This window comes from Loxodonta africana, chromosome 13 (assembly GCF_030014295.1).
Source record: "Loxodonta africana isolate mLoxAfr1 chromosome 13, mLoxAfr1.hap2, whole genome shotgun sequence".
Classification (NCBI taxonomy): Eukaryota; Metazoa; Chordata; class Mammalia; order Proboscidea; family Elephantidae; genus Loxodonta; species Loxodonta africana.
In genome coordinates this window covers 82074236-82650951 of record NC_087354.1, presented here as the reverse complement: position 1 = coordinate 82650951, position 576716 = coordinate 82074236, and the positions used below count along the sequence as shown (strand labels likewise).

Genomic DNA, 576716 nt, shown 5'->3' with positions numbered 1-576716 from the left:
TCATCCCTAAAGAATCATTTCTCAGACTTTTTTTTACTTTTCTAGGTCACTTTCTAGGAGCCATGGTGGCACAGTGGTTAAAATGATTCACTGCTAATCCAAGGTCAGTGGTTCAAAACTATCAGCGGCTCTGTAGGGGATAGAGTCATGGCAGTCGGCTTCCTTAGAGATGTACAGCCTTGCAAGCCCTACGGGGTTGCCAGGAGTTGGAATCGATTCAATGGCAGTGAGTTTTCAATCACTTTCTAGTGAATTCATCCAGTCTCAGGAATGTTCACAACTCTCCAATTTATCTCCAGCCCAGGCCATCACCCGGCGTTTCTGACTCTCTATTCAGCAGATTATTGGACATTTCCTGTTTGATGCCTAATGGACAAGTCTAACTTAAAATGTCCAAAGCCAAACTCCTAGTGTCCCCTCATCTCCACCCTGGTCTTACTGCAATCTTACACATCTCAATAAATAAGAGCATCATTTTATCTGTTGCTCAGGCCTAAAACATAGAAATCATCCCTGGCTCTTTTAATCCTTACACATCTTACAACCACTACATCTACAAATTCTGTTAGCTCTGTCTTCAAAACATACCCAGAATCTAACCAATTCTGACCACCTCTTCAACCGCTGTGCTTATCCCAAACAGCTGGAATACTATAATACCTTACTAATAGGTCTTTCTGCTTCCATTCTTGAATGCCATATACTTTCATTTTCAATACAGTGACCAGAGTAGACTCTTCAAACCTTAAGTCAGATCCTCTGCTCAAAGCTTCCAGTAAGTTTCCATCTTAAATCAGGGTAAACTCCCAAACCCCTACAATGGCCTACCAGGTTACGTGCTTCCTGACCTTATCTCCTATCAGCTTCCCATCTTCACTCTGCCCCTGGTCTCCTTGCTGTAGTCTGAACACATAAAGCCCACCTCAGAATGTTTTTATTTGGTATTCCTTTCCCTGAGGTCCTGTTCCCCTAGAAATCTCCAAGCTGCTTATCTTCCCTTCCTTTAGCTGCCTTTTCAGAAAGGCATTCCTTGAGCATCTGCATAAAACAGGAACCCTCTCCACTCTCCACCTTCTTCTCCTGCTCTGATTTTCTCCATAGCACTTATCCCCAACTAACATATTAAAAATTTGTTTATTTACTTATTCTGTCTCCTACTGCTATTAAACTTCTTGAGGGCAGGGACTTTTGTTCACAGCTACCTGGCCAAGTTCACCGCCAAAAATTGGGCCTGACACAAAGTAGATGCTCAGTAAATTGCAACTGAGTGAACTAAGTGAGTTCCTTCCCAACATGAAATGATAAGTCATCACTACATTAGTTACCATTCAGACTTCTCGCCTTCCATGCTAGAGACCCAGGTTGACTCCTGGCAATGCGCCTCAAGCACAGCCACCACCCTTCTGTCAGTGGAGGCTTATGCTGCTAGGATGCTGAGCAGATTGCTACAGAGCTTCTAGACTAAGGCGGACTAAGAAGAAAGACCAAGACAAAAGGCCTGGCAATCTACTGCTGAAAATCAGCCAATGAAAACCCTACAGATCACAATAGTCCGATCCTGTTGCACATGGACTCACCATGTGACAGTAGCTAACAACTATAAAAAAAAATGTTAATAGTTCAAGGTCAGGAAGTCAGAGATCATTTTGTTTCCTTTAAGTAGGAATTTTCCTTAAGGGTTGTGAAATCCCAAAACATTAAATTATAAAAGCATTCAAAACACTAATGATACTTTAGAACTCTCTATAGAAAAAAAAAAAAAAAAATTTTTTTTTTTTTTTATAGGACTACTGGGTTTTGAGGGATAGGACTACTAACAAGCCCTGGTGGTGCAGTGGTTGAAGTGCTTGGCTGCTAACTGAATGGTCAGTGATTTGAATCTACCAGCCACTCCAGGAGAGAAAGATGCAGCAGTCTGCCTCTGTAAGAGATTTACAGCGTTGGAAACCTGTGGGGCTATTCTATTCTGCCCTATAGGATCACTGTGAGTCAGAATTGACTTGATGGCAATGGGTTTGGTTTTCCTTGTTTATGGGACTACTCCCTTCCTTTCCATTGATGATCCTAGTTTTAACAAGCAAGAAATTGCAAGATATTGGCAGAAATAGCTTAAAGAAGGAGTCATTCTTTGTAATGGATATTTCCATTACAGTTTCAAATGTCAATTGACATTTTTCATAGAATTCTTAGCCATCCAATCTGTATCAGTACTGTCAAAGCTCTAGCTTTCCAACCCATATGTTGCTAAATATTATTTTAGTCCGAAAAATCTTGAATTCTTTGAATCAAAAAAGCACATCCAAGTTAAAAAGAATGATTTATATTTTTAAGGAGCCTTGGAGGCGCAAGAGTTGAGCACTCAGCTACTAACCAAAAGGTTGGTGGTTCAAACCTACCCAGCGGCTCTGTGGGAGAAAGACCTGGCGATCTGCTTCCATAAAGGTTACAAACACGAAAGCCTTAGGGGGCAGTTCTACTGTCACACGGAGTCACTATGAGTAGGAGTTGACTTGACAGTACACAACAACAGCAACATCTACATTTTTGGCAATTATAAATGGTGTGACTATGAGTTTTTTTATCACTGATATTCTTTTTTTTTTTTTAATTGTGCTTTTGGTGAAAGTTTACAGAGCAGATGAGTTTCTCATTAAATATTTAATATACAAACTGTTTTGTGAAATTGGTTGCCAATCGTGCAACATGCCAACACTCTCCCTTCTTGACCTCTAGTTCTGTATTTCCATTCATCCAGCTTTCCTGTCCTCTCCTGCCTTCTTGACCTTGCCCCTGGGCTAGCATGCCCATTTAGTCTAGTAAACATGGTGGAACTACGTGTGTCATTGTTTGTTTTATAAGTCTGTCTAACCTTTGCTGAAGGATGAACCTCAGGAGTGACTTCAGTACTCATACTCTTGGCGTTTCTCCAGTCTCTGTCAGATTAGTAAGCCTGTTGCTTTTTTTTTGTTTGTTTGTTTTGTGTGTGTGTGTGCGTGTGTGTGTGAGTTTGAATTTTGTACTACATTTTTCTCCACATTCTTTTACATGTCTTTCGGCAAACGTGCACATATTTCTGTTGGCTATACACCTAGGAACAGAATGGCTGAATCATAAGATATATGGATTTTAAGTAGTAGTAGATATCACCAAATGGTTTTAAAAATGCTTATGCCAACTTAAATTTTCACTAGCAGTGCATGAGAATTCTAGTTGTTCATATTTTCAATAACACTTCGTGTTTTCCTTCATTTTCATTTTAGCCATTCTGGTGGATGTGTATCACATTTTGCTTTTCATTTGCATTAATAAAGGTGACCGCCTTTTTATATACTTATTGGCCATTTGGCTATCTTCTTTTGGTCATTTTCAACTAGGCTGTCTTCTTCTTAAGGAGTTCTAAACGTTCTTTATATATTCTGGATATGACACTTTGTTTTAACATATAACAATATTATTAACAACAAAATTATCTGGAAACACCCCAACTATCTATCAACTATAGAAGAGAAAAACAACGGGTAGCACACTCATATAACGGAGTACCATGCAGCAATGACAGTGAACAAACTACTGCTACATTTAACAGCGTGGATGAGTTTCACAGATACAATGAACAAAAGAAGTCAGTCATAAAGTATATATATACACTGGATTGATCCATTTATATGCTGTTCAAAAATAGACAAATTTCATCTACCTTATGCTAATTTGGGGAGAAGGCAATGAGTAATTGGAAAGGAACATCAAGTGGCTTCTAAAGTTTCAGTAATGTTCTATTTCTAAATCTGGATGCTGGTTACATGGGAACTTTCAGAAAGTTGTATCCTTAGGATTTGAGCACTTTTCTGTATGCATCCTATAGTTTAAAATGTTTAAAAACAAATACACGCAAAAAACAAATATACAAGAACTCTTGTGTTAAATTATACGTATGTGTGTATACACACACATGCACACACACAAACACGGATACATGCGCTGAGAGAGAAAGAGATGTCAACTGCACAAAGCAACTTAAATCATTAATCAGTTAAAGTTAAAAGTCTCCAATATCCGACATGAGAGAGTAAACGCATCTACCTAAATTTGTTACGGTGGTTTAAAATATAGCTCGCTTTTCTCTCTCTGAAAAAATGAGGGGATTGCTTTTTATCCCTTGAAAGCAGAGCCAAAGGGAACCATGCGTTTTATACTTCACTTCCTTTTCAGATACACCTTTGTAGATTTTATCGTGTAAGTACCTGTAGTACGAAGAGGTAATAAATCATATATGGTTTTTTTACAATAGTACCTCAGAGTGAATTATTATTTACAAAACTCTATTAGTAACTAACTCCCAACTTGAATACTATTAATCAAGTTATTGTCTAGTCTTTATGTGGTAGGACATGTCCACAAACAGAAAGACTATAAGACTGGTGCTGACAGGGTGACATTTCACCATTTAGAAAGAGCTTCGATGAGTTTTAAATTTAAACAAAGGCCTACCAGAAACCCAATATGTTGCTTGAAAAAATAACAATATAATAAAGGTAAGTGATAATTAATATAAAGAAAAATGTGCTCTATAGTGAGGATAATAACTATCATAAATATAAACACAGAGGCAAGAATGCCAAAAAACATGATTAAGTAACTAGTGTCACTGAATGTTGAAATATTAACATTCATGTTAACATGTTAAAAATGTTGAATTGGAAAATGTTGTTATCCATATTTTTTCAACAATTTGAAAAAAAAAAAGACTTGGGCTTGGGAATCCGCAGATCTAGGTTTTCCTCTCAGCTTTGTCACTAGCCAACTTCAGAAAGCCACTTTACCGCTTGTGACCCAAGATTTCTAATCTTCCATATGAAAAGGATTGACTATGCCATGTGCTATACGACAACAGTTAGCCTACAATAACCAAAAAAAAAAAAAAAAAAAACCAAACCCACTGCCGTCGAGTTGGTTCTGACGCATTGTGCCCCTACAGGACAGAGGAGAACTGCCCCATAGTTTCCAAGGGGCACCAGGTGGATTCTAACTGCCACCCTTTTGGTTAGCAGCTGTAGCTCTTAACCACTATGCCACCAGGGTTTCCTAGCCTACAATACCTACCTGAAATGGAAAACTAACTACTACTGACTAAATTTATAATCTTAGGAAAGCTACATAAAAAGTCTCCATGTCACATGTTCCTCATACATAAAGGGTGATACTGCTTCCTCCTGTACAGATTCATTGTGATGATCCAGTGAGGCCCCATATGTCAAGCAACTGTCACCCACCTCATACAGAAAAGGTGTGCCACAAATGTACCATCTACCTCAGCCCTAAGGCTCTAAGTTTACGAAGAAAGCTATGGATAATAAGTTGACTCAGAAACTTTTCCAATAATTAGGTCTTCAGTCTGTAAAAATTATCCTAAATAATGATAGCAGAAGGAGAACAAGAATGATGATGTAAAATATGTGAAACTCCTCTGAACTCTTAAGAAGAAATTCTCATATCAAATATATGCAATCTACTTTGTAGAACTTTTAGACTTTAGAAAATACTTTCATATTCAATTTCAAATTATACTATCAGAAAAGGCTTATGAAATGGTAGAAACTGTTATTTCCATTTTACAGATAAGACCACTGAGATTTGGAGTGGGAAATGATTGCTTATTCAAGGTCACAGATTTGGTATTGATGGATACTACAATAGAACCAAAGTCTTCTGACTCAAGACAAGCCTGTTTCCACATACTCAAGTCCAGAATATACTTTTCCTCCAAGTACTCTGAGAAATTAATCTTACCATTGACATCTCACTTTACAAGTTAGAACACCAAGGGCCAAAGAAGTGTCACTGAAGATACGCAATGGTAACTGTAATGGTTAAGATTGTGCGTCAATTTGGCTATGCCATGATTCTCAGTGTTTTGACAGCCATATAATGTTGTGATCACTTCCATGTAGAGATCCGATATGCGATCACCCCCATGATGGAATCAGCTGTGAGTAGCCAACCAGTTGAAAAGGAATGTCCCTCCAAAATATCTGTCCAGTTGGCTGGGACATGATTCCCAGTACTGTGTGATTGTCTACCATTTTGTCATCTGATGGGATTTTCCTATGTGTTATAAATCCAATCACTGTGACGTTGATGTGATGGGATTAACATCAGTTATGTTAATGAGGTAGGACTCAATCTACAACATTGGGTAGTGTCTTGAGCCAATTTCTTTTCAGATATAAAAGAGAGAAGAGAGCAGAAAGACATGGGGACCTTATACCACCAAGAAAGCAATGCCAGGAGCAGAGTGTGTCCTTTGGACTGGAAGTTTCTGTGCTGAGAAGCTCCTAGATCAGGGGAAGATGGATGACAAAGACCTTCACCCAGAACCAACAGCGCAAGAAAGCCTTCCCCTGGAGCTGGTACCCTGAATTCAGACTTCTAGCTTCCTAGACTGTGAGAAAATAAATTTTTCTTTGTTAAAGCCATCCACTTCTGTTATAGCAGCACTAGATAACTAAGACAGTAACAGAGTGAATTAGAACCAAATTCTTCTCCTGAATTTCAACCTAATACTTCCCTCTCTGTATTAATTAAACTAATTTCACTTTAAATTTGTCAACAGTAATTTTCTCAATTTCCAAAATTTATTAAATTTATTTTCATTTAATTGCACACAGAGTAAGGATTTCATAAAATGAAACCTGTTGCCATTGAGTTGATTTAGATTCATCGCGACCCTATGGGACAGAGTAGAACTGCCCCATAGGGTTTCCAAGGAGCATCTGGTGGATTCGAACTGCTGACCTTTTGGTTAGCAGCCAACCTTTTAACCACTGAGCCACCAGAGCTCCAGAGACTTCATAGAATAGATTAATTTTGACCTTGGACTAGAAGGAAAAAGAGGGATGTCACTGGTAAAGGAGAGAAGAATTGAGGAAATTCTAGGAAAAGGTTATGGCGTATATAACAGAACAGAACTCATAAAGAAATCTAGCCGCCCAAGAACACTAAGGACTTCAGCAAGGCAAGAGAAGATGCTGGAGGCAGGAAGCAGAACTGAAAAGAGAAAAGGTTGGTCACAAGCAGAGAAGTAAATGATCAGATCTGTACTGGGGACCTTAAATCTGTTGAAAGTCAGGAGCAGCAGTTCTCAAAGTGTAGCCCATAGAAACTTTCAGGGAGTCCATAGAATCAAAATTATTTTATTAATAATAGTAAAATATTATTTAATTTTTTGACTGTGTTGACATTTGCACTGATAGTACAAACACAATGGGGGACAAAACTGCTGGTGCCTTGGCACAAACCAGACAACAGCATTAAATGTATTCACAGTCATTGTAGTCTTCACCACCACACACTAGCAGAAAGAGGGAGAAAGGGAGGGAAAGACAGGAGGAGGGAGGACAGGAGGTTCTCAAAGAAGCAGAAATAGAATAATTTTATTAAATTTTAAAACTTGAATCTATGTCTTTTTAATATTCTGTGTGACAAACTGGGAAGTATGCCTAAAGCACTTTCTAGGAAAAGCTCTCGGGCGACTGTTTGACCTCCTAACTGAACTAGACACTTTTCACGGAACATCATTTTTATTTAAAAGAATGACTGACGGTAATTCAGACTTCAATATTTGATAGATTTTTTTCAAAAGTGAATGAAGCTTGTAACTTTGTAGAAAAACTATTCAGAGTATTTGCTGCCAATATAAAATTTGAGCTTTCTATCAGATATTACTATTTTAGAAAATGTGTATTCGCCACCACTAAAGTGACAGCTTCCCAATACTCAGACTTTTCTGATGAGATTGGTAGTAATATTAATGGCTGAGGTTTTATATATACATATATACATATATATATATATATTATAATAAGATGTGTCAACCTTTAGAAAATCTGCAAAATCCAGTCAAGCAATATTTTCCAATTTACCAATGCGTGATGTTATAAAATCATGTTTGGGCAAAAGATCCATGCAAAGTGCAAGATAGGCCAATGAATTCTAATACAACAGAGAACAAAATGTTCACTGATCTGACGTCAGATTTCACACTGCAACTAATCGCTAAGGAACTACCATTTGTTGAGTTTTGGCATGACAGTAAGGAAGAAAATTCACAACTATCTGAAAGGCTGTTAAAATGCTCTTCCTTTTTCCAGTTATATGTCTATATGAGGTTATACTTTCTTCATATACTTCAACCAAAACAATAAATCACAACAGACTGAAAGCAGAAGCAGATATGAGAATCCAGCTGTTTTATTAAGCCAGATATCAAAGATATTTGTAACAATGTAAAACATGACATACTTTTTTTTTTTTTGCTTACGACAATAGAGTTAATTTTCATAAGATAAAAAAATTATTCATATTAACCTGCAATGGGCATATTCTAGTTATTTTAGTAATTTAATGAATATTTTTAATTTTTGTTTCAATTTCTAATAAGGTGTGTGTGTGTGTGTATATACATATGCTCCACATAAACTAAAGCTCTTTGGGTTCCTAAAAATGTTTAAGATTGTAAAGGGTTCCTGAGACCAACGGTTTAAGAACCACTGCAGAGGAGTATGAACTAAAGCTGCTGTTATCGCTATCAAGTCAATTCCACCTCATGGTGACCCATGTGTGCCGAGCAGAACTGCTCCATAGGGTTTTCAAGGCTGTGATCTTTCAGAAGGAGATCGCTAGGCCTGCCCTCGGGGCACCTCTGGGTGGGTTTGAACCACCAACCTTCCAGCAAGCAGTCTAGCACTTATGCATTTCTGTCACCAGGGACACCTAAAGTATAGAGGACTAAATGGAGTTCAGGAGTCTAAATAAGTAATTGTAATATTAGATTTAAGTGAAATGGTTAAAACCTGACAGAGATCACAAAAAGTGGAGATCAGAAGAAACAGCCAGATGATGAGATGATCAAGGTGAAACGGCATGAACGAAATATTTTTCTGAATTTTCACGCTTACAAAGTAGAATGCCGAGCTGGGAAGGCAGATGGTAAAGCTTGTTTAATATGCTAGATATGGTAATTTTGAGGATTCAATGAGCCATCTGGGCTATAACATCTACAGGGAAGTTGAAAATAGTTACCAGAAGCTTAAAATAACAGTTACATGTAGAGATAAAGGTGTGAGAATATCTACAGACATAAGTAAAAATTACTCAGGGAAAACTGATCAGTAAGAAGCTAAAAACCACAAGGATGAATATCCAGTAAAACCCAAGATATAATACCTGGTAAAACCCAACATTTAAGGCAAGAGAAAAAAAAGGAATAGCCAGTGAATGTAGTTAAGTAGCTGTAGTCAGGGAGAAAAAAAGAAGAGGAATGAATAAAGTTCTGGAAGCCAATGGCAGGCACATGTGGAGAGGTGGGGAGGTTTGTCTTAGGATGTAGAAGGTGGTCAGGAGTCCTTAGTAAGTAATTTAAGAACTCAAAAGAAGTCACTAGATCTGTGTGAAATGAATAACTGTCATTTTCAAAATACGTTTTAGTAGAAGAGTGACAGAAAAAGTCAATTTTAACAGAATGAATAAATTATCTATATTGTTTCATTTGTTACTACAATAAATGTATCAGTTGTGTGACTGAAAGAAATTCGTGTAAATAGAAAGAAATAGTGAATATGAGCTGAGGCAGTGTAGGCCACTGTAGGTTATTAGTTCAAGAAATATGGAAATTATTAGAGAGGAAAAAAATAGAATTAATGGAATAGGAATATTAAAATCATATGTATTTTTTTTCAGATGGGAGACCCTTCAGTATGTGTGTGACCCCTGGGAAAAAGGCGCCAAAGAAAAGGAAACTAAAACATGAGAGAGCAGAGGTAAGCTGATAGAGACATGTCTTAGAGGAGGTTGGAGGGGATGAGATCAAGGACCTAAACAAAGGGGAAGCTCCTTTTTCCTTAAGAAAGGGTGATGTTATAGGTAACTTTAGAGAAGACAGAGAGACATTGGGGAAGTTCCTCCCCAATTACCTTTATTTTTTTCTTTAAAGTAGAAGTTAAAATTTTATACTAAAACTGAAAAGGGTAGGATGAAGGCCTGAAGCAGTTATTAGGGAAAGAGAAAAACAGATCTGCTAAGGGACAGGTAAAGGAGCCCTGGTGGTACAGTGGTTAAACACTTGGCTGCTAATCAAATGTTGGTGTTTGGAGCCCACCAGCTACTCCATGGGAGAAAAGACCTAGCAGTCAGCTTCTGTAAAGATTACAGCCTAGGAAACCCTATGGGGCAGTTCTACTCTGTCCTATAGGGTTGCTATAGGTTAGAATCAACTCAATGACATGCAACGACAGTAACTGTTATGTAAAGCGATTGAGGAGCTGTACTGAAGGCCCAAACAAAACTAGATCAAGACACTAAATAAATCAATAAGGATTCAGGATAACTGAAAACCTCGACATTAGTTGAATTAAACCGAAAAATTTATAGATTTTCTGGAAAAAATGAAAACAGAATTTATAAAAAAAAAAAAAAAAAAACCTGTTGCCACCAAACAGATTCTGACTCATAGCTATCCTACAGGACAGAGTTGAACTGCCCCGTAGGGTTTCTAAGGAGCAGCTGATGGATTTGAACCGCTGACTTTTTGGTTAGCAGCCAGTGCTTAACCACTGCACCATCAAGGTTTCATAGACGTTCTGGATAAATGGAAACAGAATTTACAGATGATATTAAAAAGTGTTGCAATAAGGCATTTGTATTATCTTGTCAGACATGTCCATAGTTTCAGTGAGAGTTAAATATCAATGCAGAGAACATTATATACCCACTAATCAGTTTTAATCAGTAGGACTGCCTTTCTAATAGGTTATTCTCAGGAATCTGAGCAGTAAACTTTCCTGAATAATCATGAATTCCTACTACTGTCTTCTTACGTGAGAACCAATAAAGGTCAGATGTTTCCAGTTACCCAGCATATTCTATCAGTGACTTAATCAGTGTTTTACTGTTATTCCAATCAGAGCTCTAGAAATATTTTTTTCATATTTACATCATTTCTCAGAGGAACTATTTATATGTACATAAATTTGAATAGTTGGATTCATGAATTCTAAGTGTAAATTTCAATTAACTGCCCCTGGTAAAGGGACTCATTTATAAAAAAATGTCTGCTAGCCTCTCTGCTCTCTGGAGCAGAGCAGTGCTGTGCCTATTTCAGACAGCAGTGCAAGCAGTGGCAAATCTACTCAACTGTATTACAGAAATTACTCACCTCTAAAAGAAAAGGCACATTCCTGTGTGTCAAATTCCTTAGCTTCTTAATTTTCTATTTTCAAATTCTTTAATTTTTAAGAATTTGTTAGGCTGAGAATGCAGAAAAAAATCACCTCATACATACATTATTCTTCTACTTTGGTATACAATTAAATACCTATATTTTGATAAGTCAACTTTGAAATTAGATTCTCTAATAATTAATTTGATTAAGAAATAGAATTTGGGAAGTAGAGTCAATATGGCACCCAAGACAACACACCATGCTGTCCCTCTGCAGCAAAGATCCAAAAACTAACTAAAACAGATACAAACATCAATCCCGGAACCCTAAGCATCAAATAAAGGAATAAAGAACTAGATCAAACACTAAATGGAAGAAGAAACTGAAGGAAAACAGAGAAGGAAACAGAGAGATACGGAGTTTAGGCCCCCTACCAACTAACACAGCACAGCGTCACCACCTTGAAACACAGCCAGCAATGACGCCAGACAGGGAGTTCAGGAAAGCAATTTCACAGAGCTCCCAACAGGAGACAGAGCACCCAGTAACCAGAGAAACATACTCTCTCACCCCTCACCCTTCTGGTCAGTAGAAGCAAGAACCGCCCCCCGCCCCAATCCCAGCAGTACCCACTGCTGGGGTCCAAAATACAAGTCCCCTTCCCAGACCCACTCCACCCCTGCAGTCACACAGCAATTTGTTTCTTTTCTTTCTCCCTCCCATCTAGCCCCATATTGCACCTTGTCCCTCATCCTACTGGCCCCACTGTTGTGGATAGAGCGTCACCAGCATAAGGGCCTACTATTGGCCTGGGTCCACCCTGCCCCCATCCACCAGCCTCCACCGCAACATCATTTAATATTTTTTCTTTTTCTTTCATCTTTTCTTTCTACCTCTCACCTACCCCTATATGCCACCAACCCCCTTCCCACTGGCCCCCAAGAGCACCCAGCCCTCACCCACTGGCTACCCTATGTTTTCCTCTTTCTATCTCTTTTTTTCTCTTTCTCCCTTCCGCCTACCCCGTACACCATCTCCCCTCCCCTTCCCACCAGCCCCACCACAGCATCAAGACTAAAGCATTCCTTGTACTCAGGCCTGCTGTTGCACTGGGCATGCATCAACCCCCTCCACCTCCATTTGACCAGCTGCTAAATGGTGGGAAACAAGCCCGTAGCCGTCCTTCTTCAAAACCTTGACTCATCTGCCAATGGGCTATGAACACTTCCACACCACTGGACCAACGTTGGGAGGCAGAGAGTCCCTACCCCCATCCACCCTCAGCAACCTCACAAAACCAGTGTACAGGGAAGTGGGCTCATCCTGGTCCTGCCTGCTGCTGCCCTGCCACCTGGGCAAGGTAGTGAGAGCTATCATGCCCACAAATGAGCAAGCCGCAAGTCATGCCTGACCTGCCTTCACTCACTAATCACAACAAACCAACAAACAGGATGAAACCAATGAACATACAATCAATAAATAAAGAAAATAATATCTTAATGTCTCAGAGACAGCAGACAATATCGAAACATAAAAAAGAAGGACAAGATGGCTCCAGCAAGTGACCAAAATAAAGAATAAGATAACCTTCCTGTAGAAGAAAAGTCACTGGAACTACCTGATATGGAATTCAAAAGACTAATATTTAGGGCTCTCAAAGAGATCAGGAAAGAGATCAAGAAAAACACAGGCAGAACCAAGGAAAAAATAGCAAAAGCCAGGAAAACACTGGTAAAGCAATTGAAGAATTCAAGAAAATAATACAAGAACAAAACATAAAAATAAACAAACAATTAGAATTCACACAAAAACAGAAACTAAAAATCCAAAAGATAAACAACAAAATTTCAGAAATGGACAACTCAATAGAGGATTTTAGGAGGAAACTTGAAACAATGGAAGAGAGAATAAGCAAGATTGGAGATAAATCCATTCATGCCACTTTGAAGAAAGATCAGAGAAAAGAATGAAGGAAACCTAAGAATAATGTGGCACAAAATCTAGAGCAAAAGTTTGCACATGATATGAGTTCCAGAACAGGGAGAGGAAATAGAAAACACAGAGAAAATTGTTGAAGACTTACTGGTAGGAAATTTCCCAAATATCATGAAAGATGCAAAGCTGACCATAAAAAGCTCAATGAACTTCATACAGGATAGACCCCAAATAAAAGAAACCAAGACATATCATAATCACACTTGCCAAAACCAAAGACAAAGAAGGAATCCAGAGAATAGCTCCAGTCACTTACAAAGAGAAAACAATAAGACTAAGCTCCTATTACTAGCCAGAAACTATGAAGGCAAGAAGACAGTGGAATGACATACATAAAACTCTGAAAGAAAAAAACTGCTAAACAAGAATAATATATCCTGTAAAACTCTCTCTCAAATATGATGGCAAAAATTAGGGTATTTCCACTTTGGAGAGTGGCTTCTGGGGTCTTAAATGCTAGCAAGCAGCCATCCAAGACACATCGATTGGTCTCAACCCACATGGATCAAAGGAGAATGAAGAACACCAAGGATACAAGGTAATTACAAGCCCAAGAGACAGAAAGGGCTACATAAACCACAGACACCATCAGCCACATAAACCACAGACACCATCAGCCTGAGACCAGAAGAACTAGATGATATCCAGCTATAACCGATGACTGACCTGACAGGGAACACAACAGAGAACCCCTGAGGGAGCAGGAGAGCAGTGGGATGCAGACCCCAAATTCTTGTAAAAAGACCAGACTTAATGGTCTGACTGAGACTGGAAGGACCCCGGTAGTCATGGCCCCTGGACCTTCCGTTAGCCCAGGACAGGAACCATTCCCAAAGCTAACTCTTCAGACAGGGATTGGACTGGACTATGGGATAGAAAAAGATGCTGGTGAAGAATAAGCTTCTTGGATCAAGTAGACACTTGAGACTATGTTGGCATCTCCTATTTGGAGGGGAGATGAGAGGGAAAGGAGGTTAGAAGCTGGCGGAATGGACACAAAAAGAGAGAGAGTGGAGGGAAGGAGTGGGCTGCCTCATTAGGGGGAGAGCAATTAGAAGTATATAGCAAGGTGTATATAAATTTTTGCATGAGAGACTGGCTTGATTTGTAAACTTTCACTTAAAGCACAATAAAAATTTTTTAAAAATTATGGTATTTTCATGCAAATGTAAAGGATTTAGTAAAAGCCAAACCAACTTCACAAGAAATACTGAAAGGAGTCCAACAACTTTTTAGACTTGTTGTTGTTAGAGAGCCAACAACATCAGACAACAGCTAGAGTCCAGGACACAGGATAGCTTCAGCCAGATACCAACAGGTAAGGAACTCTCAATAATTTTAAATAAAGCTAAAAGACATGAAACAGGCAAACAGAGATGTCAATCTGTAAATGACAACAGCATCAAAACAATAAAAGGGAGAATAAACAGTGTAGGTATAGAACTTTCAAATGGAAAGGAAGTCAAGGCAATATCAAATAATCAAATACTGGTTCAAACTTAGGAAGATAAGGGTAAATTTCAAGTTAACCATAAAGAAAATTAACAAACCTAATCATCATTATTACCTAATTCAAGCTCTGGTAGCACAGTAATTAAAAGATATGGCTGCTAAACAAAGGGTTGGAAGTTCCCATCCACCAACCACTCCTTGGAAACCCTATGAGGCAGTTATACTCTGTTCTATAGGGTCACTATGAGTCAGAATCAACTAGACAGTAACGGACTTGTGTTTTTTGGGTTTTAATCATCAAAACAAAAAAGAAGGAAAACATAAAGAATCCGTAAACACAAAATGTTTAACAATAGATAACCCACAACAAAAGGAACTCAGCACAGAAAAGTAACAATAACAACAAAAATGTCAACACCACAAAAAAGCACTACAACATGACAGCAATAAAGTCACACCTATTGCTTATCACACTGAATGTAAATGGCTTAAATGTACTGGTTAAGACACAGGGAACAGCAGAATGGATTTAAAAAAAAAATCAATGCTGCCTACAAGAGACACACCTTAGACAGAAAGAGATAAATATATTAAATATCAAAGGATAGAAAAAATAGATCAAGCAAACAATAACCAAAAAAGAGAGCAGCAATACTAACCTCAGATAAAATATACTTTAAGGCAAAGTCAACTATAAAAGACCAGGAAGGACATTATACTAAAGGGGCAATTCATCAAGAAGACATAACCTTAAAAAATATCTACACACCCAACAACAGGGTTTCAATGTACATAAAACAAACTCAATAGCACTAAAAAGAGAAACAGACAGTTCCACAACAATAGCAGGACATTTCAACACACCACTTTTTGTAAAAGATAGACATCTAGAAAGAAACCCGACAAAAATACAGGTCTAAAGGACAAAATCAACCAACTTGACCTAATAGACAGATACAGAACACCCCACCCAACAGCAGCAAAGCATACATTCTTTTCCAACACACAATAATCATTAGCCAGAATAGGCTACATTTTAGGCTACAAAGCAACTCTCGATAAAATCCAAAACACAGAAATAATACAAAGCTTTCTCTCTGATCACAACACCATAACAGTAGAAATCAATAACATGAAGGGCAAGGGAAAAAAATCAAATACTTGGAAACAGAATAATACCTTGCTTAAAAACAACTGGGTAACTGAAGAAATCAAGAAATCAAACAGAGAGTAAAAAAATCCCTAGAATCAAATGAGAATGAAAACACATCATACCAGAACAATGGGTCACAGCAAAGGCAGTGCCCAGAAATCAATTTATACCAATAAACACACACAGTAAATAGATGAACAGACCAAAATCAAAACGTTGCCTTAAAACTCAAACAAATAGAAAGAGAACAGCAAAAGAAGCCCACAGGCATCAGAAGAAAGGAAATAATATGGTTAGAGCAGAAATAAATGAAATAGAGAACAGAAAAACAGTAGAAAGAACCAATAAGACCAGTTGGTTCTCTGAAAGATGAACAAAATCAACAAACCATTGGTCAAAGGGACAAAGAAAAAATAGACAGGAAGCAAATAACCCAAGTAAGAAATGAGATGGAGGACATTAAAAAGACCCGTCTGAAATAAAAAGGATCATAACAGAACACTATGAAAAACTGTATCCCAACAAATTTAAGAACCTAAAGGAAATGGACAAATTTCTAGAGACACGTGACCTACCTAAACTAACACAAACTAAGAAAGAAAATCTGAACAGACCCATAACAAGAGATTGAAGAGATTAAAAAAATAAATAAATAAAAACTCCCCACAGAAAAAGGCCAGGCCCAGACAGGTTCACTGGAGAATTCCACCAAACATTCAGAAAACAGCTCACATCACTACAACTCAAACTATTTCAGAGCATAGAAAAGGAAGAAATAGTCCCCAATTCATTCTATGAATGAAGTCAACATAACCCTGATACCAAAGCCAACGACACCACACAAAAAAGAAAATTACAGACAAATATCTCTCATGAATATAGATCCAAAAATTCCCAACAAAATTCTAGCCTGTAGAATTCAGCATCATATCAAAAAATAAAACATCATGACCAGGTAGAATTCATACCAGGTATGCAATTTCAACATTAGAAAATCAATCAATGCAATCCACCTCATACATAGAGAACAAAAGTAAAAAAATAACACGATCATCTCAATGGATACAGAAAAGGCATTTAATAAAGTTCAACTTCCATTCCTAATAAAAACTCTCAATAAAATAGGTATAGAAGTGAAATTCCTCAACTTAAATAATGAGCATCTACACAAAGCCAACAGCCAACATCATTCTCAATGGAGAGAGGCTGAAAGCATTCTCCCTGAGAATGGGAACAAGACCACTTCTATTTAACATTGTGCTGGAAGTCCTTGCTAGAGCAATAAGGCAAGAAAAAGAAATAAAGGGCATCTAAATTGAAAAGTAAGAAGTTAAACTATCCGTATTAGCAAATGATATGATCCTATACTTAGAGAACCTGAAAGATTCCACAAGTAAACTACTGGACCTAATGGAATGATTCAGCAGAGCAGCAGGATACAAATCAACATACAAAAATCAGTTGGATTCCTATACGCCAACAAATAAAACTTCAAAAAAGAAATTAGGAAAATAATATCATGTATAATAACCACTAAAAAGATAAAATAAGAAAAAAAAGATAAAATACTTAGGAATAAATCTAATCAGGAATATAAAAGACCTATAAAAAAAAATTACAAAACACTTGTAAGAAACCAAAAGGGACATACATAAATGGAAAAATATACCATGTTCATAGATAGGTAGACTCAACATTGTAAAAATGTCAATCTTGCTCAAGGTGATCTACCGATACGATGCAGTACTGATCCAAATACTAACAGCATTCTTTAACTAATGGAAAAACTAATCACCAACTTTATATGGAAAGGAAAGAGGCCCCGGATAAGCAAATCATTAGTGAAGAAAAAGAACAAAGCTGGAGGCCTAGCACTACCTGATCTCAGAACCTACTATACAGCTACAGTAGTCAAAACATCCTGGTACTGGTACAACAGACAAATAGATAGAACAGAATCGAGAACACAGACGTAAATCCATCCACCTATGATCAGCTGATCTTTGACAAAGGACCAAAGTCCATTAAATGGCGAAAAGACAGTCTTTTTAACAAATGTTGCTGGTGATACTGGATGTTCACCTGTAACAAAATGAAACATGACCCATACCTCACATGATGCACAAAAACTAACTCAAAATGGATCAAAGACCTAAATATAAAACCTAAAACAATAAAGATCATGGAAGAAAAAATAGGGACTAGGCTAGGGGCCTTAGTATTTTAAGTAAAATACTAAACATAACTAAAAATGTACAAACAGCAGAAGATAAACTAGATAACTGGGAACTCCTAAAAATTAAAAATGTACGCTTTCCAAAAGACTTCTCCAAACAAGTAAAAAGGGAATCTACAGACTTGGAAAAATATTTTTGGCTACGACATATCCGTTAAAAGTCTAATCTGTAGAATACTTCAACACCTCAACAACAAAAATATAAATAACCCAATTAAAAAATGGGCAAAGGATATGAACAGACACTTCACCAAAGAAGACATTCAGGCAGCTAACAGACACATGAGGAAATGCTTGTGGATCATTAGCCATTAGAGAAATGCAGATCAAAATTATGAGATACCATCTCGCCCCAATATTATTGGTACCAATTAATTTAAAAAAAAAAACAGAAAATAACAAATATTGGAGAGGTTGTGGGGAGACTGGAACTCTTATGCACTGCTGGTGAAACTGTAAAATAGTACAATCACATGGAAAAGGATATGGCACCACCTTAAAAAGTTAGAAATAAAAGTCCCACTTCTAGGAATATATACCAGAGAAATAAGAGCCATCACAGGAATAAACAAATGTACACCCATGTTCACTGCAGAATTATGCACAATAGCAAAAAGATGGAAACCACCTAAGTGCCCATCAAGAGATGAATGGACAAACCAATTATGGTACATACACACAATGGAATGCTATGCAATGATAAAGAACAATGATCAATCCGCAAAACATCTCACAACATGCATGAATCTGGAAGGTATTATGCTGAGTGAAATAAGTCAATCACAAAAGGACAAATATTGTTTGAGAACACTGCTAAATAAACCCAAGAAAAGATTTGCACACAGAAAAAAACCAATCTTTGATGGTTAAGAGTGAGGAGAGGGTAGAAAGGAAATCACCAACTAGATATTAGACAAGTGTTAATTTTGGTGAAGGGAAAGACAACACACAACATAGGGGAAGTCAGCACAACTTGACCAAGGCAAAGCCCTAAAAGCTTCACAGGCACATATAAACTCCCTGAGAGACTGAGCTATTGGGCTGAGGGCTGGCGGCCATGGCCTCAGGGGACATCTAGCTCAGTTGGCATGCCATAGTCCATAAAAAAAATGTTCTACATCCTACTTTGGTGGGTAGCATCTGGGGACTTAAAAGCTTGCAAGGGGCCATCTAAGATACATCTATTGGTCCCATCACACTCGGAGCAAAGGAGAATGAAGAAAACCAAGACACAAGGAAAATATCAGGCCAAAATACTAACGGACCACATGAACCACAGCCTCCACCAGCCTGAGCCCAGAAGAACTAGATGGTGCCTGGCTACCACCACCAAACCCTCTGTCAGGGATCACTATAGAGGGTGCTGGGTCAGAGTGGGAGAAAAATATAGAAAAAAATTCAAATTCACAAAAAAAGACCAGACTTACTGGTCTGACAGAGACTGGAGGGATCCCTGACACTATGGTCCCCAGGCACCCTGCTAACTCAGAACTGAAGCCACTCTTGAGGTCCACCTTTTAGCCAAACATTAGACAGGCCTATAAAACAAACAATAACACGTGAGTCAAGCATATGCAACCAAAGGGGCAACATCTGCCCAAAAGCAAAGACAAAAAGGTAGGAAGGGACAGGAAACCTGGATAAATGGATACAAGAAACCAGGGTGGAAAGGGAAAGCGGAAGAGTGCTGACACATTGCCGGGATTGCAACCAATGTCACAAAACAATTTGTGTATAAATTTTTGAATGAGAAACTAATTTGCACAGTAAACTTTCACCTAAAGCACAATAAAATAAAAAAATAAATAGAATTTTCTATATGCTTTTTCATTAAGCCTGAGTCATTCAAAAAAATTTAAAAAAATCCTGGCAAACACGAAAAATAGTTAATCCTAACTATAAAGGTACTAAAACAATAATATACAAATATTTATTTTACCATAAAAGATATACTTGCCATAAATGAAATAATTCTATTATGAAAACATTCTGCATCCCACCTTGAACTGTGGCATCTGGGGTCTTAAATGCTAACAAGCGGCCATCTAAGATAGATCAATTGGTCTCAACCCACCTGGATCAAAGGAGAATGAAGAACACCAAGGTCACACGATAACTATGAGCCCAAGAGACAGAAAGGGCCACAGGAACCAGAGACTTACATCATCCTGAGACCAGAAGAACTAGATGGTGCCCAGCCACAACCGATGACGGCCCTGACAGGAAGCACAACAGAGAACCCCTGACGGAGCAGGAGAACAGTGGGATGCAGACCCCAAATTTTCATAAAAAGACCAGACTTAATGGTCTGACTGAGACTAGAGGAATCCCAGTGGTCATGGTCCGCAAATCTTCTGTTGGCCCAGGACAGGAACCATTCCCAAAGACTACTCATCAGACATGGAAGGGACTGTACAATGGGTTGGAGAGAGATGCTGATGAAGAGTGAGCTACTTGTGTCAGGTGGACACTTGAGACTGTGTTGGCATCTCCTGTCTGGAGGGGAGATGGGAGGGTAGAGAGGGTCAGAAACTGGCAAAATGGTCACGAAAGGAGAGACTGGAAGGGCTGACTCATTAGGGGAAAGTAAGGTGTATACAAGCTTATATGTGAGAGACTGACTTGATTTGTAAACGTTCACTTAAAGCTCAATAAAAATTATTAAAAAAAAAAAGATACTTGCCATAAATGAATGAATGAATGAATAAAATTAGACCATTGAGATCTAACTTTTCGCTATACAAACGACAAAATTGAGATCTATACAGATTAAGTGACTTACTGAAGGTCATACATTTAATCGAAGGCCATCAACAGCACTGACGGAGATACAGTGGTGTATCTTTGGTTCTTTCTCCCCATGATAATGACTTGGCCATTCATGATTCAGTAGACGTGCAAAGTAAACCTTAAACAATATTTTAGGAGGAGGTATTGCCTCTCTACGGTCTTAATGATCCACTGACCCATCAAAAAACTTACATTTTTTAATACATAATCAGTCACCTATTTAATTCTATTTGATTTAGCAAGTATAAATGCAGCTCATACTTTTTTAAAGAGTTTTGAAATAGGCAGAATATAAAAATATGCATATTTGTCTCACCCAAAGTATTTACAATTTTGAGAGTTAGCACTTCACACTGGGTTCCACTAGAAAACAAAAGACATTATGTAAATGGTACTTAAACCAGTGGCAACATATGCAGTATGGATGCAAAAGGATACTGGGAGATCCAGAGGAGGGAGTTTAACTAATCAAAAAAAAAAAACATAGGCTAGTGGAATATTGGCGTGAAAAGAATTTTTAAATTCACTAATCTAATTTCCCACCAATGATTGAATTCTCTCTAAAAGTCTCTACTCAATCTATGTTCAATCTCTTTGGCGATAACCTCTCAAGGAAATGCATTTTCTCTTTGAACAATTCTATCATATCCTTTACAATTGAGCTTGTCTTCCTCTACATTTCTCTCTTTGGTCTTGGTTCTATGCCTTGTGGTTTAGAGCAGACTCTAGGCAGAGGAAGGTTAGTTCACCTTATATCACAACCCCGCAGGTGATTTCTCTTCTAGTCGTCAAAGAATAACAACCACAGTGCTATTATTCAAACAACAAGTGACTGACTTCTACGTTCTTTCAAATCATTTTCATGATTCTCTGAACAAACTCTCATGTAATTCTGTCATAAACTATGGCAATGAGAATTTAACAAAATCTTCCAAGTGTGGTATACCTGCCAAGAGACTAACGCTTTTTTTCCTTTCTGAACATTGTATTGCTATCAGTGTCCAAGACCTCAAAGTTTTAAAAAGTGGCAGCATGCTATTTACACATCATAATCTTATTCTCAACTGACATTTCTAATTATTAAAAAAGGTTCAGAAGCCAAGATAATGTCTGAGATAAGATCTGAAGGACTGGTCAGGTCTGAATAGATTAAGCAGAAAGCTGTCCATTCTACACATAAACATGCCTAAACATGAGCAATGGCAAGAGAAGGCTAAGCACAGGAGGCAAATCAGCCTTTCTAAAAGAAGAGGGTGGTTTCCAATAAAGCTTGGAAAGCAAAACGAAACCCAATGAGAGGAGACCTTGAAAACTAGGGTAAAGAGTTTGCACTGGATCCATCAGGCACTGGGGAGACATTGTGGGTTCTTCAACATAAAAACATGAAATCAAAATGGAAACTGTATATTAAAATTGATTATAATGAGAAAAGAAAAACAACAGGATAAATAGTTAAGAAACTACTGTAACCGACATGTTGAGAGTGATGGTAAGAGGAAATGTTGCTGTTGTTGTTAGGTGCCGTAGAGTCAGTTCCAACTGATAGCGACACCATGCACAACAGAACGAAACACTGCCCGGTCCTGCTCCATCCTCACCATTTTTGTTACGCTTGAGCCAATTGTTGCATCCACTGTGTCAGTCTACCTCGTTGAGGGTCTTCCTCTTTTCTGCTGACCTTGTACTTTGCCAAGCGTGTCTGTCAGTTTGTCGTACTGTGGGGGCTTGTGTGTTGCTGAGATGCTGGAAGCTATGCCACCGGTATTCAGATACCAGCAGGGTCACCCATGGAGGACAGGTTTCAGCTGAGCTTCCAGACTAAGACAGACGAGGAAGAAGGACGTGGCAGTCTACTTCTGAAAAGCATTAGCCAGTGAAAACCTTATGAATAGCAGCGGAACACTGTCTGATACAGTGCTGGAAGATGAGCCCCCCAGGTTAGAAGGCACTCAAAAGGGGACTGTGGAAGAGCTGCCTCCTCAAAGTAGAGTTGACCTTAATGACGTGGATGGAGTAACGCTTTTGGGACCTTCATTTGCTGATGTGGCAAGGCTCAAAATGAGAAGAAACAGCTGCAAACATCCATTAATAATTGGAACCTGGAATGTACAAAGTATCAATCTAGGAAAATTAGAAATCATCAAAAATGAAATGGAACACATAAATATAGATATCCTAGGCCCTAGTGAACTGAAATGGACTGGTGTTGGCCATTTTGAATCAATCATATAGTCTACTATGCTGGGATGACAACTTGAAGAGGAATGGTGCTGGCATTCATCGTTAAAAAGAACATTTCAAGGGCCAAGATGGCTGACTAGGTAGACGTTACCTCGGATCCCTCTTGCAACAAAGACTCAGAAAAACAAGTGATTAGATCACATACATGACAACCTACGAACCCTGACCATCAAACACAGATCTAAAGAGTTGACCTGAGTGGCAGGTGAGTGAAAAGCTGTGCTCTGAACCAGCGACCGCTTCTGGAACCCGCGACCCGCTCCACAGCCTTGAGCCCTCGCGGTTCCCTGGTGCCGAGTGGCAGGGCCGATAGCGGCTTGCTGAAGCGGGGCAGGCATGGGACACAGCCCTAACCCCAGCCCCCTGGGGTAACCTCTGTAGAGACTCAGCCAGCGTAAGCAGGCTGCACACTGATGCTGCTAACCAGAGAACGAGCAACCACGGGGAAGCAGCAACTGTTTTCGGAGCCTGGAGCCAGCGTCCCAGGCAGAAAACCTTGGCGCCAGGCTTTGGACTGGGCGCAGGGGAGTTGAGCATGGCATCGTAAGATGGCGCAAACACGGGACGCAGCCCTAGCCCCCAGAAGTGACCTTGGGGGAAGCCCAGCCAGCGCACGCAGGCAGCACAGCGACGCAGCTGACAGGAGGAGAAGTCACCGGGAGGCGACGACTGGTTTTGGAGCCGGGAATGCAGCGTCCCAGCCAGGGAACCTTGGCGCTGGGCTTTGGACTGGGAGTGGAGGAACCGACCACGGCTTCTGAGACAGCACACGCACAGGACATGGGCCTGACCCTCGGGGGCAACCTCCACCCAGCCAACAGCACACAGGCTACATGCCCCTCGGGAATCTCAGATAAAACAGTCATCTCCAAGCAAGATAAGTAACTTTGTCTATATTCCGGGGTGCTACTCTCTCCTATCTATCTGATCCCTTCCCTCCCCTTCCCAGGTGGCTTCATTAACATAGGAATTTCCTGAGCCAGAGAGTGAAGTGGTCTGCGGTTTTTTGGTGTTTGTTTGTTTGTTTTCTCTTTTCCTAACCCATTCTCCTGGCCTGAGAGAAGCAGGTACAAAAAATCCAGGGACCAAAAATCCTTCCCTGACTTTTTGAAATTGGACTAAAGATACAGAACCAGCTCCAGCCAAGCATATGAGATCCACAGTCTTGGGCTTTCATCCCTACAGGGAACAAGGTGGCTATTATAATGCAAAGGAAATTAGGATAGTGATCTGACTGTAATTGTTTTAGGGGATTACTGGAAAGACAAGTTTCCCAGATCTGGCATCTCTACCTATTAAACAGAGCCGTCACTGGCCCACAACAGGGAACTGAGGGCTGAAGCTCCACCCAAACCTCCTAACCTCCTGCCATAGGGGTCTGAGGATAGTGACATCTACCAAACTGTAGAGGTACATGCACTGGGTGCCTAAGGTACAGTTGCAGAGCCCACCCAACACCTCACTGGCACTTGGGGGAAGGCTGTCAGCATCCTGCCCCCCCCCCGGAGTGTGACCCCCTACTGCTACTAGAATCTGGTGAACACAACTATCACCAATACTCCTCTAAGCAAATAGGTGACAGTCTACCCCACACACTTGGTGACCCAAAATCAGATTCTACTCAAGAATAGTGAATAGACTCTAAGGCTTATATTTCTGGTAATGGCCCAAACCAGCTGGTAAGAGGACATAAGTGATTCAAAGGCTACAACAATCAAGACAGCACAATCTAGTAGCCCATCTACGTATATTCAAAGAAAACAAGATAAGACTCAGAGAGCAAACATAAAACAAATCATTACAATATCTTATAGGTGGCTCGGAGAGAGCAGTCGATATCAAACCATATAAAGAAGCAGACCATGATTGCTTCTACAACTCCCCAAATTAAAGAATCAAAATCTTTCCCAAATGAAGATTCAATCCTGGAATTGCCAGATGCAGAATATAAAAAACTAATTTACAGGATGCTTCAAGACATCAGGGATGACCTCAAAAATGAAATAAGGCAATCTACAGAAAAAGCAAAGGAACACACTGATAAAGCAGTTGAAGAACTCAAAAAGATTATTCAAGAACATACTGGAAAAATTAATAAGCTGCAAGAATCCATAGAGAGACAGCATTCAACAATCCAAAAGAAGAACAGTAAAATTACAGAATTAGACAACGCAATAGGAAGTCAGAGGAGCAGAATCGAGCAATTGGAATGCAGAGTGGGAGAGGTGGAGGATAAGGCAATTGACACCAATATAGTTGAAGAAAAATCAGACAAAAGAATTTAAAAAAATGAAGAAAGCCTATGAATCATGTGGGACTCTATCAAGAAGAATAACTTGCGTGTGATTGGAGTTCCAGGACAGGGAGGGATAACAGAAAATACAGAGAGAATAGTTGAAGATCTGTTGGCAGAAAACTTCCCTGACATCATGAAAGATCAAAGGATATCTATCCAAGATGCTCATTGAACCCCACAGAAGATTGATCCAAAAAGAAAATCACCAAGGCATATTATCATCAAACTTGCCAAAACCAAAGATAAAGAGAAAATTTTAAAAGCAGCCAGGCATAAAAGAAAGGTCTCCTACAAAGAAGAATCAATAAGAATAAGTTCAGCCTACTCAGCAGAAACCATGCAGTCAAGAAGGCAATGGGATGACATAGAGCACTGAAGGAGAAAAACTGCCAGCCAAGAATCATTTATCCAGCAAAACTCTCTCTCAAATATGAAGGTGAAATTAAAACATTTACAGATAAACACAAGCTTAGAGAATCTGCAAAAACCAAACCAAAGTGACAAGAAATACTAAAGGAAATACTTTGGTCAGAAAATCAATAACATCAGATAACAACACAACACAAGGTCACAGAACATCCCAATATCAACTCAAATAAGGAAATCACAAAAAAATTAAGATTAATTTTAAAAAGAAAAAAATGCTGAAAACATGGAATCATTGAAGTCATTATGTTAAAGATCACAAAAATCAAAAAGAGGGACTAAATACAGGAGGCATAGAACTGCCGTATGGAGAGGAAAACAAGGCGATATAGGATGATACAAGTTAAATTTACACTCAGAAAAATAGGGGTAAATATTAAGGTAGCCACGAAGAGGTCTAACAATTCCATAACTCAAAATAAAAACCAAGAAAAACATAACGACTCAGCGAACATAAATACGACTACTATGAAAATGAGGAACACACAATTTACAGAGAAAAACATCTCGGCACAAAAAAGTAGGTGGAAAAATGAAATTGTCAATGACATACACAAAAAGGCATCAAAATGACAGCACTAAACACATTCTTATCTATAATTACACTGAATGTAAATGGACTAAATGCACCAATAAAGAGACAGAGAGTCTCAGACTGGATAAAGAAACACGATCCATCTATATGCTGCCTACAAGAGAAACACCTTAGACTTAGAGACACAAACAAACTAAAACTACAAGGATGGAAAAAAATATATCAAGCAAACAACAATCAAAAAAGAGCAGGAACAGCAATATTACTTTCTGACAAAATAGACTTTAAAGTTAAATCCAGCACAAGGGATAAAGAAGGACACTACATACTGATTAAAGGGACAATTGACAAGGAAGATAGAACCATATTAAATATTTATTCACCCAATGACAGGGCGGCAAGATAATTAAAACAAACTTTAACAGAACTGAAAAGTGAGATAGACACCTCCAGAATTATACTAGGAGACTTCAACACACCAGTTTCGGAGAAGAATAGGACTTCCAGAAGAAGCTCAATAGAGACACGGAAGACCTAATTGCTAGAATCAGCCAACTTGACCTCATAGACCTACACAGAACACTCCACCCAACAGCTGCAAAGTATACTATTTTTTTCTAGTGCACATGGAACAATTCTCTAAAATAGATCACATATTAGGTCATAAAACAAACCTTTGCAGAATCCAAAACATCAAAATATTACAAAGCATCTTCTCAAACCACAAGGCCATAAAAGTGGAAATCAATAACAGAAAAATTAGGGAAAAGAAATCAAATACTTGGAAACTGAAAAATACCCTCCTGAAAAAAGACTGGGTTATAGAAGACATTAAGGAGGGAATAAAGAAATTCATAGAATGCAACAAGAATGAAAATACTTCCTATCAAAACCTCTGGGACACAGCAAAAGCAGTGCTCAGAGGTCAATTTATATCGATAAATGCACACGTACATAAAGAAGAAAGAGCCAAAACCAAAGAACTATCCCTACAACTTGAACAAATAGAAAGCGAGCAACAAAAGAATCCATCAGGCACCAGAAGAAAACAAATAATAAAAATTAGAGCTGAACTAAATGAATTAGAGAACAGAAAAACAATTGAAAGAATTAACAAAGCCAAAAGCTCGTTCTCTGAAAAAATTAACAAAACTGATAAACCATTGGCCAGACTGACTAAAGATATACAGGAAAGGAAACAGATAACCCAAATAAGAAACGAGATGGGCCATATCACAAAAGAACCAACTGAAATTAAAAGAATCATATCAGATTATTACGAAAAATTGTACTCTAACAAATTTGCAAACCTAGAAGAAATGGATGAATTCCTAGAAAAACACTACCTACCTAAACTACCACAATCAGAAGTAGGACAACTAAATAGACCCATAACAAAAAAAGAGATTGAAAAGGTAATCAAAAAACTCCCAACAAAAAAAAATCCTGGCCTGGACAACTTCGCTGCAGAGTTCTACCAAACTTTCAGAGAAGAGTTAACACCACTACTACTAAAGGTATTTCAAAGCATAGAATATGATGCAATACTACCTAACTCATTCTATAAAACCACCATATCCCTGATATCAAAACCAGGTAAAAATGCCACAAATAAAGAAAATTACAGACCCATATCGACTCAACGGCAATGGGTTTTATCCCTCATGAACATAGATGCAAAAATCCTCAACAAAATTCTAGCCAATAGAATTCAACAACATATCAAAAAAATTATCCACCATGACCAAGTGGGATTTATACCAGGTATGCAAGGCTGATTTAATATTAGAAAAACCATTAATGTAATCCACCATATAAATAAAACAAAAGACAAAAACCACATGATCTTATCAATTGATGCAGAAAAGGCATTTGACAAAGTCCAACACCCATTCATGATAAAAACTCTCAGCAAAATAGGAATTGAAGGAAAATTCCTCAACATATTAAAGGGCATCTATACAAAGCCAACAGCCAACATCATTCTAAATGGAGAGACCTGAAAGCATTTCCCTTGAGAATGGGAACCAGAAAAGGATGCCCTTTATCACTGCTCTTATTCAACATTGTGCTGAGAGGTCCTAGTCAGAACAATTAGGCTAGACAAAGAAATAAAGGGCATCCGGATTGGCAAGGAAGAAGTAAAATTATCTCTGTTTGCAGATGACATGATCTTATACACAGAAAACCCTAAGGAATTCTCCAGAAAACTACTGAAACTAATAGAAGAGTTCGGCAGAGTGTCAGGTTACAAGATAAACATACAAAAATCACTTGGATTCCTCTACATCAACAAAAAGAACATTGAAGAGGAAATCACCAAATCAATACCATTCACAGTAGCCCCCAAGAAGATAAAATACTTAAGAATAAATCTTACTAAAGATGTAGAAGACCTATACAAAGAAAACTACAAAGTACTACTGCAAGAAACTAAAAAGGACCTACTTAAGTGGAAAAACATACCTTGCTCATGGATACGAAGACTTAACATAGTAAAAATGTCCATTCTACCAAAAGCCACCTGTACATACAATGCACTTCCGATCCAAATTCCAACGACATTTTTTAAAGCGATGGAGAAACAAATCACCAACTTCATATGGAAGGGAAAGAAGCCCCGGATAAGTAAAACATTACTGAAAAAGAAGAAAGTGGGCGGCCTCACTCTACCTGATTTTAGAACATATTGTACAGCCACAGTAGTCAAAACAGCCTGGTACTGGTAAAACAACAGGCACATAGACCAATGGAACAGAATTGAGAACCCAGATATAAATCCATCCACATATGAGCAGCTGATATTTGACAAAGGCCCAGGGTCAGTTAATTGGGGAAAAGATAGTCTTTTTAACAAATGGTGCTAGCATAACTGGATATCCATTTGCAAAAAAATGAAACAGGACCCATACCTCACACCATGTACAAAAACTAACTCCAAGTGGATCAAAGACCTAAACGTAAAGCCTAAAACGATAAAGATCATGGAAGGAAAAATAGGGACAACCTTAGGAGCCCTAATACGAGGCATAAACAGAATACAAAACATTACTAAAAATGACGAAGAGAAACCAGATAAAAATCAAACACCTATGCTCAACTAAAGACTTCACCAAAAGAGTAAAAAGACCACCTACAGACTGGGAAAAAATTTTCAGCTATGACATCTCCAACCAGCGCCTGATCTCTAAAATCTATATGATTCTGTTAAAACTCAACCACAAAAACAGAAACAACCCAATCAAAAAGTGGGCAAAGGATATGAACACGCACTTCACTAAAGAAGATATTCAGGCAGCTAACAGATACATGAGAAAATGCTCTCGATCATTAGGCATTAGAGAAATGCAAATTAAAACTACGATGAGATTCCATCTCACTCCAACAAGGCTGGCATTAATCCAAAAAAACACAAAATAATAAATGTTGTAGGGGCTGCAGAGAGATTGGCACTCTTATACACTGCTGGTGGGAATGTAAACAACCACTTTGGAAATCTATCTGGCGTTTTCTTAAAAAGTTAGAAATAGAACTACCATACAAACCAGAAATCCCACTCCTCGGAATATACCCTAGAGAAATAATAGCCTTTACACGAACAGATATATACACACCCATGTTTATTGCAGCACTGTTTACAATAGCAAAAAGCTGGAAGCAACCATGGTGTCCATCAACAGATGAATGGTTAAATGAATTATGGTATATTCACACAATGCAATGCTACGCATCGATAAAGAACAGTGAGGAATCTGTGAAACATTTCGTAACAAGCAGGAACCTGGAAGGCATTATGCTGAGTGAAATTAGTCAGATGCAAAAGGACAAATACTGTATAAGACCACTATTATAAGTTCTTGAGAAATAGTATAAACTGAGAAAAACACATTCTTTTGTGGTTACAAGAGGGGAGAAGGAGGGAGGGTGGGAGAGGGTTACTACTTTAGGTGAAGGGAAGGACAATACTCAATACAGGGAAGGTCAGCTCAACTGGACTGGACCAAAAGCAAAGAAGTTTCCGGGATAAACTGAATGCTTCGAAGGTCAGCGGAGCAAGGGCGGGGGTTTGGGGACTATGGCTTAAGGGGACTTCCAAGTCAATCGGCATAATAAATTCTAGTATGAAAACATTCTGCATCCCACCTTGAACTGTGGCATCTGGGGTCTTAAATGCTAACAAGCGGCCATCTAAGATGCATCAATTGGTCTCAACCCACCTGGATCAAAGGAGAATGAAGAACACCAAGGTCACACGATAACTATGAGCCCAAGAGACAAAAAGGGCCACATGAACTACAGACTTACATCATCCTGAGACCAGAAGAACTAGATGGTGCCCGGCCACAACCGATGACTGCCCTGACACAGAGCACAACAGAGAACCCCTGAGGGAGCAGGAGAACAGTGGGATGCAGACCCCAAATTCTCATAAAAAGACCGGACTTAATGGTCTGACTTAGGCTAGAAAAATCCCGACGGTCATGCTCCCCAAATGTTCTGTTGGCTCAGGACAGGAACCATTCCCAAAGACTACTCATCAGACATGGAAGGGACTGGTCAATGGTTGGAGAGAGATGCTGATGAAGAGTGAGCTACTTGTATCAGGTGGACACTTGAGACTGTGTTGGCATCTCCTGTCTGGAGGTGAGATGGGAGGGTAGAGAGGGTTAGAAACTAGCAAAACGGTCACGAAAGGAGAGACTGGAAGGCGGGAGCAGGCTGACTCATTAGCGGGAGAGTAAATGGGAGTATGTAGTAAGGTGTATATAAGCTTATATGTGACAGACTGACTTGATTTCTAAACTTTCACTTAAAGCACAATAAAAATTATTTTTAAAAAAAAAGAACATTTCAAGATCTATCCTGAAGTACAATGCTGTCAGTGATAGGATAATAGCCACACGCCCACAAGGAAAACCAGTTAATATGACTATTATTCAAAGATACGCACCAACCACTAGGGCCAAAGATGAAGGAATAGAAGATTTTTATCAGCTGCTGCAGTCTGAAATTGATCGAACATGCAATCAAGATACATTGATAATTACTGGCAATTGGAATGCGAAAGTTGGAAACAGAGACAGAAATATGGAAAATACAGCCTTGGTGATAGAAACAATGCTGGAGATTGAATGATAGAATTTTGTAAGGCCAACGACTTCTTCATTGCAAATACCTTCTTTCACCAACATAAATAGCAACTATACACATGGACTTCGCCAGATGGAGCACACAGAAATCAAATTGACTACGTCTGTAGAGAGAGACGATGGAAACACTCAATATCATCAGTCAGAACAAGGCCAGGGGCCGACTGTGGAACAGACCATCCATTGATCATATGCAAGTTCAAGCTGAAACTGAAGAAAATTAGAGCAAGTTCATGAGAGCCAAAATATGACCTCGAGTATATTCCACCTGAATTTAGAAAACATCTGAAGAACAGATTTGATGCATTGAACACTGGTGACTGAAGACCAGATGAGTTGTGCAATGACACCAAGGACAGCATACATGAAGAAAGCACGAGGTCATTGAAAAAACAGGAAAGAAAGAAAAGACCAAGATGGATATCGGAGGAGACTCTGAAACTTGCTCTTGAACGTCAAGCAGCTAAAGCAAAAGGAAGAATTGATGAAGTAAAAGAGGAAATGTAAACGAAGAAAAACTTGAACATGACAGATGCAGGAGATCATTTCAAGAGAAAGGAAGGCAGGTTCCACTTAAGTTTCATGCCTGAGTAACTGGAATAACGAGGTTGCCAATTTCAAAACCTGCGGAATTATTTAGAAAGGGAAGATCATGAATTCAATAGACTGCAAAATAAAAGCATGCCATTGAAGTGGAACTTTAAATGATTAATTCAAAAATATATGACTAAACATCCATTAAAGATTAGCTCTGGATATGATACTAACCATATAGGCCATCTTCAACTGTATCCGTTTTATAGATTATCCATATCTCTTTCAATAAACCTTTCGTCTTCTGGCCTATGTATTTGTCTTGACTATTTCTATTAGAAAGTAAGAAACTGACACTAAGGTAAAACCAATCTGCCCTAATAATTAATAGTAGGTAGTTTTTTTTAGAAGACTCAGAATAAGAAGAGGGTTAAAACAATACTTAAACAGTGTGTGACTGTGAATATTAAATTATTATGATAATTAAATTATCTAAGGTTATTAAGTTGTATCCCGACCTTTCTTACCATATAGAAATGATGTGCAGAAATGCTATCATTTAATAGTACAACATCTCTCTGTTGGAATCAAAAAGATTTTCTCATAACATGCATCAAACACCTTTATATACACACATACAATTTTTTGTGTGTGAACAAAATAATAAAAAGAAGTCACATTGAGAAGATTTTGTTTGAGAAAATCATTCTCTCTGCATTGTTCTGCTATTGGATAATCATAAGGCTGTAATCAAATGCAATGCAGCAGAATCACAAAATCTTAAAACTTTCACAACTTAAAGTGACTTTAAATATCACCATCTGGTCTAACCACCTATCCCACGCTCAAATCTTCCCTAAAATGTGTCTGCCAGGTAATTACCCCACATGCCTGAGTGCCTCCAGTTACAGTGAACTCCACTTCCTCCTTCCCAGTCAATTATATCTAGGCAGTATGCTGTTAGAAAGTTTTTCCTAATCTAGAGCCAAAAATATCTCTCCCCATTGCTACTACTCATTAGTCCTGGTTTTATCTCTTGATGCCAAATAGCAAAGTATACTTTCTCATCCACATCACAGTTATTCAAAAATTTGAAGACCAGCTTTCAAATATCTCAGTTCCTTCAGCTCTTCCTAATAGGACATGATCTCAATTACCTCAACTATCCTTATTCCTCCCCCTGAAAATATTCTGACCAGCATAATCCAGGTATCTGCACAGCTTGTCTTAATACAGTTAATCCAGAATTAGCAAAACAAAAACACTTAATTTCTTTCTAAATAGCCATTATATCTATGTTCATTCATGTCATGCTTACAATATTGCCTAATATTTATTACTATATTTATTATCTAATATTTCCAAATGCGCTTCTGCCAAGCAATTTACATTTGGTCCAGAAATCACTTGCATGAGTGATTTCGGGACCAAAGTGCAATTTAAGATTTATCTTTGTTAGATTCAGCCAATCCCTTTAGCCTTTCAAGATGATATGGGATACTAATTCTATCTCATATGCTCACTAAATGTCACAATACCTCACTATACTCAGTTTGGATGCCTGTTTCTTCTGTAGATCTTAGCTTAGTCATTGACTGAATGCTGAACATGATGAGGTCAAATTCTCACCAGGAAACATCATCCAGGTTAAAAACATTCTAATAACTACCTACTTTCTAACTTACTTAGTTTTCCTTTCACTGAAATCATATTTATAAATATTCTCCATAGAGATCATGTAAGTTATTCTCAAATACCTTGATAAAATCCAGATATAATGACTTATAATAGCCAAAATAGTTAGGTTTTTATTCATTATTTAAACAAAATTTCATCATATGTATATTTTGTGCCAGGCACTATGCTGGACCTTGGTTATCGAGTCAAATAAGGCACTCTTCTCAAGAAACTTACAATCTAACATCTATGGTACATACACACAATGGAATACTATGCAATGATAAAGAGCAAAGATGAATCTGTGAAACATCTCACAACATGGATGAATCTGGAGGGCATCATGCTGAGTAAAATAAGTCACTCACAAAAGGACAAATACTGTATGAAAAAAAACATGAAAATGTTTCCACACAGAAAGAAACAATCTTTGATTGTTACAAAGGAAGGGAGGGGTGGGGAGGGAAAGACACTAACTAGATAGTATGTAAGTGGTAACCTTGGTAAAGGGTAAGACAGTACACAATACTGGGGGAGTTCACACAACTTGGCCAGGGCAAAGTCATAGAAGCTTCACAAACATATCCAAATGCCCTGAGAGTCCAAGTTACTGGGTTGAGGGCTGGGGACCATGGTCCTGGGGGACATCTAGCTCAACTGGCATAACATAAGTCTATAAAGAAAATGTTCTACATCCAACTGTGGTGAGTAAAGACTGGGGTCTTCAAAGCCTGTGAGCAGCCATCTAAGACACATCTACTGGTCCCAGCCCGGCTGAAACAAAGGAGAATGAAGAAGAACAAAGACACAAGGGAAACATTAGTCCAAAGGACTAGTGGGCCACAACTACCACAACCTCCAGCAGACTGAGCCCAGAACAACTAGATGGTGCTCAGTTACCACAACTGACTGCTCTGGCAGGGATCACAATAGAGGGTCCTGGGCAGAGTGGGAGAAAAATGTGGAACTAAACTCAAATTTACACACATACACAAAAATACCAGGCTTGCTGGTCTGACAGAGACTGGAGAAACTCCAAGAATAAAGTCCCTGGATACCCTTTTAACTCACTACTGTAGTCACTCCTGAGGTTCACCCTTTAGCCTAAGATTAGACAGGTCTACAGAGCTAAGAATAACACACATGAGGAACATGCTTCATAGTTCAATCATGTATATGAGATTAATGCGCACACCAGCCCAAAAGCAAAGACAAGAAGGCAGGAAGGGACAGGAAAATTGTATGAATGGAAATAGGGAACCTAGGGTGGAGAAGTGGAGAGTGTTGATCCATCACGGGGTTGGCAACCAATGTCACAAAACAAGGTGTGTATTAACTGTTTAATGAGAAACTAACTTGTTCTTTAAACTTTCTTCTAAATCATTAAAAAAAAAAAAGAAAGAAACTTATAATCTGGTAGGGAAAGGAAACCATTACAGTTGATGATTACCTTATAGTGTTGTAATCACTGTAGACAATTAGGGAGATATGGAGACACAGAGTATGATTATCTAAATCAGACTGTCAAGATTAGGAAAAGTTTCCCAGAGGAAATAATACACAGTGAAACCTCTGAAAGCCGGAACTTGATGACATTGCCTTGTTTTTCCGAGTCTCAGTTTTCCGCCTTTGACAAGGTGCAGTCCTACCACTTTTCTATCGCTTGTTTTAGTGAAGAATGTTTGAATTTTCCTTCTCTGACAAGTTTCCACCTTACACAGGTTCCAGCTTTTGCATGTTTTACTCTAACAGAGTTTAAGTTGTGTTTGAGGTCATTATGACACAGCTAGGTTGAAATGCTGAATGTATGGGTACGGAGATCTTCAGAGAAAAAAGGGTTAAAGTCAGCAATGAATAAATGGTAAATATAGTCATGGATTTGGACAAGACCACTTCAAAGGAAGAAGGGAAAGGATGAGTATTTCAGGTGAAAAGATAAATACCTGAGGAGGTGTAAAAGAGTAAATGTGTATGAGACTTCATCTACGTGTGGATTGGGTGGTGGTGGGACTGGGATGGGGAAGATACTGCCAGAGGTGTCAGGGACCAGTTCAGCAACAGTCCTGTGTGCTGAACCAAGAAATTAGAGCTTTATTCAGAAAGCTACAGAGTCCCTTAAAGGGTTAGAGCATTGAAATGACTTGACTAGATTTAAGATTTACGAAATACACTCTGGGGTCAGTAATGAAATATGAATTGGAAGGAGGGATTCAAGAAGCAGGGAGGCCAATTAGGAGTCCACAGCAGATGAATGGAGGTGGGTAACCAAAGCAGTGTCCTGGAGATGAAAATGAAGGATATATTCCAGAGATGGTAAAGGCTCTGAATTGACACATCTTGGGGATTACTGATCAATAGCTAAGGTAGAAAGAGAAGTCTACAGGACCACCCCTCGCCCCCAGGTTTTTAGCTTGGATGGCAAAGGAAATGGTGGTGTCATTTGCTGAGAAAGGAAACACTCTATTAGGACGGGAGGCGTTCTAAATGTAGGCTTTATCATTTTGATGGAGTTTAAGGTCATTGCGGGACAGCCAGATTAAAATGGTGAATGTATGAATGCAGAGCTCTTCTGAGAGGACTGGAATGGACATATAATTTAGGAATCAAGAATGAATAAATGCCCTGGTGGCTGCTAACAGAAGGGTTGGCAGTTCAAACTCACCCAGTGTCTCTGAGGGAGAATGACCTTTAATAAAGATTAAAGTCAAGAAAACCCTACATGGCATTTCTGCTCTTTCACTTGGAGTCCTTATGAGTCAGAAATGACTGGATGGCACCCAACAACAGCAGTGAATGAATGGTTGTTACAGCCATGGATTGGACAGACCACTCAGGCAGAATACATGGAGTCACGATAAAGATCAATAAATTGATGTTAAAGTGAAATTCGAGCTTCACACAAAAAAGAGATAACTGTGCCCACGGGAAAAAAAAAAAAAAACGTTTAAAATATTTTTTCTAAAGTTTATTTCTTATTTATTAATACATATTAAATTTCTAAAATTTCTGGAAGTAGATTTAGTATGTAGTTTGTCAACCTGCTATTGTTGCTTCATATATACACCAAAAATACAACCAATAATTTTTTAGAATATCAAAACAATGTGAATTAAAAAAAAAAAAAAGTAAAAGCCAGGAAATGTTTATGATATACCTCAAGCTGAACATCAAAACTATACCCTCCTTGAGTATTAAGTTTTGTTGTTGTTGTTTTTTCTTCTCTTACATTTAAAATAATTTTTCCTTTTTCTATGAGTCTTTTGGGGAAAAACATTGTTATAACAGTAAAACTTAATGATTTCACTCACGTTGCTCTATGGCCACAGCACATTAACTTCATACGACTGTATACAGCCACTGCCTTCTCAACTCTGCTCTAAAAAAAAAGTTTTAAATGTATCAAAATAGCACTGGGCAAGAAGTTCACCGTATTGAAGAGCAGTATGGCGGTCTGTATTGAACTTCTGGGCTCTATAACCTCAGTTATTAATGAAGATGTTTTACACTTAATTGCCTTACATACGATAAAAAAAACTGAGTCATTTTCTAAGATACAAACAATTTACATGTGCCTTCACCGTACAATGTTGTTCAGAGATCCTTACTCTGTACATCCCATGGAATTTGATATAATGGAGCCAGTTATAGACAGAGAAACCCTAGTCATAAAAAAAAATACGATAAAAAAACTGAATCATTTTCTAAGATACAAACAATTTACATGTGCCTTCACCGTACAATGTTGTTCAGAGATCCTTACTCTGTACATCCCATGGAATTTGATATAATGGAGCCAGTTATAGACAGAGAAACCCTAGTCATATGATATCCATAATTCAGTGATAATCAGATCAGAATACTTTTTAATGAAACATTTATTTTATTAATGCTTATTAGTATTTATTATACAGTAAGAATAATATTTTAATAATAATATTATTATCACTTATTAAAAATACAATTAGATATACAAATCTAATTTTCCAAGTACACCTACCTTTCGTTTAATGGGTTAGATTTTTGGCAGCATCACCATCGAAAATATTAATATTTTAAAAATAGAGTTATACAATCTTTAGTCTCTTAACAATTAAAAGTAAATAAAATAAAGTTGAAAACACCGATAGAAATTATCAAAAATAAAATTGTAATGAACTACTCAAGATATCTAAAATACTGGATATGGGCTTAACAGGTATATATTGGGCCTTACAATTGAAGATTTCCTTATTTACCAAAAGAGAACCTTATTGTTTCACTCTTCACCCACTAAATTTCACTAAAAATTCTGTCTTAAGTAGCTACAGACGCCATAAGTACCTCACAGAGTCACTATATTCTGTCTCATGGATTCACTGTTATGTCAGAGACAGTCAGTCTGCATGTAAGGCAATTATCATGTTGTTCTAAAAAGGGACAGAAGCATTCTCTCAAAGACTTTTGTAAGATATACGGTAGTGATAAGACTTGCTCTTCCCCTCTTTAGAACTCTTTAATTCATGAAATTTGATGAGGGGGAATAAAAAAAAGAACATGAGCCCTCTGGGCATCCTTATATAGAGAAACCTGTCTGACTGAAGATGGCTCGACTCCCCACACAGAATCACCATGACTACAAGACATGTACACCAGCTTGTGTCAATATGTCAGCATTCATAAAAGGTTAATAGGAAGACTAGCTGAAGCATGAAAACATGTCCTCTCACTTGGGAAGAGTAAGGCTTAATAATGTCATGTTCCCTGAAAAAACTAAGCTAGTTGCAGCACAAAATCTGCACCACTGAGGAGAGGTGACAGCTGCAGACTGTGGTCATTCTGAACCTGCCCCAGTAGACGCTGGATGCCTAGCTGGGAAGACGGCCAAGCAGGAGCACATGAACACCACTCAGGGCATGCATGTCATGCATCCAGAAATTTGGCCTTGACATCAGACTATGCAGCACTGGAATAAGCAGGACTGTTACACGCAAATCAGGAGATATTCCTTAACATGGAACTCCAATGCCAGACTTTATGTGGATCATGAGGCGGTCTCACATTAGCATACAAATACCCACCCCAAAATTCCAATTCCAAAATGTCTTTCTTTACGATATATACTTCCCAGAACATCTTTACAATAACCTACATTTAAATAATGATGATGCTGGAATATCTTACTCATCACCAATATGAAATTTAACAAGTCTTAGTAATAAAGTCTCTTGTAACAACAATTTAATTTTTATGCCAGATTCACTGCACATGTTGCATTATTACCTAAAAGCACCTTATAGTTGGTGAAAGTTATTTATCTATATACTGGTCAATTGCTTTAATAACTATCATTCAGTAGTAGTATCAATCCTTCCTATAAAAAAAATCAAGCAAAACATCTAAACCACAAAACTTTGTCTCTCATTTGTTTTTGTTTTTTTTGGTGTTATATGTGAGAGGTGGGATTTCAGATTTAGATTTTGTTTTTACAAGTAACTTCAAGATTTAATGACATGGTTTTTTGGATAAATATACCAATTTCCCAGTACAAGTCCTTTAACAACAACAACAAAAAATTAAAATAGAAAATTGATCTACCATGTGAATTCTCTTCTGACATGCATTGACATAAAATAAATAGATCTAAGATCAGAGTTTAGATATCTTACTTTTTAAGGATATTACTTTTTAGGACTCAATTTTTACACATCAACTTTTTGAACTGGAATTTGCTCAAAACATGGACTCTCAGTATCCAACTAAAGTGGCACATTAAGGATAGAAAGAAATAGTAAGTTTTTTTCTAACACTATAAAAGAAGTGTAAAAATTATACAAGCCCATGGCATGAACAACCCTTTATAAAACACTGAGTTAACTATCACATTTTAAACTGCTCTTTACCCTGTCATTTTCCGCTTATACCACAAATGAGTGCATGCTGTCATAAGAAAAGCTTTGCTGATATGTATTTCAACAAAGCACCTTACTTTTATTAAAAATGCAATAATGTACTTCTCCATATAAAAATATAAGACATGAAGAACATACGATGGGCAGAGATACTGCTTCTTTTTCCCTTTCCCTTTTTTTGAAGACTTCTCTTTAGAATAGGCTTCTTCAACCCACAAGGAAAGCAAAATAAAAAAGGCCATCGCCAAGATGAACTTCATCTTGAAAAATTAAGTTTCAGCAGATGGATCTACAAGAAAGAACAAGAAAATTATTTATATCTATGAAAGAACTGATATCTATATGATTATCCTTTTAAGGAGCAGGATCATTACAACCCAAAGGGCAAGTACATTTATATCCTTACTGCTTAATCCTGCATGGTTACATTTCAACAATATATCCAAGTATTTTGTTTTTGTTTTGTGATGGTTTAGTAGTGAAAATTAGTTGAAATAATGGCTCAAAAAACAAGACCTCAGTGAGGTAGGAGTGGTTACTATGCAAAATTTCTGAGTTATATAAAACTAAATTTATATGTAATTGCACAGTCTATCAACATACCTAGCCCACTGCCATCGAGTCGATTCTGACTCATAGCAATCCCACAGGACAGAGTGGAACTGCCCCACAGGGTTTCCAAAGATCGGCTGGGGGATATGAACTGCAGACCTTTTGGTTAGCAGCCGAGCTCTTAACCACGGCATCACCAGGCCACCTAGAAGGGTGTTCAACAGTATTAAAATGGTTATCTCTGGCTAGCATATTTGAGGTATTTTTGCTTGTTTTCTTTTTAATTGTGTTTTTAGTTATACAAGCAAAATTTGCACTCTATCTTTTGCCCTAAAAAGGTGCACATTAATTTACCTTTTAGCTTCCCCACTTATGTGATACAAACATTTATCTTCAAAAAGATTACTCCAGAAATTCTAGGTAACGTTATGTGAAATGAATAGCAAGTGTGGTCCTACTCTTGGAAATAATCTTCTTAGCCCCATTTTAATAACATTTTCCATGCTCAAATGAGAATTATATTCTTGCCAAAATCTCCTGCGTCAAAAAAAAAAAAAAAATCTGTAACCGTCTACTATCCATAGAATATTTACACCACTTCTGCATCCTTTATTTCCAGCTTATAAATGTTTCTCCTTCATTGTTTTCTGCAGAGTAAGAGATCTGTCATGTTTCTCAACACTTACTTCCCATCTCAACCTTCGGAATTTGTTTCTCCTATGTCACGTCGTTTTTCACCTCCGTTTTTCCCAGGAATTCTTTTTTCTCACTTTTATCCTTTACACCCCCAAAGCAAGCCAGGTCTTCTTCCTTGGCCCTACACTGAAGGCTATGGGGCCAAGGGGTGTGCTTCTCAGACCCGTGGCAACACAGTGGGCTCTCCTCTGCCAACTTACAGCACTGGAGGCTCCCTCCCCCATCCTGTAGTGCCACCTGCTTCCAGACACCTTTGCCCACAGCAGCAGGTACTTCTCCCACCTTCGTATCCTTCCCCGAGAAAACAGGGGGGCCGTCCTAATGGTGTGAAGGGGCGAGAAATTCAAAGCTCTGCTCTCGTCTTCACGCCCACCCTTTCAAAGGGGGCAGCTGCAGTGACTGAGGGGTCTTCCCAATCAGAGCAACACAAGAAGCCCTCCCCGCCAACCTGGCGTCCGCAGAGTGCCCCGGCCCTCGCCATCCCTCCATCCATCCCTCCATCCGAGCGTCTCCGCGGACGCCAGGGCGCCGGGGGCCGCACCGCCCCGCACCGTCCCCGCGCCGCCGGGCAGCGCTCGCTTCCTCCCTGCACGCCGCAGTACCCCCGGCGCCCCCGCCAGCCCGCTCTGGACCCCGGCTTTCCGCACAGGCTTTGGTTCGCGTCCCCAGATCCCCCGCCCGGTCCTCTGCCGCGTCGCCCTCCTAAATGGAGCTCCTGCGCTTACCCGGAGGCGCCTGTGCCCGCAGCCGCCAGGCCAGGACGCGGGACCCCGGGCCGAGGCGTCGGTGGCTGCGGGGGGTGCGGCGGGCGCAGAGCCGGAGCAGCTGCGTCCCCGCCGCCCGCGCCACCGCCGAGCCGGGCTGACGCGCCTGCTCGGGCCGCGGAGCCTGCGCCGTGGCGCGTCGCTGCCGGGCGTCCGCAGCCGCTCTCGGGGCTGCAGCGAGGACCTCGGGCCGCGCCGCCGGGAGCCGGGACGGCGGGACGCGAGAGGCTGGAGGTATCTCAAGGGAGCAAGGGAGGACGTCACACCTTCCCCTCGGTGCACTGGAGGTGTTTCAGAGCAGAAATGTACGCTCTTCCCCCTTAAGGGCACTAAACGGGAGAGGGCTAGGTTAAAAGCAGGATTGGTACAGAAAAAAAAAAAGCTTTGAATGAGCAGGGATTTAGGATCAGCTTTTGACCACTAGCAAAACATGAGCAATAAGGGCGACAAATGACCTTCTTGGACCAAAGCAGGCAAAATGCGGTTTCTGAAATTTCACCATTTGCCTGGAATCTTGGCATCTGAGTTCATTTGAGTCTTGCTCGTGTTTCTAAAAGCCTGACCTTTCTAAGCAACCTTAAACTGGTCAAAATTATTAAGACCGTATAGCCATGCAAAACAAACAAACCCATTGTGCTCAAGTAGATTCCGAATCATAGCAACCCTATAGAACAGAGTAGAACTGCCCCATAGAGTTTCCAGGGAGGGCCTGGTGGATCTGAACTGCTGACCTTTTGGTCACTTAACCACTACACCACCAGGCTTTCCAGATAGTCATGCAGGTAATATGATTTTACCATTTCTAACATAATTAACATTTGTACAAAAATTTAAGGTATTCGGAGCTATTTCACTTGCATTGTCTTTTTTGGCCCTCCCAAAACTCCTCTGGGAAAGCTCTATGTCATCATTCCATTTTTGCAGATGAAGAAACTGAAGCTTAGACATATTAAGAAATTTACTTAATGTTACAAATCTAGATAGGAATTTAGCAGAGAGGCAAAGCCAGGATTTTCACACTTGTGAGCTAGATTTGGTCTCTGACTTCTGATAGCAACGCGTGGCCCTCTTTTAAAAATTAGCCCTTCTTTTGTACATACAACTCTTGAACAGTATAAGCAGACAAGGCTTTCCCATTAAGGTACCCCTTGAATACCTGACTAACTTTTGATTAAGAAAGCACATTGTCTCAGGTTTACAATCACTTAGTGTTATAATGTGGACCTACAGATGTATCCATTAAAAGGTTTTTCAGCCCACAGACTCTGGACGTGGGAGGCATGCTCTCTCTATATGACCATGTTTTATAAACTAGTCTGCTGCCTAAGATTAAAACTGATCATTAATTCTTTTAAAAAGCTGTCCTATTTGGAGCCCCCAATGGGACCAGGCTATGACTTTGAATTTTAAAGATATACAAAGGAGACAATACTGATGATATAAATTATATATGTTTTATAAGACATACATTTGAAGAATATTTATGAAAGAAAGGATAAAATAACTAGTTTAATGCAACCAAGGGATTTTAGAAGTTAAAAAAAAAACCTTTCTTTAAGTAATCAAGGAATTTTTAAGAGTTTGGGGTAATTAGATGTTTAGATTCGTGCAATAAAATAGACTTGTCTTTACACATTCGCAAGAATTTTTATACTGGAAATACCTGGAATTTACTTGTTTGCTTTCCTTCCTATTGTCTCTAGTTGTGCCACCTATGGATAGTATATTGGACAATAACAGTATTTATAAGAAAAGCATGCACAGCTGTTTGGATGGGTTTGGGCTTTAGTTTTGTTTTTGCCCAAAGGTTGGAAAATACAGCTGATGACCTTAAATGACCTTTTCCAGGCCTGTGAAGCTGTGAGGTTCAGTATTTTGAGTATTTTCTATGAAGGTGATCCACCCGTGGTTGTTGTTAGGTGCCCTCAAGCCGGTTACAAGTCATAGTGACCCTATGTACAACAGAACAAAACACTGCCCTGTCCTGAGCCATTCTCACAATTGTTGCTATGCTTGAGCCCATTGTTGCAGCCACTGTGTCAATCCATCTCGTGGAGGGTCTTCCTCTTTTTCGCTGACTCTCTGCTTTACCAAGCATGATGTCCTTCTCCAGGGACTAGTCCCTCCTGATAATATGTCCAAAGTATGTGAGATGAAGTCTCACTGTCGTTGCTTCTAAGGAGCATTCTGGCTGTACTTCTTCCAGGACAGATTTGTTTGTTCTTCTGGCAGTCCATGGTGTGTTCAGTATTCTTCGCCAACACCACAATTCAAAGACGTCAATTCTTCTTCTGTCTTCCTTATTCACTGTCCGGAAAACTGGACAGTGATCTGCTTACCTATATTCATATAGCTGTTTGATATTGTGAAAGGGAAAGCTTCTAAATAACCACCTGAAAGAACTTATTTTCCCCAGTTCTGTCCAGTGCTGGTCCATGTTTCTCTGATTTTGTTCTATCTACATTCACTCACTCAGCAATTTGATCCAGTCTCATGGCTTTAAATACCATGTTGATGACTCCCAAATTTATGTCTTCAGACTAGACCTCTCTCCAGAATTCTAGTCTCTTATGTCCAACTGTTTTCCCAACAACTCAACTTTCATATTTAATAAACATTTCAAACTCAAAATGTCCAAAAATGAACTTTCATTCTTCTCCTCTAAAGCTGTTCCATACTCAGCCTTCTTCTCAGTTATTGGCAACACCATCCTTCCAGTAACCAGGCCAAAACTCCTGAAGCTGCTCTTTATGCCTCTCTTTTCCTCATACCCCACAACCAATCTGTGAGGAAACCCTGTTTCCTCTGAAACTATATCCAGAATCCAACTACTTCTGACTTTCTTCACTGCTGCCAACCTGGGCTGAGCCACCATCATCTCTAGCTTAGATTATTATAGTAGCCTCCTAGCTCATCTCCCCACCTTTTCCATTGCCCTCACCCTACCCCAAGTATTCTCAACACAGCAGCCAGAGTAAACCTTTTAAAACCTATATCTGATCAGTCACCTCTCAATTAAAAGCCCACTAATGACCCCCCATTTCACTCAGATTATAAACCAAAGTACTTACAATGGTCTACAAGGCCCCAATTGTTAAGACACCCCCTTGAAATAACTCTGACTTCTTCTTCCACTCTGTTCCTCGCTCCCTCTGCTCCAGCCGCACTGATCTTGCTGTTTCTCCAACATGCCAGTGCCAGGCATGATCCCGCCTTCAGTTATTGGTCTCAGCGGTTCCCGTTGCCTAAAATACTCTTTCTCCAGATGGCCAACTCCCTCACGTCTTCAAGTTTCTTCTTAGATGTTACCTTCTCAAGGATTTATCAAACCGTACTTAAAAGTTCGCTATCCGAAGATTCTGATTTCCTTTTACCTGCTCTTCTCTTTTTTTTTTAATAGTATGTATTACCTTCAAATATATTATACAGTTTACTTATTGATATGTTTTTTGCCTCTCTTTCCTTGCTAAAATATAAGTTCGATGTGAGCAAAGACTTTTGTCCATTCATGTTGCCCAAGTAACTAGAATAATATTGAATGAATGAGTAAATCTTGGCCAAGTTACTTAGCTTTTTTTTTTTTTAATTTCAGATTTACTTATCATAAAAGTGAAATGGTAATGCATAATTTGTAGAATAATTCTGAGAATTAAATGAGTTAATTTATATTAAACCTTCAGTACATAGAGGGGAAGCGACGAATAACTATCCTCTCTGTTATGGATTGAATTGTGCCCTGCAAAAACGTGTGATAAATATGCCTGTGGTTATAATCTCATTTGGGGATGGGTCATCTTTGTTGTGTTAATGAAGCAGGATTAGTGTAGGGTTTTGCTTTTTATTGTTGTTAAAAATCCAGATTCATTTTTTTTTAATTGTGTTTTAGGTGAAAGTGTACAGGACAAGTTAGTTTCTCATTGGACAGTTAATAAACAAATTGTTTTGTTACATTGGCTGGCAACCCTGTGATATTAATCTTTGGATCAGGATTGCATTGTATTTGTAGATTGCTTTGGGTAGAATTGACATTTTCACAATGTTGGGTCTGCCTATCCATGAGCATGGTATGTTTTTGCATTTATGTAGGTCTCTTTTGGTTTCTTGCAGTAGTGTTTTATAGTTTTCTTTGTATGGGTCTTTTACATCCCTGGTTAGATTTATTCCTAAGAATTTTTTTTTTTTTGGGGGGGGGTGATGATCAATGGTATTCTTTCCTGAATTCCTTTTCATACTTCTGTTTATTGATACATAAGAATCCAAATGATTTTTGTATGTTTGTATGGTATCCTGCTATTCTGCTGAATCATTCTATTAGTTCCAGTAGTTTTCTTGTGGAGTTTTTAGGGTTCTCTATGTATAGTATCATATCATTTGTAAGTAAGAATAGTTTTACTTCCTTGCCAATCTGTATGCCCTTTATTTCATGCCTTATTGCTCTAGCTAGGACTTCCTACACAATGTAAAATAGGAGTGGTGATAAAGGGCATCATTGTCTTGTTCTCAGGGGGAATTTTTTAGTCAATCCCTTACAAAATATAAGAAGAGTAGATTACGATCAGCAAGCAAGCAGAAATGGGGGAAGAAAGATACCAAGCCACGTGAAGATCGCCTGAGAGAAAGACAAGGACCTTCCTCCAGAGCAGACAGACAGAGAAAGCCTTCCCCTAGAGTCATCATCCTGAATTCAGACTTCTAGCCTCCTAAACAGTGAGAATTTTCTTTTTGTTAAAGCCACCCTTTTGTGGTATTTCTGTTATAGCAGCACTAGATAACTAAGATAGAATTTGGTCCTGAGAAGTTGGGGTGCTGCTGTAACAAATACCTACAATGTGAAAGTGATTTTGGAATTGGGTAATGGATGGCGTCTGGAAGAGTTTTAAGGTTTTTAATAGTATAAAGCCTAGATTGCCTTGAAGGGACTTGTAGGCTTATGGACATCAAAGAAAATTCTGGTGAGGGCTCAGAAGGAAGTGAGAAGAGCTGTAGAGAAAGTCTTTAAATCATCTTAGAGAGTGTATACGGCACGAGCAACAGAATGTTGCTAAAAATGTGGACATCAAATGTGCTGCTGATGAGGCCTTAAAAGAACATGATGAACATATTATCGGCCAATGGTAGAAGGGTGATGCTTTTATGCAGCGCCAAAGAACTTGTCTGAATTATGTCCAAATGTTTGGTGGAAGGTAGAACTTGTAAGTGATGAAGTTGAATATCTGGCTGAGGATATTTCTTAGCAAGATCTTAAAAGGGCCATGTAGTTTCTCCTTGCTGCTTATAGTAAAATTTGAGAAGAAAGAGATGGACTTAAAAATGAACTGTGCAAAATGAAAACAAAACTTAAAAATTTGGAAAAGTCACTTGTACAGATGCCCAGTGCACAGTGGTTAAGTGCTTAGCAGCTAACTGAAAGGTCATTGGTTCGAAGCCACCAGCTTCTCCTTGGAAGAAAGATGTGGCAGTCTGCTTCCATAAGATTTACGGCCTTGGAAGCCCTATGGGGCAGTTCTACTCTGCCCTATGGGGTCATATGAGTCAGAATTGACTCCATGGCAGTGAGTTTTTGGTTTGCTTGTACAAACTAAGGACACCTGTCCTAGAATTTTCATTAAGGACATGGCTACACAACCTTTTGTTAAGTGTTTTCTCCCTGAGTGCTTGGTTACTTGGGTGTAAGCATAAGGAATTAATACAATTACATGAGTCTGTGGTTGGCATTTTGCCAGGAAAGATGTCCCTCTTTTTTTTTTTTTTTAATTCTGTTCCACTGATCAAACTGTCAGGTTTTTCACCAATATTGCACTGTCTTAATTGGTGTGCTTTTTAAAGATATTTAATTTTTTGGTTGAAGGTTAATATTAAAAAAAAAAAAAAAACCACTGCCATTGAGTTGATTCCAACTTATACTGACCTTATAGGACAGAGTAGAACTGCCCCATAGGGTTTCCAAGGAGCAGCTGGTGGATTCAAACTGCCAACCTTTTGGTTAACAGCCGAGCTCTTAACCAGTGCACCACCAGAGCTCCTAAGGTTATTCAATAATAATCACCATTGAGAATGAAAAATCAACATATAGATGCAACAAGAACAATTAATCCCACAAGCCCAGGTCAAATGTGTATTAACCTTGTGTATACACACAAAGGAGATCACACTTCTAAGTGTACAGCTGGATGAGTCTTTGCAAAGTGAGCACGCTATGACACCAGCACCATTCCAAGAGCCAGGTAGATTCGCAGCCCTCCTTTCACCTGCTTCCAGGCACATTTCACTCCCAAGGAAGTCACTTTTCTGGTATCTAAAATCACAGATTAGTTTTTAATTTTACATAAAGTAAAATTCAACTTTACTGATCATGTTCCTATAAATAAGACCATATAGCCTATACTATGTACTCTATCTAAATGGAATCATGGAAGGTGTACATTGTGACTGGGTTCTTTTTCTCAATATTGTGTTTGTGGGATTTATCATTATTGTGGCATCTATTTGTTGATTATTCATTCTAAGTGGTGATTAGTATTCAATTGCTCAAATATACCTCAGTATATTTATTCATTCTAGAATGTTGATGGAAATCTATGTAGTTTTCAGGAATACTACAAATGGAGCTGATACGGTTATAGTAGTAGATACATTTGTAGTAAACACGTAGTAGTTGATGTATGTGTTATTTCTTATGGGTATACTTAGGAGGAGAATCCTTACAATGGATTATGGGGTACATCTGACCTCATTATATAGTTGATCTGATAGAACCTAGTTTATGATCAGCAGTTCTGGCCATGTAGTCACTTGCTGTGATCAGGTGCTCTATTTCTACCAGGGCTCAGCAACACACCAGAGGATGCTTTTCAAAACACATGATGTATCCTCTGTAGGTGACATGGCCTTGATACAGGACCCTAAGGCCTATGTTATGATTCTCTTGTTGGTGCTTCCCGTAAACTCCTCACAGCATCTTTTACAATTGATACTTTAAATATCACAGGGTCTGTGGACTGTAATGCCATATATTCTGCCTGGAGACCATAGCATCTGCCACAGTGCTCTTTTCTGCTGTAGGCCCTACTCAAAAGTAACAGACTTTTTTGTCATCTGGTACCAGCTGGTATAAAAATCGGAGCAGTATTCCCAGATGTGGCATGTGGCCTCTCCATAATACAGATAGGTCAACCAAGCATTGTCTTTCCTTCTACATGGCATCCTTTGCATCAAGTTGATTCTGACTTATAGTGACCCCATAGGACAGAGTAGAACTGCCCCATAGTGTTTGCAAGGAGCAGCCAGTGGATGCAAACTGCTGACCTTTTTGTTAGTAGCCATGGCTCTTAACCACTGCACCGTCAGGGCTCCCTTCTTCATAGTAGGGGATACAAAATGCAATAATCTATCCTTTACTTTGAGGGTAAAGGACCACTGGACCCCTCAAAATTTTACTGATGTGGTGGACCCCAGAATCTTTGTAGATTTTATTTTCCATCCTTTGGAACACATGTGTTTTATCAAGGCCTCCAACCCAGTAGCAATTTCTTACTCATGCAATCCAGTTTTAGCATAATGGTATTAATGTAGCAGAATAGTGTGATGTTCTGTGGGTACAAATATCAAGAGGGTACAGACCTCTGTGGAGTATATCATGACACAGTCCAAGAGAGTCAACATAGATCTGGGGTAAAATTATAAATGTACTATATTCTTGCCTATTCCAAGTAAATGTGAACTCTTTCTGATCTTCTTTTCTGACAAGAAAGAATGGAAAAGAAAACATTCACTAAGTCAGTGGGTATATACCATGCACCTGTTATTCTGCTCTAGTGAAGACAATCACATCTGCACAGCAGCTGTTATTGGGACTACTACTTGGTTGACTGCAGTAGCCCACTGCCATCCTCCAGCCAGGCAGCAGATGATCCAGCTCGAAAACCCCACTCCTGGTACTAACTGTTGAAGTTTGGCTTCACTGTGAAACAGACTCTGAGGCAGAGATGAATTTGCCAGACGTTTATTAAGAAGTGCTCATGGGACTCAATAACTGGAAAAGAGAGAGAAAGAAAGTGGGATTAGACAGAGAGAGGGGTTAAGCTGTAATGTGGTCCCAACGAAAACCTCTGTCCATTCCATAGAGAGCACTGGAGCTGGAATGGACTCAGAGTTGTTCTGAGTTGGAGAGAGGAGGTTGGGCCTTTACACCCTTGTGTTGATGAGTCTTTGGATTTAGGCTAGCCCCAGAAGTAGGCATGACCTTGAGTGAGCCAGTCTCCTTCAGCCAAGGTGATCCCATAGAGGGCTGACAGTTGAGAACCATCTTCCAGCAGCATTCCCAGCAGCTAGGAAGTCCTTCATTTATTAAGGGAGATAGAAGCTGCACGTCAGAGCATCTACTACAATCATAAATCGGATGACAGAATATGAGGGCCATTTCTGGTCTTTCTGTTCTGTTCCAGTGTTCAATTTGCCTATCCTTGCACCAATATCACATTGTTTTACTTTCTGAAGTTTGATAACAGATCATGATATTTGGTAGTCTCTATGAATGTTCTTCTTCAATATTGCCTTACCTATTCTTAGTTCTTTCCATAAACATTTTAGAAGGTTAAAAAGACCAAAAACAAAAAAACCCTGTTGAGACTTATGCTGTGATTGTGTTGAATCTGTACGTATATGACGTCTTTACTATACTGTGCCTTTCAATAAGCATTGATTATCTCTTATTTAAATCTTCTTTGAACTTTCTAAGAAGTGTTTTTAATTTCTAATGAAGAGGCTTTGAACATCTTTTCATAGATTTATTCCTAGATATGTGATTTTTTTAATGCTATTATAATAGTATAATTTTTTCTGTTTCATTTTTGTTGTTTTTGTTTTGTTGCTGGAATGCAAATAATCTTAGTATATTGAACATATATCCAGGTCCCTCGCTAAATTCGCTTATTAATTCTAATTCTTCGTAAGTCCTTTATATTTTCTAGGTACACAATTATGAAGTTGGTGAGTAACGATGGCTTTAATTCTTCTTTTTCAATTATTATGTGTTTTTTGTTTTTTTTTTTTTTACTTGCCTTATTTTACTGACTAGACTTTCAGTACAATGATGGATGAAATGTTCATAGTGGATATCCTTGTCTCTTTCCCAGTTTCAAGGAGAAATGTTTCAGTATTTCATTAGTAAGATGTTTGCTCTAGTTTTTTTTTTTTTTTAAATAGATATTCTTATAGATTATTCTATAATTCACATGTATTTTTGTTTTCTAAATCCAGGTCTTTGTACATTTCATTATTTTACTTTGTCTTCTCAAGCCACCCTTTGAAATCTTCTGTTCAGCTCTTTTACTTCGTCATTTCTTCCACTCCCTTAATTACTGTATGTTCAAGAGCAAGTTTCAGAGTCTCTTCTGACATCCATCTTGGTCTTTTCTTTCTTTCCTGCCTTTTTAATGACCTCTTGCTTTCTTCTTGTATGATGTCCTTGATCATTCCACAACTCTTGCAAAATTCTGTCATGTGTTCTCCAGTGTTTTTTCTATCACCAAGGCCATATCTTCCAATTTCTTTGTTTCCCACTTTCATATTCCAATCACATAATTATCGTTGTATCCTGATTGCATGTTTGAACAATACCACCACCTATCTGTCAGTTTGTTGTATTGTGGTAGCTTGAGTGTTGCTGTAATGCTGAAAGCTATGCCATCTGTATTTTGAATACCAGCAGGGTCACCCATGGTGGACAGGTTTCAGCGGAGTTTCCAGACTAAGACTAGGAAGAAGGACCTGGTGACCTCCTTCTAAAACAAATTATGTATATATAAAACCAGTGAAAACCTTATTGTTATGGATCAAATTGTGTCCCCCCAAAATGTGTGTCAACTTGGCTAGATCATGATTTCTGGTATTGTGTGGTTGTTCTCCAGTTTGTGATCTAATGGGATTTTCCTATGTGTTGTAAATCCTAATCTCTATGATGTTAATGAGACAGTATTGGGGCAGTTATGTTAATGAAGTAGGACATAATTTATAGGATTAGGTTGTATCTAGGTATAAAAGAGATAATTGAGCAGAGAGAAGCAGGACCCCATTACAACCAAGCAAGAAGAGCCAGGAGCAGAGTGTGTCCTTTTGACCCTGGTTACCTGTGCTGAAAAGCTCCTAGACCAGGGAAAGATTGATGAGAAGAACCTTCCCACATAGCCAACAAAGAGTGGGCCTTCCCCTGGAGCTGACACCCTGAATTCATATTACTAGCCTCCTAAACTATGAAAGAATACATTTCTGATTGTTAAAGTGATCCACTCTTGGTATTTCTGTTATAGTGCCACTACATAACTTAGACACAGGAATACCAGTGAAACACTGTCTGGTATGGTGCTGGAAGATGAGCCCTTCAGGTTGGAAGGCAGTGAAAATACGACTGGGGAAGAGCTACCTCCTCAAAGTAGAGCTGACCTTGTTGATGTGGCATGACCCAAATGAGAAGAAATAGCTGCAAACATCCATTAATAATCAATCTGAACATGAAATCTAGGAAAACTGGAAGTCATCAATAATGAAATGGAATGCATAAAGATTGATATTGTAGGCATTACTGAGCTTGAAATGGACTGGTATAAGCCATTTAGAATCAAAAAATCATATGGTCTACTGTGACAGAAATGACGAAGAGGAATGGTGTCTCATTCATTGTCACAAAGAACATTTCAAGATCTATCCTGAAGTACAGTGCTGTCAGTGATAGGATAATATCCATATGCCTACAAGGACTACCAGTTAATATGAGTATGATTCAAATTTATGCACCAACTGCAAATGCTAAAGATGAAGAAACTGAAGATTTTTACCAACTTCTGCAGTCTCAAATTGATCAAACCTGCAATCAAGCTGCTTTGATAATTACTGGTGATGTATACATATATGCCTAAGTTTGAACTGATAATGTCTTATTAAGAGTTTTTATCTATGTTATTAGAGAGATTGATCTGCTGTTCTTTCTTGCCAGGGTTTGGAATCAAGATTTGGATGCTGACCTTATGAAAAGAACTAGGAAGTGCTCCCTCTTTTTTTATTTCCTAGAAAAGTTTATGTCTGATTGGTGTTATTTTTACTCATATGTCCTCTTTAAATGTTTGGGAAAATAAACTGGTGAAATTATCTGGGCCTAGAGATTTTCACTGTGAGAAAGCTTTTAATAATGCATTCAGTTTTTACCTTTTAGACTGTTAAAGAATGACATTCAATCCTTCAATATTTATCAAGAGTACATTATGTAACAGGTGCCGTAATAGAGCTCAATGATAAATGGTGATCCTGTAAGCCTAAAATGAGCCTATGTTGAAAATACAAAGGTGAGATGAATGGGCTCATGGAATGTACAGTCTAAAGGTGGAGACAGACTTTTGACAATAATAACAGCAATAAATGTGAAATTTCAACTTTGATTGATTTTAAGTATTGGTTCATGGTGCCATGAGAATTGATTATGGGAAGATCTGATCTCATATAAAGGAGCCCTGGTGGCGCAAACAGATGAGCGCTTGGCTGCTAGCTGCTAACAGAAAGGCTGGCGGTTTGAATCCACCCACTGGCTTTGTGGGAAAAAGACCGGGCAATCTGCTTCCCTAAATTGCCTGTGGATAAGAACACACTGTGGGGGAATTCGAGTCTGTCATGTGGGGTCACTATGAGTTGAAATTGACTGTAGTTACACAGCACACAAGAAAATCAGGGATTTTAGGGAAAACTTTCATGAGGAAATATTTGTAAATAATTAAATGTTTTCAACTTATCTTGACTTATATTTTACATTATTCGTTTCTTCTTTAAAAATATTCTTTTATTATAGCTACTCCTCTACATGAGCTACTCCTTCTACTTGAGCTGTAAGGGTAGTCATAGCTCTATTACACCCTCAAATATCCACATTTACAGCAAAGCCAGATTTTCCTTTTTGCCTTAATCCTTACCCTACTAAAGTAGGAAAGCACTTATATTCCTCATTGTTCTTTTCGTGCCATTGCTTTTCCTTGCCACTTGTGCCTGTTGGCAACTGGTCCTCCACAATCAGATAGGTGACCATGTCCATGAATCTCCAAAGGATTCTGCTCCAAAAATTAATACGGAATGAGGATCTCCACTGCATGGATTCTTGTGATCCAGCTACTAGTGCTCAGATCTCTCAGTCATACTCAGCCATTGCCCAGACTACGGGAGTACTGTGTCATAATTTGTCCAGTAAGTGTCTTTGCAGCCCTGCACTAGTATCTACACACCCAGAAGTTTAGCTCCAAACCCACTGCCGTCGAGTGGATTCTGACTCATAGCGACCCTATAGGACAGAGTAGAACTGCCCCATAGAGTTTCCGAGGAGCACCTGGTGGATTTGAACTGCCAACCTTTTGGTTAGCAGCCGTAGCTCTTAACCACTACACCACCAGGGTTTCACCAGCCTTCCCTTCCTAACTGTCAAAACTCAAAGGGCACGTATGCCTCTTCTTTCCTGTTCACCCCTCACCCTCATAAGGATTGTTAAACAAAATGCCCTCGGCCTAACACCATTCGAAACACAAAAGATAGTTATATAACCCCTTTCCTAAACCAAGGCAGCAACCCTATTTGCTTGGAAAGAGGGAGTGGTCTATTTTTGGATCTCAAGGGAGATTTAGCCTCTTAAGGATTACCAAGGTAACTTCCTAGCGCTTTTCTCACCAGATCAAAGGGAAAAACAAACAAACGCAAGTTTAATATTGAGGGTGCAATATGCTGTAAGTTCCTGTGTGGTAAAAATGGTTTGTGTTGAACGATTAAGGGATAGGCTGATGATTCGAACCCATCCAGCATCGCTATGGAAGAAAGGCCTGGAAATCTGTTTCCATAAAGATTATAGCCAAGAGTGGAGCAGTTCTGCTCTAACACATGGGGTCACCCTGGGTCAGAATAACTCAAGGGCAGTGAGTTTAGTTGTTATATAAATGCTATATATACAGTAAAAATGCTCTTTGATTAAACATCTTTTTGTTCTAGTTAACACTGCTGTGGAGAAAAATGTCTTAATTAGTTAAAATCTTATGAAAACACCTCATGTATCTATGGTGTTGGCGAAGAATATTGAATATATCGTGGACTGCCAGAAGAACGAACAAATCTGTCTTGGAAGAAGTACAACCAGAATGCTCCTTAGAAGCAAGGATGTCAAGACTGCAGCTTACATACTTTGGACATGTTGTCAGGAGGGATCAGTCTCTGGAGAAGGACGTCATACTTGGCAGAGTATAGAGTGAGCGGAAAAGAGAAAGACCCTCAATGAGGTGGATTGACACAGTGGCTGCAACAATGATTGTAAGGATGGCTCAGGACTGGACAGTGTTTTGTTCTGTTGTGCATAGGGTCACTATGAGTTGGAACCAACTCGACGGCACCTAACAACAGTAACAGTCTACTGGCAACCATCAGGATGTTCCATGGGCATTTCTTCTCTACAGTACGATTCTTTACGCCTTTCCTTCGGTCACTGTTTTCGATCCCGTTATTCATTTCTCCCTCATTCTTCTTTGATCTTTTCCAGTTTGTCCACATCTTTTTTAAAAAGGGTACTGACCAAAAGTAGCCACAATATGCTTAAAAAGAGCTCATGAATACATAATGTGGCAAAAAGATTACTTCCAAATGCCCCATAAATTCCAGAATCACAGTGGCTCAGGGTCAGCATCAAGACTCCAGATTTTTTTTATATTTTTGTCTAGTACTTCCAATTTTTTAAAAAGTTTCTCTGCTGTATTTTATCCTATTTTAGAAACCAAAGCTTTTGCTAGTCTCACTTTGATTCTTACTTTGACGTATCGGAATAATTGCAAACTTTACAAATGCTAAGTTATTCTACATTTTAAGCTCTTTATATATGCTGGATTGACTATACAGTAGTTTCAATTTATTGAGTTTTAAAATAACTGCTTGATTTTTGCCCTCAACATCATAATATTTATGAAGAAAAACACAAGACAGTAATTCACAGTGTTCTCCTGATTCCAGGCAGATGTAAGTGCATTATATCCAGCTTTAGCAATGATACAACAATTTTGTGCAAAGTAAAGACTCATTCTATTATAATAAAACACTTTTCACCAAAATGATACTACCTTTTTTTTAAGATAGTCTTTTTTTTTTTTTTTAAGTATGTACCAGGGCAGCTTAGCTATCTCGAAGAAAATGAGTAAATCTAATAATGTCATATTGCTTATGGTTTCCAGCAACATTACTTTATGTAAATCCATGTGTGTAAATTCTACAGCATATTACACTGTTAAGAAAACAGCAAAACTTAATGGCATGTTCATCTACAATCAACTGAATTGAGTATTGTTCAATCCACAAATCTTTAAATGACATTAGAATTCATCAAATAAAGCCCCACAAAGAAAGAGGTTCAAGCAGTTTAAGAAATTTGTCCAAAATCAAATAGTTAGGGACCAAACAGGAATTAAAAACCAGCTATTCCGATGCAGAATCCAAGGTTCTTCCTTCTACGTAACACCAGCTTCTAAATTTGCCACTTCAAGAACTTTTAATGAAAAAAATAAATAAATAACCTGTTACCATTGATTCGATTCTGACTCATAGCGATCCTATAGGACAGTGTGAACTACCTCCATGAGGTTTCCAAAGAGTGACTGGTGGTTCGAACTGCTAGCCTTTTGGTTGGCAGCCATAGCATTTAATGAAATGCAGACTTAAATATGAATATTAAAAAAAAAAAGCAGTTGACATCAAGTCAACCCAAACTCATGGTGACCCCGTAAGTGTCCGAGTAGAACTGTGCTCTGCAGTGTTTCCAGTGGCTGATTTTTTGGAAGTAGATTTCCAGGCCTTTCTTCCAAGGCATCTTTGAGTGAACTGGAAGGTCCAACCTTTCAGGTAGCAGCCAAACTCAATAACCCTTTGTACCACCCAGGGAAGTTTTAAATTTGTAACCTTAATTACCAAAGAATTACACTTTTATAGCAGAAAAATATTTTATTAGTATTTATTTGCTTTAAATATTATTTGTCATGAGACCTAAATGAACTTTTATAGGTGCATTCAAAGAATTTAATAACTAAACATACAATCAATTACTGTTTGATAGTTGTCCCGGGGGGGGTTATCCGTGGTCACTCAGCTCCAAGTCTGTCCTTCTACTGCTTGCTCTGTAAAGCTGGAAATCTGTGAATTAAGTTTCACAGTTTTTTTTACTAGTGGTTTCTTATAGGAGGAACTAGAGGGAGATTTAGGAGATAGGAGGAGGGATGGAGGGACTTCTTTACTGCTCTTTGCCCACCCTGCTGTCACCATCACCCCAGCTCTGGCAGCTGGTTTCAGTGTTCAGCCTTTTCTGCTGCTTGGTTCCTGCTGAGAGATACCAGCCTCAATCAAGAAGTGCCCTCTACTCAAAAGGTCTGCTTTCAGGTTCTGGTAACCTTGATTTTTTTCCACTTTATTCCCCAGCCCTAGGGATGGTCAATCTACTTCTACCTGATTGTGGATCAAGTAGATCCAACACCCATGGAAGCAGCAGTCAAGAAATCAAAAGATGCATTGCATTGGGTAAATCTGCTACAAAGGACCACTTTCCAGTGTTGAAAAGGAAAGATGTCACCTTGAAGAGTAAGGTGCACCTGACCCAAGTCATGGTATTTTCAATCCCATTACATGCATGTGAAAGCTGGACGATGAATAAGGAAGACTGAAGAAGAATTGACCCCTTTGAATTGTGTTGTTGGTGAAGAATATTGAATATACCATGGACTGCCAAAGAACAAACAAATCTGTCTTGGAAGAAGTACAACCAGAATGTTCCTTAGAATCAAGGATGTCGAGACTGGGTCTTACATACTTTGGACATGTTGTCAGGAGGGATCAGTCCCTAGAGAAGGACATCATGCTTGGTAAAGTAGAGGACCAACAGAAAAGAAGACCCTCAATGAGATGGATTGACACAGTGGCTGCAACAATGGGCTCAAGCATAACAACGATTGTAAGGATGGCGCAGGACCGGGCAATGTTTTGTTTTGTGGTACATAGGGACTCTATGAGTCGGAACCAACTCAATGGCACCTAACAACAACAACAACAGGGATGGTCAAGAAATCAAAAGACGCATTGCATTGGACAAATCTGCTGCAAAAGACATCTTTAAAGTGTTAAAAAAGCAAAGATGTCACCTTGAAGACTAAGGTGTGCCTGACCCCAGCCATGGTGTTTTCATTCATCTTGTATGCACGCAAAAGCTGGACAATGAATAAGGAAGACTGAAGAAGAATTGACACCTTTGAATTGTGGTGTTGCAGAAGAATTATTGAATATTCCATGGGCTGCCAAAAGAACGAATAAATCTATCTTGCAAGTACGGCCAGTATACTCCTTAGAAGTGAGGAATGCGAGGCTACATCTCACATAGTTTGGACATGTTGTCAGGAGGGATCAGTCCCTGGAGAAGGACATCATGCTTGGTAGAGAATCAGAGAAAAAGGGGAAGACCCTCAAGGAAATAGACTGACATAGTGGCTGCAACAATGGGCTCAAACATAGCAACGATTGTGAGGATGGCACAGGACTGGGCGGTGTTTCATTCTGTCGTACATAGGGTTCCTATGAGTTGGAACTGACTCAATGGCACCTAACAACAACAGAGGCGGTAACTACTTCCTTCCCTTACTTCGTGTGGTTTGCTTTAGCATTTCCCTTTGCCACCGAAACTCCAACTGGGTAACAAATTTCTTATATTCCCAATTTATAAGCTTTGGAAACCTGACATATTCAAACTATTACCTACATCAAGAAGATTTGACACTTCATTTTGTTTTTATTATTCAGAATTCTGTACTATTAAATTCAGAATTCTGCAATTAAGGAGAGACAGATGGGGGAGAGAGAAAGAGACTTGGAAGGATTTTTTTCCTTGGAAGAAAGCTTCTACAAATAAACAGTCATACCAGCCATGAAAAATAGCATATTTTATGCCAGAATTAAATTCTAAATTCAGTGCAAAACAGAAATGGGATCCAGTCAAATTATTCTTGTAGGTCCCCTAAACGTTCATTAATAAAGCACGTATGGTTTTCTGTAAAATACCGTGTCTAAGATATTTATACAAAATGTTTATAAAATGCAGAGTATTTTTTTATTGTGCTTTGAGTGAAAGTTTACAGCTCAAGTTAGTTTGTCATGCAAAAATTTGTACACACATTTTTATGTGACCCTAGTTGCTATCCCTATAATGTGACAGCACACTCCCCCTTTCCACCCCGATTTCCCATATCCATTCAACCAGCTCCTGTCCCTTTCTGCCTTCTCATCTTGCCTCCTGGCAGAAGCTGCCCATTTAGTCTTATGTATCTACTACTTGAACTAAGAAGCACACTCTTCACGAGTATCATTTTATGTCTTATACTCCAGTACAATCTTTGTCTGAAGCGTTGGCTTCAGGAATGGTTTCGTTCTGGGTTAACAGAGAGTCTGGGGGCCATGTCTCCCAGGGTTCCTCCAGCTTCGGGAAGACCATGAAATCTGATTTTTTATTAGAATTTGAGTTCTGCATACTACTTTTCTCCTGCTCTGTCAGGAACTTTCTGCTGTGTTCCTTGTCAGGGCAGTCATTGGTGTGGTAGCCAGGCACCGTCTAGTTCTTCTGGTCTCAGGCTGATGGATTCTCTGGTTTATGTGGCCCTTTCTGCCTTTCGCACTAATATTTTCCTTGTGTCTCTGGTGTTCTTCATTCTCCTTTGCTCCAGGTGGGTTGGGACCCACTGATGCATCTTAGATGGCCACTCCCTAGCTTTTAAGACCCCAAATGCCACTCACCAAAGTAGGATGCAGAACATTTTCTCAGTTGTTATGCCAGTTGACCCAGATGTCCCCTGAAACCATGGTCCCCAGACCCCCACCCCTGCTACTCTGCCCCTCAAAGTGTTTGATGGTAGTCAGGAAACTTCTTAGTTTTGGTTAAGCCCAGCTGTGCTGATTTCCTCTGTATTATGTGTTGTCCTTCCCTTCCCCTAAGATAATTCTTCTCTACTGTTTAGTTAGTGAATAACCCTCTCCCTCCCCATCCTCGTAACTATAAAAGAATGTTTTCTTCTGTCTTTAAACCTTTTCTTGAGTTCTTGTAATAGTGATGTCATACAATATTTGTCCTTTTGCAACTGACTAATTTCACTCAGCATAACGCCTTTCAGATTCATCCATGTTGTGAGATGTTTCGCAGATTCATCAGTGTTATTTATTGTTGCATAGTATCGTAGTATTCTATTATGTGAATATACCATAATTTGTTTATCCATTCATCTGTTGATGGGCACCTAAGTTGTTTCCATCTTTTTGTTATTGTGAACAGTGCATCAGTGCACATGGGTGTGCATATATCTATTTGTGTGACGGCTCTTATTTCTCTAGAATATATTCCAAGGAGTGGGATTGCTGGATTTTATGGGACTCTATTTCTAGCTTTTGAAGGAAGTACCAAATCAATTTCCAAAGTGGTTGTACCATTTTACATTCCCACCAGCAGTGCATAAGTCTCTCCACAACGTCTCCAATATCTATCGTTTTGTGTTTTTTGCATTAATGTTAGCCTTGTTGGAGTGAGATGATATCTCAATGTAGTTTTGATTTGCATTTCTCTTTTTTTTTTTTTTTTTAATGGCTAAAGATCTTCATTATTTCCTCGTGTATCTGTTAGCTGCCTGAATGTCTTCTTTGATGAAGTGCCTGTTCATATTCTTTACCTATTTATTAATTGAGTCATTTGTCTTTTTGTTGTTGAGTTTTTGCAGTGTCTTGTAGATTTTAAAGATTAGACCCTGAGGATATGTCATAGCCAAAAACTTTTTCCCAGTCTGTAGGTTCTTTTTACCTTTTGGGGAATTCTTTGGATGAGCATAAGTGTTTGATTTTTAGGAGCTCCCACTTATCTAGTTTCTCTTCTAGTGTTTGTGAATTGTTAGTAATGTTTTGTATTCTGTTTATGCCATGTATTAGAGCACCTAGTGTTGTCCCTATTTTTTCTTCCATGATCTTTATTGTTTTTTATTTTATATTTAGGTCTTTGATCCATTTTTAGTTAGTTTTTGTGCATGGTGTGAGTTATGGGTCCTGTTTCATTTTTTGCAGTTATGCCAGCACCACTTGTTAAGAGATTGTCTTTTCCCCTCTCAACAGACTTTGGGCCTTTGTCAAATATCAGCTGCTCATAGGTGGATGAATTTACATCTGGATTCTCTATTCTGTTCCTTTAGTCTATGTATCTGTTGTTGTACCAGTACCAGGCTGTTTTGAGTACCATGGCAGTATAATAGGCTCTAAAATCAAATAGCGTGAGGCCTCCCACTTTGTTCTTCTTTTTCAGAAATGCTTTATTTATCTGGGGCCTCTTCCCTTTCTATATGAGGTTGGTGATTTGTTTCTCCATCTCATTAAAAAATACCATTGAAATTTGGATCGGAATTGCACTGTATCTGTAGATCACTTTGTGTAGAACTGACATTTTCACAATGCTGAGTCTTCGTATCCATGAGCAAGGTACGTTTTTCCAGTTATGTAAGTCTCTTTTGGTTTCTTGCCTTAGTGTCTGGTAGTTTTCTTTGTATAGGTCTTTTACATCTCTGATCAGATTTCTTCCCAAGTATTTTATCTTCTTTGGGGCTATTGTAAATGATATCAATTTGGTGATTTCCTCTTCAATGTTCTCTTTGTTGGTATAGAGGAATCCAACTGATTTTTGTACATTTATCTTGAATCCTGATAGTTTGCTGAAATCTTGTGTTAGTTCCAGTAGTTTTCTTATGGATTCTTTGGGGTTTATTGTGTATAAGATGATGTCATCTGCCAATAGAGATACTTTTACTTCTTCTTTACCAGTTTGCATGTCCTTTATTTCTTTTTCTAGCCCGGTTGCTAGATATTGAATAGTAGTTGTGATAAAGGGCATCGTTGTCTGGTTCCTGTTCTCACAGGGAATGCTTTCAGACTCTGTCCTTTTAGGACAATGTTGGCTTTATATAAATGCCCTTTATTATGTTGAGGAATTTCCCTTCTATTCCTATTTTGCTGAGAGTTTTACCATGAATGGATGTTGGATTTTGTCAAATGCCTTTCTGATCAATTGATAAGATCATGTGGTTCTTGTCTTTTGTTTTATTTATGTGATGGATTACATTGATGGTTTTTCTAATGTTGAATCATCCCTGCCTACCTGATATGAATCCCACTTGGTCATGGTGAATTATTTTCTTGTTATGCTGTTGAATTCTATTGGCTAGAATTTTGCTGAGAATTTTTGCATCTAAGTTCATGAGGGACATAGGTCTGTAATTTTCTTTTTTTATGTTGTCTTTACCTGGTTTTGGTATCAGGGTTATGCTGGCTTTGTAGAATGAGTTTGGGAGTATTCCATCTTTTCCTATGCTCTGAAATACCTTTAGTAGTAGTGATGTTAACTCTTCTCTGAAAGATTGGTAGAATTCTCCAGTGAAGCCCTCAGGGCCAGGACTTTTTTTGTTTTGAGTTTTTTAATTACCTTTTCAATCTCTTCTTTTGTTTTAGTTTCATTTAGTTGTTCTACCTCTGTTTGTGTTAGTTTAGGTAGGTAGTGTGTTTTTTAGGAATTTGTCCATTTCCTCTACTTTTTCAAATTTGTTAGATTACAATTTTTTATAGTATTCTGTTATGATTCTTTTAATTTCAGTTGTGTCTGTTGTAATATAGCCCATCTTATTTCTTATTTGGGTGATTTGCTTCCTCTCCTGTTTTTCTTTTGTCATTTTGGCCAATGGTTTGTCGATTTTGTTTTTCGATTCTTTATTTCATTTAATTCTGCTCTAATTTTAATTATTTGCTTTCTTCTGGTGTCCAAGGGCTTCTTTAGTCGCCCTCTTTCTATTTGTTCCAGTTGTAGGGCTAATGCTTTGTTTTTGGCCCTTTCTTCTTTTTGGATGTGTGCATTTATTGCTATAAATTGACTTCTTAGCACTACTGTCATTGTCTCTCAAAGGACCTAGTAGGGTGTGCTTTCATTCTCATTTAATTCTGTGGATTTTTTATTTCATCCTTAATTTCTTAGTTTCTGAGCAAGGTGTTGTTCAGTTTCCATGTGTTTCATTTTTTTTCTGTGCTTTTTCTGTTATTGATTTCTACTTTTATGGCTTTATGGTCAGAAAAGATCCTTTGTAATATTTCAACACTTTGGATTCTGTTAAGACTTGCTTTATGGCCTACTGTGTGGTCTATTCTGGGGAATGTTCCATGTGCATTGGAAAAGAAAGTACACTTGGCTGCTGTGGAGTGGAGTGTTCTGTATATGTCTATGAGGTCAACTTGGTTGATTGTGGCATTCGGATCTCCCATGTCTTTATCGGGCTTCTTTCTGGATGTTCTGTCCTTCATCAAAAGCGGTAAGTCGAAGTCTCCCAGTATTATTGTAGAGCTGTCTGTTTCTCTTTTCAATGCTATTAGAGTTTACTTTGTGTATTTTTGAGCCCTGTCCTGTCTTTGGGTACAGAAATATTTATTATGGTTATGTCCTCCTAGTGTATTGACCGTTTAATCATTATATAGTGTCCTTTCTTATCCTTTATGGTGGATTTTACTTTAAAGTCTATTTTATCGGAGATTAATATTGCCACTCCTGCTCTTTTTTGATTGCTGTTTGCTCAATATATATTTTTTTCCATCTTTTGAGTTTTACTTTGTTTGTGTCTTTAAGTCTAAGGTGTGTCTCTTGTAGGCATCGTATAGACAGACTGTGTTTTTTTATCCCTCCTGCCACCCTCTATCTCTTTATTGGTGCATTTAGCCCGTTTGCATTCAGTGTAATTTTTGATAGATATGAGTTTAGTGATATCATTTTGATGTATTTTTGTGTGTGTTGTTGGCAGTTTCGTTGTTGCACTTAATTTTCTGTGCTGAGTTGTTTTTTCTGTATGTATTTTCGTTTCATCCTTTTCATTGTTGTTGATTTTCAATTTTCTGAGTCTTAATGTTTTTCTTGCTTTTTATTTTGATGTGTAGGATTGTTAGTTTCCTTTGTGGCTACCTTAATATTTACCTGTATTTTTCTAAGTTTAAACCAATCTTTTATTTCTTTATATCACCTTGACTTCCTCTACATATGAAAGATTTATGACTACATTATTTAGTCCTTCTTTTTTGTTTTAATGTCATCTTTTACATATTGATGTCTCTGTTTTCCTATTTTCAGTGTTTTAGCTTTGATTTACTTTTGTGACTTCCATATCTGGGATGATATCTAGTTTCTCTGTCCTGCGTCCTCGTCTTGGATGTTATCTGATATTGTTGATTTTCTAACCAGAGGACTCCCTTTAGTATTTCTTGTAATTTTGGTTTGGGTTTTACAAATTCTCTAAACTTCTGTTTATCTGGAAATGCCCTAATTTAATCATCATATTCGAGAGAGTTGTGCTGGATATACAATTCTTAGCTGGCAGTTTTTTTTCCTTCAAGGCTTTATATATGTCATCCAATTGCCTTCTTGCCTGCATGGTTTTGGCTGAGTAGTCAGAGATTAGTCTTATTGACTCTCCTTTGTAGACAGCTTTTTCAATTTTTCCTAATCAAAACCAAACCCAGTGCTGTTGAGTCAATTCTGACTCATAGCAACCCTACAGGACAGGGTAGAACTGCCCCGCAGAGTTACAAAGGAGCACCTGGCAAATTGGAACTGCCGACCCTTTGGTTAGCAGCCATAGCACTTAACCACTATGCCACCAGGGTTTCCTCAATTATCCCTAGCCACTCTTAAAATTCTCTCTGGATCTTTAGTTTTGGCAAGCATGATTAAAATCACATGACTTTCTTTTGGGATCTACCCTGTTAGGGTTTGATGAGCTTCTTGGGTATATATCTTCTTGTCTTTCATGATATCAAGGAAGTTTTCTGCCATCAAATCTTCAGCAATTCTGCCTGTAATATCTGTTATCGACGCCTGTCCTCGTGCTCCAATCACTCATAGGTTATTCCTCTTGATAGAGTCCCACAGAATTCTTAGGGTGTCTTCATTTTGAAAATTCTTTTATCTGATGTTTCCTCAAATAATTGGAGTCAAATGCTTTTTCTTCAGTCTTACTAATTCTGACTTCCATTGTCTCAATTCTGCTTCTATGACTTTCTGTTGAAATTTATTGTTAGCCTTTTGGATTTGAATTTGCTATATCTCTCTGTGGATTCCTGCAGCCTATTAAATTTGTCATTATGCTCTTGTATAACCTTCTTACATTCCTCTGTTGTTTTGTCATGTGTTCCTTGGCTTGTTCTGCATCTTGTTTGATCTCCTTCCTCATCTCTTGAAGAGCTCTGTATATTAATCTTTTGAATTCTACCTCTGGTAAATTCAAGAATTTCCCTTCCTCCGTAAGGTTTCTTGATTCTTTGTTCTGAGCACTTGCTGAAGCCATCATGGCCTGTCTCTATGTGATTTGATATTGACTGTTGTCAAGCCATCAATAAGTTATTATATGTATTTATTTTATGTTTCCTTAGCGTGTTCTAACTTCTTGTTTTGTTTTGGTATGCCCAAATTGGCTGGTCGTGTGGGCTAGTTTGATTATTGGCACCTTTGGATTTATCAGGTTCCATCACCAGGTGGTTAGAGCTGTTACTAGGTATGTGAATCCAGGAGTCTGTTTACTTTTCTTGTATGGATTCAGCTAAGGTGTTCAGGTAGTTGGTCACCAAATGTGTGGTGTAGGCTGTCATCTACAGTCCTGGATGGGTGAGTGGAGTAGGTACAGGTATCTGGCTGCAGTAGGGGGTCATTCACTGAGCATGACAGGTGGCTATCGGCTGCCCCTAAGTGTCTGGGAGGAAAGCGTGTCCCTGTTCCCTAAAGCGCATAGGTGGGTGGGTTTTGCAGCCAGACTCTGGGTACCCAGTGCTGTTGGCTGTAAGGCCTAGAATGCACCATTTATTATTGGACACCTGTAGCAGGTGGCTAGGTGATGTGGGGGTAGCCACCAGTCCTCAGGTCCCTGATGTGGGTAGATGAGGACCCTGCTTAATAGCCAGAGTGGTGTCAAATGTCACGAATCTGCCACTCCACTGTATAGCTGATGCAGTTGAAAATAGGCTTCAGGTATGTACCCTGTCGTACTGTGCTAATGAGGGCCTACACTTTTTTGATGGGCCCACACAGGTCCAGCAGAGTGAAAGGCATTCAAAGTCTGTGCACTCTTATGCCTGTGCCTAGACAAAGGGGCTGTACCTGCCCTGAGTTCCCAGGTTAGTGGAGCTGGCAGATTATTTTTTCCTGTTTGTTAATTTGTTCCCTGTCCAAAACCGGGAGAATGGCTCGGGACATGCAACAGGTCCTACTTCTGGCCCAGGAAACCCAGTGCAAAGTGGGAAGGGGGTAGGTAAATGAGAGAGAGGTTCTTTGCAAAGGAGTTGTTTTTCGATCCGTGCAGTAGGTTAGACGCACGTACTTATCTTTTGCCGATTGAGTATCACTTTTCACTTTTCTGGAGGCTTGAGTGAACTTTCCACCGCTGGGTCTCTCCTGGTATGGAAAATGCATCCCGAGCACCACTGCTTACCTCACTGCCCATGCCAGCTAATTCAACCTCAGGATGTCGGTTCCTGCCATGTCAGGTCTGACAACTCCTCGCTGCTTCTGAATTGTCTCTCCCTCCCCTTGCCACTCACTCTGACTCCTCAACTTTGCCTTTAATGTTCTGGCCTCCTGGATTGTCATGTATAATTGATTCACTTGTTTTTTGTGTCTTTGTTGTAAGGGAGACCACAGGAAGCATCTGATTACTGTGCCATCTTGCCCCAGCCTCCTGTACAGTATATGTTTAATAATACCCATGTAAAATAGAATTTAAATAACCTATTTAAATCCAGCTCAAATGCTTTCCCTATTTTGTGGAGTTTTGAACATTTATAGTTGAAATTTCATAGTATAAGTCTACTGTATCATTAAATTGTGCATCTAAGTCAAATACTGGTAGATCTGTGAGAATATACAGATGTTAAAATGTTATTATGTTCCCTGGGATAAAGTTGTGGAATTCAAGAAGGATAATGTTAGCTTGCCAACTTTTAGTTTTCTTTAAAAAAAAAAAAAGCTTATGTAAGCACGTAATTGTGCTAATTAGAAATGATTTAATATACTTTCTACAGCGTGTCTATTTTGTAAGGATTTCTAGGAAGATTTAATAACTAGAGCAAATTTAAGATAAAGAAATGTTTATAATTTACTATTAATTTACAAGCAATATACAGTATTGACTCACATTGACTCCAGGAACCCTGGTTACATGGTATTTAGGCACTCGGCTGCTATTGCAAAAGTTGAGGGTTTGAACCTGCCAGTCTTCCACAGGACAGATTACAGCCTTGGAAACCGTATGGGGCAGTTCTACTCTGTCCTGTAGGGTCACTATGAGTCAACAGAATTGACTCAACAGCAATGATGTTTTGTTTTGTTTTTTTAATATGGTATTGCTTTGGAAATTCTAATGAAAATTCTCCTATTTTCATAGCTGTTATCATTTTTTTATAGAAGGTATTTCTCATCACATCGATGCATTATGTTACAAAGATACAGAAAAATATGTTTTTTAAGTGCAAGGTTTTACAGACAGAAATCCTTCTGCATAGCCTTAAGTATGATGATTAATCTTTTTTTCTTTATTTGATTTTTATCCAGGTGAAGTGCCATGTGATTCCTGCAGATGTCACTTTAGTAGTATTTTGTTTTATAGACAATTTTATAATCTCTTAGAATTTACATAGCTATCAGTTCTGCCTTCCATATGCTTATTTATGTTTTTCTTTATGTGTTTTCTGTCTCTAAGATTTAGAGTCCCTGGCTGGTGCAAATGATTCAGTGGTTGACTAGTAGTTGAAAAGCTGACAGTTCAGACACACCCAGATACGCCTCAGAAGACAGACTTGGCAATCTGCTTCCAAAATGACACAGCCTTGAAAGCCCTGTAAAGCACAGTTCTACTTTGCACATGTGGGGTTGCCATGAGTCAGAATCTGCTTGAAGGCAACTAACAACAACAAGATTTTAGAAATCTATTTTCCTAAACCAACTATTACGGTATGTATTTATAATTTTCAGTTACCAAAACATATTCCTCTCCTTGATTCGTTTTTCTTAGTAAAGTCTTTACTAAGACAATGTCACTAGTGGGACCGCAGTGACTATTATATCACCCTGGGCCATGAGCTGTGTGACAAATTGAAGTGAATAATTGAGAAGGTATCAGCTGATAATTCAGATAAAAAATATTTTCTCACAAATATTCAAAATGGAAATTAAAATGGAGAAACTATATTTGAATTACTTTTAATGGTATATGAAAAGTCCTTGTTGCTTTGCATATTTCACTTTGTCCAACTTTTGAATTGAAACTCCATCACCGTAATGAACTTGTTACTGTTGTTGTGTGCTGTTGAGTCAATTCCAACTTGTAGTGACCCTATAGGATAGAGGAGAACTGCCCCACAGGGTCTCCTAGGCTGTACGTTACAGTAGCAGACCGCCAGGTCTTTCCTCCCTAGGGGTGGCTGGTGGTCTCCAGCCCCCAGACTTTTGTTAAGCAGCCTAGTGCTTTAACCATTGTGTCAGCAGGGCTCCTTTTAATTAGCTTTGTCCTTAAAATTCACTCAAATTCAGACTTGGATTAAAAAAAAAAAATTGCTGCGGAGTCAGTTACAACCCATGGAGACCGCATGTGTGTCAGAGTAGAAGAACTGTGGCCCATAGGTTTTTTGGAAGCAGTCGCCAGGTCTGTCTTCCTAGGCACCTTTGGTTTGAACTGCCAGCCTTTCCAGTGGTAGTCAAGCACTTAACCATTTACACCAACTAAAACTTTCCTGTTACAACTAATAGGAAGGTTTTAGTTGGCGTTGAGTTGATTCTGTCAAATTGATTCCAACTCATAGCGACCTTGTAGGACAGAGTAGTACTGCCCCATAGGGTTTCCAAGGAGTGCCTAGTGGATTCGAACTGCCAAGCTTTTGGTTAGCACCTGTAGCACTTAACTACTGCACCACCGGTGTTTCTGTTGCCACTAAGTCTCCCAATATGACATCGTTGAGAAGAATAGGACATAAATAAAATTTCACTCGGCCCCCTCACCTTCCTCTCCAAGTAGGGTTCCCCACCCAGGGCATTCCAGTGTTCCAGGCAGTTGAGACATAGCACCCTGACCAAGCCTGTCCTTCAAAGGCAGTACTCTAGGCTCTAGCATTTTTCTGCCCACTTTGTTCCCAGTCACATTTATAAAAACTCAAGCAATTTGTCACAATTAGAGGTAAGTAATCTGATAAATGAATTTTCACAGTAGAATGTATATTAAAACTCCCCCATGACTTTGCAATTTAAAAACTTATGTTTGGAGATGATACAATTTGGAATAAAGCAATAAATTCCTAGTGGTGAAATTTTAGTTAGTGCATCTGGCCATTTGGAAGCCAACTGGGTGGTTTGGATTTCTACTATATAGACTTTTTTTTTTTTAAATATCCTGCCTTTCAGCTTGGAAAAGTAATATCAAATATATCAAAAATCACTCCTTAGAGTGAAGGGGAAGATCTCTGCGAGAGTCTATGAACTTAGAAGTTTGGAATTTTTTATTTCACTTTTGAACTTTTTTTTTTTTTGATATGTCAGATATGCAAATTGTAATCCTTGAACTGAGGAACCTGAGCCAGAAGAAAGATAAAATTAATCTCACTTTATAGTAAGATGTGGACCATAGCTTTCATCATAAACATGTAATTATTTTTTGTTTGACCACTACAAAGTATATTATTTCCTTTAACCTGTTAAAGGTAGGATTTTGGCATAATTTTGTAAAACATGAGCCAGACTACTGTATTTTGTTTGGATCCCTGGTTTATCTCAAGACTGGGAATGCAGGAATAGCCCATTTGTGAAACCTTCTAATTATCTTCAGAGCCTGAACTAAGCCCTGTACGTCTTTTCAAGAATTGTTTATCATGGAATAGTGACTTTTGGTAAAGACATAAACATTCAAGAACAAATATTTTGAACATAATTTTATTCAAATGATCTACCTAAGAAAGCTCACAGTAATAATTCTGATATTTAAGATGTTAATAATTTTCCTTGTGATGTAATCAATTTAATATCAATGTAATAAGGGATAAGATATCATGCAATACATGTGAAGTAAGGTTTTCTCAGTTTCAAAGTTTTCCACAGAGAGTGGCTCTGCAACTATGAGAACGGGATTGGTTTTTTAAGATTGTATAATAATATTAAATATTGCCTGGTTAACATAGTGACAGGTACAGATTCCTTCTTTTCTTTGCTGTTGAAATTGAGTTACCACATTACATTTTGCGGTCACAAGTATGCGTTTCAGGTCGCACTGTCCCAGAGAGCTGCCTGTGTTATGTGTTGAGCACCTCAGGTTAAGCATAATATTTTTATGATCCAAAAAACTGGTCCCAAAGTAGGGACCAAAAGCCAATATCATCCTCAAAAGAGAGAGTCTGAAAGCATTCCCCTTGAGAAAAGGAACCAGATAAGGATGCCCTTTATCACCACTCTTACTCAACATTGTGCTGGAAATCCTAGCCAGAGTAATAAGGCAAGAAAAAGAAATAAAGGGCATCCAAATTGGTAAGGAAGAAGTAAAGGTTTCCATTTTTACAAATGAAATGATCTTATACACAGAAAACCCTAAGGAACCCACAAGAAAACTACTGGAACTAATACAAGATTTCAGCAAAGTATAAGGATACAAGGATACAAGATAAACATACAAAAATCAGTTGGCTACCTCTACACCAACAAAGAGAATTTCCAAGAGGAAATCACCAAATTAATACCATTTACAGTAGCCCCCAAGAAGATAAAATACTTAGAAATAAATCTATCCAGAGACATAAAAGACCTACACAAAGAAAACTACAAGGCACTACTACAAGAAACCAAAAGAGACTTACATAAGTTGAAAAACATACCTTGCTTATAGATAGGAAGGCTCAACATTGTGAAAATGTCTATTCTACCATAAGCGATCCACAGATACAATGCAATCAAATTCCAGATTCCAATGACGTTTTTTAATGAGGTGAAGAAAAAAATCACCAACTTCATATGGAAAGGAAAGAGGCCTCGGATAAGTAAAGGATTACTGAAGAAGAAAAAGTGGGAGGCCTCACACTACCTGATTTTAGAACCTATTATACCACCACGGTAGTCAAAACAGCCTGCTACTAGTATAACAAAAGATCTTAGACCAATGGAACAGAATTGAGAATCCAGACTTAAGTTCATGCACTTATGAGCAGCTGATATTTGAGAAAGGCCTGCAGTCCATTAAATGGGGAAAAGACAGTCTCTTTAATAAATGATGTAGGCATAACTGGATATCCATCTGCAAAAAAATGAAACAAGACTCATACCTCACATTATGTACAAAAACTAACTCAAAATGGATCAAAGACCTCAATGTAAAATCTGAAATGATAAAGATCATGAAAGAAAAATAATAGGGACAACCCTAAGAGCCCTAATACATGGCATGAACAGAATATAAAACATTACTAACAATGCACAAACACCAGAAGAGAAACTAGACGACTGGAAGCTCCTAAATTCAAACACCTATGCTCATCCAAAGACTTTACCAAACAAGTAAAAAGACAACCTACAGACTGGGAAAAAAAAGTTTGGCTATGCCATATCTGATCAGGATCTAATCTCTGAAATCTATAAGATACTGCAAAGCCTCAACAACAAAAAGACAAATAACCCAATAAAAAATTAGCAAAGAATATGAATAGGCACTTCACCAAGGAAGACATTCAGGCAGCTAACAGATACATGAGAAAATGGTCATGATCATTAACTATTAGAGAAATGCAAATCAAAACTACAATGAGATACCATCTCACCCCAACAAGGCTAACATTAATCCAAAAAAAAGACAAAATGATAGATGTTGGAGATGTTGTAGAGAGACTAGAACACATATACATTAATTGTGGGAATGAAAAATGGTGCAACCACTTTGGAAATTGATTTGGCACTTCCTTAAAAAGCTAGAAATAGAAGTCCCATAAGATCCAACAATCCCACTCCTTGGAATATATCCTGGAGAAATAAGAATCGTCACACAAACAGACATATGCACACCCATGTTCACTGAAGCACTGTTCACATAGCAAAAAGATGGAAGCAACCTAGATGCCCACGAACAGACGAACGGATAAACAAATTATGGTACATACACAGTGGAATACTATGCAACTATAAAGAACAATGCTGAATCCGCAAAACATCTCACAGCATAGATGAATCTGGAAGGCATGCTGAGTGAAATTAGTCACAAAAGGACAGATAATATATGAGACCACTATTATAAGAACTGAAGAAAAGATTTAAACACAGACAAAAACATTCTTTGACAGTTATGAGGGTGGGGAGGGAGAGAGAGGGGAATTCACTAACTAGTAGACAAGAATCATCTTAGGAGAAAGGAAGGACAATACACAATACAAGGAAAGTCAGCACACCTGGACTAAACCAAAAGCTAAGAAGTTTCCTGAACACAACCAAACACTTTGAGGGACAGAGTAGTAGGGGTGGGGGTCTGGGGACCATGGTTTTAGGGAACGTCTAGGTCAATTTGCATAACAAAATTTATTAAGAAAATGTTTTGCATCCCACCTTGGTAAGTGTGTCTGGAGTCTTAAAAAGAACACTAAAGACACAAGGAAAATATTAGCCCAAGAGACAAAAGGGCCACATAAGCCAGACTCTTTCAGCCTGAGACCAGAAGAACTAGATGATGCCTGGTTACCACCCATGACTGCCCTGACAGGGAACACAACAGAGAGCCCATGAGGGAGCAGGAGAAAAGTGTGGTGCAGAACTCAAATTCACGTAAAAAGAGCAGACTTAATGGTCTGACAGAGACTAGAGGAACACCCAAAGACACGGCCTCCAGACTCTTTACCCAGAACTAAAATCATTCCAGACAAAGGTTAGACTGGACTGTAAAACAGAAAATAATACTCTTGAAGGGTGTGCTTCTTAGTTTAAGCAGACACAGGAGACTAAATGGGCAGCTCCTGTCTGGAGGCGGAATGAGAAGGCAGAAAGGGATAGGAGCTGGCTGAATGGACATGGGAAACCCAGGGTGGAAAGGGGGAGTGTGCTGTCACATTATAGGGACTGTAACTACAGTCACATAACAATATGTGTATACATTTGTGTATGAGAAATTAACTTGAGCTGTAAACTTTCACCTAAAGCACAATAAATTTAAAAAAGTGGCTGTCAGGGGTGGCACTTTGCCTGTGATTTCCTTTTGCTGCAGTCCTTCTTTTTGGAGTTCCCAACAGATAAGCATGGTTTTGGGGTTAAAAAGATGTTTGTGTTCAAACAATTATAGCAAATGACTAACTTGTTTAATTGCACAGGAAAACGGGCAATTATAAACATAATATTTGTTTTCATTAAAATAAATTTGTAAGGGCTTAATTGTTCTGGCACGAGATAAAAAAGAAAAGCTCAGAGTACTCATCTGTAGACCTTGACATCGCAAAAATTAGGCACATTTTAGCATGGTGTATCTATAATAATAAAAAAAAAAGTATTTTTCTTTTTTATCTGTAATAAAGTTAAAATCTAAAGGCAGACTCAAAATGACCTCTTATGGCACTGGTGTAATCTCTGGATTGGTGCTTCTCAAAATTTAATATGCAGGGATCTTGTGAAAATGAAGATTATGATAGGGTAGGTCTGGCACAGGTCCAGGAATCGACCTTCCTAATAGACCCTCAGACATAGCTGACACTACCGATTCACGGGCTACCCCTGGGCAAGTGCGGCTCTAGGACGGCGCTGTCTGCTAGAAGGATGAGGAGCACATTCGCCATCTGTGCATTCCAGTAAAATAAGACCAAGACATGGGTGGTTATGGAGCCTTAAAACGTTGCTAGTGCAACTAAGTTTTATCTTTTTTTAATTTCAATTAATTTAAATATAAATCACCACAGATGTCTAGCTATTACTTCAGTGAATAGTGCGGCTACCCCACAGAGTTAATGCAATATACCTAGACCTCTGATTAGGGTCTGAGAACTGAAGTAAGCTAGTTCAATAATACTAATCATTAATGGAATTATATATTTGGAAACGCTATAATTGGCTTTATAAAATAAAACACGTCTTCTACACTTGAGAAGCAAATTGATGTTTTGAGATGAACTCACAGAAGGAAGTACATGTTTAGCCCAGAAAAGTACTGCCAGTACAAGACATGGTTCTCAATGGAGCCCAAACTTGACTTTATCTGACAAAATCTTATTCCTTAGTATTTACATTTTCTCACTAATTTATAGTGTTTTTATTTAGAGAGCAATAACAACAACAAAAAGATTGATAAACACTGGCCCAAGGTAAGTATCCTAGTGAACTTAACCTGAATTTGAATCAGGTCATTTATGTGACAGCTCTCCAAATCATGAACAAAATAATACGATTCTATTCTGGAACTGTCAGAAAGCTTCAAAAACATGGCCATGTTATGGGGCTACTTTTTCTAAACGGGATTTGATTTCTTTAAGAAAACTTGTAGGAAGTTTTTACTTTAGCCTTTGAGAAAAAAAAAAAAAAGGAGAACAAGGTGGATATGTATTAGTTTGGCTTTATTAAATCTATCAGGGGATACATTAGAGATAAAATTGAAAGTCAGCAGTAATTTTTTGACACTTAAGGGTACTTGAGAACCATTAAGACAGGTATTAAACTGACCAGATGCTTACCTCCTTTCTTGAGACTTGGATTTTGTACAATTACTTAGGAAGCTCACGTGCTGTACCTGTGTGAGCTAAAACACACTTAATGGTACGATTACTGGGCAGCAGAAACCTACATGTGACATATCAATGAAGTAGAATCTGAGCTCAGTGCAATGTTGTGGCAAGGAGCAAAACTTCTCATGTATTGTGAATGGGGGAATGTTGACGTCTCTCTTCTCCCATTGTTACTGGACATCCTATTGAATGATACCCTTTCCCTAACTGTGACCCTAAGAAATGATAGTTTTCTGAAATTGGAGATGGGGAGAGGAGGTATATAATTTATTCTACACACACCACTGTAGTCACGTTCTAAAGAACAGCTAATAGACGTGGTTGTGGTATGCTAGTAAATGCTTAACACCCAGGTCTCTGTGTGGACTTTGGGGGGCCTCATTTATAGTATTTCTCAATTTCTACAACACACCCCCACTATGTCTGATATGACATCATTGAACGTGGAGTTGGGAAGCGATATGCAATATCACATAGTTCTGTAGTTTTCTACCATACAGTTTATAGACATAAATAACCTCAAAAGCATAGATAAAGGTGAAGTGTAGTGAAATAATTGAAAGTGATGAGTTTTGAGTATTTGTGGTCTTTGTTTTTAATAGAATTAATTATAAATGTATATAATTTAATTTTACTCTTTTAACAACTGCACACAGAGTATTTAGCAATATTTAACAGTTGGCTCTCCTTTTTTTTTCTCTTGAGAAGGCAACAGTGGGCTCCAGCAGACCACTGCCTAAGGACCACAATGAGAGGCCAGCAGCTGAGGATAGACTTACATCCCACAATGAGGATTTTTGTTTGTGTTTTTTGCCTGTAGACGTAATGGTGGAGATCCAGAATGAAACGTCCAGAAAGAATCATCTTGATTCACCAAGACAATCCTTATATCATCAAGGCAGAACAGAGGACTACTGCAACAAGGAGATTGCTAAGGGGTAAAAAGGCAAGAGAATGGTTTAGAAGATTGGAAGGGGATTGACAGAGGGGCAGTCATGACTCTTGAGGAACTCTGGAGAGATAGAAAGATAAAGAGGATTTTGATAAGTTTAGAAAGCTTCTCTAGCTCTCCGGTATTTTATGGTAAAACTCTGTATTACTCTGCAATGTTTTTGTGACTGGATTGGGTTTTCTTTTTGCAGGTGCCACCTCCCACTGAGGCTTTCATGGAAAAGCCAGGGCAGGCTGACAAGCTACATAAGCTCATGTCAGTTTTCCCTCCCTAATTCTCCATCACTCAGTTGTCAAACTCTAGAATTGACTCTCCATTAGGATATGTGAAATTTTAGTTTAAATAATTATCATTCAAAATGGTAAGAACTTTATTACATTGAATTATGAAAGAAAATACTTTAAAATATTTCTATTCTTAAGAAACCTGTGTTCTTAATTTTTTTTTTTTTTTTAAATCTTCAAATAGCCCCAACTCCTCACCTCGCTCCTTTTACTCCCCAGGTAGCAATGGATTCAGAGTCAGCTGGGAAAATAATGGCTAAATTGCTGACAGCGTCGCACTGGAAGCCTACATTTTAAAGCATACTTCAGCGGTTTTATTTTGTGTTTTGATCTAGACATCTCTTGATAACTTTTCAGTTCTAATAATCTATTCCCAATTTCCTGCCTACCTGCAAGAGATTCCTGCAGCATATTTTGCAGTCATTGCCATTCGCTTGTTGAGCTCACAAAATCCCTGCTTAACATATGACATTGGTGAAAGCTATGAAGAAAACAACCATTGTTCAGACTGGAAACATCTGTGGCCAAGAATTGCAATAATTTCTCTGGTGCCATTTCTGTCATCAGTATTTTTATCCCTGGCAATCGTACATCAGCACTGGGGGATTTTATTGAACGAAGGAAAATTGAATTGATGAGCCAACAAAAATGATCAACATCAAAGACTAGATGTAGTTAGAAAAAACTGGCAAAAGAATTAATGTGTTTGGTGATGTTAATGCATTGCATGACTCTTCTAACGGATGTCACCCGTCAGCCTTTTGAATAAACAAAGCATAGGTTACAAATTGCTACTTCAATCCCCTCTTCCGAGGATAGATTTGGACATGATCCCAGTGAATATATCACTAAGGCAGAATGAAGGATTTTTCCCTAATCTCTAAACTGTTTGAATCCAAAGCCATTCAATTGAATCTTTAGAGTCTTCTAATACCTATTTACCTAATTCATTTATACTAGTTAAATAGGTATCATTCTGTATACCCAAAATGCACAATGGCTGGACTAGCACCAGTCAAAAGGAAAATATCGGGGAAAAAAAAAAAAAGTCTAGTTATAAATCTAAATTAGTTACCTGCTTGGGCTGTAAAAATGATACTCATTATGCTTTTGACTGAGGTAAGGAGCTAAAGACACAGATATTTCTTAAGATTATAGTAATTAGATAAATCAGATTTAACACTGTTGTTGTTGTTGTTAGGTGCCCTTGAGTCCTTTCTTGCTCTTAGCAACACTGTGTGTAACAGAACAAAACACTGTCCAATCCTGACCATCTTACATCCTTACTATGTTTAAGCTCATTGTTGCAGCCACTGTGTCAGTCCATCACATTGAGGGTCTTCCTCCTTTTTGCTGACACCGTCCCTCTACCTCATCAAGCATGATGTCCTTCTCCAGGAACTCATCCCTCCTGATAACATGTTCAAAGTAAGTGAGACGAAGTTTCACCATCCTGGCTTCTGGACCACTCTGGCTGTACTTCTTCAAAGACACATTTTTTTCCATTCTTTTGGCAGTCCATACCATAGTATATTCAATATTCTTCTCCAACACCATAATTCAAAGGCATCAATTCTTTGGTCATCCTTATTCATTATCTAGCTTTTGCATGCATATGAGGCAATTCATAATACTATGGCTTGGGTCAGGCACACCTTAGTCCTCAAAGTGACGTCTTTGCTTTTCAACATTTTAAAGAGATCTTTTGCAGCAGATTTGCCCAATGAAAATACGCCATTTGGTTTCTTGACAACTGCTTCCTTGGATGTTGATTGTGGATCGAAGTAAAATGGAACCCTTGACAACTTCATTATTTTCTCCATTTATCACGATGTTGATTACCGGTCCAGTTGTGGGGATTTTTGTTTTATTTTGAGGTGTAATCCACACTGAAGGCTGTAGTCTTTGATCTGCATCAGTAAGTGCTTCAAGTCCTCTTCACTTTCAGCAAGCAAGGTTGTGTCATCTGCATATCACAGATTATTAATGAATCTTCTTCCAATCCTGATGTTCCATTCTTCTTCATGTAGTCCAGGTTCTTGGGTTATTTGCTCAACATACAAATTGAATAAGTATAGTGAAAGGATACAACCCTGATGCACACCTTTCCTGATCTTAAACCACAGAACACCCTTGTTCTGTTCAAAGGACTGGGTTTCACGTGAACAATTAAGTGTTCAGGAATTCCCACTCTTGGCAATGTTATCCATAATTTGTTATGATACACACAGTCAAATCCTTTGCATAGTCAATAAAACACAGGTAAACATCTTTCTGGTATTTTCTGCTTTCAGCGAAGATCCTTCTGATATCAGCAATGATATCCCTCATTACATGTCCTTTTCTGAATATGGCTTGAATTTCTGAAAGTTCCCCATCAATGTACTGATGCAACCATTTTTTAATTATCTTCAGCAAAATTTTACTTACATGTGATATTAATGATATTGTTCAATAATTTCCACATTCTGTTGGATCACTTTTCTTTAGAATGGGCACAAATATAGATCTCTTCCAGTTCATTGACCAGGTAGCTCTCTTTCAAATTTCTTGGCATAGACAAGTGAGGACCTTTAGGGCTGCATCTGTTTTTTGGAACATCTCAATTGGTATTCCATCGATTCCTGGAGCCTTTTTTTCACCAATTCCTCAGTGCAGCTTGGACTTCTTCCTTTGGTATCATCAGTTCTTGATCATATGCTACCTCCTGAAATGGTTGAACATTGACCAATTATTTTTGGTACAATGATTGTGTATTCCTTCCATCTGCTTTTGATGCTTCCTGTGTCATTCAATATTTTGTGCATAGAATCCTACACTATTGCAACTTGAGGCTCAATTTTTTTCTTCAATTCTTTCAACTTGAGAAATTGCCAACTGTGTAATTCTCTTTGGTTTTCTAACTCCAGGTTTTTGCACAGTTCATTATAATACTTTACTTTGTCTTCTCAAGCCACCCTTTGAAATCTTTTCAACCCTTTTACCTCATCATTTCTTCTATTCTCATAAGTTACATTCAAGAGCAAGTTTCAGAATCTCTTCTGACATTCATTTTGATGTTTTATTTTTCATATCTTTTTACTGATCTTTTGCTTTCTTCGTGTATGATGTCCTTCCACAACTCATCTGGTCTTCAGTTATTAGTGTTCAATGCATCATATCTATTGAGATGGTCTCCAAATTCAGGTCAGATATACTCAAAGTCATATTTTGGTTGTGGAGTTGTTTCAATTTTTTTCAGCTTCCACTTGGACTTAACACTAGGGAACTAAAATCACCGGATAACTATGTGTAAAGATTCTGGGAAAATAGGACCTCAAAAGTTAGACTTGGAAAATTCCAGTTGACTTATATGCATGATCTGTTAAAAACAAGTCCAATAAAGAACAGTCTTCAGTCTTTATTCCAGGCTGTAGTTGAAGTAAGATACCCCAAAATGTGATTCAGGGTGGCTATTCATGTCCTGCTGAAATTTTATGGCTAGCTTAGTTGTCATAGTCAAATTAAATAGAACATTGAGACACTTTGGGGTTATGGGCTAAATTGATCTAATAAGTACTTGCGCTGATTGTGTGTCTCACTGTGGAAACTTGACATAATGGTGTTGCAGAAAAAAAGAAGCCTACAGAATCTAAATAGCATGGAATTAAATGCTGTACAGAACTAGAATTTTAGGAGCCTTGGGTTCTAATCCTAATCTTAGGGCTCCTCCTATTCAGAAATACTCTAAACAATTTGCATTCGCACACTTTTCTCTGTTAGATGAAGAGAATATTGCCAACATAAGCTTAGTATATGAAACTATGCATTAAAAAAATACAATGGTCACAACCTGATTTTTGAATGTGCTAAATAAGAATGCAAACCCACTTGAAGGGATTATTACTTGAGAGGAAATTTACCTCCTATTACAGGGTCACTATAAGTTGAATCCACTTGATGGCAATGGGTTTGGTTTTTTTGGTATGACAGTGTTTCTCACTATTTCATTAGTGTGTCAGAATTATACAGAAAGAATATCAAAAATGCCAATTCCTAATTCCCCTGCCAGGAGAATTTGACTTAGTAGGTCTGGGGTGAGCACTCTGGGTGGCTCTGTTGTAGGTGGTCCACAGACCACCCTGCAAAACACTGTACTTTGTCCTGCCCTGTTGTACGAGGCATGTAGCTCATTTTCAACACAACTGTTGCTCCCCTAATGTGAGGAGTTAATCTGTAATGAGTGTATGTGTTAAATGGAATCAAATTGAATATTTAATTTAATCTGGCCTAACATTTGATAAGAATGTGAATCATTATGAGAAAAAATTTTGCACATTGACTTCAGTATTTAAATAATTCTTTATATCCCCTTTATCAAGCACCATGCCTAGTACATGGAAAAATTTTTTGAGGTAAGGATGGTGAAATATTTTTTATTTATAATATTTATCTTCTCAAAGAACTTTCTCTTATGTGTTATAAGAAATTTTAGAAAAATATATAAAGAATATGTTTAATAAATCTACATCTGATAATCAAATGTTTTCCCCTTTTTATCAGACGTGTGTGTGAGAGAGAAAGGGGGAGAAAGAGAAACAGACAGAGACAGTATTCTTGGTTGCAAACACAATACAGAGAGAATCATATCTGAAGGCAATGGAGCTAAGAACAGTTCCCACGTTATACCATAGGATCATATCCAAAAATATAGGAAGAAAAAAAAAAAAAGACCATTCAGCAAATGCTGGGTGCTGCAAAGTAAGTCAAATGTCTATTACACAACAAATGTCTGCAGATTCAAATACTAGGAGAGTTAGTCTAACACTAAAGGTCTCTCATGAGTTCGTCAAGTGGTTTTTCAGAAGGGGCACTGATATTATAGTACAGTATTATGAGATTTGGTGCCTCAAGAAGGTGCCATGAATATGGAAGAGATGTTAACAAGCTAGTTTAGGGGGAGAAAGACCTTATAATTATTAAATTTCCTGTCTTTTGTAAGTGTTTAACCTTTTGGCTAGATAGGTTTGTTGCATTCCATTTTTTATTCAACTTTACCTAAATGTATGTAAAAATCTAGATTTCTTTTTCTGAAAAGAAGGGATGGGAACTGATAATATAACAGTGGCCCCTTCCAGATCTTACTTTAAAGAACCACTTATAAAATATTGATTTTATAGGGCTTTCAAGATGATGTAACTACAAAACGTATAGTTTAGCTTTTTGATATTTTGTATATTATGTAATTTTCTGAATAAGTAGTTTGTGTTAAATTTAGACTCCTCTCCTAAACTTTAGATTTTAGAATTTAAGAGATACTAGGACAGTCTTTCCTAGGTAACTGCATTTACCACATGACGAAATTTGTATCAAACAGCTGTAAGAGTGTCATCTGCAGTAAGTGCTTAAAAGTTACGAATAAGTTAGACACCAGAAGACCCTGCCTGCAGGCCTGACTGAAAATACTAGCAGATTATTCCTGCACACTTCCCTCTGCCCACTGCAGTTCTTCCATGTACAGATGCCCATTGGTCACAGGGCACATCAGCTGCCTCTGCAACCTTAAGTATCCCCTGCCTTGTGCCTCCTTCTCAGTTCTATTCATGGTAATAAAAATTAGTTTTATCATTTTCATTATACATTTATTGATACATATGATTAAGTCCTTTTAAAAACAATATCTGAGAACAGTTACCCATTTTACTATGGAATCTTTTGTGTGTGTGCGTGTGTGTGCTTTAGGTGAAAGTTCAGAGCTCAAGTTAATTTCTCATACAAACATTTATGTACTTATTGTTATGTGACAGTAGTTGTAATCCCTATAATGTAACAGCACACTCCCGCTTTCCATCCTGGGTTTCCAGAGTCCATCCTACCAGCTCTTGTCCCTTCCTGCTTCTCATCCTGCCTTGAGACAGAAGACATACATTTGGTCTCATGTATCTGCTTAGCTAAGAAGCACATTCTTCACAAGTATTTTCTGTTTTGTAGTCCAGTCTAATCTTTGAAGAGTGGGCTTCAGAAATGGTTTTAGTTCTGGATGAGCACCATGGCTTAGAGGGTTCCTTCAGTCTCAGTCAGACCATTAAGTCTGGTATTCTTACTGAGTGAATTTGAGTTCTGCACCCTACTTTTTTCCTGCTTCATCAGGGACTCTCTGTTGTGTTCCTTGTCAGGGCAGTCATTGGTGGTAGCTGGGCACCATCTAGTTCTTCTGGTATCAGGCTGATGGAGTCTGTGGTTTATATGGCCCCTTTGTCTCTTGGGCTAATATTTTCCTTGTGTCTTTGGTGTTCTTCATTCTTTGCCCCAGGTGGGTTGAGACCAATTGATACATTTTAGATGCCCGCTTGCCAAGGTGGGATGCATTTTTTTAATGAGCTTTGTTATGCCGACTGACCTAAATTTCCCCCAGAAACCATGGTCCCCAGACACCCACCCCTACTACTCTGTCCCTCAAGCGTTTGGTTGTGTTCAGGAAACTTCTTAACTTTTGGTTTAGTCCAGTTGTGCGGACTTCTCCCATATGGTGTACTGTTGTCCTTCCCTTCATCTAAGATGATCCCTGTCTACTCTCCAGTCAGGGAATACCTGTCTCCTTCCCTCCCCACCCTTCTAACCACCAAAGAACGTCTTCTTCTGTGTTTAAACCTTTTCTCGAGTTCTTATAATAGGGGTCACATACGATATTTGTCCTTTTGCAGCTGACTAATTTCACTAAGCATAATGTCTTCCACATTCATCCATGTTGTGAGATCTTTTTAGGATTCATCATTGTTCTTTATTGTTGCATAGTATTCAATACGATAATTTGTTTATCCATTCATCTGTTGATGAGCACCTAGGTTGTGTCCATCTTTTTGCTATTGTGAACAGTGCTGCAGTGAACATGGATATGCATATATCTATTCCTGTGACAGCTCTTATGTCTCTAGGATATATTCCAAGGAGTAGGATTGCTGGATCCTATGGTACTTCTATTTCTGGCTTTTTAAAAAAAGGAAGTGCCAAATTGGTTTTCAAAGTGGTCGTACCATTTTACATTCCCATGAGCAGTGTATAAGTGTTCCAGCCTCTCCACAACCTCTCCAACATTTATAATTTTGTGGTTTTGGGATTGGTGCTAGCCTTGTTGGGATGAGATGTATCTCATTGTAGTTTTGATTTGCATTTCTTTAATGGCTAATCATTGTGAGCATTTCCTCATGTATCTGTTAGCCACATGAATGTCTTCTTTGGTGAGTGTCTGTTCATACCCTTTGTCCATTTTTTAATTGGGTTATTTGTCTTTTTGTTATTGAGGTTTTGTAGTATCTTGTAGATTTTAGAGATTAGACCCTGATTGGATGTGTCATAGCCAGAAATTTTTTCCCAGTCTTTAGGTTGCCTTTTCAGTCTTTGGTGAAGTCTTTGGATGAGCATAAGTGTTTGATTTTTAGGAGCTCCAGTTATCTAGTTTCTCTTCTGGCGTTCGTGCATTGTTATGTTTTGTATTCTATTTGTGCCGTATATTAGGGCTCTTAGCATTGTCCCTATTTTTTCTTCCATGATCTTTACCAATTTGGATTTTATATTTGGGTCTTTGATACATTTTGAATTAGTTTTTGTGCATGGTGTGAGGTATGAGTCTTGTTTCATTTTTTTGCAGATGGATATCCAGTTATGCCAGTACCATTTGTTAAAGAGACTATCTTTCCCCCACTCAAGGGACTTTGGGCCTTTGTCAAATATCAGCTGCTCATAAGGTGGATGAATTTACATCTGGATTCTCAATTCTGTTCCATTGGTCTGTGTATCTGTTGTTGTACCAGTACCAGGCTGTTTTGACTACTGTGGCGGTATAATGGGTTCTAAACTCAGGTAGTGTGAGGCCTCCCACTTTGTTCTTCTTCTTCAGCATTGCTTTACTTATCAGAGGCCTCTTTCCTTTCTATATGAAGTTGGTGATTTGTTTCTTCGTCTCATTAAAAAATGTCATTGGAATTTGGATCAGATTGCATTGTATCTGTAGATTGCTTTGGGTAGAATCGATGTTTTCACAATGTTCAGTCTTCCTATCCATGACCAAGGTATGTTTTTCCACTTACGTAGGTCTCTTTTGGTTTCTTGTAGTTTTATTTTTATAGGTCTTTTACATCTCCAGTTGGATTCCTTCCTAAGTATTTTATCTTCTTGGGGGCTATTGTAAGTGGCATTGATTTGATGATTTCCTCTTTGAAATTTTCTTTGTTGGTGTAGAGAATCTAGTTGATTTGTGTGTGTTTATCTTGTATCCTGATACTTTGCTGAACTCTTCTATTAGTTCCAGTAGATTTCTTTTGAATTCTTTGGGGTTTTCTGAGTGTAAGATCATATCATCTGCAAATAGGGATACTTTTACTTCTTCCTTACCAATTTGGATGCTCTTTATTTCTTTTTCCAGCCTAATTGCTCTGGCTAGGATCTCCAGACCAATATTTAATAAGAGTGGTGATAAAGGGCATTCTTGTCTGGTTCATGTTCTTATGGGGAATCCTTTCAGACTCCGTCCATTTAGGACAATGTTGGCTGTTGGCCTTGTATAAATGCCCTTTATTATGTTGAGGAATTTCCCTTCTATTCGCTGAGAGTTTTTGTCATGAACACGTGTTGGACTTTATCAAATGCCTTTTCTGCATCAGTTGATAAGATCATGTGGTTCTTTTGTTTTTTTTTATCCGATGGATTACATTGATTGTTTTTCTGATGTCGAACCATTAGAAAAACTTAGTATGAATCCCACTTGGTCATGGTGAATTTTTTTTTTTTTTTTGATATGTTGTTGAATTCTATTGGCCAGAATTTTGTTGATAATTTTTCTAGGTTCATGAGAGACATTTATCTGCATTTTTTTTTTTTTTTTTTTTTTGGTGTCTTTACCTGGCTTTATTATCAGGGTTATGCTGGCTTGGTAGTATTCCATCCTTTTCTATGCTCTGAAATACCTTTAGTAGTACAAGTGTTCACTCTTCTCTAAAAGTTTCGTAGAATTCTCTAGTGAAGCTGTCAGAGCCAGGGCTTTTTGTTGTTGTTGGGAGATTTTTAATTACCTTTTCAATCTCTTCTTTTGTTATAAGTTTATGTAGTTTTCTACCTCAGTTTGTGTTAGTTTAAGTAGGTAGTGTGTTCCTAGAAATTTGTCCATTTCCTCTAGGCTTTCAAATTTGTTAGAGTACAATTTTTCATAGTATTCTGTTATGATTCATTTAATTTCAGTTGGGTCTGTTATGATATCCCCCATCTCATTTCTTATTCGGGTTATTTGCATCCTCACCTGTTTTTTCTTTTTTCAGCTTGGCCAGTGGTTTATGGATTTTGTTGATCTATTCAAAGAACCAGCTTTTGGCTTTGTTAACTCTTTCAGTCATTTTTCTATTCTCTATTTCTTTTATTTCAGCTCTAAGTTTTATTATTTCCTTTGTTTTGATGCCCTAGGGCTTCTTTTGCGTCTCTCTATTTGTTCAAGGTGTAGGGTCAATGCTTTGATTTTGACCCTTTCTACTTTTTGGATGTGTGCATTTATTGCCATAAGTTGACATCTTAGCACTGCTTTTGTTGCGTCCTAAAGGTTCTGGTAGAATGTGTTTTCATTCACATTTGACTCTGTGAATTTCTTAATTCTGTCCTTGATTTCTTCTATAACCCAGTAGTTTTTGAGCAAGGTGTTATTCAGTTTCCATGTGTTTGATTTTTTGTTTTCCTTGTTTTTTCTGTTATTGATCTCTACTTTTTTGGCTTTATGGTCAGAAAAGATGCTTTGTAATCTGTATGTCTGATATGTGGTCTATTCTGGAGAATGTTCCATGTGCATTGGAAAAGAGAATATACTTGGCTGCTGTTGGGTGGAGTATTCTGTGTATGTCTATGAGATCAGGTTTGTTGATTGTGGAATTTAGATCTTCTGTGTCTTTATTGAACTTCTTTCTGGATGTTCTGTCCTTCATCAAAAGTGGCGTGTTGAAGTCTCCCACTAATATTGTGAAGCTATTTCTCTTTTCAGTGCTGTTAGTTTGTCTTATGTATTTGGAGCCCTGTTGTTGGATGCATAAATATTTATTATGGTTATGTCCTCCTGGTATACCTGGTACAGTGACCCTTTAATCATTGTATAGTGTCCTTACTTATCCCTTGTGTTGGATTTTGCATAAAAGTCTATTTTGTCAGAGATTAATATTGCCACTCCTGCTCTTTTTTGATTGTTGTTTGCTTGATATATATATATTTTTCCATTTATTGAGTTTTACTTTGTTCATGTCTTTGAGTCTAATGTGTATCTCTTGTAGGCAGCATATAGACGGGTCATGTTTTTTTAATCCATTCTGCCACTATCTATCTCTTTATTGGTGCATTTAGTCCATTTACATTTAGCATAATTATCGATAGGTATGAGTTTAGTGCTGTCATTTTGATGCCTTTTGTGAGTGTGTGTATGGTGTTGACAGTTTCTTTGTTTGACTTTATTTTCTGCTCTGAGTCGTTTTTCTTCATATATTTTCTTTTCATCCTCTTCTTTGTTGTTGATTTTGAATTTGCTTAGTCTTTATGTTTTTCTTCTTTTTTATTTTGATATGTAGGATTTTTAGTTTCCTTTGTGGTTACATTATAATTTACCTCTATTTTTCTGCATTTCAACCAATCATTTATTTCTTGATGTCACCATAACTTCCTCTCCATATGAAACTTCTATGACTACACTGTTTAGTCCTTTTTTTAATGTTATCATCTTTTACCTTTGACATCTCTGTTTCACTATTTTCAGTGTTTTAGCTTTGACTTATTTTTATGACTCCCGTATCTGGGTTGATATTTGGTTGTTCTGTCCTTTGCTCTAGTCTTGGGTTGTTATCTGATTATTATAGATTCTCTAACCAGAGGGCTCCCTTTAGTATTTCTTGTGATTTTGGTTTGTTTTTTTTTTTTACAAATTTCCTTAACTTCTGTTTATCTGGAAGTGCCCTAATTTCACCTTCATAATTTGAGAGACAGTTTTACTGGATATATAATTCTTGGCTGGCAATTTTTGTTTTCCTTCAGGGCTTTATGTATGTCATTTCACTGCCTTCTCGCCTGCACTGTTTCTACTGAGTAGTCCAAGTGTAGTCTTACTGACTTTCCTTTGTAGGTGACTTTTTGTTTACCCCTAGCCGCTCTTAAAATACTCTCTTTATTTTGGGTTTTGTCAAGTTTGATTATAATATGTCTTGATGACTTTCTTTTGGGATCTACTGTGTATGGGGCTCGATGAGCCTCTTGGATAGACACCTTCTTGTCTTTCATGATATCAGGGAAGTTTTCTTCCAACAAATCTTCAACTATTCTCTCTGTATTTTCTGTTATCCACCCCTGTTCTGGTACTCCAATCATTCATTGGTTATTCCTCTTGATACAGGCCCACATAATTCTTAGGGTTTCTTCATTTTTTTTTATTTTTCCTCAAATAAATTGATGTCAGTTGCTTTGTCTTCGATCTCATAACTGTGACTTCCACTGCATCAATTCTGTTCCTATGACTTTCTATTGCTTTGTCTAATTCTGAAATTTTATTGTTAACCTTTTGGATTCTATTTGCTGTTTCTCTATGGTTTCTTGCAGCCTGTTGAATTTTTCCTTTTGCTCTTGTATAACAATCCTAAATTCCTCTATTGCTTTGTTTTTGTGTTCCTTGGCTTGTTCTGCATTTTGCCTGATCTCCTTCCTGATCTCTTGAAGAACTCTGTATTAATCTTTTGAATTCTACTTCCAGTAATTCCAAGGTCTTCTCCTCCTCTGGGAAGTTTTCTGGTTCTTCATTCTGGTCACTTGCTGAAGCCGTCATAGTCTGCATCTTTATGTGATTTGATATTTTTTTTTTTTTGGTTTTTTGTTTTGGTTGTCACCAAGCCATCAATAAGTTATTATGTTTCTTTATTTTATGTTTGCTTACTGTGTCCGAGCTTCTTGTTTTGATATGCCCAAATAGGCTGGTTGTATGAGGTATTTTGATTATTGGCGTCTTTGAAGCTCTTATATCCTGTCACTTGGTGGCTAGAGCTGTTACTAAGTATGTGAGCCCAAGAGTCTGTTTACTTTTCTTGTGTGAATTCAGCTCAGGTGTCCAGGTCATCAGTCATGGAGTATGTGGTGCAGGCTTTCACATGCAGTCCTAAAAGGGCAGGGCTACACAGGGGTAATTGGAGCAGGCACAGGTATCTGACTGCAGTAGAGGGTTATGTGCTGAGCAAAGTAGGGGGCTGACCGCTGCCCCTGAGTGTCTGGGTGGAAGGCATGTCCCTGTTCCCTAGAGCACATAAGTGGGTGAGTTTTACAGCCAGTTTTTGGGTTTTGCTGTTGTCTGTAAGGAGTTGGAGGCACCACTTATTCTCAGACCCCAGTTGTGGGTGGCTAGGCAGAGTGAGTGGAGCCATCAGACCTCAGACCCCTGATGTGGGTAGGTGAGAACCCTGTTTAATGGGCAGAGCAGTGTCAAATATCGTGAATCTGCCACTCCCCCTTAGCTATTGCAGATGCACATAGGCTTCAGGTATATACCTTGTACAATGCTAATGAGGGCCTGTGCTGTTGAAGTGGGGCCACACAGTCATGGGCAGAGGTGAAAGGCATTCGAATTCTGTGGACCCCTTATTCCTGTGCCTAGGCAAAGGATCAGTGCCTGCCCTGAAGTCTCAGCTTAGGGGCACTGGCAGATTCTTCTTTCCTGTTTATTTGTTCCCTCTCCAAAGCTAGGAAACCGGCTCAGGCATGAGCAACGGGTCCCATTTCTGGCCCAGGGGACGTGACATTTGCTAAAGCTGGACCGGGACCAGAGCAGAGCGAGGAGGGGTGGCTGAAGCAGGGAGATTGATTTTCTAGAAGGGGAAGGATATGTTGATCCCCGTGCGGTAGGTTACATGCTTGCACTTAACTTTTGTAGATCCAGCAGTGCTTCCCCTTAGCTCTGGAGGTGTGTGTAGACACTCCGCCACTCACTCACCCAACGTGGAAAACGCATCCCAAACATTTGTGCTCGCCTCAGCCTGCGTGTACCAGCCAATCCAGCCTGCAGTGTGCCAGCCAGATCAGGTCTTGCAAACCATCACTTCTTCTGAACCATTTCTCCCTCCCCCTGCTGCTCAGTCAGACTCCTCAACTTTGTCTTTGATATACAGAACTCCTAGATTGTCATATATAATTGATTCACTTGTTTTTTGGGGTCTTTGTTGTAAGAGGGACCACAGGAAGCATCTGACTCTTCTGCCACCTTGGCCCTGTCGGCTGGAATCTTTTTTTTAACACATTTAAAATATGACCTATCTTTATAGAAGCAGATCAGTATTTTATAAAGCTAGATGTAATTTTATTATTTGAAAGCTTCCAGATAGAAATACGTTAATTCATAAAAGGTTTAAAATACTACCAGAAAAGTCTTACTTTATACTAGAAACCTATAGCTTGTGTTCTCTTTCTCTCTCTAGCAAGATAGGAACTTAAAATTAAGGTTATACTTGACTTTTAGTCTATTTTCACTGTGTAAAAAGGAAATATTTTCATTTTTAAAAGGAAATGTTGAGCTCTGTTTAATACTTATGTATTTACATATTTTATAATAAGCAAAAAATTAATTTTCTTCTAAAATGGAAAGATTTTTATCTATAATTTAGATTTAAATAGAATTATGCAGGTAAAAATGCAAGAGGAAAGAAAACCTATAATAATAAATGGCAATGAGTCAAAGAATAGAGAAATACTTTATTATTCACATAAGGCCAGGGGAAAAAACTGGTAAAACTCGTACATGTGAGCCCAAGGAATTTTATAATAAAATTCATAAATTACAATGCAAAGATGTCGAAATATGTGTTGAAAAGACACATTGTAAGCTTCCAGTCTAATAAATTTTATTTTTTCCACTATTTTAAATTTAAAATATTTTTATTTCTATATTGTGTTGTATATGTTCATTTCTAACAGATTTTTCTCTCCTACTGTTCAAAGGTTACTGTGGATATTGATATCTTCAGGCTATTGCATGAGGCCACACTTAGAATAAATCTTCAAACTAAAGTATGTAATTAATACAAAGGAAAGGAATTTCTAAAATAACTCAAGACTGTAGAAGACCTAAGTTCATCCTGCTCATCCTATATCTGCCGCTGTAATGGGAGGTGGGAACATGCCAGTTCAGTTCTTCAGTCATGTTGTAAATTACATGACTCAAGCTTCACTGGGTTTGCATGAATATCTAGACATAATATTGGCAGTTCTGTTTCATATCCACTGAGTTTTAAATTGATGCAAACTCACAAGAATAAGCCAATATACCAATATACGTACATACCAAGTGAAATCGGAAATTTCCTTAAATTCTCAATAACACTAATCCTAAAACTTTTCCATGAGAATTCTTAAGAGACCTCCTTTTACTTTCCAGTTGTGCTGGAAAAACCTTATCAGTATACCATCTTTACTTTGGGGCATTTTTTTTTTCTCAGTGTTGAGATGTTTGGTTCTTCTATATGTTGTCAGAACACGAATCAAGTCAATATATAGTTCAAGCAAAAGAGTGTATTTATTGTTCTTCCTGTTTATTTATTGATCATAATTGGACTTTTATTTTATTAATTAAAAAAAAATTTTTTTTAGGTGAAAGTTTACAGTGCAAATTAGTTTCTCATTCAAAAATTTCATAGACAAATTGTGACATTGGTTGTGGTTCCCACAATGTGTGAGCACTCTCCCCCTTTCCCTTTGTGCCCCAGGTTCTCTGTGTCCATTTGTCCAATTTTCATGTCCCTTCCTCCCTTCTCATCTTTGCTTTTGGGTAGGTGTTGCCCATTTGGTCTCGTATACTTGATTGAACTAAGAAGCACGTTCCTTACCTGTGTTACTGTTTGTTTTATAGGCCTGTCTAATAGGCTGGAAGGTGGACTTCAGGAGTGGCTTCAGTTCTGAGTTAGCAGGATGTCTAGGGGCCATAGTCTCTGGGATTCCTCCCGTCTCCGTCAGACTAGCAAGCCTGGTCATTTTTTGTGAATTTGAATTTTGTTCTATATTTTTCTCTTGCTCTGTCTAGGACCATCTATTGTGATCCCTGTCAGAGTGGTTGGTGGTGGTAGCCAGGCACCATCTAGTTCTTCTGGGCTCAGGCTGGTAGAGGCTGTGGTTCATATGGTCCACAAGTACTTTGGACCAACATTTTCCTTGTGTTTGGTTTTCTTCATTCTTCTTTGCTCCAAATGTGATGGGACCAATAGATGTGTCTTAGATGGCCATTCACAGTCTTTTAAGACCCCAGACACTACTCACCAGAGTAGAATCTAGAACATTTTCTTTATGAACTATGCTATGATAATTGAGCTAGATGTCCCCAGAGACCATGGTCTCCAGCCCTCAGCCCCAATAACTCAGTCCCTCAGGTGTTCGAATGTGTCTTGGGAGCTTCTATGACTTTACCTTGATCAAGTTGTGCTGACTTCCCCTATATTTTGTGTTTTCTTTCCCTTCACCAAAGTTAACACTTGTCTACTATCTAGTTACTGATTTTCCCTTTCCTACTCCCCCATCACTCGTAACTTTCAAATATTGTTTTTTGCTGTGTGTAAACTTTTTCTTGGGTTTTTATAATAGTGGCCTCATACAATATTTGTCCTTTTGTGATTGACTTATTTCACTCAACATAATGCCCTCCAGATTCATCCATGTTGTGAGATATTTCACAGATTTTTCATTGTTCTTTGTCCTTGCTTAATATCCCATTTTGTGTATGCACAATAATTTGTTTATACATTCATCTCTTGATGGTCACCTTAGATTGTTTCCATATTTTTGCTATTGCAATAATGCTGCAATGAACATGGGTGTGCATTTGTCAGTTGGTGTGACTGCTTGTATTTCTCTAGGATATATTCCGAGGAGTGGGACAGCTGGATTGTATGGTATTTCTATTTCTAGCTTTTTAAGGAGGCCCTATACCATTTTCCATAGTGGTTGTACAATTTTACATTCCCACCAGCAGTACATAAGTGTTCTAATCGTTTCACAACCTCTCACATTTGTTTTCTGATTTTTTTTTTTTAATTAGTGCCAGTAATGTCAGGTGAGATGGTATCTCATTGTAGTTTCCACTTGCATATCTCCAATGGCTAATGATGGAGAGCATTTCCTCATGTGTCTGTTAGCCACGTGAATGTCTTCTTTGGTGAAGCATCTGTTCATATCTTTTGCCCATTTTTTAACTGGGTTATTTCTCTTTTTGTTGTTGAAGTGTTGAAGTAGTCTATAGGTTTTAGAGATTAAATATTTTTCAGATATGTTGTAGCCAAATTTTTTTTTCCCAATCTGTAGTTTGTCTTTTTACTCTTTTGGTAAAGTCTTTTGATGAGTTTAAGTATTTAATTTTTAGGAGCCTCTAGTTATCTAGTGTATCTTCTGGTGTTTGTGTATTATTAGTTACGGTTTGAATTCTCTTTATGCTGAGTATTAGGCCCCCTCATGTTGTTCCTATTTTTTCATCCATGATCTTTATCATTTTAGATTTTATATGTAGGTCTTTGATCCATTTGAATTAGTTTTTGTGTATGGTGTGAGGTATGGGACCTGTTTCATTTTTATTTCCAGATGGACATCCAGTTTTGCCACCACCATTTGTTAAAAAAGACTGTCTTTTCTCCACATAATGCACTTTGGTCTTTTGTCAAAGATTAGCTGACTACAGGTCAATGGATTGCTCTTCCTATTTACATGAATAAATACAACTAAAAGAAAATCTCTGGAGCCTCCAAATATTTTATTCATTACATCTCAATTGAAAGTCTTCTACTCACATAAAAAAAATACAAATATATTTACATTTTACACGTTAGTATGGAAAGCTTTTAGGTTTGGCGTTTTATACAGGATATATATGCCTCTTTCCATTTATTAAAAACTGACATTGAGCATCTAAAATCTAGGCACTGTGGAAGACCCTGGGAAAAATTCAAAGAATTAGTGAAGTTTTTTTAAATATAAAATGTATATACATCATTCATGAATTTATTCATCAGTTACTACCAATCATGTATAATGTGCTAAACCTCATAAATAGGCACTAGTACAAATATCCAATTATGATATGGCGTGTTATCTGCTTGCAAGAAGTTTAGTGAAGGAATCCTGAGACTATAGCTCTTAGACACCTTTCTAACTTGGAACTGAAGTCATTCCCAGAAATCAACTTTCAGCCAAATAGTAGACAGGCCTGTAAATAAATAATAACACACATGAGGAAAGTGCTCCTTAGAACAATCATCTATATGAGGCCAAAAAGACAACATATGCCCAAAAGCAAAGATGAAAGAAGAAAGGGGCAGGAAAATCAGATGAATGGAAATGGGGGAGTCAGGGTGGTAATGGGGAAAGTGTTCACACATCATGGGGAATGCAACCAATGTCATGGAACAATTTGTGTATAAGCTATTGAATGAGAAACTAATTTACTGAGCACAATCTAAAAAATAATAAGAAATATAATGGCAAATAGGAATACAGAAAAATGCCTATTCATAGTAATAAGGAAGTGAAAGCTGCAAATAAAGAATAAATTTGGTGGTTGCGTGTAAGTGGATATGTGTGTTCTGGGTAAGGTGATGGTTAAAGATGGTTGGAAATTGTTTTTCACTCTTTCTTTTGAGACATGAAGTTTTATTTCCCTCTAATTGATCTGGGCTACCCTCTAGTGACTTATTTGAAAAAGAGTATATATTGGAAGTAACTAGGACTTCTCACAGTGCAGCATCATTACCATATTGAAATGCTGTGAACCAGAATCCAATTTTCATCCTTTGAAACTCAGAAATACCTGCCACCCACTAGCCATGGACTCCCAGGAGCAGATCTGAGACTGATAGGAAGTCAGAAGGCCACTGTATAAATATATAATAAGAACTTTTATGGCTTGCCTAGCTTCCAAAAAGTCCATTTTCCTTATTTAGGAAAGCTATAAAAGAAACGGAACTGTAACAAAGACACTTACTAATTAATATAATTAGTTAAGTGGCCTGAGCACCAGAGTTCTCAGACCAGAGCAATAGTCCCCTAAAGGAAAAAAAAGGAAGTTAACATTATTCCTGAAGGATGCTTGGTGAGTGAGGAATTGGAACCAGGAGAAGTTAGTTTTGTGAATCCAATTTTTAGCAACATTAGAGTTGAATGAGCCCATCTCTACCATGAGAGTTATCTTTGCCACTGAGATGAGCCATGAATAGCTTCCATGAAAATAGAAACTACATTCCACAATCTAGAATAAAAAAAAAAAAATTTTTTTTTTTTTTAGAATAAAGGCTCCCAAAATTTCTCAATTCATGGCGCCCTTAGTGTCTCTCTCTATATATTTTTTCATATTTCCCTCAGGACAAAAGAAATATATAACAGCTCCTTTTATTAAGTAGTTAGGACCAAAAACCCTAAGTATTCATGTCCTAATAACTTAGTAGCTATTTGAAAAAAAAATAATATCTGTATTTTATTCTTAAATAACCGCAATGAGTTACTAATGGTGCATGTGCCCATTTTAGATGCTGCATAAGTTCTCACATCTTGAAATTAGATTGGACAGTGCATCCCTCATTTCCTATTCCACATTGATTTTCCCATGACACTTGCTTTTCATCACAGAAACCACTGAAAACCCAGATTTGCAAGGATATGACATCATCAAAAGGAATACAGCATAGTTTAATATTCAACCTGTGAACTACATAGCAGTCTGTGTAAATCCATTGCCATCGAGTAGATTCCGACTCAAAGCGACCATATGAGGCAGAGTAGAACTGCGACACAGAGTTCCAAAGGAGTGCCTGGTGGATCTGAGCTGCCAGCCTTTTGGTTATCAGCCACAGCACTTGACCACTGAGCCACCAGGGTTTCAGTAGCCTGTGTAGTGTCCAACATATGGAAATTATTGCTGTGAGTCCCTCAAAAAATTTATAACATACTACGTCCCTTCATTGTGAAGTCGGAGTACCTTAGATCATGTTTGAACAGGCACAGGCAATATTTGTTTCTGCGAATGTGCTACTTGGAATAACCAGCCTTCCTTTGACTTGGCCCGTTGTTTCTTCTGTTATATCAATATACCCTACTGGTAGCTGTGGCCTGGGGTTCAGTACTTTGGCTTCCACCGCTGGTTGCACATCTGCTTAGACTGACTGTACTGTTGAACTCTCAGATGGCAACTTCATTTAGCTTGTTCCAAATTCCTGGGGGAACTTCAGTGCAGCTCCTGTGAACAAGTAGCTGAAATTACTCAAACAAGACAAAACTCTTCAAGAAATTGGTACAAAGCCTGCAACTGTCATTAAAATCATGTTGGGCAAATTATTAGTCTGAAAAGGTTTTGGACCTGCTCCTCTGCTGTTTTCAATATCAGCCCAACTCCAGATGAAATGTGCATGCCAGGCTGTGAGACATCCCAGATCTTCTCCTTCACAAGTTGGCCTTGTTCCATAAACTCAGTGAAATATGCCTGAATGATCCCCCAGACCAGGTTCAGGCTCCCATGGGTATCAAACGTTCTGCTACTCCGGAACACACAATGTACCTTTCCTCCTCCATCAATTCAATAAATGTTTCATTGTTTCTATCACAATGGAGGAAAATAGCATATTTAAATAAACAATAGTTAAATGATATATCTTGGCTACCTTTGAATAAATATCTCATCTACTCAATCTTTACTTCCTCAGAGAATCCGTCTCCTGGGCAGAGATCCCAAGAATGTCAAAGAAACAATTTTTAAAAGTGAACTCTCAGAATTGTTTCTAATCAATTGATGTAGGTTTGAGAAGAGCTTAAATTTGCTTTTTGGGCTTTTTTTCATTTTAAATGTTAGTGTGTGCCATTATAGCTTAGAAACAAAAGGTAAGTACAAAAAATTGGAAAAAAATACCAGCTAAGTATCCTATTTACTTGTAACTGACTTCACTGATCATAGTTTAAAAACTTAAAGCTTACTGTTATTATCAAACATCTCTGTTGTCAGATTTTCTACACTTAGCCACCCAATCATTGGAGGGGAGAATGAATATTCCTGAATAATAGTGCAATCTACTCTTCAATTTGTATCAAAAAAAAAGGTGAAAATTTTTATTTAGTAAGATTTTATGCAAGTTTTTAGTCGATATATTTCAATATTTTGTTTTACCAGTATATTTTACTTATTCTTTAAGACTATTAAAAACAGTACTTTCCTATATATTAGGCAGCTAGGCTCTATTCTGGCTCTAGCACTAGAAATCTATGATATTAGAAGTGACTATATGTTATGGATTGAATCGTGTTTCCCCAAAATATGTGTTGGAATCCTAACCCATATTCTTGTGGATATAATCCCAGTTGGGAGTAGGGTTTTCTTTCTTATGTTGACAAGCCCATTTCAGTGTAGACTGTACCTTAAAGCAGTCACTTTTGAGGTATAAAGGTAGATTAGGAACAGAAGTAGGAAAGCACAGGTGGAGGTAGATAAATGCCACACCACATCACACCACATGAAGATCACCAAGGAACAGAAGCTGAAAAGAGACAAAGACCTTGCCCCAGAGAGAAAGCCTTCCCCTAGAGTTAGTGCCCTAAATTTAGACTTCTAGCTTTCAAAACTGTGAGAAAATAAGTTTTTGTTCATTAAGGCCACCCACTTGTGGTATTTTTATTATAGCAGCACTAAGAAACTGACACTCTATTAATCAGATTTTACTAGGCTTGCCTACCTAATAAACATCCTCAAAATCTCAGTAGCTTTTAGCAACAAATATGTACTTCACCCTCACATTGTATGTTAGTGGCTCTGCTTCAGGGCTGTGGGTGAGGTTCAGTACCACTCTTTGCATCTCTTCTTATTCAGGGCCCTATCTCGGATGTGACACTCATGTGATGAAGGGCAGGAGTACAAGAGGGCTGGTGATAATTCAAGGCCTCAAGACGCCTCATCTCAGAACTGTTGCAATGTCATTTCCACCTTATTCCATTGGCAAACGAAGTCACAGGACCAAATGTAACATCAGCAGGAGTGGGAAATATACTCCTTCTGAGAAGGGGAACAAGGAGCCCCTGTGTCTCAGTAGTTGAGTGCTCGGCTGCTAACCAAGGCTGCTAATTCAGAGGTTCGAATCCACCAGCTACTTCATGGGAGAAAAATGTGGAAGTGTGCATCCATAAAGATCTATAGTCTTGGAAACCGTGTGGGGCAATTCTACTCTGTCCTATAGGGTCACTATGAGCTGGAATCGACTCAATGGCAATGAGTTTGGCTTTTTGGTTTGAGGAGGAAAGCAGGGAAGGGAGATGATTATTTGCTGAACAATAACACAGTCTACCTCATTTTTCTGTCTTGATCACATTCACTTTTTTGCTTTTACACACAAAATATACTCACCCCCTCTGCAAGAAAGGAACACACTTAGAAATTTCATCTAATGATGGCATCAGGCTCTAAGTCCAGGATCCTGTAACAGCCTCTACATCAGATCTAAATGTGACTGCTCTTGATTTTGAGATCTACAAAATAAAAAACAAGTTATCTACCTCCACTCACACCCAACATACAATGGTGTAACAGGTTAACCACAGTAAACACTCCCATGTGAAAGGGAAAGAATGGGAGACACAAAGCACCTATTGGTCCAAAGCAATTCTGAAATCCTTCTAGGAAGCATTGCAAAGACCTCCTATTCCTGGGAGCGGGGAATGGTTTTTTGTTAGGTCCTAATTTGCCTGCCTGGTAGTAGCTCCCCAATACGTTTGCTTCATAGCTCTTGGCTCATCTTTGGGGGAGTCCTTTTTCCTCATTTTTTTGTCGTATCTGAAGAGCCCACTGGGGTTTATGGCACTTGGAGTGGGTGAGCTGTTTCCTCAGCCTGCTTCCTGAATCAGCCTGCTTCCATAGACTCAAAGGTCCAAGAATCAATTTGTGTCTCATATCTGTGGCATCACTAGGGTTGGTGTCACCCAGTGTGGTAACTCATGGTTTCACCTCCCCAACCCAGGGTAGGCAGGGATGGCCAATGAAATCTCCCCCACAGTGGGCAGAGTGCCCACCCTGCCACTGCACAGGGTACCACATGGCCCTGCCCCTCCCAACCTCTACCCCTGCAGCTCCCCACAGCTCCTCCCCTCTCGGCCAATGTGAAGACCTTTCTTTCCACTCAATGGCAGGTGCCACAGCCACCTGTAACCTAACCGACAGGGGAAGGGGGGGACATCAGCATATTATACTCTGTCTTGCCAGCAGCACCAACTCACCCAACGCCACTGGTGCTGCCACCACATCTGCTGCCACCACCACCACCACAAACCCTGGGGTCATTTTGGTGTCACCCTTCTGACAGTATCAGGGGATGCAGTTGGTACCCCCACCAACCCCCTAATGATGCCACTGTCTCATATAGTCATATTCCATTTTAATCCAGGTGGACTGGATTAAAAACTTTTTGAACTATGCCAAATGCAATATTCTTTTGGGGCCATGGCTCTCTCACCAGACTTAATTCCAGTGCTATGTGCTATGTGCTCCCTGGAATCAAGTCTTGGGTTGCTTTCCCTGAGCCATTTTGTCTGACCGAAATGATTTATCGTAGGTCATGTGAATCCAAGCAGAGGCGTTAAAGAAAAGTGTGATTGCCAAATCCTTAATTTTCTTTTGCCTTGAGACTGTGTTGTAAGTATGAATCACTGTTTGTAGCTCAAAGCATTTGTCAATTTTATCCAAACTACTAGAGATGAGAGCTTAATTTTCTAGATCTCCAAGTTTGCTTATATTTTCTATATCCCCTTTCAATTCTCTTTGTAAACAGTCCAGTTTTTGTCAGAGCTTGTTCTTTCTTATATTAGCTTAATAGATGTAGCAAATGACAACCAACTTCAAACACCAAATGCAATAAATAAATTCTCTGCCTCCCAAATATTTGCATTCAAAAATTGAGCTAAATAACTGGAGATCCACCTGCAAAAAATGAAATAAGACCCATACCTCACACCATGCACAAAAACAAACTCAAAATGGATCAAAGATCTAAATATAAAACCTAAAATGATAAAGATCATGGAAGAAAAAATAGGGACAATGCTAGGAGCCCTAATACATGGCATAAACAGTATACAAAACACTACTAACAATGCATAAACACCAGAAGAGAAACTAGATAACTGGGAGCTCCTAAAAATCAAACACGTATGCTCATCAAAAGACTTCACCAAATGAGTAAAAATAGAACCTACAGACTGGGAAAAAATTTTTGGTTACAACTAATCCAATCAGTGTCCAATCTTTAAAATCTGCAAGATGCAAAACCTCAACAACAAAAAGACAAATAACCCAACAAAAAAAAATGAGCAAAGGATATGAACAGACACTTCACCAAAGAAGACCTTCCAGCTGCTAACAGACACATGAGGAAATGCTCACAGTCATTAGCCATTAGAGAAATGCAAATCAAAACCACAATGAGATACCATCTCACTCCAACTAGGCTAGCATTAATTCAAAAAACACGATAAATGTTGGAGAGGTTGTAGAGAGACTGGAACACTTACACACAGCCACTTTGGAAATCGATTTGACACTTCCTTTAAAAGCTAGAAATAGAACTACCATACCATCCAGCAATCCCGGGCCTTGGAATATATGCTAGAAAATAAAAGCCCTCACAGGAATAGATATATGCACACTCATATTCATTGCAGCACTGTTTACAATAGCAAAGAGATGGAAACAACCTAGGTGCACATCAATGGATGAGTGGATAAACAAATTATGTTATATTCACACAATGGAATACTGTACAACGATAAATAACAATGATGAATCTGTGAAACTCCTCATAACGTGGATGAATCTGGAAGGCATTATGCTGAGTGAAATTAGTCAGTTGCAAAAGGACAAATATTGTATGAGACCACTATTATAAGAATTCAAGAAAAGGTTTAAACACAGGAGAAAATATTCTTTGACAGTTAAAAGAGTGGGGAGGGAGCGAGAGGGGAATGCAGACAAGAATTATTTTAGGTGAAGGGAAGGATAATACACAATACAGGAGAAGTCAGCACAGCTGGACTAAACTAAAAGCTAAGAAGTTTCCTGAATACAGCCATACACTTTGAGGGACAGAGTATCAGGAGCAGGGGTCTCAGGACCATGGTTTCAGGGGACATCTAGGTCAATTGGCATAACAAAGTTTATTAAGAAAACGTTCTGCATCCCACTTTCATGAGTGGTGTCTGGGGTGTTAAAAGCCAGCAAGCCGCCATCTAAGATGCATCAGTTGGTCCCAACCAACCTGGAGCAAAGGAGAATGAAGAACACTAAAGACACGAGGAAAATATGAGCCTAAGAGAAAGAAAGGACCACATAAACCAGAGACTCCATCAGCCTGAGACCAGAAGAACTAGATGGTGTCCAGCTACCACCAATGACTACCCTGACAGGGAGCACAACAAAGAGTCCCAGACAAAGCAGGAGTAAAGTGGGGTGCAGAACTCAAATTCTAGTAAAAAGACCAGACTTAATGGTCTGACTGAGACTGGAGGGACCCCAGAGGACATGACCCCCAGACTCTCTGTTAGTCTGTTAGCCTAACACTAAAACCATTCCCAGAGCCAGCTCTTCAGACAAAGATTAGACTGGACTAGCATAAAATGATAATGGTGAGGAATGTGGTTCTTAGCTCAAGTAGACATATGGGAATAAGTGGGCAGCTCCTGTTCAGAGGCGAGATGAGAAGGCAGAGGGGGACAGGAGCTGGTTGAATGGACATGGAAAATGCAGGGTGGAGAGGAGGAGTGTGCTGTCACATTATAGGAAGAGCAACTAGGGTCACATAACCGTGTGTGTATAAGTTTTTGTATGAGAAACTGATGTGAGCTGTAAACTTTCACTTAAAGCACACACAAAAAAATTGAGCTAAATATTTCCCTTTTGCATGGGTTTCCATTTTTGTAGACACCAAAACAGTTTCCATACCACATACCGACCAGCCCCAAAGCCAATTTCAGAATATTCCTTTTTTTTGTTGTTATAAAAAAAGGAAAAAAAAAAAAACTGTTTCCATCGAGTCAGTTCTGACTCATAGCAATCCTATAGGACAGAGTAGAACTGCCCCATAGAGTTTCCAAGGAGTGCCTGGTGGATTCGATCTGCTGACCTTTTGGTTAGCAGCTGTAGCACTTAACCACTACACCACCAGGGTTTCCTTTGTTGTTACAGTTGATGTGAAACACTTCACTTTTAAGTATCAGTATCTCTGTTAGTCAGTTTTAAATAGATTATGCTCCTTAACAAAAAAATTAAAAACTCAAAATTACATCAACAAATATCTACGTTTTGTTCAAATGGCTTGTTGGCTGTAGATAATGTGTTGTTGCCCTGCTCTAGGCTGTGAATTGGATTCAGGTTTGCTCCACAAGTTGTTGGAAACCTATTATCTTTTACACTTCAGAATTGTCCAAATGTCACTTCCATCCACAGTCCATCGACCAAATAAAGTAATAAGACCAAACCCAATGTAGATGGGATGAGAAGGCACACAGTGGCAGGAGAGGGAAAGATTGAATATTTGTTGAAGAATAATACAACTTACTACAGTTATTAAAGTTTGTTGTTCTTAGTATGATGTGAATCAATGAAGGATAGAGAGAGTCTATGTATAAACATCCATACTTATGTAACTAATGTTTGGATCCTAGAACATCTTCTATATTTTGAGCATTTACAGAATAGTTCTAATAAAGCACTAGTTATTAATTTCAACTAAAACTAAGACATATCTAGTCCTTGCTCTCTTATAAGTGCCTTTCTTAAAATACTGTGCTAACTTTCCTTCTGTACCTACCCTGAAGTAAATGAGCATGCAATAATGATATTTAGGTCTGGTACTGTGTGAGTTATGAGTTACTCATAATTAAAATATCAGTGAGAAGCAACAGAAATCTCTTCATCTGTCATCAGAAAACCTAAGTGAATTTATTACTTCTTTGGACAGATTTCAATCTCATTAAATTACCATAGTGCTGCCCTGAAGTATATTTAGCAAAGAATTTGACTTTTAGTACTTGCCTTAGTATCATTAGTCTGCCTGGCAGCTAGGTTTACCCTGGCTTTCCCTTTGAATCAAGATAAGTTTTTCTACAACGTGAACCAGGCATGAAGTAAAACTTCTTTCACTCACCACTCCCTACCCTCTTTTTCCAGCATCAGTAGTGAGGAAGGTGGAATTCTTTTGAATTATTTGATTCTGTCCTTTCGGTAATGTTTACATACAAAGTGGGGCTTGGAGCAGCAATCCTGAAGCCTACTGCTGAAAGGGAAGTGTGAGCAAAGGCAGTGTTTGCCTCGCTGACTAGGAGTTTAGTGTATCCCTTCTCAGCACCTTTACAAATCTCACTCAGCAGCTGATAGTCATTGCAGAATGTTAACAGGTCTCTGGCGCACTGCAGTGAGCCACTCCATCAGTGCCATTCACTTCGTACATGAGTCCTGTTACTCAGCAATTCTCTGACTATTATATTACCCATCTGTCAGAGCTCATAACTGCAGGGATAAGGGTAAAGATTTGATGCTCATAAGGAACTTTATACCAGCTGTTGATGTCAGTTTTCCACCTGTTCAGTTTGTAACAAGCTCAAATTTATAAGGAGGGGTGGGACTCCTTCCAAGGCAAGGAGTGGAGCCATTAGTTTCAGGATTGGAAACAGATTGTCTCCTCCATTCTTCAGGGTCACAATGTCATTTCACCCACTCATCACAGCAGGCTGACCTGCTCTGGGAAGTGAGCCAGAAAATACCAGAGTGAGGAGAGGACCCAGTAAATGCACAGAACTCATCCAGGAGGCATGTTCTTCACCCATGCGCCCCTCTCTGTACGTAAATAAAGCTGGGTCTGGAGACCTAAGAGGCAACTACATCGATCCTGAATTTTCAGATGTAAACACTGATTATTGTTTTATTCCACTTTTCATATGTAATAAGAAAGACTTTTGTCTGAATGCAAACGACACAATAAAGTACTAAAAAAAAATTCATGAAGATAATGGGAACTGTGGAGAGAACTAATTAGATAACAGCATACGGCATCACAAATTAAACTTAGTTGAACTGATTCCACAAGTTATATACGAAAACATACATTATTTTTTATTTCATAACAATCCTAGATACATTCAGAAAAAAGGTTAAAAAGAAGTTACTAAACATAGAGCATTTGTTTTTATTTAAAAGCTGTGTATTTTAAATATGTACTTTGTTCTTTGAACAGCCATATATTTTTAATAAGTAAGCATTCTCTTTTAAGATAATTTTAAAATTGCACACATCGTTAAATATTTATTCTTATACTTCCCTCTGTCATTGCCTCTCTTAAGGGTGCCGATTATCTCTTACCTAGAATATCTTTCTTTCTCTGTCTCTCTCTTCCCCTCCCTCCCTCCCTCTCTCTTGCTTTCTTTTTTTCTTTTGTATACTGACATTGAGTACTTACTATATGCTAGGCCTTGTCCTCAATTTTACAGCAGGGCAAGAGATACAGATAAATAGAACAAGAGCTTTCACCTCTAGGAGCACATACAATCTAGTAAGACACAGAGATACAGATCATTTAAGTCAGAGTTTGTTTAATTCTGTAACGAAGCAAAACTAAGGTTAATTTCTAGCTTGAATCCCAGTCCAATGTAGAATGGGTGTGTGTAGTGGGGATGGGAGTTTTGGGGGCCTGGGGAGGTGCTCCATGCAGTGACTCAGGAATTCAGGCTCTATATATCTAGTGGTTCCATCTACTTCAATGTATGGTCTTGAAAATTGTCCTTAAAGGGAAAAAGGAGGAGATAATGTGGGTGACTGCATAGGAGGATTTATAGCCAAGCCTCATGGTTGTATACAGCATAATGGCCCTAACCTAACTGGAAAGGAAGGAGGAAATGGAATGTATTTGTGCAGGAATAAATAAAATGGGTTGGTGAAGAGCGTATAGTGTTTTCTCTGCCACACAGACGTATAATATTTACAGTATAAAGTGAAAAGTGATAGAGTTATGTGTAGGCAGTCTTACTTTATTCAGGGGGAGAGTTTCCAAAGACATTAAAATCATACAATTTAACTAATTTTCAAATAAATAAATAAGTATAGATTAAGAAAGGTATTTTTCTCAGATATTCTAAGTCTCCAACTATTTTAGCCATTTTTCATTGGAAATTTCCTTTTCATTTTCTCAGCCTTATCCCTTTCTCAATGAATTAGCAAGGTATATCATGCAGTGTTTGGCTGCCTTGTTGGCATTTCCTCACCTCTAACTACAATTCTAAAGTTACTGAATTTTCAGCAACAGCAATAACGCCACTACTATTTAACTACCTCCACATGACACTGTGAGAAGATATAAAAATACCCTAAATTATATGCTACAGTGCAACCCAGTGTCTCAAAATCACTCATAGATTTTCTGAGGCCCATGAACTAATTCACACAATATGACTAATTATGGATGGTAGGCATTTCTGTTTGCCAGCCAAATTGATGCAACCACGTGATAATAATGTTAATGCAGACTATCATTTCCTCTTCCTGATAACTTTATCATTATGTGATCTTGATAAGTAAAGGAATATCTCATTTTATTGTGCTTTGCTACTGTACTTCACAGATACTGCATTTTTTACAAATTGAAGGTTTATGGCAACCCTGTGTCGAGCAAGCCTATCAGTGCAATTTTTCCAACAACACATGCTCACTTCATGTCTCTGTGTCACATTTTGGTAATTCTCACAATATTTCAAGCATTGTCATTATTATTATATCTGTTATGGTGCTCTGTGACCAGTGATCTTTGATGTTACTGTTGTAATTTTTTGGAATGCCATGAACTGTGCCCATACATGATGGCAAACTTAATTGATAAGTGTTGTGTGTTCTGACTGCTCCATCTACTGGCTCTCCCCCCATCTCACTCTCCTTGGGCCTCCCTATTGTCTGAGACATAACAATATTGAAACTAAGCCAATTAATAACCCTACAAAGGCCTCTAAGTGTTCAAATGAAAGAAAAGTCCTACATCTCTTACTGTAAATTAAAAACTAGAAATGATTAAGCTTAGTGAGTAAGGCATGTCAAAAGCCAAGACAGGCCAAAAGCAAGTCCCCTTGCACCAGTTAGCCAAGTTGTGAATGCAAAGGAAAAGTTCGTGAAGGAAATTAAAAGTGGTACTTCAGCAAACACATGAATGATAAGAAAGCAAAACAGCTTATTGCTGATATAGAGGAAGTTTTAGCGACCTGGATAGAAGATCAAACCAGCCACAACATGCCCCTAAGCCAAAGCCTAATCCATAGTACTCTCTTCAATTCTGTGAAGGCTTAGAGAGGTGAGGAAGCTGCAGAAGAAAAGTTTGAAGCTAGCAGAGGTTGGTTCATGAGGTTTGAGGAAAGAAGCCATCTCCATAACGTGAAAGTGCAAGGTGAAGCAAGTGTTGATATAGAATTTACAGCAGCAAGTTATACAGAAGATCTGGTTAAGATAATTGATGAAGGTGGCTACACTAAACAATAGATTTTCAGTGTAGACTTACACTGGAAGAAGGTGCCATCTAGAACTTTCATAGCTGGAGAGGAAAAGTCAATGCCTGACTTTAAAGCTTCAAAGGACAGACTGACTCTCTTGTTTGGGGCTAATGCAACTGATGATTTTATGTTGAAGCCAATGTTCATTTATCATTCCAGAAATCCTAGGGCCCTTAAGAATTATGCTAAAGCTACTTTACCTATGTTCTCTAAATGGAAAAACAAAGGCTGGATGACAGCACATTTGTTTACAACATGGCTTACTGAATATTTTAAGCCCACTGTTGAGACCTACTACTCAGAAAAAAAGATTCCTTTCAAAATAGTTCTGCTCATTGACAATGCACCTGGTCACCCAAGATCCCAGATGGAAATGCACAAGGAGATTAATGTTGTTTTCATGCCTACTAACACAACATTCATTCTGCAGCCCATGGATCAAGGAGTTATTTTGACTTTAAAGTCTTATTATTTAAGAAATACATTTTGTAAGGCTATAGCTGCCATAGATAGTGGTTCCCCTGATGGATCTGGGCAAAGTACATTGAAAAACTTCTGGAAAGGATTTACCATCTAGATGCCATTAAGAACATTTGTGATTCATGGAAGGAAATCAAAATATGAACATTAATGGAGTTTGGAATAAGTTGATTCCAAACCTCATGGATGACTGTGAAGGGTTCAAGACTTTACTGAAGGAAGTAACTGAAGATGTGGTGGAAATAGCAAGAGAACTAGAATTAGAAAGTGGAGCCTGAAGATGTGACCGAATGCTGCAACCTTATGGTAAAATTTTAATGGATGAGGAGTTGCTTCTTATGGATGAGCAAAGAAAGTGATTTCTTGAGATGGAATCTACTCCTGGTGAAGATGCTGTGAACATTATTCAAATAACAACAATTTAAAATATGACATAAACTTAGTTGATAAAGCAGTGGAAGGGTTTGAAAGGATTGACTCCAATTTTGAAAGAAGTTCTACTGTGGGTAAAATGCTATCAAAGAGCATGGCATGCTATGGAGAAATCTTTTATGAAAGGAAGAGTCAATCGATGTGGCAAACTTCATTGTTGTCTTATTTTGAGAAACTGCCATAGCCACTACGACCTTCAGCAACCACCACTCTGATCAGTCAGCAGCCATCAACATTGAGGCAAGACCCTCCATCAATAAAAAGATTACAACTTGCTGAAGGCTCAGCTGATGGTTAGCATTTTTTAGCAATAAAGTATTTTTTTAGTTAAGCTATGTACCTTATTTTTTTAGACATAATGCTATTGCACACTGTCTTTGGCTGGGTTCTCTAGAGAAACAAAACCTGTAAAGCATATAAATATGTATAGACAGAGATTTATACTAAGGAAATGGCTCAGGAGGTTGTAGAGGCTGGAACATCCCAAGCCTTTGAGTCAGGCTGGAGGCTTCTCCTGATTCACTGCAGGGGGTGGCGAACCCAAGATCGGCAAGTCAGACAGCAGGGCTTTGGCTCACAGGCAGGGAAGACCAATGAATCCTAAGATCGGCAGGCAAGACCAAAGGTGAGCTGCTAGCTCAAGTCCCAAGAACTAGATGTCAGATGAACACGAGCCAGCTGTAGGACCCAGTGCAAGCAAAAGCCCATGAGCCTTGCCAGAACGTCCACCTGTATTGGACACAGGCCACTCCCCTAAGGAATCCCCTTCAACTGATTGGCTACTCACAGCACATCCCATCATGGACGTGATCACATTATACCAAATCTCACCATGGAGGTGATCACGTCATTACACAGCTGCCAAACTACATCAGAGCTGCCAAACCACATCAGAGCTGCCAAACCATGAGAATCATGGCCCAGTGAAGTGGACACACAGCCTTAATGATTACACACACTTAATATACTACGGTAGAGTGTAAACATAACTTTTATATTCACTGAGAAACCAATAAATTCATGTGACTTGCTTTATTATGATATTTGCTTTATTGCAGTGGTCTGGAACTGAGCCAGCAATATCTCCGAGGTATACCTGTATTATAAATGTTGATCAGATTCTCACTATTTCAAAGTGTGACATTATTAAATTATACAATTTAAAAATCACATAAGTTGCAAAACTCACTCCTCCATCTATATTTTTCACCAATATACACCTTTGACTCCAAATATACCTAGTTGCTGGTCATTCCCTGACCACGAAATTATTTTTTCACATCTCCTTGATGTTGAACATGCTATATCAGCCACAGTTTTGTGCAGGAATCATATCTCAAGCGTAAAGAGATTTAGCACAGGACTTTAAATCCTTTAAAAATGATTAGGAGGACAGAAGAGTAGGAATCATGGGACTGCTACTGGACTGATGAGTTCAAAGACACACTTGAGACACTGATAACTAGACCTAGGTGTGTTGATCGTGACCCCTGTAATTTCTCCAGCTGTCTTTCTTGTTGTTGTTGGGTGTCCTTGAGTTGATTCCAACTTATAGCAACCCCATGTGACAGAGTAGAACTGCACCGGAGGATTTTCTAGGCTAGAATCTTCATGGAAATTGATCATCAGGTCTTTGTTACACACAACCGCTCGGTGGGTTTGGACCACCAACCTTTCGGTTGACAGTCAAGTCCTTAAGCTTTACACCACCCGGGCTTCATGTTGTTGTTGTTAGGTGCCATCTGGATGGTTCCAACTTATAGTGACCTTATGTACAACAGAACAAAACACTGTCTGGTCCTGAACCATCCTCACAATCTTTGCTATGTTTGAGCCCATTGTTGCAGTCACTGTGTCAATCCATCTCATGGAGAGTCTTCCTCTTTTTCACTGACCATCTACTTTACTAAGCATGATGTCCTTCACGGAGTGGTTCTTCCTGATAACATGTCCAAAGTATGTGAGATGAAGTCTCCCCATCCTCCCTTGTAAGGAGCATTCTGGCTGTTATTTCTTCCAAGTCAGATTTGTTTGTTCTTCTGGCATTCCATGGTATATTCAATATTCTTCACCAACACCATAATTCAAAGGAATCAATTCTTGTTTGGTTTTCCTTATATATTGTCCAGTTTTCATATGCATATGAGGTGATTGAAAATATCATGACTTGGGTCAGGCACAACTTAATCCTTAAAGTGATATCTTTGCTTTTTAACACTTTAAAGAGGTCTTTTGCAACAGATTTGCCCAGTGCAATATGTCATTTGATTTCCTGACTGCTACTTCTATAGGCGTTAATTGTGGATCCAAGTAAAATGAAATCCTTGACAACTTCAGTCCTTTCTCCGATTATCATGATGTTACTTATTGGTCCAGTTGTGAGGATTTTTGTTTTCTTTATGTTGAGGTGTAATCCATGCTGAAGTGCTTCATGTCCTCTTCACTTTCAGGAAGCAAGGTTGTATCATCTGCATATCACAGGTTCTTAATGAGTCTTCCACCAATCCGGGTACCACATTCTTCTTCATATAGTCCAGGTTCTCAGATTATTTGCTCAGCATACAGGCTGAAAAGTATGGTGAAAGAATACAACCCTGACACACACCTTTCTTGATTTTAAATCATGGAGTATCCCCTTGCTCTGTTCAAATGGCTGCCTCTTGGTCTGTGCACAGGTTCCACATAAGCACAATTCAGCGTTCTGGAATTCCCATTCTTCGCAATGTTATTCTTAATTTGTTGTGACCTACACAGTTGATGCCTTTGCATAGTGAGTGAAATGTATGTAATCATCTTTCTGGTATTATCTGCTTTCAGCCAAGATCCATGTGACATCAGTAATGATATTCCTTGTCCTGTGTCCTCTTCTCAGTCTGGCTTGAATTTCTGACAGTTCCCTCTCAATGTACTGCTGCAACTGCTTTTGAATCATCTTCAGCAAAATTTTACTTACATGTGATATTAATGATATTGTTCGATAATTTCCTCATTCTGTTGGATCACCTTTCTTTTGAATGGGCAAAAATATGGATCTCTTCTAGTTGGTTAGCCAGGTAGTGGTCTTCCAAATTCTTTAGCATAGATGAATGAGCAGTTCCAGTGCTGTATCTGTTTGTTAGAACACCTCAATTAGCATTCCATGAATTCCTGGAGCCTTGTTTTTTCCCAGTGCCTTAGTGCAGCTTGGACTTCTTCCTTCAACACCATTGATTCTTGATCATATTCTACTTCCTGAAATGGTTGAATATTGATCAATTCTTTTTGATAGAGTGACTCTCTGTATTCCTTTCATCTTCTTTTGATGCTTCCTGCCTCATTCAATATTTTGCCCATAGAATCCTTCAGTATTGCAACTGAAGGCTTGAATGTTTTCTTCAGTTCTTTCAGCTTGAAAAATGCCAAGCATGTTCTTCCCTTTGGGCTTTTTAACTCCAGGTCTTTACACATTTCATTATAATATATTACTTTGTCTTCTCAAGCCGCCCTTTGAAATCTTCTCTTCAGCTTTTACATCATCATTTTTTCCTTTTGCTTTAGCTACTCTACATTCAAGAGCAAGCTTCAGAGTCTCTTCTGTCATACGTTTTGGGCTTTTCTTTCTTTACTGTCTTTTTAATGACCTTTTGCTTTCTTCACGTATGATTGATATCCTTAAATATCTTCCCACAACATGTCTGGTCTTTGGTCATTAGTGTGCAGTGCATTAAATCTATTCTTGAGATAGTCTCCAAATTCAGGTGGGATATACGTAAGGTTGTATTTTGGCTCTTGTGGACTTGTTTTAATTTTCTGCAGCTTTAACTTGAACTTGCATATGAGCAATTGATGATCTGTTCTACAGTTGGCCCCTGGCCTTGTTTTAACTGATGATATTGAGCTTTTCCATCACTTCTTTCCACAGATGTAGTTGATTTGATTCCTGTGTTTTCCAACGGTGAGGTCACATGTGTGGTTGCCATTTATGTTGTTCAAAAAAGCTATTTGCAACGAAGAAGTCGCTTATCTTGCAAAATTCTGCCATGTACTCTTGGGTGTCGCTTCCATCACCAACGCCATATTTTCCAACTATCAGTTCTTCTTTATTTCCAACTTTCAAATTCCATTCATCAGTAATTATTAATGCATCTTGACTGCATGTTTAATCAATTTCAAACTACAGAAGTTGGTAAAAATCTTCAATTTCCTCATCTTTGGCATTAGTGGTTGGTGTGTTAACTTGAATAATGTTTGTATTAACTGGTTTTACTTGTAGGCATATGGGTATTACTCTATCACTGATAGCGTTGGACTTCAGCACAGCTCTTGAAATGTTCTTTTTGACGATGAACATGATGCCATTCCTCTTTAATTTTCATTCCCAGCATACTAGACCATATGAAAATCTGATTAAAATGACCAATACCAGTGTATTTCAGCTCACTAATGTCTAGGATACTGATGTTTATGTCTTCCATCTCATTTTTGACGACTTCCAATTTTCCTAGAGTCATACTTCATACATTCTGCTTTCCGATTACTGATGCATGTTTACAGCTGTTTATTCTTATTTTGAGTGACGCCACATCAACAAATGAAGGTCCTAAGTGCTTTACTCTGTTCACATCATTAAAGTTGACTCTACTTTGAGAAGGCAGCTCTTCCCCAGTCATCTTTTGAGTGCCTTCCAACCTAAGGGGCTCATCTTCCGGCACTGATAATGTTCTGCTGCTATTCATAAGGTTTTCGCTGGCCATTTTTTTCAGAAGTAGACTGCCAGATCAGGACCACCACACTTCTCAACTCTTGGTAGTGCCAATCTCACAGACGGCACTGAATATAAAGAATATATAGAAATCTTTGGCTGTGAGTGAATAGTGCCTCCTGAAAATGTACACCATAACAGCCTTGCTCTTAGTCTGTGTCTTTTATTCCTTTTCTGTGTTGGTCTAGAAGCTCCACTGAAACCTGTCCACTAAGGGTGACCCCGCTGTATTCGAAATACCGGTGGAAAAGCTCTGAGTATCACAGCAACATGCAAGCCACCACAGAATGACAAACTGACAAATGCATGGTGGGCTTCACAGGCCTAAAGAAAATGACTAAACACAAACTTTAAGTCTAGCTGCTGCAACTATCTTTTGAACTCAAAATCTTGCTAGCATTATTTGCCAGTTAAAATAGCAGCATGAAAGTAACTTCTACTTTATAGCCACATTCTAAATTTCACATGAATGCATCTAATCAGCATAATCTAATTTGCATCCGGAACCTTGACTACCAGGAAGTCTGGGAAAGGCAGTTTTTAGTTCTGTGCCCCTATAACTCAGCAATGTGTGTGGAAAGAAGTAGGAATGATTGCTGCATCATATCCGGAATCCAGACCATTTCTAATGTCTAGAATGGAATTCTTCTCTGCTCTGCTTTTTTTTTTTTTTTTCTGCCTACTACAACACAGGATTCTCCCACTTTTTGAAAGTTCTCTTTATGCCACTTTGTTTTTACAAAAGATCAGTTTTGTACCTGTTTTCACTAACCAAAAGAAATCCAAAGAGGATCTCTGGTTTTACAAAAAAAGGTGAAATAGCATTCAGCATTTGTTTTTCAGAGAGCCTTAAAAAGGCAGTAAACAAACAAACAAAAAAACCCATTGCCATCGAGTCGATTCCAAGTCAAAGCGACTGTATAGGACAGAGTACAGCCGCCCCATAGAGCTTCCAAGGAGCTCCTGGTGGATTCGAACTGCTGTCCTTTTGGTTAGCAGCTGTAGTTCTTAACCACTACACCACCAGGGTTTCCTAAAGAGGCAGTGCACACCCCAAACGGTGATATTGGCATCACCAAGCTCCTTCCCTGGGGACTGAACTCAGCATCTCATCATCAAGCCACCATAGCTTTGAACTGTGAACATTCCTACTTGTGTTTTATGTGTCCTTTAATATGATTTGGTAGGTTATTTTTGGGGTCTGGGAACACTCAAAAATTTTCCCCATATAAATTAAGGGTAATTATTTCTTGGCTTTATGCCATTTTGGCTTCATAGTACTGCTCTACTTTCGGATAGCAGGGGAAACCTGTACCCACTCCACCATCCAGCTCACATATTTCTTTCTGTTGATGATTTCTCTGACTTTCCCAGGTAGTCAGTCAGGACCACCACATTTCTTAGCTCCTGGTAGTGCCATTTTCACAGAAGTCACTGAATATAAAGCATATATAGAATTCTTCGGTTATGAGTGAATGGTGCCTCCTGAAAATGTATTCCAAAACAGCCTTGCTCTTAGTCTGCTCTTCTTCCCATTCACACACTTAATTGTGCTATTTTACCCTTTGCTGATACCATTTGACTGTGCACTTTCAGAAAGCAACACCTATATATTAATCTTATGTGGATAATCCCCTTTTCTTTTTCCCATGCCCAGGGAAGAGCCAGGTAAATAAAAGGCACCTTAAGAAATCTGTGCTGAAGGAGAGAATAAGTGTCTGAATTAAGGAACAAGTGATACATATATGCATAAAAACAACCTTAAATCACAGATTTTTCTGGAAACTTTTTATGTATGTGGACAATATATCTTGTGAAATTTTTTAATACATAAAACAGACATTTTTAATCACTTAAATGAGTTTAAGGGAGAGGCTGGTGGGTTCAAGTCATCGACCTGTCAGCAGCCAAGTGCTTTAACCACTGCACCACCAGGGTTCCTGTGAATAATGCGTAACTACATAGTGATACATATTTGATAGTTACCAATTACAGATTATGTACATGATTTTTTTACACTTTTTATTGTGCTTTAATGAAAGTTTACAAGTCAGTCTCTCACACAAAAACTTATATACACCTTGCAACATATTCCCAATTACACTCCCCCTAATGAGACAGCCCACTCCTCACTCCACTCTCTCTTTTCATGTCTATTTCGTCAGCTTCTAACCCCCTCTACCCTCTCAACTCCCTTCCAGGCAGGAGATGCCAACATATTCTCAAGTATCCACCTGATCCAAGAAGCTCACTCCTCACCAGCATCCCTCTCCAACCCATTGTCCAGTCCAATCCATGTCTGAAGAGTTGCCTTTGGGAATGGTTCATGTCCTGGGCCAAAGGAAAGTCTGGGGGCCATAACCACTGGGGTCCTTCTACTCTTAGACCATTAAGTCTGGTCTTTTTATGAGAATTTGGGATCTGCATCCCACTGCTCTCCTGCTCCCTCAGGGTTTCTCTGTTGTGTTCCCTGTCAGGGCAGTCATCGGTTGAGGCTGGGAACCGTCTAGTTCTTCTGGTCTCGGGCTGATGGAATCTCTGGTTTATGTGGCCCTTTCTGTCTCTTGGGCTCGTAATTACCTGGTGTCCTTGGTGTTCTTCATTCTCCTTTGATCCAGGTGGGTTGAGACCAACTGATGCACCTAAGATGGCTGCTTGCTAGTGTTTAAGACACCAGACACGACTTTCCAAAGTGGGATGCAGAATGTTTTCTTAAAAGATTTTATTATGCCAATTGACTTAGATGTCCCCTGAAAGCATGGGCCCCAAACCCCTGCCCCTGCTACGCTGGCCTTCAAAGTACTCAGTTTATTCAGGAAAATGCTTTCCGTTTGGTCCAGTTGTGCTGACCTCGCCTGTATTGTGTGTTATCTCTGTCACCTAAAGAAGTTCTTATCTACTATCTGATTAGTGAATACCCCTCTCCCACCCTCCCTCCTTCACCCCTCTTGTAACTATCGAAGATTATTTTCTTCTCTGTTTTAAACTGTTTCTCGAGTTCTTTTAATAGTGATCTAATACAATATTTGTCCTTTTGAAAATGACTGATTTCACTCAACATAATGCCTTCCAGATTCCTCCATGTTATGAAATGTTTCACAGATTCCTCACTGTTCTTTACCGATGAGTATTATTCCATTGTGTGAATATACTATAATTTATTTATCCATTCATCCATTGATGGGCACCTTGGTTGCTTCCATCTTTTTGCTATTGTAAACAGTGCTGCAGTGAACACGGGTGTGCATATATCTGTTTGTGTAAAGGCTCTTATTTCCCTAGGATATATTCCAAGGAGTGGGATTGCTGTATCATATGGTACTTCTATTTCTAGCTTTCTAAGGAAGCGCCAAATTGATTTCCAAAGTGGTTGTACCATTTGACATTCCCACCAGCAGTGTAGAAGTGTTCCAGTCTCTCCACAGCCTCTCCAACATTTATTGTTTTCTGTTTTTTGGACTAATGCCAACCTTGCCGGAGTGAGATGAAATCTCATTGTAGTTTTGATTTCCATTTCTCTAATGGCTAATGATACATGATCCTCATGTATCTGTTAGCTACCTGAATGTCTTCATTAGTAAAGTGCCTGTTCATATCCTTTGCCCATTTTTTAATTGGATTATTTGTCTTTTTGCAGTTGAGTTTTTGCAGTATGATGTAGATTTTAGAGATCAGGCATTTATTGGAAATATCATAGCTAAAAACTTTTTCCCAGTCTGTGGGTAATTTTTTTACTCTTTGGTGATGTCTTTGGATAACATAGGTGTTTGACTTTTAGGAGATCCCAGTTACCTACTTTTTCTTCTGCATTGTTAATAATGTTTTGTATACTGTTTGTGCCAAGTATTAGGGCTCCTAATGTTGTCCCCATTTTTTCTTCCACGATCATTCTTGTTTTAGATTTTATATTTATTTCTTTGATCCATTTTGAGCTCGTTTTTGTGCATGGGGTGAGATATGGGTCTTGTTCCATTTTTTTGCAGATGGATATCCAGTTATGCCACCACCGTTTGTTAAAAAGACTGTCTTTTCCCCCATTTAACTGTTTTGGGGCCTTTGTCAAATATCAGCTGCTCATATGTGGATGGATTTATGTCTGGATTCTCAATTCTTTTCCATTGGTCTGTGTATCTGTTGTTATACAAGTACCAGACTGTTTTGACTACTGTGGCAGTATAATAGGTTCTAAATCAGGTAGAATAAGGCATCCCACTTTGTTCTTCTTTTTCCATAATGCTTTACTTATCTGGGGCCTCTTTCCCTTCCATATGAAGTTGGTGATTTGTTTCTCCATCTCATTAAAGAATGTCCTTGGAATATGAACCAAATTCCATTAAATCTATAGATCACTTTTGGTAGAATAGACATTTTTATAATGTTAAGTCTTCCTATCCATGAGCAAGGTATGTTTTTCCACTTATGTAGGTCTCTTTTGGTTTCTTCCAGAAGTGTTTTGTAGTTTTCTTTGTACAAGTCTTTTACATCTCTGGTGAGATTTATCCCTAAGTATTTTATCTTATTGGGGGCTACTGTAAATGGAATTGATTTTGTGATCTCCTCTTCAATGTTCTTTTTGTTGTTGTAGAGGAATCCAACTGATTTTTGAATGTTTATCTTGTATCCTGATAATCTGGTGAACTCTTCTATTAGTTTCAGTAGTTTTCTTGAGGTTTCCTTAGGGTTTTCTGTGTATAAGATCATATCAACAGCATACAGAGATACTTTCACTTCTTCTTTGCCAGTCTGGATGCCCTTTATTTCTTTATCTAGCCTTATTGCTGTTGCTAGGACCTCCAGGACAATGTTGGATAAGAGGAGTGATAAAGGGCATCCTTGTCTGGTTCTGGATCTCAAGGGGAATGCTGTCAGGCTCTCTCCCTTTAGAATGATGTTGGCTATTGACTTTGTATAAATGCCCTTTATTACGTTCAGGAATTTTCCTTCTATTCCTTTTTTGCTGAGAGTTTTTATTGTGGATGTGTTTTGAACTTTGTCAAATGCCTTTTCTGCCATCAGTTGATAAAATCTTGTGATTCTTGACTTTTGTTTTGTTTATATGATGGATTACATTGCTTGTTTTTCTAATGTTGAACCATCCTTACATACCTGGTATGAATCCCACTTGTTCATGGTGAATTATTTTTTTGATATGTTGTTGAATTCTATGGGCTAGAATTTTGTTGAGGATTTTTGCATCTGTGTTCATGAGGAATATAGGTCTGTGATTTTCTTTTTTTGTGGTGTCTTTACCTGGTTTTGATATCATGGATATGCTAGCTTAATAGAATGAGTTTGGGAGTATTCTGTCCTTTTCTATGCTCTGAAATACTTTTAGTAGTAGCGATGTTAACTCTTCTCTGAAAGTTTGGTAGAACTCTCCAGTGAAGCCGTCTGGACCAGGGTTTTTTTTGTTGTTGGGAGTTTCTTGATTACCTTTTCAATCTCTTCTTTTGTTATGGGTCTATTTAGTAGTTCTACCTCTGTGGGTTTTTTTAAGTGAGTACCTACGTTTGTGTTAGTTTAGGTAGGTAGTGTGTTTCTAGGAATTCATCCATTTTTTCTAGGTTTTCAAATTTGTTAGAGTACAATTTTTCATAGTAATCTGATATGATTCCTCGAGTTTCAGTTGAGTCTGTTGTAATATCGCCCATCTCATTTCTTATTTGGGTTATTTGCTTCCTCTCCTGTTTTTCTTTTGTCAGCTTGGCCATTGGTTTATCATTTAATTTTTTCAAAGAACCAGCTTTTGGTCTTATTCTTTCAGTCGTTTTTCTGTTTTCTATTTCACTTTGTTCCACTCTAATTTTTATTTGTTTTCTTCTGGAGCCTGAGAGTTTCTTTTGTTGCTCTCTTTCTATTTGTTCAAGTTGTAGGGATAATTCTTTGATTTTGGCTCTTTCTTTTTTTTGTATGTGTGCATTTATTGATATAAATTGGCCTCTGAGCACCGCTTTCGCTACGTCCCAAAGGTTCTGATAGGAAGTGTTTTCATTCTCATTTGATTCTCTGAATTTCTTTATTCCATCCTTAATGTCTTCTACAATCCAGTCTTTTTTGAGCAAGGTATTGTTCAGTTTCCAAGTGTTTGATTTCTTTTCCCTGCTTTTTCTATTATTGATTTCCACTTTTATGGCCTTATGATCAGAGAAAATGCTTTGTACTATTACAGAGTTTTGGATTCTGCTAAAAAAAAAAAAAAGGCTTGCTTTATGACCTAATATGTGGTCTATTCTAGAGACTTTTCCATGTGCACTAGAAAGGAAATTATATGTGGTAGCTCTTTGGAATGTTCTGTATATGTCTATGAGGTCAGGCTGGTTGATTGTGGCATTTAGATCTTCCATGTATTTAATGCCCTCCCTGAATGAGCTTCTTTCTGATGTCCTGTCCTTCACCGAAAGGGGTGTGGTGAAGTCTCCTACTATTATTGTGGAGCTGTCAATCTCACTTTTCAATGCTAATAGAGTTTGTTTTACGTATCTTGCAGCCCTGTCATTGGGTGCATAAATATTTAATATGGTTATATCTTCTTGGTATATTGTCCCTTTAATCATTACATAGTGTCCTTCCTTATCCTTTCTGATGGTTTTCACTTTAAAGTCTATTTTGTCAGAAATTAATATTGCCACTCCTGCTCTTTTTTGATTGTTGTTTGCTTGATATATTTTTTTCCATCCTTTGGTTTTAGTTTGTTTGTGTCTCTAAGTCTAAGGTGTGTCTCTTGTAGGCAGCATATAGATGGATCATGTTTTTTAATCCATTCTGCCACTCTCTGTCTCTTTATTGGTGCATTTAGTCCACTTATGTTCAGCATAATTGTGGATAGGTATGAATTTAGTGCTGTCATGTTGATTTTTTGTGTGTGTGTTGTTGGGTTTGGGTGTTGTTGGCAGTTTCTTTTTCTCACTTAATTTTATGTGTTAAGTAGATTATCTTTATATATTGTGTTTTCCTCATATTCGTTGCTGTTGATTTTGTTTCTGCTGAGTATTTTTTTCTTGTATTTTATTTTGATGTGTAGGATAGTTTGTGTCCTTTGTGGTTACCTTATTATTTACCCCTACTTTTCTAAATTTTAAACCTAGCTTTTATTTCTTTGTATCACCTTATCTTCCTCTCGATATAGATGATCTATGACTACACTTCTTAATCCCTCTTTCCTGTTTTAAGGTTGTCTTCTTTTATGGAATAACATTGTTGTAACCCTGTTTTGAGCTTTTTCTTTAATCTTGATTTACTTTTTTGATTTCCCTGTGTGCTTTGACTTCTGGTTGCTCTGCCCAGTGTTCTAGTCTTGGATTGACACCTGATATTATTAATTTTCTAACCAAAGAACTCCCTTTAGTATTTCTTGCAGTTTTGGTTTGGTTTTTACGAAGTCCCTAAACTTCTGTTTATCTGGAAATGTCCTAGTTTCACCTTCAAATTTGAGAGGCAGTTTTGCTGGATATATAAATTCTCGGCTGGCAATTTTTTTCCTTCAGTTTTTTATATAAGTCATCGTATTACCTTTTTGCCTGCATGGGTTCTGCCAAGTAGTCCGAGCTTATTCTTATTGGCTCTCCTTTGTAGGTGACTTTTCATTTATCTCTACCTGCTCTTAAAATTCTCTCTTTATCTTTGGTTTTGGCAAGTTTGATTATAATATGTCCTGTTGACTTTCTTTTAACATCTACCTAATGTGGATTTTGAGGAGTATCTTGGATAGATACCTTCGCATCTTTCATGATATCAGGGAAGTTTTCTCCCAACAAATCCTCAACAGTTATCTCTGTATTTTCTGTTATCCCTCCCTGCTCTGGTACTCTAATCACTCGTAGGTTATTTCTCTTGATAGAGTCCCACATGATTCTGAAGGTTTCTTCATTTTTTAAAATTCTTTTATATGATTTTTCTTCAATCATATTAGTGCCAAGTGCTTTATCTTAAAGTTCACAGAGTCTGCCTTCCACTTGCTCAAATCTGCTTCTCTGCCTTTCTATTGAGTTGCCTACTTCTGTAATTTTATTGTTAATCTTCTGAATTTCTGATTGCTGTCTGTCTATGGATTTTTCCAGCTTATTAAATTTTTCATTACGTTCCTGAATAATCTTTCTAATTTCTTCAATTGCTTTATCTTTGTGTTCCTTGGCTTGTTGTGCGTATTGCTTCATTTCCTTCCTGATGTCTTGAGGGTTCTGTATATTAATCTTTTGTATTCTGCCTCTGGTAATTCCAGGAATACACTTTCATCTAGAAGATCCCTGGATTCTTTGTTTTGAGAGCTTTTGGAGGTGATCATGGTCTGTTTATGTGACTTGATATTGACTGTTGTCTCCAAGCCACCTATAAATTATCATATAAGTATATTTTATGTTTGCTTACTGTGTCGTAGCTTCTTGCTTTGTTTTGTTTTGATATACCCAAATGGGTTGCTTGAGTGAGCTAGCTTATTTTCACCTTTGGAACTCTGACTTCCCTGTCTCCAGATGGCTAGTGCTGTTATCAGGTATATCAGTCTAGGAGTCCATTCACTTTTCTTGTATGAATTCAGCTCATGTGTCCAGGTAGCTGATCATCAAGTGTGTCATACAGGCTCTGTCCTACAGTCTTAGAGGGGCAGGGGTGGGTGGTGTAGCTACTGGTATCTGGTTGCAGCAGGGGGTCACATTCTGAACAAGGCAGGGGGCTGAGAATCATCCCCCACATGTCTCTGAGGAAAGCGTGTCCCTGTTCCCTAGAGCATACAGGTAGGTAGGTTCTGAAGACAGACCATGGGCACCCAATATTTTTGGTTCTATGGACTGGGAGAGATACCAGTTATTCTTGGACCCCTGTCATGGGGGGCTGGGTGACCTGAGTGGAGGTACCAGTCCTTAGGCCCCTGTCGTCGGTACGTGAGGACCCTGTTTAATATGCAAAGCAACATCACATATCAAACACCCACCTCTCTGCTGCACAACTGAAACAGTTGGAATCTGCCAACAAGGGCCTATTCTTCTGAAATAGGTCCACACAGGTCCTTGCAGAGGGGAAAGGTACTCAAAGTCCACAGAGTGTTTATGCCTGGACAGGAGCCGCTTCTGTCCTGAGCTCCCCCAGTTAGTGGAGCTGGTAAATTATCTTTTCCCATTATTGTAAATTTATTGCTTTAGCAAGGTTGGGAAAATGGCTCTAGGCATTCAGCAGGGCCTATCTCAGGTCCAGGGAATTCAGCCACTGAAGCTAGCTTTGGAGTGGGGGGAGGGGGGTACATTAAAATATACAGAAGTACTTAGCTTTTGCCAGGCGTGCCCTTCTTTTCTGGTTCCAGAGGTGTGAGTAGGCTGTGTGGCTGGCTGCTTCTCCCTGAGGAAACCGTGTCAGAATGCTAGTACTGGTCTGCCTCCGACAGTCCAGGAATGGTGCCTGAGGGCTCCCTGCCATTCAGGTCTGGTATCTCCTCTCTGCTTCTGAACCATCTCTTCCTCCCCCTGCCCCTCAGTTCCTTTTTTGAGGTTGCCTTTGATGTTCAGAGCTTCAAGTGTGTCATAAGTATACTCATTTCACTTGTTTTTTTGGGTCTTTGTTGTAAAGAGGACTCACCAGAAGCATCTGCCTATTCTGCCATCTTGGCTCCTCCTCCTGTATATGATTTTTAGTGTGTGTGTGATCTTCCATAAACTACTGTGGTCTTTTTTCCTGCTAAGGGTTTAGAATTAAGCTAGAAACAAAGGGCAGTACACCTTCGAATGGTTGGTGTAAGATATGTACTCTTTAGAGTTTTGTTGTTGTGAGGAGCATAAACTCACTCAGCTCATACACAGACTAAAGCATTTTATTGTAGGACTACACAAGGTACTGAAGCTGAAAACCAGCTAGGAATTCAAGCAGCAAAAGCAACGAGACTTCGTGCCTCCCTCTGCCTCTCAAACCATGTGGCTTCATTAAATCTCCACTGCTCTCTGTGCATTTACACTTTTCATCTCTTGCCAACTTCTCAGCTTTATAGAATAGCTCCTGCTTCTACCTGTTTATTCACATTTTTCATACCCAGAACTTTCACCTGCCAGAGATCTTTATGGCCCTGACTAGATTCTAATGGCACCTCTCTTTTCGTCCTTTCAAGCTGCAGTACATGATGTCTATGATTGGCCCAGATTATTTTTTCACAGTGGGCTGTATGATGTGAAATGTTCATATCAGGCCTGTGGTTTCAGCCACTATAAGTCAGGTTTTCTTTGAGTTGCTGCTGAAAGCAATGTAAGCGATCCAGGAGTATTGCCATATCCCAGGACAATGAGAAGATTACTTCTTATAGCTCCCTAATGACCATGAGTTATTCTCTACATTTTACATTTTACCACAATTATTTGCTCCTGTTTATTTTAATTGAATGTAAGTGTTTCACTGCTATATAGGAGATAGTACCTAGGTCCTTAAATGTCTGTAGTAGCTGTCAAGACCACAAAGAGTTTGATATGTTAACCTGCTTCCAAATTTAGTTAGCCCGCCACAGTTTCATGCAAGTGACAGAAGACAAAAAACTCCTGAGTGAGAGACAAAGGAGGATTTACTACTCATGGCAATAGCGATAACCAGTGTGCTATCATTTTTTTGTACCAGTTCCACAAGGCCAAATTCCCTCAGGAAAACATGTCTAGGGCCAAGTGACATCTGCACAGAGAGCAGATTGTGTTACAGGATAGGAACCCTACACCCTAATCTTTTATAAAGGCAGTAAACAAACCTGCTCAGCTTTCGACCAGGAGGGAGATGCTGTCTTTATTGTAATAGTGGACAGAAAACAAACCTACCCTCTGTACCACCTCTAGCTTTCAAGGCTGTTTTTTATGCAGACTTCTCAAAAAGATAGCCAGCCTCCTCCCCACCCCCCCCCCAAAAAAAAGCTGCCAGTGCCTCTGTTTGTAATATACACCCACTCCTCACTTTTCAACATGGTTAGCTTCCAAAGACCAGGACATTATGTGAAAATTGGCACTATGTGAAAATGGAGGATTACCACATCAGATCACAAAATGGAGGTTGACTACATTACTACATAACTGCCAAACCACTGAGAATCATGGCCCAGCCAACTTGATGTATTACCTTAACCATCACAGTCAGTGTTACTCTCACCTCGCACCCTGGCATTTGATACTGCCAGACTGTGTTGTAATGTGCAAAATAGTTGGATAGAAGATTTTTTTACTGCCGTCGTAAATGTGAAATGTTGGTTAACAAGATAGTAGGTAAGTGAGGAGTAGGTGTACTCAGAGGTGTGAAAAACCCATTAAAATTCCTCTCCCATCAGTAGCTTACTCCTTTGTACCTTGCTATAGATTGAATTATGCCCCCCCAAAATGTCTGTCAACCTGGCTAGGCCATGATTCACAGTATTGTGTGGCTGGCTACCATTTTGTGATCCAATGTGACTATGTGTTGCAAATCCTAATCTCTATGATGTTAATGAAGCAGGATTAGAGGCAGTTATATTAATGAGGCATGACTCAATCTACAGGATTGGGTTACATCTTGAGTCAATCTCTTTTGAGATATAAAAGAGAGAAACAGAGACGAGATGGGCATCATAACCAAGAAAGAAATGCCAGGAGTGGAGCACGTGTTTGGACCTGTGATCTGTGTGCTGAAAAGCTCCTAGACCAAGGGAAGATTGATGACAAGGACCTTCCCCCAGAACTGACACAGAGAGAAACCCTTCCCCAGGAGCTGGCACCCTGAATTCAGATTTCTAGCCTCCTAAACTGTGAGAGAATAAAATTCTGGTTGTTAAAGCTATCCACTTGTGGTATTCCTGTTATAGCAGCACTGGATAACTAAGCCATACCTAACATAAGATGGGCCAGGTCTCTTCATAATTCATGCAACCAAATGACAAATCTAATTAACTTTTTTTTCCACTGGTATCAGTAGACATTGTTTATTTTTTCCTTTTAAATTGATGATAAATTCTAATTATAGGCTGACTAACTTGATACCAAGTATTTTTTTGTTGATCAATGGAAGGCAAAAATTTACATTGAACTCTACCTCTACCTCTATCTGAACAATTTTACAATATTCATTTGATCAATAACTGTCTTAGGCTGGATTCTTTAGAGAAGCAAGACCAGTAAAGCACATAAATATATATAGACAGAAATTTATATCAAGGAAAGAGCTCACGTGAATGTAGAGGATGGAATGTCCCAAGTCTGTAGATCAGAATACAGGCTTTTCTTGACTCACATAACCCCAGGGGCTGGCGAACCCAAGGTTGGCGGGTTAGAGTGCAGGGCTATTGCTCACAGGCTGTGAAGATCGACGAATCCCAAGATTGACAGGCAAGACCACAGGCTTCTCCTGATTCGCATAGCTGCAGGGGCTGGTGAACCCAATATCGGCAGATAAGCTGATAGCTCAAGTTCTAAGAACCAGAGGTCAGATGAAATAGGAGGCAGCTGCAGGATCCACAGTGAGCAAAAAAAACAGAACGTCTGCTTATATTTGGATGCAGGCCACTCTCTCAAGGACACTCCCCTTCAACTGGCAACTCACAGCAGACTCCATCATGGGAGTGATCCCATAGAAACACTGAGAATCATGGCCCAGACAAGCTGACACATAATCTTAACCATCATAGTCCACCCCTTGTCAACTTGGCACATGTACACATATCCTTAAACCATACATAATCTCAGAATAAATACAATTATAAAGTCATACTTCCACCTAATATGATACAACTAACATGCATAGAACCGAAAACACACTAGCCCTATTTACATATTATATTTTATAAGTGAAGAAAACAAAAACATCTGATGCACATATACAAAGCAGAAATACTCATAACAATTACAGTCCTCATTTCTGCAACTGATCAAGTGGCCATAACTGGTATTTAGAACTACCTTCTTCCACCACCCATTCTGTATTCCCTTTGCCCTCAGAAAGCACCTCTGCTGGTTGTGGTTCTTTGCCAGGTGGGCTGACCCAAAACTTCACTCCTGAAGGGTCTGGGTTATTAGTAGTCATTTCATTGGGTTGCTGTAGTTTTCCATTGACTTTAATCACAGGGCAAGATAGTACTAAGAGACGCCCTAAGGGATCTCCTGCATTCCAGACATACTCTTCTTTACCTCCATTATGTAATATAAATCCGATTTCCTCTTGGTATTCAGGATCAATCACAGGAGCCAGTATGGTAACGCCCTTCTTTGCCTGTTGATCCAGAGGCATAAGGAGCCCAAAGTGGCTGAGTGGCATTCTTAACTTCCAGTTCAATGGCATCAGTGATGTGTCTCCAGGTGGGAGCATTCCTTCCTTTGGAACTAAGACTTCTAGACCTATAGAGCATAAGGTCACCAGAACAGGAAGCAAAAATCTTGTGAGTGGGTCACTAGGAGTAATAGTGGTGCCACTCCCATTTCCACCCCTTGATTCCTGGACTTATGAATTCTGGCTATAGGAGAAACAGCACCATATATTGGGTGCTGGTTTAGAGCATATACAGCCTCCTGGAGAACATTGCCCCAAGCCTGCAAGGTATTGCCACCTAGCTGACACCATAATTGTGTCTTTAGAAGGCCATTCCATTGTTTTATCAAGCCAGCTGCTTCAGGATGATGGGGAACATGGTAAGACCAGTGAATTTCATAAGCATGGGTCCACCGGCGCACTTCATTTGCTATGAAGTGAGTCCGTTGATCTGAGGCAATGCTGTGTGAGATATCATGACAGTGGATAAGGCATTCTGTAAGTACACGGATGGTAATTTTGGCAGAAGCATTGTGTGCAAGGAAAGCAAATTAATATCCAGAGTGTCTATTCCAGTAAGGACAAAACACTGCCCTTTCCATGACAGAAGGGGTCCAATGTAATCCATTTGCAACCAAGTCCCTGGCTGATCACCTCGAGGGTTGGTGCCATATTGGGAACTCAGTGTTGGTCTCTGCTGCTGGTAAATTGGGCACTTATCAGTGGCTGTACCCATGTCAGCCCTGGTGAGTGGAAGTCCATGTTGCTGGACCCATGCCTAACCTCTATCCCTGCCACCACGGCCACTTTGTTCATGAGCCCATTGAGCAATGACAAGAGTAGCTGGGGAAAGAGGATGACTGGTTTCCACAGTATGAGTCATCCTACTCACTTGATAAAACCATCCTCTGCTGAGGTCTCCCTTTGGTGAGCATTCACATGAGACATGAATATCTTCACTTCTTTGGCCCATTCAGAGAGGCGTATCCACATACCTCTTCCCTGTAAATCCTTGTCTCCAATTTTCCAATCATATTTCTTCCATTCCCTGACCATCCAGCCAAACCATTGGCCACAGCCCATCATGAGTCAGTATACACTCACACATCTGGCCACTTCTTCCAACAAAGTGGACAACAAAATGCACTGCTTGAAGTTCTGCCCATTGAGGGATTTATCTTCAACACTGTCCTTAAGGGAGGCCCCAGAAAGGGGTAGTGGTGCTGCCACTGTTCACTTTCAAGTGGTGACTGCATATTATGCAGAACCATCTGTAAACCAGGCACAAGTTTTCTCTTCTTCAGTCAACTGATGATAAGGAACCTCCCATGAGGCCATAGGTCCAGACTGGGAGATGGAAGGTAATGTGACATCAGTGGAGACCATGGGCATTTGGGCCACCTCCTCATGCAGCTTACTTGTGCCTTCAGGCCCTGCTTGGGCCCGATCTCATATATAACACTTCCCTTTAATGATGGAGTGCTGCTGTGTATGTCCAACTTTATGACTCTGTGGCCAGACAACACCCAGTTCATGATGGGCAGCTCAGGAAGCATGGTGACTTGGTGTCCCATGGTTAAGTGTTCAGTTTCTACTAAGGCCCAATAACAAGCCAAAAGGTGTTTCTCAAAAGAAAAGTTTTTATCTGCAGAGGATGGATGAGCTTTGCTCCAAATTCCTAAGGATCTTCACTGTAATTCATAAATAGGGGCCTGCCAAAAACTCCAAAGAGCATCTCTATCTTCCACTGACACTTCAAACACCATTGAATCAGTGGGATCATATGGCCCAAGTGGCAGAGCAGCTTGCTCAGCAGCCTGAACCTGTTGCAAAGCCTTCTCTTGTTCTGGGCCCCACTCAAAACTAGCAGCTTTTTGAGTCACTTGATAAATAGGCTGGCGTAAAAAAAAAAAAAAAAAAAAATTTTTTTTTTTTTTTTCCAAATTAGGAATATATTGCCTCCAAAGTCGAAAGAGACCCACTAGGCATTGTGCCTCTTTTTTAGTTGTGGGAAAAGCCAGATGCAATAATTTATCCTTCACATTAGAAGGGATATCTCAACACCACTGGACCCCTAGAAATTTCATTGAGGTGGAAGGTGCCTGAATTTTTGTGGGATTAATTTCTCACCCTCTAGCTGCAAATATTTTACCATTAAGTCCAGAGTCATTGACACTTCTTTACTAGGTCCAATCAGCATAATGTCATCAATGTAATGGACCAGTGTGACGTTTTGTGGAAGGGAAAGGCTATCAAGGTCTCTGCAGACTAAATTATGACATAGGACTGGAGAGTTGATACACCTCTGAAGGAGGACATTGAAGATATATTTCTGGCCTTGCCAGCTGAAAGCAAACTATTGCTGGTGTTTCTTCAAAACCAGAATCGAGAAAAAGTCCTTGGCCAGATTAGTAGCTGCATACCAGGTACAAGGAGATGTATTAATTTGCTCAAGCAATGAGATTATACTTGGAACAGCAGCTGCAATTGAAGTCATCACCTGGTTAAGTTGTCAATAATCTATTGTCATTCTCCAAGATACATCTATTTTTCGCACAGGCCAAATAGACAAGTTGAATGGGCATGTGGTGGAAATCACCACCTCCTGTATCCTTCAAGTCCTTCATGGTGGCAGTAATCTCCACAATCCCTCCAGGAATGTGATAATGCTTTTGGTTTTCTATTTGCCTAGGTAGGGGCAGTTCTTATGGCTTCCACTTGGCTTTTCCTACCATAATAGCCCTTACTCTATTTGTCAGGGATCCAATGTGAGGGTTCTGTCAGTTGCTGAGTATATTTATTCCAATTAAGCATTCTGGAACTGGGGAAATAACTACTACAGGATGGGTTCTGGGACCCAGTGGACCTACTCTGAGGTGGACATGAGCCAAGACTCCATTAACAACCTGACCTCCATATGCCCCTTATCTGACTGGTGGGCCACAGTGATGTTTTGGATTTCCTGGAATTAGTGTCAGTTCAGAGCTAGTACCCGGTAATCCCTGAAAAGTCTGATTATTTCCTTTTCCCCAATTAACAGCCATTCTCATAAAAGGCGTGGTAGCATAGTAGTTAAGAACTGTGGCTGCTAACCAAAAGGTCGGCAGTTCAAATCCACCAGGTGCTTCTTGGAAACCGTATGGGGCAGTTCTACTCTGTCCTATAGGGTCACTATGAGTTGGAATCAACTTGATAGCAATGGGTTTGGTTTTTGGTTTTGGGAAGAAAGATTAAGAGTAAAAACTTTTGGCAGTGTACCGGAGTCTTTTCTCAAGGGGAGCCAGCCTCCCTTTCATTCAAAGGGTTGTGGGTCTTTAAAATCGCTCAAATCTGGGAATTGATTGAGGGACCATGACTCTGTACTCTGGCAATTTGAGTTAGACAGTTGTTCACCTGACCTAGAATCCATCCATTTGTGTAGATCAAGTAAATATTTAATAGATTTCCTATCTCTCACTCCTAGGGACACCATGACTAAGTAGTTCACAGCATAAGTCCACACAAGTCAGACTCTTCTGATTACTGCTTTGACTCCACTGTCCATCGCTATAACCACGCCCACCTTGTTTTTATTGATTGAGTACAGCCACTTGGCCTCTACTACCATGGGGTCCAATCAGCCCCATTGTAGTTAGCTGTCTTAATTCAGTTAGGGCACCCACTGTCAAAACTGATTTATATAAAATAGCAACCACAGCAGTCTTCAAGGTTGCTGGAGCTCCCTTCAGAAATTTGTTCCTCACAATTGTGGTAAAAGGCGTGTCCTCTGGGCACTCAATGTGTGGGTCTGTGTGTCTACCCTGATAAATCTGCTCTCGCGTGCCAATTTCCCTAAGCATTTGGATACCTTCTACGGTATACCAAGGCAAGTCTGGTACTTCAACTTGATTTAGTGTAGGCCACCTCATAATCCATGCTTCGGCAACCCAACCAAATAAACTACTAGCTCCTTTCCTAACTTCTTGATCTGAAATATTGAATGAGGAATCTGTGCTTAGTGGACCCATATCAATAAACTCAGACTGATCCATCTTTATGTTCCTTGCACCATTATCCCACGGCCTTAATAGCCATTTCCACACATGTTCCCCAGGTTTCTGTCTGTGCATGTTAGAAAAGTCAAGGAGTTCTTTTGAAGTGTAGTGTATCCCCTCCTGGGTCACGCTTTGTACTTCACCTTTTGGGGCTTGCTGGAACTTATGTCTAGTTATAGGTCTAGAGGCCAGAATCAGTAGCTTGGAATTGTTTTGAGAACATTCAGCATTGTTTTGTAAAACATCTGCCTCAGGCGATGGCCCAGGCAATGACTCAACCAAGGGCCTTTTAGAGGTAGCTGGGCTAGAGCTAATCTCATTAGCTAGGAGTGGAGGAGCTAATAGTTTTTCTGGGCAGACAAATGTGAAGTAATCTCTTCAGATGGGAGTGGTTCTGCTGGCAGGAGTGAGTGAGTGAGTGAGTGAGTGAGTGAGTGAGTGAGTGAGTGAGTGAGTGAGTGAGTGAGTGAGTCAATGAAATTTAGAGGCTGTGTCCCTAGCTTCCTGATTATCTGCCCATATGTCCTCATACTAAGATTCAGGATTCCATTTCTTCCCAATCAATGCCCTTACTTTAACTCCAGACACCTCTAAAGGTTGGCAATTGAGCTGGTGTTGTAATTCACCCACTCTTACAATAAGACTCTGCGTTTGGTTTTCAGCAATTTCAGCTCTGTTACTACAAGAAATAAGAATTTCTTTCAAAGCACAAGTGGAAATCTTGAGGTCATTTATGCAGCACTTGAGCTTTGACTCTGAAGCCCTGAGAACTTCTGTTTCTTTGGCTGGTTTGTCTAGTGAAAGTAGGACCAACCAACCAGCTTCCTTATACTTCTCATTCTGACAAAACTGTAGAAAGTTATCACACGTGTTCACCCAGAGCCTCGCCTTTCACCAATACGTGATCTACTGGTGGTGATGTTTTGTGTATTTGTACCACCACCTAATGCCATGGATGAGCAGTGCCCTCTTTACTGTTGGAAGCAGGGTCATCAACATCTTCAAGACTAACCAGACTTGAGAAACAATTTAGAAATCTCATCCTTACATTTTTTTTTTTCTCTAGAACCACTCTCAGCACCAAATATCTTAGTCTAGTTTCTCTAGAGAAGCAAAACCAGTAAAGCATATAAATATATATAGAGAGAGATTTAGATCAAGAAAACGGCTCATGTGAATGTAGAGGATGGAACACCCCAAGTGCATGGATCAGAATACGAGTTTCTTTTGATTCACACAGCCACAGGGGCTGGCAAACCCAAAATCCATGGATTGGAGAGCAGGGCTCTTGTTCATAGGCTGTGAAGATAGACGAATCCCAAGATTGGCAGGCAAGACCACAAGGCTTTTCCTGATCCACATAGCTGCAGGGGCTGGCAAACCCAAGATCGGCAGATAAGCTGATAGGTCAAGTCCCAAGAACCAGAGGTCAGATGAACAGGAAGCAGACGCAGGATCCAGAGTGAGCAAAAACCAGAATGTCTGCTTATGTTCAGATGCAGGCCACACTCCCAAGGAAACTCCCCTTCAAATGATTGGCTACTCACAGCAGATTCCATCATGGCAGTGATCACATAGAAACGCTGAGAATTATGGCCCAGCCAAGTTGATACACAATCTTAACCATCACAATAACTGCTAAGCAATGTGTTACATAAATTTACATTTATATTTGCTTTTATTCTGGCATTTTGTTAGGCTTCTGAAAAAATTATTAAAATAAATAAGACTAATATTTAATACTGATCTAGTTGTCAATAAAAATAAAGTTCCATTCTTAATTTGGAGGAGGGTTTTTCAATACAACAATGTCTTATTTTGTGTAATGTCAATATTTATTTTGATTAATTCATACTAATATTTTGCTGTATGCGTAGCTATTTATCCAAAGTTTGCAATAACATTTTTTTAAAACAGGAATAACATTTTTATGATTGTGAGCTCCCTGAAGCTATATATGTCTAACTAAAAATTATATACATTTTTTGAGATTAAAATCCCTACTTAGAGCAATGAAACTAAGTTTTATAATCTTATAATGCGGAATGAACAAATGGCAATTAATAAATATCTTCATACTGGGTATTTTTAAGCTAAGGGAGAATGTTATGCCATAGCCGTAAACACTGAGAAGTCACGTATTTATAACTTTGATGGAGCAGTACATAAAAGCAATATGCCTTCAATTAAGGAGTAGAAAAGATGTACAAATCAAATATAATTATCCACTCTTAAATGGGAAATAATCTATTCTTGTTTCTACAAGAATCACATGAGGAAAATTCTGTATTAACATACTTCAATTTATGAACAAGCGATTTTCTGTTGAACAGCACTTTTCTCACTTCAGTATGGAAATACTTACCAATATGATAATCCAAGATATTAACATTCAAGCAGATTGATCATTTAGGGAAATGTGAATATTGATACAAACAAATGTGCATCTTTAAAGGATCTTATTTTTATGGATTGAATTGTGTCACCGAAAATATATAGACATCCCAACCGCTAGTACCTGTGAAAGTTACCTTGTTTGGAAATAGGGCCTTTGAAGATGCTAAATTGGGTAGGTTAACATGAGGTCCTATAGAAATAGGGTGGGTCCTAATCCAATCAGAGGGGGTGCAAAGAGAGGCACAGATGGATGATGGCCATTTAACTAAGGAGTTACACAGCTATAAGCCAAAAACACTTGGAACTTCCAGAAACTAAGAGCCAAGAATCTTCCTAAGAGCCTTCAGGGAGAAGATGGGCCTGCCAACACCCTGAATTCAAACTACTAGCCTCCAGAACTGTGAGACAATAAATTTTCATTGTTTAAAACCACCCACTTTGTGAAGCTTCGTTATAGAAACTAATACACATAACATAGGAATGTGTTATTAGCCAATTCCCAGGTAAGGAAGAAAATAATTCATATATTGAGCCATTGTTACGTATACACCAGACATTTTCCTATGTATTTTATTTAATGTAAATATAACTTGTAAACTAAGTACCACCATCACTAGTTTTAAAAACAAGGAAGCAACTTCTCATTGCAGTTCACATGACTACTCAGTAACAGAGCCAAATGCAAACACAGGTCTTGTCTGCCTCCAAAGCCCATGACCTCTGCATACAATGCTGAAATTTGTATTTAGTGCAAAGAGAGGCTAAACAAGTTATTATAATGACCCAGTGTGCTCTGCTTCTTTTCATTTGGGACTCCGAGTGTGATAAAGAAATAGGATCTGGTATACTTATGCTTGAGCTAGGGGCAAATGCAGCCTAGTCGTTATCATGGACACAATGCTCTGAATTTAGGAGGTTTTGTTGTGGGTTCTGGGTGTGTTCCTGCCAGACCTGTTTACATAAGCGGGCTCTAGTCAGGCGAGATTTGAATCCTGGCTGTACCATTTAAGAGCTGTGTGAACTTGGGCAAATTAGTAAAACTCTGTACCCCAATTTCTCATTTGTAAAATGTTGATAATAATAGCACCTATTTCAAACAGTCGTTGTAGGGATTAAATGAGATAATACACGTTAAGCCCTTTTAATGGCTTCCCATTAAATGACTTCACATGCATAAAGTAAGCATGCAATATCTTTTTAAGCCATCATTTTCCTCTATTCTCATGTGTACACAATCTGTAACAAACACAATTATATCAAATTCCAGACGTTTTATTAATAATGTAGATCTCACTGAAGGGGTGTCAGCCCATCATATAAGAAAGATTCCTTAAAATTACTCTTTAGGTTTCTTTCTTCCCATGACCTCAGCAGCTGCTCATCTCCATCTCTCAGTCTGTCTTTGTATCTCTGTATTTATCTCTCTCAATCCTCTCTCTCTTTCTGTAATTTTCTCAGCCCCAAAGGCGACCTGCTCTCTGCAATACTTTGCCTATCAATCCATATACCCTCCAAAAGCCTAAATACCTGGAAAGTAGAGCCAGCTTTTCTTAAAGGACACAAGGGATTATGAATAAAATCATCCATTCTTTTACATTGCCTAGATCCACTTCTCCACAAATGTTCAGAAGAAGCTCCTCTACGGTTCCCAAATTATCTGTTGTAAGGTGTCTTAGTTAGCTACTGCTGCTGTAACACAAATACCACAAGTGAAAAAAAAAAAAGGGCAGCATTAAAAATCAGCAATTTATTTTCTCAGAGTTCTGGAGGCTAAAAAGTCCACATCAGGATCTCAGTTGTGTTGATTCCTTCTTTGTAGGTAGCCTCAGGCATTCTTTGGTTCTGGGTGACCCTCACATGGCATCTGTCTTCCCTCATTTGTGTTTGCTTCCGTGACTAGTCTGCTTCTTATACCTCAGAAGTGAATAGATTTAGGACACACCCAACACTGATATGGCCTCATTAACATAAGAGAAAACCCTATTTCCAAACAGGATTACAGCCACAGGCATAGGAGTTAGGATTTCAACACATATTTGAGGGGGGCACAACTCACTTCACAACATAAGGGGAAATAGAATGGGGTGGTTTGTGCACCATTGACAGCACCCACTGCTGTAACTGGTCTCATGGCCATAATTGGTATTCATTGTCTCCGTCCTCCACTATCCATTCTGAATACCCCTCCCCAAACCTCAGCTATCACCTCTGCAGGGTCGGGTGGCCTACCAAGTAATCTGATCCAGACTGTCATTCTTAAAGGGCCTGAGATTCTAGAAATCATACCCTCCTCAGGCCAAGGCTGCTATACATTGCCACTCTCTGCTATAACTGAGCAAGTAAACATGAAGAGATGCCCAAGTGGACCAACTAAGTCCCACATATATCCCCCCTCCCTAATCGTGTAAAAGTCCCCAAACTCATCATGCTGATTAGTGTCTGCTGCTAGTATTAGTAATATTTCCCTTCTTACCTGCTGGACCCTGGACATAAGGAACTACAGCTTGTAGTTCAACAGAATTCCTTTTGTGTCTTGAGTGTAACTCCTTTTGGGGACCAGGTTCTGTAGCCCTGCAGAGCCCAAAGGTGCAGAAATGGGAAGCACAAAGTCCCCATGGGGCATTGACACCCTGAGGATAGCACCCCTTCCTTGCAGAATATTGGCAACAACCTGACACTTTAGTTGCACCTTCATGGGCCATTCCAAGGTCTATCAGGCCAGTTGCTTCTGGATGCTGTGGCTTTGGACAACCAGTAGATACCACGAAAATGGGCTTACTACCACATCTTCACTGTACAGTGGATCCTCTGGCTGGATGACCCATTGTATGGGATTTCCTGCCTGTGGGTCAGGCACTCTGTTGCTCCCCAGATAGTGAGCCCCTGATAGTGGTGCTAGCTGAAACTCTGAGGGCAAAAAAAGCACATTCATACCCAAAACAGGTACTTACCCCTCTAATAATGAACTGGTGGCCCTTCCAGGGAAGACACGACCCGATGTAATTGACTTGCCACCAAGACGATTTGATTTCCTTGAGAAATGTCATATTGGGGACTCAGCATTGGCACTGTTGCTGGCAAGTTATATATTCAGAGGTAGCAGTAGCTAGATTGGCCTTGCTAAGTGGCATCCATACAATTGAGCCCATCATTGTCTCCAGTTCTACCATCATGGTTTCCATATCTATAGGTTCAGAGTGCTGATTCCTGGATGACTGATGACAAAGGCTGGGCAAATAATTTGTCAACCTAGTTGTTCAGTGCCTTTTCCACAGTGGATGCTTTCTGGTGGGCATTAACACGTAATTTAAAAAAAGTCTTCACACTTCATGATCACTCCCATATACCCATCTACATGCCTTTCTCTTTGATTTTTTAGTTTTTTTTTTTCCAGAGCCCTGACCAGCTGACCAGGACATTGGTCACTGCTCAAATGTTTGTATATATTCTCAAATTATATACATTTTCCCTCATATCTTCAAATATCAGGGTCATCACACTGCCAAGGGCATGCCCCTCCATCAGGACATTTTTCCAGATCACCAGTGGTGAAATCTTCAGCAGTTGGCTGCCACTTTGTGCCAGGGATTATCTGTGACTATCATACCACTTGGCCGGTGTACTCTTTGGCAGTCAGGCTGATGAGTGATCCAGTCCCCAAACCCCATCCTTCCACATGCCTTCTTACTCTATATGCAGTAATAATTATGTCAGATTGGGTGCTCTGGAAAGTAGACATCAAGTTGGAATTAGAAGCACAGGAGATTTACTAGAAAGGGAAGAGGAAGCAGTGGTAGGCAGGAAGAGCATACAGACCATGATAGAAGGAGATTGGGTAATAGGATTGAGGAGGAAGTGCCTGTGACCACAGTGCTTCTCAGAGAAAACCTCAGCCAGGCCAATGGGAAAACCTAAATTGTCTATTAATGGAGTTCCATGTCCAGCAGAAATGTTCCAACTCTAGGAGGCCTGTCATGTTCAGTCACTGGATGAAGTAGCCTAGGGAGCAGTAGGGAGGTGGAGCAGTGAGCCATCATGACTGCCCAGGCATTTGAATAATTTTTATCTAGGAAGTAGGATGATTATAGCAGGGTTAGACTTTTCTTTGTAAAGAAACAACATCCTTTCACATTATTGAGAAAAGGGGAATGTTTAGTCTTTTCTCTGTGCATACAATGAACTTGTCTGGTATGTGGATTAGGAATGTCACGGACTGGCTGCCAGCGGGACCATTTTTCACTTTCTCATAATCTTATTGTCTTTGTGATTTAGTACCAAGCCTTTAATTACTTAAACTACAGGCAATACAGTCTATCCATGACTACTTGCATTTGCGACTATGTCCCACCTCCCTACCTGGCTCCAGCAGACTTTTCCAAGCTAATCGTTCAGTGATGCCTTACTCTACATACATTCTAAATGGGTACCTTGCTATTGCTAGACCATGCCTTTCTTCCGCTCTTCTCTTGGCCTGAAATGAGCTTGCCCACCCCAAACCCATTGCCATCGAGTTGATTCCAACTCATTACCAATGTTGCATCTACTATTCAGGATCCTATTAATTTCTAGATGGTTTTACATGAAACTCTAACACTGTCTTCAGCTGGGTTCTCTAGAATTTATACCAGTAAAGCATATAAATATCTACATAAAGGGATTTTATATAAAGGAAATGGCTCACAGAGTTGTAGAGCCTGGAATATCCCAAGCCCGTGCATCAGGATAGAGGCTTCTCCTGATTCATGTAGCCACAGGGGCTGGCAAACCCAAGATCAGCACATCAGACAGGAGGGCTCTTGCTCACAGGCTGTGAAGATCGACAAATCCCAAGATCAGCAGGCAGGACTCCAGTAAGCCACTAGCTCAAGTCCCAAGAACCAGAGGTCAGACAAACAAGAGCTTGCTGCAGGATCCAGAGTAAGCAAAAGCCCACAAACCTTGTTAGAAAGTCCATACCCCCAAGGAAACTACCTTTCAACTGACTGGCTACTCACAGCAGATTCTATCATAGAGGTGATCACATTACAACAAATCTTATCATGGAAGTGATCACAACATCACACAACTGCCCAAACACTGAGAATCATGGCCCAGCCAAGTTGAAACACAACCCTAACAATCACAAACACCAATAAAAACAACATACTATTCACATTATGCCAGTACAGTGAGGACATTGACACTACAAGGAATGTCACTGACATTCTGATTAAGATTAGTCAAGGCAAAAGAAAACTTTAAATTCCATAAAATCATACAGCTTACATTGTATTTAACTGGATAGAGATTTTCTTAAATATGACCACACCCTAAATATTTACATAACATGGTCAATAAGAAGCTGAAGATCTGAAACAAACATTTCTAAACCATCAATAATAAGAAATAAATTTTGATCTACCACGCTATAGGAAAGAATAAACACTTCTCTGTACTTTCTATAACAAATGATATTACAAAATTGCAATCACATTAAGAGGTGAATTAGAGAATATACCAAAATTATGTAGGAAAAATTTAGTATGGGAATGTATCAGTTAATTCATAAAAATATTGTATTACTTTTCTAGATATTGTGATGTTTATGGCATTTGTCATCTTTTTAAAATTTATATTTTAAGGTGATTTCCCATTCTAAATAAAAAAAATTCGTATTCATTTTCAGTTTCATTATTGTAATTTTGTTTTATTTTTATTAAACAGGATGCATCAGGAGGCGGAACCAAGATGGCAGAATAGACAGAAGCTTCCGGTGAGCCCTCTTTACAACAAAGACATGAAAAAATAAGTGAAACGAGTATATTTATGACAAGCTAAGAGCCCTGACCATCAAAGGCAAGCTTAGAAAATGAACTGAGGGGCAGGGGGAGGAACAGATGGTTCAGAAGCGGAGAGGAGTTACTGGGCCTGAATCACGGGGAGCCCTCAGGCACCATTCCTGGAGCTGCAGCGGCGGGCTGGTATTAGCTTTGGGCTGCAGTTTTCTCGGGGAGAAGCAGCCAGCCACACAGCCTACTCACACCTCCAGAACCAGAGAAGAACGGCGCTCTAAGCAAAAGCTAAGTCCTTGGGTATATTTTACTGTGCCCACCCACCCCCCAAGCTGACTTCAGTGGCTGAATTTCCTGGGCCTGAGATAGGCACTGTTGAGCACCTAGAGCCATCCTCCCAGCCCTGGACAAGAAAAAAAAAAAAATTGCAATTGGGGGAAAAGATAATCTGCCAGCTCCACTAAATGGGGGAGGTCAGGGCAGAAACGGCTCCTGTCCAGGCATAAAAAGTCCGTGGACTTTGAGCACGTTTCCCCTCTGCATGGACCTGTGTGGGCCTATTTCAGGAGAATAGGCCTTTGCTGGCAGACTACAACCATTTCAGCTGTGCGGTGGAGAGGAGGGTGTTTAATGTTTGACGTTGCTTTGCTTATTAAGCAGGGTCCTCACCTACCCACATCAGAGGCCTTATGACTACTAGCACCACTCAGGTCACCCAGGCACCCGTGACAGGGGTCCAAGGGTAACTGGTATCTCCCAGTCCTTACAACCAAAAACTTTGGGTGCCCATGGTCCCTCTGCAGAACCCACCCACCTGCACGCTCTAAGGAACAGGGACATGCTTTCCTCAGAAACACTCGGGGGTTGGTTTTCAGCCCCCTGCCTTGTTCAGAGCGTGACCCCCTGCTGCAATCAGATACCGGTACATACACCAATCACCCCTGCCCCTCTAAGACTGTAGGACAGAGCCTGTACCACACACTTGAGGATCAGCTACCTGGACACCTGAGCTGAATTCCTACAAGAAAAGTGAATGGAATTCTAGAATGACACACCTGATAACAACTCTAGCCATCTGCAGACAGGGAGGTCAGAGTTCCAAAGGTGAAAATAATCAAGCTAGCTCACTCAAGCAACCCATTTGGGTGTATCAAAATAAAACAAAGCAAGAAGCTATGACACAGCAAGCAAGCATAAACTAATACAATAACTATTAGATGGCTCAGACACAACAGTCAATATCAAGCCACATGAAGAAACAGGCCATGATCACCTCAACAAGCTCTCAGAACAAAGAATCCAGGGATCCTCTAGATGAAAGTGCCATCCTGGAATTGCCAGAGGCAGAATTCAAAAGATTAATACAGAACCCTTCAAGATATCAGGAAGGAAATGAAGCAATACACACAACAAGCCAAGGAACACAAAGATAAACAATAGCAAGAGTTAGAAAGATTATTCAGGAAACTAATGAAAAATTTAATAAGCTGGAAAAATCCATAGACAGACAGCAATCAGAAATTCAGAAGATTAACAATAAAACTACAGAAGTAGACAACTCAACAGAAAGTCAGAGGAGCAGAATTGAGCAAGTAGAAGCCAGAATTTCTGAACTTCAAGATAAATCACTTGGCACTAATATGATTGAAGAAAAATCAGGTAAAAGAATTAAAAAAAAAAATGAAGAAACCTTAAGAATCATGTGGGACTCTATCAAGAGAAATAACCTACAAGTGATTGGAGTACCAGAACAGGGAGGGATAACAGAAAATACAGAGAGAGTTGTTGAAGATTTGTTGGCAGAAAACTTCCATGATAGAGTGAAAGATGAGAAGATATCTATCCAAGGTGCTCATCAAACTCTGCATAAGGTAGATGTTAAAAGAAAGTCACCAAGACATATTATAATCAAACTTGCCAAAACCAAAGATAAAGAGGGAATTTTAAGAGCAGCTAGAGATAAATGAAAATGAAAAGTCACCTACAAAGGAGACCAATAAGAATAAGCTTGGACTACTCAGCAGAAACCATGCAGGCAAGAAGGCAATGGGATGGCTTATTTAAAAACTGAAGGAAAAAAAATTGCCAACCAAGAATCATATATCCAACAAAACTGTCTCTTAAATATGAAGATGAAATTAGGACATTTCCAGATAAATGGAGGTTTAGGGAATTCATAAAAGCCTAACAAAAACTGTGAGAAATATTAAAGAGAGTTCTTTGGTTAGAAAATCAATAATATCAGATATCAACCCAAGACCAGAACACTAGGCAGAGCAATCAGAAGTTAACCCAGACAGGGAAATCAAAAAAACAAAGCAAGATTAAAAACAAAAAAAAAGCTCAAAACAGGGTAAAAGTGATGTTATTATGTAAAAGAAGACAACATTAAAACGGTAAAGAGGGAGTGAGAAATGTAATCATAGATCTTCCATATGGAGAGGAAGATAGGGCGATACAAAGAAATAAAAGTTAGGTTTAAATTTAGAAAAATAGGGGTAAATAATGAGGTAACCACAAAGGAGACAAACTATCCTACTCATCAAAATAAAATACAAGAAAAAAATAGAGACTCACCATAAACAAAATTAACAATAACAAATATGAGGAAAGGACAATATATAAACTACTCAGCACATAAAATTAAGTGAGAAGAAGAAAGTGTCAACAACACACAAAAAAAGACATCAAATGATAGCACTAAATTCATACCTATCTATAATTGTGCTGAACGTCAATGGACTAAGCGTACCAATAAAGAGACAGAGAGTGGCAGAATGGATTAAAAATCACAATCGGTCTATATGCTGCCTACAAGAGACAAACCTTAGACTTAGAGACACAAACAAACTAAAACTCAAAGGATGGAAAAAATACTCCAAGCAAACAACAATCAAAAAAGAGCAGGAGCGGCAATATTAATTTCTGACAAAATAGACTTTAAAATTAAACCCATCAGAAAGGATAAGGAAGGACACTATGTAATGATTAAAGGGGCAATATACCAAGAAGATATAACCATATTAAATATTTATGCACCCAATGACAGGGCTGCAAGATACATAAAACAAACTCTATCAGCATTGAAAAGTGAGATAGCTCCACAATAATAGTAGGAGACTTCACCACACCCCTTTTGGTGAAGGACAGGACATCCAGAATGAAGCTCAATAAAGACGTGGAAGATCTAAGTGCCACAATCAACCAATTTGACCTCATAGACATATACAGAACACTCCACTCAACAGCAACTAAGTATACTTTCTTATCTAGTGCACATGGAACATTCTCTAAAATAGACCACATATTAGGTCATAAAGCAAGCCTTAGCAGAATCCAAAACTCTGAAATATTACAAAGCATCTTCTCTGATCATAAGGCCATAAAAGTGGAAATCAATAACAGAAAAAGCAGGGAAAAGAAATCAAACACTAGGAAACTGAACAATACCCTGCTCAAAAAAGACTGGATTATAGAAGACATTAAGGAAGGAATAAAGAAATTCATGGAATCCAATGAAAATGAAAACACTTCCTACCAGAACTTTTGGGACACAGCAAAAGCAGTGCTCAGAGGCCAGTTTATATCAATAAATGCACACATCCAAAAAGAAGAAAGGGCAAAAATCAAAGAATTATCCCTACAACTTGAACAACTAGAAAGAGAGCAGCAAAAGAAACCTTCAGGCACCAGAAGAAAACAAATAATAAAAATTAGAGCAGAATGAAATGAAATAGAAAACAGAAAAATAATGGAAAGAATTAACAAGATCGAAAGCTGGTTCTTTGAAAAAATCCACAAAATTGATAAACCATTGGCCAAACTGACAAAAGAAAAAACAGGAGAGGAAGCAAATAACCTAAATAAGAAATGAGATGGGTGAAATTAAAATAATCATATCAGATTACTATGAAAAATTGCACTCTAACAAATTTGAAAACCTAGAAGAAATGGATGAATTCCTAGAAACACACTAGCTACCTAAACTAACACAATCAGAAGTAGAACAACTAAATAGACCCATAACAAAAGAAGAGACTGAAAAGGTAATCAAAAAACTCCCCCCCTCCCCCAAAAGCCATGGCCCGGATGGCTTCACTGCAGAGTTTTACCAAACTTTCAGAGAAGAGTTAACACCACTACTACTAAAGGTATTTCAGAGCTTACAAAAGGGCAGACTACCCCCAAGCTATGGAGCCAGCATATCCTTGATACTAAAACCAGGTGAAGACACCACAAGAAAGGAAAATTACAGACCTATATCCCTCATGAACTTAGATGCAAAAATTCTAGCCAATAGAATTGAACAACATATCAAAAAAATAATTAACCATTACCAAGTGGGATTCATACCAGGTATACAGGGATGGTTCAACATTAGAAAAACAACTAATGTAATCTATCACATAAGTAAAACAAGAGACAAGAATAAAGTGATTTTATCAATTGATGCACAAAAGGCATTTGACAAAGTTCAACACCCATTCATGATAAAAACGCTCAACAAAATAAGAACAGAGGGATAATTCCTCAACATAATAAAGGGCATTTATACAAAGTGAACAGCCATTATCACCCTAAACGGAGAGAGCCTGAAAGCACTCCCCTTGAGATGGTGAACCAGAAAAGGATGCCCTTTATCACTGCTATTATTCAACATTGTGCTGGAGGTCCTAGCAAGAGAAATAAGGCCAGATAAAGAAATAAAGGGCATCCAGATTGGCAAGGAAGAAGTAAAATTATCTCTGTTTGCAGACAACATGATCTTATACACAGAAAACCCTAATGAATCCTCCAGAAAACTACTGAAACTAATAGAAGAGTTCAGCAGAGTATCGGGATATTAGATAAACATACAAAAATCAGTTGAATTCCTCTACACCAACAAAAAGAACATCGAGGAGGAAATCACCAAATCAATAACATTTACAGTAGCTCCAAGAAGATAAAACACATAGGAATAAATCTCACCAGAGATGTAAAAGACTTATACTAAGAAAACTACAATACCCTTCTGCAAGAAACCAAAAGGACCTACATAAGTGGAAAAACATACTTTGCTCATGGATAGGAACACTTTACATTATAAAAATACCTATTCTACCAAAAGCGATCTATAGATTTAATGCAATTCCAATCCAAATTCCGATGACATTCTTTAATGAGATGGAGAAACAAATCACCAACTTCATTTGGAAGGGAAAGAGGCCCCAGGTAAGTAAAGCATTACTGAAAAAGAAGAACAAAGTAGGATGCCTTATTCTACCTGATTTAGAACCTATTATACTGCCACAGTAGTCAAAACAGCCTGGTGCTGGTATAACAAGAGATACATAGACCAATGGAACATTACTGAGAATCCAGACATAAATCCATCCACATATGAGCAGTTGATATTTGACAAAGGCCCGAAACAGTTAAATGGGGGGAAAGACAGTGTTTTTAACAAATGTAGCTTGCATAACTGGATATCCATCTGCCAAAAAACGAAACAAGACCAATACCTCACTCCATGCACGAGTTCAAAATGGATCAAAGACATAAATATAAAATCTAAAACGAGAAAGATCATGGAAGAAAAAATAGGGACAATGTTAGGAGCCCTAATACATGGCATAAATAGTATACAAAACATTATTAACGATGCAGAAGAAAAAGTAGATAACTGGGAGCTCCTAAAAATCAAACACCTATGCTCATGCAAAGACTTCACCACAAGAGTAAAAAGATTACCTAGAGACTGGGAAGAAGTTTTTACCTATGACATTTCTGATCACTGCCTGATCTCTAAAATCTACATGATGTTGCAAAAACTCAACTGCAAAAAGACAAATAACCCAATTAAAAAATGGGTAAAAGATATGAATAGACACTTCACTAAAGAAGACATTCAGGTAGCTAACAGATACATGAAAACATGCTCAAGATCATGAGCCACTAGAGAAATGGAAATCAAAACTACAATGAGATTTCATCTCACTCCAGCAAGGTTGGCATTAGTCCAAAAAACAGAAAACAATAAATGTTGGAGAGGCTGTGGAGAGACTGGAACACTTCTACACTGCTGGTGGGAATGTCAAATGGTACAACCACTTTGGAAATCAATTTGGCGCTTTCTTAGAAAACTAGAAATAGAACTACCACACGATCCGGCAATCCCACTCCTTGGAACATACCCTAGAGAAATAGAGCCTTTACACAAACAGATATATGCACACCCATGTTTATTCCAGCACTGTTTACAATAGCAAAAAGATGGAAGTAACCAAGGTGCCCATCAAGGGAGGAATGGATAAATAAATTATGGTATATTCACACAATGGAATACTACTCATTGATAAAGAACAGTGATGAATATGTGAAACATTTCATAACATGGAGGAATCTGGAAGGCATTATGCTGAGTGAAATTAGTCAGTTGCAAAAGGATAAATATTGTATAAGACCACTATTATAAGAGCTCAAGAAATAGTTTAAACAGAGAAGAAAATATTCTTGGATGGTTATGAGAGGGGAATTTTGCATGTGTATTAGTTTACTAATGCTGATCTCTATATTCGTTTTTCAAACTGCTGTACCCTGTTACCAAAACCTGGTGGCTTAAAATACCAGAAATTTATTCTCTCAGTTTTGGAGACTGGAAGTCTGAAATCAAGACGTCATCAGTGCCATGTTCTCTTTGAAGGCTCTAGGAAAGGATCCTTTCTTGCCTCTTCCTAGCTTCCGGTGTTGCCAGCGATATTTTTAGTGTTTCTTGGATTGTGGACGCATGCCCCCAATCTCTGCCTGTTTTTACAGAGTGTATGATGTACTCCTGCATGTGTTCCCATGTCCAAATTCCCCTCTTCTTATGAGAATATCAGTCATATTGGGTTTAGAGCCCATCGTAATTCAGCATGACTTCATCTTAACTTGGTTATATCTGAAAGATCTTATTTCCAAATGAAGACGTATTCACAAGTTACAGGTGGACATGAATTTTAGAGGTGTGGGTGCTTCATGAAGTCTGTACAGACCCAGGTTATTTCTTACTTTCTCCTCTGTCTTTTTCAGAGTAATTCTCAAAATCCAAAATTTCTACTCGAGCACTAGCCATCTGTCTTAGTCATCTACTGCTGCTATGACAGAAATACCACAAGTAGATCGCTTCAACGAACAAAAGTTTATTCTCTCACAGTCTAGTAGGCTTAAAGTTCAAATTGAGGGTGTCAGCTCCAGGGGAAGGCCTTCTCTATTGGCTCTGGAGGAAGGTCATTGTCGTTAATCTTCCGTTGGTCTGGGAACATCTCAGTGCAGGAACCTCAGGTCTAAATGATGCGCTGTGCTCCCGGCACTGCTTTCTTCATAGGTAGTATGAGTTTCCACCTCTCCGATAGCTTCCCTTTCCTTTTATCTCTTGTAAGGTAAAAGGTGGTGCAGGCCACGCTCCAGGAAAACTCTCTTTATATTGGGTCAGGGATGTGACTTTAGTAAGGGTGTTACAATCCCACCCTAATCCTCTTTAACATAAAATTACAATCACAAAATGGAGACAACCACACGATACTGGAAATCATGACCTAGCCAAGTTGACAGACATCTGTGGGGAACACAACTCAATCCGTGACACCATCATATTTGTGTTTCACATAGCCGGATGGCGGAAAGTCCAGGAGGACAATTTTGCAACAGCTCATTGGCCAAAATTCAGTCACTTGGCCACAACTAGCTGCAAGGGAGGAGGGCATGTCGTCATATTTTCCTGAACTGCAATGTGTCCCCAAATATCAAGTTTGTCATTACTAAGAAAGTAAGGGAGAATGAATATAGCGATACTATTAGCAATCTTTGCCTCAGAACTTTTACCTTATTTTCTAATAAGTTATTGCAATTATTACCTATCATTTATGAGAATTTGTTTAGGTCCTGGCTCCCATCCTCTGCACTTATGCTTTTTTCTTGATTTCTGTCCCATTGCCTTAACCTAAATTTTTTTATTTCAGAAGAGAATGCCTGATGATTCTTCTGGACATCTGCCTGACTTCTGATCTGGCTTCTTCTCTCAACTGCTTCTCAAATCATAGCCTCAGCTCAGCTCGGTCACTTAAGCCCCCATACCCAAGTCCAACACATTAACTAATTAAGCCTGAATGTAACTCTCTGGCTCTCTTCTTTCCCAGAAGAAGAGAATATCTACTAACAGCCTAAGAGTTTACAATATAAACTAGGACCCTAGGAAAAAGCCTTTTCTAAATTTTACAAAGGGATAGCTTTTCATTTTTCTGCCCAATCGCTCAAGAACTACATTAATTTATTGATTCATTTCCTTATTACCAAAAATTTATTGACTACCTACCGTGTGCTGGGCATTGAATAGCAGAGGATTCCTTTTACTTCAAACTGGCATGTTTTTACAAAACACATTCTCAGGACCCAGCAGAAGAGGAGGGTTAATAATAAATTATTCTTTTTCCCACCAGAACACTGTGCCATATAAAACAAGAGATCACCGTGTATTTTCACAATGCCCTCCCAGTTGAATTCTTTAATATTTCAATACTGTTATTGCACATTTCCTTATTTATCTCCCTAACTCTTTCAATTTCTAGGTTTCAGTTGTTGGCAGGTATACTTGGCACTTTTCGGTGGATATCCTTACACACCTTCCAGCAGGAATAACTTCAAAGAATCAGTCTATTTACTGTTGCTGATTATGCAACACACCATTTTTGACAGGCATAATACTACTTCCTGGAATTATGAGAACATATTATACTGAACTGGCAAATGGTAGCAGAACTATAAAAACAATTTCCCAAAAAAATAGTGTGCAATAAATTTAAAAACAATTTAAATTATTTCTTATATCATGTGCTACCTAAGTATATTTTAATATTCTAGAAAATGCAATGCCAGAGAACATTTTGGGAAAGAATAAAATGAGTTAAGGTAGGCCCTTAGTTTCAGCGAGGTCAAATTCCTGGAAATGAGGTCAAATTCTTTACAAACCACCAAATGTGTGAATTCTGGTATGAGTTTCTAACCAAACGTGGAGATCAGAAGGTAGACAGTGCCAGCATCTGTTGAAAGGGGCTTAATTTTATAACATAAAAAAATTAATTTGGAATGTCTTAATGCTAATCTCTCAACCAAATTTTAGGAAATTAATTTTAGAAAAGTAAATAGAAGGTCAAAAATATACTTTTTCTTTTAAGATCTGGAAAACTTTCCTCTTTCCTTCTTTTTCTATATTGTGAAAGTCCTTCCAACAATAATCTCCACCCTTTTCCTCTACTTTGTCATCACTTGCTCATTTCTTTCACTCTTACAATTTGGCATACAGTATTTCCACAAGTATGAGTTAGGGTATGATAAGCTAAAAAAAACATATTCCAAAATTATGGTGACAACACACTCACTCAAAGAGTATATTTCTTGCCTACACAAAGTTCATTGCAAGCCCACTGGCTCTCCAGGGCAGCTCCTTTCCAAACAGTGAGTCTGGGATCTAGAGTGGTTCTGTGTTGTGACTCCAGAATCTCAATACACAGATGTACGTTTACAGTGGTTGGAAAAGAATGAGCTGCGAGAGCTTACAACAGAATGTCATTGCCTAAGCCCAGAAGTGATACGTGAAGTTATTTCTGTCCACAGATCATTTGCCCTAACTAATCACATAGCTTTGCCTACGTGCAGCAGGGCTGGAAAAATATAGTGTTCCACAATTCAGAAAGACAAGAATTGGATACTGGGGACCTTTAGTAATACTGTTCTATTTTGTTGAAATTGCCTTGTTTATTTTGAAATATGAAATTATTTTTCTAAAACTTTATTAATTTTATTACCATTTTCCTCCTGCATTTATTATTTCTGTTCCAAAATTTGGGTACACCTGCAATTCCTTTCCACCCTTGGCAAGGTTGCAGGTATCTTTTTAGAAAACTAAAACCAAAAAGGTACCTCTGTCTCTATTATCTGTGCCTCAAGGAATTCATCTAGACTCCTTTTCTGGCCCCTACTCCAATCCTTAGGAGCCCTGGTGGCTCGGTGGTTGAGAGCTTGGCTGCTAACCCAAAGGTCAGCTGTTCAAACCTACCAGCTGCCCTATGGGTGAAAGAGATGGCAGTTTGCTTTTGTAAAGATTACAACTTTGAAGACCCTATGGAGCAGTTCTACTCTGTCCTATACGGTCACTATGAGTTGGACTCGACTTGAAGGCAATGGGTTTGGGTTCTTTTGGTTTATCCCGATCCTACAGGCTCTGACGTGGAGTCTCCATCTTCACCAATCAGTAATTGACAACAGAAGCCACCCCTAACTGTCTACATTAGTAGGAACTTAACTATTCCATTGTCTTCATTACCATCACTTTACTGTCCCTGGAGAACCTTGCCCAGGCAAAAGATTTGACTATTCGTTACAGGAACTTCCTGAAAGACCTATAAAATTGTTGATGGACAGGATCAACAGTTTAAGGCCTGAAATTCTTTGAACTCTTCTTAAAATCCTTGCTTTGCTCCTTCTACCAGTCCTGGAATGTTGTCTGTGATCCTTACCCAATTCTGATCAAATCCCTGCATAGAAAAACCCACCTTAGACCAAACTTCTCATTGTGAATAAATTCTGACTTTATTTTCTCCTCCAAAATACTGACAAAGCTCTGCACAGATGGTCCTCTTCCTTTCTCAGGAAGCAATAAACTCCGCTTTGCCTTAACAACAGAACCTGTTGGTTAATATTTATGTTGCCAGGTGAAAAACCCGGGTTTTGCTCAGCGTGACTTGTTACAACCAATAAACAAGAGGCCAAGGTGGGAGATCAGAAAGGTGCCTTTATTTTGTTGTACAAGGAAAGGAGCAATCGGGGCTGCCGCTTCCAAGACTGTTCGCAGGCAGCTTGGGTAAATGGGCTTTTTCCAGTGAGCAGACAAGGAAATGCAAATTCATCCTGAATATTCAGGCTTGACCTTCACACAGGCGCTCAGAGTTGGGGGATGAATACGCATTTTCTTTAGACAAGGATTTGATCCCCCAGGATGGAGGAAGGGATGAATTTTTCTTCATAGGATGCGAAGTCTCCACCCAGAGGCAGATTGAGGCCATCTATGGCCCGTTCTGTGGTTATTTTGTCAAGGACAATTTCAGAAGAAAGGGCAGCTTATTTTGCTCAGTGTAGGATGATAAGTCAGAGCAGGTGTCTTTTAGAAGGTTTGGGCTCTGAGGCTGCCTATCTCATTTAGGGAGCCAGGATATTATTTCTCACCTGGCTTCTGCCTCCTTGCCTCACAATTTCAGACAGAAGCTTTGTGTGGGGTAACTTCTTTTATTCATACTTTTAGTTTTGCCCCTGAACTCCATCTTTTTCTATTGCTATTATTTTTGACGCTGTACTTTGTTGCCTACAGTCAGTCTACTCCGGTTGCCGTCCATATCCCCATTCACAAATCTGACTCCCAGAACCCCAAGTTGAATCTACTTCTCCAGATAGCTGCTTTGCCAGGAATGTAATGCAAAACATTTATTTACATTAATGACCCTACTTTTCTTCACGTTACTTTAGCGAGAAAACTTGGAATCATCTTGCATTTCTTTCTCTCTTAATTGCCCTCTTGCCTCCATGACAAATATGTATATATATAGAGTGATATAAATCTTACTTCCTAGTCAGTCTGCACCTTTTAAAATCCAAGCTTCATAGTTCTGCCAGATTAAATCACGATATTGTGCCTATCATGTGTTATGCATTGAATTATACCCCCTACTTCCTAAAATATTTGTAGAGATCCTAATCCTTTACCTGTGGATGTAATTCCATTTGGGAATAGGGTTTTCTTTGTTATGTTAATGAGGCCATGTCAGTGTAGGGCATGGCCTAAACCTAATCATTTCTGAGTTATAAAAAGAGCACATTAGACACAGAAGCAAAAGGGAGAAAGATAGATATCACATGAAGATTGCCAAGAAACCAAAGAACACTTAGCTACAGAAGCTGAGATGCGGATCTTCCACCAGATCCAACAAAGGGCCAGTGCTTTAAATTCGGGCTTCTGGCCTTCTGAGCTGTGAGGAAATGAATTTCTGTTCTTCAAAGCCACCCATTTGTGGTATTTCTCTTTCAGCAGCACTAGAAAACTAAGTTGTTGCTGTTCTTAGGTGCCGTTGAGTTGGTTCCGATTCACAGCAACATTCTCACAATCATTATGCTTGTGCCCATTGTCGAAGCCACTGTGTCAGTCCATCTTGTCGGTTATCTTCCTCTTTTTCGCTGAAGCTCTACTCTACCAAGCATGATATCCTTCTCCAGGGACTGATCCTTCCTAATACCATGTCCAAAGTATGTAAGACGAGGTCTCAGCATCCCCGTTTCCAAGGAGTACTCACTCTGGCTATACTTCTTCCAAGATAGATGTGTTTGTTCTTCTGGCCCCCTTTGCGGTCGAGTCCATTTTGACTCATAGCAACCCTATAAGACAGAGTAGAACTGGCCGGTAGGATTTCCAAGAAGTGGCTGGTGGATTCAAACTGCCAACTTTTTGGTTAGCAGCCCAGCTCTTAACCACTGCACCACCAGGACTCCTTCTACTGGCAGTCCATGGCATATTCAATATTCTTCACCAGCACCACAATTCAAAAGCATCGGTTCTTCTTCAGCCTTTCTTATTCATTGTCCAGCTCTCACATGCATACGAGGTGATTAAACACAGCAGGACATCTACAGGAAACCGCCAGAAACTCAGGCCAAACTCAGAAGAGGACGTGGAACCAGGAACATCAATGCTGACGTCAGATGGATCCTGGCTGAAAGCAGAGAACACCAGAAGGATGTTTACCGGTGTTTTATTGACTGTGCAAAGGCATTGACTATGGATCATAACAAATTGTGGATAACATTGCAAAGGAGGAAACTAAAACATCATGTAAATAAATAATTTCAAAACTTCCAATGATTTTTTTTTTTTGCCTATGAATTGAATATAAATTCTTCAGCTTGACGTTCAAGACCCTTGAATGACCCAACGATATTTCCGACTATCCTAATCTAGAATATAATCTTTTTGTTTCCTTTTCCATGAGTATTCTCTACCACATTACAATTTATGGAGATGCTGTCTTCCCATTAAATTGTTTTTGATTCTTCTAACCTGAATATCAGCTCATTTTTTAATTCAGTAACTTATTTCTTTTGCCGTTATATGAGTTTCCTTTCACTTTGTCATATATTTATACTGTTCAACTAGAATGTAATTTGTCTGCAAGCAAGATCGATGCTTTCATTTACTCTTATTTGTTATGCATAAACTAGGCTTGTGAATTAAGTTGGTAACTGTTGAATTAAAATTGTTAACTGATTGGGAAATGATAAATCCACAGACCAAGTAAGGTAAAAAACTTGGCGGGGTGGAAGAAGCACAATTAGCAAAATACTGACGTCCTCCTCATGTAAGATACCCCCACAGAAGAGCAAACACGCTTACCTTTTTTTTTTTTTAAGTAAGCTAAGGCTTTGTGAGGACCGCGCAGGACTGGGTAATGTTTCGTTCTATTGTACGTAGGGTTGCTATGAATAGGAACTGACTCTATGGCACAACAAGGCTAACCTTGTGTTTTACTGGAATATCTTATTAAAAACCAAATTAAAAAAACCCAAACCCATTGCCATCGAGTCGATTCCAACTCACAATTACCGTAGAGAACATAGCGGAACTAACCCCATAAGGTTTCCAAGGAGTGCCTGGTGGATTCGAATTGTTGACTTTTTTTGGTTAGCAGCCAAATTCTTAACCTCTATGCTACCAGGGTTTCCTGTAAATATAAACTCTTTTAAAAAGATATATGGCAGTTTTATGACTATACTGTTGTCAGATTTTATGTTTATTGTTATTTTGCTGTATTCAAAGAGAAATAGTATCCAGAGCAAGAGAAATGTAGGAAAAAAACTGCGCTTCAGTGGGAAATCATGCCTTGTCTGGACTTTGATGGACACCATTCCTGTTAGCCAATTCTGATCCTATGGAAACTATTTTACAAGTGAATGAATTGTATATAACTGATAGCAATGCAAAATAATTCTTATCTAATACTTGCAAATTCTGTTCTGTCCACTAGAGGTTCAACTGACAACCCCCATCACAATGGGAAAAGTATTTTGCCTCCATTTGCACATGCATTTCAATATACCTGCTCTGTAAATGTATCTGTTCACTGAATTTACTTTTGAACTAGTTATAGCTTCTGCCTGCTTTCTTCATTGATTAGAGTTTAGTGCAATCTTTAGCACATATTCATTTTTATACTTGAATGAGATTAATGATTTTACCTTTTTTTTTTGATGATTGCCTTTTAGTAGAAGTGTAGTTGCTGTTTCATTCTTCCTGGTGTTATAAATTCTGGCTACCATACTGTAAGTAGGACATTGCAAAAAGTAGAAAACATTGCAAAAAGAGACGGGCTATTAAAATAGGAAGAAAACCTCAAAACCTGACACCTAAAGATTACTTAAAAATTTTTGGAAAAAAATTTAGGTGGAAAGGAGTAATTTAAAAGGGAAACGATTATTATTTCGGAAACCAAAAGCCTACCATTCAGGAAAGGAACTTGTTAGGTTTTATAAGTTTTCAGAGGACAAATCTGAAAAACTAGGTGAAATTTGCACAAAGGTAGATTTTGTTTCGATGTAAAATTAACTTTCCAACAGAACTGTACAGAAATGATGTGGTCAGTTTTGAGGTATACAGATTTCTTTGCCTCTAGGGGGCGCAGTGGTTAAGAGCTGGGCCACTAACCAAAAGATTGGCAGTTCAGATCCACCAGCCTCCTCGGAAACCCTATGGAGCAGTTCTACTCTGTCTTATAGGGTCGCTATGAGTCGGAATCGACTCAAAGACAATGGGTTTGCCTTTTTTTTTGGCAGGGGAGTGGTGGTTATTCAAGGAGAGCATAGTCAAAATCTTATTAGGGTTTTTTTTACTATTAATTCAACTATTGGCTGTAGAATTGGACCAGAGACCCAGAAGAGGACTTCAACAGAGAACTCCTGGTTATATATGCAGAGTCCCTGGAGCACTGGCATCATCCTAATTGTGCTCTCCTAAGTTGCCCACTAATCTGTTGTGCTGGAGGATATGAAAATGAGACTTTTCCTATTGTCTGGGAATTTTGGCTCAGGCCCAAAGCTGAGGACAATGCATGATAAGAACCCTTTAATTGGGTTATTTAAGGGAGTCACTTGTGGAGAATGAGGTGCTTGTCAGATTGCCAGAAACAAAGGCAGACGTCTGTCCACCTAGCTATTGGGTTGCAGAAACTCAGGCTTGCTCCCTGAACACAGTGGTAACGTGGTTGGAATTTGTGATCATGGACTTGGGAGAGCGAGTGGCTAGTCAGTCTGGGGCTGGAGTTGCTTGAAAGGCAGAGCCGACTGAAGACTGCAATGGGAGTGGCCAGTCCTTAAAAAATTTGATTGGGAAAAGAAGTGTAATGTTTCCCAAAGCCAGAAGCAATAGCCTGGAAGGGAGCCAGCTGTGAGTCATGGGGAAAGAACCCCAGACTGTTCCCTTCTGTGTACCTTTGGGGCAAGATTAGAGTGGCAATTGTAAGGAAAGTGTTAGCCAGAAAGTGCCTTGGATGAATTAAGAAACAGTCCTGCTTGTGGTGGAGTGATCTGGAAAAAGGCTAGCAAGAATGGTTGCACAACTTGAAGAATATAATCACTGTTGCTGAATTGCATGTGGAGAAATTGTTGAGATGGTGTATGTTTCGTTATGTATATTTTTACCACAATTTTTAAAAAGGAAGAAAGAAACAATACTGCTCTTGGGGCACTGGGGAGAGGGAATGGGAAAAAGGAGTTCCCGTAGCCAATCGGAATACTGGAAAGACACATTCTCTGGGCATTTGCCATGACAGAAGGCCCATATTCCATATTGCAAGAGCACCAGTCCCTTAAGAGCTTGTCCTTTCCCTCTCACTCATTTCCCCTTTCCTCACCCTATGGGAGCTTGCAGCAGTGTGGAGAGAGAAGGGGTAGTGGAGGAGCAAGCTCGGGAAATAGTAAGACAACTTGCTACCCCCCAGGCTAAGCTGCAAAAATCATGGACTGGGTCTGGGCTAGGGTGAGAAGAAGCTTTGAGAATTGAAGTTATGACTTTAGATTGAAGCAACGTTTTAATAATTAGAAATAGGATTGTAATAATACTCCAAAAGTACTAGAAGGTCTTTGTCCAATATAATGTGTAGAGTCAGGAAAGGAGAGCCCAAAAGGCAGGCTTATAGAGCTGAGGTGGAGAATAGAAAAGCTGTTTCCTGTCTCCTCTCCACCAAGAACAGCTCATTTTATGAAGCTGCTTCAGTTGTCACAACAAACTTTTCTGTCCAAATATAATCTACCCTTTCCTGGCTACTCTTCACAGTTACATATGGGTCTGGTGATAAAATTCTCCATTTTATAATTTGAATTTTGTATTGTTCACTTAACACAGAGCTCACAGATTTAAATTGTTGAAGAAATTCTTCCTTTCATGGATCCTGCTAGGATACTGGAGTTTTCATTGTTTCCTGTCTTTGACTTCAGAAATGGAAAATATAATACATTTTGGGCATTAGTTACTTGAGAACATTAGTTTAACTCATATGAAGATGTGTGGTGGAAGGGTCTTTTCCCTCCTCCTCAACCACACCCTACACCAATGACACTTCACTATTTACTCCCAGAGCAGGACAAACAAGGTGGTGAGAGGAGAATGTTAATATCATAAAAATGATATTTTAAAAAATAAATTAAAGGTGAGGAAGGGACAGACACTTGTTTAACATAATATTGGAACCAAGAGTTGTAAAAGATGTTTAGTTAGAGGTTAACTTTTGCATTTAAGATCTGATTTTCTTTTAGATAATCCATCTGGAGGCAAGGCGATTTTGAAGGCCATGGCATAACTCCTCCCTGGGGAGTAGGGTGAGGAGGGAAAGCCAAAGACGGGAGTGCTGGGACTGAAGAGACTCAGAGGATGTAGGCAATGGGTGGGAAAATAGATCAAAAGGGAGGATCTGGCAAGGACTTGCTACAAGCTAAAGCTCTAGAACCAAGCCTCCACCTCTGGAAGCTGAGATAGTAAAATGTGGAAAGAAACCAGAGCGACTCAAAACTCTCCCGCTGTCTTTGAACTCTGCATGGGCCAAAATATCTGCCTGGTTCTCTTCTTTCCCCACCTCTAATCCAGTCTCCACATTGCCACTGGAATGTCCTTCTAAAACATCATTCTAATCAAGGCGTACTTCACACTCCTTATTAGCCTTAGGATAAAGCCCAAACTCTTGACTAGTGTTGCAAATCCTGTTTACCCTCTGATCTTAGTATTGATCCCCTCTTTTTTTTTTTTTAACTGCTTAAGTCCTGAAGAGCCAGTAATGCCACATATCTTTGTTTCAATTCTCTCAATTATATGTGCTTCCTCTTGCCTCCAGATGTTAACACATGCTAGCCTTTATGATTAGAGTTCTCTCCTACCCTATATTTACCTGAATGTCTCCCATGTATTCTTGATCTCTGCTTAAAAGTAACTCCCTCTGATAAAGTCATCTCCCATCCCCCTAATATGGGTTACATTTCCTTCCATGTTCTACAGATACCTGCTTTTTTCTCTTATAGTCCTTAGTACTTTGTGTTAAGAGTGCCCTGTCCCAGGCCCGCCACTTCTCTTCCAGCTGACCACGAGCTCTGTAAGGGCAGTGCTGTGCATTGACTGGTGTCTCTCAGAAAGCTAGATTAAAGTCCTAACCACCACCTGTGACTGTATCCTTGTTTCAAATAGGGTTTTTTGAAAATGTTATCAATTAAGTTAACATGAGGTCACACTGGAGTAGGGAGACTCTTAATCCAATTAGAGTAGTATCCTTATTAAAGCAGAGAAGAGTACAGAGAGACACAGAAAAAAGGTGACCACGTGAAGACAGAGAGAGAGAGATTGGAATGATCTACAAGCTAAGAGACACGAGAAATCACTGGCTGTCACCAGAAGGTAGGCCAGAGCCCTGCGAAGTAATCACTGTGGCTGATATGTCCTGATTTTAGATTTCCAAACCCCAAAACTATGAGACAATAAATTTCTGTTTTTATAAACCACCAAGTTTATGGTACTTTGTTACTGCAGCCCTCCAAAACTAATTACAGGCAAGGAGGGTTTTTTTTTTTTTTTTTTTTAACTGGCTGAGCCTTCGTACCCAGCCCACGCCTGGGATTTGCTAAAACCAAAAGAAACAAACTGGTTACCATCTGTTTGATTCTGACTCATAGTGGCCTTACAGGACAAAGTAGAATTTACCATAGGGTTTCCAAGGCTGTAATCTTTATGGAAGCAGACTGCCCCATCTTTCTCCTAGGAAGCACCTAATAGGTTCAAACCACTGACCTTTCAGTTAGCAGCTGAGCACTTAACCACTGGGCCAGCAGGGCTCCATTGGCACTTAGTTGATACTCGATAAACCATCAGTGAATAGTTCAACATTAAGATTTATTAGAGGACCATTTGATTGTTGAAACAAAGTCAGGAATTTAGCTTCTTGCTCTCTGGTAACAAAAACAGCATTAGTTTTGCAATACCTTTTGACGATTCCAGAGTTTGAGCTCAGAATTCATCTGGTCGGATAAAAGGACTTTCATCTATGTTCCTGTAGTTGTTTGTATTTCTCATTTACAGAACTTCTATGTATTATTATAAAAATTTAGTTATGAGTCTATTCTCTCACTAGATTGCCCACACATAAAAAGAATGAAACATATTTTCTTCATTGTGGTATCTCTGAGTTGTGCACATAGTAGGTATTCAATACGTGTTTTTTTTTAATGTTTAATGGAACCTTTTACATGAAATAATCCATTCAGAAAGTGATCCCTCTAGTGGCTAATGTATATCAGTACATTTTTTAAAAATAAAACTCAAGTTATAAAATACTGCTTAGCAAAATAAAGTGAGATTAAATTTTGATCTATAAATCATATTATATAATGTTAGCAATAATACCTTGTCTTTTGTATTTTTATTGATGGGAAGAAAATGATGTGAAAAAGAATTTACTGATATGACTGTAAAATTTGAAGTATTTAGTATTTGCTGATGATGCTGATGCTAGATGCTTTATGAGTAATAATCCTGTTAATATGTATAAAAGAAAGTGCTCTTGGTTGTTTTATGGGTACATTAGTATTAAAAAAAAAAAAAGTTGCCAACGAGTCAGTTCCAACTCATAGTGACCCTGGTGGCACAGTGGTTAGCGCTATGGCTTCTAAACAAAAGGTTGGCAGTTCAAATCTACCAGGTGCTTCTTGGAAACCATATGAGACAGTTCTACTCTGCCCTAGAGGGTCGCTATGAGTCAGAATTGACTCATCACAATGGGTTACACTAGTATAGGTTTTAAAAATATTATCATCAAAACATTAAATAATATTTTTGTTCTTCCTAGCTTGCCATGCACCTGTAACAGGGAATATGATGACTCAACGATATATATTTCCTATTTAGAGTCTATTAGATTTTGGATACATTCATGGAATTTGGACTGTTAACATTTGACTTGATACCATTAGCTTCCAAGAAAACATATTTTTAATGTCCTCCTCTTCATGGGAGCAGAGCCCACCACTTTTTTATATATATAGTTATTTGATCAAAACCTTTCTTGGTGATGTTTGTGTTCGCTACCTTTGGTTGGAGGAGGTAATAAAACATGTTGTTATTGTTGTTAGGTGCCATCAAGTTGGTTCCAACTCATAGTGACCCCATGTACAACAGAAAAAGACCCTGCCTGGTCCTACGCCATCCTCACAATCCTTGCTATGCTTGAGCCCATTGCTGCAGCCACGGTGTCAGTCCATCTCGTTGAGGATCTTCCTCTCTTTCTTTGACCCTCTACTTTACCAAGCATGATGTCCTGCTCCAGGGACTGGTCCTTGCTGATAACATGTCCAAAGGATGTGAGATAAAGTCTCTTCTATCCTTGCTTCTAATGAGCATTCCGGCTGTACTGTTTCCAAAACAGATTTGTTTGTTCTTCTGGCAGTCCATGGTATATTTAACATTCTTCTCCAACACTATAATTCAAAGGCATCAATTCTTCGGTCTTCATTATTCATTATCCAGCTTTCACATGCACATGAGGCAATTGAAAATATAATGGCTTGGGTCAGGGCACCTTAATCCTCAAAGTGACATCTTTCCTTTTTAACAATTTAAAGAGGTCTTTTGCAGCAGATTTGCCCAATGTGCAATGCATCCTTTGATTTCTTGGCTGCTGCTTCCATGGGTGTTGATTGCGGATCTAATAAAATGAAATCCTTGACAACTTCAGTATTTTCTGTGTTTATCATGATGTTTCTTATTGGTCCAGTTGTGAAGATTTTTGTTTTCTTTATGTTGAAGCGTAATCCATGCTGAAGGCTGTAGCCTTTAACCTTCATCAATAAGTGCTTCAAGTCCTTTTCACTTCCAGCAAGCAAGGTTGTGTCATCCTCATAACGCAGGTTGTTAATGAGTTTTCCTCCAATCCTGGTGCCCTGTTCTTCTTCATATAGTCCAGCTTCTCAGATTATCTGCTCAGCATACAGACTGAGTAAGTATGGTGGAAGGATAGAACCTTGATTTTAAACCACGCAGTATCCCCTTGTTGTGTTCGAACTACTGCCTCTTGGTCTATGTACAGGTTCTTCATGAGCACAATTAATTGCTCTGAAACTCCCATTCTTTGCAATGTTATCCATAATAAAGCATGAGTGACTCCGGTTTGCTTACTTGTTACATGTTGTACTTTCAAGAAATGTTTCCTAGTAGTTTCACGATGTAACAATTATCTACTTCTTTATGTTTATACGAACACTATGGCCATAAACTAATATGGCTAATTTTTTTTTTTTTTAACAAACATTGTTTCAAAATTATCTTTTATGCTTAAAAAGTGGTTTGGGCTATCAGTCAATTATACCAATATGCTGACATTGCTTAAAACTATTTTTGGAAATGCTATATTTTTTAAAAGCACAGTATATTTGTATATTAAGCTCAAATATATATGCATTTATTCACTCAGTAACTGTTCAGCCAACATCCGCCATGTGCGGGACTGTAGGCCTGGTATATGAGCTATAAGTGAATGACACAACTCCTGGCTCAAGGATTTGGGGAGTAGGGTGAGTGGTGAAAACATAAACAGATGGTTATAACACGGTGCAGTAAGGGAAATGGTGGCGATGTTACAGGGAGAGTCATCTAACTCAGCACGGAGGTTTACAGAAAGCTTCAGGAGGGAGATTACAACTGTGACTTAATGTGGGAATGGACATTAACCAGGGAGGAGAAAAATCATCAGTAAAAGTACAAAGACTAGAAAGAACATGATATGTGGGAGGAACTCCACGCAGTTCAATATTGCCAGAACCTAGAGAAAAAGCAGCAATACTGAGAGATGGGAGAAAAGAGACAATGACCAGCTTATGAAGATCATGCATATTATTTTATCCTGATGAGACCAGCTGAAGAATTATAAGAAGGGGAATGATGTGGTCAAATTCGGGAGAAAAAAAAGAAGTGTAAATTTGAGGAAGATGAGACCAAAAACAGAGACCAATTAAGGATCAGCTAAAAAAGCTCAGCCAAAGATAATGAATGCTTTAAATAGAACAATATTAGTGGGGCTAGAGAGGAGAGGATGAATTGCAGAAATAATTACAAGATAAAATTGGCCGTGTTTGAGCCATGAAGGAGAAAGGAGGCATTGAGGATAATTTCTAGGACTCTAGATAAACCACTTAGGATAACTTATTATACAAGGGACAGAAACCCCATTTCAAACTGGCTTAAAAAGAAATGAATCTAAAAAAGTTCAGAAGCAGTTCTTGCTTCAAGCAGGGTTTGCTACAGAGATTTAAATCATTTGTTTGTTCTTCTGTCACTGAGAGTTAGTCTCTGTCTATATCATCTTGAGCACTCCTTCCCTCAGTGCCGTTCTTCAGGAGCTCCAGTGTCTTTTCATAATCCCGTAAAAAATGCTTACCGCTATCCCAGTATGGGACCTCTGCAAATCTACTCTAGCACTATGGCCAATATATAGGAATAAGTTGTCGAATATTTTAAATAGCCTCCTTTGACATTGTTCTCATAACATGCATTCATTTTATATCTGACATAGAATATAAAGACTGCTTTGTTACATAAGACGAGTGGGCTGATAAATCAGATTTGGTAAGAGAAACTGGCAGGAACCTGGATGTCCCTGTAGGACATGTGCGCAGCTCATGGGACGTAAAGCCTAGAAAGATTCAGACGCCTGGCACTTTGGGGAAGTTTATGGGTCCACTGGTCTGAGACAGGCTACAACATCCTCTTCATGGCAGTGGACACAAGGCTTAAAGTGCAACAAGTTTATTTGGAAAGTGACTCCAAGGAACGCTGACAACAGAACATGACATTAAACCAAATAAAGGGTATTTCACAAGTGAATTGCCATTGCTGGTAACTGGAGCTTACCCCTGGCAGGGAACTCTAGGAGTCAGAGCAACTTGAATTCAAGCCCACCTGAGGAACAAGGGAACTGGGATGTTTACAAACCAACTCTACTATCATTGTTTGAGGACTGTTCCTGAGGGGTTTAATATCCCAGCCCTTAGGGCCTACTAAGGGATCCTGGCCATCAAAAAAGCCCTCAGGCAAAAGTTAGAGGAGCGAGCAGTTACTAGTCCTGTGGAATCTGGGAGATGAGGGCGGGCGCATCACTCAGCTCCATTTGTCCCCCCCCCGTAAATGTACTCTGTCCTGTCGATGCTTCCTAAAGGAAGTGTCTGATGGAAAGAATTATAATAGGACTCACAGAGCCGGATAGAGTCCCTGCTACATCTGTCAAGCTTGATGCTTCCACTGCCACCGATCATCTACCTCCTCTACACCCCCGCCCACAGCCGCCACTTCTCGTGGCCTCGCTTGTCCTTCCAGAGGAATAACACAGGTTTCTCCCTTGAGGAACTGGAGTTACCACGCCCTTGCCTACGTAAAGTTGCTGTAATTTCCCATTCACGACTACCGCAAGCTATGGAAGCAGCAAAAAGCGCCAAAAGTGCATATTCAGAGTTCCTGACATTATCTTTCCTGCTTCAACACTGAGCTGCAACACTGTCTCCTTATGATATGTGTTGTTGGTAGGTGCCGTTGAGTCAGTTCTGACTCACAGCAACCCTACGTTCAACAGAACGAAATACTGCCTGGTCCTGCGCCACCCTCCCAATTGTTGCTGTGTTGGAGCCCATCGTTGCGGCCACTGTGTCAATCCATCTCATTGAGGGTCTTCCTCTTTTCACTGACCCTCTACTTTACCAAGCATGATGACCTTGGTAAAGTAGAGTGGTCCCTCCGGATAACATGTCCGAAGTATGTGAGACGACGTCTTGCTATCCTCGCTTCTAATGAGCATTCTGGTTGTACTTCTTCCAAGACAGATTCATTCCTTCTTCTGACAGTCCATGATATGTTCAACGTTCTTCACCAGCACCATTAATTCAAAGGTATCAATTCTTCTTCAGTCTTCCTTATTCATCGTCCATATTTCTCATGCATCTGAGGCAACTGAAAATACCATGGTTTGGGTCAGGTGTGTCTTAGTTCTCCAAGTGGCATTTTTGCTTTTTATCAATTTTAAGAGGCCTTTTGGAGCAGATTTGCCCAATGCAATATGTCGTCTGATTTCTTGACTGCTGCTTCCATGGGCGTTGATTGTGGATCCAAGTAAAATGAAATCCATGACAATGTCAATATTTTCTCTGTTTATCATGATGTTGCTTATTGGTTCAGTTGTAAGGATTTTTGTTTTCTTTATGTTGAGGCGTAATCTATACTGAAGGCTGTGGTCTTTAATCTTCATCAATAAGTGCTTCAAGTCCTCTTCACTTTCAGGAGGCAAGGTTGTGTCATCTGCATAACACAGGTTGTTAATGAGTCTTCCTCCAATCCTGATAATAAGTAGTGTCAATAATTATAATTAATATAGGAAACTCCTTTCTTTAACCTTTGGCATACGGGCATAAGGAGCACAAAATGACAAAAAGGAAGTTGTAGCTTAATGGAATTCTTAATATTACCCCTGGTAGAAGATTTTCCCTATTCCATTACCCAATAACCAGTACCTTTAATCTAGCAGAGACTAAAGTAGCAGGAATGGGAAGCTTAAATGCTTTGGTGAGTCACTGAAAGTGATGATGAGAGAGGTCTCTCCTATTTCCACCCTTAGTTTCAAAATCATTTTTTCAAGCTATTGGAGACACAACATCCTATAATGGCTATTGATTTAAAGTGTATATTCATCTTGAAGGACAGAGTCTCAACCCTACAAGGTGTCATCTTTAAGCTGGTAACTTAGTTATATTTCTAATTGGATGCTTTCATATTCTGTCAGAGCAACAGCTTCTAGGTCATTCTATATATGGTAAGATCAGTGGATTCCATTATTATATTCCCACTGTCTCATCTCTTTTACCCGACAAAGGGTTCTTTGTATTGAGATAATATATTATAGAATGCTAGCAAACTAGAGCCTTTGCCTAGTGGTGCTAGGCAAGGCACTGCAGTCAGGGAAGACAAACCAATATACAGATTACATATCAATCCCACCAGAGGGGTTAGGAAGCTTAATCAATTGTATATTGAGAGATGCTTCCAGGGATAGCAACTCCTTGGCACTTTTGGCCCCACATGACGGAATGGACTCCAGCCACCAAAAAGTCCTCATGCAGAGACTCAGATTTTGTTAGTGGGAAGTCTAGCCAACGGGTTCTACAATGTAAAAGCCTGCGGAATATGGGCATCTGTTATATAAGTTATGCACTTATAGTACCTACCTCTTAGAAAGATGCACATCTTTGGTAGGAATATAAAAACAAAAAATAGATGAGTCAAAGAAATAAAATAGTAAAATCAAAAGATTTATATCTAATCTTATCAATAATAACATTAAATGTAAATGGACTAAGATTTAAAAAGGAAAAAGAAGCAGATTAGGAAACCACAGGAAAAGAGCAAGGCTTTCGGCTTCTGCATTACACCAGGGAGACAAAGTTTTCAGTTTGAGTACAGGCAAGTTGACTGCCCACTAAAAAAAACAAAAGCAGAGTGCTTCCAAAAAGTACAACAGAGATGAGAGTCACAACAACATTTTATATAAAATATTTGCTTTTCAACTAAAAAATTAGTAGACATAGACACAAAAACAGAAAAATATAACCCATACTCAGGAAGCAAGAGTATTCAATAAAAAATTACTCTACCCGAACCTAGATTTAGCAGACATTAAAGCAAGCAATTGTAAAAAAAAAAAAAAAAAAACTGCAAACCCTGGTGGCGTAGTGGTTAAGTGCTACAGATGCTAACCAAGAGGTCAGCAGTTCAAGTCCGCCAGGCACTCCTTGGAAACTCTAGTCTGTCCTACAGGGTCGCTATGAGTTGGAATTGACTTGACAGCAGTGAGTTTGGTGTGGTTTGGTATTATAAAAAATAAAGAATTAGAAGATAATAAGTTCAAAGAATAAAAATTGAATATGGTTCCAATAAACTGATAGAAAATCTCAATTAAGAAATGGGATCAATTTTTAAAATGAAAATTTTAGAACTGAAAAGTAAAATATTTGAAAACAAAAGAAAAATTACAATATGGACTCCCCAGGGGATTGGATACGAAAGAAGTAAATGTCTGTAAACTTGAACAGAGATCAAAAGATATTACTCAATCTAAAGAAGAGAGAGAGAAAAAAAGAAAGAAGAACAGAGCCTCAGAGAACTATGAGACAATACCAAGTAATTCAACATACATATAAGAATTCCAGAAAGAGAAGACAGAGGGAAAAACAGCAGAAATACATCTGAATAAACAATATCCTAAAATTTCCCAAATTCTGATTCAGTGGAAAGTATTATTTGTACATTTAAGAATCTCAGTGAACTCCATGCAAGAAACACACATACACACAAAACACTCATAGATATTCAAACTGCTGAAAATCAAAGAGAAAGAGAAAGTCTTGAAAGCAGCCAGAGCAAAATGACACATCACATATAAAAGGACAAGGATATGATTAAGGATATGATAAATAAAGACATGTTTATTAAACAGAAACTAAGAGAATTAATTGCCAAAAGGCTTACACTTCAAGAAATGATAAGGAAATGCTTTGGCCTAAAAAGAAATATTAGATAGCTATTCAATCTACAAAAGGAACGAAGACCACCAAAAATGCTAAATATGTGAATAATACAGCAAACTATATAAATTTTCTTTCTCTCTTAAAATTTTTAAAAGACATATGACTGTTGAAAGCCAATATTATACTATTGTATTAATGAATTTTAATATACATGTAGATATAGTATGTATGACAATAATAGCACAAAGGAAAGGGGTGATTGTAAGTCACATATACAATTGCCAAAGTCCTATATTTTACCTGAATTAATACAATATTAGCTCAAAGTAGATGGAAAGTTGCATTCCTCAGTGCAACCACTGAAAAAACATAATGCAAAGAGATATACCTTACAATCTGTCTTAGTTTGCCAGTGCTGCCATAATAGAAATAGCACAAGTGCGTGGCTTTAAGGAATATAAATTTATTTTCTCATGATTTTCATAGTCCAAATCAGGGCCCCAGTCATGTTGGTTACTTCCGTGGGCCTCTCTCCTTGTTTCTAGTGATTGCCAGCAATCTTTGGCATCCCTTTACTTGCGGATGATCTTCCTACAGCCTCTGTCTAGCCCTTTGTGTGAGTCTCTGTGTCTATTCTGTGTTTTTAAAAGACACAATTTAGAAGCCATATGGTTTAGGGCCCACCCTACTCTGGTATGATGTCATTAACATAACAAAAGAAAATGCATATTTTCAAACAAGTTCATATTTATAGGTACAGGAGTTAGTACTTAAATGCATATTTTGGGGGATACAATTCAATCCATAACAAAATTAAAAAGAGGAAGAAAAGTTAATTATTGCAAAAAAAATGGGAAAGGAGGAGTAGGAAAAGAAAAAAAAAGAGATGAGACACATAGACTACAATTAGATCATGAGGGGTAACAATGAGTGGTTCCACTCCTATTCCCACCCCTTGATTCCTGGACCCGTGAATCCTGACTATGGGAGAAATAGCACCATGTATCGGATGTTGGTTTACAGCATACACAGCCTTGTGGAGAACATTGTCCCTACACTGCAAAGTATTGCCATCTAGCTGGCATAGTGATTGTATCTTTAGGAGGCCATTCCAGTGTTCTATCAAGCCAGCTGCTTCAGGATGACGGGGAATATCGTAAGACCAGTGAATATCATGAGCATGGGCTCACTGCTGCACTTCACTTGCTGTGAAGTGAGCCTCTTGATTTGAGGCGATGCTGTGTGGGATGCCAGGACAGCAGATAAGGCATTCTGTAAGTCCACGAATGGTAATTTTGGCAGAAGCATTGCATGCAAGGAAGGCCAATCCATATCCAGAGTAAGTGTTTTTCCAGTAAGAGAAAACACTGTCCTTTCCATGACAGAAGTGACCCAATGTAATCAACCTGCCACCAGGTTGTTGGCTGATCGCCTAGAGGAATGGTGCCATATCGTGGACCCTGTGTTGGTCTCCGCTGCTGGCAGATTGGGCACTCTGGAGTGGGTGAAGCCAAGTTGGCCTTGGTGAGTGGACGTTCATGTTACTGAGCCCTGCATAACCTCCATCCCTGTCACCATGGCCACTCTGTTCATGAGCCCATTGGGCAATGATGGAAGTGGCTGGGGAAAGAGGATGACTGGTCTCCACAGAATGCATCATCCTATTCACTTGATTGTTAAAATCCTCCTCTGCTGAGGTCACCCATTGGTGAATATTCACATGAGACACAAATATCTTCACTTCTTTGGCCCGTTCAGAGAGGTCTATCCACATACCTCTTCCCTATAACTCCTAGTCACCATTTTCCAATCATGATCCTTCCAAGTCCCTGCAAATCCAGCCAAACCATTGGCCACAGCCCATGAGTCAGTATACAACTGCACATCTGGCCATTTCCCTTTCCTAGCAAAGTGAACAACCAGGTGTACTACTAGACGTTCTGCCCACTGGGAGGATTTCACTTCACCACTGTCCTTTAAAGGGGTCCCAGAAAGGGGCTTTCAAGGAATTCCCACAAGACCATAGGTGCAGATGGGGAGAAAGCAGGTAATGTGACAGGAGTAGAGACCATGGGCATTTGGGCCACTTCCCTGTGCAATTTACTTGTGCCTTCAGGTCCTGCTTGGGCCTGATCTCCTATATACTACTTACATTTAATGATGGAGTGCTGCCGTGCATGTCCAAATTTGTGGCTCTGTGTGTCAGACAACACCCCGTTCATGATGAGCGGCTCAGGCTGCACGGTGACTTGGTGTCCTATGGTTAAGTCTTCAGTCTCTACTAAGTCTCACTAACAAGCCAAAAGCTATTTCTCAAAAGGTGGGTAGTTATCTACAAAGGATGGCAGGGCTTTCCTCCAAAATCCTAAGGGTCTGCACTTTGATTCATAAATAGGGGCCTGCCAAAGACTCTAAACAGCATCTCTCTCTGCCGCTGCCACTTCAAGCACCATTGGATCAGCCAGATCTTATGGCCAAAGTGGCAGAGTGGCTTGCACGGTAGCCTGAACTTGTTGAAGAGCCTTCTCTAGTTCTGGGCCCCATTCAAAACTAGCAGCTTTTGGGTCACTTTATAAATAGGCCAGAGTAGCACGCCCAGATGAGGAATATGTTGTCTCTAAAATCCAAAGAGGCCCACCAGGCTTTGTTCCTCATTTTGAGTTGTGGGAGAAGCCAGGTACAATAGTTTATCCTTTACTTTAAAAGGAACATCTCAACAAGCCCCACACCATTGGACCCTCTAGAAATTTCACTGAGGTGGAAGGTGCCTGAATTTTTGTCTGATTAATTTCCCACCCTCTACACAAAGTATTTTACCAATAATTCCAGAGTCCTTGACACTTGGTCCTTACTAGGTATAATCAGCATAATATCTGCAACATAATGAAACAGTGTGAAGTATTGTGCAAGGGAAAGGCTATCAAGGTCCCTGCGGACTAAATTATGACATAGGGTTGGAGAGTTGATATACCACTGAGGGAGGACATTGAAGGTGTATTTCTGGCCTTGCCAGCTGAAAGCAAACTACTGCTGGTGTTCCTTCAAAACAGAATCGAGAAGAAGTCCTTGGCCAGATCAGCAGCTGCATACCAGGTACCAGGAGGTGGATTAATTTGCTCAAGCAATGAGATTATACTTGGAACAGCAGCTGCAATTGGAGTCACCACCTGGTTGTCGATAATCTACTGTCATTCTCCAAGATCCATCTGTTTTTTGCACAGGCCAAATAGGCGAGTTGAATGGGGATGTGGTGCGAATCACCACCCCCTGCATCCTTCAAGTCCTTAATGGTGGCAGTAACCTCCACGATCCCTCCAGGGGTGCGATATTGCTTTTGGTTTACTATTTTCCTAGGTAGGGGCAGTTCTAATGGCTTCCACTTGGTCTTTCCTACTATAATAGCCCTTACTCCACTTGTCAGGAATCCAATTGAGGGTTCTCCCTGTTGCTGAGTATATCTATTCCAATTATGCTTTCAGGAACTGGGGAAATAACTACAGTATGGGTTTGGGGACCCACTGGACCCACTGTGAGATGAATCTGAGCTAAGATTCCATTAATAACCTGACCTGCATATGCCCCCCACTCAGACTGTTGGGTCACAGTGACGTTTTGTGTCTTCTGGAATTAGTGTCAGTTCAGAGCCAGCATTCAGTAATTCCCCAAAAGTCTGACTATCTCCTTTTCCCCCAACAAACAGTCACTTTAGTAAAAGGCCCCAGGTCATTTTGGTGAAACCTGGGGGAAAGATTAACAGTATAAATTTTTGGCAATGTAGTGGGGTCCTTCCTCAAGGGAACCCAGCCTCCCCCTCATTCAAGAGGTTGTGGTTCTATAAAGTGGCTCAAGTTGGAGGGCCTGTGACTCTCCGCTCTGGTGATTCAAGTTAGACTACCATTCACTTGACCGAGAATTCTTCTGCTTGTACAGATTAAGAAAATATTTAGTAGATTTCCCATCTACTTCACTCTTAGGGACACCATGACTAGTAGCCAATGCCATGAGTCCATACAATAATTACATCTTCGACTCCGTTGCCCATTATGGTGACCACACCCACCTTGTCTTTGTTGATTTAGTGCTGCCACTATGCACAAATTGGTATATTGAAAACTATCTAAAAGTAGTAATTGACTCAGACTGATAATCAGCAATAAAAAAAATACTACACATTGATAAAGAACAATGATGACACCCATGAAACATTTCATAACATGGAGGAATCTGGAAGGCATTATGCTGACTGAAATTAGTCAGCTGCAAAAGGACAAATTTTGTCTGAGACCACTATTATAAGAAATCGAAAAATAGCTTGAACAGAGAAGAAAATATTCTCTGATGGTTACAAGAGCAGGGAGAGAGGGAGGGAGAGGGGTTTTTACTAATTAGATAGTAGATAAGAACTATTTTAGGTGAAGAGAAAGAGAGCACAAAATACATGAAAGGTCAGCACAACTGGACTAAACCAAAAGCAGTTTTCTGAATAAACCGAATGATTTGAAGGCCAGTGTAGCAGGAGTGGTGGTTTGGGGACCATGGTTTCAGGGGACATCTAACTCAATTGGCATAATAAAATCTATTAAGAAAACATTCTGTATCTCACTTTGGAGAGCAGCGTCTGGGGTCTTAAACACTAGTAAGTGGCCATCTAAGGTGCATCAATAGGTCTCAACCCACCTGGAGCAAAGGAGAATGAAGAACACTAAAGACACAAGGTAATTATGAGCCCAAGAGACAGAAAGGGCCACATAAACCAGAGATTACCTCAGCCCAAGACCAGAAGAACTAGACGGTGCCCGGCTACAACCAATGACTGCCCTGACAGAGAACACAACAGAGAACCCCTGAGGGAGCAGGAGAGTAGTGGGATTCAGAGCTCAAATTCTCAGAAAAAGACCAGACTTAATGGTCTAACTGAAACTAGAAGGACCCCAGAGGTCACGGTCCCCAGACCGTCTGTTAGCCCAAGACAGGAACCATTACCAAAGCCAACTCTTCTGACAGAGATTGGATTGTACTATGGGATAGAAAATGATACTGGTGAAGAGTGAGCTTCTTGGATCACGTAGACACAAGAGACTATGTGGACAACTCCTGTGTAGAGAAGAGATGAGAGGGCAAAGAGGTTCAGAAGCTGGCTGAATGGACACAAAAATAGAGCAGAGAGGAGTGTGCTATCTCATTAGAGGGAGAGCAACTAGGAGTATATAACAAGGTATATATAAGGTTGTTTTTTTTTTTTTTTTTATGAGAGACTGACTTGGTTTATAAATTTTCACTAAGGCACAATAAAAATTAAAAAAAAAAAAAGATGTTAATAATGGCCCTTTAAATTAAGTGAATCCTGCAAGTAATTTTATTTCTACGTTCCCTCATTCTTTAAATTATTTTGGTCAGCACACTCAAATTGAACATATTTATTATTTGTTCCAGTTCCTCTTTATACCTGCTTTCATGTTATATATGATGATAAACATTGAATACGTGACAGAGCTATCATTTGAGCCAGATTTGGCTGTTTCTAGGACCTACGTACCTCATAACTATATGAATATTTCTAAAAGAAAATATCATGAAAACGTGGTTGAGTATCCTGAAAAACTCTGGTTATTTGTTTGTGTTGATGAAATTAGCTAGGTCTTGGCACAGTGCTGATGTGTTTGGCTGCTAACCAAAAGGTCAGCAGTTTAAACCCACCAGCCACTCAGCAGGAGAAAGATGTAGCAGTCCACTTTCATAAAGATTACAGCCTTAGAAACCCTAAGGGCAGTTGTACTCTGTCCTATAGGGTTGCTATGAGTAGGAATCCACTCAATAGCAATGAGTTTGATCCTTGACAAGAAAAGTAGGGAGAAAATTACTTTAAACAATTTTTAAAATTTAATTGCCTGGTTTTCATATACAACTCTAAGGAAGGTGGACAGTGATTTTTAAATATATGCATACATGTTGGTTAGTCTTCTTTTAAACTATGCCTAATAGTCACCATAGTAACAGATGCAGAGTCTCCTTTATGTGCCTCCTGGTACCCTCAAGGCGAAGAACAGCACAATGTGAGTCATAGAAAGAAAAGAATATGTTCCATAGCAGAACACCATGAAACACATTTTAATAACTATAGTGTTCTTCAATTTTAGATGGAGAAATACTACTATTACTATATTACTATTCATTTTTATACTATCATATGATGATAAAGCAAGTATTTCCTTTTACATCTAGAAAATATTAATACATAGTAGTAATATTATAATATATAATATTAATAATATAATTTGCACATGTATAGAACAGGCAGAGCCATCAATCAACACTGCTCCATGTAGCTGAAAACAATAGTCTTGCTACTGGGGAATCACCAGCAGAAGCCAAAGCAGGAACTGGCCACTCAGATGTTGTAACTCGTATTTACATCTAAAGATAATGACTAAAGGCCAATGGCTACAACATAAAAATCCTAAGTTGTTAACCATTAACACATGAAGAATAATTTAGATAATAGATTTTTCTAAAAAGAGAAATTTGTCTATAAGATCTTTATCATCCTGCCTTGGGAGTTTTTTTTTCTTCCTTCTTAAATTCCACATTCTTTTCCTCTCTCTTGAGTAAGTTATTGTATATTTGTTTTAAATGTTTTATTTATTTATTTTGTATAACTCGTCTATACTCTGTCTTTAGCCAGAAATGACTTTCAGGCATTGGGCAGATGGTCTTTAAGGAATGATGAATGCTTTGATGGCGTGTCTAGTTAAGGCAAAGCTCTCTGGACTAATGGTGGTTCCCTCCAAAGAAAAATGATTCTTCAAAAAGTAATTCTCTCCCCAGAAAGAAGAATATGAGACTAATATATATATGAGATATATAGAAGAATATGAGACTATGTATATATAGGAGATATATAGAAGAATATGAGACTACATATACATATGAGATATATAGAAGAATATGAGACTACATATATATATGAGATATATAGAATATGAGACTACATATATATGAAATATATATATGAATATGACACTACATATATATGAGATATACATAAGAATATGAGACTACATATATATATGATATATATAAGAATATGAGACTACATATATATGAGATATACATAAGAATATGAGACTACGTATATATATACGAGATATATAGAAGAATATGAGACTACGTATATATAAAAAAATATGAGATATATATAAGAATATGAGACTACATATATATATGAGATATATAGAAGAATATGAGACTACATATATATGAGATATATATAAGAATATGAGACTACATATATATGAGATATACATAAGAATATGAGACTACATATATATATATGAGATATATATAAGAATATGAGACTACATATATATGAGATATACATAAGAATATGAGACTACATATATATATATGAGATATATATAAGAATATGAGACTACATATATATGAGATATACATAAGAATATGAGACTACATATATATATGAGATATATATAAGAATATGAGACTACATATATATGAGATATACATAAGAATATGAGACTACATATATATGAGATACATATAAGAATAAGAGACTACATATATATGAGATATATATAAGAATATGAGACTACATATATATATATATATTTGGCAGAAACCAAAGGAATTGGGTATTGAATCAGAAAATGCTGGAAATGGGCGAAATCTTGATATTAACCAAGTAAACTTTCATTTTTGCAGCTATGGAAACTGGGGATCAGAAAAGTTAATTTTGTTGTTGTTGTTAAATCATATACCTAATTGTGGTAGAACTGAGAATTTCTGACTGTGAGCACTTTCCATTACAGTGTGATGTCCTACAGTGAATTAACACCCTGGACCAACATTTGATGTATTTTTAAACATTTTTAAAACTTTCAAAATTAAACTACTAATGACAATTCACTTCTGGTTTCAGAAATATGTGCTACCTGCCTCCTCTGAAGTTTTGTGCCTGATCAACTTCATGAGGCACGTTTAAATCTCTTGTGGGCTGGAAACACTACACCATTTCAGCTGCATATGTATCATTTCACCAGACAAATTTTGCAAAACATATCAGGTAGGCACCACTGAAGGAAAAGGAAAATATTCTCATAAACATCATTTTTGTATCACCCTAAATAGAATCAACTTTAATGAGGATGAAGATTCATTAAAATAATATTTTATCTGAACTCATTAAGAATGTTTATTTTTACTATGATTGTGAATTAATTTATTTCTTAGAATAAAATTTCAGCATATATGCTGTTTTAAAAATAATGAATTGGTTCCAGATAGGCAAAACACATATTGTGGCTTGTATGGGTCATTCCATAAGAGTTTCTTTATTTTTTTAAGATACCAGTTGGAAACTGAAGACTAACATCATCAAATAAAATTAATTGCTATGAGATGCAAAATGAATTATCATTTCACTAATTTATTTTAGATATGAATATTTATAAAGCAGCTACATTTCATATCTTGTTTTAGCTTGGTGGCCCTTTAAGTTTCCCCTACCCAGGGAGCAGCAGTCAGGAATTATTATTTAAAAACGACATGCATTCACATTTCTATACACACACTTAAACTGTAACATGCAAACTTTAAAAAAAATGAATTGTACTTCGTATCATATCTTCAAAATACAATGATAACACTTTCACAGAACTTATTTTCAAAATAACGACACCCTGGATGTAACAGATTGGCTATTACATAGATAGAGACTTGTAAACCATCTGTTACAACACAATTTTTCTATCAAAAAGAATTAACTGTATAAACCAATCAGGCAATATGAATACAGGCTGTTTGCCAGACCTTGGAAATAATCTTGAATTATTCAAATGACTATCACCATAGTTTTGTGAAATGACAGATAATTCATTGCTCCCATTTTGGAAAGTGCCTCTCTGGTCTTCTTTCAGCTCACCACATAAATAAAATTACATGCATAATTTTCAGTTTGTGATGAGCTTGTCAGCGATTCAGTGGAGCTTGACCACTGTTTTCCATAGTTTAGCACTTCCTTTTACAATAGCCCTACCTTTGACTGACAGCCAAGCAAGAAAAGGAACTCCACATGGCTCTGTTCACCCTAATTATGTCAGAAGTAGCTGCACTTGCTTCTTTTTTTCTTTCATGAAAATTTAACATAGGTGCATCTGCATTTGGCTACCTCATATTTTTGTTAATTTCATTCAACAGATATAAAAGCATGTGTTGAACGTTAAACCCCACACGTAGAATGTTGGATACTAGGGTGTGAAAGAGGAGGATGTTAGCAGATCAAAAATAAGTAAAATCAGAGAGTTTATAATAGTTGGGGGGTGGGTATAAAAAAGACTAGAGAATATAAACACCAGCGTTGATCAGTGAAGTTACAGATTGGTCCAGCAAAGTGTTTAGAAAGGTAACAGACTCATCCTGATATTGCAGTTAGTTATGGCGAAGAAAAGCAGATTGAGAAAGTCTTCTTTATTTAGTCAAAAAAATATTTAATTGTGATTTTAAAACACCATTGACTATAAAATATTCCACTGAATCAATGGTAGGCTTTTGGGGGGAAGGAAAAGAAAAGCTGCTATGTTTCTTTGGACTTTGAAGGTAAGACATCTCAATTTCAGAAATATTAAAATAGTAGAAACAAAAAAGAAACTTATAATTAAGAAAACATAGTAACATAATAGCTTCGGTGGACATTGTGGCAAAGGTATTACACACTAACTCATTTAATTCCCACGGATTTCTGGGGTAGATTCTATTACTACCTTCTTATAGTGATGGTCGGTCTAATGCTGGGGACACTAGGGAGGTGTTTCCTCAGCTGGTAAGTGTCTCACACGTGAGCTTGTATCTCTGACGCTAGTGCTTGCTTCCTGACTGAGTCTACAACGCTTCCAAAGAGTTGTTGAATTTTGCTATTAGACACAGAGTAGTGCAATTGGTTGAGTTCATGCATTCTAAAGTTAAACTGCTTGAATTCAAAACCCAGCTCTGCCCCTTCCTGTATGGTCTTGGACAAATTACTTAGTCTCTCAGTATCTCACGTTCCTTTATAAAAACCAAAACAAAAAACCACCAGATGCTATCAGGTCGATTCGGACTCATCGTGACCCCGTGTGTTGCAGACTACAACCGTACTTCATACGGTTTTCATGGTTGTTACCTTTCAGAAGTAGACCGCTTCAGGCCTTTCTTCCAAGACCCCTCTGGGCGGGTTTGAACTGCGCACCTTCCAGTTTAACAGTCTGCGACACCCAGGGACTTCTTTCCTCCCCTATAAAATCTATAAAACATACCAAGCTCGTATGTTTATTGTGAGAGTCAACGAGTGAATATATATAAAGTTCTTTAAACAGTAACTGGACATAGTGTTAACTATTTTTAATTGTGGTGAAAATACGTATAATAAAACATATGCCATCTCAATGATTTCTACAAGTACAATTTAGCAACATTGATTACGTCCTTCAAGTTGTGTGGCCATTCTTGCAATCCTTTTCCAAACCGTTCCACAACCATTAACATAAACTCAATGCCCCCTAAGCATAAAGTCCCCCTTCCCCCTCTCTCCCATCCCTGGTAACCACTAATAAGCTTTGGTTTCTATGTATTAGTTTATTTGATGTAAGTGAGTTCATCCAGTATTTGTCCTTCTGTGACTGACTTATATCACTCAGAGTGATGTTTTCAAGATTCATCCATGCAGTGGCATGTATCAGGGTTTCACTTCATCCATGCAGTGGCATGTATCAGGGTTTCACTTCATCCATGCAGTGGCATGTATCAGGGTTTCACTTCATCCATGCAGTGGCATGTATGGGGGCTTCGCTTCTCCTTATGGCTGAGTAACATTCCATTGTGTGTATAGACCACATTTTGCTTATACATTCACGTGCTGACGGATACTTTGGTTCTTTCCACCTTTTGGCTATTGTGAAAAGTGATGCAGTGAACGTTGGTATGCAGGTTTCTCTTTGCATTCCAGCTTTCACATGAGTATATACCTAGGATTGGGATTGCTGGGTAATATGGTAGTTCTATGTTCACCTTTTTGAGAAACTGCCAAACTCTTTTGCACAGTGGATGTATCATTTTACATTCCCACCAGCAAAAGATGAGGGTTCCAGTTTCTCCACAACCTAACCAACACACGGTGTTTTCCTTTTTTTTTTTTTTTTTACCATTACCATTCTAACGGGGGTGAGGTAGAATCTCATTGTGGTTTTGATTTGCACAGCAGCCCTGCTGGCACAGTGGTTAAGAGCTCAGCTGCTAACCAAACGGTTGGCCCTTTGAATCCACCAACTGCTCCTTGGAAACTCTATGGGGCAGTTCTACTCTGTCCTGTAGGGTCTCTATGAGTCAGAATTGACTCTATGGCAGTGGTGTTTTTGCAATGGCTAATGGCTAATGAGAGGAGTTCCAGAGGTCCAGTGCTAATAGAAAGGTCGGTGATTTGAACCCACCAGCTTATTTGCGGGAGAAAGACGTGGCAGTCTGCTTCCGTAAAGATTACAGCCTTGGAAACCCTATGGGGCAGCTATACTCTGTCCTATAGGGTCACTACAGATTGGCTGGCAATGAGTTTAACGGCTAAGGACACTGAGCATTCTCATGTCCTTGCTGGCCATTTGGATATCTTCTTTGGTGAAATGTTTGTCTTTTGCCCATTTTTTTATTGGAATTTTTTTATTAAGTTGTAGAAGGTTTATATATATATAGAGAGAGAGAATATTAAAGCATTACCAGATATATGGTTCCTCAAAATTTTCTCCCAATCTGTAGGTTGTCTGCTATGGTTACTTAATAAATGCAATATGTTAAGTGCTGGTAAAAAGAACATGAAAAAAGAAGCAAAATAAAATTTACTACATTCTATATTGGGTTATAAAGCAAAGACAATGAAGTGTGAGTGTATAAATTGTGTTTTGTCAGGAGACTACAGGAAGTTTAGTCAGAGGGTGGAGACCTGGGCATAAGGACTAGACCATGCCGAGGAGTAGAGATTTAATCCTGTAGGCGAAGAGGGGGCTGGGATGTTTAGCATAGAGGATCCTGATCAGACTTACGTTTTCAGTAGATCAAGCTGAGGACAGTGTGGAGGAAGGTTAGACTTCACTAGGCAGCGAGCAGCTAGGAGGCCTTTGTGCAGGGAGTAGATAGTGGCAGAAGACAGGGGTTATATCTGAGGTGGAAACAAAAGCTAATGAAGATTGATTGGACACGCAAAATAAGGGGGGACCCACTGAGGGCAGCAATAATTTATCTTTCCTTTGTAACTTTTTGGAGCCACAGACTGCATTGCTGACAGACTGCTATTCTGGCAAAGTCCTGATAATCTCCAGGTCAGCAGTAACAGAACTCTCTCTCCTATTTATGTCTCACCTTCTCTGAGGAAACAGTGAGTGCTCCCACTAACCTGGCTTTTTTCTACTATTGTCCTTTAGAAACTAATTTAAATACACCTTAAAGGTTTCCTTCATCACAGGTTGTCAGACTCAGAAACACCATAACTGTAATTTTATGGCAAGGTTTTATTGCTGAGAATAAGGGCGCCAGATCCTTTTTCCTTCACGTGGTTTAAGAAGACTCATTTTTCATTTCTATACCACCGAAGACGATGTTCAGTGTGAAGTACGACGGGGTTTTCATTGGTTGAACATCTAGTTCATGTACTCTTGGAGCACGTTCAGATGAAATCAGGTAATATAATGTTTAGTTCCATATTTATGCCTAGAAGTGTGTGGAGTTATAAACACCAAATGCTTAACATAAACATATGTTTAGTAAGTGTGAAATGTATTATTTGAGCCAAGGTATACCTTTCACTGAGTCCCTGGGTAGTGCAAGTGGTTAAAGCATTCCACTGCTAACTGAAGGTTTGGTGGTTCAAGTCCACTCAGAGGTGCCTCAGAAGAAAGGTCTGGCCATCTACGTCCTATAAAGCAGCTGCTGAAAACCCTAGGACGCCCAGTTTTCCTGACGTGCACAGAGGTAACATGAGTCAGAACGGGCTGGATCACAGCCGGTGTGTTCATCACTGTGCTGGATGAGACGGGGAAGGGAAATGCAATCCTTAACAATGCCAGCTCTAGAGCCAATACGGGGAAGGGAAGTGCAATCCTTAACAATGCCAGCTCTAGAGCCAATATGGGGAAGGGAAGTGCAATCCTTAACAATGCCAGCTCTAGAGCCAAGAGCCTGAATTCAAATTCTGGCTTCAATATTTATAAACTGCATGACCTTGGGCAAGTTACAAAGCCTCTCTGTGGCTCAGTTTTCTCATCTTTGAAACGGAGGTTGTATTAATATCTACTTATAAAGTAGCTGTTGTTCATTTATCAGTTGCTTAACAAGCAGTAGAAGATCCCTTTATAGATTACTCCATAGTGAATATTTCCATTAAAAAGGTTAAAATCTAATATAAGCTCTGCAAGACGTAAAATGAAAACAGGTAGGCTACCATAGCTCCTAGGCCAGTAAGGTTCAGTGTTTGGCTACTGACCAAAAAGTTGCAGTTCAAATTCACCAATCGCTCCTTTGAAATCGTATGGGGCAGTTCTACTGCGTCCTACAGGGTCGCTATGAGTAGGAATCGACTCAGCTGCAATGGGTTTTTATGCTAGACTAAAACAGATTTTGAGGGATGTTGAACGTGGGTGTACAGAGTCGTGAAAACCTTCAAACAGAAATCCAGATAGAAACAGGGGGATATTATGAAGCGCTTTGAAATGTTAGAGTACTGTTTTTTTATACATGCATATAGAGGAATTTATCTCAATAAATATGATCATTAAGGGCTAAAATAACTAGCTGATTCTTAGTTTTTTTTTAATGTGAGTTTTATAAGAAATTCATGAAGAAAAAGGAAGTATTTTCTTCCAACTAGTTGTCCCAAAGGACAAGACCTTGGCTACTAACCAAAAGGTCACCATTTCGAATCCACTCGCTGCTCCTTGGAAACACTATGGGGCAGTTCTACTCTGTCCTATAGGGTGGCTATGAGTCAGAATCTACTCTACGGCAGTGGGTATAGGGCTTAAGGTCTTCTGTGGTAAAGCATTTATTTCCTTTTCCAGACAGCCAGGGGTTTCAGATACAAATGGAATTTATTCATCAAATTAGAATTTCAGTTGAAGACTTAGGGACTTTTACTTGCTGAGGGCTTAACTAGTCACTACTTAGTTCACATACCTACAGTCTTTTTTCCTTGACTAACTCTAACCAATCTAAAAACACTTCTGTAAAATTATCAATGAGAGGTAAATTTGCCTGCTATAAAAAAAAAAAAAAATTGCCTGCTATAGATCTTAAAAATATGTAGTCAAAGAATTTTAAATTAGACACGTGGTGGGGTGCATTTAAGAATTGTACAAGTAAGAGACCTAGACTCTGACATCTACAAACCCACTGCTGACAAGTCAATTCCGACTCATAGCGACCCTATAGGACAGAGTAGAACTGCCCCATAGAGTTTCCATGGAGCGCCTAGTGGATTCAAACTGCCAACCTTTGGTTAGCAGCCATAGCACTTCACCACTACGCCACCAGGGTTTCCCCGACATCTTTAGTTAATCATAAACTGATTCTTCAAAGGGAGCAACTGGGAAAACACTGTGTTTCTCCCAGGCTTGACGCTTCAGTTCAGTAGCAATCATGAGTAGGAAAGGAGGAATGATAATTCATTCCCTTTGTCCTCCAAGACAAGGAGATAGATGCTTTGACATAACTGCCCACAGATGGTCTAGGCGAAGGCATTCGCTGGATGACTTGGATGACTAACTTCAGCCAGGATAAACAGGATACTCATGCTAGCCCACACTTTGGGTGGGCTTCAACCCCAAGGCCAGCTTCCCGAGATCTTAGTCACCACCACTGCCTCAAGTAAACCACATTCACTCCGACTCAAACATTTTATTCAGGCCGCCCCAGAAAGATAACTGTCTAGTGTTCTATCAGGTTTCTTGAATATGTAGGAAAGGTTGTTTACATATCCCATAGACTACTTCAAATGAAACAAAGGGGAAGGCATTTAGTCATTTAAAGAAAACTTGAAGAAACATAAGAAAGCTTTAATTATGAATGTTTCTAACCAAAGTCCGGGGCTTAAAGGTATCCAATTAAACACACAGGAGAAGGAAGGGGAAGACCTGGGGTTAGATAAATGAGAAAATATATGTTAAAGTGGATGTGAGCTTGAATAATTCTCCCCTCATTTTTATTTCTCTTGGTTTGTTTTTGTTTAACTGTGAGTCTTTTTGAGCAGCTTGTAAGAAAAAAAAAAAGACATAGATTTTTTTTTTTTTTTTCTCCTAATGCCTTGGAAGACAGCTGAAAGAAGATTCAGAGGATGAGAAAGGAGAAAAGGTGGTCCAGGAAGGTGTGAGAAACAAATGACAATGGTGCTGATAAAAATAAAATTGGGCAAATATAATGATGCCTTAAAAAATGTGGCAAGGCCATTTCAGGAGAGAAAAGAGTAAGCACTTTTTATTACTATAAAGATGATAAAAACAGCATATCATAATAACTATAGAGCAAAGGGGCATAAAAATCTTTTAAACTATCTTGAACTTCAAAAAACAATTGAATATACTTTTTTTTTTTGGTTCAACAAAACAGTAGTAGTTTAGTGAAGCCATATTTGACTTTCTGCTAGCCAAAATAGCTTTTAATGTTCATTACTCCGTAGTGGACTGTGACTACCCACCTCTTGACAAAGGCTAGTAGTCAAGGAAAGGGCTGCATTTGAAACAATGACCACAAAGTGAAAGGGTCCTTCTCCCATGACCTCTGAAATAAGAGGGTCACTATCTGAGAAAGGGAGATCTGTAGCTGTGCCTTGACCTCTTTACTATGATTGGTTACAACGGGGACAACAGCTTTCATATCCTACAAATGATTTCAAGGGAGAGAAAAATGACATCTTATTGACTGGAGGATATGGCCAAACATAGTATTTGGTGGCTGTCCACATTTTTAGGGAATGTTCCTTGCTCCTGGGGTTGTTTCACATTCTACCAGTGTGCCTCTATGGAAGAGTAAGAGATTGACCATCTGTTCTTAGCTAACAATATTATTTCCTGATTATTTACAACTCAGTTATATACTATAGCTATTTCTCTTTACCTTGACACTTCACTTGGGGCCACACTTGGCCTCTTTTGATGTTGTTACTATCATACCAACCAAGCATAAAAATTAAGATGTAGATACCCACACATAGTTTATTTGGATTCCTTGAATTCAATAACATTTCTAGTACTTGCCCTAGCCAGTGATTTCTAAACTCATTTTCACTTCTTTTTGGTTATCAGTAGAACCCATCTTTCCAAGCCATAGCAACAACAGATAAAACGGGAAAAAAAAAAATCCTATCCATCATCTTCCTTGCCAACCACTAAGGTGTCTTCTAGTTGAAGCTAAGGAACCATCGCTCTAGTCGTGTGTTATCACAGAAGCACAAGGAAGTTGAAAGAGTATTGCTATCATTATCTAAGAGCTCAGAGAATCAGAATTTGAAGGTAGTAAGAGGCTGGAGATAGAATTCAGTTCATTTTCTCATTGTAAAAGAAAGAAAACTGAGGGGCAGAGGGGATTTCTAGATCAAGGTTGTACTGTTCGTTCGTGGTAAAGCCAGACTAAGTCCTTAGTCTCCCATCTCCCACTGAAATGATCTTTTGTTGCAGTGGGTTCAAAGGTTACCAGAGCTCCTCTTTCTTTGGGGCTGTTTCTGGTTAGCTACTCCCTGAGTTCTGAGACAAGAACTGAGATTTTGGGAAAAATCTGAGCATGCTCAGCTGCGATTTCAAAAAGGAAATAGCAGCTTTATGTCAACGGGAAAGGCCACAGAGGGCTACCTGAACACAAGTCCTGGTAGCTTATTTCTCCTGGCCACACACCTCCAACCCCTCCCCTCCCAACTCCTCTTACCAAAAAGTTAAAATTAAAAAGTACATCTGCTTCTTTGGAGAGCATGACCTTAGCAGACCCCTCCACCATCTCCCACAGCAAACAAGCCTTTCTCAGATTAGCGGTTGTTACACTGGGAGGTAAAGGGTGTCTAAGAATAAAATATAAGGAAAAATGGGTTTTATTATTTCTAGTTTGGAAAAAGACAGCATATTAATATATTCTAGGTACCTGGAAGTAGGTGGGTAGTTGGAAACAGCGGAGAGACCAAAGGATGACTCCAGGAGAGACTCCCTACTTCATTTATTTTTCCTTTCTTTGCCTAGAATAGCCTTTATTCCTCTGTTGTTTGGGCATTTTGCTTACTATGACATCCTCACCCCGACCTCACATTTATGCATACACACATGTTGCTTGTTGGCCATTCTGAAAACACAGTGGGCATTAGGCAGAACAGAGCTTTGTAAACTGCAGAAACTTAAGCTTTACTATCTACCACTGAAATACGGAAAAGTTTGGGGGAAAGTCTTTAACTTTGTATATATGCCCGTGTGTGTGTGCGCGTGCGCGCTTGTGTGTGTGTGTACTGACATAGAAGAAGAGAGAGTGAGAAAATTTATAATTATTGATTCGCTGAGGCAAAAATATGCCCCCAGAGTTCCTGCCTTCCTGGGTGTTAACTAAAAAAAAAAAAAAGCTTATTTTAAAACTTTATTTCATTAAAAAAAAAGGAGCAGTGACATCCACCCAAAAAACAAAACAAACAAGAAAACCTGCCATCTTCGTCTCTTAACAATCAAGTACATTTTACCATACCCTTTAACAGAAATTCCTAGGTACCACTCTTCACGCCCTCAGCCAAAGTGGGCACTCCTTCTTAGGCTTTAAGAAAGTATGAAAACCACAAAGAATGCTCACAATTATTTTCTCTTGGCTGGCAGAGCAGATGCCTTTTCTTGGGGGAAAATGCCTTAGGCCCAAACAAAGCCATATTCATTTGAAATATATTGTTTAGTAAGTGCTCACACTCTAGATTACACAAAATTTACTTTCAATGCAAGGATGATACTTTTCTAGGAAAGGTTTATAAGCAAAGTGGAGCAGGAGGACAAGGAGAGGACAAAGTGCTAAAAGAACCAACTATGCCAAAAGCAAGCACAGCTTAAGAAACAGCGATCAAGTACAGTGGAAGGAAACCTGCCAGCGTGGATGTGATTTTGTCTAGGGGTCATTCAGGAGCACCTGGCTGGCGTTATCTATAAGGCCATTGTCAAATCAATCCATACAATATAGATGAGGTGAAACAGAGATAGGGTATTATTCTAGAACATCTGTAACTTTTCAAATACAATCTTTGGGCTGAAATTCCAGATAGAATGTCAGTGACTCAATAAAGAACACTGTCAATCAGTCAAGAGTGTTATTTATTATTCCCATGTGCCAGGTAATGGTCTAGTCAATATGAAATTATACAGAATAAAGAGTAGTCATTGCCCTTATAATCTAGTGAGAGCAAATGCGTTTATCCACACACACACACACACACACACACACACACAGATCCTAGGTGGGTGGGCAAGAAACCCAACTGTATGGACATACAACAGCATCATTTAGAAAAATCCTGACTGGAAAACTCAATTTACAAAAATAGAGAGACTGGGGGGTGATTAACTTTGGCTACGAATAGATTAAAACAGATGCATCAGGCATGCCCTTTATACAGCAGGTCTCATTATACTATTACAATTGGGAACACTTCAACTTTTGGAACATATTTATTGTGCAAATATGGATTCATACAAATGTCAAAGAGCTGCTAAAGTGAATCAAATAATAAGGCTTGTGTCGTCTAAACTGTAAATTCCTTGAAGTCAGTGGCTGGGCCTTATCCAGCACTCTGAAGATAGAAGTGGTCAAGGAATATGCAGTGAAAGAATGGGATGGGTGGGTAAAGTTTCAAAGGGGAGCTAAGTCCAGTAAAATTTCGAGAGAGAAGACGAAAAGAAAGGGCTCGGGTATTCCAAGTAGAGGGATTTATTTGGTTGGCCTCAGCTGGTGTCCCAATATAAGGAAGTAGGCTTGGCATTTTCAGCAAGACTGAGGAAGCTTCAGCTCCTGGTTTGGTTCGGTGTATGTTCCTGTCCAAATGCCACTCCTTAGTTTTAGAGACATTGTTCTCTTGATCCCATATCCAAGGAAGCTCCAGCAGCTAGTCTTTAAGAGGCCAAGAAGCACATTTAAGACTCCACCCTATTTCAATAGGCACCTTAAAGCTGTATCCTTCCTTCCAAACTCTGGTGGGGAACCACAGGATTGCACTGTTCACACTGCCTTGTTTAAGAAAGCCTAGGAGGCTGGGTGATATTTCTGATACTAATTTAATGCAGCCCAGCTAACGGCTAAGCTTCATGAGGGCAGGGATTTTTGTCTTTTCACCGGCTACACCCCCAGTTTCTAGAACAGTGCCTAACATACCCAAAACCAAACGCGTTGCCATCGAGTAGATTGCAAAAAACAAAACCAAACCCACTGCCATCGCGTCTTTTCTGACTCATGAACGTTACTGTTGTTATTTTCGCAGTTTGCGTTTACTTTTTTTTAATCCACTCCACTTCCGAGAGTGGAAACTGGAGGGAAATCTTTAAATTCCCTATTTCCCTTACTCCTGCAGTCGCCACTCTGGCCAAGAGGTCTTGGCAAAGCCCTCTGGGAGTGCGTATCCCCTCGGGAATTAATGACGCGTCATGGCCACTGGGGTCCGAGTGGGGGGCGGACGAAGACTTGCAGTAAGTTCTTCCCCACTTCCTTTGTTTTTGCAGCACCCTTCTCTAGCCTGCTCTTTATCTGGGGTTAGGGGGGTCCTAAGGGAGTGAAGTCAGGGGAGGGCACTCTGGCTGCATTTCTTGCCGGGGCAGTCAAAGTCCTGACTGTAGCGAGCCCCACAGCACCCCCTGAGTGAGCCAGCACCTGTTGGGCGGCCAGTTGTCGGCCAGAGGCGACCAGAGCAGACACGGCCCGGGCTGCCCCCCAAGGCGCCGACCCCCGCCCGCCCCAGCGCAGCTCAGCCTCCCCCGCTCGCCGGCCACGCACCCCGCCTGGGCTCGGCTCGCGGTCCCCTCCTCCCGACGGCGCCGGGCTGGGGGAAGGTAGAGAAGGGGAGGGGACAAGCCAGATCCTCCGGGCCGCCCCGGCCTTCTCTCCACCCTGTGCCGAGACGCCGCGCCGAGCCCCGAGCTTTGCGCGGAGCCCGAGGCTTGGGGGAAGGGGAGTGGGAGCGAGCGGGGCCCCGTGGTGACCCCGAGCAGCCGAACTTCCCTTGGCTTGGAGGAGGGGGTGACGCACCCGAACAAGGTGAACTTTGTCGCGGAAAACTGCAGCCAGCTGCCGGATCGGCGCTGCAGCGGTCGGAGCGGGCGCAGGCTGCGCGCCGGGCTGGGGAGCCGAGCCCCGCGGCCTCCTCCGCCCGCGCCCGGGGCGGCCTCGGCCCGGAGCGTCCTCACGCCCGCTGGCTGCGCCGCCCGGGGAACCGCCGCGGCGCCCTCGCCTTCCTTCGTCCCCCTCCCCCTTTGGGGGTGGGGGTGGAGCTGGGGAGAGGGGCTCCCGGAGAGCAGCATCTATTGGCAGCTTTGTTATTGATCAGAAACTGCTCGCCGCCAACTTGGCTTTGCGCGACCCTGGAGTTTTCGCCTCTGTCCTGTCCCCCAAACTGACAGGTGCTCCCAGCAACTTGCTGGTGACTTCTCGCCTCCCCCGGCTCCCCCGCGTCCCCACCCCCTCTTTCCTCCCTCGCCTTCACCCCCCCCCACTTCGGCACAGCTCAGGATTTGTTTAAACCTTGGGAAACTGGTTCAGGTCCAGGTTTTGCTTTGATCCTTCTCAAAAACTGGAGACACAGAAGAGGGCTCTAGGAAAAAGTTTTGGATGGGATTATGTGGAAACTACCCTGCGATTCTCTGCTGCCAGAGCAGGCTCGGCGCGTCCACCCCAGTGCAGCCTTCCCCTGGCGGTGGTGAAGGAGACTCGGGAGTCGCCGCTTCCAAAGTGCCCGCCGCGAGTGAGCTCTCGCCCCAGTCAGCCAAATGCTCCTCTTCGGGCTTCTCCTGCTGACATCTGCCCTGGCCGGCCAGAGACACGGGACTCAGGCTGAGTCCAACCTGAGCAGTAAATTCCAGTTCTCCAGCAACAAGGAACAGAACGGTAAGACCTCTCCCCGCCCCCCCCCCACTTGTTTCTGGCTTGCCTGTGTGTGTTACGTTGGCACTGTGCGTTCTTGTATGATGTACAGCCTGCGAGGGTATAGTCTCTCTATCCATGCAAATGCGCGCTCCGTTCATTGGCATGGACTTTTAGGGGTTGCCTGCAGTTTGCAACGTCGGAAGTTGCCACAAAGCTCCAACCAGGCAACGTGAGTGCCACTGCAGCCTCAGCTAGAGAAGACATTCTGGAAGCTATTGTGAATGTCAGTTCAAACGCACATTGTAGGACCTCTTACTGCCAGAGTTAGAAGTTCAAGAACTGCCTCTAAAAACAAATAAAAAATGAATGAGCCTTGGCATGTTTGACTATACTCAGATTTTGGGGTGGGGGGGTGGGGCTATGACCTGCATTAATTGAAGCACTTTAGGTAGAAAGGCACCAATTAATCCGTAGATAGGAAATACAGAGGTCAAGAGGCTTTGTGGACGTTTTTAGGGGAAGCTCTGAATTTTTTTGAACGTGCCTTTGTACTCTAAAGCCCTTCCCTTTCTGGCGGCGTGTTTTTGTATGTGTTGGTGAATGACTGCTATTTTGTGTGTGCTGGAAACGACTTAATCCTGCATAGGAAATGAGAATTACTTTCAGCTTTCAAGTGTACCTGAAATGTTTAGAAAACTCTCAGAGGCAGGTTCCCCAGGGCCAGGATTGCGCAGAGCTGGAGAAAGGCTTCTTTCATAGAGCCAGGGCAGCTTCAGGGGGTGTAATTTGCTTAGCCTCTGAACCCCGTATGATTTACATCATTCAGTTTCTAAACTCCTTTTCTCTTCATCTACTGTTATGAAGTCATTTTTGAGAAGACTTTGTAAATAGACATTTTATACTGCACGCAAAACCACAATGTTAATGTAGGCTGCCTAAAAGGAGAATATTAAAACACCTTGTTTACAAGTAGTGGCTCTAAGTGCTATTTGAAAAGAAATGTACATGTTTTTACTCCTTTATATGCCATTTATGCGGAAGGTAAGAGTGCTGTCACCTCATTAAGCAGGCGAAGTGAGCACAGGAGGCATGCCTAGAAAATCAGAATGGCGTGTACTGTGTTTTTAAGCCACAGTAACTTTTTCTTTGAGTAATGGGTGTTGCAAAGCTTTAACCTTGAATTTAAACTTTCTGAAGTGTTCATCTTTAAAATGAGGCACAGAAGGGTCTTGAGTACAAAAATAGATAAAATCACGAATTCCTGGGCCTCTTGTGGACAATATTTGTGGCATGTGAAGCAACGCACAGGATCACGTGTTTCAGCCGGTGTCGACGCAGTTACTTCTTCCACTTGCTAATGTGATGGCACATGGCACCTGCAGGCTGCGTGAGCTGGTGATCAAAGGGCAGCCTAGGGATCTCTCTCTAATCACAGGAGTTGGAGAGGGCTGGGGGAAGTGATCAAAGGAGCCACAGCACCAGCTGTACCCTGGCAGGAAGCAGATCAGACCAACCTTTGTTCTTTCTCACGTAAAATAAGTGTCCAGTTCAAAATATTGCTTCTCACTAGACAGACTTTTCCTAAGTGACAACAACGCACAGTATTCCCGGCTTCTGTCTCCTGTTGTTGATTGTTCTGTCCCTTATGATTTCCATAACCGGTCTGTGTTAACAAACCTGTGGCTGGCATCTGTCATCTTCCCCAATTCCCTCCGCTATATGTCCTTGGGTTCCATATGCCACCATCACTTTGTGGTGGGCCCCAGAGTTCTCTTGTACTCATTGGCCTCTACCAATTGTAGGTTCATGCCCTCAGGAGAGGTGAGTTCGTGAAAGCAGTCCACACTCAATTCTGTTGCCATCAGAGGCAGGGCCATTTCCATTTATAAGATGCATGATGCTAAAAATAGCCTGGTTGTTTCCTAATCTGTGGGCAGAGGATTGGGCTATGTATAGCTCTTGGGAGCATTGGCAGCAGGAAGTAACTAGAGGTAGGAAAGCTACTCACCTTCTAGTTTTTAGCCTAAGGAGAAGCGGGACCAGCCAGCACTAGGGGGCAATATAGAGCTATTTTCCTGCACATGCTCAGGCTGATTTTATGCTTCATCAAAAGTCCAAGATTTGATGATAACAGGTAGCTGATAGAGAAGATCTCCTCTTGAGTGAGACTGTATTTGTTGGAACTTTTTTGTTTTTTAGTTTCAAATTTTCTTTCCCTCGTATGGACTTTTGTTGCCTTCATATTGAGTTACAGTTGGTTTTTGATGGCCTTATTGTCCAGGTCTGTAAGTACCGATGCCCCTCAGGATGTCACAGAGAAAATACCATTGGCACTCTTCATTCAAGGCATCATGTCGTGCAAGGTCTTCCAAATGCTAAATCTGAAATATCTGAATCGAGGTAACGTGACAGTGGTTTCAAGTTCTCTTCCCATTGTACTCTTTCTCCTGGAGTATCCAGTCTCTGATGGTGCTCACACAGCCAGACCCCCAGGCCTGCCCAGTTTCAGTGTGAACTCGGAGTCCCAAGAGATGCTCTAAATAGGAGTCTATTGCTCTAACCAGTTCTGGATACATGGATTTAGACGGGAACATGTGGAGATGCTTCAGAATCTTCTGGGGGAGACCAGGGCCATTTACCCAATTACTGTTACCTGGTTTTTGGCTTAACGTTGGATTGCAATTCTTGTCACTTTACTGTAAAAATAACTTTACCTTCTAATGATGTAATTTGCCTTTGTGTCCTTCGTTCTTAACAGTACTTCTAACCCTGAGATCTTACCTGTAAGCTAAGGGTCTCCAGGTTTAACTTTGGAGGTAAAAGATGAGAGCAACAACTTGCTTGAAGGGTTTCTGGACCTAACTTCCTCTGTGACCATGAGGGAAATTACTAAGATCTGTGTGCACTCAGTGAGGTAGGAAAGTCTACCATGATTTAGTTTGGGATGGTGCCTCTGACTTGTAGCAAGAGTGATCATATACATCCAAAAGAAAAAAAAAAAGTTTATAGACCCTTCGAGAATGAGAGAAAAACGCAGAACACAACTCACATTCTTTGAGACTAGACAACTCCCTGAGGCTGTCACCCTGAGATTCTCTTTAAACCTTTGCCCAGAACTATCACCTGAGGTCACATTTTAGCGAAATAACAGATTGGCACACAAAATAAAGGATATTATCGGTGAGCACTGCACTCTATTAAAAAAGCCGTCTATATGAGACCAAAAGGTCAACAATTGCTCTAAAGCTTAGATGAGAAGATAAGGGGGCAGGGAAACTAGAGCACTGGAAACAGAACAACAAGAACGCAATTAGAGAATGTTGACACATTGTGAAAAATGAAACTAATGTCACTGAACTGTTTGTGTAGAACTTGTCAAATGGGAACCTAATTTGCTGTGTAAACTTTTGCTGAAAACACAATAAAACATTATTTTAAAAATGGCATAAAATTTGCTTTGTCTGTTGCATCTAGCCGCAGATGGATGCCACTCACAAAATTGTTGGTAGGGTAGTGCCTCTTTTAATTTACCCACAGACTTGAGATATGCTTCTGACTTTTCTCATGTTCTTCAGCCATTTTAAATGTAGATTTGGAATATGCCTTAATATTATTAGTCAGGGTAGTCCTTATGAGCATAACGTTTATTGCATATGTTCTTTTCCTCAAGGGCTTTTTTGGCATGTGGGGCCATTTACCTTCAGGGCAAATGGTCCCCTAATAATGTCCTTTTGAATGCGTGTATCTTGTGTTTATTGACCCTTCAGCGGTGCAGTAGTTAAGAGCTCAGCTGCTAACCAAAATGTCAGCAGTTTGAATCCACCAGCTGCTCCTTGGAAATCCTGTGGGACAGTTCTGTACTGTCCTGAAGGGTCACTATGGGTCGGAATCGACTCGACAGCAACCGGTTTGGGTTTCTTTTTTTTGGTTTTATGTTGTGTTTATGGCTTTTCTCTTTTTTTTCAGTGCCAGTTTTCTCTTCCTTCTACTGCCCATGTGCCTATGTCTTAAAAAGCCATGCCCACTCCTTCTAAGCTCTATTTTATTGAAAACAGATAATTGCAATCTTTAGAATAGTGTCCAAGAGTAGGTAGGCTCAGATTAAGAGCCAAAGGGACTTTCCTGTCATATTAGGTCTCTAAGTTTTAGTGCATGACCTTTGTGACATTTATTTTTGTTGTTCAGAGGCTTCTTTTTTAAAAATTTTTTTTAAACTTCCTCCTGGTTCTCTGTTCCGTTCCATATAGCTGAGGAAGTTGAATAAGTAAAGGGCATTATGTAATGATGAATATTCTTTTTCACAATAGATGACAAAGAAGTCCCATTTTATTTTATGGTAATACTTTCTTTCCTATCAACTATTAACCAAATCTACATTTGATCAGATATGCTTTGTATTTTCCCTCTAATGGATGTTCAGAAAGTTCAGTAGTCTGTAGTAATCTTCAAAAAAACCAAAAACCAAACCCACTGCTGTCGAGTTGATTCCAACTCATAGCGACCCTCTAGGACAGAGTGGAGCTGCCCCGTAGAGTTTCCAAGGAGCTCCTTGTGGATTTGAACTGCCGACCTTTTGGTTAACACTTACCCACTACGCCACCAGGGTTTCTGGTGCTAGAATACAATGCTACATTTTCGCTAAAGGTGCAGCTTTGTGGAGGTCTGTCTTAGGAACCAAAATCTTAGCCTTGTCAAGTCTTAACTTTTCCTTCCTGAAACTTATTTCGCACATTTTTTTCTTATATTGACTTCCATTTCATGTTTCTTAACCTTTGAGGTGCTAAAATTCTAAGTTTTAGCTACAAAACTTTCACACTTTTTGTACAAACAGAATTCTCATGATAATGATGTGAATAATTGAATTAGGGTATTCAATAATGTCCATACCAAAAACCAAACCCCTGGCCATTGAGTCAATTCCGACTTATAGTGAACCTACTGCCCCATAGGGTTTCCAAGGAGCAGCTGGTGGATTCGAACTGCAGACCTTTTGGTTAGCAGCCGAGCTCTTAATTACTGCACCACCAGGGTTCGTACAGCAAAAAAAAAAAAAAAAAAAAAAAGTTTCCAAGCCTGCTAAATTTTTTTTCTCATGCTTTATATTTGTACCAACTGGAATTGTTGACATCATAATCAAAGCCCCTCCGTTTTCTTAGTCTAATTTTAATGTTTCTGATTTACTATTTTTTTTGAAAGCACAATACGTAGCCAGAATAGTCAGTGTCTTCCTTTTCTTTAAATACCTATAGTTGGGAAATCTGTGTCCCTGGGTCAAACTGGTATTGTTATTTAATTAAAGATGCTTTTGTTCTCTGCTTTGCCTCTGGCTAACTGCCACCCATGGATTTCACTTTCCTGTCAAAAATAAATCACATGGACTGTTACCTGCTTCCTCTGCCAATCCCCCTGCTCTTGAATCATTCAAAAGACACAGTGATGCTTGAGAGAAAAAGATTTTCTACTGAAGTTCAAAATACTCTGTCGAGACTGTTTGACTGCTTCAGAATCCTCAGGTGTGGAAAACCTCTACTTTGAACCATCTCTGAACTCAAGTGTAACATGACTCTACAAAAACTTTTCTCCACAAGCGTCCTCCAGAATTTTTGACTCTTAAATCATTCTTCTTTATCTTCCTGGTATCCTTTGGAATTAGAGAGACATCATGGAGAAAGCAATTATGAGTGACGTGTTCTGTTTAATTACGGGCACACATGCAAAAAAATATAAACTGAGTGCAGGATTTCTATACTTTAAAATTAATCTGCTTTAATTATTTGTCATAATCTCCCTTACCTCAGTCTGTGAATGGACAAGTTGAACTAATTATAGGCCAGGCCCAGGGACACGTCTGTCCCTATTGGTGCTCTCCTTTCCTGTTGAGAAATTCCTTATAGCCAATCTTCCTTTGGTGGTAAGAAGTCCAGTTAATTCTTTTTATTGAGAGCAATTTTCATGTATTCTCATTTCATTTGAAATCTGTTCGCTCCATAAAGTTGGCATATTTCAGCAACCATACTTGTGATATCTCTTTTCCAGTTTTAGCATGATTTGATAGAGAAAAGGAACCTTTAATACTTTTTTTCCAAATACAGCTCGGAAGATGCAAGCCACTTTAAATTTGAATTTCAAACCTAAAAAGTGTATTGTTGTAGTAGGTGCCGTCGAGTCGATTCAGACTCACGGTGACCCTGTGCACAACAGAAAGACACACTGCCCGATCCTGCACCATCCTCACAATCATTATGCTTGAGCCCATTGTCGCCGCCACTGCGTCAATCCATCTCTTGAGCGTCTTTCTCTTTTTCCCTGAGCCTCCGCTTTACCAAGCACGACATCCTTCTCCAGGGACTGATTCCTCCTGATAACATGTCTGAAACATGTGAGACACAGTCTCACCATCCTTGCTTCTAAGGAGCATTCTGGTTGTACTTCTATTCAAGACAGATTTGTTCGTTCTTTTGGCGGTCCATGGTATATTCACTATTCTTCACCGGTAACGTAATTCAAAGATGTCAATTCTTCTTTGGTCTTCCTTACTCATTGTCCGGCTTTCGCATGTTTATGAGGGAGTTGAAAACACCATGGCTTGGGTCAGGCGCACCTTAGTCCTCAAAGTGACATCTTTGCTCTTCAACACTTTAAAGAGGCCTTTTGCAGCAGATTTGCCCAGTGCAGTGGGTCTTTTGATTTCTTAACTGTTGCTTCCATGGGTGTTGATTGTGGATCCAAGTAAAATGAAATCCTTGACAACCTCAATCTTTTCTCCGTTTATCACGATGTTGTAAGAATTTTTGTTTATGTTGAGGTGTAATCCATACCGAAGGCTGTAGTCTTTGATCTTCATCAAGAAGTGCTTCAAGTCTTCTTCACTTTCAGCACGCAAGGTTGTGTCATCTGCATAACACAGGTTGTTAATGAGTCTTCCTCCAGTCCTGATGCCCCGTTGTTCTTCATATAGTCCAGCTTCTCGTATTATTTGCTCAGCATACAGATTGAATAGTTATGGTGAAAGGATACAACCCTGACACACACCTTTCCTGACTTTAAACCATGCGGTATCTCCTTGTTCTGTTCGAACAACTGCTTCTTGATCCACGTACAGATTTCTCCTGAGCACAATTAAGTGTTCTGGAATTCCCGTTCTGCTCAATGTTATCCATAATTTGTTATGCTCCACACAGTCGAATGCCTTAGCATAGTCAATAAAACACAGGTAGAAAAAAGGATATTACTGTCCTTTAAAGTAGGACAGGCTGGTTCAGTGATGATGGTTCTCCTCACCACTTGGTGAAAAGAAGTTGATTTAGGTCATCTTTATAGAGTCTCTATGAGTTGGAATCGACTCGACGGCAATGGGTTTGGTTTGGTTTTGGTTTTTTTTATTCTCCTGTGTCACCTCTCAGCTGCACTACTCTTGGTCACATAATCATGTTTTGATTGTTATGTAATTGTTTTTGTTATATACCTTGCTTATTAAGTAACCTCTGCATTGTTTTTCTCCAGCACTGCCTATAACTGTGATATTTTTCAAAATTTCCTTTACTGTCTCATAGCAACCCTATGGGACAGAGTAGAACAGCCCCCACAGGGTTTCCAGGGAGCGGCTGGTGGATTCAAACTGCCGACCTTTCAGTTAGCAGCCATAGCTCTTAACCACTGCACCACCGGTGGCTAAGGACACATCTAATTGTTTCTGTCACTTTAGGAAACCTCTAATTTTTGCTTTTAAGGTGGTATATGCTGGCACTGCCATAACAACAACAAAAAAAAAAAACCAAACTTTTGCTTTTCAATTTATTTCTACTCCTAGGACCCCATGTGTTATAGGGTAGAACTGCTCCATAAGGTTTTCTTGGCTTTAGTCTTTACAAAAGTAGAATACCAGACCTTTCTTTCACGATGCTGCTGGGTGAGTTCAAGTTACTGACATTTAGGTTGGAAAGATTGGTATTTTTGGGTAACATTGGCCCATTTTGCCTTGCACTTTTTGTGTATACATTTTAAAATTTAGTTTAGATCATTTTATCTTTTAGCTGACTTTGCCTTAGATTTCATATGCCATCTGCAGGGCCTACTCCCCTGGTGATTGAGCAGTCTCCTCCTGGACATTTGCCATGTCTTTGCAGACTGTCTTTGCTGAGCTAGCTTCACTCATTTTACTGTCTTGGTGTTCTACTTAATTTCTTTTTTATTTTCAAACTGTGCCTTTTTGCACTTGACTTTTCTCCTGTTGAACAGTGGTTAGTGGGTACTCTGGGTCGATTAAGACTCACAGCGATCCCAAATGACAGAGTATAATTGCGCCATACGATTTTCTTGCCTGTGGTCTTTCTTGGCTGTAACCTTTATGGGAGCAGATCGGGTTAGAACCACTGACCTTTCACTTGGTAGCCAGTAGCCAAGTGATTAACCATTGTGCCACCAGGGCTTTTTTTGTTGAACAGTGAATGAGACATTTCTCAATCAGTTGATGTGTGTATTGGGCTATTGCAGGGGGCTGGGGCAGAGGCTAAGTGGGAAGTCTTGATTCTTTGAGGGAAACCAACATTTCCAGACAGCGTAAGGCACATTAATGCTAGGTATTTTTTTTTAAGTGGTAAGACAGAGGTTTGCATTGCCGCTGTGAGGAGGATAAGAAGCCAATAAGAGCTACCAGGAATGACATGTGAGGGGCAGTGTTTTTGTTAGGTGCCGTCGAATCAGTTCCAACTCTTAGGGACCCTATGTACAACAGAATGAAACGCTGACTGGTCCTGCACCATCCTCACAGTTGTTGCTGTGTTCGAGCCTATTGTTGCAGCCACTGTGTCAGTCCATCTCGTCCAGGGTCTTCCTGTCTTTTGGTGACCCTCTACTTTACCAAGCATGATGTCCTTATCCAAGGACTGGTCCCTCCTGATAACATGTCCAAAGCACATGAGATAAAGTTTCGCCATCCTTGCTTCTGAGGAGCACTCTGGCTGTACTTCTTCCAAGACAGACGTGTTCATTCTTCTGGTAGTCCATGGTATGTTCAATATTCTTTGCCTACATCATAATTCAAAGGCATCAACTTTTCAGTCTTCCTTATTCATTGTCCAGCTTTCACATACATATGAGGTGATTGCAAATACCATGGCGTGGGTCAGGAGTACCCTAGTCCTCAAGGAGGGGCAGTGTTTGGGTGCATTCATTGTGGTGAGTGGGATGATTCTAAAGAGCTCTGAGTGAGTCCATGTGTTGTGTTGCTTAATAATGGCAACCTCTTGAGTGCCTGCTAGGTGGTACCCTTGTGCTCAGTGTTTGTAGATAGTCTGCAGTTTCTTTATAATCTCCCCACGAGATATTAGGAAAAACACCGAAGCTTCACTTGCTCAGTCACTCAGCCAAGGTCCCACAGCTGGTAAATGTTTGGACCTAGGTCTGACTCCCAGCCAGGACTTGGAGCCACGTGCCTCTTCCTTCGTAAGTTAAATGGCCTAATGTTTTATTAGAACATTGTTTTCATTCAGCAAATATTTATGAGCATCTGCTCTTTGCTAAGCTCTGTGCTAGGTGCTGGGCACACAGAGAAGAATAAGCTCCGTGTCTGAGAGGGATGGCAGGCCCTTCCTTTATCGCACGGTCTATTAGTTTTGTGTTCAAAGTGCTGTGGGTACACAGAGTGCTTTATTTCACTTCAAAAATTCTCTACTGATTTAGTAAGTAGTTGCTTCTGCCTGGAAAAGAAGCGCAAAGAGGAAAGTTCCCACATTTTGAAGTGTGTTGGAGAGGGAAAGAAGAAGAAAACGTTGTAGGCGGAGGGAACAGCCTGAGGGAAGGAATGGATGTGTGGACAGGTATATCACATGTGGTGACAAGAAAGGTCTAGAGTGTCACCTAGAGTAGAAAAAACGGGAAAAAGTGGGAATGTTTTATGGGTGGCTGTATTCAAAGCCCCTGGTGGTGTTTGCAGTGTGTGCTTCCCGCACCGTTTGCGCTTAACACACACAACAAAAGAAAAATTGTCTTCATGTTTAACATATAGTCAGAACCCTTTGAGTAATTTTCTAAGCAGGCATGTGGTAGCAGAGTTCTGAGTTGGTGTGCATAGCTAACTCCTTATTGCTGGAATTTTCTTCCCGTCGTTAGGCATGCTTGGAAGTTCTGAACTAGTAAAAAGGGCAGGCTGCACAGCCTCTGTTCCACTCAGAGACGCTAAGCCGTATCCACACCACTCTTTGTTGGTTTCTTTATGTAAACAAAGAGCAATTTTCACACTTCATTCACAAAATGGATGGCATGCAGAATGAGGCTGGGTGAGGCATCAGGAAACTGATAAAAAGGAGGCAGCTTCCAGCATATTGAACTAGTGTAATGAAGCTGTTATGTTGCAAGAAGCAGAGAAAATAGCGTTAACACTTTCAAGGGAAGGAATTTGAAGTTTTCGAGGAAAATTAAGTCATCTGAGGCTACTCTGCATTGAGTAACTATGGCATTTCTCTAGTGAGGTTTATTCTGTTCCCTAGTATACAGTGCTAGAAATATTTTGTAGTATTTACGGATTTGAAATGACTGAATTCTCTTGGTGGGTGTGCTGTCTTGACGACATCCTGTGCTTTGAAGCTGTGCTGTTTGCATTCTAGGAAAGCCTTGTTCATGAGTAGATACTATTTTGAGCTTTTTGGTGTTTGCACGGTAGAGATATGCTTCTGTGCTTAAATATGCCCAGCTGGCCATTGCACCTGCCTTTCGAGCCACTGCAGAGAGGATAAATCATTAACAACAGAAGTTAGACTTATGTGGCACTTATCTCATGTTGATTCTGGAAGTTATTTTTGCAGGGTATTTACAAGGACATCTGTCTTTTAAAGACTCGTGTTATTTACATATATTTACTTTTTCCCACTGAGGAATAAATCACAGCTTGTTTTCCATATACAGCCACACACACTCATAGGCTGGAGCATTAGAAATGCAAATTAGGAGTCATTAAAACATTGTAATTACTTTTTATATAGCAGCAGGAGATGATTAGAATCAGCATACTAAGAAGTGACATTTACTTAAAATGTGGATAAGATGTGAACCAATAAGAAGAAAGAAACACTCATTTTCCTTACCGGAAATTTCTTAGTAGGTTTGGAATAGAGAGGAATCCAAAGCGTTTACTTCAGGTTTATCGTATTTTAAACCTGAGTCATGATGACAGGTAGGGTGCGTCTTATTTAAGAACACAGGAAAAACACAGTAACTTCTAGAATTTGAAAGAAATTGCTCTAAGGAAATCATCTAAAGGCTCTTTCTTACCGGAGTGTGAATTGCCGTAGGATTGATTACCCGCTCAGAACCAAAAAAAAAAAAACAAACCAAACCCAGTGCCGTCGAGTCGATTCTGACTCATAGCGACCCTATAAAGGACAGATAAAACTTAGCTGGATTTCCTGTAGGAACTCATGGATATGGGAACATTATATAAACAAGAAAAAACAGTCAGTGGTGCTAGCATGAAAAGCGTAAATGCTGTCTTCCATTGCCAGCGGGGGGTATACTGAAGGCCAGTCTCCTCTGCTTAATAGAAAATAAAAGTTTTTTTGGTGACAGAAAATGTGTCTTCAATCTGTACAGATAGCTTTTAGTAGGCATCAGTTGGGCACCCCATTAAACTAACTGCTTTAACATGGTTTCCTTTTAGCGCTAGCCTTTGCACCCTGGGAAATCAGTGAAGGTGTCTGCAGTCCTTAGGAGCGGCCCGCCTACCACAACAAAAGTCTTAGAGGTGCAAATCTTCTGGAAGAGGTGCAAATTTCACTCTTGTACTGGGAAAAATGGAAAAATAGGATTTGTTTAATATACTGGCCGAACGCTTAAACTGCGTAAAACACAGGAAATACTTTGGTGTGTGGGAATGTGTGGTGTTTCCAAACTACAACCATTCTTCCAAAAATTTCTCCGGTAGTGGTGAATTACGTGAGACCATGTCCATCCAAGGAGAGCTTGTTTAACTAGTTTGTGGTTCTAGGGCTCATTCAGACACTCCTAAACAAAATAAAAGAAACGGAGGTAATAACTGCTTTATGGAAAGGTCATAAAAAAAGCTATGGGCCATGTAAACAAATTGGATCATTTACTGGACATTTAAGTGATAGATTTTCAGTCCGAATTCAGGGGTGTGTGTTCTATTTTATAGGCTCATGGCCCTGTACTAACTTGAGCATGGGGTTACAGACTTATTTTTGTTTAGTACATGGAAAACCATTATTGCTATTTCACCCTGTAGTTTGAAGACATACCTACAATTTTGAGCATTTGCATTTATAAATTCGTTCACCTTTGGAAAAGGTTTAGAAACTCACATGTGAAAAGTTGAATTGACCTGGTTTTTGGTAGCATTGGATCTGTTCAAGGAAAATAAGATGATTAAAACTGAAATTTTCCTTCTGGACTCAGATATGGCTAAACTAATTGTGAAATAACTGTTCTGGCTTACAAGAGTAGACTCCTAGCTACAACTATGTAAGGTAGAAACCCAACAACAGTTTTGATTTACAGTTACTGTGACTCTGCAGGTCTTGTAATAAAACTGCTGTTAAAACCAACCTGGTGTGACATTCATTTGTCTTACTTAAGAGGTAGTAATAAGTCCTATCCCAAGTTGTCTTATTTTTAGGAAAGCCACTTTACTGAATTAGGATATTAATTTACCTCCTTTTTTAAAACCAGGCATGAGGACCATGCCAGAATGCTCCAGAGAGGGAGGGGCGTGTGGGTGGGATAGAAGAATGCGTGGGGCTACACGTTGGCAGTGATGGTTAGTGGAAATGGAAGTGAGCAAAGGAAACAAAATAATTTCTGTGCTGATACCAAAACACTTTTTCATTCTGTAACTTCTCTCAGTCCTGGTTGACTCATTTGGCCTTAAAGGAGGCGATTGTGTAAGAAATCCTTTGTAAAAATCAACGAGCCTTTCTGAGTTTTAAAAACTGATGGCATCACACCGTACTGGCAACTTTTAGGTGTCGCTGCTGGAAGTTTGGCAGCAGACATGGGTGTTCCAGCTCCACAGGCCTAAAAATCAACGGACAATGTAGATACTGTAGTCTTGTATGATGTGTGACTTGGCTATTTCCTTCTTTTTTTTAGTGAGTTTTTTAGGGCTTGATGGCCTAAAGTCTAGGAAGAAGCCTGAGATCGGCCAGGTCTGCCCTTAAACTGGGTTCCCTGTGATCTGAAAGCAACGTTTACATCTCTGTGCCTTATGTACCCATTGGCCTCTTTTACAGCAGAGGTTTGCGTGCTCCTACAGTGTCTAAATGAAAACTCTGAGAACTGAGGTGTATACCAAAGAGTGACTCTGCTATCTGCCTGAAACTGAGGCTTAGCGGAGGATGCAAAGTTATGCGAAGTTACACAAAACTGTGGAAGCTCTGCCATCTGTTGCAAGCACAAAAAACAAACAGACAAACCAAACAAGTTGCCATGGAGCTGATTGTGACTCATAGCGACCCTACAGGACAGAGTGGAATGCCCCATAGGGTTTCCAAGGCTGTCATCTTTACAGAAGCAGACTGCCACCTCGTTCTTCCGCAGAGCTGCCGGGGAGTTCAAACGCGAACCTTTATGTTAGCAGCTGAGCGCTTTAAGCACTGCACCACCAGAACTCCTATATTGCAAGTACAACGCAGGCTTTTTAAAACAACTACTTAATGCTCCTGAGAAGTGATGAGGGTGAGACTTTGGCTTGCTTACTTTGGAAACATCATCACTAGAAAAGCAGAACATTTTTGATAAAGGGCCAGGGAAAACAAGGAAAGCCCTCAGTGAACTGGGTTGACACAGTAGCCTCACTTTGCACACAGACATATCAACGGTCACGAAGGTGGTGCAGGTTGGGCAACGTTTGAATTAGGTCCTCTTGAGTTGGAGCTAAATTCATGGCAACTAACAACAACAATAACAAAAGCCACGTAGTTTATCGGGATGGGTTCAAGTTATAGCAATTGTTGACTCAGAAGAAAACACCTTCACTCTATGTATTTGTAGAGTAGGGATGGTATATGCACCTCTCATGGAGAGTCTTTATGTTCCATAATAATTGGCAACATGGACATGGAAATAGTCTATTGAATAACCAGGACTCTTCGGTTATCATCAAAATACAGCTTTATTTTTGTTGCTCCTGAATTGTACTGAGTAGGGGAAGTCTTCTCCTGCCTCAGGATGGATACTCCTTTAAGACCATAGCTTCTAGAGTAATTTCAAATATAAATACTGTTACAATTTTTAAGAAAAAGTATCCAGTCCTTTGGAGTAATTAAAATTCTAAAGCCGACAACCTTGTGTCTTCCTCCACTCCCTGTCCAAGCCTGCTTCTGACTGGGAGCCTCCACTGGGAAAAGGTGTAGAGTAGAGGGGCAGTATACTTGATGTGTCTGAGGGGTTCGGCGTTCCTGGAACAGATTCTAGCCATTTCCTTTGAAACCCTGCAGATGAGGGGTGCCTGCCTCACTGCCACGTTGGTGTCCTGGTACCTCTCTAATTGACACCTCAGTCTCACTCTAACATCCTATTGTACACATGGAGTCCTTGTGTAGTGTGAATGGTTAACTGGACCCTAAAGGCTCAAGGTTCGAATCCACCCAGAGGTACCTCAGAACAAAAATCAATCAGCCGTTGAAAATGGTACAGAGCACCGTTCTGCTCTGACACAGAGGGGGCCACCATGAGTCAGAGTCAACTTGATGGCGACGGGCCATCAAGACTCCCTCTTCCTCATAGTTGGGCTTGCTCTTAGAGAGCTAGGTCTGAGAATTAGAGTTAATAGTTTTTATTTTGCATAAATAACGTTTAATTCTCTCATAAAAATTCAAAATGTGTAATAGATTAAAAAACATCATTGTCAGTCTAATGAATCGATATTACTGTTTGTTTTTAAGGAACACAATGATAACGTTTGTCAGCTCTGCAGTGTCACCGTCATTGCCCCAAGTCAGATTACCTTTAGTCTAAACTGTGGCAAAAGTATCCTTCTTTCTTTGTCATGCTTTCTCAGTGCGCTCCTGGCCCCCACCTCTCATCAATCACTTGTAGAATGTTGGTGCCAGATAATCTCCTTAAACTATCATTCTGATCGTGTTTACTTCTGTTAAGCTGGGGTGGGTGTTTCCCAAACATTAATGTGCAAAGAAATCACCCAGGAGACCTTTATAAACTGCAAATTCTGCATTAGAAAATTTGGGTGGAGCCTTAGATTTTGCATTTTAACAAGCTCTCGGGTGATACTAATTGCTGGACTGACGACCACGCTTTGAGTAACAGAATTTACTCTGGTGTCCTCAAGGTCTGCTGTGATCTTACCTCAATCTTTCTAGTAAAAAGATTGCACAGAGTTGATCCCCTGCTCATCAACAAAACAAAACACAACACGACACAAAAACAAACCAAATCAAACCTTTTTAACCTTTTGGAAGTAGATCTCCAGGCCTTTCTTCTGAGGTACTTCTGGGTGGGTTCTAATTGCTAACCTTTGGTTAGTAGCTGAGCATCTGTCGTTTCCTGACCATTACTCTTGTAACTCTGTTACCTGAGAAGTCAGTTCAGTTCAGTAAACATGAAGTCTTATGTTCTAATTACCATGTCACATCCTGAAAACAGGTAAAGGAAATGCCCTACCCACTAGAGATCTCTTTAGAATGCTAAAGGATGGCCCATTTCCCAGTCAGCAAAGGCTTTCGGTGGGGCTTTCATTTCAGTTGTGTCTTGAAGGATAAAGAGAACCGCAGAAGGGAGGGTGCTCTGTGCAGAAAGCATAGACTTCTGAGGACACAAAGTCTGTTTGGAAAACAGCTCTGTTTGTCCGGTAGGAATCAGGTTGATACAATTAATTCATTAATTATGAAGGGGTCTGCATTTCTTACTTTGGAGTGTATTTTGATGTTATTTTAAATATCATAGGGAACCAAAGAAGGATTTTAGCTCCTGGGCAATATGTAGCGTTTTCTGTAATGCTGTTGTTGTTAGGTGCTGTCAAGTCAGTTTGGACTCAGTGACAACAGAATGAAGCACTGTCTGGTTCTGCCCCATCCTCATGATTGTTGCCATGTTTAAGCCCATTGTTGCAGCCACTGTGTCAATCTATCTCGTCCAGGGTCTTCCTCTTTTATTTCCACCCTCTACCTTACCAAGCACGATGTCCTTCTCTAGGTACTGGTCCCTCCTGATAACATGTCCAAAGTACCTGAGACAAGGCTTGCCATCCTCAATTCCAGGGAGCATTCTGCTTGTACTTATTCCAAGCCAGACTTGTTGGTTCTTTTGGCAATTCATGGTATATTCAATATTTTCAGCACCATAATTAAAATGAATCAGTCCCTCTTCAGCCTTCTTTAGTCATTGTCCAGCTTTCCCATGTGTATGAGGTGATTGAAAACATCATGGCTTGGGTCAGGCACACCTTAGTCCTTAAAGTGGCATCTTTACTTTTCAACATTTTAAAGAAGTCTTTCGCAGCAGATTTGCCCAATGCAGTAAATACATCATTTGATTTCTCGACTGCTGCTTCTGTGGGTGTTGATTGTGGATCCAAATAAAATGAAATCCTTAACAATTTCAGTCTTTTCTCTGTTTATCATGATGATGCTTATTAGTCCAGTTGTAAGGATTTTTGTTTTCTTTATGTTGAGGCGTATTCCATGCTGAAGGCTGTAGTCTTTGATCTTCTTCAGGAAGTGCTTCAAGTCCTCTTCACTTGCAGCAAGCAAGGTTGTGTCATCTGCATATTGCAGGTCATTAGTGAGTCTTTGTTCAATCCTGATGCCACGTTCCTCTTCGAATAATACAGTTTCTCAGATTATTTGCTTAGCATACAGCCTGACTGAGTATGGTGAAAGGATACAGCCTCGATGCACACCTTTCCTGATTTTAAACCATGCAGTATCCCCTTGTTCTGCTGGAACCACTGCCTCTTGGTCTGTGTACAGGTTCCTAGTGAGCACAATTAAGTGTGTTGGAATTCCCATTCTTTGCAATGTTATGATCCACACAGTCCAGTGCCTTTGCATAGAGAATAAAACACAAGTGCATATCTTTCTGGTATTCTCTTCTTTCAGCCAAGATCCATCTGATATCTGGAATGATATCCTTCCTTCCATGTCTTCTGAATCCAGGTTGAATTTCTGGCAACTCGCTGTTGATGTACACCTGCAACTGTTTTTGAATTATCTTCAGCAAAATTTTCTTTGTGTGTGACATTATGATATTATTTTATAATTTCCGCATTCAGTCGGATCACTTTTCTTTGGAGTAGGCACAAATATGGATCTCTTCTAGTCAGTTGGCCAGGTAGCTGTCTTGCAAATTGCTTGACATAGATGAGTGAGCACCTCCAGTGCTGCATCTGTTTGTTGAAACCTCTCAATTGGTACTCTGTCAATTCCCTTGAGCCTTGCTTTTCACCAAGGCCTTCAGTGTAGCTTGGACTTCTTCCTTCAGTATCATGGGTTCTTTGTCATATCCTACCTCCTAAAATGGTTGATCTTTGACCAATTTGTTTTTGGTACAGTGACCCTGTATTCCTTCCATCTTCTTGTGATGCTTCCTGTATCGTTCAATATTTTGCCCATAGAATTCTTCAAAATTGCAACTAGAGGCTTGACTATTTCTTCTCGAGATGTCCTTTGAAATCTTCAGTTCAGCTCTTTTACTTCATCATTTCTTCCATTTACTTTAGATACTTTGCGTTCAAGAGCACGTTTCAGAGTCTCTTCTGACATCCATTTTGCTCTTTTCTTTTTTTCCTGTCTTTTTAGTGACCTTATGCTTTCTTCATGTATGATGTCTTTGATGTCATTCCATAACTTGTCTGGTCTTCGGTCATTAGTGTTAAGTGTGACAATTCTCTTCTTGATATGGTCTCCAAATTTAGGTGGGATGTACTCAAGGTTGTATTTGGGCTCTTGCAGACTTGTTTTAGTTTTCTTCAGCTTCAGCTTGAAGTTGCATATGAGCAAGTGATGTTCTGTTCTGCAGTCAGCCCCTGGCCTTGTTCTGACTGACGATATTCAGCTTTTCCATCATCTCTTTCCACAGATGTAGTTGATTTGATTCCTGTGTTTTCTGTCTGGTGAGTGTAAAGTTGCTATTTATGTTGTTGAAAAAACAATATTTGCAATGAATAAGTAGTTGGTCTTGCAAAATTCTGTCTTGGAATCTCTAATGTCATTTCTGTCACCAAGGCCATATTTTCTAACTGTGGGTCCTTCTTCTTTGTTTCCAACTTATGCATTCCAATCACCAGTAATTATCAATGCATTTTGATTGCATGTTTGATCAATTTCAGACTGAAGAAGATGGTAAAAATCATCAGTTTCCTCATATTTGGTATTAGTGGTTGGTACATAAATTTGAGTAATAGTCATATTAACTGTTTTCCTTGTAGGTGTATGGATATTATCCTATCACTGACAGTGTTGTATTTCAGGATATATCTTGAAATGTTCTTTTTGACTATGAATGTGATGCCATTCCTCTTCAATTTTTTGTTCCTGGCATAGTAGACAGTATGGTTGTTGACTCAGAATGGCCAGTACCAGTCCATTTCAGCTCACTAATGCTTAGGGTATCAGTCTTCATGGATTCCATTTCATTATTGACAACTTTGAATTTTCCTAGATAGTTCCTAATAATAAGGGCCTTTTTTAAAAAAAATTTTTTTCTATTTTCACATTCTTATGCCTATATCAGGTCACTGAGTATTTACTGAATGATCAGAGTGTTTTTTTTGTTTGGTTGGTTTTTTGCTTTCTAAGAAATGTGTACCAGGATGACTGTGAAGGACAGAGAAGCTAGTGGCTGGCATACCAGTTCTAAGGCTTTTGTAATTGTCCAAATGCCAGATGATGAGAAAATGGACCAGTTAGTGCTTGTTGGAAGAGGGAAAAGGTCACTGTCATCTCCTTTACTTTTCATGTTCAAGACCTACATGTATTTAAGGCCCAGTCTGACAGATGCCCCATCTACAAAATGTCCGCTATTTCACTCTGCCTGACTTGTCTGCCTTCTCTAAACTCCCAGAATACTGCAGAATTTACCATTTTGTACCTTGAATTCTTATAGTATGTATGTCATGTCTCCCATGGCTTTCTAGTGTCAGAGAATAAAATGTTGAGTCATCTTTAGCTTAGTGCCCACTGGATGGTAGGTGTTTTAAGTGAAGTGAAACAGCCTACTTAGAGCTAATACAGCCTGCTGTGTTGTGGTGTTGGCGTCTGGTATCATAAATCATCATTGATAGACGCTCACAGAGTCATATGCCTTATTTCACAACTGAGGATGTAACTAATGTCTGGCTTCCTTTTGAGGAACTAAAAGGGGATACACAGAAGGGCCTCTTAATCTTTCTGCTTAGACTGAGTAAAATGAATGTACAAAGAACCTTATTGGCAAAATTATAGTGATGACTGCTTAAAATGTTATTTCCTCAAGAAGAAAACAAATGCATCATTTCCAGGAAAATTATTTTTAGTAGGATTTTATTCTACTGAAGTTTAAAATGATAAATTTTGTTGCTATCAGTTTATTATAGAGAAGAATATGATTATCAAAGTCCATATTCAGTGGCTTTAATTTTTTGTTTTGAATTATTTCCTCCTGTGCTTTCTTATTAGTAGTTTTTTTTTTTCCTTTAGGGCTTAAGATTGACAAGTTGATTTATCTTGTGTGAGGCAACAATCTCAAAAAAGTCATTATTTTAAAAATTCACCCAAAGGATATATTTTTTCCTGGAAAAAAAAAAAAAGTTGATTTTCTCAGCTTTGCTCGTATGAGATTATGGGCAAGCAGTCCTTAGCGCTGGCATGGGGACAAAACAGAAGCAGACCCTGGAGAGAGAGTTCAAAATTCATGGCAGTAAGCACATGTTCGGTATGCCAATATTTATGGTGTCACAACCAAATTAAAGCCATACCCTCTGCTATTTCCGTGAGTACAGTTCCCAGGCTGCAAGAGGCTATGCCCATGTTTCCCAGTAAATTTACAGACAATACTAATTAATGTCCAGGACCCTGAGAGACCAGACTATTTTTACATTTATTTCATTTCTTTCTGTGAGGGAGCGTGGATTGTCTTCACTTATTTCCTTTTTTGAAGTCACACAGAATTAGAAGGAATGTCATTCAGCAGATAGGAAGACTGACTTAGTACTGCGCGTGTAGTGTATTCATGCAGCTGTGTCCTAGTGTCCTTGGTTCTTAGGCTGCAGATGGGAGTGGGGAGGGAGAGTATTGTTCATTGATAGAGAACATGGACCGTGTCTTAGATGGATGGGTAACATACAGTCTTTCATATCTTGTGCCTTACTCATGCTGTTAGAGAACCTGGATTGCACTATTTTGGAAAAAGAGAGACATCTTTTGGTAAGAAGACAGTTTATGTCTTCTGGTAATTTTTAAAATACTACCATCTAGGAAGTTTTTAAGAACAATAAGATTTCAGGAACATTGTTGGGAGTATATCTTATTTCTCTAAAAAGACAATGCAATTTAGTAATTTAAGGTATAATAACTTATAAATTTATTATAATAAATTATAATAAAGTAAAATAAAAATACAAAAAATATTTGGCATTATTGGAATTAGATTTAGTAGAAAATAAATACCACAAAAACCAAACCTGCTGATTCCAACTCTTAGCAACCCTATAGGACAGAGTAGAAGTGCCCCGTAGAGTTTCCAGGGAGTGCCTGGTGGATTTGAACTGCCAGCCTTTTGGTCAGCAGCCATAGCTCTTAGCCACTGTGCCACTAGAATAGCGCATCCTATTTGCTGGTGGATACGATATTTGAGTGTGAGTGCATTCTTAATGATCCTTTTGAAAGTCCTAAGACCCTCCCAAATTCTTTCTTTAGATGAGAGTCTCTAGTCTGGAAAGCAATCTAGACAGGACCCAGATTGCTAGGTCTTTAATAGACTGGCTATTTGATTTTGCTCCTTGAGGGTGGGTTCTATAACCCAGTGTGGAAGGAACGTTTTGCAGAAAAATTGGTGACTCAACTTGAAAATCTTTTGTGCTATGGGGAAGGCTTTCTCATGTATAGAATAAAAGAATTTTTTTTAAATTGCGCTTTAAATGAAAGCTTACAAATCAAGTCAGCCTCTCACACAAAAAGTTATACACACCTTGCTATGTACTCCTAGCTGCTGTCCCCCTAAGGAGACAGCATACTCCTCCTCTCCACCCTGTATTCCCCATGTCCATTCAACCAGCTCCTGTCCCCCTCTGATTTCTCATCTCACTTGCAGACAGGAGTTGTCCACATAGTCTCATGTGTCTACTTGAGCCAAGACGCTCACTCCTCACCAGTATCATTTTCTATCTTATAGTGCAGTCCAATCCCTGTCTGAAGCATTGGCTTTGGGAATGATTTCAGTCTTGGGCTAACAGAAGGTCTGGGGACCATGACCTCCGGGGTCCTTCTAGTCTCAGTTAGACCATTAAGTCTGGTCTTTTTATGAGAATTTGAGATCTGCATCCCAATGTTATCCTGCTCCATCAGGGATTCTCTGTTGTGTTCCCTGTCAGGCAGTGATCACTGGTAGCCAGGCACCATCTAGTTCTTCTGGTCTCAGGCTGATGGAGCCTCTAGTTTATGTGGCCTCTTCTGTCTCTTGGGCTCATCTTTACCATATGTCTTTGGTGTTCTTCATTGGTAGGTTGAGACCAATTGATGCATCTTAAATGGCCGCTTACTATTTAAGACCCCAGGCACCTCTCACCAAAGTGGGATGCAGAACATTTTCTTAATACATTTTGTTATGCCAATTGACCTAGATGTCCTCTGAAACCATGGTCCCCAAACCCCTGTCCCTGCTATCCTGGTCTTTGAAACATTCAGTTGTATTAAGGATACTTCTTTGCTTTTGGTTTAGTCCAGTTATGCTGACCTCTCCTGTATTGTGTATTGTCTTTCCCTTCACCTAATAGTGGTTCTCGTCTACTATCTACTTAGTGAATACCCTTGTCCTTCCCTCACCACCCTTGTAACTATTAAAGAATATTTTCTTCTGTGTTTAAACTTTTTCTTGAGTCCTTATAATAGTGGTCTCACACAATATTTGTTCATTTGCAACTAACTAATTTCATTCAGCATGATAACATGCCTTCCAGATTCCTGCGTGCTATGTTTCATGGGTTCATCCTTGTTCTTAATCATTGCGTAGTATTCTATTATGTGAATATACCATAATTTATTTATTCATTCATTCATTGATGGGCACCTTGGTTGCTTCCATCTTTTTGCTGTTGTAAACAATGCTGCAGTGAGCATGGGTGTGCATATATCTGTTGGTGTAAAGGCTCTTATTTCTCTAGGATATATTCCAAGGAGTGGGATTGCTGGATCGTATGGTAGTTCCATTTGTAGCTTTTTAAGGAAGCACCAAATGGATTTCCAAAGTGGTTGTACCATTTACATTCCCACCAGCAGTGTATAAGTGTTCCAGTCTCTCCACAACCTCTCTAACATTTATTATTTTGTGTTTTTTGGATTAATACCAGCCTCGTTGGGGTGAGATTGTATTTCACTGTAGTTTTAATTTGCATTTCTCTAATCGCTAATGACCTTGAGCATTTCCTCATGTATCTGTTAGCTACCTGAGTGTCTTCTTTGGTGAAGTGCCTGTTCATATCATTGGCCCATTTTTTAATTGGGTTGTCTTTTCGCAGTTGAATTTTTGCAGTCATGTAGATTTTAGATATAGACCGTGATCAGAATTGTCGTAGCCAAAAACTTTTTCCCAGTCTGCAGGTAACCTTTTTAGTCTTTTGGTGAAGTCTTTGGATGAGCATAGGTGTTTGATTTTTAGGAGCTCCCAGTAATCTAGTTTCTCTTCTGGTGTTTGTACATTGTTAGTAATGTTTTTTTATACTGTCTATGCCATGTATTAGGGCTCCTAGCATTGTCCTTTTTTTTTTTTTTCCGTGATCTTTATCGTTTTAGATTTTACGTTTAGGTAGGTCTTTGATCCATTTTGAGTTAGTTTTTGTGCATGGTGTGAGGTATGGGTCTTGTTTCATTTTTTTTGCAGATGGATATCCAGTTATGCCAGCACCATTTGTTAAAGAGACTGTCTTTTCCCCCATTTAATAGACTTTGGGCCTTTGTCAAATATCAGCCACTCATATATGGATGAATTTATTTCTGTATTCTCAATTCTGTTCCATTAGTCTATGTGTCTGTTGTTGTACCAGTAGCAGGCTGTTTTGACTACTGTCGTGGTATAATATGTTCTGAAATCAGGTAGTGTGAGGCCTCCCACTTTGTTTTTCTAGTTATAAAAGAAATTTTCATATCAACTCCCGTTTGAGCAAATGAAGCTTGGCTGTGTAAATCCTTCTTTTAGTAAAGGATAAAATCCAGGGTATTTAAGAAGTTGTTTGTTTTTTTTTTTTGACTTCAGTAATTAAAACTTTGTGCCTAGGTTCTTTGTTGGTACTTCAAACATTTTACTTGATTTCAGTTTCCCTTTGCATTTCCTTTGAAAGACAATATTTAGCCTGTGTCCTCTGTAAGTAATTGTCTTAAATATCGGAGAAAGGGGAAACAAACTTTCCCTTATCATTTTTTTTTTTGAAGACTAAAAATGTATTTTATGCCCACAAATTTTAAAATGATCACATTTTGTTCACTGATCTTTTTATGTGTCATTTTGGTGCTGAAAAAAAAATTTTTTTTTTTTTACGTAAATAGTGCTGAGAAAATCTCCTTGGCAGTGTATTAGAGGGCTGAAGAAGACCCCTGGCTTTGCATTCCATTAGTAGATCAGTTTATTGAGTGTTTAGTTGCTAGGTATCTCATTTGTCAGGAAATGTCTTAGACATTGAGGATAATTGGCCCTATGCTATTTACATTCTTGTGTAGATGCCAAAATTGATTTTCACATTTCATGTGTGAATAAGATCTTTTTACTAGAATAGTTGCCAGGTTAAAGAATAGTTCATATCTTAAAACATTAATAGGTCAAGTTTCAATGCTGTCAGTAATGTCAGTGAAAAAAATACACTTTCAGTAAAATTTTTAGAGATTTCTATTTGACTTTCTACATGGGTGATAAACATTGATATCTACTTCCATGATTTAATGACAGTAATATGTTTTATATTTCCTAAGAAACGTGGCAAATCATTATATCTGTGTGTCTCATAATTAACTTGTAATTTAGGCTAACATCATTATTTGGTGGTTTGGAATTCTTTGCTTCTGTTTCATGACTCCTCTTACATTTTGTGGAAAACACCTTATTTGTTTAAGAACAAAGAGGATGTTGGTAGAATCAGCTATTTAGCAAAAGCTCTACAAAAAAGGTTTTACTTATTCAGAACATCCAGTATTTTTAAATCCAGCAGATTTATTACTTTGCCTAAATATATTGTTATACGTTTTATAATCAGGACTTTTTGTTTGTCTCATTGCAGGGTACATTTTAAAACAGGTTACACCCCAAGTAATATCACATGACCAGCGGCTGTCATTGTGCTAATTTTCGGGAAGGAAGTCTGAAGCAGAAGAGTATTCCTAGGGGGAGGGATTTTTTTTTTTTCTTTTTCCACATATTTTTGTATTTACAGGCATTCTCTTTGCCTCCAATGTTTATGCTTGGAATGGCCCAGAGTTCTTAGAAGTGAAGCCTGTTGGGGGCTGAGTGTGTCTGTAGACTCTGGAGAGGTTTAGCTTGACCACCTGTGCAGTCATCTAGAGGAGGAGCCAAGGGTTTTCCTCTTTTCCAACCAGATGGAGTCTCCATCTCCAGCCCCAGGCTTTGGCTAAATTCAGAAAGACCTTCATCTAGCCAGAGGCATATCACAAAACTGAGGCTGGCTCTAGAGGAGAGACGGGGGCACCTTCTTTTCACTGTCAGATGCCGTTGGGATTAGCCTCATGGCCTTGAAAGTTAAACCGCTCAGGATAAAAAAAAAGTTAACTCCTGTCTCATGAGGAGTCTGATCAGAGAAAACTGCCCTTCAACGGATTGTTCAGTAAGAAACAAAAACACTGACAAATTTTCAGTCCATTAATCATAACTTGTTTGACTAATAATAGTGATGTCAAAATTAAAAAAAAAAAAATTCTGGTGTTGACGTATTCACAAACAACTGTATATAAATACAGAAACATGTATGTTATATATTCCCTTTAAGTTATTTACGTATATTAACTGTGGACTGAATGAAATCTCACAAGGAAACCAATTAATAACTTTAGCAATAGTTTTTTTTGGAAGAAAAAATTGCCACATGAAGCAAGCTCTACGAGGGCTGAGATTTTTTTCGTCGTGCTTATTGGAGGTTTTTTCTTTTTCACTGCCTTATTAGCAGCACCGAGAAAACTGCTCAGCAGGCAGTAGGTGCGCCGTTGTTATATGTTGGGAGAATGAATGACTGATGTTAGAAGCATCTCCTTCTAGAGATGACAACATACAGTCAGCTGTAAGGGAATCGCACCTGTCTGCCTGGAATGTAACCCGCTATATTCACAGTGCCTCCATCAGGGTTTGGCAGGCACTTCGTAAGTTGGAAAAATTGATCAGTGAATTTTTAAAGCTACAAAAATATTAACTTCTGATTTTACTTGTTATAATGACATACTAATTGACTTTTTATTTTTGTAGTTGTGGCAGTCTTATCAGTTTTTTTCTTTTTGGATTTCACAAAATGTTTTCAAATTTATAGTTATTCAGCAATTCAAAGATCACACACATCTTAGAGATTTCTGTTTTTGTGAATATGAATAGGTTTTTTCCAATTCAGCACTGCTTTTCAGATTGCCTACTTAGCCATTGGTTAAAATGTGTGAGTGTTCCTAGTAGCATACCTAGCCCAGAGAAAGGGGCCGAGGTGGTGGTGTTTGCGACTCGGGCTTGCGGACCTCTGAGGAAAGCTGTTTTTATTTTCTAGACTCTCCTTAGCTCTGTTTTTGTAGGTAAAGCTGAAGTTACAAACAAATGCCCTCCAGATCTTCTTAATACTTTCTTTCAGAACTAAGCTCCTACCTTCCCGGATCCTTTCTGAAACATCTGGAGGTGGAAGGCAGTTCTACACCCTGGTTTGTGCCACCCTTGCTTCCACCGTTCTTGTAGGAGGGAGGTGGGGATGGGCAGTGCGATGACTCATCTCATGTTGGCCTTGTGCAGTGTAGAGAATGTCTTTGCTAGGAGGGAATTCCTTTTTGAACTCTCAGTCCTCCCCAGACAATGTTCCCGTTCTGAATAGGTAGTTCTCTCCTGCACAGACATTCTTCTGGGCTTAGCTGCTGTGTAACCTCCTAACCCCTCATTAATAATTTCCTGAGGCCAGTTTGTTATAATGAAACATTGCACCACAGACAGTGTGTGTGTGTGTGTGTGTGTGTGATTACTCTATGACCAACCTGAATGGTGTTCCTGCTCAGAAGGAAAAAAACAAGTGAGCAGTAGATTCTTTCCCGTTAATCTGCATGTTAATCAAGGAGATCGCACCCTTACGCAAATGGTAATGAATGCTTTTTAACTTCTTACCATTATTCAAATTAAGCGGCACATTTTCTGTATTGTACACACTTTTACCAGGATGGCGCAGGACGGGTCAGTGTTTCATTCCGGCCTACATAGGGTCGCTGGGAGTCGATACCCACTCAAAGGCCCCCAACAACAACACTACATATTTAAGTGGTTCGAGTATTTAAAGGAATAATCATGAATCATTCAAAGGCGCCTTAATATCTGGAAACCAGAGAATTAATTTGTCTCTTCACAAAGGTGATTCTCTGTCATTTCTTGAGGAAATCACTAAGGAACCGGACGTGTTTGGAGACAGGCGGTTGTGCTTCCCCTTTCCTGCACTGTAATCCTTTCTCACCTTTCTTGTGTTTCCGGCTACACGTGCCCTCAGGGAGTTTGCCCTGGTCCCGTGGCTGGCCAGGAGAGCCATAGACCTCCTGTGTCATTACTCACGGGATACGGTTAATGATCACAATGCTGTCTCTCATGGGAAAATGCTCACACCATAATGTTAAGTTATAGAGCAGGGTAAAAATATAATTTTAAATGTTATTTTGTATGCATATATAAACATTTCTTTGTATGTAGAAGGACTAGCATCATTATTTTATCTCAAGGGATACAGGGAGGCGGTGGAGTGCTGATATTTTCCTTATATATTTAGTATTTTCTAAATTTTCTGTAGTGAGTTTGTATTTCCACTGTATTAGAAAAAAAGACTGTGCTGATTTTTTGAAACCTAATTTAAATGGTCAGGTTGGGGGAGGCAAACACAAACAGAAGCATTTTCCCCTATTCTAAAGGAAAGCACCTCAAATGCAGGACTTGTTTTTAGAAGCCTAGTCTCCTAAATTGACCCTTCAGGGTAAAGATTTAAAGCTGGCTCTTAGTTTTATCCCAGAGGCTAACCATGGGTACAGTCAAAGCAGTAAGGCTGTTGTGTTGCAGCAGTCGGCGCGGGAGAGCCATGGCAATAATTATCTGTGTTGTTTTTGGCACCTGACAAGAAATGTTGTTTTGCTAGACCTAAGAGTTTTGTCTGGGAAGAAAGAGGTTAGCTGCCAACATTTAACACCGTTTGGTTTTTCTTCTTTTTCCTTTTTTTAACCTTGATGTGTACATCCTACTCTTAAGTCCTGAAGACTAGGAAAATATTGTCGACTTTTTTTTTTGTACACTTGTTGGAAGCATCTGGAATATGCCATTAAGCTGCACAGTAAGAGCTTTGTTTACAGACAAGTGGATGATATATAAACCATGAAAAAAACCCTCAAGCCTCCCTTTGCAGCTGCGTGCAGTGTCTGTGTAGACTAGACTGCGTAGACTTTTTTTTTCCTGTTGCGGTGAAAATACACTCAACAAAACCTTCCTCAATTTAACAACTTTCGCAGTGTAATTTAGTGACGTTGATTACATTCCTCATGTCGGTGCAACTTTTATCACTACCCTTTTTCAAATTGTTAGACTGCCGTTAACATAAACTCAATGCCCCTCGGCAAAACCTCCCCTTTTCCCTCCCTCCCATCCCTGGTGAGAAAAAAAAAAAAAATTTTTTTTTTTTCTTAACTGCTGGTAATCTTTGGTTTCTATGTATTCGCTTATTTCATACAAGTGAAATCATATAGTATTTGTGCTTTTGCAGCTTACCTCACTCAGCAAAATGTCTTCAAGTTCCATTCATTGTTGTATCATGTATCAGAACTTTGCTTCTCTTTATGGCTGAGTGATTTTCCATTTTGTGTAGGTACCACATTTTGTTTATCCGTTCATCTGTTGATGGGCTTTTGGTCGTTTCCACCTTTTGGTTATTCTGAAGAGTGCTTCAGTGGACATTGTTGTACAGATTTCCGTTTGTGAGACTATGTAGACTTACTTGTAAAAGGCACATTTACGAGGATGAGCAAGGTGAAGTACAACACATTGAGAGACTGTAAATTAATTTGACTTTTTAAGTATAACCATCAGATATACCAGCACCTTTTCTCTTTTGAAGTCCAGCAGGACATTTTTCTTCACAGAGATACAAAACCTTGTTAAACACATTTGTTTATAATTTTCCTTGGTAAAGAAATGTGATCATCTTGTGTGAAATACTGCATAGTATATTAAAAACAAAGTTTCATGTGTTTTAGGTGAAAGTTTACAGCAAAGTAGTTTCGCATTCAACAAATTATACACAGAGTGTTCCATGACAATGGTTGCAACCCCACACTGTGTCAGCACTCTCCCCATTTCCACTCCGGATTCCCCGTTTTCTTTTCTCTGGTTTTCCTAACCATTCCTGCCTTCTCATCTTTACTTCTGGACAAATGTTGCTTTTTAGTCTTGTATAATTGTTTGTTCTATGGAGTGTATTCCTTTCGGGTGTTATTGTTTATTTTACAGACCTCTGTATTGCTTGGCTGGAAGGTGGTTTCTGGGAATGGCTACAGTTCCAAGTTACAGGGGTGTTTTAGGGCCATAGTCTTGGGGGCTCCTACAGTCTCTGTTAGGTCAGTAAGTCTGGTCATTTTGTTATGAATTTGATATTTTGTTCATCATTTTTCTCCTGTTCTGTCTGGAACCCTCTATTGTGATCTCAGTGAGAGTGGTTGGTAGTAGTAGCTGGGTACTATCTAGTTCTTCAGGTTTTGGGGTTACGTAGCCTGTGGTGCATGTGGTCCATTAGTCTTTTTGACTAATTGTCCCCTTGAGTCTTCGGTTTTCTTCATTCTCCTCTCCTTTACTGTGGATGGGAAGAGACCACTAGTTGTCTTACATGTCTGCTCACAAGCTTTTAAGACCCTAGATGCTACTCACCAAAGGGGGATGTAGAACGTTGTTTTTACAGCCAGTGTTATGCAGATTGATGTAGACGTCTCCCGAGTCTATGATTCTTAGTCTTCAAGCCCAGTATCCTCATTCCAGAAGGTGTTTGGTTGCATAAGAAATTTTCATGACTGTGCCCCTTGTATGCTCTGTTGTCTGTATTGATGCACATGCAACGTCTACAGATATGTATGTAGCGATATCCACAGCGTAACCTCTATCTGCAGGTGGGTGTGCTCCCTTACATGCTCTTAAAACTTTTCAGCATTCCTATCGACCTATGTATCCCTTTGTAAATTATTGTTAATACTGTTGTTGCAGGATTGCCAATGTTATAGTAATTGCCTTTTTTTCATGTGTTCCTTTCAGTGTCTTCCTTTGCCTTTGTCATGTTGTCCTGACTTCCTTCATATAGTGTCTTGGCTTTGCCCTCAACAATGTTACCATACGCCTTTTATCTACAGTCCTCCCTTGGTATCCTGGGGGATGGGTTCCAGGACTCCCACAGATATGAAAATCCATAAATGCTCAAGTACCTTATATAAAGTGTTTTTTGTTTGTTTGTTTTTTTACGTAGCAAAGGAATGAACGATGTTTCCCTTTGAAGTGGGGTAGTGATGGTTGGGTCAGGCTAGGGCTGACATGGGAAGTGCTGGATCAAAACAGGTGCTTTTAAGGACAGCCACATCCAGTCCCACCTGCTACAGGCTGCCCTCCAAGCCAGGGACCCCTCAGGTAGGAGGTCCTGGCTAACGTTGGACACCATCACATACACGGTGTAGAGGGTGCCAGGTCCTGGGCCTGCCAACTTTGTTCTCTCATTCTGGGCCCTAGACCTCTGCCACAACATGCCCTGCCAGATACTGGGTCAGGCCAAGAAGCAACTGAGCGTAAGTTTGTGACCCCATTTCTAGTGGCCCCACTTGTCCAAATTGTGTCAGGGTGGGCTGCCTCCATCTCCCTGGGAGCTTCTTCCTTTACAACTGAGTAGCGTTCCTCTGGCCGAACCCCGTCTTGCCTTGTGCTGCCCTCTGCCTGGCCCCAGGCCTTGAGCTCTTTCATTTATTACCCCCCCAAAAAAAATATTTTTGTTCGGTGGTTGGTTGAATCTGAGGATGCAGAAACCATGGATACGGAGGATCAATTGTGTTTAGTAATTTACCCTCTCTCCCTCTCCCTTCCCTGGTAACCATCAAATAATGTTTTTTTCTGTGCTTAAACCTATGATCAAGAACCAGTGGTATTGATGGAAGAAGTCTAAGCTGCACTGAAGGCATTGGTGAAAAACAAGGCTCCAGGAATTGGCTGAATACCAGTTAAGATGTATCAGCTAAGATGCAGTGCTGGAAGTGCTCACTTGTCTCCACCAAGAAATTTGGAAGAAGCTACCTGGCCAACCGACTGGAAGAGATCCATATTTGTGCCCATTCCAAAGAAAGTGATCCAACAGAATGTGGAAATTATCGAACAACACCATTAATATCACACACAAAGTAAAATTTTGCTGAAGATGATTCAAAAACCATTGCAGCAGTACATCGACAGGGATCTGCCAGAAATTCAAGCCAGATTCAGAAGAGGACATGGAAGGAGGATGTCATTGCTAATATCAGATGGATCTTAGCTGAAAGCAGAGAATACCAGTAAGATGTTTACCTGTGTTTTATTGACTTTGCAAAGGCGTTTGACTGTGTGGATCGTAACAAGTTGTGGGTGACATTGTGGAGAATGGGAATTCCAAAACACTTAATTGTGCTCATGAGAAACCTGTACATAGTCCAAGAGGCAGTCAGTTGGACAGAGAAAGGGGATACTTTGTGATTTAAAATCAGGAAGTGTGTCACGTTTGTATCCTTTCACTGTACTTATTCAGTCGGCATGCTGAGCAAATCAGAGAACCTGGCATCTGCAATATGCAGATGATACAACCTTGCCGAAGGAGAAGAGGACTTGAAGCACTTCCTGATGAAGATAAAAAAACACAGCCTTCAGTATGTATTACACCTCAACATAAAACAAAAGTCATCACAACTGGACCAATAAACAATATCATGATAAACGGAAAAGATTGAAGTTTTCAAAGATTTCATTTTACTTGGATCCACAATCAATGCTTATGGAAGCAGCAGTCAGGAAATTAAAGCACATATTGCGTTGGGCAAATCTGCTGCAAAAGACCTCTTTAAAGTGATGCAAAAGCCAAGACGTCATTTTGAGGGCTAAGGTACGCCTGACCTAAGCCATGAGATTTTTATTCGCCTCATGTGCATGTGAAAGCTGGAAAATGACTAAAGGAGACCTAAGAACAATTGATGACTTTGAATTATGCTGTTGGCGAAGAATATTGGATATAGCGTAGGCTGCCAGAAGAACGAACAGATCTTTCTTGGGAGAATTACAGTGTTCTTGGAAGTGAGATTAGCTAGACTTCATATCATGCACTTTGGACATGTTATCAGGAGAGACCAGTCCTCCTGGAGAAGGACATCATGCTTGGTAAGGTAGACGATCAGTGAAGAAGAGGGAGCCCCTCAAGATGAATTGACACAGTGGTTGCAACAATGGGCTTAAGCATAATAATGATTGTGAGAATGGCTCAGGCCTGGGCAGTGTTTCGTTCTGTTGTACATATGGTCGCTATTAGTCAGAATTAACTGGATGGCATCCAACAAGGACAACAACCAAACCTTTTCTTGTTTTTTTTTTTTATAATAGTGTCTCGTAGAACATTTGTCCTTTTGTGACTAGCTTATTTCAGTCAGCATAATGTCCTTCAAATTCATGGAGGTTTTGAGAAGTTTCGCAGCTTCATTATTATTTATTGTTGCATAGTATTCCATTGTGGGTATGTACCACAGTTTGTTTATCCATTGTTCTGTTGATGGTCACTTAGGTTGTTTCCATCTTTTTGCTATTGTCAATAATGCTGCAATGAACATGTGTGTGCATATGTCTATTTATGTTACAACTCTTATCTCTCTAAGGTATATACCTAAGAGTGAGATTACTGGATCAAATGGTATTCTATTTCCAGATTTTTAAGGCAGTACCATATCATTTTCCATAGTGGTTGTACCATTTTCATTCCCACCAGCAGTGTATAAGAGTTCCAGTCCCCCAACAACCTCACCAGAATTTGTTTTCTGTTTTTTTGATTAGTGCCATTGATGTTGGGGTGAGATGATATCTCATTACAGTTTTAATTTGCATCTCTCTAATGGCTAATTAGAGAGATGCTAATGGCTAATAGAAACCCTGGTGGCACAGTGGTTAAGTGCTACGGCTGCTAACCAAAAGGTCGGCAGTTCAAATCCGCCAGGCACTCCTTGGAAACCCTATGAGGCAGTTCTACTCTGTCACGTAAGGTCGCTATGAGTCAGAATTGACTTGACGGCAATGGGATTGGAATGGCTAATAGTCCTGAGCATTTCTTCATGTGCTTATTAGCTCCCTGAATATCTTCTTTGGAAAAATGGCTGTTCATGCCCTTTGCTCATTTTTCAATTGGATTGTTTGTCTTTTTGTTGTTGTGGTATTGGAGTGTTCTGTATATTTTAGAGATTAACCTCTTGTCAGGTATGTCTTGGCCACAAATTTTCTCCCAGTCTGCATGTTCTCTTTTTACTCTTTTGGAGAAGCATTTTGATGAACATAAGTGTTTAATTTTTAGAAGGTCCCATTCATCTAGTTTATATTCTGTTGTTTGTGCATTTTTAGCTATGGTTGGTATACTATTTATGCCATGTATTAGGACCCCTAAGGTTGTCCTTATATTTTCTTCCATGATCTTTATAGTTGTAAGTTTTATATTTAGGTCTTTGATCCATTTTGAGTTAGTTTTTGTACAGTGTAAGGTATTGGTCCTGTTTCATTTTTCTACAGAGATCCAGTTTTGCCAGTGTCATTTGTTAAAGAGATTGTCTTATCCCTATTTAATGGACTTTGGCCCCTTGTCAACTATCAGCTGTCCATAGGTACATGGATTTACTTCTCGCTTCTCGATTTTGTTCCGTTGGTCTATGTGTCTGTCATTGTATCAGTACCAGGCTGTTTTTCCTACCATGACTATGTAGTAGATTCCGAGATCAGGACATGTGAGGCCTCCTACTTTGTTCTTCTTATTCAATAATGCTTTACTTATCCGTGGCCTCTTTCCTTTCCATATGAAGTTTGTGATTAGTTTTTCCATCTTGTTAAAAAAAGCTATTGGAATTTGGTTTGGAGTTGGAATTGCATTATGTCTGTAGATATTTATAGATCACTTTGGTTTGTATTGACATTGTACAATATTAAGTCTTTCTATCCATGAGCATGGTATGTTTTTCCATATTCTACAGATCTTTTTTGGTTTCTTGCAGTAGCATGCTGTAGTTTCTTTCTATAAGATTTTTATGTATTTAGATTTATTTGTAAACATTTTATTTTGGGGGGGCTATTGAAAGGTAATGTTTTCCTGATTTCCTTTTCAAAGTTCTCTTTGTTGGTGTAGTGGAATCCAATTGATTTTTGTATGTTGAGCTTGTATCCTGCCACTTTCCTGAATCCTTTTATTAGTTCCAGTAGTTTTCTTGTGGATTCTTTGGGATTTTCTATGTATAGAATCATACCTTACTTCTTCCTTGCAGTTTGCATGTTCCTTTTTTACTCTTCTTGCCTAATTACTCTACCAAGAACTTCCAGTACAATGTTGAATAGGAGTGATTATAAAGAACATCTTTGTTTAGTCTGCATTTTCAAGAGGAATGTCTTCAGACTTTCTCCATTGAGAAGAATGTTGCCTGTTGGTTTTGTGTAAATGCCCTTTTTTATATTGAGGGATTTCCCTTCTATTCCTATTTTACTGAGGGTTTTTAACAGGATTGGGTGTTGGACTTTATCAAACACCTTTTCCGCAGAGATTGAGATGATCATGTGGTTCTTTTATTTATGTGGTGGATTACATTTATTGATTTTCTAATATTGAGCCATTCTTGCATACTGGGCATGAATTCCACTTGATCAAGATGTATCGTTTTTTTGACACTTTGCTCAATTCTGTCGGCTAGAATGTTTTTGAGAATTTTTGGGTCTCTATTCAGGAGAATATTGGTTTGTAATTTTCTTTTCTGGTGAGGTCTTTGCCTGGCTTTGGTATCAGGGTTATGCTGACTTCATAGAATGAGTTTGGGAGCATTTCTTCCTTTTCTGTGCTCTGAAACAGTTTTAGTAGCATTGGTGTGAGCTCTTTATGAATGTTTGGTAGAATTTTCAAGTGAATCTGCCTGGGCCAGGGCTTTTTTCAGCTGGGAGTTTTTTATTACCTCATCAATTTCTTCTTTTGTTATGGATCTGTTCAGACTTTCTACTTCAGTTTGTGTTAGTTTAGGTAGGTAGCGTGTTTCTAGAAATTTGCCCATTTCCTGTGTTTTCAAATTTATTTGAGTACAATTTTTCATAGTATTCTGTTATGATCCTTTTATATTTTAGTTGATTGTGTTGTAAGGTCCCCATCTCATTTCTTATTTGGGTTATTTGCATCATCTCCTGTTTTTCTTTTGTCAATTTGGCAAGTGGTTTGTTGATTTTATCGATCTTTTCAAAGAACCAGCTTCTAGTCTTGTTGATACTTGCTGTTGTTTTTCTTTTTTCTGTTGTATTTCTTTCTGCTCTAATCTTTGTTATGTCCTTTCTTCTGATGGCTGCGGGCTTCTTTTGCTGCTCTTTTTCTATTTGTTCAAGTTGTGGGGTTAGTGCTTTGATTTTTGCATTTTCTTCTTTGTTGTTTATGTTTATAGCTATGAGTTGCCCTCTGAGTACTACTGTTGCTGTATCCCATAGGCTTTGGTATGTTGTGTTTTCATTCTCCTTTGATTCTAGGAATATTCTGATTTCGTCTTTGATTTCTTCACTTACCCAGTGGTTTTTAAGCAAGGTGTTATTCAGTTTTCATGTAGTTAATGTTTTTTCCTTGCTCTTCCTGTTATTGATTTCTACTTTTATAGTGTTGTAGTCAGAGAAAATGCTTTGAATTAATTGAGGCTTGCTTAGGGGCATAAAATATGGTCTATTCTGGAGAATGTTGCATGTGCCTTGGAAAAGAATGTGTACTTTGCTGCTCTTGGTTGGAGGATACCAAACATGTCTATGAGATTGAGTTGGGTTATTGTGGTATTTAAATCTTCTGTATCTTTGTTGAGTTTCTCTCTAGTTCTGTCCTTCACCAAAGTGATGTTTTAAAGTCTCTTACTATTATTGTAGAATTGCCTGTTTCCCTTTTCAATGCTGTTAGTTTGTTTTATGTGTCATAGAATTCTGTCATTGGGTGAATATATAGTTATTACGGTTATGTCCTCATGGCAAACTGTCCCTTTAATCATTATATAATGTCCTCCCTGTTGTTTACGGTGAATATTGCCTTAAAGTCTGTTTTCTCAGAGATTAATATTACCATTCCAATTCTTTTTTGTTTGTTGTTTGCTTGATATATTTTTTCCAACCTTTGAATTTTAGTTTATTTATGTCTTTGTGTCTCAGTTGTGTCTGTTGTAGGCAGCATATTGATGGGTCATGTTTTTAATCCTTTCTGCGACTCTCTGTGCCTTTCTTTACTGGTGCATTTAATGCTTGTACATTTAGTGTGATGATTGATTGTTATGAGTTCACGTCTGACATTTAAAAAAAAAAATGTGTTTTTTTTTTGTGGTGTTGATGTTTTCTTCTGCTTAATTTTTGTGATGAGTTCTTTTTGTTTGTGAATTATCTTTCCATTGTTGATTTTGTGTTTGCAGAGTCTTTATGGTTTTCCTCTTTTTTATTTTGATGAGCCGATTTGTTAATTTTCTTTCAGGTTACCCTAAAATTCACATTTGTCTTCCTAAGTTTAAAACAGTCTTTTATTTCTTGATATCACCTTGACTTCCTCTCCATATGGAAGTTCCATAACTACACCATTTTTTCCTCCTTTTTGTATTGAAGTTGTCATCAGTTACAGATTGATGTTTCCAGTTTCCTGTTTTCAGTCTTTTAGTATTATTTTTTGATGATTCTTTATGTGGTTTGATATCTAGCTGATGCTGTCATGTGTCTGAATCTCAGGTGGTTGTTTTATGTTGTTGGTTCTCTGACTGTAGGACCCCCTTTAATATTTCTTGTAAAGTTGCTCTGATTTTTAAAAAATTCTCTTAATTACTGTTTATCTAGAAGTATCCTAATTTCACCATCATATCTGAGGGACAGTTTTGCTGGATATATAATTCTTTGTTGTCTGCATAGTGTACTTTCAAAGTGGGTTGGTTTCCTTTCCTAACCTATAAATTTTGTATTTCTGATTACAAAATTCTTATATCATGTGTCCTGAAACTAGAGAAGTTATTTTTGCTTCAGTCTGATTACATAGTCTATATTCTGGATGGTGGATAAGGAAATATTTCATCATTTCATATTTTCTTCTTGATTTTTAAAATTATTTTTATCTCTATCTTCTGTCAGTTGTGAACAATATGAGTACTTTCTGTAGGACTCACAATACCCTTTTTGTACCTTCTGTATGCTGTTTGAATAGATAGGATGTAACCTAGTTTTACCTTTTTTTCTCATAGATATTATAAATGTTTCACATTTATAAGAGGAAATATCAAGGTTAGAGCACCCTGTTCTTGGAATGATAAATATTACCAAGCCAAATGTGAGAAGACAGGATATGAATTCTAATTCTTAATTCTTAGCATTTGATTTGGGCCAGGAAATTCAGGAATCGTTTTGAGCCCATGAGTGAGTATCACAATAGAGAGAGAATGTTATATTTTTGGATATTATTCAGATGAGAATTGAAACTAAACTGCGAGTCTGTATCATCATTAAAAGTACCAAGGTGCTTTTTTGCAAGACTATGAGTTGTTAGCCAGCATGCTGACCAAATGAGCTACGGCTCTGTCAGCTGTCTCCTGCAGTTTCATTTGTACAAGGTGATTGCATCTGCTTCCTGAGCTAAACTGCCTCATTATGGGAGAATGGACTTTTTAACTAGGAGGGGATGGACTCTTTCATTAATGAACTTATAAATTTACTGTTTTTCTTTTCCTGTTTTGGGAGGAGAGACAGTAGTTGTTAAAACAAAAACTCATTGCCATTGAGTTGATTGCGACTCATAGCAACTCTATAGGACAGAGTAGAACTACCTATAGGGTGGTGCAGAGGTTAAGTGCTTGGCTACTAACCAAAAATGTCAGTGGTTTGAACCCACCAGCTCTCAGTGGGAGAAAGATGTGGCAGTCTTCTTCCATAAAGATTTACAGCCTTGAAATCCTTATGCAGCAGTTCTGCTATGTCCTATAGGGTCACTGTGAGTCAGACTCAACTTGATGAGAATGAATTCATCTGTATGGAAGGAGTCTACCACATCTTTCTCGCTGAGAGAAGCTGGTATGCTCAAACCGCCGACCTTTCAGTTAACAGTCTAGCGAATAAACACTGCCACCAGGGCTCCTTAGTAGTTGTTATAGCTTCTATGAATTGTAGTTGAGCTTTTTCTTTTCAATATTTGTTTTTTGGTTTAGAGGATTTTTTGTGTGTGTGTGAGGGAGATAAGCATATTGTTTTTATTCTAATGATATATATATGTATCCATCCATACATATATAATGTATATATATTTCTACCTTGACATACTAGATGTTTATAAAGTTCTTTATTCATTTATTCTTTTAACAAATGTTTCTTGAGCATTTATTACATATGCAGCATGATGCTAGACACAGAAAAAAAAATTAACAGAACACACAAAACGTTTGCCTTCATGGCACCTACCTTCTAGTGAGGAAACAAAGACAACAAACAACTTAGACAAATAAATTACTTAGTTAAATAGGTGTTCAGTGCTGTGTATATATGGTAGTAGGGAATGTTATTGCCGTTTCAGATAGGTCATGGAGGTCCTCATGGAGACTTTGAGCACAGACAGGAAGGACATGGGGAGAAGACCATTCCAGTCAGAGCGAATAGCAGAAGCAAAGTTCCTGAGATAGGAGTGGTCTGGCCTGATTGGGAACAGCTAGTGGGCTAGTATTCCTTGATAAGGTTGAACAGATGAAGGATGAGTTTTATAGACATGATTATGGTTGCAGCAGCATTGAGAACAGACTCTAGGGGTTCCAAGAGGGAAATGCCATGATGGTGGCTTGGACTAGAGTGAAAATGGTAAGTGGTCAGATTTTGGGTATGTTCTGAAATTAGACCTGTTAGAATTTGCCAACAGAGTAGAAATTGGGAATGGGGAATAGGTTGTGAAGGCCAACCCTGTAAGCTCTCACCTGTAGGTCTTGACAGGTGGCTTGACCTTTGTCCTACTGCTTTTGTCTTAAAAGTCTTTAGGCTATTTGTTAATTGCCCTAACTTGGTAAGAATGGATAGAGAATTGATTATGACGGTGAAGGAATGTTTGGCAATGGACTTCATTCATCCTTATTTAATAGGATGTTGGTGATGGGTTTCCTTGTTCCTATAAAATAATGATAAATGATCAATGAGTTCTAACAGAAGATCAATAGAAGATAGGGATGCAAATATTGTATTGAACTGGAAGAATATTACCAACTGTTAGCTAAGTAGAAAACTAGATTTTTTTTTTTTTTTTTAACACAGAGGCAAGTTGTACTAGTATGGAATTCTGTTTAGTAATAAAGATAGCTAATACTTATCAAGGAGCCCTGGTGGTGCAGTGGTTAAGGGCTGTGGCTGCTAACCAAAAAGTGGGCAGTTCGAATCTACCAGCTGCTCCTTGGAAACCCTATGGGACAGTTCTGCTGTGTCCCGTAGGGTGGCTATGAGTCGGAATCGACTCGAGGCAACGGGTGAGTAGCTATTGAGTGCTTACTAGGTATCAGGCATGCTTCTATATATACATGCTTCTATATAGTTGTATATACATTAATCCCTTTAATCCTCATAAAAACCTTGTGAAGTGAATTACTATTATTATTCCCTTTTCAAGGAGATTGTAAGCCACTTAGCCAGGGTTACATAGCAAAGTGACAGAGCAGAAGTCCTAACAAATGTAGTCTGGTTACAGGGCCCATGCTGTTAATCATTACATTTTACCGCCTGTAATTTGTTACTATCATTTGTTAGTACTAAAGCTATAATTTGGGTAGGAACTCTAATCTAAGCAAACTTGCTCTGATGACAGTTCATTTTTTAAATGTTGCTGTTGTTGTTAGGTGCTGTTGAGTTGATTCCTACCCATAGCGACCCCATGTACCACAGAACAAAACACTGGTCCTGTGCCATCCTCACAATTGTTATGCTTAAGCAGGTTGTTGCAGCCACTGTGTCAATCCATTTCCTTGAGGGGCTTCCTCTTTTTTGCTGACCGTCCATTTTACCAAGTATGATGTCCTTCTCCAGGGACTGATCCCTCCTGATAACACGTCCAAAGCATGTGAGATGTAGGCTCGCCATCCTTACTTCTAAAGAGTATTCTGGTTGTACTTCTTCTAACACAGATTTGTTCCTTCTTCTGGCAGTTCACGGTGTATTCAACATTTTTTGCCGACACCACAATTCAAAGGCATCAGTTCTTCTTTGGTCTTCCTTATTTATCACCCAGCTTTCGCATGAATATGAGGCCATTGAAAACACCATGGCTTGGGTCAGGCGCACCTTAGTCTACAAGGTGACATCTTTGCTTTTCAACACTTTAAAGAGGTCCTTTGGAGCAGATTTGCCCAGTGCAACGCGTCTTTTGATTTCTTGACTGCCACTTCCCTGAGTGTTGCTTGTGGATCCAAGGAAAATGAAACCCTTGACAACGTCAATCTTTTCCTGGTTTATCATGATGTTGCTTATTGGTCCAGGTGTGAGGTTTTTTTTCTTTTTCCCCTGTATATTGAGGTGTAATCCATACTGAAGGCTGTGGCCTTTGATCGTCATCAGGAGGTGCTTCAAGTCCTCTTCACTTTCAGCAAGCAAGGTTGTGTCATCTGCATAATGCAGGTTGTTAATGAGTCTTCCTCCAATCCTGATGCCCATTCTTTTTCATACAGTCTTATTTATTTATTTATTTTATTAAGTATGGTGAAAGGATACAACCCAGACGCACACCTTCCCTGACTTTAAACCACTCAGTGTTCCCTTGTTCTGTTGGAACAACTGCATCTTGATTTATGTGCAGGTTCTGCATCAGCACAATTCAGTGTTCTGTAATCCCATTTTTTACAATGATAACCATAGTTTGTTATGATCCCCCCAGTCAAATGCCTTTGCATAGTTAATAAAACACAGGTAAACATCTTTCTGATATTCCCTGCCTTCAACCAGAATCCATCTGACATCACCAATGATATCCATGGTTCCACCTCCTCTTCCGAATCTGGCTTGAGTGTCTGGCGCTTCCCTGTTGATATACTGCTGAAGCTGCCCTTGAATGATTATTCAGTCAAATTTTATTTGCATGTGATATTAAGGATATTGTTCAATAATTTCCACATTTGGTTGGATCATGTTTCTTGGAAATAGGCATAAATATGAATCTCTTTCAGTCAGTTGGCCAGATAGCTGTCTTCCAAATGTCTTGGCATAGGTGAGTGAGCACTTCCAGCGCTGCATCCGTTTGTTGAAACATCTCAATTGATGTTCCATCAATTCCTGGAGCCTCGTTTTTCACCAATGCCTTCAGAGCAGCGTGGACTTCTTCCTTCGTACCATCGGTTTCTGATCATATATGCCACTTCCTGAAATGGTTCGATGTCATCCAGTTCTTGTTAGTATAGTGACTGTGTATTCCTTCCATTTTCTTTCGATTCTTCCTGCATCATTTAGTATTTTCCCTGTAAAATCCTTCAGTATTGTTACCCGAGGCTTGAAGTTTTTCTTTGGTTCTTACGGCTTGAGAAATGCTGAGCGTGTTCTTCTCTTTTGATTTTCTAACTCCAGGTCTTTGCACGAGTCATTGTAATACTTTACTTTTTCTTCTTGAGCCACCCTTTGAAATCTTCCGTTCAGTTCTTTTACTTTCTTCCTTTCGCTTTAGCCACTTGATGTTCGAGAGCAAGTTTCAGAGTCTCTTCTGACATCCATTTAGGACTTTTCTTTCTTTCCTGTCTTTTTAATGACCTCTTGCTTTCTTCATGTATGATGTCATTGTTATTCCATATCTTGTCTCATCTTCTGGTCTTTGGTCATTAGTGTTCAACGCGTCAAATCTAATTTTGAGATGGCCTCTAAATTCAGGTGGGATGTACTCAAGGTCATACTTTGGCTCTTGTGGACTTGTTAAAATTTTTTTCAGTTTCAACTTGAACTTGCTTATAAGTATTTGATAGTCTGATCCCCAGTCAGCCCCTGGCCTTGTTCTGACTGATGATAATGAGGTTTTCCATTGTCTCTTTCCACAGATGTAGTTGATTTGATTCCACCGTATTCCATCTGGTGAGGTCCGTGTGTATAGTCACCGTTTATGTTGTTGAAAAAAGATATTTGCAATGAAGAAATTGTTGGACTTGCAAAATTCAATCATGTGATTGCCAGCATCATTTCTATCACCAAGGCCATATTTTCCAACTTTCAATCTTTCTTTCCAACTTTTGCATTCCAATCATCAGTAATTAGCAGTGCCTCCTGATTGCATGTACCATCAATTTCAGACTAGAGAAGTTGGTTAAAATCTTCAATTTCTTCATCTTTGGCCTTAGTGGTTGGTGGGTAAATTTGAATAATAGACATATCAACTAGTCTTCCTTGTAGGTGTATGGATATTATCCTATCACTGACAGTGTTTTACTTCAGCATAGATCTTGAAATGTTCTTTTTGAGGATGAATGGAATACCATTCCTCTTCAAATTGTCATTCCCAACATAGTAGACCCTGTGATTGTCTGATTCAAAATGACCGATACCAGTCCAGTCTGTTTCAGCTCACTAATTCCTAGGATATCAATGTTTATGCGTTTCATTTCTGACGATTTCCAATTTTCCTAGATTCATACTTTGTGCCTCACACGTTCTGATTATTAATGGATGTTTGCAGCTGTTTCTTCTCATTTTGAGTCATGCTACATCAGCAAGTGAAGGTCCCAAAATCTTAACTCCATCTACATCATTAAGGTCGAGTCTGCTTTGAGGAGGCAGCTCTTCCCCGGTCATCTTTTGAGTGCCTTCTAACATGAAGGACTCACTGTCTGCACTGCGTCAGACAATGTCCTGATGCTATTCATAAGGTTTTCGCTGGCTAATTCTTTTCAGAAGTAGACATCTGGGTCCTTCCTTTTAGTCTGTCTTAGTCTGGAAGCTTAGCTGAAATCCGTCTGCCATAGGTGACCCTGTTGGTATTTGAATACCAGTGACATAGCTTCCAGCATCACAGCAAAACACAGGCCCCCACAGTATGACAAACTGACGGATGTGTGGGGGATTCTTAAATGTAGACAAGTCAATTCTTAATACCCCAGACTTTACTCTCAGTAATTCCACATGTTGCTTTTAAGGAAAAGCCTGGACATTTGGAATAAGTAACCCATAGAGGAAGACAAGGCAGCCTTTGAAAATATGGCTTAGTGAAACCTGGAACTGAGTTTAAACCTTGGTTTACCCACTTGTTAGTGACATGATCTTAACTTAACTCTTTTAACCTTCTTTGAGCACTCAGTTCTCTAATTTGAGAAAATTTAAAATTAAGAACTACCTCACAGGGTAACATTAATGAAAACTCCAGTCAAAATACCTGGTCCATTTAGTAAATTTTATCTTCTCTTCCTGTTTACCTGGATAGAGGCAGAAAATCATATGTTGTTGTTGTAGCTGCTGTTGAGCCAGTCTGGACGCATAGCACCCGTGTGCACAACAGGATTGGGCCATTGTGATCCACAGGGTTTTCATTGGCTAATTTTCAGCAGTGGATTGCCAGGCCTTTCTTCCTAGTCCTTCTTAGGAAGCTCTGCTGAAACCGATTCAATATCATAGCAACCTGTAAGCCTCCACTAACAGATGGGTAGTAGCTGTGTTTGAGGTACACCAACTGGGAGTTAGACCAGGTCTTCAGCTTGGAAAGTGAGAATTCTACCATGGAACTACTGGTTCCCATCCCCCCACCAATAGGAATATAACCAAAACCAAACCCATTGCCGTCGAACTGATTCTGACTCATAGCAACCCTATAGTTCAGAGTCGAACTGCCCCATAGGGTTTCCAAGGAGCGGCTGGTGGATTTGAACTGCTGACCTTTTGGTTAGCAGCCAAGCTCTTAATCACTGTGCCACCAGGTCTCCAAAAAGAGAAAAAAAATGAATATAAGGGTTTCTAAAAACAAATACGATAAAAAAAATAAAAATTAAATTAAAAGCTTGGTGGAGAGAAGCCAAAAAAAAAAAAAAAAAAATCCTATGTAGTGTCATTGTAGCCTGAATGAAGAACATTAAAGAAATAATCTTTGTGTGTTTAATTACATCAGTGCATGTTAGATTTGAATGTGCATTCAGCAGTTCGAATCTACCAGCTGCTCTTTGGAAACTCTATGGGGCGTTTCTCCTCAGTCCTGTAGGGTCTCTGTGAGTTGGAATCAACTCAACAGCAGCGGGTTTGTTTTTGGTTACAGGCTTCCAAAGATCTTCTTAGAGTGCAGATCTGCTTCGGTAAGTCTAGGGTGGGGCCTGGGACAGCACTCCGGAGTTGTAGCTCTAACAGGCAGATGTTAAGCTGGTGCCGCTCTTGGCATTTGAATCACTTCTGAGCGGTGCTGTTGATACGTCTGAAACTCTAGGGGTTGAGCTAGGCTTGCATTTTATTTCCCCCATGGAGGGCCTAGGGGAGTTACCCTTAAACAGAAGTGGGTGGAGCATTGGATATTATTGCGTACATAGGTTTCTGGGGAGAAAAGATTGAGTCCCTCTGGACTTCGAGACCACCAAGCACGAATGTCTTAAAAGGAATTTACTCACTGAAATGATCAGACCTGATGACTGACTGCTAATGTTGGTCAAACACCAGCTCTAGCCGAGAGTGAAAATCTGAGCTCTATATGGTGTCTCTGACCATTTTGCTAAGGTGAATCTCCGAAATTCCCAAGAGTTTTCGGTGTAAACTATTCACTGTATCAGTGTTTTGCTCTCCGACTACAATATCATAATTATTCTTCTATACATGGCGAGCAGTGTATACTAAGTAATGAAGTTCCTTTGATTTACTGTTAGCAGCCTTTTGTTGCCTGTCTTGGGTCACCATAATTTGTGCATTCCTTGTTTTTCAGAAGTTGTCATAATTTAGCCTTCTAAGTTACTAAGAATTGGGTAGGGCATTGATGTTGACCACAAATATATTCTCCTTTATTCCTCAGCTTTCACACAGCTGTAATGTTACTAGAAAAAGGTCTGTTTATGGGAAATACATTTTCTCTCTTCCCACTAAATCTTAATGCTTATTTTCAAGCATATCTAGAGCTGCCACCTGTTAAATTATAGTGATCCTATGCTTTGTAGATATTTTTATCATGAAAGGAGATAAGCTAGGAAAATAAAGTACATTAGATTGTGGAAAAATGTTATAGACTTTGTGAATCCTGTTTGTATTCAGCTCTTGGATCCTCCTCTTCTGGCCAGGCTTCAGGAGTGCCTGTGAGCACAAAGGAATGGCATGTATTTATACTTCTGTTAATAAGATCCTGTATGCTTTCCACGGAGAACAAGCAGCAGCCCTTTTATGGTCAACAAGGGGTTTTCCCCGTGGCCTTTAGGCTTACCAGAGCGCTACATGCTAAAAAGTATACTTTTGATAATAGCTATAACAATGGTTTCACAAGCTGGTTTTCTTTCATAAATTCTTTTTAAATATGGTTTTTGTTATATTTTCCTTTATTGACTAATAGGTAGTCTCGGAATTTATGAAGATGAAGATGTAAAAATTCAGATTTTTTTTTAGCCACCTCTGTTCCGGTTCAATTTTCAGGTTTGGTAAGAAGTTCTGCTTCCAAAATAGACTATGTGGCCTTAGTATTTTGACCACAGACCTCGTTCTGCTTAGAATGTTAGTGTTCCTTCAAGCGATATGTGCTATATTATCACTTCAGTAACCTCCGAACTTTTCTTTAATGAAGAGTCTTGCATTGTATTCGTATACGCCAAATAATCTATTAACTGGTTTGAAAGTCGAAAGAAGAATACTAATAATATGTTGTTACTGTTGTTAGGTGCCGTGGAGTCAACTCTCAATCATGGTGACTTTACGTACAATAGAATGGAATGTTGCCTGGTCCTGCAGCATTCTCACAACCACCAGCATGTTTGAGTCCATCTTTGTATCTGTTGTGCCAACCCATCTCACTGAGGGTCTCCCATGCTCTCCTTGGTCCTCTGCTTCGCAAGACATGATACCTTCCTCTAGTGATTAATCTCTCCTGATGACATGTCCAAAGCAAGTGAGTTGGCTGATGTTCTAATAATTGCGTAGATGGATAGTTTTAGGAAGGAGCACCTAGCAAACACATATTCGATATTTCTTTTGGTTTGATGTTATTTTTTAATAGCAAGTAATGTTGACAATGATCGTAGATCGTAATAATGTTATTTTAAAACTGATGTACTCTAGAAAACAAGAGACCTGGTGATAAACCACCTCCTGTTCTGTTTCCCTCAGCACAAGTTTTTCTGTACAGGGTGATTGGATGTCTAGCTATGAAATCAAGATTTTCTATAGAACTACAGAACAGAGTCTCTTGGGAGGTATTAGCGTTCCATGACTGTGGACCCCTCATCCTGTCCAATTTCTCATTTGTCTGGGAGACAATTCATTCTTAATCTTTTTCTACAAGTTGCTCAACTGCTTAGAAAACATTTTAAATAGCACTATTCATAAACTGTATTAAAGAAGAGTTCTTCTCTCCCTCCCCATTGTCTTGCACTCCCCTCATAGATCTGCTGGCCATATCTCAGATCCCAGCTCAGTCATCACACCATCAGTATGATCTTCTGTATCCATTCAGAGTTCAATGTTTTTTGAGCACTAACTATATGCTAGGCCAGAGTTTTTCGTTCTCCTTGATCTCTGTTAATCGAGTTGATTCCAACTCATAGCGACCATATAGCACCCTGTAGAGCAGAGTAGAACTGCCTTATAGGGCTTCCAAGGAGCAGCTGGTGGATGCAAACTGCCAGTGTTTTGGCTCGCAGCTGTACTTCTTAACCCCTGTGCCACCAGGGCTCCTTCTTGTCCTCAGGATCCCTTTATACAAGACCATTGAGTATGCCAAAGAGATACTGTTTGTGTGGATTATATCTATTGATATTTACCATGTTAGAGATTAAATCTGAGAAAGTTTAAAAAATACTTCAGTTCTTTTAAAGATAGGACACAAGGATGGTAAACATAATAGTGATGATAAACCACTGGTACACCAAAAGGTCAGTGGTTCAAACCCACCAGTGGATTAACATTAGCATATTTTATGAAAAAAATTTTTTTTTTCCCCACAACAAAAAAATCAGTGTGAAGGGTGGCATTGTTTTGTATTTTTGGAAACTCTCTTCAGTGTCTGGCTTTCTGGGAGACAGCTGCATTCTAGTGTCCACTTCTGCGTCCCATCTATGGTGATACCACACGCTAGGTAACCTCCGTAAAGCTTGACTGCACACTCATGAGAAAAAAGGAGCGTGAAAGAGGGCAAAACAAATCTTAGTATAATTGTGAAAATAGTGTTGACCTCGCAGACCCCCCAAAGGGTGTTGGGAACAGATCCCCAGAGGTCCCTGGTCACAATTTGGGAAGCCCTGTGTTAGGTCCTGGGCGAGATCAGTGCACGGATACACAAGGGTAACTGCCTTTGTGGGACTTATTATTTAGTGTCATAATACTGAGCAGTTTTCCTTTTTAGCACGTAACTCTGTCACTACGCTGTGGCCCCCGGAAGGTAGACTTCTTGCTTTGACTCTTACTCATTGGCTTATTTGTCTGATTTACATTATTGTACAGATATTGAGCGAATGAATAGAATCGACTGTTCACAGGCAGCTTTGAATGTTTTCTAATCCTAAATTTAGAGCATTCATTTTCTAGGTACAGCCACGATTCCAGAATCTTAGGGAAGCCTGGGTTTAATCTCTCTGGATCAAGTGCTCTGATTTTTTTTTTTTTTTAGGATAGTTGGAAACATACACTAAAACACTTAGGAAGGAAACACTGTCTTCAGATCAGAAGGTACTTGGTTTCACCTAATAAGTAGACAATCTCCTTTATAGTTCCTTAACTGCAAATAAGTAGTTTGATTCTTTAAGTATGTATCTTTAGTAATTCACATTGTTCAGCAAGATAAAGGCCTTTCCTATATGTGGAGTCCATCTGAATTATTCCTCATGAGTGTTGTGAAGAAATGAAAAAATCAGGTCTCTTCACAAGGGACTGTGTTTTCAGTAGCGGACCACGCTTCCAGGAAGTTCTGTTATACGGCAATTGCAGTTGTTCGCCATTTTCCATGACTTCTTTTTCAGTAAGCCCCAACAACTTCATATGTGATAAGCCCAAGTATGTTTATTTCCATCTTTATTCTGCATTCTGTCTACATAAAGCAAGTATCAATATTACAGTTTTGTAACAGCTGGGTGATATTTAAGAAGTTAAGTTTGTAGAGAAATGAGCAGAGTTAGGAATCAAAATTATTATATAAGAAGTGCTTAGATTTAATACTTGTTAGAAGGATGTATGAAGAATTGATGCCTTTGAATTATGATGTTGGCAAAGGATATTGAATATACCATGGACTGCCAAAAGAACAAACTAATCTGTCTTGGAAGAAATACTGTCAAAATGCTCCTTAGAAGCAAGGATGGCAAGACTCCGTCTCACATACTTTGGACTTGTTATCAGGAGGGATCTGTCCCTGGAGAAGGACATCACGGTTGATAAAGTAGAGGGTCAGTGAAAAAGAGGAAGACCCTGGATAAGATGGATTGACACAGCGGCTCCAACGGTGGGCTCAAGCGTAGCAATGACTGAGAGGATTGTGCGGGACCTGGCAGTGTTCCGTTCTGTGTCCATGGGGTCTCTGTGGGTCAGAGCCCACTCGACAGCACCTAACAACAGCAACAGAATGACGTGTTAACCTGATATGATCTGAAGACATATTAATGTCCTAACATGGCTCTGAAAGTTATTTCATTTAATTAAGTCATGATTTAAATGCAAATTAAAGATAATTTAATGATAAAACTTTTTTTTTTCTGTACATTTCATTTGGCTCATAATGAAATTTCTGCTGTGAAAATTACCCATTGTCTTAGATATCTGCTATAACAGAAATACCACAAGAGGGTGATTTAACAAACAGAAGTTGATTTTCTCACTGTTAAGTGGCTAGAAGTCTGAATTCAGAGCACTGGCTTTAGGGGAAGACTTTCACTCTTTGTGGTCTCTGGGGGAAGGACCTCCTGTCTTTTGAGCTTCTGCTACTGGGCAGCCTTCTTGTGGTTTGGCATCTCACTTCTCCCATTTCTGCTTTGCTTTGCTTTTTCTTATCTCAAAAGAGATTGACTCAAGATACACCCTACGTTAATCCTGCCTCATTAACATAACGAAGGGAACCCATTCCCAGGTGGAATTGTAACCATAGGCATAGGGGTTAGGATTTGTAGCACATATTTTTGGAGGACGTAATTCAATCCATCACCCACTGTCATTTAAAATAAGTGTGTTTTCTTTTATATGAGATTTGTATGGACTCATCTCATCATGCTCTCTTTTATGAGCCTAATTTATTTTTTATGTTTATGACAATGAAAATCCAGTAAGTGAGAATCAGGCCTTACTCATTACAGGATTTTCTTTCACGTAGGTTTGAATTTGCTTGTTATTTCTTGTTTCTGACTCATTGACTTAACTTTTCTAGTTAATTCACATTGTTCATGATGTGTAAGTCTGCACACATGTTGGATAATGTAATTTAATATTTGGAAACAGGAAAAATATAACTTTTAAGTTGTGCTATAATAGTCAGCAGAGGCTGACATACCTTTGAACCTAAAGTACAATGATATTTAAAGTAAACATCATCGGTTCTTTAATTAATTAATAATACAGGCCTGGGTTTTAATCTTCCGAAGGCTGAAGAGAAGCCGTTGTATTGTTTTGGTAAATTACTGAATCAGAAACCTCAACAGAGATAAAGTTTCAGAGTCTCGTATTTCATCCTTTTAATTGTTAGTGTTTACATTTTTATTTTAATAAGAACATTATCATACAGTAAGTACATCCTATTTTCTAATATGATTTTTCACTAAATAGTAAATATTCCTATGGATATGAAAGTTTAGTTGACAATCTTACTTTCTCTATTTTACAGTAGTTCTTTGAATTTGTGTTCCATAGTTCCTTCAGCTGGTTTTCCTATTGAAAAGTATATAAATTTTGACTCCCTTTGTGGTCTAAGTAACGGCATGACGGTCATCCTTTTTAGCTAATTCTCATTTTAAAACACTAAAAGCAGTTTCTCATTTTGGTTATTGTTTTCCTTAGTACTGGTAAAGTTGAGCATTTTTCTTCATAAATTTCTGACCATTTGTATGTCTCTTTTTGTGATGTTCATACCCTTGATCCATTTTTCTGTTAACCTGTTTACCTTTTTCCATGTGTAAGAACTACATTTACAGGAAGTATTTTAATACATTGACACATATCTAGTGAATATTTTCACATTTATAATTTGTTTTTCAATTTATATGTGAAATTTTAAAAATGTATAGTCAAATGGATCATTTTTTTAAATTATTTTTATCTTGAATTCTATAAAACAGTAAGTGGCTTTTGAGTGGAATATTGCTAATTTCAGGATTCTTTAATTCAGCAGCCAGCCTGGTGGGTGGATAGTGCCAAGCCCATCCGTGCAGAGCCTTTCCCACCTCTCTTTTCTTTTCGGCAGAAAACTCGTCCTTTCTGTCTTCTTGGAGGGAGCTGTTGGCCACTCTGTCTGTCTGTAAGGCTTTGCTTTTCCCTTAGCCTTACTGCATAGAGGGACATGTGGAATTTAACTCTCCAAATTTTTCTACCGTTACTCTTTACTGTTTACTTGGAGCCCTGGTGGCATCATGGTTAAGTGCTCTGCTGCTCACCAAAAGGTCAGCTGTTCAAAGCCACCAGGTGCTCCATGGAAACCCTATGCGGCAGTTCTACCCTGCCCTATAGGATTGCTGTGAGTCGGAATCCACTCAGTGGCAGTGGGTTTGGTTTTGGTTTTGGCTCTACTGTTTACTTCGCCCTGGTGGCTCAGTGGTTAAGAGCTATGGCTACTAAGCAAAATGTCAGCAGTTTGAATCCACCACCCACTCCTTGGAAACCCTATGGGGCAGTTCTACTGTATCTTTTTGGGTCACTATGAGTTGAAATCAACTTGACGGCCAACGGGTTTGGTCTTTTGGTTTTGGATTACTGCTGCAGAAGGCAAGAACGAGGGCTTTTTTCATTTGAAAGGTTTTATTTTTGGTAATAAACATTGGGGTTGTTAGGTGACATGGAGTCATATAAAACTATTACGACTGAGCCAGATTCCTTTATTAAAGTGGCACAGACGTTCAGCAGGAATACAGACTTCAGTGCATACCCTCCTGAGACTGTAACTCCTCAGACCTACGTCTGGTAAAATTTAGGACCTACGACATCCTTTTGCCTCCCTGGTCACCCCTGACTGATAAAGCATATACCCAAGTACTGAAAAGCCAGCACTGACCAAAGGAACAGTCAAAACTGCCAAATACGGGGTTCTAACAATGATATTGGAGAACATGGCTTACACCTGAGACCATCTTGGAGCTTTGACTCTGATAGCTGAGTCTCTAAACAGGCCTAAGCTATTTTACCCACCAGGTCAGAAAGCAAGGCAGTGGTAGGCCTTTGTGGAAGGGATTTGGAAGGGAATACCCACTGTGGCAGTAAGATGCCAGCAGGAAACAGGTGGAAACACAAAGAAAGTTTAATGAAGAGACTTTAAAAATAGTAATAGTAAACTGATTCCATGTTAAGCAAATAGCATAATTTTATGAAAAATGGTGGTATTTTTCCAGGGAAAATTATTACTTATAAGAGGGACGTTGTTTTACATTTTGCCAATCACTTTAATGTCTGACATAATGGAAAACTGCTGAAAGTTCATATCTGCTTCTGTATTTAATCTGTTGTGATAGCAAATGTCATGTAGCTTTGAAAAGCTTCCCTATACACTCAGGAAAGGGTGAGTGTGAAAAAGGAAAAATCTGTGTTCATAGTATACTTGGGTATATGATAATATACTTGGGTATATGATAATAGTTTTGATCTCATAGATCTCTTGAAAGGGTTCTGGTGACCTTCTGGTCTCCCTGAACAACACTTTTAACTGGTTGTCTTGGAGTTGATTCTGAGTCATGGTGGGTGACTCACTATGTGTCAGAGTAGACATGTGCTGCAGAGGGTTTTCAGCTGCTGATTTTTCAGAAATAGATCGATGGTCTTTCTTCCAAGTTGCCTCTGGGTGGATTTGAACCTCCAACCTTTTGGTCAGCACCCTAGTGCATTAACACTTTGCACCACTCAGGGAACCACAATTTGAGTGCCCCAAATTTAAGGACGGGGTTGGAGGAAGAATTGATACATCTCCAGAACTTGACTCAGACAGGGAGGAGAGAGAATAAATAGCTTAGCTTTTCTCTCCTCCTGTCCTCCCAGCTTCTCCCAGTCCCTCCTATTGACCAAACCCAACCAGATGCTGGAGGCCAAGGGAGCCTGGGTCTAGCAGTTTGTAAAGGTCAGTCCCCTGGGCCCCAGAACCAGGTAGAGAAGGGTGCGGTATGGGTGAGGAGAATAACCAGCACACTCTCTGCCCTTCTTTGTTTACTGTGCCAGAGGATAACATAAGCAGAAAAGAACTAAGAGCTGAGTGCTGGCATTGGTAGGTCAAAGGGAAGCTGGTTGTTGTTGCTGTTTTTCCTAAAGACACAGTAAGCCACTTACTAGACCAATTAATTGTCTCTTGGGTAAGAGTGAGTCGAAGGGGTTGATGTTGTGGTGAAGAGAGAGACCTCAAGTGTGGTGGCAGTTCTCTTCTAAGGGATCCCATTTCCCAAAATTCTTCTAACTCACTGTTGAAATGCAGACAAGGCTTGAGGTTTAAATACTCCCAAGGGAAAGAATTTGCATCCTGTACAATCTAAGGAAAGATACTCTCTGAAGCTTAGGCTATGGAGTAGATAGAGCATATATAGATTTAAATAAAAGACACTCTGACTCTGATAGGAAGTCATCTAAAACCAAAAAAACCCAAACCCATTGCCATCAAGTCAATTACGACTCATAGCAACCCTGTACAACAGAGTAGAACTGCCTGATAGAGTTTCCAAGGAGCGGCTGGTGGATTCGTACTGCCGACCTTTTGCCTAGCAGCTGTAGCACTTAACCACTATACCACCAGGGTTTCTAGGAAATCATCTAGTACCAAATAACAGGCCCTTTTTTTTTTTTTTTTAGTATTACTGACTCCAGCCAAAGAGAACAATTTATATTCTAATATTAATCTCCTACATTTTGCTATTTATGTTTTTTACATAATAGGAAAAGGAAAGATACTGATTTGGAATTATACGTTGCTGATATATTTCCATTCCAAAAATTGTCCGTTTGTATTTTAATGTTTTACAAAGTGTGTACTTGACGTTTTACTGCCTTGAGAGCAAGGACCCTGTGTTTTTAAATTGTGTATTCACTCCCATGGCTTAGCATAGGTTTAGCATGTAGTAGTTTTGGATATTTTATTGAATACGTGAATACCATTTCCTTGGCATGGCGGGTATACAGCTAATATGTAATGACCTTTCAATCTTAGCTGTCTTCCTTTTACAGGCAAGGCAGCAGGGGCTCAGAGAAGTTATGTACCTTGCCCCAGGTCGTAAAGTCAGGTACTGGATGGCAGAGCCTGGTTCTAAACAGGCCACTAGGACTCCACTGTGTGATGGAAAATATCAGCTGTCATCCCACATTTTTCTTCAGTCTTTGAGCACAAATGCCATATGTGTTTTCCTGGTTTACTTCTTTTACCTAGATAAAAGAAATATGATGCTTGCCTTGATACCTGAAAGCTAAACCTAAGCGCATTCATTTATAAAATCTTTAAAAATTTTGCCCTTAAAAATATAAATCATAGGAAATGTGAGGATGAATTTAACACAATCAGAATCCAGATCATATACAGGCTTTTTAGCATATTGAATATCCCTCAGGGTACGCTAAATTAGCATTCAGTTTATAAGTAAATATCCCTCTATTATCCTTTTATTTATATATTTGCAGAAACTTTAAAGCTATTTTTAAACCAGATCAGATACTGTAAGTGTCATAGTCTGGAATTGTAGGTGCTTTTTCAATGTTTTTTTATAGTAGGCATATATGGAAGAATTTTCAAAGGAAGAAGTTCAAAAATAAAAAAATTCAAACACATTCTATTACCTCAGTGTTTTCTGTTGAACAGATGTAGCTAAAAAAGACAAAACAAAACAAACAAAAAAAATTTCTATAAATGTAATATTTAAAAATCATACAAAGATACCTGTGTTCCACTGTGCGGTAATCATAAACTACGATTCTGCATAAATATCTCCACTTTCCTCCAAGAGGATAGTTAGCATAGCTAAGGTCTGGGTGGTCCACGCTTGGATGGAATTTGAGCATTCTGGGGGAGTAAGGGCCGGAAACTTCATTTCTGATATTAACAGCCTTGACTTCGCCTGTTGTAGTGACTCTTGTCCCAGCTTTCGTAAACAGTTAAGTTTGATATACTTCAGGATTACCTTGGACCATTTTTTCTTCGATGGTTATGAAAGAATATCACTCTTGGTTCCCCTTCCCTGCAGCAGGCCAGCCCTGTGATTGTCAGGTTCCCCGAAGCGTATGCAATAACCAAGACAGGTTAAAGTGATCTTGGGCAACGTAAGCCTTTGTGGATCTTTGCTTATAATTTAAGTGTTCTTCCAGCGGAAACATAATACCCTTTATCCTGTAGCTTAGAGGCACTCTTAACAATCGTTTTATTGTCATTGTGCAGAGTTACCTTTTCAGAAGCTCTGCATTAGTCTGGGGAAGGTAATCCAAAAATGTTTTAATAACAGGAAATATTTGCCATTTCATCCACAATACAAAAGAATTCATGCTTATTGGGGAGCTGGGTCATACATCTGGTTTCAAGTTCTAACGGTCAGAATTCTGAGGCTGTCACATCCCTTGCTTTGACAATTCTTGTCAGTTTTGTCTATTCAGAACAACCTTCCAACATTCCAAACAGACACTGGCTGGCAGAAAAAAGGAGTTGCAATGCAGTTTTGAGATTATTGGGTAGAGAAGTTAGAACCAACAATAAGGTGATGTGGGAGGAGAAGTGAGAATGAATTTTATGTACAATAAAATTATAGACCTAGATTCTTAGTATTACCTTTATTACAAGAAATCTCAGCTTTCCAATGGCTGAGATTTCTGTTTACAATTATATGCCTGTTGTAATGCCTTATTTAGATGTCTTTTAAGATTATAAATAATTCATTCTCTACATTGCTCCCCATAGAAAAATCTAATAGAATTTCCTATCTTAAAATGCTTTCACCGATCAAGCTCAACTTCTTAGGGCTTTCTGTTGGAGACCTTAAACCCCAGCTATTCTGAAATCCTTCAGATCCCCAAATTTTACTTCATGATTTTATATATACTCGTTGCTCTGCCTGAAATTCATTCCAGCCTGTCTGCTTGGAAAAGTCGTACAACAATAAGAGTGAACTCTATAGAATTTTACCAATTAATTCTACTTTTGTCCAAGCTTATTTCTTAAAATGCAGTTCTAAGAAATATCTGCGTGCAATGTATCTAAATCACCTGATTTTCATACAATAGCATATAGGTGAGGGGGAAAGTAAAAACATGCCTTTGGGAGGTTAGAAACATGTGAATGTAATGACAAATTAACCAGGTAGTAACCCAGTTCATTTAGTTCAAGTTCAGAATCAAATAGCAACACTAGCATCTGGCATACCACCATGTGCGAACCGAGGGCTTTTTTTTTTTTTTTTAATGTTTCTACTTGTGTGGGCTTTCTGAGCAGGAATTTGCACTTTTCAGGACACTGGAAGTTCTGGCTGGTCAGCGCAGATAAACTTGAAAGGATCCTTTGAAAGCAAAGAGGTAACAATGTGAAATCAGGTATTTGAAAGTGTTATCAACTGTTCCTAATATCCGTAAGTCACTAAGGGATATTTTCTATTCTGCTCTCCATGATGGTCAAAAACTGGTTCCGTCTATTCTGTTAGTTGACCTGAACGCTGACTGAAAAGTACATTACTCACTGAAGGAGGCAGAGAGGAGAGGAGAAAAGATTTCCTACTTGGGGATAATTCTTTGGATTTTGATGCTTTCCGGAGGCTGGAGGAATAGAGTTCATGTTCAGGTGTCATGGGGCGAAACCAGTTTTTTGGTGGCGGTTGTTTTGCAACAGAGAGTAGTTATTTTATTAACTTTTTTGCTACAAAAATGATTTTATCAACTGTGAAAATTGTTTCTATAAATATGCTCTCTTTTATTCCCCTTTCCTTCCTTTTTGCCCCTTTTTTCTTCAACTGATATCTCACCTGGATAGTTCAGGTCATAACCTGTAACCATACCAGTTGCGGTCGAGTGGATTCCGACTCACAGCAACCCAGTAGGACGGAGGAGAACTGCCCCATAGCGTTTCCAAGGAGCACCTGGTGGATTAGAACTGCTGACCTTTTGGTTAGCAGCCGAACTCTTAACCACTATGCCACCAGGGTTTCCACTAACTGACAGGATGTGGTATATGAATACCCCAGCTCCCGTACCCCTCAGGTGGGAAACTCAGAAGCATGCATTTGTTCACTGAGTCCCAAAGGCTCCCATTGGAGTTAGTGAAGTCGCTCAGAGCGTTAGCTGCCCTGATCACGTGCATTGGCTACCTTATTTCCTTGTCTCCCTTCCCCACTCCCTGACAGGTGTTCCTTCCACCTCAAATGCACTATCTGCACCACCTGCTGTCACTCCCAAAGCAGCCGTCCTGCCCATCAGCTCACACTATTTTACTTCTGAATGTGTATAGCACTTAACTGCTGTCTAATACTTTTCATAAAACTTGATAAAAAATTAAAAACAATTTCTTCCCTCAAGGTATCCAAAATCAGGAAAGCAAGGTGTTTTTCTCATGCCAGTATACTCAGCAGCTAAAACAGTGCCTTATATACCACAGGTGCTCAGTGTGTGATTGATGAAAAAACGCGTGAATACCCTTACGCGGAAAAAAAGCCTTGTTTCAAGACAGCAAATCATAGTTTAAAACTGTTGAACTTTTCATGGATAGAAACTTGACTACCTCTAACGAAAATTTGAACATTTATGTAGGCCAGCTTTTCACAGGGAAAAAGTTTTTATTTATTCATTTGGCTAACATGTATTGAGTGACTCTTCTGTGAATTTTACTGTAGGCTGCTTGGCTGGAGTGATGTTTTAAGCAGGTCCTTGAAAGATTAATATTTCAAATGATGTAAGTAGGCAGGCCTTCAGCATGTTTCACACAGGAGGGCCTTTCTATTTAGGATTAGGCATTGGCAGTTCGCAGCTCCTCAGCTTTTTTATCGTTTTCCCTCCCCAGCCACACAGCTGTCTGTTTTCCTCTTGGTCCCTCTGGCTCCCCAGCATCCACGTTGCTGTTTTTCTGTCTCTGTATACACGCAAGAATTGACCTTTTTTCATCTCTTTGACCGCACGTCCTTGCATGTATTATTAGTAAATGCTGAAAAAATATTTACCGACTGATTGGATATTATGTTCTTGGGGCGCAGGTTTATGTGTTGCGTTGTCGGGTTTCAGGAATTTTGTAGGTTGTTTTCAAAGAAACTAGTTACAATCGTAGGGGGCGTTAGTAGTTCATTGGTGGGATTCTCTCCTTCCATGCTGGAGGTTGGGTTCAGTTTCTGGCCAGGGCACCTCGTGTGCAGTCAACACTCACTGTCGGTGGATTCTTGGGTGTCACTATGACACTGAACGCGTTTCAGCAGAGCTTGCAGACTAAGATAGACAAGCCTGGTAATTGACTTCCTAAAATCGGCCAATCTATGGATCACAAGGGTCTGATTGGCAGCTGATCCTGAGGATGGCGCAGGACCCGGCAGCGTTTGTTCTGTTGCGTGTGGATTGCCGCGTTGAGCCAGTGGCCGACTCCCTGCCGGCTAACAAGAGCAACAAGAAGCTGCAATTACTGGTTATTCTGGTGACATTGAATTGAACTCAGGAAGAATCCTGCTTTCACATTTTATTGAAAAAGTCATTTGGAAGAAAATGGTTTTTTGCTTTCTTTGCAACCACTTCTTTATTTACAAATTAATTGCTTTCTATAGCATTTTCCTTTAGCAGTAGTAATTAAAAATATTTCAAGATAATTAGTAACAACATCCTGTCCTGGTTTTCTTAGTCTATTAATGCGATAAAATTATGAAGAGTCTGGTTATTTTATATCTGTTGTTTTTGGTCTAGTCTTCTTAGCTACTTTTTTTATTTTTTTAGGCTTAAACAATATTAGGTTTGATTCAAAGACTTAAAATAATCTTCGTTTCAGTTAGCTGGGAGACAGCTAGGGGTGGTGGTCCAGGGGCAGAATTCTCTCTTTTCATGTGGAAGACCCAGGTTTGATTCCCAGCCAAGGCACCTCAAGTACAGCCACCACGTGCCTGTCAGGGGAGCCTTGCAGGTTGCTGCGATGCTGAGCAGGTTTCAGCAGACCTTCCAAACTGAGACAGACTAGGAAGAAAGGCCTGGCGATCAACTTACAAAAAACGTAACCTTTGAAAATCCTGTGGGTCATGGTGGTCTGATCTGTTATACACGGGGCCTGTGAGCTGGGGAGCGACTCCCTGGCAGCTAGCAACAACAGCAATCCTTTTTAGTAGTATACTATTATTGTGGGAGTGTCTTAGTCATCTAGTGCTGTTATAATTGAAATACCGTAAGTGGATGGCTTTAACAAAGAGAAGTTTATTTCCTCACAGTAAAGTAGGCTAAAAGCCCAAACTCAGGGCGTCAGCTCCAGGGGAAGGCTTTCTCTCTCCGTGGGCCTTCTCATCACTCTTCCCCTGACTAGGAGCTTCTCTGCACAGGGACCCTGGGTCCAAAGGACGTGCTGTGCTCCTGGCACTGCTTTCTTGGTGGTGTGAGGTCCCCTGTCTCTGTGCTCGCTTCTGTCTTCTACATCTCAAGAGATTGCCTCAAGACACAGCCCAATCCTGGAGGTTGGGTCCCACCTCACTGACACAACTGCTGCTCATCCTGCCTCTTTAACATCACAGAGACAGGATTTACAACATAGAGGAAAATCACGTAATACAGGGAATCAGGACCCAGCCAAACTGATACATTTTTGGGGGAGGATATAATTCAATCCATGACAGGGAGAATATGAGATTTAGACGTAATGAAATAGTAATACTAATAATTATATCTGTTGATTAATCTATGTTAATTTTCCCCATGAATTTAAATTTTTATATAAAGAAGAAATTAATTATTCTATAATTCTTTAGGTCACATGAAATGTTTCCAAAAATAAGCAAAATTTGGTGTGTTTTTCAAAGTAGGTTTTACAAAGTCAAAACAACAATCAATAGTCTCTAGAATTTCATGTCTAATCCATGTTACTACAATCTGTAAGCCACTCTTGAGGGGGTTTATATGTGAAAAGCTAGGAAATTCAAAGTCAACTTTGATACTTCATTATACACAATCGCCATTCCTTTGGGCTAACTTTAACTTAAGCCTTTATGAAGAAAAATAAAATAGATAGGCCTTACTATGGAAGACACTGTTAATTACCTTTTTTTATACATTTATTGTGTACATTATTTGTTCCTTTTGTTGGACATTATTGGCACTTTTTAAAATTACAAGCGTAAATACCGTCTGATTAAGATAATAATAAAAATATAATTTTATTAGTGGTACTAGGAAACCCTGGTGGTGTAGTGGTTAAGTGCTACAGCTGCTAACCAAAGGGTCAGCAATTTGAATCCTCCAGGTGCTCCTTGGAAACCCTACGGGGCAGTTCTACTCTGTCCTATGGGGTCGCTACGAGTCAGAATCGACTCGACGGCACTGGGTTTGGTTTTTTGGTTTTTATAATAAGTTATGGTAGGCTAGGCTAGGCTGTAATAACATTTGTATCTCCTTGACTCAAAGATGCACATTTTTTGTAATTTACCATCCTTGAAGTTGTAATAGACCTTTACAGTTGGAATACGTTTAGTGTGTTGCTTCTTTTCATTCAAAAGCTGTTAATAAATCAGTGATGCGTCGTAGAGTTGATGGCATCTAAGACATATTAATTACATATAAAGAATAACTCTATTGAAATGAGTTTTTACATCATATATACATATACAAATACATATATATATTTATATATGAGTGGGCTGGAAAAGACCTTGAAGCATCAAATGGTTCATTACCAAAACAACAACTGAACCGTTGCCGTGGCGCTGATTCCGACTCGTACTGACCCCGTGTGTCTCAGAGCACAGCTGCACCTGTAGGTTTCTCACAGCCGTGATCTTCGAGATGTAGATCACCGGGGCTTCCTTATGAGGCACCTCTGGGTGGCTTCTAATCTTTAGTCTCTCAGCAGCTAAGTGTTTAACCATTTGAGCCCCTCAGGAACCCACATTCAAGCGTGGGAGATATAAAATAAACAAAAAAGACTTCCTCCAAAAACAAAGACAAGGAGAAAAAGAAACCTTTAGACAATAGTAGAGTAGCTGTTATGAATAAAATAAAGGAGGCAGAGAAAGAATAGAGGGCAGAGAGGAGTAGGGGTGAGGATGCTTTTAGACATGATGGGCAGAGGAGGACTTTGTACCTTTGGCTGATGACATGAATGATGAAAAAAAGCCACACCAAGAGCAAAGGCTTCCAGGCAGAGAGAATAGGAAGTCTGAAGGCCCTGGGTGGGGCCCGACTGGCATGTTAAAGGAACAGCGAGGTCTGTGTGGCTGCAAGGGACAGACGAGTAGATAAACTTGGAGAGGTTGCCAGGGGCATGATGAGGAGTTTGTATTATGTGCTAAGAGTGGTAAGAAGCCTCTGAGGGGTTTTCCAGGGAAATGAAATAATCTAATTTATGTTTAGCAAGTTCACCTATCTTCTGTGTGGAGAATAGTCAGTAGGTAGGCAAGAGTAAAAAGGGAAAGTACAGACCTGTAGGAAGTGACTGAGTGATTTAATTTAGGTAAGAAAGAGTGATGATTGATATGAGGGAATTAGTAAAAAACCAAACCCTTTGTTGTTGAGTCAATTCCGACTGGTAGCGACCCTATAGGACAGAGCAGAACTGTCCCATAGGGTCTCTGAGGTTGTAGTCTTTATGGAAGCAGGCTGGCACATCTATCTCCCGCGGAGCAGCTGGTGGGTTCAAACCGCCTGCCTCTCAGTTAGCACTTTTCTTTTACAGGATGATATTGATAGATCTTTTCTCACACTCATCCATTCAGCTTTGTTCTTCCTCTCTCTTGACCCAACTTCCCCGTGCTCCTTTCCTTCCCAGGTCTTTCCACCGATCCACATGGAACACCTCTTCAGTCTGTAAGTCATCCCACAGTGATTCAAGCTTTTTATGCCTTCATCTTCGTCTGTGGATAGTCCCTCCACCCTCTCGTCTTCCTGAACTGGCTCGTCCTCCCACACCTCAGTGTGTAAATATGGAATCCTGGTCAGCAGTGCCTGAAGACACTTCTTGTTGTTAGTCACTGTCAAGTTGTTCTGACTCATGGCAACGTTATTTATAACAGAGTGAAATGTTGCAAGGTCCTGTGTATATTTGAGTCCGTTGTTGTGGCTCTTGTGTCAATCTGTCTCATCAAGGGATTCCCTCATTTGTAGGCCCTTGACATTACCAACCGGATGTCCTCTCCTAGCGATTGGTCTTTCCTGAGGATGTGTCCAGAGTCAGCCAGCCAAAATCTTATTGTGAATCACTAGTCTTTTGAGGTTCCTGCCGTTTCACCAAACTAGCCTCTACCCTACCTGTTGGTGGCATCTACTGCCCCTCCTGTGTTTCTCCTTTATTCATTGAAGACTTGAGCCCCTGGTTCGCTTTCCTCCCCTCCCTTTGAAGTCTTGCCACCAGCTCTTGAGGCAAAACACTTGACTTTTCCCTTTCTTAGTCAAGTTTCTCAACATCTCTGAGTCCATAGTTTTCTTCATATTTAAAATTGGAATATTAATTGGATCAACTGCACAGATTTGTGCCTATGTGCTGGAGATAATATATGTAAACTGCTTAAGACAATATCTGAAATATTATAAGCATTTAATAAATGTTTAGTTCCTATTGTCATTATCCTAGAAGAATTTATTGGCCACGTAGGTGATTCATCCACTCTTCTGGACTCTTATTTCCTTATACTCTCTCTCCAGTGACCTCTGCTTTTATTCTGCATAAGCCACCTGCACCATGGATGTATCAAGTTTTTCTTCACCAGTAAGTGTTCTATCTCTGAAATACTAAGTTCAAACATTTCATGTTTACCTGGAACCTAATACCCTCACAGCTTTGTCATGTAGTTATGTTCCTTGCATCTTTATTTCGGACTTATAAGATAATCAGGCTTCTGGCATCTGTTTCTTTCTAGTCTCTCTTTGCTCTTCATATCTCCCTCTTCTAGTTTGGACACAATGGACTATCCCTTCAACTACTGCCTTTCCAAGTATTGCCAGAGCAATGACCTTTTTGTTCTCCTGTTGCTCTAATCTTAACCCTAAATTAATCTATTTGTCTTCTTTCTCTCTCTGTTTATTCTTTAGCTACAGAGGTTACTGAAGAAAAAAATCAGTGACCACATAGATTGAAGTTGCTATAAATTTCTCATTTCCAAAATCAACTGGGCCCTCATCTCCGTCTGGTAATCCTTTATTTCACTTGTTAGCATTTTCTCCCGTTCTCAACTAAACCTGTAAACCTGTTGCCGTCGAGTCAATTCCGACTCATAGCGACCCTATAGGTCAGCGTAGAACCGCCCCACAGAGTTTCCAAAGAGCCCCTGATGGATTCAAACTGCCAGCCTTGTGGTTAACAGCCGTAGCTCCTAACTAGTGCGCCACCAGGATTTCCATTAAGCCTGTTTTAAACCTTGTCTACTTTCTTCAGACTTTTCTCTCATAGTAATGACATTGTCTCCCACTTTACAGAGAAAATAGAAGTCACCAGACAGGTATTTCCTCAGATTTTTCCCTATAACACTACACTACCAACTTCTGCCTGCATCCTTCATCCCCCGCCCTGGTAAAATGAAAGGGGTGTCCTCCTCTCTTTTAAAGGTAATTCTCCCTCCGCTCATGATCTGAATTTGGGTTTGTTTCTGGTTCCCTGGGGAATTCTCTCAAGTATCTTCAACCTCTTCTTTACTAGAACCTTCCCATCAGCATTTAGCATGTTCAACACTTCTACTTTTTTTAAAAAAAAAAGTCAAACCGAGGGAGAAAAAAAACAAACTTTCCTTACATCAGCCTTCCCGCTAAGCGTCTACTTCCTTTAATAGCCATGCTTCTTGAACACACTTACCTCAGAGCCTCCTGTGGACTCATTTCTGTGTTGCAAACTGGTGTCTACCCATACGACTTCGTCAGAACATTCTTTCCAAGGGTAGCACCCGATGTCTCCTTGTCGTTGAATCCTATGGATACTGTTTTGTTTTCATTATTGACCACTTTCTAACCTTTAGTCTCTTTGTAGCCCACAGTGGCAGGGGGATAGAGGGTGGGATACCACAAAATGCAAAGCAGTGCAAACACAGATTTTATCTCAGGTTTGTGAGTCTTAAACCACCACCCTCCTGCCAGTGTGTCATACTGTGGTGGTTTCTGTGATGCTGGAAGAATGCTATTAGCATTTCAAATACCAGCAGGATCACTCATGGTGGGCAGCTTTCAGCAGAGCTTCCAGACTAAGACAGACCAGGAAGAAAGGTCTGGTGACCTACTTCTGAAAATTAGCCAATAAGAACTCCATGGATCACGACAGAACCTTGTTCAATACAGTGCTGGAAGACGAGCCCCCTTGTTGGAAGGCACACAGAGTACACAGTGGCCACCACAGTGGACTCGAGTATACCAATGGTCATAAGATGGCACAGGACCAGGAAACTTTGTTCTGTTGTGCACTGGGTCACCATGAGTTGGAGTTGACCTGACAGCAGCTAAAAACGACAGCTGTAGTCTGTGACTGTGTTGACCATTTGCTAATTCTTGATTCCTTTCTTTTTTCTGACATGACATTGTCTTGCTCGCTCCTCTCTCTCTCTGGAAGCATTCTTTTATATGTCTTTATTTGCCTCCAGCCTAATGCCTTTCCTAAATACTAGTGTTCTTTGGGATTCTGTCACAGAGTTTCTTTTCTCTTTCACTTCTCTTCAGTCACCTTTGCATAATCCCATGTTCTTCAGTGGCTTCCAGTGCCATTACTACACTGTAGATGTCCAGACCATGTGTCTTAGTTATCTAGTGCTGCTATAACAGAAATACCGCAAGTGGATGGTTTTAACAAAGAGAAATTTATTCTCTCATAGTTTAGGAGGCCCAAAACCCAAATTCATGGTGGCAGCTCCAGGGGAAGCCTTTCTTTCTCTGTTGGCCCAGGGGGAAGGTCTTTGTCATCAATCTTCTCCTGGTCTAGGAACTTCTCAGCACAGGGAGTCCGAAGGATACACTCTGCTTCTGGATCTTCTCCTGGTCTAGGAACTTCTCAGCACCCCGAGTCCAAAGGATGCACTCTGCTTCTGGATCTTTTTGCTTGGTGGTAGTGAGGTCCTTCTCTGCTCTTCTATATCTCAAAAGAGATTGACTCAAGGTACAAGCTAATCCTGTAGGTTGTGTCTGGCCTCATTAATATAACTGCCTCCAATCCTGTCTCATTAACATCACAGAGGTTAGGATTTACAACACATAGGACAATCACATTGGATCACGAAATGAAGGCCAACCACACAATACTAGGAATCATGGCCTAGTCAAATTGACACACATTTTGTGGGGACACAGTTGAATCTATAACACCATGTTGCTAGCCCAGACCTTTTTTTTTAATTTTTTACCCTGAGCCTCTAGAACACAAATTGGATGTCCCAGAGGCACCTCAAATGCAGCAAGTTCAAAACTCATGTCGTCTTTACTTTCTTCAAATCTATAACTACTCCTATTTAATGGTTTCTGTGTCAGTGAATAGTACCACCCACCGTCCACTCCTTTCTCCAAGTTGGAACTGTTTGCATCATCATTTAACAGCTCTTTGACCTACACACTTGCCCCTGCCCCCAAAATATAATCAATCAAGATTTTATCTTATTTTTATATCTAAAATCCCCCCAACTTTTCCCACCTCTCTGCAGTTACTACTCATTAGGGTTACTGCCAAAGCCTACTTACAGCTGTCCTAGTCATTGTCTGTCTTAACTCCGTTATTTGGTTGTAAACTTCATCTGGTTAATTTTATCTGTCCTCTGATTAAATGCTGTCTCCTTAATATGGCTTATAAGTAAAGTGAACATAAAAATTTTTTATTTAAAGGACACTTATGAGAGTGACGTAGGTGCCATTACTGATCACGTGGGCACAAACAGGCATTAATCACTGTGTGGCAATCTTACATATAAGTGTCCCAGTAGTCTTTGTGTTCTCTGCTTATCTATCAAATAACATTTTTCTTATTTCCCTGAGTGCGACCCATCCAAGTTTATTCTTAAGCTTTATCGTACTACTATACTTGGTTCATGAAATATATGATGCTCTCTTTTGTCTCCAAAGTATTTTACACATGCTTTTTCCATGGCCTGGAACACGCCTACCCGCCCCCCCCCCCCCCGTCTTCCCTTTAACTTGTCTAACTTCTACTCAGCCTTCATTTCTTAGCTTAGAAATTATTTCCTCTGGGTACCCTTACCTGAGGCAACAAGTCTGGATCAGGCGCTTCGCCTTTGCACTCCCATGCTACCTTATATTTATTGTATTGTAACACTTATCACACCATATTTTAATTGTATGTTATTTTTTTAAATATATCTAGTATATTGAAATTTCTAGAAGGGTGGAGTTGGGTACATTTTGATGAGTGTTGTATTTGCCAATCCTCTGGTACCTAGCATACGTTAGACATTGAATGACTGAATTAATGTTCCAGATTAGGGGGAATAAAACAAAAGATTCTGTCCTTCAATACTCAGTCAGGTGGAAACTATTTAACTGAATACATACTTTGTTCAGGAACTGAACTGGGAACCACACACGCACACGCGCATGCTCACACCCCCCCAAAAGAATAAGTCCCTCTGAGATAGCTACAGCACTACAGATGCCCTTACTGCAGTTCCTTTCCAATCATTTTTAATGGCCCTTACTCCACTTGTTGTTAGGTGCCATTGAGTCACTTCCTATGTACAATAGAATGAAGCACTGCCTGGTCCTGTGGCATCCTCACTATCATTGCTATGTTTGAGCCCATTGTTGCAGCCACTGTGTCAGTCCATCTCCTTGAGGGCCTTCCCCTTTTTCGCTGACCCTCTACTTTACCAAGCATGATGTCCTTCTCTAGGGACTGGTCCCTCCTGATAACATGTCCAAAGTATGTGAGATGGAGTCTCCCCATCCTTGCTTCTAAGAAGCATTCTGGCTGTACTTCTTCCAAGACGAACTTGTTCGTTCTTCTGGCAGTCCGTGGAATATTCAGTATTCTTTGCCAACACTAGAGTTCAAAGTCATCAGTTCTTCTTTGTTCTTCCTTATTTATCGTCCAGCTTTTGCATGCATATGACGTGACTGAAAATACCATTGCTTGAGTCAGGCGCACCTTAGCCCTCAAAATGAGATCTTTGCTTTTTAACACTTGCAAGAGTCCATTTCTTGTTTTGTTTTGTTTTCCTCTAGTATAAAGGTTGATGAAGGTGGTACTGGACCATATTCACCACTTTTGTCTCCGTACCTAACGTTTAGCATAATTAAACAGTTTATTGTATCAGTTGGTGTCTTAGTCATCTAGTGGTGCTGTAACAGAAATACCAAAAGCAGATGACTTTAACAAAGAGAAGTTTATTCTCTTACAGTCCAGTAGGCTACAAGTCTAAATTCAGGGTGTCAGCTCTAGGGGAAGGCTTTTTCTTCCTCTTGGCTCTGGAGGAAGGTCCTTGTGATGCATCAGTCTTCCTTTGGCCTGGGAGCATCTCAGCGCAGGAACCTCAGGTCCAAAGGATGTGCTCTGGTCCTGGGGCTGCCTTCCTGGTGGTACGAGGTCCCCATGTCTCTCTGCTTAAGGCACTACCTAATCTTGTAGGCCTCATCAGTATAATTGCAGCTAATCCATTTTATTACATCATGGTGATAGGATCTACAACACATAGGGAAGTCACTCGGAAGATAAAATGGCAGAGAATCGTACAGTCATACAAGGAAATCATGACCTAGCCAAGTTGACAGATATTTTTGGGGGACACAATTCAGTCCATGACGGTTGGTGATTGTAATCATCAGTGCGCTAGAAGTATAAAGAAATACTTGTATGTATGTGTTTGTGTGTGTGTGTTGTTAGTGAGAAGTATGGAGAGAGTTGATAGAGAGGGAAGAATTTTGAGGTGACAGTTAATGTGTCAGGGAAAAATAGAAATATCAACCAAGAAAATTCAGATCAAAAGGAATAGTTATTTGTGTTTCTTTTAATAGTAAAATGCACAAATGTGCTTATGTTTGAAAGCAGTGAATTAAGAGTTTTTCCTAAGGTAAACATTCTTATGGTCAGCTTCCTATAGTGAATAATAGAGAGGAAAGAAATAAGAACAGTTAGCAAACAGCGCTATGGTGTTGGCCAGGCACTTACCCTCTTTGGAAATTGCTTTTTTATACAGCAGAGGGGATTGAGCTGGATGAACTCTAAGACTGTTGTAGTTGTAATATACTACGACCTTTGATCACAGTGGTAAAAGTACTCAGCTGATATCTTCTTCATAAATTTAAAAACTCAGGCATCTTTATGTCATTTTACTTGATCACCGAGGGGAAAGAGAAAGCTTCTAGTTCAGCATTTGTCTCTGTCGCTCTCTTTGTAAGTTCACATCCACCAAATTCTCCAGACTCTGGGATCACATTCCTTTAATGTGCAGATACACCCATATCCCAGTTTTTAGGGGAATTCCACACCATTCTCGGTATTTTTGAGGCTGGCATGTGGGTTAGTGCTCCGAATACATGGTTATAACTTAATTGCATTCTTTATCACCACTTCTTTTCTCCTTGCCATCCTGCATTCTTTAGTTTTACTCCACGTATGGGGCAGTTCCTTTCTTCTTTACTAGCACAAATCTATTATACATTACACACTTTAATTGCAATCATGGGGTTATGTAGGAAGGAGGACTCAGCATGTCATGAGAAGAAAGCAACTTAAAATTGATTAAAAAATTGATTAGACATCTTAAGAATTAAAATTAAAATTGATTAGACATCTTAAAAAAATTGATTAGACATCTTAAAATTGCCTGACTGTCCTTGTCATCGAGGCTGTTTAATTGGTGACTCAGTGTCCAGTCATGTTCTTAGTGTTTGGGGGGTTCATTCTCTGTTGTCATCCATATCCCACCTTTGGCTGTCTAAAAATTGGCTGTCTAGCCGAAGTTAAAAATTGTAATTTTATTATGTGGAGTAATTTAACTTTCAGTCTCCTACTAGATTCCAGCCTACCTTTGTCTTATTAAAAAGAGTTCATTATAGTTTCCCAAACAAAAGAACTGTCTGCTAGACCATACACTTTTATAATCAGAGATAAGTAGAAAAGATTTTCAATTATAGTTTTCACTTAAGTTAGGCCAGAACATTCTTAGGCAGAAAGGTTCCCCATCCACAGGACAAACACCAGGGGTGTGTGTATGTGTATGTGTGTGGTGTGTGTGGTGTGTGGTGTGTATGTGTGAGATTTCCCTTCCTGTTAAACTTTTTCTGGAGCAGAATTTATATCTTCTAAAAGTACAAGCACTTTCTTGGATCATTTGAATTGTCTTTTAGCTGGGAAAGCTGGCTGTAACGCATTTCTTAGATGTAATAAAAAATGGAGTACAGAAAAGTTGACTGTGAGCTTGCGTGCTGACAGGAGCAGCTTTATTTCTAGAGATTTAAGAGCTAAAGTATTTTGAAATTCCAGTTATGTCCAAATTAATACTGTCTTGTCAATATTAAAATGACTTCTGAAAGTCATAGCTGACTGTAACCTGGTTCAGGTCTAGCCTGTTTCTCTGTCTACGAATCACAGAGGGACTAAGGACACATCAACGGGAGCCCCCTTCCCAGTCCTCAATTCCTCTTCTTATCCTCTTTGCTTACCTACTAAAGGACAAAGCCCCGTTAGACGGCAGTATGAGGTGACTTAAGTTCCCTGGGCAGGACCCTGGGAAAAGGAAGATGATAAAGAGGAATCTAAGAGAATGCCTGTGAGGAAGCTTCACCAGACTGTCTTTTGAGCTTCAGTCTCTGGAACACTCTTCCCTCTTTAGTTTCAGAGAAATTTTAATAAGTTCTTTAGACTGTTCCCTTTTCTGTACCAACATATTCTCTTCTCAGATTGTTGCTGTTGTTGTTAGGTGCCGTCGATTTGGTTCCAACTCTTAGTGACCCAACAGGACAGGGTAGAACTGCCCTATAGGGTTTCAAGAAGCAGCTGGTGGATTTGAACTGCTGACCTTTTAGTTAGCAGCCTAGTTCTTAATCCCTGCACCAGCAGGGCTCCTTTCTCAGATTAGGATAATGAAATCGGGGTCATTTAGGATAGATGAGGATCACTTGTATCTGAAAGCACTTGTATTCTTCCTGTATTGAATTGTTAGCTTTTGTTTTCAATTTGTAATGAGATTAGTGAGAAAATATGACTTGTATAGCCAGTCTGCTCTAATGGATAATGCTTTGCTTTACTTTTTCCACATACCTCAATATAAACTCTTTTAAACTGTATACTTTACAGTCTTCAGTTACAGGCTTGTATTGTCTATATCAGATTGAGTGTGTATTTGGAAACAAGTGAATGTTTTTATAGCTCTGAAAGAAAGGCACTTAATTAACAGATAGTGTTGGAAACATGCTCAGACTTGGCAAGACACGTTGAAGCTCACATTACTTTTTGTCCTTAACTTTATTACCATGCGGCTTACTTAATAGGGTACCAGCGATCATTTTAAACTGCACATTCAAAGCAAGATCCATTTGGTAATATCTTTTTTGGTAACCTCATAAATTTTGCCTTTCGAAGACGTTCAGTGTAACAAATTAGCGTAGAAATATTCAGTAACCATATAAGCGCCAAGGTCTGTAGGTGCCACCCCCCTAACTCCCATTTCCTAGTTAATCTCTCCTAAATGGAGTGTGTAAGGTCTTTGACTCCCTGTCTGTTGTATATCTTTAGCATTAAAAAATAATAGGAGTTCTTAGAGGAAATGCTTGAAGAATGGGTATTTCTATAGAGAGACCCATGTTTAAGAATAACCAAATAAAAAAACTTCCTCCAAGACAAGAAATGTATTCAATTATGACTTAAAGATGATGCGGTAGAACTATCTTTTCAAACAATGTCAACTTTGTATATAGGGTGATACTATCTAAAAGTAATGCACTTAGACATATTTCTAAAATTAACATAGCCTTTTTCTCACTAATGGAAGTTAATTAGATCTGAAACAAGTGTAAACTCTTCTGAATGTTGGAGCAGACCAGTGGTTTGGAATATCGGCCTACTTGAGCAGCTAATGAAAACACAAGAGTATTATTTACAGTTGGCACAGAATTATTTTTTAACATTCTGACTGAGCACAGAAGCTCTACATACAAACAAATTATCTGTTTGAATTTAGCTCATATAAATTATCTGGGTTAAAGTTGGATTAAATTAGCTGGTTAAAGATTTTGCAAAATAAATATTTTTGAGCTATTATTCTTGCATTCCCATTTAGGAGATTCTAATTTTTTTTAATTTATTTTTTTAATACGTAAGTGAGAGATCAGACCCAAGGCTTAAATACAATTTTGTTCCTTACATATAAATAATGTTAACATGTCGTCATTGATAGGTGCCATCGAGTCGGTTCCAACTCATAGCAACCCCGTGTACAACAGGACGAAACACTGCCCGGTCCTGTGCCATCCTCAGCCATTGTTATCCTTGAGCCCATTGTTGCAGCCGCTGTGTCTTTCCATCTTGTTAACATAGTTAATACAAACTGTGATAACACTAAGACAATTTAAATGTGCTTTTGAAATTATATTTTACCGAAACCACTACTATAATGCTTATGTTTTACCCTGGATGTAGAGAGAATGTGACAATTTTGTGTCTTCTGTACTGGCCCTATCCTGTAGTAAAGGTGGGACTGTTTGTAGTCTGGGTATCTGGGAGGCACAGAGGAGGGACAGGAGAACAGAGCCTCCCCAGTGTTGAGCCTACTGGGTAAGTCTTGTCCTTGATGAAGTTCCTGTGTTCAAATGAAATGAAAAAAAAAAAAGGAGAAGATGTTGATGTTTATAGACATTGGCTAATAGGTTACGTATCCTTTTTTGGGAAGGACAGTATTCTGAAAGCGTGTTGATCTAGCATTTTTATATTAAAATGTTATTCATTGTATGAAATGATGATAAGAGTGAATGGTAGGTTTTTTAAGATTTTGATTAACTACAAAGATGGTAAACCAAAAAACCCAAACCAGTTGCCACGGAGTCAGTTCTGACTCGTGGTGACTCCACGGGTTTCAGACTGTAACTGTGCTCCTTAGGGTTTTCAGTGGCTGTGATCTTATGGAAGTAGATCACCAGGCTTTTCTTCCACAGCACCCCTGGGTGGATTTGAACCACCAACCTTTTGGTTAGTAGTCGAGTACAAATCATTTGCACCACCCAGGGAGACACAATGATCTTAATCCCACGTTAATAATAAATTAATTTATTAAAAAATATTGAGTTACATAACTGGATATACTCAAAACCAAAGAAGTGTAAGCTTTGAATGAGTGAATTATATGGTATGTGAATTATATCTTTAAAAAAGCTGTTAAAATAATTATTGACTCTTGAATTCCAGACATTTTTGCTAGAATGACCTCTGCTTAGCTGAAGGATGGAGGTAGGCACTGGAACTGGGAAATGTTATGAAAAATAAGTGGTAGTTGATGGCCAGAGTGTTTATGAAACCTTTCAGGATCTCGCTGACTCCTTGAAGAAAACGGGAGCATAAAGAAGACAAGTTTTTAAGATGCAGACTTTTTTTTTTTTTACCTAAATAATATATCTGAGTTTCTTTGTTAGTGGGCCGTGTGAGGTGACTTACCAACTGGAATTGTGTGTCCAAAATGTGAAATTGGAAGTGTGTGTGGGTTGTCTCAAAAAAATATAATCATAAAAATGAAGGAAAAATACCTCTTAAAAGACTTTTTTACCCTTCCAGCTCTTTTAGAAACATTCTTTTTATGATTTATAATAAAAAAATATACGTATATTTTGTATTCTACTCTAGGACATCAAAATCTGACTACATGTGATGTAGAGAAAAAAATGAAATATTCAAATAATATTGACAATATACATATGAACTTTTTATGTTGGCCTCTCTTTTTTCCCTTATGAATGTGGTAGATTCATTTTATTAAAAATTATAAATGAAACCTAGTCAATTCATGGTAGTTTGATAGAGCATCCTATTTTGCTTATGCACATATTGTTTAATTATAATTTATATCACTACACATACCTATTGTTGTTACTGTTAGGTGCTGTCAAGCCTGTTCCCACTCACCAAAAAATTCATTACTGTCGAGTCGATTCCAACTCATAGAGACCATATAGGACAGAGTAGAACTGCCCTATAGAGTTTCCAGAGTGTCTGGTGGATTCAAACTGCCAGCCTTTGGTTAGCAGCTGTAGCTCTTAACCACTACGCCACCAGAGTTTCCCTCCTACTCATAGTGACCCTATATACGATAGGATGAAACACTGCCCTGTCCTGCACCATCCTCCCTATCGCTGCTATTTTTTCCAAGACACATTTGTTCCTTGTTATGGCAGTTCATGGTGTATTCTATATTCTTTGCCAGCACCATAATTCAGAGACATCAGTTCTTCTTTGGTCTTCCTTATTCATTGTCCAGCTTTTGCATGCATATAAGGCGATTGAAAATACCATGGCTTGTTTTTTTGGGGGGGGGTTAAGCACACCTTAGTCCTCAAAGTGACACCTTTGCTTTTTAACACTTTCAAGACGCCTTTTGCAGCAGATTTGCCCAATGGAGTGTGTTGTTTGATTTCATGACTGCTGTTTCCGTGAGCATTGATTGTAGATCGAAGTAAAGTGAAATACTTGATAACTTCGATCTTTTCTATGTTTATCATGATGTTGCTTATTGGTTCCACATGCACACAATTAAGTGTTCTGGAATTCCCAATCTTTGCAATTTTATCCATAATTTGTTCTGACCCACACAGTCCAGTGCCTTTGCATAGTGAGTAAAATACAGGTAAACATCTTTCTGGTATTCTGTGCTTTTAGCCAATATCCGTCTGACATCAGCAACGATATCCCTTATTCTGTGCCCTGAATCTGGCTTGAATTTCTGGCAGCTCCCCATCAATGTGCTGCTGCAGCTGTTTTTGAATGATCTTCAGCAAAATTTTACTTGTGTGTGATATTAATGATATTGTTTGATAATTTCAGCATTCTTTTGGATCACCTTTCTTTGAAATGGGCACAAATATGGATCTCTTCCAAACATTTGGCCAGGTAGCCGTCTTCCAAATTTCTTGGCATAGACGAGTGAGCACCTCTCCAGTGCTGCATCTCTTTGTTGAAACGTCTCATTTGGAATTCCTTCAATTCCTGGAGCCTTGTTTTTTGACTATGCCTTCAGCACAGCTTGGATTTCTTTCTTCGGTACCATTGATTCTTAATCATATGCTATCTCCTGAAATGGTTGAACGTTGACCATTTTTTTCCTTGGTACAGTGACTCTGTGTATTCCTTCCATCTTCCCTTGATACTTCCTGAGTCGTTCAATATTTTGCCCATAGAATCCTTTACTGTTGCATCCTGAGGCTTGAATTTTTTCTTCAGTTCTTTCAGCTGAAGACATGCTGAGGGTGTCTTTCCCTTTTTTGTTTTCTTACTCCAGGTCTCTGCACATTTCATGATAATACTTTACTTTGTCTTCTGGAGTACATCTTCCATTCAGCTCTTTTACTTCATCATTTCTCCCATTCACTTTAGCTACTGTGTGTTCAAGAGCAAGTTTCCGACTGTCTTCTGACATCAATTTTGGTCTTTTCTTTCTTTTCAATGACCTTTTGCCTTCTTCATATAAGATGTCCTCAAAGTCATCCCACAACTCCTCTGGTCTTCGGTCATTAGTATTCAGTTCATAAAATCTATTCATGTTATGGTCTCTAAATTTAGGTAGGAATATACTCAAAGTTGTACTTTGGCTCTTGTGGACTTGTTTTAATTTTTTTCAGCTTCAGCTTGCTTATGAGCAGTTGATCGTCTGTTCAGCAGTTGGCCTTTGGCCTTGTTCTGACTGATGATATTGGGTTTCCCCATTATCTCTTTCCACAGATGTAGTTGCTATGGTTCCTGTGTATTCCATCCATTGAGTTCCACACGTATAGTCACTGTTTATGTTGTTGAAAATAGTCATTTGCAATGAATAAGGCATTGGTCTTGCAAAATTCTATCATGCCATCTCCAGTGTTATTTCTATTGTACATATGCTTGTGTAAATGAGGTCAAAAGGTACCTTATGTTTTATTTCTTTCTTATTTACCTTTGTGTCAGGAACATTTTGCAGGTCAATATAATATTTCATTGAATGATGTGTAATTATAATTATTCAGATAATTGTAAATTACACTGCACTAAATATTTTTGTACATACCTCAGACTCATTTGTTGAATTTTTTCCCCCTCAGTTTTTTTTAATGGCTGGAATGTTTGCAGGGAACCCTGGTGGCACAGTGGTTAAATGCTTGGCTGCTTACTGCAAGGTCAGAAGTTCAAACCCACCAACTGCTTCATGGGAGAAACACGTGGCAGTCTGATTCTGTAAAGATTACCACCTTGGGAACCCTGTGGGGCATTTCTGCTGTGTTCTACAGTATCACTAGGAGCTGAATTCGCCTCCATGGCAACAGTTTGGTAATATTTGCAGTGCTAAGATGTAGTTGTGTTTGTGCCAACTTTAAAGACGTTTGGGTAGATGAACTTGTGAAACTGCTGTTTGTATTAAAAAGATCACTTTATTTTAGGAATTTCTCTTTTTATAGCACCTTTTGAGATATATTTCACATTCCATGTAATTTACCCATTTAAAGTGGGTAATTCAATGGTTTTTGGTATACGCACAGGTATGTGAAACTGTTACTGTTAGTAATTTTGAAACATTTCCATCACCTCAAAAAGAAACCATGCTGTTTAGTTATTAGTAATTTTGAAACATTTCCATCACCTCAAAAAGAAACCATACCGTTTAGTTATTACCCCTCTATCCTCTTATTATTGCCCCCCCCACCCCTGCCCGCCGGCACTAACCAACTACTAATCTATTTTCTGTCTCTGGATTTGTCTGCTCTGGACATTTCATACAAGCAGGATCATATATATATGTGGCCTTTTGTGATTGTCTTTTACCCTTAAAATAATGCCTTCAAAGTTCATTTTGTAGCATATATATTAGTGCTTTATTCCCTTTTGTGGAGGAGTGATATTCTGTTTTATGTATATAGCACAGTTTGTTTATCCATTCATCAGTTGATGGACATTGGTATTGCTTCCAACTTTTGATTGTTATCAATAATACTGCTTTACTGGCTGGAATGTTGTCTGAGTATATAAACCAAAAATAAATCTATTGCTGTATAGTCAATTCCTACTCATAGCGACCCTACAGGACAGAGTACAACTGCCCCATGGGGTTTTCATGGCTGAAATCTTTACGGGATCAGACTGCCACATCTTTCTCCCACAAAACAACTGGTAAGTCTGAACCCTGACCTTTCAGTTAGCAGCCAAGTGCTTAATCACTGTGCCACCAGGGCTCCTTGTGTAAGGGTACACTAAAACCGAAAACCCATTGCCGTGAAGTCGATCCAGACTCATAGCAACCCTATAGGACAGAGTAGGAATGCCCCACAGGGTTTCCAAGGAGTGGCTGGTGGATATGAACTTCACACCATTTGGCCAAGCTCTAAACCACTGCCCCACTAGATCTTCATCTAATGATACATTGTTGTTGTTAGGTGCCATCTGGTTGGTTCTGACACATAGCGACCCTACACACAACAGAACGAAACACTGCTCAGTTCTGTGCCATCCTCACAGTTGTTGCTATGCTTGAGCTCATTGTTACAGCCACTGTGTTAGTCCATCTCTTTGTGAGTCTTCCTCTTTTTCCTTTTTCGCTGACCCGCTATTTCACTACTTTACTAAGCATGACGTCCTTCTCCAGGAACCGATCCCTCCTGACAACATGTCCAAAGTATGTGAGACGTCGTCTCACCATCCTTCCTTTTAAGGAGCATTCTGGTTGTACTTTTTCCAGGACAGATTTGTTCGTTTTTTAGTAGTCCATGGTATATTCAATGTTCTTCGCCAATACCAAAATTCAAAGGTGTCAATTCTTCTTTGGTCTTCCTCATTCATTGTCCAGCCTTCTCATGCATATGAGGTGACTGAAAACACCATGGCTTGGGTCAGGTGCACCTTAGTCCTCAAGGTGACGTCTTTGCTTTTCAACACTTTAAAGAGGTCTTTTGCAGCAGATTTGCCCAATGCAATGTATCTTTTGATTTCTTGACTGCTGCTTCTAATAATCAGTGCATCTTGATTGCATGTTTGATCAATTTCAGACTGCAGAAGTTGGTAAAAATCTTCCATTTCTTCATCTCTGGCCTTAGTGGTTGGTGCGTAAATTTGAATTAAAGTTGTATTAACTGATGTTCATTGTAGGCATATCAGTATTATCCTATCAGTGATAGTGTTGTACTTCAGCATAGATCTTGAAATGTCCTTTTGGACAATGAATACAATGCCCTTTCTCTTCAAACTGTCATTCCTGGCATAGTAGGCCATGTGATTGACTGATTCAGAATGACCAATACCAGTCCATTTCAGCTCACTAATGCCTAGGATATCAATGTTTATGCATTTCATTTCATTTTTGATGATTTCCAATTTTCCTAGATTCATACTTCCTACCTTCCAGGTTCTGATTTTAATGGATATTTGCAGCTGTTTCTTCTCATTTTGAGTCATGCCACATCAGCAAATGAAGGTTCTGAAAGCTTGACTCCGTCCATGTCATTAAAATCGACTGTACTTTGAGGAGGTAGCTCTTCCCCAGGCATATTTTGAGTGCCTTCCAAGCTGAGGGGCTTGTCTTTCAGCACTATATCAGACAATGTTGCCCTCCTATTCATAAGCTTTCCACGGGCTAATTCTTTTCAGAAGTAGGCCATCAGGCCCTTCCTCCTAGTCTGTCTGAGTTTGGAAGCTCAGCTGAAACCTGTCCACCATTGGTGATCTTGATGGTATTTGAATACTGGTGGCATAGCTTCCAGCATCACAGCAACACACAGGTACCCACAGTACCACAAACTGACAGATGCGTGGGGTTCTAAGGATATAGGGAGTGTAATTTCTTGCACAAGTCCTTTTCAGAGATAACTGACGTGGATGGGGCTAATTAAATGTATGGTAAGTTTCACCCCATTGCTGTCGAGATGATTCCAACTCATAGCAACCCTATAGGACAGAGTAGAACTACCCCATAGAGTTTCCAAGGAGTGCCTGGTGGATTTGAACTGCCGACCTTTTGGTTAGCAACCGTAACTCTTAACTACTATGCTACCAGGTTTTCCAAGTTTAGGAAACCAGAAATCAACACACTACCACTGAATAAGAAATGAATAGAATGGGATCACAGCCCTACTATGTTTGTCAAATTGGTTATTTTTTCTAAGACACTTGTGGTGACAACTTCCCAGTGCCAATCCATTTTTGCTCTTTGTATTACTTAATACAAATAATAAAAAATAATAAAAAAAGTTTTTTTTTTTTTTTTATTATTACTTAGAATTAGGAAAATCCCCTGTCTATTGTGCTTCTAATTTAAAGTTTTCCTGTTGTGCTGTTTGGTATCTGGCATCATTTATATAAATATTTTAATTCTAAATTTGCATTTTAAATTTCAAGATTATGTTTATGTGAATAAAGAAAGTGAAGAGAATTAAATTGCTGGATAACTTGTGTTTGATCAAGTACTACATTGGCACAAACCGTTCCAGGTAGTTAAAGTAATGTTGTGATGACCCTGCACCATGGGTCTCCTATATCGTGTTCTTGCCTTACAGCTTGAGACGTAAGGGAGCAAACCCTCCTGACACAGAGTTGTAGTGGGACATGCAAAGCAAGAAGAAATAAACCTTTTTTTAATTCATCCCTTTTACAGGACAAAACCCCTGAACTTTTATTTTCCTTTTCTCTGATTGCCGGTTCCTAAAGTAAGCTTTAAACATACTCCAGTATTCTTTTGTTTGCTTTTTTGGTATGTCTTCATGTTGTAAAATCTCACTCACGTACTAGCGAATGTGTAATTCTGATTACAGTTACGTGCTATATTAAAACCTGATGAAGGAAAATGGAAATGTATAAAAATCTAAAGTAAGTTTATTTTTCATATTATAAAAAATGGTTAAAGACAGGTGTTATTAACAAGTGATTCATTTAAGTATTATTTTTAATCTGTGGCTCATTGTTATTTTTAAGTCACTGTGGTGGTAAATCTCACAGTGTAGGATGCTGGGCTTTGAATGTGCATGTGTTCTGAGCAAAACAACATTCATAAATAGCATGATTGCTCTTTATCAATTCAAAATGCTTCTCCTTCCTTCAGAAAAAAACTTACTGTCTATTACAGAACACGTTTTGACTACACCCACATCAGTTTATTAATTCAGGGTGCAGTGGAGGAGACAGAATTGGTACGCTAGCATAAGCCAGTCTTCCTATTATCAGTCAGGGTCTCTTTGAAATTTAATATAAAGTCAAAGCATGACAGAAGTTATCCTAGAAATTAAAGGAAACATTACTTTTTAAAGTGCCATTTTGCATTAGACTTTTTAGTAATATACCTGCTACCTAAAATAATATCATCAAACTTCATTGACATATAAATTCAGGAATATCCTCATAACTCTGGAAAATAGATTTTGGAGAACATCCTTTTTGACATAAAAAAACAGATAAGTAATTAGATAGTAGTTGCTGTACAATTTTTAAGGAAAACCAGACAGGTTTGATTTTGCTTCTTTGTCAAGGCATTTGCTTTCGTCTTCATTCTTTTACCTACAACCATTATCTGCCTCAAACAAATATTCTTTCTAACATGGTGTGTCGTAGCCTGTCTGCCAAGATTGTTGGCGGAGACTTCCCGAAGCAAAATAAGCAGATAGGAAACTTAGCATGTAACCCAGGCAGGTCCTAGTTGTTATCCTTGGCTGAAGAGAATAGACTTCTGGAAAAATAGGCCAATAAATTTTAGCCAATATATGATAAATGCCAAAGCTAAAGAATGCTGTTAATTTTTAGAGAAGGTCACATGACGTTTGGGGGTTCATGCACGTAATGGAACAGCCACGATGATGGATTTGGGAAGGAACCACTGCTGTTCATTTTTAATTAAGAGAATACGTATTTAATTAAGAGAATGCAGTGAAGTGTATAAGTGTATGAATCTTAAATTTATAGTTCGGTGAACTTTTATGTATACACCCTTGTATCCACTGGCCACATCGAGATCTGGAATACTTTCAATACATGGAGTCACCACCATGAGTTGGAATTGACTTGATGGCGACGTTTTTTTTTTCCTTTTTTCTTTTTCAAGACAATTCCTTGGGACTCCTTCTCAATCATTAATCATCCCTATTGGTAACCTGCTTTGACTTCTATCATTGATTACTTTTTGATTTCTCTTGAACTTTGTATAAATGGAAACACACAATGCTAATCTGCTATTTAAATGTCAGTAAAGTACCCTTTAATGCTTCAACTCTGAAATTACTGAATTAGACTGAATTGCTGACATCTTCAAAAAGCTGCTGTAAGTAACCTGGACATAGAACGTGTCCACCCAAAAGTGGTCATGGAAGAGTTACACTCAGGTCTCTATTTGTAGTACGCATGTTCTCTAAAGTCTGCAAGGCATTGAATTAGCAAATACCAAACCAGCCTTGTGTTTCCAGTGACTCAGATTTTTCACAGCTCTTCACACGCACATGTCCATGCATTTCCGCAAAGATCCAGGAAAAGCTATGAGTACTTGTTTTGGGGTTACAAATAAACTTTAGCAAGTAGGCAAATGTATGCATGTATGTAGATTATAAATAAAGCAAACAGTTCGGCAAACACGGAATCCATGAATAATCAGGAACGATTGTGCATAATTATGACTGCTGATAAATTTTTCTTTATGTTAGTCATTATTTCAAAAAACTTGGGAAGGATTTTATCCATGTAATTGTTAGCATATCACCATATATTTCTCTTTTTTCTGTTTTGTTTGCGTATAACATTTGATAAGAACTTTACAGATTTCCAGTGTTCTTATAGTAATGACTTTGAATCCATTTTACTATTTGATTTTTTACTTGATAGATAGCAACATGATTAATTAAAGTAAGTAACAGCCATTGATGCTAGAATTTTGAATCAAGTTCTATATAGTTATCTAAGCTGTTAATACTGTTTTCATGGAACAATTTAGGAAGGGATTTGTTTAAATTATATAAGGTTAACTGACCACATCCTTTAACAATTTTTTTAATGCAAAGTTTTTTTCTTTCAGAATACGTAGTACTTTATATCATGCATTTTGATACAGATTAAATAGTGGGCAGCCCTGAAAGCTTTAGGTGTTCACTTTATTTTTTATTGGAAAATTACAGCTCTCCTATTGGTTAAAATACTCATACTGACCCTGTGTACAACAGAATGAAAAATGAAACACTGCGGGGTCCTGCACCATCCTCATAGTCATTGTTATGCTTAAGCCCATTTTTACAGCCACTCTGTCAATCCACCTCATTGAGGGTCTTCCTCTTTTCTGCTGTCCCTCTACTTTACCATGCACGATGTCTTTCTCAAGGGAATGGTCCCTCCTGATAACGTGTCCACTCTGAATTGTAATTGAGTTTAAAAAATATATATGAAACTCAAAGTTTAAACTAATATTCTTGAGTGTATACTGACAAATAAATAAATGGGAAGACTAGAGAAATCTCCCATGCAAAATAATTCCACATAATTTATGTGGATACTCTGCCCTCCTTAAGTGTGAGCTGTGCATAGTGACTTCCTTCCACAGTATGGAAAGGGGGAAAAAAGAGTAATATTTCAGTGACGAAACCTGACAAAAGCTACCTCACCCAGGCGATCAAGGTTAACAGCAATAGTGTTAAGTCATGTGGCTAGTATGTGAACTCTTGGTATGATGCTAAAAGAATGCCACTTTTTCCCCCTAGTCTTGCTCCCCCAAACGCATAGCCCCAGGCTAATTGTGAGAAAAAATCAGAAGAATCCCAGTCTAATTGTGAGAAAAAATCAGAAGAATCCCAGCTGAGGGGCATTCTACAATATACTTGGCCAGTACTCCTCAAAACTTTAAGATCATCAAAAACAAGGAACATTTGAGAAACTAACAGCCAAGAGGAAACTAAGATGATGACAACTAAATATAATTGTGGTGTCCCAGATAGGATCCTGGAACAAAAAAATAAATAAATAAAGACATTAGGGAGAAACTAGGAGATCTGAATAAAGTATGCTGTTGTTAGTTGCCACCAAGTTGATTCTAACTCATGGTTACCCTTATAGTGACAGAGTAGAACTGCTCCATAGGGTTCTCAAGGCCGCCACCTTTCAGATCGCTAGACCTGTCTTCCGAGGCATCTCTGGGTGGGTTCGAGCTGCCAGCTTCTCGGCTAGTAGTCACTTAACCGTTTATACTTTAGTTATTGAGAATGTGCCAGTACGGGCTCATTAATTGTAACAAATGTACCACATGAATGTAAGATGCTGATGGTAAGGGAAAAGGTGAGGGGTATATGCACCATCTGCACGGTTTTTCTCTAAATCTAAACCTATTCTAAATTTTAATGTTTATTTTAAGATCACATACAATTACATGTAATTGAGGAAAAAAAATCCCAGTTGCCAAATTTAATTGAACTACGAGTGGAGCTTGTTGTACGTTCTCCTTCCCCGCCTCTCGACCTCTGCAGAACAACGCCAACGAATAGCCAGAAACCTAAGTCTGAGGAGGGGAATTACAAGAGAATTATGAATCAGAAGTCTACTTACCCTCTAATTATATCCCAAAACTTCAAAAATAAACCTTTGTCCCTGCTCAGAATTTTTCACAACTACATCATAAATCTTTTTTAAACTGTTCCCCTAAGCTACCTTCCAAGAATTCTTAATTACAACACACTGAAAAATGAGGAAGTCAACTCCCATTACTCATCTGTCTACTGTTAAAATTATAGTTCTGCATTCCATTGTTTCACGTTTTATAAGTGATTATAAAAAATACAGGAAATTAAAGGATGACAGTGTCTATTCCTACTTTATATATAAAAGAGTAGGCCAAATCACCCCAAACCATGAGCCACAAACATCCTAGAATTTTAAGCAATGGGTCGGAAATGGAATTTTAATTATTTTTTAGTATTGGATATAATTCTAACTGCAAGAAAAAGACCTTAAATTTATCTTTTTAAAAATTTTGGACAGTAAGAAATCTGAACAAGCAAATTTTTTGAGTGATTTGGATTCTTTGGGTGTAGTGAGCTTATGAAATGCTGTTTTGTTTAGTTTTTTTGACTCTTGATAATTCTAGCAGTGCAGACATGTAAAGTACATATTATGTGTATGTTCCCCATTGCCGGCCAGTCAAATGCCTCATAATGACCCGATGGGACAGAGTAGAACTGCCCCATAGGGTTTCCAAGGCTGTAAATCTTTATGGAAGCAGACTGCCACATCTCTCCTGCAGAGCAGCTGGTGGGTTCGAACCATCGACCTTTCTGTTAGAAGCCAATGCTATAATTACTGCACCACCAAGGCCCCTTACTTTGCCCAGAGACACCATTAATGGCTGATAAAGAATTTCAGTCATGATCCCTGAACTCACACGGTAAATTAGGAGCACTGCAGGGAGGGAAATCCAGGTGGACAAAGATCTTAGTCGTCTGTCCAAGAAAATACTAAACGAGCCTCTCCACCCCCTCCCCCATCCTATATGACAATCTAATCCAATTTATCTATAAATTGCATTTTGTAATCTCATTGTAACAATATGGCAGTTAAGTCCACTTTCATTTATAAAATCTATTACTGTATTTTTTGTAGTTATTGTAAATTTACAGATAACCTAAGAAGACATGATTAAGTAAGTGTTCTTAAAGGCAGGCATAACTTTGAACATTAAATCACACCAATGAGACTAAAATCGGCTTTGTGAAATAACTTTCATGATATTTACTTACCTATAGGGTCGCTATGAGTCGGAATCGACTCGATGGCAGTGGGTAACGGGCTTTAGAGCCTTGCATTACTTCCTCTTCCTGCAGTGCCGATGTTAATTGTTCATTTTCTCTGCCTATACTTTGCCATATTTTTTAATTTAATCTTGAAATTATGACCATAGATTCTGTAGAACTAGTTGTGTTACAAAAGTGAGCTGTCTAATCTGTGTGCTGGTGTGTATTTGGTCAGACACTATTAGGATGATTTGATTTATTTCTGTTTCTGATAATTTTATTGGAGTGGTCTTGAATGTGCTATTTATAAGTTTTTAATTTTGGTTTTTCTACTCTTCATAAGGGAAAACCTGGTGTACTTGCTAGTCCTGCTTACTTGCTGGTGTAGATTATTTATCTTTATAAACAGTCTAGGTCTAGAAGAGGTGCTTCAATTTTGCCCTTTGGGAATATTATAAACCTTTGTAGTCATCACTTTCTCCTCACCTTTGCTTAGCTGGCCTTCTAGTTGTTTTCACTGAACACATGTTCCGCCATTAAGACTTAAATTTTGTATGTGATACCACTCATTAAGGCTTCCTTTTATCGTAGAAAGTTGTTTAATTTGTTTCATAAATTATCGTATTTTATATTCATAGTCTCTGCCTTGGTATATTTATCTCACTACAAAATTAGTTGTTTTTTTTTTAACTTTAAGTAACTGCCTTTTTCACAGTGGACTATATATGTGTGTGAGTGTGTGTGCATGTGTGCACGCACGCGTGTGTGTATAGCTTTTGTTATTACCCTTATAGAGTCCCTCAGTAGTGCATGTAGTTAATTCGCTCACTGCTAACTAAAAAGTTGGAGGTTTGAGTCCATTCAGAGGCACTTTGGAAGAAAGGCCTAGTGTTCTACTTTTGAAAAATCGGCCATTGAAAATCCTATGAAGCACAGTTCTACTCTGACACATACGGAGTCCCATGAGTTGAAATCTACTCCCTGGTAACTTTTTTTTTTTTTTTTAATTATTGTTATATTTCTTCACTATTAGTCCCGAAAGAGTAGGAAATATTTGAAACAAATTTATATTACTCTAACGAAACATAGTAGGGGCCCTTATAAATGGGTCTTCAGGAGCTAAATACTTTTTTCATTCAAAAAGTAATTACTGGGTGTCTGTTTTTTACTCTGTGTAGTTGAAGACTGAGACTTGAAGGAAAAAAAAATAAATAAATAAACACCAGTGCTGGGAAAAACATTTCAGGTAAAGAGATCAAATGAACCAAGGCAAGATGTCATGGGCCACATGAAAATTCAGATATCACAAGTAGTTGGTTCGGCTGGGGTTGTTGTTGTTGTTAGGTACCCTTAAGTTGGTTCTGACTCATAGCGACTCTATGTACAAAGGAACAAAACACTGCCCGGTCCTGCACCATCCTCACAATCGTTGCTATGTTTGAGCCCACTGTTGCAGCCACTGTGTCAGTCCATCTCCTTGAGGGTCTTCCTTTTGTTCACTGACCATCTTTGAAGCATGATGTCCTTCTCCAGGGACTGGTCCCACCTGATAACATGTCAAAAGTACATGAGAGGAAGTCTTGCCATCTTGCTTCTAAGGAACATTCCAGCTGTACTTCTTCCAAGAGAGATCGGTTTATCCTTCTGGCAGTCCGTGACATATTCAATATTCTTCGCCAACACTATAATTCAGTTGCATCAGTTCTTCTTTGATCTTCCTTATTCATTGCCCAGCTTTTGCAGGCACATATGGTGATTGAAAATACCGTGGCTTGGTCCAGGCACACCTTAGTCCTCAAAGTGACGACTTTGCTTTTGAACACTTTAAAGATATCTTTTGCAGCAGATTTGCCCAGTGCAATACTCCTTTGACTTTCTTGACTGCTGCTTCCATGGGCATTGATTGTGTATCCAAGTAAAATGAAATTCTTGACAACTTCAATATTTTCTTTGTTTATCATGATGTCGCTTACTGGTCCAGTTGTGAGGATTTTATTTGCTCAATGTTGAGGTGAAATCCATGCTGAAGGTTGTAGACTTCATCAGTTAAACATCAGTAAGTGCTTCATGTCCTCTTCACTTTCAGGAAGCAAGACTGTGTCATCTTCACATCACAGGTTGTAAATGAGGCACCAATTCTGATGCCTTGTTCTTATAATCGGCTTCTCGGATCCTTTGCTCTGCATACAGCTTGAATAAGCATAGTGAAAGCATGCAACCCTGACACACACCTTTCCTGGTTTTTTGACTATGTGTTATCCCCCTGTTCTGTTTGAATGACTGCCTCTTGTTGTATGTGAATGGTTAGGCACCTGTAAGTTCACCAGTAGGAAATTGTATAAAGAAACTATGGTAAATTCATAGTGTCCTATAAAACCCAACCAAACCCATTGTCGTCGGGTAGATTCTGACTCATAACAACCCTATAGGACAGAGTAGAACTCTGCCCCATAGGGCTTCCATGTCTGAAATCTTTACAGAAGCAGATTGCCACATCCTTCTGCAGAGTGACTGGTAGGTTTGAACAGGTGACCTTTCGGTTAGCAGGCAAGTGCTTAACCACTGTGTAACCAGGATCTGTCAGCATCCTACAGATAAGTTAAAATAAATAGTCTAGCACCCTTTACACATGGGTAGAACTCAGAAATGTTATATTGAGTAGAAAAAAAAGTAAATTATAGACGATCCTTATAATTTAACAGAATTTATGTAAAATTTGGGAATGAGAAAGTGAGCATAAGGGTCTTCAATTGTGTCTTCAATGATTAATCTCTTAAAAATTCTGGTGCAAATTTGGCAAATATTAAAATTTGTTAACACTGAGTAGATAATGACCAAATGTTTATTATAACCTTTTCTTAACTTTTCTGCTTGTTTGAAATACTTTATAACAGAAAACAAATACATTTTATATCCAGGTATGGTCGTAGACTGGTTGAAGAAATAAGAAGTTGAAGAAATGGTCAGGAGTCAGATTTTAATGTGTGTTGTGTGGCATGCTGTGTTGTTCTTAATTTCTCCTGAGCATATCCACTCTTACAGTGTTTCTTATTCCTCTTAATGTTGATGACCCTGAAATCACTGCATTCAACCCAACCTGGCCTGCTCCCCTGAACTTCAGATTTCTGTGACCCGTTGTCTTTAACCTGGTATCTCTGCAGATGAAGTGTGCCCTAACTAGATAGCGTTTCTTTTAATTTTGAAAACCTGACCATTACTCTTGTCATTCCCTCACCACCATTACACAGTTGTATTTTATCTTTCATCGATTTACATCATGTGCCCTTCTTTCATCTTTACTGCTGTTAACCTGGGTCAGGGCCCTCAGTCTCTCTCTCTATCCTGCTACAGTGTCCTTACTGGCATCCCTCTCCTGGGCTCATCCTCTTCATATTAGTCCTTTACATAGTCCCTGGAGGGATTCATTAAAAGCAAATATGACCATAATGTGTGCTTGTTGAGAACCTTTGTTGACTCCCCACTAGCTCTAGGAGTATTTTGTAGAGTCAAAGGATGTCCCAATATGAAAGCCCCTGTTGTCCTTGTTAAAAATGTGGATACTGTGGCTTAAATTCTGACCTGATAAATCAAAATCACCCCAGATGATTTATGTGCATAACACAACTCAGAACCATCAATCTACTGGAGAAAGTACTGTCTCTTTAATCGGGTATGGAAAGCCCACTCTTCCCTCCTCAATTTCATCTTGGTGCATTTTTTGCCTTCTAAGTTCATTCCTAACCCTGGTGGCGTAGTGATTAAGTGCTACGGCTGTTAACCAAGAGGTCGGCAGTTCAAATCCACCAGGTTGTTTTTTGTTTTAAGTTCACTCCAGAGATACGTAATGACCTACACATCTCAAAGCATCATTTTGTTAATGTATTTCTACTTTCAGGAATTTTCCTGTGTTCTTCTTTATCTGGTTCATTCTTGCTTATCCTTCAAGAGTATACACAGTGCTACCTCTTTTGAAAATCTTACTTGCTACCCAATCCCACCCCCTGTGTGCCAACTCCTCATGCTTGTCTATTTCATTCTACTTATCCTGGTTCCTCCAGGCCCCTCTTCCTTTAGCTGATGGTGGCACTGAAGCTAGGGGATTCTTGTTTGCATAACATGTAGCACAGTGTCTGGCATGAGATAGGCCTTTAAAATTTTTGGTAAATGAATGACTTTGCTCTGCACATGACAGGGCTCCAACCAAGAATTTTGAGCCTGTGTTTTAGGTAGCTAATTCAAGACTGATTCTGAAGAGTGATCAAGACTGGAGATGGTTCCTCCTGTTAAGAATGTGTAGATTTTGAAGTTTAGGAGTTGAAGATTGAGGATTAGCTTTAGGTGAAAGTAGACATGATTAGTATTTTAGGGCAGTAGGCAAGTGGATGGAGAGAAGGAGCCTTTAAGTTTCTCCCGTACTTGGTGTTATGGATTGAATAGCGTCCCCTAAAAATATGCATTGTGAACCCAACCCCTACAACTGTGGTTATAATCTCGTTTGGGAATGGGTTTTCTTTATTAGGTTAACGAGGCAGTATTAGTATAGGGCATGTCTTAAATCAGTTTCTTTCTTTCTTTTTTTTTTTTTTATTAAGCTTCAAGTGAACATTTACCATTCCAATCAGTCTGTCACATGTAGGTTTACATACATCTTACTCCCTTCTCCCACTTGCTCTCCCCCTATTGAGTCAGCCCTTACAGTCTCTCGTTTCGTGCCAATTTTACCATCTTCCCTCTCTCTCTATCTTCCCATCCCCCCTCCAGTCAAGAGTTGCCAATCAGTTTCTTTTGAGATATGAAAAGAGCAGATTGAGCAAGCAACTAAGCAAGCAAGCAGAGATAGGGGAAGACAGATGCCATGCCACATGAGATCTCCAAGAAACCAAGAAACGGAAGCTGAAAAGAAGACAATGACCTTCCCTAGAGTCCACAGAGCTAAAGCCTTCCTCTAGAGCTGGCACCCTGAGTTCAGACTTCTAGTGTCCTAAACTGTGAGAAAATAAGTTTCTGTTTGTTAACGCCACCCACTTGTGGTATTTCTGTTATAGCAGCACTAGATAACTAAGATACTTGGTTCGAGTTTTCTGTTTATTACTTTGATGCAGATGACTAATATTTATTTAGAAATAAAGGTCTTGACCTTACATCTGGAAATGAACTATTTGGAAGAGATCAGTCAAATTGGGGTAATTGAGGTTATGGGATTAGATTACTATGTAGAGTAAGGACTAGAAAGCATAGGGTATAAATGATAGAACCCAGTAACCTCTATTCAAAGGGACTGTGAGAAAAAGGGCTTCAGAGAAGGAGTAATCAAATGAGTATGAGTACCTCAAGAGTATGGAGGTATTATGGAGAAAGGAAGTGGTCAACTCTGTCAAATGCTGCAGAAAGGTCAAGTAAAATAAGGACTGAAAATTATCTTTTAGTTGTCAATAAACACAATAAGAAAATATACTTTAGAGGGACAGGGAGGGTAGAAGCCACTGGGGTTAGTAAGTGAATGGTTAGTGAAGACGTATCAACAATGAGAATCAGTTCCTTATGCAAGAAGCTTTAAACAAAACAGTAGGAGAAGAAGGAAATATTATATTTTATTGTTTTTTTTGGTTAGTTTATTTGTTTTTTTTAATTAAGATAGGTAAAACTTTAGCATGTATAAATGCCAAAGAGAAGAGATTGCTGGAAAAAGAAAAGTTGTTTAAGAAATAAGGACTAGATATTATTGATATCAAGAGGAATGAGAGGGTAACTTATTCTGAGCATAAGTGGGGGGATTTTTAACTTGAATAGGGTCAAATGCCCCTTCCTTGGAAATGAAAAGGAAAGAGAAAACACAGGCTGAAGTTGGAGAGAGGCTTGTGAAGATGTGAAAAAGACAGAGAGCAGGGAGTATAGGGTCTGGAAGTTCCATCCATACCAAACCCATTTATCTTATCATCACTTATTGATAACTTCCAATGATGTGTTTAGCTTATTTTTTAAGATATCATAGTGCTTCATCTCATCCATGCAGAGTAATAGCTTTATGGTATGAAGCCCAGGATTTTGTTTTACTATAAAACTATAAAAAAAAACGTTAATTACTTGAGGTCTCAGTCACACAAAGGGCTAAAGCAAATCTCTTCAAAATGTAACATTTTTATGTGTTTTGTTCATTAGACAGTCTCTTCTCTTTGGTGACTGAATTTATCCATAGGAATTCCTAAAAAGGTAAATAACTTTATCAGCAATGTATAATGCTGTCTCTTACTGTGAATGTCGATTGTGAACTTTCTGGAAAATTGGTATAGATCATCAGTTTTGGTTGACAGCTTTTTCTCATATTTTTCAACTCATTTAATGAAAAAAAATTACATACCTTTGTACACTGGCTAGTCTCTTATAGGTAAGGTGGAGAGTATCCCATCATTTCAATAGGAGCAAAGAATCACAGAACTTTAGGACCAGAATGTGTGTTGTAGGTGAGAGGGCGGAATGAGAAGTTTTAGAAGGCTAGCCTGAAGTGCTCTGAGTTTAAAGAGTAATTTTTAATATAATCTAGCCAATTCAATTTTCTTTGTTGAAGTAGATGTTAAAGAAAACATAGCATTCCCAAGTAATTTAAGCAGTGAGATGTATTCACTTTATTTTTGCATCAGATGCCTTTCTGTTTACCTGAATAAAATCTAGAAAATTAATCTACTGCTTCTAAATCCCCAAATGAATTCTGTCTCCTATTTCCTATTTTACATAGAAGGTTATACATTTGAAGAGTTCTTTATTACTGCAAAGGAATTCTGACTGGGTTTCTTTACTGTGTTAAATTACTCTGCTTATGAAGTTAGGCCATTTCTGCCAAAAGTGATGCTATCATTTTAGCAGATGGTTGAGAGACACATTGTTAGTCTTTTCTTGGCTAGATTTCACATCTTGAAAGAATATTTTCTTAAAAAAAAAAAAAAACCTATTTTCAGTTGTAGTAATTTGTGATTCTTGCAGCTTGCACAGTTTTGTCGTGAAGTGTCCTTTACTGGGTGATAATATTTTCATGGGTTTCACGTGCCTGGATAGCTAAATAACTCTCTCTCGCTTGCTTTGGTTGCTGTGGTAACTTGCTCTTCAGATAGCATAATGGTATCACACAGTTTGCTCTGTGTTTTCACCTCTTCCTGCATGTTTAATGTGTACGTATGACTTTTCCAAGTATACAACTGAAGTGTTGATTCATCTTTATTCATCGTTGTATCAACCTGTTACTTACAATTTTACAGCTATAAATTTTGATAAAAGTCTGTTTTGATTATGTGGAAAGTAGTAGCCGTGATAATAGGGCAGGAGGAATCCTTGTCAGCTACTGCATTTTGCTTTGCAGTCTGGTACGGAGAGCTGTGTGACCAGGTGTACGCAAAGCTCCTCAAGCTGTAGATTTCTCAGTTGTGAAATGAAGATGTCTCTTCACTCCCAGGGTTGTCGTGGGGGTGAAAGGAGAATGTATTTATGGAAATATCTAGCCTTCTTCCAGTCATATTGGTTAAGAGTTGTTGATTATAAAAAACTTCAAGACAACAATGATTTTTTTTATCTAACCTTTAGACACTATGTGATTATATAGTATTTTTGTATCATTCTGATAAAGATTAATTATGCCCACTATAATTTCTGAATTTTGTATTTGTTTAAAAGATACATTATGTTTGCTGTATTAATTGTGTTGGTTAATGCTTAATTATCCAGAATTCCTTAATCCTCCTGTCAAGTTTTTATTATAACGCATTTTCTTCGTAGTCTGTAATTAAGATGCTGTAATCATTTCTAATCTTATTTTAATTTCTGTGAGGATCTGGCCACATGGTTTGATCAATGACAGTAGATTAATTATTGTGGTAGCGTTAGTGTGTAGTATATTAAGTCATGTTTGGTTTCCTGGTAAATCGACTTTCTCAGCTCCTTTGTTACTTTACTGACTTTTTTTTATTTCAGTACCTCGTTCTTCCTTGTTCACTTACTCTCTTTTTGCTCTTCTGTGGGACTTGTTTCACTCCCATGGTTTTTTTTTTTTTTTAAAAGCACTTGTGTATTTTACATAAACCAAAAACTCTTTGCTGTCAAGTCGATTCCAACTCATAATGATCCTATAGGACAGAGTAGAACTACCTCACAGGGTTTCCAAGGAGCAGCTGGTCAGACCTTTTGGTTAGCTGTAGCTCTTAACCGCTGCACCACCAGGACTCCTATGTATTTTACGTATATATTTTTTATATATACATATAGAGTTCAGCAACTCCAAATGACACCCATACTTTTTCTATTGATTTGCTATCTAAATCTATAAACAAAAAAAAAAAACCCAAAGCAAACTAGTTGCCATTGAGTCGGTTCTGACTCATGGGGATCCCATGTGGGTCAGATTGGAACTGTGCTCTAAAAACATTTAAAGTTTTTTATATGTTATACTGTAGCCTTGGTGGAGCAGTTGTTAAGAGTTACGGCTGCTAACCAAAAGGTCACCAGTTCGAATCCATCAGCCACTCCTTGGAAACCCTATGGGGCAGTTCTACTCTATCTTATAGGGTCACTATGCGTCGGAATCTTCTTGACAGCAGCAAGTTTGGTTTTTTGCTTTTTTTAATATGTTATACTATTTATGTGTTTATGTTATGATTTTATTTAGAAATAGAAGATCACAAGCTATTGAGAACTAAGTTCATCATACCTGATGGTACCTGTCATCTTACCTTATTAATAGTAGAGACTCCATTTGTTATTTAAAATATCTCATTTTGGACAATAAATTATATGGTGACCCTCTGGAGTACCCTCTATATGGTTTACACAGTAGCAGGTTTTGTGAGAGGTACAGAAAAAGTATGTTACCTGAACTCACAAAACTTCTGCTATACTTGGGGAGGCGAGACTCAGCAATGTAGTTGTCAACTTCATGGTGGAGAATTCAGAATGGGGCATAGTCACGTACTAGACTGTGTGTGGACTTAGTAATATGCACACCCAAGGGCTGTGAAAATCCCTGAGAGTAGTCATAACTAAAGAAGATTTGTTGAAGAATATGGGAGTGGATCAAGATCTAGAAAAAATGGATAGAATCTATTTGAAGTCAAATGAAAAGTGAGAGGAAAATCTGTCTTCTGTTTTATTAACCAGAATTCTTTTAATTTCCTGTTTGGTGGCATCCCGATTACTCTGCAGCCTCGTGCTCTTAATTTTCTCTTCTGTGTAACAGATTTCCCGAGGTACAACCTTCCCCTCAACTAGAGTATTAATGAGTTTTAAGTACATGATTTTGCTATATATTTTGCTCAGATTAGTTGATCAGTTGCTGAGATTTTAAAAAGGTACATTTAAACCCCTATTGTGTGCATTACAGTAGTGTTGTGTGCTGCCTTTCTGGGGTGGTCGCCCACAGTGAGCAGTATGTAACCTAGTGTCGGGACGGCCTGTGACACGTTCATGGAAACACTTAAGTGCTAGGCTTTGGCATGGTTTCGAGGGAGGACTGAATAACTAAGATGCCCAGTTAGGCAGTTAGAATGATAATCTAGGATAAGAGATCCTATAATACACATTTGGACTATAATTATGCTACTTAACCCACAAAAGAATTTAAAACAGTCTACAATAAAAAGTCAACAGTATTCAAATATTCAGCCAAACTGTAGACAGGTCCATAAAATAACCAGTAGCACCTGAGAGGAATGTGCTGCTTAGAACAATCAATTATACAAGATCAAAAGGGCAACATTTGCCCCTGAGCACAGATGAGAAAGTGGGAAGGGGTAGAAAATCAGGACTAAAGGAAACAGGGACCCTAGGATGGCAATGGGGAGAGTGCTGACACATTGTGGGGAATGAAACCAATGCCATGGGCAGGGGGTTATTCAAGTAAAATGTAGGTTACTGAAATTGTGAAAGTGGGGGGAATTAATATACTAGAATTGATGTTAATATACTGTTTTAGTCGTCTCGTGCTGCTGTAACAGAAATACCACAAGTGGATAGCTTTAACAAAGAGAAATTTATTTCCTCATGGTACAGTAGACTAAAAGTCCAAATTCAAGGCGTCAGCTCCAGGGCAAGGCTTTCTCTCTTTCTTGGCTCTGGAGTAAGGTCCTTGTCCTCAATCTTCCCCTGGTCAAGGAGCTTCTGAGAAGCACGGGCCCAGTTCCAAAGGACGTGCTCTGCTCCTGGTGCTGCTTTCTTGGTGGTATGAGGGCCCCACCTCTCTGCAGGGAAACTCTCTTTACTTTGGATCAGGGAAGTGACCTGAGTAAGGGTTGTGTTACAATCCCACCCTAATCCTCTCAACGTAAAATTACAGTCACAAAATGGAGGCCAACCACACACTACTGAGAATCATGGTCTAACCAAGTTGATACACACATTTTTGGGGGGACATAATTCAATCCATGTCATATACTTACAACAATGAGGTAATCCATTTAGCCATGAATGTCCTTTTCGCCATGGTATAATTGACGTTGATGTGAATAGAAGATTAATTAGTTAAACAGTTGTTTTTGAGCACCTGCTATGTATCTGGCAACTTGAAAGCCACTAGGAATGAGAGATGAATGATGCATAGCTGTGAGCTTCAGGAACTCACCATCTAAGCGGCGGCCTCCAAGCCTAACTGTATGAGAGAAAAAAAAAATTACCAAAGGAAAAAATTACATAATCTATGGCATGCTTTATATAGATGACTTTAAAATATAAGTATGTATCTTCTAATTTATAGTTTCTAAGATGCTTTGTGAGTAATTCTGCTTACCTAGAGGCTGCCTCAAATTGTCAAAATATTTTGAGCTTCTAAATGGCATCTGCTTTGACTCCCCCTTGCTTTCCTTGCTGTACCTCATTGCTGGTTAACCAAGTGTAGAAACTGACTGACCAGCCAGAGCAGTAATTGGCCTCATTTTTGCATCATCATGACTTTTTATTTGTTGTAGCCACAGGGCCCTGCTCACTGAAGTTCCCAAGTTTGGATTCTAAAGCGTGTGTAGTCACTGCTGCCTTATGCAATGAACAAAATAGCCCTACCCACATTAAGAAATCCTGGCTTTCCTGGTGCCTTTACTGCTTTTTCACTAAAATTCTTTTGGTTGCTCAGAACGGCAAGAAAATGTTTCTGTTCTTTAAAAGAGCTTTGGCAAGCACTATTTATTCTTCTTCCAAACGGGGAAGTTTCCTGAGTGATACAGATGATTTGTGCTAGGGTTAGCCACTCAAATGCACCCAGTAGCACCACAGAAGAAAGGCCTGGCAATCTACTTCTGTAAAGATTACAGCCAGGAAAACCCTATGGAGCAGTTCCACTCTGTTACACACAGGGTTGCCATGTGTTGGAGCAGACTCGATAGCAACAGGTGTTTCTAAATGGAGAGTATTGCAATGCAAAAGGTAGCAGAGTTGAGAAGGGTGTTATGAGGTCCTGTTTAAGGCTGATCTGATGTTATCTAATAAATCCATGCTGTAGGAGGGATTGGCCAAGTGTGTGTCAAATATCTATGTAGTGTCACTTCAGAGGACTTTCAGGAGGGTTGAGCTCTCTAAACACACCAGGAAATGGAGAGCTATGAGGACCCAGAGCCCTGCCCGAGAGGACTGACACCATGAGTAAATAGCCCGAGTGCTAGTTGTTGAGTGCTGGAGACCAGAGCAAGCAGCACCATGGCCTGACCAGCGTATGCAGTTCAACTTTTGTCATCATCTGAGAAATTAGAAATTCAGATGAAACTCTTTGGCTGAATAGTGAATTTATGAAATTGCTGTTAAAAAAGGCATTTTTATATTTTCATGCATGTTATAATTCATAATTTATTGTATGTTTATAGTTTTCTCTCCCACCATAATAGTCCTTTCAGATTTTCATATCCTTTTTTGGATTTCCAGATTGCCATTCATTAAAGATTGGGACAGCCTTCTGTTAAGGTTATATTATAATGATTACGTTGCGATGGTTATATTGTTAAGATTATATTGGATTTATTTTGAGAGTGGTGGTAAGAGAAATGGTGGTGTCATCCAAGAAAATAAAAAAGAAATAAAACATTACAACAACAAAAATAAATAATCCCTGTGGAAGAGCTCTTTCTGGGGAGAGAACCATTAATTCTGCTTTAGATGTGTTGAGTTTTAGTTGCTAGCAGGACTTCAAAGTTGAGTTGAGAATCATACATCACTCATGTTAGTTATGCCTCAATCAGAGTACTAAAAAAAGGGAAAAAAAGCTGCCATCAAGTTGATTCTGACTCATACCGACCCTATAGGACAGAGTAAAACTACCCCCCATAGGGCTTCCAAGGAGCAGCTGCTGAATTCTTACTGCAGACCTTTTGGTTAGCAGCCAAGCACTTAACCACTGTGCCAAGAGCGACTGTCATTATTGCAACAATAGCTGCAGCTATTGATATCTCTAGGTTTCCATCACTTACAAGTACTTTATATATATATATATATATATATATATATGTATTTTTTTTTTTTTCATTTGTCATCACTCCAGTCTTATGACATAGCTATAATGTCTCCTGATTTTACAGATAAAGAAATTTGAGGTCAGGGGCTTAAGTGCTCCAGGTTGTACAGCTCGTAGCACTAGCATTTGGTCCTAGTCTTGACTATGCCCAAAGCCTGTGCACGACTTCTAAACTCCACACTCTGTTGCTATTAGTCACCCTTTGAGCTGGCTCTGACTCATGCCGACCTTGTGTGTGACAGAATGAAAGATTGCTATGTCCAAGACCTGTACCGTCTTCATGGTTGTTGCCATGTCCAAGACCTGTACCGTCTTCATGGTTGTTGCTATGTTCAAGACCTGTACCGTCTTCATGGTTGTTGCTATGTCCAAGACCTGTACCGTCTTCATGGTTGTTGCTATGTCCAAGACCTGTACATCTTCATGGTTGTTGGTATGTCTGCGTCCATCGTTGTGGCTGTTGTGTCAGTCTATCTCAGGGAGGATTTCCTTCGTTTTTGCTGACCCTATGCTTTACCAAACATGATGTCCTTTTCTAGTAATTGGTCTTTCCTGATGACAAACCAAAGTAAATGAGCCAAAGTCTTTACATCCTCACTTCTAATGAGCATTCTGGTTGTATTTCTTCTAAGACTGGTTCTTTTTTCTGGCAGTGTATGGTATATGCAATATTTTTTACCACCAACACAATTCAAATCAATTCTTCTTCTGTCTTCCTTTTTCATTGTCCAGCTTTCACATGTATATGAGACAATAAGATGGTTTGGGTCAGGTGCATCTTAGTCATCGAAGTGATATCTTTGCTTTTTGACACTTTAAAGAGGCCTTTTGCAGCAGATTTGCCCAGTGCAACATGTCATTTGATTTCTTGACTGCTGCTTCCATGGACATTGATTGTTGATCCAAGTAGAATGAAATCAAGTTCAATGTTTTTCTTTATTTATCACGACATTTTTTATCAGTCTAGTTGAAACTCGTTTCCATCGAGTCGATTCTGACTCATAGTAGGACTCAGTAAATGTTGGTTTGGTAAACAATCAGTGAGTCCTTCATGTCTAGGGTAAAATAGAATACTCTCTTCATCTCTGTAATGACATTTATACTAAGAGTTCTAGTTTTTGTTCAAGTGTTTCAAATACAAAAATGTTTAATGTGCATTGATGCTGATGGAAAATTCAGTTTTAGTGGCAAAGGATCAAACTTTCATTCAAAGCTTCCCTTTGGTATAAATGAGTGGTGAATTATTCAGCCGGAAAGCCAGCTACCTTGAGTCACCATTGTGATGTTAAGGGAAGGGAAAGGTTTTTATAGTTCAGCTGAATCTGGCCTTAACTTATTTAACTGAACACTATAAAGTTTGCTGAGAGGTTAATCTGAGGTCATTTCAGTTTGGTTACTGGCTAGGTGGAAACAACTATGCTTCAAGGTACTTCACAAGACTCTGAGGAAATGTCCATGGCTTTGCCAATGTTCACTGAAAAGGATTTTAATGTAAATTTGAATATAGACTGAGGCATAATCTAATCCTATTCTCAAAAGCTTTTACCCAAAAGTAAAAATATAAAAAAAAGTATAAACACATATCGTTTCTCCAAAATAATTGTGCTATTTGGATCTATCTGCCTCCAAATGAGTATGTTTTGGGATATCTATGGAAACCCTGGTGGCATAGTGGTTAAGTGCTACAGCTGGTAACCAGAGGGTAGGCAGTTCGAATCCACCAGTCGCTCCTTGGAAACCCTATGAGGTAGTTCTACTCTGTCCTATAGGGTCGCTATGAGTCAGAATCGACTTGATGGCACTGAGTACTGCGTACAGAAAAATTTAAACATTAATGTAATACATTTAGAGAATGTTAGTTTTGTAGAAGGTGTCTTTTAAATTTATGTTTGCTATTAAGTTGTTTTAATAGCATTTACCTGAATTAAGGGATTTTTCTTTGAATTAACCTTTTACTCCAAAAACCAAACCCATGACTGTTGAGTCGATTCCAACTCATAGCAACCCCATAGGACACAGTAGAACTGCCCCATAGGGTATCCAAGGAGTGCCTGGTAAATTTGAACTGCCGACCTTTTGGTTAGCAGCCGTAGCTCTTAACCACAACACCACCAGGGTTTCCAACCTTTTACTAAGCAGGTATTTATTAAATATCATCTATCCTGCACTCAAAAAAAAAAAAAAAAAAACTCATTGCCATCTAGTCAATTCTGACTCATAGTGACCCTATACTAGTAACTGGGAAAAGAGAGCTCAGAGATCTTGCTCCAGCCTCAAGAAGATCCCATTTTAGTGACAAAGATTGAGGAGTAAACCAACAAGAGAGGGTGCACATGCTTGGAAGCGTGGAAGGGAAGAAGCTTTAGCTCTCGGGAGTTAAGAATCCATGTGGTGGTAGGGCGGGGGCTGCTCAAGGAAGACTGTTCAGAAAAGCGGAGGTTTGCCCCGATCTGGAAGGGTGAGAGGAGTTGGTCGGGTGGGGAAGGGCATTCCAAACAGGGGCAGCAGTGTGTGCCAGATGCTGAAGCAGCATAGCCTGAGAGTAGGGGACACAGAGGGAATGATGGGCTCAGCAGATGGATCAGCACTTTCAGACTAGGAGAACTATAAATGCTGAGGGAACACGCTGTTCCCTGCAGTTGTCAACCCCCTGCCTTCCTGGTCTCTCCATTCTCTGGATGCACACTCAGACTCTTCCTCTTTCTTGGCTGTCATGTCCCTGGCTGCCTGTTCCACTCCATGGGTCACTTCTTTTAACTTGTATGTTTCAGTCACCTCATTTGACCTACCTAGGTTCCAGACCAGTGCCCACCCTCCCTATAACCCCAGGAGTCAACAACATGAAGATGACGCAGTGCGTATTAACCCAGGCCTCCTACGTAGTTAAAAAAAAAAATTAATAATCAGTGAATCAATTTAAATAATCAAATAAACCCACAAAACTACTTCCAGGTACCACACACCTTTACACCTGGTAAACCAACACTTGGACCATTCAATATTTAGAAAATAACTATATATGGCCAGCTTTAAAAACCAAAAAAAAAAAAAAAAAAAACCAAAACCAAGCCTATTGCCATGAAGTTGATTCTGACTCATAGTAACCCTACAGGACAGAGTAGAACTGCCCCATAGGGTTTCCAAGAAGCACTGATGGATTTGAACTGCCAACCTTGTGGTTATCAGCAGTACCTCTTAAATACTATGACACCAGGGTTTCGCATACAGCTTTAGGTAAGGTTAATTTTTTATAAAACATGCAAGACTAACGTTTTGATATACATGGACTAGATTCCATTCATAGGGAAAACCAGTTGGCTGCTGTTGGAAATTAGGCAAATTCCAAGATTAAAGAAAAACTAAACAATAATGTTTGTAATCTTAGATTTCCCTTTTAGTTTTAGAGTTTGGTGTATTAAGCTGATCCTTTTATGCTCTGTGGGGTTGTGTACAATGGAGTTGTGTTGCCTAAGAGCTTAATGCCAAAGAGCAAAAGGCTCAAGTTTTACACCTGTACTCCATGTTACAATATCACTGTCATAAGTACCTGGAAAACTCATGGTGAATGTTGAGAGACATTGTGGCAGTTAAGGGCATAGGCCTTGAAATGGACTAAGTTGGAATCCCAATTTGAACACCTGGTGAGTTACTTAACTTTACCAAATGTATGAGTGTCCTAGAGCTTCCATAAAAAGATCCCACAAAGTGGGTAGTTTTACACAACAGAAGTTTATTTCCTCACAGTTGTGAAAACTGGAAGTTCAGGTCATCGTGTTAGCAGGGGCGTGTTTTCGCCAAAGGTTCTAGAGAAAGATCCTCTTGTCTGTCCCATCTTCTGTCACCCTGAGCTTGCACCTAGAGCATAACTCCGTAAGTTATGTGGCCGTCTTCTCTGGGGCTGTCTCTCTGGGCCTCTTTTCTTTTTATGAGGACACCACTCAGATTGGATTAAGACACAGCTTACTCCAGCCCGACCTCATGCTAATTTAACAGATAACATCTTCAGAGAGCCTCTTTCCAAACAAGGTCCTGTTTATAAGTACCAGGGGTTAGGACTTCAGCATATCTTTTTGGGGAACACACCACTATCCATAACACTAAGCCCATGATTTCTTATATGGAACGTGGCGGTAATACCTGCTGTTTTTCAACTCAGGGACACCACGAGGATCAGATGACATCTTATAGAGGAATGCCTCTTGAACAGTATAAAATGCAGTGCAAATTCAGTTGAAAGGTATATTTAGGGAAACTACTAGATCTGAGAGCAAAATTTTGTAGTTACAACTGGATATTTGATTAGGAGGAAAGATCTGAGAGGGGAGAGAGAGAAAAAAAAAACCCTCAACAGAATTAAGAAATCATGGCTGGTGGAGGATAGACTTCTGTCTGGGCAAGAAAACTAGATTTTTCAAGATAACGTTGAGTGAAAAATGAGAGGTTGGTAATCATCGATAATAGTGAGTGCTTGAATCCTTCATTGCACAGGAGCAGACCCACAAAGTTCTGGCAGTTCACAAAGGAATCGTTGCACACCATGGGGTTGAATGTTAGAGTACTCCAAAGAGTTGGGAAGGTGTTTAACAGATTTACTTGGAAAAAATTCTTTTTTTCCTCAACCATACAGTTCTTGGATGAAAAAAATCATCTCTTTAATTATGTGAGAGCTGTGTGTATCTATTTTTTTCCTTCTGAACAGAAAACTTATTGTGAATGCTTAATGCAGATGGCTACTGAAGGCTTACACACCAATTGGTAAAGGAACCAAAATGGACTGATAATAAATATTCAGTGTTGGGGGAGGTGAGTGTGGGGGAACTAAAAAGGAAAAATGACCAAAACGATGAGAAAGAATAATGTCAAATGCACACACATACACACACATGCATGCAAAAAAAAAAAAAAAAAAAGACGTAGCAAGATTGAGAAGAAATCAAAGCAGCAAGTAAAAGATTTCAACAAGAAAAGTTAGGCAGAATATGTGAAAAAGGGACAGGGACCACAACAGAGAACCCCTGTGGGAGCAGCAGAGCAGTAGGATGCAGAGCTCAAAGTCTCGTAAAAAGACCAGACTTAATGGTCTGATTGAGACTAGAAGGACCTCAGAGGTCATGGTTCCTGGACCCTCTGTTAGCCCAAGACTGGAACCGTTCCCAATGCTAGTTCTTCAGACAGGGCTTGGACTGGACTATAACACAGAAAATGATCCTGGCGAGGAGTGAGCTTCTTGGATCAAGTAGACACATGAGACTATGTGGGCAGCTCCTGTCTGGAGGGGAGATGAAAGGGCAGAGGGGGTCAGGAGCTGGCTGAATGGACATGGGGAGAGAGAGTGGAGGGAAGGAGCGGGCTGTCTCATTAGGGGGAGAGCAACTAGGAGTACATAGCGAGGTATATATAAATTTTTGTATGAGAGACGGACTTGATTTCTAAACTTTCACTTAAAGCACAATTAAAAAAAAAAAGAAATGCTGAAAAAAAAAAAAAAAAGACTATGTGAGAGGAACTCCTGAAGAAAGATTTCTGGGTGAAGCAACAAGAAGAAAAAGAAAGCATCACGTGATTGGGGGAAGATGCTCTTCAGAGAATATTTTGATCTAAAATCTAGTGTTATGTCTGAATGTACAGTCAGAAAATATTTTTATCACTCAAGGGCTCTGTCAAACCGAACTAAATTAGATAGATGGTATAATGATGTGTGCAAAGCTGAAGCTAAAGCCGAAGCTAAAACAGTGGTCACCCAGAGACAGATTGACTAATAAATGACTTACTATGACATTAAAATTTTTCTTCCCTTTATCTTATTGTCTAAGAGGATGAGTGTGATGTTTCTGATAAACACACAGTGGGGCAATGGGATGGAACTCCTTTTCTTACTTAACTCTCCAGTGGCAAAACAAGTAACAGGTAACGCTGTTGACCAACTCTGGGACCTCCCCATGGGTCCTGCCGTGGTTTGACATTAATTTAAATGTTAGAACCTTTTGGTTCTGTTTGACATATAGTGCACATACCATTATAACCATGTTTGTATTTCTGTTGAGGTAAAAACTTGTATTTTATTTATAAGGGTGTTATGGGTGGAATTGTGTGCCCCCCAAAAGACATGTCGAAGTCCTAACCTCATGTGAATGCGACCTTATTTGAGAATAAGATCTTTGTAGATGTAGTTGTGTAATCAAGTTAAGAGGAGGTCCTTATCCAGTGCGGAGGGAGGACGGCCATGTGAAGATGCAGGCAGAGACTGGAGTGCTGCTGCCACAAGCCAAGGAGTGCCAGGCACTAGCAGAAGCTAGAAAACTCAAGGAAGCATTCTACCCTTAGAGCCTTCAGTGAGAGCATGGCCCTGTTGACACTCTGGACAAGGGCTCCTAGCTTCCAGAACTCTGAGAAAATGAATTTCTGGTGTTCTAAGTCTTTTAGGCAACTGTGTTTTTCATGTCGTTTAATCTGGGGCCAAATTTTTCTGTTCTTTTCTGTATATCAACATGGTCTCTTAAATTTTCTTTAACAATTATTGATTTATCTTCTCATCTCTTCCAATCTCTTCTAATCCTCTCTTTTCTTTCTTTTTCTTTTTTTGACTGATGTTATTATTTCTGTTGTATTATCAGTTGGCCAGTTACTATGAAGTAAAATGAAATGTGTGACCTCAGGTAGAATACTAATGCTCAGATTTTAATGATAACATGCATAACCTGTTCTTAACCCTGAGAGGGAAGGAGATTACAGATGGACATGGTATAGTAACAGACATTGAAATGAACAGCACTGTGTGTTTTCTGCCTGTGTGTTAGTAAGTGGTTGAGTTATTCTCCTTCTTATTAGACCTTTTAAATAAATACTCAGTAGAAATGCATTTATAAAGCAGATTTTCACACCTGCACTAAACTAGGATGTTATGAAACATGCATAGAGATTTTTCTTCTTACATTCTAATGAATATATGATCACAGACATTTATATGGAGTATAGAAATAAGTTCCTAAAATGTATGTGTATTTACATAGAGAAATGCTAATTTGATGTCATTGTTTAGGATACTTCTAATTGCATGTAATATAAGTCAAATCGAAGTGCGTTAGATACTAAGTTTGTTGCCTCAGTAAATCTAGAGTTAGGGCAGCTCAGGGTTCGTGAATTCAGGGGCTCAGTGATATCATTACCAGACTCTGCACCTTTTTTTCTCCATCATCCTCAGCACATCAGTTTTAGTCTTAGGTTTATCCCAAATATCCCTTCCTTGCACAGTTGTGTCCAGAAATAGAAAAAGGAAGGTTCTCCACACAAATATCTTTTTAAAGTAGCCATCTTTCCCAGATGACACCCTGCAGACTCCCCTGTCACTGGCCAGACTGGGGTCTCATGACTGTGCCTAAACCAGCTGCTAGCCCAGGGGAGAGGAGAGCACTATTGTATTAGGCCAGCTATGCTTCACCCCTGGAGCTGGGGAGGTGTCCAGCTTCCCCGCAGGACATAGCACTCAGAGGAGGGAAAATAACAGCAAGATTCAGCTAATAGGGTAGAATGAGTGAAGGATAACAAAACAATGTCTGCCAGATACGAACTCATAATATTTTATGTATCTGCTAAACAAACAAAACTACTTTATTTTTAAAGCATGGGGTTTAAATTTTTAACAAGTCTCAACTAGAAGTACAAATCTTGTAGGATCAATCTTTTAGGGTGAAACAGCTGTTCACCTTCTGATCCTCTGTGAATAAGCCACATATTACAAGATAGCCTGTAGTGCATTGCCATTTTACGGACAAATATTCCCAGATCAGCAGTTAAGGTTATATGAAAGAGGCTTTCTGTAAGTTTCTCCTGATTTATCTTATATAACGTTCTTCCCTTCTTATCCTCCACTATCCCTTCATTTTCACCACCACCTCCCCCCCGCCCACTGGCCACCAAGTCTCATTTCCTGTTAAACCTGCTGTCGTTTTGCTTCTGCAGTGTAAGGTTTTGATACTTTAACAAGCATTTTATGTGATAATTCTTAATCCAGGTGTTGGGAACTGTTGTGCAAGATTAAATATGAGCCTGAGTGTGCCAGGACACCTTAAGAAGAACTGCCAATATTATTTTTCTTTATTGGGAAGTAAGAATAAGGAGTATAGAGTCCTAAATCTTATTTCACAAAATTGAAGTGGCAGAAATTTGAAAATAATGAGAGGGTACTTTAAATTATAAGTTGCCATTTGTATTGTTGTGCAACATACATATTTAAATTGTTAAAAATTGAAAGTCATAAAGCCACACATGCTGAGTTTTTATAAAGGGCATGCAACATTCTAAGCCTCATTAAATGCATTTGAAATGATTATTAAAGCATAGAAAATGTTGAAACCGACATTTTCATCGATCAATCTGTATATGAAACATAATAATCATTTGCTTTAGGAAATATCTGTAAAGCAGGATTTCATTAGATGCTGCCATAATGGAGAAGGTAAGTAAAATAAGCTGCACTTTGACATAAAATATTTGCTACAGAGAATTTAGATCTTGCGTTTGGTGACCTTTCTCATGCCTGCATTTGAGGTTTGCATCAGGTAAACAGCTCTTTAGCCTCTAAACGGCTACCTGAAAGTGCTTGTCAAACTTTGCACATATTTCTAAAGTTAAGTCAATGGGTTCTTTCCCCGTTTTTCTGAGAGAATTGGAACTGTTAAACATTTCTGAGGTAGATATTACATAGCTTACACAACTGTATTGATAGAACAAAGCCATTTGCCATAATTTTTTTCTGCATACACAAACTTTCCTTCTGCAGATGATAAACATCTTATGTTAAACTTTATATCCATAATGATATATATTTTTTACTAATCAACTATAGAGAGAAATATTTAAAATTGTAAGTTCCTAAATTTGTCTTTGATTTCATAATCTATTTCTGTTATATGGAAAAGGAAAAATTAGGATGCAGGATTATTCAAAATCATAAATGTTAAATATACATATTTCAGCCGATTTGGTCTAATTAATACATAGTTAAGTAAATGTGACATTGTTGTGGAATCTAAATATATTTGAAGGGAAAAAAATGCACGAGGACTAAGGAGCGTACACTGAAATTAGTTTATTTGCAATTGCGATTGGTGGCAAGAGCTTCCATCTGGTTCTTTTTTGGATGACAAGACTCGATTTTAGCTACAGCCGAGGACTTAAAAATTGGAAGAATGAAACTAAAAATTAAAGCCTCAAAATCCAAACCACCAGCCATACAAGTAACTATTATTTTTATTATATGATGTCTTTAATAAAATAAAAGTTAGAGATAGATGTTAAAGTGCAAACGCAGGGAATTTACCAGTAATTTTTTCGATTTTGGTTATTTTCTGGAATCAGAAATGAAGTTTGTAATAGGCTGGTTGCCATGTATCATTGTGTTTATCATTGTTAAAATCTGTTAATGAAGAGGGCGGGAAACTGGGTCAGTCATGGCAGAGTCACACTGAACAAGTTTCTCAATCCGTATATGGTATGGGTGTATTTGGATATTAACAAATTGAAGTTTACAATGTGTTTTAAATTAAATATTAAAATTCCTCTTTTAGCTTTGTAAATAATAAATTGGTGTACAAATATTTGGAGGGCCACGTGATAGAAGATACTTGAATGGGCAAATTAAAAAAAATAGAAATTTTTCATTAAACTTTTACTTCTTTGTCATTTATATAGGAAGTCTGAAGAGGCAAGGGCTAAGTGATTATTTTTACTTCTTTGGATCCAGGTACTCCTTTTACTGGTTCTAATTAACCATTGGAGTCCCTGGGTGGTGCAAATGGGTAACACCCTCAGCTGCTAACAGAAAGGTTGGAGGTTCAAGCCCACCTATGGGCACCTCAAAAGAAATGCCTGCCTCTCTGCTTCCAAAAAATCAGTCACAAAAGTCCTGTGGAGCACAGTTCTCCTCTGACACACATAGGGTCGCCATGAGTTGGTGTTGACTCGATGGCTACTGGTTACTTAGCCTTTTTAGTAACTGTTTAAGGTATTGCCTGTTGAAAAGAAAAATGTCCAGAAATTTGAATCAGTGAATCAGATTTTCTCTAACTGGTAAAATGGTAACTGCTGGCCAGGCTAGATCCTGGGTAATATGTTAGCAGTAGGACACTCTTTATTACCAGCCCCACTGCATTTCCGTGATAACCTTGGAAACTGTAGAAAACCTTTCTCACAAGCCTGCACTGGAGCCTGGCCATGGAGTCTCTTTCTTGTCTCTTTTACCTTGCCATCGGCCTTGGACTTAGCCTTACCAATTGTTATCGTTCCTGCTGAGAAGGAAGGAAGTTAAGTAAGAAGATAGGAAGTGCCCTTCTGAAATGAAGAGAGAAGGCACAAGCCACCTGTGCCCTGTTTGCCTTCACCTGGGTTTCCTCCTGATCTTGTTTAGCGTTCCTTCTTGCAAAGGGTCTCTAAGGGAAGGGGATCCTTAGGGATCCACAGTAGGATGTATACTTTTAGTACTTCTACTAAACTTCAGGGTGGATTAATGCTAAGTGATTTACAGAGATGGAAATCCCTAACTCCTCCCTCTATATGGTATATTAGCAGTATTGGCCAACAGAGACCCATATCCGGTGGGCATACTTGTATTCAGCAAAAGTGAAAGCCAGCTGAGAAGTAGCACAGAATCCTTGAAGCCCCATACCCAGATATGATGTCATAGTTGATTAAATTTTCAGTGAAGGACAGAAATAGCAGTTTGAATATACAGCTCCACAACTCTTCTTCAGGATATTGTGAGAGACAAAGAGGTCTCGGATCATTAAAGATTTCCTTGTCTTTTTCAGAAAGAAAGTTAAGAAAACACTCTGAGATGGCTATAATTTAGAGACATGGTCACTGGCAATATTCTAGTTAATTTTACACACTATGAGCTGTTCTTGACAAAGACGCATTCAGAAAAGTGCTTAGAAACGCTAGACGGGTGGTGATGTGAAGCCAGAGATAGAGAATGTCTTTTCTGAATTATATCTTGGAACTCGGAAGGTACAGGTTTCTAATCAGTGATATTGACTCATGGTGTGTATGTGGATACAGGAAGTTACTGGATACATATTTTAAGATTACAGAACTTGAGAGAAGGGACTTTTGCATGTCATCACATATACAGCAACGCCATGAGCAGCATTTTTGAAATAAGTAATGATGTCAGTGTGCTCTGGATAACGTGGAAATGAAGGAACCTGCTTTATAAGATTAACTCTGAGTAAAATCTCCTTTCTCAGAGTCTCTGTGATGAATAACACAACTCTCCAGAAATCACGAGAACATATGATAAACTGTAAAAGTAAGGATTAGAAAGAAAGAAGGCCAACGTTTAGATTCATTTGAATCAGCATGATTAGAATGGGAGGGAAAATTGAGAGTGCCGAAAAGATAATTCACTTTTTCATTCCATGAACTTTTTTATTCAATTCTTAATATGCCATGAACACCCTTTAAGGTGTTGGAAATTCAATGGTATCTTTTGCTGTTTGGGAAACTCACAGATTACTTGAATACTCAAATATTAAAGACCTGTAACAAAGATAGTCAGAAATGAACAGTTGAGCACTTTAAGTATATAAGTTCATATGTATATAGTTAGATGTTAATACATTCACTTCTAGCATAACAAAAGGAATTTTCAGTGTCCAAAGAGGTAAAAATGCTGTCTTAAACTATTTAGTGTAGTTTAAAAAAAAAAAAAAACAAGGGTGTGGGAGCAGAAATTTCCTCAGGACAACCAGCCCAAGAATGCTGAAAAGCTTTGTTTTGGAGGTCACCTAGGTAGAATACATTTTATCCTCATATGTATATGGTATTTTAATTTTGTTCTGAATTAAGTCTCATGTCAAAAATATTCTATCCAATTTTTATGTTGAGAGTTTCAAAATAAGCCAGCACAAGTTAGAAGAGTAAGATTCTTAACCATGAAAAGGCTTATTTTTAAAATTCTGTCAATGAGGCCCTTTGACCACCCCTCTTGAGAGTATGTAAGCCATATATTTTAGAATCCAGTGTAAATTTTTCCTTTTTTGAACAGTGACTCCTGTTTTCATCTCTGTTATTTCAAAGCCTTGTATCGTTTTACATGCACTTAAACTTGTGCCTTAGATGGTCTTAGAGAAATCTATTCCAAAATTTAGTGTTGCTTACTTTTAGTGAAAAGATTGGCATTGAATAAAATTTAAACTTTTTAAGAAGGGAGTGTAATTCTTGTCACGTGTGACTTTCCATAATTATTTAAGTGTTATGCATGGCATAGATTTCTCAGCCCTGTATGCTTTATATATATATATATATATATGATGGTAATTTTAACTCTCAATATATTTTGACATCTTTCTTAGGCTGTCGTATATATAGGGCGTTAAATGAACATTTAAGGATAATTGCCTTAAATTCGTTCTGTTTTTTTCCTCTGTAGGAAGTGGATCATGTGGTCAGTTACATTTTCGTATTATTTTGAGTTCCTGGTAATAGGGACAAAATCCTCTTCAGATTTTTTTGAATCTTGATGGGACTTGTTTTCCTCAAAATATTTTGGTCAGAAAAATCTTTTATTAGAGTTCTATACAAAATAAATAATAGGTAACGAATGCCAAGCTTTCAAATTAAAGAATAGATTTTCTTAGCAGTGTCTTGTTTCAGTTGTGAAATAACTAAGCAGCAGCATATATGAGAATTAGGAGTCTTGAATACTTGTTAAATGCTACGGCTGCTAACCAAAGGGTCGACAGTTCGAATCCGCCAGGTGCTCCTCGGAAACTCTGTGGGGCACTTCTGCTCTGTCCTATAGGGTTGCTATGAATCGGAATGGACTCGACGGCACTGGGTTTTGGGTACTGGGACTACTTTATGTATAAAAATCCAGCCTGGAAAGTCTGTCTGTTAATGTATGGTTGTAAAAATAATTGTTAATTTTACTTTGCAGATTACTTGAGACTTTGAAAAAACTGTGTGCTTCAGGAAAGGACAAATACCAGGTTATTGTTTAAAATCAGAGCAGTAAAAACCTGTATGTTCCATTTGGTAGCTAGAAGATGCCTGTGAACCAGGTTTTAGAACACTGAAATTAGAAATAGATGCCCCACTGTTTGTATAAAGCCTTAAATAAAGGCTCTGGTGGGCAGATTTATTCTTTATTATTACTATTTATTTATTTATTTATTTATTTATTTATTGTGCTTCAGGTGTAAGTTTACAGCTCAAGTTAGTTTTGCATTCAGAAATTTGTGCACGTATTGTTTTATGACATTGGTTTCAGCCCCATCTTTATTATCAGTGTACTATACCTGCTGGTGAAACCCAGTTTTTTGTTGTTGTTTATTTGTTTTTGTTTTTTGTGCCTTTGAAGACTTCATTTTTGCTATCTTTATTACTGCTAGGCTTTTTATGAAAGACAGGAATTCAAATAAGTAAACAACTTAAGCAAAGAAAAAAGGAATTGAAACCTGAAGCGCTTTGCTCTCTCAAATTAGATCTGCTTTTCATGACTTTGCTGTATCACGCCTTTGAACATCTTCAAAGATGCTATTTCCAGGCAGAGTCATGCTCACTTGTACTGGGGATTAGGACTTCAAATTGTCTTTGCAAAGACACAACTCAATCCATAGCAGAGGAAAATAAGGGGAAATCCTGCTAACCAGCCCCTTGTTGTTGTTGTTGTTGTTAGGTGCCATCGAGTCGGTTACGACTCGCAGCGACCCTATGCACAACAGAACAAAACACTGCCTGATCCTGAGCCATCCTTACAATCGTTGTTATGCTTGAGCTCATTGTTGCAGCCACTGTGTCAGTCCACCTCATTGAGGGTCTTCCTCTTTTCCGCTGACCCTGTACTCTGCCAAGCATGATGTTCTTCTCCGGGAACTGATCCCTCCTGACAACATGTCCAAAGTAGGTAAGACACAGCCTCACCATCCTTGCTTCTAAGGAGCATTCTGGTTATGCCTCTTCTAAGACAGATTTGTTTGTTCTTTTGGCAGTCTATGGTACATTCAATATTCTTCGTCAACACCACAATTCAAAGGCGTCAATTCTTCTTCGGTCTTCCTTATTCATTGTCCAGCTTTCACATGCATATGATGCGATTGAAAACACCCTGGCTTGGTTCAGTTGCAGCTTATTTTTCAAGGTGACCTCTTTGCTCTTCAACACTTTAAGGAAGTCCTTTGCAGCAAATTTACCCAATGCAACGCGTCTTTTGATTTCTTGACTGCTGCTTCCATGGCTGTGGATTGTGGATCCAAGTAAAATGAAATCCTTGACAACTTCAATCTTTTCTCCGTTTATTATGATGGTGCTCATTGGTCCAGTTTTGAGAATTTTTGTTTTCTTTATGTAGAGGTGCAATCCATACTGAAGGTGGTAGTCTTTGATCTTCATTAGTAAGTGCTTCAAGTCCTCTTCACTTTCAGTAAGCAAGGTTGTGTCATCTGCGTGTTGTTAATGAGTCTTCCTCCAATTTTGACACCCTGTTCTTCTTCATATAGCCCAGCTTCTCCTATGATTTGCTGAGCATACAGATTGAATAGGTATGGTGAAAGAATACAACCCTGCCGCACGCCTTTCCTGACTTTAAACCAATCAGTATCCCCTTGTTCTGTCCGAACAACTGCCTCTTGATCTATGTAAAGTTTCCTCATGAGCACAATTAAGTGTTCTGGAATTCCCATTCTTCGCAAACCACCAACCTTTCAGTTAGCAGCCAAGTGCTTTAACCACTGTGCCACCAGGGTTCCTGTGATCCATGTATAGTGAGCTACTACTGTCGATGGAAATTTCTCCTATTCCTCAATTATTGGGTTTTTAAAAGTAGTTGTAAAAACTGGTCTTGGAGGGGAGCTTGTAATGAATAGCAAATGCTTCGTATATTTATGAATTCCATTACACATTTAGCACTGTGTGTACATATTCTCTCCTTCAGTTTAAATTTTACAAAAGACTAAGAGTAGAAATGAATTGTTAATTTGTAGCAGTCCTAAAATGCACTGGGACTGAAATGCTTGCTGTGTGCAGAAGCTTTTCTTATTAAAGATCAGATCATTTGAACTCTATATGCAGTAGTCATCGAGTTGATTCTGACTCATAGAGACCCTATAGGACAGAGTAAAACTGCCCCACAGGGTTTCCAAGGAGTGGCTGGTGGATCCAACTACCAACCTTTTGGTTAGCAGCCGTATCTCTTAACCACTGCACCACCAGGGCCCCTATTTAGTAGTATTAACCTAGAATGTTGACAAAAGTATATATAATAAGACATGTTGTGTGGCCTCAAGTGAATTTTTGGTCTAGTTAAGGAAATGAAACTTTCCATCAATTAATAAAACATTGCCATCAATTAAAGAACAGTGAAGGTTTATGAGCTTAAACTGCGGAACTTGACAGCCTGACAGATGTGCCTCAGGCATTCAGACACCTTGAGAGTATTGTGTGCAGGGGGCCCTGGGGCTTTGTGCAAGAAGCCAGTCTCTGGCCGGCCCTTAGAAGCCTTGAGTCAACAGGGTATTCCAATAGGAGGAGTGCATCAGAGAGTTGTCACCAATGATGTTTTCTAATGTTTGTGCCTGAAAACAAACCCTAAATCAGGTTTTCTGATGTGAAGGTCTAGTCTTGTTTGCATCTCTTCTGGGCTGTCATACACACATCGCTCTGGCTACCAAGATGTCCACACGTGTGCATATCATGTGAAATTGTTGTTTAGTGGTGTGCGTGTGTGTGTAATCTTCAACCATAGTAAATGACGGCAGCTGTGACTATTGTGTTAAAGTGGTCCAGTTTTAACCAGCGTGAACAAAACTACTATTTTTAATCCATGGTAGTAATTTATAATTTTAGTAATCTTATATGTGATTTTTTTTACCAAGAATTTTTTTTAATCTTATGTTTTTTTTGGTTGGTTGGTCTTTAATTTTTTTTAATTAACCACTGAATTTTTGAGATCCTAAAAACTGTTATAAAAACTGTAGATTTATTAGACAGACTTTGAGAACTAGCCTTTAGGGTTACATTATAGGGAATAATATGAAATTATACACAGTGTGGAAAAATAGTTGCAAGTTCTAAAACAGCTGAGAGTAGTAACAGACTTGAGGACCCTTATGTATTGCCCCTTATAAAGTAAATTTCCATTTTAACTTTTTGATTGTATCCACACCATTGTATATCATCACTCAAATTTTTAAGTAAAAAAAGAACAATGACCTATTAACTTTAAAAAATATTTTTTTATATTTTTGGTGAAAGTTTACTCAGGAAATTAAGTTCTCATTTAACAATTTCTATAGATGTTGTTCAGTGCCATTTGTTACATTCTTCACAATACAGCAACACTCATTATTTCCATTTTGGTTGTTCTGTTTCCATTAATCTAGCTTCCCCATCCCCCCAGCTGTCTTGTCTTTGGTTTGGGTAAATGTTAACCGTTTGGTTTCATCTAGACGATTATTTTGAGGAGCATAGTACTCACAGATGATTTTATTTATTTTATGGGCCAATCTGTCATTTGGCTGAAAGGTGACCTCTAGAAGTGGTTTGAGTTCCCAGTTTAAAGAATATCTCAGGGCGATAGTCTTGGGAGTTCATTGCATCTCTACCAGTCAGTAAGTCTGGCCTTTCTTTAAGAATCTGAGTTTTGTTCTACATTTTTCTTCCATTCTATCTGAAACTATCTATTGGTTGCCTGGTTGGAATGGTCAGTGGTGGTAGCCAGGCACCATCTAGTTCTTCTGATCTCAAAGTAGGTGATTTCATTGTTCCTGTCGACTATTGGTTCCATATACTAGTTTCTTCTTTCAGTCTTTTATTTTTTTCTTTCTCTTTAGCTCTGGATAAGTAGAGACTAATAGTTTTATCGTTGATGGCAGCTCACAAGCTTTTAAGACCCCAGAATCTTTATGGGCTGTTGTTGTTAGCTGCCATCAAGTTGGTTCTGACTCATAGCGACCTTGTCTACAACAGAACGAAACACTGCCTGATCCTGCACCACCCTCACAATTATTGGTATGTTTGAGCCCATTGTTGCAGCCGCTGTGTCTATCCATCTCGTTGAGGGTCTTCCTTTTTTCTACTGACCCTCTAGTTTACCAAGCATGGTGTCCTTCTCCAGGGACTGGTCCCTGTTGATAACATGTCCAAAGTATGTGAGATGGACTTTCACTATTGTCGCTTCTAAGAAACATTCTGGCTGTACTTCTTTCAAGACAGACTTGTTCGTTCTTCTGGCAGTCCATTCAATTTTCTTCATCAACACCATAATTCAAAGACATCAATTCTTCTTGGGTCTTTCTTACTCATTGTCCAGCTTTCACATGCATATGAGACAATTGAATATATCATGGCTTGTGTCTGGCACACCTTAGTCCTCAAAGTGACATCATTGCTTTGAAACACTTTAAAGAGGTCTTTTGCAGCAGGTTTGCCCAATGCAATATGACCTTTGATTTCTTGACTGTTGCTTCTGTGGGTATTGATTAAACACAATTTCAATTAAATTCTTGCGGAATTTCATGAAACTTGATCAGCTCGTCTAAAAATTGGTTTAGAAAGTATCTTAAACTACCTGTTGCCCCACCTACAAGACAGCCTTGTGGACAAACCTCTCTACCTTATGACATCTAAACCTGCAGACGATGCTTTGGCAGAGTGCCTTCCAGCGTCTCTCCCTTCCGGAGTAGATCCACAAAGCCTCAGCCACCATCCTTGGGCCGGTGGGCGAGTCAGACAACATTTTGTGATTTACATCTGGGTTGGTGGTGGACCTGGATGTTGATGCAACCCTGGAACATGTGCAGGATCCTCAGAGTACTGTGAAGGTCCAAGTCTTATATCCAGATGGCTAGACACAGGTGATCCACCCCAAGCCAGCTGGCTTCCAGAATCCTGGCCGAGGATGGCACTGTGTCATCACTCAAGTGTACCTCTTCCACCCTACCTGAACAGAATGATGACAGGTAGAAGTGAGGCTACTGTTGACCTATGCCTCCAATGCACACATTCCAAAATCCCCCTGGATTGAGGGTGTTGAGGTATCGCCGCAGATGGAAACCAGCATCGAGGGCACCGTTCCCTTCAGCAAGCTTGTCAAAGTTTACGTAATGCCCAAGCTCACAAGGGGCTGAATCACAAGCGGTCTTGACAACACATGGCCGAGAAGGCCCTTCTTCATTATAGACTCAAAGAGCATATGCTTATGGAAGATAGTTATTTAAGTCCAAGAAGTGCTTGAGCTCATCATGGACAAGACAGAGAATAGAGAATAGAGACTTGGAGAAACATCAACTCAGGCACAGAAGGGTGCAATTCTATAGAATCTACGGTAGGTACCTAAGGTAGGGAAGAAAGTAGACAGTGATGCCAGATACACAGTGAAATTAAGCCATTGAAAGATCAGTCAGTAGCTGTTGTATTTTCCTGTTGGTGGCTCACTGATAGGAAAGTTACAAATTCAGTGTCTGAAAATGTGTGTATTGCTTACCTTTTTAGTCGTCCTTATAAAATGGCATGCTTCTCCTGAGAGAGTTGTTCCTACATGTCTTTATTTTTCCCTTTGGGTGTTTTTGTTCCTAACAGTATCATTAGGCTGACCCGCCACCAGATGTGCTTGCTCACCCAGCCCTAGCTATTTTAATGCTGGTGACAGATACTCCTTAAATAGCATTGTTGGCACAGGGATTGTTTCTCAGAAAAATTTATTTTCTCAGCACCAAAATTTTATTTGACTTCCAAGTGATCTAGGAAAGATTTATTTCCAATTCAACAATTACAGTAGATAAAAAAAAAAAAATTCATTACAAGTTCCAAAAAGCTTCTCTTTCTTTTTAGTGACAGTTATGACCATCCCTAAAGGTTTTAAATACATGACATTCATAATATAATGCCCTTTTTGTCACAAAAATTTATTCATTTGGTTTCCTTATGTGACATTACTTTTGTAACTGAGTCAAATGATTTTCACTTGAGTCTGACTTTCACCTTTTTTTCTTGTACACGTTTGTGGATTCTTAGCCCTCCCATCAGGTCCATATTATTTGAAGTTTATGGTTTTAAATTTACTGACTGTTTACTATATAAAAATATTAAAATTAGATATCACATGCCTGTGAGCACAAGAGGAACAAACCACTTAAAATATAAGCCTTGTGTGGTTATGTTGAGTATTTTTCAGTTCTCGACAACTCGTCTTGATGACTTGCAGCTTTTCCTAAGGCGCCAAGCAGGGTGTGAGAGAAGTGACAGATGAGTGCACTTGACCATGACGTTAACATCCTAGCCCTCTGTGCTCACCTCCCACCAACAGGAGCCCCACCGACCACCACCCTTTCCTGAAGCAGAAAGAAATCTTAAAGATGGTGAACATAGAGATTTATTATATGCTTTCAAAAACCACTAACATCAAGAGTATGAAGGGTCACCTACTGTTAGTGCTTATTGGTCTGTAGTTCAAGTAGCTGTCACTGGTGAGCCAGCTGTAAGTGTGAGCCAGGACTGAGCCGCAGCAGCCTGGCTCAGACGGCGTGCTCATAACCCGGTAGGCAGTCAATGAATGTATGTTGACTGCATTACCCAGGCATGGTTCTAAAATCTGATTCTATTTAGAATATATTCATGACAAGATTTATTGAAAATGTCAGCTTAATATAAACCCATTAAATTGGATTTTTATAGTGTCCTCCACTGTTAGGCTTTTTATGGTGAGGGGGGTAAATGACAAAATAATAAGTTCATTCCAGTGATTGCCTGTCTTCTCCATCCCACTCACACCCTCCAGTAACAAACGGAGAAATAATGATGCTTCCCAAGCGTGGTATGAGCCTGAATCCAAGAAAGACTAAAATACACTCACTGTACTATTTTACCGTAAAGTTAATATACCAAACTCACCAAAGGACTAAGGGATGGGACCTATTTACTCTACAGTTGTCGAGAAAAAGTGTTTTTGTTAATATTATTCAATGAAATATTCAATAACGTAGATAGAGCTTAAAAATATAGTGCTGATATCTTTTGCAAACATTCTTTATGAAAAAAAAAAAAGTCTGGTGAAAGCTTTTACTTATGTTGTTATAACAGTTGTTTAAGAACTGAAAAATAATGTGCCTAATGCTTGTGTTACTGCTTTTCAACCTGGTTGAATGAGCTTTTTTTGCTTTAAGAAAGTGAATTGAGGAAATTTCTTAGATACGTTTGGAAAATGAAGCACTATCAACTCAGTCAACAAAGAATTAGGATTGTATAAAATAGCCAGTGAACCCTGTGAAAGCCAGAACTCGACAGGACGACCTTGTTTTCTGGGTCTCACAAGTCTTCCGTCTGCAGCAGGGCGCAGCTTACCACTTTCCTGTCGCTCTCTATTAGTGGGAAATATTTGCGTTTTCCTTCTCTGATAGGCTTCCACCTTACACAGGTTCCAGCTTTCACAGGTTTTACTGCATTTTATGCTACCTGACTCACCTACATGGTTTGGGAGAACCAATGTCCATTTTAAAATACATGAACTCTTGTTTCTACTCACCCTGAAGGTGCTCCTTACAGTTGCCATAGAAGGAAGCAGCTTAGCCATCTGTTTCTGCAGTTTGGAGCATCTTCCCTGGTGGGTCTCACATTCATTATTGCTTTTTTTGTTTTCTCTTTTTGTGATGTCTTAATCCAGGTAGAAGTTTTTTCTTGGTAGAGTTGTGGTGGTAATCCTCCTCAAAGGGTTACTTGAAGGTAACTCACGTTAAGTGCTTAACCCAGTTTCTGGTCTTCAGTAGGTCCTCAAAAAGTGGCAACTGCTATTACCATTCTCACTTAAAAATTATTACAGTTAATACAACCTTCCTGATGAAATACAGAAGTGTAATTGACTTATCTACTATATCCTTTTATATATACATTTCTTGATAACACAAATCTTTAAAATTTCTTAAAAAAAAATGATATACACCTTTTTCTGTGTGAATGTAAAGAATTTTAAGATTGTTCTAAATGAGACACTGGAGTTGTATTTTTCCACATGGTGTACTCAATACTTCTGTGCAGCTCCATTGACTGTATGTGAAATGTTGTCATTATTTCTTTATAAAAACATCCTATATAAAGTATATTTACCAACTGATTCCAAAACTCAAGTTAGTCTTTTGAAGTGTGTTTCTTTTTATAATTCCTCTTTCCTCTAATTGGTTACTCTTTTATGTTGATGTTATTTTCTCAAAATGGCACTGTTTACCCTTCTGATCCTGGAGTGAAGAACTCATCATTTTTTTAATTTAAAATGGAGAAGTTATTTTTGAAGAAAGTGTTTTTAACCTTGAATTCACAGATAAAAGTGTTCATAGATGGCTTCTAGGGATTGGATAAATACTTTAAAATTGTATGCTATTGTGTGAAAACTTGGGAGTATGCATTTAGATATGTGATTTTCTGGTTGGGGCATCCATCAGAACGTTTCATCGGATTCTCAAAACTTTCGCAAGGCATTGGTTTAAAAGGATCAAGAAAATCGTATTTGTTTTTAAGTACTTGGTTCAGAAGTTTAACAAACTAGAGAATTCTGAAGTGTAGTTTTATAATTGGAGCCATTATAAAGGAACAGAGGATTATAGACGTTATTTAGCAATTCATGTCAAGGTTTGTTTTTGTCTGAAAACTTTCTGCATTATTATATCCTTCTGTCTAGGTCACCTTACTGGCATGCTCTTTAGCATAATGGTGCTTCTGTACTGTGCCGTCATACCATAGTACTTATCATCAGTCCTAAGCATTACATTTATACTTCACATCGAGCACAGAAAATTAAAGCATAAGGCTAACTAAAGTTTTGATCTTGGAATTGTGGTAAGGAAAGGATTGTGAAAAGGAAATTCTCAAATATGTCATTCTTTGGGATATATGTGGACATCCCAAGTGTGACCAAGAGAATAGGGATTTTATTTTTTACAACTAATACTTAAGTTGTAAAATAATTCCCTTCCATAATTATGGTGTTCTTTAGATAAGCATTTTTAAAAAAAAAATTTTTTTTCTTTTTTTTAATAAGTTGTAAAATAATTCCCTTCCATAATTATGGTGTTCTTTAGCTAAAATCTTCCAGTTGTTGCAAGCTTTATCTTAGGGATCTCAAAGATCCAGATGAAGTCATTCCAGGCATGATTTCAGTGTATCACCATTCCATGCAAACCGATCTGATGACTTGCTTATAGGTTGTTGGTGCCTTTTTGTGAGGCATCTTGGCCAAGCCTCTTAAGTGAGTGACCGCCAGAAAACAATTATAGGCCAGAAATCAACCCATATGTCATCCTTTCTGTCTACCAAAATTTCTTCGCAAACACGTTTACACATAAAACTTGGGCTTTTATTTTAGGCAATTCAGCCAGTCAACAAATATTTCTTAAATGTCTGTTATGTGTGAGGTGCTTTGCTATGCTTTGGGAGATACAACAGCAGAGAAACAAACAACAAAAACAAGGCAAACACCCAGGCAAAATTACTGACCTTTTAGTGTTTATTAATAAAATTATACACAGTTACTTTAAAAAATAAATAAATATATGAATCATTCGTTTTGAAGCATAAGCAGTTTTGACATTTTATTTAGTACCCATTTAGTGCTGTTTCATTTTTTCCATGTTATTTTTTAAGCTATATGTCGGAATCGGATTGTTGGCAACGGGTTTGGTTTTATTTTTAATCATTAAACACATTTTAAATCCTCTCCTGTAAATTAATGCTTAATTTATCACTTTTTCATGGAGCTCCAAATTCTGGAAGAATGTTTATAATTAGAAGTAGAAATAAAGTCAGTCCTACTACACCAAGTAGTGGAAGGGAGCCAGAATCCAGCAAATCAGTAATAATTGATAATGATGTCTCCTGGTCCATCTGCAGTACTAGAAATACCTCACAAACAGCCCATTAACATGCAGTTAAATATAAGACATTATTAGGGTTGCTCTTGATTTTGTTGTTACTGTTTTAGTCTACCTTGAAATAAAGTACCAAGTTTAGAAATAGAAAGAACGGTTATGCTCAGTGGACTAGGTAGTGGGAGGCTAGTGGGAAAACATACACTTAAGAATTGATCTCACAGATGTCCAGATTGAATGATTTCCTGGAGCATGAGGTGGAGTGGAAGAGAATAAGCTTTAGACTCAAAAAATCTGGATCGAAGATAACGCTGTTCTTTGTCATTAGAATAGCCACATGTTCAAGTGTTTGGGAACATAAAAACAAGCCTGGTTTTATGGCTGTTGTTCTGACCAAATGATACCACCCGTTTTGATTCTTAAAAATGTATTGCTTTGGCAAATACATTGTATGGTCACCCTATTTATTGTGACAGCTAAATCTATTTTCACAGTAATAAAATTTTTATTACAGCATATACATTTAGTTTTTAAGGTTCTTGAGATAGTCAGAAAAAAACTTACTTAAAAGAAAGTATTTTGCAATCTGAAAATCCTAAGAACCATACCGAAAAATAAACAAACCCATTGCCATCATGTCAATTCCAACTCATAGCGACCCTATCAGAACTATAAGGAGGTCTGTAAACATCAGTAGGTTCTTTTGGGCAGAGTGATTAAGGTGACTACATAAAAGAGATTAGTTCTATTTTAATCATGCCATTCTTGAACAAATTGGTATAACACTTGTTTGATTACTTGTGTAAGGCCTATTTTCTCAAGTTATCTTGGGTTCAAAAGTCATAGAGTATTAAAACCTAGACTTTGTTATAAGGATGAGGGATATATTCCATTTAATTAAAAAATTCAATGGATTTACTGAGTGAGAAAAATGAAACCAATTATTTAATAATTTCATCAGAGTTCAATTCAATTTTGAACATTCTTATGGCTTGCTAATTTATCATCATCAGGAGATACTTGAGTGTCCTTCTGTTAGCTTTGGGAAATAATTTATTATTTTCATAGACTTTTATCAGAAATCACAATTTTTAATGCTTATCCATATGAATTTGATCTTAGGTGTTCAATTCCTCAAACGAAAAAAAACAATTCCATGTGCCTCTACTCCTGACTTCTGTTTTATTTCACACGATCCATTTAATCTCTGTAAAATGGCTACCAGTAAACCAGTTGCTGTTGACTCCAACTCATGGAGGCCCCATGTATGTCAGCGTAGAAGTGTGCTCCACAGAGTCTTCAGTGGCTGAGCTTTTGTAAGCAGGTCAGCCGACCTTTCTTCCAATGCTCCTCTTGGTGGGTTCCAGCCTCCAGTCTTTCAATTAGCAGCTGAACGTGTTAACCATTTGCACTACCCAGGGATTCTGTAAAATGGCTACACCTTAGCTTTTTGAATTTCTTCTGGGGAGGCTGATGGAAGACTTCAGTCTTTTTTAATCTTATAATGAAATTGTATTAATCTGAAGTAACACAAAACAAAGCCAGTTCTTACCAATAGCAGATGAGTTTTCAACAACATCAAGGTCCTTTTATTAATCAGAAAGAAGAAACTAATGTTGCCATTTACTGAGAAACTGAGAAACCATTTACTGAATGGCAGAACTACAGAAACTTGACAAGCAAGAATCAGCTCACCATGGAGCTTTTAAAAATATAGTTTTGGGGACAGGATGTTTGGTGATAATAATTACTACTTCACAGTATTATTAAAAAGAATAGATAGATAATGTATATGAAAGTATCTGGCCAGTAACTGGAATTTCGAGTAGGAACTCAATAGATGGAGCCCCTGGGTGGTGCAAATGGTTAACATGCTTGGGTACTAATCAAAAGGATAAAGATTCAAGTTTACCTGCAGGTGTCTGGAAGAAAGGCCTGGCAATCTACTTCCAAAAAATCAGCCATTAAAATCCCTACAGAGGATAGTTCTACGCTGACATACATGGCTTAGCATGAGTCGGAGTTGATAGATGGTAACTGGTTTGGTTTGGGGTTTTTTGGTACTCAGTAGATATTAACTGAATGAATGAGCAAGATCTGGGAAGAATGAAGAGTCAAGGGGATATACCCTACAAAATAATGCTCTTTCTTTTATTTTTTTCTATGCCAGCCAAGACCCTCTCCCTTAAAGATTAGCAAAAATGATCATGAATAAAAGCTCACTGGATTGACTCAGTTAATCATTTTTACAAGCTTTATGTGTCTTTTCAATTATTCAAATTTTTTACTTCCAAAATCTGAACTTGAAGATTCTGAACCACCTAGACTAGGATTTGAGGTCGCCAAAAGACTCAATTTTACTATCTCCATCTACTGGCAGGGAGGAACTATACCCAAGCATCTGGACTGGCATAGAAAAGAGGAGAAAGAACATTTAAAAGGTAAGCAAGCAATACATTTTTATATACTCTAAATTTTTAAGCTTTTCTTATCATATACTCCTATTTTTATTGTACGCTCATATAATCAAAGTTGATATAATGAATCATCTTAAGGCAGAAAGATTTTTAGGTGGTACAATGCTTTTATCCCAGTTTTAACAGGAACAAGTGTAGACTGGAGGTCTTGCTTTCTTAACTGCGTCTTTTTGTCCTCGCCCTTCCACATTTCTCTCTAGTCACTCCATTGCTCCCATGCTGTTTCCCATTCCTACTAACCTACTAAGCATTGTGCTTTCTGAGATGTCTTTATTCTTGTTTCTGTACTCTCTGTCACGTTGAGTATAATTTTTCAGGCAAGTTGTTATGGCGTAGAGAGAGAGCAAGAGTATGTTTTTCAACATGTAGTCAGTTATTCTGGTGTTTCTTAGATTTTTTTTCCCCACACTTTGTTCATAGGTATTTTCTTTTGGCAGAAAATACAGAATAGAAATTTCTTGTTAATTGATGAGTAAAAGTATTTTCTTTTTTTAGCTTTGGTGTTTTGCTTCCCCATCAAAAATTATTTCCCTTTAGTAATTGTGTTTAGCAAGAATGCAATATTGTGATCAAACATTGCAGTTTGATAACGACTATAATATTTTGATGGTTTGTATCATCATGCAGCAATAGATATCTCTGAGTTTAATTCATCTGTTTTAAAATATTAAGTATAATTGTCCTCAAGGTTGATACTGGACGTGTCTTTCTTAAGACTTGTAGCTCAGCCTGAGAATAAGAGCAAGGTAGTCATTTGTCTTGAAAACTGGTATTATTACATTTGCTGTGGTTAGGTATAATTTGCATGCTTTTCCTGTTCTCTTTCTTCTGCACTACCCCTCTTGTCCGTATCTTTGTTCCTTTTCTTTAAGAAGAGGAAATGATGAATTTATAGGGAATATAGATTTTTTATATAGGTGGAGAGTTTTCAACATCAAAATTAGATTTCACAGGCAAGAATTTTCAAGGAGATGCTCTGTTCAGACAGGTCTGTTCACTTGCTGGGAGGTCATGTGTGCAGCCGCTGTCTTTGCTGGCTGCAGGATAAGGAGGGGTTCTCAAACTTTGTGGCATCTGAGAATGTCCAGTCTAACAGACAGTTCAAAGTCTTCACTGAGATCACAAGACAAGGAAGTGGATATTTTTGAATAATGCCAAAGACTTCATAAAGTCAAAATCAGGCCCTATTTTGAATTAAAATATCTTCTTGAATCTCTATTCCGTCCTCTGTTTCAGCTCCTCTTTCTAGTACTCGTGCACTTCGAACTTCTTTTATTTTAAAGCTGTTGTCATAAACCTGTCTTGGAAGAAGTCCAGCCAGAATGCTCCTTAGAAGCAAGGACAGTGAGACTACATCTCACTTACTTTAGACATGTTATCAGGTGGGACCAGTCTCCCTGGACAAGGATGTCATGCTTGGTAACGTAGAAGGTCAGCAAAAAAGAGGCAGACCCTCCGTGAGATGGACAGACACAGTGGCTGCAACAGTGAGCTCAAACATGGCAGCTATTGCGAGAACTGCGCAGGATCAGGCAGAGTTTCCGTATGTTGTACACTGGGTCATTTTGAGTCGAAACCAACTCAAGGGCACCTAACAAACCGTCATAAAATAGCTGTTGCTGAAGAATGCATCTAATAGCTATATTCAAACCAGTTCTAGACTGAAGTATGTTTAAAATTGTCATGTACTTGCTCATTCACTCTTTTATTGTAGACCAGCCAGGCAATAAAATAACATAAGCTAAGGTGATAACAGCATGGCATGCTGGGTGTTCTTGGCATGTCTGTAATTGTTCTCATGATCATTATTAAACAATGCTTTGAGAAATAAAATTTAAGTAACCTATTTTCCCACCAAAATTATGGGAGTTCTATTATGAATTTATAGTTTTCATTTCTTTTAAACACCTCACAACTGTGTTTTTTTTTTTTTTGATGTTTTTCCATCACTTTATAATAGATAGGAGTTGTTAAGGGTTGGGTGTGGAGCGGGGAGGTGGTGTTTTCCAGCAAGACAGATCGGTGAGGAGATTCATGAGCACAGTTTATTTAAACAGCCTGTGAGGGGGGAGCCATGTCCCAGCATCATTTCTCTTCATGTATTCCTGATACCATTTTGTGGAATAACTGCCAAAACCAAAGATTCTTGCTACAAGTGTAAATCTCAAGCATTGCTTATGCAATTGCTTTATCACTTATTGATGAGTGCTTAATAATATTTAAAAATAAGATAGGAGAACACGGTTGTATAGAAAGGACTAAATTTATTATTTTTGCTGTCTTTGAAAATCACTGATATGAAACTCCTATGCTTATTACATGTATATTATAGGCAATCTCCTTTGAATGAAAAACGCTAAATATAACCAGGAAGCAGTATAGTTTCATTTTTCTGTATTAAGGATTGATGAATATACTAATACTGACATAAGTGTTTGTCTATTTTATTGTTCTCATGGGATATTGTTTTTTATTTTTATAATTTTTATTGTGCTTTAAGTGAAACTTTACAAATCAAGTCAGTCTCTCACACAAAAACTTACATACACCTTGCTACATACTCCCAGTTACTCTCACCCTAGTGAGACAGCCCTCTCTCTCCTTCCACTCTCTCTTTTCGTGTCCATTTCGCCAGCTTCTAACCCCCTCTACCCTCTCCTCTCCCCTCCAGGCAGGAGATGCCAACATAGTCTCAAGTGTCCACCTGATCCAAGAAGCTCACTCCTCACCAGCATCCCTCTCCAACCCATTGTCCAGTCCAATCCATGTCTGAAGAGTTGGCTTTGGGAATGTTTCCTGTCCTGGGACAGTAGAAGGTCTGGGGGCTATGACCACTGGGGTCTTTCTAGTCTTAGTCAGACCATGAAGTCTGGTCTTTTTATGAGAATTTGGGGTCTGCATCCCACTGCTCTCCTGGTCCCTCAGGGGTTTTCTGTTGTGTTCCCTGTCAGGGCAGTCGTCAGTTGTAGCCAGGCACTATCTAGTTCTTCTGGTCTCAGGATGATGTAGTCTCCGGTTCACGTGGCCCTTTCTGTCTCTTGGGCTTGTAATTACATTGTGTCCTTGGTGTTCTTCATTCTCCTTTGATCCAGGTGGGCTGACACTCATTAATGCATCTTAGATGGCCGGTTGCTAGCGTTTAAGACCCCAGACAGTCTTCAAAGTGGGATGCAGAATGTTTTCTTAATAGATCTTATTATGCCAATTGACTTAGATGTCCCCTGAAAGCATGGTCCTCAAACCCCTGCCCCTGCTGCACTGGCCTTTGAAGCATTCAGTTTACTTAGGAAACTTTTTTCTTTTGGTTTAGTCACATTGTGCTAACCTCCCCTGTATTGTATTGTCTTTCCCTTCACCTAAAGTAGTTCTTAAAAAAAACATCTAATCAGTGAATATTCCTCTCCCACCTCTGCCTCCCCCCTCTCATAACCACAAAAGTGTGTTTTCTTCTCAGTTAAAACTATTTCTCAATTTCTTATAATAGTGATCTTATATAATATTTGTCCTTTTGCAACTAATTTCACTCAGCATAATGCCTTCTGGGTTCCTCCACGTTATGAAATGTTTCACAGATTCCTCACTGTTCTTTATCGATGCGTAGTATTCCATTGTGTGAATATACCATAATTCATTTATCCATTCATTCCTTGATGGGCACCTTGGTTGCTTCCATCTTTTAGCTATTGTAAACAGTGCTGCAATAAACATGGGTGTGCATGTATCTGTTCATATAAAGGTTCTTATTTCTCTAAGATATATTCTGAGGAGTGGGATTGCTGGAGCCTATGGTAGTTCTATTACTAGCTTTTGAAAGAAGTGCCAAATTGATTTCCAAAGTGGTCGTACCATTTTACATTCCCACCAGCAGTCTATAAGTGTTCTAATCTCTCCACAGCCTCTACAAATTTTGTTATTTTGTGTTTTTTGGATTAATGCCAGCCTTGTTGGAGTGAGATGAAATCTCATCATAGTTTTGATCTGCATTTCTCTAATGGCTGATGACTGTGGACATTTCCTCATGTGTCTGTTAGCAGCCTGAATGTCTTCTTTAAGTGAAGTGTCTATTAATATCTATTGCACATTTTTTAATTGGGCTATTTGTCTTTTTGTAGTTGAGTTTTTGCAGTATCATGTAGATTTTGGAAATCAGGTGGTGATTAGAAATGTCACAGCTAAAAACTTTTTCCCAGTGTGTAGGTAGTCTTTTTACTCTTTTAGTGAAGTTTTTGGATAAGCATAGGTGTTTGATTTTTAGGAGCTCCCAGTTGTCTAGTTTTTCTTCTGCATTGTTAGTAATGTTTTGTATACTGTTTCTGCCATGTATTAGGGCTTCTAACATTGTCTCTATTTTTTTTCCCATAATCTTTATCCTTTTAGATTCTATATTTATGTCTTTGATCCATTTTGAGCTCATTTTTTGTGCATGGAGTGAGGTATGGGTCTTGTTTTATTTTTTTGCAGATGGATATCCAGTTATGCCAGCAGCATTTGTTAAAAAGACTGTCTTTTCCCCCATTTAACTGTTTTGGGGCCTTTGTCAAATATCAACTGCTCATATGTGGATGGATTTATGTCTGGATTCTCAATTCTATTCCATCGGTATATGTATCTGTTGCTGTACCAGTACCAGGCTGTTTTGACTACTTTGGTGGTATAACAGTTTCTAAAATCAGGTAGAGTCAGGCCTCCCACTTTGTTCTTTTTCAGTAATGCCTTATTTATCCAGGGCCTATTTCCCTTCCATATGAAGTTGGTAGGTTGTTTCTCCATCTCATTAAAGAATGTCATTGGGATTTGGATCGGAATTACATTAAATGTATAGATTGCTTTTGGTAGAATAGACATTTTTATAATGTTAAGTCTTCCTGTCCATGAGCAAGGTTATGTTCTTCCACTTATGTAAGTCTCTTTTGGTTTCTTGCAGAAGTGTACTGTAGTTTTCTTTGTATAAGTCTTTTACATCTCTGGTGAGATTTATTTGTAAGTATTTTATCTTCTTGGGGGCTACTGTAAATGGTGTTGATTTGGTGATTTCCTCTTCTATGTTCTTTTTGTTGGTGTAGAGGAATCCAACTGATTTTTGTATGTTTATCTTGTATCCCAATAATCTGCTGAACTCTTCTATTAATTCAGTAGTTTTCTGGAGGATTCCTTAGGGTTTTCTGTGTATAAGATCATGTCGTCTGCAAATAGTGATGCTTTTACTTCTTTGCCAATCTGGATGCCCTTTATATCTTTGTCTAGCCTAATTGCTCTGGCTAGCACCTCCAACAGTGTTGAATAAGAGTGGTGATAAAGGGCATCCTTGTCTGGTTCCCGATCTTAGTGGGAATGCTTTCAGTCTCTGTCCATTTAGGGTGATGTTGGCTGTTGGGTATAAATGCCCTTTATTATGTTGAGGAATTTTCCCTCTATTCCTATTTTGCTGAGAGTTTTTATCATGAATGGGTGTTGAACTTTGTCAAATGCCTTTTCTCTATCAATTCATAAAATCATGTGATTCTTGTCTTTTGTTTTATTTATATGGTGGATTACATTAATGGTTTTTCTAATATTGAACCAACCTTGCATACCTGGTATGAATCCCACTTGGTCATGGTGAATTATTTTTTTGATATGTTGTTGAATTCTATTGGCTAGAATTTTGTTGAGGATTTTTGCATCTACATTCATGAGGGGTATAGGTCTATCATTTTCATTTCTTGTGGTGTCTTTACCTGGTTTTGGTATCAGGGATATGGTGGCTTCGTAGAATGAGTTTGGTAGTGTTCCATCCTTTTCTATGCTCTGAAATACCTTTAGTAGTAGGGGTGTTAACTCTTCTCTGAAAGTTTGGTAGAACTCTGCAGTGAAGCTGTCCGGACCAGGGCTTTTTTTTGTTGGAAGTTTTTTGATTATCTTTTCAATCTCTTCTTTTGTTATGGGTCTATTTAGTTGTTCTACTTCTGTTTGTGTTAGTTTAGGTAGGCAGTGTGTTTCTAGGAATTCATCCATTTCTTCTAGGTTTTCAAATTTGTTAGGGTGCAATTTTTCATAGTAATCTGATATGATTCTTTTAATTTCAGTTGGGTCTGTTGTAATATCGTCCATCTCATTTCTTATTCGGGTTATTTGCTTCCTCTCCTGTTTTTCTTTCGTCAGTTTGGCCAGTGATTTATCAATTTTGTTGATTTTTTTCAAAAAATCAGCTTTTGGTCTTGTTAATTCTTTCAATTGTTTTTCTGTTTTCTATTTCATTTAGTTCAGCTCTAATTTTTATTATTTGTTTTCTTCTGGTGCCGGTGGGTTTCTTTTGTTGCTCTCTTTCTATTTGTTCAAGTTGTAGGGGTAATTCTTCAATTTTGGCCCTTTCTTCATTTTGTATGTATACATTTATTGATATAAATTGGCCTCTGAGCACTGCTTTTGTTGTGTCCCAAAGGTTCTGATAGGAAGTGTTTTCATTCTCATTGGATTCTATGAATTTCTTTATTCCTTCCTTAATGTCTTCTATAATCCAGTCTTTTTTGAGCAGGGTATTGTTCAGTTTCCAAGTGTTTTGATTTCTTTTCCCATTATTGATTTCCACTTCTATGGCCTTATGGTCAGAGAAGATACTTTGTACTATTTCAGTGTTTTGGATTCTGCTAAGGCTTGCTTTATGACCTAACATGTGGTCTATTCTAGAGAATGTTCCATGTGCACTAGAGAAGAAAATATACTTGGTTGCTGTTGGGTGGAGTGTTCTGTATATGTCTATGAGGTTAAGTTGGTTGATTGTGTCATTTAGATCTTCCGTGTCTTTATTGAGCTTCTTTGTAGATGTCCTGTCCTTCACCGAAAGTGGTGTGTTGAAATCTCCTACTATTATTGTGGAGCTGTCTATATCACTTTTCCATGGTGATAATTTGTTTTATGTATATTGCAGCCTGTCATTGGGTGCATAAATATTTAATACGGTTATATCTTCTTGGCATATTATCCCTTTAATCATTATATAGTGTCCTTATCCTTTCTCATGGATTTTATTTAAAGTCTATTTTGTCAGAAATGAATATTGCCACTCCTGCTCTTTTTTGATTGTTGTTTGCTTGGAATATTTTTTCCATCCTTTGAGTTTTAGTTTGTTTGTGTCTCTAAGTCTAAGATATGTCTCTTGTAGGCATTATATAGACGGATCTTGTTTTTTAATCCATTCTGCCGCTTTCTATCGGTACATTTAATCCAGTTACATTTGGGGTATTTATAGATAGGTATGAATTTTATTTTATTTTTTTATGAATTTAGTGCTATCATTTTGACATCTTTTTTTGTGTGTTGTTGACAGTTTCTTTTTCCCACGTAATTTTATGTGCTGAGTAGATTATCTTTATATATTGTTCTTTCCTCATATTTGCTGTTGTTGATTTTGTTTCTGCTCAGTCTCTATTTTTTTCTTGTATTTTATTTTAATGAGTAGGATAGTTTTTCTCCTTTGTGGTACCTCATTATTTACCCCTATTTTTCTAAATTTAAACCTAACTTTTATTTCTTTGTATCGCCGTATCTTCCTCTTCATATGGAAGGTGTATGGTTACATTTCTTAGTCCCCCTTTATTATTCCAATGTTGTCTTCTTTTCAATAGTAACATTGCTGTTACCCTGTTTTAAGGTTTTTTTTTTTTTTTATATATATTCTTGCTTTTTTTTTTTTTTTCCCTGTCTGGGTTGACTTCTGGTTGCTCTGCCCGGTGTTCTAGTCTTGGGTTGATACCTGATACTATTGATTTTCTAACCAAAGAACTCCCTTTAGTATTTCTGGTAGTTTTGGTTTGGTTCTTAAGAATACCCTAAACTTGCGCTTTTCTGGAAATGTCTTAATTTTACCTTCATATTTAAGAGACAGTTTTGCTGGATATATGATTCTTGGCAGGCAATTTTTTTCTTTCAAATTTTAAAATATTTCATCCCATTGACTTCTTGCCTGCACGGTTTCTGCCAAATAGTCCGAGCTTATTCTTATTGGCTCTCCTTTTTAGGTGACTTTTCATTTATCCCTCGTTGCACTTAAAATTCTCTCTTTATCTTTGGTTTTGGCAAGTTTGATTATAATACGTCTTGGTGACTTTCTTTTAATATCTACCTCATGTGGAGTTTGATGAGCATCTTAGATAGATATCTTCTCGTCTTTCATGATATGGGGGAAGTTTTCTGCCAGCAAATCCTCAACAATTCTCTCTGTATTTTCTGTTATCCCTCCCTGTTCTGGTACTCCAATCACTCGTAGGTTATTTCTCTTGATAAAGTCCGACATGATTCTTAAGATTTCTTCATTTTTTAAAATTCTTTTATCTGATTTTTCTTCAGATATATTAGTGCCACGTGCTTTATCTTCAGGTTCAGAAATTCTGCCTTCCACTTGCTCAATTCTGCTCCTCTGACTTTCTGCTGAGTTGTCTACTTCTATAATTTTATTGTTAATCTTCTGAATTTCTGACTGCTGTTTATGAGGATTTTTCAAGCTTATTAAATTTTTCATTATGTTCCTGAATAATCTTTTTAATTTCTTCAGTTGCTTCATCTGTGTGTTCCTTGGCTTGTTCCATATATTGCCTCATTTCCTTCTTGATGTCTTGAAGGTTTCTGTATATTAATCTTTAGTATTTTGCCTCTAGTAATTCTAGGAAGGCACTTTCATCTAGAAGATCTCTTGGTTCTTTGTTTTGAGAGCTTGTTTAGGTGGTCATAGCCCATTTCTTTATATGACTTGATATTGACTGTTGTCTCCAAGCCATCTAATAGTTATTGTATTAGTTTACGCTTGCTTACTGTTTCATAGCTTCTTGCTTTAGGGTGCTTGAGTGAGCTAGCTTGATTACTTTTGCCTTTGGAGCTCTGACCTCCTGTCCCCTGATGGCTAGAGCTGTTATCAGGTATATCAGTCTAGGAGTCCATTCAGTTTTCTTGTATAATTTCAGCTCAGGTTTCCAGGTAGCTGATATCAAGTGTGTGGTACAGGCTGTTTCCTAGAGACTTATAGGGGCAGGGTGATTGGCGTATATACTGGTATCTGATTGCAGCAGTGTGTCTTGCTCTGAACAAGGCAGTGGGCTGAGAACCGACCCCCGGGTGTTTCTGAGGAAAGTTCGTCCCTGTTTCCTAGAGCATGCAGGTGGGTGGGTTCTGCAGATGGACCATGGGCACCCAAAGCTTTTGGTTGTAAGGACTGGGAGGTACCAGTTATCTTTGGACCTCTGTCATGGGTGGCTGGGTGACCTGAGTGGAGCTACCAGTCCTTAGGTCCCTGATATGGGTAGGTGAGGACCTTGTTTAATAGGCAAGGCAACGTCAAACATCAAACACCCACCACTCCACCGTACTGCTGAAATGGTTGGAGTCTGCCACAAGGGCTTATTCTCCTGAAATAGTCCCACACAGGTCCATGCAGAAGTGAAAGGTGCTCAACGTCTGTGGACGGTTTATGCCTGGACAGGAGCCACTTCTGTCCTGAGCTCCCCCGGTTAGTGGAGCTAGCAAATTATCTTTACCCCCAATTGTAAATTTTTTCCTTCCCCAAGGCCGGGAGGATGGCTCTAGGTGCTCAACAGTGCCTGTCTTGGGCCCAGGGAATTCAGCTGCTGAATCCAGCTTGGGAGTGGGGGGGGGGGTGCAGTAAAATATATGGAAGTGCTTAGCTTTTTCCGAGAGCGCCATTCTTCTCTTTTTCCAGAGGTGTGAGTAGGCTGTGTGGCTGGCTGCTTCTCCCTGAGGAAACCGTGGCCAAATGCTGGTACCATTCCACTGCCACTGCCGCTCCAGGAGAATGGTTCCTGAAGGCTCCCCATGATTCAGATCTGGTAACTCCTCTCCGCTTCTGAACCGTCTCTCCCTCCCCCGTCCTTCAGTTCATTTTCGAAGCTTGCCTTTGAAGGTCAGGGCTTCCAGCTTGTCACAAATGTACTCGTTTCACTTGTTTTTTCTGGTCTCTGTTGTAAAGAGGGCTCACTGGACGCGTCTGTCTATTCTGCCATCTTGGCTCCACCCCGGATTCTTTTTTTGCCTACGCCAGAGATTAATGTAAAAGAGTATTTTAAACATTTTAAATACTCATTAAAGCTTAACCTAATTGTCTTATTTGTATTTTTTTTAATTGCAAGTTTGTGTTGATGATGTTTTCATTTTTATTTTCAATGATAAATTTTAAGCATCTTTACACAAAATTCAGTACTTTATTTAGACATCATGCTGCTTTTCCTATGGGAAATTCCTGGTAACCTTCAATCTGAGTGTTGTTAGTTACCTAACTAGTACAGAGCAAAAACTGAGGGAAATTTAGTCTCTCCAAAACAGACAAAGTTGTTCTTTGAAAACATTTTCTCTTTAAGTAACTTGTCTGTTAGTTTTTTAAAAAGGGTATAATATGAATTTTTCCTTATTCACAGCTGGTTTTTCCCATAGCAGTATTATTTAATATAAATATATTTTGCTGCTTCAGATATTTCAGCGCTCCTGCATTTTATGTAAACTTTCCACATTGAATAATAGCTTTAATTCAATAAGGAAATTGATAAACTGTTTCAAAAAAATCCATAGTGAATCTTTCAATGGTCCTTTTAATGGGAACGAATCCTAATGTAGTTCCCTTTTACATTCTGGTTTTGACCTCTTTGTGGTGTCTGATGTAATGTGCAAATTAACATTGCCTAAATATATTCACTATTGTGGTGTGTGTAATTGTGTGTGTATGCAATTAATAACTGATTGGTGTGCAGTGAAGGCTTTAAGGAGACTCTGTATTTGGTTATCATAGCAACGATTAGGGTGGCCCAGGACCGGGCAGTGTTGCATTCAGTTTTATATGGGGTCACTATGAGTCTGAACGTACTCGACCACACCTGACACCATACTTCCTGTGTATCCTGTGGCACAGTAGGTAAGGTTGTTGCCAGTTTGTCTTGTGTAATTGAGCTTCCATTTTTAAAAGTCACATCCCATTGCTTGAAACCAAAATTGGCTCTTTTTACCATTACCTTAAGGTTGAATTACCGTATTTTCAGATCTTTGCCTTTTCTATATTGCATGTCTCACTCCGTACCAGAAGAATTTTACAGATCTTGCTTGTTATATGCTTTATGATACATAGATCTTACTTGCTGTATGCTTTATGATACAAAGTAGAATATTTGAATAGCAAAGAGGGGTACTAATAAAAATTACACCAGGGTAACACATCTTATGAGTGGCTACACTAAGCAAACTCAAACATATGTTCACTAGATCTACAGTGATTTTGGTTGCAAATATAAAAAACCCTAACTCTTATTGGCTGAAATAGTGAAAGTGATTTATTTATTCATGTAACTGAGGAGCCCAGAGATAGGGTGAGTTTATTGTGTAGTTTGATCTGGGCTTTAGCTCCAGTTTTTGGATTACCATGTATCTGCCCACTTCCCTGCATTGACTTTTTATCAGACTGCCTTCCATCAGGATAGCAAAATGCCCACTGCTATCCCAAAACAGTGAGATCTTCTCACCCCTTGCTGTTGAACAAAAGCCCTGGGATTTACTCTGATTGGCCCACATTAGGGCAATCCACAGGGCAGAGGAGATAGACTGATACTGATTTTCCAAGCGTACTTCTGAATGAAGTCAGCCCACCTTTACTGAATTGCTGTTTCACAGTGGTGCCAGGGGATGCTGGGATAGGCTCACTCTACTAACTTTCCCTCATTGCATATGGAAGCCTTGCTAGGCACTTTCTGAATACAAGCCCCCATTACTTACCATTGTGCACAGAGAAAAAGTTAAAGGCCGGATTCTTGTACTTCTTATTAGGTTCAGAAGAATTTCAGACCATTTTTTAAAGGTAGTATCTGGTCAAGGAAATGGTGAAAATTTCTGCAGTGTTATTCCTCCTGGCTTTAATCAACCTGTAGAAGGCAATCGGAAATTTGAAATTACTGCCTAAAAATCACTGATTCTTGCTTAATCAATTTCATTTCTATGAAATTACAAGTTTTATACATATACTCAATCTTCCATGATATCTTACATGCAAATCTCCTCTTCCCTGACATCAAGAAACCCTGATACCTGTTAGTCACCTCATTTCTGTTTGAATTAGATGGTGTGTGATGGACAGTGTTTCTCCTTCACTTGCATACTGGTTTGTAATTATCAAAGTGGCTGCTTCATACAAATATCATTTTATTTGAACTTTAAAACAGCCTGTGCTTATCTACAGTTTATAAAAAATAAACTCAGATATCAAGTGACTTGCCTAAAATAACAGAGTTTGTCAGCAATAGATTCATATTTCAGAGTTTATAGATAAAATAATGACTATAATTGTGGCGTTTGCAGAGTGTGGTGAAATTATAGGACTTTTTTTTTGGTGAAGAAAAGTAAGCATATGAAGAAAATGGAAAATCTCAGTAATGAGTACAAATGAGACCTGTCTCCTTCAGTGGAGCCCCGAAAGCGCAATAGTCAAAGCAGGAGACAGATGTGGCGGTCTGCTTCTGTAAAGCCCTGGAAACCGTGTGGGGCAACTCTACTCTGTCCCGTAGGGTCACTATGAGTCAGAATCTACTTGATGGCAGTGAATTATCACCTTCAGCTAAAATACATATATGTAGGTTATAATAGATGACCTTTGAGTAAGGGCAATTATGAATTAAGGGAGGACTTTAATTTACGAGGGTGTAGTTCCTGGGTGGCACAAAACTTTAAGGGCCCAACTGCTAACAGAAAAGACGGGGGATTGAATCTACCCAGAGGCCCCTTGGAAGACAAGCCTGGTGATCTAATTCTGGAAGGTCACAGCCTTGAAAACCCTGTGGAGCAGCTCTGCTCTCCACAGATGGGAGTCTCCATGAGTTGGAACCGACTCTGTAGCAACTGGTTTGTTTTTGTCTGTGTTTACGCTTAATTGGGCAGGGGGTATAACAATTGTAAAATCTTTCTATTCTTATCATATAGACTTTCTGCAAACGTAAGAATGAAAGATAAAGTTTGAATATATGTACAGTTGCTTTCTGCTGTGTTCTGGGCTATCAAGTTTCTTTAAGCAATCAATATTTTTTAGGTGCCGCTGTGTACCAGTTACAGAGCTAGACAGTTGTTATGGAATTCAATAAAAATACTTTTGTCTTCTAGAAATTCATACTGTCGTAGAAAAGAAAAGGATCAGACGGTATATTACATTTAAAGTCTTCATGCCTTAAGGAATGCGCAGCAGGGACTCGAGGATCCTGTTCTAACATCCAAGATGGGCTGTGATGGCTGAATGCTAGTCTAGAAATTAAACCAGTTTACAGTCTTAGAAGTTGCTGCATTAAGAGGACAGGGCTTTGTTTTGTTTCTGAAGTCCCCAAAACCTAGAACAGTTCCTGAAACATAATAGGTTCTCAGTATGTGATTGGTGAACATTCATTGTCTTAAGGAATAAAATGATTATCCTCTGTCTTCTAGAATAAGTTCAAGGGCTTCATTTGAGCATATCTTGAATAGTTATAATTGCTTTTGTGGTTTACTTAGTCTAGCAGTCCCTTCTTTTATTTTTCCTTAGGAAATATTTATTCCTGTCATTCAGAAAAAGTCTGAGGTAGACAATGCTAGTTTTGTTCTTTGTTTTATTTTGCTCATTGTTTTAAAGATATGGAAAATGATAGATTGAGTCAATGGTAAAACAAAAACTAGAACCCAGGTTTTCTGTCCAATATACTACTGTACTTTTTTATTAGTAATCAGAATTTAAAATATTAAGTATATAAATACGATACATCTTTTTAGTGTGTGATGGAGAGATACTTGCTTGAGCTGTGGAATTCAGTATCTCTTTACAGAATCGTGTAAGATTGGATGAGATTAAGTTGGATTTTCTGAGAATCAAATGTACTACTATCTCATGGAGCTGATGAAATGAGAGAGAATATTTTATTGTTAAAAGTGAAATATGTTAATAGTGAGAATGAAAGCAGAAATAGCTACATAAACAAGCTAGCAAGATCAGTAAAAAGAGGGTTTAGCACAGAAAAAAAAAAACAGTGAACAAGAGACAATTAAGACTAGTGAAAACCTATATTAAGTAAGGAGAGGAAATGGATACAACTGATACAGAAACATATTTTTACACATATTGAAAATAACATATATTTGGAAGTAAACATATCACAAAAATCCCACAGGCCCTCTTTGAAGTCTGCCAGCCTAGGGGTGCCATTTTTGTAGAAGCAGTTGTACTTACAGGAGCAGGGAACCAGCGTTCTTCACAACTCCCAGATTAGTCCGAGATGGGAGACCTACTGCTTTTGCCCTGGCTCTGATTGACAGGCCTTTCTCCTAAATTCAGCGTAAAGCATCAGCATAAAGAAGGACTTGGATGATTTATCTTTCTTTTTGAGTTATATGTTCTACAGACACATCCTTTTTAGTATTATGTTTGTTAATAATACAACATATTCAAAACTCATAATTTGTATTGCTTTTTGTGGTTCTCTTCCTCCTGCTGTCTTTCATTCATATTAAATAAACTTTAAAGGAACAAGACTATGTAATGCATGGCAAATATCGTGACGTTATTTTGATGTTACTACTACACGTATTGAATAGATAAGCCTATACAATGATTCTATAAATCTGAATTTTATCCGTACACACATACTCAATATTAATATTTGTGTTATCTAGCTCCCTTATTGTCTTTTTCTTTTCTATTTTTGGTTCATTTTATAATAGTTCTGCCTTAATAGGGATTGGGCAGGGTAATACAATTTTATGTATATATATTTCAGTTTATCATGCTGAAACTTATCATCTAAGATGAACAAGATTTATTTTTGTTCACCATACGTCACAGGAACATGGTGTCAATATTTTAGTGACTTGATCACCAACATTTCTTTTATTTAGTTAGTATTGTTTTTGCATATAGTCTCCGTTGGATGAAAGCAAGCATACAATAAAATAGTCACGAAATATATATTTATCTCATCCCTGAATATACTAGTAAAGTTATATGTGTGGAAAAATAACTTTTAAAACAACAAAACTGTAAGTGTAGAGTCTTAATTTGGTAGAGCTTAATGTTTGTTGCTTTGTTTTTTGTTTTTTTGGTTTTTCTTTTTGATTATAGATCGAGTTGTCTGAGATTTACATAAAACTTTGACAGTCATCTGCAAATCATGTGTTTGTGGCAAACCTCACTACATTTTGTGTTGAGTTTTTTGGGAGCAGTAATTTAACTTAAAAGAAAATTTACAATTCTTTTGCCACAAATAAGGCCTGGATTTTCAGCCTTTAATTTATGTTTTAATTATAGTCTAATGGAATAGTGAATTATAAAGAAAAAAATGTAAACGCAACTTAAGTATATACAGTTTAACCACGAGCTTTTTCTGACTAACGGCATAAAAATAGAATTCAGAACTTTCAATAGCTATGTAGTTACCTAGACTGTATATGAAAGAATAAACACTGCTATGTTTGTGAAGTGTGCCTTGGATATAAGGCACTTGTTTTGAGAAAAAAGGGGCAAATGTTAAATTTTAACAGATCTGATTGAAAAAATTAATTCATTAAAAAAAGTTAATTGCCAAATGAGAAGGAATTTTGACATAATGTATTACTATAAACACCTCTGAAATATGTAGATTATTGGGAGAAAAATTAGAGTAAGTAAATACCTCATTTTTAAAAGGAATCTTTGCGAACAGCTTATGTGAACCCCCATCGTGTTCTTAGAAAACTTGTCAGTATCAGGGAGAAATGAGCTTAATAAATCCATATGTGTTTTTAGGAGCTCTGTTATTGTTAGTTGCCATCCAGTCGGTTTCGAAACACGGCCACCTTACAAATACGAAAACGGTATGTTGCCCATCCCGTGCCGTCTTTATGGTCATTGGTACGTTCGAGCCCATTGTAGCTGTTGAGTCAGCCCATCCCATTGAGCATTTCCCTAGTTTTGGCTGACCCTCAACTTAACCAATCATGATCTTCTTTCCTCTTTTTGTGTTGAAGAGTTGTTGATGATTTCATGCATGTTATCATAGGTAGCCACAGTATCAAACGTTCGCATCCAGAAGGAGGGAATGCATTTCTGTATAGGTTACATACTGCTGAGGAATAGCTTAAGCACTGAGAAGGATGGCATTATATTATTTGCTTAATATAGAAATCTTATGGCTTGTAAAACGTAATGTACTGATATGACGATATCCCTCATATCATCACTGTAATGTGAAGAGGAAATAATATCTGTAAGTTACCCAAGTTAAGTGCGACTCATAGCGACCTGGTAGGACAGAGTAGAACTGCCACATAGGTTTCCAAGGAATGGCTGGTGGATTCGAATTTACAACCTTTTGGTTAGTAGCCAAGCTTTTAACCACTTTGCCACCAGGGCTGCAATTGTAAGGTAGACAATATAAAATAATACTTACCAGACTGACTGCTGAAATAGCCAAGTTTTTAAGTTTTAGAGGATTTTAAAGCTGCTTTTAGAATGACAAATAAACTTTTCAAAATTATTAGTTTAAGTATAAAACAGGTTGTTCTTTAACATTAATAATATTCAAACTAATATATGATCCTTCACTTTTAGACCTCTTATAATTCAAGATACTTTTTAGAGCAATATTCTTAAATTATGTTTTAACAATGTGGCATAGAGTTAGTGTATTTTGACTAACAAAATAAATGAAAAGTTATTGGGATTATTGTAATTGCTGCTGAAAATGGAGGAAAAGGAGATACCTTCAATCTAAGCAGCTTTGCTTGCAATGGAGGGTATGTTAGTTCTCTAGTAATGTGTAATATTTTACCACAGTCTTAGCAGCTTAAAACAGTATCCACTCATTAACTCACAACTCTGTAGCTTAGAGGTCCAGACACTGCCTGGCAGGGTTCTGTGCTCCAGGTCTTACAAGGCTGAAATCAAGGCGTCGGCCAGGCTGCATTCTTTTCTGTAGGCTGTGGAGATGAATCTGCTTCCAAGCTCATTTAGACTCTGAGATTTTAGATCTGAGGCATCCGTTTCCTTGCTGTCAACCCCTGTCTGCTCTCAGCTCCTGAGGCTTCCTGCATTCTTGGATACATGGCCCCCTCCATCTTCAGACAGCAGCAAAAAATATCTCTAGTGTTAAATCATTCTTCAGGAAAGGCTTTTAAGGGCTCACCAGAATCGGTTAGGCCCATCCAGAAAATCTGCCTGTTGATTAACTCAAAGTCAGCTGCTTGATAACCTAGTCATGGGAATGATATCCCATCATTTTTGCAGGGTCTGCCCACTCAAGGGAGGGGATTATAGAAGAGAAGGGTAATTGGGGGTCGTTCTAGAGTTCTGCCTACCACACAAAGAGAGGTGAGGTCATCAGTGTGAACTTACTCAGAGTAGATGGAGAGTTTAAGGTACTGAGTGAGAAACAGAGGGACGAGGGAGTTGGCTGGTTAAAAGAGAATCGGATTATGGGAGGAGAAAGAATGGGAGAAGAAGAAAAGGCAGAAAACTATAATGGAGAAAAGAAGAGAGAAGAAAAATGTGGAGTTTAGTATAAAATATTGTATGACTTAATAGGCCTTATTAAACTCTATAGTCCCTGGGTGGTGCAGATAGTTAAGTGCTCAGCTACTAATCAAAAGATTGGCAGTTCAAACCCAGCCATTGGTACCTCTGAAGAAAGGCCTGGTGATCTATTTCAGAAAGATCGCAGCCGTGGAAACCCTAAGGATCCCGTGGAGTCGCCATGAGTTGGAGTCAACTCAGCAGCAGCTGGTTTTTGGTAAACAATGTATTGCAAAGTTGAATGCTATTTACCCAAAAAGAGTGAATAGCATGAGATTTTTCTTATTTCTGGAAATAACTATCCATACATTAACTGTCGAATATTGCAGGGGGTGGGGCAAGTGAGTGAATAGTGGTGCATAAAAAGAAATGATGTTCTTATCTGTCTGTAATCTTCCTGCAAATACAAAGTTCAGTATCGTGCAGTATATCTCTAAATAATGAAAACTAATGAAGCATTGCTGTCGTTTAAGCCTGTTGTTCTGATATAAATAAATAAAAGTTGCACAATAGGTGTCAGGCATGGTGCCATGCTCATTACTTAATGCATTCAAGTCCCTTTATTTTATTTTTTTAATTTATAAAATCATATTAGAAACAGAATAAAAGGGTAATTTAAGATTTTTTTTTTCTTACTGCAATTTAGCGTACTTACATGGATTTTCATGGCTTGAAAGACCATAACTTAATTATTCCTTAGATTTTTTTTGATACATAAATGGTACTACTCATTTTATAAATATCAATTACTGGTATTGTCTTGTTACTAACTTTCAAGGGGGTGTGTAGAAGCACACTTTCTTTTTAGCAAGGCAAATTAGCTCTTCCTCTCCTCTCTCTTTCCCCCGAAACCCTAATTGAAAGAAAAAAGTATTTTAGTATTTCCCAAATGTAAAAAGACTTCATGCCCAATAAACTTGAAAACTGTTTTATGCTACATTCTCCTCTTAGAGAGTCAAAATTCATATTACCATATTAAAGGCACTGAGAAGTCCTGCATCATTTCTTATATTTTAATAATATCTTCCCATAGTACTAATGGTCCTCTTATGAAAGGACATTAAGACCTTTATTTTGATCTCATTTTTCTTTTCAAGGCCACTCAAGGTTTGAGGTCATCTAGTAATTCTAGTTCATGAGAAATTGGGGCTTGTATTACAGATCCTTTTTCAAAAGTTATGGTCCCAAATTGTAAGCTGTTATTAGGACCATTTTCTCAGCTCAGCGTCTAAAGCATTTCCAATAAGGAGCATGTAAAAGAGCTGTGAGCGGCGTGCGGTATGGCGCACTAACATCTCAAGATCACTGAGAAAAAGCTGAGGGCTTCCTCCTCCTCCATTTCTCCACTTCCGCCTCTTTCATCCTCACATTTTTTCCCCGGCTATCTAAAGACTTTCAATATTTTGCCATATGTGGAACTAATGGTTATCTGTAATCAATTGACCACAGTATTTTTAAAGGAGCTATATCAAGTTTCTTTTTATTCTCAGATGACTCATATTTGATCACTCTTGTAGATTAAGACTGTACCCATCCTTATGGTGATTTCAGAAATACAAAGGAGTTGATAGTTGACATTTCAGAAATTAGAATTAAAAAGATAAATTTCCTATGTTCTTTCAAAGTACAGATATACACAGGTGTACATTCACGAATGTCAAAGCAGCCTTTTTTATGGGTAGATTCTGAAAAGAGTGGTTTTTGGTTTATGTCGAATAAAGCATGCCCAGCACTTGCCTGGGGAGAAACTTGAATGCCAAAAAAAAAATAAAAAGGATTTTGAGAACTTTAATTTTGAAATGTCTGTTCTAAATGTATGTCTCTGTGTATATTTTTGCTTTAGGAGTACAAGATCCCCAGCATGAGAGAATTATTACTGTGTCTACTAATGGAAGTATTCACAGTCCGAGGTTCCCTCATACTTACCCAAGAAATACAGTCTTGATATGGAGATTAGTGGCAGTAGAAGAGAATGTATGGATACAGCTAACATTTGATGAAAGGTTTGGGCTTGAAGACCCAGAAGATGACATATGCAAGTAAGTTATCATACTTGAAATTCCAACAGAGTGTAACAGCTGTTACAGTCTTTCTTGTTACTTCATTTTGACCATGTAATTTTAAATGGCATCTTTTGTTATATTCAAGGAGCCCTGGTCGCCCAGTGGTTAAGCTCTCAGCTGCTAACCAAAAGGTTGGTGGTTCAAACCCACCAGCCACTCTGCAGGAGAAAGATGCGGCAGCCTGCTTCCACAAAGATTCACAGCCTTGGACACCCTCAGGGGACAGTTCTGCTCTGTCCTATAGGATTGCTATGAGTTGGACCCAACTCAACAGCAATGGGTTTTTGTTCTATTAGCTTTCTCTTATGATCTGAAAAATTTACAGCCCTATTTAAGCTATGTTTCAATTAAAATCAGAGGACACAAACATGTAGATATACAGCCATTATTTTCCACCTACTTCTGAAAATAATTTGGGGTAATTTATGGTAAATGTACATATAAAGTAAAATAAAACAAAAAAATCAGTTGCTGCCAAGTTGATTCTGACTCATGGCAACCCCCTGTGTGTCAGAGTAGATCTGTGCTCTGTGGGATTTTCAGTCGCTGATTTTTCCAAAGTAAATCTCCAGGCTGAGGCACCTCTGGGTGGACTTGAACCACCAACCTTTAAATTAGTAACCGAGCACTTAAAGGCCATTTTGAATAAGGAATAGAGAATAAAAGCCAAGTAAAGAAATAGAGTCGTGCCAGAATTGTGCTAAAATTTTTATATTTGGGCTTCCTGACAGCAAAACCAATAAAATAAACGGTAAGCTGCTTAAAAATAAACTGTTTCCCTTGATGCATATTACCTAAATACATGCATAAGGATACACACGCACAGGATTAAGAAGTTCGAATATTTTATCACAAAGCAGCTCAAAAAGCCAGAATGAGAAATGTAGGGTAACATGCCTTGCAGGTAGGAAGTCGTCATAATTCTCCTAGAAGCGTCCATGAACCAAAGGCAGCTGGAGTATTTCACCCCGACCAAAGACCACTTACTACATGTCATACAAACCTTATTCCTTAAATCCCATATGAATACACTTGTCAAGGTTGGGTGGTCTTTTTGAAAAATTTTCAGTTCAATGGCATTAGTATATTGTGAAAATATTTTACTTGAGCTTCTTTGCAAGATTCTTTATTTTTTCTTTCATATGCAGTGTTAAAAGAAAATTTTCATTTTAATAAATACTTCAATACAGATGAAACAGACTTTGTACTTGCTGCCATCACAGTTTGTATCTTTTAACAGTTATATTTTTGTCACATTACTTCTTTCTGTGACTATGCACTTCATTTATTTGGCTATTCCTTTTCTGCTTATGTCTGTAATTTTAAACTTTGAGAACTAGAAGTATCCTAGCTGTCTTTAGAGACTGCATTTATTAACCCTTCGTTATAGAGATAAGCAAACTGGGACAAGAGAAGTGAAATAGTTGCTCTAGATCTCATTCATATTTTATGCCTAAACAAATACTAAAATCCATTTTTCCTGATACATATACAAGTAGTTTTTCACTGTGTTATACTGCACCTTATGTCTCCTTTTCATAAATAAGACTCTTTTCAAAAACTGAAAGGTCTGAGGTTCTTCCCTACTTGCATGTTAGGCAGTTAGCCTAGCACAGTTACATGGATGGTGACAGAAGACATGAGACTCCTGGGTCAGAGACACAGGACAGTATTATGCAGTGATAGGATTAGCTAGAAGGTTAGCCTTATCTTGTGTCTGCTCCCCAATGTAGTGAGCTGTGTTGCAGCAGAGGAAGCATTATATAGGTGTGCTTTTATGTATATGTGTGTGTGTAATATACATGTGTAAACAATAAAAAATTAAACTATCACCCAGCATGCTGGTCACTCAACTTATAAAAGTCTCACTTCCAATGTTTTTGAAGCCTCCCATGTTCTGTTCTGACTTCACCCAGCTTCTTGCCCCTGCAAATATAACCAGTGTCCTAGATTTTGCTACTCATTCCACTTTTCACTATAATTTTACTACATGCACATATTTCCCTGCATAATAAATTGCTTATTTTTGCCTGTTTTGAAATGTATATCAGTGGAATCATACTGTGTATTTTCTATTGTAACTTGATATGTATTTCAAAACAAGCAAAACTAACAAAATATTAACTTTTCCGTTGGTTGATGTTGATACAAATAGCTTATTAGGTCATCTTTTTTCATTGATACATAGTACTGTATTGTATAAGTATCAACCTTTTTTGTCTGTTCGATTACCGAATGATTCGTTGTGCTCAGTTTTCCTGTGCAAAAGTGTAAGAAAAATTTTGACTATAAAAGAATGACGTTGTTATCTGAAGATATTCATATTTCTAACTTTACTAAACCAGAAAAACCCAAACCCATTGCTATTGAGTTCATTCCGACTCATAGCAACCCTATAGGACAGAGTAGAACTGTCCCATAAGGTTTCCAAGGAGCGGCTGATGGATTTGAGCTGCCAGCCTTTTGATTAGCAGTGAGCTCTTAACCACTATGGCACCAGGGCTCCACCAGAGCTACTAGGTAGAGTTAAATTGTTTTTAAAAGTGGTTGACCTATTTATACTTCTACCAAAACTGGGTAAGAATTTCTGTTGCACACATTCTCACCAACCCTGGAATTTGTCATTCCTTTAATTTTTGGTAGTATAAGTGGAAAACTGTACTTGATTATTATTTTTGTTTTGTTTCTCCTGATTACCAATGAAGTTGAACAATTTTTAGATTATTGACAACTCATATTTCCTTTTTTTGTGAAATGCCTGCTCATGTCTCTTGCCCAGCTTTTCTTATACTATTTGTCTATTTAAAAATTAAGTCCTCGATCCATGTGGAATTTATTTTTGTCTGTGCTGTGAAATTGTTCATTAGAGCACCAATAGTGTCCCAACATCATTCTTTACCCCAGTGATGTATAAAGCCAGCTGACTTGTGGGTCAGGTTTCTGTGTGTGATCTGGTCTGTTTTGGGCTCTTTATTCTGTTCAGTTGGTCAGTTGTATCTATCTGTGCGCCAAAATGGCACTGTCTTTATTACTGGAAGCTGGGTATAGGGGAATTCTGGAAGTCTCATCTCATTTTCTTCTGCTTTGGGAGTGTCCTGGCTGTTAAGCTTTTTGGAATAGTTTTTAGAACTAGGTTTTCAAGTTCCTTGAAAATGCTCTTGTGAATTTTATTGCAATAGCATGTAATCTATGGACCATCTACAGGTGAATGGACATCATTATGATATTGAGTCTTTCTGTCCTTGGGCAATTTATGTTTCTCTATTTATTTTGGGTCTGCTTTAACATCTATACAGTTTTAAAATTTTCTTTATAAAGATCCTGCACATCTACTATTTAGATTTATTTCTGTGTTCTTTATAGACTTTATTACTTAGGTGTCTTTTTGAAAATTACATTTTCCATTAAAAATTGCTGATGTGTAGAAATGCAATTTATTTTAAAATATTGATCTTATATCTAGCAAACCTGTTAAACTCTTTTATTAATTTGAATAACATTAATTAGAATAACTTTAGCTTTCCAGAATGTTGCAGATAGTACAAAGAATTTCTCTGTACTCTTCACCCAGGTTCTTCCAGTGTTAACATTTTACAGAACCATGGCACATTTGTCATTTCTAAGAAATTAACCCTGATGCAGTAGTATTAACTAAACTACAGAACTTATTTGGATGTCAGCAGCTTTTCCACTGATGTCCTTTTTCTGTTCCTGTATGTCATCCAGGATAAAAATACTGCCTGTAGTTTCTCTTTCCTTGTAGCTCATGACCTTGACAGTTTTCAAGACTGCTGGTCATGTATTTTTTAGAATGTTCTTCAATTTAGGTTTTCTGATGTTTTTTCATGATTAGACTGGGGTTATAGATTTTGGGGATCAACTCCAAATACGTGGTGTATCCTTCTCATATGATACCAGGTGATGCATACTATCAACAATACTTACCACTAAATAGTGTTAGTTATGGTGGTGTCTGCTGGGTTTCTCCCCTATAAGGTTTCTCCCCTGTGTATTTCCCTTTCGTACTCTGTTCCTTGGCAGCATGTGACTAGTCTAGCCCACACTCCGGGAAATGGTGATTAAGCTCTTCTTCCTGGAGAGAAGATCTCCGTATGTTATTAGGAACTCTTCTGTAAGAGAGATTTGTGCCATCTCCATAGTTTGCTTATTCAGTCATTTATGTCAGTATAGGCTCATGGGTATTTATTTTATTCTTTGGGTTATAATTCAGTACAATCATTGTATATTTTGTTGTTGAAATTGTTCCATCTTTGGCCACTGGTTGCTATTAACATGTCAATATTGAGGGTAATGATTATTGAAGTTTTTTTCTTTCCATTTTCTTTAAGATTTGAAGTAATTTCCTTTCTTTTTTGCTTTGCTAAAAGGTATTTTCCCCTCAGAAATGGGTCTTGAATCTTATCAGATACTTTAAGTGCAACTATCGAGATGACGCTATGTTGAACTAATCTTGAATTCCTGGAATAAACCCACTTAGACATGTTATATTGTCATATTTATATATCATTGTGTTCAGTTTGCTACTATTTTGCTTAGATTTTTACATCTATGTTCCTGACTGTGAAAGGCATGCAATGCTCCTTTCCTGAACTATGTCTGGCTTTGTTAACAAGATTATGTCAGACTCGTCAAATGAGTTGGAGAATGTAACCTTTTCTTTTTTTCCTAAAAGTGTGTGTGTGTGTGTGTGTGTGATGTTGTTGTTGTGTGCTGTCGAGTCGATTCCGACTCACAGCGACTCTGTAGGACAGGGTAGGACTGCCCTATAGGGTTTCCTAGGCTATAATCTTTATGGAAACAGATCAACAGGTCTTTTCTCCCTCGGAGCCATTGGTGGGTTCAAACCGCTGATTTTTGGATGAGCAGCCGAGTGCATAACCACTATACCACCAGGCCTCCGTGTGTGTGTGTGCGATAAAATGTGGTAATATTTACACTTTTTTTTTTTGAGGGGTGAGCTAAGCAGAAAGGGTTGGGATGAAGTGGGAGGAGGAAAGAAGGGAAGAGGGGTCGTGGAGGAGATGTTGAACTACTAGATGTCTTTCTTCCTGTAACCGTTCATGTGTTTTCACCAAATTGTGTTCGTCCTGTGGAGCCTGATGGCACAGTGGATAAAGCGCTTAGCTGCTAACCTGAAAGGTCTGCAGTTTAAACCCACCAGCCGCTCCGTGGGAGAAAGATGTGGCAGTTTGCTTTCGTAAAGATTTACAGCCTTGGAAACCCCGTAGGGCAGTTCTACTCTGTCCTATGGAGTCGCTATGAGTCGGAATCGACTCAATGGCAATGGGTTTGGTTTGGGTTTTTTGGTGTCGGTCACCTTATTTTGTGATTTTTCTAACTCTGTTTTGAAGTTACGTAACTGTTCCATCTCTGTAAATCAAAGTGCAGAGCAGAACAGTGTAATGCTGGACCTGATACCATATGTCTCATCCACTAGCCACCTGGGATTTTATCTACTCCCATTTTCTCTTACAATAAAATATTACCAATTTAGAAATACTCTCGTAAATTTCTACTGCATATTTACCTTTTTAATAGGTTGTAGCCCTTTTCTCTTTTCAGAGAAACAAATTTTGGCTCTGTTATAACTTAAAGAATAATGTTTTTAAAAAGGTAAAATCGTGACATTCACAGAGGCATGAAATGTACATGTGTTAAAGATTCTGTTTAACTCGCTATTAGTGAGGGATGAGTCAGATGTTATAGCCGGTTCAAAGAACAGCCACGTTTATAGATCAGACATATTGGAATATAAGTGTGATTGGATGAAAACTGGCTTCTTCCATGCTAGGGGAGGGAAGTCAATTGAACCTCCATTGAGCACAATTTATCCACATGTCAGTAGAAAAGAATTATTGTGCATTGCTGTTATAATCAATACCTTCTAGGCTTGTAAGATAGTTACTGAAAGGCGCGGAGCCCTCATAGAGTTGGAATGAGATAACTCTGAATGGTGTACTGTAAACTATGCTTAGCTTTCCTTGAAGCAATTTTTTACTCTGTATCCGTAACCTCGGTATTTTTTTTAATATAGTTCTCACATTCATTTACTTCATTACATTCTTTCCCTTCATTCTGTTTTATTGTGAATTACTTTCTAACTTCTAAAGTTGAATGCTATTTTTTAGTTTTTCCTTTTTAAATGTAGTTGTATAAAGTGAATAATTTCTTTACAAATCCTATTTTAGATGTATTCCATCAGTTTTAATAATGTGGTAGTTTTATTATCCAGTTTAATATTTTAAAAATGTCCATGGCTTTCTCCTTTAAGCACCAGATTAAAAAGAAGTGTATTTTTGAATTTTCATATGTATGAAGTGTTTAAAAAATATATTTTCTTTCTAGATTTCTACATTAATTGTGCTTTGGATAAAGAATGTGGCCTGTTTGTCAAAGATGGTTTGAAATTTGTTAAGACTTGCATTATTTGCGGCAGACTTTTAAATGGCCCAAACATATTTGAGAAGAAGATAACGTTCTTCAGGTGTGGGTGCAGCAGTCTGTGCGTGTCCATTAGATCGATTTTGGCAATTGTATTGCTCACAGTGCCTGTATCTTTCCTGCTTGTTTTTTTCTTTTTTATATATCTGTTTCTGAGAGAGATGTATTAAATCTTCCTAACAGAGGATAAAAAAAAAAAAAATCAGTTTTGCCTGTAGGCTTGTCAATTTTTGCTTTATATGTTTTTAAATTCTGTGACTTGGTACACACAAGTTTAGAGACCTTCATCCTTTTAGTGAATTAATCCTTTTATTAATATTATGCGACCTTGTTTATCTTGATCAGTGTTTTTTGCCTCATAATAAATTATAGCTTCTGTTAACATAACTGTATCAGGTAATTTTGGTTGATATTTGCTTGGAATTGTTTCCATTCTTTACCTCCCTCTTCCCTGTGCCCTTGTTGGGTGTGTGCTTGCATATTAGCATTGTGCCTGTTCTTTCTGATTGTCTCTTGTAAAAGGAGTATTGCCAATTGCTATCAAGTCGATTGATTCCAACTCACGGCAACCCCATGTGTGTCAGGATAGAACTGTGTTCCGTGGGGTTTTCAGTGGCTGATCAGAAGTAGACCACCAGGCCTTTTTTATCAGGCACCTGTGGGCAGACTCGAAACTCCAGCTTCTTGGTTGGCTGCCAACCACATTAACCCAGGGACTCCATATTTAAGTTAAGAATATATATAGCTAGTTGATATGTTTAACCTATACCTGAAATATAGAATTACTGTTCAACACTTGAACTGCTGCTGAATGCGGGCTAACCAAGTATTAGGATATGCTGGTAAGGCAGAACTAAGTTTGTTGCTTATCCTGGTGGTGGAGGATACCACTTGGCAGCTTTGAGTAGTGTCACCGAAGTGGAAGAGCAAAATCAGATTTTGTGGAGAATTTGAAAGTTTGGTTTAAGAAGGGCCTTTCAATGTGGGGAATTGGTTAATGTAGGGATCAGGATATAAGAGTTTAGAATTGGTTGAAAGGGAAAGACACGGATTTTGAGAAGAGAGGTTCAACAGTGTTAGGTAGTGAACTATCTGGTAGTGCTTTCAATTACCCAACCCATTGAAGGCATTAATGGTTTTTAGAAAAAAAGGTCCTGTAATGACCAATAATGTTAGTTGCCTAGACGAGTCTCCTGGACTCTAATGAACACAGTGAAAGAGTAAAAATCAGGTTAATCTAGGTAGCAACTGTGTGGGGTAGATGGTTTCAGACATTCGTGCCCAAGCTGGTTCTGATTCTCACTACAGTTAACCCCACTCCTGATTTGTATGCTGTGGTGACTGAGGACTTGATTTTTTATTAACATCACAAGGAAGACTTTTTTTTTATTTAGTTTGTATAATCACCATTTCTTTAGCTTTACTCACGTGTCTGCTTTTGGTGCTAACCATTTGTTCTTGCCTAAGAATTATTTTCTCCTGAAGCATACAGTCTTTAGAAGTTATCTTCAATTAAACTTTTTGGCAGTAAATACTGAGTTCTTGTTTATTTACGATATTTCTTTTATTTCAGTTTCATTCTGAAAAGTTAGTCTGACTGGATATAGAAGTTTAAGTTGTGTGTTTATTTTTTTTTCTCAACACCTGGAAGATATACCATTCTACTGTCTTCTAGCTGCTGACAAGTCAGTTTGGTCAGCTCCTGTTATATCCCTGCAGCCTCCCCCTGAGGAGTGGGTTTTACAGAGGAAGAGTGTGGTTGGGATGGATAGAGGGGAAAGGAAGGGATAGTAGCAAACCCTGGGCTTCTCCTGTGCCACCCCTGGTCTGTTAAACTCCCCTCCCCTACACCGGGGCTCAGCAGGTATCCCCAGGCTCCAGGGCATATTTACCCTCACCGAAATCTTGATTTCTTCTTTTCTGTCCTCCCAAGGAATTGTCTTATTTTCCTGATGATTCAGAACTACATTAAAAACAATGTTTTTTCTTTCAAATATTTATCCAGTCATTTTAGTTGCAGTATACTAAGAAGAGTTTTTCTCGTTAGTTTTGTTTACCCTGTGGCTTAAATCCATTGCTCCCCAAACTTTCTCTAGACCATTGTTAAGCAGAATAAAATTTGTCCTGACAGGGTCTGGCACTCTTAAGTTCCACTTTAACTTTTTTTTAATGGGAATATTGATTGTTTTCCATGGCAACTTCAGTGCTATGGTATTGAGATACAAATGCCCCTCCATAGTGCATTTTAAGAATTTTAACCGCCCCCTTTTAAGTATTTTTTCAAGTTTGAAGCGTAGAAGAGTCTAGGAATCTGAATCCGTACTTTAGCTGTGTCTTTAACAGAGGACAGACTCAGTGAGATGTTTGACTTATTTCTACATAGCTCTAGTGTTCATCTTCAATCGTCTTTTATAAATGAAGAGATAGAGCAAGCCGTGTTTATGCTGTTGAATATTGATATTATTACAAAGAACAAAACAAATTAGATTTTATTGTTTTCATAGCTATCTTAGGCTAGTTTCTCTAGAGAAATAAATCCAGTGCAGCCTATAAATATATATATAGAGAGAGATTTATATCAAGGAAACGGCTTATGCTGTTGTAGGGGCTGGACAATCCCAAGCCTCCAGGTCAGGCTGAGGCTTCTCCTGACTCACATAGCCATAGCAGCTGTTGAACCCAAGATCTGAAGGCCAGACTGCAGGCCTCTGGCTCACAGGCCGTGGAGGCCGACGAATTCCGAGATTGGCAGGCAAAATGGCAGGTAAGCTGCTAGTTCAAGGCCCAAGAGTTGGAGGCCAGATGAACAGGAGTCAGCTGCAGAATCCAGACCAAGCAAAAGCCCACAAACCTTGCCAGAAAGCCCACCTATGTTGGATGCAGGCCACACCCACAAGGAAATTCCCTCTCAGCTAATTGGCTGCTCACAACAGATTTCATCAGGGAGGCGATCACACTGTATCAGATCTGATTATGGAGGTGGTTACATCACTGTATAGCTGCCAAACTATATCATAACACCCAAACTACGAGACTCATGGCCCAGCCAATTGATGCACAACCTTAACCGTCACAGTAGCCTAACCAGGATATTATGGGAGAAAGATGTGGCAGTCTGCTTCCTTAAAGCTTTACAGCCCAGGAAACCCTATGGGGCAGTTCTGCTCTGTCCTACAGGGTGGCTATGAGTTGGAATCAACTTGACAGCAGTGAATTTGTTCCTTTTTTTTTTGAACCAGGATATGCAGCAATATGGTGGAGGGTAAGAGGGTAATGTGTGTATATATGGTATATATATGTGCATATGTACGTATAAGTGTGTGTGTGTGTGTGTGTGTGTGTGTGTGTATAAAAAAATTGCTACAACTACTTTGGTATAAAATATGCTAAAATATGTTTTGTTTTTTAATGTTTTGTATTTGTGTGTTAAAGGTCTATGGTGGAAGAATTGAGAAATAGGGACAGTATGTAATGGTATTTTGTGTATGTAAAAAGGTGAATAGATATGGAAACAAGTCAAGTAGGAGTGAATTAGTGGGGTTCTAGCCCTGTGCTTTACAAAGTCCTGTCTTATTACTGATTGTATCTCCTCCCAGGCTTATGATGTCAGCAACATATGGTGTCCTTAGGAGGACAGGTTTTTAATGGATAATCTCTTTTTTGTTTTTTTATTCTTTTTTTGTTTGTACTTCTTCTGGCATGAATAATCTGCTTATTATACAGAGAGTTTTATGAAAACAAAGAAGGTAAGAAACAGCGTTTGAGAATGAATGGATTAATCAGTCTGTACAGTTTAAAATAGTGGCTGTTTTTCACAAAAACATCTGAGTTTATTTGGAGAAAACACAGTCCAATGCAGAAAAAAGTAATCCCATCGAGTTTCTTCCAACTCATAGTGACCCTATATGGCAGAGTAAAACTACCCCATAGGGTTTCCTAGGCTGTAATCTTTATGGGAGCAGATCGCCAGGCCTTTTCTCCCAATAAGCCACTTGGTGGGTTCAAACCACAGACCTTACAGTTAACAGCCAAGTGCCTAACCATTGCACTACCAGGGCTTTATAGGAATGCTAAATATACTAAATGAAATAAACATTTTTATATTCAAAATTTAAGATGATCAAAACTTGATCATTTCTCTTAAAAAAAAAAAAAAGCTTTGAGGATTTTCCTCTCTGCCTCCTGTTTATAATAGAATTAATGTGGTCTTATTATTTGCTCATTTATTTATTCTACATTCAACAAAAGTTTATTGAGCACTGCGGTAGGTATTAGGGCTTCAGCAGTCAGTAGAAGAAGGCTCATCCCCTCAAGTAGCTCGTAGTCTGGGAAAAGAGGCAGAAAAGAAATAGGCAATTACAATACAATGCCATCAATACCAGAATGTGGTAAATACAGGGTACAGTATTGCTGTTACGGATTACGTTTAGATTGCTTTGTTCATTTTCTCAATCACACCCTAGCTGTGTATTTTTACCAGTAACAGTCTATAAATAATTGTTAATGATTTATTCTGGAGAGATGGGGGGCGGGGAATGGATTAACCCTTCCACGCAGACCTCAAAAACTTATTTTTCATGTTTCTCTATTGCTGATATAGCATTCGAGGATACTATAGATTTCTTACATCAATATTACAGTGCCTGTGAAAGCTCTGTTTGATAAAATTTTAAAGAAATAAATGTTTTATGAAAACAATAGGAATATTCCTAATTGCATGGTCACACAACTGAAAAAAGGGCAATATTTTCATTTTGTTGGTAATGACTTTGGAGACCCATCAGTGTATCATAAGAATTTATTTTCCAAGCAGGATGTTTTCATGGACCTCTTAAAAGGATTGCAGAAAGAAAAGGCACCACTAACCGCTATGTGGTATAAGTGACATTAAATTTTAACCCTGAGAGATTCACAGATATCACCTGAAACCCCTCACATACATACTTCCCAGCCTATCTTTCCATCCTGAATCTTCAAAACTGGGCCTGAGAATAAGTAGCTAGGTAACTGAGAACAATAAGGAAGACTGAAGAAGAATTTGACATCTTTGAATTGCAGTGTTGGCAAAGAATATTGAATATACCATGGACTGCCGGAAGAGCGAACAAATCTGTCTTACAAGAACTACAGCCCGAATGCTCCTTAGAAACAAGGATGGTGAGACTATGTCTCACGTACTTTGGACGTGTTATCAGGAGGGACCTGTCCCTGGAGAAGGACATCATGCTTGGTAAAGTAGAGGGTCACTGAAAAAGAAGACGACCCTCAATGAGATGGATTGACACAGTGGCTGCAACAATAGGCTCAAGTGTAACAACCATTATGAGGTTGGCACAGGACCAGGCAGTGTTGTGTTCTGTTGTACACAGGGTTGCTTCAGGACCGACTCGATGGCACCGAACAACAACTGTAACTCAGTTTCTGTCCTTTTTGTGATGGTAAGAAAACAGATGAAATAAACAAAAAGAATCAGTACCTTTTTGAGGTTACCCTGTGGGGAACTTTCTGTAACACCAGATAAGGAGGTTTTGCCTGGTGTCGTGGTTAGTTTCTGTGTATGCCTAACTCAAACACTGGCAAAGGGAAGGGGAACCAGGTTGGCTTAGAGCATTCATTATTCACCCAAGACTGCCTTTGCGGCCCATTTGTGCTGAAACGCATACCGGTTGATTACCTTAAAAAATGGCTTCTGTTTCAAGGAAGGAGGAGAGGGTACACTGTAATTGTGTAGACAATCAATAGTGTCTGTTATAGTACTGTGTTATAAATAAGAAGTGAAATGAGTACTAAAGCATAGAAATATTAGTAATAATAAAGAGAGGTATTAGGAATGTAATGTGTGTTGGGCCTTGAAGAATATATAAGACTGCAATAGCTGACTAGAATCCAACAGATACTCAGTAAAAGGTAGTTAAAATACTACTAGGTGAATAATAGAGGAACAGACACTTCACACAGAGTGAGACTGGAGGTAGAGAAGGTAGGGCAGACTTTGAAAATGGTGAGTTTCTCCAGAGCATGAGTTTTCTTGGAGATATGATAAGTGGTTATGCTGCAATGGTGAAGAACTTTGATAGATTTGGACTTCATCGCTTGTGGTGTCAAAAGCCATTTTGTTGCAGAACAGTGTTATGTATTGATGTATATTTTAGGAAGAGAGTCCTGACTAGTGGCATGCAGAATAGATTGAAAGAATGAAAGCAATTGGAATAGTTGCAGGATTTTTAAAAAAATAATTAAAGGGAGATGAGATTTAATAAAGGAGTAAATTAAGGAGGGAAGGGAGGGATTCAGGAGACATTATTGAGGTAGAATTGCAGAACCTGCACTGGCTGTAGGAGTCCTGGTGGAGCAGTGGTTAAGAGCTTGGTTGCTAACCAGAAGGTCGGCAGTTCAAATCCACCAGCTGCTCCTTGGAAACCCTGTGGGGCAGTTCTACGCTGTCTTATAGGGTCGCCATGAGTTGGAATCAATTTGATGGCAGTAGGCTTGGTTTTGGTTTGGGACTGTTTGTGGCGGAGGGGGAGTGAATGAAGGGAAAGGGCCCAAAACATAAAGAAGTGTGTCGCTTAGAGTCTGATCCATCGTGGGGTCAGTGATGACAATAACAAGATAACGAACATAGAAGGAAAGTTGACGTTATTTGAGGATACTGTTGGGGTCGTCGTGTGGAGATGTACTGCAGGCAGCAGGAGTAACTGGAAGTTAGATCCTCACGTTCACATAGAAATGATAAGGGAAAGCATGGAGTGGTAGCAAAGACTGTAGCAATCCTGAATTTAGATGCTCTCCTTGTTAGATTCTGCTGTTCTGCAGAGTAAGTCTACTAACAAATGAAAAGAAAATTATAATGTGAGCCACCATATATCATTGGCAAGAAGGGGAGATTAGCAAATGGCAACCATAAATTTCATGGAAACTAGTACACAAGGTATCTGTATCTATCTGTCTATCTATCATCTGTCTATATCTATCTATCTGTCTGTCTGTCTATCTATCATCTATCATCCATCTATCTATCATCTATCTACATCTATCATCCATCTATCATCTATCTATCTATCTATCATCTGTCTGTCCGTCTATCATCTATCTCTATCATCTATCATTTATCTATCTATCTATCTATCTATCATCTATCTATCCCTATCTTTCTATCATCTATCTGTCTATCTATCTATCTATCTATCTACAGTCTCCTTGTGCATGCATATCCACTTGAAGAGCTATCTTATTTTACTGTAATTCCTCCATATACACCAGCTGTGGTCACAGAGCCATTGTGGATTAATATTTTGATAGCAGAATGCCATTTTCATACTAATCTTTTCCCAGACCCCCAAATTCAACAATTGTGCACACGTGTATTATTTCTCCTACGTTGCACCTTTCTTCTATGAGAAGTAGCCTCTCAGTCTCATATATTGATCTTGTCCTGTGTTGCATCTAGAAGAGTTAGTTGCTTTGTTTTTGGTTTCAAGTGCCCAAAAATAGTTAGCTGCAGACACAAAGCAGCTGAAAAGGAAATGTTTGGATGATATTACTTATATAATCATGTGAACGAGCATTGCAAATTTTGACTGTGTTGCCTGTCCATCACTCTGACAAAATTTTTTTGTTGCATCTCAAACACAGAAATTCACAGGTAGGTATACATCAGACTTAGACTTTGCCTAAGTCATTCCTGCTGGATCCCGTAACAGAAAGCATATGGCTACCTTACTGTTACTCCTTTCATTGTTAATGCTCTGTGTGTTCATTCTTGTGTGTGAGTGAAGAAAATCTGTAGATAGTCCTAAAGCTTTTCTTCTTCAAAGTTACTTACTGCTTTGCTCCTCAAGTTTTGGGAGAAACAAAATGACCAATTTCAACTAGATGCCTGTGTTAGCATGATTGGTGAGACCTGGGGTGTGTGCCCACTTGGAGAGACACAGGATAGACTGTGAGTGGTGGAGAAACGGTGCTTGAGAGCAGACCACCGCTGATGTTGTTGTTGGGTTCCGTCAAAAGGACTCCGACTCATGGAGACCCCATGTGACAGAGGAGAACTCCATAGGTTTTTCTTGTCTGTACTCTTCACAGAAGCGGATCACTAACTCTTTCTCCCTCAGAGCCACTGAGTAGGTTTGAACCAGCAACCTTTGGTTAATAACCAAGTGTTTATCTGTTGCATCACCAGGGTTCCTTATTGCTAACATTAGAAACATTTATGGTAAAGACAATCAAGGAACATCTTAAGTGTCTATTCTATTATCATAGACAAGAGAAGGCCTTTCCTCTTTTCTCTTAGGGTTGGCCCAGGAAATTTTAAGTAGGTCCTGAAAAGAGGAAAGGATTAAAAAAAAAAAAAAAAAGTAGAATTGCTCCATAGAGCTTCCAAGGAGCGGCTGGTGGATTTGAACTGCCAACAATTTGGTTAGCAGCCGTTTGTGCCACCAGAGCTCCAGAGGAGGGGATACGGACCAATAATGCATCGTGTCTAAAATAATATTGTAATGCTGCTATAAGTGTGCCATCACAAAATAAATTCCTGTAATAGGTAGAGGCATAAGTTGAAAAGATGGTGCAATTCATACAAGAAAGTATTCCTTTAAAACTCTTTTGGTTTCAAGTGACCACAAATAGTTAGGCAGTGACTCAGAGCAGCTGAAAAGGAAATGTTTGGATGTTACTGAAAATTTTAGGCCTAGGGTTTATTCACATTCTGAAATGATGCCATCAAGTCCCTGGCTTTTATACTCTACATCTCTAGGCTTGCTTTTCTCTGGGTTGACTTAATTCTCCGTCAGCCTATCTTCATGTGATGGCAGAGAAAACCCCAGGAAGGCCAAGATTTTAGCAATTACAACCTTTGATGAGGCAGGAACTTTTTCTGCAAAAGTCCTGGAAAGAGTTTTGACTGGCCTGCTTCTGACCAATCACTAGTGGGGACTAGGAGCCTGTGTTACCATGATTGGTGAGACCTGGGGTACGTGCGCTCTTGAGAGGCACACAATGGACTGTGATTGGTGGAGGAATGACCCTTGAGAGCAAAACTGTCTGTCTTTCCATCAGAAGTGCTGATGGTGGGAAAATAACCATCTCGATAAGTATTAAGGACAGAAAGGAGGGAATGAGTTGAAGTGCAGCTCTCAAATTTACATTTACTTTTTTTCGTTTCTGTACTTCGGCCACAGAATAATGTTCTCCTCAGAATGCGGATTTTACCAGTGCCCTCTCTAGCCTCTCTTTTGAGTGCAGTTAGCTCAGTGGCATAATTTATAATTTTGTGATCCTTTGACCTCCACAGCAATTACTTTTGTAATTTACAAAATATATATATCATTCCCAACAGAGCTTAAAATAAAGGGTGGGGACCTGACCAAGTCTGAGATCAAGGGACTGTGCCCTTGGTTAATGAGATGTTTTGATTTTCTGTTTTGAAATGCTCAAAGTTAACATTCCAAGTAGAGGGAGAATGCACGCTGTAACTCCCAAGACTCTCTTCTGGCTCACCCAGCATTGTCTCTCACTGACCGTTTACCTGTTTGCCTGGATCCTATCCTCTCCTCCTCAACTCCCATCCCTCCCCACCTCTTGGCCTTTCTTTTCCCACCTTCTCTGTGGTAATTGCCCAGAGATCACTTTCCCGCCCTAATTCAGAAAACTTTTAGTTTGTGCCCTTACTGCCACTGTTAATGGTGGGATCTCTTGTTTGGGTTATCCAGTTGGCACGGTAGATTAAGTGTGGACAATTTCTAGGACCAAAGAAATACTTACATTAGTATCTATCTATTGATCTATCAGTCTCTCTATCATTGAGCTGTTTATCTAATCTATACCAATTTACAAAAAAAAAAAAGCAATACCAATAAAACATTAATCATTAATAATAAAGGACTTCAAAATATACTGTAATGATGCTGCTTTGGTCTTTCCTGTCTCAGTCCCTTCTTTATTGTTTTGTCAATTTTATCTTCAATATTAAAATATTAGTACCATTTTGCTACATGAACTTGCAAATAACACACTTTCTTAAATTCACTTTCTGTTCAGGTCTCAGCTATCTCCCAGGTCAGTCTACTTCTGAAGAAGCTGTCTTTTTTAAGCTACCCTCTGACTTGCGTAACAGAAGCAGATGATGACTTTGTATTTATTTCTAATTGATATGTTTCTTATTGTTTTTATTTGATTTCCTCATTAAGATTTTTGCCAAAGTAAGTCAAAAAGCTAAAATTTTTGTTTTGCTGTGTAATTAACAAAGGTTAAATGAACATATTTAAGAAAACCTTTTAAGTTCAACTTAAGGAGATTTCATTGTACCTGATTCCGTGAAGGTGCAGAATGGAAACTAAGGAACACCTGCCAGCTTCTTTGGCAATGTTGGTCATATTTTAGAGGAAAATGGAAAACAGTTACCTTCCAGTCGATTCAACTTGTGACAACCACATATGTTTCCGAGTAGAATTGTATGTAGGGTTTTCATATTTACTCCTCCATTTTCAGCAGAAGTAATGATGTGGGTATTATCTCCTAATCCGTGTTGACTGTGGGGAAGGCAGGTCCAGCTCTGTGCCCCAGTGGGTGATTCTATGAAGGCTTAGCAACTATTATCATTCACGTAAAGTTAGGGAAAGAACAAAGAAAAAAAGGTTTTCGCCTGATATGTAGATTTCTCATAGAAATCCAGGAGACAGTTCTTGTATTAGAGTTAAAAAAAAGAAAAAACGTTACAAAAAGGACCTCTTTTCAATTTAACATGTCTTTAAAAAAAAAAAAAAAAATTGCCTTCAAGTCCGTTCTGACTCATAGTGACCCTAAAGGATAGGGTAGAGCTGCCCCAAAGGGTTTCCAAGGCTGTAATCTTTACGGAAACATACTGCCACATCTTCCTCCCATGGCGTGACTGGTGGATTTGAACCTCCAACCTTTCTGTTAGCAGCCAAGTGCTTAACCACTGCACCACCAAGGCTTGTCGCTAGGGAAAAGCCTTGATTTGACACAATGTTCTAAGCAGGGTTTACAGTGGATGTGACTTGGCCTATGGATTCATTGAAATTGAGTGTTGGTCACGGTGGATGCTTGTATAAGCCATCCCCTGGCTTAAGAACAGTTGACAGGACTTCCACATATATTCACTGACGTTTGCTCACAGGTGGGCAGTGAGGAAGAGCACTAGGATAGTGGGTGATCCAGTAAGATGCTTGCCTTTGTTTAGGTAGAGAAATACACTCTTGTCATAGTAAGATACACTCTTTTATTCCAATCAATAGCATGTTTAGGTTACTGGTACACAGAGGTATACGTTCCTGTTCCTAGTTACTAAAATCCCAGAGAGACACTGAGGAGAGGAAATTGTTCTCTGTCAATAAATGTGAAGTCCTCAGTGCCTTTTTCAGTACAACCAGTACGAGGACTACTAGTTCAGAAAATGAGGATATTCAGATGGTGCTGTGTTCCAGGTGCCATGATGATCACTTAGATTTTTTTGTGTGATGAACTGGAATCTTATTTACATGAGTGAGTTTAATTTACTAGGAAGAATACTGTCTTGGAATGCCTGCCATGTTTCAGACTCATTTCTGCCGCTTCTACCTACAGGGCCTTGAGGAAATTAGTTATCCTTTTCTACCGTTATATTCTTAAGCTAAGGCACCCTGCTGGCACAGTGGTTAAGCACTGGGCTGCTAACTGAAAGGTTGGCAGTTCAGACCCGTCAGACACTCCATGAGAGGAAGACGTGGCAATCTGCTCCTGTAAAGATGATAGCCTTGGAAACCCTATGAAGCAGCTCTGCTCTTCCTATAGGGTTGCTATGAGTCAGAATCAGCTGGATGGCAACAGATTTGGTTTTGGTTTATTTTTAAGACATAATAAAATAAGGGGGTTGGGTTCCAGGTGAATACTCAAGTCACAGCCAACTCTGAAAGTTCTGTGTTTCCCTGAAATTCCTGCATATGTTGAAGAACACTAATATTTGTCTTTTCTTCATACAAAGAGAGAATGTTTTATAATTTTTTTTTAAATATTAAAGTTTAAGGATTTTATGTTTCTATGGGAAAAAGTCACTAAGGATTTCTTACACTATTGCATTTTAAGTAATTCTTTGGACTAAATACATTTTTGGTAAGACGTTAGTTTCAAATGCTAAGAGATTAAATTTCTGATAAACTCAGTTCAGTAAAAGCAATTTTCTGGAAATGCTATTTCTATAACATAACAACCCTAGCCTGTTTTCTCATCATTCCATGTCTCTTCTAAGTGAATAATGTCAAAGAATCTCTCTCCTTACCTAACCCCATCCCTTCCTGCCTATCTTTGAGCTTTCAGAATCTTCTTCCTTAAGTTTAATATCTAAACACTCTCACTGCTTAGGAATCCGTCAAAGCCCTCAGTTGTTCCTTGTTGTCGTTTTCAAATTCTTAATCATGTGACTCAAGTTCCCCTTCATTTTCTTCACCAGTCCCTGGGTGGAAACCCTGGTGGTGTAGTGGTTAAGTGCTATGGTTGCTGACCAAAGGGTCAGCAGATCAAATCTACCAGGCCTTCCTTGGAAGCTCTGTGGGGCTGTTCTACTTTGTCCTATAGGGTTGCTATGAGTCAGAAGCGACTTGACGGTGACGGGGTTTTTTGTTTTTTTTTTTTTTTGAGTCCCTGGGCAAGCAGCTTGGTGGCACAGTGGTTAAAACACTCAGCTGTAACCGGAAGGTTGGTGACTCAAACCCACCAGCAGCTTTGCTGGAGAAAGATGTGGTAGTCTGCTTCCATAAAGATTATACCTTGAAAACCCTATGAGGAAGTTCTACTCTGTCCTATAGAGTTGCTACGATTTGGAATCAACTCGTTGGCAGCTGGTTTTTTTTTTTCAAGTCCCTGGGTGGCACGAATGGTTAAGTACTTGACTATTAATAGAAGGACTGGCTGTCTGAGCCCACACGGAAGTGCCTCAGAAGGAAGGCCGGGTGGTCAGCTTTTGAAAAGACGCAGCACTGAAAACCCCATGGAGTGAGATTCTATTCTGCACACATGGGGCTGCCGCGAGTTGGAGCCAACTCAGAGGCGACTAACAACAACACCTGTTAGATGAGCAGGTTTGAAACACTTCAGGGACTTGTTAAAATTCAGGTTCATATTCCGTAGGTCTGGGTAGGGTCTGAGAATGTACATTTCCCCAGTCTCCCAGGAGATGTTGAAGCTGGCTGCTCCGTGGACAAAATTTGAGATATAAGGTATCAGAATGATCCCAATTTAGACAACAAAAGTCTCACTACTTAAGAACACATTAATGCATTTGCAGCTGTTTTAGGAATCATCACCAAACATCATGATTTTTTTTTCAGAATTGACTGTGAAGTGTAAATTTTGTTTAACTATTAGCCAGGCCATAAAGAATTCTTAAATCCAGTAGAACAAAGGTATTTTCTGATTTACTATGCTGTTGATAATGATGAAGTAGTATTTATCCATTCATTATACACCAAAAGTTTCAAAGCTACATCGACCAAAGTTGTTTTTTTTTTTTTTTTTTCCTTCCCAGAAAGTTATTCCTTATAGCTGTTTTAAGTACTTGGGAAAATATTTGAATGAATTTTTATATCCCCAGTAAGCTCTGTGCAGCCCGCTGAAGGCGCAGATTGCTTCCCCACATGGCGGCTGACTTAACCCCTACTCCTTCTCCCCAGAAATCCCAGGCACCGACTTCAAAAACACCGTCTGCTTCGTGACCTTTCTATTTGTAGCTCTCAATCTCAGTCCATCAGCTTGAATAAACAAGCTAGTTCATTATATCAAAATATTTGTATAAATGGAACCAGGCATAATTTATTGCTTCTAAAATTATTTCATGGGATTGCGGTAGGCACTGTTTTTGCTGAGGCAGTGGGGTCAGTCTCAGTGGAAATGGAGCCTGCATTTTATCCTCTGGTACTTTGAGAAAAAGCCTCTCTAATCGTGGCTTACCTACTATTTGTCTATATTAAGAACTTCCAAGTAAGTGACTCTAGGAGTTTAATGTTACGCCCCAGATTGTGACACTTTTAAGCTTAATAAAATTCAGATACTTGCTTATATATCTCCACAATTGTAATATAAGGAATTTGCAGGGAGATAAAAAAAGAAAGTCCAAAAATCTATTCAAAGCTTTTACGTTACATGCAAAGAAAGGAAAGAGAGAGAAAAGGAAAGGAGAGAGGAAGAAAGGAAGGAAGGGAACGAGAGCAGGGCTTAGGAGTGAGAAGGAACACATCCAGATGCTACAGGATATTTGCAAACTGCATCTCTCTGCTAAATGCTTCCCAGTTTCTGAAGCCCTGCATGGAGAACCCAAGCAAATAGAGTCACATATTAAATACTGCCGTTTATTGCGCAGCACTGTTTGCCAAGCCCTGTACTGGGTATGTTACTCACATTAACTGCTATCTTTTAGCAACCCTTTGTGGTGGATATTAGTATCCTGATTTTGCCAAAAAGAAAACAAAATGAAACCCCCCCTCAAAAAAAAAAAACAACAAATCTGTTGTGGTTGAGTTGATTCTGGCTCATAGAATGAAAGAGGATATATAAATTGTCCAAGTTTACAGAGCTAGTAAGTGATAGAAATGGCCTTCACACGTTTGTCTAGACTGCAGTATTACATACAAGAAGAAAATTATCACTGTCTGTTTTTTCTATTGGTAGTTATGTAAGAACATTATTTTCCCTGCTCATCACAAAACGAAATAAAAATAATACCTTGTAAAAGAGTATGTTTTATTTAATAATACACACATGACCCATGAATAATTTACTTCCTGTAAGATGATTTTTATTTTAAAAGAAAGTAGTCACAGGTTTACAGCACACACCCCCTCCCAAAACTGTTGGCTAATAACAGGAATTTGTGATCCCCCATCTTTTAAAACTGGTGTAAAGCTGAAATTTAACTCTGCCCTGGTTTGTAGTTCTGCAGGTACATTATGTGAGCATTCTCTGTCCTATAATCAGATTTCGTATGTGCTTATTAACGTCCACTGTGTGAGAAGGCGTGAGGGACACAGCAGAAGCGCAAACATAATCCTTGCCCTCAGGGAGCATGTAACTAGCCAGGCACCTGTGCCTGCGAAACAAAGAAGGAAAGCAGATGATGTGACATTAAATTATTGTGAAGAATATAAATATCACAGTGTATCAGTGACAGAAAAGTTTGGGGAGAACAGGAGTCTCCCAGTAATACCTCCTAGAAGAAGCCAGGACTCGAACTGGATCTTTAGTGATAGAATCTGCCTAGATTGACAGAAAAAAAGGAGGACGTCCCAGGAGAGGGAAGCAGCTTGAACACACATGGAGCTGGAAGTCAACTTGAAGTGTCAGGGACCAAGAGGAGGTCAGGCACGTTGAGCAGAAATGCATAGCTCTATAGGGAGTCACCAGCAGACTGGCTGCCAAGAGACATCAGAAGTTGATATCCACCTTCATGAATTGACCATGCTTAGAATGTGGATCCTAGCTAAAAGCATGGAACACCAGAAAGATGTTTACCTATGTTTTATTGACTGTGCAAAGGCATTGGACTGTGTGGATCATAACAAATTATGGATAACATTGTGGAGAATGGGAATTCCAGAACACTTAAATTGTGCTTATGAAGAATCTGTACATGATCAAGAGGCAGCCGTTCATACAGAACAAGGGGGATACCACATGGTTTAAAGTCAGAATAGGTGCATGTCAGGGTTGTATCGTTTCACCATACCTATTCAATCTGTATGCTGAGCAAATAATCCAAGAAGCTGGACTAGATGAAGAAGAACATGGCATTAGGATTGCAGGAAGACTCATTAACAACCTGCAATATGCAGATAACACAACCTTGCTTGCTCAAAGCAAAGAGGACTTGAAGCACTTACTGATGAAGATCAAAGACCACAGCCTTCAGTATGGATTACACCTCAACACAAAGAAAACAAAAATCCTCACAACTGGACCAATAAGCAACGTCATGGTAAACAGAAAATATTGAAGCTGCCAAAGATTTCATTTTACTTGGATCCACAACCAGCACCCATGGAAGCAGCAGTCAAGAAATCAAAAGACACATTGCATTGGGCAAATCTGCTGCAAAAGACCTCTTTAAAGTGTTGAAAAGCAAAGATGTCACCTTGAGGACTAAGGTACACCTGAGCCAAGCCATGGTGTTTTCAGTTACCTCATATGCATTGGAAGGCTGGACAATGAATAAGGAAGACCAAAGAAGAATTGACACCTTTGAATTGTGGTGTTGGTAAAGAATATTGAGTATACCGTGGACTACCAAAAAAAAAAAAAACCAAACAAGTCTGTCTTAGAAGAAGTGCAGCCAGAATGCTCCTTAGAAGCAAGGATGGTGGGACTATGTTTCACATACTTTGGACATATTATCAGGAGGGATCAGTGCCTGGAGAAGGGCATCGTGCTCGGTAAAAGAGAGGGTCAACAAAAAGAGGAGAACCCTCAGCGAAATGGATTGACACAGTGCCTGCAAGAAAGGGCTCAAGCATAGCAACAATTGTGATGTTGGCACAGGACCGGGCAGTGTTTCGTCCTGTTGTGCATAGGGTTGCTATGATTCAGAACCGACTCAGCGGCACCTAACAACAGCTACAGGATGTGGCCTTTGGCTGGAATGACTCGAAAGTCTGATTTGAACAGCACAGTGAGAAGGGATCAGTTTCTCAATGGCAGGATCACATGAACTGAACTCTCAAAGTACCAACAAATAAGCCAGATTTAATTTGAATGAAAAATATGCTGTCAGAGGACTGGGAGCCATAGAATCTTCCTAACATGTCTGCTCTGACTTGCTGTATACAGAAGAATATTTTTATTTTCAGGGCAGGGAAGAGGAGATGAGGCCAGATTATGAAGAACCTTGGAAGCCACTTGGAGACCTTCTGATTTGAGAGAAGAAAAAAAAAAAAAAATGGATGGTTTTAATAGTAGTGGTGGTTACGTGTGTGTGCACCAGTGTGTTTTAAGGAACTGACATGATAAAATCAGGCCTTCCTTTAAGGAAGCTCAGCCTGAAAGTGGTGTAGAGAAGGGGTGTGTGGAGGAAATGGGGTGTAGCAGAAGTTGTGCAGGCCCCATGGAAGGCTATTGGAATAATCAGGATTGAGTTAATGAAGGCCTGAAATAATGGGATGTCAGTATGAAGAGAGAAAATAGACAACAGTACTTTGGAGCAGTAATTTATAGGATGGGCTGAGAGTTCATTAATTCTCCGAAGCAAGTGGGTGGGCACAATTAGAGGCAAGAAGCTTGTCTTCAGTCCTGCTTGTTGTTAACTTGCTGGAAAAAGGTAAAATGTCTAGTCAGAGAGAATGATAATAAAAATAAGGTGTGAATGCACTTGAGAATATGTCATTAATCACGGCTTTTCAGTCCCTTATCCACTACAGTAACCACTACGGGAGGTGGGATGTGTAACTCTGTGTCCTCAGCTAGCTGAGCTTCCAGCAGAATCTGATCATTTCCCCGGTTAGAGGCAGGTTGGAAAAAGAAGCAATCAAAATGGGTTTGGTGGGACCATGCTGCAAGGACTTTGTAACTTCTTCCTGTGGGACTCGCAAAAGGCTTGTCTGAGGAGGCAATATTTAGCTGAAACCTGAAGGATAAGTGGAAGGTCGCCAACTGAGGGGATAGAGGTGATATTGTTGGTAGTAAAGGATTAGATTTAATTAACCAACTTTTTAAAAACACTGAGAGCATAGATGCTTTCTTTTTAAAAGGCAATTTGAAAATATATCCAATGAAATGTTCTGCCCTATGTGCTTAGAGTCCATTAGTCAGAACTTGGTGATATAATATTATTGAATATACTCCTGGAGCTGCCGTACCAAGTATGTGATCATATTAACCATCTGGTGAAATGTGCTGTCTCGCCCAGGTTGAGGTTCACAAATGACTAAAGCTCTAAGTAGCTCACAATTACTCAGTAGCCCGAGGTTCGCAAATAGCATGGAAAGTTGTCTGTGTTGCATCAGATCCTTGGAACTGAGGTTTGGGGTAGGGGTGAGGATAGGATGCACATTGCATTCTCTCTAATTTTCTTTTGCAATTTGAAGCGCTTGAGTTTTTATATCAACCAAATGTCATGGTTTGATGTTTCATGCATAAGTGTCACATCGTAGATGGAATCTGGGGACATGAAGATTAAAAAGTAGACCAGCCCCTACCTTCATGAAACTAAGTTTATTTTAAAATTATACTATGTTTTATTGAAAATTTTACCCTTTTTCCAGTATCAAATGTGTCAACTTTTTTAAAAAATAGTATTATTCTTTACCACATTCATTTCTTACAAATTTTCTTTTCAGTAATGGTCATTGAAGTTGAAATACTTATGTACATTGTTTTCATTTGACCTATTCAATTAAACTCATTTGTTGACTTCCTAACTTTAAAACATTTTTTCATGCCCTATTTGGTCCTGGTAATTCCACCCTAAGGAGCCCTGGTGGCCAGTGGTAAAGTGCTCGGCTGCTAACCAAAAGGTCAGCGATTCGAACCCATCAGCTGCTTCAAGGGAGAAAGATGTGGCAACCTGCTTCCATAGAGATCATACCCCTGGACACCCTACGGAGCAGTTCTACTCAGTCTGTAGAGTCACTATTAATCAGAATCGACTCAATGGCAATGAGTTTAATTCCATTCTTGGAAAACAGCACTGTCTTCAATTTCCTAAATAATTTTTACATCTATATTTTAATTAAAATTCGTAACTTTTAAAAAATTGTACTATTCTATACATGCTTTGGAGCACTGGTGGTGTAGTGGTTAAGAGCTCGTCTGCTAACAAAAAGATTGGCAGTTTGAATCCACCAACTGCTCCTTGGAAACCCTAGGGGGCAGTTCTACTCTGTCCTATAGGGTTGCTATGAGTCGGAATTGACTCAAGGGCAACCGGTTTGGTTTGGTTTTGGTTTCATCCGTGCTTTATTTTTTTAATACACACAAATATGTATTTTTCACGTTTTAAACTCTAGTTTAAATGATAATATAAACAGCTTTGTAATTAAAACTGAATTACATATTTTGCTACAAGTGGCTATTTCTTGTGGACCTCAGTTTGAGATAATTGACACAGCTTTACAGAACAGCTTCTGAACTATAGGGCCTAATTTCTGTTAAATTCTGTTGAGTTACCGACGCAGTATTAATGGGAGGGTTCTCACACTACCAAATGATTTTGGACTCTTGTACTTCGTTTTTATTATTTCTTGCTTACCTGCAATAGTAATAAAATTAAGAAGCAAAATGCATTATTGACAGTTGGTATTCACGTAGGGGGGAAAAGAGGCCCAGTGGAGTAAGCAGGCAGGTAAAAATTTCTGAATGTATCAGTACAGGTCATGAGATAATACAAAAAGAAAAAAGCTCTCCTATCTCTTTTGTCAGGAGCAAGAAATTTCAGAGAAAACATTTGGTGCAAAAGAGGAAATGAGTGATAGATTTGAAACTGTTACAAACTACTGAATTTTCTGGTAGCAGAGGATATTAAAGGATATGGTAGGAATGCTGGATATTAAGGTACCTTGAAGAGATAATTTTAAGAGGATGAGGAAAGAAATAAATACAGAGCAAGAAGAAAATGTTAAAAGTGAGAAGAGGAAAATAAAAGTCCGGCCAGCAAACCCTGCCTAGGGATATCACCCAGAAAGGTGGGTTTAGCCAAGTGGGCACGCAGCCTAGATTTATTTCCCTCTGTACTCAGTGAAATATGAAGTAATGGCCTTTTCAGGGCTTATTACAGTGATCAAGTTAGCTCACAATCTGAATTGTTTCCTGTTATATGCAGATTTTTGTTTGGTTTTGTTTCTTGAAAAATGAGTCTTTTTTTTTTTTCTCATTCGGTAATAGGGCTCTATGAAAATATAATCCCATAAGTCCTATATCACTGGAAGTAAAAGTAAATGATGACCCTAAAAAAACACGAGTCAAAAAGTTGTTTTCATACTTTTAACATGTGATAGAAATAGGATGACTTGGTTAATTTCTGTAATTCTGTATTTCCCATGGAAGAGGGTAAATTATTTTTCTTTTGTCAAGATTTGAAGTCTCAGAAAATGTTATTAATGTCTACACTTCCCTAAATTTCCATTAAGTAGTTTATTTCAGTGCTAGAACATTCAGTCTCCCACAGAATCTCATTCTCTAGTGAAGGTTGATTGTTTCAAAATTGAAAAGTAAACCTTATAATTATTATTATTTAAAAAAAAATTTTTTTACCAGCTTTACCCAATCCTGCCTCTGGTCTCTGCATATATTGCATATATGTTTTTTAAGTATTCCAAGAGATTAATTGGGTAAATTGATAATGAACACCCTTAAAGTAGATACATGCTTACTTGGGGGGAATATAAAAATGAAAGTGATGTAAATAGAATTTTACCTATGCTTATGTATATTCTAAATATATATGTATATGTATGTGCATATACATGTATACAGGAGCCCTAGTGGCACAATGGTTAAACGCTCTGCTACTCACAGAAAGGTCACCAGCAGCTCCGTGGAAGGAAAGACCTGCTGACCTGCTCCGGTAAAGATTACAGTCTGGGAAATCCCATGGGATGGTTGTACTCTGTCCTATAGGGTAGCTGAGAGGCAGAACAGACTGGATGGCACACAGCAACAACAGCACACACGTACACACATGCACACGTACTCACCTATACTCTCTATAGTGCTCCCTGATGGAAACGTACAAAGATAAACAAGCAACCATAATACCTGTTAGTGTGAGACATTTTTATAACTTAAATTGATAACAGAGGTGAGTGAAACACCAAAAAGTCTAGAAATATAATAGAATTTTAGTTAGATAATAAACAATTCTTCGATTTATTAAACAACTTCTTTATGCCAGGCCCCATTCTGTGGGCTTTGCATGTGTGATTACTCCCTGGAAGCACTCTGATTGGTATACTATCTGATAAGGAGTACAAAAAATAAATAAATAAATAAGGAGTAAAAAAATTATTTTTTATGTAAGGAGAGGATCTTGTCCTGCAAGAGAGTGCTTGTGGTCTTTGGTGGCCATAGGTATCCCGCATTTATCAGTCAGTGCTCTGGAAGGCTTTTGTCAAAGAGTCAGAGTAAGGCGGTATTATAACCCTCCTGGTGGAGGTGGCAGGATAACCCAGCTGGGCTTGTTGTGATGGGTTCAGAGCCCGTCCTTCCCGGGAGCCTGCGTGTCGAGAGCGCCTCGCGGCAAGACTGCACAGCAGCAGTGTATGTGCTTTGCCTCTCAGCATGTCCTGAAGTGTATGCTTTTCTCCTACCTTTAGTAACAAATCTTTAAGGACTTCGTAATACACTGATACATATAAGTCAGTTTCTGTGGATACCGACTGCAGAAACTTATGATACCGTTGAAAATAATGAGTTTTTCTGGCAGATGTAGTCATGGGTATGTTCTAATAACGTGTTCTGTGTCTAAGCTGCATGTTTTTAGACACAACTACACACGGCAAAGACAATGTCATTTGATTCTTAAGCCAGAACAAAAGATAAGATTAAAAAAAATAACTTTATAGACCATTTGTTTTGCAAAAGGGGAGTCATTTTATATTGAACACCTGTTTCCTTGAAATCTTCGGTTTGTCAGTCATGACTGAAGTGCTCTGCTCCTCTGTTGGCGTTTGTTAAAGGAATAGCCTGTGGAACTTACGGATCTGAAGTGAAAATTTTGAGCGATGAATTATGCTGGATGACCTTATGACTTTTTAAACTCAGAGGATATTTTATCAGAATTTGTTTGTAAGTAATGATTTCATAATGAAATAAATATTGAATAGTATAAATGCTTAAAATAAATACTCAGGCTTTTCAATTCAACTCTTGTATTTAAGAAATGTGCCTGAAATTCTGGAAGATGTTTATCTGTGGGCTTCCTTTGCCTGGAAGGGTCTTGGTGTTCAGTGGGTGAGAGATTACATTCATAGACCTTCCTTCTTATCTTAAATTTTGATGCCCCTTAAGTAAACTTTGATATGTTCAGTCCCATCTTAATACTCCAAGATATACTAAACTCAGTAATGGGGTGTGTTGGAGGGGGGCCGACCTCCTCCTCTACCCGCCTGCCTGTTCTGCGCACGCCGCTTTCATTCTTGCCTTCTGTGTTAGAAGTAGACAGGAGAGAAAACCATCTGTGAGAGAATTTTTCTGAAGTCTAAACAGAATGCTAAATGTATTCCTTAAATTTAGTTCCTCAGCTTCGTTTCAGCACAGCAGTGATTCAGTTGTTGGCACCTGAAACAAAGGTGTTTTGTCTGTTTGTATGAATGATTAAATTACTACTAACTTAATAGTGACTTGCCCAATTTATGTTTAATAAATGGCCACACACCACAATGTATCACTCCAGGCAGGCCTAAATGTTAATAGTTTTTTGTAAAACTAATTACAAGATAGTAACGAAGAGTTTGGGACGTGAGCCTTGGAGTGGAGAGGAGCATGAATACTGCTCTTGTCTTGGAAACATCTCTGATTTCACGCAGAAACATTAGATGCCTAAATCTTGGCATTATTTCAGTCATAGTAAAATGGTGAGAGGTGAGGTTTTCTGTAAAAATGCGTGCCTGTGTGCCTGAGAATGCGTGGTCATACATTTCAGGAAGGAATGTAGGGTCCTAGAAAGAAATACTCAGCAGGTGTATGAGTGTTTTTTATACATTAATTGAATCTCCACAACCCTCATAAACCAAAACCAAACCAAACCCACTGCCGTTGAGTCGATTTCAACTTATAGCAACTCTATAGGACGGAGTAGAACTGCCCCACAGGGCTTCCAAGGAGTGGCTGGTGGGTTAGAACTGCCGACCTCTTGGTTAGCAGCTTGTGCACTTAACCACTGTCCCACCAGGGTTCCGTTAATAGTAACAGTATACACATACGTGCTTACATTGCTGTAGGCAGGTTAGATTCAGGATTGCTGCTCCCCCAGAGAAGAACGGCCGAAGGCTGGTTTTAGGGTCTGTCATCAGCCAGACGTAGTGACCTATACAGCTAATCACTAATCTCCCCAGGGTTGGAGTCTTCCATGAATTGCACATGTGGTGGCAATGACAGCAGTTATGAAAGAACTTCTTTGTTAGGCCCTATACTGAACCTTTCAGATACTTCCTCTTGTTTAATCCTCACAGCCACCTTAAGAGGCAATGAATATTACCTATTTTAAAGAAGAGGATCTGAGTGTTTAAATACGGGGCACCCAAGAGTGGCACTATTGACATATTGAGCTGGATGATTCCTTTTAGGGAGTTGGGGACTGTCCTGTGCATTGTAGGGTGTAGGGGGTTTGCCCCTGGCCTTTACCCACTAGATACCAGTAGCAGCCCCCATTGTGACAACCAAGAATGCCTCCAGACATTGCCATATGTCACGTGGGTGGCAAAATAGCTCCCACTTGAGAACTACAGGTTTAAATAAATTGTATATCAAATTTATATTATAACCAAATAGAAAAAAAAAAGTCTAACTTTTAACTGTACTCTTAAAATATCCTAAGGATGAAAACAAAATTGAACATTATTCAATGGGCTTATTATTAGTTGTAGTACTGATGTAAAAATTCTGAAAAAAAATTTTACTACATTGTAGGATAAATATAATGATGGATAATATATATGGTGAATAATAGATCGAAATGTATTTTAGTAGCTCTGTACAGGGAATGGGCCTAGAAACAACAAAAGCCCAGTAGCAATGGGCACATCTGTGTCCAGAGCTTGTTTTCTAACCACGGCCGATTCCGAGTCTGGGGCACAGAAGGTCTAAGGTGTGCCTGGTATACCTCACTGCCAGAAAGCAAGGACGTGATCAAAGGCTGGTGAGAAAGTGCCGGAAGAGCACTGGAGCCTACCTGACTGTACTCTTGCTAACTAAAATGTGTTTTTCCTTTTTAATTTTAGGCAGTCATATTTGTCAAATTTTTTTTATTGCTTTTAGTTTTTGTGTCTTACCTGAGAACAACACCTCTTCCCAGCAGAATGCGATTATAAATTTATTTTCCTATATCTAAATTTTTGTTTTTGCTTCTCTTAGCATGTAGATCTTTAATTATTCTGAATTTATTTTTCTTTCAAATAGTCAATTGCCCTAATTCTTTTTCAGTGAAATAATATGATAGCTTTATCATTCAGTACTTATCATTTTAAAAATAATTTATCATTTAATAATTATCATTATATTCATGTTCCACTGATTTATTATTATTTATTCACACGCCAATACGTACTGTTTGATTGCTGACACATTATATGAAGTGGGAATAGATTATCCTCCTTGCTCTTTCTCAGAATTTCCTTGGCAATGCTTATTTATTTCTCCCATATAAACTTTAGAAACTAAAGACAGTGTCACATAATGGTTAAGAATACCGCAACTCTGTTACTCTTAGCTATACAACTTTCCCTCTGTACATCTGTAGTTTCCCATCTATTTATAAAAAAAAAAAAAAAAAAAGCAAACCTGCAGCCATCAAGTCGGTTTGAACTCGTAGCAACCCTATAGGACACAGTAGAACTGCCCCATAGGGTTTCCAAGGCTGTAATCTTCACAGAAGCGGATTCCCACGTCTTTCTCCCAAGGAGCAGCTGGTGGGTTTGAACCACTGACCCTTTGGTTAGCAGCCCAGCACTTAACCTATATGCCACCAGGGCTCTGCCATCTGGTTTTCCTAATGTAGCTTATACTTTCTTGGATAAATTTATTACTATACCTTTTTATAATTGTACTGTGAAAGATATTTTTCTCTAGTCAATTTCTAACTTTTTTGCTTAGTAAAAAGAAAAAACTACTCATATTTGTATGTTAAGCCTGTGTTAAGCCACTTTACTGAATTCTCTTATTAGTTGCGGATGGTTTTTGTAGATGGTGTCTGTTCCCGAAGAATCTATTCTCAACTAAGGATCATTTTCCACCTCTATTTCTAATACAACTTTTATTTGCTTTCTGTCCTACTGAATCAGCTGTGCTTGCTGCTGTTGTTAGCTTCGGCCCAGTCGGCTCCGACTCATGGTGACCCCATGTATAACAGAAGGAAGTGTTGCCTGGTCCTGCACCATCTTCATGATCCTTGGTGTGCTCAGATCTATTTTACAGACACTGTGTATTTTGAGTGTCTTACAATCTAGGGGGCTCATCTTCATGCAATATTCTAGTCTGGTTCATACGTTGTTCACTGGCTAATTTTTGGAAATAGATTGCTAGGCCTTTCTTCCTAGTCTGTATTAACTTGGAAGTTCTGCAGAGGCCTATCCACTGTGCGTAACCCTGCTAGTATTTGAAATACCAGTGGCGTAGCTTCCAGTGTCATAGCAACAGGCAAGGCACCACAGCATGATAAATTGACAGATGAGTGGTGGGAATCCGCTGTGACCTCCCAAAATATGTTCAATACCCTATCTTTGGAGTTGTGTTAACTTTAAGAATTACTTTAGTATTCCACTGTATAATACAGTATTTTCACTGAGTTTCTTTTAAATACTTTTTACCAGGTTTGAATATTTCCTGCTATTCAGTGTTTACTCAGTTTTAATCCAAATAGTTGATGTTAGCATGTTGTTTTAGCATTTATTGATATAAAGACTTTTTTTTAATTTTCTAACATGTTATCTTTATAAAAACCAAACCAATCCAGTTGTCACTGACTACGACTAATGCTAACTCCATTTATGTCAGAATAGACCTGTGCTCCATAAGGTTTTCAGTTATGTTATTTTGGAAGTAGATGCCCAGGCCTGTTTTCTGAGGTACTTTTGATGAACTGGTGGCGCAGTGATTAAAAGCCTGGCTGCTCACCAAAAGGTTGGCAGTTCGAATCCACCAGCTGCTCCTTGGAAACCCTATGGGGCAGTTCTACTCTGTCCTATAGGGTCAGTAAGAGTCAGACTTGACTCGACGGCAACTTTTTTTTTCTGAGGGACTGCAACCTCCAACATTTTGGTTACAGACAAGCGCTCATTTACACCACCCACGGATTCCGTTATCCTCATAACCAAACCAACTTATATTCGTCCTTATATTCATGAGCTAAACCCCCACTCAGTCATGAAATATTATTTATTTTAATACACTGATGAATATATATTTGATTAAATTTTCTTTGAAGGTTTTGAATTTCCTTATTTTATGAGTGAAATTGGTCTTAATTTTTGATGTATGGTATTGCTATTTCAAAGAATTTTTGATACAAGATTTAGGTCAGCTTTCTTTTTATTACTATTTTGGAAGATATCTGCCATTTTCTATGTTTTATGATTACCTACATAAAGTTGGAATTATATGTTCCTTCAAAGTTAAGCAGTACTCTCTTATCAAACCCTACCATTGTGTCTATTTTATTGATGAGAATTTGCCTTTCCTTTCAGTTTTTTGTATAGTTATTAATCTGCTCATTTTTTCTACTTAGCCAATTTTGATAATTTACGTTTTCTGGTTAAGTCATCCATTTCATCTAATTTTTCAAGTGTGATTGGTGTACAGTCATATAAAACATAGTTACAATTGTTAAACACATTTTCCTTTGTGGTTATATTCTTCCTCATCTGGAATTTGTAAATTCTTGTTCTCTCCCTCCATCTTTACCTTTTCTCAGAATTGCCTTTTGATTTTAATTCCAAATCATAAATAATGATTTTATTTTTGAATATATGTCTTATACCTTTTGTCTTTATTAGTTTTCACCACACAGTGTTTTGCTTAATTTTTCTAGCTTTGTTGTTGTTCTTGTTGTTGTTTTTAGGTGCCGTCGAGTCGGTTCTGACTCATAGCGACCCTATGCACAACAGAACAAAACACTGCCCAGTCCTGAGACATCCTTGCAATCGTTGTTATGCTTGAGCTCATCGTTGCAGCCACTGTGTCAATCCACCTCGTTGAGGGCCTTCCCCTTTTCCGCTGACCCTATACTCTGCCAAGCATGATGTCCTTCTCCAGGGACTGATCCCTCCTGACAACATGTCCAAAGTATGTAAGATGCAGTCTCGCCATCCTTTCCTCTGAGGACCATTCTGGCTGTACTTCTTCCAAGACAGATTTGTTCGTTCTTTTGGCAGTCCATGGTACATTCAATATTCATCGCTAACACCACAATTCAAAGGCGTCAATTCTTCTTCGGTCTTCCTTATTCATCGTCCAGCTTTCACATGTATATGATGCGACTGAAAATACCATGGCTTGGGTCAGGTGCACCTTAGTCTTCATGGTGACATCTTTCCTCTTCAACACTTTAAAGAGGTCCTTTGCAGCAGATTTGCCCAATGCAATATGTCTTTTGATTTCTTTACTGCTGCTTCCATGGCTGTTGATCGTGGATCCAGGTAAAATGAAATCCTTGACAACTTCAGTCTTTTCTCCGTTCATCATGATGTTGCTCATTGATCCAGTTGTGAGGATTTTTGTTTTCCTTATGTTGAGGTGCAATCCAAACTGAAGGCTGTGCTCTTTGATCTTCATTAGTAAGTGCTTCAAGTCCTCTTCACTTTCAGCAAGCAAGTTTGTGTCATCTGCATAACGCAGGTTGTTTATGAGTCTTCCTCCAATCCTGATGCCCCGTTCTTCTTCATATAGTCCAGCTTCTTGGATTATTTTCTTAGCATACAGATTGAATAGGTATGGTGAAAGAGCACAACCCTGACGCACACCTTTCCTTTTACTTTAAACCAATCAGTATCCCCTAATTCTGTCTGAACAACTGCCTCTTGATCTATGTAAAGATTCCTCATGAGCGCAATTAAGTGTTCTGGAATTCCCATTCTTCACAATGTTATCCATAATTTGTTATGATCCACACAGTCGAATGCCCTTGCATAGTCAATAAAACACAGGTAAACATCCTTCTGGTATTCTCTGCTTTCAGCCAGGATCCATCTCACATCAGCAATGATATCCCTGTTTCCACGTCTTCTGAAACCAGCCTGAATTTCTGGCACTTCCCTGTCGATATACTGCTGCAGCTGCTTTTGAATGATCTTCAGAAAAATTTTGCTTGTGTGTGATATTAATGATATTGTTCTATAATTTCCTCATTCAGTTGCATCACCTTCCTTGGGCATAGGCATAAACATGGATCTCTTCCTGTCAGTTGGCCAGGAAGCTGTCTTCCATATTTCTTGGCATAGATGAGCGGGCACCTCCAGTGCTGCATCCGTTTGTTGAAACATCTCAATTGATATCCCAACAATTCCTGGAGCCTTGTTTTTCACCAGTGCCTTCAGAGCAGCTTGGACTTCTTCCTTCAGTACCATCGGTTCCTGATCATATGCCACCTCTTGAAATGGTTGAACATTGACTCATTTTTTTGGTATAATGACTCTGTGTATTCCTCCCATCTTCTTTTGATGCTTCCTGCATTCTTTAATATTTTCCCCATAGAATCTAGTGCAACTCGAGGCTTGAATTTTTTCTTCATTTCTTTCAGCTTGAGAGACGCTGAGCATGTTCTTCCATTTTGGTTTTCCATCTCCAGCTCTTTGCACATGTCATTATAATACTTTACTTTGTCTTCTCGAGACGACCTTTGAAATCTTCTGTTCAGTTCTTTTACTTCGTCAATTCTTCCTTTTGCTTTAGATGCTCAACATGTGAGAGCAAGTTTCAGAGTCACCTCTGACATCCGTCTTGATCTTTTCTTTCTTTCCTGTCTTTTCAGTGACCTCTTGCTTTCTTCATGTATGATGTCCTTGATGCCATTCCACAACTCATCTGGTCTTCTGTCACTAGTGTTCAATGCATCGAATCTATTCTTCAGATGTCTCTAAATTCAGGTGGGATATACTCAAGGTCATATTTTGGCTCTCGTGGACTTGCTCTGATTTTCTTCAGTTTCAGCCTGAACTTGCATATGAACAATTGATGGTCTGTTCCACAGTCGGCCCCTGGCCTTATTCTGACTGATGATATTGAGCTTTTCCATCGTCTCTTTCCACAGATGTAGTCAACTTGATTTCTGTGTGTTCCATCTGGCGAGGTCCATGTGTATAATCGCCGTTTATGTTGGTGAAAGAAGGTATTTGCAATGAAGAAGTCGTTGGTCTTGCAAAATTCTATCATTCTATCTCCAGCATTGTTTCTGTCACCAAGGCCATACTTTCCAACTACTGATCCTTCATCTTTGTTTCCATCTTTCGTATTCCAATCACCAGTAATTATCAATGCACCTTGATTGCATGTTCGATCAATTTCAGACTGCAGCAGCTGATAAAAATCTTCTATTTATTCATCTTTGACCCTAGTGGTTGGTGCATAAATTTGAATAATAGTGGTATTAACTGGTCTTCCTTGTGGGCGTATGGATATTATCCTATCACTGACAGTGTTGTACTTTAGGATAGCTCTTGAAACGTTCTTTTTGATGATGAATGCAACACCATTCCTCTTTGAGTTGTCATTCCCAGCATAGTAGACTACATGATTGTCTGACTCAAAATGGCCAATACCAGTCCATTTCAGCTCACATGTCTGTCAGTTTGTTGGACTGTGGGGGCTTTTGTGTTGCTGTGATGCTGGAAGCTATGCCACCAGTATTCAGATCCCAGCATGGTCACCCATGGAGGACAGATTTCAGTTGAACTTCCAGACTAAGTAAGACAGACTAGGAAGAAGGACCCGACAGTCTGCCGAAAAGCATTAGCCAGTGAAGACCTTACGAATAGCAGTGGAACATTGTCTGATATAGTGCTGGAAGATGAGCCCCCCCAGGTTGGAAGGCATTCATAAGATGACTGGGGAAGAGCTGCCTCCTCAAAGTAGAGTTGACCTTAATGACATGGATGGAGTAATAAAGCTTTTGGGACCTTCATTTGCTGATGTCACGCAACTCAAAATGAGAAGAAACAACTGCAAACATCCATTAATAATTGGAACCTGGAATTGTGAAGTATGAATCTAGGAAAATTGGAAATCATCAAAAATGAAATGGAATGCATGAACATCAATATCCTAGGCATTAGTGAGCTGAAGTGGACTGGTGTTGGCCATTTTGAATTGGACAATCTAGCTTTGTAGGTTGAATTTATGACTTATTTGCTGTCTGTTTATTTAATAATAAGATAATTTAAATCTACTAATTTCCCACCATGCACAATTTTAACCTTTTTTCACAGATGTCCATTGCTGTCTAGTCAATTCTAACTCATAGCAACCCTATAGGACAGAATAGAACTGCCCCATAGGGTTTCCAAGGAATGGCTAGTGAATTTGAACTGCTGACCTTTTGGTTAGCAGCCAAGCTCTTAACCGCTGTGTTACAAGGGCTACTTTTCGCAGATAAAAAAAAAAAAAAAAAAACATGTTGCTGTTGAGTCGATTCTGATTCATAGGTACCCTAAATGACAGAGTAGAACTGATAGGATTTCCAAGGAGCGCCTGGTGGATGCGACCACCGGGGTTTCCACTTTTCACAGATAGAGCTCTAATATTTTCAGAAAAATTACTTTCTGTTTTGTGTTAATTCTCTCAAACCTGCCAGTTATTTTGACTTCCACATTTTCTACATAGGTTTAAAATTCTACGTAAAGAGTGCCTGATAAATATTACCCAATTAATTAAAATAAACATCCGTAAAATTTATCCGCCCAAATTACCAAGTCAACTGATCTGTTTTATTTATAAAGCCCCTTAATGTTTCTCTAGCCCTTGAGCAGGACTATTTAGTCAAGATGAACAAAGACATATACGTTCTCTTCAGATAGCCCTCATAATAAAACAAATAGAGGCATATTTTAAATCTAAAAAAAGGGGCATATTTTAAATCTAGTAGGTACAGTGGTTTAGAACTTAAGAGCATGGGTTCTGGAGTTAGAATGCCAAAACTGAGCTTTTTCTCTACCTTTCCTGATTGTCATGGTTATTAAATGAGTTATTGTATAAAAAGCATCCAATGCACAGTTATCACTTAGGAAATGTAACTTTTTCTTGTGAACCTAAGTTCAAGCTTGGATAGACATTTCAGCATGTAAAGGTGACATCTAAATGGAACCTACAACTTCTTTTTCTGTGCGTGTTTAGATTCACCTTCTGGTAAACTAAAGTATAGACCGACAGCACCGTAGAGTAACTGCCATCTTAAGAATTGTATTACTTTCCCAATGAGGTCAGATTCCAGTTGACACTTGCAGAAAGCTGTGACGTTTTGAGATCTACATTTGTATTTTGGCAGGGTTTCACACTACCATCAAGTTTGATCATTCGTGGAGTAGATTTAATTGACAAGATTTTGGTTACTATAAACTAGAAACAGCCTGTTTTGCAAGGTTGGTTTATTTTTGTTGAAGGAAGCTGGGTGTCTGACAATTAGGCTTACCAGTGAATTTATGTCTTTGGAATACTCCCTACAATTTTACTTAGGCAAAAGAAAGCAGTCTGCATGCCCTCACTATTTTTAAATTCCCACACAAGAATGAAAATTTTGTCTACAACACCAGACTTGTATGTTAAACATAAAAGAACATAAATCCTCCCTGGGTCCCCAGGGGTATGCTGGAGAAAGGGAGTGATCACTATAAGCCACTTATCGCTGTGTGCACCGTATCATATCACTGTGAGAAAGTGAGGTTTGACTAGCTCATAAAATAGGGCTAATAAATCCTTTAAATACTGATGGCGGCAATTGTGCTCCTTGGAATTTAATACCTGAGAGGGTACCATAAGGATTACCTTGTCTCCAGAACAGTCACCTGGGCATGTAGAGATTTTTGAATTTAAGGATGACTGTGCTCTGCGATTTCACTTTTATGTGTCAAGTGTTGCTCGTTTTATAACCTCCCTTTTACTGAGCTGTGGCTTGCAGATAGGTCTTTCGACATTGTTTTATCCCCTCATTTTCTTTCTGATGTTTTGAGCTTTGTTAAATGTGCCAACCAACCAATTTCTGCTGTTAATTCCATAGTCTGCAAATGGCATTTTTTTTTTCAGAAGAAAAGCTTTGAATTATTAGGAAAGTCACTGGATTTAATGCTTTATTCTTTTTCTAGCCACACTCGACATTCTTAAACAAGCTACAAAGAAATGTGAAATCAAGTAGTAATGGAATGTGTTTGACTTTGTTTATTTGCTTTTGTTTTGGGTTTTTGTTTGTATTTGTCTTTCTGTGATTAGATACCAACAATGAAGGATGAGAATATTTTCCAGGTAGATCTTCTCTGAGTCTGTTTTACATGATCTTGGATGTAATTTAACTTTTAAAAAATTGTTATTTTTGTAACCATATCCTTTAGGTAAGGGCATTACTGCTTTAATTAAGAGGGAAAACTAAGCCTTAATAAATAATGATTTTCTTGGTACTTTGAAATTCCATCCACATCTCAACAATTGTTGGATATGACCATAAAAATTAATGGTAGACTAATTGGATGAAATTTAGAATTATATTGTTACGAAAAAATCTCGAAATGCCTATTTTACTATCAGATAATTAGTAACTTATGTTAAAAAAAAAAATAAATGTTAGAGCCTACTTTTTTCATAGGAAAAAACATGGCTTTTTTTTTTTTTTTAAGATGTTCATTTTGTTTAACCTTAATGGAATACAGAACTATATAGTTTTTAAGCACTGTGATAAATCCATGTGCCAGACTTGCATGAGCATGTAAGAATTAATTGCCGGCTGACTAGCTCAAATCCAGAAATGGTTATGATGATTAAGTTTACTTTTTAAATCTCATCACATTCAGCAGAAAATGTTACATGAAATAAGTAATAAATTACACATTCCCCTTCAGTTATTTGCAAGATAGTAATTTTTATATTAGTATATAAGTTCGATAAAGCCAAGTTAGATAAAGAATTGTTTCTTAATTAGCTCTTAGTTAACATTTATAATCCATTTATTCCCCAGTGTGATTAAAAGCCTTTTAAAACGTTTTTTAAAGAACCTACAGATCTTTTTTTTTTTTTTTTTTTTTACAGATCAGATGAACACATACTGGTGTTTCTTTTTTGACAGAAATATGAAAGAAAGCATATATGATAAAGTAACTGTGGGAGGTGTTTATTTCAGCTTTCCTGACTATGATATTTTTTCTATTAAGATGCTTTCTCTATTAAAAACGTTATAATTGTTATTTTGAAAAAAATGATCTTTAGGAGAATTTTGACACAGTGTGTTCTCCCCAACTACCTTATTGAAAATGACTTCATAATTATCAAATCTATCAGATACTTTTCAGTTTTCACCTTCTTTGATTTTTTTTTTTTTTTTTTTTGGCATTAGGCACTCATTGTTGACCACTTCTGGTGAAATTTCCCCCTTCCCCTCTTCCCTTAGCTTCTGTACCATCGCTCATGGGTGGTTTTCCTCTTGCTTGCATAACTCCTCTTTTTCAGGATTTTTAAAGTATCTTTTCTTCTTTTGCTTTATATGCTGTTTCCTAGAATTCCATACCCAGACTTTCTATAGTTAAAATGGAAGACTAATTCACGTTGATGAAGAAACTCAAACGGTGCCCAATTACGTATAGTGAACTGTGACCCCTCTGATATCCCGCTCCCACACACCTAACCCCGGTCCTTACCAGTCTTCATCGTTAGCAGTTTCACCCGTGGCCCCACAGACATTACATGTGCGAAACACGCCAGTGTACTGTCCAGGTATAAAACTTGTTTCTCTCGTTTCTTTTCTAATTTAATATGTTTTGAAAATCACGCTGAGTCGGTACATTGGCTGCCAACTATTGCGTTATTATGACTGTATCATAGTATACTTAACCAACTTTCTATTAATGGTTCACTTAGGTTAATTCAAAAATTTATTATTAAAAAGAGGTGTTTATATTATATCTCCACAATAGGTATTTACTCTTTCCAGACTGAGTGAAAACCAGATTCAAATTACATTGAAAATGATGATAAACAATACAATTTCATTTTGGAAGTACTAGTAATCTATTACAAATTGTTGTATGCATGTATTTTCCTTAAGGAGTGATGGTTTTTCTAATAAGCATTATTACTATTGCTGTCATGATTATTTAAATTAGCATCAACTTCAGTCACCTTCACTCATTTTTTTTGTCATTTCTTTCATTGACCACATAAAGACATTGTTTTTTGTATGTAACATTTCCCTCTTGGATCAGTTTTTTGTTTCATCAAAACATGTCCTTGAGTAATCATTGCCAACATGCCTATGGCTTATTACTCTAAGATCTTCTTGAATTTCAAATATGCCCTTGTGTTTTTTCCCTCATGTATGAATGTTTTTTGTCTGGGTAGGGATTTTTCAGTTGAAAATCTGATGCTTATAAATTGTTTGAAATGTGACTCCATTGTCTTCTAGAATCAGGGGCTGATAAAAAGTCTGATGCCATTCTGATTCTCAGCCTTTGTGTAGTGCTCTCTTTTTCTCCCCTTCCCCTTTCTTTTTGAATGTACTTAGGACTTTTTTTCTCTACTCTTGGTATATAAAATTTCACCACAGTTTTCATCGCATAGATTTTCCAAATTAATCTTGCCTGGCAATTACTTGTCCCTTCAATCTGAAGATTTCGTTTTTTCTTCCACTTGGAACATTCTTGGTGGTATTCATCATGTACTTTCCTCTATTCTGTTCTCTCCTCTCCTCTCCCTGTTGTTAGTATGTCAGAGCAGCCAGACTTAGCCTCCATACCACATTTTGAAATTTGCATTGGTCTTTGATAGAAAGTATCAGCTCAGACTTCTAGCTCTCTCATTGACTTTTTAGCTAGTATTTCTGCTACTTACAACACCTGTTTGAGATTTTAGTTTCAAAAGTACTCTTTAATGTCTATTTTGTTTAAGAGAAAATTTTTCAAGTGAGTTTTTTTGATTTGTTTTATATTGCATTCTTATTCTTTTGAGTATACTAACTGTACTTACAAACTTTTACTTTTTGCCCTGTTAACTTTTATTTTCCATTGTATTGTGCTTGATGTCTTTTTTCTGTAAAGTTGGCATTCCTCAAATATTTGATGATCCTGTGTCTATGTTGTTTTATATGTGGGATCTGCTGTTTCTCTCTCAGTATCTGCTGCTGACTTTCACCTCCCTGTTGTGACTGGAGGAAGGCCAGGATGAGCAATCAGATGGAATGTGCTGTGAATTTCTTTCCCATTGTAGTGGCTCTTCCCACCTTCCTGGGGACTATCTGGCTTCTCAGGATACAGTGACCACTGCACACGGCTTTAGATTAAGCACAAAGTATCATTATTAAATTAGCACAGAGAGGTTGGGGGGGCAAAGGGTCCAACTTCTCTCAGTGCCGCTCCCACTTAATCCGCCAGATTTGTCACTGTCCCTCCTACACTTTGTATTAATTCGTATATCTGTGGGTTTCCTGAATCTCTACTATATGTAACAGTTTTCTCCAAATGCATTTTGAATTCTGGTTTCCTCTGTACAGCTGCTTCTAGCTGGAAAAAGTATTTTTCAGTGATTTTTCAAATATCCAAGCACTGTAATCATACTTTTTAAATTCTTATTTTCCAGAGCTGCAGTAGTTTGTTTTATATGTTTATTTCACAGAATTATGGTGAATGAAAGAGTGAGGGATTTCTGCTTGTCTTGCCATGCTGATCTAGTAGCAGCCCCAGACTCATCTTATTCTAAAGTTCTAATGGAAAAATCACTTTCACCCATTAACCATCACAGAGGACTTGCAAATGTCTTCCTCATCCATTTCTCCCTCCTGAGGTGCAAGCTCAAATGTCTAGCTGACCAATTACCGTGCATCTTCACTTTTGCACTCTTCAGGCACCTCAGACCATCTGTTGTAAAACTGAATTTTATCTAATTCCTCTCATGTGCCCTCAAATTAAAAAAAAAAAAAAAAATCAGTTTTCCTCTTTTTCTTGCTTCCTCCTGCTGGAAGGAAACCCTGGTGGTGTAGTGGTTAAGTGCTATGGTTGCTAACCAAAATGTTGGCAGTTCAAATCCACCAGGTGCTCCTTGGAAACTCTAGGGGGCAGTTCTGCTCTGTCCTATAGGGTCGATATTGAGTTGGTATCAACTCAATGACAAGGGGTTATGGGTTTCTTCTGCTGGGAACATCTTAGTCATCCTGGTTACAAACCTTGGAAATACCCTTGTTTTCTCTTTGTCCCTCCTTATCCAACTAAAAAACTAACCCCCCAAAATTGTTTATACTTGCTAATATTCTTTCCTGTACATTTCTACTGTCATTGCAGTGATTTCTCTGATTTCATGTTTTTCATTGTTATGAGAGTTATCTTTGTAAAAACAAACATAAAAAAATGTAATCATATTGCTTCCTTCATCTAAAATCTTCCAGGGCTTTGCCTTGTGTGTTGCAGGGGTTTCAAAGTCGGATACCTACAGAGGCAAGTCATATAAATAAATGAAGATATCTGTGTATTAAAAAGAAAAGAAAGAAGAAAGTAGAAGGGATTAAAAAAAAAAAAAAAAAAAAAACTAGAAAGAGGATATCCCATCTAAAGGAAGCTATTTACATTTAGCTGCAGTCCAAGTTACCCTACAGGAATGAAGGCCAAGTGTCCATTCGTTATTCACCACACATTGACGCAGTGATTACCATGCGAGGCGTTGCTCTAAATGCTTGGGATAAGGAAGTAAAAATAACATAGATATCTTCTCTCCGGGAGGTGACATCAGTTCTGAAGATCTGAGCCTTCACAGAGTCACACTAAAGCTGACAATAATTAGTCATATGAGATCTTCAAATTGAAAGACACAGAGAGAGAGAAATCAGTCCAGGTTTTTCTGTGAACTTTCATTTTTCAAAATGTTGATTTAAATTTTCTACAGAAACATCAGGTTTATTAAATCTGTGCTTATCTGTTTGTAACGTCAGGCCTACAAAATAATATTCTAATATGGTACTCCGAAATACCAAGGCCTTCTGACCTAAACTTATTTTTCCAGCTTGATTTCCATCTGCTTCTCTGGTTCCCATTTGCTGTTCACAGGTTGTGCTGGGCCTTTTCCTCCTTCCGTTGTGTCTTGGGCGTTGTACTTCTAGCTATAATGCATTTCCATTTCTCTCCGTTTTTAACCTTAGTCAGTCAGTAGTCGTTGTTGTTAGATGTTTTCAAGTTGGTTCCAACTAATACAGACCCTATGTACAACAGAACAAAATGCTGCCAGGTCCTGTTCCATCCTCACAATCATTGCTATGTTTGAGCCCATTGTTGCAGCCACTGTATCAGTCCATCTCATGGAGGGTCTTCCTCTTTTTTGCTGACCCTGTGCTTTACCAAGCATGATGTCTGTCTTAGTTATCTAGTGCTGATACAACAGAATTACCACAAGTGGATGGCTTTAACAAAGAAAAATGTATTCTGTCACAGTTTAGGAGGCTAGAAGTCTGAATTCAGGGTGCAATCTCCAGGGGAAGTCTTTGTCTCTGTCAGCTCTGGGGAGAGGCTCTTGTCTTCAGTCTTCCCCTGGTCTAGGAGCTTCTCAGTGCAGGGACCCCAGGTCCAAAGGACACTCACTCCTGGCTCCTCTTGCTTGGTGGTAATGAGGCCTCCCGTCTCTCTGCTTGCTTCTCTTTTTTATATCTCAAAAGAGATTGATTCAAGATACAACCTAATCCTATAGATGAAGTCCTGCCTCATTAACATAATTGCCTCTAATCCTGCCTCATTAACATCATAGAAATAAGATTTACAGCACACAGGAAAATCACATCAGATGACAGAATGGTGTATAATTACACAATACTGGGAATCATGGCCTAGCCAAATTGACACACATTTTTGGGGGGACACAATTCAATCCATAACATTACACTCTTTGGCTCCCAAAAATTCATGTCCTTGCCACATGCAGAACACATTCACCCCATTATATCATAGCAAAAGTCTTAAATCAACTCCAAGTCCAAAATCCAAAAATTCCTCTTCATCTGTGAAATCTAGAACACAAGTTGTATGCTTCTAAAGTACAATGGTGGAACAGACACAAGCTAGACATTTCAATTACACATGGGAGAAACTGGAGGGAAAGAAGGGATAACAGGCACCAAGCAAGTTAGCAGAACATATTACATTAGCCCTCAAGGCTTGAAAATAACCCTCTGTTCTTTAACACCTTTTCGGCAATGACCCTGCCCTCCAGACTTTGGGTGTTGGCCACACTCTCTGGATTCTGGGTGAAGGCCTCTTGGCCCTGGGCTTCAGCTCTGCCTTCCAGGCCCACTGGAAAGGCAACTCTGCTCACTCGCATTTGGGCAGCCCCAGCTTTGAGCATGGGATTCAGCCCCATCCTGCTGGCACTCATGAAAGGCAGCCTTGCACTCTGGAACAGAGTTGAGGAAGATCTGACTCTTTGGAAACCTAAACCCTAGAGGCCATGGCTCCATCCTTTGAGACCCCAGAGTTGGTGGCCCTACCCTATGAGATCGAGGCAGCGCTACTTCCTACGATCCTTGTCTCTTCAACTTCTGATTCCTGGTTCCTTGGAATCTTGGCCCCTTGGGGCTCACACCCTGTGTCTGCCCTGCTTGGGGCAAGTGTTCCAAAGCGTTCCAAAGAGTGTTCCAAAGCTCTTTAGGTCCTCTGATAAGTGTCTGGAGGCACCCCATTCCGCCACTAAATTTCAGCTGGAAGGCACTCAGCTTTCTTGTCTCGTGGGTTTGGCAAGCCTTGTTCCACCCATAAGTGCTCAGAGGCCCCTCAGTCCATAGGAAACCTCCTGCCAAATGCACTCAGCTCTTTTGCTCCATGGGTCAGCTCTAGTACCTTCTCATGCTGATCTTCTGGTTCTGCTGCTGGCTGTCCCCATCTGTGCCATCTCCAGTGTAACAGCTCCCCTCACTTCCGTCTGAGCCGTCACCAGAATTGTCTTTGACATCCATAATTCCACTAACAGTCTCTTCAAAGCAATCTAGGCTTTTACCACTGGGTACTTTAAAACTCTTCCAGCCTCTATCCATTCACAGTTTCAATACTGCTTCTGCATTTTAGGTACCTCTTAGAGCAGCACCTCACTCTTCCTGTACCAAATCCTGTCTTAGTCTTCTAGTGCTGGTATAATCGAACTACTACAATGGCTTTAACAAAGAGAAATTTATTCTCTCACAGTTTAGGAGGCTAGAAGTCCAAATTCAGTGTGCCAGCTATAAGGGAAGGCTGTCTGTTTTTGTCGGCTCTGGGGAAACGTCCTTGTCATCAGTCTTCCCCTGGTCTAGGAGCTTCTCAGTACAGAAACTCTAGGTCCAAAAGACACGTGCTCCTGGCCCTTCTTGCTTGGTGGTAATGAGTTACCTCTCCCCCATCTCTATCCTCTTCAAAAGAGATTGACTCAGAGTGCACCTTAATCTTGTAGATTGAGTCCTGCATCTTTAACATGCCTCTAATCCTGCTTCATTGACATTATAGAGGTAGGATTTACAACAAATAGGAAAATCACAGCAGATGACAAAATGGTGTATAATCACACAGTACTGGGAATCATGGCCTAGCCAAGTTGACACACATTTCTAGAAGACACAATTCAAATCCATTACAATGTCTTTCAGGGATTTGTCCCTCCTGATAACATGCCCTGAGTACCTGAGACGAAGTCTCGCCGTCTTTCCTTCTAAGGCACATTCTGGTTGTACTTCTTCCAGGACAGATTTTGTTTGTTCTTCTGGCAGTCCATGGTATATTCAGTATTCTTTACCAACACCACATTCAAAGGCACCAGTTCTTCTACACTTCTCCTTACTCATTGTCAACCCTTTGCGTACATATAAGGCGTCTGAAAAAACCATGGCTTGGGTCAGTACACCTTAGTACTCAAAGCCATCTTTGCTTTTTAACACTAAAGAGGTCTTCTATAGCAGATTTGGCCAATGCAATACATCATTTGTTTTCTTGACTGCTGCTTGCATGGGCTTTGAGTGTGGATCCAAGTAAAATGAAATCCTTGACCACTGAAGTTTTTTCTGTTTATCTTGATGTTGCTTATTGCTCCAATCGTGAGGATTTTTGTTTTCCGTACATTGAAGCGTAATCCATACCGAAGATTGTAGTCTTTGATTTTCATCAGTAAGTGCTTCAAATCCTGTTTGTTTTCAGCAAGCAAGGTTGTGTCATCTGCATATTGAAGTTGTTAACGAGTCTTCCTCCATTTCTGATGCCACATTCTTCATATAGTCCAACTTCTCTGATTATTTGCTCAGCAAACAGACTGAATAAGTATGGTGAAAAGATACAACCCTGACACACACCTTTCTTGACTTTAAACTGTGCAGTTTCCTCTTGTTCTGTTTGAACAATTACCTCTTGATCTATGTACAGGTTCCTCATGGGCACAATGAACTGTTCTGGAATTCTCATTCTTCACAATCTTGTCAATAATAGTTATGATCTGCACAGTTGAATGCCTTTGCATAGTCAATAAAACACAGATAAACATCTTTCTGGTATTCTTTGCTTTCAGCTAAGATCCATCTGACATCAGCAATGATATCGCTCTTTCCATGTCCTTTTCTGAATCCCACCTGAAATTTCTGTAAGTGCCCTGTCGACGTACTGCTGCAACTGTTTTTGAATTATCTTCAGCCAAGTTTTACTTGTATGTGATATTAATGATATCCTTTGATAATTTCTGCATTCTGTTGGATCCCCTTTCTCTGGAATGGTCACAAATATGGATCTCTTCCAGTCAGTTGGTCAGGTAGCTCTCTTCCAAATTTCTTGATATAGACGAGTGAGTTTCCAGAGTTGTATGTGTTTGTGGAAACATCTCAATTGATACTTCATTAATTCCTGGAGCCTTGTTTTTCACCAGTGCCTTCAGTTCAACTTGGATTTCTTCCTTCAGTACGATTGGTTCTTGATCATGTACTACCTCCTGAAATGATTGAATGTCGACGGATTCTTTTTGGTACAGTGACTCTGTGTATTCCTTCCATCTTCTTTTGATGCTTCCTGCTTTGTTCAATATTTTCCACGTAGATTCCTTCAATATTGCGACTCAAGGCTTGAATTTTTTCTTCGGTTCTTTCAGTTTGAGAAATGCCAAGGATATTCTTCCCTTTTAGTTTTCTAACTCCAGGTCTTTGCATATTTTACTGTAATATTTTGTCTCCTTCAGCTGCTCTTTGAAATTTTCTGTTCAGCTCTTTTACTTCATTTCTTCCTTTTGTTTTAGCTACTTGATGTTCAAGAGTAGGCTTCAGGGTCTCTTCTGACATTCATTTTGGTCTTTTCTTTCTTTCTTGTCTTTTCAGTGACCTTTTGCTGTTTTCATGTGCCTTCTTACTACTTGTCTGGTCTTCAGTCATTAGTGTTCAGCGTGTCAAATCTATTCTTAAGATGGTCTTTAAATTCAGTGGGATATACTCAAGGTCATACTTTGGCTCTTGTGGCCTTTTTTTCATTTTCTTCAGCTTCAACTTAAACTTGCATATGAGGAATTGATGGTCTGTTCCACAGTTGGCCCCTGGCCTTGTTCTGACTGATGATATTGTGCTTCTCTATCTTCTCTTTCCATAAATGTAGTTAATTTGATTTCTGTATGTTCTGTCTGGCAAGGGCATGTATAGTCACCATTTATGTTGTTGAAAAATGTATTTGCAATGAATAAGTCATTGGTCTTGCAAAATCCTATCTTGGAATCTCCAGCATTATTTCTTTCACCAAAGCCATATTCTCTAACTACTGACCTTTCTTTATTTCAAAATTTTGAATTCCAGTCACCAGTAATTATCAATGTATCTTGATTGCATGTTTGATCGATTTCAGACAGCAGAAGTTGGTACAAGGCTTCAGTTTCTTCATCTTTGGCATTAGTGGTTGGTGCATAAATTTGAATAATAGTCTTATTAACTAGTCTTCCTTGTGGGCTTATGAATATTATTATATCACTGACAACATTGTACTTCAGGATAGATCTTGAAATGTTCTTTTTGAGGAAGAATGCAACGCCATCCTTCTTTATTTTGTCATTCGTGGCGTAGTAGACCATATGATTGTCTGATTCAAAATGGCCAGTACCAGTCCATTTCAGCTCACTAATGTCTAGGATATTTTTGATGACTTTTAATTTTCCTAGATTCATACTTTGTACATTCCATGTTCCAATTATTAATGGATGTTTGCATCCATTACTTCCCCTTTTGAGTCTTGCCACATCAGCAAGGTCAACTCTACTTTGAGGATGCAGCTTTTACCCAGTAGTATTTTGAGTGCCTTCTAACCTTAGGGGCTCATGTCTTGGCATTATATCATACTGTATTCTGCTACTATTCATAAGTTTTTCACTGGCCAGTGTTTTTAGAATTAGATCACCAGGTCCTTCTTCCTCATCTGTCTTAGTCTGGAAGTTCTGCTGAAACCTGTCCACGGTGGGTGACCCTACTGATACTTAAAATACCGTTGACATAGCTTCCAGCATCACAGCAACATACGAGCCACCACAGGATGACAGATGAGTGGTGTTCTATCAAATGTCTTAGAGTGAGTTCTCTGGAGAAGCAAGACTAGTGAAGCATATATGTACAGAGAGAGAGATTTATCTCTAGGAAATGGCTCACATGGTTGTAGAAGCTGGCAAGTTCCAATTCCGTGGGTTAGGCATCAGGCTGGATGCTTCTTCTGACTCACATGGGTACAGGGGCTCACAAACCCAAGATCAGCAGGTCAGAGGGACAGCCACTTGCTCATAGACTGTAAAAAAAATAGAAGCTAACAAATCCAAGATTGGCAGGTCAGATGGCTGGCCACTGGCTCATGGACTATGGAGGCTAACAAATCCAAGATTGACAGGTCAGATGGCAGGCCACTGGCTCATGACTATGGAAGCTTACAAATCATTGCAGGTACTCATTGGCAGCCCAAATGTCACATCCCTTTGTAAGTCAACCCTAATCTTACTGTATACAATTACTATCACTTTTCCAGTGTTCCAAAGTTCTTCCAAATACTCTCATTAGAGCACTTCGCAGTCTGTTTTACGGATCCTGAGCCCAAAGAATCTATAGTTTCATCTTTGTGTCTTGAGAGAATCTAACATAGCACTTTGCACAAAGTCAATGTGTAATAAACACTTATAGAATGATTGACCAGGCTTTAAATCTAGCAGTGGTGGTAATCCATATCAGATAGATTTATCTACCAAGCACAGAACAAAGATTTCTCCTATGAATAGAAGCTTTGTTTCACTTGTAAACAATCTTGATATAAAAACTACTCTCTGATAAAAATGGTGATTATGCACTGTGGTATCATTATATCTGAAATAGTTGCCTGGGTCCATTCTACACACTCCTCCTACGTCCCAGCGCATATATGCCAAAACTCTTGAAATGGTTATACTGGCTGGCTTGTACCTTTGTTATTTATAGCCCTGGACTTGTCATATGATATAGCAAAAACATTCTCTCCTGTTTGTATTTGAGTTTTCTTATTTATTGCTTTTAAACTCCCAAGGCTATGTTCAAAGACAGGTGTGTGGGAGATGAGCGGGAGGGATGCACAGTAGAAATGAGAAGCAGACTTTATCGAATGGCACATGTATGCCAGTAATAATGTTTTAGACACTGTACGTATGCTGTCCTGTTTTTCCTTCCTAAAACATCCCTGTGAGGTAAGTTGCGTTACCCTCAATTTACAGATGAGGAAATGAGGTCGAAATGGGTTAAGTTACATTCCATAAGAGAGTCGTAGGTATCTCCTTAAAAGTATGATTTATAAGAAAAATTAGTACACCATATACTTGGCCATTTTTCAACGTTATTTTTCTGTAAAGTTAGTACTACACACAAAATAAAAAATATATTGTTGTTGTCTGGAATCTACTGGAAACCCTAATGGCATAGTGGTTAAGCACTACAGCTGTTAACCAAAAGGTCAGCAGTTTGAATCCACCGGGTGCTCCTTGGAAACTCTATGGGGCAGTTCTGCTCTGTCCTATAGGATCACTGTGAGTGGGGATCGACCTGAGGACAATGTTGTTTTTTTTTTTTTTTTTCCTTTTGGGGGGGATCTACAGAATATAGACTTTTTTTTTTTTTAATCTACTGGTGATTTTCTACCTAGTCAGACTTCCCTTTTATATAATTAAAGTTTTGAATGCCCTTTTTAGTATTCTGAAAAACAATTCATAGAAATGATCACACACACACTTTATTAAAATAAACATAATGGCCCTTCCGTTTATAAAGGAGAAATAATAGCAAAGTAATTTACGTTAAAATAATACGTATTTCAATACATAAATGCTCAGCACAGTGATACTGGAGAAATAAAAGGAAGTAGCTAGATGTTTCCATCTTTTAAGTAGACTCATTTCAAATGTGACAGCTATAGATATAGTCTAATATGCATGTGTTTAATTATTTTAATTGTGAAGCAAGTATTACAAGCAGTGTTGCTGTTGGTGACATGTTTTTCTAAAATGGTGAGTAGTTCTTGGTAAAGTTCCAAACAAAGGACAGACTTCCCTCAATTTTTTTGGTAGTTGAATTTCTGAACAATGTGGCTTAAATGACAACTGTGTAAAACATGCTTGTGTTTATATGTAACATTGTTAGGTTTCAGGCTGGGATGAATAATGGCAGAATTTTCACCCACATGATTTGTCTCATGATATATTTGGAAGGCATGGGGGGTTTGTGGCAGGAATTTGATTCTGAGGCTTTGCAATGTTGAGATTCCCTGGTCCTTGCACATGACATTTCAGTAGTGTCCTTCTCGCTCCTGGTCCTTGAGACAACTAAGTGACTGTACACATTTATGAAACATACTCTGTCTTAGTTACTATGAATATGGCATTGGGGTGGCATCTGACCTTCTCTGACTTCTCAGGGGAAAGGAGGACGAAGGTCAACAGCACGAGGCTGATTCCCATCAGACAGCGGCCAGACAAGCTTCCTCACTCTGCCATCTTTACCAATTCTGACACCAACTTCCCCTCCCATAGCACTCTCTGCTGGGTTCATTGCAGTGGCCACACAGACACATAGTCACAATTATGGGGTTTATTAGAGAAGCAATAGTTACAATTAAGGCCCAAGACCACTCAGTTCTTTCATCAGGATATCCTCTCCCCATCTGTGCTGGCAGGCACACCTCTCCCTGGCCTTCAGTCTCTGCCCAAAGGCACTCACTTTCTCTCTCCATGGGCTAGGAAGGCCACTGCGCCATCTGCTGCCAGGTCTCTGCTGCTGGGTCTCTCCTGTTGGTCTTTCTTTCCTTGGTGATGGTGGGCTCCTCCCTTTCTGCTCTGGAATTAGCTGTCTTTTAAGGCAAAACTGACCAATCCGCTTGGTAGGCCACAATTACCCCATCCTACAGTCACCTGGGTGGGAGTTATAAGACCGTGGCTAAGAAAGGCCACAGACAAAAGTAATTAATGGCACTGCAGTTACTTAGTGCTGCTATAATAGAAATACCACAAGCAGATGGCTTTAACAAACAGAAGTTTATTTTTTCACAATTTAGGAGGCTAGAAGTTTGAGTTTAGAGCACCAGCTCTACAGGAAGGCTTTCTCTCTCTGTCGGTTCTAGAGGAAAGTCCTTGTCTCTTTTAACTTCTGCCCCTAGGCAATCTTCATGTGTCTTGACATCTCTCTTCCCCAGTCTCTACTGTCTTGCTTGCTTATTTAATCTCTTTTATATCTCAAAAGGGATTGATTCAAGATACGCCTTAATCTTGCCTCATTAACATAACAGACATAACCTAATCTTCATTAACATAACCTTTTAATCCTACCTCGTTAATATAGCAAACAACCCATTCACAAATGGGATATAACTACGTGCAGAAGTTGGGATTTACCATACATCACAAAATGGAGGATAATTACATCAGATCAAAAAATGGAGGATAACTACACAATACTGGGAATCATGATCTACCTAGCCAGGTTGACATGTATTTTGGAGGAACACAATTCAACCTATGATAATTCTCCTATGGGGCAATACTGCTGCAAAATGGTGGTAGTGGTAGTCCCACAACCTAACTTCAAGGGGGATAATGTGAATCAAGATCAGCCCAAGGCTGATTCCTATGAGGTAGAGGTCAGATACATCTCCACCCTACAACCGTTTTACCAATTCTGACATCAGCCATCTCTCCCACGGCACTCTCTACTTCTCTGCTGAGTTCAATAATTCATTGCAGTGGCCACATAGAACTCCCAAACTACACTTACATTTAGTTTATTATGGAAGTAACATGGTACAACTTGGACTCAGGTTCAACAGGCTACAACTCGGGATTACGATCAGGAAACATGTAGGCAATGTCTGGAAGGCTCCCCCAAAGAAGAGAGCATATCCCACCCTTCTTCAGTGCAGGGCAGCTCTCTCAACTTTCTGGCCGTACAAGCAAGCAGACCCTTCTCTCAGCCGTGCACACCGCCTCCCGGCTTTGTAGGCTTCCTCTTAGCCCCTGAGGAAAGGCTTCTCTTCTCCCTGCCACCTGTCACCACCGACTCTGCTGCAGGGCCCTGTCCAGGCCTGTCATTGTCTTCACTGTTACAGCCTTTGACACGTGTTACAGCTCTTTTAGAAGGTTCCTTGCCTCCTTTCTCTCTGCTTCTCTTCTCTCTTGCCCTTTCTCCCTTCTGCTTCTCCCTGCTTCCTGTTTGAAAAACCTCTGTGGGGTTAACTGCATATATACATAAACTCCTCATCAATTTCAAGGCATGACCCTCCCACCAGGGCCACGAACTGACCACTCTTGTCTCAGTGGGCCACAGAAACTTCATTTGCATAGTCTATAGTCACTTCATGTGTGTAGTATACTGATCAGTCCCTGCAAGGCTCATACCAATCACAGGGCAGGCTACAGCCCAGGACCGCACAAAAAGTACCAAGGAAATGTAACAAACCCTCTGGGGTAGAAAACATAGGGCAAAGAAAACTCCTTAGGGCTTAGGGAAAAAATCTGTCAAGATGTTTGTCCGAAGAACCAAGGCAAAAGGCCACAAGAGGCTCATTTTACCACAGCTTCTCTCATTGAGAATCAGTGATGTAAACCTTCCTAACCAAAATTAATCAAGTATTCCTTATGTTTAAGGTACTGTGTGCAGAGCTGTGTGAAATAGAAATGCCTAAGATCTGATTTCTTTTTTCAAGAGTTTCACCACCTTATAATTCAGACAATCGGTTACTTACACAGGATAAATATTAAAAATATGTGCTTATCAAAAAGAGAAAGATGACCGTGAGCCGAGAACACCAGGAAAGCTTCATGGAGGTCATAGAGTACAAAGTGAGATTTGAAAGACGTGTACATACTGAAATGACTATAGAAAAGCTTGCATCCCAGATGAGGAGAGGGAGCCAAGAAGTGTGCCTGGGTTGACGTACTTCACTGTCAGAGAGTAATGGGTAATAATAATAGAAATTGGGATTGAGGCAAGTCATGCCCATACCATACCTGATCTTGAAAATTATTAAATCGAGTTATTCATTAATCGAAGATCAGGTATGGTAGCTCCATACAGAATACTAAGTTTTGAGATGGCTAATTAGTAAATTTGGAGTTTGTTAACAGTCAAACTGGAGGGCTTAAAATAGAAGACTCATATTTCCTAAAAGGAGAACATATTTTTAGTGTTTTCTCATCTTGGGAATATTTAATTATATTTACTCAGCTGAATTCAGGGCTAACTCATAGCTGTTGACAACAGATGCATTGTGGATCTAGAGACGTGTGAATTTGAATTGCCAAAGTAACAGGTCATGAATTTATGTCTTTTATTCTCTTTGTCTCCCTACAGGTATGATTTTGTAGAAATTGAGGAACCCAGTGATGGAACTATTTTAGGGCGCTGGTGTGGTTCTGGTGCTGTGCCAGGAAAGCAGATTTCTAAAGGAAATCAAATCAGGATAAGATTTGTATCTGATGAATATTTTCCTTCTCAACCCGGGTTCTGCATTCACTACAGCATTGTTATGCCAGTAAGTACCATTTCGAGAACCGTGTGTTTAAGTGAGTCCGTTATGTGTTTATTTTTATACTTTCAAACTAGAAGAGGAAGAAAAACAAAATACAAAAATATTTCCCTAGCTTGCATTCCCACTTCTAATTCAAGTCACTATAGATTGTTTGTTAGCAGAATTAAATACCTTAACGTTACCAAAAAAATATAATGTGTTTTTTTCAACATTTAGAAGACTGTAGCCTCCCTACCTCACAATTCACTATCTGGTTTTTCAGTGTTGATGAGAAATTACAGAAGGTGTATGATGGTCAAGGTTGTGTGTCAGCTTGGCTTTGCCATGATTCTCAGTGGTTTAGCAGTTATGTAGTGATGTAAACTGCCAGCTTGGTAATGATATAGTTATCCCCCATTTTGTGATCTGATATAATCATCTTCCTGATGAAATTTGATATAATGTAATCACCTCCATGATGAGATCTGCTATGAGCAACCAGTCAGTTGAAACGGAGTTTCCTTGGGGGTGTGGCCTGCCACCAGTATATAAATGGACATTCCAGCCAGGCTCCCACTCTGGATCCTGTGTCCGACTCATCATCATCTGACCTCTGATTCTTGGGACTTGAGGCAGTAGCCTGCCATATAGCCTGCCAGTCTTGGGATTCATCATCTTCCTCAGCTGGTAAGCCAGGAGTCTACCTTCTTACCTGCTGATTTTGGGATTCATCAGCTTCTGCAGCCTGTGAGCCAGCACCCTGCCATCTGACCTGCCAATCTCAGGTTCATGAGCCCCTGCAGCTGTGTGAGTCAAGAGAAGCCTCCAGCTTGGTGGCTGACTCCCAGACTGGGGACTTGCCATTCTCTACAACCACAAAAATGGATTCAGCCTTCTAGAAAGAACTCACCTGCATCATCTGCTTGAACTACTTTACAGACCCTGTCACCATGTGCTGTGGGCATAGCTTCTGTAGGCCCTGTCTCTGCCTTTCCTGGGAAGAAGTGAAAACTCCTGCCCATTGCCCCACGTGCAGGGAAACATCAGAGCAGACAGAGTTCAAAACCAATATTCTTGTGGAGAATCTGGTGTCCCTTGCCGGAAAAGCCAATCTCTGGCAATTCCTGAGCTCTGAGGAACAGATGTGTGGGACACATAAGGAGACAAAGAAGACCTTCCAGGAAGAGAGCAAGAAGGTGCTGTGTTTGCTTTGCTCTTTCAGGAGCACAAGGCTCACAGACACTGCTCCACAGAATGTGCTGTTGAGGAATACTGGGAGAAACTGTTAAACAAGTGAGGTCTTTATGGGAAAGGAGCCAAGAAAGTCAGAGAAATCTAAATAAGGAGAGCCAAATAACGAGACTGTGGAATTATCCTGTGCTTATACAGACACACGTGATCATTTCTAAGTATCAGAAGTGGCATCCAGTTCTCCTGGAGGAAGAAAAAACAACATTTAAATGGACTGCAGAGTGAAGGCAAAAATATTTTCCAGCAACACAAGGAAAGTGAAGCTGCAGTGGCTGTGTGAGGAGCTGATGAACATGTGCCGTAATCCAGATGTGGAGCTGCTCCAGGGTTTGGGAGACATACTGACCAGGAGTGAGCCCAGCCTGTGAACCCAGCATTTGGTGGAAGGCCCATCACTGGACTGACAGACATGCTCAACCAATTCAGAGTGGAAATTCCCTTCAGTTATGAAATAGTCAGAAAATCATGCTGTTGGATGATGTGAGAAGTTTTGGAGTTAGACATGACTTTGAAGATCTGCCTTTTCCTTCTGGAAGATCCAACTACTTTGCTGCATGGGGAGTCCAGGCCTTCACCTCTGAAAAACGTTACTGGGAGATAGATGTGGACAGCTCCTGGAACTGGGCTTTGGGAAGCTGTAATAAGCATTCGTGGATAAGGAAGAACTGCTCAGTAGTCGAGTCTGAGGACACATTTCTTTTTTAGAAGAAGGGAGGATAATCATTACAATCTCTTGACTACTGCCTAATGTATTTTAAGTATATAGAGAAACTTCTGGGACAAGTTGGTGTCTGTGTTGATTTTGACAAACTAAGGTTGAGTTTTATTAATGTTGCCAAAAGTTCCCTCATGAGTAGCTGCTTGTTTTTCCCTTTCCAGTTCCTACTCAGGCCTTTCTTTGACACTGGCCACACATGAGCAGGGAGAAGTCAGAAAACTGGAAACTCCATATCTGAGGGAGCCCTTCTCAATGAAGCTCATCAGTCACCCTTCACTGTCTCTTAGGTTGTTCTACTTTAATGTAAAATTTTGTCATTATTAATTGTGAATGTAGCCTGAAATGCAAAATTTAGATTAATATTCTTTACATAAAAACATCTCATTTGGCCCCCAAGAAACTGTAGATATCATTTCCTCTTAGGAAAATAGGAAACTGTGTGTATTTATTAATCTTTTATCATTTAGGGAACATAATCAAAATTTAGACTCTATAATATCTTCCTGAATTACTTTCCAGTTTGCATCGTATTAAACTTATAAAAACTATGATTTTAATTTTCTAGCATTTTCCAGACCTCTTTCTTAAATCCCAGTCTTTGCATTTTGCTAAATGTTACTCTTACTTTAAAGATGTAAACGTTTTCGGGAACATCTAGCTCAATTGGCGTAACATAGTTTAGAAAGAAAATGGCCTACATTCTACTTTGGCGAGTAGCATCTGGGGTCTTAAAAAGCCTATGACCAGCCATCTAAAGTGCTCCACTGATCTCACCCCTTCGGGAGCAAGGAAGAATGAAGAAAACAGAAGACACAAGGGAAAGATTAGTCCAAAGTACTAATGGACCACATCCACCATGGCTTCCACCAGACTGAGTCCAGCACAACTAGATGGTGCCTGGCTACTACCACTGACTGCTCTGACAGGGCTCACAATAGTGGGTCCCAGACAGAACTGGCTTAAAATGTAGAACAAAATTCTAACTCATAAAAAAAGACCAGACTTACTGGCCTGACAGAGACTGGAGAAACCCTAAGAGTATAGTCCCCAGATATCCTTTTAGCTCAGTAATGAAATCACTCCTGAGGTTCACCATTCAGCCAAAGATTAGACAGGCCCATAAAACAAAAGGAGACTAAAGGGGCGCAGCAGCCCAGGGGCAAGGACTAGAAGACAGGAGGGGACAGGAAAGCTGGTAACAGGGAACCCAAGGTCAAGAAGGGGAGGGTGTTGACATGTCATGGGGTTGTTAACCAATGTCATAAAACAGTGTGTGTACTAATTGCTTAATGAGAAACTAGTTTGTTCTGTAAACCTTCATCTAAAGTACAATTTTAAAAAATAAAATTTATCTATTTGCCAAACTACTACAACAGAAATATTGAAATCCCTTTTTATATTTTCAACACGTGTTGCTCATGATAGTAATCCAGAAGTTCCTATACAAGTGTGGTGTTGTCTGCTGTACCTTCTAAATATGGTCAACATTCTCCCTACTTGGAATTACCATATAGGAATGATGTCTTTAATCGTTTTGACAGAAGATGTACTAAATCCCTGGGTGCACTGGGAACACAGCATTGGGTGGACTTCCCTCAGGTGTGGGCTAGATGTATTAGAATGTATACTCGTATTGGATATAAAAATGCTGCATACAAAAAGTCAGCAATTTATGAGGCAAATTAGAAGATATGGAATGAGTATTTATATGTTATTTACATATTGTAATGTTAAGCAGAAATGTCCTTTTTTGAGTGCCCAAACTCAAGTCTTTGGAATACTATTTAAGAAACTTATCAAACGAAGGGATTTTAAGCATTGACTGAGATTATAGCTAAAAATAAATAAGGGCAAAGCATGGTTTGAAGATAAAAATTTATTAATTTAGTAGTAAAATCATTTGTTGTGTATGGTTGACATTAAAGGAGACATCTCTAAAATATGACATAAATTTGTATTATGCAGCTTGATCAATTTCGTTATAAATTAGTTAAACAAAACCAGCTGCCATCGAGTTGAGTCCAGTCCATGGTGACCCTACATATGTCAGAGTAGAACTGTACCCTAGGGTTTTCAGTGGCTGATTTTTCAGAAGTGGATCACCAGGCCTGTCTTCCAAGGAGCCTCTGGGTGGACCAGAACCTCCAGCTTTTCTGTTTGCAGCCCAGCACTTGACCATTTACTCCACCCAGGGAATCCATAAATTATTTAAGGCATCTTTATTTCCCTTTTTATCTCCATATGAAATCCATTTTGCCAGTGTAGATTCTTCACCATTTTCTTTGTGTTAAATTCCAAAATTTTTTTGTTTTTACAAGTTAATAATTTTACCTAGAAATATATTTATGAGTTTATTTATTTATTATTAATTTTTTAACCAGAGTTGGCCTTGGGAGTCTTAGCTCCACTTTACAAGGTGATTGGGGCCACATTTTCAGTTTGGGTTATAGCACATCCAAGGTTCTTAAGCACTTAAATGTGAAACCAAATTGAATTTTACCATACAATATAATGGTAGGTTTGGTATGACAGCAAGGTTTTATTCACCCCAAACCTGTGACAAAAAAAATCCTTGAAATTGAGATTATTTATATATTCCTTTCTAAAGAGAGCATACTGATGTATGAATTTTATAATCTAATAAGCTTTGTTTCTCTGAGATTTAAATTTACTTTGATAGCTTTACTTGGCATTTCTTTACCTATCTTTTGTCTTGGTTTCATATATCCATCTCTCTTTACATATAGCCACACTCATTATAGTCGTAATAACTGCCTGCAGAAGGGTAAGATTTGATGAGTGACAATTTGACAGGTGAATATTTTTGTAAGCTTTGCAGAATGTTTTGAATTATTGGTGTGTATGGCCGAGGGGATGTCATTTAGTAATGACATCCTTTCTCTCCCCACACCCTCAGGACACTTACTAGCTGCACAGTAACCCATCAATCTTACCTATGTACCCAATGACAAAAGCCTAAGGGAAGAAGGCCGGCCGGTTGGAGAGTTGACTCAAAGTTCTTGTGGCATCTGCTCAGGGGCAAATGCCCCTTCAAACCCCTCCATCGTTTCTGATATTTTTGTTTTTTCTTTCTTGCCAAGGATGAGCTTTATATTAGCACATCCAGCTTTCTTGAGACAATGGTCTCACTGACTGAAAAGTCACCACTGCAGAATAGAAGTTTAGGGGACACTGACACCGTGGCTTCTTTACTTGTAATGATACAAATGATATAGTAGATTATGAACTTCCTGCTTTGAGGTTTGTTACTGAGTGTCTAGCACCATACCAGACACATCTCAGCTGCTCGCTCATTAATATTTCATAGAAATTCACCCATTTTCTTTAGAGTTTTCTGAACCAGTGTGGAGCAGCATTAACTTCTTATTTACTATAAGTTATTTTTGTTGCTCTTGCACAGTAGAGATGATTTACAAACAAAAGACTAGGAGAATCATTATAAAGGTATAAAAAAAGTTATACCTCGGAGATATTGCAGGTTTGGCTCTAGACCTCCACAATAAAGTGAATATTGCAATAAAGCTAGTCACACCAATTTTTTGGTTTCCCAGTGCTTATAAAAGTTATGTTTACACTATACCATAGTCTACGAAGTGTGCAATAGCATTGTCTAAAAAAGACAATGTATGTCCCTTAATTAAAAAATACTTTATGATTAAAAAATTCTAACTATCCTCTGAGTCTTCAGCATCTTCATCTTTTTGCTTGTGCAGGGTCTTACCTCAGTGCTGATGGCTGCTGACTGACCAGGGTGGTGGTTCCTGAAGGTTGGGGTGGCTGTGAAGCTTTCTTTCTTTTTTTTTTTTTTTTTTACTTGATTGAAAAGCTTTCTTATTGTACATAAAATTAGTTGATCTCAGCTTTGTGCATGCTCATTTCAATGAGTTGTATTTTGGTTTGTTCTGCCCAAGACTGCTCAGTTGCTGCTGTTGTGGTCAGTTTGTTTTCTTTCAGGATCAAGGTGGGTGCTTTCATATAAAATCTTATTCTTAATTCCTTCTCTGGCAATTCTTTCCTGGATTCTCAGCTTTACGTAATATACCTACAATGGAACTAGTTAATAAAAAATGTCCAAGGCCAGCCACAATAGATCCAAATGAACCATGTAATACCGAATCCCGTGCACAGGGAATGTTTTTGACGTCTAAAATTCCTAGGAGCTTAAAGGGCTTCCCCTTCCCAGGCTCTCAAGGTTCCCGTTCAGCGACCATGGGGACGAGTCAGCCCTGCGGGCCCCACCCGGCTACTACAGAGCTATGAAGCTTTCTTAAAATGAGACAATAATGAAGTTTGCCACATTGATTGACTCTTCCTTTCATGAAAGATTTCTCTGTAGCATGTAATGCTGTTTGACTGCATTTTACCCACAGTAGAGCTTCTTTCAAAATTGGAGTCAATCCTCTCAAGCCCTGTCTTATCAACTAAGTTTATACAATATTCTAAACCCTTTGTTGTCATTTCAACAATGCTTCACAGCCTCTTCACCAGGAGTAGATTCCACCTCAAGAAACCAGTTTTTTTTGCTCATCCATAAGAAGCAACTCCTCATCCATTAAAGTTTTATCATGAGATTGCAGAAATTCATCACATCTTCAGGCCCCACTTCTAATTTTAGTTCTCTTGCTATTTCCACAACATCTGCAGTTACTTTCTCCACTGAAGTCTTGAACCCCTCAAAGTCATCCATAAAGGTTGGACTCAACTTCTTCCAAACTCCATTAATGTTGATATTTTGACCTCTTCCCATGAATTAAGACTGTTCTTTGTGGCATCTAGAATGGTGAGTCCTTTCCAGCAGGTTTTCCATTTATTTTGCCCAGATCCATCAGAGGAATCACTACCTATAACAGCTGTAGCCTTACAAAATGTATTTCTTAAACAATAAAACTTGGAAGTCGAGATGACTCCTTGATCCATGGGCTGCAGAATGGATGTTGTATCAGCTGGAATGAAGATAACATTAATCAGCTTGTACATCTCCATCAGAGCTCTTGGGTGACCAGGTGCATTGTCAATGAGCGGTAATATTTCGAAAGGAAATCTTTGTTTCTGAGCAGCAGGTCTCAACAGTGAGCTTAAAATATTCAGTAAATATTCATCCAGGCTTTGTTGTTCAATTTATAAACCACAGGCAAAGTAGATTTAGCGAAGTTCTTAAGGGCCTTAGGATTTTCGGAATAGTAACGAGCGTTAGCTTCAACTTAAAGTCACCAGCTGCATTACTCCCCAACAAGAGAGTCAGCCTGTCCTTGGAAGCTTTGAAGGCAGGCAGTGACTTCTCTCTAGCTATGAAAGTCCCAAATGGCGTCTTCTTCCAATATAAGGCTGTTTCATCTACATTTAAAATTTGTTGTTTCGCGTAGCCACCTTCGTCAGTGATCTTAGCCAGATCTTCTGGATAACCTGCTGCAGCTTCTACATCAGCACCTGCGGCTTCGCCTTCTACCTTTATGTTATGTAGACAGCTTCTTTCCTTAAACCTCATGAACCAGCCTCTGCTAGCTTCAAACATTTCTTTGCAACTTCACCTCTCTCAGCCTTCATAGAATTGAAGAGAGTTCAGGCCTTGCTCTGGATTAGGCTTTGGCTTAAGGGAATGTTGTAGCTAGTTTGATCTTCTATCCAGACCACTAAGACTTTCTCTATTTCAGCAGTAAGGCGGTTTCCCTTTCTTGTCTGTTCATGTGTTCACTGGAGTAGCACTTTTTAATTTCCTCCAAGAACCTTCCCTTTGCATTCACAACTTGGCTAAGTGTTTGGCAGAAAAGGCCTAGCTTTCAGCCTGTCTTGGCTTTCAACATGCCTTCCTCACTAAGCTTAATATTTCTAGCTTTTGATTTAAAATGAGAGACATGTGACTCTTCCTTTCACTTGAACACTTAGAGGACACTGAAGGGTTATTAATTGGCCTAATTTCGATATCTTCGTGTCTCAGAGAATAGGGAGGCCCAAGGAGAGGGAGAGAGACAGAGGAACAGCCAGCCGGGGAGCAGTTAGAACACACTCAGCATTTATCGATTAAGTCCGCCGTCTTATGTGGGTGTGGTTCATGGCTCCCCAAAACATTACAACAGTAACATCAGAGACCACTGATCACAGATATAGTAATAATGAAAAGGTTTGAAATATGGCAAGAATTTCCAAAATGTGACAGAGACACAAAGTGAGCACATGCTGTTGGAAAATGACTTGCTCAATGCAGGGTTGCCACAAACCTTCAACTTGTAAAAAAAAACACAGTATCTGCAAAAAGTCATAAAGGGAAATGCAGTAAAATGAGGTATTCCTGTAAAGACATCAGGTAGTCTCCTGGTCCTGATATATTAGACTGTATTACCAATAATATATTCTTATTCAAAGATTTAGACAAGTTTTAATATTTGGGGCAGGGGCAGGGGCATTGAGGGTAAAGAAACTAGGGCATACTTACAATTTTATAAGCATCACTTTGTATTATTGCCCTTGCTGGCTTTTTATAATCAACCAATAGATATTTGGAATTTGTTTATACACAGACGTTTATCTAAGTGAGATAAATCACATTTTTTCTAGGACAAATTTTGGAAAAGTTTGTTTTAAAGATCTCTATTTTAAAAGTAAGAGTGATAAATCTGGTTTTGTTTATTGCTGCCTTCTTTGGGAACCTGAATGAATTTTTGGTTCTCATCAATCCTTAAGACTGGTTCTTAATGACATGTGTCCTAGAGGTAGACGTTTAATACAGTAGTTAAAACTCTCAGAGATTGTTTTTGGCACACGTTACCATTAGAAGTTATGTTCATAAGATGATTTACCCATTTGTTGCCTTCCTTCATTTAATTATATGCTCTATTATTCTGTTTTTCTCCAATTAATAAAGCTATAGTTAAAGAAGTGACATTATTTTGAATAAAGTGGGGGTGAGCCAATATTTAAAAATATTATATGTTTTATAAATAGGCATTTGCTTTGTAATATTATGATTTTGGTATCATTTTCTAGATTCTCAGCTGTTTTAGAAAAAACAAATAAAATTTATCTACCTGTGTTACTCTTTTAAGTTGGTACGATAGTCGAAATTTTGTTTTGTTTTAAAAATATCTTTAACATAAGATGCTTACCTAAAGATAGCTAGTTGTAGCGTCTAAAAAAAAAAAAGTACTAGATGTGCTACATATATTTAACAGTTAATCATTTTAATCCCTTTATAGAGAATTATTTATGAAATTATATATTCTCCAGTCATAGCCCATTAATAAATCATGAAAAACAAAACCTTACATATTGATGCCCAACAATATATATTCAGCACTTATGGTTGTGCCTAAGGAGTTAATGTCTTTAATTTTTTTTTTTTCTTTTTTCTTCATGCTAAAAGGAAAAAAAAAAGCCTAGTAGTGAGAGATTGTTTGGGAAGAAATGAAGCAAAACTGAAATAAAACAGTGCAAGCTTGTTTCTGTCCAGAGGCCACACACAGTGAGAGCCCAGCATACATTTCAGATCTCTTAGAAAGAAAAGAAAAATTTTTGTTTAATTTTGGAGTAATTTATAATAGATTTTTGTATATTTTACTCTGTGTACTGTAGCATAAGCACCATTATTTAAAGTGTTAAGAATCCTGCAAAGGCTGAAAATAACATCTTCTCATCCAGTATCAGAAGACCTTATTAAAAGTTTTACTTAATAAAGTTTAGCCTTCACGGGAAAAATAATATATTTTTTTGTCATAAAAAATACTTCAAAAAACCATACCTATTTTTTAGTAAAATATACACACCCAAATCTAATACTTTTATTCTTTATATATATAGCATAAAAATTGATATCCTAGGCATCAGTGAGCTCAAATGGAGTAGTATCGACTGTTTTGAATAGGACAGTCATATGGTCTACCATGCCAGGAATGACAAATAGAGGAATGGCGTCACATTCATCATCAAAAAGAACATCTCAAGATCTGTCCTGAAGTACAGTGCTGTCAGTAATACGGTAATATCCATAAGCCTACAAAGACAACCAGTTATTATTATTCAGATTTGCGCAGCAGCAACCGCTAAAGCCAAAGAAGGAGAAATTGAAGATTTTTGCCAACTTCTTCGGTCTGAAATTGATCAAACATGCAATCAAGGTGCATTGATAATTCCTGGGAATTGGAATTGAAATATAGCCACTGTTTTGTTTTGTTTTTTCTTTAAGATCGTTTTATTAAATATAATTTTAAGGCATCCCAATATAAAATTTCTGATTAGAAATATTAGCATAATTTCAACTATTTATTTAATGAATTTATCAGTTTTGGTTAATAGAAGTAGATGTTGGAGACATGCTACCAATTTACTGTATAAATTTTTATTTTCTGTTCTTTAGTGTCTGAAGAGATGGGGGTGGGTAGAAATGAGTAACTGAGAGTCCTTTTACTCACAGTAATCCAGTGAAACTCTTTTCCTTTTTGAGCCATCTTCAAATCTGTTCTTTTTTTTTTTAATTTAAGTTTTTAATATGTATAATAAGCAACTCTTTTTGGGGTATTTTTATTCTTGTGAGTAAAATTATATTGAGATTAAATTGTAATATAGAATAGTACATAAGTATTATAGCCACTTCATGAGCCAAACTGTGTGCGTTTCTTAACAGTGACTTTGTAAATGGCTTACCCAGAGGTGGGGCTGTGTGTGAGCCAGTGCACACAGTAGAAGTGTGCATGATTCCTGTGGGGGGCGGGGGTTGTAAGGACACTCCAGGCCTGAGGTGCCATTAAGGAATGCATGACTGATTTCCAAAGTGGTTATTAATTATGCAGGATACGAGAACAAAGCAGCTCAGTGAATACTGAAGTTGGATGGAGAGAGGAGGAGGAGGGATCATCCCTTCTGGCATATGCCAGTAGGTTATTTAACTGTTAATATCACGTAGAGAAAAGTCTTAACTGAAGGCCAAATTTGCTTTTATGTTCAAGTTAAGAAAAATTCCCTCTAACTCTCAAACAGGGCTTCAAATTCGCTGGTTCACTTCCTTGGGAACAAAAAGCAGCTTGCTTGTAATATATTTGAAGCAACATTTTAACAATAATACTATCAAAAAAATCAGCATCAGAATGTATTCAGATTTAAAAAATTGTCAATCTTTGTAACAAAATTATACTTCATTTCTGTATTATTATATTAAATTGATTTTGACAAGAGAAAATTTAAGTTTAAACCTTTCAAAATACATTTTTATTTTTTCTTAAGAAAGAAAATTTTAGAATTTTTGATGACATTTAGAGAATGGAAGGGGGTTAAGAGCTGCCTCTGCTAACCAAAAGGTCAGCAATTGGAATCCACCAGGCTTCCTTGGAACCTCTATGGGGCAGTTCTACTCGGTCCTGTAGGCCCCACGATGAGTCAGATTCGACTCCATCGGAGCTGTTTTTTGTTTGTTTGTTTGTTTAATACCTATGTTGCAGTCTGAAGCACTTGTTTAATGATTAGAATTTATTAAAATATACAATGTGTTTGTACATTTATGCAATGAGCCTTGAGATGACAGTATTTTTTTACATCAAGAAAACTCTGTGGGGTCACTGGAAGGAGTCAGGGCAGCTGGTGTGGGGTGTCAAGGAGCTCGAAGGCAGCAGGAGGCCTTCTGTGCTGCTGACGGCGGCCACGTGGCCGGCATGCGTCTGAAGAGCAGCAGGACCAGTGGAGACTTCATGAGGGAATGATTAGAAATATTGAGGGGCAAAATCGGAAAAAAGAAAACATCCATCTTTTGGGTAAATAGATTATTTTGACTGAGCAGCTTCAAGCTGAAAGAGAGAAAATGGTATTGACAAATGGAGGGCAAAAAAAAAAAAGTGACTTGAATATGACATATTGATGGGACAGATGGTACTCAGTGTGTGTGTGTATGTTTCAGACAGCTAACTTCTTAGTGGCATCTTCAGCCTTTTTTTTTTTTTTTTTAAATTTTTATTAAGCTTCAAGTGAACATTTACCATTCCAATCAGTCTGTCACATGTAGGTTTACATACATCTTACTCCCTTCTCCCACTTGCTCTCCCCCTATTGAGTCAGCCCTTACAGTCTCTCGTTTCGTGCCAATTTTACCTTCTTCCATCTCTCTCTATCTTCCCATCCCCCCTCCAGTCATGAGTTGCCAACACACTCTCCCGTGTCCACCTGATTTAATTAGCTCGCTCTTCATCAGTATCTCTCTCCCCCCCACTGACCAGTCCTTTTCATGCCTGATGATTTGTCTTCGGGGTTGGTTCCTGTCCTGTGCCATCAGAAGTTCTGGGGAGCATTGTCTCTGGGATTCCTCTAGTCGCAATCATACCATTAGGTGTGGTCTTTTAATGAGAATTTGGGGTCTGTATCCCATTGGTCTCCTGCTCCCTCAGGAGTTGTCTCTTGTGCTCCCTGACAGGGCAGACATCGATTGTGGCCGGGCACCAACTTGTTCTTCTGGTCTCAGGATATTGTAGGTCTCTGGTTCAAGTGGCCCTTTCTGTCTCTTGGGTTCTTAGTTGTCGTGTGACCTTGGTGTTCTTCCTTTGCCTTTGCTCCCGGTGGGTTGAGACCAATTAATGTATTTTAGATGGCTGCTTGTTGGCATTTAGGACCCCAGGTGCCACAATTCAAAGTGGGATGCAGAGTGTTTTCATAATAGAATTGTTTTGCCCATTGATTTAGAAGTCCTCTCAAACCAAGTTCCCCAGACCCCAGCCCCTGCTTCGCTATCCTTTGAAGCTTTCATTTTATCTCGGAAACCTCTTTACTTTTAATCCTGTCCAATTAGGCTGACCTTCCTTGTTTTGAGTGTTGTCTTTCCCTTCACCCAAAGCAGTTCCCATCTACAGATTGATCAATAAAAAGCCCTCTCCCTCCCTCCCCCCTTTGTAACCACAAAAGTATGTGTTCTTTTCCGTTTTTTCTATTCCTCAAGATCTTATAATAGTGGTCTTATACAATATTTGTCCTTTTGCAACTGACTCATTTCGCTCAGCATAATGCCTTCCAGATTCCTCCATGTTATGAAATGTTTCAGAGATTCGTCACTGTTCTTTATCGATGCGTAGTATTCCATTGTGTGAATATACCACAATTTATTTACCCATTCGTCCGTTGATGGACATCTTGGTTGCTTCCAGCTTTTTGCTATTGTAAACAGAGCTGCAATAAACATGGGTGTGCATATATCTGTTTGTGTGAAGGGTCTTGTATTTTTAGGGTATATTCCGAGGAGTAGGATTTCTGGTTTGTATGGTAGTTCTATTTCTAACTGTTTAAGATAACGCCAGATGGATTTCCACAGTGGTTGTACCATTTTACAATCCCACCAGCAGTGTATGAGAGTTCCAGTCTCTCCGCAGCCTCTCCAACATTTATTATTTTGTGATTTTTGAATTAATGCCAGTCTAGTTGGTGTCAGATGGAATCTCATCGTAGTTTTAATTTGCATTTCTCTAATGACTAATGATCGAGAGCATTTTCTCATGTATCTGTTGGCTGCCTGAATATCTTCTTTAGTGAAATGTGTGTTCATATCCTTTGCCCACTTCTTGATTGGGTTGTTTGTCTTTTTGTGGTTGAGTTTTGACAGAATCATGTAGATTTTAGAGATCAGGCGCTGGTCTGAGATGTCATAGCTGAATATTCTTTCCCAGTCTGTAGGTGGTCTTTTTACTCTTTTGGTGAAGTCTTTAGATGAGCATAGGTGTTTGATTTTTAGGAGCTCCCAGTTATCGGGTTTCTCTTCATCATTTTTGGTAATGTTTTGTATTCTGTTTATGCCCTGTATTAGGGCTCCTAGGGTAGATCCTATTTTTTCTTCCAAGATTTTTATCGTTTTAGTCTTTATGTTTAGGTCTTTGATCCACTTGGAGTTAGTTTTTGTGCATGGTGTGAGGTATGGGTCCTGTTTCATTCTTTTGCAAATGGATATCCAGGTATGCCAGCACCATTTGTTAAAAAGACTATTATTTCCCCAATTGACTGACACTGGTCCTTTGTCAAATATCAGCTGCTCATACGTGGATGGATTTATATCTGGATTCTCAATTCTGTTCCATTGGTCTATGTGCCTGTTGTTGTACCAGTACCAGGCTGTTTTGACTACTGTAGCTATATAATAGGTTCTGAAATCAGGTAGGGTGAGGCCTCCCACTTTCTTCTTCTTTTTCAGTAATGTTTTGCTTATCCGGGGATTCTTTCCTTTCCATATGAAATTAGTGATTTGTTTCTCTATTCCCTTAAAGTATGACATTGGTATTTGGATTGGAAGTGCGTTGTATGTATAAATGGCTTTTGGTAGAACAGACATTTTTACTATGTTGAGTCTTCCTATCCATGAGCAGGGTATGTTTTTCCATTTAAGCGTGTCCTTTTGAATTTCTTGTAGCAGAGTTTTATAGTTTTCTTTGTATAGGTCTTTTACTTCCTTGGTAAGATTTATTCCTAAGTATTTTATCTTCTTGGGGGCTACTGTGAATGGTATTGATTTGGTTATTTCCTCTTCGGTGTTCTTTTTGTTGATGTAGAGGAATCCAAGTGATTTTTGTATGTTTATTTTATATCCTGAGACTCTTCCAAACTCTTCTATTAGTTTCAGTAGTTTTCTGGAGGATTTCTTAGGGTTTTCCATGTATACGATCATGTCATCTGCAAATAGTGATAGCTTTACTTCCTCCTTACCAATCTGAATACCCTTTATTTCTTTGTCTAGCCTAATTGCCCTGGCTAGGACTTCAAGTACGATGTTGAATAAGAGCGGTGATAAAGGGCATCCTTGTCTGGTTCCCGTTCTCAAGGGAAATGCTTTCAGGTTCTCTCCATTTAGAGTGATATTGGCCGTTGGCTTTGCATATATGCCCTTTATTATGTTGAGGAATTTTCCTTCAATTCCTATTTTGGTGAGAGTTTTTATCATAAATGGGTGTTGGACTTTGTCAAATGCCTTTTCTGCATCAATTGATAAGATCATGTGGTTTTTGTCTTTTGTTTTATTTATGTGATGGATTACATTAATGGTTTTTCTGATATTAAACCAGCCTTGCATACCTGGTATAAATCCCACTTGATCAGGGTGAATTATTTTTTTGATGTGTTGTTGGATTCTATTGGCTAGAATTTTATTAAGGATTTTTGCATCTATGTTCATGAGGGATATAGGTCTAAAATTTTCTTTTTTTGTAATGTCTTTACCTGGTTTTGGTATCAGGGAGATGGTGGCTTCATAGAATGAGTTGGGTAGTATTCCGTCTTTTTCTATACTTTGAAATACCTTCAATAGTAATGGTGTTAAGTCTTCTCTGAAGGTTTGGTAGAACTCTGCAGTGAAGCCATCTGGGCCAGGACTTTTTTTTGTTGGGAGTTTTTTGATTACCATTTCAATCTCTTTTTTTGTTATGGGTCTATTTAGTTGTTCTACTTCTGTATGTGTTAGTTTAGGTAAGTAGTGTTGTTCCAAGAATTTATCCATTTCTTCTAGGTTTTCAAATTTGTTAGAGTACAATTTTATGTAGTAATCTGATATGATTCTTTTGATTTCATTTGGTTCTGTTGTGATGTGGTCCTTCTCGTTTCTTATTCGGGTTATTTGTTTCCTTTCCTGTTTTTCTTTAGTCAGTCTAGCCAATGGTTTATCAATTTTGTTAATTTTTTCAAAGAACCAGCTTTTGGCTTTGTTAATTCTTTCAATTGTTTTTCTGCTCTCTAATTCATTTAGTTCAGCTCTAATTTTTATTATTTGTTTTCTTCGGGTGCCTGATGGATTCTTTTGTTGCTCACTTTCTATTTGCTCAAGTTGTCGGGACAGTTCTCTGATTTTGTCTCTTTCTTCTTTTTGTATGTGTGCATTTATCGATATAAATTGGCCTCTGAGCACTGCTTTTGCTGTGTCCCAGAGGTTTTGATAGGAAGTATTTTCATTCTCGTTGCTTTCTAAGAATTTCCTTATTCCCTCCTTGATGTCTTCTATAACCCAGTCTTTTTTCAGGAGGGTATTGTTCATTTTCCAAGTATTTGATTTCTTTTCCCTAGTTTTTCTGTTATTGATTTCTAGCTTCATTGCCTTGTGGTCTGAGAAGATGCTTTGTAATATTTCGATGTTTTGGATTCTGCAAAGATTTGTTTTATGCCCTAATATGTGGTCTATTCTAGAGAATGTTCCATGTGCGCTAGAAAAAAAAGTATATTTTGCAGCAGTTGGGTGGAGAGTTCTGTACAAGTCAATGAGGTCAAGTTGGTTGATTGTTGTAAGTAGGTCTTCCGTGTCTCTATTGAGCTTCTTACTGGATGTCCTGTCCTTCTCCGAAAGTGGTGTGTTGAAGTCTCCTACTATATATGTGGAGGTGTCTATCTCACTTTTCAATTCTGTTAAAATTTGATTTATGTATCTTGCAGCCCTGTCATTAGGTGCGTAAATATTTAATATGGTTATGTCTTCCTGATCAATTGTCCCTTTTATCATTATATAGTGTCCTTCTTTATCCTTTGTGGCGGATTTAAGTCTAAAGTCTATTTTGTCAGAAATTAATATTGCTACTCCTCTTCTTTTTTGCTTATTGTTTGCTTGATATACTTTTTTCCATCCTTTGAGTTTTAGTTTGTTTGTGTCTCTAAGTCTAAGGTGTGTCTCTTGTAGGCAGCATATAGTTGGATCGTGTTTTTTTATCCAGTCCGTGACTCTCTGTCTCTTTATTGGTGCATTTAGTCCATTTACATTCAGCGTAATTATAGATAAGTAAGTTTTTAGTGCTGTCATTTTGATGCCTTTTTATGTGTGTTGTTGGCCATTTCATTTTTCCACATGCTTTTTTGTGCTGAGACGTTTTTCTTAGTAGCTTGTGAGATCCTCATTTTCATAATGTTTAACTTTGTGTTTATTGAGTCGTTACGTTTTTCTTGGCTTTTTTCTTGAGTTATGGAATTGATATTCCTTTTTGTGGTTACCTTTTTATTTACCCCTATTTTTCTAAGTAAAACCCTAACTTGTATCCTTCTATTTCGCCTTGTATCACTCTCCATCTGGCAGTTCAATGCCTCCTATATTTAGTCCCTCTTTTTGATTATTTTGATCGTTTAGCTATTGATTTCCATGATTTCCTGTTGTGTGTATTATTTTGTTTATTTATTTATTTTTTAGAATTAGTCTTAATTTGTTTGTTTTTGTGCTTTCTCTGTTTGAGTTGCGTTGATATCAGGACGTTCTGTTTTGTGACCTTGTATTGTGCTGGTACCTGATATTATTGGTCATCAGGCCAAACAATCTCCTTTAGCATTTCTTGCAGTCTTGGTTTAGTTTTTGCAAATTCTCTAAACTTGTGTTTATCTGTAAATATCTTAATTTCTCCTTCATATTTCAGAGAGAGTTTTGCTGGATATATGATCCTTGGTTGGCAGTTTTTCTCGTTTAGTGCTCTGTATATGTCGTCCCATTCCCTTCTTGCCTGCATAGTTTCTGCTGAGTAGTCTGAACTTATTCTTATTGATTCTCCCTTGAAGGAAACCTTTCTTTTCTCCCTGGCTGCTTTTAAAATTTTCTGTTTGTCTTTGGTTTTGGCAAGTTTGATGATGATATGTCTTGGTGTTTTTCTTTTTGGATCAATCTTAAATGGGGTTCGATGAGCATCTTGGATAGATATCCTTTCTTCTTTCATGATGTCAGGGAAGTTTTGTGTCAGGAGTTCTTCAACTATTTTCTCTGTGTTTTCTGTCCCTCCTCCCTGTTCTGGGACTCCAATCACTCGCAAGTTATCCTTCTTGATAGAGTCCCACATGATTCTTAGGGTTTCTTCATTTTTTTTAATTCTTTTATCTGATTTTTTTCCAGCTATGTTGGTGTTGTTTCCCTGGTCCTCCAGAAGTCCCAGTCTACATTCTAATTGCTCGAGTCTGCTCCTCTGACTTTCTATTGCGTTGTCAAATTCTGTAATTTTATTGTTAATCTTTTGGATTTCTACATGCTGTCTCTCTATGGATTCTTGCAACTTGTTAATTTTTCCACTATGTTCTTGAATAATCTTTTTGAGTTCTTCAACAGTTTTATCAGTGTGTTCCTTGGCTTTTTCTGCATTTATCCTAATTTCATTCGTGATATCTTTAAGCATTTTGTAAATTAGTTTTTTATATTCTGTATCTGATAATTCCAGGATTGTATCTTCATTTGGGAAAGATTTTGATTCTTTTGTTTGGGGGGTTGGAGAAGCTGTCATGGTCTGTTTCTTTATGTGGTTTGATATGGACTGCTGTCTCTGAGCCATCACTGGGAAACTAGATTTTCCAAGTAGTCAGCTAAAAAAAAATGCAGTCAGATCCCTATCTGAATTCTCTCTCTGGCTCCGGGTATTCGGATGTTAATGGGGTCGCCTGGGGAGGGTGGGGGAGGGATCTGAGAGCTAGGAGTGTAGCACCACAGAATATAGAGCTGAACACCACGTTCACGCTCCGCCCCCGTTTGCCAAAATCCGGGCTGGACGGGTCCCTGGCTAGGACACTGCTTTCCTTGCTCGGAAACCAGTCCCTTCCTCCTGGGGACTTCCTCCGGTGCGCGGCACCGCACGTGGGCACTGGGTGGGCGTTTCCCGCACGAACGGGTGGGCCCGCCCCCAGGGTCTATTCAGGCGATTATAATTAGATCCCGCGGTCACGCCCCGCCTGTGCGCGCGCCCAAATCCCAGCGGGATGACTTCCGGGTTGAGACGCTGCTTTCCCTGTTCGGGAACCAGTCACTTCCTCCCCGGGACTTCTCCTTCCGGAGCGCCACACCTCTCGCGCGAACTGGGTTGGCGTCACCTGCACGGCCAGGTGGGCCCGCCCCCTGGGTCAATTCAGGGCAATAAAAATGGACTCCGTGCTCACGCCCCGCTCGTGCGCGCGCCCAAGCCCCAGCAGGACGGAACCCCGTCTGGGACGCTACTTTCTGCGCTTCGGGACCAATCAGTTCCTCCGCACGGCCAGGTGGGCCCGCCCCCTGGGTCAATTCAGGGCGATAAAAATGGACTCCGCGCTCACGCCCCGCCCGCGCGCGCCCAAGCCCCAGCAGGGCGGCACTCTGTCTGGGATGCTACTTTCTGCGCTTTGGGACCAATCAGTTCCTCCACACGGCCAGGTGGGCCCGCCCCCTGGGTCAATTCAGGGCAATAAAAATGGACTCCGCGCTCACGGCCCGCTCGTGCGCGGGCCCAAGCCCCAGCAGGGCGGCACTTTGTCTGGGATGCTACTTTCTGCGCTTTGGGACCAATCAGTTCCTCCCGGGGACTTCTCCTTCCAGTGTGCCGCACCTCTCGCGCAAACTGGGAGGGCGTCACTCGCACGACCAGGTGTTCCCGCCCTCTGGGTCAATTCAGGGTAATAAAAATGGACCCCGTGCTCATGCCCCGCCCGCGCGCGCGCGCGTGCCCAGATCGCAGCGGAATGGCTCCCCGTCTGGGATGCTGCTTTCCCTGTTTTGAGACCAGACACCTCCGGGGATTTCTCCCTCTGGTGTGCCGTGCCACACGCGCGGACTGGGTGCACGTCCTCCCGCACGAACGCGTGGGCCCCGCCCTGGGGTCACTCCAGGGAAACACAGCTGACCCCCCCCCCGCGCGCGCCCCGTCGGCTTCTCGCCTAACTCCCGGCGGACAGCAGGGCACCCCAGCTGGGACGCTGTTCTCCCCCCTCTCAGATCAGTCACTGCCTCCCGGGTGTTTCTCCCTCCGGCTGCGCCCCTACGCCGCCCGCGCCAACCTGCTAGGCTTCCTCCCGGGATGGGTTCGGGGGGGAAGGGGTGGGCCCCCTTTCTGTGCCGTCTGCCCCCCTGGGCTCTGCCCCAGATCGAGCTCCGAAGGTCACCTGCCTGGTGCGCTGGCTCCTAGTTCTGAAAACAGTCGCTGTCTGCCCGTATTTGTTCGTCCTCCGTCTCTAAGTCTGTGCTTGTTGTTCAGAGTTCATAGATTGTTATGTATGTGATCGATTCCCTTGTTTTTCCGAGTCTTTGTTGCAAGAGGGATCCGCGGGAGCGTCCACCTAGTCCGCCATCTTGGCCCCCCTCTCTTCAGCCTTTTTTGGTCAGTATCCTTTTAACCTCAATCAAATAAATTACCAAAAAAAAAAAACCTGTTGTCTTCAAGTCGATTGCAACTCATAGAGACCCTATAGGACAGAGTAGAACTGCCCCTTAGAGTTTCCAACAAGTGGCTGGTGGGTTTGAACTTCAGCGGAGCTCTTAACCACTGCTCTTAACCAGGGCTTCATAAGTATAGTGGATCGTATATTCTAAATTACTACTTTAAAACTCCCCATCTCTGTGGGCAGGTGTTCTACTGAAGAGTTTCTGTTAATGTGGTGCTGGTGGAAGCTCCTTTAAGCTTGGTATCCAGAGCTTCAGATTGTTACTGAAAAGGACTTCCGAACCAGTAAGAAGGGAAGGATAGAAATATCTACCTGGATAGTTTGATAAGTCAGCATGGTGGTGGAGCCAAAAGAAAGACCATCTACTTCAGAAGGGCTGAAAGAGGGCCAAGTAGAGGAGAAGACAGAGTTGGAGGACCAGGCATCAGTGGACTTATCTCGTGATCAGAATGGGAATTCCCTCAACATTGATGAAGGAGATGTGTCCTGGATGGAGGAGCAGCTGTTCTGCTTCTGTGACAAGGGCCAAAAGTGGATTCCAACCAGCGAGGAACTTCTTAATTTCTTTGATTTGTCAATGTTTATGTAAAGTTTTGGTTTTCCAACCTGTGAAAGAAAAATAAAAGGATAACTATTATTTAGTTAACCAACCATAAATTTATATAAAACATAGACATATCTGTACTGATAAAAATTACTGTCAATCTCTATTACATTGTTAAATTAGCACACTTGATGGTAATCCAGTAAAAATTAGAACATTGGAAAAAATAAAACTCTATGGTTTAGTTATCTAGTGCTGCTATAACAGAAATACCACAAGTGGGTGGCTTTAACAAACAGAAATTTATTTTTTTTACAGTTTAGGAGGCTAGAAGTCTGAATTCAAAGCACTGGCTCTAGGAGAAGGCTTTCTCTGTGGGCTCTGGAGGAAGGTCCTTATCTCTTCAGCTTCTGCTTCCTGTGTCCTTGGAGATCTCCGTGTCTTGGTATCTATCTTATGCCATCTCTGCTTCTCTCCTTGCTTGTTTAATCTTTTGTATCTCAAAACGAGATTGACTCAAGTACACCCTACACTAATCCTGTTTCATTATCACAACAAAGACAACCATTCTCAAATAGGATTATAACCACAGGTGTAGAGACTAGGATTTACAACACATATTTGGGGGGGACACAATTCAATCCATAACACTATACTATACAGTTGTGGCAAAGACTAAACTTTTGCTTGACCAAGAGCTGTTTAATATTTATATTTTTCAATCCAACTTCTTCCCAGTGGACACAGCGCTCTCTTTTAAGTGAAAATCACCATATCTCTTCCATTTGTACCGATTCCTTTTGTTCCAGTTAATTTGTTGCTGTCAAAGAAAGAATTTCATTGATGGTATGATTTGTAGTTAGAAAGAAAAAGGTGGTCAGTACTATTATAGGAATGATAAAAGGCAGACAGACCATTTTAAGTTGATATACAAGGGGGTTTTAAGTAAGAATTTAGGCTAATTGAAAGCTTGAGATTTGATTGATTAGTGCTTTATCTCTAAAGCCGAGATTTCAAAGTTTGGAGTTAATATGGCAGCTGAAACTAGATGGGGAGAGTTTTTTTTTTTTTAGGAGTAAGTTTGGTGCAAGGCAAAATTACAAATTAATGAGTTTTTCTTCAATATACCTATCCATTTTCTTGTTATAAATTCTTTCAAACATTTATTGAAGGATGTCATGAGGTATTTTGCTGTGAGAAAATTCAGTCATAGGTGACATTGTCCTGGGTCTCTGAGGTCTTACATTGCTTTGGAGAAAAAATAGATAGTTTTTGTTTTAATTACCCACTGCTTCCGTAACACATACACCACAAGTGTTAAAGAACAGAGATTTATTTTCTTACAGTTCTGAAGGCTAAAAGTCCAAATCCGGGTTTTGGCTGCATTGATTTTTTCTTGGTATTCCTTGACTTGCAGACAGACAATCCTCACATGGTTTTTGTCTTCCAGTGTGTGTGTGTGTGTGTGTGTGTATTTGTGTGTGCACACACGCACCCAGGTATATTTGTCTGTGTCTATTCTAGTCATTTTATAACTCGGAAGCGATTAGGTTTATGATCCAGCGTATGTTTGTATGACCTCAACTGACTGATCATATTACATTGCATTATGGAAAGCAACTACATTATATTACTTTCCATTACACTGTACTGTACTGCATTATATTATACTATGGAAAGTCATTGCATTCCACTGCATTGCATTATATTACATTACATTAGTGAACGTATCTGCTCTGCCCAGGAACAACCAATTTAACCCCATGTAGCTACTACACGACTGCAGCTAGAGCAGTGTTTGGCCAAACTACTGGGAACCATAGCCTAGCCCAGATGACACACAAAATTAACCACCACACCTGTAAGTACAGTGTGTGAGTTAAGTGCCATGTGAGGAGTTTGGAAAGATTTTGAGGAGGAGAGGTATTTGTTTAGAGGAAAAGGATATCAAAACCTTGACGTAAAAGAAACAAAAATCCTGGGGCCTACACAGTATAAATATGATGTCAAATATATTTAAAAAAATCTCTGAAGAGCTTATTAAAAATGCATATTATCAGATGTCAGAGGTTCTGATTGTGTTGGTCAGAGTGGTGCCCATTTATCTGCTTTTTAATCCGATATGCTTAGAGATTCTGATACAAAGCTTCCCACGTTGAATCTGGGGAAAAGGAACTAATTGCTCTGAAATATGAATTGCACAGTATTCAATGAGTATTACTATAATGTTTTGGGAAAGATGTTTTTTATATACAAACAAACACGAATCTTTATGGAACAGATTGGAAGGTCTGCATGCATATTTAATAGCTAACATAACCGTGTGTTCCTTATTTTTCAAGGTTGCCAAAAAAAAAAAGGGCCGGGGAGGGGGACTTTTCCTTAGAATTTGATGGATATATTTGAGTTTTTCGCCCTTGCATTTATTATACTCATTTTTCTAGGACATATATTTGTCTAAGTTTTCCAGTGCTGCTATAACAGAAGTACCACAAGTGGATGGCTTTAACAAGCAGAAATTTATTTTCTCACAGTTCGGGAGACTAGAAGTTCGAATTCAGAGCCCCAAATCAAGGAGAAGGCATTCTCTCTCTGTCAGCTCTGGAGGAAGGTCCTTGTCTCTTCTGAGCTTCTGCTCCTGGGCAGTCTTCACATCACTTGGCTTTTCTCTTCCCCATCTCTGCCTCTTTTGCTTGCTTTTTAAATCTCTTTTCTGTCCCAAAAGAGATTGACTCAAGACACATCCTACACTAAACCCGTCTTATTAACATAACAAAGACAAGTCATTCCCAAATGGGATTATAACCACAGTCATAGAGGTTAGGATTTGGAACACAAGTTTTTCGGGAACACAATTCAATCCATAACAGTATTAAAGGTTATTGATTTTGTCAGATGTCAATAATTTGTTATCCTTAGAACTAGGATAGATTGCATTCTGGCTTCTTATCTAGTTCAACATTGAGCTTGTCTGATCATTTGCAAATGGCATCGTTCCAGAACTGAAGCTCAGTTCTAAAAAAGGTACTCATTCATTTTACTTACGATGTAATGAGACACAGTCAGCAAAATGAAACAGTTCCAGACCTCAAGTACTATTATTTCATTCTCTTCATACTTTTTTTAACATTTAATTTTTATTTTTGTCAGAGTTCTACTTGGAAGTATCTTTTAAAGAAACAGGTATTCCTGTTATGCTTATTACAGAACTAGCCCTGCCCAAGCCCTTTTCCTGTGCTTTGGGGCAAGCATTTGTAATCCTTTTATCGGACCTTTCCGAGTTTTCGTCCATAGTTCCACCAGGTAATATGCTTATGCTGCTACTACTTGATTCTTTGATTTTAAGAATTATCTATTGACTCCATTGACCTCACAATCTGGAAAATGAGGCTCTAGCTTTCTTTTATTCTCCTGCCTTTACCGCACACAGACACTTCCCATCGTCTCATCCTCCATTACACCCTAACTATATCAAGATCCAAATTCCTTGTGTACCTGATCATGGCCAGGTAACCATTTTCCACAGCTGAGCCATGAAGAGTACTATAACTGCATTTCCTTTCTTGCCCTTTTTGTTTGTTTGTTTTTGTTTTCTCTCCAAACCCTTCCTCAATTTCAAATTTTCTTTCAAAACAATCAGACATTTAGATTTTCCAATAATTTCAGCTTCTTGAGTAACTGTCTCCTGGGACTCTGGCTTGCTCCATTTGGACTGATTGCCCTTGAGGCCTGCTGCATAGCGGCCATCCTTGGGGTCTCCATCCACCACTATCCTGAGGATTCTCTTTGTCATTGTCTTTACATTGTCTGCTTTCTGGACATCTTGTTTTCTCTCTTCATTTACTTCCTTGTTTGTGAAGGAAGTAAAACCTCCAGAAGCTTACTGAAAAAAACGAACATCAGAGATAAAAGTTTTGTGACCTTGCATGACTGAAAATGCTGTTATTTAACCCTCAAACTTAAATGATTACTTGGCTGAATCTGGAAATTCAGATTGGACTCTAAAGTGCTTATTGGACATTCTGTGCATGTGGGTGGGCTTGCTGACTGTGGTCTTTACTGCAGTGTGACCTGGGTTGATTACTTGACAAACCACTGGTGTTTGATGTATGGGCTTTTCTCTTAGGCCAAAGAGAGTTCTCTAATCTTTTTTTCTAGGGGTATAGTTCTGCCTAACAACTCTTTGGGAATTGCATGAATAAAGAGTGAGAGTCTCAGCATTAAGTATAAAAATTTTACTTAACCTTACCCATGCCCCTGTCTTACATATCTAGTGCTGCTATAACAAAAATACCACAAGTGGGTGGCTTTAACAAACAGAAATTTATTTTCTCACAGTTAGGAAGCTAGAAGGAGTTTATGAGTCCAAATTCAGGGTGCTGGCTTATAGGGGAATGCTTTCTCTCTGTTATCTCTGTAGGAAGGTCCTTGTCTCTTTGAGCTTCTGCTCTTGGGTGATCTTCATGTGGCTTTGGATGTGCCTTCCCCCATCCAGTGACATCACTAGATGGATGCAAGGGGTGTGGGCTGCACCAGGTCACACTGTCAGAGGAGAAGATACCAGAACGACTGTCTATAGAACTTTTGTTCTGTGTTTCAACAGAAACTTACTAGTTTTATAAAAATATTCCTGTAGTTAGTTACAACAACAAAAAAAACTCTTTGTAAGCCCAGTTTACATGTATCGGTATACCTGCAAGACTGAAGCTCTACGCCAGTTTACTTTTTGAACCTTCTAAGGCAAGTGGGTTTGGTTTTTTTTAAGGCACTCCAGTCAGACCTGTCATTATTACCCAGTTACAAGGACACTTTGAATCATGTGGTTTCATCTGCAGGCACTACAAGCACCCACTCTTGTTTTCATTGCTGCCACTGTTTTTATAGTCAATGCTATTGTCAAATTCTCTGGCCTTTTACCTACAGTTAATTTTTTTTTATTATGATAATTACCATGGGGGTGTGCCACCATGAGTTACCTCATTGGGTGACACCTACCCTAGTGATGTCACTGCCCATGTCTCTACTTCTTTAATCTGCTCATTTTATATTGTATAAGAGATTGACTCAAGACCCACCCTACACTAATCTCATCTCATTAACATAATTAAGACAACTCACTCCCTAACAGAAAAAATTATAACCACAGGGAAAGAGGTTAGGATTTATAGCAGATATTTTTGCGGGACACAATTCAATCCTTAACATTCCACTCTTTGACTCCCAAAAATTCATGTCCTTTCCACATGCAAAGCACATTCACCCCATCACATCATCTCAAAGTCTTGAATCAACTCCAAGTCCAAAATCTCATCTTCTGAAGCACCGAAGTCAAATATGGGTGAGACTTTAGGCTTATCCCATCCTGAATCAAAATTCCTCTTCATCTGAGAATCTGTAAAATCTAGAGTGCAGGTTACCTGCTTCCAAAGTACAATGGTAAGACCGGAACAAGGCAGACGTTTCCATTTAAATGGGAGAAATTGGAGGGAAGCAAGGAATAATGGGTAATAAAGCATGTCCAAAATCCAGCAGAACAATTTACATTAGCTCTCAAGGCTTAAAAATAATCCTGTTGTCTGAGACCATCTAGGCAATGACTCTGCCCTCAGACTCTGGATGTTGGTCATGCTCTCTGGATTCTGGTAGGCCTTGGGCTTCAGCTCCACCTTCCAGGCCCACTGGGATGGCAGCTCTGCTCCATTGGCTTTAGGTGGCCCCATTCTCATAGTCCTTCTGAGTGACTACTCAAACGCTTTGGCCCTAGCAGGCCCCATTCTTCTGCCCCTTTGGCATGGAAGCCCCACTCCCTCAGCTTTGGGTACCAGGCCCCAACCTCTTGGCCCAACTGAGTGGCAGCCCCACACTCTGGAACCAAGTTGATGAAGATCTGATTCTTTTAAAACCAAGACTTCATGGTCCCACCCTTTGAAACCGAGGCAGACCTGCTTCCCATGGTCCTTCCAACAGTTCTGCTGATCTCCAAGCTGCCCCATGGTTGGTCCTTTTCTTTTGTTGGAGGACAACAGATGTAGCTCCTTTGGCCTGTTTCCTTCTTGTAGAATTCCAAGAGGTAGACTGTCTTCTTTCCTTTCATTCTTTCTCTGTCACCTTCAGTCTAAGCTGATGGATTTTCTGCTGTGGTAGTTGGTTGTATCCATCAGTCGCAGGCTTAATCTCTTTAACAAAACATTATGGAGCCACATCCTTGGTGAAAATCCTAGGACATGTGTCCTTAGTTTTTACAACAGAATTTTTCAAATCTTTCAGTTTTGTTTCCATTTTGCATAGCTCATTTTTAAGCCCCTCTTTTGAAAGAGGATACCCACATCAATTAAGTGGGTATTTTACATATCAGCAAATTCAATCACTATTGAAAACTTACCCATTTAATTGATGTGGGCATCGTACCTAGTTTCTAGTAATCTTTCCAGCTCGAAAGAAACTTTCAGAATTGAATCATTAAAGAAAATTTGATGGTGAAAATTTATGGAAGGAAATAAAGCCAGTTGCTCTCAAGTCGACCTGACTCAGACTCGGGGTGACCCCAGGTGTGTCAGAGTAGCACTGTGTTCCAAAGGGTTTTGAATGGCTGATTTTTCAGAAATAGGTTGCCAGGCCTTTCTTTCAAGGTGCTTATGGGTAGACTCGAACCTCCAGCCTTTGGGTTATGAACACTTTAACCATTTGCACCACCCAGAGACTCCTTTGCAAGGAAATACAAAAGTAAACTTGGAAAGCAAATGTATCCAGTAAACAGGAAGTGCAAAATTAAAGCACCTAGTCAATGAGATGGATTGACACAGTGGCTGCAACATTTGGGCTCAAACAGCAATGATTTTGAGGATGGCACAGGCCCTGGTAGTGTTTCATTCTGTTGTACATAGGGTCTCTGTGAGTCAGAAAAGCCTGGACGGCAGCTAACAACAGTGACTGTTTCCCTCTGGAATGCAAAAGACCCGTAACATTTTTAGTTTAAAATTCCGCAGTTGTGCACAGTGTCTGAAATATGATAGACAGTCGGTAAATATTTGAAATGAATGGAAGAGGAAACACAAATCTAACCTGTGTGTGTGGAATCCCACCCTGTGGCTATGAATTGGAATCCGCTGGACAGCACACAACAACAAAAAGGGTATGCTTTTTTCTCCAGAAGGGTAACATTCTGATAAAAAAAAGAATTAAAAAAAAACTTTCCAGTTGGGTATAAGTCAATGAAGTAACATTTAAAGTAATTATAGTCATGCAGGGCACAGCGAGGGTAACTAGTGCCCAGGGGCAATCTTTAAGTTGTGACCTCTCCCCAGTTTTAAGATGAATAGATGTTGATAGCACCAACAAATAAGCAGAAATGCCTTACCATCCTCCTCTTGTCCAGCTGCCTCAGTCAGGGGCCTTTCATATTTGTGGTGCCTCTGGAATGTCATTCCACATCTGGCACCCCCTGGACGTGCACCCAAGAGACAAGTGTCTCCCTCTGCCCTCCCTCGCTACACCACACCTCTGCAGTCATGCGCGGCATAACGTCTGAGGGGCAAAGTCCAGCCGCATATACATCCATGGTCCCATAAGACTAATAGAGTTCAGAAATCCTGATCACAGGACAGAATATAGCAGATATAGGCATGTTGCACTCAACAAACAGGAAGATCCTCAGAAACAAAAAATCCTCCAAGCTCTTAAAGTATCGACTCCACTGAAAGCTACAAGGCTAACAAAAATGTGAGAGGAATCTATATCGGATGTAGAGAAATTGCTAATAATGTAAATTGAGAACCAAACACAAAAGCTAATCCCTCTCAGCACGTACACGATCACTGCTAAGGCACGAAGGTCGTTCAAGATACTTAAAGAAAAAGCAGGACCAGACTACGACGTTGAGTTTAACGCTAGCTCTGGGTAGTTCAAGTGCTTCAAACAACATTTTTTGCTGCATAATGTGAAAGTGAGTGGTGAGCCTGTGAGTGCTGATGGGAAGGCAGTGGAAGAATATGTTGAAACCTTAGATAAACTATTTGTAGAGGGATGTTATTTGTCCCAGCAAATCTTAAATACAAATGAAACCTCCTTATTCTGGAAGTGAATACCTAAAAGCACCTTCATCCGCAATATAGTGTTCATACAATGTCCAAATCACATAAGGTCCTATTTCACAGAAAGCATCATGGACATCAAGCAACACATAACTGTAGTTGTTTTGTTGTGGTTAGCAGGTGCCATCGAGCCGATTCTGACTCATAGCAACCCTGTACACAACAGAACAAAACACTGCCCAGTCCTGCACCATCCTTACAATCGTTTTTGTGCTTGAGCCCATTGTTGCAGCCACTGTGTCAATCCATCTCGTTGAGGGTCTTCCTCTTTTCTGCTGACCCTGTACTCTGCCAAGCATGATGTCCTTCTCCAGGGACTGATCTCTTCTGACAATATGTCCAAAGTATGTAAGACACAGTCTCGCCATCCTTGCTTCTAAGGACCGTTCTGGTTGTACTTCTTCCAAGACAGATTCATATTTGTTCGTTCTTTTGGCAGTTCATGGTATATTCGATATTCTTTGCCAACATCACAATTCAAAGGCGTCAATTCTTCATTAGTAAGTGCTTCAAGTCCTCTTCACTTTCAGCAAGCAGGGTTGTGTCATCTGCATAACGCAGGTTTTTAGTGAGTCTTCCTCCGGTCCTGATGCCCTGTTCTTCTTCATATTGTCCAGCTCAGCATACAGATTGAATAAAAAAAAAATGAAAGGATACAACCCTGATGCACACCTTTCCTGACTTTAAACCAATCAGTATCCCTTTGTTCTATCCAAACAACTGCCTCTTGATCTATGTACAGGTTCTTTATGAACATAATTAAGTGTTCTGGAATTCCCATTCTTCACAACGTTATCCATAATTTGTTATGATCCACACAGTTGAATGTCTTTGTGTAGTCAGTAAAACACAAGTAAACATCCTTCTGGTATTCTCTGCTTTCAGCCAGGATCCCTCTGACATCAGCAATGATATCCCTGGTTCCACATCCTCTTCTGAATCCAGCCTGAATTTCTGGCAGTTCACTGTTGATACACTGCTGTAGCAGTAGTTGTTTTAGGGAAAGAAAAGTGAAAAGCACTGAATAATCGTAGAGACAGTGCATGCCAAAACTTGACTTTTCCAGTACCTGAATGAAGGGTATTGAAATAGGTGACACACCCTTCGGATGAAATTCTTTAGACGCCATCTCAAACTCTGACACAAATATTTTCCATTCTTTTCAGGATATGATGAGTGATGTTTTGTGATGGTATAATCTGATTACCGATAAAAGTAATAAAAGGAACTCCGAAGCCTACCCAGACATTCAGTGTTCTGGTTTTTTTTAAAGTCAGAGAATGTCAACAGGGGTACGTTTGACTAAAAATTGTAGTGTAACAATACTAATTGAGAAGGTGTACATTCTTACTGCATAGTTAAATTGATTCCCAATATCTTAGGATTCTCATTAGTCGAAACAAGTTTTCTCTTACAGTACATTTCATAATTACATAGAAGTGTTTCACATGTCCTTTGCTCTTTCCCCTGCCCTTTGGCAGTCTTTATCTAGCATTACTAAAAAAACTAGCACAGCATAATTCCATGTCATTAAGTAATGTAAGGATTTTAACTATTTAATGGCCATGTAGTCTTTTGGTAAGATCTTGAACCTTCTGCTGTGATGCCCCTTGCATCTGATTTTTACTTTCTTATTTATACTGAAGAGTCCCGAGGTTGCTCAAATGGTCACGCGATCAACTGCTAGCTGAAAGGTTGGTTGGAACTCATCCAGCGGCACCTCGGGAGTCAGGACTGGCAGTCTGCTTTTGGAAGGTCACAACCTTGACCTGTGGGGCAGTTCTATTCTGCACACATGTGCTCACCATGAGTCAGAATCAATGGCAACCAACAACAACAATATTTATAAAGAGAAGCTGTGGCGAGCCTTAATTTAGCTTAAAATAAATATTTATCCATTTGGCTGAGAGATAGTTATAATTGTGTATTTTTACTATAAATTTGCACTAAGCTGAAAAGGAAAAATTCAGCCTACTTATAGAAATGATGATAGTATAGACCATTTCCTGAAACCTACTACTATGTTGGGTACTTGATATGTGCTACCTCATTTAGTCTGGAAGAGAACTCTATGAGAAAATATTCATATTTTATGTACGAGTATGCGGTTTGCCTAAGCTTCACAGTTAGTGAATGGTAAAATTTATATTCAAACCCCACATTTTCATATTATATATCCCTATCAACTTTTGCTCAAAAAATTTTTTCAGTGTTTTGAGACAATTTACATTCAGGTACATTTATAAGAAATGATACAGAGAGATCCCTTATACAGAGGAGCCCTGGTGGCACAGTGGTTAAGCTCTCGGCTGTTAACCAAAGGTCGGCGCTTCAAACCCACCTGCTGCTCTTTGGGAAAAGGATGTGGCAGTATACTTTCCTAAAGATTACAGCCTTGGAAACCCTATGGGACAGTTCTACTCTGTCCTATAGGGTCGCTGTGAGTCAGAATCGACTCAGCGGTTTTCATCCCATATATAGTTCATCTGATTTTCTCCAGTGGTAACATCTTGCATAACCATAGTACAATATCACAACCTTTGGTAAAAACCATGGACATCAAAAGGAATTTTTGATTAAATAAAAATAGACAATACTGTTGTTTTTCTTGTTGTTACCTCGTGCCAGATCAGCCCCTGACATTCGGTGACCCCCTACACTACGGAATGAAACGCTGCCTGGTCCTGTGCCATCCTCATGAGCGGTTGAGGATCAATCCATTGTAATTATAGGGTTTTCACTGGCTGATTTTCAGAAGCAGGTCGCTGGTTCTTTCTTCCTAGTCTGTCTTAGTCTGGAAGCCCTGCTGAAACGTGTTCAGCGTCATACCATCCTGCAGGCAGGCCTTCACTGACGTTGGGTGGTATCTCTGCTTGAGCTGCATTGGTCGGGAATTTAACTTCAGATTCGAGCCTGGAGGGCGAGAATTGTACCACTGAACCAACACTGCCCCCTACGAGACACTGTGAGAGGCTTGAAGTAAACGTATTGTATAAAAAGAATTTCATAAGTAAGATTTAAAAGGATGTTTGATTAGAACATAGTTTTTAAAATGGCTCAACAGGAGTACTAGGAGAACTCACAGTTCTGCATCATGAAGTGGCTTCAGAATATTGGCTTTAGTCGGAGGGAACTGCATTTATTCTGAACTGGGTGATCTCATAGTCGTCTTCATCTCAGATTCTGTCGTGTGGTGCAGGGCTGTCATTGCAGTTTACAGTAGAACATCTGTCATAAATTAAACATTACAAAAATCAGAGATACTGCCACAAATCACTCCTTGTGATGTGGAATTCCGAGTAAAGGTGTGAAACATAAATAGTCACTGTAAATAAATCCATGAATAAGGCTTTGCCACCTCCATGTCAAAGATTAATGAAGTCTTAGGATGCTGAGAGCTCAAGATAAAAATCTATAGCTTTAAACTGATGTCAGGATAGAGAACTGATGGCTTAAAAAGCTCTTCATTTCCCCAGAATAGATTGATGACTTTAGTGCTACTCATCTCTTCTCATGCAAAATTCATACAGTTTGGTCCAAGGGTATCATATGTGGAAGTATTTACGTAGTAGATGTAACTGTATAGTACATAAAAGTGAAACTATTTTCAAAGCAACAGTCGGTGATGTGTAATATTTTCAAAGTATTTCTTAATTTTAGAATTCAGCAGAAACTGGCTCATGAGCACAACTGGGGCTGATAACTGCATAGGGTAGTTAAGGTGGAGTATCCTAAAAATGGCACCAGTATTCTGTAAGCATTTCATTTCACCTCTCTTTTTCATTTAGGGCCAAGGTCTTTTCCTCAGGTAGGGATTTCCTGGCTGGAGTGCCTGTTGTCTTTGTTGCCAAAATCATTATGCATAATGCCTCAATTGTGGTTTTCATTTTTGGTTTCTTTAAGTAGAAATGAGAACTCAAAGACACCTTTTAAAGCAAAGGAAGTGAAGAAATCATCTAGGATTTTATGAGATTTTCCCTCCCTCTAAATTGTATAGTTGTCTCAATCAAACCTAATTTGACAGCATTTTTTTTTTTTTTAAATCACAATTCATTTTGTATGGAGCCCTTCCAAAGCCTACGCCTAAGTTTTCAACGAAACAGCAACTCATATTTGGTTTGGATACATAGTGTTTAAACAACTTAAATAATTATGATAACAAGTACTATTGATATGAATCATTTGAGGAACAAATGCTGACTCTTGATAAGCATAAAATCAAGCTAGTGGAAATAACAAATACCATTGATGTAGTTTGGGGAACAAATGTTAACTGTCTCTTGGTAAGTGTAAAATTCGGCTGTGGAAGCAGAAAGGATGCCAGTAGCCAGTAGCAGTCAGTGAGTTATGGACATCATCAGTCAACATGCTCTACATAGGAAGTGTGGCTAAACCAGTAAGGGAAGCCCAGCTCAGATAATAACTGCAGTCCTTTGTTCTGTTTCTAGATACCTCATGATAGCCTGTCACTGGAAAATTATAAATTAAATGCGTGTGGTCAGTGGAAAGGTCCTGGGTAACTGTGCCTTAGCATATTTATTAAAGTCGCCAGCAGTGTGCCTGGACATTTAATACACTTTTTTCTACTTCACGATTTTCCCTATGATGTAGCTTTCTTATTTTTCAGGCTGCAGGGGATAACATGGTTACCTGGAAGCTACTTGGAGTTTGAAGGAGTGAGTTTTTTACTAGTAGGATATCCTTTATTAACAACTCCAGATACAGTTGTATGAATAGACATTTTTATCTTATTGAAAAAACAGAATAGTTTATGAAAGATATTAGATACTCAGCAAAGTGGAGGAGCAGGATTTCTGTTTTTTTTTTTTTTTTCCTCTAAATGTTCCCTTACTCTGATCAAACTGTTTGCTTGTGTTATTTTGAAAGTTAGTGTTTCAAAAGGCATTGACACCCTAAGCGTGTTTAGAAGAAAGACAAGCTTTTTTTTTTTTTTTTAACTCTTCTCTAATTTGAAATGATTTCTTAGTTCAAGTCAGGAAACCCTGGTGGCGTAGTGGTTAAGAGCTCAGCAGTTCGAATCTACCGGGTGCTCCTTAGAAACCCTATGGGGCAGTTCTACTCTATCCTATAGGGTTGCTATGAGTTGGAATCAACTCGACAGCAATGGGTTACTTCACAATCAGGTATTTTACTTTCTAACATAGAACACGGCCTTTTGATACAGAGCATACTTTGGCTTGGCCACTTCCTTGTACTACCGAGTCTGTAAACTGTGGGCAGCTAAGCTGCTTCAGCTTCGTCAGTGGGTCAGCGTCCCCAAGACTATGAGCACACCAATCTGAAGAATCACAGTTAAAAGTAAGTGCACCCACTTATTTTCCTTATGAGTCATTGTAAAAACCAAAAACCCATTGCCATAGAGCCAGTTCTGACTCATGGCAACCCTGTGTGTTACAGAGTGAAACTGCTGGCTGTAGTCTTAAATTAATGGAAGCAGATCGCCAGGCCTTTCTTTTGCCGTGCTGCTGGGTGGGTTTCGGTTAGTAGTCTTAGCGCAAACCATCTGCTTTTTACTCAGGGATCTTACAAGCCATCATAACCTATGGGAAAATAGTCATGTGTGCTAGTAATTTTTTATGATGCAAATTGTATCACCCATGTTAACAATAATGTGTGTTCTCTTAATTTCTTGGATGCTACTAAGGTGCCATTAGTTCTTTCAATTACTGACCTTGATCAAGATTCTTTATTGAGACCACACTACAAGGTTCTTTATGTTCTTGAGCCTTGAGTGCTACAGATCTGACTTGAATTCCCGTCCTACCACCTGCATAATCCTCGGCAAGTTGTCTTACCCACAAAATGTGAATAACTAAAGTTTCTGCCATGTAGCTTTGCTGCAAGGATTAAACATTAAATGCTTAGCTCAGTGCTTGGTGTTTAGTAACCAGCAAACGCGTTACACCTTTAAGGGTTACAGAGGTCTTCTGACTATTGTACACTGGCCCACTAGCTCATTATTTTTAAAAAACGTTTTAACCATGACCTTATCATAAGAAATACATTTTTAAGTGTGATCATGCATACAAACACCACACACACAATCACATTAAAGAAAAAAAGTGTATATATTAACCTTCATATGTGGAATTATTATGTTTTCCTTTTTTTTAAGAATTTTGGTCATGATGCCACAATAAATTAATTTTCCAACCCACTAAATGTCACAACTCACGGTATGAAAATCTGACCTAGACTGTAAAAGATGTATCATTTGTGCTTTTAAGAGTGCCACCCTTTGGCCATTTTACTTTCCTTTATGGAAAAATACTACATTACTGTATTTTTACACAAATAACATGTGCCTTCTACGTTTGTTTGCCAGCAGTGCCCCCCAGCCACTGTGAGGTGTTGTGTCAGAGCACAATGCTATTTTTTTCTTTACAGCAACATGTAAAAAAAAGCTGGCACAGCGCTTACAAAAATATCAGCGAAGGGGAAAGTCTTCTGCATGCTCTCTGACTATCTCTTAAGTTTTCAGGGAAACCAAAATAGAAGCAAGAGCCAAGACTCACAGAAAGCTGCCTGATGGTAGCGCTTAGAAAATGCGGGGGTGCGAAGCTTGTTCTGTGTGCTCCCCGTGGTATAACTGGAAACACAGATGAAAGATTTGGGGAACCACAGTTACCCATTGTTTAGCCAGGGGTCTAGGCTTCCTGAACTGCGCACACGACATGCAGCGGGTTTTGACTCCGTGTATATCAGTGGCATTTCTGCCTGAATAGAATGCATTTCTTTGTAGAAATAACTTGTCACTCAGTGGACACACTTCTCTTGTGAGATGCTGGAGTTTACAAACATTTCTTTGCTCCTGCATGCTCACCTGTTTTCCTGCTCTTCCTGCTCCCTGATCTTGGGCATGTTTGCTTTTGTTTATAGAAATCTGCTCTCGATTTTTTCATGGAATGTGACATTGACATTTTTCCACCATTCCAAATTAGCTCAAGTGTTCCACAAAGTCACTGTGTTCATTTGATTCATATTGTGAATAAATTGTTTAAATACGCTTGTATCTTTCTTTCATGTATTTGGATTAAAAAAAAAAATTTTTTTTTTTTTTTTGGATTAGGCTGTAGTAAAATCTGTATTATTTTTAAATTTTTTATCTAAATTGTAAGACATACAGATATTGATACTTATTTAATCATTTTCCTCCAGTTCTTCACTTTTGAGAACATTAAGAATTTTAATCTGTTGGCAGATTTGTTTTAAGCATAAACAACGATGCTACGCCTTTTTTTTTTTCTGTACCTTTGAGCTTAAGAGGAAATTTTTACAGATGTTAACCATGGTGAAACTTCTTTTCATACATCCCTTTTGATCTCTATAAATAAAAAACAGGAATATTTTATTAGGTCTATCAGAGTTTCCAGGCTTTCCTCAAATATATTTGAAAGTTCATGGCCAGATGGATACTAGGCTTTCAGATCCATCTGTCAGCCCACTCACAGGCAGGAAGCTAATACCATTGCTACCATACCTCTGTGTATTACTCAGTGGGTGTGTGTTTTTAATATGTTATAAGACTTGCATTTGGATTGCTGCTACTAACACATTTTTTACTTTTAGAATAATTTTGTTAGGGTACATGTAACGCAATGTAATATACTTAAGAATTATGTATATATGGATATGTGTACACACCCAGCACTTGGCAGTTTGTTGGATTGTGAATTTTGTGTTGCTGTGATGCTAGAGGAAACCCTGGTGGTGCAGTGGTTAAGTGCTACGGCTGCTAACCAGAGGGTCGGCAGTTCAAATGCACCAGGCGCTCCTCGGAAACTCAATGGGGCAGTTCTACTCTGTCCTATAGGGTCGCTATGAGTCAGAATCGACTCGACGGCACTGGGTTTGGTTTTTGGTTTGGGTATGATGCTAGAAGCTATGCCTCCACTATTTCAAATACTAGCAGGGTCTCCCATGGTGGACAGGTTTCAGTGGAGCTTCCAGACTAAGACAAGGAAGAAAGGCCTAGTGATAAATTTCTGAAAATTGGCCAATGAATATCCAATTTGTAACAACAGAATATTGTCCTATATCATGCTGGAAGATGAGGCCTCACCCAGGTTAGAAGGCACTCAAAATACATGGTGGCCACAACAATGAACTGGAGCATACCAACAATCATGAAGATGACACAGTGCTTCCTTCTATTATATATAAGGTCACCATAAGTTGGAGCTGACTTAAGGACGACTAATAACTACAATACGTAATGCTAAATCGTAAAAGCTAGATCACTGACATGTAGAATACTAAATAAACATGTAGAATTTTGTTTTAAGACTTATACCTGGAATAAAATCTGTACTTGCGTTGCTTTGCATTTAGCAGTATTCTCCCCACTTAATGTGTCCATCGATTCCTTGAAATTCAGGCATTTTTTAAAATAACCCTTCTTTATTAGGTCATGTTTGTGTGCCCTTTACATTATTTACTGTGTTTTGCTTCTGGGTTTCCTAAAGCTATTGTTAGTATATGTCCAAGGCCTCCTAACTCAGATGTCTCAAAGGCATGTCAGACTAAGCATGATCAAAAGTGACTCTGACCTCCTCTGCCAAGCACTGTTCTCTGGCCACTCCCATCTCGGTGATCTGCACTGCCGTCCAGCACAGAACATAATCCAGAAACTTGGGTATTATAGTTGACCCTTCCCTTTCCCTCATACCTATTCCATCAAGCTCCAGGTCCTGGTGATTGATTTTACATCGAGGGTCTTTCTTGTATCCATTCCTTTCTCCATCTCTGTCCCTACCCTGGTCTAAGAAATGTCCTCATTTGGACAAACCAGTAGTCCCTTAACTGATGTGCTCCTACCCATAGTTTTCATCTTCTCTTCTCCACATGCTGACTAACCAATTCGATCCTTTAAAATGCGGATCTCATCTTGTCACTGCTCTGTGAAAACTCTACTAGGGCTGCGAGTTGCTTAAAGTGCCCGAGATGATAGATCCCTGAATCATGTTAAAATCCCATCTGTCCCACTCACCAGTCACCAGACCCACTGACCTCATTTTGTTTTTTTGGAGCCACGTGTTTCCTCCATCCTCAATCCCAAGCACGTGCTAATCTCTCATCCTCACTAGCTTTGGCTACCACCGTCCCAGTTCCCTTCCCAACACCTTTACCTCTAGACCTTCATTGTCACTTTGTCCTAGAAGCATTCCCTGTTAGAATTCCAAGGAAAGGTCTTCACAAGATTATAATTGCTCAAGGACAGAAACAGTGTTTACTCATCATTCTGCCCCAAAGTGGATAGCACAAACTCTAGTACACACTGGATACTCAATACTCTTGAACGAGTGAGTTGAATGTGACCATGAAAGTGTGTGTCCTAAGGCCTTATTGTCAGTTGATACTTTCATTCCGTGTAGAAACAGTGTCAGCTATCCTAAAACAGATTGAAAGGACTGCTCCTCTTGCTTGTCACATTTCCTTTATAAGCAGCCTGATCTCATATAGGGCTGGGGAACCTGCAGATGCTGTACATCTGCAGTTCCTCACCAAATATGCTTCGTTGTTTCTCTTTTCTCCCCCGTGTGTATTTCCTTCCTTTGCCCTGCTCCCATTATTTATTCCTCTGCAGTGTTAACATTGAAATCATGTGGGCTTTACATTTGCACAGACTTGGGTAGGAATTCTTTATTTTCCAGCCTCGCCTTCAAATGTTTACAAGATGTGTGGTTTTGAGTGAGTTACTTTACCTTCTTCACTTCTATAAAAGGCGAATAATTACTCTCTCATGGGTTTATATAGATTAAATACAATAACCCTTATAAAGTTTGAGGAGCGTGGTGGTGCTTAACGGACCTTTCTTCCTCACTTCTTCTTTTGTTCCATTGCTATCTCTGCTTCAGCCTCCAGACACATTCCCTGCAAGACAACTGAAGTGTAAAAGCTGTATTTGCCTTTTGGAAAAATTATCTAACCCGTTTCTCTTAGTTTGTTCTTGAGTCAAAAAGAAAGCAGATGTTTGAATCTCCAGATGCTATCTATTGTACATTAATATGAGAATAATTAAGCCCGTATATCTTAAATCCCCCACGTGTCTGTCAGTTTGTCGTACTGTGGGGGCTTGTGTGTTGCTGTGATGCTGGAAGCTATGCCACCAGTATTCAGATACCAGCAGGGTCACCCATGAAAGACAGGTTTCAGCTGAGCTTCCAGACTAAGATAGACTAGGAAAAAGGACCCCGCAGTCTACTTCTGAAAAGCATTAGCCAGTGAAAACCTTATGAATAGCAGCAGAACATTGTCTGATATAGTGCCGGAAGATGAGCTCCTCAGGTTGGAAGACACTCGAAAGATGACTGGGGAAGAGCTGCCTCCTCAAAGTAGAGTGAACCTTAATGACATGTATGAAGTCAACCTTTCAGGACCTTCATTTGCTGATATGGGGACTCAAAATGAGAAGAAACAGCTGCAAACATTCATTAATAATCAGAACCTGGAATGTGCAAAGTATGAATCTAGGAAAATTACGAATCATCAAAAATGAAATGGAACGCATAAACATTGATATACTAGGCATTAGTGAGATGAAATGGACAGGTATTGGCCATTTTGAATCGGACAATTATATACTCTGCTATGCTAGGAATGACAACTTGAAGAGGATGGTGCATTGATAATTACTGGTGATTGGAATGCAAACATTGGAAACAAAGAAGGATTGGTAGGTGGGAAATATGGCCTTGATGATAAAAACAATGCCAAAGACTGAATGACAGAATTTTGCAAGACCAACAACTTCTTCATTCCAAATACCTTTTTTCACTAACATAAATAGTGACTGTGCACATGGACCTTGCCAGATGGAAAGCACAGAAATCGAATCTACTACATCAGTGGGAACAGAGAATGGAAAAGCTCAGTATCATCAGTCAAAACAAGGCCAGGGGCCAACTATGGGACAGACCATCAATTGCTCATATGCACGTCCAAGCTGAAACTGAAAAAATCAGAGCAAGTCCACAAGAGCCAAAATACGGCCTTGAATATATCCCTCCTTAATTTAGAGACCATCTCAAGAATAGATTTGACACGTTGAACGCTAATGACAGAAGACTAGACGAGTTGTGGAATAAAATCAAGGACATCACCCATGAAGAAAGCAAGAGGTCATTGAAAAGACAGGAAAGATGGATGTCAGGAGAGACTCTGAAATTTGCTTTGGAACATTGAGCAGCTAAAGCAAAAGGAAGAAATGATGAAGTAAAAGAACTGAACAGAAGAATTCAAAGGGCGGCTTGAGAAGACAAAGTATTATAATGACATATGCAAAGAGCTGGAGATAGAGAACCAAAAGGGAAGAACAGGCTCGGTGTTTCTTAAGCTGAAAGAACGGACAAAAAAATGCAAGCCTCAAGTTGCAATAGTGAAGGATTCTATGGGGAAAATATTAAAAGACGCAGGAACCATCAAAAGAAGATGGAAGGAATACACAGAGTCATTATACCAAAAAGAATTACTCAGCGTTCAACCATTTCAAGAGGTAGCATATGATCAGAAACCAACGGTACCAAAGGAAGAAGTCCAAGCTACTCTGAAGGCACTGGCAAAGAAAAAAGGCACCAGGAATTGATGGAATACCAATTGAGATGTTTCAACAAACAGATGCAGCGCTGGAGGTGCTCATTCGTCTATGCCAAGAAATATGGAAGACAGCTTAGTGGTCACCTGACTGGAAGAGATCCATGTTTATGCCTATTCCCAAGAAAGGTGATCCAACCGAATGGGGAAATTATAGAACGATATCGTTAATGTCACACGCAAGCAAAATTTTGCTGAAGATCATTCTAAAGCAGCTGCAGCAGTATATCGACAGGAAAGTGCCAGAAATTCAGTCCAGACTCAGCAAAAGACGTGGAACCAGGGATATCACTGCTGATGTGAGATGGATCGTGGCTGAAAGCAGAGAATACCAGAAGGATGTTTACCTGTGTTTTATTGACTACGCAAAAGCATTCGACTGTGTGGATCATAACAAATTATGCATAATATTGCGAAGAATGGGAATTCCAGAATGCTTAATTGTGCTCATAAGGAACCTTTATATAGATCAAGAGGCAGTTGTTTGGACAGAACAAGGGGATACTGCATGGTTTAAAGCAGGAAAGGTGTATATCAGGGTTGTATCCTTTCACCGAACCTATTCAATCTGTATGCTGAGCAAATAATCTGAGAAGCTGGACTATAAGAAGAAGAAGGAGACATCAGGATTGGAGGAAGACTCGTTAACAACGTGCATTATGCAGATGACACAACCTTGCTTGCTGAAAATGAAGAGGACTTGAAGCAATTACTAATGAAGATCAAAGACCACAGTCTTCAGTATGGATTACACCTCAACGTGAAGAAAACAAAAATCCTCACAACTGGACCAATAAGCAGCATCATGATAAATGGGGAAAAGTTTGAAATTGTCAAGAATTTCATTTTACTTGGATCCACAATCAACAGCCATGGAAGCAGCAGTCCAGAAATCAAAAGATGCATTGCATTGGGCAAATCTGCTGCAAAGGACCTCTTTAAAGTACTGAAAAGCAAAGAAGTCACCTTGAAGACTAAGGTGTGCCTGACCAAAGCCATGGTATTTTCAATCGCATCATGTGCATGTGGAAGCTGGGCAATGATTAAGGAACGCTGAAGAAAAATTGACACTTTTGAATTGTGGTTTTGGCGAAGAATATTGAATATACCATGGACTGCCAAAAGAATGAACAAAACTGTCTTGGAAGAAGTACAACCAGAATGCACCTTAGAAGCAAGGATGGCGAGACTGTGTCTTATATACTTCCGACATGTTGTCAGGAGGGATCAGTCCCTGGAGAGGGACATCATGCTTGGCAAGTACAGGGCTAGAGGAAAAGAGGAAGACTCTCAACCAGGCAGATTGACACAGTAGCTGCAGCAATGGGCTCAAGCATAACAACGATTGTAAGGATGGTGCAGGACCAGGCAGTGTTTGATTTCTGCTGTGCATAGGGTCGCTATGAGTCGGAACAAACTTGATGGGCACCTAACAACGACAACAATCTTAAACCTTCACAGGTGGAGTTTGTTGTTCTTTCCCCGGTTCTAGTGGCACTTCACTCAAATCTCTTATTATGTAGGCTTTTTTCAGGGTATTTTATAATTTGCTCCAGTTTAATTGTTTACTCCAAGTGACAGGGTATTCTCATTCATTTTTGAATTTCAAGTACCTCGCCGATGGTGTGTGATAAATTGAGCATAAACATTAATAATTATTCTTTTACAGGAATGAATACAATTCATCCTGGGTGCCTTGAGAGTAGAGATTGTGACCTATTCACTATTGTATTGTATTTTTACTTCATAGCACAGTACCTGGAACACAGTAGGCATTCAGAAATTTTACTTAAAGCTTTTAAGTGAATAAATGACTGAATGAGTGATCAATAGGCATATCTTTCCCGAGCGTTCTGGTGGCAGACACCAATCCTCTGTGACAGCCAACAGCGCAAGGCCAGAAGTAGCCCTGGCTGGAGAAATGCCAGCCTTTGCATTCTGTTGTGGTAAACCAAATTTCCGAAGCCTGAAGCCGGGGGACAGCAGGCCTGTATCCAATATGAATGTTGATCCTAGCATAAATCATTGGTGCTTTGCCTAAGAAATCATTGGCACCTTCCAGATGTGAAGTGGATGCTTGCCTAGGGACTGAGATTCAGAAGTCAGACATGAAAAAAGATTCGGGTTATATGAAGTAATAAAAAATGTCCAAGGTCCCGCCCTCCATCTCGGGAGGAAGTTAATTTGTTGGATTACCTAGTGTTCAGTATAGCACCGTCGTATCTGTACCTAAGTTCGTGTCGTGCCTCTCAAATTACACTATATTTTTACATGCATCAACTTGTTGCTTTTAGTAGATAATTATGATTGAAAAAAAATCCCAGTAAATAATTGGTATAAATTCCTGTGTTTACATTTTGAAGCTAATATTTTTAAGGAGAAAATGCAGGGTGAGTAGCATTAACAATAGATATAACAATGAACCTTGGTGGCCAATTTACGGGAAAGATTATCTTTTGTTTGTAATATTTGAATGTTTGTACTATATTCACATCTGTAGAATCTCAAAATTGGAAGGAACCTTTAACTTTTTGTCTCATATCTTCCATCTGATTCACAACCCTCTTTCCTCCTGAACAAGGTGACCTTGTGGCTTTGCCACAAAACTTGTGATGGTAACTGCATTGTCTGCTCTTGAGGCCACTCCATTTTTAACCAGGATCGTTCAGAAATTTTTTCCTTGTATTCAAGCAAAAATCTTTCTTCTATTAACCCTCTCTTACATAGTCCCAATCTTTTCTTTGAAATGACACACAATAATTATATAACCTTTCCCATTAGGAATAATACCTAGTTGTTTATTATCTCATGGGATGTATTTATGCACACCATTTTATTGGAGCTTCAAAACAGCCCAGTAAATTAGGTAGCTCGTGTGTCACTATCTTTGTCTTATAGATAAATTATCTAAAACCTAGAGAAGATGTATGATTTTCCCATGATCACACACACACAAATAATACATGGTAGATCCAGGGCCTGTGTCCAGGTTTTCTCATCCAAAATTCCATGCTCTTTCCGTGATACCATTTTGCCTCTTCCCAGTCTTTAGTGATGTACCGTAAATTCTTCACCTCTTCAGGTTATAAACCTTTTCAGTTTCTCAGCTTGACCAGCCATTCCCGCAGTGACACAATTGTCAGTAAGAGCAGTTGTTGTGCTGTGAGGTAGTGTGTGTGTGCGTGCGCATCTGTGTGCACTTGTGCAGGTACAGATGTATGTGTGTGCGTTTGCAGAGCTTGAAAAAAGCTCAAAACCCTTTAGCTGGTATGATACAAGTATTTTGTAATTTTGCCCAGCCTTTGCACCCCTCATCTCAGGTATTTTGGGTTTATCTGAGTCTCTTGTTTCATGTATAATTTTATATATAAACATTTTAAAAACCAATGTGTACATCATTTATAGTTTCTGAGTACAGAGTTTTCAAGTAAAGAATTATGGGCCTCACCCTTATTTCCTACACGGCTGTTTAGTGAAATCAGAAAAACTTATTTTCTGGGCAACTGTTTAAGATTCATGAGTTTTTCTTTCTGTTGCTCTGTATTTGATTAAAAGGAAAACCTCACATACCACCTTCATTCAGCCTGGCTAGCAGAGGAAATACGTACTGTCAGGTTGGACTCAGTAAATGTTAAGTATTTCCAAAGTTCACTGAGAAACTGCTTTCCTCGGTTGATACAGGGTTATAGTCTGCTGTGAATATCAAAGAACGAGGTTAGCCGAGTGTCAACAATTAATCCGATTCTATACTTTAAACCCCAAAACAAGGCTAACCACTTCCTAGACTGTGAATAGCAGTGGCACAGGCTGAAACTACAGTTGATCAGGCCGTATAAAACCACGGTCTTGCTGGTACTAGAATATATTCATTTCCATATAAAATCATCAGAAGCCAGAAAATATTTTCACATCAATGACTAAGGAAGATGCTTAGAAAAATAAATTATTTTAAAATTAGGAAAAGCAGCAAAAAAATATCATTTTCATAACATGAATATTCATATTAAACAGACTTAAATAATCCTCTTTAAATGGTGATTTCTCATATATTTCAAGTCCCTCATGAAGTTAATACTTTTAACCAAATATCCTTCTTTGAGGCTCATTGGTTAGAGAATAGATTACAATTAAAATTCTAACTTCAGTGTTTTTCTCACACTGAATAAGAAGTAATATATTGAATTCACTGTGAGGACTGTATTAGCCAAATGTTCAGAGGAAGTAAGGACTTTCGGCCCTTCAGAATTTCTGATTATTGAAATTTAACTCTTTTATTGTAACAAACCTTTTTTTTTCCCATTGTACTTTAGATGAAGGTTTACAGAACAAACTAGTTTCTCATTACACAGTAAGTACACATACTGTTTTGACGTTGGTTAACGACCCCACAACATGTCAACACTCTCCTTTCTCAATATTGGGTTCCCTATACAAACCTGTTTTTGTATCAGCATGTAGAAAAAATACCTGAAATAGATTATTGGAGACTCTTGACTTGGATAGTCTCTCTCAGCCAAGTTCTTGAAGTGCCTCAGAAACAACGTTCTGAAAGGTATTGAAGATTTCAGAATGTTTCAGAGGTTTTAGTGGTTCTCTGTGGACCCTAGGACATACTTCCGTTACGTCTTCCGTTTATCCTTCCTTTACTCTCAGTGCTTTATCTGTGTTTTCTACTTTGTTCCCATCACCACTGTGTTTGCCTGGTTTGACTCCTTAGTTGCAAGACCCCTTGTCTGAGATTATTGGCAAACTCACCTTACACGAGGAGGCTCTGGAAATACTAGTCCACAAAGTTACACCTCACACGACTTGAAATCTTGTCATTCTAAGTGCAATGAGATGTATTTCAGATTTAAGTGTTCAAGAATGTGCTGGACAGTTTCTGAGTTTCCTGCCCATCTTCCCTCTCACTCTCTGAGACTACCATTTCAGTTTTGTTCTCTCTTCTCAAACCTTGTAGCATCATTTCTCCCATTCACAATCTCAGGTGATGATTTTGCTTCATGTGTCATCAGCCCTCAGAAGAGGACTTCCACGAGTTCTCACCATCCCCGTTACCTGCCTGTTTCACCTGTTCTTGGACGCCGACCTTCCCTCCCGTGACCATCTCTTCCATCTCCTGCTCTGTACTCAAGCTGTCCTCCAGCCCTCCTCCCCCCTCCTGCGCCCCCCTCCCAACTTTCCCATGTGGATTACTGCAGCAGCCTTCTGTGTGGCCTTCCTGCTTCCACTCTTGCTTTCCTGCAGTCCATTTTCAACCCAGCAGTCAGTGTCATTATTTTCAAGCATATCTCAAATGATGCCACTCTTCTACTTGAAATTCTCCAGTGGCTCCGGGCTAAAGTTGCCATATATGGCAAATAAAAATGCAGGATGACTGTTAAATTTGAATTTCAGATAAACAATGAATGATTTTGTAACTTTTGGGGGTATTTATAATAAAAAAGAAAATCATCGATTCTCTGAAATTCTAATGTAACTGGGGCCACTGTATTCTATCTGCAGCCCTGCTCCGCCTTGGAGTAGGTCCCCTTGACCTTAACAGTGGCCCGCAGTGCCCTGCGTAATCCTGCGGCCTCTGACCCCTGCTCCAGCCACACTCCCCCTCCTTACTGCTCCTGAATTTACCAGACAGGTTTCCTCCTCAGATTCCTAGACCTGGGATAATCTTCCTCCAGATAGCCACACGACTTACTTCTTCAGCTCCTTTAAGTTTTGCTGGAATGTTGCCTTCTGGTAGAAGCCATCTCTGTCTTTGCTTTATTTTCTCTGCAGTGCATCCTGCCGTCTAGCATGCTGAATGCTTCATTTATTTGTTTACGAAGGATCTGTTTCTCTCCAGCAGACTGTACACTCCATAAAAGCAGGGACATAGAATTGTTTTCAACACTGCTGTATCTTCAGTAACTGCAATAGTGCTGGGCTCATATTATATGCTCAATATATATTTCTTGACTAACCGAATGAATTTATATATTATGTAAATGACCCTTGCATAACAAAGAGCCTATTAGTGTGGCTATCCACCACCCATCTCTCATATTGCTATGATGCTGAAAGCTATGTGACCAGTATTACAAATACCAGCAGGGTCACTCATGGTGGTCAGGTTTCAGAGGAGCTTCCAGACTAAGAGTAGGAAGAAGGGCCTGGTGACCTACTTTGTAACTAGCCATGAAAAATACAACAGAATATTGCCCTGGATACTGCTGGAAGATGAGCTTCTAAGTGGGAAGGCAACAATGGACTCAAGCATACCCATGGTGGTGAAGATGGTACAGGACTGGGCGGTGTTTTGTTCTGTTGTGCATGGGGTCACCATGAGTTGGAGCCAACTTATTGGCAACTAACAAGTATGGCTATGGATGTACCCACTTCCCTGTATCTTGACATTTATTAGTTTCATAGATTTTTCTCCCTCAATACCTGTCAGGAATCTGCTAAAACCAAGGTGAGGGTTAGGGAAATAAATACGATTCCAGAATATTGGGCACATAGGAGAAACCATGGCAGAATAGAGAGGCAGCTTAGAGAAAGGCCAAGGAAGAAATGTGTGAAGATACCTATAAATTGACCTTGATCTTTGCATCTTTTGAGTATCCCAGCCCTTCCACATCTGTCCCTTAGATTCTGCATACAGAAAATACTGGTTATTTTAACAACCCCATTAGATGATTCTGGCTGATAGAATTTTATCTTCTGTAAATATATGAATGTTACACTTTTTAGAATCAGTCAGCAACTCTCTCACTTGTGCTGACAAAGTTGTTCAACAGTTCTTTCACTTAATGCTAGCAGTTCCCTTCCCAGACTGTTACCCATCCACTAGGTACCCTGCATATCAGAGTGAGGACAGATGGGCTGATTTTTGATGTCTTTTTTTTTTATTAACATAGATTAGGGAACAAGGAGATCTTAGCGGAGGCACTCTTCAGTCTCTTTGCCTAGCCACCACGTAGATCATCTTTTTTGCTTTATAGTTTACCCCACAAGGACAGTCATATCCCAGAGCTTAGAGTTCATTTCTATGTACAGCACAAATTATTCCCAGTATTTGTACTGTTGTGTGCACATATAGCATAATCATCTATTTAACAAGTCTTCCTATTGTTGTCAAATTGGTTCTGACTCATAGCGACCCTATGCACAACAGAGTGAAACACTGCCTGGTCCTGCGCCATCCTTGCAATCATTGTTATGCTTGAGCTCATTGTTGCAGCCACTGTCAATCCACCTCCTTGAGGGTCTTCCTCTTTTCTGCTGACCCTGTACTTTGCCAAGCATGGTCTCCTTCTCCAGGGACTGATCCCTCCTGATAACATGTCCAAAATATGTAAGACGCAGCCTCTCTTCTAAGGAGCATTCTGGTTGCACTTTCTCCAAGACAGATTTGTTCGTTCTTTTGGCAGTCCCTGGTATATTCAATATTCTTCAACAGCGCCACAATTCACAGGCGTCAATTCTTCTTCAGTCTTCCTTATTCATTGTCCAGCTTTCATATGCATGTGATGCGATTGAAAATACCATGGCTTGGGTCAGGTGCACCTTAGTCTTCAAGGTGACATCTCTGCTTTTCAGCACTTTAAAGAGGTCCTTTGTAGCAGATTTGCCCAATGCAATGTGTCCTTTGATTTCTTGACTGCTGCTTCCATGGCTGCTGATTGTGGACCCAAGTAAAATGAAATCCTTGACAACTTCAGTCTCTTCTCCATTAATCGTGATGTTGCTTATTTGTCCAGCTGTGAGGATTTTTGTTTTCTTTATGTTGAGGTGCAATCCATACTGAAGGCTGTGGTCTCTGAACTTCATTAGTAAGAGCTTCAAGTCCTCTTCACTTTCAGCAAGCAAGGTTGTATATTCCGCATAACACAGGTTGTTGATGAGTCTTCCTCCGATCCTGATGCCCCATTCTTCTTCCTATAGTCCAGCTTCTCGTATTATTTGTTCAGCATACAGATTAACTAGGTATGGTGAAAGAATACAACCCTGACATACACCTTTCCTAACTTTAAACCAGTCAGTATCCCCTTGTTCTGTCCAAACAACCGCCTCTTGATCTATGTAAAGATTCCTCATGAACACAATTAAGTGTTCTGGAATTCCCATTCTTCGCAATGTTATCCATAGTTTGTTATGATCCACACAGTCGAATGCTTTTGCATAGTCAATAAAACACAGGTAAACACCCTTCTGGTATTCTCTGCTTTCAGCCAGGATCCATCTCACATCAGCGATGATACCTCTGATTCCACATCCTCTTCTGAAACCGGCCTGAATTTCTGACAGCCCCCTGTCAATTTTCTGCTGCCGTCACTTTTGAATGATCTTCAGCGAAATTTTGCTTGGGTGTGATATTAATGATGTTGTCCTATAATTTCCACGTTCAGTTGCATCGCCTTTCTTGGGAATAGGCATAAATATGGATCTCTTCCTGTCACTTGGCCAGGAAGCTGTCTTCCATATTTCTTGGCATAGACGAGTGAGCACCTCCAGCGCTGCATCCGTTTGTTGAAACATCTCCATTGATAGTCTGTCAATTCCTGGAGCCTTGTTTTTCACCAATGCCTTCAGAGCAGCTTGGACTTCTTCCCTCAGTACCATCGGTTCCTGATCATATGCCACCTCTTGAAATGGTTGAACATTAACTAATTCTTTTTGGTATAATGACTTCTTTTGATGCTTCCTGTGTTGTTTTGTATTTTCCCCATAGAATCCTTCACTATTGCAACTCGAGGCTTAAATTTTTTCCTCAGCTCTTTCAGCTTGAGAAATGCCGAACATGTTCTTCCCTTTTGATTTTCTATCTCCATTGTACATGTCATTATAATACTTTACTTTGTCTTCTCGAGCCGCCCTTTGAAATCTTCTGTTCAGTTCTTTTACTTCATCAGTTCTTCCTTTTTCTTTAGCTGCTCAACATTAGTCAGCAAGTTTCAGAGTTTCTTCTGACATCCATCTTGGTCTTTTCTTTCTTTCCTGTCTTTTCAATAACTTCTTGCTTCATGTGTGATGTCCCATTCCACAACTCATCTGGTCTTTCGTCACCAGTGTTCAATGTGTCAAATCTATTCTTAAATGTTTTCCTGTTAGGTACATATAAGTTTTTATTTTATTTATTCTATTTTATTATAACTCCTCTCTCTATGCCGTAATGAGTTTCCTTGGGTTGTACTTCTGAATATTTCCTTAACTTAAAATTCCTCTCTCTATGCCGTAATGAGTTTCCTTGGGTTGTACTTCTGAATATTTCCTTAACTTAAAATTCTTAATAGGGAATTATAAAATCAGAGAAAATGGGCATTTTTTAAGGCTTATGGAAATATTACCAAATTGCTTTTCAGGAATACCCTGATGCTTTACTCTTCCATTCAGTTTGTGAGAAGGATATCCTTGCCTTATTGTTACCCACAGTGCATGGTAACTGTCCTCTGTCTTCACACTTTCTTACTTCAATTAGGCCTCTGATGGCAGATATGTGCAGATTTCCCCCCTTACTTTATTAAGCCTTTTTCCAATCTTCTTTCCCCGATATCCATTTATTCTTTTTTCTTCCTTTTACTTCACTGCCAAACTTAATGAAATAAGCTGTACTCACTTTGTTCATTTATGTTCCTTTTTCTCAAAGGCCCCCTTTCTTATCCACTTCAGTGAATCTGCTCAATATGTAAGGTCACTGAAAACCACCTATTGAATACACATACTACAGTGGCCTGGTTTTACTCCTCCTTCCTTCTTGACCATCCTGTCGCTTCGACGCTGAAGCCTACCTCTATTTTTCAAAACGCTCGTCTGCTTTGACTGCCAAATCACTAACACCTTCAGGTTCTCTTCAAATCCCTTCTTGTTGTCGTTGTTAGCTGCCATTGAGTCAGTCCTTGGTGATCCTTAGCATTTTTCATTGGTTGACTTTTTGAAGTAGATCACCAGATCTTCCTGGAAGCATATGAATTGACGTTTGCACACCCAGGTTCATCATAGCATTATTCACAATAGCAAAAAAGATGGAAACAACCTAGATGCCCATCAACAGATGAATGGATAAACAAACTATGGTACATACACACAATGGAATACTATGCAATAATAAAGAACAATGATGAATCTGCAAAACATCTGAAACCTGTTTAACATCATAGAGGCATGCAAGCCTTCACTGACAGACGTGTGGTGGCTGCGAATAAGGTCCATGGGTCAGGAATTGGACCTTGGTTTCCCACATGGAAGGTGAAAATTCTGTCACCTCTAACACCTTAGACTGACCTATTCCAGGCACCAATACTGGCTCTCGTGCCTCTGCCTATGACTTAAATATTGGGAAATCACAGTATTCTGTCCTTGACTGTCTTCTCTCCTCATTTCATTTGTACTCTTACTCTGTGACTCTGACATTTGTAAGTTAATAACTGCCAGTCTCTACCACTAGTCAGTCCTCTGTACGGAAAAGCCAAGTAGGTGTTTGAGGTTGTCCATTGGACATGCTTATCTTAATATCCCACCACTCCTCTACTTAAAGTGACCCAAACTGAAAGGTTTCCTTTTCCCATCCCCCTTTTTTTCAATTGTGCTTTAGAAGAAGGTTTACAGAGCAAATTAGTTTCTTATTAAACAATTAATACACATACTGTTTTGTGACATTGGTCGCCAACCCAGGGCCATGTCAGCACTCTCCTGTTCTTGGCCTTGGGTTCCCCATTGCCAGCTTTCCTGTCCCCTCCTGCCTTCTCGCTTTTGCCCCTGGGCTGATGTGTCCATTAAGTCTTGTTTTGTTTTACAGACCTGTCTGATCTTGGCTGAAGGGTGAACCTCAGGAGTGACTTCATTACTGAGCTAAAAGGGCACCGGGGGCCATACTCTCAGGGTTTCACCAGTTTCTGTCAGACCAGTAAGTGTGGTCTTTTTTGTGAGTTAGAATTTTGTTCTACATTTTTCTCCAGCTCTGCCTGGAACCCTTTTTTGTGATCCCTGTCAGAGCAGTTGGTGGTGGTAGCTGGGCACCACCTGGTTCTGCTGGACTTAGTCTGGTGGAAGCTGTGGTAATTGTGACCTATTAGTTCTTTGGACTAATCATTCCCTTGTGTCTTTAGCTTTCTTCATTCTCCCTTGCTCCAGAAGGGGTTGGGCCAGTGGAGTATCTTAGATGGCCTCTTACAAGCTTTTAAGAACTCAGACGCTACTCACCAAAGTAAGACGTAGAATATTTTCTTTATAAACTATGTTATGCCAATCGAGCTAGATGTTCCCTGAGACTATAGTCCCCAGCCCTCAGCCCACTAATTCGGTTACTCGGGGAGTTTAGGTGTGTCTATGAAGCTTTCACGACCTTGCCTTGGTCAAGTTGTGCTAGCTTCCCCAGTACTGTGTACTGTTTTACCCTTCACCAAGGTTACCACTTATCTATTGTCTATTTAGTGTTTTTCCCTCTCTACACATCCCCTCCCTCATAACCATCAAAAATATTTTCTTTTTTGTGTATAAACTTTTTCATAAGTTTTTATAGTAGTGGTCTCATACAATATTTTTTGTGATTGACACATTTCACTTGCATAATGTCCTCCAGATTCATGCATGTTATGAGGTGTTTCGCAGGTTCATCATTGTTCTTTATCATTGCATAGTATTCCATTGTGTATATGTACCACAGTTTGCTTATCCATTCGTCTGTTGATGGGCACCTAGGTTGTTTCCATCTTTTTTTTATTGTGAATAATGCTACAGTGAACATGGGTGTGCATATGTCTATTCATGTGATGACTCTTACTTCTCTAGGATATATTCCTAGGAGTGAGATTGCTGGATTACATGGTATTTCTCTTTCTAGCTTTATAAGGAAGTGCCGTATTGTTTTCTAAAATGTTTGTACCATTTTGCATTCCCACCAGCAGTGCATAAGAGTTCCAGTCTCCCCACAGCCTCTCCAACATTTGTTATTTTTCTTTTTTTTGATTCGTGCCAGTAATGTTGGGGGCGTGATGGTATCTCATTGTAGTTTCAATTTGCATTTCTCTAATGGCAAGGCATGGCGAGCATTTCCTCATGTGTCTGTTAACCACTTGGCTGTCTTCTTTGGTGCCTTTTCCCATCCCTCTTATTTTGTCTCTACCGGGAAATTTTGTCACTCTCAACCCAGTCTCTAAAGCCAGAAACATTTAAATAGTCTGCTAGACCCTTCTCAGTCTTAATCCTCTTCCCATAAGCTACCCGTTCCTGTTGGTTCTACCACAGACATGTACTCTGTCACCCTGTTCTTCATGTCTTGTCCTCACTGACAATTATCAGTTCATAAAGCATTTTTATTAATATTTTTCAGCCAGACCCTAAAAAGTCATTAAGGAATCAAGTTACCCAGGAGACTTAAGATTGGCCCCTGCCCTGAAAGAGCGTGCAGGCAAGTGAGAGAGAGATATACAAACATTTTAATTCAGTGTAGTGCTACCAGTATGAACTGAATGATATAGGAGATCAGAAAAGGAACACCTAGATAATGATAGTCCTGTGGAGAGAGAGAGAGAAGCCTGGTTAGCGAAGGCTTCCTGGAAGAGTTGTCTTTATTGATTAGTGCTGGCGCAGTGGTTAAGAGCTTGACTGCTAAACCAAAAGGTCGGTAGTTGGAATCCACCAGGTGCTCCTTGGAAACTCTATGAGGCAGTTCTACTCTGTCCTATAGGGTCGCTATGAGTTGGAATCAACTCAGTGGCAATGGATTTGGTTCAACTTTTAAGTCATTAGCCATATAATAAAGGGAGAAATGTCACTACAGATAAACGGAACAGCAATGGCAAGGCAAAAGGTTCGCATTCCAAAGCCTTGTTTGTAGCTCTCTCCAGAGTCTCCTCTCTCCCCTCCTGCCCCCAATCAATCTAAGACACCTCCTCACATAGAATAAAAGTCGAAAGCCAAAATAACAAACTTGATTTGTAATTTTGTCCTTTCTTAAAATGTCTTTTGGCTGTCTTGCTGCTTTGTGATTCAGTCCAAACTCCATAGCTTGGCACACAAAGCCTTCCTAATCATATCCAGTTCATCTCTGCAGCTTCACCTCCCGTCATCTGCTCCCCTGCCCGATGGCAGTGCTTCAGCCACACTCTTCTTTCTCTTAACTCAACATCATTGTTTTTTCCATCTTGGTTTCTGTAAATACGTGAAATGCGTCTCCCTCCTAATATGTGAGGTAAGAACTTCTTCTCTGAGCTCAAGCTTTGCATTCACTCCTTCTTTGTAGCTCCTCTTATTTCTCTAGGCAGAATTAATTGTTCTCACAGCATTTAGCGTTTCACCTCCACGGCAGTCTTTACCTACCGGACACAGGTTTGTCCATCCGGAGATGGGAACTCCACAACAGCCTTAGTATTTATCTTCACTACCTCAGTGCCAGCAATGAGTAACTTAAATGTAACACAGTTGAATAGTTTAGCTTTTCTTCTACCTCCATTTTCAAAGCTACATCTTGCTTTAGTCAACAGAAGGAAAAGAGTTCTCAGATATGTTTGTGGTAATGGCAGTGTATTTCATTAAAATATTTTATCTTCTTTTTGCCTTAGGTGATTTTTTACCTGCCCAGAATCCTGACCTGTGACACAATTTCCTGTTAGTATAGTGGCCAGTATGAAAGGATCTAATGAAGGGATGTACCTCTGTGTACACTCTTACTTTTGGAGGTGTTCAGACCTGTGAATAAGCAACGAAGACTTTATAGCACGATAGGAATGTCACAGAGAAATTTAAAAATATAAAAAGAGATGACTTAGCATTTGGTAAAGTAACTGTCATTCATATCTTTCTTCCTTGTTAAACTGAACACTTCGTGCTGACTCGTTACTGTCTTGAAATTTGGCTTAATAAAAACCTACACATTGTAATTAAACTGTCACACAGAGGGCCTGACTAGTGAAATCTTGCGTTTGCTGGGAAGTTTTTGTTTCTTCATTTCATAGTAAAAACTTTCTAGCAAGGAATATAAATTCAGAAAACTGAAGTAAAGATAGGAACTAAGGATATTATCATATATATATATATTTTAATTTCTAGAATAAAGCTATAAACATACGTAAAAAAGACTTGCATTTATTGAACTTGTTGTGAAACGGCCATTTATCCCTGCAGAAGTGCTGCTGGATGTAAATTTCTTTTAGCGGAGAAAGAAGTTTGTTCAAGGATTTCCTCCATGGGGCAGGACAAGCTCTGATCTGCCACGTCAGGAGTTATAAGAATGTTGGGTGGGTATACCCTGAACATTGACTAAATAGGTTCTGTCACCAAGATAAATCACAAATCAAATTTTTTAAAGTAACTGTTGGTACTGTGAAAAATTGGTACAATTTAGAGAGTAAAATAGACAATGAAAATAATGTGTGTGATAATTTCTAGGTATGCTTAGTTGAATATTAAAACTTCTGATGATACTATCTTAATTAATCCTTACAACAAATTTTTTCAGGTAAGTGGCCCCTTGGAACATTTATCCCTACAGATATACACATAAATGAGGTATTGACCTGTAGTGGAGGGAAACGTTTGATTTTCTGAGGCTGGGGGGTATGGCTGACCTGTTCTGCATTATGGACGCTCTGTAGGAGGCTGGTGAGGGCCTTCTGAGCAAGCAGAAGGCACTGCAGGGAGGGTGAGTGGCAGATTTCAGAGGGGCCTGGTGGGTTAACTGAAGTATGTGAAATCTCTACCAACCCCTGTCATCAGGTTCCCCTGAGAGTTATCTGCCAAATCTTTAAAATATAGGCCGGGTTTTAAAAGTGTAATGTTTAAATATAGGTACATATTTCTAGAAAAATAAAAATAATCAGTATTTTTTACTGACTGTGTAATCTGTGCTAGTATGTGTAAAGCTCAGTTAATTCAGTCAGCAAAGGCAAAAGCAAAAACAGGGAAAACAGTAAAAATGCTTGCAGTGGCTGACTTGGATTATCAGGTGGTCGCAGTGGAGGCAGTAAAAGTAGTCAGATCCTGGACATAGTCTGCAGGCAAAGCCAAGAGAATCTGATGTAGAGTGTGAGAAAATCAGACAGCGAGCAAAGGATTGTTCCAAAGGATGAAGATGCCACTTGCTGAGAAGGTGAACACGTGCAGCTTAGAAACAGAAATTTGGTGGCTATCGGCGTGTATGAGTCGGAATCGACTCGACGGCAGTGGGGTGGGGGACCTTCCGGTTGGCAGGCAAGCGCATTAACCACTACACCACCAGGTCTCCCTGAAGTCATGAATACAGACAGAAAATAGAAGAGGCCTTGGGGCACTTCAGCATGCAGGAAGAGATCAGAGGAACAAGCACAGAGTTCAGAAGAAGCACGTAGCAAGGTCAAAAGAAAACCTGCAGGCCCTGGTGTGTGGAGAGCTATGTGTCAGGCACCGTTGGTAGGTCAGCTACGATGAAGACTGAGAAAATGGACCTTTGGATTCAGCCATGTGGGATCACTGGTGGCTTAATACTTTACATACATGCTAAGCACTTTCATCAGATTTTCTGTTTCCACTCAAAACAATCCCCTGGGAGAGAAAAAAAAAAAAATTCCTTTTAATTAGCACACTTTTATTTTAGTGACTAATGAATATAAATTATGTCAACTCTTGTTAATGTTGATTTCATAAAAATTTCATTACTTTTTTTATTGTGCAACAAAATATTTGCTGTTTCAACAAACTTCACCTGTATAGTTCCGTGACATTAATTATGTTTGTAATGTTATTCAGCCATCACCCCCTGAGAGATTTTCAATTGCTATCCCCATTTTAAAAATGAAATAACTGAGTTTCCACTACTGGCTCACGTTCTTTTTTATATTGCCAGATAACTTTGTACCCAAATAAGGTGTTCCACCGAAGTCCCATGAAGAATTAGAATGAGGTTTAGTGTCTTACCAGATTATTAAACTTATTGAACCCATAATTGAAAGTGTCTACCTAATATATAGTCACCATTTGTGAGCTAAGTTGACACAAAACATTCTACGACTTTCCCTTGGTGACTGTTGAGTGATGCACTAAATATATATTGTACTATTTTTTTTTTCATAGGAGAAATTTCTGTAAGAAAGAGTCTTTGGGGAGTCTGATAAAAGGCACACATTATTTCAAGTTTTGCAGTGAATGTGTGTTGTTCTTTTAACAGTTCTTAGAAATGTCTTACCATCGATCAATCCTTGACCACTTTAACCAAGCAAGGCCACAAGCCTTCAATGTAATAATAGGTTAGGAACAAGGTCACGTCCTGTGGTGTTGTCAAACACTTGCTAAATGTTGTTTCAGCTTTTTACGGCCTGTCACATTTTGATTCACAGGAATGATTTTTAAAATCTTTTTAGAAAAAAAAAACTCTTAATTTTGGCTTCCCACAGATGCCACTGTGAAAGATGTGCTTGGGACTGTGAAAATCTGGGTTTCGGTTTAGGTTAGTGTTTATAATCTATCATTTTACCTAGGAAATGGAAAACTGTATGTTGACTGACTCACCAGGCAACACTGAGCCTGCTCCCCAGTAAAGGGTCGCCTTCTGTTGTGACCTTCACACCCAAGGTGCCAGTATTAGGGTGAAATTCTTTTTTCGGCTGTGTGGACTGCTGACCACCAAAGCTTTAGGTGAGGCAGGTTGGAGGCTAGCAATGACTTAATTTGTAAATGAAGTCGGATGGTGGTAGCTCTCAAGTTTCTCGCTGATAGGAAAATTCAGCCAGTAGTAGTTGTTCTGTCTGTAAATTTAGTAAGTTTAAGTTTCCGTCCGTAAAGTTAGTAAGAAGCTGTACTTATGAACATAAACACTACTTTTATTTAAGACATCATTTTCAGCAACAGTGGTCATCTCTTTTTCCATATATGGGCTCAGGCAGAATACTGCTGCTACTCAGTTTGCCTGAAACCATGAAACTCCCTGGTCTTTGAAGGTCAGTTTTCAAGTTTGAGCCTTGAAGCTACTGCTTTTAAGTGCTGAATGTTGCAAATTGTTTGCTTTTGATGCTGGACTGTCAGTGTGATGGTTATAGAGATATGTCAAGCTTTATTCAATTACCGTGCACTTTTAATAAGAGCCTCTCAGCATTAAGACTTGATATGAATACAGTGGGCCACCTTCCCCGAGATGCCTCACTTAAGTGTACAATCTGCGTTGCCTGGCCATTTTTTGAGTAGAAATGCAAGCATTTGCTTTTCTTTGCTGTCTTAAATGTAATTTAAAAACGTAGCCCATTGAACTTCTTGGATGAAGTCAGGCTAGAAAAGGGGAAGGACAAAGAAGACAAATGAGTTGTCCAGGGCCTTCTTTTGTCTTTGTGGAATCTCCGGGCAGTCGTTACTGGCCGGCATTTTTGCCGGCATGCTCTATCTGCTTCTCAAGCTCTTTAAGAGTCAGCTCTATGTACACTCTAACAGCTGGACACTGCAGAGATGAGATTGGAGACACCGTTAAGAAGTGGTATTACAAAAGACAGGTTTTTTTCCCTTCTCCTACAGGTCTTGGATTATTTCTGGTTGTTGTTTTTGTTTCAAACTACAACAATAAAACCTACTCTGCATTCCTGACCCCTCTGTTAGGTATGAATCAGGTGAAAGGCTTCTTGTAGGTTTGAAATGTACTGAGTGCATTTGGCTAAGACAGCAGCAACATAAATCTCTGTGGGCCCTAACAGTTTTGCAACAGTTGCTGTGCTACTCAAGGTAAACATTCCTGTGTGTGTGTTTATCCAGGGAAGATTCATTGTAGGTGTTGTATTTTTTAAATTGCGTTGGCCACAAAAGTCCTAATAAAAAGACAAACTGTGGCTCTTTAGAGATAAGTAACTATTGTGAAATTATAACCAGTTCAGATGGTACTATCCCAAAAGACAAAATTGAGCTTTTTTTCTGTAAAAGGAAAATATGATAATAAATGCATGAAATATTTAAGGTAGCCATATGAAAATACTAAAATGTTGATTTTTTAAAAGTAACACTGAAGAAGTCAATGAGGAAACTTATTTTGCAGCCAGAGTTGCTGACTTGAATTTGTAACATTGGTGCATATGGTCATTACTTTGTCTGAAGGCCTGGATTACTGGTTGTTTCTCAGTCGTAAAAAGTAGAAATATATTTGTTTTCAGTCGTTCTTTCATATTAGGTTCACTTTTTATGGTTCATACTCACCAGGATTGGTGTGATATGTATTCATAATTGCACCAATACACATAAATTGGTGTGTTATGTATTCATAACAGCAAATTCTCGATTTGGTTTTGTGTTTTGGCAAAAGAAAATTCCCTTCTATGATTGCAGAGAGATATGATTGCAGATATTGGTTTATTGAGAAGCTTCCCGAGGACAAGAATTTGGATCTGGTTTTTTTTTTTTCCCCCAAAGTGCCAGGCAATAGCTTCTTAATAAATTTTATTAAATGAATTAATGAACATAGTATAATATTAACCTTTGTTTGCTACTACAATACTTACTGTAGAGAATAAGTTGAAAAGTTGATGATAGCACGGATTTGAGAACTATTTTTATGTCAATCCTCAGTATGAACCCATTTCTCCTGATTTTTTAGGGCCACGCAGATTCCTTTCATAAACTACTTATGCCTTTTAGGGATATATGGATTCTTAAAAATCAGGGTAAACTTGTGTAATGGATTGAATTGTGTTCCCCTAAAATGTGTTTTTTTTTTTAAATGTGTGTTGTAAATCCTAACCTCTGCCTGTGGTTAGAATCCCATTGGTGAGTGGGTTGTGTTTGTTATGTTAATGAGTCAGGATCAGGTTATGTCAGTGAGGATTAGGTTACGTTTCTTATGTTAATGAGGGTATATTTTGAGTCTGTTTCTTTTGAGATACAAAAGAGGTTAAACAAGCTAGCAAGAGAAGCAGAAATGCAGGAAGAGGGATGGCAAGCCATGAAGAACACCCAGCAGCAGAAGCGCAGAGACAAGGACCTTCCTCTGAGAGGACAGAGAAAGCGGGCACCCTGAATTCAAACTTCTAGCCTAAACTGAGAAGAATTAAGTTTCTGTTTGTTAAAGCCACCCACTTGGTAATATTTCTGTCATAGCAGCACTGGATAACTAAGACAACTTGTATGTACTCACAGAATAAAAATACATCAACATAGAATTAGGCACGTATGTTGTGGTATCTCTCAAAACTGGCTGACAATCTAAATCAATAGAGAAGCTTAAAAAAGTAGCCTCTCAGCCCCACCCCAGAATCACTAGGCACTGTGTTGCATTTTTTTAAGCTCTCCAGATAATTCTTCTGAAGCTGGCGTCGGGCCCTCTTGTGTCTGAAAATGACATGCCGCTGTTGTTACTGTGTGCCATCAAGTCCACTGACTCACAGCGACCTTATAGAACAGAGTAGAACTGCCCCATGGGGTTCCTAGGCTGTGATCTTTATAGGAGCAGATCACCAGTCTCTTCTCCTGGGGACTGCCTGATGGGTTCTAACAGCCAGCCTTTCGGTTAGCAATTGAGCACTTAACCATTGTACCACCAGGGCTCCTTGAAGATGACAGAATTCTGAGATTTAAAAGCTAGAGAGAAACTTAGCCATTATGTTTTACAGAGGAGGAAGCTGAGGCACAGAGGTTATAAAGTATTCGGCGAAATTCTGTTGCCTAAATATGAGCAGCACCAGAATTCAGAGTCGAGGCACCTTGACACCTAACCACGGTTCTCTTACGCTGTGCTGCCATTTGGAGGGCTTTCATCACAGAATTTAGGACCTCATTCTGTACAGTATCCATGGCACACAGAGCTGACATCTGAGAAGTGCATTGTTTGACAGGACGCATTGTTGCATAGAGATTTTAGATTCTCTTTTCCACTTCTTCACAAATTTATCTATCCAAAATAACATACCTGCAGGTAAAAACAGAGAAGATTTTCAATGGCTTACTAAAGTAAGGGTTTTGATTTCGTTGTCTATGTTATAGAACATCAAGAAACCGCATTCCATTCCTGCCATTAGTCTTCTACTAAATAGTCTCAGGGCAGCCCACAACATAGTAATAGGCATGTATGTATGTTTTCACAGTGACTAAAGAGATAGGGGATTAAGAATGTGCAAATCCAGTTCAAGTCAGGACACTTCACATATTCTAATTAGCTTAATAGCCCAATCATAAGCATTTGTAAGTAGCAAAGATATTGTTAGAATTTTCTAGAGACTGAGAGAAAAGGCTATTAGCCTGTAGCCCAAACAGTAGAGTTTTGTTCAAAGAAAATCAAAACTTAAAAAACTGAGAGGACATTTTTTCCCTCTAACTTCTTTTTCCCATCACTGTCCCTTTTCTCTTCGGGAAACTTTAGCCAACTCAGAAAAGCAGAACTGCAGAAAAATGAACAGCTTGGTTGTTCCTACGTCCAGCGGGTGGGGTGACAGTTATGGGAAGGCCTTAAATAGCAGCACTACTTCCTCTGTTTTTCTGTCCTGGGATCTTTAATTCCAAGGAAAGCCAGTTGGTCCCTCCCCCCACCCCATTTTTTGGAGTGGGGACTGTTGTTTATTGAGTGTGTATGTGTATAAGGAGAGTGATGTAATTAGTTCCTTAAATTTATCTTATTTTAAATATTTAAAAGCATGAAGGTTTATAACACTGAGCAATATAAACATAGCATAACATATGCCAGGATGTTTCCCTTCCAACCTTTGTTATTTGAAAGGTTTGGTATTCTGATACTCCCTTTGACCCCAGGTGTGCATATTTTGTCTTCCAATATTACAGGCTTATTTTTGTTTTTCATTTTTTTTTGTTTCGTACTGACATTTTGAACATTATCTCAGCAATCTTGACTTCGTTTGGAATTTTCCACTGTTTTTCAGAAGGAGTGTTCTATCCAGAGGGTCTCCAGCAGGCTTGGAAGCAAGATAAGCCAACTCATTCTTGGAGTATGGTCTAATTGAAAAAAAAATTGAAAGTAGACTAAATAACAATTTTATATCATATCTAAAATATTTATCTACACTATGGCACTTTGGAAACCCTGGTGGCGTAGTGGTCAAGTGTTACAGCTGCTAACCAAAAGGTCGGCAGTTCGAATCCACCAGGCGCTCCTTGGAAACTCTATGGGGCAGTTCCACTCTGTCCTGGAGGGTCACTATGAGTCGGAATCGACTCGACAGCAGTGGGTTTTTTTTTTTTAAGTGGGCATGGCATTTTAATTACTATGTATTATTTTTTTTAATATATATACATATGTGTATATATATTTTTTTTATATATGTATATATACACACACACACACACACATATACCCATTGCCACTGAGTGGATTCCAGCTCACAGCCACCCTATAAGACAGAGTAGAACTGCCCAATAGGTCTCCAAGGAGTGGCTGGTGGATTTGAACTGCCAACCTTTTGGTTAGCAATCAAGCTCTTAAGACACTATGCCACCGGGACTATACATATATAAGACATTTTCTGTCAACAATTTACTGTCTTCATGCAGATTATGGAATTTTTGATTTGTTTGTATCATCATAGTTATGAATAATATAATAAGTATTTTTTGAATATTACTGACCACTTAATTTTCACTTTATGTGAACTATAAATTTTTGGCATATTTTTTAAATTTGCAAAAAAAAAACTCATTAACCTTTCATATTAAAATTTTAATCTATATTAGCCACGTTGGTTAAATTCAAAATAAAAACTTGCATTAGATATTTATTGATTTATATAATATTGCTATCAGTGCACACATAGGTGGAATCATTGTGCACTCTATCAAAATATCTGTGTTTCTTGGACAATTAAAACACCACGAGTAAGTAGAAAGGTATTAGATTTGGTTTCTATGCTCCGAAGTTGAGCAGTCAATTGGTAGAGTGAAAACATCTTAAAATAATTGGAAAACATCTTAATCCTAATGTTTTGGGAAAATTAGTATTACTGAAATTAGGTTTTTAGAAAAAGAATGAAATCGGTGTGATCCAAGGCTGCCACATTCAATTCTGCATATTATGCTCAGTAAAGTGGCCCCCAGTGGACAAAGGGACCCCTGCGCTCACAAAGCTGTGAGCCCTAACAAGGGCAGTGCCCGCACAGAGAAAGGTGTTCCGTTTTCTGATTTCCAGGATAACTTCTCTTTGCCCTGCTGTGTGCCTATGGGGCTGTGTCTGCCCAGAAAGCACATCTTTTTCAAATTCATACCATAGAGCTGTATGGACCAGTGATGACCCTGATTTTGAGGAAGGTTTCATGGATGAATTGGGTTTTAAAAAGGACTGTTATGGACGGTAAAGCTTCATTGTGTGATCACAGGCGGGAGAAAACCTTGCCTATGGGCAGGGGAAGCAGCATTTAGCAGGGGTAGGTATGAGATGAACGGACGTGTGCCGGGGCTCTTGAAGACACTAGATCGACTGGCACTAAATGTGCGTGTCTTCGATGAGTTAGAGGATTAGATGGGAAACAAGGGCAAAAAATAGATTGTGAGGGCCCTGAGTGCTGGGTAGGAAATTTGGGTTTTATCCTCCAGATGAGAAGTTACTGCAGGCGTTTGTCCAAATCCGTCACGAGTAATGATAGCTGATTTTAGGTGGACTAACCTGGATTCATGCAGCATAGGATAAGAGGAGAAAGGAAAGATCGAAGGCAAGGAGACACGTTCAGAAGTACTATATGTAGTGCCTGGTTTTCAGTAGCTAGCCCAGGATCCAAGTGATAGGACAAAAAGAAAGATTCAATGTGGTAGTGTTTCTATTATAATAAATTTTATATTATAAGCATTTCTTTTGTTGTTAAAAAATTCCCGGAGGACTTCACTGGTAATGGCTAAACGCTGTTTTACTTTACGAGAACAACATAATTAACTGTTCACTAGTGGGACTGTTGATTATTCTCTGCTTTTTGTTATTATGAAAACTGCTATAATGAACACCTATCGCATTTTATCCTTGGCTCTTTCCACTCCCTCCTTCTGCCAAAAAAATAAGTAAGAAAACAGGTTGTGCATTTGTTTATGTATTTATTTTGCCTGTTTCTATTTCAACTCTGATCTACCAGTCCCTACCCTTAGCCCACTTTAAACTTGAAGGGTGGGGGGAAGTTTCTTATAAATTTATAAAAGCTCAATTGTATAAAAGATATTAGCCCTTTCTCAATTTTATTGAAACTGTTGTCCCATTTTGTTGCTTCCATTTATTTTTGTGATATGCTTTAATCTTTTCCCTTATATATGTGCGTTTGGGGTCCCGGGGTGGTGCAGTTAAGTGCTCAGCTGCTAATCAAAAGGTTGGAGGTTCTGGAGGTTCGAGTCCACTCAGAGGTGACTAGTAAAAAAAGGCTTGGTGATCTGTTGTTGTTGTTAGGTGCCGTCGAGTTGGTTCCGACTCATAGCGACCCTATGCACAACAGAACAAAACACTGCCCGGTCCTGAGCCACCCTTACAATCGTTGTTATGCTTAAGCTCATTGTTGCAGGCACCGTGTCAATCCACTTCATTGAAGGTCTTCCTCTTTTCCACTGACCCAGTACTCTGCCAAGCATGATGTCCTTCTCCAGGAACTCATCCCTCCTGACAACATGTCCAAAGTATGTAAGACGCAGTCTGGCCATCCTTGCTTCTAAGGAGCATTCTGGTTGTACTTCTTTCAAGACAGATTTGTTCGTTCTTTTGGCAGTCCATGGTATATTCAATATTCTTCGCCAACACCACAATTCAAAGGTGTCAACTCTTCTTCGGTCTTCCTTATTCATTGTCCAGCTTTCACGTGCATATGATGTGATTGAAAATACCATGGCTTGGGTCAGGCGCACCTTAGTCTTCAGGGTGACATCTTTGCTCTTCAACACTTTAAAGAGGTCCTTTGAGCAGATTTGCCCAATGCAATATGTCCTTTGATTTCTTGACTGCTGCTTCCATGGCTGTTGATTGTGGATCCAAATACAATGAAATCCTTGACAACTTCAATCTTTTCTCCATTTATCATGATGTTGCTCATTGGTCCAGTTGTGAGGATTTTTGTTTTCTTTATGTTGAGGTGTAATCCATACTGAAGGCTGTGGTCTTTGATCTTCATTAGTAAGTGCTTCAAGTCCTCTTTACTTTCAGCAGCAGAACATTAGTGATCTACTTCCCCCAAAATCAGCCATTGAAAACCCTATGGAGCACAGTTCTGCTCAGGCACACATGAGGTCACCATGAGTCAGAATATATGTGCATTTAGGTTGTTTCCAAATTTTCTTGATTTCAAACAACGTTAGAGTGCAGATCCTTACAAGTGTTTCCATGTGCACAAATGCCAGGATGTAAAGGTCACTAATGAATTACTGAGAGGTAGAGTATCTAAAACTTCAGCTCTGGTATCCTGTGCCCATCAATTACATCAACCAAAGCAGCGTGCCAGTTTACATGCAGTCCTACAGGCAGAGCAGATAAATTCCAGTTTACTCACATATTGGCAATCCTTTTGTTGATTTTTTGCCAAGTATTGGTATGTGAAATAGTATCTTGTCATTTTATGTGTGAAATGATTTTTCACTTTTATCTTCCATTTCTCTGATTACAATGAATTTTAGCATGTTTTTATATTTTTATTGACCATTCATGCTTCTTGTCTGGAATTTGTTCATTTTTCTATTGAGTTGTCTATATTATATATATATTCTACATACTAATCCTGTGACGTGAAGCCCTGGTGGTGTAGTGGTTAAGAGCTCGGCTGCTGACCAAAAGGTTGGCAGTTCAAATCCACCAGTTGCTCCTTGGAAACCCTATGGGGCAGTTCTGCTCTGTCCTATAGAGTCACTATGAGTCAGAACCGACTCAACAGCACCTAACAACAGCAACAATCCTGTGACAGCTATCTAGTTTGTCATAGTAAACCGTCATAGTGTTCTGCCAGTGTCTCCCTTGTCTTAACCTTGTTTAGGTCTTTTATATTAAAAAATATTTTAAGCGAAATTACCAAGTTTATCCTTTGTGCTTTGGCTGTTATCTGTCTTGATCAGCAAGTTTTTTTCCAATGTCAAAGGATTTTTTTTTACCTATATTTTGTTCTTGCTCTTTATGGGTTATTTTATATGAAATTTGAAATTCATCTGACCCTCATTGGCATAATTACCAAGTAAATTCCCCGATCAAGGAAAATAAAAGTGGAAAACAAAAGGAAAATCTGGTAAACTGTGTTATGTATAGTTTTCACTGTAAGTTCATAACTAAACCTTGAAGACATCTTCATGTTTAAATGTAAACAATGGGTCTTTTAAGCAATAAAATCCACATCCACCATGGTTTGTGGTATGAAAGTTAAGCCTTTCTTACTGATTTCTTAGAACATATATCAGAGTTCACTTACATGAATTCTTTGAGAAAGAATCACTTCTAAGTAGGGTTACAGCCTCACTTCCTGTGTATGTGTCTGCCGCAGTCTACGTAAGTGGCGCTCTGCCGCAGTCTACGTAAGTGGCGCTCTGCCGCAGTCTACGTAAGTGGCGCTCTGCCGCAGTCTACGTAAGTGGCGCTCTGCCGCAGTCTACGTAAGTAGTGCGTAAGTCCAGAAATGGAGCCCTAGTGGGACAGTGGTTAAGCATTTAAGCGTTTAGCTGCCGACCGAAAGGTCTGCAGTTCCAATCCACCAGCCTTTCCTTGGAAACCCTATCGGGCAGTTCTATTCTGTCCTACAGGGTCGCTAGGAGTTGAAATCCACTCGATGGCAATGGGTTTGTTTTTTTTTTTTTTGGTTTGGTTTAAGTCCAGAAATACTTTGACATTTTCAAAACAGTTAACATAGGATTCGTTTTACTTTCAGCAATTCACAGAAGCTGTGAGTCCTTCAGTGTCACCCCCTTCAGCTTTGCCACTGGAACTGCTTAATAACGCTGTGGCTGCCTTCAGTACCTTGGAAGACCTTATTCGGTACCTTGAACCAGATAGATGGCAGCTGGACTTGGAAGATCTGTACAGGCCAACTTGGCAACTTCTTGGCAAGGCATTTGTTTTCGGAAGAAAATCTAGAGGTAAGCTCTTTCTTCAGACTAGAACCTTGTTCAGTTGTCTTAGTAGCTAATGTTTCTGATTCCTCTGCCATCGCTTCTAAATGGTAGTCTGAAATTCTTCAGTGATATATTTAAATAGTGTACTTTCTTAGTCATTTGAGCATATTTACATATCACATAATAATTCATAGGAAAAGAGCCACTTAATCACTCAGCGAGTTTGGAAGATTAAAAGGTATACTTCTGCTGAATATACCTGCCATTTCTTTACTTCAAAAGTATCAATTTGATGTAAAGACTTCCATTGCATTCCATGAGGATCATTGTTTACTTAAACCTAATATTTGGGGTATATTGATTTAAAGGCTCAGGAGAATGATTATAGATGCAAAGCAGATCTGAGGTTAGAAAAGGCGGAAGCTGTATAAAAATCGTTAGGGACCATATCTCCCAATTATCAGGGTTATATCCATTTCCATTTCCTAAGCGTGGAAACATTTCTAAATATTATGAAAAATACCAAAGGCCCACCATAAAATAGAATTCATTGTTTCCAAGACAGAATTCAAAGCAAGAAAATAATGACGGAGAAAAGCATACCATAATTTTTCTCTTTATAAATTTGCTCGTGAAATGATCACTTTTGACAATATGAACATATCTTCTTTCAAGAGAGAAATTATACCTAATTCCACACAGTCAAGAAATTGGAAGTAATATTAACTCATTTTTTAATAAGGTCAGCAAATATTCCTGGTAACGTTGGCATTAGAAAGCATCCCTGTCAGATACAAATGAAAATGTAACAGGAATAACTGAAAAATTATAACACACTCAAAAACTGTTTCCGTCTACCAGAAACCTTGAAATCTACCCAGGATCATTTTAGAGAATAACACCACAGCCTGGACAATTTATGTGAAGCAAATAACGTTCAGTTAATTTGAGCTGTTTACAAGGGCAGACTGCACCAGGCTTGTTCTTCTAAGCCTTGTCAGAAAGATTACTGGATTTCTGCCGTTTCCTGCACTGAGTTGCAGCCCTTTTGGGTCTTGAGATGTCATCTTAGCAGGTCCTGTTCAGGCTTGCCCAACCATGGTATTTTGCTATGCCAACAGACATGGTTTCCTCTCGGCGATATTTGAAATTGGTGTTCAAGCGCGTGGGTAGCTGAACCTGGTATAGATGCTGAAAGCTGTTACGTATTTATAAGATTTGACCTTGATAAATAACTTGATGAATAACTTTTGGACAACACTTCCTTTCCCTCCCACTTGGCACAGGAAAATGAAGATCTGCAGGGCAAGCTGAAACACCCATGAATAGAGCCCTTGTTACCAAGCTTGATGTATGTTATCATGTAGATCTGTATGAAGCAGTGGGAGTAAAAAGGTTCTAAGCTCAGATCTAGCTTTTTGACAGCTGATCTCTGGATCGGAGCCTAAAAACTTGTCTTCTAGCCATGACTTTCTGCCTAAAGCTCTGTGCACAGCACTCAGTGAATTTTCAGCCAGAGGCGTGCATGGATTTAAAAGCATCCAAAGCATCAGATCTTTCAAATATTCATTTAGCACTTCCCAAATTGAAGCACTTTGCAGTTTGCCAAAACTATTAACGTTTTAAGTGAACAGTAAGTGTGAGAAAATCAGTGTATATTTTTGGAAGTTTACATAAACTAAAATGCAGGTGTGGGATAACATCTGTATAGACAAAGCCAACTCCCTGCCTGAAAGTCTTTCTACAAAGGAATGAAAAGTCAAACTTTTAAAAGCTTCTAATTAGACATTGAAATCGATTTTCCACAGAATAAACATATCACAGTGTTACCACATTCATCTTAGAAAGCCCACCCTCAGACTGCCTTACAGTAATAGGATATCCTTGGAATGACTGTCTTGAAGAAGTAACAGCTAACAAAGTAAAAATGACCATAGGTTTTTGTTTTGTTTTTTTTAGTTAGTAGTACCCTTTTTAGTAAAAACATAATATTTGATGAATCAGAACAAGAAAATTTGCACTACAAATAATGAGTTTCCTTGGTGCTGTGCTCAAAATCATCATTTTTTAGAAAAAAAAAAACTAATACATACATCTAAAGAGGTTTTATGAAAAAGAAAGAGCCTGAAGGCTAAGTTTTACTTTATAATATTTTGCAGAGGGAAAAGTCCATAATAATATAGTAAAACTATAAAAATGCATGTTGGAACATAAATTTTCTTTCTCCTTTTTTTTCCTTTTCATCTTTTTTTGTTTAGAAGTTCTAGACAGTGTTTGGGGAATTTATGATATCATATTATCCTCACATGACCTATTTTAATGATGACTTTGAAGCCTTAAAAATGGGAAGCATAAATTTCAAATATGACGTGCCAAATTTAAAATCTGTAATTGTATTTTTCTCACACTGTGGTCTGCGTTAATACTTTTTTGTCTCCTTCCTTCCTCTGGTTCACTGGTTTTCATTCATACCTTGCTACTAGAGGGGAAAAAAAAAAAAACGTATTTTCTAAGTCAGGCTTAACTAGTACTTAAAAAGGGCTTTTGACTTTTGTGTCAAACATGATAAATGAGTGGGAGCCAAGTTGAAAGTGTGTTTAAATTTTCACATTGTAGCAGGTATCATAACTTAGTTCACTTGGGAAATCTGTCTAACCTTTTATTATGGTTAAGTAAACATTTTAAAGCGAACATATGCAGTCTCTTTTTCTAGTTTCGTGAAATAGTGTGTTTAAAACTATTTGAGGTAGATGACTATCCTTTGAAGGGTAAGAGCTTCATTCACATTCTAAAGAAGTATATATCTTAAATAAGCTTTGAAAAATTTACCACCAGGCTTTGTGTGTGTGTGTGTGTGTGTATATGTATATGTGAGCTGTAAGTTTTTTCCCTCCTTGCCCGTACTAATTTTTAGAGAACAAATTCAAATAAGTTCACATACAGCTTTAAGAATAAATGAGGAATGTGTGTATATACTATTATTTCCGCAAAATTAAATCAGGTAAAATATGTGACATCATTTAATTATCTCATTAATTTTATTATGGATAAGTGGGTCATTTCATGACATTCAAAAAATGAACCCATTTGTGCTTAAATATTTAAAAGCTTTATTTTCACAGGATCATTTTTCAGATAAAAAAAATCTTTAAATAATCAAAAAGATTTTCTATAAGGTTGGAAAAAATAATTTTTTAGCTGAGTAAGGTGTTGAAGTGTACTGACCAAATTAGTCTTTTCCGGGTGCTTTTCTGCACTTGATGCAGGTTTTAACATATCATCTAGCTATGAGTTCATAATTTACAGTCACATATACATAGTTTTATAATAAGAAAAAATAGTTTTGTAATAGAGTCCTTCAAAATACTTAAAATTGGCTCCCTTTGACCTTGTAGAACAACTTGATCACATGTAGAACTATAATGTAGCCAAGAAAACAGGCATTTGGTTACTTAATTACCCTGTCATTTTTAAAGTATTTAAAAATTAGCACTTAATATTTAAAATTAGATTATGTAGTGATTATTATTTGAGCTGTTTTTAGCCAGAAAATAGCATTTTCTTTTTTTCTAATCATGTTTTTAATGATTTAAATATTATTGAAAATGTATTTAGCCTGATGTATAATCGACTTGACAGCAATAGGTTATGGGTGTTTTTATTATATTTTAGCTAATGTTCTTAAATTTAAAAAAAAAAAAAAGCTCCCTATTCTTGAAAAAAAAATCCTGAAGAGTTAAATGTTATCAAAAAATCTACAATTTCATTGGAATTTTTTAATTTGAATATTTCTAGGAAAAAAGTTGTATTTCAGCAGAAATTGAAACTATATTAGAGGTGTTTACCCTAATAATAATTAACTTCTATCCATATGTTATGTAGAAATTCTGTTTAACGTGGCATGCTATTTTGCTATAATTTTCATGAAACAGTATCATTTTGTAGTTAAAAACAATGGTTCTTTGAGGATTTACTGAGACAATCTGATGAAAGGATATTTTGTTTGGTCTTCACAAATAGGTATTCTTTTAAAGAATAAAGCACAGCACAGTTAACCAACTTGCTGAAAGAACAGAGACAATGGTTATAAACTGAACAATTCTCCAGTCTTTCAGAAGGAAAGATAGAAATCTGCAGGCGTCTGCTCAGCCCGAGTCCCCAGAAGCACGGCCTCCGCGCTGCAGAAGCAGCGCTTTCTGACAGTGTCCGCTGTTGTAAAACGCAGCGTGGGTTTTTCATCATGGTCCATTCAACTGTCCTCAAAAAATGACATTTTCTTCATTCTTTTTGATGTTTTATGATTTTTATTGCCATAAAGATTATAGAAAGTTCATTGAAAAGTTTCCTAAAGCTGTTCTACGTTAATGACATGAGTTGGTAACCCTTTTTAGTCAAAGTATTCATCATTTTACCTTCTATTCTTCCCTCCAGTGCTCTCCTTGTCTACTTTTCTGCTAAAGTTGAGAGGTGTAGCCCTCTTCTCTGTAAAGCTTCCTATTTATAGCTCTCAACTGTTTTGTTGGCTCTGTTCTTAGCATTGGCATCACTTTATTGGTCCCTAAGTCATAATGAAGCTCTGTTTGCTATAAAATAGAATCCTACTTGCAAGCTTTATATCACTAAAACATAGTTAAAAGACAAAGGAATGTTGTTAGGGCGATTGTTCATGATTACTACATTTCCTTATGAAACGAGTTTAGTGATATATATTCAGGCTCAAAGCATGAATGTTTATTTTCCTTTGCTTTTTTTTTTTTTTTTTCTTTTCTTTTCTGCCATTTAGTGGTGGATCTGAACCTTCTAAAAGAGGAGGTAAGACTATACAGCTGCACACCTCGTAACTTCTCGGTGTCCATAAGGGAAGAACTAAAGAGAACAGATACCATTTTCTGGCCAGGTTGTCTCCTGGTCAAACGCTGTGGTGGAAACTGTGCTTGTTGTCTCCACAACTGCAATGAGTGTCAGTGCGTCCCAAGCAAAGTTACGAAAAAATACCATGAGGTAGGTATATGTCATTTTCTTTTCGGTTTCCTTTGGGTGCTTTTTGTATTGAAAAATAACAAAGCAGTGATTCTGAAATTCACTGTAGTGAGTTTAGGTTTAGAAAAGAAATGTGGCATTCATTGAAAAAAGCAGGGCATACAAAATATTTTGTTTCCATTTTTAAAATTAGAACACCTAATTAAAAATGTCAAACGTTAAGAATTTAGAAAGCTTATTCTCTTGTGAGTGAAGTTCTCATCTCCCACACAAAAAAAGAAAGTCTGTTCTGCAGAAAACAAAAAGTGGGTGGAGCGTTTTAACTTTTAACATTTTAAAACGTGAAGTGAAAATATTTTAAAGACAAGCTTAGAGATAAATGATTGTCTATTTGGAGAAAGGAGACCTTTGATATTTGTTTCTCTATTTGGGGCGATATAGGCAAATAAATCACAATAGGACATACTCATAATTTTACCAATCTTCCTATTATTCGTGCTGCGTGTTAAACCTTTTACTAATACTTCATTCTTTCATCCCTCTGTTCTCTAAAATTAGGGAAAATGCAATATTAAATGTTAGTAATTGTTGTTGCTTAGAGCCTTAGGAATCTTAGAACTTACACACGCCAGATTTCATTAGTGCTGGAACATTCCCAATTATTTCCCACTGTCTGCTGATAGACAACCAGATTTTGTAACAGGCATACATCAGGAACAATGCCCGTGAGTCAACTTTAACTTTAGAAAAGATTTACCTTATACTAAACCCAAATCTGCCTTCCTGTGACTGCATTTTATTTTACGTAACAGTACAGAATAATCTCTACGTTAGAAATAAAATGGTTTTAGCGCACATAAAGGCATCACTGGAACCTAAGACATCTGCTAGCTAATCTAAACATGCCCGTTTTCACAGGCTGCCCTTTGTATCGCCTGGTTTTCCTGCCCTTCACCATTATTGTGCTGGCAGCTGGGAAAGTGGGAAAAAGCCCTGGGTTCTAGAAAAAAAGGCACCCTGTCCAGTCCTAGACCTACCATGAACTTGTGACTGTCAGCAAGACACTTAGCCTCTTTAAAACAAGTGTGGTGAATATGATAATCTCTCAGGTTTTTCCTAGCGGTATTATTCTGTATTAATTTCTGAATGGCGGTCTTTTAAAAAGGTGGCATCCAAAACTGGAAAATCTGTGATTAAAAATAGGTCTGTTGACTGTCACTCCTTGTGTTCTGCTTTCATTTCCACACCACGTGCTTCTAAAACTTCTTTTGCTGGGAACTAAGCTCACTTCGGTTTTAAGAAGTGAAGTCCTGAGCGCGGTAGCTCCAAGTTGCTCCAGGCAAGGTGAGCCTGGAGGCCAGCCTTACTGCTGCTTCGCAAAGTTGGAATCTAGACAAGAACAAGCCCTTAACACAGTAGTTCTAAAACAGGAGTCTCAAATTAAAATGCCTTACAGGCTCAGCAGATATTAGAGTTGCCTGGTCTAATATAAAAGGATGTGTGGTGAGAATATGAATTACACTGGAGTTATCTTTTCCCACATAAACTTATTCAATTTTGAAGTTTTCAAAGCATATCCTTAGTAAATAAAGTATATCTGGGGACCAGATTTAGCCATCAAGTCTTGAGTTTATAACCACTATTTTAGAAGCTCATCTTCCAGCACTGTATCAGTGTTCCGCTGCTCTTCATAAGGCTTTCAATGGCCAGTTTTCTAAGAAGTAGATCGCCAGGCCCTTCATCCTAGTCTGTCTTAGTCTGGAAGCTTTGCTGAAACCTGTCTGCCGCGGGTGACTCTGCTGGTGTTTGAAATACCAGTGGCAAAGCTTCCAGCATCACAGCAACACACAAACCCCCACAGTATGACAGACAGACAAGTTGTAGTCAGTCGTCATGCTTGGTAAAGTAGAGGGTCAGGAAAAAAGAGGGAGACCCTCAAGGAAACAGATTGACACAGTGGCTGCAAAAGTGGGCTCAAACATAGCAACGGTTGTGAGGATGGCACAGGACCGGGCAGTGTTTCGTTCTGTTGTATGAGTTAGAACCAACTCAACAGCACCTAACAACAACAACATTCTAAGAGCTATGAAACCCAGCCCAGTCATATTAGCTTTTTTAAAACAAGCTTACCTAATGTTGAGCCTGTGTCGTGTTTGTTGTCAACTAAATCAATCCCTAGTTCAATCGTGTTCTTCTCCATCTTATATGTATTTTTAAAGAATAACATTAGTTTTAGAGTTATTCAGAAAGTTGCTATGGAATATGCAAAATCTGTTTCAGTCTCCGGTAAAACTTGTTTCAGTCAGGGCTATGAATAACTATCTGTAGATTCAACAGACTTCTTCCAGCTTGACATTAATCCATTATTTCCCAGTCTTTGGTTAGGGTTGCTTATATGTGTGTGTGTGTCCGTGCATGGACTGTATGTTTATCCATATAATGCCCGCCATCTACATTTTTTTTTTTGCCAGCCATGCCCTCCCCCCCATGAGGTATTTTCATAAGTGCTGCTATGCCAATTTTTTACATGTTGCAGTAAAAAGATTAGCATGACACATTTATGAAAACACCTCACAGGGTGGGCATGGTTGGCAAACAAACATGGAAGGCATGCTTTATTTGCATAGAATATGGTAAACACACATAGATACACATATGAATATGTTTATCTAATTATATGATCATCCAGTGCAAACGTCTCACAAATATCTCAAATGTATGCATAAATGTTATTACAGTCACCTAATCCACATTGGTCATAAATATCTCCGATAATAATCACGTCTTGATTTTTAAAATGCTTTGGGGAAACAACTCTAATAATTCATATTAGGCCTACATACTGACTATTCACTACCCTCTCAGCCTCTGCTCGCTCATGTGTAAAATAGGGTAATAACTTATAAATTGTTTCATAGAATTCTTGTGAGTTAAATATGTAAAAACATTATTATAGTGGCTGGCACCCAGTGAGCATTCAGAAAACGTTAGCTAATTAACCTCTGATGTGACCAGCTACTCCGAATGAGATGTACGTACTCTGTTTAAAAAAACAAAACAGAACAACAACAGCAATAAACACTCTTAAAGACTTGACTTGTGCCTTTTTGGATTAATATAAAATTTCAGGTATAATAGGTTTTAAATGTTGTTCTATGAATATATCTGTGTCACACAGAGAAAGCAGAGAAGCTAAACAACTCCGTGTTATTATGTGCTCTGCTCTCTGTTCAGAATCCAACAATATACAATTTCTGAAGCTTTATCATTTCTATTATAAGAAATAAAATCGAATACACTTAATAGGTGATGATTATCCATTACTTCAGTTGATCTTTTACAGAATAGATACATCTTCCATTTTGTCACAGTATTAAAAGGAAATATATTTATTATCAGTGTCTATTTTTCTATACTGTTTATTAAAAATTTCAGCTATCCAAATTGCAAATAACTTCATTTAATAGAGGCATTATTGTTCTTAAGCCAGACCTCCTTCTTCTGCACAGTAGGATCCAGTTGCAGAAAGTTAACTGTGACTGAAGCTGACGTCTATGAAGTACATCTAATCCATCTCATCGAGTTTATAGAGGACTTGAAGTATAGCCAAGAAAATTAATGAGTGGCATAATTGAGCAAACTCAGCTGTAGAGTGATCGTGTTTCCCGCCACGGTCTTCCTGGACTTGAGTGTATTGCTTCAAGTTTAAATATTATCTAGATGTGTGAATGAATGAATGAATGAAAAAAACAGCTAACAAAACGAATAATTGTGCATTAAAGATTTCAAAATATTCATTCAAGGTGAAGTCTTCTCTTGTGTAGTTAAATGAAAACAAAGGTGAGCTGAATCTTTCAATTTAAAGACTATTCTTTATTCTGAGACAGTGTCCTCCCATATTGTTGGTATTAAAATGTCATTTTTTAATGAAATAATAATGACAGTTTATGATAGTTTTTTTTTGGAGGGGTGGCCATATTTGTTTTTATAATGCTCTTTCTTGGCAAAATTAAGTATGATAACCCTTTGTCGGGCCTCAAGATTCTTTTCTGAAATTGACTTGTCCCAAAAGTCAAAAATTTTATGCATGAGGTGCATTGGTTGATCTTTAAAGGTGCCTTCAATTGTTCTCTTTCAGGTCCTTCAGTTAAGACCAAAGGTCGGTGTCAGGGGATTGCACAAGTCGCTCACCGACGTGGCCCTGGAGCATCATGAGGAGTGTGACTGTGTGTGCAAGGGGAACTCGGGAGGATAACCCAGCGCCGGCACGGTGGCCCCTCCCAGAGCGGCTCAGTTCAGGGGCTGATTCTGTTCCGGAACTGATCTTTATCTCCATCCACAATCTCTGTTGTTTGCTTCGGGGACCTTTCATCTTCAGGATTTACAGTGCCTTCTAAAAGAGGAGACACCAAACGGGGATTAGGAGTTGTGCAACAGTGCTTCTGAGACGAGGCCCAAAGGACAGGAGAAAGGTCTTTGGCTGTGGGGGAAAATGAACTGTTGTAGTTCACTGGCTAGTTGCAGAGCTACCATGTCCCTAATTCAGCTAGCTGTGTTCTGTATTTCAGTTTTCCTGGTAGGGCTTCAGTTAAAGTCAGCACAGGAAAAAAAAAAAAACTGGGCGTGCCAGTAAGGACCTGATTCTGTTGCCTTGCTTAATTCTAAAGCTCCGTGTTCTGTGCCTAAAATCACAGAAATCTGGAATCTTTGTCCTTATAGTCACATTAATAAGAGAGAATATTCTGTGTTCTACAAACTTGGTTTTTACAAAGGAACTGTGTTGCTATGAATTAAACTTACTTTGTGTCATGCTTATAGGAAGGACTGGATATTTCCGTATTTCTTATTAAAATCTCTGCCATTTAGAAGAAGAAAACTACATTCGTGGTTTGGAAGAGACAAACCTGAAGAGTGGCCTTGTCTTCAGTTTATAAGTTGCTTTATTTTATTGTGTACATTTTTATATTCTCTTTTTGACATTATAACTGTTTGCTTTTCTAATCTTGTTAAATGTATCTATTTTTACCAAAGGTATTTAATATGCTTTTTTATTACAACCTAGATCAACTATTTTTAGCTTGGTAAATTTTTCTAAACAGAATTCTTATAGCCAGAGGAACAAAGATGATATAAAATATTGTTGCTCTGACAAAAATACATGTATTTCATCCGCGTATGGTGCTAGAGCTTAGATTAAATCTGAATTTTAAAATATTGAAGTGGGAAATCAATAGAATTTGTAAGTTCTGAAGACTTTGAAAATAAATAAATTATAATATCTTCCACCCCTGTTATTGGACATGCAAATAAAAAGCAATATTTGCAAGTAGATATTCAGATCCAGTCATCACTAACCCCTAGCTCTCTTTTTGGGAAATAGGAGCCTAACTCAGAAGGCCATAAAGCACCTTGAAAAAAAGAGACTCACTTGACAGCTTCCTAACAAAGCGTGCTCTGGTGTGCTATAGGAACACATCCTATTTATTGTGATGTTATGGTTTTTATTATCTTTAAACTCTGTTCCATACACTTGTATAAATACATGGGTATTTTTATGTACAGAAGTATATCCTTTAACCAGTTCACTTAGTGTACTCTTTGGCAATTGAAAAGAAAATCAGTAAAATACCTTGCTTGTAAAATGCTTAAAATGCTTAATATCGTGCTTAGGTTATGTGGTGACTATGTGAATTTAAAACTGTATCAAATCACCAAATAAAGGAATGAGGCTATTTTGGGTTGAACCGGAGTGTGCTGTGTGCAAGATTTGTCTCTTAAACGCCATGATACAGAGTGATAAAATTTTGTGTAACCATAATTTTCATTATGCAAAAGTCTTTGTCAGTTCGAAGGACCGGTAGGAAAAGAGAACATTTCTGTTGAATGTTCCCAGCCTTTACTTTCCAGTACTTTCCAGGTATAGTTTTATTTCTCTCGCTGATCTTGATCTGGCAAATTAAATTGCAACTGACTTGAAAATTGTATGTTTACAAAATGCTCAGTGATAGATTATATCACTGTATGAAACTGTGGGGGAGAGTGGAGAAAACCTGTGACTGTCCCCTCAGATCTTCATTTTCAGTGGCAAACAGTGAGGTTAACATAAATTGATTTGGTATATGGGTTAATGTATTTAAATAACACGCTCCAAGATGTTGATCCTCAATGGCAGATGAAAACCGTATAGATCACTGCAGTCGGATCCACGGCCAATCATGGGGATGGCTCAGGACTGGGTAGTGTTTTTAACATTGTGCCTGGGGTTGCCATGAGTTGGGGCCAACTGGACGGTAGCTGACAACAACGCGTATCATATAGCTTCTTAACTATTCCCTGAAAGTACAGCAAAGGGTATTTCCCTTTTGGCTGTTTGCAATTGATCAGCATAGGAAAGGCTCTGTTAGCTCTTACAGTAAATTAACTAAAAAACTATTTGTCTTTAATTCAGCATTTCCAATCTTGGAATGAAATACCTTCTTTCTTTTTCAATTTTTAATAATTATGTTTTATTTACTTATAAAATGTTAAGAGCCAAAAGAAATCACGCTTCAAAGGTAGCAATTTCAGGTACTGTTGCCAGCCCATGAGCTGAATTAAGAACTCACTGAGTTTGCTTTGTATTTTACTAAAAATTAGTCTCTTAATGACACATGTATCCATAATTCCTTAGAATTACAGAAGTACTGATTGTATTGACCACAAAGGTTTGTATCAGATATTCGTGATTTCTGCCTTTGTTCCTGAGTGATGGACTATTTTTCCTAGTTTTCTTTTTTTCTTTTTTTTCTTTTTAGTGAAAGTGTAAGTCAATTGGCATAAGGCAGGCTTTCATGTCTATGTTTTTCATTCCTACACTCCCTTCTTCATCTAATAATCCTTACATGCACTTTGAAAAGGCACCATTAACAAAGGAGTAAGACTGCACCAAAAACCTCCTGGGCTGATCAAGTTTTCCTCATTGCCTCAGTCTCCCCCCAGCATTTGCTTATGCTATGATACGGTTTCAGAAAAGGCAGAAAATGTAAGTATTACACTTAGTAAAAGGAGGCTTGATGGCGCAACAGTTATATGCTCTGCTTTAAATTGCTCAGCTTCTAGCCAAAAGGTTGGCAGTTTGAATCCACCTAGAGGCTCTGCGATAGAAAAACCTGGTGATTTTCCTTAAAGATTTCGGATAAGAAAACAGTGGTAGGGGAAAAATTTAAAAAAAAAAAAAAAAATTTTTTTTTTTTTTTAAAAAAGACCTGTTATTTAAAAGGTTTTTTTATTAAGTCAAGACAATCATTTGGATGAAAATTCTACCAGCGTGCACCTGGCACAAGAGACTAGCAGAATCCACTGAATCATAGCCAGGGAGTAGCTAATATTCTATTACAGAAGGAAGTAAAGTTAAGAAAAATCCTAATTGGCTATTCATTATTACATCATTGTCGAAGACAGCATAACAAAACTGGGGGCTTTACATTGGTAGGTTTAAAGTGTTTTTGTTGACTAGTTACTATTTAGTGACCATAAGCAAGGGGGTTTTACAGGACCATAAGGGGATACATTTTACAGGACATCTGCCAGACATTTAGTTCTGCAAGTGCAGAGGTTACATAAATTCTCCTTGGGAACAAACTAAGAACATTGTTCTTGGCAGGTAGACCTGCCCTAACCAGTTTTCTGATTTTACAGGTTTTCTACACAAAAATGGGTTTCTGGGCCTAGATCTCATCCCAGCTTCTTTTACTCCGGTCAAGCGCCTCATATAGTTTTAGGATCTCTATATCATTCCCTTCTTTTGATCAAGGATTTAATTGAGCCGCCTTTGATTGCATTTATGGGCATGCTTTCTTCTGCATGAATTGTTGATATGCTGCTCCCAAGTGGTGGCTCAACCTTCATGGTTATGCATGCCTTATTTCTAGTATTAAGCTTTTTTGCCTATAGTCAGGGACCACCAGTACTTTGGTTGTTGGACAGCTCTGGGAAATTCAGCATGCTATGACTAAGCAGCCGACTTCAGTGATCTTAATGGGAGATGTCCTTAGCATGGTCTCTGTATCCTAGATAGTGGCCTGTCCTGCTTCAGGCCTTTAAATTCATGACTTAGTTACTTAGTTGGATACCATCTGGTTTTTCACCATGTGTATTGTTCACATATTGTCACCTGGGAGGGTCATAACTCAGAGACCTAAGGCAAATTAGAGGAATACCTGACCTTTTCATTGAAGCTAATATAGGGTGCAGGATCCATCCACTTTGTTACAGAAAGAAGTGGAACCAGTGCACATAAGTTGTTTTGCTGGTGGTGAACTTCTTATTTGAATATGCAATTTAAAACCCATTTAACAATAATAATTGCAATATTAGGATAACCAATCCAGTTTGTAATAACATTCTCAGCCATAACTCTATTTTGTGTGGCAGATGGAAGTTGTATACTCTAGTTCTACACAGTCTAGCATACTGGATCTGCTGGAGGCACCTGTCAATGTGACTAAAGTATGCAGAAAAAAATGATGTTCCTTATAGCGTGAGGTGATACCATAATTTTCCTCTTTAACAATGTTTGAAACTGTGTGTTTGGTTTCTTCATTGATGATAATCCTACCAACACTATCTCAGGTATCACTTCCATAACAATCATATAGGACAGAGTAGAATTTTCCCATAGAGTTTCCAAGGAGTAGCTGGTGGATTTGAACTGCCAACCTTTTGTTTAGCAGCCAACCTCTTAACCACTGTCCCACCAGGGTTCCTTTCAATGACAGATTTAGTAATTCATTTCTGTATTAGGCAAATCTTGGATAATTATTCAGTAGCATAATTAAAGGTCCTGAGTAAAAATTTAAAAGAATCTTTAAAATGTAAGCATATCAGTAAGTGATGATTACTTTCTCTTCATTATTTACCTCTTTTGACTCATTTTGCATTGTTAAACCTAACATACAATCCTAGCGAATACTCATAGCTTCCTGAAAATACAACATTCCCTCACATTTCTGTACTGTCACATGCTCTGTTCTCTTATTGAAACAGTGTTCTTACACTTACATATGTCATTAACTTCCTCTTAACACTACTAAAATGTTAATTATATCCTTTCGTACTCTGCCTCTGAAAGTATTTGCACACCCATTTACCCAAAATCCAATTTGTTTTATAACTGCTAAGCCGTTACAGTAAAATCTCATGCTGTGAAAATCTATATGAAATTCAAAGAAGTGACTTAAAATCTTGTTAGGAGCTATATCTTTTAAAAATAATAACTTCATCATTTTTAAAAACTATATATGAAATCCCAGTTGACTTTTTTTTTTAGAGAATTTTACAAGCTGATCTTAAAATTCATATGGAAATACAAAGGACCCAGAACAGCCCAAATTGTCTTGAAAAAGAGCAAAGTTACTACAAAGCTATAGGAATAGTGTGATACTGGAATAAGGATAGAAAATGGAATAGAATTGGGAGTCCAGCAATAAATCTTTATGGTCTTTTTTTTTTTTTTTTTTTGACAAAGTTGTCAAGACAACTCAGTGGTGAAAGAGGAGTCTTTTCAATAAATAATCTTGGAAACTGGATATCCCTGTGCAAAAGAATGAAGTTGAACCCCTCCCTACCTCATATCTTACACAAAAATTAATTCAAAATGAGTCTTGGACCTAAATGTAAAGGCTAAAACTTAGAAACTTAGGAGTAAATCCTCATGGCATTGATTATAGGCAAAAGTTTCTTAGATATGATATCAAAAGCACAAGTAAGAAAACTATATATATATGTGTGTGTGTGTGTGTGTGTGTGTATTTACACTAAACCAAACAAAAAAAACAAACCCATTGTCGTAGAGTTGATTCTGACTCATAGTGACCTGGTGGATTCTAACTGCCAACATTTTGGTTAGCAGCCAAGCTCTTAACTGCTGTGCCACTAGGGTTCCCATGTATACACTAACATTGTCAAAATTAGAAACTATTGTGTTTCAAAGGACACCATACAGAAAATGAGAGAATATGGTTGCAAATCATACAATTGAGAAGTTGTCAAGGATTTCATTTTACTTGAATTCACAGTCAACGCCCTTGGAAGCAGCAGTCAAGAAATCAAACAACATATTGCATTGGGCAAATCTGCTGCAAAAGACGTCTTTAAAGTGTTCAAAAGCAAAGATGTCACTTTGAGGACTTAAGAAGACTGAAGAAGAATTGATGCATTTCAGTTATGGTGTCGACAAAGAATATTGGATATGTGATGGACTGCCAGAAGAGCAAACAAATCTGTCTTGGAAGAAGCACAGCAAGAAGGCACCTTAGAATCAAGGATGGCGAGACTTTGTCTCACTTAATTTGGACCTGTTTTCAGGAGGGACCAGTCCCTGAGGAAGGATATCATTCATGGTAAAGTAGAGGGTCAGCGAAAGACCCTCAACAAGATGAATTGACACAGTGGCTGTGAGGATGGCACAGGACCGGGTAGTGTTTCGTTCTGTTGTTCATAGGGTCACTATGAGTTGGAACTGACTGGACAGCACCTAGCAACAACACATACCTGAATGTATAAGAACTCTTACAAATCAACAATAAAAAGACATAACCCATCATAAATTAGGCAAAGAATTTGAATTGAAATTTCTCAAAAATGTATATATTTATGCAAATGGCCAATGAATATGTGAAAAGACGGACTTCGTTAGTCCTTAAAAAAAAAAAAAAAAAAAAAAACCAGTGCCATCGAGTCGATTCATTAGTCCTTAAGGAAATGTAAATTAAAGCCACCACGAGATAACACTTCACACTCAATAAAGCTAGTTGCCATTAAGTAGATTCTGACTAATGGCATCCCCATGTGTGTCAAAATAGAACTGTACTTATAGGGTTTTCAGTGGTTGATTTTTCTGGAAGTCAATTGCCAGGCCTTTCTGGTGTGGAGTCTCTGGGTGGACTCAAACCTCCAGTGTTTTGCTTAAAAGTCTTATATCGTTTGCACCACCCAAGGAGTCACACTCACCAAACTCACTAGGATGACTTAAAATAAAAAAGACAATAACAGGATGCTGAGGATGTGGAGAAACTGGAACCATCATATATTGCTGGTGGGATTGTAAAATAACGTGGCCCACTCTGCAAACCAGTCTGGCAGTTCTTCAAAAGGTTAAATATAGAGTTACCACATGACTCAGTAATTCCATTCCTACTACATACCCAAGAGAATTGAAAGCATACGTCCACACAAAAACCTGTACTTCAATGTTTATAAAAAAAAAAAAAAAAACTCCAAACACGTTGCCATCGAGCCAATTCTGACTCATGGCATCATGGCAACCCCACAGGACAGAGTAGAACTGCCCCACAGGGTTTCCAAGGAGCACCTGGTGAATTCAAACTGCCGACCTTTTGGTTAGTTAGCCGAACTCTTAACCACTATACCACCAGGGATTCCTGAATGTTTATAGCAACCTATTAACACTAGCCCCAAAGTGGAAACCACTCAAATGTTTACCAGCTGATAAATGGATAAACAAAATGCGGTATATCCAGAAAACGGAAAATTATTCTGCAGTAAAAAGTATGAAGTACTGATTCATGTTATACCATGGTGAACCTTGAAAACTTTATGCTAAAAGTAAGAAGCCAGTCGCTAAAGGCTACATATTGTATGATTCCATTTATATGGAACATCCGGAATATACAAGTCTATAGACAGAAAGTAGATCAGTGGTTGCCAGGCTATACAGTTTGGAGGAAATGCAGAGTGACTGCTATGAGTATGGATTTTCTGTATGTTTCTGCGCTGGCACTTGCAGCGTCCTCTTACTGGAGCACTGTTCTACGCCTACCTGTCTGAGCAACTTCCTCTAAAGTCTACTAAAATGTGAGTTATATCCCTTTGTACTCTGCCTCAGAAGGCATTTCAACAACTCCCTACCCAAAATCCACAACCCCCTACTCAAAATCCAGTATTTTTCATAACTGTTTGGCCATTAAAGTAAATCTTATCCTGTGTAAATCCACATGAAATGTAAGGAAGAGACTTAAATATTTGGCAGGGAACATGTCTTTTAAGAGTAATATTTTTTTTTCTCTTTGAAGCCATGAAAATATTCTGAAATTAGTGGTGATGGTTACACAACTGTGTGAATATAGAAAAAACTATTGAAAAAATCTCTTAAAAAGACAGTTGTGATTGCATATATATATTTAAATGATAAAAAATACAGTATAAGAAAAGAACTTGAATGATTACATTTTTAAAAGCAGCAAAAGAATGGCTGCTCAACTCTGAATAGACTAAAAACCTCCTCCCACTTCTCTCTCTCTCACCCTCCCTGCCTTCCTCCCTTCTTTCCATCCTTTCCTTTTTTATAATGTAAGAATTTTGCATAATTGCCATTCCTTAAATTTTTTTTTTTCTGATCATTTACATAGTATACAGCTATGTCCAGGCTACTTACTCTGATCTGAGAAGGGTGAATTCTTGCTTCCATTTTTACTTTTCTACAACTTGTTTGCCAAACAGCTACAGTTTGAGGATTGAGTAATAGTATTCTATTAAATTTTATCTTGATTTTGGAGGAAGGAAGTTGAGAGCAATGGGAGGAAAGGGCAACATTTGCTCAGTCTCTCAAAAATCTTTTGCTGGGATTCACTAGGATAGGGACAGGTACTCCTTCCTCATGGAGTGGGAAACGGGAACAGATAAATAGGTTTCAGATCTTCTTCATAACTCGGCACAAAGACCTTGTGGCTATGTTTTCATTTGAGAGTATCGTTCCCAATTCTTCATTTTTCATGTTTCATCTGAATTGCTGCAGATATGAGATTTCTTTCCCCTTCTACTAACAACAGAGAGAAGATAGCGCTAATTCCTTGGACTGCTTCTCTTCAAAGATAGTGGTATAGAGAGGATGCTTATGATTTTCTGTTAGCATTATTTCTGGAAATACAGGTTAGAGTGGGGAGTTATCCTAACCTCACTGTAAGCTACTATTTCTTTCCTAAACTCTCATCTGCTAAAGTTTATAGCACAAAGGTATGTCCATTTCATTGGATGTGATTAGTGATGACCTTTTTTTGGAATTTTGTTTCTCTGATTTAAGTCTCCATCACCATTGTTATCCTGATGTTAGAAAATATCTCTGATATCACAAATTGTTATGATTATTATGGACATTTACTTTTGGTTTAAATAGTTATTTTTTTCCTACTTAAATTATCTATTTCCATTTTTAAATATATAAGCTAAAAATTAATTTTTTTTTTATAAACCATATGTGTTCTGTATTTAAATCTTGTTACAGATTTAAGAAGTTATTAATGCTCTCAGTGCTAGGTGAGTTATAGATGTTCTGTTCATTTATTGAGAAAAATGGAATTGCAGTCTGTAATTGTTAAGATTGTGTGTCAACTTGCTGGGCTATGATTCTCAGTGGTTTGGCAGTCCTACAATGCTGTGATCACTTCTGTGATGAGACTTAGTGTAATGTGATCATCTCCATGATGGGATCTGCTGTGAGCAGACAATCAGTTGAAAGAGAGTTTCCTTGGCATGCAGCCTGCATTGAATATAAGTGGACATTCTGGCAAGTCTCCTGGGCTTTTGCTCATTCTGTATCCTGCAGTTGGCTCCTGTTTGTCTGACCTCCGGTTCTTGGTACTTGAGCTAGCAGTTTACCTGCTGGTCTTACCTGCCGATCTTAGGCTTCATCAATCTTCATAGCCTGTGAGCAACAGCCCTGCTCTCTGACCTTCTGATCTTGGGTTTGCCAACCCCCTTGGCTATCTGAATCAGCAAAAGCCTTTATCCTGACCCATGGACTTGGAAAGTTCCAGCCTCTACAACCGCATGACCTGTTTCCTTAATACGAATCTCTCTCTCTCTCTCTATATATATATATTTATGTGCTTTACTGGCTTTGCCTAAGACACATTCCATTCTCATCTGTGGTGAGATGAGGTCTTCCACAGAACTGGGTAGGTAGCACAATCATTTCTAGAGTATATTTAAACCAATTCTGTGCAAGTGTTTTCCTCTCCTGTTTAGGAAAGAGAAAAACATAAATTTTGTAATGATCTTTTATCATGCAAAGAAAAAATATTTTGCTGAATAGTCCAAAATTTAACACTTTAAAATACTTAGTATTACTTGCTCACTAAGTTACACCTCCAATGTAAGTCAAATTCATGACAGTCCAGCAAACAGTATTTGAGTTGTTTTTCTTAATCAAACAAAGGAGATTCTAGGAGAAAAAAATATCAATTTTAACAGTTCCTCAATGAAGTATCCTGCTGGACTTACTGAAAATCAGCTCCAAGACAGCCCAGATAATGATGTCCACACAATATATTTTGTATGAAGTAACCTCATTTCTGATACAACTTAAATGTCAATGTATTTAGCATAATAATAAGTAGAAGGGAAGCTATTTTGCATGTACATACAACTGCTTTCATATTCAGCTAAAATGTCTGTGTATTCAGTATAATAATAAGTAGACGAATTTTGAGAACCAATTCCCTGCAAAATCTGGAAAAAAAAAAAAAGTAAGATGTATTTCTATTTTTTTCATATTTGGCTTAAATAAGGAAATAAATTAATATCTCATAATTCAGGTGCTGGGGTAGCAGTGATTCAGTGGTAGGATTCTCATTTTCATGTGGGAGAACTTAGTTCTATTCCTAGCCTCTGCACCTGTCTTTCAGTGGTGGCTTGTGTGTTGCTATGATGCTGAACAGGTTTCAGTGGAGCTTCCAGGCTAAGACAAACTAGGAAGAAAGGCCTGGCAATCTACTTCTGAAAATCAGCCAATGAAACCATCTATAGATGACAATGTTTATCTATTGAGCAGTTCTATTCTATCCTATAAGATCGCTATGAATTATGAATCAGAACTGACTCGATGACTATGATTTTTAATCTTAATTTCAAATGAGAGTTCACAGAAAAGTAACCACCTGTCATAAATCTATTCCAAGAAAAAGCTATTACTGGGAGAGTAGGAATGGCATAAATAATTCACAGATCAGAGTTTGATCTTCTTTATTTTCAGTCTTTCGGTGTGATCTGAATACTTGATTTTGCCAGCGTTTGAACAGAATTACAAAGAAGGGAGTTTAGTGTGTTCTTCCAGCTTAGCTATCAAAACCCTAGAGCCTGAGAGACTACTGCACTTCATACTTGACAAGAAACTGACCTTAAGCGAAAGCAGCTTGACGTAAAAAGTCTTACCTTGATCAACTTTATGTAGAGTACCTTTAGAAATCTTCTGGAGGACACAGTAATTCAACCAATGAATTCTGATTATCATCATTTTGATGGCTTAATATGAATGATTTGCTAAATCAAAATTTTACTATATTACATAAGGTTTACCTGTTTTGACAATATATTGTGTCATAATTCTGGAATAAAGGCACACAAATTGTTGTTAAACAGGATATAAGTCTTGTTTCAGTCTTAACTGGCATGGTAATAAACCACAGTGGCTTGTTTTTAAACTGTCTTTTATCCAAAGACACTTAAATACTTTGTAATAACTACTTTGTGGAAAGTCTTTTTTAATCTTAATTTTTGTAGCTGTAGATTGAATCGAGAAATGGGAATGTGATATGGCTGAATAACTGCTTGACATTATACACAGACGTGTAAAAAATCTGAAGAAAATTATGAGATCCATATTTGGTTTCTGTTCATGGGAGGCTATTTTGCATGTACATACATCTGCTTTCATATTGAGCTAAAGGAATCCCTGAGTAAACAAGGCCTATGTCCTTCTCTCTAGCAAGTGAGCTTCATTTTTAGTCTAGAACTGTATCAAAGTTGTTTCCCAGTTTTGATTTAGAAAAAGTTAGACCATGGATGCCCACTGAGATCCTGAGATCAAAACAGGCAATGAAACCCTCTACCCTCCATTCCCAGACTATTGCTATTTCCATCAGGCAAGATGAGGGATGGTGGTGCCACCTCATCATGCTGCAATTCTAGCTCATCAACTTTTCATTCAAAGCTTCTTAAAAACCTTGACAAGGAATGACTTGAATGGGCCAGCCCAGGCCCTCTCCTTCTTTCAGGGAGGGTCCTTAGCCCCAGAGCCATCTGTTGAAGTAAATTCATCACACCATCCTTAGTAGCCAGCCTAGGGTCACCTAGCAATTCTTCAATAAATTTTGAATAAATAGCCGTTTAAAGCAATATTCAAATATTTATTCAGACCTCTCAGAATTTCAGTTGGGCAAAGAGATGACATGCAGCTATTAATCATGAGGTGTTGCGGTTACGTACCTGGATAAGGTATCCTGATATTATGGATGGGATTCCTAATATGTCTCAGAAATCAGTCCTCCTCCAAAAAACAAACAAAATTTCTTTATTGTTTGTTCAAAAAGTTACCTACAAAATTGGCCACTGTTATTAAGATTTACATGTAATTCTTCCAGTTATGAATGTAAGAAATTTTTAGAGTTAAAAATGGCCTTTATTGCTCTGAGATAATATTTAAACCTAAAACTTTAAGCCAAAATGTTCCCTGAAGTCTTCTTTAAGCCAAACAACAGCAAAATCAAACCAAACCTGTTGCCAATGAGTCGATTGCAACTCATAGCGACATTATAGGACAGAGTAGAACTGCCCCATAGGGTTTCCAGGGCTGTAAATCTTTATGCAAGCAGACTGCCATATCTTTCTTCCACAGTGCAGCTGTTGAGTGCGTACTGCCGATCTTTCAGTTAGCAGCCAAGCACTTAACCACGGTGCCATCAAGGCTTCTTCAGCCAAGTAATAAACTCATTGCCATGGAGCCAATTCCAACTCATAATGACCCTATAGGACAGAATAGAACTGCCTCATAAGGTTTCTATGGCAGTCATCTTTATGGAAGCAGACTTGCCACATCTTTCTCCAGTGGAAAGGCTGGTGGATTCAAATTGCTGACCTTTTGGTTAGTAGCTGAGAGCACTGAACCACTGCACCAACAGGGCTCCTAAGCCAAGCAGTAGTTTAGCTAATTGGTAAAGATTGTCTGCCTTGAGTATTATGCACTTTTAAAGAACCATCTAAATGGAATCAAATTGACAATAGCAACTAGATAGGTTAGAGAAGAAACTTAAGGGGCAGGGAACTTATAATTGGAGGAATAATTCAGAAAAGGAGGGTGAGGATTGTTGCAAAATTTAAAGAACGTAATCAATGTCACTGAATTGTACATGTAGAAATTGCTGAATTGATGTATGTTTTGCTATTTATGTTTTAATAGCAATAACAATGAAATAAATTATTTTTAAAAAATGGTGCTTAAGGTCATCAAGCATCAATGCAATAACCAATTCTGCAACATAATCTGAGTGCTATGTATGAACTTCTATTTTATTCATCTGTTAGATCAGTGAATAGTTTGAATTAGGTATCCCCAAGATTCCTTCCAACACTAAAAGTTTTGTTTGAAAACATTTGCAGAGAGGGAAGACACCACTTGATGAGTTAGGGTTCTATAAGAGTTCAAATAACAATTCTGCCTTCCTTTAACTTCCATTCATCAGTCCTGGTTTGGATCTTTGCAACAATTAACGCTATCTGCTTCAAATATTGGAAGGTGACTTCCAATATTTGACTACCTTCTACAAGTCAGGCTTACCAGTGCTCATAACCAAACATCAGATGCCAAGACTTGATCATTAAGTTTTGTATTTTCACTGCTTGTCATAAAACTGTGTCACAAATCACTGAGCAGAGGGACTATACCTCCTTTGATCTAAACACAGTGCTCCTCTTAAAGTAGCCCGTGTTGCCTTAGCTAGTCTAGGATCATTTTACTGAAAGTGGGGTTCATGCACTGGTAGCATCATCGCCTGGAATTTGTTATAAATGCATAGTTTTAGGCCTCACCTACTGAATCAGACTTTGCAATTTAATAAACCCCCTTCCCCTGAATAACTTGTGTTCATGTTAAAGTTTGAGAAGCACTGACCTAGTAAATGATCTTGGTATTGGTATATATCGAGCTTGTGGGCAACTACACTCACTAGTTATTTTACAAGTCAGTGCTCTTAAACACTATATGAATGCAATGGACTTCTAAATAAGGACAGTATGATTTTACTGTAAGACTGTAGGTAGATATATGCGATGCTACTAACCACCTCTTTCTCGAAACTCTTTCTTTTATTGTTTTCCTGTATACCGTTCTTCTTGATTCTCTTTCATGATCTGAGAATTGCATTCAAGGTTCCTGTTGTGATTCCAGTCTACCCACTCCTGGTCCTTTCTATGGTGTTCCTGACTCAACCCTTGCACTTCCATGATATGCTGGTCATTTCATACTCCACACTTCCAAACCCTGCCCTCGTTTCTGAGTTCAACTTATATACACCTGAATGTGTTATAAAAAGACCAGTTGCCATCAAATCAATTCCAACTCATGGCAACCCCATATGTATTGGAATAAAACTGAGCTCCACATGGTTTTCAATGGCTGATTTTTTTGGTGTAGATCACCAGGTTTTCATTTCAGGTACCTCTAGGTGAACTTGAACCTCCAACCCTTTGGTTAGCAGCTGAGTGAGTTAACAATTTACACCACCCAGGGACTTCAAATGTTCCATAGGCTCCATTTAAATGGAATGCACTGTTATTCATTCCATTTTCTCACACTTGCTTCTTTTGTTTCTCAGTTATTGGTAACACAGTGCATCAAAGTTATTAACTTCGGATGCATCCTAAACTCCTCCCTGCCCATACCTGTTGTACATCTAGTGAAACACATAGCACTGTGATCTCCATTGTTGAACTGGCCCTTTCCCTACCCACTCTCACTGCTCCAGTTTAGGCTGCCATTGTCTTTCAGACTTTATTATCAATTTCTTAACTGATCTTTCTTCTTGCCCATTCCTACTCTCTCTGTACAGCCTATACCTGTTCTCCTCCCACACACAAAAGACATGTATTGCAGTCAAGGTGTGTCTAAAACAGAGACCCTTTCCTTCTTCAGAAAACTCAAATGTTACATCAGGCAGTAAAGTCCATACAACTGTATAGCACGCCAAGTCCTGACACTCTGCTGAACCTCTTTCAGTGACTCCTTCACCATGCCTTGTCTCAGCTCAGTGCTTTCATAGGCGCTATTTATTTTGACTTAAGTGTCTTTCTCCTTGCACGTTCTTGCAAACACTTATTCATCCTTCCGAGACCTAGCTAAAATGTCACTTCCTCTATAGTTCTTCTCAGTGTTTTAATGCTTCTATTAGGTGTATGCTTCATAGATTTCCTTGTGAAATAGGTTGTGTTGTTTTGCAGGGGCTTGGGAGGCAACTTTCCATTCTGGCACCAACTACACCACCTTTGGCCATTTATCAATCTTTTTTATTTCTCACTTTCTTCATTTGTAAAGCAGGAATCAGAGGACTGCTACTGAGAAGTAGGTTACTTAAGTAAAGTGTTAAGCAAAGTGCCTCGTACATAATAGGTGCTCAGCAATTATTTGTCCCTGACGAGGGCTTCCCATCATTACATCTGGCTTACTTTCCCCTCAGCAGGTTATGGACCAGCTCAAAGAGGGAAAGATCTTACTTGACTTTACAGTGTCTGCAGCTAGTACTGAGCCTATCAGAGTTGTTATTGTTAGCCGTCGTCGAGTTGGCCACCAAATGATGGTGGCCCCGTGCACAATGGAACCTAGCATTGCCTGACCCCATGTCATTCCTGTGATCAGGTGTGATCAGCTCATTGTGAGCCATATGATTTTCATTAGCTGATTTTCAGAAGTTGATCAACAGGCTTTTCTTAGGCTCACCTGTCTTAGTCTGGAAGCTCCTCTGAAACCTGTTTAACATCACAGCAACATGCAAACCTTCACTGAGAGATGAGTGGTAGCTGCACATGAGGTGCATTGGCAGGGAATCGAACCTGTATCTCTCACAAGAAAGGTGAAACTTCTACAACTGAACCACTAATGCCCCCTACCATAGAATATCAGGCAATAAATATTTGTTAAATTGAAATCCTCCTGAAAAATTGTTTTGTCCTAATGCCAACTTAGTAATCTACATAAGGAAAATATTCTCATACCTTCTATTATTTTTTAAAAATTGTATTTATTTTGTTGTGGTTAAGAATATACACAGCAAAACCTACACCGATTCAACAGTTTCTACATGTACAACTCAGTGACATTGACTGCATTCTTTGAATTGTGCACCCAGTTCTCACCCTCCTTTTCTGAACTATTCTTCCCACATTAACTTAAACTCACTGCCCCCGAAGTTTCCTGTCTAACCTTTTGAGTTGCCATTGTCGGTTTGATCCCATATAGATAGTTCTTAAAAGAGCATGATGCTCAAGGCAGTTTTTGATAGTTAAGGTAAACTATTATTTGGTTTTAAGAAGACTTCAGGGGATATTTTGGGTTTCAGGTTTAAAGACTGTCTCAGGGGAATAGTTTCAAGGATTAATCCAGCCTCCACAGCTGCAGAAAATCTGGACTCCATTAGAATTTGAAATTCTGTTCTACGTTTTCTCCCGTTTGATCAGGATTCTCCAATAGAGTCTTTGATTAAAATAATTAGTAATGGTAGCCAGGAACCATCCAGTTCTGATACTAATGGCGAAGGAGGGAGTTTTTCATGAAGGCAATTAGCTATGCATTCCAGATCCTCCTCCTATTCGTGGTTCTCCTTCTTTCTCCTTTGCTCCAGGAGAATAGAGTCTAACTGTTATGCCTTGCATGGCCACTTGCAAGCTTTTATGACCCCAACACTACACAACAGACTGGGAGATAGAACAGAAACACTGAACATGTTATTACCCAAATTAACTGGGATGTCCAATGAAACCATGACCCTAACTCTCCAAACTCAGGAACCAAAATCCATGAGGTTTTTGACTGTTCATAAACAGCCTCAGTAGCTTCTCTTTTTTTGTCATTTTTGTAAGTGTATCTATCACACAACTTTTGCTAATTCAACTTTTTACAGATGTATAACTTATTGACAGCAATTAAAATAATTGGCTATGCAACCCTACCCTTAATCAGTGGGATTTTCCCATCACCATTAACCCCCCTTTTCCCTTCCTTCCTGCTCCTGGTAGCCACTAACAAACTTTGGTCTCTATACTTTTGCCTTTTTATGTAAGTGAGGTCACATAATATTTGTCCTTTTGTTGCTGACTTATTTCACTCAGCATAATGCCTTCAAGGTCCATCCATATTGTAGTATGTATTAAGACTTCATCTCTCCAACTGGCTGAGTAGTATTCCATTGTATGTATGTACCACATTTTGTTTATCCATTCTTCAGCTGATGGGCATTATTGTCGTTTCCACCGTTTGGCTATTGTGAATATTTGTGTGCAAGTCTTTGCTTGAATCTCTGCTTTCATGTCTTTTAGGTGTATGCCTAGAAGTGTAATTGCTGTGCCATATGGTAGTTCTGTTTTTAGTTTTTTGAAAAACCGTCACACCGTTTTCCACAATGGCTGTACATTTTTACATCCCCACCAGCAACAGATACCAAAACCGAGTTGTCATCCACTTGATTCTGACTTACAGTGACCCAATAGGACAGAGTAGAACTGTCCTATTGGAAGATTTGAACTGTCGGCCTTTTGGTTAGCAGCCGTACCCCTAAACCACTGCATCACCAGGGATCCCTAGCAATGGAGAAGGGTTCCATATAGATATTTCTTAAAAAAGCATAATGCTGAAGGCAGGCATTTTTTACTGGTTAAGCTAAACTGTTGTTGGGTTTTAGGAAGACTCTCATGCCCTTTAGATACTACAGTCCTCAATAACATAGGTCAGCAAAAACATTGCTTTTGGTCTTCTTTTCTTTCCCCAAATATCCTTCTTTTTTGCTCCTTTTAACAGAAGGTATCACTGTTTCTGTGCTCTTTTCATCAATCCCATTATAGTCATCTTTTTCATATTTTTGAAAGTATGTTTCACCAAAATTTAATATTTCAATTCACATTTTGTTTAGTGGTCATATTCTGTGTATCCATGTAAAAATATTTCAGTCAAAAAGATATTCTTACCTGTGTTTCCCTGGTCAGCTGTAGTTCTTTCTATGTGATAACTTTACACTTTCAAAGTATTCCATTTAATCTCCTGCTGTCTTGAGTTGGAAGCTAATTCAACTATGTTGCCAAATCACCCACTAGATATCCCTTGCAGTATTTGAAAAAAAGGTGTTTTTATCCAAATATTTTTGGATAAATATATTTGAGATAGATTCCTAGGGGTTATAAAGGTAAAGAATTAACAAACTCAATTTTGTTTAAAAAAAAACATGGAGAACTTCTCTAGTAAGATAAATTTTCCCATCTTGCATCTCAACAGGCTTGTTTAATATTTTTTCATTCAAAATTTCTTCTTTATTGGTAATGTGTTATAGAAAATCCTTGTTTTTCAGGAATGCATATATCCAAGTATCATTTTACTATATATTTCTGTGAAAGCAAGTTATTTTGATATGTATCCTTGAAATTGCAATTAAAATCAATGGCAAACAATTCAATTTATATAATTTTCCCAGAAAATCAGCATGTTCTAATGTGAAAGGTACTCTATTCTAAACATCTGCTACAAAAATCTGTTCATGTATTTTACTACCCAGAGCAAGAGCTCTTAGACAGAGGTCCGTGGGCAGACTTGGAAATATCTATGAACTTCATGACGTTGTATGCAAACATTTTGTAAACGCACACGTGGATGCTTGTTTCACACTGTCAAAGGGCTTCTTGATCCAAAAACGGTTAAAAACAGGTGATGTCACAAATATAAGGGATCGAGAAGAAAGACAAGCAATGTGGTAACAATTTTTAAATTCTGAATTTCTGAAATATAGTGATAGGAATGAGGCTGAATCTGTGGATAAAGTGCACAGTAGACTTGATCTCTCGGGAAAGACCACACAGGTGGCAAGTGATACGTTTCCATTAGAGATTGTCTCTTTTGTCAATAGTGCAGTTGTTAACTTTTGTGTTTTAGCCCCAGAGCAAGCAGACCCAAAGCTTAGTGCCTGTAGGGATCAGGCTAGCAGCCTAACTACATTTAAAATTTAAAGCTCAAGGATGCCTCAATCCACCAACCTACAGCAAGGTGAATTTGACTTATTTGTAGAAATACAGGAAGATTCTCTTGGATTAAGTTGCCAGATGTATGTCAATGACAATTACTAAGAAGCAAAACAGAGCCTTCTTTGGTAAAATTATGGGAGAGTTGACAGAGAATACAACAAAAGCTTAAACACATTAACCTCTGGTCAGTTTTGGACTCACCTCCAACATTGCGACCACCTAATTTTCACATGTTCAGATGTTGAGGCTGTCCCCTTCCCCCCTCTCAGTCCCCTAAGAACCCACTCCTCACCACGTGCTTAGAGAAAAACCATATGGCTCAGGCAACACCGCTCTTGTTTAAAATAGGATAAAATAGGAAAGGAATTCTCGCTGGAAAATGCCCCCAATAGGTTTCTGACTTCTTAGTATGGTGTGTTCCTGATGTGATGTTTTTTCAGTTTAGAATTTGGTTTCATGTTAGTTTTAAAAAGTACATACACATTCTTCAAACCATTCAAAACAATATTTAGATATTACATTTTATTTTTCAATAAATGCAAAATACATGACAAAAGCAAGATGAATCACTCTTGGTAAGGCCTATCACTGAATGTGAATTTCATCAGAGTGTATTGATTAGATTTCTATTAATAAAATATTTTTCTAGTGTTAACTTTTGGCATAGTTCTTTCCTATTATTTCTTATAAATATTTGTAATGTTAATCAGTTTTCCTTGCTTTTTGTCATTAATATTGCATGATAAACATTTTCCCCATGTCATTAAAGTTTTATTGCTTAATTGAATGGCTTTATAATATTTCAATGCATGGACATACCACTGTTTATTTATATCTTATAACTTTTTTTAATTAGGTAAACATCATTGAAGCTACCAGTGAATTGCTTCAAAGTATAGATATGTTGAAGGTTGGTTAATACCTAAAATTCATTATGAATAAATTATAGCAAAATGTGTGTTATTTATTGGTAATGATAATGATACAAATAATATAGGTTGTTTTTTGGGGGATGTCTCGTGTCTTATCTAAGTATTTTATCCTCCCAGGCTTTAACAGAGACACTATGTTCTTCATGGGAAGAAATTTTTCTACAGCTTGAATTGCACAGAATATCAAGGAAATATCAAGAAAACAATAGGGATTGTTCGGTCCCCTCTGAGGCTCTCCATTGCACAAATGTTCTACCTACATTGGAAGTTAATTTTATAAATAAATTTCTAATAAATTCGTAATCCATATGTTTCTTGTATGCAGAATATTAGCCCAGAGAAGTTATTTTCTCTCTTTGTCTCTGAGAAACTGCTTTAGTTCACTTGCAGGACCCATTTTGTTTCAGATCTTTTCTGATGTCTGTTTTGCTTGATAATTTTCTTTATTATTTTAATAAAATCAAGTTCCCTAAATTTAGGCTATTTGTGGAGAATGTCTGGTGAAATGGATCACTTTTGTCATATAGTTGTAGTTACATATTTGCCATTAGTGCAGGAGCAAAATCAGCTGTGTTTTTCCCATAGTTGGAGATGCTTTCTTCCCCTTTATGTCATATAATGAATTAATACTGTATTTGTGTAGCATTGTAGCAATGGATAGACCTAATCTAGCCAGTGAGATTAAAGACCCATAACAGAAACTTGAAAGGGTTACCATAGTTTAACAGAGCAGGATTGTAAAACCTCAAAGAGAATGAGGCAAACGTCGTTTTAAACCACAATGAGAAACAGGCTCTGGCTGTGAAAAATTACCTTCAAAAGTTCTGGCAATTTTACCTTCACAAGTTATGTTTTTAATGCCAAGGAGATCTCATTATTTTGCACAGGCAACAGTGAGGAATAAAAACTGCTATATGATCTTGTGGATTTACTAACATAGACTCTGACTACACACACATACACACACACACTCTCACGCTCACACTCACACATACACATAGTATGATGTGCACACACACGCACACCATAGCAAAATGTGCATAAAGTTTAGAAAGAAGGAATTCAGTATGGAATATTGTTTTCTACAATGTGTGGAATACATTCTGAAACTACCTTACACTGAATGGATACTCATTTAATATTAGTTGCTGACTGATTGAATAAATAACTGAACAAATGAATATAATGTTACCATAAATAAAAAAAACTATAGAAGCTAAAAAATGTAAATACCCAGTGTAAATAAATTTAATGCTCTGAAACACTCACCTTTAATGCTTCCTTGACAAAGATCCTCTGGAACCCGTTTTTGTCTTAAGTCATTCAATTTTGCCTTGCATCAAATGCCCAAGTTAGATTCAATGTTAGTGCTTTTTATCCAAGATTTACCCACTCAGCATTTTTCATGTTGTTGTCCCCCATTCTACTTAACATTCTTTCCTGTAATATTTTTACATCATGTCTTAAATCCTGCAAGCACATTCTAAGACTGAAAAAAAAAAAAAAAGCAATTTTTAAAGTTTGGAAGCTTGTACGTTTTTTTCCTGTTTCTCAGTGCTATCGGATGGGAGATATGTTCTAACTGGAAAAACAGATTTTTTTTTTCCATGTAACAGCTCATTATTGCACACTACCACAGGGAGCTAAACCACTAATACTGTATTTCTAAGAGAATTTACCCAAATGATTGCTTCAGTTCCCTTGACCAAAGTTTGGAAGCCAGTAAAAGCTTCTGTAAAATAGTTTTCAACTCTGAAATCTACATTTCGTATTTTAAGCTACCTCCTTAATGTGCTTTTTCTAAGTGAATTCTGCTGACTGCCTGGCTCACTTCTGTCTGATGATTAATGATTTGCATAAATCGATTTTTAGCATCTGTCTATGATTTAGCTTTATCTCCTTGCAGTATGACTGAGAATATGTTTCTTAATCTGTGCATCCCAAGCAGATATTTCCTGTGACAATATTTAGAAGCACAATTGTTAGTTGTTGTGTGCCATCAAGTTGATTCCTACTCACAGAGACACTGTTTGACAGAATAGAACTGCCCCTTAGATTTCCGTAGGCTACAATCTTTCCTGGAGCAGATCACCAGACCTTTTCTCCCACAGAGCCACTGGTGAATTTCAAACACGGAACTTTTGGTTAGGAGTCCGGTGCTTTAATGATTGAACCGCTAGGTCTCCTTGTTTATAATTAGGGCTCTCACATCAAAGACAACGTGGTTTAATCCAGATACACCAAGTTACCAGCCATGTCACCTTGGAAATGTCCTTTAACCTCTCTCAGAGTCTTCAACTAAAAAAGGAGAGGGACAATAACAATACCTACCTTATCAGATTGTTTTATGGGTGAAATAAGAAAATCCATGAGAAACACTTAGCTCAATGCCTATAACATTATACGTAATTAGTAACTATGAGCTATTTATTATTTTTGTTATTAATTGGATTCAAATTGCTATCTTTATCTGATACCTAACTTTGTATTTCCAATCATAGTGTATTATTCTTAAAATTCTAGGTTCTCTTGGCTGATGCTTAATTGCTTACTCTCTGTACTGTGAAGTATGAAGCATACATTATGGTCTCTCATCCTGACAGAATGCTAATACCTCTTCTTAGTTTTCTTGGAAGGTATTTTTTTCTTAGTTTTCTTAGAAGGAATTCCTTCTGATCACAAAACAATGAGCTCTGGCACAGGTTTTCTACCCATATCTGCAGCTCTCTGTGGTTGATAAGTTGTAGGCTCAACAACGTTAGAGGGCATTATCTATTCTGGTGTATTATCAATTTTTGTTTCAAGTAGCCATAGAATTATTTGGTCATTCCAGAGGAAGACAAGCCAATGGGGCAACTGGATGGAAAAAATGAGGACTTACTGCCCAAGAGGTATTACCATAAGCACATTTATTGGGAGGGAAGAAGGTAGAAAGCAGATGAGTCCTCAAGGACTTCAGGAAATTGTTTCAAGACTACTGAATGGGTAAGAGAGAGCCTGGTTGTGGGCTCAGAGAAGAGGGTGGGGAAATTCAGGAGGCCACAAAACACTGGGATTAGTAATATTACCAAGCATGAAATTGTTGGCTTCTCTGAAAGCCTATGTATTCTCAGTACCCATCTGAAAAAAATCGCTGCTTTAGACATTACATCTTGTTACTTTTCTAATATAGAATCATAGAAATTTCCCGGAAACAGGGAATTTCTTCAGCTAGGATACTTTAAATGTCAAAAAAATTTATTTCTAAAAGTAAGAAAAATAGAAGTTAGGAAAGCAGACTAAGTTTTCTAGAAGAGAATCATGGGTTTTAACATACCTGATCTATGACAGCATGTGATCTACATGATCCTATTATTTCCTTTAGCATCTCCTACAGTAGTCATTTATTTTCATGATGTTAGATTAAGAGTTTCTTAAAAGGAACTACTGGACCTTATTCCCAGGATCTGGTCCTCAGAAACTGGCATACAATAAACAGTAAACAAGAACTTATATGTATGTGGAAACTGGACAACGATTAAAGAAGATGGAAGAATTGATACCCTTGAATTATGGTGTTGAAGAAGAATATTGAATATACCATGGACTACAAGAAGAACAAACAAATGTGTCTTGGAAGAAGTACAACCAGAATGCTCCTTAGAAGCAAGGGTGGTGAGACTATTTCTCATGTACTTTGGGCATGTTATCAGAAGGGACCACTCCCTGGAGAAGGACATCATGCTTGGTAAAGTAGAGGATCATCAAAAAAAAGGAAGACCCTCAATGAGATGGATTGACACAGTGGCTGCAACAATGGGCTCAAGCATAACAAAGATTATGAGGATGGCTCAGGACAGGGCAGTGTTTTGTTCTGCTTTACATAGGGTCGCTATGAGTCAGAAGCAGCTTGATGGCATCTAACAACAACAAATAAGGAAAAAAAAACAATACTTCAAGGTTTACTCATCAAATTATGGAAAATGTACCTTTCCGATTTAAGGTTTTAATTTATTTAAGAATTTAGCTAGATCTAGTATAGTTTATGTTTTCACTATGTTCCATTCCTATAAACTGTTGAGTAGCTATGTTCAAGATATTAGGTACTTGATGTAAATAAATAATAAGAAAATAATAAAGTTAGGATTCAGTTCAGGATTGAATGCTCTTAGCAAACCTACATCAGAAGTCTGGGTTACTTTACTAGCCTATAATGGTGCAAGTCTATAATCTGTTTTCTGAAGTACTGCTGTTGTTGTTGTTCTTAGGTGCTGTTGAATTGGTTCCAAACCACAGCAACCCACGGGACAGAGTAGAACTGCCCCGTAAGGTTACCAAGGAACGGCTGGTGGATTTGAACTGCTGACCTTTTGATTAACAGCCGAGCTCTTAGCCACTGCGCCACCAGGGCTCCACTCTGAAATACTGGGCACCCTATGTGTTTAGGAATTCAGAATATTTTAAATTTCAAAAATGCAGAATGTTGCAATATAGTCTAGAAATTGCAGAGCATCCCTGTTAGTCTTTGGAGCAGCACTCCAGTTTCAAGCACTTTAGTATTTCTATAACAAAATTTATGAATAAGTGTATTAAATAAAAATATAAACACTACATGACTAGCCTTACGTCAGTTCAGATTATGTGTTTCTACCCAATAAGCTAAGTCCAGGTCAGGTTTTGTGATCAAATGAATTAAAAAACATCTGGCTTTTAGACCGTTTTTGTTTAGTAATTGAACCAAAGAGATGGTAGATTTTTAATAGCTTCGTTGCATAGCACTGCCTTGTTTTCAAATCTCTTTTTCCTGAATCGGTGCTTCTCAACCCTACCAGTTGCTGTGCTTCTTTTATAATAAAAATAATTTAAACCATGCTTCCTTAGTTACCTCCCCACCCCAAACCCCACAGTGCCGTCGAGTCAATTCCGACTCATAGCAACCCTATAGGACAGAGTAGAGCTGCCCCATCTTAGTTACCTAGTGCTGTAAAATCAGAAATACCACAAGTAGATAGCTCTAAAGAACAAAAATTCATTTTCTAATAGTTCAGGAGGCTGGAAGCCTGAATTCAGGGGTGACTCTAGGGGAACGTCCTCCCTTGTCTGTTTTAGCTTCCAGTAGCCGCCAACAATCCTGGGCGTTCCTGAGCCGGTGGTTGCGTCGGTCTTTGTAGTATGTCTTCGTCTTAGCCTATGTGTGTCTCTGTGTCTACTCTACCTTTTTTATAACTCAGAAGTAATTATGTCTAAGATTCACCCTTGGTAATCTGTTGTTGTTGTTGTTAGGTGCCGTCGATTCGGTTCCAACTCAAAGCGACCCTATGCACAACAGAACAAAACACTGTCCGGTCCTGAGTCATCCTTACAATCGTTGTTATGCTTGAGCTCATTGTTGCAGCACTGTGTCAATCCACCTCATTGAGGGTCTTCCTCTTTTCCGTTGACCCTGTACTTTGCCAAGCTTGACTTCCTTCTCCAGGGACTGATCCCTCCTGACAACATGTCCAAAGTATGTAAGACGCAGTCTGGCCATCCTTGCTTCTAAGGAGCATTCTGGTTGTACTTCTTTCAAGACAGATTTGTTCGTTCTTTTGGCAGTCCATGGTATATTCAATATTCTGCTCCAACACCACAGTTCAAAGGGGTCAATTCTTCTTCAGTCTTCCTTATTCTTTGTCCAGCTTTCACATGCATATGATGTGATTGAAAATACCATGGCTTGGGTCAGGTGCACCTTAGTCTTCAAGGTGACATCTTTGCTCTTCAACATTTTAAGGAGGTCCTTTGCAGCGGATTTACCTAATGCAATGCGTCTTTTGATTTCTTGACTGCTGCTTCCATGGTTTTTGATTGTGGATCCAAGTAAAATGAAATCCTTGACAACTTCAATCTTTTCTCCGTTTATCATGATGTTGCTTACTGGTCCAGTTGTGAGGATTTTTGTTTTCTTTATGTTGAGGTGTAATCCACACTGAAGGCTGTGGTTTTGTTCTTCATTAGTAGGTGCTTCAAGTCCTCTTCACTTTCAGCAAGCAAGGTTGTGTCATCTGCATAATGCAGGTTGTTAATGAGTCTTCCTCCAATTTTGATGCCCTGTTCTTCTTCATATAGTCCAGCTCCTCGTATTATTTGCTCAGCATACAGTTTGAATAGGTATGGTGAAAGAATACAACCCTGCTGCACACCTTTCCTGACTTTAAACCAATCAGTATCCCCTTGTTCTGTCTGAACAACTGCCTCTTGATCTATGTAAAGTTTCCTCAAGAGCACAATTAAGTGGTCTGGAATTCCCATTCTTCACAATGTTATCCATAATTTGTTATGATCCACACAGTCGAATGCTTTTGCATAATCAATAAAACACAGGTAAACATCCTTCTGGTATTCTCTGCTTTCAGCCAGGATCCATCTCACATCAGCAGTGATATCCCTGGTTCCATGTCTTCTTCTGAAACCGGCCTGAATTTCTGGCAGTTTCCTGTCAATATACTGCTGCAGCTGTTTTTGAATGATCATCAGCAAAATTTTGCTTGCGTGTGATATTAATGATATTGTTCTATATGTTCCACATTCTGTTGGATCACCTTTCTTGGGACTAGGCATAAGTATGGATCTATTCCTGTCAGTTGTCCAAGAAGCTGTCTTCCATATTTCTTGGCATAGACAAATGAGCATCTCCAGCGCTGCATCTGTTTGTTGAAACATCTCAATTGATATTCCATCAATTCCTGGAGCCTTTTTTCTTTGCCAGTGCCTTCAGAGTAGCTTGGACTTCTTCCTTTGGTACCATCAGTTCCTGATCGTATGCCACCTCTTGAAATGGCTCAACGTTGACTAATTCTTTCTGGTATAATTACTCTGTGTATTCCTTCTATCTTCTTTTGATGCTTCCTGCGCAGTTTAATATTTTCCCCATAGAATCCTTCACTATTGTCACTCGAGGCTTGAATTTTTTCTTCAGTTCTTTCAGCTTGAGAAACGCCGAGCGTGTTCATCCCTTTTGGTTTTCCATCTCCAGCTCTTTGCACATGTCTTTATAATACTTTGCTTTGTCTTCTCGAGATGCCCTTTGAAATCGTGTGTTCAGTTCTTTTACTTCATCAAGTCTTCCTTTTGCTTTAGCTGCTTGACATGCAAGAGCAAGTTTCAGAGTCACCTCTGACATCCACCTTCGTCTTTTCTCTCTTTCTTGTCTTTTCAATGACCTCTTGCTTTCTTCATGTATGATGTCCTTGACGTCATTCCACAACTCGTCTGGTCTTTGGTTGCTAGTGTTCAATGCATCAAATCTATTCTTCAGATGGTCTCTAAGTTCAGGTGGGATGTACTCAGGGTCATATTTTGGCTCTCGTGGACTTGCTCTGATTTTCTTCAGCTTCATTAACTTGACAAAAACCCCTTATATACTAATATGATCGCATCTGCAGATACAGGAGTTGGACTTTAATACATATTTGGGGGGGGGATACTATTCAATACACAACACTTTCCTTCAAACCAAACCAACTGCCGTCAAGTTGATTCCAACTCATTCTATAGAAGAGAGTAGAACTGCACCGTAGAGTTTCCAAGGAGTACCTGGTGGATTTGAACTGCTGACCTCTTGGTTAGCAGCTGTAGCACTTAACCAGTGTGCCACCAGGGTTTCCATACTTTCCTTTACCCACCTGAAATAAAGTACAGAGATATTACAACTTACCTACTAAAATAATATTTTTTTAAAAAATTAATGTAATGCACTGTTTAAAGAACAAATAAAAAATGTTTAATAAAATAGTGTGTGTAACAATACGTAAATGCCCAAATTCTATTTCACTAGAAAACACTTCAGTGTAAATCCAGTGTTTACACCTACAGTTAGGATCGCTATGAATGTGACAGCTACAAATACAGACAAATACAGTGGGCTTTATTGGTAATGACCACATCTAGAGTGATATTCCCAAGGGCATGTTTTCCAAATTGCTCAACAACTCTTTGAAAATTCCTGGAAAAAAGTATATATATGTATGTATATAGATATACATACCTTTTTTGTTTTGTTTTTATTGTGCTTTAGGCTCAAGTTATTTTCCCATACAAAAATTTATACACATATTTTTATGTGACCCTAGTTGCTGTCCCTGTAATGTGACGGCACATTCCCCCTTTCATCTCCGGATTTCCCATGTCCATTCAACCGTCTCCTGTCCCTTTCTGCCTTCTCATCTAGCCTCCGGACAGCAGCTACCCATTTAGTCTCATATGTCTACTTGAACTAAGAAGCACACTCTTCATCAGTTTTATTTCATGTTTTACAGTCCGCTCTAATCTTTATCTGAAGACTTGGCTTCCAGAATGGCTTTAGTTCTGGATTAAGAGGGAGTCTGGGGGCCATGTCGTCTGGGGTTCCTCCAGTCACAGCCAGACCATTAAGTCCGGCCTTTTTACTTGAATTTGAGTTCTGCACTCCAATTTTCTCCTGCTCCATCAGAGATTCTCTGTTGTGTTCTCTGTCAGGGCGGTCACTGGTGGTAGCCAGGCACCACCTAGTTCTTCTGGTCTCAGGCTGATGGAGTTTCTGGTTTATGTGGGCCTTTTTTTTTCTTGGGCTAATATTTTCCTTGTGTCTTTGGTGTTCTTCATTCTCCTTTGCTCCAGGTGAGTTGAGACCAATTGATGCCTCTTAAATGGCTGCTTGCTAGCTTTTAAGACCCCAGATGCCACTCACCAAAGTGAGATGCAGAACATTTTCTTAATAAACCTTAAGCCAGTTGACCTAGATGTGCCCTGAAATCATGGTCTCCAGACCCCCGCCCCTGCTACTCTGTCCCTTGAAATGTTTGGCTGTGTTCAGGAAACTTCTTAGCTTTTGGTTTAGTCCAGTTGTGCTGACTTCTCTTGTATTGTGTGTTGTCCTTCCCTTCACCTAAGATAATTCTTGCCAAGTATCTAGTTAGTGAATTCCCCACTCTCAGAACCATCAAAGGATGTTTTCTTCTGTGTTTAAAACTTTTCTTGAGTTCTTAAAATAGTGATCTCATAAGATATGTGTCTTTTTGTGACTGACTAATTTCACTCAGCATGCCTTCCAAATTCATCCCTGTTGTGAGATGTTTCACGGATTCATTGTTGTTCTTTGTCATTGTGTAGGATTCCATTGCCTAAATACACCATAATTTGTTTACCTATTCATACGTTAATGGCCATCTAGGCTGTTTCCAAATTTTTGCTATTGTGAACAGTGGCACTATGAACGTGGGTGTGCACATATCTATTCATGTGACAGCTCTTATTTCTCCAGGGTATATTCCAAGGTGTGGTATTGCTAGATCATATGGTACTTTTATTTCTAGCTTTTTTTTTTTTTAAAAAAAAAAGCTTTTTAAGGAAGTGCTAAATTGATTTCCAAATTGTACCATTTTACATTCCCACCCGCAATGTATAAGTGTTCAGTCTCTCCACAACCTCTCCAACATTTATTATTTTGTGTTTGGATTAATGCTAGCCTTCTTGGGGTGAGATGATATCTCACTGTAGTTCTGAATTGCATTTCGGCTAATGAGCACGAGCATTTCCTCATGTATCTGTTGGCCTCCTGACTGTCTTCTTAGGTGAAGTGTCTGTTCATGTCCTTTGCCCATGTTTTAATTGTGTTATTTGTCTTTTTGTTGTTGAGGTTTTGTAGTATCTTGTAGATTTTAGAGATTAGACCCTGATCAGATATGTCATAGTCAAAATTTTTTCCCAGTCCATAGTTTGTCTTTTTATTCTTTTAATGAAGTCTTTGGATGAGCATAAGTGTTTGATTTTTAGGAGCTCCCAGTTATCTAGTTTCTCTTCTGGTGCTTGTGCATTGTTAGTTATGTTTTGTATTCTGTTTATGCCAGGTATTAGGGCTCCTAGCCTTGTCCCTATTTTTAGTTCCATGATCTTTATTGTTTTAAATTTTATACTTAGGTCTTTGATCCATTTTGAGTTAGTTTTTTGTGCATGGTGTGAGGTATGGGTCCTGCTTCATTTTTTTTTGCATATGGGTATTCAGTTTTGCCAGCACCATTTGTTAAAGAAAGTGTCTTCCTCATTTAATGGACTTCAGGCCTTTATCAAATATCAGCTGCTCATAGATGAATGAATTTACATCTGGATTCTCAATTCTGTTCCAATGGTCTATGTATCTGTTGTTGTACTAGTACCAGCCTGTTTTGACCACTGTGGCAGTATAACAAGTTCTGAAATCAGGTAGTGTGAGGCCTCCAGCTTTGTTCTTTTTTAATAATTTTTTTTTTTTTTTTTTTTTTACTTATCCAGGGCCTTTTCCCTTTCCATATGAAGTTGGTGATTTTTTTCTCCATCTCATTAAAAAATGTCATTGGAATTTGGATCGGAATTGCATTGTATTTGTAGTTCTGGTTGGGTAGAATTGACATTTTCACAATGTTGAGTCTTCCTATCCATGAGCAAGGTATGTTTTTCCACTTATGTAGGTCTCGTTTGGTTTCTTGCAGGAGTGTCTTGTAGTTTTCTTTATATAGGTCTTTTGTGTCTCTGGTTAGACTTATTCCTAAGTATTTTATCTTCTTGGGGGCTACTGTAACTGGTATTGATTTGGTGACTTCCTCTTTGAAGTTTTCTTTGTTGGTGTAGAGGAATCAAACTGATTTTTGTATGTTTGTCTTGTATCCTCACACTTTGCTGAAATCTTCTATTAGTTTTCTTGTGAATTCTTCGGGGTTTTCTGATTACAAGATTATATCATCTGCAAATACGGATGCTTCCACTTCTTCCTTACCAATTTGGATGCCATTTTCTTTTCTTGCCTAGTTGCTCTGGCTAGGACCTCCAGCACAATGTTGAATAAGAGTGGTGATAAAGGATATTTGTCTGGTTCCCATTCTAAATGGGGAATGCTTTCAGACTCTCTCTACTTAGGATGATGTTGGCTGTCGGCTTTGTATAAATGCCTTTTATTACATTGAGGAATTTTTCTTCTATTCCTATTTTGCTGAAAGTTTTTATCATGAATGGGTGTTAGACTTTGTCAAATACCTTTCTTGAGACAATTGATAAGATCATGTGGTTTTTATCCTTTGTTTTATCTATGTGATGGATTACATTGATTGTTTTTCTAATGTTGAACCATTCCTGCATACCTGGTATGAATCCTACTTGGTCATGGTGAATTATTTTTTTGATATGTTGTTGAATTATATTGGCTAGAATTTTGTTAAGGATTTTTGCATCTGTGTTCATGAGGGATATTAGTCTGTAGTTTTCTTTTTTTGTGGTGTTGGTGTCTTTACCTGATTTTGGTATCAGAGTTATGCTGGCTTCATAGAAAGAGTTTGGGAATATCGCATCCTTTTCTATGGTCTGAAATACCTTTAGTAGTAGTGGTGTTTACTCTTCTCTGAAAATTTGGTAGAATTTTCCAGTGAAGCCGTCAGAGCCAGGGCTTCTTTTGTTGTTGTTGTTGGGAGTTTTTTAATTACCTCTTCAATTTCTTCTTTTATTACACGTTTATTTAGTTGTTCTATGTCAGCTTGTGTTAGTCTAGGTAGGCAGTGTGTTTCTAGAAATTTTTCTGTTTCCTCTGGGTTTTCAAATTTGTTTGGGTACAATTTTTTACAGTATTCTGTTATGATTCTTTTCATTTCTGTTAGTCCTGTTGTGATATCACCCATCTCATTTCTTATTTAGATTATTTGCTTTCTCACTTCTCTTTCTTTTGTCAGTTTGGCCAATGGTTTATCGATTTCGTTGTTCTTTTCAAAGAACAAGTTTTGGTCTTGTTAACTCTTTCAATTGTTTTTCTATTCTCTATTCAATTTATTTCTACCCTAATTTTAATTTTTTCCTTTCTTCTGGTGCTGGAGGGCTTCTTTTGCTGCTGTCTTTCTATTCGTTTGAGTTGTAGGGTTAATGTTTTTATTTTTGCCCTTCTTTTTGGAAGTGTGCATTTATTGCTATTAATTGACTTCTGAGGACTGTGTTTACTGTGTCCCAAAGGTTCTGGTAGGATGAGTTTTCATTTTCATTTGATTACTTGAAATTCTTTATTCAGTCCTTAATTTTTTCTAGAGTTTTTGAGCAAGGAGTTGTTCAGTTTCCATGTATTTGATTTTTTCCCTTGCTTTTTCTGTTATTGGTTTCTACTTTTACGGCTTTATGGTCAGAGAAGATGCTTTGTAATATTTCAATGTTTTGGATTCTTTTAAGGCTTGCTTTGCAACCTAATATGTGGTCTATTCTGGAAAATGTTCCTTGTGTGTTGGAAAAGAAAGTATACCTGGCTGCTTTTGGGTGGAGTGTTCATACATGCCTACGAGATCAAGTTGTTTGATTGTGGCATTTAGATCTTCTGTGTCTTTATTGAGCTTCTTTCTGGATATTCTGTCCTTCACTGAAAGTGGTGTGTTGAAGTCTGCTAGTATTATTGTGGAGATATTTCTTTTTTCAGTACTGTTAGAGTCTGTCTTATGTGTTTTGGAGCCCTGTCTTTTGGTACATAAATATTTATTATGGTTATGTTCTTCTGGTGTATTGACCCTTTAATCTTTATATAGTGTCCTTCCTTATACTTTGTGGTAGATTTTGCTTTAAAGTCTTTTTTTGTCAGAGATCAACATTTCCACTCTTGGCCTTTTTTGATTGTTTCTTGCTTGATATATATTTTTTTCCATCCTTTGAGTTATAGTTTGTTTGTGTCTTTTAGTCTAAGTTTTGTGTCTTGTAGGCAGCATATAGACAGATAGTGGTTTTTTAATCCATTCTGCCACTCTCTGTCTCTTTACTGGTGCATCTAGTCCATTTATATTCAGCGTAATTATTGATAGGTATAAGTTTAGTGCTGTCATTTTGATGTGCTTTTTTTTGTGTGTGCTGTTGACAATTTCTTTGTTCTACTTAATTTTCTGTGCTGAGTCATTTTTGTATTTGTATTTTCTTTTCCTCTTTTTCATTGTTGTTGACTTTGTATTTGCTGAGTCTTTATGCTTTTCTTCTTTTTTATTTTTATGTGTAACATTTTTAGTGCCCTTTGTCATTACCTTAATATTTATCTCTATTTTTCTAACTTTAAACCCATCTTTTATTTCTTGATATGGCCTTGACTTCCTGTCCATATGAAACTTCTATGACTACATTATTTAGTTCCTCTTTTTTGTTTTAATGTTGTCATCTTTTACATATTAACCTCTCTGTTTCCCTATTTTCAGTGTTTTGACTTTAACTTATTTTTGTGACTGCCCTATCTGGGTTGATATTTGGTTGTTCTGTTCCGTGTTTTAGTCTTGGGTTGTTACTTCTGTTAATGATTTTCTAATCAGAGAATTCCCTTAAGTATTTCTTATAGTTTTGACTTGGTTTTTACAAATTCCCTAAACTTCTGTTTATCTGGAAATGTCCTAATTTTGCCATCATATTTGATATAGTTTTGTTGGCTATGTAATTCTTGGCTAGCAATGTTTTTCCTTTACGGCTTTCTATATGTCATCCCATTGCCTTCTTGCCTGCATGGTTTCTGCTCAGTAGTCAGAGCTTAGTCTTATTGACTCTCCTTTGTAGATGACTTTTCACTCTCCTAAAATTCTCTCTTTATCTTTGGTTTTGGTAAGTTGGATTATAATATGTCTTGGTGACTTTCTTTTGGGATCTACCCTGTGTGGTGTTTGCTGAACTTCTTAGGTAGATATATTCTCATCTTTCATGATATCATGGAAGTTTTCTGCCAGCAAATCTTTAACAATTCTCCCTGGATTTTCTGTCCCTCCCCCACCCCATGCTGGTACACTAACCACTCGTAAGTTATTCCTGTTGATAGAGTCCCACATAATTCTTAGGGTTTTTTCATTAAAAAAAAATTATTTTGTTTGATTTTTCCTCAAATAAGTTGGTGTCAAGTGCTCTATCTTCATTCTCACTAATTCTGATTTCCATTACCTCTATTCTGCTCCCATGACTTTCTACTGAGTTGCCTAATTCTGAAACTTTATTGTTAATGTTTTGGATATGAGTTTGCTGTCTCTCTATGGATTCTTGCAGCCTGTTAAATTTGTCGTTATGCTCTTGAATAACCTTCTTTAGTTTCTCTGTTGCTTTGTCTGTGTGTTCCTTGGCTTGGTCTACATATTCCCTAATCTACTTTCTGATCTCTTGAAGAGCATTCTACCTCCAGTAATTTCAAGAAGTTCTCTTCCTCCGGGAAGAGATCTTTGTTTTGGTAACTTGCTGAAACCATCATGGTCTGCTTCTTTATGTGATTTAATATTGACTGTTGTCTCTGAGCCATCAATAAGTTATTATATTTATTTATTTTATGTTTGCTTACTGTGTCCTAGCTTCTTGTTTTGTTTTGTTTTATATAGCCATATAGGCTGGTCATGTGAGTTATTTTGATTATTGGTGTCTTTGAAGCTCTCACATCCTGTCACCAGGTGGTTAGAGCTGCTACTAGGTATGTGAGCCCAGGAGTTTGTTCATTTTCTTGTGAGGCTTCAGCTCAGGTGTTCAGGTCTTTGGTCACCAAGTGTGTGGTACAGGCTCTCACTTATAATCCTAGATAGATAGGGGGTCATGTGCTGAGCAAGGCAGGGGGCTGATGGCTCCCCCTGAGTGCCTGGATGAAAAGTGTGTCCCTGTTCCCTATAGCTTGCAGGTGGGTGGGTTTTGCAGTTGGACTTTGGGTACCCAAGGCTGTTGAATTTAAGGACTAGGAGGCATTGTTTACTCTTGGACCCCATCACGGGTGACTATGTGGAGTGGGTGGGGCCACCAATCCTCAGGCCTCTGATGTGGGTAGGTGAGCACCCTGCCTAATGGGCAGGGGTGTGAAATGTCACAAATCTGCCACTCTCCCTTAGCTGTTGCAATTGAAAATAGGCTTCAGGTATATACCCTATTGTACTGTGCTAATGAAAGCCTATGCTATAGAAATGGGCCCACACAGGTCTAGACAACAGTGAAAGGCATTTACAGTCTGTGGACCCCTTATGCCATGCCTAAGCAAAGGGGCTGTGCCTGTCCTGAGTTCCTGGCCTAGGGGAGCTGGTAGATTATCTTTTCTTGTTTATTAATTTGTTCCCTCTCTGAAGCTGGGAGAATGGCTTGGGGTGGGCGGTGGGTACTAATTAAGGTGCAGGGGGTACAGCAATCACTGAAGCTGGACCTGGACCTGGAGCAGAGTGGGGAGGGGGCAGGTAAATGAAAAAGATGTACTTCCCAAAGGGGTGAAGTGTGTTTTTGATCCATGTGGTAGGTTAGACACTTGTATTTATCTTTTGCCAATTGAGTGCCACTTCTCCCTGGTTCTGGAGGCTTGAGCAGACTCTCCATCACTCGGTTTCTCCCAAAATGGAAAACGCATCACGAGCACTACTGCTTGCCTCAGCCAGGGTGCACCAGCCGATCGAGCCTACAGTGTGTAGGTCAGGTCAGGTCTGGCAAATCCTCACTGCTTCTGACCTGTCTCTTCCACCTCCTGCTGCTTGGTTTGACTCCTCAGCTTTGTATTTGGTATTCAGGTTTCCTAGATTGTCATATAATCGATTCACTTGGTTTCTTTTTTTTTTTTTTGGTCTTTGTTGTAAGAGGGACCACAGGAAATGTCTAACTACTCCACCATCTTGGCCCCACCTCTTAAGTATACTTTTTTAAGGAATATATATATATATATTTCTGAGGTAGTTGGTTTCTTAGAACATTTTGTGTTTCATAAACTAGCGTTTAAAAACCTTTGCAGTTGTATGTAAAACAATGTATAATGTTCTAAGGTCAGGTAATTATAAGCTGTTCTTCCCCTACATAAATCGTATGTCACGTGGAACTGCCAAGTCCTCATTACACAGAACATCTCTCGTTCTTGGCCCATTCCTCTAAATTCCAACAGTGCACTCCCAATCATTTTGACAACAAAAACTGCCAACACTCATTTACCATAAGCCCTAAGCCTTCCACAATCATCACTGACCAGCCTAATCCTCCAAACAAACCAATAGACTCATCTTTTTACTCCCATTTTGTAGATGAGGTAGTTGAGGAACAGAGAACATAAAGCTAACTATCCTCATTGAGGGGCAATGCCTACAGTAGAACTCTACCTAAAGCAGATATTTTAACTTCCAATATAGCTATCTTTTCACTATACAGACTATTACTTATAAATCTACAAGTTTACTTGTTCCTTCTCAATTTCACATGTGTATGAGGCAACTCATAATAGACAGACCTTATACTGTCTATTCTCTTCCTGAAAATACTTTATTCCTGACATTACCTATTCCATATATTTTTGAAGGGAAAAGAGGAGGTGGTTATTGACTGACAGCTAACAGAAGAAAAAAAAAATTTTTTTTTTTTTTTTGGAGGTAGAGTTATTTGCATTTCTGAGGATTCAGTGTATTTTTGCAGCTCTGCTGCATTCTATTTGAAGATAAATTGTCCAGGGATTACTTTGTCATGTAAAAGAAAGCCAGGCCTACAGGGGCTGAGTGGTTGCATTATCTATTGCTGTATTAGCACATTAAAACAAAGAACATTTGTTATTTTACAACATTTCTGAGGTTTTAGGGATCCAGGAGTGGCTTAAGTAGATGGTCCTGGCTCAGGGTCTCTTGTAAGGTTGCAGTTAAGATATGGGCTGATCCTGCATCATCTAAAGGTCTGACTGGGGCTTGAGGATTCACTTCCAAGCTCGTTCACATGGCTGTTGGCAGGGGCCCTCAGCTGGTCGTTGGGGCCAGTTACTCACAACTTGGGCCTTTACTGTTCATGACATGATAGCTGGCTTCCTCAGAGTAATAATAATAGAAAGAGACTGAGCCTTTCTTTTCTTTTCTTTTCTTTTTTCTTTTCTTTTCTTTTCTTTTCTGTCTTTTTCATTGGGTATAACCTAGTACCCAAGTCACACACCATCACTTCTGCCTTATTGTGTACGTTAGAATTCCAGATCATATCCAGGGAAAAGAAATTAAACTCTAGCTCTTGAAGGAAAGGGTAGCAAAAATTATGGACATATTTTTTAAACCACCATAGTGGTCATTCCAATTGTGAGCACATTTTCTGGTATTTTGTTTCCATGGAAAAATGGTCCCACTCTTGGTGCCCCATCAGAACCCTCAGTTCTGTGCAGCTTGTCTCCAGCTTCCACTTTGCTGCTAAAGGCTGCAACCTGGTATATTTAGGGACTTGCTCTTGGCCACTGAGTACTTCACACAGTGGAATGCCAGAAATACCATGTGAGGTTTCCCGCTGAGGCACCAAAACGCACACACATACACCCCAACAATTTTTACCAGTGCCTGATTGGTTTGAAAGTACAAATCCAAGCCCAGCCCCTTTACCTAAAATCAGAACAAATTCTATGGTGTTCTTTCCTTCCCAGAACTCCCTTTGGAATCAGGCTAAATCTGGGGCTTCATCTAAAATTGCATTTTTTTTTTAATTGGAATTTTTTTAAATAAAATGTTATTGTATTTTCAACAAAAGTTTACACAGTAAATTAGGTTTCCATTTGACAATTTGTATACAAATTGTTCAGTACCATTCATTACATTTTCCACAATGTGTCAGCATTCTCTTTAATTACATTCTGGATGTTCTGTTTTTAGTACTCTAGTTTCCCTACACCCTTATCTTCTCATCTTTGCTTTAGAGTAATTGTTGACATTTCAGTCTCATATAGATGATTTTTTAATGAAACACTATACTCACAAATGATATCCTTTATTTTGTGTGCCACTGTCTTTAAAGAGTAACCTCAGGGATAGCTTTGGTTCAACTTTTAAAAAGTATCTCAGAGTAATAGTCTCAGAGAGTCCTCTACTCTCAACTGGCTCGATAAGTCTGGTCTCTTTAAAATTTTGAGTTCTGTTTTGTGTTTTTCTCCTATCCTATTAGGGTCCATCTGTTGTGGCCCTGAACAGAATGGTCGTTAATGGTAGCCAGGCACCATCTAGTTCTTCTGGCCATGTAGGCCATTAGCTCTGTAGACTAGTTCCCTCTCCGGGACTTTGGTTCTTTATTTCTCTTTTGCTCCTGACAAGTAGTGACCAAGAGTTGTGTCTTAGATGGCTGCTCACAAACTTTTAAGACCCCAGATGCTACTCACTTCACTAGGATACAGAGCGTGAACTTTGTGAACTACATTATGCCAATTGACCAAGGTCCTAAGATTTCAACCCAGAAAACCATCCTCACAAGGTATATGGTTTTGTCTGAGAAGTATCTGTAACTGTGTCCTTTATGAATGTATATGCCTTCATGCACATATCTGTACATACATATACTCATAGATATTTTTGTGTACACGTATGTACTCACCTGTACCTACCCATATACATATATGCCTATACACATACAAATGTGACCATACACTCATTTCACTCAGTTTTTTGGTTATTGTTAGTAAAATTCAGGGCTTCGAATTGGTTTGAACTGGCTCAGTCATGACCGATGAAGTGAAACAGGGACAGACTCAGAGTTTTACGATCTGGCAGATTTAGCACAGTACCCAGAATGGGAAAAATTGCAGGTTGAAGTCCTGGAATGGGAGACACAAAAGAGGCATACTGAGGCATTTCAAGAACCTGATGTGTGAGATTGGATTGTTGGCAGAGCTGTAGGGCAGTGACACATATTCAAAGTGATGTGATCAACTGCCATCTTTTTTGAGCAGAGCAGCACTGTTTTGGATTGTGCTCAAAATTCAAGGGCAAGAGATTTGGTTGCTGTGCAACGCATACACTGCTCTTGTTCTCTAAGCAGGAAATCAAGTTTCTTGCAGGGATTTGATCCATAATTTTTCCTGTTCTAGCCATCTTTCCAGTTTGCCATAACTTTAAAAATTCAAGTCTGTTCCTGTGAGGCTTCCTCAGCCAGGGCCAAACCCGGCAGAGCTGGTTTGAACCCCTGTAAAACCACACCTTTTCTTGGCTTCTTCCTCTTCCTTGTCCTGCTTCCCTCACTCCAGCACTGATTTCTCCTGAAAGGTGTTTCTTCATTAATCACTTGTACCTGAATCTTTACCTCAGAGTCTGTCTCTGACCCAAGACAGAGAGCATATAATATTTTCTTTCCCTAGAGCTTTGTGAACAACTTAAACTCTATATTTATGTTATGATTGGTATTTCATTCAAAGCTATTTTAGTTACAAAAAAGAAAAATAACCAGATTCAAGCTAGCTCAGGTAAAGTGGAGGAGTCATATAGATATAACATATGACCTCGTAGATATTGGCTGAAAGGATATTTAATACAGCTTGGAATCATGGGGATTTAAAGTAGAAAAGAGACTTTCCACTTCTCAGGGGACTTATGGCCTTTTCTTTCTTGTTGGAGCTATTTCGTTATTCTATTTTCTTGAATGACTTATTAAGCCTATTTATCTTAAATGTGACTTACTCAGCTGAAATGGACCTCAGTGTTGCTGAGTTGGGGCAAGGGGACTGAGCCTTTATTGCACCAGGTAATACAATCATTGTATAACAAGGAGGGGCTGTGTTATGAATTGAATTGAGTCTTCCAAAAAGATATGTTGAACTCTTAACCCCAGTACCTGTAAATGTGGCCTTGTTTTGATATAGTGTCTTTGAAGATGTTACCAAGTTAACATGATATGGTAGGCCCTAATCCAATATGAAAACTGTCCTTATAAAGAGAAGAGAAGACACAGAGAGACACAGCCACACAGGAAAGATGGTCATGTGAAGATGAGGCAAAGATTGGAGTGATGTATTTATCTGACAAGGAAACACCAAGAATTTCAAGAATGCCAGGAATCACCAGAAGCTATGAAGAGGCAAGGAAGAATCTTCTCCTAAAGCCTTCAGAGATAGCATGACCCTGCCTACAACTTGATTTCAGATTTCTAGCCACCAGAACCGTGAGATCATACATTTTTAGTGTTTAAAGTCACCTGATGTTTGGTACTTCCTTATGGCAGCCCTAGGAAATTAACGCAGGGTGTGATTGTAGGTAGACTAGCTTACTTCAGCAAAAGGCAATCACAGGAGGGGGTCTGCACAAGCTGTCAGTCAGCAATACTCCCAGTGGCTCTGGGTGGCACACCACAGCATCCACTAAAATAGAGTTGGATCAGTTACCTCCTTCCACAGTCCAAGCTGAATGGAGTGGATGCATGGCCCGATGTCCACTCAGCAGCCATCAATTGCTCAAGCGCTGAAATCTCTGGAGGGGATGTGGACCAGATGGATCTCTTAGAAGGGTCTCTGAGTGGGGAGTGAAAGAAACTATGTCCAACAAAGTTCATGATAGGCCTGATGGAGATCAAGAAAGTATTTTAGGGAATAGGAATTTTTTTCGTACTTCAGCAGTCATTCCATGTATACAACAAAGTGGCTTTGACTAGAGTTCTGCAAATTTAAGGGATAGACATACCAGTCAGACATGATGTAGAAAGTCAGCTTGTACACTCATCATACTATAATAGCACACTTGAGTTAAATCCACATAAGTCAAAGCATGCTTTACTGATCCCAAATGAAAAAATCTTCAATTTGAAATAATTCCTTTGGTTCTTGCCTCTTTAAAACACACCAGTGTATGTGTCTGTCCCTATGACAATTTAAAACAAAATGTTTGTTTAAAGTACATTATAATTCCTTTTACCACCATTTTAAGATAGCACTTAAAGAAGTAAGTGCAGCATTCCTTTCAGCGCAAAACCCATGAACAAGACTCATTGTATAAATATTTTTCTCTATGGAACTAGCATTAACATATCATGGCTGTTAAAACAACACTCAATCACAGTGCCAGAGTTTGGGCACTGTCTTAAATATGGTAGCTGAGATTTAAACTATTATAAACACAGAAGGGTCTTCTTGAATGATGTCTGGGAAGGTATGATTTCAATTTACTTGCCTTCTTCAGTCTCCTTACTCAGGAAGAAGAGAAGAGCAACAAATGTATGAATCACTTCTACATGCATACACCAGATGGCCACGTGCACTTTGAAACACATAGACTCTGAGATTTCACAGAAGCACTGTGTCAGGTGGGGTTCTTACTTGCAAATTAAGGTATCCATGCTGATTAGTTTATGTAGAAAAATAATGAATTAAAGAATATTAGGTTGTTCACACTTTAACAAGCATTGATGTCACCTTGAAGACTAAGGTGTGCCTGACCAAAACCATGGTGCTTTCAACTGCCTCATATGCACGTGAAAGTGGGACAATGAATAAGGAAGACCAAAGAAGAATTGATGCTTTTGAATTATGGTGTTGGAGAAGAATATTAAATATACCATGGATTGCCAAAAGAACAAACCAATCTGTCTTGGAAGAAGTACAGCTAGAATGCTCCTTAGAAGAAAGGGTGGCGAGACTACATGTCACATACTTTGGACATGTGGGACAGGTGGGACCAGTCACTGGAGAAGGACATCATGCTTGGTAAAGTAGAGGGTCAGTGAAAAAGAATGAGATGGATCAACACAGTGGCCGCAACAATGGGCTCAAGCATAACAACGATTGTGGGGACCAGACAGTGTTTTGTTCTATTGTGCATAGGGTCGCTATGAGTTAGAATTGACTTGACAGCACCTAACAACAACAACAAAAATGGGTTGTTCACAGTTTGTTATACTGTGGTGGCTTTTGTGTTGCTGTAACTCTGGAAGGTATGCCAATATTATTTCAAGTACCAGCAGGGTAACCCATGGTGTACAGGTTACAACAGAGCTTACAGACTAGGACAGACTAGGAGAAGAGGCCTTGCAATCTATTTCTTAAATAAGCCAATGAAAACCTTATGGATTAAACAGAATATTGTCCAATATGATGCTGGAAGATGAGCCCCCCAGATTGGAAAGCACTAAAAATACACAGTGGCTGCAACAATGGACTCTAACATACCAGTGATCATGAAGATGGCACAGAACCAGGCGACATTTCATTATGTTGTGTATGGGGTTGCCATGAATTGAAGCAGATTCCATGGCAACAACAACAACGGCAACAAGTTGTTCTGCAAGTGCCAATATTTAATGAGAAGAAACAGCTGCAAACATCCATTATTAATTGGAACACGGAATGTATAAAGTTTGAATCTAGGAAAATTGGAAGTTGTCAGAAATGCAATATAATGCATAAAGATTAATATCCTAGGCATTAGTGAGCCGAGATGGACTGGTATTGGTCATTTTGAATTGGACAATCATTTGCTCTACTACACAAGGAATGACAAATTGAAGAGAAATGGGGTCACATTCATTGCAAAAAAGAACATTTCAAGATCTGTGCTGAAGTACAACTTTGTCAGTGATAGGATAATATTCATATGACAACAAAGAAGACCAGTTAATACAACTGTTATTCCAATTATCTTTCTTAATGCAAAAGATAAAGAAATCAAAGACTTTTACCAACTTCTGCAGTCTGAAATTGATCAGACATGGAATCAAGATGCTTTGATAAATGTCTGTACGTTAGTCATTTGGAAGGCTGTAGTGCTTTTGAGTGTATTTTTTTTTATAGTTTTTTTTTAGTGGTTGTTCTAGGTATTACATTATATATACATAATTTATCACAGTCTGTTGGTGTCAACATCTTACCAGTTCCAGTGAAGTGTAGAAACTTTAATTGCCATCATGTTCCTTTACCTTCCCTATTTATAATTTCCTTAAATACTTCCTCTACATAAATTGATACCCGCATTAGACAATACTATGATTTTTGCTTCAACTTTCAAACATTGTTTAGAAAATTTAAGAGATGAAAAATCTATGACATTTACGTGTATTTTTCTTTTTCTGTTGTTCTTTCTTCTTGCTGTTCCAAGATTCCTTCTTTCATCATTTATTTTACTTAAAGAATTTCCTTTGGCCATACTTTAATATAGAGCCGCTGGTGACAAATACTCTCAGCTTTCCTTCATTTGAGAATGTCTTGTTTTCCCCTTCATTTCTATAAGACGTTTTTGGTGGATAGAGAATTCTGCAAGGAGAGTTCTTTTCCTGCGCCATTGAAAAATGTACAATTACCTCTGGCTTCCACGGTTTCTGAAGAGAAATCTTCCGTCATTTAAATTGGCTTTTGCCCTGTTGGTAATGTGTTGTTTCTCTTTGACTGTTTTTATGAAAAAAAATTTTTTTTTTAATTTTTATTGTGCTTTAAGTGAAAGTTTACAAATCGAGTCAGTCTCTCACACAAAAATTATATACACCTCGCTACATACTCCCAATTGCTCTCCGCCTAACTAGACAGCCTGCTCCCTCCCTCGACTCCCTCTTTTCCTGTCCATTTTGCCAGCTTTTAACCCCCTCCACCCTCTCATCTCCCCTCCAGGCAGGAGATGCCAACATAGTCTCAAGTGTCCACCTGATCCAAGAAGCTCACTCCTCACCAGCATCCCTCCCCAACCCATTGTTTAGTCCAATCCCTGTCTGAAGAGTTGGCTTTGGGAATGGTTCCTGTCTTGGGCCAACAGAATATCTGGGGGCCGTGACCACTGGGGTCATTCAAGACTCAGGCGAACCATTAAGTCTGGTCTTTTTATGAGAATTTGGGGTCTGCATCCCACTGCTCTCCTGTTCCCTCAGTGGTTCTCTGTTGTGTTCCCTGTCAGGACAGTCACTGGTTGTAGCCAGGCACCATCTAGCTCTTCTTTTCTCAGGCTGGTGTAGTCTCTGGTTTATGTGGCCCTTTCTGTCTCTTGAGCTCATAATTACCTTGCGTCCTTGGTGTTCTTCATTCTGTTTTGATCCAGGTGGGTTGAGACTCATTGATGCATCTTAGATGGCCACTTGCGTGTTTAAGACCCCAGATGCCTCTCTCCAAGGTGGGATGCAGAACATTTTCTTAAAAGATTTTATTATGCCAATTGACTTAGATGGGGCCCGAAACAATGGTCTCCAAACCGCCCCCCGCCGCTACGCTGGCCTTCAAAGCATTCAGTTTATTCCATAAACTTCTTTGCTTTTGGTTTAGTCCAGTTGTGCTGACCTCACCTGTATTGTGTGTTGTCTTTCCCTTCACCTAAAGTAGTTCTTATTTACTATCTAATTAGTGAATACCCCTCTCCCACCCTCCCTCCCTCCCCTCTCTCGTAGCCATCAAAGAATATTTTCTTCTCTGTTTAAACTTTGGGTTAAACTCTTTCTTGAGTTCTTACAATAGTGGTCCTATACAATATTTGTCCTTTTGCAACTGACTAATTTCACTCAGCATAATGCCTTTCAGATTCCTCCATGTTATGAAAAGTTTCACAGATTCATGACTGTTCTTTCTCAATGCATAGTATTCCATTGTATGAATATACCATACTTTATCCATTCATCCTTCAGTTGTTTCTGTCTTTTTGCTATTCTAAACAGTGCTGCAATGAACATGGGTGTGCATGTATCCATTTGTGTAAAGGCTCTTATTTCTTTAGGATGTATTCCAAGGAGTGGGATTGCTGGATCATGTGGTAGTTCTATTTCTAGCTTTTTAAGGGAGAGCCAAATCAACTTCCAAAGTGGTTGTACCATTTTACATTCCCACCAGCAATGTACAAGTGTTCCAATCTCTCCACAGCCTCTCCAACTATTATTGTTTTTTGTTTTTTGGATTAATGCCAGCCTTGTTGGAGTGAGATGAAATCTCATTGTAGTTTTGATTTGCATTTCTCTAATGGCTAATGATTGTGAGCATTTCCTTATTTATCTGTTAGCTACCTGAATGTCTTCTTTAGTGAAGTGTCTATTCATCTCTTTTGCCCATTTTTTAATTGGGTTATTTGTCTTTTTGCAGTTGAGTTTTTGCAGTATCATGTAGATTTTAGAGATCAGGTGCTGATCGGAAATGTCATAGCTAAAAACTTTTTCCCAGTCTGTAGGTAATCTTTTTAAACTTTTGGTGAAGTCTTTGGATGAGCACAGGTGTTTGATTTTTAGGAGCTCCCAGTTATCCACTTTTTGTTCTGCACTATTAGTAATGTTTTGTATTCGGTTTATGCCATGTATTAGGGCTCCTAACGTTGCCCCTATTTATTCTTCCATGATCTTTATAATTTTAGATTTTATATTAAGGTCTTTGATCCATTTTGAGCTCGTTTTTGTGCAGAGTGAGGTATGGGTCTTGTTTCATTTTTTTGCAGATGCATATCCCATTATTCGAGCACCGTTTGTTAAAAAGACTGTCTTTTCCCTGTTTAACTGTTTTGGGGCCTTTCTCAAATATCAACTGCTCATATGTGGATGGGTTTATTTCTAGATTCTCAGTTCTGTTCCATTGGTCTATGTATCTGTTGTTGTACCAGTACCAGGTTGTTTTGACTACTGTGGCAGTATATATTGGGTTCTACAATTAGGTAGGGTAAGGCTTCCCACTTTGTTCTTTTTCAGTAATGCTTTACTTCTCTGGGGCCTCTTTCCCTTCCATATGAAGTTGCTGATTTGTTTCTCCATCTCATTAAAGAATATCATTGGAATTTGGATCAGAATTGCATGAAATGTATAGATGGCTTTTGGTAGAATAGACGTATTTATAATGTTCAGTATTCTTATCCATGAGCAAGGTATGTTTTTCACTTATGTCTGTCTTTTTTGGTTTCTTGCAGAAGTGTATTGTAGTTTTCTTTGTATAAGCCTTTTACATCTCTGGTAAGATTTATTCCTAAGTATTTTATCTTCTTGGGGGCTACTGTAAATGGTATTGATTTGGTGATTTCCTCCTTGATGTTCTTTTTGTTGGTGTAGAGGAACCCAGCTGAATTTTGTATGTTTATCCACTATCCTGATACTCTGCTGAACTCTTCTATTAGTTTCAGTGGATTTCTTGAGGATTCCTTAGGATTTTCTGCATATAAGATCATGTCGTCTGCAAATAGAGATAATTTTACTTCTTCCTTTGCAATCTGGATCCCCTTTATTTTTTATCTAGCCTAATTGCTCTGGCTAGGACCTCCAGCATGATGTTGAATAAGAGTGGTGATAAATGGCATCTTTGTCTGGTTCCCGATCTGAAGGGGAAGGCTTTTAGGCTCTCTCCGTTTAGGATGATGTTGGCTGTTAGCTTCGTATAAATGCCCTTTATGATGTTGAGGAATTTTCCTTCTATTCCTATTTTGCTGAGAGTTTTTATCACGAACAGGTGTTGAACTTTGTCAAATGCCTTTTCTGCATCAATTGATAAAATCATTGATTCTTGCCTTTTGTTTTATTTATGGGATGGATTACATTAACTGTTTTTCTAATGTTGAACCATCCCTGCATACCTGGTATGAATCCCAATTGGTCATGGTGAATTATTTTTTTGATATGTTGTTGAATTCTATTGGATAGAATTTTGTTGAGCGTTTTTGCATCTAAGTTCATGAGGGATATAGGTCTGTAATTTTTTTTTGTGCTGTCTTTACCTGGTTTTGGTATCAGGGATAGGGTGGCTTCATAGAATAAGTTTGGTAGTATTCCATCTTTTTCTATGCTCTGAAACACCATTAGTAGTAGTGGTGCTAACTGTTCTCTGAAAGTCTGATAGAACTCTGCAGTGAAGCCATCAGAAAGAACCAGGGCTTTTTTGGGGGGGAGATTTTTGATTACCTTTTCAATGTTATGGGTCTATTTAGTTGTTCTGCCTCCGTTTTAGTTTATTTAGGTAGTGTGTTGCTAGGAATTCTCCCATTTCTTCTAGGTTTTCAAATTTGTTAGAGTGCAATTTTTCGTAGTAATCTGATATGATTCTTTTAATTTCAGTTGGGTCTGTTGTAATAACGCCTATCTCATTTCTAATTTGGGTTATTCGCTTCCTTTCCTTTTTTTCTTTTGTCATTTTGGCCAGTGGTTTATCAATGTTGTTGATTTTTTCAAAGAACCAGCATTTGGTCTTGTTAATTCTTTCAATTTTTTTCCTGTTTTCTATTTCTTTTAGTTCTGCTCTAATTTTTATTATTTGTTTTCTTCTGGTGCCTGAGGGTATCTTTTGTTGCTCTCTTTCTATTTGTTCAAGTTGTAGGGATAATTCTTTGATTTTGCTCCTTTCTTCTTTTTCTATGTGTGTATTTATTTTTATAAATTGACCTCTGAGCACTGCTTTTGCTTTGTCCCGAAACTTCTGATAGGAACTGTTTTCATTCTCATCAGATTCTCTGAATTTCTTTATTCCATCCTTAATGTCTTCTATAATCCAGTCTTTTCCAAGCAGGCTATTGTTCAGTTTCCAAGTGTTTGATTTCTTTTCCCTGCTTTTTCTGTTATTGATTTCTACTTTTATGGCCTTACGGTCAGAGAAGATACTTTGTAATATTTCAATGTTTTGGATTCTGCTAAGGCTTGCTTTATGACATAATATGTGGTCTATTCTAGAGAATGTTCCATGTGCACTAGAAAAAGAGTATACTTGGTCACTGTTGGGTGGAGTGTTCTGTATATGTCTATGATGACAAGTTGGTTGATTGTGGCATTTAGATCTTCCTTGTCTTTATTGAGCTTCTTTCTGGATGTCCTGTCCTTCACTGAAAGTGGAATGTTGAAGTCTACTATTATTGTAGAGCTGTCTAGCTCACTTTTCAATGCTGATAGAATTTGTTTTATGTACGTTGCAGCCCTGTAATTGGGTGCATAAATATTTAATACGGTTATATCTTCTTGGTATATTGTCCCTTTAATCATTATACAGTGTTCTTCCTAACCCTTTATGATGGACTTAAGTTTAAAATCTGTTTTGTCAGAAATTAAAAATTGCCAGTCTTGCTCTTTCTTGATTATTGTTTGCTCGATATATTTTTTTCTGTCCTTTAGTTTGTTTTGTGTCTCTAAGTCTAAGTTGTGTCTCTTGTAGGCAGCATATAGACGGATCTTGTTTTTTAATGCATTCTGCCACTGTCTCTTTATTGGTGCATTTAGTCCATTTACATTCAGCATAATTGTAGATAGGTATGAATTTTATGCTATCATTTTGATGTCTTTTTTTGTGTGTTGTTGACAGTTTCTTTTTTCCCACTTAATTTTACGTGTTGAGAAGATTATCTTTATATATTGTCCTTTCCTCATATTCGTTGGTGTTGATTTTGTTTCTGCTGGGTCTCTATTTTTTTCTTGTAGTTTTTTCTTTTGATGAATAGGAAAGTTTCTCTCCTTTGTGGTTACCTTATTGCTTACCCTTATTTTTCTCAATTTAAACCTAACTTTTATTTCTTTGTATCACAGTATCTTCTTCTCAGTGTGGAAGATTTATGATTACATTTCTTAGTCCCTCTTTATTGTTTTAATATTATCTTCTTTTATATAATAATATCCCTGTTACCTTGTTTTGAGCTTTTTGTAAATCTTGCCTTTTTTTTTTTTTTTGATTTCCCTTTCTGGGTTGACTTTTGATTGCTCTGCCCAGTTTCCAGCCTTGGGTTGTTACCTTATATTATTGATTTTCTAACCAAAGAACTCTGTTTAGTATTTCTGGTAGTTTTGGTTTGGTTTTTACAAATTCCCTAAACTTCTGTTTGGCTGGAAATGTCCTGATTTCACCTTCATATTTAAGAGATAGTTTTGCTGGATATATGATTCATCGCTGGCAATTTTTTTCCTTTATTTTTTAAATAAGTCATCCCATTGCCTTCTTGCCTGCATTGTTTCTGCCAAGTAGTCAGAGTTGATTCTTATTGGGTCTCCTCTGTAGGTGACTTTTTGTTGATCCCTAGGTGCTCTTAAAATTCTCTCTTTATCTTTGGTTTTGGCAAGTTTGATTATAATATGTCTTGGTGAATTTCTTTTAACACCTACCTTATGTGGAGTTCAATGGGCATCTGAGATAGATATCTTCTCATCTTTCATGATATCAGGGAAGTTTTCTGCCAACAAATCTTCAACAACTCTCTCTGTATTTTCTGTTATCCCTCCCTGTTCTGGTACTCCTATCACTCGTAAGTTATTTCTCTTGGTAGAGTCCCACATGATTCCTGAAGTTTCTTCATTTTTTTCAATTCTTTTATCTGATTTTTCTTCAAATATATTAGTGCCAAGTGATTTATCTTCAATTTCAGCAGTTGTGCCTTCCAGCTGCTCAATTCTTCTCCTCTGACTTTCTATTGAGTTGTCTACTTTTGTAATTTTATTGTTAATCTTCTGAATTTCTGATTGCTGTCTATGTATTTTTCTAGCTTATTAAATTTTTCATTATGTTCCTGAATAATCTTTCTAATTTCTTCGATTGCTTTATCTGTGTGTTCTTTGGCTTGTTCTGCATATATTGCCTCATTTCCTTCTTGATGTCTTGAAGGGTTCTGTATATTAATCTTTTGTATTCTGCCTCTGACAATTCCAGGATGGCACTTTCATCTAGAAGATCCCTGAATTCTTTGTTTTTAGAGCTTGTTGAGGAGATCATGGTCTGTTTCTTTATGTGAGTCGATACTGACTGTTGTCTTCAAGCCATTTATACGTTGCATTAGTTTATGCTTACTTACTGTGTTGTAGCTTTGTTTTGTTTTGATATGCCCAAAAGGGTTGCTTGAGTGAGCTAGTTTGATTATTTTCGCCTTTGGAGCTCTGATGTCCTGTCAACAGATAGCTAGAGCTGTTATCAGGTCTATTAATCTAAGACTCCATTCACTTTTCTTGTATGAATTCAGCTCAGGTTTCCAGGTAGCTGATATCAAGTGTGTGGTACAGGCTCTGTCCTACATTCTTAGAGGGGCAGGCGTGATTGGTGTATGTACCAGTATCTGATTGCAACAGGGAGTTATGCTCTGAACAAGGCAGGGGCTGAAAGCTTACCCCCGAGTATCTCTGAGGAAAGCATGTCCCTGTTTCCTAGATCGTTCAGGTGGTTGTAAGGACTGAAAGGTAACAGTTATCCTTGGACCCCTATTGTGGGTGGCTGGGTGACCTGAGTGGAGCTACCAGTCCTTAGGCCCCTGATGTGGGTAGGTGAGGACCCTGTCAAAAAATCAAACACCCTCCTCTCCACCACATAGCTGAAAATGGTTGGAGTCTGCCAACAAGAGCCTATTCTCCTGAAATAGGCCCACACAGGTCCACGCAGAGGGTAAGAATGCTCAAAGTCCACAGACGGTTTATGCCTGGACAGGAGCCACTTATGTGCTGAGCTCCCCCAGTTAGTGGAGCTGGCAAATTATCTTTACCCCCAATTGCATTTTTTTTTCTTCTCCAAGGCTGGGAAGATGGCTCTAGGTGCTCAACAGTGCCTATCTCAGGCCCAGGAGTTCATCCCATGAAGCCGGCCTGGGGGTGGGGAGTGGGGCAGTAAAATATACACAAGTACTTAGCTTTTGCCAGGAGATTTGTTCTTCTCTGGTTCCGGAGGTGTGAGTAGGCTGTGTGACTGGCTGCTTCTCCCTCAGGAAACCGCAGCCAAATGCTACTAACAGCCTACCGCACCGCTCCGGGAATGGTGCCTGAGGGCTTCCCGCGATTCAGGTCCAGTAACTCCTCTTTGCTTCTGAACTGCCTCTTCCTCCCCCTGCCCCTCTGTTCATTTTCTAAGCTTGCCTTTGATGCTCAGAGCTCCTGGCTTGTCAAAAACATACTGGTTTCATCTGTTTTTTTGGGTCTTTGTTGTAAAGAGGGCTTGCTGGAAGCGTCTGTCTATTTTGCCATCTTGGCTCCACCTCTTTTTTTTTTGTCTTTACTTTTTACACCTGTGACTATCACGGTGTGTTGGGATGGATGTCTTTTGGTTTATTTTGTTTGGTATTTGTTCCTTTTCTTGCATCTCTAGGCTTATACCTTTTCCGAATTTAGAAAGTCTGTAGCTTTTCTTTGAATAATTTTCTAGTCTCATACAGTTTTTGATTTTCTTGTGACTCCAGAAGCATGGAAGTTAGATCCTTTGTTAATGTCCCATATGTCCATGAGTCTCTGTTTCTTTAGCCTATTTTTTTCTCTGTTGTACCGCTTGAGTAATTCCTATTATTCTATTGAGTTTTTTTGTTGTTGTTATTTTTTTTGTTACTGTATTCTTCAATCATAAAATATCAACTTAGTTCTTATTACATCGTCTCTTTCTTTGCTGAAACTTTTGATTTTTTCATTTGTTTTGAGTGTGTTTACATTGCTCAGTGGAGTATTTTTAGGATGGCTGTTTAAAATCCTTGTCAGAGGATTCTAACATCTTTGTCATCTCTGTGTTGACTTCTATCGATAATTTTTTTCAGTTGAGATCTTCCTGGTTCATGGTATGATGAATCATTTTCAATTGAGACCAGGACATTTTGAGTATTATGTTATGAGACTCTGAATTATATTTAAATCTTGTATTTTAGTAGGCCTCCTCTGACATCTGTCTGTCAGGGAAAGGACGTACTGCTTCATTACTGCCAGACGGAAGTAGAGATCCAGGGTCTCCACCCAGCCTCCTTTGACACCTGGAAAAGCAGGGACTCTTTGATCCTGCTGTTTTGGGGTGGGAATATGTCTTCCCACTAAGCCTCCATTTTTATGACTGTGGTTGGAAGGGAGAAGTATGTCTTATTACTGCTCCTCATGTTGCCTCCTCTGACACCATGAAGTATAGTTTCCTTACAGCTGAGTTGTGGTAAAATCCTGACTCTCCATTAGGCGTCCTGTACACCACCAGTGAGGATGAAGATGGATGTCTGTTACTGCTGCATGAGGTGAAAGTCCAGGCTTTGAACTTGGCCTTCTTTACCATCACCAAGGGGAGAAAGGCACCTCATTATAGACTAGCATGGGTGGAATTCTACTCACTTGGACTTTGCTAACAGAGGTGAGGATGGGGCTGCAATTTTTCTATCACATATGGCTGGCATATAGTGGTTGTGTTCTGAAAGTTTTCTGTCTTTCTAGGCTGTCCCTTTCTTTGTTCCTTTGTATATAGAGAGCTATTTTTTGTCTGTGCCTATTGATGTGCCCAGGTTGTTGTCTTTCCCAATATTTTATGTATCCAGTCTAGAGTATATGTGTGAAAAGAAAAGCAAAGCACTTATTGCTGTTGTTCCTCAGATCCTGAGGCCCTTAGCCAACCTACCTCCTTTTCTCCACATTTTGGAGCCTTCTTTTATATGTTATATATATAATATTCAGGTATACTAGATTGTCTTAGTTATCTAGTGCTGCTATAACAAAAATACCACAGGAAGTGAATGTCTTTAACAAACAGAAATTTATTCTCTCACAGCCTAGGATGCTAGAAGTCAGATTTTAGGGCACCGGCTCCAGGGTAAAGCTTTCTTTCTCTGTAAGCTCTGGGGGAATGTCCTTGTCGTCAATCTTCCCCTGGTCTAGGACCTTCTCAGTGCAGGCACCCCAGGTCCAAATGACACTCTATTCTCTTGGCTCTTGTTTCTTGGTGGTATAAGATCCTCATGTTTCTCTGGTCACTTTTCTCTTTTATATCTCAAAAAAGATTGACTCAAGATACAGTCTAATCTTGTAGATTGAGAACTGCCTCATTAACATAACTGCCTCTAATCTGGCCTCATTAACATCATAGAGGCAGGATTTACAATGCATAGGATAATCACATTAGATGACAAAATGGTAGGTAATCACACAATACTGCAAATCATGACCTAGCCAAATGGACACACATTTTTTGGGGGGCACAATTCAATCTATAACATAGATATACTCAGTGAGAGGAGTATAAGTAAAAGAACATTTATTATATCTTTCTGAAAGCAGAAGTCTGGAATATTTTCTTATTTAAAAATGATGGCAATTTATTATAATTACTTAATCATGACTGCCTTAATATTTCTTCTAATTTTATGCAATTACTATTAGAGTTTGAATAGTTACATAATGTATTTGTTGTAACTTGCAGAATCAGCATAGATCATTGAGTCAAAGAAACCAAATGTCCCATTGTTCTGTAGTATTTAATTTCAAAGTATTTGGAAAAAAAATTAATTTTTTTGAAGCTTCTCTATTTGTGGTAATATTTGACTCTATTATAAGTCCCTTAAGACTTTCTAAATAGTGATTTACAAGGAATCTAGCTCCATTTTATCCCATAGTGATCTGAGAGATAGAAAATAGCTCCTATCTCAATCTAGAGCCCCATCCAGAATTCTGCCCTGTGGTACTGTGTAATTCATTTTGAGAAGTGATGTTCCTGGAGTTTTTGTAACTTTTTGAATGCACGGATTTCTTCTTATTATTCTTCAATTACTGTCTATTGATAATTTAGTGTCCTCATTCCTTGTAAAGTGTTCTCACAAAAGGAGCACTTAAATGAAATTTTTCAAAGACTAAGCTCTAACCATTAGGTTGGCACTGATATGATGAGTGTGATATTAGCATGTGCACAACTAGAGTCATGACATGAAAAATCATTTAAGGAACAAATAAAAGACTTGCAATAGTATTAACCTGTTTTTTAGGGAAACTGATTTCAATTTCAGACCATTGTTTCCATGCTGGCTTTCCTGGAACAAATTCGAACAATTGCATTTTATTTTCTTTTTATTACCAGTGTAGAGTTGCCTTTTAGGTAAGCTGAGACTTTTAATTTTCTAGCAATTTAAATCTGTTTCCTTGTATTAATGTTACAATAAGCTCTTTACCAGAGACTAAGCTCCCAGAAGATTTCCTGATAAAGCACACACATGGAAAAAAAGAAAACAATGCTCCATATTTGGTAGGGAAGATGAAAATAGGAATAAATCCAATAATATGTGTCTTAAAAAGTGTTTTAACAAGGAACTTACTTATTACAGGATTCAATTAAAATATGGTTGTCTCTTCTTTAGGGAATTAGTATAAAATCCTAACTAAATATTATTGTTGTCATTTTCTGTCAAGTCGATTCTGACTCACGGCAACCCCATGTGTGCTGAGTAGAACTGTTACATAGGGCTTTCAAGGTTATGGTCTTTCAGAAGGAGATCTTCTGGCCTATCTCTTGAAGTGCCTCTGAGTGGGTTAAAACCATCAATCTTTTGGCTACTTGCAGCATGGGCAAGGTATTATTTTGAGCATTGTGTGGGGTAGGAGAAGAAACATAAAAAGTAGTGAGCCACGCTTCCTGTACTGCTTTAAAAAAGTGCTAAATCTGGTTTAAGAGACGAGACAAGTTAGTCATGACAAAAATGATAATAGGAAATTTTAAAAATGTCAAATGAAGTGTAACACATTGGTAGGAAAGCCTTTTGGATGAAATAGTGAGGTCAGACATCCCAGAGAAAACTGAATACAGATTAGAGGTGAGGGTGGCAGTGGGAATGGAGAGCAGCAGAAGCCATGTGAGCCATGTGGAAGAAGGAATAAAGCACTTATGGGGCCGAAAAGTAGACCAGGAAGAGTAAGGGACATGGCTATACACAAAAATCAAGGAAGAGAAAAAACTTTAAGATGTGGTTTGTGGAGGGTAACGATCATGTTTCACAGTGACTTGGAGTCAGCTTTTATGCTTTGACAGCTTTGGAAATTTGGTTAAGAAGTTTCTACAGTTTCTGATATCCCAAAGACTCTTGACAACTTATGATCAAAGTGGTATTTTCAAAGGTTTCATTCTGCACAGGTGTTACTCTCTATATTGGGATGGTGAGAGACTAGAGGCAGAAGCATCGATTAAAGATCAATGTGCTGTAACTGTCTTGAACCCATTGAGTGTGGTGGAATAAAGGGAAAGAGATAGATATAAAAGGAGTGCTAACAGATCTTGATTCCTGGTGGGATGTGCATGGGAAAGGTAGAAGGAGAAGAGGAATAGCTAGGAATCAGCAATAATCAACAATGACTCCACACATCATATGTTGTTATTGTTGGAAGCCAATTTTATATATCATTTAAATTGGATATTACATATTTAGAACATTTGTTCAATGAATTCATCAGTGGAAAGTAGGAGAGTAACAATAAGGTGGCTATAGGAAATAAGAGAGTCCAGTGAGTGTGCTTTCTGGTCAAGAGGAGGTCAAATGAAAGAGAGAGGAAGGAACTGTTTGATGGGATTGCCTGAAGATACTGATTAGATGACGTGTCATGAGGTGTAGAATCAAGGAACAGAGGAGCTAGAAAAGCAATATCCTGGTCCAGATTGAGTGGCTAGGATGGACAGTCATTAGAAAGGTAGCCCACTAAATTCTTTCCCTTTGAGATAGGAGAAAATAAAGAGAAGATGGGTGTGGAGACTACCTTGTGAGGCAATTTGTGTTATTATTAGTGTCACCAAAAAAACCCCAAAACCCATTGCCATCGAGTCTATTCAGACCCATAGCAACCCTAGAAGACAGGGTAGAGCTGCCCCAACGTGTTTCCAAGGAGCAGTTGGTGGATTAGAATTGACGAACTTTTGAATAGCAGCGGAATTCTTAACGACCGCGGCACCACCAGGGATCCATTAGTGTCACAGATGTGGGAATTGGGAAGAAATGGTGTTGAGTTCAGTTTCCTTCCTACTAGTCCTGTGACTTTAGACAAGGTACTGTCTTTCTAAATGTCAGAGGTTTCCTCATCTGCAGAATAGGAATATTAATATTACCAATGTGGTTGGGTTATCATAAGGAATAAATAAGATCAATCAGGCAAATTATTGGCACAATACCTGGCACATGTTTTTGTTGGTGGTCTGAGTAAGCCTTTAGGCAAACATATGTAGAAGGAAATGTTACCTGGGCCTCCACCATCTTCATGATCACTGGTATCTTTGAGTCCATTTTTCTAGATATTATCTGGCATACAGCGATCCAATAATTGATATTATTATTATTACTGTCGAGGTTGAGATGGGTTCATGCAATTCTCTGTATAACAAAATGTGTAGATAATATAGCTATTTCAGCCAACTTACTTTCCTTTGCCCTCTGGGCTCTTTCAAGAAAGTTAAATCACCCAGACAACATTTGCATTTTTAATAAAGACCTTCGAGACTGGGAAGAGGAGATAGGGAAAAAAAAAGAAGACTTTTCCTGTTCCTTCAAGTAACACCACATAAATGAATACTTATTATGCCTGTCTTTGTGTAAACCGACCCTGTTCTGTGTCACATTTGTAATTGGATTTAAAACAAAGTTTTCCTTCTTAGTCTCACCTAGTTAAAGACATATTTAACAATATGTTTAGCTTTAAATCATATCTAAATTTCCTTAAAGTTTTATTGTGCTGCCAGGTCAGATTTTGTTACGGCATGGGAGAAAACTCCAGCTGTGTTGGGAGCAGAGCGCAGCATTTGTCACTTCCTTTGTCATCCTGGTTTGCATTTTGGAGGAGCAGAACATACTTTCAGAAGCCTAGACCTGTGGAATACACCCATGTTACTGTGATAGAATTTTCTGAAAGATCATAACTTTCAAAAAGGAGATGAAGTCAGAGAATGATTTGTAAACTTGGTTGGTTTTCTCTAGGTTCTGAATTAGTATTAAATCAAAGCCAACGATTAATCATTAGAAAGAAATATTCGTCAAACACTTTTATAGTGTACTTATAAAAAAAAAAACACTGACAACACATAGCCACTCTATAGGACAAAGTACAACTGCCCCATATGGTTCCCAAGGCTGTTATCTTTAAGGAAGCAGACTGCCACATCCTTCTCCCACAGAGCAGATGGTGTGTTCAAACCACTTACATTTTAGTTAGCAGCCGTGAACTGTAACCACCATGACATCAGGCCTCCTTAGTGTATTTATAGTATACTACATGAGAGCCAAAATACGACCTTGAATATATCCCACCTGAATTTAGACACCTTCTCAAGAATAGATTAGACGCATTGAACACTAATGACCAAAGACCAGACGAGTTGTGCAATGACATCAAGGACATCATACACGAAGAAAGCAAGAGGTCATTAAAAAGACAGGAAAGAAAAGACCAAGACGGATGTCTGAGAAGACTCTGAAACTCGTTCATGAACGTCAAGCAGCTAAAGCAAAAGGAAGAAATGATGAATTAAAAGAGCTGAACATAATTTTTCAAAGGGCAGCTCGAGAAAACAAAGTAAAGTATTATAATGACATGTAGAAAGAGCTGGAGATGGAAAACCAAAAAGGAAGAACAAGCTCTGCGTTTCTCAGGCTGAGGGAACTGAAGAAAAAATTCAAGCCTCCAGGTGCAATAGTGAAGGATTCTATGGGGAAAATATTAAATGATGCAGGAAACATCAAAAGAAGATGGAACAATACACAGAGTCATTATACCAAAAAGAGTTAGTCGATGTTCAACCATTTCAAGAGGTAACATATGATCAGGAACCAACTGTACTGAAGGAAGAAGTCTAAGCTGCACTGAAGGCATTGGTGAAAAACAATGCTCCAGAAATTGATGGAATATCAATTGCGACATTTCAAAAAGCAGATGCAGCACTGGAGGTGCTCACTAGTCTATGTCAAGAAATTTGGAAGACACCTACCTGGCCAACAGACAGGAAGAGATCCATTTTTATGCCTATTCCCAAGAAAGGTGATTTAACTGAATGTGGAAATTATAGAACAATATCATTAATATACCATGCAAGCAAAATTTTGCTGAAGATCATGCAGCAGTATATTGACAGGGAAGTGCCAGGAATTCAGGCTGGATTCAGAAGACGACATGGAACCAGGGATATCATTGCTGATGTCAGATGGATCCTGGCTGAAAGCAGAAAATACCAGAAGGATGTTTACCTATGTTTTATTGACTATGCAAAGACATTAGACTTGTGTGGATCATAACAAATTATGGATAACATTGTGAAGAATGGGAATTTCAGAACACTTAATTGTGCTCATGAAGAACCTGTACATAGATCAAGAGGCAGTTCTCCGGGCAGAACAAAAGGATACTGAGTGGTTTAAAGTCAGGAAAGGTGTGCACCAGGGTTGTATCCTTTTGCCATACTTATTCAATCTGTATGCTCAGTTAAGAACCCAAGAAGGTAGACTGTATGAAGAAGGAGGCATCGGGATAGGAGGAAAACTCATTAACAACCTGCATTATGCAGATGACACGACCTTGCTTGCTGAAAGTGAAGAGGACTTGAAGCACTTACTAGTGAAGATCAAAGACTACAACCTTCAGTATGGATTACACCTCAAAATAAAGAAAACAAACATCCTCACAACTGGACCAAGCAACATCATGATAAATGGAGAAAAGATTAAAGTTGTCAAGGATTTCATCTTACTTGGATCTACAATCAACAGCCACTGAAGCAGCAGTCAAGAAATCAAAAGACACTTTATATTGGGTAAATCTGCTGCAAAGGACCTCTTTAAAGTGTTGAAAACAAAGATGTTGCCTTGAAGACTAAGGTGTGCCTGACCCAAGCCATGGTATTTTCAATCGCATCATATGCATGTAAAAGCTGGACAACGAATGAGGAAGACTGAAGAAGAATTGACACCTTTGAATAGTGGTTTTGTTGAAGAATATGAATATACCATAGATTGCCAAAAGAATGAACAAATCTGTCTTTGAATAAATATAACCAGAATGCTCCTTAGAAGCAAGGATGGCAAGACTGTGTCTTACATACTCTGGGTATGTTGTCAGGAAGGATTAGTCCCTGGAGAAGGACATCATGCTTGGTAAAGTACAGGGCAGGCAGAAAAGAGGAAGACACTCAGTGAGGGGGATTGACACAGTGGCTGCAACAATGGACTCGAGCATAACAACAATTGTAAGAATGGCACAGGACTGGGCAGTGTTTCGTTCTCTTGTGCATAGGGTCGCTATGAGTCAGAGCCGAGTGGACTGCACCTAACAACAACAACAATGACATAAATATGTAGGAAACCCTATTGGCCTAGGGGTTAAGAGCTATAGCTGCTAAGCAAAAGGTTGGCAGTTCGAATCTACCAGGCGCTCCTTGGACACTGTATGGGGCAGTTTTATTTACCCTGTCGTATAGGATCAGTATGAGTTGGAATCAACTCTACAGCAATGTTTTTTTTTTTATAAATATGTATTTATAGAATTTTATAATATTAATTCTTTGGTGTAAACATGTATTTTAATTGATAATCATGTATGTATTTGTGCTAAGATGGCAAAAAACTAGAAAAATTCATTACATCTTTTGGGTCTTGAAAATGTGTCTGTCATCTATAAAACTAAGGTCTTGAGCTGGATATAAAAACTAAAATAAAATTAAGTGAACGATGTGCTCTAAATGGACTGAAATAACTTACAGGAATTTAACTATTTACGTCAGAACTTATGGCATGGACCCTGAGGACAATTATTCAGAAATCTCAGTGAAAATAAGTAAAGATTCTAAAGATTATTGAATCAGAATTAAAACGTTGAACACACTTGTGCTTAAATTATTTTGTTTGAATCAAATTTAGGGAATGGAAAGTTCTGTGAGTTACATTACATTCAAAATATTAATCTAATTTCCTGCTTCTTAAGGCAGCATTTTGCAACTAAGGCTAGTGAAAACGGAAGGAATCTGGCACAGTCATCAGCAAGTCTCATGATGAACAGGCCACACCTGGTTTATATCCATAGCTGCACTGCTTCCACGATTCTGCAAATGCAACAGGTTTAAACACATCTAATTCCTTGGTGATAACAGATTAGTTACCATCAAAGACAAGACTGGCATTTTACATGACAATATTTCTTGTCCAGCTTCTTCCCTAGTGTACAAGAATCCAAGTGTAGTTTTTAAAATTGACTTAGTCTCTTTTTCTTTCTTATAAAAAATCCAATTTGTAAAGCATATATTAATGCCAATGTTTTTCCCCAATATTTAACTTGTCTCAGTTACCTAGTGCTGCTATAATAGAAATACCACAAGTGGACGGGTTTAATAGACAGAAATTTATTCTCTCACAGCCTAGGAGGCTAGAAGTCCAAATTCAGAGCATCAGATCCCAGGTAATACTTTTTCTTTCTCTGTTGGTTTTGAGGGAACGCCCGTGTCATCAGTCTTCTAGGAGCTTCTCAGTGTAGGGACCCTGGGTCCAAAGGACATGCTCACTCCAGTGTTTCTTTCTTGGCAGCATGAGGTCCCTTTCTTCTCTGCTCAATGCTCTCTTTTATATCTCAAAAGAAATTGGCTGAACATACTCAACATACAACCTAATTCTGTAGATTGAGTCCTGCCTCATTACATAACTGCCACTAATCCTGCCTCATTAACATCACAAAGGCTAGGATTTACAACACATAGGATAATCACATCCGATCACAAAATGGTGAACCACCACACAGTACTTGGAATCATAGCCTAGACAAGTGAATACACATTTTTGGGGGGACAAAATTCAATATTTTCTCCATTTATCATCTCCATAAATTATAGCTTTGGAAATCCTGTGTGGCAGTTCTAGTCTATCCTATAGAGTCACTGCTCAGTATCAGCCCAGCACCTAACCCTCATTTAGAACTGCTCTAAAGGGTCATCCCAAATCCATAACCAACTCAATTAATTCTTATCCAACAAGAAATGCTATTTCAGCAGAGGGCAATTGCTGGAGAGGGCTGATGGCTAAGGGCTGGAAGCTGGCAGTACTCCCAGCAGCTATAAGAATAGGACCTTCATAACCGAGTATCCAGTAGGAAATCAGGGTGTTGACTATAAAGAGTTAATATAATTAAAAAAAAATGGGGTCCAAAATATCCCAGACTCTGTAATCATCTTAGGAAATTAAATTTAGTAATGTTTGTATAAGAAAATTGCAAATTCCTGAAAAGCTGAAAATCACTTGTATTAAAAGTATTGTTTTGAGTGATAAATTTTACCACTCAAAGAGTTTCATTATGTTACTCGTGTTTTTATCCACTTTCCTGAACTGTCCTTTTTTCAAAACAGTTTTTGGAAGCAAAGTCCTATAGAGAACATGGACTGCGGAGTTAGATAGGTTTATGCTCAAACTTGGGGTTTAGTAATTGTTTAATAATTATTAGCTAAGAGAGCTTGGACACTTAAATCTTGGGGTTAATTGACTCCATGAGCAACTGCCTCCTTTGCCATGAGACCAGAGCTGGATGGTATCCAACTACCATTACTGAACCTTTTGATCAAAGATTATATTGAAAAATCTTGATCAAAAGGGGGAATATGCTGGAAAAAAATTAAAATTATCATGGAATCCAGATTTTCTGGAGCCATGAGGCTGGTTGAATCCCCAAAATTATTGTCCTAAGATAACCTTTAAGCTTTCAACTATAAGCCAATTATATCCCCTGAAATCTTCTTTAATCAAACAGTTTGGTTTAATTAGCAAATAATTAATAATTAAATTTTGCATGGCAATAATTCGTATTCAACTTCTCCCCAGTGTACAAGAATCCAAGTATAGTCTCCTTTGAGCATTGTGCTCTTTTAAAGAACTATCTATATGGGATAAAATTGACAACAGCAACTCGAAAGTTTAGATAGGAAACTTACAGGGTAAGGAGTTTATGTCAATGGGGGAGGAATAATTTGAGAAAGGAGGGTAAGAATGGTTGTACAATTTGAGCTGTGTATATAAAGAAATTGTTAAATTGATGTGTTTTTCTCTGTGTATATTTTCAACAATAAGAAAAGAAGAAATATACATGGCATGGTTACTATAATGATTTTCGTCGTTAAAATGATAATATGGGGCATAAAACTGTGACTTCCCTAAAATTTCACACAATTTAAATGAGTTTATTTCAAAATTGCTTACCAAACCAGGAGTTCTTTCAGAAGATTGTCGGCATTCTATTTTTAATTGTTCTTACTCTGCATAAGAAGTGGTAATGTAGCCAATGTACCTCAAGAAAGAATGATGGTGAAGGTGGTTTGTCTTTAGATGTTAGAGTGTCCCATCTTTCTCTTCTTTTTAGTCACTGACATTAAATTCCCTCCTGCTGCTCTGTGGCTCAGCAAAATGGTCTGTCTTTCTGTGCTTTATTTTCCAAAATGCACCTTTATTCTCTCTTTTACTCCTTCAAATTGTTTGTCCCTTAACATGTCCTTGAGCCTGAGTCAACTAAACAATTTTGTGGGAAGTAGAAGGATCTATTAAAAAAAAAAAGGAAAGAAAAAATCAAACCCATTGCCATTGAGTTGATTTCAGCTAATAGTGACTCTATAGGACAGACTAGAACTGTCCCATAGGGTTTCTAATGCTGTAATTTTTATGGTGATTTTAAATGGAGAAAATATTGAAGCTGTCAAGAATTTCATTTTACTTGGATCCACAATCAATGCCCTTGGGAGAAGCAGTCGAGAAATCAAATGACACATTGCATTGGGCAAATGTGTTGTGAAAGACCTCTTTAAATTGTTAAAAAGCAAAGATGTCACTTTGAGGACTAAGGTGCACCAGACCCAAGCCATAGTATTTTAAGTTGCCTTATATGCATGCGCAAGCTGGACAATGAATAAGGAGGACCAAAGAAGAACGGATGCCTTTGAATTATGGCATTGGCAAAGCATATTAAGTATACCATGAACTTCCAGAAGAATGAATAAGTCTGTCTTGGAAGCATTATAGCCAGAATGCTCCTTAATTAAAAATGAGGATGCTGAGACTTTGTCTCAAGTGCTTTGCGCATGTCGTCAGATGGGACCAGTTCCTGGAGAAGAACACCATGCTTGGTAAAGTAGCAGGTCAGAAAAAAGAGGAAGACCCTCAAGGAGATGGTTTGACACAGTGGCTGCAACAATGGACTCAAACATAGCAAAGATTTTGAGGATGACACAGGACCAGACAGTGTTCCGTTCTGTTGTACATAGGGTCGTTATGAGTCGGAACCAGTTCCAGGGCACTTAACCTCAACAATCTTTATGGGAGCAGACTGCCACCTCTTTCTCCTGTAAAGTGGCTGGTAAGTTTGAATTAATAACCTTTCAGTTAGCAAGGAAGCGCTTTAACCATTGCACCATCAGGTTTCCTTTGAAGGACCTATAGCCAACTTGACAAGTTAATTCCTTTGGGGGGAAGATGTGTGCATGCCAATTTAGCGGCTTATTGTGAATTGAATTCTGTCCTGTAAAATATGCACTGAAGTCCTGGACCTTCTATCTGTGGGTATGATCCTGTTTAGAAATAAAGTATTTCTTTCTTTTCTTTATATTAATAGGGTCATATCATTGTAGGGTGTGTCCTAAACCTAATCACTTCTGCATTATAAAAGATCAGAATAGGAGGCTGAGCCAAGATGGCAGAATAGACAGACTTCTTCTGGCAAGCCCTATTTACAACAAAGACCCCCCCCCCAAAAAAAAAAAAACAAGTGAAATGAGTATATTTGTGACAAGCTGGGAGGCCTGAGCATAAAAGGCAAGCTTAGAAAATGAACTGAGGGGCAGGGGAAGGAGGAGACCGTTCAGAAGAGGAGAGGACTTACCAGACCTGAATTGCCGGGAGGCCTCAGGCACCATTCCTGGAGCAGCAGAGGTGGGCTGGTACTAGCTATCGGCTGCAGTTTCCTGAGGGAGAAGCAGCCAGCCACACAGCCTACTCACACTTCCGGAACCAGAGAAGAACGGCTCTCATGGCAAATGCTAAGTACTTGCATATATTTTACCGTGTCTCCCACCCTCAAGCCAACTTCAGGGGCTGAATTCCCTCAGCCTGAGATAGGCTCTGCTGAGCACCTAGAGCCATCCTCCCAGCCTTGGAGAAGGAAAACATTTGCAACTGGGGGTAAAGATAATTTGCCAGCTCCACTAACCAGGGAAGCTCAGGACAGAAGTGGCTCCTGTCCAGGCATAAAAGGTCCATGGACTTCGGGCATCTTTCCTCTCTGCATGGACCTGTGTGGGCCTATTTCAGGGGAATAGGTCCTTGTTGGCAGACTCTAACCATTTCAGCTGTTTGGGGGAGAGGTTGGTGTTTGACGTTTGATATTGCTTTGCCTATTAAACAGGTTCCTCACCTACCCACATCAGGGGCCTAAGGGCTGGTAGATCCACTCAGGTTACCCAGCCACATGCAACAGGAGTCCAAGGATAACTGGTGCCTTCCAGTCCTTACAACCAAAAACATTGGGTGCCCATGGTCTGTCTGCAGAACCCACCCACCTGCATGCTCTGGGGAACAGGGACACACTTTCCTCAGAAACACTTAGGGATTGGTTCTCAGCCCCCTGTCTTGTTCAGAGCATAATCCCTGCAGCAATCAGATACTGGTACATACCCCAATCACCCCTGCCCCACTAAGACTGTAGGACAGAGCCTGTACCACACACTTGATGATCAGCTACCTGGACCCTGGAGCTGAATTCATACAAAAAATGTGAATGGACTCCTAGACTGATATACCCGATAACAGCTCTAGTCATTTGGGGACGGACAGGACATCAGAGCTCTAAAGGTGAAAATAATCAAGCTAGCTCAGTCAAGCAACCCATTTGGGTATATCAAAATAAAACAAAGCAAGAAGTAATGACACAGTAAGCAAGCATAAACTAATACAATAACTTGTACATGGCTCATGGACAACAGGCAATATCAAGTCACATAAAGAAACAGACTGTGATCACCTGAAGAAGCTGTCAAAACAAAGAATGCAGGGATCTTCTAGATGAAAGTCAATTTCTGGAATTACCAGAGGCAGAATACAAAAGATTGATATCCAGAACCCCTCAAGATGTCAGGAAGGAAAAGAGGCAATATGCAGAACAAGCCAAAGAACACACAGATAAAGGAATTGAAGAAATTAAAAAGGTTATTCAGGAACATGATGAAAAATATAATAATCTGAAAAAAATCCATAGACAGACAGCAATCAGAAATTGAGAAGATTAACAATAAAATTACAGAAGTAGACAACTCAATACAAAGTCAAAGAAGCAGAATTGAGCAAGTAGAAGCCAGAATTTCTGAACTTGAAGATAAATCACTTGGCACCAATATATTTGAAGAAAAATCAGATAAAAGAATTAAAAAATGAAGAAACCTTAAGAATCATGTGGGTCTTTATCAAGAGAAATAACATACGAGTGATGGGAGTACCAGAAGATGAGGGATAACAGAAAATACAGAGAGAGTTGTTGAAGATTTGTTGGCAGAAAACTTCTCTGATATTGGGAAAGATGAGAAGATATCTATCCAAGATGCTCATCGAATTTCACTTAAGGTAGATGTTAAAAGAAAGTCACCAAGACATATTATAATCAAACTTGCCAAAACCAAAGACAAAGAATTATAAGAGCAGCGAGGGATAAACGAAAAGTCACCTACAAAGGAGAGTCAATAAGAATCAGCTCGGACTACTTGGCAGACACTGTGCAGGCAAGAAGACAATGGGATGACATATTTAAAAAGCTAAAGGAAAAAAATTGCCTGCCAAGAATCATATATCCAGCAAAACTGTCTCTTAGATATGAAGGTGAAATTAGGACATTTACAAATAAACAGAAGTTTAGGGAATTTGTAAAAATCAAACCAAAACTACCAGAAATACTAAAGGGAGATCTTTGGTTAGAAAATCAATAATATCAGTTATCAAACCAAGAATAGAACATTGGGCAGAGCAACCAGAAGTCAACGCAGACAGGGAAACCCAAAAAAACAAAGCAAGATTATTAAAAAAAGCTCAAAACAGGGTAACACCAATATTATTACATAAAAGAAGACAACATTAAAACAATAAAGAGGGACTAAGAAATGTAACCATCGATCTTCCATATGGAGAGGAAGATACAGCGATACAAAGAAAAAAAAGTTGGGTTTAAATTTAGAAAAATAGGGGTAAATAAGATAGCCACAAAGAAGACAAACTATCCTACTCATCAAAATAAAATACAAGAAAAAAATTGAGACTCAGCAGAAACAACATCAACACATATGAGGAAACACATATGAGGAAAGGACAATATATAAAGATAATCTACTCAGCACATAAAATCAAGTGGGAAAAAGAAAATGTCAACAACACACAAAAAAAGACATCAAAATGATAGCACAAAATTCATACCTATCCATAATTACGCTGAATGTAAACAGACTAAATGCACCAATAAAGCGACTGACAGGGGCAGAATGCATTAAAAAACAAGATCTGTCTATACACTGCCTACAAGAGACACACTTTAGACTTAGAGACACAAAACAAACTAAAACTGAAAGGATAGAAAAAAATATGTCAAGCAAACAAGAATCAAAAGAGAGCAGGAGTGGCAATACTAATTTCTGAAAAAATAGATTTTAAAGTTAAACCCATCATGAAGGATAAGGAAGGACACTATATAATGATTAAAAGGACAATCTACCAAGAAGATATAACCGTATTAAATATTTATGCACCCAATTACAGGGCTGCAACGTACATAAAACAAACTCTATCAGCATTGAAAAGTGAGATAGACAGCTCCACAACAAGAGTAGACTTCAACATGCCACTTTCAGTGAAGGACAGGACATCCAGAAAGAAGCTCATTAAAGACACGGAAGATCTAAATGCCACAATCAACCAACTTGTCATCATAGACATATACAGAACACTCCACCCAACAGTGACCAAGTATACTTTCTTTTCTAGTGCACATGGAACATTCTCTAGAATAGACTACATATTATGTCATAAAGCAAGCCTTAGCAGAATGCAAAACACTGAAATAGTACAAAGCATCTTCTCTGACCATAAGGCCATAAAAGGGGAAATCAATAATGGGAAAAGAAATCAACCACTTGGAAACTGAACAATAGCCTGCTTGGAAAAGACTGGATTATAGAAGACATTAAGGATGGAATAAAGAAATTCAGAGACTTCAATGAGAATGAAAACAGTTCCTATCAGAAGTTTTGGGACAAAGCAAAAGCAGTGCTCAGAAGTCAATTTATAAAAATAAATACACACATAGAAAAAGAAGAAAGGAGCAAAATCAAAGAATTATCCCTACAACTTGAATAGAAAGAGAGCATCAAAAGATACCCTCAGGCACCAAAAGAAAACAAACAATAAAAACTAGAGCAGAACTAAAAGAAATAGAAAACAGAAAAAAAATTGAAAGAATTAACAAGACCAAAAGCTGGCTTTTTGAAAAAATCAACAAAATTGATAAACCATTGGCCAAACTGACCAAAGAAAAACAGGAGAGGAGGCAAATAGCTGGAATAAGAAATGAGATGGACAATACTACAACAGACTCAACTGAAATTAAAAGAATCGTATCAGACTACTATGAAAAATTGTACTCTAAAAATTTGAAAATGTAGAAGAAATGGATAATCTCCTAGAAACACACTACCTACCAAACTAACACAAACAGAGGTAGAACAACTAAATAGACCCATAACAAAAGAGGATATTGAAAAGGTAATCAAAAATCTCCCAACAAAAAAAAAGCCCTGGCTCTGACAGCTTCCCTGCAGAGTTATACCAAAGTTTCAGAGAAGAGTTAACACCACTACTACTAAAGGTATTTCAGAGCATAGAAAAGGACGGAATATTCCCAAACTCGTTCTATGAAGCCAGCATATCCCTGATACCAAAACCGGGTAAAGACACCACAAAAAAAGAAAATTATAGACTTATATCCCTTAGATGCAAAAATCCTCAACAAAATTTTAGCAGATAGAACTCAACAACATATCAAAAAAAAATAACCCACCATGATCAAGTGGGATTCATACCAGGCATGCAGGTATGGTTCAACATTAGAAAAACAATTAAAGTAATCCATCACATAAATAAAACAAAAGACAGGAATCACATGATTTTATCAGTTGATGCAGAAAAGGCATTTGACAAAGTTCAACACCCATTCATGATAAAGACTCTCAGCAAAATAGGAATAGAAGGAAAACTCCTCAACATAATAAAGGGCATTTACACAAAGCCAATAGCCAAGGTCAACCTAAATGGAGAGAGCCTGGAAGCATTTCCCTTCAGACTGGGTACCAGACAAGGATGCCCTTTATCACCACTCTTATTAAACATTGTGCTGGAGGTCCTAGCTACAGCAATTAGGCTAGGCAAAGAATAAAGGGCATCCAGATTGGCAAGGAAGAGGTAAAATTATCTCTATTTGCAGATGACATGATCTTATACACAGAAAACTCTAAGAAATCCTCCAGAAAACTACTGAAACTAATAGAAGAGTTCAGCAGAGTATCAGGATAGAAGATAAACATACAAAAATCAGATGGATTTCTCTACACCTAAAAAAAGAATATCGAAGAGGAAATCACAAAGAAGATAATATACTTAGGAATAAATCTTACCAGAGATGTAAAAGACTGATACAAAGAAAACTACAATACCCTTCTGCAAGAAACCAAAAGAGACCTACATAAGTGGAAAAACACACCTTGCTCATGGATAGGAAGAATGAACATTATAAAAATGTCTATTCTACCAAAAGTCATCTATACACTTAAAGCAATTCTGATCCAAATTCCAACAACATTCTTTAATGAGATAGAGAAACAAATCACCAACTTTGCATGGAAGAGAAAGAGGCTCTGGATAAGTAAAGCATTACTGAAAAAGATCAAAGTGGGAGGCCTTACTCTACCTGATTTCAGAACCTATTATAGCACCACAGTAGTCAAAACAGCCTGGTACTGGTACAATAACTGATACATAGTCCAATGGAACAGAATTGAGAATCCAGACATAAATCCACTTACATATGAGCAGATAATATTGCACAAAGGCCCCAAAACAGCTAAGTAGGGAAAAGACAATCTTTTTAACAAACGATGCTGGCATAACTGGATATCCATCTGAAAAAAAAAATGAAACAAGACCCATATCTCACTCCATGCACAAAAAATGAGCTCAAAATGGATCAAAGACCTTAATATAAAATCTAAAATGATAAAGATCGTGGAAGAAAAAACAGGGAAAATGTTAGGAGCCCTAATACATGCCATAAATAGCAAACAAAACATTATTAAGAATGCAGAAGAAAAAGTAGATAACTGGGAGCTCCTAAAAATCAAACACCTATGCTCATTCAAAGACTTCACCAAAAGTGTAAAAAGATTACCTACAGAATGGGAAAAAGTTTTTAGCTATGACATTTCCGATCAGCACCTGATCTCTAAAATCTACATGATACTGCAAAAACTCAACTGCAAAAAGACAAATAACCCAAATAAAAAATGGGCAAAAGAGATGAACAGACACTTCGCTAAAGAAGGCATTCAGGTAGCTAACAGATATATGAGGAAATGCTCACAATCATTAGCCATTAGAGAAATGCAAATCAAAACTACAATGAGATTTCATCTCACTTCAACAAGGCTGGCATTAATCCAAAAAACACAAAATAATGAATGTTGGAGAGGCTGTGGAAAGATTGGAACACTTATACTCTGCTGGTGGGAATGTAAAATGGTACAACCACTCTGGAAATCGAATTGGCATTTCCTTAAAAAGCTAGAAATTGAACTACCATAAGACCCAGCAATCCCACTCCTTGGAATATATCCTAGAGAAATAAGAGCCTTTACATGAACAGATATATGCACACGCATTTTATTGCAGCACTGTTCACAAGAGCAAAAAGATGGAAGCAACCAAGGTGCCCATCAATGAATGAATGGATATGTAAATTATGGTATATTTACACAATGGAATACTACTCATCGATAAAGAACAGTGAGGAATCTGTGAAACATTTCATAACATGGAGGAATCTGGAAGGCATTATGCTGAGTGAAATTAGTCAGTTGCAAAAGGACAAATATTGTGTAGGACCACTATTATAAGAACTCAAGAAATAGTTTAAACTGAGAAGAAAACATTCTTTTGTGGTTACGAAGGGGGAGGGAGGGAATGTGGGAAAGGGGTATTCACTAATTAGATATTAAATGAGAACTACCTTAGGTGAAGGGAAAGACAACACGCAATGCAGGTGAGGTCAGCACAACTGGACTAAACCAAAAGCAGTTTCTGGAATAAGCTGAATAGTTTGAAGGCCACAGTAGCAGGGGCAGGGGTTTGGGGACCATGATTTCAGGGGACATCTAAGTTAATTGGCATAATAAAATCTACTAAGAAAACATTCTGCATCCCACCTTGGAGAGAGGCGTCTGGGGTCTTAAACGCTAGCAAGCGGCCATCTAAGATGCATCAATGAGTCTCAACCCACCTGGATCGAAACAGAATGAAGAACACCGAGGACACAAGGTAATTACGAGCCTAAGAGACAGAAAGGGCCACATGAACCAGAGACTACATCATCCTGAGACCAAAAGAACTAGATGGTGCCCGGCTGCAACCCATGACTGCCCTGACAGGGAACACAACAGAGAACCCCCGAGGGAGCAGGAGAGTAGTGGGATAAAAAAAAAAAAAAAAAATTTTTTTTTTTTTCAGACCCCAAATTCTCATACAAAGACCAGACTTAATGGTCTGACTGAGACTAGAAAGACTCTGGTGGTCATGGCCACCAGACCTTCTGTTGGCCCAGGACCGGAAACCTTCCTGAAGCCAACTCTTCAGACATGGTTTGGACTGGACAATGGGTTAGGGAGGGTTGCTGCTGAGGAATGAGCTTCTTGGATCAGGTGGACATTTGAGACTTGTTGGCATCCCCTGCCTTGAGGGTAGATGAGAGGGTAGAGTGGGTTAGAAGCTGGCTAAATGGACACGGAATAGAGAGTGGAGGGAGGGAGCGGGCTCTCTTAGAGGGAGAGTAATTGGGAGTATGTATAGGTTCGCCATGGGTTGGAATGGACTCGATGGCACTGGGTTTGGTTTGGTTTTTGAGGAAGGTGTATATAAGTTTTTGTGTGAGAGACTGACTTGATTTGTAAACTTTCACTTAAAGCACAATAAAAATTATTAAAAAAAAGATCAGAATAGACATAGAGACACACAAAAAAGGAAGACACCATATGAATAGAGTTACATGTGGAAAATTCATCTATAAACCCAGAAACTCCAAGAATTTTTGGCTATAGGGTTGCTATGAGTCATAATCGACTCAATGGCAACAGGTTTCGTTTTTTTTTAAAGCTGAAATAGATAAAGAAGGACCTCCCCCTGGTCCGTGAATTTGGACTTCGAACTTCCTAAACTGTGAGGCAATAGATATGTATTCTTTAATGCTACCAATCTGTGGTATTTTTTATTACAGCAGCACTAGGAAATTAAGACATAGTCCTTTAAGGGAATTTGTGGGAGAAGAAGGCACACAGGTAGGCAGGGAGCGGATCCTAAGAAACCTTGTATAAAATTTATACAAGATTAAGATCTATCCTTTGTGTGATGGGAAACAAAGAATTTTGAACAGAGAAATGAAACGATTAACTTTCTATCAAGGATATTTAAATTTATAACCATAATAGGCTTATTTTTTTTAAAGTTCTGATATCTAAAAAATTAATGAGGTACAAATATATTCTGCTCCTAAATATTTTTAGTGAACTCTCTACTCTCTAACTGACCCTAATATGATCAGATTGTTTTCTTAATCCTAGGACATGCCCTTGGGAAATTTCTATACATGTTTCATTGAGTTTAATATGTATTACATGAACTAGATGACCTATAGTAGTCTTTCTAAGACACCAATAACTTACTGTCAGCTGAAGATCACATTACTATTTTAGTGAAAAAAAATTCAATTTCCTTGCTTGCAATTCTTCATTTTAACTACAACTACATTTTCAATTTATTGCTAGTCATGCCCATACACATGCTTCGCTCATACCCTTCTCTCAATATGATGGAAGCCTGCTCATCTCTCTGTCCCCTAGCTTCACCACTAACTGCCTTCTTCTGCCGCATTCCATTACAATCGGTCATAGAGCTCTTGAATGTCCACTTGAAATTGAATCTCAAATATTTGCCTTTCTTTCCATATTCATTGTCATTACACTGGGCTCAGGCCCTCATCATTTTAATTCTGAACTGTTGAAATAGCACCCTTGACCCTGGCTCTCTCTCTAATTTCTCATACCTCTAATGTACTCATCATATCGCTGTCATAATTACCTTTCTAAACCATGGCTTCGGTTATGTCACTACTCTCAAGAGCCTTCTGTTGTCTCACAGGATCATGTCCAAACTCTTTAGTGTTCAAAGTCAATTACAATCTGCCCACAGTTTCTTTATCAGTGTCTCTGTTATGCATTGAAATTTGTGCTCCAAAAAGATATGCTGAAGTCCTAACCCCTTCATGGGTGAATGCAAACTTGTTTGGGGAAATAGAGTTTTTCCCTGAAGATGTTATCAATGAAGTTAACAAAATCCTACCGAAGTAGGCTGGGTCCTAATCCCTTCTGACTGGTGTCAGGACACCTTGGAAATAGAAGGACAGACATGGAAACGGTCATACACAGGAAGAAGACAGTGCTTGAGAATCTGTTTATGACTCAAGGAACACGAAGGATTGTTGACAGTCACCAGAAACTAGGAGAGAGGCAGGGAACTGTTCCGTGAATGAACTGAGACCATGACTTGTACTTCTAGCCTCCAGAACTACAAGAAAATAAATTTCTGTTCTTTAAAGCCACCCTCTTTGAGGTATTTTGATATGGTAGCCCTAGAAAACTAGGAGAGTCTCAAAAAGGAAACTCTCTGATACAATCACAAGTAAATTTGCTCATAAATGTAGGAAAAGTGAATGGAGGATTTAAAAAAAAAGTGAATGGAGGGAGGAAAGTCAAAGCCACCCTGGGGCAACCTAATTTTTGATCCTTGGGCAGAAGGAAGGGATTGGCTATCTAAGTGTTGGTATAGGCTTGTCCTGGACAAAGGGGCTCCTCAAGATACACCAAGTTAAGGATCTGGGGAGCAGTCACTCTGACACCTGAAAAATTCAGTGAAGCAAACAAAAAAGCTTGAAACAGTTAATGGTAGAGCTGTGGCAGGGACACTCCTTGGGATATTTTTGGACTCATTAAATTATAAAAGGAAGACTGGGATAACCCTCTAGGGGGAGTAGCGTAGGAAAAAAGAACTCTTTTGGAAACATCCCTACAAACTCCATGTCCATCAAAAATATGAGGGAATCTTCTAACAAATTGAAAAGAATTGAATTCAATTCTTTTCAAACCAGTTTACTACAATTCAGAATTTAGGTAGCCTGAGAGAAGCACTCTTCATCATCCTGCTGGTCTCACTTCCCAACACATGTTTTCCCTCTTCCTGTATACACTCTCCTGAGCAACAATGATTTGTTTATTGTTAGCTAAGTTTGCCTTTGTATCCTCTCATAATCGGTTTCCTTATCATGAAATTCCCATATTTCTCTGTCTAGAGGAAGACTCATTTTTTTTTTTCTGGGTTTTAGAGGAAGACTCATTAACAACCTGCAATATGTAGATAACATAAACCTGCTTGCTGAAAATGAGGACTATTGGAAGCACTCATTGATGAAGGTAAAATATCACAGTCTTCAGTATGGATTACACTTGAACATAAAGACATGTAGATCCTCAAAACTGGAAAAATAAACAATGTCAGGATAAATGGAGAAAATATTGAATTTATGAAGTATTTCATTCTACTTGGATCAACAATCAATACCCATGGAAGCAGCAGTCAAGAAATCAAACAACATATTGCACTGAGCAAACCTGCAGCCAAAGACCTCTTTAAAGTTCTAAAAAGCAAAGATGTCACTTTGATGACTTAGGTGCACCTGATCCAACCCATGGTCTTTTCAATTGCTTCATATGCATGTGAAAGCTGGACAATGAAAAAAGAAGATAGAAGAAGAATTTGATTTGAATTGTGGTGTTGGCAAAGAATATTGAATATACTATGGATGTCAGAAGAACAAACAAATCAATCTTGAAGGAAATACAACTGGAATGCTCCTTAGAAGTGAGGATGGCACAATTTATTCCTTACTTTGGACATGTCATCAGAAAAGACCAATTGCTAGACAAGGACATCATGTTTGGAAAAGTAGAGGGTCAGAGAAAGCAAGAGAAACCCTCCAAGAGGTGACTGACACAAGAGTCTCAGCAATGGGCAAAAGCATAGCAAAGACTATGGAGATGGCCCAGGACCTGGCAACATATTGTTCCCTTCTACATAAGGTCTCCATGAGTTGGATCCTACTTGATGGCAACTAACAACAACCACATCAAAGTTCTAAATTCCTGTGTTAAGAACCAATTTAAGCCAATTTCTATGTTCTTCTTTTGGTAGATAACAGTAGCCATAAAACACGTTGAGGCAGATAGGGTCAGATACTCCCTCCACATTCAGATTGTAATGAACACAAGTCTCAGCCCAAATTCTGACCCTCACATGCACCTTAAAAAAGTCAGCATATTTATTAGCAAGCAGTCACAAAACAGTATATATAACTTATTCTCTAGGTTCACTGCTCCAACCACCACCTTACAAGGAAAGTTCACTTAGGGAAAATATAGTAATGTTCCAGTGGCAGGCTTCTATCCTGTTGAGAGTGGCTCTAAGCTGCCAGAAACCCGTCAAACCCAAGAACTATTAAGAAGCAAGCCCTAGGCAACAGAGTACCAGCTACAGGTTTCTGGTTTTTTATATGCAGTTCACTCAAGTGTGGAGTATCTATACATGCATTCGGTTTACCAATATACTCTCAGCTATTTTTTTTTTATGAGATTACACTTCTTATATCCATATGCTGACAAACTACTAATTTTCTAGTGTAAACTCTTTTCTGACATTCTCTATTTTGCTTAGCAAAATGTATGATGTTAATTGAGATATATTGAAGCACTTGCAGTAGCTGCTTCTGAAATATGTCCTTTCTGACTCAGTGCTGACTCAGCACTCCGGTATTGTGTGTTTTTGCTTAGAGCCACTGGGTGCCCTGTGTTGATATCACACAGTAGCTTTTGAAAAAAATAGAAGAGTGATTACCTCATAAGTAATGATTCTCAGGAGACCTTTTTTTTTTTTAAGGAAAAAAAATGAGTGTTAAGGAAAATTATGAAATGCTTTTAGACATTTTAGTCTCCTTTGTATTCATTTTAATTGATGCCATAAGTGGTATGCTGATATTGTGTTTGCTATCTTTCATTATGTTCTTCTGCCTCCATATCACAGATTGTTGCGTCTAATGAATGATCTTGCTGCTAACGCTTTGAAGTCATGGAATCCATTTTCTGGTCTGCTGATATTTGGCAATTTTTAATTTTTTTTAAGAAACAGCTTATGCCTTTTGCATTTAGATTCCTTTGTGAATTTATTAGCATCGAGTAAGAACTTACTTTTACTTTTAAAAAGGTGAATTATCAGCACTTGGGTAATTGTTTCTGATTATCAGCAACAATGCCTAATGCCTCTGGTCTCAGTAATGTCTCCAACTGAGAGACCATCAAAAACCACAGGCAGCGAAGGATCTTTACAAGAGAAGAAGCTTAGAAGAAACCGGTACCACTTGTCATCAAAGTGTCTCAAACTCATGGCAACCTCATGTGCGTGAGTCAGAGTAGAGCTGAGCTCCACTGGGCTTTCAGTGGCTGGTTTTTCAGGGGTAGATCACAAGTCCTTTCTTCCCAGGCACCTCTGGGTGGACTTGAACTTCTAATTTGTTTGGTTAGCAGTTGATCCTGTTAACTATTTGTACTACCCAGGGACTTCTATAAGAGAACCAGCCTGTTGCTCTTGTCTTGATTCTGACTCATAGCGACCCTATAGAACAGAGTAGAACTGCCCCACAGGGTTTCCAAAGAGCAGCTGGTGGATTTGAACTGCTAACCTTTTGGTTAGCAGCCGAGCTCTTAACTACTGTGCCATGAGGGCTCCCATTACAGAACAGACAACCATTATTTGTTACATGGTCCACTAATGCTACTGGCTGAAAGAAGTTTCTCACCCTTGGATTCTCTAGGGTGCTATGGAGTTATCAAAAGAATACTGATGATATTTGAATCTAAATTGAGGTCAAATTATGAATTAAAGAAAACCAATCTGGGTTTAAATCCCCTGAAGATTACAAGTGCAGTTTTAGTGTCTATTCTTTTATTTGATAGGAATTCAGAATAGTTATGAAAGTCTTATTGTGAATTACTGTCAGAACAATTTTGATTCCGAAGTGGAGGGTATATGAAATTAGTTTAATGGCCCTTTACTTGCTTTAATTATTTAGAAACTTTAAAAAGCCAATTCAAAGACTATGCATTCTGAAATATTCTAGGGAAATAAATTTTGAGGCGAATTGGCACAAAGTGTGTTTTAAAATAAAATTTTAGAATGTAGGCTATTTTGCTCATAAATTTTTCTAAACTCAGAAGGGATTGCTTTGCCTTTTCTTCTTTGGGAGTTTAAAGCCACTCACAGTTATAATGGACTAGACTAGAAAGCCGAAATGCAATGGAGGTTCACGATGTGGTGGCATAGATCCTAACTGGTCTTTTAATCTTGGATTTCAATTCTTTGTCCATGAACTACTATTTTCAAAAAACGATTTTTTTCCGGAAAATAGGGCACAACTTTCCTTACTCTTTGTTTAGATTGAAAGAAATTCTGGAAATACAAGAAAGAGGTGACATAGTTTCTTGTGAAGACTGATAAATCTTTTTAAAACATGAGATAGTGTAATGTAGTCATTTATTTTACTCATCAAAAAATCTTGATTTCATGTTTTTTTGAGAAAGAAAATTTGAAATTGTATCTTTTACTGGGAAAAATGCACCTTTCGAGTGTGACACTTCTGATTTTAAGCAAACTTCAGGGCCCTTTATGTGTAAGGGGAAATTCATTAGATTATTCAGCTAGCTCTATTATCTTAATTTTACGAGAACTGAAAAGTTGTAAAATATTATTCTAAAAGGAAATATTTACCAAAGATGCTTCAAAGGATTTTTCAGCACCTATTTCTCCCAGAGTAATTGTGAAATAAATGAAAGACAACCCTGTACTAGAAGCTACTTAGCTGTTGCTACCTGATTAATTTCGGGCTGAAATTTCAGAGTTCTGTGACCCTCATCATATAATATCCTGTAGTGCTGGCAGTGTCCACCCGAAATTTGGGAAAACACTAGGGAATACAGCCCACCTGGAATCATCTAATAGTAGTTTCCAGGCTAAAAAGATGACCTGAATGGCCTCATCAGTTTCTAATTTCCATGACACTCTAATTGGGCTGCCCAAGAAAAACATCAAATTTTACTTATCCACACTCTGGTACTTCTTATCATTATTGCTATTTACACGTGTGTATTCTTTTCAGAAGCACCTCATTTCTTGCCATAAAATCTCATTGCTTACCTTAATGCAGATTCCTTTTGTCAGGTTTACTAACTCTCCAGTGAAGACAAGAACTTAAAAAAAAGTTTAATGGAAGGAAATGGTTTTCAATAAAATTCTGTGGCTGTTTTAGCAATGGAAAACATTTCAAATATAAATTCAAACATGCATTTCAAATAATTAATAAGATGGGGAGACAGTATAGTTGACCAAAAAATTTTTTTTTCTATTGGCATTATTCTACTTTAAACTAGAAATCGTAAAAGTTAGAGAAAAGAGTACAAAAGACTTAGAACTGATTTTCTTTTCTGTCCTTCTGCGCCCCCTACTATCATTCTGCATAGTCGAGCCTCTTCTTCAACCATAGTTATTCTGACCCAATGTTTCTCAAAGAATGAAAGGGAAAGGAGAAATGGCTAAATCCACTAGGGTTTATTTGGGGTATTTGAGGGAATGTTTGGGTGTGATACGAATGGAGTGTTGCTGGCATTTAGTGGAAAGGGCCTAGAGATTCTTGCTGTCCTGTAATGCACAGGGTAGTCCCCAGCTGAAATAATTGCCTCTCCTAACACTTTTTTCTTCTTGTCTTTGGAAAGTTCTATTGCACATTCGTGAAGATAAGCAACCAGTTCATAATTATTCGAGCCTAGAACCTTACTCCATATGTATACACATGTATAAGCACAAAGTATTTCTGCTTGGTTTAATATGTATTGAATTTGTCAGAACTTCATGTACCATATAAATAGAAGGTAGAATGGACATTAATTGAAATTTTACTAAGAGTTATTCACTGTTTTGGATAACTAGATGGCAATGTCATTGGTGGGTTTGAACATATACAATACAACATGCTCATACCAATCTGCATCTGTAATGGTAACATTCACATGTATTTTAAGATACCAAAATATTTATTAAATATCATCTTGCTTTTTTAATTACAAACTATTTTTTATAAGTATGTACACACATTTGACCATTTCAATATGTCCTCTACAATAGTTGTATTAAGCATTTGCATATGGAATTACAAATTATTTTATTATAAACGTCTTTCTTTTATTTTGTATTTATAATAAAATTAGGAGATAATTTTTTTATTAATTAAAAATCACATACAGAAAAATATTATATTATCTATGAATTTTATTTTTGTATAGTAAAATTTAAGGAGACATTTTTAAAATTGGCCATACAAAGGGATATTTGCTCTGATATGTTTAAAAACCAATATTTTATAGCTTTTTAAGCTAATATATAATTTTTTACCCAGAAATAAGGGAGTAAAATAGCAATAATATTAAAAATGAGACTTTGGATCTCCAAACTCTTTTTGGAAAAAAAGAAAGATGTATTGGATAGATATGGAATCATCTCAGGCAAATGATGGGTTTAAATATTGTGGTGTTCAAAACTACACAAATATACCTTGAGGGGCATGTAGATTCAACCTCAGGAAATAAATGAGATTCCCTGAGTTCTCACTGCCAGTAGCTGCAAGGTGGGCTTATAACTACCTTTCTAGGTTCCTAGTAAAAAAGGTTTTTCAGTATAGCTGGACATTGGAATGGTCAGTATAATGCTTGCTGTCAGGTTATTAACTGGACATAAAAATATTAAACCATTTAAATCTCAGCCTCCTTCTTATTAAAATGCTGTTGATAATGTATCTTTGAAGTTAAAAGTCTGAATCAGATAATTTTCTAAGTTCCCTTAATATTTTAAAACCTAAGATATTACTTCATTTTATATTATACAATAAACTTGAATTAAAAAACCAAACAAATGAGCAAAAGAATCCAACCAACGAACCAACCAACCAACCAACCAGCCAGCCAGCCAGCCAGCCAGCCAGCCAGCCAGCCAGCCAGCCAGCCAGCCAACCAACCAACCAACCAAACAGCCAACCAACCAACCAAGCAAACAAGTAAACAAATAAAAGCAAAAATGAAAACAAATCCAGGAGGCTAAAGTCATGACTTTTCCCTCTTATTAACCATGATCTTTGGCAATTCACCCCTCCATGTTCAAGTTTTTTCACACGTGTCTCTTTTAATCTTTCTTTCAAGGTTATTGTATGAGGCAAATGCCATAGTAAATGCAAGAACACTTTTTAAACATAAAGTGTTATACAAGCCTGTCAGAGGTTTTCTTGATTTCAGAATAGGGCAGAATAAGTTGTACATATTAGTTTAATATAACCATGTGCTAACTTGGAACCCTTTTAGTATTTTCAGTTTATCTTTACTTTAAACAATTGTCCCATAAATTGCCAAGAGAAAGAACAATTCACCATCAAATGAGATTTAAGATAAAATAAAAGATAGCTGAGCTCATCTGATAATGCAGGCTCACATATGGAATTTTAAGAGAAAGAGCAACGTGGCCCAGTAATTTTGTGTTGTTGTATGCTTCCGAGTCAATTCTGACTCATAGTGACCCTACAGAACAGAGTAAACTGCCCCATAGAGTTTCCAAAGCTGTAATCTTTAAGGACGCAGACTATACAGCTTTCTCTGAAGAATGGCTAGTGGGTTTGAACCACCGACCATGAAGTTAGCAAACAAACACTTTGACCACTGTGCCACCAGGGCTCCTTAATAATTTTATACGTAACCCTATTATTATATACATGTCAAGGCAACAGAAAGACATTCTTAAACCTGTTAGTCAAAATTTACTATCCAAGAGCCTTTTCTACAGAGCTTCAGTCACCAAGGTAGAATCAGTATATTGATATTAAAAAAAAAAAAAAGAAAAATGATGAAGAGCACTAAAACCAATTAAAATGATGGAGGTATATTAGCAATATGTTAATAAGTAAAAATGACTTTTAAAAAGTGAATTTAAAATTAAAATAGGACACAAAAGGCATAAGATAAAGAAATCTGAAAAATGTATTTGGTTTTACAATAAAACAAAAACAAAAACCATTGCCATCTAGTCAATGCTGACTTTATCGTGACTCTATAGGACAGGATAGAACTGCTCCATAGGGTTTCCAAGGCTAAAATCTTAACCGAAGCAGACTGCCACATCTTTCTCCCATAGAGCAGCTGGTGGATTCGAACCATTGACCTTTTAGTTAGCAGCCAAACACTTAACCAGTTAGCCATCAGGGTTCCTTGGTTTTATAATAGGTTGTATCACATCTTAGGAGTCTATTTCTGTCTTAGAGAAATTGGAAGAAGAGTAATTCTTCTTTTCTTTCCGTAAGAATACTTTAGACATTTTTTAAAATAATACTTATTTACTATTTATTTTTTCTTTTATTGTACTTTAGATGAAGCTTTACAAAACAAACTAACTTCTCATTAAACAGTTAGTACACATATTGTTTCATGACATTGGTTAATGACCCCACAACACACAACATGTCAACACTCTTCCTTCTCGACCTTGGGTTTCCTATTACCAGCTTTCCTGTCCTCTCCTGCCTTCTAGTCCTTTCCCTTGGGCTTGTGTGTCCATTTAGTCTCATTTGTTTTGTGGGTCTGTCTAATCTCTGGATCTCCCATGTATCTGTCAGTTTGTCGTACTGTGGGGGCTTGGGTGTTGCTGTGATTCTGGAAGCTATGCCGCCAGTATTCAGATACCAGCAGGGTCACCCATGGAGGACAGGTTTCAGCTGAGCTTCCAGACTAAGACAGACTAGGAAGAAGGACCCAGCAGTCTACTTCTGAAAAGCATTAGCTAGTGAAAACCTTCCGAACAGCAGCAGAACATTGTCTGATAGAGTGCTGGAAGATGAGCCCCCCGGATTGGAAGGCACTCAAAAGATGACTGGGGAAGAGCTGCCTCCTCAAAGTAGAACCCAGTGACCCAGTGCCGTTGAGTCGACCTTAATGACGAAGATGGAGTAAAGCTTTCGAGACCTTCATTTGCTGATGTGGCACGACTCGAAATGAGAAGAAACAGCTGCAAACATCCATTAATAATCGGAACCTGGAATGTACGAAGTATGAATCTAGGAAAATTGGAAATCATCAAAAATGAAATGGAACACATAAACTTCGATATCCTATGCATTAGTGAGCTGAAATGGACTGGTATTGGACATTTTGAGTCAGACAATCATATAGTCTACTATGCTAGGAATGACAACTCGAAGAGGATGAATGGTGTTCCATTCATCGTCAAAAAGAATGTTTCAAGGTCTGTCCTGAAGTACAAAGCTGTCAGTGACAGGATAATATCCACACGCCTACAAAGAAGACCAGTTAATACGATTATTATTCAAATTTACACACCAACCACTAGGGCCAAAGATGAAGAAATAGAAGATTTTTATCAGCTGCTGCAGTCTGAAATTGATTGAACATGCAATCACAATGCATTGATAATTACTGGCTATTGGAATGCAAAAGTTGGAAACCAAGAAAGATCAGTAGTTGGAAAATATGGCCTTGGTGATAGAAATAATGCCAGAGATCGAATGATAGAATTTTGCAACACCAACGACTTCTTCATTGCAAATGCCTTCTTTCACCAACATAAACGGCGACTTTACACATGGACCTCGCCAGATGGAACACACAGAAATCAAATTGGCTGCATCTGTGGAAAAAGACGAAGGAAACACTCAATATCATCAGTCAGAACAAGGCCAGGGGCCGAATGTGGAACAGACCATCAATTGCTCATACGCCAGTCAGAGCAAAGCCAGGGGCCGACTGTGGAAAAGACCATCAATTGCTCATACGCAAGTTGAAGCTGAAAGTGAAGAAAACCAGAGAAAGTCCACGAGAGCCAAAATACGGCCTTGAGTATATCCCACCTGAATTTAGAGACCATCTCAAGAATAGATTTGACGTATTGAACACTGGTGACCATAGACCAGATGAGTTGTGGAATGACATCAAGAACATCATCCATGAAGAAAGCAAGAGGTCACCGAAAAGACAGAAAAGAAAGAAAAGACAAAGGTGGATGTCAGAGGAGACTCTGAAACTTGCTCTTGAGCATAGAGCAGCTAAAGCAAAAGGAAGAATTGATGAAGTAAAAGAACTGAACAGAACATTTCAAAGGGCCTCTCGAGAAGGCAAAATAAAGTATTATAATGACATGTGCAAAGAGCTGGAGATGGAAAACCAAAAGGGAAGAACACGCTTGGCATTTCTCAAGCTGAAAGAACTGAAGAAAAAATTCAAGCCTCGAGTTGCAATAGTGAAGGATTCCATGGGGAAAATATTAAATGACGCAGGAAGCATCAAAAGAAGATGGAAGGAATACACAGAGTCATTATACCGAAAAGAATTAGTCGATATTCAACCATTTCAAGAGGTGGCATAGGATCAGGAACTGATGGTACTGAAGGAAGAAGTCCAAGCTGCTCTGAAGGCATTGGCGAAAAACAAGGCTCCAGGAACTGATGGAATATCAACTGAGATGTTTCAACAAACAGATACAGCACTGGAGGTGCTCACTCGTCTATGCCAAAAAATATGGAAGACAGCTTCCTGGCCAACTGATTGGAAGAGATCCATATTTATGCCTATTCCCAAGAAAGGCGATCCAACTGAATGAGGAAATTATCAAACAATATCATTAATATTACATGCAAGCAAAATTCTGCTGAAGATCATTCAAAAACAGCTGCAGCAGTATATCAAGAGGGAACTGTCAGAAATTCAGGCCGGTTTCAGAAGAGGACGTGGAACCAGGGATATCACTGCTGATGTGAGATGGATCCTGGTTGAAAGCAGAGAATACCAGAAAGTTGTTTACCTGTGTTTTATTGATTATGCAAAGGCATTTGACTGCGTGGATCATAACAAACTATGGATAACACTGTGAAGAATGGGAATTCCACAGCACTTACTTGTGCTCATGAGGAACGTTTACATAGATCAAGAGGCAGTTGTTTGGACAGAACAAGGGGATAATGATTGGTTTAAAGTCAGGAAAGATGTGCGGCAGGGTTGTATTCTTTCACCATACCTATTTAATCTTTATGCTGAACAAATAATACGAGAAGCTGGACTATATGAAGAAGAACGGGGCATCAGGATTGGAGGAAGACTCATTAACAACCTGCGTTATGCAGATGGCACAACCTTGCTTGCTGAAAGTGAAGAGGACTTGAAGCACTTACTAATGAAGATCAAAGACCACAGCCTTCAGCATGGGTTACACCTCAACAAAAAGAAAACAAAAATCCTCACAACTGGATCAATGAGCAACATCATGATAAACGGGGAAAAGATTGAAGTTGTCAAGGATTTCATTTTACTTGGATCCACAATCAACAGCCATGGAAGCAGCAGTCAAAAAATCAAAAGACACATTGCATTGGGCAAATCTGCTGCAAAGGACCTCTTCAAAGTGTTGAAGAGCAAAGATGTCACCTTGAAGACTAAGGTGCGCCTGACCCAAGCCATGGTATTTTCAATTGCATCATACGCATGTGAAAGCTGGACAATGAAGAAGGAAGACCAAAGAAGAGTTGATGTCTTTGAATTGTGGTGTTGGCAAAAAATATTGAATATACCATGGCCTGGTAAAAGAATGAACAAATCTGTCTTAGAAGAAGTACATCCAGAATGCTCCTTAGAAGCAAGGATGGCCAGACTGCGTCTTACATACTCTGGACATGTTGTCAGGAGGGATCAGTCCCTGGAGAAGGACATCATGCTTGGCAGAGTACAGGGCCAATGGAAAAGAGGAAGACTCTCAACAAGGTGGATTGACACAGTAACTGCAACAGTGAGCTCAAGCATAACAACGATTGTGAAGATGGTGCAGGACCGGGCAGTGTTTCGTTCTGTAGTGCGTAGGGTCGCTATGAGTCGGAACTGACTCGATGGCACCTAACAACAACAACAACAATCTCTGGATGAAGGGTGAACCTCAGGAGTGACTGAGTTACAAGTGTTTCCAGGGGCCATACTCTCAGGGCTTCTCCAGTCTGTGTCAGGCCAGTAAGCCTGGCCTTTTTTGTAAGTGAGAATTTTGTTCTACATTTTTCTCCAGCTCTGTCTGGGACCTTCTACTGTGATCCTTATTAGAGAAGCTGGTGGTGGTAGCCTGGCATCATCTAGTTGTACTGGACTTGGTCTGGTGGAGGCCATGGTAGTTGTGGCTTATTAGACCTTTGGACTAATCTTCCCCTTGTGTCTTTCATTTTATTCATTCTCCCTTGCCCCTGAAGGGATGAGACCAGTGGAGTATTTTAGATGGTTGCTCATAGGCTTTTAAGATCCCAGATGCTACTTGCCAATAGAGAACGTAGAACATTTTCTTTATAAACTATGTTACACCAAATGAGCTAGATGCTCCCCAAGCCCATGGTCAGTAAGTACACCCTCAGCCCAGTAATTCATCCCCTCAGGGACTTTGGATGTGTCTACGTAGCTTCAATGACCTTGCCTTGTACAAGTTGCGCTGGTTTTCCCAGTTTTGTATACTATAATGTAGACATGTCTTAATATAGATAATTATAAGATATAAATAAGAATATATGGTCATAATTTTCAATGGTAACACAAAGTAAAATACAATCCAAAGACTAGATAGAAAATAAAGCATTGAATGAAATACAGGCACAAGACGAATTATAATTATTTTAATAAATACAAATTCTAAATATCACTACTAAAAGTTGAAGTGGTATAAAGTAGACACCTAAAATAAAACTATTAGGATGAAAGAGACAATGGGAAAATCTAGTATTTAAAACTCCTATATAAGAAAAAAATGGATAGAAACAATATCAGCCAAATAAGAAGATAAAGTCAAAATTAACAACCAAGATAAACATATAAATGATAAAGATCAATTGGTAAAGATAAAACTGAGTGTGACAGTTAATTTTATGTGTCAAACTGACTAGGGTGTGGTGAGCAGTTCTTTGGTCAAACACTGGAATACATCCTGCTGTGAAGGTATTTTTTAGGTGTAATTAATACTTGCAATCAATTGACTTTAATAAAGGGATTAACCTTTAACATGGATCTGGAAATCAAAAATGGAAGTAACCCCACACAACGTTATTCCCAGAGGCTGATTTTGTGCTTCCAGTCCTTTAACTCTAGGCTATGTGAGTAGACAGATGCTGGCTCTCAGGAGGTGGACACGCAGCAAGAGTCCTATTGAACTTTTAACACGATCTGCTGCCTGGTCACTTCAGACCCCTTATGCCAAGAGATCAGCAGGTGATAAAATGAATTATCTTACTGGCAGTAGTAATTGAAGTTGATTATCAGAAGAAAATAAGCCTGGTGTAAATGTTCTCCCATGCCCCAGTGTGTTAAAAAAAAAAAAAAAAATTTAACACACTGGGGCATGGGAGAACATGTTTGGTGCTCAGTTGATCCACTGGGTCCTCTCTTGGGGTCTCCATGTTTGCTTTGATGGTAAGTGGAAAATAGAGCAGCCATGGCCTGAGACAGGGCTAAACTCCTCAAGGCTGAGGAACTGAATCACCCCACCAGGCAACACCAGCCACAGTGCCATCCCAGAGTGAAGGAATTTCAGATTGTGTGCTGGAATAGAGGGATGATGAATAAGCAACATTTATGATCTCGAAATAAACTACAGTATTAAGGTCGTTTTGTCCCATTGACCCTTTTCTTCTAAGTGCCTCAGGAAGCTCTTCTCAGATGAGCAAAATGTACCCTAATTTACTACAAAAGCAAGAGGATCTCAACTGTACAAGGCATGGACTGTAGAAAATATGGTGGTGCTCTGCTCAGACCCATTCTTTAGGACAAATGTACCCATTGGTATGTCTGCTGCTGATTGCTCAGATTAGTCCTTTCCCCAGATCTGCTGTCAGCTCCAGGGAACCGCCTCACCCCAAGTTACACTCCCTCCTAGGGGGCAGCCCACTGCCTTTGCCTAACTGATATAGGTGTACAAAAGCCCACTCTGCTTTCCTCAATGTGGAACAACTCAGAAGAATCATCAAAACTCTGAAGTTTCTAGTTGAACTGGAAGAGGTCTTAGTTAAAATCTATGTGTTATAGGAGAGGGGGGTCCAAGATGGTGGAAAAGTCAGACACTTCTGGTGAACCCTCTTATAACAAATTCCTGAAAAAAACAAGTGAAATGATTATATTTATTTTAGGAGCCCCGAATACCAAAGGCAAAGTTAGAAAACAGACTGAGTGGCAGGGGGAGGGAGAGACAGTTCAGAAGCAGAGATGAGTTGCCAGACCTGAATTGCCAGGAATCCCCAGGCTGCAGTGGGTTAGTGGTAGCATTTGGCTGCAGTTTCCTCATGGAAAAACAGCCATCCACACAGCCTACTCACATCTCCAAAACCAGAGAAGAATGGCACTCGCAGCAAATCCTAAGTACTTGTGTATATTTTACCGTGCCCCAGCCCCCAAGCTGGCTTCAGTGGCTGTAAATTTCCCTGGGCCTGAGACAGGTCCTGCTGCGTGCTCTGAGCCATTCTCCCAGCCTTGGAGAAGGAGTAAATTCACAATTGAGGGAAAAGATAATCTGCCAGCCCCACTAACTTGGAGAGCTAAGGACAGAAGTAGCTCCTGTCCAGGCATAAACGGTCCATGGACTTTGAATACCTTTGCCCACTGCATGGACACGTGTTGGCCTATTTTAGGAGAATAGGCCCTCTTTGGCCGACTACAACTGTTTTAGCTGTGCTGTGGTGAGGTGGGTGCTTGATGTTTGACACCACTTTGCCTATTAAACAGGGTCCTCACCTACCCACATCAGGGGTCTAAGGACTGGTGGCTCCACTCAGGTCACTCAGCCACCTGTGATGGGGTCCAAGGATAACTGGTATCTCCAAGTCCTTACAACCAAAAACATTGGGTGCCCATGGCCCATCTGCAGAACCCACCCACCTCTGCACTGTAGGGAACAGGGACATGCTTTCCTCACAGACACTTGGCGGATGGTTGTCAGCCTCCTGCCTGGTTCAGAGTGTGACCCCTGCTGCAACCACCCACTGGTACCTACACCAATTGCCCCTACCCCTCTGAGACTGCAGGACAGAGCCTGTACCACACACTTGATGACCAACTAGCCAGACAACTGAACTGAATTCATAAAAGAAAAGTGAATGGAATCCTAGATAACAGCTCTAGCCATCTGGTGACAGGATGTTGGAGATTCAAAGGCAAAAATAATCAAGCTAGCTCACTCAAGCAATCTATTTGGACATACCAAAACAATACAAAGCAAGAAGCAAGGATTTAGTAAGCAAATATAAAATAAACTAATACAATAACTTATAGATGGCTCAGAAACAACAGTTAATATCAAATCACATAAAGAAGCAGACCATGATCTCTCCAACAAGCTCTCAAAACAAAGAATCCAGGGATCTTCTGGATGAAGTTGCCTTCCTGGAACTACTGGATACAAAAGATTAATATACAGAATTCTTCAAGACATCAGGAGTGAGATCAGGAAAAAGATCAGGCAACACACAGAACAAGCCAAGGAACACACAGATAAAGCAGTTGAAGAAATTAAAAAAGTTATTCAAGAACAAAATGAAAAATTTAACGAGCTGCAAGAATCCATACAAAGACAACAATCAGAAACTCAGAAGATTAACAATAAAATTACAGAATTAGAAAACTCAATAGAAAGTCAGAGGAGCAGATTTGAACAAGTGGAAGGCAGAATAGGTGAGCTTGAAGATAAAGCACTTGGCAACAATATATTTGAAGAAAAATAGGATAAAATAATTAAAAAAAATGAAGAAACCTTAAGAATCATGTGGGACTCTATCAAGAGAAATAACCTACAAGTGATTGGAGTACCTGAACAGGGAGGGATAACAGAAAATACGGACAGAACTGTTGAAGACTTGTAGGCAGAAAACTTCCCTGATATCGTGAAAGGTGAGAAGATCTCTATCCAAGATGCTCATTGAACTCCACATAAGGTAGATGTTAAAAGAAAGTCACCAAGACATATTATAATCAAACTTGCCAAAACCAAAGATAAAGAGAGAATTTTAAGAGCAGCTAAGGATAAATGAAAAGTCACCTGCAAAGGAAAATCAATAAGAATAAGCTCGGACTACTCAGCAGAAACCATGCAGGCAAGAAGGCAGTGGGATGACTTATATAAAGCATTGAAGGAAAAAAATTGCCAGCCAAGAATCATATATCAAGCAAAACTTTCTCTCAAATATGAAGGTGAAATTAGGACATTTCCGGATAAACAGGAGTTTAGGAAATTTGTAAAAACCAAACCAAAACTATGAGAAATACTAAAAGGAGTTCTCCGGTTAGAATATCAATAATATCCGATATCAACCCAAGACTAAAACACTGGACAGAGCAATCAGATGTCAACCCGGATAGGGAAATCACAAGAATAAATCAGGACCAAAAAAAAAAAAAAAAAATGCTCAAAACAGGGAAACAGTGATGTTATTATGTAAAAGAAGACAACATTAAAACAATAAACAGGGACTAAGAAATGAAGTCATAGATCTTTCTTATGGACAGGAAGACAAGGTGATATAAAGAAGTAAAAGTTAGGTTTAAACTTAGAAAAATAGGGGTAAATATTAAGGTAATCACAAAGGAGGCAAACTATCCTACACGTCAAAATAAAATACAAGAAAAAAATACAGGCTCAGCAGAAACAAAATCAACAACAATGAATAGGAGAAAAAGACAATATATAAACTACTGACCACAAAAAAATTAAGTGGGAAACAGAAACTGTCAACAACCCACAAAAAAAGACATCAAAATGACAGCACTAAAATCATACCTATCCATAATTACACTGCATGTAAATGGACTAAATGCACGGATAAAGACACAGAGAGTGGTAAAATAGATACAAAAATACAATCTGTCTATGTGCTGTCTACAAGAGATATACCTTAGACTTAGCGACACAAACAAACTGAAACTCAATGGATGGAAAAAATAAATCAAGCAAACAACAATCAAAAAAGAGCAGAAGTGGCAATATTAATTTAGGACAAAATAAATTTTAAAGTTAAAGCCACCACAAAAGATAAGGAAGGACACTATATAATGATTAAAGGGGCAATACACCAGGAGGATATAACCATATTAAATATTTATGCACCCAATGACAGGGCTACAAGATACATAAAGCCAACTCTAACAGCATTGAAAAGTGACATAGACAGCTCCACAATTATAGTAGAAGACTTCAACACACCACTTTTAGTGAAGGACAGGACATCCAGAAAGAAGCTCGGAAGATCTAAATGCCATGGTCAACCAACTTGACCTCATAGACATACACAGAACAGCAGCCAAGTATATGTTCTTTTCCAGTGAACACAGAACATTCTCTAGAATAGACCACATATTAGGTGATAAAGCAAACCTTAGCAGAATCCTATTACAAAGTATCTTCTCTGACCATAAGGCCATAAAAGTAGAAATCAATAACAGAAAAAGCAGGGAAAAGAAATCAAACAATTGGAAACTGAACAATACCTAGCTCAAAAATGACTGGGTTATAGAAGACATCAAGGATGGAATAAAGAAATTCATAGAACCCAATAAGAATGAAAATACTTCCTATCAGAACCTTTGGGACACAGCTAAAGCAATGCTCAAGGTTGATTTATACCAATAAATCAAAGAATTATCCCTGCAACTTGAACAAATAGAAAGAGAGCAACAAAAGAAAACCTCAGGCACCAGAAGAAAACAAATAACAAAAATTAAAACAGAATTAAATGAAATAGAGAACAGAAAAACAATTGAAAGAGTTAAGACCGAAAGCTGGTTCAGTGAAAAAATTAAAAAAATTAATAAATCATTGGCCAAACTGACAAAAGAAAAACAGGAGAGGAAGCAAAGAGCCCAAATAAGAAATGAGATGGACAATATCACAACAGACCCAACTGAAATTAAAAGCATCATATCAGATTACTAGGAAAAATTGTAGTCTAACAAATTTGAAAACCTAGAAATGGGTGAATTTCCAGAAAAATGCTACCTACCTAAACTAACACAAACAGAGGTAAAACAACTAAATAAACCCATTACAAAAGAAAGAAGCCCTGGCCAGGACCGCTCACTGCAGGGTTCTACCAAACTTTCAGAGAGAGTTAACACCACTGCTACTAAAGGTATTTCAGAGCATAGAAAAGAAGAGATTGAAAAGGTAATCAAAAAACTCCCAACAAAAAAAAAGCCCTGGCCCAGACCGCTTCACTGCAGAGTTCTACTAACTTTCAGAGAAGAGTTAACACCGCTACTACTAAAGGTATTTCAGAGCATAGAAAAGGACAGAATACTCCCAAATTCATTCTATGAAGTCAGCATATCCCTGATCCAAGAACCAGGTAAAGACGCCACAAAAAAGAAAATTACACACATATATCCCTCATGAATATAGTTGTAAAAATTCTCACCAAAATTCTAGCCAATAGAAATCAACCACATAACAAAAAGAAATTCACCATGACCAAGCATGATTCATCCCAGGTATGCAGGAATGGTTCAACATTGGAAAAACAATTAATGTAATCCATCATATAAATAAAACAAAAGACAAGTACCATATGGTCTTATCATTTGATGCAGAAAAGGCATTTGACAAAGTTCAACACTCATTCATGACAAAAACTCTCAGCAAAATAGGAATAGAAGGCAAAATCCTCAACATAATAAAGGGCATTTATGCAAAGCAAAGACAATAGCCAACATCATCCTAAATGGAGAGAGCCTGAAAGCATTCCCCTTGAAATCAGGAACCAGACAAGGAAGCCTTTTATTTCCACTCTTATTCAACATTGTGCTGGATGTCCTAGCCAGAGAAATAAAGGGCATCCAGATTCGTAAGGAACAAGTAAAAGTATCTCTGTTTGCAAATGACATGTTCTTCTACACAGAAAACCCTAAACAGTCCTCAAGAAAACTAGTGAAACTAATAGAACAGTTCAGCAGAGCGTAAGGATACAAGATAAACGTACAAAAATCAGTTGGATTCTTCTACATCAACAAAAAGAACATCGAAGAGGAAATCACCAAATCAATACCATTTATAGTAGCCCCCAAGAAGATAAAACACCTAGGAATGAATCTCACCAGAGATGTAAAAGACTTTTATACAAAGAAAAGTACAAAACACTTATGCAAGAAACCAAAAGAGACCTACATAAGTGGAAAAACACACCTTGCTCATGCAGAGGAAGAATGAACATTGTAAAAATGTCTATTTTACCAAAAGCCATCCATAGACACAATGCAATTCTGATCCAAATTCCAATAACAGTTTTTAATGAGATGGAGAAATAAATCACCAACTTCATATGGAAGGAAAAGAGGCTCCGAATAAGTAAAGCATTACTGAAAAAGAAGAACAGAAGTGGTAGGCCTCACTCTACCTGATTTTAGAACCTATTATACCGCCGCCGTAGTCAAAACAGCCTAGTACTGGTACAACAACAGGCACATAGACCAATGGAACAGAATTGAGAATACAGACATAAATTCATCCACATATGAGCAGCTGATATTTGATAAATGCCCAAAGTCAGTTAAACGGGGAAAAGACAGTCTCTTTAACAAATGGTGCTGGCATAACTGGATATCTGTCTGCAAAAAAAATGAAACAAGACCCATACCTCACACCATGCACAAAAATGAGCTCAAAATGGATCAAAGACCTAAATATAAAATCTAAAACGCTAAAGATCATGGAAGAAAAAATAGGGACAAAGCTAGGAGCCCTAACACATAGCATAAACAGTCTTCTTTTATGCCATGTATTCTTTCACAATACAAGAGAGGTCAGCACAACTGGACTAAACCAAAAGCAAAGAAGTTTCCTGAAGGAAACTAGCAGGGGCAGGGGTTTGGGGACCACGGTTTCAGGAAACATCTAAATAATTGGCATAATAAAATCTGTTAAGAAAACATTCTACATCCCACTTTGAAGAGTGGTGTCTGGGGTCTTAAATGCTAGCAAACAGCCATCTAAGATGCATCAGTGGGTCTCAACCCACTTGGATCAAAGTAAAATGAAGAACACCAAAGATACAAGGTAATTAGGAGCCCAAGAGACAGAAAGGTCCACATAAACCAGAGACTACTTCACCCTGAGACCAGAAGAACTAGATGGTGCTCGGCTTCAACAGATGACTGCCCTGAGATGGAACACAACAGAGAACCCCTGAGGAAGCAGGAAAGCAGTGTGATGCAGACCTCAAATTCTCGTAAAAGGACCAGACTTAATGGTCTGACTGAGACTAAGAGGACCCCTGAGGTCATGGTCCCCAAACCTCCTGTTAGCCCAAGACAAGAACCATTCCCAATGCCAACTCTTTAGACAGGGATTGGACTCAACCATGGGACAGAAAATGATAGTGGTGAAGAGTGAGCTTCTTGGATCAAGCAGACATGTGAGACTACACGGGCAGTTCCTGTCTGGAGATGAGAAGGCAAAGGGGGTCAGAAGCTGGCTGAATGGACATGAAAATAGAGAGTGGGGGGAAGGAGTGTGCTGTCTCATTAAAGGGAGAGCAACTAGAAGTATATAGAAAGGTGCATGTAAATTTTTGTATGAGAGACTGACTTGATTTGTAAACTTTCACTTATAACACCATAAAAATAAAAAAAGGAAAAAAAAAAAACCTATGTGTTACACCTTTTTTTTTTTTTTTTTGCCTCTGCCCAGCTTTGTCTTCTCCTTTTTAAAATAATTTTTTCTCTGAGAGCATTTCCCAATAAACTGTTTTCATGTCCTTCTTCATCTCAGTGTCTGGTTCCAGGGTACTCAATCTAAGACAGATGGAAAAAATATTTAGATTGTTTTACGAACAGTAAAGCTAAATAACTACGGAAATATTTTCAGGAATAAATTCAGAGCTACATATTTTGAATGCTAGAAAGATATCCTCCCCCCTTCCCACTCCATCTATTCTTTGACAAGTCTGTGGATAATTTGAAGTGAAATAATGCCTTTAAAAAAATAAATTCTGTATTAACAATAACAAAGACTATTCTATTTTCTAAATTTCTGCTGCTGTTTAGAGATTGGTATTACCATATTATTTAGCATGTAAAGTCATATGTTATCATAATTAGTACTTAAATTATTTTCCCCAACCAGGCTCTTATCACTTTGAAAGTAGAGCTATTATGATTCTCCCTCAAGTTGGCAGAATAATTCTGGGGAAATACTTGTCACATCATTGATTGCTTTGATTGATGGGTTATTAACTGAATTTACATAAAATGAAAGCAAATGTTTTCTCCCATTTTCGGACATTTTTTTTCTTATTCAACCCTAGCTTTACAACTTTTTTTTGACACAAATTCACATTCATTCAACTTCTCCAAAATGCATAGTGTAACCCATATAATCTTTTAACAGCTCCTTCCCCAAAACAAAATTTTATTATGAAGTACATATCTGTGGCTTGAATTTCTAACTGAGAACTTTTAGTAAACCCTTTCTAGTGACATCATATGTATCACAAAGTAATATATTGCTGAAATGATAATTATGTGCTATGAACGCACTTTTGTATGACAGTCCTGAAGTAGCGAGAGGGCCATATCCACTTTGCTACTCACATAACATCTGCAGTTCCTGTTTTGTCTGACTGAATCTACTTAATGTTTTACTGTTTTTTTTTTTTTTTTTTTTTTACCATTTCATGGTGAAAGAGAAGTCTTGGTTTTAAATTCTGAGTGTGCCCTACTCAAATTGAAATAAAAGACATTCTTTTACATTGGCCATCATTTTCTATGTCTTAAAACACTAAAATGTTTGACATTAAATTTTCAAAACACTACATATCAAAGTGTTGCTGAAAAAAATTGAAAGGAAGCTTTACTTCTTCTCGAAGAAAACAAATTAAAACCAACATACACATTTCTTCCTCATACCCTTTACACACACACAGACACAGGCACACACAGACATGCACAGAGAAGCATAGACACACACACACACACCCCATATATACCATTTCAGTCAATGGCTTCAGTACAGAATGGCTATATTTCTCATACTTCGGATAGGTTCAGAAGCACTTGGAGGAGTTTATGAGATCAGTCATGTTCTGGAGATACTGATACAGGAGGGTTTTCATAAGGCTTGGGCATATGGAATTTTCCCAGGCTCCATGATGATTCTAAGTTTCACCACGTTTGGGACACAATTGAAATAAAAAGAGAGTTAAATGCCATATAGTAGTCGTTAATATTCCACACACAAATGGTCTCTAAGAGCAAGAAAACTACAGTTGAGGAATAAAGTAGAGTACAATTCAAGGCATAATGTGATAAATGTCCCAAATCACACCATAGTGATACCATTCTACTCCACCGCCCCTTTGTCATACTGTGGTGGCTTGCTTGTTGTTATGATGCTGGAAGCTATGCCACCGGTGTTTAAAATACCAGCAGGGTCACCTATGGCGGACAGGTTTCAGTGGATCTTCCAGCCTAAGACTGACTAGGAAGAAAAGCCTGGTGATTTACTTCTGAAAATCAGCCCATGAAAGCCTATGGATCACGACAGAACATTGTATTGAACATGTCATGAGGAAAGATCAATTGCTAGAGGAAGACCTCATATTTGATGAAGTAGAGGGCCAATGAGGGTATGGGAGACCCTTGGTGATATGGATTGACACAATAGCTGTAGTGTTGGACCGAACATGACGGTGATCATAGTGAGGCGGGAAACTGCCAGATGGTGGCTGGGTGGAGCTAAGCCCCCCTTTCCCCTCTGCCATGGCCCCAGTGTGACTGCGCCCAACCAATGACATCGGCATGGTTAGAGTAGCTGTCCACCAATCCTGATGGACCACGCCCCTGAACACACCCCAAAGAGCCCACTCCGATTCTGTTTCCTCCCTGTATATAAACCCCTGTGCCTGATGATCAGAGAGCCATCTTGCAATGCAGGTCCCAGTGAGTTCCTTTGCTTGGACAACCAAATAAAGTTTTTCTTCTTTCACTGGACTTGTGCCTCAGTGTGGTGAGGAGTGAGACCTGGAGGTCCGGTAACAGAGTTTGGCAAGCCAGCCAGGAGCTCTGCTTAGTGTTCCGGGTGCACCGGTCACCGCCCAACAAGGACTTCAGCAGCCGGCAAGGGAACTGCTTGTTCTGTCTGGGCCCCTCTTCGGAATTTGGAAAGACGCGCTCAAAACCCAACAGCAACTCTGTCTGTTTGTCTGTCTGTCTTCTTGTGAGTGTATAGGAGTACAAGCATCGGTAGTACTAAAAGCATTCCAGGGTGCTCACATTTCGGGCGTAGCTTAAAGAATTGGGATACATTGGGCTCTGATCCTATGAAAAAGAAGAAATGAATTTTCTCATGTAATACTGCCTGGCCCCAGTATTGTCTAAGGGACCAAGAAAAATGGTCAGTGAACGGATCACTGGACCACGACACAATCCCTCAGCTAAATTTATATTGCACGAGATAAGGTAAGTGGGACGAAAAACATTATGTACAAGCCTTCATGTCATTATATAATGCTATGGAAACTCAGAAGGCTTAGAAAATCTGCGTACAAAAGTAAAAGTCCACTGCACTGCTGCCAGTGCTAGTGGCAGACGGCTCTTTTGACCCTCTGAGGCCACCATGGCCTCCTCCACCTTACTCTCCTTTTCCCACTCCTGCCTCAGCTGCTGCAGTGTCCCCCAGCAGTGCCTGGGTTCTCCTTCCGGACCTGTGCTGAAGAGGGTAGGGGAAGCTAAGATAAGGCAGGAAGGAGCAGGCTGGTGGGAAGGGGTGGGGAGGGTGCTTCTGCCCCCATTCTCCGCTACTGTCCTTTCCTGTAGCCTGGGCCGGGGGGTGGAAGACCAAATAGGAAAGCAGGGCTGTCCAAATGTCCTGGAGGTGTATCCCCTGTCACCATCACATACGAGAACACCCTATCAAGGGATAAATACCGCCCAGGGTACCACGGAGGTAGGACAGAGCCAACAAGGAGGGTCAACCTCTGGCCAGTATCTCCTCCACCAAACCCCAGCTATGAATGGGGGCCTGGTTCAGAATCATGTTCCCTTTGGTACAGTGGGCCTGATTAACTGGAAGAATTATACCCCGGGATACCTCAAGGACCCGATAAAAATGTATGAGCTGTTTACTATTATCCTTAACTCTTTTGATCCCACATGGACAGACTGTCAGTCTTTCTTAAGCACTCTCCTCTCTCCAGAGGAGAGGCAGATGGTCCCTTACAGGGCGGGAGAAGGCCAGAGTCAACATGGCACTCAGCTGACCAGAGATACAATTGATGATACCTTCTCGCTTTGAGACCCCAGCTGGAATCACGATGGCACAGCAGAGTATGGTATGCTTACCTGATATGGGGACTGTCTCTTAGCGGGTCTTAAAAATGGAGTACCTAAGCTCTTAAATTGGAATAAGGTATATGAAATTAAACAGCATAAAGATGAAGATCCTTCAGTCTTCCTCGAAAGGATTTATAGAGTCTTTAGACAGTATAACCTCTTTGATGTTGAGTCGATAGTGTTACTGACACTCACTAGCAATGGGTTTGGTTTTGGTTTTTTAGGCAATATACTAATCAGGGTCCAGAGGACCCAGCAAAGCCTCAGATGGCCAAAGGTATTTTTATAGGGCAGTGTGCCCCGGACATTGGGAAAAAACTTCGTAAGATAGAGGGGGCAATAACTGCGAGTATGGGATACCTAGTTGAGATGGTACCCAAGGCCTATAACAACAGGGAAGACAAAGGCAGAAAGTGCCAGGTTGCCTTACTAGCAGCAGCAGTGCAGGCCAGGCCCGCCAAAAGGGGAAGACCTGTAGGCCGAAGGAACCAGTGTGCATATTGAAAGGAAGAGGTCCATTGGAAAAGAGAGTGTCCCAAGAGAAAGAGCAAGCAATGAGTAATTCAACTGCCAGTCCTCACTCTGGAGGAAGACTATGACTAGGGCGGACTGGGTCCAGTACCTCCACCGGAACCGCTGGTTATAATAAATGTGGAAGGAAAACCTACTCAACTTTAAGTTGATACTGGAGCTACACACTCAGTCCTTACTCAAAATTTGGGCTCCTGAAAGCATCTGGTAGCTTACTTTTCCAGGACTGTGGACCCAGTTACCCTTGGGTGGCCAGCATGCCTTAAAACAGTAGCAGCCACTGTACAGACCCTGAAGGCAGCCGAAAAGCTAACCTTGGGCCAAAGTATTCAAGTTTATGCCGCTCATTCGGTACTCATTAAACTGGAATAGAGGGGGAGTCACTGGATATCCCAGAGTCGAGTAACTCAATAACTCCCCCATGTGTCTGCCTGTTTGTCACACTGTGGGGGCTTGCATGTTGCTGTAATGCTAGAAGCTATGCTACCGACATTCAAATACCAGCAGGGTCACCCATGACAGACAGGTTTCAGCTGATCTTCCAGACTAGGAAGAAGGACTTGGCAGTCTATTTCTGAAAAGATTTAGCCAGTGAAAACTTTATGAATAGCAGCAGAACATTGATATAGTGCTGGAAGAAGGGCCCTTCAGGTTGGAGGGCACTCAAAACATGACTGGGGAAGAGCTTCCATCTCAAAGTAGATTCAACCTTAATAACGTGGATGGAGTCAAACTTTCGGGACCTTCATTTGCCAATGTGGCATGACTCAAAATGAGAAGAAACAGCTGCAAACATGCGTTAATAATTGGAACTTGGGATGTATGAAGTATGAATCTAGGAAAATTAGAAGTCCTCAAAATTGAAATGAAAAGTATAAATATCGATATCCTAGGCATTAGTGAGCTGAAAAGGACTGGTATTTGTCATTTTGAATCAGACAATCATATAGTCCACTATGCCGGGAATGACAACTTGAAGAGGAATGGCATTGCATTTATCTTCAAAAATAATATTTGAAGATCTATTCTGAAGTACAACACTGTCAGTGACAGGATAATAACTACACCTACAAGAAGACCAGTTAATATGACTATTATTCAAATTTATGCACGAATCACTAAGGCCAAAGATGAAGAAATTGAAGATTTTACCAACTTCTGCAGTCTGAAATTAATCTAACGTGCAATCAGGATGCACTGATAATTACTGGTAATTGGAATGCAAAAATTGGAAACAAAGAAGTAGGTCTGGTAGTTGGGAAATATGGCCTTGACGATAGAAATAATGCTGGAGATCACATGACGAGTTTTGCAAAACCAAAGGATTCTTCATTGTAAATACCTGTTTTCACCAACATGAACGGCGACTATACATCTGGACCTTGCCAGATGGAATACACAGGAATCAAATTGACTACATCTGTGGGAAGAGACCATAGCTCAATATCATCAGCCAGAACAAGGCTAGGGGCCGACCAGAACAGATCATCAATTGCTCACATGCAAGTTCAAGTTGAAATTGAAGAAAATTAGAACAAGTTCACTAGAGCCAAAGTACGATGTTGAGTATATTCCCCCTGAATTTAGAGACCGTCTCAAGAATAGATTTGACCAGTAGAACACTAATGACCGAAGACCAGATGAGTTATGGAATAACATCAAGGACATCACACATGAAGAAAGCAAGAGGTCATTGAAAAGACAGGAAAGAAAGAAAAGACCAAAATGGATGTCAGAAGAGACACTGAAACTTTCTCTTGAGTGTCAGGTATCTAAAATTAAAGGAAGAAATAATGAAGTAAAAGAGTTGAACTGAAGATTTCAAATGGCGGCTCAAGAAGACGAAGTAAAGTATTATAATGACGTGAAAAGATCTGGAGATAGAAAACCAAAAGGGAAGAACGCTCTCTGCATTTCTCAAGCCAAAAAAACTGAAGAAAAAATTCAAGCCTCAAGTTGCAGTATTGAAGGATTCTAGGGGGAAGATATTAAATGACTCAGGAAGCATCAAAAAAAGATGGAAGGAATACACAGAGTCACTACACCAAAAAAACTGGTTGACATTCAGCCATTTCATGAGGGACCACATAAACAGAAACAAATGGTACTTATGGAAGAAGCCCAAGCTGCACTGACGACATTGGCGAAAAATAAGGCTCCAAGAAATACCAACTGAGATGTTTCAACAAACAGATGCAGTGCTGGAAGTACTCACTCGCCTATGCCAAGAAATTGGAAAACAGCTACCTGGCCAACGGACTGGAAGAGATCTATATTTATGCCTGTTCCCAAGAAAGGTTATCCCACCATGTGGAAATTATTGAACAATATCATTTATCATTAATATCACATGCAAGTAAAATTTTGCTGAAGATCATTTGAAAGCAGCTGCAGCGGCGCATCCACAGGGAACTGCCAGAAATTCAAGCTGGATTCAGAAGAAGATGTGGAACCAGGGATATTATTGCTGACATCAGATGGATCCTGGCTAAAAGCAGAGAATACCAGAAGGATGCCTACCTGTGTTTTATTGACTATGCAAAGGCATTCAACTGTGTGGACCATAACAAATTATGGATAACATTGCAAAGAATGGAAATTTCAGAACATTTAATTGTGCTCTTGAGGAACTTGTACATAGACCAAGAGGCGGTCCTTTGAACAGAACAAGTGGATACTGCGTAGTTTAAAGTCAGGAAAGGTGTGTGTCAGGGTTGTATCCTTTCACCATATCTATTCAAACTGTATGCTGAGCAAATAATCCAAGAAGATGGACTATATAAAGAAGAACCGTGCATCAGGATTGATAGAGAAGACTCATTAACAACCTGTGTTATGCAGATGACATTACCTTGCTTGCTGAAAGTGAGAGGGCTTGAAGCCCTTACTGATGAAGATCGAGACCACAGCCTTCAGTACGGATTACACCTCCACATAAAGAAAACAAAAATCCTAACAACTGGACCAATGAGCAACATCATGATAAACAGGGAAAAGATTGAAGTTGTCAAGGATTTCATCTTACTTGGATCCACAATCAACACCCATGGAAGCAGCAGTCAAGAAATTGAAAGAAGCATTGCATTGGGCAAATCTGCAAAAGATCTCTTTAAAGGGTTGAAAAGCAAAAATGTCACCTTGAAGATTAAAGTGTGCCTGACCCAAACCATGGTGTTTTCAATTGCCTTCTATGCGTGTGAAAGCTAGATGATGAATAAGGAAAACAGAAGAAGAATTGACACCTTTGAATTGTGTTGGTGAAGAATATTGAATATACCATGGAGTGCCAAAAGAATGAACAAATCTTTCCTGGAAGGAGTAAAACCAGAATGTTCCTTAGAAGCAAGGATGGTGAGACTATGTCTCACATATTTTGGACATGTTATCAAGAGGGATCAGTTCCTGGAGAAGAACGTCATGCTTGGTAAAGGGTCAGCAAAAAAGACAAAGACCCTCAGTGAGATGGATGGACACAGTGGCTGCAACAATGGGCTTAAGCATAACGAAGATTGTGAGGATGGCCCAGAACCAGGCAGTGTTTTGTTCTGTTGTACATAAGGTCACTATGACTAAGAGCTGACTTGAAGGTACTTAACAACAGGCCTCTTTGGTTGATAATCTCAGTGTGTTGGTCCAACCTGCTGTTGCTTTAAATTTGGCCACCCTTCTCCCCACTCTGCCCCCAGAGACCATACCCACTAGGACTGTATCCAAATGGTGGACCTGATCTGTGCCAGCTGCCCAGACCTACAAGATCAACCTCTAGTGGACACTTCACAGACGGGAGTAGCTTCACAGAGGGTGGCCAACAGAGGGTGAGCTACACAATTTTCAGTTGCACTGTGGTCCTTGAAGGGAATACTCTCCCCACAGTGAGACAGGGAGGAAAGGCCCTGAGATTGGAGGGTGCTTGTTTGAGAAATAGTGAAAAGACTGCTGTGGTTCGAGGAGAAGCAAGTAAAAGAGAAATAGACTATACTATCAGGGAGGTAATAGGGAGTTGAGTGTGGAACCTAGAGACTTAGTAAGACAGAGAACAGAGAGGCCCCAAAATCTGCAAACAAAGTTACAAGATATGGGCCAGGGCGCACAAACAAAGCCATTCCCCAGAACAATGGGGCAGGGTATCTAAAAATAACACACGCACTTCTTTAAAGTTGCCTTTCAGAAGCAGCTAGAGAAAACCAGTCCCAGGGACATGCGTAGAACATCCACCTGTGACTGCTGGGGAATCAAACTGGGGAGTGAGAAGCTGTGCAGGCTTGATACCCCATAAGTCCTGCTATGAATCCCAGAGGCCTCCAGGACAGGAGCCATCTTAGAAAGCTGCTGCCCACGCATCTTAGTTAACGTACCCTGCCTGTGCCTACGAATAAACATGAATCTTTTCCCACCCAAGAACTTTTAAAAACTTGGCCGTCTTTTGTTCTGTGAGATGAAGGTAAGCATTGCTCTAGGCCCTCCTCATCTCTGCTTGCAAGCCTCTTCAATAAAACTTAGCTTGTGTAGAAAACTATGTGGCTTTACCTGCTCACTCTTGACCAGTGAGAGGCAAGAACCTTATTCCAGTAACAAAAGAAACCTTGGCCCAAAAAGCTGAGCTGGTTATGATGATCCAGGCTCACGGATGGCCAAGTCCAATGGAGTGACCATTTACACGGACTCAAAATATATATTTTCAGTTTTACATGCTCATAGAGCTTTGTGGAAGCAGAGGGGTATTTTGAATTTGGCCAGTAAAGAAATCAAACATAGCCAGCAGATTTTACAACTTCTTGAGTTGGCGTTACTCCCCGCTGCTCTGGGTGTGGTACACTGCAAGAGACATTGGCAGGGAGATACAGCAGTGGCCCAGGGCAACTGAAGGGCCGACTTAGAGGCCAAGCTGGAAACAAGAACAATGACCTCAGTGGTAGCTGCAACCCTCTTCCCACACCCTAGCTTGCCACAAGCCTCAGAAGACCCTGGTTACAGCGAAAGAGATCTTTATGTGCCCAATCAGTGGCAGCTCCAAAAAAAAAAGTGGTTCTGCGCAAGGGATGTGAGGCTGCTCGACCCACAACACAGGATCCCAGATGTCCTAAAGCACCTGCACGAGGCCACCTACTATGGGTGGGAAGCAGTGTATGATTGGGTAAAGAGACACTTTGTAGGCCAGAATATGCAGGCTATTATCAAAGACGTGCTAAACACTGTATCACCTGTCAGAAGAACAACCCCAAGACCTTCTTGGCAGCACCAGAGGGGACCCAGTACCAAGAGTGTGTTCCGGGAGAAGATTGGCAGATAGACTTCACTAAGATGTCCCATGCTTCAGGTAGTTTACAGGCATCTGCTGGTGTTTGTAGACACATTCTTCAATTGGGTCAAAGCATTCCCCTGCAGGACTGAAAAGGCCATAAAAGTTGCCAAAAGACTGCTAGAAGACATCATCCCCAGAATTGGCCTTCCCCAAACCATCGGGAATGACAATAGAACATACTTTACTGCCTAGGTCGCACAATTTGTAGCCCAACAGCTAGAGATTAAGTGGTATCTTCACAGTTCATGGAAACCCCAATCCAGTAGAAAAGTAAAAAGAATGAGCCGGACTAGTAAAACCCATCTGGTTAAATTTTGCTAGTAGACCAAACTTACTTGAGTTAAGGCCCTTCCCTTGGCTCTGTTCAGGACTAGAGTTGCACCTCGAACCAAACTTATGGTAAGCTTCTTTGAGTTTATGTACACGCATCCCCTCCTCTGTAACTTTTGGGAGGGCTTAAAAACTTTGGATCCTGAAAACACCCTGCAGGCTGAAAACATGCATGAGTGAGGCCAGCTCGCTATTAAACAATATTTGTATTTCATAGTAAGGATGCTTGACTCTTTTCACAGGTATGCAAAGTGACAGATTCTTCCACAACCTGAAGTCCCTCTCCACGTTTTGAAGCCTCGTAGCCTGATATATGTCAAGACCTGGAACACTGCAGACCTGCAGAAAAGTGGAAGGGACCTTTAAGGTGATAATGTCAACCCGCCACTGCAGTCAAGATCTCCAGAAAGGGAGTCTGGATCCACCACTCACATCAAACCCACTCCCACTCCCCATATCTACCAACAAACCCTGCAAAACAGTGAGAATTGGCAAGACAGTGATAATTGGGAGACTCAGCCTTTAGAGGGTTTAAAGTGGTTGTTTAAGAGGAAATAGGCAATGTAGACAATTGTGCCAGTTGATTGTCATCCTCTGGTGGCTGTGCAGGTTGTTTTAGCCTTATTGGTAGTTATCTTTTGGCTTAGTATGACCTAGTGCTTGTTTCCTGCTGGGCTCAATGACTGTCAACTAATTCTGTTCATAACTCTGTTCACGCTTTGGACTGGGCATGCTGCCACCCACATGTGGCCTTATATCCTATTATATTTTTATCTTCTATGTCTCTCTGGGGTAGAGGCAGGGCCCACATAATGGCAAGATAACTATCTCATAAGTACCTGAAACACACTTCACTTAAAAGATTGTTGGGTCTGCTTCACCACTCCCCCACCAGAAGTAAAGACAATGTAGAAGCAGTACCGGTCATCAGTTACACCCAAATACCCCCACCTACTAAAAACGCCACCAGATTCCCCCACAAGATGCATCTCCCTCTGGGTCCATCTTTCATTCACTCCCATATCCGGGATTAACATTTCCTGGGTTGAGAACCGAACCTACTTTATCTGTTTACAATCCATTCACCAAGAGTTTAATTCCTCTAATTCTACTTTGTCCAACAGACTATCTGGAGTCTCACTGACTCCAATGCTAAAACCCCTGACAATTGGAATGAGACAACTTGTATCCAAACTAATCTGACCAACCAAATCTGTTGTACAGGGACACCTACCAAGGGAAGATATCCACGAATTTCCAAAGAAGTTTTTGTTTGCTTTCTAACTATTGCTTGCCCTACCACATGGTTCCTACACCCCCCAGCACATCCATTACCTCCAAAACATATTTACAATGCCACAAAAGAGAATACCAAAGCCCCGCATGCCAAGTATACCAACCTGAACTTTATGGTCCCCTAGCCTCGAACTTGCAGAGTAACACTTGGCTCAAGCAAGCTAACGCCACCCTCAATAGCTGCACCACTGCTGAATCTTTATGTGCCTCAATGGATATGTCTGGATATGTGGATCCAGCTCATACCCAAATAGCCACAGGCCAACTTATCACTATCCAAGCCATGGATGGTCAACTCCCTTGCATCGACCCTGTCACTACCACTGGTCCATGCTCCCTCAGGCACCAGTGTCTGAATATACCAGGCCTCCAACTAAACCTTAAGTCATAGACAGAAGAGAGCACCAGGTTTAATTCTGGCTGGGGCAGGCCCAGTAATAGGGCTCTTGGCCCCTTGGGGAGGATTTGCCTATTGTGAAGCCACCATCTGTAATCTGACTTTGTCCATAGAAAATATTGCACAGTCCACTGCTTGAGCCATTGAAGATCAAAAAAAGAGCCTTGACTTTCTGGCGAGGGTGATCTTAGACCATTGTATTGCTCTGGACTACTTGCTAGCTGACCAGGGAGGTGTTTGTGCAGTAGCCAACACCTCTTGCTGCACTTATGTCAACACCTCAGAAGAGGCAGAAATAAATGTGAAAAAGATTTATGAAAAAGCTAAATGGCTACACAAGTTCAACCAAGGTCCAACTTCGCAGGATATCTGGGATGTAGTAAAGGCTGCAATCCTGAGCTTAACTTGGTTTCTTCCCCTTCTAGGACCCATGATTGTAGTCATCTTGCTGTTGTATTTGGGCCTTGTTTGTTTAACCTTTTAGTAAAGCTTGTGTCTTCCAGGCTTCAGAAGTTCCATCTGCAGATGATGTTACGACAGGGATATCACCCCCTCTCCCCCGAACTGGTTACAGCCAGAGTCCAGTTCTATGCCAGCGCCCCTAGCCAGCATGAAGTAGTTATAGAATGACCTCCAGCCCATGTCTCCATCTGGCCCAGGATTTGGACCTTATACAAGACCCAAATCCTGAAAAGAAAAGGGATGAGTGAGGTGGGAAACAGCCAGATGGTGGCTGGGCAGAGCTAAGCCACCATTTCCCCTCTGTAATGCCACAGTGTGACTACGCTGACGTGACGACGTTGGTATCTTTACAGGAGCTGTCCACCAATCCTGAAGGACCACGCCCCTGAACATGCCCTGAAGAAGAGCCCACCCCTATTCTGTTTCCTCTCTCTATATAAACCCCTGTGCCTGCCGATCAGAGAGCCATCTTGGCAACTCAGGTCCAGGTGAGCTCCTTTGCTTGGCTAATCAAATAAAGTTTTTCTTCTTTTGCTTTCACCCAAGTCGTGCCTTAGTGTCACACCAAGTGAGACCGGAGGTCCAGTAACAATGAGGATGACACAGAACTGGACAACATTATGTTCTATTGTACATAAAGTTGCAATGCGTCAGAACTGACTGAATGGCAGGTAACAACAACTATACTACTAAAATTAAATCTGAAGAATTTAAATAAAGATCTCAGAAAGGGAATTCCAAGCATAAGCAGCAAGGCCATGGAACTGGGAAAATTGTGGTGTTTGTATTAGAGAATAGTGGAAATTAAGGCTGGAAAGGGTGACAGGGGTCAGATTTTAGTTGTTCTTGAATGTCATAGCTAGGTTGAGCTTTTATCAGCCCTAAGGAATGTGAAACTGTCTGTGTTGGCATGACACTTTAGGTACAGTTTCAGGAAAGGCTCAGAACGTAATTAGAAAAACGAAAATTAATATCAGTCCCGCTCTATGAACTTCTGTCAAGAAAAGGAAGTAAAAATAGAAGTAATGATAACTGAGGCACATGGAGGACAGGGCTTTAGGTTGCCTTGGAGAGAGAGATAATCCGTTTATCCTCTTCTCTATGCTAATCAAAAGTTGGCAGTTCAAATCCACCAGCCGCTCCTTGGAAAAGCTATAGGCCAGTTCTACTCTGTCCTATAAAGTCTCTGTGAATCAGAATTGACTTGACAGGAATGGGTTTGGTTTTTTTTTTTTTTTTCCTATCCCACTGATGATCATTTTCCCAAGCACAATCCACAATATTTTTCTCATGTTCTCTGTCTATATCGCACAATTTTCATTCACTTTCTAGTAGCCTTATGTTATCTGGTGCCTCAAATCAATAATTTCCCACCTCTACTACATGAAAGGAGGCCTGGTGGTGCAGTGATTAAGAGCTATGGCTGCTAAACAAAAAGTTGGCAGTTCGAATCCACTGGCAGCTGGATTTGACTAGATAGCAACGGGTTTTCGTTACTACATAAGAGGTGTGAAAATGGTGGTTGCTGGTCAGAGATTCAGATGGTAAGTGAATGGAATGATAAATCAAACAGAATGATAAGTCAAATGGATCAGTCAGATGGATAATTTAGGAAGCCTGACTTACAGAACGCAGATAATTAGGCCAGGTGGCTATAAAACTGTAAAGAAAGCCCCAGAGAGGTGCCACAAGATTAAAGAGAAATTAGGAATCTTTCCCCTAACACAGTGCTTATCGAACATTAATGTGCTCACAAAGCACAGGTGGGGCTTGTTAAAAGTGGAGATTCTGATTCAGCAGATTTGTACTGAGCCAAAGATTCTGCTTGTTTCAAAGCTCCCAGATAATGCTGATGCTGCTGGTTTATGAACCACTCTTTGAGTTGCAAGATGATTCAAAGGCTTCTGAGGTCTGACTAGGGTAAGAGGAGGAAAGAAGTTGGTCTTGTTTTAGGATTATTGGACATGAATACCTGTCAGAGCCTTCAAAATCTCTTTTTGCCTTCCCACAGGATAGGAAAAAAAAAAAAAGTCAATTTTCACATGTTTGATGGCAATAGTACTCAATGAATAAAAATTTAGAACAGTGAAATGGCATAAGAATCATTCTTCACAATATAACATGTGAGCCAGTTGGACTGGAGGAAAGAAAGAATGAATCTAGAGATATTGGTTGTTGTTGTTGTTAGGTGTTATTGAGTCGGTTCCAACTCATAGTGACCCTATAGGAAGAGTAGAACTGTCCCATAGAGTTTCCAGCGGGTGGCTGATGTATTCAAACTGCTGACGTTTTAGTTAGCAGCTGAGCTTTTCACCTCTATGCTGCCAGGGCTTCGAGATACTGGTTAGATACTACTAATATAGTCTGGTTTTGAGACCAAAAGAACATGAGCAAATGGAATGGCAGTAAGGATATAAAGAATGCAGCTGGCCAAGTTTGTATTTGAAGATAAAATATAGTGAATGATTAAACTGTAAAAGGGGATTTGGTGGCACAGTGGTTAAGTGCTTGGCTGTTAATCTAAAGGTCTGTCCGTGGTTCAAACTCACCCAGTGCTCCCCAGGAGAAAGATGTGTCAGTCACTTCCATAAAGATTACAGCCTTAGAAAACCTATGGGGGCAGTTCTCTGTCCTATAGGTCTCTATGAGTTGGAATTTACTCTATGGCAATGTTTTTTTTCGACAGTATAAAACCATAAGACACTAGTGTAGGAATAACTCCTTATAGCAGTCCATGGATACATTCATTCATTTTCTACTTTACTGTCCTGTTACCTTATCTCTTCATTCTGTCAAGTGGGGATGGACATACTGTGTGTCTTAGTTTCCTACTGTTGCCATAATAGAAGTACCAAAAGTTGATGACTTCAAAGAACATAAATTTAGTTTCTCACAGTGTTGGAGGTTAGAAGTCTGAATTCGGGGTGTGGCTCTCAGGGGAGGTCATTCCTTGTCAGTAGTCCTGGGCATTCCTTGGTATTCCTTGGCATCTGTGGCCGTGTGTGTGGCTCTGTATCTATTGTGGTATGGCCTCATTAACATAACAAATGAAATACTCTATTTCCAAACAGGATCATATCCACAGGTACAAGGGCCAAGAATTCAACACATATTATTTCTGGGGGTGGCTCAATTCAGCCCATAGCATTGTGCTTGGACTGAAACTCACTCTTTTCTTCATATTTTCCTGCTTTATTAATTATGAACAATAAACAACTATGAACTCCACCTAGCTCCTGGGGCAGGGACAAAAGGCAAAAAATATAAAGGTTGGAATTCATCAGCAAGAGTCAGTTCCCTTTACCAAAGAGACACAATGAGTTTCTTTTTATTGCTGTTGTAATAGAACCTGATGGTCACAGTTTTTAAGCAACTACCTTTAGATCATACTGTGGTGGCTTGCATGTTGCTGTGACACTGGAAGCTATGCCACCGGTATTTCAAATACCAGCAGGGTCATCCATGGTGGACAGGTTTCAGTGGAACTTCCATGCTAAGATAGACTAGGAAGAAGGACCTGGGAATCTACTTCTAAAAAAATTGACCTATGAAAATATTATGAATAGCAGCAGAACTTGTCTGATACAGTGCCGGAAGATGAGCCTTTCAGGTTGGAAGGCACTCAAAATACGACTGGGGAAGAGCCGCCTCCTTAAAGTAGAGTCAACCTTAATGACGTGAATGGAGTAAAGCTTCCAGGACCTTCATTCCCTGGTGTGGCATGACTCAAAATGAGAAGAAACAGCCACACAAGTCCATTATTAATTGGAAGTGGAGTACATGAATCTAGGAAAATTGGAAGCTGTGAAAAAAGAAATGGAACATTTGAAGATAGATATCCTAGGCATTAGTGAGCAGAAATGGACTGGTATTAGCTATTTTAAATCAGCCGATCATATAGCCTATTATGCAGGGAATGACAAATTAAAGAGGAAAAGCTTTTCTTTCACTGTTAAAAAGAACATTTCATTATCTATCCTGAAGTACAACACTGTCAGTGACAGGATGATATCAATAGGCCTACAAGGAAGACCAGGTAATAAGATTATTATTCAAACTTACACACCAAACACTGATGCCAAAGATGAAGACACTAAAGATTTTTACCAACTTCTGCATTCTAAAATTGATCAAACATGCAATCAAGATGTGTTGATAATTACTGGTGACTGGAATGCAAAAGACGGAAAAAAAGAAGGACCAATAATTGGAAAATACGCCTTTGGTGATTGAAATGACACCAAAAATAGCATGATGGAATTTTGCAAGACCAAGGATCTATTTATTGGAAATACCGTTTTTCAATAACGTAAAGGTGACTGTACATGTGGACCTCACTAGAGGGAATACACAGGAATTAAATTGAGTGCTTCTGTGGAAAGAGATGATGGAGAAGCTCAATATCATTCGTCAGAACAAGGCCAGGGGCCGACAGTGGAATAGACTATCAATTGCTCTAATGAAAGTTCAAGTTGAAGCTGAAGAATTTTAAAACAAGTCCATGAGAGCCAAAGTATGATTGAGTATATACTACCTGAATTGAGAGACCATCTCAACAACAGATTTGACACATTGAACACTGGTGGCTGAAGGCCAGATAAGTTGTGAAATGACATGGAGGACATCATACATAAAGAAAGCAAGAGGTAATTAAAAAGACAGGAAAGAAAGAAAAGACCAAAATGATGTCACAAGAGACTCTGAAACTTGCTCTTGAACATGGAGTAGCTAAACAGAAAGGAAGAAATGATGACGTGAAAGAGCTGATCAGAAGATTTCAAAGGGTGTTTTTTTTTTTTTTTTTGAAAAGACAAAGTTAAGTACCATAATGAAATGTGCAAAGATCTGGAGTTAGAAAACCAAAAGGGAAGAACACACCTGGCATTTCTCAAGCTGAAAGAACTGAAGAAAAAAAATTAAAGCCTTGAGTTGCAATATTAAAGGATTCTATGTGCAAAAATATTGAATGACACAAGAACCATAAAGAAGATGGAAGGAATAGACAGAGTTACTGTATCAAAAAGAATTGGTTGACCAGCAACCATTTCAGGAGGTAGCATATGATCGAGAATCAATGGTATTGAGGGGAAAAGCCCAAGCTGCAGTGAAGACATTTGCAACAAAACAAGGTTCTAGGAATTGACAGAATACCAATACAGGTAGATGCAATGCTGGAAGCACCCACTCATCAATGTCAAGAAATGGGGAAGACAGCTACCTGGCAAACGGACGGGAAGAGATCCATATTTGTGCCCATTCCAGAGAAAGTGATGCAACAGAATGTGAAAATTATCAAAAAATATCACTAATAACACACACAAGTAAAATTCTGTTGAAGATAATTCAAAAACATTTGTAGCAGTTCATCCACAGAGAACTGCCAGAAATTGAAGCTGGATTCAGAGGAGGATATAGAAGATGTCAGATCGGTCTCGGCTGAAAGCAGAGAATACCAACAAGATGTCTAACAGTGTTTTATTGACCACTCAAAGGCATTTGACTGTGTGGATCATAACAAATTATGAGTTACACTGGAAAGAATGGAAATTCCAGAACACATAATTATGCTCGTGTGGAGCCTGTACATAGACCAAAAGACAGTTGTTCAGAGATAGCAAGGGAATACTGTGTGGTTTAAAATCAGGAAAAGTGTGTGTCAGGGTTGTGTCTTTCCACTATACTTACTTACTGAGCAAATAATCTGAGAAGCTGGACTATGTGAAGAACAAAGCATTAGGATTCAAAAAAAAAAACAAAAAAAATGGACAGTGGCCTGTAAAACAATTTGTCTCAGTTTTTTCCTATTGGTACCTGTTTCCAAGAGGCCTCTTCTATTATAACACTTAAGAATATTGTGGAATTGAGCCATATGGGATTTAGATAGTGACTGTATTTAGAATTCTCTCTGGAAAGAATGTGCAAACTTGATCATGATTGATTTAAAAATTGATAATACAGCTATTCCCTGACTTACGATGGATTCGAGCCATGAAGAACTGCGTTACAACAGTCCTCCTTGTTAGCAATATGCACTACATATGATGTTGCAGAGCGTGATTTGCTGACGTTATCATTCTCAGATGTTCACTCGCAAATATTCAATTTTATGAATTACTGTTCAATACGCTGCCCTATTTATAAAGATACTAGTAATAAAATGCAATAATAATGAAAACTTAAAAAACTGAGGTATTCGACTTACCTTAGAACGTACTTACGGTGGAGTAGTGGGAACAGAGCCTCATTGTAAATCCGGGGCTAACTCTATATGTAAATTTTATATTAAACTTTTTTCTCTAAATTTTGTTTATTTTGTTGTTGTTGAGAATACACACCAATTCGACAGTTTCGACCTGCACTGTTTAGTGACATAGATTACATTCTTCCAGTAGTGTAACCGTTCTCACCATCCTTTTTCTGAGTTGTTCCTCTGTCATTAATATAAACTTGTTGCTACCTAAGATTCCTATCTAATTTTTTGAGTTATTGTTGTCAGCTTGATCCTGTATAGATAGTTCTTAAAAGAGCACCATGCTCAAGTAGACATTTTTTTACTTGTTAAGATAAAGTATTGTTTGATTTTAAGATGACTTCAGGAGGTATTTTTGGTTTAAGGCTTAAAGATTATTTCAGGGCAATTGTTTCAAGGGTTCATCTACTTTCCATGGTTTCAGAAAGCCTAGGGTCCATGAGAATCTGAAATTTTACTCGGCATTTTCCCCCTTTTCATTAGGATTCTTCTATGGAATCTTCAATAAAAATATTCAGTAATGATAGGCTGGTATCCTCTAGTTCTTCTGGTCTCATGGCAAAGGAGGCAGTTGTTCATGTCCACATTGCCTCCTTCTATTCCCAAGTCTCATTCTTCTTTTGTTATTCCAGGTGAATAGAGACCACATGTTGTGCCTTGGATGGCTGCTTGCCCATGCAAGGCCCCAGGTACGAGGCAATGAGCTAGGCGGTGGAACAGAAGCACTAAACATGTTATTAGGCTGACTAACTAGGATGTTCCATGAAACCATGACCCTGAAGCTCCAAACCCAGGAACCTAATCCCGTGAGGTGTTTGGTTGTACATAAGCAGCTGCAGCAACTATTCTTTTTGTTGTTGTTGTTGTAACTATATCTATCACACTACTTTTGCCAATTCAGCTTTTTACAGGTGTACAATTATTGACAGCAGTTACATTAATTGATGGTGCAAACCTACCCTTAATAAATGCAATTTTTTCATCACCATTAAGCCCCCTTATATATTGTATTTTTGCTTTGAAATTAGAAAATGACTTTAGCTCTATTAGGTTAGATAATTTCATTTATATAATAATTAAAGTCATTTTCTAATTCGAAAGTTGATAGAATACATGGCTTATCCATCAAAATCAAATCATTCCTATTGTATATTTTCCATTGCATTATCAAGTTAATTTAAAAAGATCTAAAAGAGAGTTTGCTCATTGATTCCTGGAGCTAGTATTTAAAAATCATTGAGAATTAAGAGAGTGGGGTGTTTATTAACTTCTTCTTAATTATAAATTTTGGGAAAGGAAAGCCTACCTAATAAAATTTTTAAATAAAACCTGAATTTACTATCATCATTATTCCTAATATTCTTTTGAAGTGGAAAAGATGATAGGCATAAATTTTCTATAAATTATGAAGTTATCTTAACAAGAAAAGTTTGAAACTATGTAAAATATCATTTTGGTGACCCATAATTTCTTTGCAATTCATTCTAATAAGATAATTTTTTGAATATTTCTTTTTAAATTTTTTATGCTTTTAAAGCTTCTTACTTATTTTTACAAAAATCTTGAAAGACTCTTAAAATTTCTACTTAATTGAATATATTCAATATTTTACACAAATAGGATTATGAAGAAAAACATTTTAATCTTTATTTTCTGACATAAACATAAAAAAATTATATATTTTTTATGTTTATGTAAACATAGGACTTTTAAATTTTAATTGAATAAACTGCAATACTTTTCTGTAAAGGCTGTGGCTTTAAAAAAAAAATTCAAAGCACTCTTAAATAAAACAAAATGGCTGTGTTTCACAAATATTTTACCTTTACTATTTTTTTTTATTTCCTTACTGGAGCCTGGTGGCACAATGGTAAAGAGCTCGGCTGCTAACCAATAGGTTGGCTGTTCAAATCCACCAGCTGCTGCTGGGAACCCCTGTGGGGCAGTTCTACTTTATCCTGTAGGGTCGCTCTGAGTTGGTATTGACTCAAAGGCAGCTGGTTTAGTTTGGCTTGGTTTACTTCCTTCCTTACTGCCTATCAATTAGAATGCGAGCTCTCGATGCAGATATTTAAAGCCCTTCCTCCTTGTTGGCCCACCTGGGCTCCTTTTGAGTCTATTTGTAACAGAATGGACTGGGTGAGTCAGATCATCTTGCCCCAGATAGGAAATTCAAAGCTGCTACCTGGGTCCACAAAGGTCCTACAAAATTGGGATCCTCACCACTTATCTGACTTTACCATTCTCCCATACTGTTTCAGCCTCATGAGTCTTCTTGTCCTTTTCCATCAATTCAGTTATTCTCCTAGAGTGCTCTTCTTCCAAACAACTGTGTCTCTTATTTCATTTATGTCTTTGCTAAATAGTCATTGGGAAGTGTCACCTGATATTGCTACCTAAAATAACATCTCCCTGTCTTCATTATCTCCTCACCTGTTTTAGTTTTCATCAAAGAACTTATTTCCAGCTAGCATATGTGTTGTCTTTTAAGATACATGAGGACAATTTATTTTGTTTAATGTTGCATCTCCAATGCCTGGTATAGAAAACCAAAAACCAAATTCATTGTCCTTGAGTAGATTCTGACTCAAAGTAACCCTACAGGGTAGAGTAGAACTGCCCCCTAGGGTTTTCAAGGCTGTAAATCTTTACAGAAGCAGGCTGCCACATTTTTCCCCCACAAAATGGAACCACCATCCTTTAGGTTAGTAACAAAACACTTAACCACTGTGCCACCAGGGCTCCTGCCTCGTACAGAGTAGTCAATAAACACTGTTAGCTGCTGTTGAGTCAGCTCCAATTCATAGTGACCTTATTTACAACATGTCTTATGTATCTAGTGCTGCTGTTGATGAAAAACCACAAGTGGATGGCTTTAACAAACAGAAATTTAGTCTCTCACAGTTTAGGAGGCTAGAAGTCTGAATTCAGGGCCCCAGCTCTAAGGGAAGGCTTTCTCTCTCTGCCAGCTCTGGAGGAAGGTCCTTGTCTCCTTTTAGCATCTGATGGCCCACCCGTGTTCCTTGAAGATCTCTATGTGTCTTGGCATCAATCTTCCCCTGGGTCTAGGAGCTTTTCAGTGTAGGGACCCGCTGGTTCAAAGGATGCCCTCTGCCCCGGGCTCTTCTTTCTTGGTGGTAATGAGGTCCCTTTCTCTCTGCTTGCTTTTCTCTGCTTTTATCTCTTGGAGGATCAAAGGTGTGACTCAAGCAAGGGTGGTGCATCCCACCCTGACCCTCATTAACATAACTTATTCACACCTCATTAACACAACAGACAGCTTACTCCCAAAATGGACCATAACCACAGGATTTACAACACATTACAAAATGGAGGATAATCACACAATACTGGGAATCATGGCACATATTTTTGGGGGACACAATTTGATCCATGGCATAACTGAACAAAGAGTTATCTGGTCCTGTGCTGTCTTCACTATCATTGGTATGTTTGAATCCATTGTTTTGGCCACAATCTCAATCCACCTCATCAAGGGTTTTCCTCATTTTTGCTGACCCTCTACTAAGATATCCTTTTCTAGAAATTGGTCTTTCCTGATGATGCGTCCAAAGTAAGCAAGATAAAGTCTCACCATCCTTGCTTTATCCATCATCTAAGAAACATTCTGGTTGTATTTCTTCTGATTTGTTTGTTCTTTTGACAGTCCACAGTATATTCAATAAATATTAACTGTATGAAAAACAAATTATCAAGCCTAAGCTTTCTTTTCTTAGTCTAGAAGATTCTACAGCTCTCTGTCAAAAAGTTTGCAATCTCTCTATGCTAGATTGAAATGTTCATCCCAGTTTTCACTCCTTTGTATTATATTACCAATCCACACTCCCTCCATGGTCACATGGCAGGTGAAGTGTTTTTGCTTGTTTCTTGACTTAACTTGGACATGGGACTGACTTTGGCCAATGGGATATTAGTAGACATGATACAAGCAGAGGTTTGAAATGTGCTTGCCTTCACTATCTTCACTGTAAAAAGACATGCTTCTGGTACCCTGCCGATTCACAGAGGATGAATGCTGACACAAAGAGCTGACCTGGACCCAACCTGAGGCCTGGAATCAAGCCCAGAAGAATTAAGCCTAAATCAGTTGACCCTGAGCTGAGATACAGATGCTTGAGCAAGGATAAATCATTGTTGCTTCATCTAACTGGGCTTTGGGATAGATTATTATGCAGCACTATTAGAGAAATAGAGAGCTAATATCCTATCCATCTTTCAATGTTACTTCCTCAAATAAAGCTTAGCATCTTTCTGCCTACCTTTCTTCTTAACTTTCAGAACATTTTTTAAAAATGTTCTTAGGTATCGTTATCATTCATCTGTGAATGGCTTCTCCTCACAGCTTTGTAAGCTGCCTGAAACAAGAATCAAGTTGTTCATTTTTATATCTCTTACAATACCTCACACAATGAAATGTTTCCATAGTTTTTTTTGTGTGAATGAATGAATATTTCTTACTAGTAAGGGTAGAATTATAAACTACCTGTTTTCAGTATAATTTTTGACTAAATTTATCCTTAGAAAAAGCAACATTTTTATAACCAAACACTAAACCCAGTGCTGTCGAGTCGATTCTGACTCATAGCAACCCTATAGGATAGAGTAGGACTGCCCCATAGAGTTTCCAAGGAGCGCCTGGTGGATTTGAACTGCTGACCCTTTGGTTAGCAGCCGTAACACTTAACCACTACGCCATCAGGGTTTCCAACATTTTTATACCTTTTCTTATTTACAAAATAAATATCCCACAAGAATAGTCAGTATTAGACGTCAGCTTGGTAACAGCATAGGGATCCCCTGTACTGTTGTAGAGTGAGAAAATTGCTCAGGTGTCTGAAATGTACATCTTTTCCCCATCAAAATTTCTGAGTGATGAACTGGTAGCCTTATCGTTTCCTTAGAGGAAGCAACCCCAATATGGGAAACCACAATTGGTTCCTTTGTGTGTAAACATTTTAACCCTACATAGTAAATGAACACTCTAATATTTATATTTTTTGTGTTTAGTAATAATTTGTGTTTGGTTATTTTAAATGTTTATAATACACATTAGGATGTCTTGTACCCAGTTTAAAAATATGTAATTGAATAAGATATGTGACTTTAAGTTAAAAATAAGTTTAGGTATAATATTAACACATTTAAGAGAACTCAAGACTCACTACATTCATAAGTTCATGTATTAGACTTATAAGAATTCTTTAAAGGTGTGAAAAAGTTTTGTTTATTATGTCAGACAACTGAAATACCTGTAAAGAAAATGAAATTTGTTAATTTTATGAATGCATGTTAAATATTGTAGGAAATTTGATTAAGAGATAAAAGCTCCTGTAAAATGTAAAAGTATTTATAAGCCAAATTTAGAAGTTCCATAGAGAACTTCACTCTTGACTTTGTAATTTTAATAAATTAAATATTAATTAAAAATACAAAATATTTGTTCATATTTTTTCTATACCAAAGCTAACCTCAAGAACACGGAAAAGCTCACACTGACAGTTTAAAAGATCTCTTAAATATTTCCCATGAGGGTGATGCTAACTGTGAGGACAGCAGAAATGGGGAAATGGTGCAGAATCACTAAAGGCAGAATTGTCAGCAACGCAGATGAGTGCTCGGAAATGCAAATAATTTAATTCCTAGCCAAAAAAAAAAAGAAAAAATTCTGAGTATTTAGTAAATATTTAATGAGAATGAGAAAAAAACAATTTTTTATTCAAAGACATTGAACACAAGAACAGATCCACACAGTAACGTATTGTCACTGGCTGAGTCAGAATCTCTCTCTTTCATCTGTCTCTTGTTTTTGGCAAGACATTTTCTATTTCTGTGTATGTGTTTCAGTTTTGTTGCTGTTTTGTTTTATGGTTGATTAGTGTTTTTGTGTGCCCAGTTTTTGGATCAACTTCTTGGGGAGCATTTTAAAAGGATTTAAAAATTAGATTAAAAAGCAAAATCACTTGTTTCTTGTACCCTACAAAATGCATTATTGACTTTCAGAGTTTCATCTGATTGCCAACAGAAGGGCTGTATGCATACTTCCAAAACACTCAGTGAAGAGTGGCTGAGTTATCTGTGGGAGCATTATTTAACTGTTCTATTTTTTAAAAGGACTTGAGATAAATTTATCAAATTGTGGAACACAGAGGCTACTAAGGGTTGACTCAAAGTGTGCCTATACTTTTCCCACCCGGGCGACCTGGGAAATGACCATGCCCTTAACGGAGACAGGAAACGTTGGAGGGGTCATGCAAGGGAATAAGCTCATTTGGGGCATACCGAGTTTGAAATTCCAACTAGCTAGTGAGTAGAAATGTAGAACGGAAGCACAAAACAAAAGCCAAGATAAAAGATGGAGATTTAAATGTTAATTGTCTGAAGCTGATAGCTGAAGCCACAAAATTGCCCAGAAAGAGTAGAGAGAGAAGAGGTCCCTGGGAACATCCATGCCTAGGAGACTGGAGGAAGAGGATCTTCGGGTGGAGACACACATGCGGGACTGGAATTGCAGAACCGTGGGTGAAGTTCTGCTGACTGATGTGGTGGTTCACTGAGAGGGGTGTGTGTGCGTATGCTTGTGTGTTTTGGTTCTTTGTATGTGTTTAATAAGAACCGATATCTAAGTAGTTGTGATTGCACTGAAGAATTCTTTCTATAGCGTCGACGGATTGGAGATGAACAGCAGCTTCCTGTTACGATGAGGTACGCACATTTCTACTTGACCCTGGTCCCTACCACTCATACAACGCACCCATATTCATTTACACCCTGCAGCTAGAAATCTGCCTCTATCCACCTTTATGTTTTCAAGTTTTCCATCTGTAGTCCATTGATTCAAACAGAGAAAAGATTAATGATGGGTGGGGTGGTGGTGGTGGATGTTAAATTTTAGACTGAACTGTTCATATTTAAATTTATTTTTACTAAGCATTTACTTTACTTGGAGACAACTTTTGGCCACTTATAAAGAGCACAGGAAGGTTTTCTTTTTCAGTGATTAAGAGCTCAGGCTATTAACCAAAAGGTAGGGAGTTTGAATCCACCAGCCACTCTTTGGGAAACCTATGGGGCAGTTCGACTCTGTCCTATAGGGTCTGTATGTGGTGGAATCATCTTGATGGCAAACAACACCACCACCATGAATTATAAATCTTGAAAAAGGAAATGTACTTAAGAATCACATTGAGAACATTTAGAAAAAAAAAAAAATCCTTTAGTTAACTCCTCTAAGGAAGTAGGACAAATTTACCCTTCACAATCACATAAAGAGCACATTTCAATGAGCTTGGAGTCAGACAAACGTGGGTTTGAATCCTGCTCCTTCCAAGATTGCTGTGATTGGGGAGGAGGGGGACACTTCATTTCTTTTAGCCTAGGTATCATCTCGAAATAAGGATCACAACTGTCTTCCTCATAGTGCTGTTTTAAGGAATCGATGAGGAAAAACACATAAAGGAAATAGCATAGTGCCTAAATATGGTGAGTACTCAATGAACTGTAGTTTATATTATTATGAGCTTTATCTCTTGCTGTTACATTTTAGGAATCACACATCAGAACATCAAAGTTGTGCCAAAACTTTTAGGCTAAAAGTGAAGCACTCTGACTTTGAGTCTTTGGGATCACTATTGAATTCTTGGAGCCCTGGTGGAGCAGTGGTTAAGAGCTTGACTGCTAACCAAAAGGTCGGCAGCTCGAACCCACCAGCCACTCCTTGGAAACACTATGGAGCAGTTCTACTCTGTCCTATTGGGTCATTATAAGTAGGAATCAACTCAGTGGCAAAATTTTTCTAATTTTTTTTTTGGGGGGGCGGCGCCCAGGGATTGAATTCTTACGACACTCTAAAAAGGCTGTTGCTTGCTGGTGTGAAACTGTAGATTATAAAACAAAACTAAGATGTAGACTAAACCAACTTAATTGTAGTTGGGTTAGTGTAGTACTCAAAGGTGCCTGCTTAACAACTCGTGTGGAGTTCACGTCCACAGAGAACCTATTGCAGATTTCTAATCGCATTCAACGTTATCATTAGTTTATGGGCAGGGACCTAGTTTCACTCTTTTTTTTTCTTGACCCTGAACACGCAGGGGCATACTAAATGCTTACTGAATAAATAGCATCTCTCAGAAAACAAAGGAAAGAGGCAATCCTACTTATATGATGGTATTATTACAGCAGTTGTCCGGTGTAATGGACTTAGAATTACACCACACGAAGTTCTGGTTAGGGTGAGTCGTGGAAGCTGTTTGCTTTTAACTCTGATTTGGTTTCTTACTCTTTAAAGATTACAAGAAGATTTCTGGATGATGGATGTTAAAGGGGTACATTTGTCTGGGCTGTTTTCCAAATCTCTTGTACAATTGCTACAGTTGTAATTTTTGGAAATGGTTAGCTACAGTTACGCCTGGTTAAATACATTATTTAGTCTTTAAAGGCTGCAGTAGACATTTATGCTTGCATTAAAATTAGCAAATAGCATATAATTTTATTCTTTCTGATCTCCTTTATAAATCTTTCTAACTCACTTTAAAGGTAAGTATCTTGCAAAGACGGAAGTACGAAACAAAATATGGCCAAACAGACAGAAAATAAGACATCGTTTGAAACTTAACGTTGTGTCTTGCTTAAGTTGAGTGAAACTCACTCCTATTCTCTTTCACATGCTATTATTTAAAGTATGAACCAGAATTAGACTGCTTAAGGAATTAGCCCAGTTGGAGCATAAGATCAAGAGCCAAAAAGTATTTGAGCCCAAATTTCACAGACAAACCTGTGTGTTTTATAATCTGATAAATGTAAAAACCTATACCTGGATATACAATGGGATGGTGATACAGGACTTTATTTTAATTTAAAAAAGTATTTCCAGAATAGCATATAACTTAAATAGAGAACAGCTTGAATTTTGTTTCAAGCTATGGCAGCTTTTATTAATTTAATATGGTTTATATTCATAATGATGGAAATTTGTAGCTATTAGTATTTTTGGTGTTCTAAGAACACGTCAATGAGCTTTTTACGCAGAATGAGATTACCTCAACTCAATTCTAAAGGGCAGCTAGCAACACGGCAAAAATGCCGAATCCTCACAATATTTATTTACCAGCAAACACTGAAGAAGTGTACTTTACCCTTGTAGTCTTTCTGGTTGACTTGTGAACAGGTGGTGTGAGTGTGTTATCATTTATTGTTTTGGTATCAGTTTAAGTCTGTGTAAAGGGTGTGTGTGTGAGAGAGAGAGAGAGAGACAGGAAATAAATGAATTGCTTGGGATGAAAAGTCTATCTCATTCAGGAAATCTTCTTGAATCACAATTCAGTCAAGTATCCGTTGGAAGAGGCAGTTCTCCAGGGGCCTTCATGTGCTGGTATGTACTTCCTGTGTCTGCCAAGAATACAAGGCCCTGACTGCTCTGAATCTGGACCATTTCTTAGGATTGTGTTTGCCCCTCAGGGACCGGCTTGCTTCCTGCTTAGTAAATAACTAGTGGATTTCCCAAGCTCCGATTTTATCAGCAGTGATGTAAACCGACTGCATGCCAACAATCATCTAGACCACACCCCCTCACCCTTGTGGGAATTGGTGGGCCACGCAGCCATGAAAAAATAGTCGGCTAATTTACTAGTTTGTTTTTTAAAAAATTAAAAAAAAAAAAACAAAAAACCAGTTGTTGTAAAGTCTACTACGACTCACGGTGGCCTCGTGCGTTTTAGCGTAGAACTCTGCTCCATGAGGTTTTCAAAGGCTGTGCTCTTTGGGAAGTAGACCACCAGGACTTCTCTCTGAGGCACCTCTGGGTGGATTTGAACCACCAACTTTTCAGATGGTAGCTGAACACTTAACCATTTGTGGCACCCGGTGACTCCTAACAGCTTATACGTAGGGTAAAAGTTCGGATGCAATATCTCAGAACTGAAGTTGGACATTGTGTGCAGTGAAAAGGGTGCCACTGAGATGGGCATAGATGATGATTTTGTGTTAAGACTATCATTCTTGACAATCTAAATGTAACCAAAATAGATTTCTTTCATATAAAATTATCTTACAAAAAAACTACATTGTTTAAATATGCAAATCTTCTCTAGGTCCAAAGTTACTTAGAAACCACATTCCAGAAAATTACAACTAACAAATAAAATCTGTTTGTAATGAGTCAATGACATCTCAAATGTTAGTCTCAGTTCAGAGAAATTATTTTAGAGCCACTCAGACAGATATTAAAAAAAAGAAAACACTTGAGAAGTCTTTGGAATGTCTCAAATAAAAGCATATATTAAGTTACTGAACATCAAAATGATAAAAGTGATATTTTACTGTTCTGAGCAGCATTGGTTTGAAATTTGGGCTGTCTCCTTATTGAATGTGGTGTGGAATAATGAAACACCTGTAACATAACTTTAACATTCCAGCTTTTCTTTTAGGGCAGTTACGGAGACAGTAAGCTTAGGTTGAAAGCACTGGGCTGCAGGTACTCAGATGGAATCCAAAGTATCTCAAAGGACCACAATTATAGGAGATTCTAATTCCTTTAGGGTCTCTTAAATTAGGTGCAAAACTATATGTGCAGGTTTGAATTAAAAAAAAAAAAAGCTGTCTGAGCTGCTTAACATCTGGTAAAACAATCTTTTACTTTAGAACAGAGATTACTGCACATTGACAACTGTCCCCAAGATTATGCCACCTCAATTCCTGCTACTTCATTAGTAAGGAAAGAAAATAAGCTCCGTAAAAAGAAAAATGTAGACCCTATATTTTAAATATTACTTCAAAAAGCACAGTGAGCAGACCATAGACACATCCAAACTCCCTGAGGGACCAAATTACTGGGCTGAGGGCTGTGGGGACCATGGTCTCAGGAGACATCTAGCTCAAATGGCGTAACAGAGTTTGTAAAAAAAAAAAAAAGTTCTACATCCTACTTTGGTGAGTGGCGTTGGAGGTCTTAAAACCTTGTGAGTGGCCATCTAAGATACTCCACTGGTCCAACCCCTTCTGGAGCAAGGGGGAATGAAGAAAACTAAAGACACAAGGGAAAGATTAGTCCAAAGGACTAACGGACCACAACTACCATGTCCTCCACCAGACCAAGTCCAGTACAACTAGATGATGCCAGGCTACCACCACCAACTGCTCTGACAGGGATCACAATAGAGGGTCCCAGACAGAGCTAGAGAAAAATGTAGAAGAAAATTCTAACTCACAAAAAAACACCAGACTTACTGGTCTGACAGAGACTGGAGAAACCTCAAGAATATGGCCCCTGGACACCCTTTTAACTCAGTACTGAAATCACTCCTGAGGTTCACCCTTCAGCCAAATACTAGGCAGGTCCATAAAACAAAACTAGACTAAATGGGCACAGCAGCCTAGGGGCAAGGACAAGAAGGCCGGGGCATGGGGAGGTGGGGAGGAGGAGCTGGTAATAAGGAGTCCAAGTTCAAGAAGGGGAGAGTGTTGACATGTCATAGGGCTGACAACCAATGTCATAAAACAATGGGTGTGCTAATTGTTCCATAAACCTCACCTAAAGTGCAATTTAAAAAAAAAAAAAAACAGGGAGCAGAATCTTTTGATATCTTAATTTTCTATTTTGCATCTCTTCCTATTTGTAAGTTTTTGTGGCTAAAAAATCTGATTTCGTCATGACAAAGCGCTGAGTTGGATCATTCCATACCGTAATGATGAGCCAGGGACTTCTCTTTCCATATGCGTTTCCTGCTTATTCTCCTTCTACCATGTCATTTAATACATATCATTTAGTGCTGACTTATTTTTCATTGTGTTTAAAATGTGACTTGGTAAACTTATGTGTTTATAAGGAATAAGTTTCAGATTGGTCTGTTCTTTTGCAGGGTACAGAAGGATGGGAGAGAGGTGAAGGGTTGATAAAAACGTGGCGACGAAAAACAAGCACCACTGAGATGCAACAGCTTGTCCATTTCTGAGGAAATGGTTTTCGTTTTGTGTGCTGTATGATTGGAAGTTTCTTGATACTTTGCTCATTAAGCAAACCCATACTGTCAAGACTGAAATATAGCACATTTATTTTTAGCAGTGGGAATCAAGGCCGTTTTCGTGATTGCAGCTTTGATCAATTAAATATTTTTTCTTCCATGTAATTGGGTTTTGGAGGTTGTAGAAATGGTGTTTTTTATCTTTAAAAAAATCACTCTAAGTATTAGGATATAAAAATGTCATACTGCTTTTTAAAATTTTTTATTTCGTGATCATTAAATATACATAACATAAAATTTGTCATTTTCACGTGTTATTCAACGGCATTAATTACGTTCACAATGTTGTGCAGCCACCACCTCCATTTATTTCCAAAACATTTTCATCAGCCCACACAAAAACCCTGCACCTGTTGAGCAAAAATCCCCTCTTCCCCACTCCAAGAGCCTGGTAGCCTCTAATCTTCTTTCTGTCTCTACGGATTTGCATAGTCTAGATAGTCTGCAGAAGTGGGATGGTGCCCTGTTTGTCTTTCACTGTCTTCCTAATTTATCTTTTCATAATGTCTTCAAGATTCATCCAAGTTGTGGCTTATGTTAAACTTTTATTCCTTTTTATAGTTGAATAATATTCTGTTGTATGGATATACCACATTTTGTTTATCCATTCATCTGTTTGATGGACACTTTTTTTTCCCACCTTTTGGCTAGTGTGGATAATGCTGCGATGAATATTCTTGTACGAGTGTCTGTTTGACTTTTTTC

General features: G+C 38.9%; 2 protein-coding genes and 2 pseudogenes across 3 annotated transcripts in view; 2 read left to right on the top strand and 2 right to left on the bottom strand.

Moving 5' to 3' along the window:
- Positions 1 to 39848, bottom strand: part of GLRB (glycine receptor beta) — a 144228-nt gene extending 104380 nt beyond the window's left edge. The window contains exon 1 of the mRNA XM_003418498.4: positions 39727 to 39848. Coding sequence (XP_003418546.2) covers positions 39727 to 39848 — 122 coding nt within the window. The remainder of the gene's footprint in view (positions 1 to 39726) is intronic.
- A 142764-nt stretch (positions 39849 to 182612) lies between these two features.
- On the top strand, positions 182613 to 455048 carry PDGFC (platelet derived growth factor C). Of its 2 annotated transcripts, XM_064267639.1 has the most exons (7): positions 183546 to 183577; positions 304140 to 304200; positions 323601 to 323796; positions 377945 to 378125; positions 444141 to 444348; positions 449108 to 449325; positions 453443 to 455048. In XM_064267639.1, the coding sequence occupies exons 4-7, from the start codon at positions 378120 to 378122 to the stop codon at positions 453557 to 453559; spliced, it is 549 nt and encodes a 182-aa protein (XP_064123709.1). In that variant the 5' UTR covers positions 183546 to 183577; positions 304140 to 304200; positions 323601 to 323796; positions 377945 to 378119; the 3' UTR covers positions 453560 to 455048. The 2 variants fall into 2 exon arrangements, with proteins under 2 accessions (XP_003418547.1, XP_064123709.1); XM_003418499.3 differs by lacking the exon at positions 304140 to 304200 and having other exon boundaries at positions 182613 to 183577.
- On the top strand, positions 378891 to 379655 carry LOC135233061 (tripartite motif-containing protein 43-like; annotated as a pseudogene).
- On the bottom strand, positions 383945 to 384871 carry LOC111752953 (cytochrome c oxidase assembly protein COX20, mitochondrial-like; annotated as a pseudogene).
- Positions 455049 to 576716: the final 121668 nt, after the last annotated feature.

What these genes read in the sequence shown, in the direction of transcription:
- PDGFC (XM_003418499.3), top strand. Translation starts at nt 183,460, where the DNA reads ATGCTCCTCTTCGGGCTTCTCCTGCTGACATCTGCCCTGGCCGGCCAG. An exon ending in ACTACAGCATTGTTATGCCA is followed by an intron (nt 378,126 to 444,140) that starts GTAAGTACCATT and finishes TTTTACTTTCAG; the next exon opens with CAATTCACAGAAGCTGTGAG. An exon ending in TTTCGGAAGAAAATCTAGAG is followed by an intron (nt 444,349 to 449,107) that starts GTAAGCTCTTTC and finishes TCTGCCATTTAG; the next exon opens with TGGTGGATCTGAACCTTCTA.